Here is a 576716-nt window from a genome sequence, read left to right on the forward strand (position 1 = left end):
CTCACTCAAGGTTAAGTATTTTTTTAGATGTGCTTACACTGGAAATGTGTACAGGAGAGTCAAAGATTTACAGATTTTAGGAAAATCATTCAATTTTTTAAGACTGCCCTCATCCACTATGTAGTGGCATGCTTCATCATAGGTCCGCATTCGACACCCAGGAGCAGCGAGTTTGGAAGTTATGCCTACTCACAGAAACATTTGATCATCAGCTCCTTTATCAATAACTTTGCACTCTGTTCAAGTTACTAAATTTCAAGAACTACATAACAGAACAAACGAGAATATGACAATATTGTACACAAATGTCTGCAACAAAAACACGAGAGATATGAAAATGTAATTATTTATTTTCTAGTTTATACACATAATTGCAATTTGTAAACAAAAGTTACGTTTTCAGGCAAAAATATTGTTGTAAATCACTTCATCATGATTGCAAATTGAAGTAGTTATTGGCATTTCAGTGCACCATATCCCTTAAATCTTCACCTGAGAAAGGCACTCAATTCGTTTATAAAATACAAACAAAAAGAGACTAATTTCCGTCATACTCATGATTACAGCTCCCGACGTACAAAGGTTCCGCTGCAATTCCACGCCTGTCGAAAACAAGGAAAAACAGTTACTGATGTACCTTCCGTTATATTTTTTTAATCTACTGCTATATATTCAGTGTAAAAATACAAAAAGAAATATCTACGCGCTGCAGTAACTGGCAGTATTAATTGCCCCTTCCTCAACTCTTGGGATGCACATTATAAAAGATCACATATGTTTCATGTCCCAGCGCAAAACAGACAAAGTTTTGCTACACTTGTGATCTAACATGCGGGTAAATAAGATGAGTAAATTATACTTTGATATGTTCAGTGTCTCTGCTTCCGGACTTGATGGATTTTAAGCATGTCTGAGTGGAAAGGAGAAAGTGTTTCTATCGGGACCACTGGCAACCTACCACTTTGCAAACTAAAGAGACGAGCTCCAGTGACAAGGTAGCCACTCTGCTATGCACAGCATTCTCCATGGGAGATTCTAGGGTGATGGGAAATTCTAGGGTGAGGACCGAAAATCTGTAAACATGAAGTAGAAATTATCAAGGAGAACCTTTGGGCGCTGACCAGAGAGGTAGCCACACTAAGCAAGGCCAAGGGCCCAGGGAGTTGTATCTCAAGACGAAAAATACAGACTGTAACAAAAAGTGTCACTGTTTTAGTGGAAGGACCTTATCACTCCAAAAAGTGCACTGCTTTTTAAGAATACAACCGAGCATCATAAACACTACATGAAGATGCATTAACAGTGCACTTCTGCACCCAGCTACCGCTCCAGTCACTTGTTGGCTGTACTCTTGCCTTTGACCCTGTAAAGCTCTGTGCTGCCTGTTGGACTGGGTTCCCGCTGTACAAATACCACACACAATAGCAAGCCAAGTAGGAGCAAACCCGGAAGCAGGACACCTCTAAAAAGTTAATTAAGCCAGAAAAAGAGTACCCCCAAGTTGGAAGGTGTGTGGAGAATGCCCCGGATTCAAGAAGTATCTGACATGAGAGAAGAGGATATGTAACAATATCCCACAAGGTCCCAGCAGGTTCAGACTACAACCAGCAAGGTGGAGTGCTTAGGATTTGTAACCATGTTACAGGGGCAGCAACAGATTATTTTTTTTCCTTCTTAAGAGAAACAGTCAATCTGGTTTCTACTTCCAGGAAAACAAAAACCAAAAAACAAGGGAGGTAGGACTGGAATCAACAGGGACTCCCACTTACTCATCTGCAATAAAACAATGACGTGATTGTAGGAGGATCCAATAAGGGATGTGACAGAAGGCTAACAACCCTAAGACCACATATCGTATAACCCGTTTTGGAAACATTTATTAAAATACTGTTAAGGATCAAACAGAGCCTTATTGTCCAATGAGCAATGTAAGATTTCCCAGTAAGTCTCCAAAGGGAGAAACAAAGGACAGGAAAGAAGGGAAAACCCCCAGGCAACTGCGTCTACATGGTTCAAAGTAGCACCAGATTGGAAATCATCAACAGCAGCAAACTCATACACATCCTCGTGAAAGGGTTGCCACATCTCTTCCAGCAAAAAGTGGACATAGTTTGGTTTGCAAGCCCATGACCCAGATGTAGATGCCGCTGCCAGCAAATGATCCACATTAGCTATCCAAAGTAAAAAAAAAAAAAAATCTGGTGGAAGTAAATGGTCAAACTGTAAAAAGCTCTGTCAGTAGGGTGGGAAATGCAGCCTGAGAAATGTATTCATTTTTGATATTTGAAAGTAAGCCTGTGGACCAGATTGGAGGAAAACTTAAGAGTCAATCTGATCAACAACTGGAAATGAAGAGACAATTCCATACTTCAGCAACACTTTAATGACATCTAGCACGCAGCGGCACAACATTCAATAGCTGCCAAAAGATGCACCAGGGCAGGGAAAGTAACCTCAACAATGCATGGAGGGAGTCTGACTGCTGACTTTAAGTGTAGTTCAAGAGGGGGGAAAATCACTGAGAGAACTCTAGAAGCCTCAATGCAGACAATATGAAGCATAGAAGCAACCTCTAAAGGGATATGTGGAGAGACATGCTACAATCATGCAGCATTGGACCAGCAGGGGGGTCCCAGCCAGGGAGCCAAGTGAGCACCTCATGCAGGACCTTGCAGTGAGAAGCTGTTTTAGGGACAACCAGAAATGCTAACTATTGACATGGACATGTCTCTTGCATGATGGACATGTACCTCTGCTGCGAGGGCCCTAGCTGCAAGGATGCCCGGGTCCTTAGTGCCGTTTATTGTTGTCATGGGAGAACACAGACCATGTGTGTGCACCAGGATATAGGCCTGTCTCATGCATTGCTGTCTTTTTGGACTAGGAAGTGCTGCCATAGTTCTACCCTCATAGTGGTGAAATAGCACAAGCACAGTGGTTGCAGCATACCATGTGTTGATCAGTAGGAAGGCCTTTTTTTCCCCTGCGTCACTGGAGTGAGGGCTACAGGCTTACTCATGTAAGGTTCCGCTATTGTATGCGTAACTGTGTGTACCTACATGAAGTTAGTATGTAACGCTGCACAGCGTGTGGTTGCTGTGTGCCTGTGAATGGTGTCATACATAGAAGACTGGGTTCCATTTTGGGAGACCCAGGATTAAATGAAGGAGCATGAGAAGGTAGAGGAATCCCCCAGACGGATTTGTGGATTGCTGCATTCATAAGTGCTGGGTGGGGCCACACTGAGGCTTACTGAAGAGCCTGGCTTTCCTGTCTCCAAAAGATGCTCTTTTTTGAGTCACGATGAGCAAACCAGAAAGAGGCCTGTGCACATCTCATGGAGGAGATGGGCTCGAAAAGAGGGGGGCGGTGCCCTGGGGGTAACCTTTTCATGGACATATCACTGTGGCGGACATCCTGGTGTGAACCTCTAGTCACTCCAATGGCCTGTGTTGTGGGGATATCAGATTTGCTCTTGCTGTGACACACGGCGGTCTGGAGGAGGGGCAGGACAGAGGAGTGGGCATTTCAAAAGGGAAGCAGACAAACTTCAAAGACTCAGACCCTAAATCACATTTTGTGCTTGGAAATGGACTAGAAGGGGAGTTAAAGGTCCCCAAAATTGGCAACTGTAAGGCAGTCAGTATGTCGAGGAGAAACTCTGCAAGACTTCTGCCTTTGACCAGGACTGGGGGCTAAGGTCTACTAGTCTCCCAGCTGGGTGAGGGGGACATCACCCAGGGAAATCAAAGACCACCTGCCCCTGGAGCAGGAAGCATCAATGCCGGCCTCCTTGCCAAGACCAGTGTGCCCTGTGAGGAAGAGGCGAGCACTTAGCCGAGCAAGATCCAGTGGGGTATCGTGGCGAGTAGATTCCCCCATAGCAAGGTGTGAGTAGACAGCTGCTGCACTCCGCCTGTGTGCAGATGCTAGAGAGAACTGCCATAAAGACTGCATGACTGCCATGCAAATCAGGCTGTGGCCCCTGTGTGGAGTAAGGCCACTACGCCATATGCCATGGGGGCCACCATGAAAAACAAGGAGCGTTGCTGTTCCACCATTGTCGAGAAGAGAGGTTGCTGTGGTGACCTGTGTGTGCCTGAGCCCGACTGAGGACCTGAACCCGAACATTCCCACCACCTGCGAGAAGGATCAAGGGAAGTTACTATCTCACCCAAGGAAACATCATGGATGCCCAGCTGCTGCTGCTGGAGAGCCGCTTGTGCTACTCAGTCAGCAGCCCTTCACAACAACGTGCGAAACGCTCCCAGGAACTCCAGTAGCACACCCCTGACAGAGAGGGAAGGCTCATCGCACGACCAGAAGGCCCTGGGGGGACTTATTCTGCCACATTCTTTGGAAGAATTGGAGGACTCCTGAGACTGACTACTAGTGGGGAAAATAGTCACTTCTGTTAGTGTGAGGGAAGTGGGACCCTGGGACCTGCATACCGAACACTAGAGCCCTCACCTCAGGACACAATGTGTATTGTTGGTGTGTGCCACATTTCACCTTGTGTTCGTATATAAATAGTTGCTTTTCTGAAAAAATAAGAATTTGACTGGACAATAATTTATTGCTGCTATTCAATGTATTTCAAGTTTTGAGCCCTGGTTCACCCCACTGCATCTACCCCCACCCATAATGCACTTTTATTGCTAAACTCAGGCTAATACTGAGAGTGAGGAGCTGAGGGGGTATTCCGCCCAGCTGCTCAGGATCCACAGTAAGTTGAACCATGGGACATAAGGAGTAAAATACCTCAACCCACATGGTTGGGCCTAGTAGGTCCTGCTTTTCCTGTGGCCCTCTGAAAACGGTTCAGACATAACCTTGATGACACCCGCGGTGAAGATCCATCACCTAAAGGGGAGAATTCTGAACAACAGGAGGATAAAATAGGCAAGAACATGGCATCTTAGAGACATGGGAACTTATAAAGTTTCCAGGTGTCCCCAGGATTAGGAACATCTGAATAGCAGGATGCAGAAAACTGGTCCACCCAATAGCTTAGTTGTGAGGATGGATGAAGGAAGTTAGTTAATGACATTTGATTCTGGACAAAATCCCTTAAAAAGGTGAAAGGACTAATGTGCATGCATCACCACTGCATTCTCCCTCCCCCTGAATACTGGCGCCTGTGGGAATCTGAGGAGAGGCAGGCCGCTAACAGGAAATTTAGCCTCCATGGTAAAAGATATTGCCCAGACCCATCTATATAATTCTGCAAGTCATTATCATTCAGATGTGACTGGTAGTCAACCAACCCTTACTAGCTTTAGGACAAGCCCAGTATTCACAGATGGATAGAAACTGTGTGAGCAGTGACCTGGAAGACTTCTACGATAGCAATGTGGGTCTGTTGCCATTCTAAGGGAGCAGCCACTGTTCTTAGTTACAAGATTGCGGCCCAATGCAGTTTAGTCTAAAGGAGAAGCATGCAATGCACACAAAAGTATTTGAGCCCACTGAACAGGACTAAAAAGGTATGCAGTGCTGCATGACCGTACACTCAGAGTGGCAGGATACCGTGAGATTTGAGGATCTGCTGCAGGGTTTGAGAAACCCCAGTCTATTTAAGCCAAACATAGGGCATAGACTTGTTCTAGGCTTTCTGCCTGGGCAAAGAGAGGAAGCCTCTTTTTTCACCTGCACGTTGACTTGGTTCCGCCCCAGAAGTAATGATAGAGCCTCATATAAGTGCCACTCCTTGAGGTAGTCATTAGGAGCTTTCTTTCCGCACCTTTGGATGGAGGTCTCGATCTCACTCCCAGCTTCTTCATCTTTAGTTGACTATTTTTCTTTTCAAAATTCTTTCAGTGTGCAAAGGAACTATGTCTTCTTTTAAAACTGCAGGGTTTAATCCTTGGAGGGAGTGTCTGTGCCAGAACCCCATGAGGTGTGCTTTGGGTGTTTGGGTTAGGAGCACAGCTCCAAGTGATGAGCCAGAAGGTAATCCAGGAATGCAATGCTGTAGGTTGCTGAACACCGAAAGAAGTCTCTGAAGTCCTGCTCTAGGTCAAGGGCACAAACTCGTTCCAGCTCTTAAGACTATATCCGCAACAGGTCGTTGTTGTGGCCCTAGTTTTTCAATGAGCCAAGTCAAAGCAGAAGAAGGCGGCAAAGCACGATTCGTCCAGTTATGCCACTTTCAACATCTGAAGTTGCAATGATGACATTGTGCTTTGCAGTTTCACTTTCTGTACTCCGCGGACGAGCGATTCCACAACTTTTCCCGATACACCCTGATTTACAAGTTTCATCGGTGACTTCACAACAGGTTGAGGCCATGTTGGGAATATCTGGCACTCTTTCGGCTCCTCCTGCTGTGCTTTTTGGTCCCAGGAATCTAAAGAGTCACCTAGTAGGGTAGGTCTGCCCACGGTGCCATCTGTGCTTCCTTCCTAAACATGCCTCGGTTTCTGCTCAGACACAGAAGCAGATTTCAAATCCAGCACATAAATCCATGCCGATCGATTTGACATCAACGTTTCCGGAGGCAGAACTAGTTGTTATACTCCTATCAGACTCAACCAAATTAATCTCAGTCCCGATGCACCTGCCCCAGTTTAATCAGACTCCGAGAGAACAATGCCTTTCCCTTGGAGCCGCATCCCAGCTTTCCTGCACCTTTTTAGTTCAAACTCTGACGAGAGCCAACTTGCCTCTGTAGATTACATTGGTAATAAAGGGGATTTTTTTTCTTCAACACCATGATGATAATTTATATATACAGGGATTTATATGGGTTAGTCACTTCCCAAACACAGAGTTGTGTTCCCCACTCCTGGACCACTAACAAAAGAGAGTGCTTCCTTTGCCATAGTAATGAGACGTGCAGCAGAGGTATTAATTTTGTAACTACCAACTATGGAAGTCATGACTAATAAGTTTTGCAACTCGGACAAACTTCATCAGTAATCCTGCTCCCATTTAATGAAGGTCTGACTTGCACCCTTATGGGCACCTGGTCCAATCCCTGCCCCCATTGGACAGAGGTTGCCAGACACCACAGGCTAGCACCAGGCATCTCTGATATCTTGACATGGCACCCAGAGCCAGAAAGTTTGGGGGTTCCAATTTTCACCAGTAGGGTGAATCGCAATTCTTTCCCCACGACTCCCCGACAGATAGTTATAACAAATTGAGGCATTCTGAAAGATTACGTTCTCCTTGGCAGGTCTAGCCCTCTGATCAGTCAATGTCAGTTGTTTGCGGAGAAGATGTATACAAGCTTTGTGGGATTTGGTTGGTGTGATCTTGCCGGCAAGTCCTTAAGGAATTTAGGCTAAAACCATCCACAATGGTCAGGACACAGCAAAGTACATCTGCTCTGGACTGGCACCACTGACTGCTTGGGCAAAGCAATTGGCACAAGCGTGGTGCTTTAGCAGCACGCTTGGATGAGATCTACAGTCTTCCCTGGGGACATGCATCGATGGACATGCCATTCTATGGATCTCACCTGTTTGGCAATAAGGCGGATTCAGAGTTAGGATGTTTTAAACTCCGCTGAGCAACAGCAATTTTGCTAGGCCTTTCTGTCCATGTGAGACAGTAAAGTCTACAGTTTTGCCCCTTCCAAGGCTACTCCAGGTGCTGGCATACTGCCAAAGCCAACCACCCCACACCAGGCACCCTGGTCCTTTCGGGGTTAGGGACAAGGGGTCAAGCAGACAACATGCAGGTCACCAGGGCCAACATACTTCCCAGTGCCTTGTTCCTATGGCAACACACTTCAAAGTTTGCCATTAGAGGCACACAGACTCACTGTGGGGAGGCAGAGTAAGATATTTGCTCCAGGGGTGGCAAAATAGAACATGCAACATGTGGGTCCTCCAGGTCATCCAACAAGGCTATGTCCTATAATTCATGTTCAACCCACCACATCCCCCATTCACATCAAATCATCTTTCAGAGGAGTGCCTGTCCATCTTGCTCTAAGAAGTGGAAACTCTTTGACCAAAGGAGACAGAGAGGGTCCTTCGATCAGACTATTGCTTCAGGAGGATCCTGTCGCAGCAGCAGGGTAGCGTCTGGAAAACAAACCTCCACAATCTGCATCTCTGTTCATGGAGATTGACTGCATTCCACCCGCTTCCTGAGGTTTTGGATGTTATCCTCGCTACCTGGAATCCCCTATAAGTTGGTCTGAGTTGGAACAAGTTTGCAGTCTGGTGCTGCACCCTTAATACCAAACCGTAACAAGCCAAACTGTTGGACGTATTGCCATTTGTTTCATACCTAACCCAAAAAGGACTTACACTGGGCAACGTTCAGTGTGACTGGTCTGCCCTTACAGCCTTTGTTCATTTACCAGACCAACCGTCCTTGTTCAAATCACCTGTTGTGCGGAGGGTCCTAAAAGATTTGATCCTTTTTGATGCCACAGTGGGATCTTAATTTTGTTCTCACTTTCCTCATGTGGACAATATTTGAACCTATGCACAGCTACACGCTAGGTCTCCTGACTCTAAAGACTGTTTCGGATTGTGGTGACTCCGGCTCTGTGTGAGTGAACTTCAAGCTCTTTGTGCAGCTGCCTTGCTCCACCTTTTTCCTATACAAAATGGTGCTGAGGATAAAGGTGGCTTTTCGGACGTTGGACAATCCATTGTTCTTCCAATGTTCTTTATCTCGCTTCATCCCTCGAAAGAAGGAGAAAGTCTATCAGCTGAAACCTAAAAAAGCGTTAATCTTTTACATTTATCACACCAAAGACCACTGGGTAGATAAATAGAGCTTTGTGGGGTTATCTGGGGCAAAGGGTAAAGTGGTGCAGAAATTGACTCAGTCAAGGTGTTGAGGGACCATTTCAGCAGGACCAAGAATGCTACCATTATGCTGGCACGCGAAGTGCCTGTTCTTGACATCGGCCAGACTGCAACATGGGCATCAGTACACATGTTCACAAAGGACTACTGCCTTGACAGTGTCCAGACAGATGGACATTTCACCCATTCTGTTCTTCAGGACTTTTTGGTATGTTTCATTTTACCGACCCATTCCTCTGGGAGGTGCTGCTTTTTTAAAGGTAAGGAATCTGCGGTTAGAAGGACCTATTAGAAGAACTAAATACTTACCTATGGTAATTCTGTTTCTGGTGGATACTCTTATATAACAGATTACTCTTACCTCCCTCAAACCTGTTCTTTGGAATGGTCTCTTTTTCATCTAAAAAGTTCCCTAATTAGAGATCTGCACACTGGTATATTGGATTATTGCTGTGCTCTGTATCCAAAGGTGCAGACAAAGTCTAGAAAGAAACAGATGTCAACAGGTAGGGGTGGCACTTCTATGCAGGTCTGTTATCACTTCTGGGACAGAAACAAGGTAAACACGAAGCTCCAAGCACCCCATACCAGTGAGCATGAGCAATACTGTTCAAACCTTCTGGATCCAGTCCGGCGCTTCAAGATATTCTAAAAATGAGGAATCTGCGGTTATATAGAGTATCCAACACAAACAGTGCTCCCAAAAGCAAATTGTTTGTTTGGGCTCCGCTTTTCACCTGCGTTCCTGGCTCTCCAGTCAAGATTATTATATTCCACCCAGGTGTCCAGAACATCTTCCCATGAGCTTTCTGTTTGAGATTGTGCTACAGAAAGAATTTCAAGAAATCCACAAAGAATTTCCTTGCATCCTTGGAATTATTGGACCTCTACCAGTGCGGTCTTCAGAGGCCTCAGATTAGTTACAGCTAGGGAGGGATAGATATTCGTTTGTATTGTGGGAATCTTGTTGGACCCATGTATTGTGAGAAATTGGTTTATTGGTTGGAGGGAGATGGAGCTGTGGAGTGAGCCCTTCAAGCAACAACCACAATCTCGTTCAGGGTGAAACACAAAAAAGTCACTAAATTGAGCAGAGATTAACCCTCTGGTAGCTTGGAACAAAGCTTAACTTAAGAGGCAATGTGTAAGTATTTATGCAGCACTAACACAGCTTAAGCCATAATAAAGTGAAAACAGAGCACAAGAAAAATCCCACAACAATTTTGGAAAAATTATAACATTTAAATCATTTTAAACCAAAACATTCTTATTAGTAATACCTGACATATGCAATTTTAAAGATTTAGGTGAAAATAATGCCTAGAAGCACAAACCGACAATTGAGGTTACCTGTTCACACCAGACCTGGACAAAGTTACAAGTTCAGGCCGATCACGATGGAACGCGGGCCAGATGCAGAGACCAGGTTTGGTTCGCTGAGAATTGTATCGTATGTCCAGGATGTGGGGGGTTTTGCCGCAAAGCTGCGGTTCTGATGAGTGACACGAGGTCTGCATAGAACTGTCAGTTCAAATGGGGAGCTGTGATGTGAGATTATGCGTCGCACTGTTGGTTCTGAAGAGGAGTTACGAGGGCTGCATCGGTTCTGATGGCGACCACAACTGGGGTGGCAGAGCACTTTTATCCTCACTTCGAAGAGTCCAGGACCAGGGAGGCACCACCACTTTGGGGGTTGGGGGGGTGGGGGGGGGGAGGAGCATGTATCACAGAAAGAAGCATTCACGTGCAGGATTCAAAGGAGTTGGAGCTCTTTGAGTCACTTCGGCGGTCTTAGGTTTAAGGTGCAGGTCCAGTCCTTCTTCCTCAGGCAGAAAAGTCCTTCTCCAGTATTGGATCTTTCCTAGATTCACATGCTTGAATCATCCCAGTCATCGTAGAGGGAGCCACACGGTATACATATAAAAGCAGTAGATAAAACTACTATAGGCTACCATGCAATGAAGAATGTCAGTTTTCTCTTGTTATCCAGTTTTCTAATCAATATGTCGGAATCTTCAAAGAAAGGACTCTTCAGGTCGTGTGGATCATGTGGTAAGAAGAGACTACATGCTGAGGATCCACATAAAAGCTGCATCTACTGCCTTTACCCTGAACACAAGGTAAAAGACTGCAAGATCTGTAGAACCTACTCTACAAAAACCCTGAAGGATAGAGAAGGTAGAATATTGATGTGGCTACAGAAACAAAAATCTAAATCTGACGAAGTCTCTGAGGATGAGGAGAGCTCTACCTCACAGGCTTCTAAGCAAACACCCAAAATGAGAGAGACCCCTCTTGAAAATCCTGAAGTGTACAAGAAAAAGACTTCTAAAAGGTTTCGTCAAGAGGATGCAGGCACCTTACAAAAAGGAAAGCTTCCATTTCCTACTGAGGAAAAAGAGCCATAAGAAGGAAAAAATACTCTATTCAATCTGTGAAAATTTCGGTCTCTAAAAAGCTCCGTTAAAGCAGACGACGCTTTATCCCACACCTGGTTGTAAGCATCCACCCACCTTACAACTTACACCTATGTACCAGTCGACGACGTACTCAGACGACACCATCAATAAGGCAATTTTTGCTAAATCCAGCAATAGTATCACCTTTACCACCTTCAACTTTTTGTGCGGGATCGGATGACGATGGGATGTTTGGTCCATATCAAACAAAGTGGGGACAGAGGGGTAAGTTTAATGAGGTCCAATGTACATACCCCATCAAGGCTGTGCACAAGAAATGGTACAGAGTTCCTCTAGGAACTCTGTACCATTTCTTGTGCACAGCCTTGACGGGATGTTTGGACCATCAGATAGTCGTTCCCAACTCATGTAAAATATCAGGAGAAAGAGGACGAATGTGAGGGATACTACCAACAAGAATATCACCCTCCTCATGCAAAGATTAAGTATATGGAACCAGTTAATGAACCTATGTTCCACCTTCCGGTTACTTTGGTACAAGAACTTCAGGATTTGTTACATGACTATTGCACAGGCTTTCCTTCAGCGGCTGTTCCTCCACCTCCACAGACACCACCGCCTGGTGCGTCTCCATCGCTTACCTCTGTACCTTTATCTGCGCCCTCCCCTACGGGATTTACTGTTGTGCTGCAACATCATCAGGATACTTCTCATGAAGGAGAAATTGAGGAGACTCAAAAAGATGGGTAAGGAGGAGATGAATGGGAAGACTACATCATATCGACACCTGCATCTCCTTCTCCGCAAACTGTAGAGTCTCCACTAGAGGAAATTGGCGGCTTTCACACCTTAATATAAAGAGCAGCGTCACGTTTCCAACTACCTTTAACGGTCAAACAGACCGCTTTCTCTACGATTTCCAAGATCTATCTAGGAAATCTGTTAGGTCTATAACCATTGTAGATCAAATATGGGAAGAAGGTATAAAAGTAATGACACCTGCCACAGTTATCCCGGTCTTACCCAGGATCGACAAAAAGTATAAGGCACCGGAGGAAGCTCCAGCTTGTCTAGTAGGACATCCTAAGCCGGACTCCGAAATATCGCAGGCCGCTCAACGGAGATCGAGGAACCCTCTACCGCCCATTACTGCTCCACCTGACAGAGAAGGCAGGCGCTTAGATAACATCGGGAAAAGATTCACAACCACATTAGGTGCAACTGTTCGTGCTGCCAACGCTCTTGCGATTTTAGCCAGGTACAACCGGCAGATGTGGTCGGACATTGCTCATCTCTCAGATCTCCTACCAGAGGATTAAAGGATAGAAGCAAGAAAGATCCTGTTTGAGGGGGAAAGATCTGCATCCGAAATAACTGATGCTTCTATGGATATAGCGTCCTTAGCCTTTCGTCAACTTGCTGGAGCAGTCCTCAGATGCCAGGGTTGGCTGACAGCAACTATGTTCCGCCCTTAGGTGCAAAGCAAAATTTTGGACATGCCATTTGATGGTGACACTGTTTGGCAAACATTGACGACGCTTTGCAAACCATCGACACGGACGAAGCTAAGGCTTTGGGAACGCTCAAATTCAGAAAGACCCCCTTTCGTGAAGCACGTGGCAGAGGAACTTATTCTTTGAGGACGTTACCAAAGATACCAGCCTCAAACTTACACCTCTTAATGGCCTTCCCACCAACAACAGCAACAATAACGTGCACCACCACAGGCTGCCCACTCCTGACAACCTAGGCGAAAGCAACAAGTTCAGCCCAGGGACTCTTTGCCGCCCGCTGCTCTTCCCTGGTCTTCTCACTGAAGAACCCCCCCTCCCCCCCCCCCCATCTCATTACCTACATGAATGGCAGAAAATAACATCAGACAAATGGGTCTTGGATATAATAAAGTATGGCCATACACTACAGTTTACCACAACGCCACATCATCCGCCTCAGAAATCAACACCACCCTATCTTCAATTGCTGAAGGAGGCTTTACTAAAGTTTCAAAAAGGAGCAATAGAATGTGTTCCACACTCTCAGAGGAAAAGGCTTCTACTCTCGCTTTTTCCTGATAAAAAAAAAAAAAAAAAAAAGAAGTTGTTGGGGGAATGGCGTCCCCTTCTAGACCTCAGGAAACTCAACTAATACCTGCTGAAAAAATCCTTTCGCATGGTTACTCTCCAGGTGATATTGCAGCTTCTGAACCAATCGGATTTTTTAAGCAAGCATAGATTTGGAAGATGCTTACTTCCATATTCCTATCCACCTCAAACATCGAATATTTTTTTGTAAACTTTATTGAGAAATTGGCATGTTGAACAGCAAGGACACAGCATTTCACATTAAATAAGAGGCACAAAGTGCGATAGTACATCAAAAACCTCTTCACCACAGTGCAGCATGACTGTTTTCGGGAATGTCACATTATCCAACACTATAAACCTCATCCCGACCCCCCAGTGGCTCACATTGCTCACCCCAAAAAGTATTCCAAGGCCCCCAAATTTGCGACCACTTCTTCTGGCATCCCCTGGAAACATAGATAGGCATCTGTCACCATACACCAATCCATGTCTCTGATCCAGTCCGCAATGCTCGGTGAGGTCGGAGCCTTCCACAATTGTGCGATATTCCGCTTGGCCACTGTGAAGCCCAAAGTGACCCATATCCTCTCCTTGGCCGTAACAAAATCAGTTTGATGTTGCATTGTATCTGCTGCCCCAATACTTCCTCCATCATTAATACCACCCCCTCCCAGAATTTCTGAATTGTCTCGCATTCCAAAAGTGTACGGATGAAGGTGGCTTCTTGCCCGCAATGCCGTGTACAGCCACTATCTTGGGCGTATCCCATATGAACCAATAAGGGTCCAGACAAGTACGTCCTATGAAGGATTTTTAGCTGAACCAGTCAGAGTCTGGAGGAGATGGCAACTTCGCGGGGAGAAGCCACTGCGGCTCGCCACGCCTCATCTTCCAAGCCGGCAATGTCATGGTCCCATTTACCTCTTAGCCGTGTGAGGGGATCGGTCATATTATTGATAAGCTTCTTGTATATGAGAGATATGGCCTTTTCTGGCAAATCACCATCTAGAATCCGGTCCCCCAGAGGGGAGGAATCAAGGAGGAGAGTAGTGCGTGCCTAATTTGGAAATACCAGAACTGTTCAGAGCTGGCCATTTCAAACTCTTGACTTAGTGGGGAGAATGATGCTACATTCCCGGATTGCCAAAGGTCCCCAATTCTGGAAATACCAATGGTGTCCCATTTGTCGAACTCCAAGGAGCGCAACAGCCGACCCAGCTGGTCACAATGCCAGAGCAGCGTAGCTTGAGTAAGCTTGCCCTCCCAACCCAGGCTTTTAGTGGCGTCTTTCCATATTTGCACAGCGTGCTTGGTCGGGCCGGAGAAGACGTTTTTCTGAGACTTTGTATACAGTGCGCCCTCAAACCCACCCCCGTGGAAGACCCATCGATCGATCCGAAATGCTGGGTAGTCATGCCGCCTATAGGTGCAATGGTTGAATGGCAGCGAGCTGCGAGGCCCAGTAATATCTTTCATTTTGGGAGTCCGAGGCCCCCGTAGAACCCCCCCCCCCCGTGTGAGCTTATGTGTGGCGGTGCGGAGTGGTTTACCCTCCCATAGCAAATCCCGCACTGTGCCCTCCAGTTCTTTAAAATATGACGCCGCGACCGGAAGGGGTGTGTTTTATAACACGTACAGGAGGCGGGGGAGGGACATCTTGAATAGGGCACCCTGTCCCAGGAGGGTCAAGGGGAACGATTTCCAGTGCTGGACATCCGATTTAAGGCGCGCTAGTGGTGACCGAAGGTTGGTGTCAAAATCGCGTCAGGTCTTTAGATACCCAGATATTTAAAGCAGTCAACAGCCTCAGTCAGCTGGCAACCCCGGGGAAGTAGAGGTCTTTGCCCACTAAGAACGTAAAGCACAGATTTGGACCAGATGATCCTATAGCCTGCAAACCTACCAAAAATGTGGAATATAACCATCACCACATTAAGAGCCGCCGCCGGGGAGGCGAGATAAAGCAGGATGTCGTCTGCATACAATGATATGCGGTCCTCCCACTCATATGTCCATTTAAGGCCCCGAATGGCGGGGTCCTGCCGGATCCACGCTGCGAGAGGTTCCAAGGCAAAGAGGAGCGGTAACAGGGGGCAACCTTGACTGGTGCCCCTACCAAGAGAGAAGACAGGGGATTTCCGATTGTTTACAACCACTTGTGCCAACGGTTGACAATATAGTAGACGCACCCATTTAATAAATTCCGGACCGAATCCTAGATTGTGAAGCACTGCAAACATGTAGGGCCATTCAATGGAGATTAAGAGACTTGTTTCTTGCCGGCATTAACCCGGACTGATCAGGGTGTATCAAGTTGGGAAGAACTTGTAACACGAGTGGCAAGAACTTTTGCAAGAATCTTGGCCTCGCAGTTGAGGAGCGAGATGGGCCTGTATGAGGAACACAAGTCGGCGGGTTTATCCGCTTTGTGGATAACCATGATGTTGGCCAGTCTGTAATCCTTTAGAAGAATTCCTAGCTCTTTACTTTCTCTATACATGGCAGTAATAAAAGGGGCGGTCATGCCTGCCGTTAGCTTAAATAATTCTACGGGAATTCAGTTAGGGCCCGACGCTTCCCCCCCGCAGATCATGGATGGCCCTCTCCACTTTGGTTACTGTAATATCACGGTCCAGGTCGAGCCTCTCCTCCTCTGTAACTGGCATCTGAATTTCGCGTAGGAGGGAAGAAGCCTCTTCCTCCGAATAGGCCATGCTGGAAGAGTACAGGGAGTGGTAATATCTACCAAATTCGTCTGCAATGTCTTGCGGAGCTGTAGTTCGGGAGTGTGAATCAGTGGTATTTTCAGCCACAACGCGCCGTGTCCAATCTCTGCGATCTAGCCAGGCCAACAATTTGCCTGCTTTATCGCCTACATCATAAATCCGGCTAAGGGTAGTCCGATATTGTGCCTTAGCCGCATCTGTGGCTAGGTCCAAGAGTTCCTTGGAAACATCGAAGATTTCTATGTTTCCCTGTGGCAGTCGTGCATTATCAATTCAAGGTACTTTCCTTCGGCCAGCTCCACAGGTTTTCATCAAGTGCCTAGATCCTGTGGCAGCATTCCTGCGGTTGAAAGGCCTACAGATCTTCCCATACCTAGACCATTGGTTGATGAAAGCCCCTTCTCTTCGTCAAGCTTCAGAGGCCATCTCTTTCTGCCTACAGCTCACAGTCAATCTTCGAAAATCCATTCTAGCTCCTTCTCATCGGTCAACGTTTCTAGGATCAAGTCTGGACACCCTCCAAAACAAGGCATTCTTATCAACAAAGAGACGGGTCGCCATTCTATCTCTGGCTCACGCTTCCTACAAGCGAAAGTTTGCTTCTATCCTCCTCAAATCCTTTCTCGGGATGAGGTCTTCCGCCATTCTCATGATACCTCATGCTCGTCTAAGGATGAGACCATTTCAACAGCAGTTTGACACCCAATGCCTTCAAATAACAGGATCATTCGACGACATAATTCGGATAATTCCGATCATGAAGGATGCACTTCTTTGGTGGCAAGCTCCCAGCAATTTCTCCCTGGGACTGTTATTCCTTTCTCCTCTTCCAGCCAGAGTTTGTTCTGACCACAGATGCATCTTTGGAAGGCTGGAGAGCGCATCTGCAAGACCTACAAAGAAGCAGCAAATGGAGTCTTTCTCTCTCCAAAATGCATATCAATTTTCTAGAATTACAGGCAATCTTTATAGCCCTCCAGTCATTCCTCCAAAGGATAAGAGCATCCTCAGTCCTCATACGCACGGACAATACCACCTGCATGCATTATCTAAACAAGCAGGGAGAAAGAAGATCGCCAAACCTATCCTGGGAAGCTCAAAGAATATGAGAATGGACACTACAACATCAAATAACTTTCAAAGCGGAGCATCTCCAAGGAGTAAGGAACAACTTAGCAGACACCTTGAGCAGGTTAAATCAATCAAATTATGAGTGGGAACTCAACCAACTGATTCTCGATCTTCCAGAAATGGGGAACACCCAACTTGGACCTATTTGCGTGTCAAGGGAACCAGAAATGGTTCTTTGCCAGCAGGGAACCACAGACAGGGTCATGGGGAAATGCGTTTGATAAGATGGTCAGGAATCTTTGCGTACGCTTTTCCCCCTAATCTCCAGGGTGCTGATGAAAATGAAATGGGAACCGTGCCAACTCCTCCTCATTGCTCTGTGTTGGCCATGACAGCACTGGTTCACGGAGCTACTCCTGCTGTCGCAATCCAAACCTCATCACCTTCCATTGTCAGCCACCCTGGTAACGATTAACAAAGGGCAGATCCTGCATCCACACCCAGCTTCTCTTCAATTGCATGTCTGGAACCTGAATTCAATGAGTACAAGGATTTAGTTATCCCTGAAGACTGTAAAGATATATTATCCAGAGCAAGAGCATAGTCTACTACTAAAACAGACTAAAATGGATTTTTTTGTTCTTGGTGCCTTCAGAATGACATTTCCCCCCTTCTCTCTTCCCCAGAACAAATATTGCCTGATCTCTGGCAAGATCAGGTCTGGCGTATGCTTCAGTAAGGGTCCACCTAGTGGCCCTCTCCTGTTATAGGCGGACGTCCGACGCCTCTTCACTCTGCTCTTCTCGCATCAAACAGTTCATGAAGGGTCTTTTCAGAACTTTTCTTCCTATTAGGCGTCCTCCACCAGAATGGCACCTTAATGTGGCCTGTCTCAGTTAATGAAACCACTGTTTGAGCCAATTCACAAAATAGAGCTCAAGTTTCTCACATGGAAAGTGGCTTTGCTTCTCAAACTTCTGCTAGAAGAGTAAGCGAAATTCAAGCATTCACCATTCAAGAACCTTACTTGCGCTTCACAATGGACTATGTAATGTTACAAACAAATCCTAAATTTATAGCAAAAGGTACCATCTCAGTTTCACCTGAATGAGCCCGTAATTCTGCACACTTTTACCCGCATCCTTCACTGACGGAGAAGTCGCTTCACTCTTTAGATGTAAAAAGATGCCTTAAGTTTTACTTACAAAGGACAAAGCAGCTGCGCAGAACGGATCAACTTTTAGTATCTTATGGGTCTGTAAAGCTGGGATCTGCGGTCACAAAAAGAACTGTTCCACGATGGATCGCTGCTACTATTCCAATTGTGTCATGTTAAGTCGGGTAAACCGCTTACAACCATGACCAGGGCGCATTCTACAAGATCAGTGTCCTCTTCTGCTGCTCTTTCCGCTGGTATTCCACTAGACAAGATTTGCCGGACCGCTACCTGGAAGAATGCTCATACCTTCACGCGGCACTATTGCCTGGACATGGCAACTTCTAGCGAAGCAGCGGTGGGACAGGCAGTCCTGCGTCATCTATTTCAATAAGGTAAGCCTCTACTATTAGAGGTGTTTTATATTCTTTGATTGATGTAATGTACTTATATTTATGTCCATAATCTCTTTATATGGTTGATATCTTGCTGCATAATATCTTATTGAGGTTTCTGTATTGGCATGCATATTGTAACACCATCCTCTAAGGATCAACAAATATACATCACAGTATTTCTATACATGCATGTTTATGAAACTGCTAGCTACTCTGATTCAAGCATGTGAATCTATGAAAGATCCAACACTGGAGAAGAAAATGAGTTACCTGTAACTACGATTCTCCAGTATTGGTATCTTTCATAGATTCATATGCAACCCACCCTCCTCCCCTGAGAGGCTTCCCTTATTTCCTCAAGGTATAAAGTTTCATACTCGTGCTTGAAAATCTGAGGAACCTAGCCTCTCTTGAGATTGTTAGAGGGTGTTAAAATCTGGTTTGCGATGTCAACATAATCGGCGCCACCTTGTCCCCTCTCAGGCCCGTACGCTCACTTAAGCAGTAGCCATTTTGAAAGCGCCATGGCCCCTCTGCCCCTCGCCGATCACCAGCGCGTTCCCTTGGCGCTGCGAACACCCCCCCGCTCTCTCGTGCATTGACCATACACCCCTCCCCAGCGCGACCCTACCTCGGAAGCGAAAACCACCCCCCGGGGCCAGCACCTCCCCGTCCTTTAATGAACCCCCTTCCTCTGCCCTGCCCCGCTCCCAAGCCACCACCTGGTCCTGCAGCTGCCATTTATCGGCCCCCTTCCTGTAAGCAGTTGCCCCGATTCAAAGGATCTCCGACTAATCAAAGGCCTCCCACCCCGTGCGATCCGATCAGATACCCCGTTCCGGGAATCGACAGAGTATCCTGCTGTGGAATAGCCATCACTTACTGTAGATATGTGTGGGAACGAGCTTGAAGTGGGGATTCCAAGGATGTCTTTCCGTACATCAAAGTCTCAACAAGAATGTGTCACGTGTAATAAAGCAATAAACCTGTGTATAAGAGGCCAGGCCTCAAAGATGTGGTTAGAGCACCTCCCGAAGACATTGTGTGTGCGTGTCCGAAATGACAGGCTCTCCTCATGAGAAATAAACCCTGTTTCCTGCCTTCCAGTCTCCGGCGCCTGCCTCTTTTTTTGGTTAATCATCGAATGGTATAAGAGGCGATTACCGCCGGGCAATACTTGAAAGGTTATCGACTGAAACTGCCGCTACCATTTAACAAGGGTGCAGTCGCCTGATTGGCTGTTGCTTAAGTTTGGTTATTTTTTTTTTTTTTTACAAAAGAAAGTGGATAGGCTATTGCAGTGACTCTTCACTGCATGGTAGCCTATGGTAGTTTTATCTACTGCTTTTATTTGTATACCGTGGAACTCCCACTACGACGACGGGGATGATTCAAGCATGTGAATCTATGAAAGATACCAATACTGGAGAACCGTAGTTACAGGTGAGTAACTAATTTGTTTCTTGCACGCAGAGCAGCTCAGCAGTCCTTCTTGCAGCAGAGCAGACCTACTGAGTCTTACACAGGTCCAGAAGTGATCTGAAGTGTTGGTTTTGAGGGTCCAATATTTATACCTGGTGCCCACTTTGAAATGGAGGCAGGTTCTAGTGTTTTACCCCTAAAGAGGTGTCTTGAATGTCTTGCCTTCCTGCCCTGGTCCCAGTCTGTCTGGGGGTGCAGGAGTCCTTTGCGAGTGTGCTGGACCAGTGCTTTTGAAGTGCAAGTGTGCTAGGTGACAACTCCACACCCACATTAAGTAAGGATTGCCCATCCAGCCAACCACCAGACCTCCTATTGCAGTGGTTAAACTTGTTAATGCCATGTGCTCATTCCCCTCCCATTAACAGTGAAATTTGAAATTGGGGGGGCCCCTCAAAATGTTTCACAATTATTCCATTAAACTTGCAATGTTTCAATAGGTCTAGACTTAAACATTGCAGTTAAGTTCCGTTATCGTTTAAAGAATGCAATCAAATACATTATGGCCAAAAATACTATTCTGGACAGGCAGGCCTTACGAACATGTAAACGTATACACAATGCAGTGTTAGAAGGGGGGGGGGGGGGAACGGAAGGGCACGGCGTGCCCCTACTTTTAAAAATTATGTTAGTCCCTACTTCTTGATTTTAAAAAAGCGTACCGGGACGGCCCTAATTTAATATGACACCTTTATTATCCAGCCTGTGCGGTCCACCGTGCACATCGACGAAGGCCTCTGCAGCGCGCCCAACCTCCTCCCTTTACCCTCTGTGTCTAGGGGCCGGCAAAGTGATACTGAAAGGGGCCATCAGTTTAGCATAGCTGGAAAACGGCTGCTCTGAGCCCGTGATTCACACCTCAAGCTGCTCTGAGCCTGCGATTCACACCTCATTCAGTGAGGACACTGGCCTGCCTGCCCCCACTGTGACCAATACAATGGTCACATCAGGATACTTTGGTGTCTCCCTCCCTTCCCCACTCACGCAGACTGACGGACGCCACCTGGGAAAGAAGAAAAGGGCTTCACTGAGGACTTTGGGACTGTGAATCTGCTCTCCAGCCAGCCAGAACTGAAACGCTGTCCCAGCCCCACTAGCCTCTCCTGGAAGTTGTTCTCCGTGCCTGCCCAGAGGTCACCAGCCCCTCCTTTACAGCTCTGCTCTTTTCTCTGTGCCGGAGCCTGCAAGAGGAGCCTGGACTGCCTCTGAAGTTGAACTCCACAAAGATCAAGTAAGTTGGGAAAATAAAATACCTGGTGCATTTTTAAACGGGAAATGTCGAATGTCTTATCTGTTGTTTATGTTTTCTGTTATAGCGCCCAACACAAACTTTCTGCTCTGTAATGAGGGCGGGCTGCACTTAAAGCACAGAAGAGATCAGCACACACCCTTTCTATTCATCACGTCTAAAATGGGAAGGCAACATGTGATTTAAGGTTTAAAATGAATTCCCATTAAAATACATTTTCAAAGTTCGATACGTTTCCAATCACAGAATGTCCCCAATACGCTTAAAAGTGGAAGCACAGGCCATTTGTCTCCGAGCCATGGAGTTTGTCATCAGCACTTCTCCTATTTTCCACAGGACCAGTTCTAACATGAATAGCAAAATATCCTAGTTTGCAAATGTTTTCTGAATAATTATGATCCTGGCATATTTGACACATAACACATCTGCTACATAACCTGACAATTTTAACTTACAAATTGTTTGTAGCTCAAACGGATCAAAAGTTACAAAAAATTTGACTTGTGTTGCTGCGAAGTGGACAGGCCTTCGCAAATGTTGCACCCCAAGTGCGCCGGGTATGCGCAGACATGGGTCCTGGACTCACTGTCCCAAAAGCAGCTAAAGTCAGAAAGCCGGTAGCGAGAGCTCAAAAGATATATTATCAGTAGTCCGGTAAGGAGAGATTAGTAGTTTCTCGGATCTACTTTAAAGTGAAGGATCAATAAAGAACTGCGACAGGTTTTCTTTTCCTGAGTCTTATGCCAATGGAACAGTAAAATGCATAAACTATTCAACTGTGTCGGTTGTGCACAATACCCTTTCTCACCATGGCTGGTGATGCTTGAGAGTAGTTTAGCGTAATGCTAGAGCTGAACTAGAGCGTACAAAGCGAGTAAGGGTGCCTTTTTTTTTTTTTTAGGAGGATTTGCAGTCTGGGTGTTGCTACTCCCAAGATAATTTTGAAAAAAAAACTATGGGGTCAAATATTGCATTTTATTTTCAACACCCCATTTTTACACAAATTCTCTCAAAAGCCATTACTGTGCCAAGACAACATACCCAGGAGTTGACCACATTTTTCAAGATGCACAATATGTTCCTCCCATAAGTAAATATTTACCTCCACTTTGCCAAGGCCTGTGTTTTGTCCTGCTTGCTCACATGTTATCTCACTCAGGCTCACTACCCCCATTATTCATTCTCATTCACTTTCCTTTTTACTCAAAATTGCTCACTTGCACTCACTCTTCAACATTCGGTATCACATTCTCACTCACTCAGTCTCACCACTTTTTCCTACTCGGATTACCTCATTCTAACTTACAGTTTCACTTACTCTACGTGACTCCTTATCACTCTCTTTCTGTCACTTTCATCGACATACACTCTTTCACTCATGCTCAGTTACATTCAGGCACTCAATCATTCACACCCACATTTACTTACTCGCACTCATTCTTCTTTGCAGGACACTTGAATACATATGTACTAGACTATGTTTGAGCATCCAGCTGGCTGACATGAATAAGAATTATTTATTTATCTATCTCACTTGTTAAGCGCACTCTCACCTAACAGGTATCCTGGCGCTGACAATCAAGAGTGCACAATTTGTGGATAAGAAGGAGCCCTTGTGGGTTTCCGTGAGTCAGATCAGATTCTCTTGAAGAGTTCCTTTCTCTGAGCCCTGCTTAACACATGTGTACAAGAGGAGCCCTATATTCATGTCCTCAATGTTTGAGACAAAAAATACTCATTGATTTCTGAACGAGAGTAAAAGCGTTAAGGTAACATGTCGTTCCTGCTTATATTTTGCATGCTTTACATAATCCTGCATTCCCTATGAGTATTTGCTTTTCCCAGAATGTTGTTACTTTTTTTCAGGCACTGCCTAATTTGAAATGAGTCACATCCAGGTGCTTATAATGGGGCAGAATTGGGTTGTAGCTGAAGACAGTGCGAGTTTCACTCAGTGGGGCAGAAGGGTGTTCGGTGGGGATAGGATGTGGCATTATGGCCAGAGCTACCAAATTTGGAACTGGGGAACCTGGTTCAGCCTTCATGCCTTGTCCATCAGACCACTCCTGAGGGAGCACCCATGATAGACTTTAGAAGGCCCCACTAGACCTTAGAAGCCCTGGTCTCTTAGCACCAGCAGGTGAACCCTACTGGTGGCCAGTTGAGTATGGCCAGTTGAGTAAACTTGAAGCCCTGTCCACCACAATCCATACCGAAGTTCACCACCAGTCTTGCGGGCAGGTCTACAAAGCAGCACACCCTAGAGCAGCAGTGGCTTTGTCACGGAGGTCACTGGACCATTGAGGCCAGTCCACCTCACGCATTGGTGCCTTCATAGGTCTTGTTCCAGTAGTACTAATGCAACTCACCAGGGATTTGCAATGCAGGATTTGCATGCATACCAGACTAAGGAGCATGTTTTCAAGGGCCTTGCGTCATGGTTACACCTTCCAATGTGGTACATGCACAATGCAAAGCTCGAAGTCATATTTAAAAGCCACGTAAAACCACTTTGCATGTCTTTGAACGGCTTCATAGATATGGAGTACTGCAACCCAGCACAAACTGCTGCATTGCCTTACTGTGTGCACGGGAGGAGTTGCGGTAGGTGTTGCATGGGAGACTGGTTTTGTAACTGGGGACTGGTTTTGCAGCAATGCTGCGAAATCGGCCCCCAGTAACAAAACCAGCAGAACTGTGCAGCATAATGACTCACTCTTAAAAACTCATAAATCACTGCAGAGTTCCTTGTAAACCGCAGTAGTTTTCCTGCAATAATAAAAGTCTCCCACGGTTTTTGACGCATTCATAGATTTCCAAGGACTTGTAATCCTGGGAATGCAGCAAAATCTTGCGCTGCCCCAGAGGAGGCATAACTAGGAGAAATATCTTTATTTCTCCTTGTTTTTTCCTCTTTCAAACTGTGCTTTATTCTTCAGCCCACATAGAAAGATGAAAAAGCCTCTCAAGATTGTTTTTGTACAGGAAGGTGCCCCTTCCTGCACAAAAACAATCCTGCATGCAAAGGAGGCACCCTTGCACCATGGGGCAAGTGTGCCTGCGTTGAAGCTAGGCTGTCGAAATGGCGCCAGTGCAGGGGGAAAAGACCGGAATGCACCATATTGGATAAATACGGCACATTCCCGCCCTTTCCCTGTGACGCAGGGCAGCGCAGCAAAGTAACTTGCTGTGCTGCCCTGCGCCACTATTCCCATAAATATGTCCCTAAGCTCACAAACTTAATTGTCTCTCTGCTTCATACACAAGCACTTTTAGCATGTGCTGCCTGCTTTGGGGCCACTGCAATTATGCAGCAATGGAGGACAACATTATGTTGCAGTGTTGACTAAATTATGCAGCAAAAAAGACTGCAGTGTTATGTAGTACATTTTCTGATACATTATTATTTTGACATTTTTACACATACTAACAGTCTCTGGAAAGCTTTCGCCTCATTAATTCCAGTGTAACATGCAAATGCAGCGGTGAGAAAGGTGACCAGTCAACCTTTGCACACGGCCTTCCACTTCACAGCAACACAATTCACGTTGTTTAGTAACTTTTGATCCGTTTGAGCTACAATTCTTTTTTTGTTAAAACCATCAGATTATGCGGGAGATGTATCATGTGGAAAAATACGGCAGAGCAATTATGTGGAAAACATCTGCAAACTAGGATATTTTACCATTCATGTTTGAACATCTAATGCTGGCCTCGTGCATGCTGCGTGAAGCACATAAAAAAAACATAGGACTACAACTTTGCTTTGCTCGAGTGTCACTGAATGACGTAGTCAACAGTGATCCCAGCACAGAAAACACTGACAGTGAGGTACAAGTGGTAATAAAATGTAACTATTATGCACACACTGCCTCAGATAACTAAAATGCATTATGCCAGAACGTATCAACTTATTATGTTCCATGTCTTGTTTACCAGCTGCTATAAGATGTGTACTGCAGTAAGACATCTAGGGGGTTGACTTGGCCAATTAAGAAGGCCCAACTTTATGAGAAGGTGCAGGAATGGGCAGCAGAGCTCAATAGTTAGAACAGTGGTCTTTAAACCAGGGTTTACTGGTGTCTAACAGTTTTTTTTGTCCCTGAACTTAGTTATGGGACAATGTAAAATTGCGCAGTTCCCATTCTGTAGATACCAGTGCAAAATTATCATTATTTTCTAGCAAATTCATGCTAACTTTTATTTAACATTCCCTTCTTTATTTGAAAGATTTCTCAGATCGTGCAGTTGCAGACACTCACCAGAAACCGGATGAGGGTGTTTGTTCTCAAACCAGAAAGACAGGTCATCAAACCACAGCACTGCAAGGCCATAGAGGGATCAGGTTTACTGCTAGATCGGAGGCAAATCAGTGTCACTGCATAGGCCGCAAAGCACAGTTGTTACAGAATCTCGGAAGTAGGGGCGTTCCTAAATCTCTTCCGCCTGCCACATAAATTGCTGCTTACCCGGAAGCTTCTCAGTATTCGACTTTCTTCAATCCAACGTCAAGTTTTAAAGAGGTAAAGAGCCTCAGCCAGGTTCTGAGACTATTCAATCTATTCCCTCACATTTATTGGGACCTGCTCATTGATACAAACAATGTAGCATTTAATTCCCCCATTATTCCATTGCATAAATGCATGTAAAAATATTTTTCAAGTAAATGCCTTAAGTGTGGGCTGACACATTTTAATTTACACCATAGTTTTCATTGTCGAACGGCTAATATTCAATATAGTGTTTACCGTGGGATTAAAAAATGACATGGACTCTTTCTTAAATTGTCTTGTGGAAAATCCCAATTTGTACCGACAGCCAGCATTTAAAATAAATCATGAGTTATGGTACAGTGCTTATTTTAAAATGTATGTATTTACACAATTATTTATGCAGATGCTTCAGTGGCTGCAGAAGAAAAATGCTCGAGCCACATCTCGCGAAACACGCGAGTCCCCAGGCTCCAGTTCGGAAGGACCAATGGCAAATGCAAATCAGGGTTTTGAAAGGCAAACAAGTGAAAGTGGCAGGATGCCCGAAAAGAGGAGAAGAGTCGATTCTGAAGACGAAGTATTGTTAGATGGCTGTGGCACTAACGACAGTCACATACTCCTCCAAGGAAATGTGGTGGAGAGTGTGGATCAAATTGATCACCCAGCCTGCTGGTCTTCGGAACAACTTGAAATCAAACGTACAGAATATCCATGGCTCTTATTTTCCAAAGGCAAGCTTGGATGTAAAGTGTGCAGGAAGGTAAATCTTAAAACAGAAACAAGTCAAGGTGTGCATCTTTCCATGGAATGGGTAGATTGCTTGGTCATCCCATATGGCCCTTCTAAAGACAAGCAGTTAATTTCTCTGCAGAAAAAATATTTCGTCATAAGAATAGCTCATGTCATCTTAAGGCACTTGCTATTTTAGAACAGAGGGCCCGTGAAAGTATTCCACAGTACAATTTGAAAATGCAAATGAAAGTACAGGTAGACACATGCCGTGTATTCAGAAATGCATACAAAATAGGCAAACATGAGCGCCCTTTTTCTGATATGCCGTTAGATATTGATGTTCAAAAGATGAATGGTGCAGACTTGGGCAGAGTATTGCATTCAGATCACAGCTGCGCGGACATAATAATAAACCATATTGCTGCTACAATGAGGTCAAGGCTGATTGATTGTATCTTGCAGAATGAATCAAAAATAAGCCTCATGATAGATGAATCTACCACAGTTAGTACCAAATTCAAATTTTATTTATTATGTTTTGGCTCTCGAGAGGGCCACATAAGCATATACAAACAAAACAACACAATCTACAACAATACAAAAATATAAGGCATGGTATTCATATCGTAATAGGTACACTGCAAACCCATAGTCCCACATAGCCAGGCCGGCACAATGTTCCAGAAAATTTAATAAATATCTAAAAATCCTTTAAAAAAGTTAAAAACATAGGCACAAAACATTTCATTTGGTGGGCAATAAAGTGCATGAAGAAAATCTTGTAAAGTGACAATGCTAAGGCGAAGACAAATTACTTTAAGCCATCTCTTGCGCAGGCTTCGTAACATAGGACAAATCAAAAGTACATGTATACAGTCCTGATTATTTAATTTACATAGGTTGCACAACGGTGAAGTGCCGTACCATTTAGACAACAACACATTAAGAGGGATTAAGTCATAACGTAATAAAAACCAAAACCTACGAATCCCATGTGGCAGATTCCACTGGGCATACGGTTGGGGCTGTTTCAACCTATAGGAGGAGACCAGCAGCTCCACATTCCTTTTATCTCCAACTGTTTTTTTATCGGATTGAAAACAATACTCCCACGAGGCCTCCCTAAGGACCTGTTTTAACTGCGTGGGAGAGTAGGAGAAAAGCACGCTTTCATCCAATCTAAGGATATTCACAGCCCTTCTAAAATTGTTAACAAGTTTAGAGAACTCCTTAAAATTGCCCAAAAGTTCATTTTTGAGTAGGACTCGCAGGGTTCCTTCTCTCGCTCTGGCTAAGTTGGCGACCCACCTTATTAAGGCGCACAGCCCCTGAACCCAGGCACTCCTGAGTCCGAAGTCCAGCCTACACGCAGCCAGTGAACAAGCATTATTAAAATTCGAGAGGGATCTTAGGAGTTTTCCCTCGATCTTATTGCAAAAGTCCCAATATTTTATCTCAATTATTTCTATACCGTACAAGATGGTAGCGGGGATTTTAGCTCTAAATGCTTCTAAAAGACTAGAAAAATGTCTTTTCCCCGTTGCCAGGTATAGGGACTTTAACCCATTACCTTGGGCAAGAGCTTTGCAGGAGCAATGCTCTATATGAGGATTCTCGCTCATGTTGGATGAGAATATTTTCCCTAAAAACGTATAACAAGTTACGACCTCCAATCTAAGCCCTCCGATGGCCCAGCCGAAATTTGTAGAGCGACATTTCTTCCTACCCGCAATACACATCACTTTACTTTTATTAATATTGATCTTCATATAATGCTCGCCAGCAAAATCCTGAAGAGCCTGAAGCCTGTTGGCCAGACCCGCAGGAGTTAAATCGAGCAATAAAACATCATCGGCATACATCAGACAGGCTATTGGCACCCCTCCTATCAACGGTGCGATCCCCACACTACGGGACACAGCTGCAGGGAGGTCAGTTGTATATAGGGAGAACAACAGGGGCGCCAATAAGCAGCCCTGTTTAAGGCCATTCTGAGATGGTATTTTAGCCGACAACCCCCTTTCACCCCCCATTAAGACCCTACACCAGGTCTCAGTGTGTAAAGCCCGTACTAAGTCCAGTAGGGGAGGAGGGACACCCATCCCCATCAATTTTCTCCACAGCGTGCCCCGATCCACTTTATCGAACGCTGTGGAGAAGTCTATAAAAGCGGCATATACAACACCCCCTCTGACCTGACCACAGTTAGTAAATTGACCACACTAATTATCTGTGTAAGAGCATGTATTGATAAACACAATGAGCCACTGACCTTTTTGTTAGACCTTGTTGAGTTGCCAAGCACAGCAGCAGATATAATCTTAGATACCTTACTTGCATGCTTAGAGAAACACGGTTTTACTGATGAGTATTTAAAAAGTCATTTGGTTCAGCTTGTAACAGATGGTGCTTCCAATATGATAGGTAGGAAATCTGGTGTGGCAACTCTTCTGAAACTGAAATATCCACAGTTGAATGTATGGCACTGTGCTAACCACAAGCTGGAGCTTGCTGTGGGTGAGGTTTGTAAAGAAGTCGCAGGCATTAATCAGCTCAAAGTTTTTTTTGATAAACTATATACCACCTACCATGCCTCTCCGAAAAATCAGAGAGAGCTTGGGAAATGTGCTCTGGAGGTAGAAGTAAGACTTCTGGCAATTGGAAAGGTGCTAGATGTACGTTGGGTGTCCTCAAGTGAAAGATCTGTGAGAGCTGTTTGGAATAACTACAAAGCACTTAGTAAACATTTCATGGAATCTTCCGAAGACTCAACGAGGAGTGACATTGAGCAGAGGAAATATGCTGGTTTAAACAGTTTATTAACCTCCCTGGTGTTTGTTGAAAATATGGGCATTTTATATGATGCTCTCACAGAATTGAGTGACCTATCCAGAAGGCTGCAGCGGCGTGATATGACCATATACGAGGCCGATCGTTCAATACAGATGCAGATTTTAGTGTTTGAATCAATGGCTGATTCACCTGGGCCCTTTGCTACAACTGCATTAGATGCTGCTGAGCGGATGCAGTTTGCTGGTGTAGGACTGCAACAGAACAAAGGCTGTGTTAGCATCAATAGGGCACAGTTCTTTAGGAGCTTAGCAAATAACCTGCGAAAAAGGATGACAATGTCTAATGCATCAAATGTTTCTAGATGCACAACCACAAACAATGATGAAATAGAATACAAAGAGTTAGTACATAGAATGAAACTCCTACAACCAGTTTATTGGCCAGATCCAGTAGACATCTTATACGGTGAGGGAGAATTACAAAACCTTTGTAGCAGGTTGCATGTATTCGATACCAGGCAGTACATTCTTGGTTTGAGAGTACAAACAAAATAAAAATTGCATCCCTGAAAGCCTGAAACCATTAATGCACATTATAAACACCTTTTGTACCTCAACTGCTGAATGTGAACGGGGCTTTAGTGTAATGAATGATGTGCTCACACCACTGCGGAACAGAATATCAATCAATCGTCTGTCTTCTATAATGTTCATAAATATAGTGGGGCCACCCGTCCTAGAATTTAAACCTGAATTTTATGTTCATAAATGGTTAGAAAAAGGGAGGAGAAGTGCAGATGAAAGAAACTGCATGGCTCATGATTCCACTTATAAGCATATTTGGAATATTCTGTGATTGGAAATATGTCCCACATTGTGAATGAATTAAATATAAACAACTTGTATATTAAACCTCAAATAAACATGTTTATTGAGTCTTTGAATTAAATAACGTTATAAGCTGTAACTGGTCAGTGAAATGCCAAACGTTCAAAAATTGGTATGTTTTGCTATTTCTAGCCACACCCCCGACTCCGCCCACTAATCCAATCCTTGGGTTATTCCCGCCACTGAGTCTCCGCCCACAGTTCCCCTACTTTTTTTTCCCCATTTCGACCACTGACACAATGTGATTATTAGAAATGGGGGTGGGGGTTTTGAAGGATATTTGGATTCCCTTTCCTTTTGACACCTTCTCCCAACCAGGATATAAATTACAAAAGTTATTGATGGCCCATTACAAAGCGGCTTACTGCAGCTAATTGGTTTCTGCTGAAAACAAAGCACTGCTATCAGCATGATGTTTCTTTTGGCCAGAGCCTGACGACCCCCTCCACCCAACTGGATAACTTGATGCCCCTGTAGGGGACCCACCCCCCAGTTTGAAGAACCCTGCTCTATTGAGATTCAAATGACTGACCTTCAGGTCCCCCATATGTCAGCCGTAGCTGTTCAACTCACCAAGCCATCCTGCAGTGCACACGCAATCTGAAAAGCTGCCTTAGGCCACAAAGGGCATTTCAGGATACACTTTGAACATGACTTGGCACAATGCCTTTAGCGGAGTAGAGAAGGGCACCTCCTGCAAAGTCCAGTATTAGGCTGCGCAGGACATACACGTTCCCAAAGGCCTGGTGTTAGACATGTACATGGCATCTTGAGTCACATACCTCTATATACTCATTTATCGCCCACCTCGTCCATCTAAGAGCTTTAGAGTAGCCCTGGTAGATGCTATTACTGCATTAGCATTCCAGACCGCTAATTTATAGTCAGAGGACCTGAACCTCCATTTAGAGATGCAGGAGTCTCCCGACACTTAGTTTTCTGGGGGATATGGCTGCCTGCCAATTGACTCAAATGGATCAACCCATATTGCAGGGCATCTCCTTGACCCGATTTTTTTCAAATCTCCAGTCGTTGGAAGTACAAGCACCCCTTCCTAAGACATGGACAGATCACTCTTCTTCCAATGCAACTAGCGTTAGCTGGCCCCATACGCCGGTTACTTCATAAGAACCCCTCAATTAAACACCCCTGGCTTAAATTAGACCAGGTGGCTTTCCTTGCGGCCTTGAGCAGTCAACCTCCTGGAAAATTCTTGAATATGGAAGAGGCTGATGTGCTCTTTCATGGCTGGGTCATCAGAGCCTTGGATACATGCATTTCGCTCAAGCTTACACATTCTAAAAGTACACTGGCCAATGTCTGGTTTAATGAGCATTTGATATTGGCCAGGAAGAACTGCAAGGTCCTGGAGCGAGCCTGGAGGCGATCATATGACCTTCAGGCCAAAACTCAATATAGGAATGCGATTAAGGCATATCACAAACTGGTCCGCAAAACTAGGGCGTCATACTACTCAAATTGGATTACCATGAGTAATAATCCCTGTAAAACTATATTCTCCTTCTGAAGGACCTGGTTACATCCCCCTGTGCTTCAGGCAGCACCATATCCTCTAGCCTACAATGTGAAGAGCTGGCAAATTTATTTTTGGAGAAGGTGGACTGCATTTATCGCAGCTTTCACCCAGGCGATGCCCCCAGTTCCATGGGGAGGAAAGTGCCCAGAGGCCCAGAGTTATTCTCTTGTATCGTTCCCCTGTATCTCTCCTAAAGAGATGGAAGCACTGTTTGTTAAGATAAAATCAGGGTCTCCAGACGACCCTCTGAGACCTGACGTTTTTGGAAAATTTCAACAGTGTCTCCTGCCTAAGTGCCTGGAGTTGATCAATCTTTAACATCAGCGGTGGTTCCAAAGTCCTGGAAGCATGCCAAAGTGGTCCCCCTGATGAAGAAGCCATCACTAGATTTGTCCAAACTGGACAATTTCCGTCCAATCTCGCTTCTTCCGTTCCTATCTAAAATCAAAGAATCTCATGTTAATTCGATCTTAACCCATTATTTGGAAGCTAATTCAATATTGGACACATCCCAGAATGGGTTCTGACCAAGGCATAGTACAGAGTCGGCTTCGCTGACAGTTGTAGAACAGCTGCGGACCGCATCAGATGCCGGCAGAACTACAGCGTTAGTTCTGCTGGATCCGAGTGCAGCCTTTGACAAGGTCTCCCATGAAATCTTGTTCCATCGTTTGGAGATCGGGTTTAACAATAAAACCCTATCTTGGTTTTCGTCTTTTTTGACGGATCGGACTTTCCAAGTAACTGCTCCTCCTTTTTCTTCCTGTACCCATCCACTTAGTTGCGGTGTTCCACAGGGGTCAGCCTTGAGCCCTACGCTAGTAAATATTTAAGTGAGACCATTGGCATTGATGGCCAAAGCTCGGGGCATCTCCCTGGTGTCATATACAGATGACACCCAGCTGGTGATCACCCTACCCAATAATCCCAGCCAGGATGCAGCAAAATTTAAAGCAGATCTAATGGCTGTCTCGGAAGGGATGATGGCGAATTTTCTGCAGTTGAATTCGGCCAAATCTGAGATCTTCTGGTAGGCAAGGATTTCCATCTTTGGGGCGATGAATGGTGGCCTCTTGCTCTCTGAATACCCCCTATACCCAAACCAGGGGTGAAGAACTTGGGCATTATGTTGGACAAAACTTAATTTGGAGATGCATGCTAAATCAGTGGCAGGGAAATGTTTTGGCCTGCAACGATGCCTAAAGCCTAAATTTGGATTTTTCGCTTCTCCAACACGGCAGCTGATTATCCAAGCCTCTATCCTGGCCCAATTGGACTACTGTAATGTGTTACCCTCGGGGTCCAATCATTCTGTGATTAATAGACTATAGCGTGTACAGAACGCTTCGGCACGGGCTATTTTTGCCCTCCCCAAATACTGTCACGTCTCCAACCTCTATCGCCTGCATTGACTACCCCTTGAACAAAGTCCGTTTTAACGCACTATGTATATGCATAAGATTCTCATAGGCATCAGCCCAGGAACCTCAAGTGATCTATGCTCTCATTATGTACCCACAAGAACATGGAGCTCAGCAGACCGGTCTCTTGCTAGAATCCCACGAATACGGAGAGCTAGATCTGGTGGTAGATCTTTTAGGCGGTTGGCACCCGCTCTATGGAACTCTCTCCCTCTTCACATTCGTTGCATCCCCGATCACCTGACCTTTAGAACGCTGGTTAAGACCTGGCTTTCTCCCCAATGTTAATTTTCCTGCCTGCTACCTTACTCAAGGCTTTGCTCTAACGCTGGGACGCCTCGTTGCTGGGGCAGCCATGCTCTATATAAATATTCTTAACTATATCAGGCCACAAATGGCATTTTAGCACTTGGGGTTGCTGGAAAAGGCCCATGCGTGCTATGCTACCTGTTATATGGGCATCAACTCAAAGAAACATACCAGGTGTTCACCAAAAAGAAATACCTGAGATGTATTTTTAAATCACATAAAGGGGTACAAAGTTTCAGAGTTAAATAGGGCCTGGCTAAATGGCCTCTACAATGCATAGGCACCAAAATAGGGGTGAAGGGACTGGAAGCCCAAAGGGATGATTGTAGGTGGTCTTTAGGTTGAGGCTGCATTCAGGTTTAACCGAATGTATGTAGAGCAAACACTATCCTTGTAATCATGGCCTGCTGGTCATCTCATGAGGTTGGAGTTGCAGTTTCTATCGGCCGACAATAAGTGACATTAGCCCATATTCAACTGTGCAACATATGATCAGGCGCACTGGAATTATGTGCAGGGGGAAACAAAAATTATGCAGCAACAAAATTTAAATTATGCAGCATTATGAAGCACCTTTTTGACAGTATTACTTTGTTATTTTGTCATCTGTACACATTAACACTATCTGGGCAAAGGTTTCACCTCATTAGTTCCAGATTAAAACCCAAACAGCGATGAGCAATTAAAAAATGACCAGTCCGTATTTGCGAATGGCTTTCCATTGCACGACAACATGTGTTGCTGCCTTTTAAGTAACTTTCGACCAATTTGAGCAGGAAATAGTTTTTTTGTTAACATCTGAAGATTATGCAGCAGATGCATTATGTAACAAATGTAGTTATCCAAACGTATTCAGAAAATGCAGCAGAACTGCATAATTTCAATGGCTTTGCATACGAATGAGAGATGATAAATAACATGCATACAGTACCTTATGGATTTTCCCCTCTTGTTACCTTAATAGGACAATTCGTCACAATTCTAAATGGCAGGTCTTCGAACTATCACATCATCCAACCCATTTCTCAAACAAATGTTCTACAATTCAGCAACAAGGCTAGTCAAGATGCATGCTTAAATGTCCATCCATTCCAGCATACCCCCTCCACCCCCAACCAGGCCACGTTTACTCTTGCTACCAAGTATCCATCTTCTCAGTATTTAGATTATTAGATTTCATTTTAGTCCTCTTTCCTGTCTTTAGAAATTTAAGCCATACGCCAATTTTCAATTTGAACCTTCTTACTATGCCTTGGTATAGTTTGAGCAGTATCACCGATTCCATTCTTTCCTATCTCTGTCCTAAAAATACTTATCCCCTAACATTTTAGAACAGAGGATCTATATTGACCCAAAACACTGAACAATGAAATAAAGATTAACATGTTTTGTGTTTTGCCTTAAAAAATGCACTCCTCTGCAATTCCAATAACATCACCTTTTGTATTGCAATGTTTTAAAAATTCACTGTTCTTCATATCCATCTATATTCAAACTAAAGTAAATATATTCTCCATTAACTATACGAACAAAATCAGGTCACTGAGTACGAATGTATTTCTAATGAATAGACATGTCCCCTCATCTTATGTGATCGCTCCATTGCCAGACTTATTCTGGAAAGCTTTTTTACAGCAAATACGGGTGGTGCCAGGCCTGTCCCACAATGATTGTTTTCATGCTAGAATTTACATTAATGTGTTTATGTCTGCATAACTGCATTATGAAATTTTTTCTAGTACCTCATAGGACAGTGAATGTCTTAACCAATGAAAATAGTAAACCACTCTTATTCTTCCCTAAATAGGAAGATGAGGAAGAAAAGAGAGGTAGAACCGCATTTTGTTTTAAGAGAAAACATTACAGAGTACAAGTCCTAATTCTTATCACCCTTTTGCACGCTTCTGGATTCGTCCTATTATGAAAGACCCCCAGAGCACTAAAAATAACAGAATAAAGGATGCCCGATAGATTACCACAGACACTGTATGTGGTTTCTAGGCCAGATCACAATAGGAAAGTCTGCGTCTTGTGCCAATCAATGTGTTACAAAGCCATCACTGATAGGTTGATTTGTTTTTACCACTCTTCATTGACCAGAAAAGGGTAACTGTTTTGGTCTCCCAGGCATATCTGTCGGTCGATTACCCTGGATTCTCCAGCTTGGCACCAGAACTGGTATAATGAGAAGAGTAAGTCCCAATACAAGTCCTACAGCTGATCCTCTTTGTTCTAACTATGCTCTTTGTCAAACTTTAAGTTGAAGCAGCATCAGTCCTTATGACTTCGGAGGGGCAGTGCCCACAGCAAGAACTGGAGTAATACAAGGTCATTAGAATATCTCACAAAATATCAGGTACCGTTGCAACCTGCTTCTCTAACTAGCCCGCCATCTTCAACAAAAATGCCCCTTCTAAGTTCCAAGCTGCCTTTACTGGACCATTTTTTGGGCTCAGGCCCTTCTGCCCCACCAATCCTCAGGGGCCTTTGTGGAACCATTCCTTGGGCCAACTGCTTTGATGCAGTAGGCCTGCCTTCCATAGGGACGTTACTTGCTCCCCCAGGAGTTTCCTGGGCCAATGTCGCACTCTACACCATGTGAACTTAGACACCCCTCTATCCCCCGCAGAACCGAGTTGTGGCAATTCCTCATCTTGCCTTGCGTTCCCATTGTCTCCAAGAGGGAAGTATTGAACTCATGTTTGTACATGGTTGACAATGACTCAGAAGAGAGGAGTTTTCGATCTAATACTTGGGGGAAGGCACAGTCCGATGGTGGGGATGGTCATGAAGAGACTATTAAGAATTACTGCTCTGTTGCTTCCCCTTTGATAATTCGCTTCCTTATAGCTCTTAACTGCCATTTGCATGGACACCTTGTCGGCCTTTAGTTATCAACTTTCATATCTGATAAATCAGGGCAAAACATTTATAATATCATGCAGCATCAAGAAAGGGATTTCCTATCCTTTTTAGGTAAAGCATTCGAGACCTCTTGTATATACTTTAGTATATACTTCTCTACTTTATTATATACTTGTATGTACTTAGTGGGCTCTGGGGATCAGCCCTAGGACTTGTCTGCTTCCGCTTAGGCCTCTATTTAACGGTCTTGATAGAAAACAACCAGTAGAGGTCAGTAAAATACCAGAATTGCTTTCTGCGGAGGGACTGTATTTTTTTATTTTTCTGGCAACTGACTATTTAACTTTCTTGATGTAAAATGACCAGCAGAGGTCAGTAAAATACCAGAATCAATTTAGCATTCTCTGATTTCAGTCCATAGAAATGGTCCTCCACGAGCACCCGCAGACAGTAATATTTTTTTCAAATCTTGTATTTTCAGTGATATGACCACAGAAGGCCCTGATTTTATATTAAAAACTGAGTTTTGGACTATACCATTTCCCGCTGAAAGGCAATATTTCTCTCCATGTGTTCCCATACCTGGCGTGTCACGCAGTTTGGTGCTTACTTTCCCTCCATGTTAAACAGTAGAAGTTTCAGCACCCAGGCTAATGTGCTGCATAGCTAAATACATACAAGGTCCCAAAGGCAAGACCGATTGCATTGCAAATGCTTGTTATCCAAGGGGCAGCAAAATCGCAAGTACGAACCACTTGAGCTACTTAAGTCTTAGATTTACTGGAAATGGGTAGTGGGAAGAACAAAGAACCCTGTGTGGTACGAATGGCCAGGAATGAGGTATTTTTTTTCATTTGCTAGCAAGTTGGTGTCTAAGCATATTCCAGATATGATACAATTATAAAGCGCTAAGACAGTATCTGTACCATCATAAGGCATGTATATGGGAGAGAGAGGGAGGGGGGTGGAGACTAAAATTCTGCAAAAACAAGTAAAAAATAAGTTTTTGAAAAGACTGATAGCAATCCCACCCAAAATAAACACCAGGCACCATTATACATCTTGCATTAGGTCTACGACCCATAGCAATGATCCTAGAACAGAAAACAATGTTACTTTGGAATTCCATATGGTCAAAAAAATGAAGCTAAGTTATCCCAGGACATTATCAGGGACTGCATGTCGTTGGACCGTGTGTATGATTTCGTGGCTTTCCAAGATCAGGAAGTGACTGCAAATTATCAGTGCCAATGGCACACATTTGAGGGAGTACCCCTAAGATATAGCAGTTACCACAAAAAATGGCGAAGCAATTGTTTGAGGAACAAAGTGGGCTAGTTCCGAACACTGGGGAGGAGATACGACCGACGGAAGGACTTTATTTGACCCATTTTACCCACCAGGGATGTCAGAGCCATCTCGGTTGGGTTCATAACTCATACCATAGATTTCTTTTAAAAGGATTCCATTTCTCTATTTTTCATCACCTGGTTGCATTTCCTACAGGCACCAAAAATGCCCCTATGATAAGGTGATACCTCAATCTACTTTACACGCAACACTTTTCTGAAAGTTCTATCTTGAAGGCAAAAAAATGTACCCAAGGCCCCTGTTGTGAAGTGAGAGCTTGTTTGCATGCAAAACAGCTTATCAACATTTAATGTAAATAAACGATGTATAGACCTGCTTTGCTACAGCATCTTTTCAAACTTATGCAATTAAAACACGAAAAACACTTAGGACCACTTGATAACTGGGGATAGTATTGATTAGGATGTGATGCATGGGCTTTACTGTCCTGTTTTAAGTTGGTGTCTTTAGATCAATACATCTATTGTTAATGTGTTGATCTCCGTTTAATTTTTTATATTGGATAAGAGTGGATGAGCTTGTATGTCTTGTATATGTATTTTTTCATAATGTTATACTAAATGATTATGTGCTTTTATGGTCACACGGACGTGCCAAATAAAAAGAAATTAAATGAACTTTCACATCAGTTCCTCTAATTGAGCTCCTTCAACTTTGTCAATACAGCTTATAGCCTTTGTGCAAGAAGAGGACTGCAGAGTGGCTAATATTTTCAATTCTGATTTCTATAAAGAACCCCACCATCTGTTCAATTTTGCCCCCTCCGAGCCCCCATTGTTGTTTCGACATTCAGTGTTGAAATTCATTTCAGTCTTTCCTAACCGCAGATAAAAATGTGATTTGGTTGGGAGGAAAGGGTTTCACTCAGGTACCCTGGGGCATGCCATTCTTGAAAACCACCTTCAACTGGGCTACATGGTCCCAATTGAGAATGCTAGCTATACAACAGTTTCTTCCTGCCAGGGAACTGGTGAATGGCACCATGCATGTGACTAAATGTATGCTCCATGCAAGGCTGGCCATAGGGGACATTGTCGTCAAGTGGGTATGCTCTAAAGTAGTCCTTCAGTGTCAATCTTGGATGATGACATTAGGATTTTCAGGCTAGGTTGAGGAGAAACCTCTGGTATTGACCTTTGTAAGGGGGCATTCTCTGCAGACCCTAAGGCAGATCATTTACACTGGAAGATTCATTATCTGTGAAGAGAGATTATCTACCAAATGAGCCCCTTAACTCTCAACAGTCGAAGTTCTGAAGACAGACAGGTTTTGTATCCTCTGTACCTCTAGTCAAATCTTTTGCACCCATGATCTGCAGGTTGTCAGCTGTCACTAATCGCACTTGATTAACTTATTTGTGACTAAGAAGCACGGTATTCTCAAAGGTAAAGGTGCCTCATGGAATGAAAATGATTTTGATCATATGGGTGGCTGACCCTGGAGGTAGAAAGGAGAAAATTAAAGGAAGGACACTCAGTCGGATAAACTAGTAAATCTGGATCTTTACAGATTGAATAAGATGTATCAAATCATACGACTAAGAACTACAGGAAGTAGAATGGGGCTCCTTAGAAATAAAGTGACAGAGGGGATTTTAATGATACCCTGTACAGCCAAAAGGTAAATACATAGGGTTTAACTTGGACAAAGTAAATCATGCTAGTCCTGAATGCCAAAGGGATTACAAAGGTTACTCTGGAAATATACAAAAAGCAGCACCTTCAGCTGGCATTAAGGGTGCATTCTATAGTATACTCCTACAACAGAATGTCTGATACTGCTTTTGAAAAGTTAGGATAATCATGTAAGACATTACAGTGAATTGTGCTATGAGGGGACGTGTTTGCTTAAGCAGCGGGAGATGGGTCTAACATAATCTTACTCAAAATGGTTAATTGGGTCAGGAATGAGTTAATGATAGACCGCCTGTTTAGATATCTGTTAAGGATGATATTGTCATTAAGGGCTAAGGATAGTACAATATGTCAACCTGTGATGTAAATGGGGGGGGCACGTGGTTATAGGTCACTCCTGCCATTTTGGTGAATCAATATCCACAGAGTGATGAAAATAACTCCGATGCGGTATAAGGGCATAACAAAATTTCAATACTGCCTTAGAGGCAGAGTGTTCTGATATCCTCCACCTCCGTACAACGTGTGGGGAAAGAAATTAAATACTGAAGATAACTTGGTGGACTGTTTGCTAAGTGTTCTACTTTTCAATACACCTAAAGGCTCCAGTGTTCTTGGGGGGCAGGAGAGGGGCATAGAAAGAGGGTGGAAACATTTAAGCAAATTAATGCTAGTTTTATGTCCAATTGTCTTTTCCAGTATAGGCAAGCTATAATATGCAATTTTTGAAACTTTATGAAGTGGTCTGCAATGGCAATGAAGGAATATAATACCATATCAATCAGAGAAGCCTCTCATGCCGGAGAACTTATTTTCTGATGAGTATTTTCTGGCTTTCTTGCCATTCTATTCGCTTTGTAGTTACAGATCATTACGGACTCTGAATTTGGAGACGCCCATTGTCAGTGTTTCCACCAATATTAAAGTTTCAAAATGGAATAGTTTTGTGAGTTACTGCACGCAACACCAAAGTCAATGCAGAACTGCTTACACTGAAGGTTTTCCAAACCTGTAAGACGAGATTTATTTGTCCTGCCTATAAACATTGATCAGATCTAATTAAATCTTTAAAACTTAGAAACTGTAGTGCATTTAAAAAAAAAAAATCTTACCTGACCATGCGGCATCGATGTCCAATAAGTCTGTTATAAGCGTCACCTAATTGGGTTACATCTTTACTGCTCCAAAGCCTTTCACCCACTGCACTGGCACGAGGCCTACAATAAATAAAACATATGTATGTATAAGATTTATTTAAACTCATTTCACACGCAGATGTAGATTTATAATTTACAGGAGTGTACCATGAATCATTATGCGCCCAAATCATAATGGTAAATATTTATGTGCAGATTTACACAATGTTATATTTATTCCTACACCTAGATGTAACTCTACACTTTTCTTTCCACCATTTCAGAGTGTAGATGTACATCCAGGTGTAGACCTGAATATCCCCACTCCTGAAAGGAGGGCTTGGAGCCTCCTACAACAGAGTTTACAGGTGTAAAGGTACTACGAATAACTTTACACCTGTTGGTGGAGGTTTCCCCTATTGAGGGAAAGTATGGTGACAATTATTTAAGTTTATTAAACTTACAAAAAAGTATATAAATATTTGAATGCATTATATAAAGCATGTCACAACACATTAACTCAAATTAAATGAATATATTTATCATTTAAAAAAATAAACAAAGATACATTACCAAGCCTCACTAGGATTTTAATTTTATTTTGTATTCAGTAAATTGTCCCAAGTTGGATTTAAGGTAACTAATTCTTACATTTATAATAAAAGAAATGTATTTTTAAATAAAGCATATTACTAACTTTTCAAATAATTATATATTTTTAAAATTTTAATATTTAACTACATTAACATTAGTTCCTGTGGGGTTCTATTTTATTTCTCGGTCACTGTTATTTTCTACGGGAATGTGTTTTAGTCTCTGTGGCTTGCAATGTGGCTTGCAATGTGTGGTGCTCTACATACTCAAGGCTGGAATGAAAGTACATTTGAGCCTGTTTACATTTTTAGGACTGTAGTAACTTTAGAAGTGTCGTTTGTGAATGACAATGGAGTTATTCTTTCATGGGTGCGTGTTTGTATAAGCATGTCTCTCTCTAAATCCCTCTCATTTATCTAAACCTCCTCCACTTTAGTAGTAGATACTACTCTTTTTCCTCACCACTTCCGCTAGTTCTTCCCACATTTACTATAAAACAGTACACTTACATGTGTGGAGATCTGTGCCAATGGAGAGGAGATTTCCACACAGAAAAGATAAGGAGAGAGAGATGGAGAGCTCCACCTGTAGGTCTGTGAATTGCATTTTGTAGAAAGGAAGTAGTACTACTTACCTTACTTCAAAATGCAGTTTGTGAATCGGGACTAAAGTAATTTCTTGGAACTCAAGGAACTAAAGGAAAGTATAAAATCTAAAGAGTACATGGAGAGATTATTGCTTTACAAGCGTTTAGACCTCTGAACTCTTGCATAGTCAAACCAAAACCTCATAAGATACTATTCTTTCAAAATACTGCTTACCATAATCTTGGGGTGAGGTTTGTTGCATCCACAAATTCACCCCAAAGGCAGGCTTCACCACCAATCACTAGCTTCTTCTGCTCTTCAGTGCCTGCATTTAGAAAATGCAGTAATTAAAACGTACTTCTGACAGACACCAATATATAAACATCGAAAGTGACATGTTTAACCACGGTCATCTTCACCGGTAATCAAGCTTTTTTGTTTGAACATTTAGATTCCTGTATTTGGCTCCATAGCTGAAAGAATACATTTGTAGAATTCACAATAGAACTGAACCATTGTTTCTAGTTCACCCTTTACTGCTGGGTGAAAGAACCAGAAATTAAAGCATTTGACTGCTCAGTGACAGTGCAAGTTTCCTTAAAGAGGGTAATGAGGTACTGCATACTCCATTCTCCTTCAACTATTGAAAACTCAAGAGAAACCCAGGCGGTGTCAAGGTGTGGTAGCTAATAGAATTGTGCATCTTAAGCGGGCATTCACACCTTTTGCAAGGTTTATTCCCATAGGGTGCATCCAATTTGTTTCATCTAAAATCTTCGGGATAATATACCAAACCCCATAAGAAAATACATTTACTATATCAATATTTAAAAGACTGTCAAAACAGTGATTTAGCATGAGCACTGTTAGAAATTAGACCGGTGACCTTGCCAAGGATGAAACCACTATGGTCACCGAAAAAACATCAGGTTACTGTATTAAAGCAATATGATGTGTTTGAATATAAGGTGTTCGCACTAGGCACTTTGTACTCTCCCCTGTCTTTTATTGGTATGTAACATTCCTAACTTTTAAATTGAGCTGCATAGCAGATGATGTGTTTGACAAATGATTGTAAGAGCTGCTATGTTAAGGAATATAATGAGCTAGCATCGGGCACCTTATCATGAATCCTTGTTTTTATAGTAATGCAATATTTTTTTGTGGACTGTTATAAGGGTGTTGGGATCAATAAATGCTTGGATGAGGGCAGTTAAATAAGTTACAATATAGTCACGTTTTATATAGAATGCGCTGTGCACTTCATTTTAAAGTTTTTATATTACTATTAAACTGAACTCCATATGAAGTCTATGTTATAAACCTTTGTGTCTTGAACTGTACTTTAAATTGCCATGGTACAATTCTAGAACTGATGGTTTCCTTTTATCTTTTTCCCAAAAAGATGGCACAAGAAAGTCTATTGAAATCAACCCAGTGTCTCGTATGAATTTTATCACAGAGGCATCTTTGTTCTAACCAATGGATTAAATGTTATAAAGCATGTAGAGGGTGAGCAGGCATTCGAAGTCTTATTTATACGCTCTTAAAGAATGAATTGGGTTAGTTTTCCCTTGTATTATTATTTTTGCATAATTTATCTAACCTGAAATGAAATTATTTTGCAATTTATACATACAGCTTTTTTTTTTACATGTACAGTATTATTAATTCTTTTTTAATCTTTCGATATTTTTAATTGTATGTGTTGATCGCAATATTCGTTTTGCCAAGTCGGCAATATATCAAACAAATAAACTTTAACGGAGTACTAAGCAACAGCCAGCGAAGTAACCCTTTAAAAATAAACAATTTCGCATACACAAACATTTTGTTCTTAAAATTCCACATCCAGATTCTGTGAATCAGTGAGTTTCAAAACGCCATATGCACTAAGGACAGTGCAAATTCTGTCAGTATGATGCAATTTCCACCTTCAAAATTTTTTGATTGATGGTAGCTTATGAAAATGCAGCTGTTTGTTAGTTTGATCTTCTGGAAACACATGTAAAAATAATCCTGCCTAAGGCAGGTGAAAAGTGCATTTCCAGGGCAGAAAGGGGAACATGCCCACATTTCATAGGAGTGGGAGAAACCGGTTTCTCCACAGGAAAGAATATTTTACCTCTGAAAGGAAAACGCTAGATTGAAAATGCACATTTCCAGATGATGTACTTTTATGAGTAATTTCTACCCTGTGAGATACACACATATGAACAATTTGGGAAGTGGAAGAACTCCAGAAAATGCTAGACTTGTTAATGTCCAGAGTTTCTCGTTTTTATTGTGAATCCCAATAAAGATCACAAATCAACTCTAAACAAAGGATGAGATCTACTGGAGTAGCTTTCCAATCAATGATAAATATGCCAAAAGTTTGTATTCATTTATTCTATAGAGCACCCATATCCTATCATTACCCATATTAGGGGAGAGGAGTTGGGCTACGGCTGTCGACCTCGAATCTGGGGAACTGGGTTCGAGTCTCAGCAATGACGCTGACCATCCTGTGATTCTGGGCAAATCCCTTCATCTCCCCTTGCCTAACAAAAATGAATGTGTCATGCAATGCAACTGGTGCTATGTAAAGCACTCCGATACCCGATTAGGGTCAAGTTTGCGCTATATAAAACTCTGTAAAAAAAACATAAAAAATAAAAATAATCAAAGCCTCATGGTGCTATCTGATCCTTAAACTCCCCCAGCCATAAGGCAGACTCTTGTCCATCAAACAAGGAAGGCCTTGAGCTCTCTGCAGCACATTAGAGGCTCACTGTGGAGATACAGAAGCAGATAATGCTATGGGCCAAAGGTAACGTGGACCCCTGGAAGCCAACAAAGCCTACTCAGGGGGTCCAAGGCTGCTTAGAAAATGAAATAATAAACGATTAATACAGTGTATATAAATAAAGGAAAAAAAATGTACAATTACATTTAAAACGTTCTGTAAAAATGAAGGGATTCGAAATTGTAGGCTAAAAATGTATTTTAGTATCCGCACATTGAATCGTGGGAGCAGTGCAAGTGCATCAAACAGAATCTGTATGGAAAAAAAGAGTGGCCTCAATTGAATTTAGAAAGGCTCCAACCTTTCCATTAAAGTTTGTATATATTCGTTTGTGAATTAAATAAAATATTTCATAATTTTGTTTGATGAAAGCTTTTATGTTTTGGTATATTGTTTTGAGATTCAAATCATTTAACTTGATTAAACAGCCATTTCCCCGCTTCAAGTAATGGAGTGGGGGTTCCTAGATTTCACTGATGATTGTCAAGATTTCCTCATGGAGGATGTGGGGAAAGGAGGAAGCAAGTAGGCGGTCGGCCAGGACCTTTGACAAAAGCGGCCTCTATCTTCATGGAGCAGTAAATTGAAAGTTTCGATAGGAACGCACATAGGTGACGAAACAGGTTGTTACGTATGATAAGCATTATAGAGGGGAAGGAGTGGTTCACATTGGAATGGGAACAAATAGTTTTTAGCACATGAATGGGATTCTTGTATGGCCCTGAAGAAAGAAAATTTGCCCAGTGATGTGTTGGGGAAATGAAACATGTTTCTGGTACGGAGTACCCCCCACCTATTTTAACCTGGTCAACGTACCCTAGACAATAAAAGTAAATCTTTAGGACCATTTAGACAATTTTAATCTTAGGACCCCCCAGCACATTCAAAGGGCACCCTTATATTACAGGGTGGAGCCAGTCTAGATACTCTAGGTACCTGGATGAGGACTCCATGATGAAGCATGCCACTGGGAATCCCAGTGAGTGAGAGTCTTTAAGACCCTAGGGAGTTCCCTTTGGATAGGAAAAGAGGGATGAATATAGCACCTTGGGGTTTCCTCAATAGTTAGGCTCTGGGAAGGCAAGCAAACCCCGATATGTCTTCTTACTCCACCCTTTGGAATTATTGTGAACAAGTAGCCAAGCCTTTAGAAAAGAGTTCTAGAGTTATGGAACTTGAGCATCTGCTATCCTCTCAAAATTCATGCCTTCCTATTTTGGAGAAGGCACAGGATACAGTTCAAGATGTTGAAGTGCTATGCTACACTCTGTAAATAGGTAATCTCAAGTGGAAGAATCCATGGGTTAAACTTCACCATATGCTGCTGGATTTAAGCAATGAAGACCTCACTAGAGGCAACGGGTACATCCCTAAAAAAGTAAATGGTGATAAGTTCTGCATTTGAGGCTTTTATACGTCAGAGCTTGAGCAGAAGGTTTCTGATGTTGAAGACACTTGAGCAAAAACTCGCTCCCAGCTGACAAAACGGATCAAAGAGATTGGATTTGTTAAAGCTCAACAGGATTTAGAAAATCTCTCCCTACATTGGAACCTATGGTTTGTGAGGTTCATAAAAGACAAAGAGAATGATACTACTGTGATCACAATGGTGAACTGAATTAAAACACATTTCTTCCATGTGCACAGAGTGCCATTTACAACTGCCAAGCAGAACACACTAATTGGACTGCACTGGTGAATTTTGAAGATTTTAGGGTTTAAAAAACAGATTCTAAAAAAAGGATTTAAGAAGCATTTATGATGCAGCGATCCTATTTTAAATACTTGGGCAGGAAGGTTTCATGTTTTCAATGTTAAGAATGAAGATCAGTCTTTTCTAGGTGTAAATCAGAAATCAAAGAAGTCAGAGCCTTGGAAAAGTACACTTCCAAATATATAGAAGGTTAAGTTCTGTTTGATAAGTACTGTGGGTGGTGGGGGTAGCATGACATTGTTGTAAATTGATTCAGCGTTATGCTAGATACAATTACAGATCCCTGAAGGTGTGCAAGACCTTTTTTCTTACTACTTACACAGGGTTACATTTAGGACAAACAGATTTTTGGTGCTGTAGAGAAAATTGCATTCTAATGTGCTGCTATAAAAAAATGCTAAGGGAAAAGCTGTGTTTACAGCATAGTTATTCATCAATGTGGCAGGCAGAGCACTCTCTCGCTCTCGGAGGGCTCTCCCGGGTCAAAGTGGAAGGTACTCAGTGGTCAAGTAGAGATTGGACTAAGAGGGCCATACAATATCCGATCTCTTGGTCTATGTTGGTAATAAAAGAAGAAGATCTCGTGATTGTATTACATCAAAATTTGTATAGCACAATCATACCATTTGGAGGCCGAACACACGTCATGGGCGGTTGGGAAGGTAGCTTACTTAGTGAGAAAATCCTTAGCAGTCGGCATTGATTTCCTGGGTAGTCTTTTGGGTGCATGGTTGAAAGTATGTTAGTTGTAATTAGGTCTATAAAGGTCATGCTGGGAGAAGTGTGTGAGGTATGGAGGTGTTATAAGCATTGCATTCTCCCTTAGTAATAGTATCTATATGGTGGTCAGCCTCTAGTCACTTCCCTGCCAAATTCTGATTTCATTGGAATTCATCTTTTTTATTGGGGGGTGGAAGGGGAGGGGTATATCGAGGGAGATAAACTGCTCATCGATTTGCAGTCTTCACATTCTAGAACTCAAAATAAGTAAAAAATAGAGTATATTTTTTTAAAACAAAGCTCTCCAAGATTGACTTAGTGGATCCGTGTAGATCACAATATACAGTAACACATCAAAATGTTTGTTCTGACATACAACTGTCTGAAGACTAGATAAAGAAAAAAATCTAAGTTATTGAGGGATGTGGGGTAGAAAATGTATTGGATTGCTTTAATTAATGCAGCTGTTCAGCCCAGATGGCATTTTGATCAGAGCATCTGACGGTTGAGCGTGTTACAGCTAGAACCAAAAAGTTTATTCCACATATTTGTGTAAATAACAGGGTCAGCAGATGTTACAAAACCATGGGAAGTTTTTAAAGCAACGCTTTGTGGGAGATTACCTTCTTCCAGATTGACTTCATGACTTAAAACCGGTCTCCTAACGTAGCTGTGAAGTGCTAGTAAGTCTATATTAGTTCTTAAAAGTCTGATTTACGCAGAAATTGGGAGAATGTTAATGCTGAGCGATTATTCCATCCACATGGTGGTGATCAATTGTCAGACCATTAGCCATCAGGTCTATGAAGACAATGAGGATGCAGACAAACCTTTAGAAAGGGACTGCTAGACAGAGGAAAAATAATTATCAGATCTAGTCTATTAAATATCCAAATACAGGAACAGTTGCTAAAGATTTGGATCCCATTAAAAGAATAGTTTTAGCTCATTATGATAAGATTTTATCACAGCAGATTGTAAAATAATGGGCAACATTTTAACCAAGAGAACATCCATACACATAGATGAGCTGGTTCACAGAGAACAAAACAGCTTGATATGGTCACAACATTTTGTATGAAACATCCAGTATCTGGCAGAAGCAATGGACTTGTTTTCCATTTTGCAAGAATAGCGACTTTAATGGTATTGATTGCAGAAAAGGTATTTGACCTGGAAGGGTTTGGTTTACTTTAACAATAAATAATTTTCTGTCTAACCCACCAGATAACTCAACTTTTTGTATCAAATTTCCTCCACTAGGATGCTGATCAATTCTCAAGAATTTTGTGCGGCGAAGGTCACTAAAGGGACACATCTGGGTTGTTCTCTTTCAAAAAACTGCTGGCACATAGATAATCTGCACCACATGTCCATTTACTCATGTACCAAGGTAGGGCTTGTTAAATGAAATGCAGATGACATAGCTTTGTTTTTGCAGAGACAAAACTCCACTAATTAAGACAGTACAGCATATCCAGGCATTCAAGTTCTATTCTTTAATCACCCAATTCAACTTCTACCCCATGTCTTGGGAGCCTACATGCTAGCAGGGGGTATGGTCAACTGAAAATCTGGTTAGGTTAAACAATCCTAATTTTGAAGCGGTTTCTTAAGCAAAATTACAGATTACGAATAGCACCAATTAAAATGCTCATTTGCCTTTCTGTATTATCATATTTACAGCATATTCAAAGGTTTTTGCAAATATTTTTTATTCTTTTAATAATGTACGTTTAAAGATACCACACTCATTTTTGACCATTTTGGAGAATAGACTTGTTCTTCTAAACATACAACTAAACGGATGCATCACTACCACAACCCTCAAATTTACTCAATTATGTCTAATACCGTGGGTGCTTTATTTCCATAATTCCTTATTCCAACTCCGGCTTAACCTGGAAAAATTATGTGAATTATTTTTTATTTTTCTTATTTCAGTAATGGCAGCAAGATAGCTTCATGGCCATAGTTCAGTTTATTGGGTAGTACTCTCCAGAAAGAAGGCTTGGGAAAAAGGAAAAGACAACCTTTTTTAAACATGCTAGAGGCCAGATTAAATATCATTGGAAATAAACCCTATCAAATTAATTTCAGATGGGTCTCAAACCGGTGAGGACTAGAATATAAACTTCTACAGGATCTGGTCAGAATTTGATGATTTTGTGGATCACACTCTTGATGAAGTATGTGGCCTTAACAGGCACGGTTTGGTTGCTGATAATTGCAGTGAATTGATAATTAAGGCAGATCTGTGCTGATTGGTTGTAGTTGATCTTAATTTTTGCTCTCTGGTAACAGCATTTAATTACATACAGGTTAATACATTTTATTTGTAATTTAAACATGGAGGATGACGTATAATTGTTGGCATATGGAATTTTGCAATAAAAAAAATTAAAATCCTAAATCAAACATATACAATTTCAAATTCACTCTAAATCAAACCATATTTGCCTGAGCATTTCATGTTTCAAATTATGGATTTCTCATGTGTTGCCAGTTTGCAAAGATCTTTTAAACAATCTTCAACTGCAATAAATCTTTTACATTTCTCCCACTTCAAAACCCCCATTCTTCGCTACCAGTAGAGCAAGAAAGATACATTCTAGGTGATTCCAAAACATTTTCTGTTAGTGTCAGAGTAAAGCAAAATGCATATAAGCATGTACAAGGATATACTCACCCTTATAGTTCAGAAACAAACACAAAAAAACCTGCCGAGCAGGTTGTGTATTTTCTCTTATGTTAATATTAAACCCATAGTAATCTACTCGATGTGATCTTCTGTTCCTAATGGAACTTTCAGAAGGTTGTAGAAATGACAAGATGGTTATAACCCTAGATTGAAATTGTAAATAAGGGCTGCAAAAACAAGCAGAAATCAGCAGTATTAACAATATCCCTTTTGGTAGTGGTAGCTGATTTTCTAACCATGCTCTCAATCTGCATTTTTAAATAGAAACTCTTCAGCTCAGGGACCCACATATGGGTTTGACTTTACGGTCACTGGTAAGCCATAATTATATTTTATTAAACCTAAAGGTTTTTTGCTATATAGCTGTAACAGTGAAACTAAAACCTTTACAGCAGCCTCAGATTGCACAATAGGCCACAAAAAGTTGAATCTAATCTCCAACAACCCAAAATATTAGTCAGTCATAACATTTCTTCTGCACAATAGTTGAAATACTAGAAAAGAACAAGTTACTTACCTTCAGTAATGCTCTTTCTGGTGGATACTCGATCAACAGATTCCCCACCTTGTGAATACCCTTCGGTGCCAGATTGGATTCAGAGATTTTTTTCAGAGCACTGCTCCCGCATGCCAGAATGGCTTTGTGCAGCTCCATGGCTCTGTTCTTTGTGTGCTGACATCAGTTGCTTTCTTGACTGTATGTGCCCCCGGATACGGAGCACAATGACTGATCAGATGTGATTGTGTGCAGATCTCTAGATTGGGACCTTTATCTATGGAAAAATACACCATTCTGCGAAATAGGGAGGTGAGAGGGTAGTGAGGAATCCACCAAAAAGAGTGTTACCAATGTTAAGTACCTTTGTATGGTTATAGATACTTAAAACCACCGATTCTTAACCTTGTGAATAGATACTAAAGTAGTACCTCCCAAGGTGGTGGGCCTGTGGGATGGCTTGGACCAAAAAGTCGTGCAGGACTGAATGGGCGAAATGTCCATACCGACGGAGCTGGCTGTCAAGGTAATAGTGCTTCGAGAACATATGCACTTATTACAATATACCAGCCTGACATATCATGGATAGGAACTTCGCAGGCTAACAGTGGTGGCAGCCTTGGCTCTGGTGGACTGAGCCCTTAAACCTTCAAAACGCTGCTTTTTAGCCAATATGTGGCAGATATTAATACACAGGACTATCCATCATGAAATGGTCTCCACCATCTTGCCTTTCTTTGCCCCAGAGAAAGCCTCAAAGAGCTGCTCATCCACCAAATGGTCCTTGGTACGATCAAGGGAAAAAGCTTGATGGTCTTTTCAGTTTGAAAATGGAGTGTCGCCTCCTCTTTTGAAGGATGAGGTGGAGCAAAGTATGTCTGACATGAAAAGCAGTCACAGCCTTAGTTGGGAACGCTTCTCTGGTCCGTAGCACCAATTTGTATGGAAAAAAGAAGGTGCTGTAACATGGTTGGGCTGAAAGAGACAGAAGCTCCCTCATGCCAAGAGCTGAAGTTATTGCAATGAGAAAGATGCAATCAGGATTTACAGAGCACAGCTAATCACCCAATTGGGCCTTTTGGAATTCTGGAAGTGAGGAGATAGACCGGAGCTGCATGGGAAGGCTGTTTGAAGTCTGTTGTGATAAAGGAGACAGAGCGTTCTCCACTCTGCTTGGGTAGATGCGGGGAGTGTGGGCAAGTGATAGGGAGGCACAGCTTAATCTTCTTGATGGAAGTTCGAGCTGTGGTTGATGTGCGCGAGTCCTTGGTTGTAGAAAGCCTTTTGGACCGTTGTGTGCATGGGTCAGCAGCTCGAATTAGCATCTCTTCTGTACGACGAGCCAGTGGATTTGCCTTAGGTGGGGTGTGATGTGTCGGGGGTAGAGGAGGAGTCTGGCTGCGGTGTTATGTATGGTTTGGAGTCTCTGTAAGAAATGTGTGGGGAGCCCTACGTAGAGAGCATTGCTGTAGTCCAGGTGGCTGGGGATGAGTACCCGTTTTTCTGTGCATTTCTTGAGCAGGGGTAGCCACTTGAAGATCTTTTGTGGCATGCACAGAAAGGAAGCAACCGGATTAGATAGCGTTGATCTGCAATTTCATGGTGAGCTGGTGGTCAATGAAGATTCCTAGGTTTGTGTGGTCAAAGGGTGTTGGTGCAGTTCCTAGATCCGATGACCGCCAGCAGTCATTCCATGGATTGCTGCTGTTGAAGAACATCAGTACTTCAGTCTTGCAGGTGTTCAGCTTCAGGCAGCTGTACTCCATCCAGTCTGAGACGCTGGTCATGCATCTGTGGAAGGTGGTCCTGGTGGTAGGATCATCAGTGTTTGAGAGGATGAATTGGGTGTTGTCTGCGTAGGATATTATGTTGAGACTGACATTTGATAATGTTGGCTAGTGGGATCATGTAGGCGTTGAAGAGTTTGGGGCTGAGGGATGGGCCCTGGGGGACACCGCAGACCATCTGTGTTCTTCTGATGAGGAAGGAGGTGATCTGGATCCTCTTGGATGCTGATGTGGTGGAGTCTTTTCAGTGTGTGGTGGGATACAGTGTTGAAGGCTGCCGAAAGGTCAAGGAGGAACAGGACTGCTGTTTCTCCTCGGTCGCGGAGGGTTTAGATGTAGTCTGACTTATCAGGGTGGTCTCGGTGTTGTGATTACTGTGGGAAAAGAACAATTGATGGACAGAATGTTGAACAATGTCAAACATTCCCCCCAGTACAGAGATCTGCGCCTAAATTCATCGTTTTTTGCTCCCCATGCAATTCCAGTTTGTACCCAGCCATTTGCAAATCAGTCTTGACCCTGCTCCCAGTGGGAACAGTCCAGACCGAACAGGCCAGGCCAGGTCCTCTCAGGACTGGAAACAAGCATCTTAGGACTGGTTTTGGGGCTTCACCGCTAATCAGCCAAGCTAGCTTGACTCCAGTGGCATGGAGAACACAGACCCTTGTCTCAGGAAAAGCCAGTTCCAGAGGAACAGAACCTCCTGGTACAGGGCTAATGACCTTGTTGCAATACCACTTGGCAGGGTTGTCTGCAAGGACCCAGACCAGCCTCCCTTTGATGGTTGGAAGAAAGGCTTTAAATGCCAAGTGAATGGCTTGCAACTCAAAGAAACTGATATGAAGCTGAGTCTCCAGTGAAGACCAGAGTCCTCTGTTCGCCAACTCGCCCAGATAACCTCTCAAACAGTGATGAGTGTCACCACAGTCTGCTTTGGGTGGAGGTCGAGAAGCCACCACTGCAGGTCTTTTGCAGTCTCCTACGAAAAATCGGTGGTATCTTACAGGTTCCCTTATTGCTGGCCCCACAGAGACTTCAGATCCCACTGACAGGCATAATGTAGGAGGCAAAGAGGTTAAGAAATCTCAGAACCACTCTCACTGACATCCATTTCAGAGGTTGAAACATTGGGATCATAGCCTGAATTTCCAGGACTCGTTGACCAACGGTGAAGGCTCGAAACAGCACTTTATCCAGAATAGGTAAATTGAACCGGAGCCTCTGGAAAGGAGTCAGGTGTGACCTTGGCACGTTGATTGAGAATCCTCAAAGAGGTTAGAAGGTTTGCAGTCATCTGGAGGTGGCCTATAACGGACTCTGTCCGCCTTCAACAGCTAGTCATCAAAGTAGTAAAGGACAGGTATACCCAATCTCTGAAGATGCACTGCAACCACTGTCATCACGTCAGTCAACACCGAAGGGGCACTTGCGAGTTCAAAGTGGAGCAGAGAAACCTGAAAATAATCTTGGCCCACTTTGAACTGCAGGAAACTAAACGAATGTGCCCTGCAGGAAGAGAATATGAAAATAAGCATCCTGCACATCTAGCGCTATCATTCAGTCTCCTACATCCAGGGCAGATAGAACCTGGGCCAGCATGGGCATCTTGAATTTATTCTTTATCAGGAAGAAGTTGAGGACGAAGATCTAAAAGAGGACGAAGGCTTTTGACCTTCTTCAGCACCAGGAAATATGGATTAAAATCCAGAACACGCTCCATGGCTACTTTGTCAAAAAGAGCATGGACGTTTTGCTGCAGAATGGACAAATGGTTCCCCAAAAGCGGCTCTTATGTAGATGGAATATGAAGTGGATCTAACCGGAATAGCAGGGCGTAACCATGACTATTTGCAGAACTCACTTTTGGGATGTAATGCTCTGCCACCTTTATCAAAGAGTGGCACCTGCAGTTGAGAGAAAACTAAAGCAGGTTGGGCAGGGGACTGGGCAGCATGTTGCCCTTGCTAGCCTGGGTGTTCGGTGGATCTCGGACCTCAAAAGCATGGGGTTGGGAGGGAGAGGGTTCTGCTACTAGGGTGGTAGACCTTTTTGTGGTTTGTTAGCCTAACTTCATCTGAAGCCTTAAATGATGGTATTGTTGGGGATACTGCTGGAGGAGCTCAAATGCCCAGGCAGCATGCTCTAGCTCTCCTTGCCAAGTCTGTTGCTCTCCAAAGAGACCTGTTCAATCCAAGGCAAGTGCCTGATTTGAATGGCTTTTTGGTAAATGTAAATGTAAATGTAGGATGAGGTTCTGCAACTTGGAGACATAGCGGAGTTGTTCATACTAAACAGAGGAAGAAGCTGATGTGTTTAACTGTTTTAATCTAAAAATCCGCTCTAGGACGTCCCAGTATTCAAATGTAAATTTAATATAGTCACGCAAAGCATGATTTATAGTCCCGCACAGCATGATTTCCGGTCCATTCTCGTCCTCTTAGTCTGATATCCAAGTGAAAAAGGTTACTCAAATCCCCAGGCAGCCCAAACATAATATCCTTTGCACCGATACCCAACTGATCCTCTCCCTCACCAACGACCCCGCCACCGCCAGAGCCAGCTTCCAGGAAGGAATGAAAGACGTCACGGAATGGATGAAGCTCAGCCGTCTGAAGCTGAACTCAGACAAAACGGAAGTCCTCATCCTCGGACCATCCTCCTCCACCTGGGACGACTCCTGGTGGCCCCCTGCTCTGGGCACCGCCCCCAAGCCAACGGACCACACACGCAACCTGGGTTTCATCCTGGACTCCTCCCTCACGATGACCAAGCAAGTCAACGCCGTTACATCTTCCTGCTTCAACACCCTCCGCATGCTCCGAAAGATCTTCCGGTGGATCCCCACTGGAACCAGGAAGACAGTCACCCAGGCCATCGTTACCAGCCGACTGGACTACAGGAACGGCCTCTACGCTGGGACCACCGCCAAACTACAGAAAAGACTCCAGCGCATTCAGAACGCAGCTGCACGACTCATCCTGGACATTCCCCGACACAGCCACATCTCTGCACACCTGAGAGACCTACACTGGCTCCCCGTCAGCAAGAGGATCACCTTCAGACTCCTCACCCACGCACACAAGGCTCTCCACGACACGGGCCCCGAATACCTCAATTCCCGCCTCACGTTCTACACACCTACCCGCCAGCTCCGCTCCACCAGCCTCGCCACCGTCCCACGGATTCACAGAGCCACCACCGGAGGAAGATCTTTCTCCTACCTGGCGGCCAAGACGTGGAACTCCCTCCCCACCCCCCTTCGACTGACCCAGGACCATCTCTCCTTCAGGAAGCACCTCAAGACCTGGCTTTGAGCAGTAGAGGCACCCCCCTCCCAGCGCCTTGAGACCCTCGCGGGTGAATAGCGAGCTCTACAAATGTCCCGATTGATCGATACTGCCTAGCACCTGTGTTCATTCTAGTATTTGGGTTATTGTCAAAATGGAATTGTGAATAGGAGTAACAAGTGTTCAAATGTTTGTGTATTGCTCCAGTTACAGACATCAGGTTCAAGGATGATGGAAGGATAGGTTTGAAAGGAAATCTACCTAGAATCAAAATAAAGCCATCATTCTTTTACAAAAATATCTCCCAAAAAAGTTGGTGGTTCAGAAAGTGGCAGAATTCTCTCTATACCACTTTAGAGCAGAAAGCGGGTATAGGGCATTTGCTAAAGCTCTAAATCTATAGGAGACAACATACACTATTACATTACCTGGTGCTGCTGGACATACATTTTCCTCTATCCCGTTGCATGTGCCAGTTATTACCAGACTTCTTGGAAGAATTATCTGCCAGACAACCATAAAACAAACTTGTGAAACAGTTGGAATGATTAAGTCAGACAATTGCTGTGTGTCCACATACTTAGAGCTCTTGGCAAACTCACCTGCTGACCCTTGTCAAACCTGCTCAGTGGCATCCTGACTGGACAGAAGGGAATAGAGAGCAAAATAATGTCAGCCCCATCACAGCAGCGCATGGTTTGGAGCTTCCTTGCCACAATGCACCAACCATACACTTGGTATAGCACATACAGGCAAAAGAGGAAGGCCAGAGGCACTTTCAGCCTGCTCGGAAAGCAGGCTTACAAGGGTTTAAAAACAGAGGCAAATGGCCCTTACATTACAGATAGAGCACAAGAACGTTTTGCGAAGCGCCCATGTCCGGATGGAGAATAAACAAAAAAGTTAACAAAACTGGAGTGTTTCCGTGGTACCAGAGATGTGCAATATGTTAAATACGTAAAATGAGTAAGAACAGTTTCACTGAATTCAAATTATTTAAAAAAACAACAAAAGAAAGTCTCCTACCTCTGTTGTATGGACTTACCTTCATTTAGTGAGACTACGATGAGCGACAGAAATGAGATCGTAATGAACACTGGTATGCATTTAAACAAATATGAATATTAAATATTAAATGTCTTAGAAACACAGGTGACTATTAAATCAACATTCATATTGTTCATAATTGTGTTAACTACACAGCTCAAAGAATTGAGAAGAAATGCCAACTACAACAAAAATATAATCTTTTAAAATGTACATATGTCCTATATTGGATGAATGAACTAAATTTAGTACAGCAGAGTGTGCTATATAAAACTCAACACTGCAGCAAATAAATACTGCAGCTGAAGAAAATTCTCACTGCAGATCTTAAAAAAACAACTATCAATTCCGTTGTGTTCAAACACACCATTGAAGTTTGTTGGTTCAACTGCGTAGATCTGGTGCCAGTCCTGACCATATGCGATGAAGTTTAGGTACCATGGAGCAGTAAGGATGGCATGATATCCAGCAGATGTTACTGCTGCCAATTCTTCTTGATACTTGGCTTGTATCCAGACTTCAATTATGGTATCCAAATTCAGCTGAGAAATTTAAATATACACCTACATTATGTACAGCTGCCACAAAATTCACAAAAAAGATACAGCTGCTAATGGTCTATGCGGACGGAAGTTTAACAGTAGCACGCATACGCAAATTCTTCCATAATCAACTTGCCCAACATTTTTAAAAACAAAGTCCAATTAAATAGAATGAGTTGGGTGTACAAAATAGTTATATTGAAGATAAGGCAAATTGAGAAAGTAGGGAAGTAAGAGCTTGGAGAGAGGTAAGCAGAAAGAGGTGTTTAAGACTAATGACAGAACCCAGAGTCTGACCACCAAAGTCAAAAATATATAGCAAAATTATAGTCCGTAAATCAGGCTATTACTGATAATGGCTTATAGAGAAAATTTCCATGTATGGCATAATGTTCTTTTTTGTGTATTATAGTAAGGAAGATGTTTATATCCTAATACTCCTGTCTAACCTGGATATGTGAAAGGATCTAAACATTTAGGAATGGTGCCGTATTTTATAGATTGTTATGCCTTAGTAGTTTATTGTAGGCACTGATAATTTTAAATTGATAGACAAAATAAGCATAAACTGGATAACTACAGATAAGTCAGTTTAACAAATGCTAGTTCGAGTGGCCAAATATACACTTTTATATCCCCAAGATCTCAAAAGGCACAGAGTTCACTATCCAACAAAGGATTATATTACAAAACTTTCCTCTTTTTAGATTTTAAATGAGGGAGAGATTTCTAGAGCTCCTGAGCAACACAACTCAGTACAAGAAATAGCCATGTTTCATGGTGAAAGATCTATCTGGTGATCAAAGAAAAGTCTTTCCCCAAGTCAATCCATAAACCGGTTATTGGAATCAGTTTATATGTTACAGAGCCAGATTACACTATTGTAATGATGAATACCCACTGGTGGGTACAACACTGGCTTATGAATCAATGAAAGAATGTGGCTCTTGTGGTTGTTTTGGTAGGTTCTGAAGTTTCCCATTGCAAGTGTTGCTTTTCTTTTGCAATGTAAATTTGCAAGCAATTAGCAATTAGCTATTTATAGGCAAGTAAAGGTATCTTGGAGTCTTTGTCCCGTAGTTTGTCCTTTTTGTTCAGCATTAGCAATAGGTACTTGAGATTTGAGCCAAATATGAAAATTGGGAATACTAACTGTTCTCAGTCTGTATTTTGAAATTCAGTGCCTGTACACATTCTATATCAATTTCTCTTGTAGAGAGACTAACACTTCCATGACGATACAAAATACATTTTATCCATGGTTCCTATGCAATTGTGCACAGTGCAGAAGTTGTAGTACCCAGAATGTATGCTTTTTTTAAACTCTGGCATATTTCCTTGTTTTACATAGTTTGCAAAGGTTATGCTAGTGCACAGAAACTGAACTCTACTAGAACAGTATTCTGTGGTGAAGCGGACAGTAGTAGAAATTTCAAAAATGTTATAATCCTGAGGAGTTGCTGATCTGTATAAATAGGGAAGCGGGCGCAAGACAGTGGAGGTACATCAATGTTTTTATAGTTCCAGCATGCGTCGCCATTGCTATGACTTCTGCAAAACATGTCTGCAATTGAAAGGTATGCTACACATCAGTCTGAGCCTCGAGCTTTAAGTGGTGGCCCCTTCTTCATAACAGCAATTTAACAATGTTGTGGTTAGCTACTTAGGGTTATTGCTATATTCCTTTACAGATGATCATACAAGAGCAAAAGGCAACCCAAGATCCAGGTGAAACAAAAACCTTAAGAACATTGCTGTCTCTCAACAATTTATGTGGGATCAGCCACGAAAGAGACATAATATTGTATAGCTTAATCCGAGCCACAAATTTGTCCTTTGCAAAACTTGTTCTGAATAATGGTGATTGCCATCCATACTTCACATGCACAAGAAGGAATCTGTTCAGGAGGGCATTTACCATCTGGCTGAAAAAAGGCTTCATATGTTTGTGCTAGGAGGTGAAGCAGCGTGCTCCCACCGCCCTTCTGTTTAAAAAGGCTCCCTTGAGCCACTGAGCTGACGAGATCTTGGAGATGCATCTGTGCGCCAGGGAGAGGTACAGAGACAGGAGGATTGTGGCAACTTTCTCAGCAACCCCAGATGAATTTCATTTCTCTATACTGATTAAGGATAATATACGGAAACACGTGTCTAGAGATTCACAGCACTAACCTGCACCAACTTTGGTGAAACACTTCAACAAAAATTCAAGTAAGCGTTTAAACTGAACTGTTGATTTACCATGAAGTATCATGCTGTGCTGGGAGGTGAAGCAGTGTGCTCCCATCCCCAATACGTTTACACAAGTTGAAAGATGATGGCAACAAGGAATGTGAAGCATGTATGCCACACAGACTGGAATGAACAGGACCTGAACATGGGGCATAGATAACCTCAACCAAGTGGCAAACTACCAGTGCACAATAAAGAAAATATACTAGGCTAGATAACGTGTTTGGTGTGTTACGTTCGGATTTAAGTGGTATAACAGCCATTCTGCTTTTAGTGAGGAGTTTACTATCCATAAGATATGTGATATATTAAGCAGCAAACAGGAGCGTTCCTAAATGTCCTATGTAAATTATGGTAATATGACATCCGTGGAAAGTGAATCCAACTGTCAATTGATAGCAATGCACTACAAAATGCCAGGCGCTAGCCTCCAGCTCACTGCATTGATACCAAGGGGGTTGGAAAATAGTACGAGGCAACTGTTTGTAACACTCTAGTACACTAGTACGGTGACAGCTTTTTAATCAAGAAAGGGAGAGCACCAGAGAGGGATCTATGGGCAACTCATAACACTTTACATATCGCCATCATGGATACAGGGGGCCAATATGGATCAGCCACTACTGGAGTAATGTGGCCATGGGGAAGGTGGGGATAGTCTATTCCAAAGGGGCAGCATCTTGCAACATTGCAGTTTTAGATATTACATGTGGAGTTTCTAAAACAGACACAGACATATAACAAAGATAACACTAATGACAAAATTGACTGCATTTGATAAGGAAAAAATAGGTCGAGAAACAATCTTTTTAGTCACTGCAGTAGAATGGTCTATCTTAACCAAATGTTTGCATAGAAATGCAAGAGAATGGCAACACTAACAGGATTTCTACATGTTTGTTGCATTTGAAAATACACCATTTGAAAATACACTGGCTTCAGTTGCCAAATATCCTGGAGCTTGACGTTGTTGCTCACATCTATCAATATCTTCCCTTTGGATTAAGCTTCAAGTAGCTCTGATCTACCCGTTGCAGGAGGCCGAAACTGCATTGTGAAAAGACTTGAGACTCTAGTTGACTTTGGGTTCAGGCGAAGTTTAATTAGGGAATGATCTGTATAACTATCAAAATAAGCCACAAGATCCAATTAGGCAAATGTGGGCAAAGAACACATTAAAAATAGTGATGAAAGTACAGGGCCAGTAGGACCCTACACATAAAAATAAAGAGAATGGGCTGAAACCCCGGTTGTACTTGGGAGTTTGAGAGAAATGAGAAAATCACTAATAGTCTCCAGAGAGAATATTTAAAATGGGATGGCAATTAGTAAGATCATGTGTGTCTGATATAGGTTTTTCCAGAAGCTGTGTCAATCTAGCATACTTGCAATGAGAAATTAATGCAAGGCATCATGTTATTACCAGCACTTGGATCAGGTTGCAATCCTTTTTAAAATTAATGTAAAAAGGTTTAAAGAGCCACAAATTTAGCAGCATTGGCTGCACACAACTAATACTAATACCTATTGGAAAGGCAGTGGAGTATTCTACTCAGGGAATGGAGGGTCAGTCAATAGCTTAAATTGGTAGCTCTTATTTATAAGAGTTTTAGCCTAATTCTAGAGCTAGGACTATAAGCTACATCTCTAGATTTCAAGGTCAGCAAATTAGCCACTGTATCACATCTTCCATGGTCTCCAGAGGCTCTCGGTAGAAGAAAGATGCACATGAGGATGACTTTGTCCAACAAAAAAAGAAAATCAAATGTCCTGGGAGACAAGGATCCTGATTGGCTGAAGATCACACACCTAGTTCCATGAGCCACACATGCAAATGCATCCGGCATAATTTGAGCACACCTTGGACACAGACAATAAGTCTGAAATCACCGCCACAAAATTATATAAGTCTGGGCATGGAAATGAAGCCTTGACAAATACTCTTTCAAGAAAGTGGAACAGGCCACTGCCCTGCAGAACTCTTAATTCAACATCAACCCAATGACAATCTCAGATGGGTATGGATCAGAAAATATTTTTTAGGTTGCTTGTTGACCGATCGACTCGGTTTTTGTTTAGACAGTGATAGCATTTGGTAGAGGGTGTTCAAAGTCTCCCAAGGAGAAAGCGACCAGGTACTCTCCAGATTGAAGCATTGCACAGTTAACCGGATAAAGATTCAGGTGGAGAGGAGCATCCTGTACGAATATCAGTCATCCTATGCCACAGATCTCAGTACTGTCCTGTAACCACTCCAGCTGTGGAAATAGATATCCTAGAGGACAATAACCGAATGCATCCCAGAGCCCCCATCCTGAAAGTTTCATTGGTAAGGTGGATGGCCAGAATAGTACACAAACCCACAACTTCCTCTTATCCTCTCTGAAGAACCTGGACTAAAACTCTAAAATGACCCCATCATAGGAGCCCTCTATGGCCTCTAGATCCAACAGTTTCTACAGCTTTACTAGAAGTTCTTAAATGAGGCAGGATAGGAGTGGAAAGATTGTGATGCAGAGCAAGATGAACCAGGTAGTCTGAAGCCATGACCCATCACTAGCAGGGTCCATCTATCCTGGATAAAGGCCATTAAGGAAGAAAGGTGGGGGGTACATCTTCCTTCAATTAAAGATGAATGTTCCATAATCCATTAACTGCAGGAGACTGCTCAACTTGCACTCAGAGTTCACTGTGACCTCGTATTGTTTTGGGAGTACCAGAACGTTGCCTCTGTTTCAACCGATGCTACTTCCCTGAAGCTGTTGGTGGGTCTTCCCCAGCAGTTTTGGCAGTTACGAAGAACTAAAACCCTTGAAGGTAATGCATCTTGTTGTAAAAGAATGACACCATTCAATGCAAGGGCACAGACACAACCTAACTAAAATTCACACCAAAATATTTGTTATGGATGCAGACATACAGAAGAGACAGACGTTCTGCTTTTACTATGAAAACAGCACGTACTACTAGTGCTAGCTACCTTTGGAAAACTGACTCGCATGGTCAGTCAGGAAACTAAACTCAGCCTTGCGAAAAGAAACAAAAAAAAAATGCCAAAGTAGCTTCACACTGCTGTAGTCTGTCACATATACAAGAATCTTTGAAACAACGTACAAAATAAAAAGATTGGTACACAAATTGGAAAGCCTTTTCTTCTGGACTTTTGAATTTGCTTATAGGTGCTATTTGGAGCACCTTATTGTGTGTTTTTGGGACTAGAATGTGGCAAGGTTTGGGTGATGGGAGCTCATCCGTCTCTGAAACCAGCTCCCTGGTCAGCAGCCCAATGGAGATATATCAAGAGTGGTGAAGCAGCCAGACCAGCACTGTGGACTAGCACTAAAGACAGCTCTATAACCGGACTGTCAATTGTGTAGTCTTGACGTAGGAGAAGGTGGAAATTGGGGAGCTATACAGTAAGCCAATAATAGTCAGGAACCGACACACATTGTGCACAAAGACATTCTGCCGTTGAAATAGAAGAAATATCTAAGGGGCAGATAGTGCTTGATGCATGCCCCAAGCTTAAATTGATATTTTTTAACACTTTATTGTGCGAGGTATGAACCAGTAAATGCTCCGTCACCCGAATGTCACTTAAACACGACTGGGTGGGCATCATAATACAACTATGTTCAAGCATTACCTTTTCAAAATGTGGTTTAAAATGTTAAATATTGGCAGCGTCACAGTTCGAGCAAACCGATTACTAATGAAAAACCCCAGACCTAGAGCAGTTCAGAACCTCAATTTCTTCGCACACCTGGTTAAAAAGAACAGCAAACAAACCAGGAACATTAGTTCTTGGAGACCAGGACTATTAAATGCAAATGTATTCACAAAATTTGATAGAAACACACCAGTGAAGTTGGATGGCTCAACTCCGTAGATCTGCTGCCAGTCCTGACCATATTTGATGCGGTTTAGGTACCATGGGGCAGAAAGAAGCGCGTGAAACCCAGCACCCGTTACTGCTGCCATTTCTTCTTGATAATTCTTTTCCTTCCAAACTTCAATTATGGTGTCTAACTTCAGCTAAGAAATTGAAACATACATCTAGATTACACACAGAATCAACACAAAGCATGCAAACGTATTGTATGAAATCATAAAGGGGCCTCTCATCAGCGATATATTAGTAATGCACAGCCATATATTTTTAATTAGTTTTACAGCAATAGTATCCATCGATAGGGTAGTTGCTGCAACTAAATGAGAAAATAGTGATTAGACAAGGATGAGCCAGGCAGGGTTAAACTACTAAAAAGAGTAGCAGCTAAAAATGTATGTTAATTAGGAAAAGCAGAAACGTTCGAGACTATAAATGGGACTGGTAAGTGAGAAGGCCAATTAGGACCCAGTTAAAAATATTTATGTCAGACACAAAGAAATGTTACGTTAGATTAATTGGAAGATTGTAATTTCAAACTTCCACAGATCTGTACATACAAACTATACTCAAGACATCAAACCGACCTCCATTGAGGGGACATTATGTGGTCCCCATTTATTTGCAGGTGCCTTTTTCTTTCACACAAGTAGTGCGAGTTGGCCCGTTTACAGAGACTTGCTTTTAAGTCTCCAGACGAAAGTGAATGTGGACACCAAATATCGAGTGGATGTTCTACAAGTATAACTAATGCAAATGTATAAATCACTATGGATGCATATAAATGGCAAAAGACGAAGCATAGGAGGGCTGCAGAAAGGTTCATTAACATTTATGGGATTATTGATAAAAAAAAGATAGCTAATTAATACACGAAAATATAGAGGATCGTTTCACTTTATCAATATTAGTCCTACTGTGTGATCATCTGATAAAAAAAATTACGTGCTGTAAAGTAATAAAATGCTTTGGGTCAGTGTTCACGTACATAACAGAACGTAAAAAAAAAAAACCTACATTAATGAAGGTTTGTGCAGCTTACAGAGTTCTTAACATACATCGGTGTACCCAATAATTCAGTAACACAAAACTACTCAAAAACAATGGTAAGCACAAAAAGAACTGTAACTTCTATAGTACATTATCACTCAAACTAGGATTTTAAAACCTTCTCTTTGACTGGGAAGTGAAGCATGAGAAAAGGTGGTAATTGCCGCGAAGGCCTGCGGTGACAAGGGGTTCCTATTTGTTTCGAAAGGATTTATCCAAATATTTTTTTTCTAGTGAAATGCGATCATGTATGAGGTGTACAGTTAGTGACTATAAATCACCAGGAAATTGAATGGTTTAGATGGACAGGTGAACTGTGAAGAATCTCATTTAATTAGCCTTGGTAAATGGACTGGATTGGCTTGAAATGTTTAGAGACCTGTTGCATGTATTCCGTTACACAATGCATATGATTTTAGAGGAAAGAACTACTTGGATGATGAATGGAAGGCATCAGATATAAAACCAGTCACTTACTGGCTAGAGCTGGACGAGTGATGTGGATTAGAACATATGAAAAATATGAAGATTAAATAACAAAGTCAAATATTACAGTTGTGGAAGGCGGAAAGGTTGAGACAGATATAAATGTGGGGAAGGTGTGTGTGTGTGTGTGTAGAATATCTAAATTATGACAAAAGGGTGGCCCATGTACACGGAGCAGAGAAGTATGATAAAGATAATCCCAGATAAAATAGGGGGTTGAACTCCCAGGATTTTCCTGAATTTATAAAGTATTGTTTATTTTGAGGGAAGGAGGAAAGGATGTGTTTTCGCACGGGTGAGTCTTCTAGAAGTAGATTTGTTTGCGTATATGGGTATGTATGTTAGACAACCTTAGATGTGTGTGTATATGAACTGAGGAAACTAAATGATGCAAATATTTTTGGTGCGTAAGCGCAGGATTGTGATGGGTGTAAATCTATAGATATTGGTTACAATGTTTCAGCGCTCCGTCCATCATCTCCTTGTGTTTTTTGTTTGGCCTACTTCCGCTGCACATTCTTTGTTTCCTACCCTCCTCATATGTGTTTGCCAGCCCCAAAAACCCCTGCTCATTTACAACATTGCACTTCACATCTTACAGACGATTGATAAGTGAATGTTATCTTTACAAATGCTCCAAGTCAAACATGAGAGGGCAGTACTGTTGTGTCCGGTTTGCTGCGTGCCCAGGATGCTGCTGTGAGTTCGCGTCTCTGAGTTGCTGTGGCTGTCCGCGTGCGCACACCTGGGTTTAATGTTAACAGCAGCACGGGCTCAGATTGGTTTGCGGCCCTATTATGTGACATACTTCTCAGTTTATCAAATTCTTTGTTTTCACACCGGGCTGCGCTTGACGCAGTATCTAACCTGGGGTGTTAACCTGTGCGATTTTGGTGCTGTGAGCGCATTTGTTTTTCATTCATGAAGGAGGAGAAATGGGATTTAGGAAGTGGGAGGTACGTTTAGCGCAAACGGCACACTCTTCCTAAATGACGTGCGAGGCGTCCTCTCCTGCGGCCACAGTCATCATAACTCTGCACTGTTCAATGGATTCCGACTCATTCCGCACTCTCCCTTGACAGCTTGCCAAAGTCTCTTCATCTGAACATCTCCGCATCAACACGCGCTCTCCGTTCTCCGGCGCACACTTTCATTCAAGGCTTCATTTGTGCCAGAAACCTATTTATTTGGGTTTGTAATCCTCTGGTTTGATTAACTTTAACATGGATCGAAGGGCCTGCTGCAATAGTTATGAGAGAACATAATACATTGCCCTTCCAACAGCCTCATAAATGAAAGTACTTGATAAGTACCGTGGTTGGTGATGTGTAAACATTTGTGTTCAGTAAAGATCGGTTGTAACGGTCGGGGTTGCCCGGTCTTTGGATGCTGGTGGACTTCGCGGGCTTGCTGCGTCTCTATTCATACATCCACTACACTCCAGACCAAAACACGTAGGTAAATGACATTCACGTTCACAGCGCCGATATCGAACTCACAAATGCGAGACTTATTGCATTGCAAATGCTTGTTGTCCAGCTGCAAACAGCCATAGCGGTCTGTTGTGAGCGCTAACGAGATCAATACAGGGCCACAGTATATTGCTGTTGGTTAGTTAGACTACCATTCTATGGCGTTAACGTGGATACAGTTATTTGTAATTCAAATTGTGACGTTTGTGGAACAATGGTGCCACCCTTTGTTTAAGGGGTGTACTACAGTCATACCCTGAAATCAATACAATGCAAAGTCAATGCTTATTTGGACAGGCAATGAATAGTGCCCCGGATACAATTGGGTTATCAGTTTATTTAAGAAGCCCTGAGTCGAGGACCATCTACCACTCATTTTGCATCACTGTCAACTGTATAAAGAGTTGTATACAGTCTGCTCACATGCGCTTTCGTATGGCAAATTAGTCTCAACTGATCACAGTTGGTCAGAAGGTGTGTAGTGACACGCATAGTATGCATTGGTTTAAGCAATGGAATGTTCTGTTCCTCAGTCCTCGTGCGCAAACGTTCCACTGGTTGGCATTAGGAGCCTTTTACTCGGAGGGCGACAGCGTGGCTTCTTATGCCGATACAAGAGAAAACTCCTATGAACACATCTGCTGTCCGATTCCACTACATAATTATTGTTAAGGCGGCCGGTTTTCTGTTTTCACTGATTTTTACAGATAAATACAGTCAGAAAATAATGAATTTTCCTGTCTATTTATTTTTAGATATGGAAAAATATAGAAAAGGTGTTCCTTCTGGCCGATTCCCAATACCGTCAATCCTGTGTGCCAAGCCAACAGCTATGAAGACTGACATGTAGGGTAGTTAAAAATTAGAAAAAAAGACTTCCTAATGAAGCTTAATTAACTGCAGCAGTAAAGCTGTTGAACAAAGCAAATGATTTCAGGTGAGTCTACTGTGCATGGATGAAGTCGTTGAATATTCAATCATGAGTAAATATTTGTCGATTACATACAAGTAGAAATGAACCCACTTCAACTTCATTTTTCACACTAATTGCAAAACAAAATGTGGACTAATACAAATAAAATGAGCAAAAAAGAAATCTAAATAAATCTAAATTGAAATGTCAAAAAAAAAATACCATAAAACCAGGAGCTCTAATTATTATATACTACACAGAGGTAGATGGAATTGCTTTACTGGGTTCTTTTTTGGTTATCCGGAGCTGCTCTGATAACCCTACAGAAAGTGCAAAGGCAATCACTGCCCTCAACACAGGAAGGATTACAAAGCACCATTGCACCGAGGATCGTTGTAGTAATATTGCTTTGAGTACAAAATGTAGAAATGCAATTACTTTCACAGGTTCTGCAGATCAAATGTTTGTCAAGCATTCATTATTTGCAGCATTATCTACAGTTCTAATGAGTATTTCTCGGAACAGTCTTAACATATTCACTTTTCTATTGACAGACCGATTTTTGCATATGTACATCCATCACAATACGGACGAGAATAGAAGTCAAAGATTACAGGTGTAATTCAATTTATATCATGACCGTAAACCAGCAGGCATCACATTTTCTCATTTGTGCAAACGAGTGGAAATGAGGCCTAGTATAATATTTGCTATCAAACTTTACATATTAAATATGAATAAATAATTGAACAAACCATTGAAACTCAGAGGTTCTACTTTGTAGTATCGCTGCCAGTCCTGCCCATAGCTAATGATATCTAGGTACCAAGGTGCTGCCAGGATAGTTGTATAACCAGCTGCCGTTACATTGTGCAGTTCTTCATTACAGTGTGACCCCTTCCATACTTCAACTATTGTGTCTTGCTTAATCTGGAAAGATTACAACAAATAACTTCGAATGAATGCATGCATTTTAAGACTTAAAATTATTTCAACAGCATTTTAAGTTTAGAATTTAAAAAAAGCAACCATTGATTTTTATCATGTCCTATTACAGGTCACCACTAAGGGGAGGGTTACCTAGAGAATAATTAAAAAGTACCTAAAGTGCCAAAAATGGAGCGAGCTTTAAACAATGCACACTGAAGGGGCCTAAGAATATTAAAGTGTTTACCTAACATTGTGAACAGACCTAGTCCTACACTGGTCAGTCTCATAGAAGGTTCTGCTTTTATCTTTACAGCTGCACTTGGGTAGGATCCAATGAAAACAAGAGCAGATCAGTGAGCAGTCCTCCGTCTCTTCCTTCCTCCCAACTCCTTCTGTAATTCTATATAGCTAAACGTATATCCTTTAAGTCTTCAAAGGCACACTGCTCAGAACACACCAACACTGATTCAGGGACTGCTTTGGGAGAAGGGCGGGGGCTGTGCAACACCAGGTCAGGACATGCAGGACAAAGGACACAAGAACCTAGGAAAGCAGTGAGTGGGGGAAGAGGACACATTTGTTCCCAGAGAACTGAATCAAGGAACGCTAGACTGCCTCGGAGCCAGGTTGAGAAACAGAAATCGATTCAGGAGTGTCAAAGATGCTACCCTATAAAGATTCTTACGAACAGGAGCGGAGGGCTAAGAGGTCAAGGCATGCAGCACGGACATTCTCCTGTAAAAGCAAAGTGGTACAGAAATGCAACACATCATTATTGCCCGAGTTCGTGGGGGAGACATTTACACAAGTAGTAAACTCTCAAGGGGGGTCCTGACCAAGCTGCACTCTCAAAATAAAGCAAGGACAACAAGCGAGGCCATGTTACGTGGTAGCAAGATGCAGCTGACCCAAAATCCAAAGGGATCCTAATGCATTAACTATCAAAGATGGGCTCAGGAAGGCAGCCATACACGTGCATATTCTTTCTTAATGTACTGTTCTAGTGCAAAGACTTATCTCCCATACAGGACAGACCGACAGACCGACAGACGGACTAGTGGAAATCTGACGACCAGAGAAAACTTGAGGCACTCACATTTCTTTCTCACGCAATGGTCTTAGAAGACAGAATGACACCAAAGCCAGCAGGAAGCTCTTAACGTTTGCAAGATGAAGACTGGACGAGCAGCAGGCACTGCATGCACACATGCTTGAAATGCTATTCCAAAGCTAGTGAGTGGATGCACTGGCAGAAGAGCAGACAGTGAATGATGAATACAGGGGTGACTGCGGGGTAACCATGTCTCATACTGCTGTATTAGAAGGGGGTTGGTGAGGGAATTTAGCAAACTAATGGAAAACAAATGAAATACTGTGTTATCCGCATGTATTTTTAACAGTTTTAAATAGCGCGAACTTGACCCGAATCGGGTATCAGAGCGCTTTGCAAAGCACCTGTTGCATTACATGAGGGCACATTCATTTTGTTAGGCACGGGGAGATGAAGTGATTTGCCCAGAATCACAGGATGTGGAGCGTCAACTGTAGTGCCTACTGTCATGTGCGCTTCACTCCTCTGGAACTGAATTAGGATATTTTTCTATATTGCATTTGGGGGAGGGGGGGGGGGGAGAAGAGTGGTTTTCTGAATACACAGATCAGTACAAAATTACACCAATTAAACACCATCGATGTAGAATCGAAGCGCTAACATGGAAGTTGAGGGAAAATAGGCTTACACCAGCATAAACCCCAATTGTCATTATTGCTAGAGTCATCTTTAACACACGGCCCTGAACGCAACCAAGAGGATGAGGGGAATTAGTAAAACCCTTACTCCTACATGAAGCACGCTTACTTAAAAAGCACCAGGACCGGCTCCATAGCAGGTAATTCACAGAGTAGCTCCTGTCCGATGCTGCTTCAAGTAAGTAAAGCGTGAGACCCCTAAATGGCAAATCAACTTCATTTACACACGGATCAAAATAGGCAAGGGGCAGATAATGTAAAGTTAAGAGGGACCACTCTCCAACTGTGCTGGTTCTTCGCACGAAAGACAAATAATATTTCTAGGGCGACAAGCCGCCCACTTGCTTCATGGGATCTACGCTAAGAGGCAGTTTTAATGTGGTTATGAATCATAAGATGAAAGGTCAAAAACTGAAAGGGCTCATCCGGACCAGTCTGGCTTTATGCCCGGCAGAAGTACGTCCCACAACCTGCGACGTCTGCATGGTGTGTTGGCCCGGACGGGTCGGGTGAGCGAGCCGGCGGTGCTTCTGTCGTTGGACGCGCAAATGGCGTTCGACATGGTCGAGTGGCCCTTCCTGTTCGCGGTCCTTCGCCATCTGGGATTCGGGCCCAAATTCTGCGCCTGGATTCGTCTCCTGTACACTAAGCCGTTGGCTCATGTTGCGGCCAACGGGCATATGTCCGGCGATTTCCCCCTGTCGCGTGGCACGCGCCAAGGTTGCCCCCTGTCGCCCTTATTGTTTGCCCTTGTGTTGGAGCCGCTGGCGGCGTGGATACGCTGGGAACCCTCGATAAGGGGACTCCGATGGTCAGATGGCTGGGAGGACAGGGTTTCTCTCTATGCAGATGACGTCCTATTGTACCTGGCCTCCCCACGGCGCTCCATCCTCACGCTACTCAATATATGCAGGGTCTTCGGCAAGGCGTCGGGGTACACGATAAATTGGTCTAAATCCGTCATGTACGTGCTGTGTGGCCCTCCGCCGCAACTACCGGCGGATTGCCCCCTCAGGGTGGCGGAGGGATCGTTCAAGTATTTGGGTGTCCACATCACTGCGGACCCAGTGGTATTCTATCAGAAGAATCTTCAGCCCCCGTTGGACCGTCTTCGTCGGGACGTCCGTCACTGGGGGGCGCTGCCACTGACCCTACTGGGGAGGGCGGCGCTCTTTAAGATGATGTCCCTGCCTCGCTTCATATACGTGCTCGAAAACACACCATATCCAGTGCCCCCGGCGTACTTCCGCTCAATCGCGGCGCAGGTGTCTAGTCTTCTGTGGCACAACCGACCGGCGCGTATTGCACAGTCCAAACTTACCCGCGGCTGGTACGACGGGGGGATAGCACTGCCCGACATCCAACTTTACTACTGGGCGACGCAACTCAAGGTCATCAATTATTGGCTCCATGCCCCGCACTCGGATCCGGCATTTAAAGCGGATAGAGCCATATTGGGCACGAGAGGTATGTTGTCGCCCCTGTACGATGGGAGGCTCGGCCCAGAACTCATTGGCCCCTTGCGACAAACAGTGGCCGTGTGGCACGCGGCCCAGGCCCGGCTGGGATGGAGAGGAGTTTTGACCCAGCTCACCCCCTTGTGGGATGCGAAACGGCTCGGGAGACTTAGGCATAGCAGGGGCTTCGACAAATGGGATGACATCGGGATCTCCACAGTGGGTGACATGTGGCACAAGGGTGCAGTGATCACCTTCGCGCGCCTACAACAACAATACGAGCTGGCGCCCACGGAATGGTTCCGGTACATGCAAATTAAACATGCGCTGCTCGCCGCTTTGGGGCCTGGAGCCTCAGTTCCGGAAGCGTCACCACTGGAGGATAGGCTGCTCACAGATTATATGCCCCAGCGGGCAACATCATTCACGTACCGTAAGCTAATAAATAATCTCCCGGACCCTATGGGCACCCTGCGGGAGAGGTGGTCCACTGATGTCGGGGACTTTGATGACCCGGACTGGAGGGAGGCGCTGGCGTCCCCCCGGGAGGCAGGGATACCTTCCAGGCTTCGGTTGGTACAGCTCCGGATTCTGCATAGGTCCTACTACACCAGGTACACACTCCACAAAATAGGAAGAGCACCCCATCCATTCTGCCTGCGCGGCTGCGGGGAGGAAGGCACCTTCTACCACACCATCTGGGAGTGTCCAAAAATCCAAGAATACTGGAGGCGAGTGATGCGTACGCTGTCCCAGGCGGGGGGTGTGTCGCTTGCACCGGAACCCAGGCGCTGCCTGCTAAATGTATGGGAGCCCAACGACCTGGGCAGGCAGGCTCAGTGTTGGGCCACAGTAGGCATCGTGCTAGCTAAGCGGAACATAGCGCAGAAGTGGGGGGGTGGGAGAGGTGCCGCTGCTGTCTGTATGGGGGCGCGACATGGATAGGGCTATGATAGCCGAACGCTCAGTGTACATAGGGAGGGGTTGTCCCCAAAAATGGTCTAAAATATGGGGGGCATGGAACACATATCGGGGAGATATATGCGAGCCACCACCAACGCTTGAAGATGAGACCCTTGATGCGGACTGAGGTGCAGGCCTCTATGGTAAACATTTGGGGTGTGACTGTTAGGGATGGGCGCCTGTGTGGGGGGATTGCCGGGAGGTGGGGGGCTGAACTGCTTCGGACTTTGTTATATGTTGAACAACGATTGACTAATCGACAATTGCTGTACTGTACTGTGTTAAAAGAAAATAATAAAAATTGTTTTAAAAAAAAAAAAAAAAAAAAAAAAAAAAAAACTGAAAGGGCTGCACCAGAGCACAATGGAATGAGCCCTTAAGAGAACAGTGTAAGATCTGGGGCAGACCGACTACTGGAGAGACAAGCATTGGCATAGCCAATAGGTCTCGCCTTTGGGACCTTATACGTTTTTAGCCATGCAACAGTTGATATTGTTGCACCAAGGATATTGTGCTGGATAACTAAACACTTATAAGGTCCCAAAGGCGAGAACTATTGGCTAAAACAATGCTTGATTGCTCTTTTTATGTGTGCTGCTGAATACAGCACACATAGAACAAGAAAATGACTTCCATTGATTGTTTTTGTGTAGGAAGGAACACCTTCCTACACAAAAACAATCACCCCTACAATGCACCATGGCACGAGGGTGCCTGCCATGGCGTGGCAGCCATTTGTGTGCTAGCACAGGGGGAATGGTCAGGAATGTGTCATATCTGAGAGATACAGCGCATTCCTGCCTTTTCTTTTGCCATGGGGCAGCGCAGCAGGAAGCCTTGCGATGCTGCCCTACCGCAAAATATTGTACATGAGGGCCCAAGCGTTCAAGGTAACCACTTACAGTCCATCAGTGACGTATAGGACATCTGTTACACATGGGTATTGATGGCAAATTGTAATGTACATGCCGTTCATTGTGCAGTTTCGTAGGCCTGGTTTGGGCCTAGCCCTCCACCACGACTCGGGTGTGCCCCTCTTTTAGCAACAATCTCTTGGATGCGCCATAGTGAGAAAGTGAATCATAAATCTTCACTAACTGAATGCGTTGAACTAGCATGTGACATATAAAGAAGTGGGGGATCTATGTACACGGAATGCCTATGTTTCACCAATACTTTCAGTGTATTCTGTAGTGAGTACTTTTTTCCTCTTCAGAAGGCTATAGAAATCTCAATCTATTTAGTAGATACTAACCATAATGGGTTGGTGACGTAGGACGAAATAAACCCGGTGCACTTTTGCAAAAGAGGCTTGGCTCTTAGAGACACGTCCCGCCTGTCATGTATCCTGTTAGTCGTAGGTGTTGCTGGGTGAGGCGAGAGAGTCGACTTGTGTAAACTGCTGGACGAGTACCCGGCTGCCTCCAGTGTCAGACGGCACAGGCCTCCGCTCCAGCGCGCCACCATTTCACTGCAGGCAGACACAGTTAGAATACGGCAGTTTAATATACATTTGCATTCCATTGAGGAGCTGTGGGTGTTGAATTTCGTGAGTGTGGTCCCACACATTTATTTATTTCAGCTTTTACTAAAGCGCACACATAGTCGAGTGAACTGCGTAGGGGCGCTTTACACAGTGTGCATATTTTGTCCATGGGCAGCAGACATACAAAAAATAGAGCTATAATGACTAAATCGCATTAATAGGGTGTAGTAGGGTGTTGCTCAAAATCTTCAGCAGAACCATGACATGGAGTATCAATGCGCCATCTTAACCCTGATTTGTTGAGTTCAATTGAGCTATAAATGACTTTGAAGGTGCAGTACATATTTTGAGATGTATGGATAGATGTAGGTTGAGCGGGTGATGGAGGTGCAGGTGGGACAGTCTAAAAAGTAAGAAGGATGTAAAGGGCACCAGTGAGGCAGGCATTGGCTCAAAACAAGCGCGCGCGCTTCACGCTAAAATAAAAAAAAAATAAAAAAACAAGTGGCGGCAAAAGTGAAAGTTTCCCTTGCGGAAGCGAGCAGCACCAGGAGCGATAATTGCTAACACATGGCGCCAAACCTCGCTACCGCAAGGGAATCGCCAAACGTGCGTGCGTTGCCATTGAAAGCAATGCAACGTGTGCACGTTTTTGGGGACAAAAGCGGATCGATTCCAAGAGATCCCCCCTATGCAGCGCATGTGCGCTGCGTAGGCAAGACATAAAAAAATAACTAAACACTCCCACTCCATTAATTACATCTTGTCACGCTACATACGAAGCCAGATCTTGGGGACGTTCAGATAAGCATTTTTATCACCTCAGACCATGCACCACTCACACGGATGCCGATGCTAAATTACGTTCTGCTGAAGCAGAGAATCAAAGGGCTTGTTGAATATCTATTAAGGCACATAGATTAGTTAAGGGATAAATTCAGGCATAAACAAAGGAATGACATCTCTTTATATAAATATAATATTTAATTTTGGATGTCACACAAAACAAAAAGAAAAAAAAAAAAATCAGGGCACAGCACATGAGACGTTTTCTGGATAGCGAAAATGTTGCCAAATCATGCTTAGCATCATGTTGCAATACCCTAACATCCAGTTGAAGAGTAGAGTGCAATCACAACAGTAAATTATTGAAGTCTTCCTGCCATAGTCTTCACATTTTGTCTATTTCAGGTGACAGCATCTGGTATGGTACATTGGCTTCTCAATGAGGGAGCAATAATTCAGAGGTCTTAAGCCCTTGCCACTGTTTGAGCAGTTTGAGACCATCAGAATCTACGGAGGACCGCCTTAGCCTGGAGAAGCCCCATCTCAACTAGGGATTTTGCAGTGCTTAATTTGAGCCAGAGATTTCCGGTGCTAAGCACCGGCACTTAATTGGTTTCCGGAGCTCGGCACCGGCACCTAATTGTCAAAACCATACTTACAACAGTCCACCACATGGTGGCGCTGCTCATCTAATTTAGAGATGAGCAGAACGGTTTAGGAATACAATAGACATTAAAATTGCTAATACCTGCCTTCCCAGTCATTCCTTTAGCTTTGGGGACCTGGAATAATCTGAACTGTTGCATTTACATGCAAGAGATGGTTAGTAGTTGTTTTGGCAGCGATGACAAGGGCGATGGGTGGTGTAAGCTGCAGGCCTCCTGGTCAGAGCCCTGGTACTTATTTTACAAATTAAGCACTGATCTTGCCCCAGATGAACCAAACTCATCTAGGATTCCCAGCAGCCCCCAACTTATGCTGTCCCAAAACCTGTGAGAGGGCACATGTAACACTCATTCAATGTTTGGATTCCCCAACAGTCTACATGATATGGAAAAATCAGCAGTCATCAGATGGCACCAGAAGCAATTCAGGGACTCTGCCTTTCCCATCTTCCAAAACTGTTCAGAAGTATATTTGACACTGTGGAGATTTTTTACATGAATTAGATTTAGTCTGGCCAAGATGTCCAACGCAAACACATTTTCACCTCAATTAGATGTCCCAGGCCTTTCCACCAGGATCAAAATGTAATGAAGAGATTGTGGCATTATCACCAAGGATCGGCTAATCTGAGAAATCCCCCTCCTACACAATTGATAAACCACTATCCTAGCCTCCATCGGGCTGAACTCAGAAAGAACTGCCAGCTTCACTCAGTGTACCTTTAGGGCATGCTGCAATTGCAGATATTTTGAAACTGAGATCTATGAAGATCAAACTCCCCGCTAACCTATCAAAGGACTTTTGATCATCTATCTTCCATACAGCACTATGCAGCACAAACCAGCATGTGATCCCTATGAGATCCAACAATCTTAAACCAACAAAGTTAGAGGAGTGCGATAATCATGTTCCCTTCCATAAAGCTATTTCAGACATCCGACTGCTGATACATCTTATCCAGTGCAGGAGCTTGCATCAGCACTCCAACATTAGTCTAGCATAAAGGGAACAAAACATGGTTTTCATAGGCTTCGAATGACGCAACCACCCTCCCTCCTATTTGTAAAGACTGAAGTCAAATGAAACGCATTATAATTACTGAAAGTACACACTTCTCCAAATTCAACAGTGTTTCTAAAGTATAGTTCAAGGGAATATGAAAGGTATATGGAAGCACAGAGATCTAACAGATTACAGCCGTCAATTACATTTATTTTAAAAAGGGTGGGGTCAACTCTTCAAACAAAGAGAACACTTAAGAGAAAACCCAAATTAAGCGAATCAAAGACAGTTTCAAAGTGCAAAAGAATCAGCACCCTAGGACCAGAAAATCCGCACCCTGGGACCAGGAAATCCAAGTGCAAGAACCACAGTCACTTGCACACTTAATGCAATGTATCATGAATCCTGGCCTGCAGCCATTCGGATTCAGGTGGGCCTGAGAAATAACCAGGATAGTCTAACTGCAAGCAATTTAGAAAGAATGTTAGCCCCTTGACTGATAAGAGAGATAGGGTAGTAGCACATGACCAAATCAAGACGTTCTCCTGATCAATACAAGAAAGGAGGTTAGCATTATGCATATCACTTTATTTGCCCACTTCTGAGCAGCAACCTTTAAAAGTTCAATGGAACACACAAACTCCACAATATCCAGCTAGAATGTCCATATCCGTAAAAAAGTCTGTGACCTCTATCTTCCTCTTTTATTTGCTGTTTGAGCAGATAAGTATATAGAAGTTATTGGTTAAGATTTATTAGGAGGAGTATATTTTGAGGATGTACAGAATTAATGTTTGAAAGATAAGTGGTGGATACCGAATTTATGGGTGTATGTTTGATTACAGACAGTTTGATTTATGCAAGGTTATTTATGTATTAGAGAAGCTTGAGAGCAATATTTAAAATTAATAGGATTATTCAAGGTAGTTAGAGTATTTCATAAATATTTTCAATAGTATATGTGGACTAGGTAATATTTGGTGAGCGCAGCACTGTTTTGAAATATCGTTATGCCGATCGGGGTGCACAAGCTTTTCAGTGTACGCTTGAGCCGTTAATTTAAAACGCGTAGCATACCTGTTGCTTGGGTTTGAGGAAACCGGGTGCGAGGCAAGTAGCGCGTGCCGAAGGATCTTGTGATTTCAACGAGTTCGCAGAGGCAATGAGTCTTCTGAAAGCCGTATGGAAAATGTGAGTTGTGTGAAGAATTCCCACAGCTCGCGCAACGATTGGATAGCAGTTGGTGTTTTCTAAAAAAGGATATAGAGCTCGTTTTGAGCAAGCAGGCTCGTTTACAAAAGGAGATTGCTCTGCGGGTATGTTGCCAAAGCAACGGTATACTCATTGGGAGAATCGTATGAGGAGAAGCAGTGAGAGCAAAGGAAGGATCGTTTTTTTTGACGGAATAAGTCAAAGTAAAATTAAAATACTTGTGAAAAGAAGAAAATCTTGAAAACTGGCTAGTATGGACGTTAGAGGGGAGCAGGAGAATATAATAAGGGGAATTATTTCTAAAGAGTTTAAAGAGGTGATACAGGATACAGTTAAATAGGCTATGGGCAAAAGAAAGATTACGGAGGAGGAAAAATACTTTTCAGTTTCAGATGAGGAGATTAGTGAGAGGGGACCAGGAGGGAAATGTCTTTCAGAGAAGAAGCATTTGGAGGATAAAGCAACGCAGAGTGGAGTCCAAAGCGGCTTCGCATGGAGAAGGTATCCGGCGCAGTACAAAGAGAGGTCAGTCTAGCACTGGGAATGAAGGAAACTCTTCAGAGGATGAGAGCAATAATTATAACAGAGCTATAGAGGAGTACATCCTACATTTACAATAGAAGGATGGTTTGGAGGAAGAAAATGAAGTTAGTGGTAGAGTTAAAAACACTGAAAAAGTTGTTGATCCTTTTGGAGAGGTGCTATTTAATCCAAAGGAGATTAGACATCCAAGAGGTAAAGATTGGTGGCCTTTAGACCATTTTTCGGATTACATTAGGTATAGAATAAGGAAACCATTAGAAAAGGAAGAAAGAAATAATGCGGCCAGAATGCTCAAGTGAAAAAGTTTCAATGACTCCAAATTTGGATCCAGAGTCAATAACTTATCTATTCAAGATGGGCAAGGATCCTAGAAAAGGGTTAGAAAGATCCCTAAAACAATGTCAGGATATATTACTTGACATTTTGGGGTATTTGACAAAAAAACTGACGCAGTGGAGGAGGCTTATGTTAAGAACATGGATTTGGATTGAAGTTGATTGCGTGGTTGGTGTCAGAGCCATTTGTTTTTTGGGCAAAGCAAATGCTGGACTGTTAGCAGAAAGGTGAAAGACTGTGCTTATGTGCATAAATTCAAAGCGGAGTGATTTAGCAAACAGGGAGTCAAGTGATGAAGCCCATGGTTTGTTGTTTGGAGAAGGGATGGTGAAGTCGTTAAATTATGTAAGTACCTTCACGAGCTTTGATAAGCACAGAGTTCAATGCAAAGATTGTTTGCAAACAATAGTTGTTATGGACGGGCTGCTAGGAGAGAGCAAACTATCAGCCGTGCAAACTATCGAACCCAGTAACAAACAAGTGGATCTCATTTTTTTCCGCAAAAAGAAAGGCCACGGAGTCGAGCAGATAGAGGAAGGGGCCAGTTTATGGGTCAAGGACAAAACCAGGGTGAGTATGAGGATATTTTTTTCCTCTATCCCAAAAGGCATAGGAGGAAAAGTGGAAGACAATCACAAGATGTTTGGGTTCTGAGAACTATAGAGGGTTATTTGATAGATTGAGACAGAACGAGTCCAATTAAACAAACCACACAAGTGTTGGAAAAAAATACAATTCTAAAGGTGGACGAAGAAGAGAAAGGGTTTGTAGGTACTTTGATCATAGTGGGAAAAAAAGGACAAAGGGTGAAGAACGATAATAAATCTGAGGAATTTAAATCAGTACTTGACGCATCAGCATTTCAAGATGGAGGGGATTCATCTCTTAAGACATTTACTCCAAGAGAAGGATTGGTTGGTGAAATTGGATTTAAAAGATGCATATTTCACAATCCTGATGGCAAAAAAGTGTCTAAAACATTTCTGCTATTTCGTTAGAGAGGCCAATTCTTTCAGTTTCAGATTTTACCATTCGGGCTTTCATAAGCCCCATGGTGATTTACAAAGGTGATGAGATCTGTAGTTGGATTCCTAAGAAAGAGGTGTGAGAATGATCGTTTATATAGACATATTAATGAGTCAAACAATTGTGGAGTTGGAGGAGTAATTGGCAATGGTGAGAGTTGTTGGAGAGTTTAGGATGAATTTGGAAAAGTCAATTATGAGGCCTGTTGAGAAATTGGAATTTGTGGGATTTGTTGTAGACAGTTTCAAGTCCGTTATATCTGCCGGAAAAGAAGGTGAAGAAGATAAAGCAGGAGGTTCAATCAGTATTGAGGAAAGAGACAGTGAAATTAAGAGTTTGCACAAGTGAGTGGTTTGCTATCCTCATCAATTCAGGCAATATTCCCAGGGCCGCTACATTACAGGGCATTACAACGTTTAACGATTGCAGGTTTAGCAAAGAGCTTATGGTATGGAGACGAGATATTAGTTTAAAAAAAAGGCAAAGGGAGGAATTGATTTGGTGGAAGAAGAACTTCCGAGGCATGGAATGGCAGAGCAATTTTTGGGATTGCTCCAGATTGTGTTGGAAATCGATGCAAACAATTCTGGTTGGAAAGTGTTTTGTTTTAGAGAAGAGACAGGGGACCTTTGGACTCCATCGGAGAAAAAGAGACAAATTGTTTGGAAATGAAAGCTTGTTTGCCTTCAAAAGTTTCAAGACAGTTTTGCAAGGGAAATCTGCGATATTGAGGATAGACAATATAAGTGGTGTGCATACATAAACAGCCTTGGAGGAACGAGATTCAAGGAATTAGCGAAGGAAATTCTGGAGTTTTGTTTAGAACAAAAGATTGGATTGAAAGCAGAGTATTTACCGGGAGAGCAGAATGTATAAGCGGATTGGAGTTCACAATGCTTGACGGATTACAGCGATTGGAAGTTAAAGGAGGAGGTGTTTCAGAAAATATAAGAGGAGATGAGTGTTGGAAGTGCATCTGTTTGCGTCAAGGTTAACCAACCAGTTTGAAAGGTATGCGAGTTGGAGACCGGATCCAGGGGCAATAGCAGTGAACGCATTCGTGCAGAATTAGAAAAGGTTGCAGGGATATGCTTTTCCCCCTTTCTCTAGGATTCAGAGGGTTCTGATGCAGGTGAAGAGGCAGCAATGTCAAATTATTTTGATTACTCCCTTTTGGAAAACTCAACCATGGTTTCCATCGGTGATAGAGTTGGCAGTGGAGGAACCTTTCTTAGTGGTGAGTTTTAAGGGTCTATTAAAAAACGAGGAAGGGAGAGAACATCCGTTGGTGGAGTAGAGTTTTCTCAACCTTCTAGTATGGAAGATATCAGGTGTTCATCTGCTTCCAGGGAACTTTCGGGCACAGCTGCAGAATAACTCAATGAATAATGGGCACCAGGAACAAGGAAGAGATACAGGGGAGCATGGATGGTGTGGTTTAGTTGGTGCATGGAAAGGGGTTTGGATTCCTTGGAAGCTGAGGAAGTTCAGGTAGCAATTTAGCTGAATTGATAAGAAAGGGAACGTCTTATAGAACAGTGAATTGTTATTGATCAGTGATATCTGCTGGTCATTCTCTCAAGCATGGTGTGTCAATTGGTAAAAGGCCATTAGTATGAAGGGTGATTAAGGGTATTCGATTGAAGAGACCGATTGAAGAGACCACCAAATGGGAAATATAACACCTTATGGAATGTGGAGTTGGTTTTAAATTTGTTTGAGGAATGGCCAAGTAATAAGTATTTAGGTGTGAGAAAATTGTCCTGGAAGTTGGCTTCCTTGTTGTGTCTTATATCTTTTAGGAGAGTTTCAGATGTGAAAGCAATGGAATTCTCATAGGTTTTATCAACCTAATGGAGTAGTTTTTGAGATATGTAAGAAAACTAAAACCATATCTAGTTCTATCTTCTATCCTATGTTTGATGATCACCCAAAGTTGTGTGTAGTGCGTGGTCTATAAGAGTATGAGAATAGATTGCAGGAGAAAAGAGCAGCAGGAGCTGAGCAAGTATGGATCTCATACGTGAAACATTATAATGCAGTTTGTAATGCAACTATTGCAAGATGGGTTAAAAGAGCAAGGAAAGAAGCGGGTGTGGATATTTCCAAGTTCACGGCTCATTCAGCGAAAGGAGCGATGGCGAGTAGTGTGTATGCTAGGCATAAGATTGGATGATATTATGAAAGCAGCAGACTGGTCTTCAGCGGAAAGTTTCAGAAGGTTTTATTTTAAGTCAATAGATCATGTTTCAAAATGTGTTTTGCAGAAGCTTTCAACATGCATAATGCTAGCCTCCCGTCTTGACATACAATTGCGATTCTAAAAGGTTCTCGGTATAAAGAATCGAGATTTTATTAAAGACAAGGAGGCTAGCATTATCCCTCCCACACAGTAGTTTGTTGGGAGGTGTGGAGTTTTGTTGGATTATAAATAAGATTATGTTGAAATTATGTAAAGTTGGTAGTTTACAAATAAGAGTTTGAAGTGTATGGAACGTTCTTACATGTTGATTTTTGAATCGTTTTATAGAGAACTAAAAGAGGTTAAATGGAGATAGAGAAAGTACATTAGAAGAAGAGCAAACTAAAAGAGGAGGAAGATGGAGGTCACAGACTACTTATGAATCTGAACATTCTATATGGATATTGTGATGTTTTTGTGTTCCATTGAGCTTTAATAAAATCTCGATTCTTTATACAGTAAACCTTTTAGAATCGCAATTTCAGTACGACCAAGGCAGTGGCAGCCTGGAGATCCTCTGACATGAGTAAAACGGAACAAATTAGTGGGCAGGTTAAAGAAATTATCTTGCAGAAAAACGGACTGATAAGGCCTAAAAGTAAGTAAATGACCTCTCGTCCATGTGCCAGAAACAACATACATCACACAGCCCCCGTTTCGTTATTGCTCTGTAGAGCCCAACCCATGACTACTGTGCTCCCTCTCCATTGCAGCATTGAAATCACTTTACAATGATCACCCCATGCAATATCAGTCCACAAGCAGATAGAATGTATAACCCATGCTTTACATGCATCACATTTTAAGTAACAGAGCATCCTCCTACATTTAGGAGATCAAAATGTATTATACTAGCTTGTCCGTTCTAGTCAGAATTGCTAATACAGTAAACAATTTCTGCAGCAGGATAAATATCTGCCTGGACACCAGAGTAAACCTAGAATTATGTACCTGGGTATATCCAAATGCCCACCAAAGATTGCAATTGGTATCACGGGAGGTTTTCTATAGTAAACGGACACCAAGGGAGAGCCTGTTAGCAATCTGCAACCCATTTTGTCCTGTTACTTAAGCCATTTAAATTCCAGGACAAAATAGTGTACTCTCAAACAACATTCAAGCGAGTAGAGGTAACCAGGGATGAGTATCAGAGTCAGAGAAATGCTCTGTTCTGCCAGAAGAAATGTAAATTTAAAATCCTAACCAATTAACAAGAATACACCACAACCAACTCCCAGCACTCTCTTCTCCCCAGAAAGGAATATGCTACTTACCAGTATGCATCTGTTCATGGCATGTAGAGCTGCAGATCCACACACTAGGATAGTAGATCGCCATCTGGTGTTGGGCTCGGATGCTTGCAGGTTGTTGTCTTTGGAAGAAGTCTTCGTGGTCACGAGATATGTGACTCATCCCTTGGACGACAGTGCGCATGGGCATCAACTCCATCGTTACATTGTTTTTCGCCATGATGGGAAATGGAGTTTGTAGAAGAGAGAGATGTCCATGTGTGATGTCTAAGTAAGACAATGCTGGAACAGATACAGGTCCCGGGGAGGTGGGTGGGCGTGTGTGGATCTGCAGCTCTACATGCCAAGAACAGATGCATACTGGTAAGTAGCATATTCCGTTCGAGGCATATGAGCTGCAGATCACACGCTAGGATAGACTATATAGCAGTATCTCCCCTAGCGGTGGTCACCTGTATCGGTTGCAGCAGTTTGAAATAAAGTTTTAAGGACAGCTTGGCCCACAGAAGCTTGTTGCTTTGCTTGCACGCCAACACAATAGTGTTTAGTGAAGGTGTGTGTTGTAGACCATGTGGGTGCCTTACAAATGTCTAAGTGAATGTTTCCTAAGAATGCCATGGAAGTCCCTATGTTGCGTGTGGAATGCGCTCTAGGGGGAACTGTTAGTGTGCGTTTAGCTTTGTGGTAGCATATTTGGATATATTTAACTACCCACCTAGCTATCCCAGATTTGGAAATGGCATTGCCCTTATGTGGTGGAGAGAAAGCTACAAACAATTGTTTTGTGGAATGATTTGATTTTGTCAATGTAGTAAAGAAGGGCTTTTTTAACATCCAAGGTATGAAGAGCTATTTCAGCTACCGAGTCTGGGTTTGGGAAGAACACTGGTAACTCTACTGATTGGTTAAGATGAAAAGGAGATGTGACTTTTGGAAGGAATTTCGGATTTGTTCTAAGAACCACTTTGTTACGGTGCAATTGTAAGAATGGTTCTAGTATGGTTAAAGCCTGGATTTCACTTACCCTTCTGAGGGATGTGATAGCGATAAGGAAAGCTACTTTCCATGTGAGGGACTGTAGTTCGCATTTATGGAGAGGTTCAAATGGGGGTCCCATGAGCCTAGTAAGAACAATGTTTAGATTCCACACTGGAGAGGGTGGTAATCTGGGAGGAATAATTCTTTTAAATCCTTCCATGAAGGCTTTGATCGCAGGGACTCTAAAGAGTGACAAGTGCTGTCGATTTTGTAAGTAGGCTGCTAATGCTGCTAGGTGGAGACGTATGGATGAGTATGCTAAATTACATCTTTGCAAGTGTAGTAAGTAGCAAATGATGTTCTGGATGGATGCATCCAGTGGGCGTATATCATGGTTAGTGCAGTAAATGGCAAATCTTTTCCATTTTGCAGCATAGCAAGCTCTAGTGGTAGGTCTTCTGGCTTCTTTTCTAATGTTCATGCAGACTGGTGGCAGGTTAAGGTAACCGAACTCTAGGACTTCAGGAGCCAGATCACAAGATTCAGTTGACCTGGATCTGGGTGTCTGATCGCTCCATGGTTCTGCGTTATTAAGGACGGGGAGAGATGCAGTTTTTGGTGTGGAACTAGAGAGTTCCAGTAGTGTTGTGAACCACGGCTGGCGTGCCCATGTGGGAGCTACTAGGATCAGTTTGAGAGACTGTTGCCCGAGCTTGCGTACCACTAATGGAATGAGTGGGAGAGGCGGAAAAGCGTACACAAATCTGCCCGACCAGTTCATCCATATCGCATTGCCCTTTGACTGCGGGTGGGGAAACCTGGCGGCGAAGGTCGGGCATTTTGAGTTTGTGTGTGGCGAACAGATCATATCTGGTTGGCCCCATTGTTTGAAAAAGGGCAGTAGGACTTGGGGATGTAGTTCCCATTTGTGGATCTGTTGTGTTTGTCGACTTAACAGATCGGCAATCTGATTGTGAACCCCCGGAAGGTGTTCTGCAAGTAGGTATATGTTCTGAGAAATGGCCCATCTCCAAAAGTTCTGTGCGAGCTGGGACCATTGCATAGAATGTGTGCCTCCTTGTTTTTGTATGTAATACATGGCTGTCATGTTGTCCGTCCGGATGAGGACAGTCTTGTTCTGGACATGTAGTTGGAATGATTTTAGTGCTAGGAATACTGCTAGCAGTTCCAGGTAATTGGTATGGCGCACTTTCTGTTGAGTGGTCCATTTGTCCTGAGTGGTATGTCCGAGGAGATGAGCTCCCCATCCTGTGAGTGATGCGTCTGTTGTCGGCACTATCTGTGGAAGAGGATCTAGGAACGGCCGCCCTTTGGACAAGTTTGTTATGTTCCACCATTTTAGAGAGCGATGTGTGCGGCTGTCCACCAACACCAGATCTGTGAGTGGCCCGTGAGCCTGGTTCCACTGACGTGCTAGACATTCTTGCAAGGGACGCATTTGAAGTCTTGCATAAGGCACAATGAAGATGCATGACGCCATCATGCCTAGGAGTTGCATGAACACTCTTGCTGGAAGAGTGTTGGATTTGAAATTTTGTGATAAGAGCTTGTATATTGGCTATCCTGGCTGGGCTGGGATATGCTAGGGCTGTGGAGGTGTTTATGGTGGCTCCTAGATACTGGTGTATATAAGAGGGTTGGAGATGAGACTTGGGATAGTTGATTGTGAACCCCAAGTTGTGTTCGATTTGGATGGTTTGGTGAGTGTGTAGAACACATTTGGTGAATGACTTGGCTTTTATTAGCCAGTCGTCTAGATACGGGAAGACATGAATTTGTTGTCTTCTGAGATGTGCGGCTACTACTGCCAGACATTTTGTGAATACTCTGGGCGCTGTGGTTACCCCGAATGGAAGGACCGTGAACTGGTTGTGTTGTCTGTCCACCACAAACCTTAGATACTTCCTGTGAGCAGGATGTATGGGAATGTGGAAGTAGGCGTCCTTGAGATCTAGTGTGGCAAGGAAATCGCCTTGTTGCAGCAGTGGGAGCACTTGTTGAAGAGTGATCATATGGAAATGATCTGAGTGTATATATAGATTTAGGGGTCTGAGGTAGAGTATTGGTCTTAGAGTCCCGTCCTTTTTGGGGATTAGGAAGTAGAGTGAATATACCCCTGTCCCTTGATGTTCTAGGGGAACTGGTTCTATTGCGTGTTTTTGGAGCAATGAGAGAACCTCTTGTTTGAGGAGCGCAAGATGGTCTGGTGACATTGGACGCTGTTTGGGTGGTATATGTGGAGAGGGGTGGGGGGGGGGGAAATAGTTGTGCGTTCCAGGTAGTAACCATACTGGATAATTTGTCTTACCCACTTGTCTGTTGTGATTGAGTTCCAGACAGGTAGAAACTGTGTTAGTCTGCCCCCGCCTGGAGTGGAATGGTCTGGGGGGGAGCGGAGGAAAGTCACTGTTTTGTGGCAGGGGAGGTGCGAGTGTCATTACCTCATCCTTTGTTGTGGTTTCCTCTGTATCCACCTCTAAAATATCCTCTACTGGGGATGATTGCGTAGTGGCTTTGAATGTAGAGGAGGTGTCTGCGCCCATATTTTTGGAGGCTCCTCTGTAGAAGGAGCACCGAAAGGAGCCACGTGGTTGTGGAGACTGTAATGCTCCCATGGACTTCGCAGTCTGTCTTTTTTCATTTTTTCAAGTGCAGTGTCTACTGCTGGTCCAAATAGCTGTTCCTTGTTGAATGGCTGACTAAGTATGGTAGTTTGTACCTCTGGCTTAAAGCCTGAAATGCGTAGCCAGGCATGTCGTCTAAGGAGCACACTGATGTTAATTGCTCTAGAGGCGGTGTATGCGGCGTCAAGCGCACATTTAATTGACACATTTGAAATAAGCTTTCCCTCCTGGATAAGGTCATTTGCCTGGGTTTTATACTGTTCAGGCAGATGTTGTAAGATTCTCTAACTGGTCGTAGTGTGCCCGGTCAGATCGTGCTAGTAGGGCTTGGGTGTTGGCAATACGCCAATGATTAGCGGCTTGTGCTGCTACTCTTTTGCCAGAGGCTTCTAGCAGTTTGGATTCTTTGTCGGGGGTGGTGTATCTCCTGTGGTTTGGGAGTTGGCGCGTTTCCTAGCATTGGAAACGACCAAAGAATCCAAGGGCAGGTGTCCTTTGATGTAATTAGGATCTTCAGGGGCAGGCCTATATTTCTATTCTAGGGTTAAGAACCCTGGCATGGACGGGGTCTTTAAATACCTTGGGGGCGTGCTTAATGGCTCCTTTGATCATAGGGAGGATTTGTACTGACTTTTGAGATTGTTCAAAAGTATCTAAGAGGAAGTCTTCCTCTGGTGCGTCGGAGTTCATTGGGACGCTGTGGTAAAGTGCCGCTCTATTTAGTAATTGGCCAAATTCTAAATGATCATCTGGAGGAGATGGTTTGGAGGGATATGGCTGCGGTTCTGGCATGTCTGTTGGGAGAGGGAATGCCCAATCATCAAGTGGTGAGGTATCTGGATCCGTGAACGGATCATTAGGATCACCCCCACCCCCTAGGTCATCATCATCTGGAGTTGGTGTATGTGATGGAGAAGGTATAGGTAAGGGTGGTGTAGGCAGAGGAGGTGGTTAGAAGGCAGTTTAGGAGAGGAAGGGGGCATAGGCGATGTTGCAGAGTCCTACCTGTGTACAGGAACTGGGGCAGGTGGTGTGTCCAGTTTACGTTTTTTACATGGCACAGCCGCGACATGTCCAGTCTTTGGGTTAATATAAATCTTTTTCTTCCTTGGATCTATGGGATCTGAGTGAAAAAGTTCTTTTTCCTCGGGAACAGTTTTGGTGCAGATTTTTTCGGTTCTGAGCGAGGTTTTGGCTGATCCGTGTAGGTTTTGGCTTTAGGAGGAGTATCAGAGTCCTTAGCCGTTTGTTTCAGTGCCGATGATGGTTTCGGAGACGAAGCTAGATCTTTAGGCTTGGGAACCTTCGGTGCCGGTTTATCTATTAGCCTTGGCATTTTCGGGGCCGAAGGCGTCGAAGTCGATTTCGGTGCAGAGTGGTCTTTTGGCTTCGGTGCCGGTGGGACAATGACATGCGGGTTGCTCGGTTCCGAGCTACCGGAAGGCTTGTGTTTCTTCGGAGCCGAGCCCGGAGGCGGGGCTTCTGAAGGATGTTTTCGGTCTCGACTGGGGCCAACAGGCAAAGTCTTGACCAATGCCTTTGGTTTTGGAGGGTGTTGGGCCAGGGGCAGTAGTACTCACCCGTTGCCCAGGAGTGATGGGGTCGTCTGAGTCGTCTGCTTCGGAGATGATTTGGAGATCCTCGGAATCTTCTTCTGGGACATCGGGGCCTTCATCAAAGATGTCCAGAGCTGGTCTCTGTGCCATGATGTGTCTTCGAGCCCTTCGATCTCGAATGGTCTTTTTGGATCGAAAGGATGCGCAGGCTGGACAGCTGGACTCGTCGTGTTCAGGTGATAGGCACAGGTTGCAGATTTTGTGATGGTCACTGTGTGGAAATTTTGCTCCACACTGGGTGCATTTTTTGAAAGGTGTCCTTTCCATGAGCCGTAGGCCTTATGGCGTGGAAAGGCCCAGCGGCCCGCGTCGACGTCCGGAATCGAGCCGATGAAATCGATGTCGAAGATGAAGGTGCTTCGATGGTTTTTGTGGAAATTTTACACTTCGAGAAGCTTGGATTTGGTATTTCCAACCGGAGCGGAAAAGTTGCATCCGAACCCAATGGCGGAAAAAACAATGTAACAATGGAGTGGATGCCCATGTGCACTGTTGTCCAAGGGAGGAGTCACCTATCTCGTGACCACGAAGACTTCTTCCAAAGACAACAACAACCTGCAAGCATCTGAGCCCAACACCAGATGGCGATCTACTATCCTAGTGTGTGATCTGCAGCTCATATGCCTCGAACCATGTGTTGCTACTTCATAACTATATGCAAAATGGAAAACCTAGCGAATGCCACCATGCCTTTGTAGAAACAATTGCTAAAGCCATCCAGAAGTGTTAGAGAAAGAAATCTTGTAATCATCATGTCACCCTTAAAAGGAGTGCCATCCACATACGTCATGAAGGGACACTTTCCACACTTTAAAACCATCATCACACTACGATTGCAAAGTCAAAAAGAAACCAACTCACAGGACAGCACCAGTCAGTGAGACTTCAGGGCGTCTCTACAACTGAAGAGAAGAATCTTGGAAAGACCCTTCTAACCCTGAAATCAGCAGTCTGAACAGTGCACCTCATTGCTGCCTGACCAGATGCGATAAGCTGACACTCCTTCCTGCTTCAATGCCTTTTCCTCTTGGGCTTGGCTAATCAAGGGCTGGTTTTTGGCCCATACAAATAATGGAATGAAGGCTTCAGTGGCAAGGGCTATCTGCACCACCAGCTAGTACTAGGCATTCTCATGTATTTCCAAGAAGAATGACTGAAAAATACTTTAAGCTTTGTAGGGAACAGGGCATGGATATAATATTCATGGCACTAGTTTTTGCTTAAACCTCTTAACAGTTTTGTTTGCTGTTGAACCCGGGTGGTCCATGTTGCACAGATCTGTAAGAATTTTGTGGAGATCTTTAGAAATAAATAGTTTGGGGCTCATTGACTGCAGTATGTTCTAATTTTGCACCCCATCCTCCACCACAATTTTCAATAGGTGGCGGGGAGTAGAGGCCACGAGGACGTCAACTTGAGTGGGGACTAAGTGATCATGTTCCCCCGACCCCTCCCTCCCCTGCACTGGCTGCCACTTAAACGTAAATGTTGCCTGGATCCAACCCACAGACCATCCGGACCACGAGGAGTGGAGAGGCAGTCATACTAGGAGTGTGTCCGATGAAAAGCATGTGGTAGCCCTAACTTGCATGCTACCCATAGCTAAACCCCTGCGTGGCCACAAGGGATAGGATCCGCTGAAGAAAAAAAATTAATCAGTGGGACCCATTTGCGGAGTGCACGAATAGCTCATTCATTACTGTCCATCTTGGAATGTGTGTCAACTGGCCTCTAAGCAAAAAGTCCCAGTCCACTCCTCACAAGCTGCAGCCCAGAAACATTGACTGATTGCCTTTCTGGAACTGGTGCAGGCTCCTATCCTTGGAATGGGCACCCAACAGTTAAGGCTACCATGCCATACCTCCAGATGCTGGGCTGGCTGTCATTTTAACGTCCTGATGGAGAGCACCTGCAACCAGGTTCATGCCAACTAAGACTGTTAGGAGGCCACAGTCTATTAGGAGGCAGACTTGCAGGAAGCTGTTCGCTGGCTGTGTTGCAGGGTAATAGTTGGATTCTAAGGCACTGGGTTAGAGCCCTAGAGACCCACATCCTCTATCGTCATCAGAGTTTTACAGGAAATGTTACTGTATGATATGGAGGACACAGAGTAGGCAATATGCTGTGATGCATATCAAATGGGGGATTACAGAGCATTTATGGCAGCAGCAAGATTAAAACAAAGTGAAAGGAAATATGAGCGGTTATTGAAGAATAATCCTTTTGAGCAACTTCTTTAGACTAAAATACCACAAAATAAGGAGAACAATTCTAATGAGCGGGGCAATTAGTGCCTTACCGACTAAAACGGAGATTTTATGAAGGGAATGTTAAAGCAGGAAGCTGGTAGGTTGTCAAATTAAAGCCCAATCTCACAAACCTAGAGAAACCAGTCAGAAGTAGCACTCAAGGTGGACACTGATAATCATGTGCTACAATTATTAATTACCATATGGTGAGCCAAACACAGCAATACTTAGATGAACCACTGGTTACTAAATTCACTCAGCAACAGAGGAAAGCTCCAAATATGAAGAAACATTACAATCATTAAAAAAAACAAAATTCTAGGTCAATAAATCTCTTGGCCCCAATAGGTTCGCTGCCTCAATTTCCAGTGTATCTGCTTCAGTCCTATTTAAAGGATCAATCTATTCATCTGTTAGAAGTCAAGAGGCACCATTAGAACTGATCTGCTAGAGGTGGTGGTATAGATTACTCCTAAACATAGCAAAGACTCAATACTACGAGTTTCACACAGGCCAACAGACTTTATAAATGCAGATGCAATTTTTTCATTTTTCATGAAAACTCGAGCCAACCAGCTTGAGGAGATTATGACCCACTTGATGCACCCTTATTATTGCAGGTTATCACATTGCAAATGGGAAATGCTAAAGCATTTCCATCCATGGGCCATATAGGAAATGGTTTGCATTTCCTAAATTACGATTTCCTAATAGGAAATTGCAGTTTAGGAAATCCAAACCCAAGGGTGCTCCTGGCCTTAAGGCCCCCCTGGAGGCACCCCGAAATTCGTAGTGAACATGTAAGAGCACATATGCCCTAAAAGCATCGTTTAATTTTGCACATGGTTACCATCGTCTGAGTCAATGGTAACAGCATTTCCTAATTGCCCAACTCACATTTAGGAAATGCTTTGTACATGTGCTTTAGGAATCGTAACTAGGCAATCCCTAATTGAGTTTCCTAAATCGAGATCGCAATATACTATTTTTACCCGGGAGAAATCGCGAATTGCGATCGGTTTTTTGGCCTTTGTACATATGATAAGGCTGTTTTGCATTTAATACTTTCGTGCACCTGGCCCTTGGTTCCCAGTAAAAAGACAATTGCGTACTTTTAACTTGTGAAGGACTCCCATCCTTAACCAATAGCCCAATTTCTTGGACACCAAATAATTATTCTTACTATATTCTGACAATATGCTCTTATGTAAAAAACACAATCCAAATAAAAACTTGTCTGTAAAAGTCCACATATCCCAGACAACATTTTGACTTCTGTATACATTGGAAGAAATCAGGATATTCCCTTCACCCATGCACAGTCACACCTGAATTGTCAGAGAGAAAGAAATATCAGAACAACTATATACTGCTAGCTTTTTCAGAAACTGGTCCCAAAGCCTTTTTCATCAAGTTAAAAAAAAAAAAAAAAGACTATGCTGAAGAACTCGAAAGTGAGGTGAGAATTACTGAGCACACCTTGCTGTCAGGGAGGCTTTGCTATCCATGTTCTTTATTTATACAACATACTACAGTCTCAATACATTATGTACTGGCTAATGCTATGTGACCCGACCTCCATATGGAAAAATGGAAACACGGAATTGGTCGGGGACAGAGATGGGAGAAGGGGTGGATGGGAATTCCGGTCTGAAAAGTCACTCATCAGAAAACATACACTGGCGATGGAGACAGATAGCTAAGAACCCGAGATGGATTGCTTTTTATGCACAGACTTTGATATTAGTCTCATTACTCACATGGTATTCACCCCAGATATGCAAATAAAAATAATTTGCGTGAAAGCTTACATATCTGGAGGTGCATAATTCTATCTTGTACGTCAAAATGATTGTGGTATCCAGGGTGCCAATTTTTTCCTGCATTCCTTCTCCCAGCTATGGTTTTCAGGCTGCTGTTTGAATTCACAACAGATTGTACGCGAGTACCCAACTAGGCAAATGGTCACAGAAAAGGTGGGGCAGTGCTGGCATAGCATTGTGCAGTATTACAGAATATATAATGACAAAGACACAATGGAACTTATATTTGACCCCTTGAACTACCAGATAACACAGGTGGTACAATCTGTTGTGAATTCAAACAGCAGCCTGAAAACCATAGCTGGGAGAAGGAATGCAGGAACAAATTGGCACCCTGGATACCACAATCATTTTGACGTACACGGTAGAATTATGCACCTCCAGACGTGATGTATTTGGCTTAGGATCCCTCAGCAACAACTGGAAGTACTGTCCTAAGCCTGGGGCAATGCGGATATCTCCAGTTATACTTTGAGGGGGCAGCATTGCAAAATGCTTTGTTCCGCGAGTAGCAACACTGCTAGCATGCCGTCAAATCTGGAGGCACTGGATACAAACTAGGGAGTTACTATGTCAAAGGGTTTAAAGACATTATACATTTATAGGATTCAGAAAATAACCGGTTTGAAAGGTTTCATTTTGAGCGGATTCTTCGAGATATATGGCCTGAATGTGGGCATTCCTTGGCTTTGAGAGCATTCACGAAGAGGGAGATTGCATAAATGTGGTAATGTCAAATTGTTGTAGTGGAAAATTGCAAATATTGCAATAATACGCAATATGGAAATAGACACCATTCATTGCGGCAATAACTGGGACTGGCATTTTGAGGTGGAGCTGTCCCCAGCCATACAAGATTAGGACTTTATATCGGAATTGGTACTTATCTAGGGCAAACCTTCCCAGGCAGCCACGGTGCCCTGTACGTAGCAAAAGACAAGGGATGAGCCAAGGGAAGTGGACGATTTAGAAAAGCGTATAATAGTGAGAGAGGGAGTGGCATAGAGCCTATGGCTGACCGGCTAAGAGTTCCTTATCGATTATCAACTGAGAAGGGGAGTCTTGAGTTCCTTTCTGACCGGCGTGATTTAAGTTGCCTGTATGGTGGAATTTTGTTCAAAAGAGGTTTGATTTATTTTTCCTACCTTTCATCCTTTTTTCACGCCTTACAGTCCTGTGACTTGTGTTATGGCCAAAATTGGTGAATAGGTTTTTGGACAGGTATTTTGATGTGCTGGGTAAGGCTGCTTTTAAGATGATGCAAACGATTTTGAAGAATAAGCAAGCCTGCAGAGGCAGTCGGACCAGGACCTTCAGAGTGAAAATGGTGTAGTCTCATTTCTTCTGTTCTTTGAAGGATGGGCACTGCAGGCAGAACACCCTTCTGGGGATGCAGCTTAGAATAAGACAGGCAGGCAACACCATCTCAACACACTTTGGAAAAATAAAGCCGTTTCTGCCTCCTCAAGACTTGCAACTAGTAGTCCAATCCCTAGTTATCTCCTGATTGGAATATGGAATTGTGACCCTGGCCGGGTTACACAAAGCTAGACTGGCCCCCTTAAGGGCTACTCTGAACTCTGCTTCCAGACTCACAGGTTCAAGAAAATATGATCACATCACACCAGACATAGTACAGCTCAATTGGCTATCGCTGGAAGCTAGGATTCAGTTCAAGGTTGCCTGCTTGACGCACAAGGCTCTCCAATATACCACCCCCGTTTAGATGGCAAAGAAACTCGAACTTTCTGGTTTGAATTGGGCCCCAAGAAGCTCTAACGCCCTCTTGCTAAAACCTCACAAATTGAAAAAGAAAAGAATCTACAACCGCTCCTTCTCTGGTCTTGCTCTGAGAATTTGGAACACTCTTCCCCTCGAAATCAGATCGAACCCTTTGTCCTCCTCGTTCACAGAACAAGTCAAAGGGTCATTACTAGTACACCTTATCTGCTTCCATTGGCCTATGCTACATGAGACAATGTTTAGCCTCAATTTGTTTTTGTTTTCTGGTGGGGAACAGTCCTAAACCTGACTGGCTGATGGATTTTTATTAGGGAGGGGGGGGGGGGGTTGAAGGAGAAGGATGGTCATGCCTTATAACCTGCCTTTGTGGGCCCATACTGCTAAATGACTAATACTGATGGTTTACTTTTTTTGAAGCCTCCTTTTTCTGCTGATACAACGTTTTGGGCTCTTACTGCCAGAGATGGGCCTATGAGAGAATAGTTATGTGGGTACTCGCTACTATATGGATCTCAGAGATGGTGCTGTAAGGACCTTTCAACAGTTCTAACATTAAACAAAACGAAAATATTAAAAGGTGCAATGTTGGAGTAGCTCGGATTAGATTAATTTGGGAAGAAAAACTACGAAATCAGATTCAAATACAAGTTTGCCCATCTGGTAACAAGACTTGCAAACCACCTCTTTACCCCACGTTCAACGTGGCCACTCAAGTTTCATTTTACTGCTTTTAAACCAAGGACTCAGTCTGTACTTTCAGATCAATGTTTTAAAAGCAAACAGAACTTCTGCAAAAAGTGCAACATTATATAATTTCACCATAATTCCATCTTACTACACAAATTCTTAGTGAAGTCCTTTCTACTACCCATTTATCTGCTCAAACAGAAGAGCTCATTAGCAATGTTGCCACTACTTAAAACCAACCACTACTCTGAATTCAGGATTCAATAAATACCTTTTCAGAGCTCCGCAAATACCATTATCACACAGCACAATTCATTCTAACAAAAATGGAAAGGGGCAGAGTCATGGAGTAAGGAGTTATCACAATTGGCATACCCATACTCTTCCTGCATGCAACTACATGCAGATAAATTCTCAGACATAAAATGCACAGAGTTCAACAAAACATTTGTACCCTTGATCGTTTGATAGTGGCACTGTGGCATCACTCACACCCTCTATTTCTTTACACTCCCACCAAACATTACCAAGCTTTAATGGAAACACATCGAACTGAGCAGTAAGAAAGCTTAATCTAAGGTTCTAAACTTCTCTCTACCCATCTGCCCAACCACTGCTCCCGGTCATGACCTGGTTGATTAGAGTAGCCCTTGACATTCAGTTTAATACCATGAAGATGACCGGATACAGAAAATTATTTCCGGCACATGCATCCTAAGCAAAGCATTTGTCACAGTAAAGACAAGTAAACCTGCTGTGTGGGTATGAGAAGAGAGAAGCCTTAGTGCCCGCCGTCCAGCAATGTCCAGAGCAACTGACAAAGAACTGTGAAAGGCCTGGCAAACATGTCACAGCGCGAAAGGAGCACCGGAATGCTGAGGCAGGAGAACACCAGCACAGTATTGCACACTGTATTTTAAAGATACATTATCCATATCCTGTAAATTGTTTACTTCTGTTTGTAAACTACTCCTGGTTGGTAAGGACGCATTTAATTGATGTATAAATGTGAAGTCACTCACCCTAACAGGCTTATTAGGCTACATGACGAATGCAAATAGAACAAGGAATGTAAAATCCAAACGGTCTGGATTGCATTTCGAGTCCTGATTCAAATTGTTTTTTTAAAGGTCTGTTGCAGTGAAAACAAGCATTTGCAATGCAATAGGTCTCACATTTGCGAGAGTTTAAGCTATTTGCATTGTAAATGACAATTCCTTTAATAGATCGGATTTGAAAATTATCACAAATAAAAGGCAATGTCATTTACAATGTCAATAGCTCAAACTCTTGTAAATGCGAGTCCTATTTTTAATTTAGAAGCGGCCGTCATTGCACCTGGCTGTTCGGAATGTGAAAACACGCATGGCTCGCTGAACGTTGCAGGAAAGCAGATCATGCCTGCAGTAGGAGAAACGCATTAAAGAAAATAGTGCCTTAAACATTAAATAAGACATATCGAGTAACAGAAGTAAAAGGGACAGTCCTCGTGGGAGGTTACAAAGGAAGATAAGGTGGTACTAAGGAGGGACTGCCAAGCCTATTAACAAAACAGAAGCCAGCATTTAGAAAGAATGACACAAGCCAATGAAAAAAATGGGCAGAGTGTGGGCAGGGTTTCAAGTCCATACTCGAATATAGCATGCCTCGCAGAGCAGCACATGCGCTGCCCAGGCTCGACCTAAAATGGGCTACTTTCTGTAAATAATGCACTTCTGGTAAATAATTTAATGTGTAGTGGTTCAGTTTACTTTTGAGATGCAAAATAGTCTCTTGGGCACCGCAATATAAACACTTCATAGGAGGTTGAATGATACACCGACCAGCCAATAATGTGCCGGTAAGCAGAGTCATAGCCCACTCTATATTTTAAAGAATTAGAAACAACAGCCTTGTAAACAGCTGCACGGTCAAGCCACACCTTAATACGTCAGAAACATTTATGGAACAGTGTTTTTTTGTATTCATTGCTGTCCCAGCGATATTGGTTCCAGGTCACCTCCACTTATTTAAGGGCTAGCAAACTTGCAAAGAATGGTCGATTTATGGAGCATATGGTTGTTGACAGTGTAAATGCAGATCTGCACACAATGAAAATAAGGGGCAGTTGGTGGAAGACTTAAAACGTGGAAACATAGGAGGAGGTAAGATTATTTGAAATGCAATCAAAAAAGGTAGAGTGCCAATCAGCTAATAAGAAAATGATGGCGCTGGCTGTCTGCTTGCTAGAACGCGAAGAGCTTCAAATTGAATTCTAGCGAAGATGGTTTACTCAAGACAAAAACAGGATACGTGGTTGATTCAGTGTCATCTCATTAGGAAACATGCTTCTGTAGTTTGTGTGACAAATGGCTGACCAGTTAGAATTTAAAAAAAGCTGCAGTGGATATGCACAGAACAGACATAAAAGGGCAATATTTGCACAAATAAGATTAAACACAAAGCATTAATGCGTAATGCATAACAAAGATAGAAAGAGAAGGAACTTGGGGGCAAATAAAGGAGGTAAAAAGAATGTGTATTATAGCCCAAGGTTGGTTCGGTTGACCTGCAGGTTTAAGTGACTTGAAAGTGGATGAGAGGAGAGGGATTTGTGCCCTTCAATTGAAGAAATATATAGCTTTGCTCTCTTTGACATTCACTATGGTAATCATTTAACAATCTCACATGCCCATCTCATTTCAGCGTTTATTACAACATTTGGTGACAAACAAAAATATTAAAGCTATTTAGAAGTCATATTGAATAACACAAAGGCTACACATTAATGCCCTAGAGACTCCACTAAACTACCTGCATCAGACAAGCATTTGCAATGCAATAGGTCTCACATTTACGAGAGTTTGAGCTATTGCAATTGTAAACGACAATAGCTTAAACTCTTGTGAATGTGAGACCCATTTCCCTTCAAAGAAGCAGCCGCCATTGTCTGGGGCACTTGAAAGCGAAAGCGCGCGGATTGTAAGGAAAGCACGTCGTGCCTGCAGTAGGAGAACCTCATTAAAGAAAAGAGTGCCTACAGACTAAATAAGACATACCATGTGGCAACAGAAGTAAAAGGGCTAGTCGCCATGGGAAGTTACGCTAGAAGACAAGGTGGTACTAAGAAGACTACCAAGCCTAATGACAAATCAGAAGCCAGCATTTACGAAGGACAATAACACAAGCCAATGAAAAATACGAGCGGAGCGTGGACGGGGCTTCAAAGCCAAAGTCGAGCCTCGCTACAGTGCATGCGCTGCAAGGCTCGACTTAAAAAAACAAGGTCTCAAATGGGAGCACATAGATACGGTTAGAAATGGGGGTCTCTAGTTGGCAATGGCTGGCCACTGTCTAAGTAGGGACCCTTCTTCATAAGTCAGAGTAAGAGGGCTACACCCTTTGATAACCTCTGCTCAACCCTGTGGTAACGTAGCACGAGCAGCTAGGCTTATCTCAGAGGCAGCGTGTGAAGCATTTGTGACCATACACAGTAACACAGTGAGGAACACTACAAAAGGGACACCACACAAGTAGTTATAACAAAATAAGTATCTTCATATATAGACTTCATTCATTTCATAAGGCTTTATTCGAACATAAAACAAGTTCATAAAAGCACCACAATAATAAACAACAATATAAAAAACATTCAGAGGCGGAAAATTCATTATCTTGAAATTGTTAAAATAGCATACTTTTCCTAGCATTAATAGATTTAAGAAGGAATGTAGCCGTGTAAAAATACACATCGGGATGATGTAAATTAAAAAGTAAACACATACAGTCGCGTAGTGATCTGACCCCAAATTTTACAAACAAGGGTTTCAGATAGGCTGTCCGGAAATGTTGTTACAGCTGGCAAAGCAGAAGAAAGTGCACGGTGCTTTGGGGAGTAGAGTTATCACATGGACATGGACCAACTGGACGTAGGTTCAAAGAGGGGAAGGCAACAAGGTTGTGGACTATTCCCATTCTAAGTCTGGTCAACACAAACCGATGTGCCTTCCAGGTTACTTGGGATAAATATGGTTGAAAACCCACAAATTCATTTAAATCGTGGTAAGAAACATAAGATGAAAGATTAGAGCTATTTTGGTGTCTCTTAATGGAAACCTGATGTAACAGACACTGTTTAAGGTCAGATTTGGACAATACATCTGCCCCATGATGATCCACAATGATATTTATGTTAAAGATCTCCCGAAAGTTGTCAAAAACATACTTTAACCAAGGGATCCTTGTATAATAGTCCAAAGTAAGACAGTCAGAAATGATAGCTCTACACAAAGAGGTCTCTTCTTTGGTCCAAATGAAGCGCCATAGGGTCAATGGTCTAAGGAGGATCAAATCAGAAAGGTGGTAAATGCCCAATTCGTTATGCACTATGGCATTAGAGACCGAGCTTGGCAGGCACAAGAGTTTTTTCAGAAATTCATTCTCTTCGACCTGAAGGGATCCTGCCGGGGCATAGCCCATATACCGGCTCCGTACAAGGCAACAGAAACACACCGTGATTGAAACATTTTCAGCATGTCGTTTACCCGCCTATCCCCCAATTTAGTAGCCATTGTAAAAATACCGTAAGCGCTCCTGGCCATTTTAGACCGTACATTCTTATGTTCATATGCCCAGGTATTTTTGTTTGAAAAGGTAACCCCCAAATATGAAAAGTTAACAGCCTGAACCTTTTGACCCTCTATAAAAAAGGAGGGCTGTTTTTTACCGTGCCTGCGACCATATTCCATAACAAAGGTTTTGGATTTGTTTAAAACTAACTTTCTGCTTTGGATAAATTGCATAAAACCATCCAGCAGCTGTTGAAGACCATATGGTGTACGTGAAATTAAAACCGCGTCATCCGCGCAAAGTAGCACAGGGACATATTCATTTTTAATTTTGGGGGCATCCACAGCCAGAGATTTAAGAAAGGAATCAATCTCAATGATAAAAAGTGAAAAAAGCAATGGGGCTAGCACACATCCCTGGCGTATTCCCCACCCTATTTTAAACATGGGTGTACATTCACCTTGCGGTCCATAACGGACACATGCTCTCAGTTTGGTATAGAGGCGTGCTAAAAAGAAGACGATACCCTCCGGGGCCCCCATTTCTAACAACTTTGCCCAGAGAATACCGTGATCCACCAAATCAAAAGCACTACTTAGATCCGCGAAGCAGAGGTAAATAGTGCCAGTCTTAGCCAGAGTATATTTACCGACGAGCAGTTCTAAATTTAAACACTGCTCAATCGTACCACGGCCCTTCCTAAAACCAAACTGGCTCTCAGCTAAAATATAGTTTTCCTCCGCCCATTCCTCCAATCTCACTAGGAGCACACGGCTCATAACTTTTACAGAAGAATCCAGCAGGGAAATCGGTCGATAGTTCTTGGCTTCCCCACGATTGCCTTTCTTAAAAATTGGGATTAAGATGGATTCTTCCCAAGTCGGGGGCATCTCATTACTGACGGCTACATTAAAAATATTGGTAAGCAGAGGCCCCCATATTTCTGGGACCAGTTTGTACACGTCAATTGGTACCCCATCTGGGCCCTGTGCTTTACCCCCTTTACTGTCCCGTATACTATCTAAAACCTCCAATACGGTAAGATGTAATGGGATATGCGGCCATCTATCCCCTGAAACACCAGATGCACTATCTGACTGAAAATGTTTTGAAAAATGCGAGACCCACTCTACCTGCATAACGTTGGAATTTAATTCCGGAATTTTGTCATCTTTGAGAAATGGGGAATTGACAGTTTTCCAGAACAGGGAACAATTGTTCAATTCAGCTGCCTTAGACAAATTGTCCCATGCCTCCTGCCGGAGTTCCAATTTCCTACGTTTAAGGGTTTCTTTGTATCTGGCTCTTAAATCTACGACCAGACCCTTATCTCTAGGTATTACTGATAGAGCGGATTTCAGCTCCCTCAAAGCCGAAGTGCAGGTTGAGTCGAACCAGCCCCGCGGTCGACCTTCCCTTAATTTACATGTACTTGTAAGCTTAGAGCTGATGGCCCATTGATACTGATAAAATGCTCAATAGAGCCGATAGTACCTCTATTATCTTCTAGGATCGTGATGATATCTGCTAGGCAACTAGATATAATAAAATCAGACGTAATATCAGCCTTATCCCCCTTCCATCTGAGTCTTGTGCCATTAGGACGCTCGGCCACAATACTATTAACAGTGCGGCCCGTACTACGAGCACCATCATTTTCCCATAACATAGCCTTTACTACCAGGCAGTTATGGTCACCGAGTTGAATGTCTATTACTTTAGGAGCCGTGGTCCAGGCTTCAAGACCCGCGGAAATACAGATAAAATCAATTACTGAATTCGATCCCCGACCTATAAAGGTAGGGCAGATCTCCCCCTTTGCATTTCTCTCATTGGCCAGGATATACATATTATATGAGGCAAGGAGGTTATTCAGGGCATCTCCATAATAATTGTGTTGGAAGTGAAGAATCCCATCCCTATGACCATCCACCAGCCCGCAGACGTTAACCTCTGAAAAGGGACAGGTGGTAATATTGAAATCCCCTGCCAAGAACAGATCAAAGAGTACATTTGAGTCCTTGAAAAAATCACCCAGTGCCTGTGAAAGATCTTTAACCGCCTGATCTCTAGAATCATTAAAAAGATTATTATAAAAATTGATTAAAAGAATGTTCCTACCTCCTCTAATATTCAGCTGTAAAATCTGAGAGTGGGCCCCAACTTGAACGTATTTTATAACCGACAGAGGGGCTTTAACTGAGATCAAAACAAGTAGGCCCCACTTTGCTCTTCCCCGATACCGAACCAGTAGCGGGTAGCTGATATGAATTGAAACCACTATAGCCTTTAAAATCCGTGCACCAGGTTTCCTGTAGACAGATTATATCAAAAAGATCTAAAAATTCTGACCACCCCAGACTATCTGATTTCGATCTAATTCCAGCGATATTCCAACTGGCAATATAACAGCCACAAAAACCATGGATTCCTGACCCCAGATTAAGACAGTTACTTCCCTGTTGAAAGGTGGCCATGTTGGAGGTCTCCTCGTCTAACACAGATGAATCTACTGGATCTCCCTCCTTACCCAAAGGCATACAAACTACGATTGACCCGGGAATTTCCTCCTCCAACCCTGACAAACATACGTTTTGGGCCAAACCCAACAGAGCTTGGTTCCCCGGGGTTTCCATACCCACCACTATTCGAGATTCTGAATAGACTACAAGGTCACCCGTCTTGTCCGTTGATAAAGGTTCTTCGATTAACCCTGAGACGACACCCACCTCAAGTCAATCATTTTGGTCCAACCCGCTCAGGCATTGAAAACGGTTAACAGTTTCAATCTGGGAGCTGTTTACCAAGCTAAACGCCCCTTCTCTCCTCGATCTCCCTCCCCCATGGTGCACTGAAAAGTGCTCTAAATGCTGACTATAGAAAAAGCCAAGAGGGCGGAGTGAAATCCCCTGATCAAAGCTGGGGCGGGACGTAGCTCGAATCAAAGCTGTTGTTGCAAGGTGGGGGGTACTGAAATTAATGATAACACAATCCCCAGGAATATTTTTAGTGGACTTTCCGATCCACTTGGTTCTGGTAGTAGCCAGAATCTGATCTGCCATAGCCACACTCACGGTTAAGCCATGCCACGGTTTTATTTTTGAGGGAATCATGTGATTCCACGGAGCGATAAGGCCCGTCCTCTCTGATAGGTGGCACATTAGTCAGAACTGCCACATAAGGTGCGCAATCAGGCGGCAGATTTGGTTGGGAGAGGCCGTGATTATTGAACTTCCCCCTACCAGGAGTCCTAGTCGCATTCCCCAGGGCATAGGTAACAGCGTTAAGGGGGGTACCATTAGGGCAAGAAAGCGTGGCTGGAATAACACTAGATACGTCCCCAGAAATAGGTTGTGTTAAATTACCAACAAAGCCCTGCCGTTCAGTGGCAGGAATGGTCCTACTCATTGGCTGTGAGGGGGGGAGGGGGGTAATCATGCCCGCACCTATCTGACTGGTACTGGATAGATCTTTAGAGGGATGCACACTTTTATCAGTAAAACCCCCAGTCCCAATTACCGGTCCAGGGAAGACATGGCTTGGCAGTTCGGGCTGGACTGTTCCCATGAGGCACAGGGTCAAGACTGATTTGCATATGGCCATGTCTAAACTGGGGTGGCGTAGTGGGCAAAAGAACGATGGATTTAACCCAGATCTCTTGACTGGGGGAGAATGTCTGCATTGTCAGCATTCCGTCCATCATTTGTTTGTTGTAACGTCTCAATTACCACAGCGGGCGGTTGAGGGCTATTGATGGAATTGAATCCAGATTGCACCAATTCGCCCAATCTGTTCACTTCCCTAGATACAGCCTCGAGTTTATCTAACAATGGTGAGATAATTTTATCTAATTTGCTATCAATCATGCCAACTAGCAACTCAAGCTGATCTGGGGCCAGTGTCATGTGGGTAAAATTAGCATCATTATTTGAACAGATATGCTCAAAAGAGCCCGCGTTAGAAGCAGAGACAATGTTCTTTTTACTTTTACGGCCCCCTTTCTTAGGCAGAGCAGGTCTATTTAAATGTGACCCTGATCTTAACACTCTGTGCATTTTAGGGACCACAGGGGTCAAAACAACCGAATCATTAGGGGACCTACTAATATCAGATACCCTGGGGGGGTCGTTATCAAACAATGGAACCTGTGTTGGCTCAATTACACATGTACCCTCCCTCACTGGGCAATCTGTAAGAGCCAAAACTTGGCTATCATCAGTGGAGTGGATCTCAACAGGGACTTGTAGGCTTATTGACTCTAGGCCACTATTGCTAGTCAGACCTAGGGATAGTCTACGTTCCTTATTTATTTTATCTACAACTTTGACTAAATAATTATCAAGTGTAGAGACTATAGGGCGAGAAGTCCCATTTGGCTTGGACATGTTGCCTTAGGATTAAAAATAAAATGGCAAACACAAAGAATAACCAATTAAAATAGCACTTACTATGAAATGAAACCAACAATAAACATTAAACATATAAGAATAATTCGATACCACGGGTAAGACCCTAAAATGGGACCACAAAGTGCAGAGGCTCAACTACACGCCACGGAAACGCAGTGTGTAGTATGCAAGTTGCACGGACCAAATAAATGCTGTACGGCAAAATACAGTCCACAACGTGCAACAGGATGCCAAATGTCCCAACGTTTGCGAATATCACAGTACCTTATTGCGGTGTCCGTAACACGAATAAAGGGGGTGACCCTGCCCTGCCTCCTCCTGCCCCGGACGGCCACCGACGGCCCGCCCTCTGCCCGGGCTCAGCCCGGCGTCGCCCGCGCACGTCCCGCGACGCGGAGGGAGCCGCTGATGAAGTAGCGCCTCCGGGCGCGCTTTCCGCCGGAAGTGGGCGGTACAACGAGGATGCCGGTAGCTGTAGTCTCCCCCTACAGCGGCCTCTGATGTCGGTAGGCGGCGGGGGAGATACAGCGCGATGGAGCCAAGGATGCCTGCCTGCTCGTGTGCCCAGGTAGGTGCTGCTAAGAGGTTGCCGGTTGTCTGAAAGTTCTTAGTACAAGACCAATAACGGTAAAAAGCCACAATACTGTAAAATAGTATTACTCTTGAAATGCTGCAAAATAGTTCAAAGTGTGCAAAGAGGAGTTCAGATCAAAGCAGTGGTCTCTGCGACCCTTTTACTTACAAAGTACCTAGATTCTGTAGTAAAACAACCAAAATGTCGCAAACGAGCTGGAGCGATGATTTCCTCATGAGAGACCGGCGATGCGTTGAATCCTTGCCGCAAGGGAGGATGATGCGCTGATCTGCAGATGCTTGCGGGACAAAGCGACAAACTTCTTCACGCTAAGCCGGCCATACGTTGAATCCTTGCCGCAAGGGAGGATGATGCGCCGAACCCGTTGCGTGTTCGACCTTGTTGCGATGAGAAGAAATGGCGCTCCGCGAGGGAGCGACGATCCAGGTGTGATGCGATGAAAATTGCGGACGCACGGCGCCCACACTGCGATGTCGTGATGCGATGATCTCGATGTGATGATCCTTGGTTAGCGAGCACTCGACAGCCCGCAAACGTGCGATGATCTTTGGGTGTTAGCGAGCACTTTGTGGCCGCAAGCGTGCGATGCGATGATCCTTGGTTTGCGAGCGCTCGGCGGCAGCAGCGCGATGATTTTTCGTACGCTCTTTCACTGCGGCGGCTCGTAAACGGGTGTTAGCAACAATTTCAGCACTCTCCTCTGTAGTAGAACTAGAGGCCCTGGAGCTCACAGGAGCCTCACCTGCAGATAGAAATCCTCGCTGGGAGGAATCAGGAGTCTGATGTGCCTGAGACTCCAGCAGGAGGCTAGCTCTCTTGTAGCCCTTGGGTGATTGCTTTAGCAAGTTGAAATAAAAAGTTCTCTCAAAGTCCTTTTTCCTCTTCTTCCAAGTCCAGCGAAAACTACTGCAGGCAAATCCCAGAAACAGCACACAAGCACAAGGACAGACTTCTCCTGCAGATTCCTTCAGTTACACAGACAGAGGTTCTTCTTGATCTTCCAGGAGCAATACAAGTTGTAGGGGTTTCAGCACAGATATTTATACCCCAAAAGTCTTTGTTCTCAAAAGCTACAAGTCACTGAACCCAGCCAGAACCAGTTCTGCCCAGTCCTGGAGCACTTTGTTTACCAGGCTACATCCTTCCTTTCAGAAAGAGGGCGGTCTGCCATCAGACGCACAGTAGGAGGTGGAGCCAGCATTCACCTTGCCAGGCACAGCCCTATTAAGGTCAAGGAGCTACCCTTCCCCATACTCAAATGCAGATCTCTATTCAACCCAGGTCTGACTCTGCCTGCCCTGTCCCTCCAAAACCAGACAGCCAATACACATAACAGCAGAGCACACTGGAAGGCTTAGGCAAGAAAATACCTAAGTGTGGTATTTTCAAACACAGAATATAAAAATAAACTTCACTAAAAGATGTATTTTAATATTCTGAGCTCAGGCATACTTAATTCGTTTTTCTACCATGTTCCTTGGGTCAGTTAGGACTATAGAGTGTAATAGTCAAACTGCCCATTCTGGCCTATGGAGAACAGGTAGCCTTACAGTAGTGAAACACGAAATTGGGTGTAATTCACTACCAGGACATGCTACACACACCAAGGAATGTCCTACCTTACACATACAATGCACCCTACCATAGGGGTGACTTACATGATGCCAAGCGAAGGCTCAGGGGCTGGGAAGTGGGTGCACTTCACAGCCAAGATGGCAGTTCTGGACTGCACAGTCTCTGCAGTGGCAGGTCTGAGACATACTTTACAAGCTGCTCCTGTGGGTGGCGCAAACCAGCGCTGCAGGCCCACCAGCAGCATTTGGATTACCAGCCCTGGGCACACACAGGCCACGCTACTAGGGACTAACAGGCAAACCAAATAAACCAATCATGGATATACCAATTCACGGTCATATTTACCAAGGAAGAGCATATGCACTTTAGCACTGATCAGCAGTGGTAAAGTGCCCAGAGTCATAAAGCCAACAAAAACAGGTTAGAAAAAATACAGGAGGAAGGCAAAAAGTTTAGGGATGTCCCTGCAAAAAGGGCCAGTTCCAACAGATACGGATAGTTTATCCATAAACACAAGATTAAAAGTCCATCCCTAAATTATGGCTACAGTGCATTCTAAAAAAACTCTTAAAATCTCCTGTGCAGACTAGAATAACCCAAGATAATGGTGCAAGGAATAATTCCAAAATGGTTGAAAAAAGGCCAGCCATGAATCCATTATGCCATCATCTGCTTACCTCAAATCAACAATCACACAAATTATTATGTAAGCTTCTCCACAACCATGTAGATGACTGGGTCCAAGTAACAGTCTGGCTTTATAGAAGCATTTAACCATCAGAACGATTTTGACTTAGGGATGGTAAACCACTTATTTGTGTAATGCAACTCTGTGAGTCTAAGATAAGAATGAGAATGAGAAGCTAAGACAAAACCAATCAAGAATAAACTATAAGGACTGCACAGCCCTTCAACTCCTGCGGACCACAGATGGAATCAGAGTCTCTGGCTGGGATACGATCTAGAAGAACTCACTGTTCCGAATGGATAGCGTCTGGAATTCTTTAGGATTTACTTCACTTAAACTCCCCACCTCCTAACCATGATGAACCAAGCGGAAGAAGGAGGAGCACTATCCAAATACATGGATGTAGCCACAATCTCGGTCATAATAAAACCGGGACGCCCACGTATCAATGGATATTGTATCATCCGATCTCCCTCACCAACCTAGGCACTTGGAAATTTACTAGTTATAACCTTAATGGCACACACAAAGACAAAAAGAGCTTCATGTTCAGACAAAAAGAGCTGGATGTTAGGCCGGCACATTAGAGTGTATCAGAGTTATGCAGAAGACACTAGTGAATGCACATGAATTCCCTGGCCGAAGCGTACCGATACTAGTGGAATTCAAAAAGGCTTTCAACTCCATTAAGTGGCATTTTCTCGAGCAGTTACTGTGCAACATGTATTTAGACCCTCAATTCTTGTATAAAACACTATAAGGCCATCCACTGGCCCAAAGCCGAAATCATAATCATCATCATCATCATCTGGTCTGTTCTACACTCCAACGATGCAGCCCAGTGCAGCCTGAAATGGATGCGAAGCACTGGTGCTAGGTTTCCAATAGGAAAAGGACATCAAACACCTTGGGTACTTGTATACAGACGATATCCACAATGGAGCAGGAAGTCACTTATGGAAATCCTTTGTCTACAAGGATGCTTCTTAATTGAACATGAACTGTTGGAGAAACACGCAGCTACCAGCTGGCAAACAAATTATGTGACCAAGCCTTTATTATGGGGTGTCCCAACTAATCATTGGCAATGACTCGCTCTGAGACGACCCTGCCTTTCGTCTTCAATGTTATTTAAGTGAGTCAACGCTTGCATGAGACTTCTTTGTGTCACCAACCCCAAAGATACCCCTCCCCACCTACTTTTGCTAGATTGGTGCTCGCGTGGTGGTGCAAAACCCTCCCCTGGACCGATGTGCAGACTTGCACAGGAGAAACCATTATGGCAGATGACTTCGCTACTACACTCAGCGAGGTTGATGGCGATTTAAGGCTTATGTCTGTATAGAAAATTAAAAACTAAGATGTGTTGGAAGAGGATCACAAAGTCTTTCAAGATACTACAGGAAGAATAGATAACTGCAATTATGAAACACACTGGAAGTAGATCAAGCAGATGCAAAGGCCCTTCCTGAATTTAGTTAACTAAATACCAAAACAGTGATTGAGAGGAGACCGGTACGGGAGGAATTTTAATTACTGTAATATACTACTATTCATAGAGCGCACTGTTACCTGGGAGGTGTCTTGGCACCAAGGGAATTGAGCACATGGCAAGGAGTGAAGTCCTTACTTAAAGAACAGCCAGGTTTTCAATGCTTTCCGAAAGGGTAACAGCTTAGCACAAGATCCGAGGTGGAACAGCAGGGATGGCTTTGCTGCCATCACAGAGAACCCGGACCCTGGCACGATAATCCAGGAATGGCAAAGCAGATTTAATGGCCAGTAATGCTGGAAGCTGTTTTTGAAGATAGTTCGGGCCAACCTGAAGGCCGGTGTGAAAAGTAATGCACATGGCTTTAAAGAAAACTCATTTGGTGATGGATAGCCAGTGCAATTTACTAAGTGCAGCAGTCAGAGGCGCCCGTTTAGGTGACTACAATGACAGGTGAGCAGCGGAATTTAGGATGATCTGAAGTCAGTTAAGATCACGAGAGGAAGATCCAAAAGGGGGCATTGCAGTAATAAAGCCTGTTCAAGATTGGAGTCTGAATAACAATCTGCTTAGTGTGAGCAGGAAGCAAGGGAAGAATATTATGAGGCTACTTCAGCAGCAGGAAGCATGTGGCCGAAGGTTTGCTTGACACTAGCGCAGAGGGAGAGTTTCTGGCCAAGACAGAATCACAAGCTGCACACTGACGAAGCAGGGGTGAGAGCATGATCCAAGTCAAGAGGCAAGAAACTAGTAAGAAGAGTCATTGGGAAACAGTATATTGGAGTGTATATATCCAATACCACAGATCTTTTCCTAGTGCTGCAATCGCAATGGGAGGGTGATCTGGGATCACTAGAGAAAGGACTGGAGGGATGCCCAGATAGATCCCCAAGAGATCAGCTCTACCAGAATGCGCTTAATCCAAATGATTTATAAAAAAAAAAAAAATCTATTACAGCCCTGAGCTCCATTGGAAGAAAGGCTGCGCTACCATGCCTGAAGGCACTAGGTACCATGCTGAAACTGGAAAAGTCTTCCACATGATGTTGAAGTCTCTCTCGGGCATAATATTGTCCAGACAATGATCAGAAGTTAAAAAGACCCACTGACATTTTGCTCAAGAGTTATGGAAGACCTGGGAGGCTCTCTGGCTTAATGGTTTTGCTAAAAATGGGGGCTCTTCTTGGCAACAGGGACATTGCTAAATATTGGCAGTCAAAAGTGGCATAACTCAGGGAGAAATGTCTCAGAGGCATGGACTGATGTTCTCTGATGGAGGAACTAATTTATCATGCCTGGGGTTCTTCCTGCAATCTCAAGAGAACCTGCGAGCCATAGTGGGTCAGTTTACAACTTACTACATTTTAATTTCCTTACACGCAAAGCAAACAATATGATCCAAGGTTCACACAATAAAAACTATGTGTTTTTCCTACTGTTAAAGTCATACACTCTGCTGCATGTTAAAAACCAATAAAATAATTCAAATTTTAAACATGGAAGTGCCATTTTATTCTAACTCTGATACTCATTAAACATACAAGTCTCAAAATCTTTAACATCTGATTTTCTTAAAATGGTAAAACGCAAGATACACATACCTTTTTGGCACTTTTAGGAAGATGTAAAAATAGGAGCACTTTGATAAATGCCTAACTGTAATGCGGAAGTTAATTCTCTAGGAGTGAAAAGTCAGTACGAACAAAATAAACCTCCCCCCTTTAGTGTTGACGGATAAGCTTTTAAAGAGTTAAAGTGCTATAAATATTTCAAATTGACCGGTTACATAGTATCTCGACATTCGCTATAAAACAAATTAAAGCTATTTCTTAGCCGGGAAGATGTGGCCTAGGTACATGACAAAGACAAATATTGTGGCTCACTTTTCAGTGCACTTCCACAGTTTTATTAGAACACATTTCAAGTACGATAGTACACAGAAGTGAAATAATTTGTTTATTGATAATGCTACTGTCATAATAAAGAATTCTGAGAACAGTTGTTTACGGACAACAAGCAAAATAAAATCTGTAAGCCGATATGTACATTTCTTAACACCTTTACAGGGTTCTTTAAAACTAGTTCAGATAAATGTGTGCCAAACATCAAGAGAGTACTGAAAGACAAACAGAAAAACTCCTCTTGCCACTGAATTTTACTTCTGTGTCTTAATACTAGTTTTAAGAGCACAAGCAGCTCATTTTGAAATCAAGAGCTTCCTCTGGAAAGCATAACCAGTGCTCGGAACAACATTTTCAAGAATAACGCACATGTCAATGCCACATCAAAGTCTAAAGTGGTAGATTTTCCTTTATGCTCTGTGCTTCACCAAAGAAACAGTTAACGAAAATCATTTATATGCAAACTGCAATTTAGACAGTACAAAAAGAACTGTTGAAACGGTTTCCTGTACATGTCAACAGCAGTGGCTGGTATTAACGGGCGGAGGGGGCGTTGCCCTTCCAGCGTCGGGGAGGAGACAAACAGGAGAAAAGAAACACCATGGAGCAGCTTGAAGTGCTCACTGCTTGGTGCTCCACTGCTCCCCGGAGAAACAATTTGATATGTTTTTTTTAAGAGGTCGTACGAGAGTCCTCCTACGCATGTGCTGAGCTGGGCGAGGAATTCAGGCACAAGCGAGGAATGGGACATCAGCCTGATGGGAGTGGCTGCACAAAGAGGCAGTGAATAGGGTTCAAATGGGGCGCTTCTGACTTTGCCCGGCGCGGTCAGCAGAGCGTCATTCACATTAACCCCTTCGGTGCTCATGACGGAACGGTTCCGTCATGAGCGTCGGTTGAGCTGTGCTCATGACGGAACCGTTCCGTCATGACCACGCCCGCGCAAGAAACCGTCAGCACAGCGGCGGAATTCGCGCAGCATGGAAGGGGTTAAGGAGAAGGTGTGGCGCTGGCCGACAGCAACACAGTGCAGTGGGTGGCAACGATTGCAGCATTCCTTTCGCCTCCACACTGTAAGGCTTTTTAATTGGAAAATGTAAGCTGGGGGCTTGGGTTATGATTGAGTTCGGCTGTTCCTATTTTCGGGATTGTGCAAGTGTTGGCTCTTTATGGCCCACGACGGACACCATCAAGCTGCTCCCGAGCTAAAGTGACAATACAGGCACCAGTTGGAAAAAGAAAGGCGGCTGCAGCCACGGTGAAAAATGAGCGCACAGCAGGTTTGTGTTTTCCAGTTACCAAGAGCTGAATTGAGGGTGGGGGCTGCACTCTTGAGGCTTGAGCCGGGAGTTGGAGGGCGATTGCTGCAGTGCGTGTGCGAAAACAGCTCGTTTTAAACCTAAAACGGTAGTTGATTTTTAATTGTTACAATACTTCTGTGCTTTTAACTTGATTTCATCTTGGGTCTATTTTTAAAACTGTGATACTTACGGTGCTTATAAACAAACAGACTCTTTTAACCTGGTTTTAATTTCAGAAAGCGGCGAGGTTTACCTGCTAGGAGCCTTTTTTTCGGCACGCCCGCCATCTTGGGTTTAGCGTGGGGAGCAGTCTAGCGTCTGACTCCCACACGCTATAATTAGGGCTATGGCGCGAGCACGCCGGCGGTGCGCCCAAGGCGCACCAAAGGCAAGCCTGTCTGCGCCCGTCCGCGCCGGGCCCGTGCCGAGTGCCACAGCCCCTGTGTCATTTGACACAGGTACTACTGCTCGGATCGTCTACTCGAAATTGGCACTCATGAGCCTAGGGGGAGAGGGAGGAAACCCAATTGTGAGGTGTGGGCATTTAATACAGAGAAGCCTCCCCAATCAAGGGCATGTGTCTCTTGCAATTCCAGACTACCAGACCTGTTATTTTTGGCACCTTACAAGGATAACGAATTTGGCCTTGGGCACCGAAAGTCCCAAGCCCTGGCCTGTAAGTGTGCACTGGTAAATGCTAGATCCCTGATTAAACAGTACTGAATGCGCACATTTCATCGAGGATAACAATATCCAGTTGACATTCATAACTGAGTCCTGGTACGATGATGCCTCGGGCCCGGATCTGTTAAAAGCAACTCCGCCAGGCTTTGTGTGCTACGTACAAAACAGGGGTGGGGGAAAAAAAAGGGGGAAGTCTGGCTATAATTTACCCCAGCTTTTTTAAGGCAATCTTTCACCCTATAGCCAATGAGGGGTGTGAAGCACTGGCCTTTAATTTTAATAGATCGAGTCACCACACTCTCAAAGATCTTATTATATAGACCTTCGAACAATAAGCAGACTTTTGTTTCAGCGATTGGTCATCTGCTGGAAGACAGTATCTGTCAGAGGTCTTATACAGTTTTGGGAGACTTTAATTATCATTTGGAGGTGCCCCTAAACCCGGATACAGCCACTCTTTTAGATATTATGAATAGCGTGGAACTTACACAACAGGTTATGGATCCTACTCATTTGGCAGGACACACACTTGATGGCATTTTTTCTAATCACCCCGGCTTGCAGGTCATAGAAGTTAGGCCTCTGATTTGCACTGATCACTCGGCCATCCTGTTTGACCTTGCTAGTCAGGGACACGTTTTAGGGGAGACTAAGAGCAAGAAACATATCGAGTTCCGTCCTTGGAATAGAATGAATACAGGGGATCTCCAAGATCTCCTCTCGGCCTCCCTTACTCCTGCAAATTTAGAAGCAGAGGAAGGGGCAATCTCCTATACGAGATGGGTTGATATTGCTTGTAACAAACTTGCTCCATCTAGGAGCATTAGACCAAAGAGACTCACTCCATCGGCTCCCTGGTTCTCAGAAGAACTGAAACAATGTAAACATACCTGTAAACGGCTGGAGCGTTTATGGAGGAAAGAGTACAAGGAATCTGATAGGATGGCGTATAGGAAAGGCTTAGCAAATTACAAACAATTGGTGTTTGTTACTAAACAAAAAATGTTTGTTAATAAAATTGAGCTTGCTAAAGACTCAGTCAAAACCCTTTTTAAAACTGTTTTGGACCGTCTTCCCCGCGTCCTGTCCGATTGCAACCAAGCATAGAACTCTGTGAAAGGATCGCATCCTTTTTCTTGAATAAAGTTGAAGTGATCTGTTCGGCCTTGAATGGTTCCTCGACAGAGGGGAGTGACGAGGATGGTCAGAGGGGGAACCATGCCCCTAATGTAGTCCGAGAAATTTGAGGTTCTTCCTATTGACCAAGTACGCTTTCTCCTGGATACAGAAAGATCTGGATCACCTTATGACCCCTGTCCGGTGTCCATCGCAAAGGCAGTAGCTGAACCTCTAAGTAAAGCTCTGACTTCAGTATTTAACTCTATGATCGAGACCGGATGTTTTCCTAGGCTCTGTAAAAAGGCATCAATCTTACCCCTGCTAAAAAAAAAAAACACCTAGACCCATTGGAACCCTCTAATTTTCGCCCTATATCTAGGCTCCCATTACCAGCCAAAATGGTGGAAACGGCCTTAAATACACAATTGGTGGCCTTTCTTCACAGATCTCAGACGTTAGATGAAACGCAGTATGGTTTCCGAAGTGGCCACAGCACAGAATCGGCACTTCTGAAAACCACGGAGGAGATCAGAAGAGCGGTAGATTCGGGAGGAAGGGCAGCCTTGATATTATTAGATCTATCCGCTGCTTTTGACATGGTCCACCATCAACGTTTGTTGGATCGGCTCTGGGCATGCGGAATTCAGGGCAAGGCCTGGAATCTCTTAAAATCCTTTCTTGCTGACAGATCCCAGGTGGTTTCCATGGGTGACTTCTGTTCAAGACCGTATATCCTACCTTGCGGAGTCCCTCAGGGTTCGTCCCTGAGCCAGACCCTGTTTAATATTGGTGTGTCCTCTTTGGCCCCCATTATTAAGACCTTGGGTTTTGACTTCACATCATATGCAGATGATACCCAAATTGTGGTATCTTTGCAGCCAGGTCAGGAGGGCTGCTTGGTCAACAGATTTCACGACTGTATGATGGCAGTGAGTCACTGGATGGCGGAAAACTGCCTAAAGCTGAACTCCGATAAAACAGAGGTCATTGTGTTTGGAAATGCCCCAACCTTTTGGAATGCTAAATGGTGGCCTGCTAGCATGGGGAATTTCCCAGTCCCTGCTCAAAAAGTAAAAAATCCGGGAGTAGTTGTAGACGACAAGTTGAATCTGGGGGCCCAAATTAATTCAGTCTCTTCCTCTACGTCGTTTGTTCTGCAGACTGTGAAAAACATTCTGCCTTTCCTGCCAGCAGGAAGCCAGAAAACAGTGGTCTCTGCCTTAGTGATGTCTAGACTGGACTATTGTAACAGTCTCTATTTAAACATCCAGGAACGTTTTCTGAACAAGCTACAAAGGCTACAAAACGCAGTGGCCAGACTATTGACCAGGATCCCTAAATTTGCACCTATCTCTTTAGAAATTCAGAAACTACACTGGCTTCCAGTCAGGAAAAGGATACTCTTCAAAACATTAAGCACTGTTTTTAAGGCTCTTCATGCGACTGGACCTGACTATCTGCAAAAGCATCTAAAGTGGTACATACCCTCTAGAAATCTGCGGTCACTGGGGGCGAAATTGGTCACCATCCCCAAGATAAAAAAAACTCATGTGGAGGCAGAAGATTTGTCGTGGGGGCAGCTAAGGCCTGGAACGCTCTTCCGGCTCAGCTCCGAAATCTGCCAGATCTGCTGTCCTTTAGAAGGGCATTAAAAACATGGTTATTTATCCACTAAACCTGCTCAATCCTCAGTCCGCTCCTTGGTAACTTAGCTATATAAGACTTGTAACAGCGCCAGGACACCCCAGGGTAACGTTGCGCTTAATAAATTAACCTAACATAGCAATTAAATACAACATACGTGCTGAGTCTTCCTGCCTGCCATATTTATAGGGACACAGCCTGTCTCTGAAGGAGAACTGAAGAAGACACCTTGGGAATTACCTTTAAAACCAATGTGTTTAATGTTTTCACCAATTCTTTTGTAAAAAACTTGAGATCGCAGTAGCACTGGCTAATGAATTAGGATTGGTCATTAATTCAGCCTACTTCGTTCACAGAGAGTGCACTTTCCACTTGTGGAAAATAGCTCACTCAGCTGCTAGTGTAACATCAATCTCTCATTTCATGAATATTCACTCACTGAACGCGCACAAACGTTTGAGCAAACATGCTTTTGCAAACTTACGCTGTGACCCACTTGCTAAAATATACGCATTCATTCACACATAGTCACAGATGCTTACATTTGTGCAACTGTACCGTGCACACACTTCCATAGACACACTGGGATGCACACAAGAATCTGTTCATATGTACATGCACTTTGTGCACATAGGCTTGCACACAAAGGGGTTTCCTCTACACATATATAAACACAAAGCCCCCCACTTTTTCGCAAACACTTGCGGACCCAATCTCAACAACTCGCACATAGTCAAACATGTATAGTGCTGAATATTGCACCGATATAAGCCATTTTACAAAATGTTCAGGGGAACCTTCCCCAAACCTCTTAGAATAATCGGGCTCGCTCACTTTGATTGCTTGCATTCCAAAAATTGTTATTGCGCCTCACCAGTTTTAAATTCCACCAGCCGCCACTGCATGTCAAAACATGCATTTTAGAAGTACAGGGATTGACAAATAATATGTCTTATATGTTAATAACCTGTTAATCTTTTTCATAACATTCAATAGCCTTGTGAGTGTTTAATTCATGTACTTACATATCTAATGACTGGTTTATGATTTAGAAAGGATGATTATTTGAAATACACATTTATAAAAAGACATGATAATTAACAGCCTTCTCTTGGGGGGAAATGTCAATTTTGCTCTTGGTAGTATGGATAAGCGTAGAATGAAGTTTAACAGCTTCAATAAAGCAATTGGTTCAATAATCTAGGTCACAAAAAAGCATTTGCTTTGAAGTTAATGGCCCAGTTTTCAAAGGAAACAAAGTGATCTGCAAATTTCGAAACCATATATTATATGGGTTTATTCATGTTGTGAAGAAATGGGGTTAAATTGACAAATTACAGCATGAGATAAGGATTCGAAATTCGTAAATGTGCATCAGAATTTGATGAGGCCCCTAAAAACATACATAACTGTCATTTTATACAGACCCTATTAGTTCTTAAAATCTTTTAAGTGGTCTGCGAAGAGCTATTAATTGGGGAACGTATTAAATTACTGGTTAACTCCTGACGATTGCGATATTAACCTTCATCCAACTGTGGAATGAATCCTTTTGGTTCTTTTTTTATCTTTTTTAAATACAAATGATGGCACAAATAGCTACAGCTGAATCAACTAGAACTTCTAAATAAAGGTAAAAACCAAAAAGCAGCAGGGCCTTTTTAATTTTATGCATGGACGTATTTCCAGGGAATTCAAAGCAAAGTATCTTTTAGGGAAGATGCATTGTTAGAGCCCTTTTATAAAATTAAATCCAAACTAGATGCAACAGTGGAGTACTTAAAACAAATGTGAGTTTTGGCAACAAAGCGCCCCCACCATTTGTCTTCGACTGTGTACAAAAACAGTTTTATACGGTTTTGATAAGTTTGTTCAGTTATTACCCTTCATTATCTATGCCACTAAATTAATTCCTTTCCCGAATACCCTTTGTTCAACTAAATTTTACATTTTATATGTTATGTCATATTTTGTGGAAATAAGGGTATTGTTCATAAGACAGAACACCCCTGTTCATTAAAGAAAACAATACCAGTTTCCCAAAATAAAGTTGAGATTTTATTTAAAAAACCTTAGAGATAGAACTTAGTACAAAAGGTGCAGGGCGGTAAAAAGAATGAAGCAGCAAGGGTGCAAGTTAAACCCGAAAAGAAAGTTATATGCAATTAAAGTTAGTGGAAATACAGCCAAGAAAAGTGCAGATGAAGACAGACTGGACTGGCAAAGTATAGTATATTAATACGCCGATAAAACACAAAAATAGCAATTAGTAAAATTATAAAAGTCAATGATCCTACCTTGACTCCATTGTCAAAAACTTCCTGCCAGATCATGTACCCTTTCTTTACAGAGGAAACAATATCCAAGATTCTAAGAGAAAGAAAAAAACTTTGATAGAACTAAAATATATAAACTATTTTAGTAAATATGACCCTTAAAAAAAAACAAATGTCATCATGTGATCATGTGTTCCTCTGTGATCTTATTTCATGAAAAAGAAAGCCCTTCTCATTGGTATCAGTATATAATGCAATACACGAAACACCTTAATAAAAGCCAAAGGTTGAAATCATTGAATGATTTGCTCTGAAATATTATAAAAAGTGTTACATGTAACTGAGAAACAGGGCGGATAATGTCGGATGAGGACTTCTGGAACCCATACAATTGCTACCCACTGCAACTAAGCGATACCAAAGGAGATGATGGACGGAGCGTTTGAGCAAATCAAACACTCACCCTCAGTCAACTGATCTGGGTTTAATCCATCATCATTCTTTAGCTCTCTCCACCACCCCATTTCAGACATGGCCATATGCAAATCAGTCTGACCCTGTGCCTCATGGGAACAGTCCAGCACGAACTGCCAAGCCAGGTCTTCGCTGGACCGGAAACCAGCATCCTGGGACCGGTTTCGGGTTCATAACTCATCAGCCAGGCTATCTTGAATCCAGTGGCAAAGTGAGCAAGGGACCCACGTCTGGGCATACCCTGCAAACTTAGCACGAACAAAGCGATACCAAAGGAGATGGACTGTAACTAGACTTAACCTCTTGTTCTACAACGAGCCACTGTTGTGGTTTTCTCTTCGGGCTTTCTCTGAGTAGCTTACTAATGGTGGTACTGGAGCTATTTCAATCATGAATGTGTGTATTATTACTAAAGAACAATATCACGGTAATTATGTTGCAGGAAGGACTACATCATGTGACAGCAATGACTAAATTACAAAGCAACAAAAGGCAAATAAAGCAGCATATTGTGGCACAATTTATGTGAGTATTGCTCACGATTGACATTTTTGCACGTCCTAGAAAGGATAATTATTTCACTTCTTTTGTAACAGTTTAACATAAATACAGCAACCAGGAACTGAAACGTGACTTTCTTCTGCTAAAAATCAGAAAATTATGAAGAAACGGGTGAAATATGTGGCAAGTGCACCAAGTCCATAATTCTGCTGAAAACAATGCTGCAGAATCGCATAAATCCAGTTGCTCTATGTGTGTACATATCATTTGGAAAACCAAGGTTAAAGCAAAGTTATGATTAGCTGTGGTTATAACACTTTCACGTAGGTGAAATTTTTTTTTTTTTTAAACTCAGAATATCACTTAAAACACACAGTTAAAGTATAGAGTTAGGGATACAAAACAACCTTAAAAACAAAATATTTGCAATTTACCATCTGTGGGAAGGTAAACTAACCACAACTCGTGCCCAAGAGATGTACTGCTTATGACCATACATTGCTAGTGACTCACATATGACATCAATGACAACCAATTCATTCAAATTGAATCATTGATGACATCAATGATTACATCATTCAGGATAATGCTTTAGATATTAGATTTGATTTCACTAATCATGTGGATGATGATTAATGACGACATCATATTTAATACAACCTTTTTAGTAATCAGCTGTTTTAGACTTATTTGTATTTGCTTGTTCTGAATTATACTACGGACCTAAACCTCCAGGACCTTTAATTTGAACGGTTTAGTTTTACTTTCCTCAACAAGATATCGCTCGCCTAAAAACACATCTACCAACTGTTGCTCCAGCTGGGCCATTTTGGAGGTTAAAGTAAAAATTGTCCAAAAAGTCCAAAATCTCCAACAATATAAGCCAGGGATCTACAGACTTTCATAGACTGCAGTCTGTGTAACCCATTAATTTCAGCCCTGGAGTCTCACAAGTACTTTTAGGATGACTGATTGCTTGCACTGAATATTTCCTCGAGCCACTTCCTCTGCACTCAGTCTGCAACTCTTACAAATTCAATGCCTGACCTGCACTCTTGTTTTGTAGGAGTCTACCTGTAGCTCATCTAAATATGTGACTTACAAAGAAGTATGATTACCAAAGTGTTCAGCATTGACATTTATGACTTACTCTCCTGAAAAAACGAAAAATAAAAGTACTGTTATCAACTACGCCAGATGTCCTACATGGAAAAAACACAACGGTATGGAAGTTTGATTACACAATGTTCAACAGAAATCAGATGGCTTCTGGGATAAAAATAGGTTCAAATTCCTTGTCTACTCAAAAAACAAAAACCCTCTTCACCCTCCTTCAGAAACTCCAAACTGCGGCTGGTTACTACCTAGGAACCTCATATGTCATACTACTGAAGACAGACAAGTTTCTTACCTTCGGTAACACTCTTTCTGGCGGATAGTGTATCGAACAGACACCTCATCTTGAATGCTCCCCCGGCACCTGACTGGATCTGGAAACATTTCATAGCAGTGCTTGCTGCTAGGTGGCATTGTGCATATAAAGTTCACCCCTCAGATTTGACATTAATTTCATCTCTTACCCTTTGCGTGGCCTCAGACACAATGCACAAACTATTGTTGGTACACATTTGCTGGGTGCTAACTTTGCACATTATCAGATATTAAAAAGAGGCCAAATACAGGACAGCGAGGTGGGAAAGCAATGAAGAGTGTGCGATGACAGTATCCAGCAGAAAGAGCATTGCTGAAGGCAAGTAATTTGTTCTTCTGAAGGATACTCCTAACTGCAGATTCTGCACCCTAGAGTAGATGACAGAGCAGTACCTTCTCAGGTAGCGGGTCTGTGGCGTGGGTTCAGACCAAAATGTCTTGTGGGACCGAGCAGGTAAAATGCCCCTCCCGCTGTACTTGGCTGTCAAGACAGTAGTGTTTTTGAACGTATGCACTGATGCTCACTTCATAGCCTGGCAGCTGTCAGGGACAGGCCCTACTCATTGTTACATAGTAGTAACAGACTTAGCCCTGTTGGAATGTTCTCTCAGAGACTACCAGGGGCCAGCACGTGCCAGATCTAAATTGCAGAGGAGTATCCACCTCAACAAGGTCCTCTTCTGCAACACCTTTTTCTTCACTCCAGAGAACCCCAAAAAGAGATAATCGTCCACTATATGGTCCTTAGTACAATCAATGCAAATTCTTAAAGCCCTTCTGGAGTCTAGCCGATGGAGCCTATTCTAATCTTTCGAGGGTTGAGGTTGAGCAAAACATGTTGGCAGCGTGATTGATTGCCCAACGTCGAAGGCAGTTACAGCTTTTAATAGGAAGGCTTCCTCAGTCGTCGGCACCAATTTTGCTTACGAATAGGTGGTATAGAGTGATTGCAATGAAAGTACCAGGCGTTCACAGATGTGACAAGTAGATGTAATTGCAATGAGAAAGACTATCTTTAAGGTTAACAGGTCCAAGGGCAGCTGTGAATTGACTAGGAGGTGTATACATAAGAAATGTTCAAGACCAAGCTCAGGTCCCACTGTAACATCACAAAGGGTTTGGGAGGGAAAATGGGTGTCAATGAACCTCATCACAACTGGGCACTTAAACAAGGATGGTTGGTCTGACAAATGTACAAAGGCCAAAAGGGCTAATAAATAACCTTTGATAGCATACACTGCAAGTTCTTGCTGGGCTAAAGACAAAACCAACAAGTGGGCATCCAACAGCTTTGCCTGTAAGGGGTCTGACTTGCGTGGACCACACCAGGCCACCAATTTGGCCAGGCGCCCAGCATAAATGGATTTTGTGAAAGAGCCCCAGGTGGCAGAGATCAAAATCTTCCGGCAGCACATCAAATGCCAACCGTGCAACTCAATCTCTACATATGTAGGTGTAGATTGCGTAGATTCAGGTCAAGGGTCCTTCCCCATTGCAGAGACAGAAGGTCTTCACAAAGTGACAGCCTGATCATGGACAGACGTTCATGATCGGAGGTTCCGGGTACCACATGCTCGTGGCCCAGTCTGTAGACATCAGGATGACTTGGGCCTGGTCATGTTTTTTTCCCCGGTATCACAGTTGGAGAGGCAAGGCCAGGAAGGCGCATAGGAATCCCTTGTTCCATTCGAGCCAGAAACTTTAACGCACAAAACGTTCAACACTGCACATTCTTGACAATGATGGGAAGATCTAATTGGGTTCTCCCTAATGTTAGAAGACACCCTTCCCCACCTCAAAATGCAAACCACTTGTGATCTGCCAGATGCTCCCTGCTCCGTACGTCCAATGAGTATTCAGGAACCCTGCTAGGGTGTTTGTGATCAAGAAAATGCCCTGGTGCTCCACCCACCCCCAAGAAATGCCAGGCCTCCTGATACAGGGCTCAAGACCCCATTCCACCTTCTTGTTGCAGTACCACATGGTAGTGGTGGTGTCAGTGAGAACAAGGACTAGCCTCCCCTTTATGGATGGCAGGAAGCTTTAAATCAGAAGACAGGCTCACCCCTCCAGGCTGGAGGAAACATGAAAAGTAATAATTTCAAAAGTTCTTAATGATAGGTGGAGTATCGGGATACTGAAAGATATGCCTAAGTGTACGTATGTGACATATTGAAAAACAGTTTTTGAAAAGAGCAGCACGTAGGGCAACAGTTGTAGCAGCTCACGCAAAATGGAGTGTACTCTTTTGTGAGTAATCCGGTACAAAACCTTATATTTATTGTTACAGCATCACAGATGCAGCTTGTCTGAGAATTGGTCAGCTCTTCCTGTGGAAGGTTTATGAGCCCAAATTCTAGGACTACAGGATTCATACATACCCTAGTGATCCTAACTCTAGAAAACTGAAATCAAGATATGAACATTTGGTGTTTTTCCTTGCTGCAAAGAGATAGATTTTTATTGTAGTGCCCCACCTAGCAAACCACATCATTCACCACAGTCGGTTTTCGAGTTAAGAGAAATCCAATGTCCTCCATCTTAGTCTGCGTGTCGACCCCCAAATGTAAGCATACAGGATGTGCACAAACTCGTCACAGGGCCCCTATCCCAACTAGCAGGTTCCTAAAGCAGTACGTATTCACCAGCATCCTGAGATCAGAAAAACATATGGATCGGAGGCCTGAGCCTCATACTTCCGATACTCATGTACCTCTTCTGCATCCTAGAAATGATATATATACCATGGTAAGCCTCAAAGGAGACTTGTTCTTGGTCATGTGTCTGAAACTGTATGCTCTTCATTCTCCTTCAGAATCATCCTCAGTGAGGGAGTGTATTCCTCTAATATTCTCTAGATGGCAGGTGGGGCCTCTGATGTGTTGGTCTTCATGGTAGCCTTTTTCTCTGCCCAGAAGCAGTTTGGCGTCCTTCTCTTTAAAGCTTTAATTCTCCAGTCTATCCTTCCTGAGGTCATCTGGCTCATCTTGTACTAATTTTGCTGCTGGCAATATCAGAGCGGTCATTGAAGCCAATACCTGGCAAACCATCATCAAACCTGGACATAGAGCAACAGTATCCCTCCCTTGCAGGAGTTTAGGATCCTGCAAGCTGAGGACACTTATATTTGTTTTCCTTGGGCCTGTCAGATTGATTTGCTCATTCTAAATACATCACCGCGATAAGTCAGTATGGGAGATTCTCTATAGTGATGTTATTTTGACTACAGTTAGCACAGGCCTTCTAGGGATCTCACCCTTCTTTTTAACTTTTCCCATGTTGAAAGAAGATAAAAACAGAATGAAAATGCTCCACCTGGCAGAGAAGACGGTGAAATTGCGACTTTCAGGCAAATAAATAAATAGGATTCTCACAACAAAATCTATAGAGCAGGATCTATAGAGCAGAGCACTGAAGGACTCATATGCCGTAGCATGTGCACTAAGAGGAAAATATGCATTTAAGAAAGGTTATCACTGTAAGGAAGGGAGGCACGGATAAACATATGCAATAACTTTAGAAGACAGACCTTTGGTGGGGCCCCGATTTAAAGAGAATGTTTTGCATATTTAATGTTTTACTGGGGGATTCCCAGATTCATGTGGGGGAATATTAAAAGTATATTTGAATTCATAAATTCATAAGTGAGCCCCGGTTTAGGGGAGTTAGCCAATTTTTCCTTTTGCCCATTTTTAAAAATAACAGTAGAATCTATATGAATCAGAAGTACACATCTACCAAAAAGAGGAACAAATCCATGCTGCGACATGCCACTGATGCTGCTTGGACACATAGATCCATGTTCCACCCAAACCGACTAGCATGCTAAAATACAAGTGACAACCCAATAAGTGATTGTAGTCTGAGAAACTAATTTTCTTGTGTTGCAGCAAACATAAGTAGGAACATCTGTTATTCAACCTAAAACGACATAGCCTCTTCCAACTGGAACTGGCAGGTTCTCCTATCATCAACATTGTGGAAGCTTCAAGCATCTAAAGATGCAATCTCGAAAGAGGAAGGGAGGAAAGAAGTCTTTGCAGTTTATATTAACTTAATGGACCTTAAGAAGAAATTAGGCATGAAGGAGACTTTCTCCGCTGAGTGGAGATGTAGGAATTGTCAGGGTTTCATGAAGAGGGTAGCAGAAATTAGGTTTGTAGTTATTGGTCGACACATACCACGTGAGGCTAAATTGATTTCCTTGGTCTAACAAAGGATCGTAAAGCTACATGTACCATGTCAACTACAACAATATGCCCTTTAGAACTCTGTTTACTGTTTTGATAATTAGGGCCTGCAAAGAGGTAGCTTTGGTAGATGCATTGTTTGGCGATAAGGTGTAACAGGAGCTTCTACAAACCTTAATCAGTGCCAAAGGTTGGCCCAACAAGAAAAGAGGAGGTCTCTAAATTATTAGTCCTAAGAGCCAACAGAAGTGGGGATGGTATGAGATTGCATAAGACAAATGAGGAATGTCAAGACCAAGTTAAGATCCCACTGTGGCAACACATACAGTTTGGGAGGGAACATGCATTAAAGCTTTAATAAACCACATCACAACAGGTGATTTAAAGAATGGTTAGTCTAGTAAATGCAAAAGGTCAAACGAGCTGACAAATAGCCTTGACCAGGGCAAGGCCTTGCTAGGCTAAAGACAAAGCAAACAAAACATCCAACAGTTTGGCTTGTAAAGGGTCTGTCTTGCGGACTCCACATCAGGCCACAAATCTGTCCCAACACCCGGCACCCGGCATAAATGGACTTTGTGGAAGGGCGTCTGACAGCAAGGATGACATCCACAACTTCAGGAGGCAGATCAAATACAGTCAGCTAGGGCTGCTCAATCTCCATAAATGAAGGTGTGCGTAGGTGTCGGTGAAGAACCCTGGCCCAGCTTTTGGGAAAGAAGATCCTCCCAAAGTGGTGGGACAGATACTCATGCCCAGAAGATCCAGAGCCACTAAATTGATCTCAGCCCACCGTTCTTGATCTTTTTCAAAGCACTGGGCAGGAGAGCCACGGGTGGAAAGGTGTACTAAAGTCCAGTGTTCCAGCGGTGAGACCTACCAATCAGAAACCGCGAGATACCAACTAACCCAGAGCAGTGTGGCTACCACCAGAGCTAGATGAGACAGAACCTCTGCCTCCTAGCTCAATGAACGGACGGAGGTAAAAATCATGTGGACGGCACGTGGGGATTAGTATAATCAGTGACTTGATGCAGACAGTATTCAAATCCTTTACCGCTGATCCATGTGACCCCTTTCAGACTCAAACACCATTCAAGGTTTCCACTAGGAACACTCCCAAAAGGCTTTTACCTCACATGAATATTCTTAGTATTATCCATCGAAAGCAGTACCCCTTAGTCTTGCCAGTCCTGCCTCCCATCAGACATAAGCAGGTAGCATTCCTTGCTTCTTTTAACCTCCATGGATTCCCTTTGCTTCCAGATACCACAGCTCTGAGCTCTCTTTCCCAACGTTTCTCTATGAAATATTTCAAGAGGTCCTACCTCCATCACTTTCTAACCCCAAACCTGTCATTTGTCCTTGCTTGGGTCTAGGGTGTGGAGAGCCACATTCACGGTCTGTCCTTAAGCTGCATTAAGACGGCTAGGCCAGACACATACCAGGGCACCAAAACTGACTTCCAGTTCAATAGCAAATTCTGTGCCTTCAATCTATGTAGGTTATGTGTTGATATGGAATAATTTAGCATGTGAAATACTACTTTTGTAATGAAATACACCTAAGGCCACTTCAGAGCAGCTAGATGAAATATTTCAAATGTTATCAAGCCTGTTTTTTGCCAATGCTTTTAATTTTACTGCAAAGAAAATTGAATTGTACTTACTTTTGAATGTAAAAAGATTCAAGTTTACTGTAGTCGGTACCAAAAGAATGCTCGGTCATGAACTTCATTATATCAGGATTTGATTTCCTTTAAAATAAAAATGAAATAGTTATTTCCTCTTTTTGTAAACCGCTTTCACACGCAAAAGAGGCACAATGTTACTTGGTTTTAATGAAAATTAAAACGTACCAACAACTGAAGTCTACTTCGTCTCCACCTAAGTGTATGTACTCATCAGGAAAAACATAGCTGATTTCTTTGAAAAACTTGATCATAAAGTCGTACGTTGTATTTAGAATGGGGTTTATAGGCCCATAGGTACCACTGGGAAGGTTGTCCTTGTAGCATGGTGTAAGAAGATCTTTCTGACCTGAAATATTTGGAGATATACAATGAAACAACTACATTAAAGAAGCTGGATATTCAATTGTGTACGAGTAAACACAATCTGAACAGTTGCTTTATATTCCACAAGGGCCTAAACTGGTATTACGCATTACTGTTAAAGTGTGGGAATAATAACAAGCGTTAATCATCATCAAGTGTGCCTAAATATTCAGCCAGCTACTGTGGCTAAATAAACTTTAAAAATTCTACATTTTTTGCTGATTTAACATTAACTTTCCACGTGAATTCATTATCTAGAAAACCGCATTTGGAAAGCAGGACACTGAAATTGTACTTGAGAAACAGTGGCACTTGACTCAACTGGTAGCAGATCACATAATCATGCACAATTCTACCCCCGTCTTCCCCAACCTCAAACAAGTAAACGTAGTCCCAACTAACTTGACAGAATACACAAAAAGAAAGGAAAGGGTCCATCATGGACATCTGTATTCAACAGCTTAGATGCTAAGGCTTTTCTCCTCTCAGTGCAGAGCCCAGTTTTTGATGTTTAGGGCACTTAACGCTCAAGTCTTCATACCCTCCCCCCCCCCCCCCCCACACCCACAGGACACACTTGTGCCCTTTTATTTCTAGCTGTGGGGATTCCAAAGCTACCCAGGGTGTGTGGGTTCCCTCAGAGAGAGTTAAAAACAGACAGCCAAAATAAAGCAAATGTTTGGTTTAGAAAAAAGTGCTGTGCAAGAAAGCATCCCACCTCCCCCCCCCCCCCCATGAAAATCAACAAAACAAAATTTAAAGTGCCAAGATCACAATCATTCCAGGAATAACAACAGTTGTAAAAATTTAAAATACACATCTTTATCACGGTCTTTCCATTTGAAACTCATGGGTGATCCTGGAAAGCTATACATTTCTGAAAAGTAGACAACATTACGTTCTACATTATAGAAGAGGAAATCCTTTAAAAGAACCACAGAATGTTCCATTCACAAAAGATACCCATTCAGGCTGAATTTCTCCTGGAACTATAAACAGTGCCACATCAGCTCTATCCAGGACGCCAGCTAGATCCTTCAACTGCCATAACTAAGGGCCATCAAAATGGAACTCAAACAGCGACCTGGTCGAGGATGTGTCCACAAGGATCAGACAGAGAACTGTGCTGAAAGAATTTGGTGGGAAAAGAGGGAGTAGTAAGACCTGAAGCCATAATATAACGGTGGTATCTATGAGTGGGGAGGGGGTTGCGCAGGAGAGTACACAAGAGGAAAGGGGGCTGCTAGGCTCCTGATGGGTCACATTGAGAGAGACAAAATGCTGTAATCTGGTTATCTGATGTATATAAACAAGTTACTTACCTTCGGTAACATGATATCAGTCTTAGAATTACCCCCAGGCGTCAGACTGGATCCATATATTTTTCTCAGCAATACCCCCTGCGCGTCGGTAAGTGGCGTCAGTAGACTCCACGTTAGTCATTGGCATCGTGATCACTGAAATGACGTTACGGTATCTACTTAGATGCCGCACCTGCGCGCGGACGTCAGTTCTTTATACAACATTCCACGCCAGAGGCGCAGAGCCATGCAAGACACTGACCACTGGTGCATAAAACTAGGGCCGTGAAAGGGAGTCCCTAACTCTAGAAGTCAGTTCGCAGAACGGGGAGGATGGGTGGGGCGGTAAAGAATCTATAACTAATATAGGTCTCTTACAGATATCTCGTTACCAAAGGTAAGTAACTTGTTCATCTGAAAGACTATTAGTTATAGATTCCTTACCTTAGAATAGATAACCAAGCAATACCAAACCCGGAGGTGGGTCTGCGAACTAAGTTCGCACCAGAAAATCCTGGACAACTGAACGGCCAAAGAAGCCGTCTCTCTGGGCTTGACTATCCAAGGAGTAATGTTTAGTGAACGTGTGCAGTGATGCCCAAGTGGCTGCCAGGCAGATATCACCGAGGGGGACTCCACGTCCCAAAGGAGTAGTGGCTGCCGTCGCCCTGGTGGTATGGGCGCACAATCCTACCGGTGGCTTCTTTTTCGCCAAGGAGTAACTGATCTTAATGCAAAGTATGACCCATCGAGAGATTGCCCGTTTTTGCACAGCCCGACATTTCTTGGCACCCACATAGCCAACAAAGAGTTGATCGTCCACCCGGAATGGTTTTGTGCGGTCCAAATAAAATGATTACGCATGTTTTGTATCCAGACGGTGGAGTCTCTCCTCCTCCTTGGAAGGATGCGGGAAGAAGGTGGGCAAAGTGATGGTCTGTCCTATGTGGAAAGAGGTAACCACTTTGGGAAGAAAAGAAGGTCTAGTTCGAAGGACAACCTTGTCCGGGTGGCCAGCAAGGAAAGGAGGTTTAGAAGATAGAGCCTGAAGCTCACTCACCCTGCGAGCAGAAGTGATGGCAACCAGAAAAGCAGTCTTTAAGGTCAAGAGTCTGAGAGGACAATTATGCAGGGTCTCGAATGGAGCACACATAAGGTAAGTCAATCCTGATTCAAGTCCCACTGGGGCATGACGAAAGGAATGGAAGGAAAAAGGTGGGTAATGCCATCAAGAAATCTATTTACAATAGGTGACTTGAAAAGAGAAGGCTGATCAGGAAGGCGTAGAAAGGCCAAAACAGCCTAAAGATAGCCTTTCAGGGTGCCCAGTGCAGAGCCCTGCTGGGCCAAAGAAAGCATGAAGAGGAGAACCTCAGAAAGAGGGGCAGAAAGGGGATCCACAGCCTTTGCTGTGCACCATGCCACAAATTTGTTCCATCTACAGGTGTATACCGTTTTAGTGGAGGGACGCCTGGCAGCCAAGATGACATTACAGACTTCAGGAGGAAGGTCAAAAGCTGTCAACTGTCGCTGCTCAATCTCCATGCAAGGAGGTGGAGGCTGGACAGGTTCGGGTGGAGGACCGTCCCCTGTTGCTGTGACAGAAGAGGCAGTCTGATCGGAGGATCGATGGCCATGTTCAAGAGCTCGGGATACGAGACTCGTCGTGCCCAATCCAGAGCAACAAGAATGACTCGGGCCCGGTCGTGCTTTATCTTCTTCAGCACTCTGGGCAGAAGTAGTTTAGGCGGAAAGGCGTATAGAAGACCGCAATTCCACTTGCGATGAAAAGCATCGCAGAGCGAGTGCCGCCTTGGAAATTCCAACGTGCAGAAATGCTGACATATCGCGTTCTCTTCAGTGGCGAACATATCTAACCGAGGCTCTCCCCGCTGCTGAAAGAGACCTTGCACCACCTCTGAGTGAAGATGCCATTCGTGATCCATCATGCACCGGCGGCTAAGCTCGTCCGCCCTGGCATTCAGGGAACCTGCCAGGTGTTGGACCACCAGGGACATGCCCTGATGTTCCAGCCATGTCCAGAAGTGAAGAGCCTGACATAGGGTCCACGACCCTACCCCGCCCTGTTTGTTGCAGTACTGCTTGGCAGGGAGGTTGTCCGTAAACACCTGCACTACTCTTCCTTTGACAGAAGGAAGGAATGCTTTCAGTGCAAGACAAATCGACCCGAGCTCCAGAGGGTTGATATGGAGCCCAGACCCCACTGGAGACCAGAGGCCTCTGATCCCCGCCTCTCCCATATAGCCACCCCATCCCAGAAGTGACGCATATGTCACCACTGTGAAGTCTGGTTGGGGAAGGAAGAGGGACCTGCCGTTGACCCAATCCTGGTTTTGTCTTTAGGTTTAGCAGGTCACCAGAGTTTGCATTCATCCATTCTGCAACTATACGTAAACACGGTTTCAGGTTTGCTGTGGTCTCATTTGGATCTTTATTCAACCTAATAAACGGGTTATCGTTCGCACAAGTGTAAAAAGAAATCCCAAAGGACTATCAAACAAGCCTTAGGGGCCATATAGGAGTTGAAGAGTGCAGGATATACGAACGAGCCCTGAGGGACCGCAAACAAAATAGGCTTAACAGGTCAATAATTACCCAGAGTCACCACTTGTGTTCGGACTTGTAAATAAGATGTGAACTAAGTAAAGACTGTCCCAGAGATCCCTGCTGCCTCTACCCCTGAAACAGAATGGAGTGGGAGATGTATCAAAGGCGGCAGATAGATCTAACAATATCATGGGAGCCACTCCATTTTAAGCAAGCGGGTTTCTGATTTCTTCTGTTGCCCTATCAAGGACGGTTTCAGTTGAGAGACCTTTATGAAAACCAGTCTGAGCTTTGTGTAGTATCCTGGGTGCTTTCAGATGATTGGACAGCTGCTTCTGCAATACAATCTGTCATCTTGGAAAAGAGTGGCAGAAGGGAGATATGTCGAAAGTTGGGAAAACGTTAGGGTCAAAGGAAGGTTTCTTGAGCAAAAGTGAAACTGTAGCTTTCCATTTCTTATGTAATAAGCCGGACGAGAGAGGAAGTTGAATGTTTTTATTAAATAGGTTAAAATTGTAGATCTGACTTTAAGTTGGCGAACTTAACATACACAGGTTGGTGAAGAGGAAACAATTTCACCAAAATTGTATAGTGCATCCGGCTCCGAGACTAAATGCAAATGATACATCTTTAGGGTAGTGGTGGAGGTTGGTGTGACCCAGCTGATACTGGTAGCTCTCCTGTTGACTTTGGGATATGGATAAGTAGATATTGAATGTTCTTATGAAAGAAAGATTGTCACATAAGGTCTGGGACAGCTCGGGGAAATTAGCAACTGCCTCTGGGCAGGATATTTTTGTACAATCAAAAAACATTCCGAGAAGGAATTTAAGCCGAAGATCTGCTTCTGATAAAAAAAAAAAGTGACTATTGCCTTAAAATAAGTGTGTAGAAGTGTTAAATAAATTAGTTTACTTGATGGCTGGTATCTAAATTCTTTCTGAAGTCTTGCATTCCATTTAACGTTCCTTAAGTTATTCATTGAGCCAGGGTAAGGTAAGTTTGTTACAACTAGGTCTAAATAGTCTGAAGAGAATTGTTTGATTAAGTGAAGTGGAGAGCCACTTCTTTAAAAAGCATTGGAACTTAGTGTGGTAATTTTCTGTGAGGTTAAGGTTGGCTGAAATTAATTATTTTTCCTACAATTCCGGCACCAGCTGTTTCCAAGGCCTCATAAGAGCATCAAGATTAGAGTTGGAAGTTTGAGCTATAAATAACCATAAATAAACTAATGAAAGGGGAGGCAAAGGAAGCCATCTTGGGAGGAACCTCAACCTAGCATGATACCCCAGTCTAGAAAGGTACCATGGGGGCAACATGGTTGGTGGGGCTCTAAGGGTCTTAAGTACTTGTTAAATGGGGGCTGGAAGATGCATGGCATACACTTCACCTAGATGTTAAAGACTTTACATTTTATTCACATGTACACAAAACCTACGCATTGACTGCCTTCATGTTTCAAATTATGATTTATGTTGAAAATTAGGATTCACAAATTGAAGTCAGCAGAAATGTTGAATATACGATTATGCACATGTTGATGTGTCCCTCTAGTCCCACAAATCTCACCTGGGTACTTATGGTGAATCCCTCAGAATTATTTAGAGACCTGATGGATGGGGGGGGGATTGGCTCAGAGGATATCCGAATATTTTGAGATGTATAAAGAAGGTGACAACACTTGCAACTATATGGAAATTATTTAAGACCGCTCTGAGAGATGAGGCCTTGACAGTTAACTCACAAAGCAACGATTAGAAACCTGTACCAGTGGAGGGAAGGCCTGGACCAACCCATTAAGAAATCCCAAGTTAAAAAAGCAATTTGGAGATGGTTATAGGCAAGGCACCGGGTCTTGATGGCTTCACATATTGTTTATAAAACCTACATATTGTGCTCGCCTGAGCCACTAACTACACTTCTTAATTCTATCGAACGAAATTCAGGTGTTACCCTTCAATGCAGGGAGCAGATTTACCCTTGAAACACAAGCCTGGGAATGATCTAGAATCATGTGCAGTGTATAGGCCAGTAACAGTTTGCAACACTAACTTCATATTTTTTACAAAAGTCCTATCAAATAGGCTACTGGGGATATGCAGGATACGGCGGATGCGATTCAGGTGGTGTTCATGTGGAACAGGCAGGGGAGCAACAATGTCCGTAGGGTTATCCATTTAGTTGAGAAAGCCAGATAAAAACATACCTGCATTCTTGATAGGTTGGGATGCAGAGGAGGCCTCCCATAGGGTGAGCTGGAAGTCTCTTGACGTATTACTACACAAAATGGGGTTTGGCCCTTATCCCCTCTCCTTTTCAATTTAACAGTTTAGGCTCACACATAGAAAACAGGAGGGAGGTTCACAGGAACATTTGGAGGCGTGCTTTACAAAGTTTGCCTGTTTGTGGACAATGTTTTACTAACTCTCTCAGATCCCAACGAATCTTTACAAACCGTGGTTGATATATTGAAGGAATCCAAGTAGGCCTCTGGATCTAAAATTAATTCAGAGAAATCAAAGCTCTTAAAATCGAACACTGCCGGAAATGGTCGACCAGCTTATGTCGATCTGCGTTTTTGAATAGTCTGGGTCGGAATATCCTAAAATATGTAAACATTTTCTAGAGTCAATTGGCCAGATTTGAGGAAACAGATTAAGAAGGATCTGAACACCTGGACTTTACTCTATATATTCTTTAATCACAGGAGCCATATCATCAACAAGAATATTGTGCTTCTACTTACTTCTGTACGTGTTCTAGTCCCTACCTGTATCTATCCCTGAGGAAGAGCTCCAATGAGACTTAACCTTTATCTGGGTAGGGAAAAGAGCTACAATAAGTGCAAAACGTATTAGAAACCTACAGGAGAAATGAAGACTGGGGTGCCCTAATATTGTAATCTACTACAGGGTAGCCCATTTGATAGTGATTGTAGAATGGGTGGCTGTTAAAACACAAAAGAGATGGTTGTTAAGGGACAGGTCAGCTGTGGGTTGATCTCACCGACTTTGTGGTTAGAGAGGTCCCAGAGGCCTTGGAACACTTATGTACCTCTCCTGGTTAGAACTGTTCTTGATACATGAAACACACTCATTTGGAAAGGGAGAGAACTAAGTTTCAATCTCCAAATTCCTCAATCAACGCTAACTCAGAGTTCACCCTGCTCTTTAAGGAGAGATGTTGAAGCACTGGGGGAGGCATGGTGTGGAGTCATATCGGACATGTTTTAACAAGTCATAATAAATCAATGTGAAAACATTATTTTGCATCTCAGAAACATATGGACAACAATATTTTCAGATAGGACACTGGGTAATGCATCCACCAGTAAGACACCTGCCTAGCCATCAGTGAGCTTACACCGATGGAAATGTTTGAGAGGACTCACCTTGGTACCAGAGGGATGGTTTCAGGCTTACATAGAAGCTACCAGACACCTCAAATAGGAACCCTAGAAAATTTCTAGTTAGGTAATCAAAAGACCTCAACATGGATTTCTGAGGAGACTTAGAGGGAAACTTGGTTAAACATAGGTAAAAACTATAAAAGTGCACCTCTCAAAGAATTTGCTCATAAGGTTTTAGATCAAGGATACCTGAATACTGAGCAACTATACCAGATCTACCTAGCTGTGTCGGATGCTTGTTAGCGGTGCTCAGGGGGGAAAAAAACCATGATCCACATTTGTTGGGGTGCTCCAGAATAACTGTTTTGGAAGGAGGTTCTAAGCCACATAAAGAGGGCTCCGGGTTAAGGGATTCCATCAGGGGTTGACCTTATAAGGACTATTTGATGATGGTGTAGTAAAACCCAGCAGACATGGAACAACTATTAGGGCACACGATGCAGCAGCGAGGTCTTTGCTATATAGGATAAAGTATACCCTGCCATACATTATAAGGGTATTGCAAGTCAGAGGAGTTTCATGACTATAACGAGGACGAAGGCAGAGTTTCTTTGTAAGGTTATAGAATTCAGAGTTGATTTGCAATATCCTTATGTATGAAAGCGATACGCTAATCTTTAGAATACACTGTCACACTATTTCGGTTTCCACCAACCACTTAAATCCCTGGCGCTCAGTTCTTTCATATAAAAGAAAGCATGTCTGCAAAAATAAAGAATAAAAATAGAGTCACTACTGTGAAATTAAACCGATAAAATGCTGTTAGATATTAGTTGCAAAAAGTTATTAGAAGCAGTTTAATACAAGTTATTTTTCGAAAGCAGCACAGTATAAACATGCTGAAAGATTCTAACTTTTCTATAATTATCCAAAGAGTGCAAAAAATAAAATACATTTCCACGAGTATCTCCTTTTGTCTTGTCAATGTACAAGTAAAAAAACGGAGCAGAACAAAGAAAAAAGGTTATTTTTCCTTTCTTTAAACAGCTGCGTAAATTATGCTCCGTGACCTGGCCAGCCTTTCCGCTTGGCTGCTGGCTCTGGCAGTAGGCACTGACATCAGAACTTTACTGTTATACATTATTACAGTTGAGTTTTGACATTTCTTTATAACTGGCAATTGAGTGTGTCACAAATCACAGATTATCAAGAAATTAGAGTGGTTTTATACAGGGATTACAAAATACCAAGTATTATAGCAGTATATTGCAGGAAAAAAGAGGCCACCCTGCATTGCCCAGTAGTTTGGGAAGCTTTGGTAACTGATGGTCTTCAAAGCATGCCCAAGACAAACAGAAGGAGAAGAAATGTTCAATATGTTTGCACTTTCTGAATGAAATAGATGTCCAAGCTGGAGTTTAGATGTTTTGAGCTGCCTAGGTTGACAACATTGTAATTGTTGGACACATCACAAAGGCAGATTACATTTCAATTCTGATAAGAGCAGGGATCCATCCAAACCTCAGCATCTATTTGTTTGTGTACATGAAGGAGCTGGATTTCTTTGATTCCACTAATCAGTGTGATATAAATTCTGATATACAACTCCTGAATAGAGGAGGCCAAGAGAAGTATTACTGAACCTGCCATATCCTTATGAACAAATGGACCTGGTGGTGAACAGATGCCATTAATTGACAGTGTAAATATTGCTTCACAAGAAGAAAATGCCTTCCACAATGTGTCCATTATGCCTTAGAGAATTTGGATCTCATGAACTTGGACATATAAGATTTTGCTTGGTAGGCAAAAAGTGGAAAGGAAGAGCGGTCACTTGTACCAGCGACTGAAGTGAAGAAGCCCAAATAAATCTGCAGTTTAAGTAGGGAAACAGGTTTCCCCTTCCATCCCTGAAAAGCGGCTTTTGTTATCTACTAGGAGAAATGAGTTCAGGTCAGACAGGAATAAAATAATCATAATGTCCAGTCTTTTGGTGGAGTAAAACCAAAGGTCTGTCTTTCTTGAAAAAGTTAGAGCAATGATTTATGAAGTGCTGGGTGCAGATGGAAATTAAAGGAGGTTGAAGGCATGACTTCCTGAATTTTTGAATTCCCTTTTGTCCTGGCTGACCGAAGACCACTTTAAAACAGGAGTAAATCATCCCTCCTATTGTGGTTGATTGATTCTTGATGGCTGGAACATAAATGTGCAGAGGTCATCGATGGAAGTTATGAAGAGTTTTGGTGGAAACTGAGGTAGTGGCACTATTTAAGTCGTAAGAGCCTGAAGGAAAATTTGCATTTTGTGTACAATCATTTGGATGTCAGTGCAAGATCACGTTTTGAAAGGGTTAAAATCTATTCTACTTTGCATCTGTATATGCATATTTGTAAGCAATTAAGTTGCATTCTACTAATGTGACTGTTTCCATATTTGATTATGTAGCACTAACATCGGTTTTGGTTTTAACTGCATTGTCCCCCGTTTCAACCAGGTCTCCTCATACAAATAAAATCATTAGTTGCCTTATATATGGTGTCATCCAAATGTATGCTATTTAAAGTTGGTGAAGAGCATATATGCATGTGTGTAGGACTTATCTCTTTAGTGCAAACCGAGCCAAAAGGAAGCAAAGCTCTGCACATGGTCAAAGATAAGCATGAAGTTAAGTGAAAGAAGTGGTAGCTGGATAATGGATGGCTAATGCTTTGTGATGTAGTGTCCTTTGAAGAGGGGAGTCTGCGACTCTTTCCCTAAATTGGAGCAACGTTGCTGCAGTCCTGATTGATACTGGGAGGTTGTCTCAGGATCCAGGATGCATCGATGGAAAACGCAAGCGTCCCTTTTTTTACACTAGTCTATAGTAAGACTATGTCCCGCCTCGAGGTGTGCCCAAAATACCTTCTTAACTTCCAGAGTTTAGGACAGAAATTCTGCTGCTGTTTCGAAAGGAAGCAACATAGTATATGTTCAATGTTGTCCTAATTCTGTACGTTTTAAAAGGACCTGACAGCGTACGAATTCAATTACCTCAGACACAGAACTGATTTTTCTGAATGGTTTATCCCCAAATAGGCAAATGAGGACAGCAGTCCAAGAACAATCACGATCCAGACAGCAGCTAACAGAGCACTGCCTACGTCAGCCAAACTGGCCTGACAATCCTCAAAGAGAAAAGCAAGCAGAAACAGAGGTAAAATTGAATTCCCTGGGCACACTGTAGCATCCCCATTCAGCCACGACCATTAAAATAGACTAAACACGAATTGAGATACCATCATCTCACCAAATGGGATTCCTTACAGAACCAATAGTATTAGGACAGTCAATAAGCAGAAATGCTTGCTCTTCTAAATAGTTCATTTTTTCCTTAAAATGATTCTGGAAGTTGGAATGTTACAAAATGGAATGAGAAGTGTTTGAATTCCTGGAAGGAGCGTTGCTTCTGCTCGGTCCCTGCTGGATGTACTTGTAAGCCCCTCAAATATTTACCTCGACTGCAGAGTCCGCATCCCTTTAATGGCAAACAGTTATTGCCATGGTTTCGAGAATCCACAAGAAGATGCTACAACCACGTATTGTACACTTTGGCCCTTCGTTACCAGTCTACCTCCTGCTTCATAGGTGTCTGCTGTGGAATAGTGAGTTGTGGCATGGCGGGAAAGTCCAACTGCAGGTCACTCTTAGAGCCTGGATTCCTAGCTTGGAGGGAGTCCCTCCCTGGTTCAGTGTCCGCTGGGGCCTTGGAACACATCACCGAACAGCAAAGCCTTTACAATGCATAGGTGTTCCGGCTTGGATTGCTGGTGATCATGTTGGATGCATCACGGAGGTGCTCCTACCGCACACGGGCATCTATGTGCCATCGTCCTGAGCGTTGTTGGGGCAAGTAATCACATCAATGGGGCAGCACCTGAACAGAGTTGTTGAAGTGTCACTCTTCAAGCACACAATTGTTGATGCGCACACCTGTAAGAACATACAGCCAATACCGAGACGTCAAGTGCACAGATTTCATGGTCATTGATGTGCACATCTTGAAATCAATCCAATTTTATACTCATTGGAGAGGTGCACATTGTGCGACTGCTAATGTATTTAATAATTTTTTTCATCAATTCTGAATTGTGAGTGATCTCTAGATCCATTTGTCTTCACACTACTGTGTCATGCAGCAAAATGTCGTTCCTCGCACATCCTTCCTGCCCAATCCCAGTATGTCTGATACGGATTGGGAACCATGAAAGGAAGGATGTCGTTTTAATATTTTCTTATTGAAGTTTCGCAAAAACATACAAAGGGGCATACGGTGATTTCAACATTAATATTTACATTAATGGGATGATGCTGTTCGCCTGGTATCCATTAATGGAAAATCGTATTATAGAGTCAATGGCAACCACGAGTTAACAGCAAGTCTCCTCTGTCCATCCACCACTCTACTCCCACTATTTAATGATTTTTGGAGACTGCAAGTCAGCATGTGTAAGAAAGAGCTCAGGAAAAATATCTTGTAGGGTACGTCAACAAGGCCGGCCTCCACGCTTTGCGTCTACATTATCCCACAGTAAACTAACGGGCTCATACATCCTTTTCAGCTTGCAATGCCAAGTACGTGCTGAATGAACACCAGATATGTTTCTGATGGCATCAGAAATGTATCTTCTTATTGTTCCTGGCAATATGTCACGTTATTTAGCCAACAATCTACCTGCGGCCTGGCATGTCATCCCCGCTGCATTGTCAAACATCTCTTGGCCAGAAGCAGCATCACAGCAGTGAGCTTAGGAATGCTAGCTAGCATTTCATTTAAATAACCCGGTATGGCTGTCAAAGGTGTTTCATGGTACTGTACCACAGACCACTTTATCTTTGCATTCAAACACAGAGGTTCAACATTTTGTGACACTATTGCATTGCCGCAAGTGCACCAAATCAGTTCCATTTGTGTCACATAGTGCATCAGCCAGAAGACCCACTTTATAAAATCTAGTGGGCGAGTGATATACTCCGTGTAGAAATTTTGTGTGCATTAGTCTCAGTCCATAGTTTGGCGACAGCATGCCCGTATGAATGCAGCAAGCCTGCTATTGCCGATCAGCCAAGTCAACATCCAAGTCAGACCGCTATTCAGTCTGCGCTCCAACCTTGGACACGGGAGCTCAATCTTACACCATAGAGTATTATCTTGTAATAAACTTCCTAGAAGAGGTCCAATTCATCGTACAACTTTAGCGCTTGCAAACTCTCTGGCTCCTGTGGAAAGGTGATGTGTAACTTATTACATGGGCTGTGCAATTGATGATAAAGGAATATGTCAAGCAGTGTACAGTCTGTGGTAGTCCGGATATCTTACAGAGTAATGAAAGTACCAGTAGAGTACAAACCGCAATCACTTCAAGCTGCATGCCTTAACTGTTGCCAGACTCGCTCATTCGCAGGGAGGGGCAGCATGGGGTTCTTGCCAGACTCAGACCAGCAAAGTAGAGACAGTCTATGTCAGCTTCGTAGCCCAGCATTCAACAGTGCCCCTCTTCCCCACTAGGGCATGCTGAGGGAGCGCAAACAACAGAAGGCAAGAATCAACTTTATCTGCCTCCACTGCGAAGTGTGGTTGGTATGGCGTGGGATGAATCCAGTGGTGAACATACTAGGCCATCATGCAGTAATACTACAGCTCCAGGTCAGGCATGCACATTCCGCCCTATTCAAACGGCAGGGTCACTGCTCCCCAAGAAGGCAGCAGCTGCCTGCTGGCCCGCGTCCAGCTAATCAGGAGGGATCTGATGCGATCAAAGAATGCCCTAGTCATTGGGATAGAGATATTCTCAAAAGGGTAAAAGAACATGGGCAGTACCACCATCTTTGCGATGGCTATTCTCCTAGCAAGCTGTATGGGGAGTCGGGATCAGACCGGGACCCACTCCTCCAGCCACGTGACGGTTCTGCTGTAGTTTCCAGGCCATATTTTTGTGATGCCACTGCTAATCCAGATCTCCAGATATTGGGCTGTCTAATCAGCCCAACTCAGTGGGAATTCTGTAATGGAACAGGTTGTTATGAAAGGAAGGGTTGAGGGGTAATTTAATGCCATAGATGGAGATGGATTCATGAATAAGAAAAAGTATGCCTTACTAAGAAAGTGTTTAAGATTGGAAGGAAGGAAGGTGCTCAAACATTTACCATGGGAGACTGATGAGGCAAGCGGATGTAGTGGACATATGTTTCTGCCATGAAGATGCAAAATGTACGAGTCAAGCTTCTTACGAACCTCATTTTAGAGAGCATTAGAAATAACACCAACTTCCTGCCAAAGCTACTGAAAGTTCTGTTGCATCGAAAATGTGTTCCACCCAGCAGGATCGGAGTTTGTGGATCAGTTTGTGATATTAGTCACAAGGATACAAGTCCCAATTCCTTTGTGTAATTGTTTTCGGTTTGGAGATGTTTTATTCCTAACAGATCTGTAATCTGTAAAGAGCATGCTCACCTAGAAGGGTATCTGGACGCTGAATAACAGATGTTGATTGTTACCAAACTAAATTCCTGCCTGTAGGTCTCTAGTGGTTTTTCTGCCTGATGTTTTGCAAAATCCTAGAGGACACTGAACCAGGCAGAGACTCCCTCAAAGCTAGGGATCTATGTTCTCACAAGCTGTGGTGCAGATGGCTTCTCCTACCTTGCCCAACTCACCATGCAGCAGCAGACGCCCCGAAGCAGGAGGCCAAAGTATATAAAATAGACTGAAACGCAGTTGCAACACCTTCCTATAGGTCCAGGAAACCCTGCCAGTAACTCTCCACCACTAAAAAGACGCAGACTCCACAGTCAGACAAGCTTTAATTTAGGAGCTTGCGGATACAGTCAATGGGACCGGGCATAAGTAACAATCACTTCATGAGTGCAAACAATCATGTTCCACCTGCTAACAAGTTCCAAATTCCCATAAAGTGAACTATTTAAAAGACCCAACCCTTGGTGAGGATCAATCTCCCATCAGTTGGTTCTAAAAGTTATCCCACGTTGTCTTCTCCCAAGAGAGTTGTGTGTGAATGACAGGCCTGGTCTAAACTGGGCAGAGATATCACTGGTCAATTGAAAGGTATGGTCTAGTATAGAATTGTGGTAATTTATTAGTATTCCTGTTGGCCGGAGTTTTTTATTGCCCATGGTGGCACTAGTGGTAGAATAATAAGATTCATAGAGTTTGCTTGTCCCTGAAGGTGTGTCAGATAAAATCATTATGGACAAAGGCCCACAGTTTGTATCAAGAAAGTTAAGAGTTTTTTTAAAGCTTCAGTATTAAGCAAATCACCACTTTACTACATTACCTTAGAAGCAACGGGCTGTGGAGCGTTGCAACACAGTCAGACAACATTCACTTGTACGTGGCAAGTGGGTTAGATTGGATTTGTGAAATGTGTATTGTGTGTTATTCACAGAGCTACAAATCCAGACACTAAAGTTTCTCCCTTCGTGCCATTGAGAAGTAGGGTCCCTGGTTCTTTTTTTTCCAAATTTAGTTTTCAGTTCTAGAAAATACAACCAACACACAGAGGCATGTGTCCTAGGCTCGGTAGTCTACCCTCGACGAGCATTTGAGTTACAATCCCCTCAATGAGGGTGCAATCTGTAACAATAATACTTTTAAGCATTGAACAGCAGCCCAGGTAAATGTAAATATACATAGCAATAAGGTAGGTACCGTACCAATATTGAACCACGTTAACCAAAATTATCAGTCACGTTACCGAAGCAAGATATAAACTGAAGGGTTCCAACTCTGTGTACAGCATGGATACCGCGTCTCTGATGTGGTTTTTGAATGAGGTGGGAGAGAGGGAAACTCAGGCTGTCCCACAGGAAAGGTAGACCAGGCGGATAATGCTTTGTGTCAAAACGTCAAGTGACGTAGTGACTCATCAGCATAAAATTGGTCACAGGTAAGAAATGTATGGCCAATAAATAATTGTTCCACTTTAAGGATGTCTGCGTCTCTCAGCTGGTGCCTCACTCCTGCATGTAACGTAGGAGGAAATGAGGGGTTATTAAGGAGAGGTACATCCAGTCAGTATAATTGTCAATGGCCAGCCCTAGCCGCCATTTGACAGATAAGACCAGGTGGAGCACCGGACTGTCTGTAAGGTCTGGATTGGTCTCGGACCCTGGAGACGATGCAGGTATGGAATTCGCCAGATAGTACTTGATGTTTTTATATTGCAATTGAGCTGCTTGGTAATATCTTTCCACACCTGGCACTATAAACCCTCTCTGATCATAAGTTAGTGCAAGTGTCTCCCACCATAGTCTCGGGTTGCGGCCCGCCTGACCAGCCTGTTCAAAACTGTTTTTAGTTTAAAAATAAATAAATAAAGTTTGATTTAGTGGTATCCGACTGAGCCATCGCACCAACGCAAAGGTAAGTCTACTGCCCATCTGTGGGCCATTGCGGTCAATGAAAACGTTTTGGACTTTGACCAGTTAGTGTACGCAAGTAGTTTCCCCATACCACGCTAATTCAGCTACGAGCGGTGCAAGTTTTGTGTCTGGGTCTTTTACAAAGAGCAATAGGCTGTCAGTGTATAACAGTAATATGCGCTTAAATCAGAAATGCGAGTCCCCCTTGAAAATGTGTAGTTCGCAACCAAGTGGCCATTGGCTCCATGGCTAGAGCCAATAGGAGTGAGAGACAGGCACCCCCGTCTCGTACCCCTACCAATGGGAAATGGCCTCAAAGACATCCATTAAGTCAGATCCTTGCAAGGGGGTTTGTATGTAGTAGGTTTATTATGTTCAGTATTTTGAGGGGTGAAAACACCCCACCGACGTAGCACGGTGAACAGAAAAGTCCACTCAAGCGAGTCGAGTACCTTCTCGGCATCAAGGAGCAGGGATGGCATTTACCTCTGGGCGTACCTTCTGCATGACAAAAAGTGCACAAGTTATTGAGCAAGGCCTTGCCCGGGGTGAAACCCAATTGTTCTGAGAGTACCATGCTGGACATCAAAGGAGCCAATCTGTTTGCAACAACGTGAGCTAGTATCTTATTATCTCGAGTCAGTAGGAATAGTGGTCTGCAGGGCTAGCAAAGCTGTCTCCTTGCCTGGCTTCAGTATCATCGTAATGACCGCCCCTCTAGTGTTGGGGTAGATCTCCAATGTCTCGCCTCCTGGTAAAGTGTAGCAAGGTGTGGCGCTAGTATAAATTTGAACTTTTTGTAAAACTCAGCTGCGAGTCTGTCCGCGCTCAGAGTTGTCTCACTCGTCAAATTGTCAATGGCGAACACAAACTCTTGTGCTTTTAACCCCTTCCATGCGGGGCGGATTCCCCCGCGGTGCTGACTGCTGCTTGCGCGGGCGGGCTCATGACGGAACGGTTCCGTCATGAGCACAGCTCAACCGACGCTCATGACGGAACCGTTCCGTCATGAGCGTCGAAGGGGTTAAAGGCTCATGGAGGAGCTCTCTACTGCCCCCCTCAATCCAGGCAAGCATCATGCTGTCCAAGTATTATTGCATGTCAGAATCTGTCACCGATGTCTGGCTAGTGTACAGAGATGTATAGTACGCCTGGAACTCACAGATTATAGCAGTCCTACCTGTCAATATTTGAAGCTTAAAAGGAGGGCATAGTTTCCTGCATTTGAGCTCCCTTTAACACCACAAGAGGTTTTTGCTCAGGCAATCTACTCCGCCATATGTACAGGCCTCTGCGTCTTAGGCCATATTTATCATTTCCCTGATCTCTTGGTCAATTCTAACAGTGCTTGCAGTCTATGGGTTAATTTGTATGTCATTTCTAGGTGCCGTAGTCTGGCCTCCCCATGTCTCAGCGGCGTCAGGAGAGACTTTAAGACTCCCACGAGAAAGAGAATATTATATATATATATATTCACTGAAAAAACCATAGGTTTCACACATGTTATAGTTAGCTGGACATTTTACTGATAAAAAACCAATGAAATTCCCCCGTTATAGTTACTGTAGGCAACTATAACTCACGCGACCGTAATCCTCTGCTGATGACATATGTGTCTTTATGAAAAAAAAATATTTGTAATATATGTATAGCTAAAATTTAATGGAAGAAGACATGGGCAAATAAGTGTCTAAATACAGTATTGGCATCAGCAGAGGATTGCGGTCGCGTGAGTTATAGTTGCCTACAGTAACTATAACGGGGGAATTTCATTGGTTTATCAGTAAAATGTCCAGCTAACTATAACATGTGTGAAACCTATGGTTTTTTCAGTGAATTTATATATATATATATATATATATATATATATATTTATTATATATATATATATATATATATATATATATATATATATTCACTGAAAAAACCATAGGTTTCAGGGGTGTTATAGTTAGCTGGACTTTTCACTTGTACAAAACCATTGAAATTCCCCCGTTATAGTTAGTTCAGCTAACTATAACTCGCGCGCCCGCAATGCACTGCTGATGACGTCACATATTACATCACTCATGACATGGTCAGTGACATCACTCATGACATCACTGATGACATCACTGATGACATCCTCCAGTGAATGTGTGTTTTTCTGAAAATTAAATATGTTTTATATATGTACATCTCAAGGTCGATGGAAGAATAAATGGGTATATAAGTGTCTAAATGGATGATTTGTTTTTGAAAAAATTGATTGTGTAACTGACTGATTAAGTGTATCATAGTGAATACATGGCTTAGTGAGTAATGTTTAAATATGTAAATATCTGTATCAGTCTCTCACTTTGTGTATAAGTGGCTGCATGGGTTGGTGAGTAGCTACATGGGTGTCTATATAGGTTATTAGTTGGTTTTTTGAGTATCAGTCTGAGTGTCTGCATGGTTCGGTGGGGGGTATTACGTAGTGCATTGGTGCATGAATGAGTGACTCACTGTATGGGTTGAACACAGCATGTGTGCAGGACTGTATGGGTGGATGAGTGTGTGTATGGGTGTGTTAGTGAGTGAATGACTGTCTCAATAGTGTCTTTATGAGTAACTACATATGTTTTAAACTAGTATATGTGACTATTGGTGTATATATGTGAGTATATGTGAGAGTGAGAGATTGAAAGAGTTCCTGTATGAATAAGTATGTGTTTCTATAAGTGATTGTTTAAAAGACTAAGTATGTGTAAGTTTCCGTAGAAGTAAGTATGGCGGTGTGTGTATAACTGTATATGCAAGTAAATGTATGTTTGATTCTTTATTAGCATGAGTGACTATGTGTGTGAGTAACTCTATGGATGAGTGGCATTGTGTAACAGGATGTATAGTTGTATGAGTACATATGATGAGTGAGTACATGTATGAGTGACTGTATAGGACTGTTGGTGAATGAGTGGATGTGTATGTGGATCTTAGAATTACTGAAGAGGTTGTTGTAACTGGTATTGGTATGTCCATTGTTTTGAAAATTTTAGTCTCTATTTTTGAATGTATGTATCGAAGGTTATATTAGGGTGAGAGGAGGTCTGCCACTCTATCACAAGGATGATGTCATCAGTGATGTCATGAGTGATGTCATTTGAGATGTCATCAGTGATGTCATGAGTGATGTCACTGACCATGTCATGAGTGATGTAATATGTGACGTCATCAGCAGTGCATTGCGGGCGCGCGAGTTATAGTTAGCTGAACTAACTATAACGGGGGAATTTCAATGGTTTTGTACAAGTGAAAAGTCCAGCTAACTATAACACCCCTGAAACCTATGGTTTTTTCAGTGAATTTCTGAGGTTTTTTAAATGCTAATTCCTAACTATAACGTGCCTGAAACCTATGGTTTTTTCTGTGAATTTCAAAGGTTTTTTAAATGCTAATTTCTAACTATGCCTACAGAGATAGGACATGTGAAGAAAGAAGAAAAAATGCACAGAAAGAAACAAAAGAAGTGCAGAAAGAAGCAACAGAAGTCCTCAAATACGAAGATAAGTGCAGGAAGAAGGATAACGTGCAGAAAGAACAAAAAGAAGAGCAGAAAGAAGCCTTGTTGCAAAATCATCCTGTACCCTCAACTTTTTCAGACGGATACTGGTGGTAACTGAGTCTGACTAACCAGTCTTAGAGCCAGTGCTATGTTAAAAGACACTTAGAATACAGTGAAAACACCTACATACACTAGGGAACATTATGCGTTGGGGTCCCCCTGTGATTAGCATGACCTCCTCTGTAAGCCCCTAGTATATAATAGGGCATGGGGATTAAAACTACCTCTTAAAACAGGCCACAGGGCGTTTTTGCACACGTTAACTCAGGCCCTGTCCCCTCCCTTCACCACTGTGTAAACACGCCCTGTGTCCATTTTTAGTTGGGAGATTAAGTTCATTTGAATCCTGAGGGTCCCTAGGGTCCAACTAGCCCACTAGGTACCTCCAGTAAGTGCCACAGAGCTGCGTTGCAGAGAGGTGTAAAAAGTGGCACGGCCTGGACCACCTCTCTGCAATGCAGCTCAGTGGCGCTTACTGGAAGCACTTGGTGGGCTAGTTAGCCCCCAGGGGCCCTCAGTATTGAAGGGAAATTATATCCCCAATTTAAAACGTGCCATAGTGCGTATTTGCACACGTCACCTCAGGCCCCGTCCCCTCCCTTCACCACTGTGTAAACGCGCCCTGTGGCTGTTCTAAGTTGAGAGATTAAGTCCCCTTGAATCCTAAGGGTCCCTAGGGTCAAACTAGACCACTAGGTACCTCCAGTAAGCGCCACAGAGCTGCGTTGCAGAGAGGTGTAAAAAGGGGCTTGGCCTCAGAACACCTGGCTGCAGCGCAGCTCCCTGGCGCATACTGGAGATGCCTGTTGGGGGCGCGTTTGCAGAGTGCTGCACGGAGGGGGCATGGCCTCCGGCACGATGCCAGTCTTTTATTTATTTTAGTTTTTTTAAGAAGGGGGGCTGTTTGGTTCCCCTTCTTATTCTAATTTATTGGCCCTGATGACCCCATCCCCCAGGGCCAGTCTCCTAATTATATTTTTTTGACCCCAATCCCCAGGGCCGGCCACTGTTTTTTATTATTTTAAAAAAATATATATTCATAGACACACCTAGGACATGCTGGACAAACCGTACGTACCTATCACCATGACGATTTGCGTGATATTCATTAAAAGGCGACTATGCATGCATTGAATCCACGTGGAATGTATTTACACCACTAGTGAAGCTCTGACATGTCTGATGCCCTACCGTGCCTAATCCCGGTAGACACCCTTGTCGTTTATTTATACAAACATGGGTAGCTATTGACGGGCACATTTAATACACATGCACACCAAGCCATTCAAAGGGGATTCGACAAAAATTCGACCAAAACTATGCAAGAAACCCCCCTCACGGTTAATAAAACACACATCCACTGCCGGATGTGTAATACTTTTTATTTTACTCTCTGGAAAGGGGACGAACATCACTTGAGAGTCACAGCGTGCTCCTGACAGAGCCCAATGCTGTGTTACACCCACCATTGCCTGCCGAGTGCCACACACCTCTGTGTTGTATTCCACTAGCTAGTGCATATGCTATGACACTCTCTAGCCCATGTGCACTGTAACACCACCCCGTGAATATGTCATGCCACACTTGTCTTCGCACGGGTTATATTGCCCCATCTAACGTGCCTTTCTCGATGCCTATGTTATAACGCACAGTGCTATGCCATACATATTACAATCTGGGATCCATATCTTTGTCACAGTGCATATGCAACGTTACACTCCCCAGCACATATTTTATATTACAACTTTAGAGACTAGTTAGGTTACACAACACTGCCCTGTGCATATTACACTCCAAGGCGCATATCGCATAGCACGCGCTAGTGCCTGTGCTAGCTCGCGCTCTCCAATGAATCTGTCATTGCGCACAATGTATTGCATATTATATTTCACGCCCGGTTCATCTTATATCACACTTTTTGGTGCATAGTTTATACCATACACTATATCTAGTTTTCATTTTCAATCGTGGTCTCAGGACTATGTTCTATATAACACTGTGTTCACCTACCCTTTTCACGGGCATTACATTTTGCGATAGGGGGTGGAGGGTCAGGGGGTGTTTCTGCCAAGTGAGCCCGGAGTCACAGTCACAAACGTCCTCTTCTTCCTGAATAAAAGTGAGATTATGCTGCATACTTGTTCATATTTTAAGTAGTTTGCACAGACACACATTTTAAAAACAATAAAGTTCCTAATACCCACCTTCTCTGAACAGTTAGCTTGCTGCCCCATCCACCACCTCCCTATCCTCTATTGTCTGAATCCATGGACTAGCCTCCTCCCTCCTGCCATGCATGGTCTGATGTGCTGCCACTGCCCTCCATTTAGCATGATGTACCAGTCCTCTCCTCCTGCCCTCCATTGCCCAATTCTATGGCCCATCATTTACCTCCTGCTTAGCCTCTGTGCTTAGCTTGCTGCCCCTATTCTCCTTCGCCCCTGCCCTCCGATGTCTTTGTGCATGCCCCTGCTTCATCCTTTTTGCCCACCATGTTCCATGGATCTGCCACTCCTATCTACTCTGAGTGTTCTGTTGAGCTGCCACTCCCCTCCCACCTGCCTAGCATTGTCAGATGACTGTAACCTGTCCCTGCCACCTCCACCCTGCCTGTCCACATGCCATGCCCCTATCCTCTTCCTCCTGTCCTACATGGTCCATTGTACTGCCACACCCTTCTGCCCTCCCTGGTCTGTTGTGCTGCAACTGCTCCTCCTGCCTGCCCCGTGTGGTCTGTTGTGAGGTCCCTTCCCCTGAACTTTCTTGTCTGTGCACAGGTCCTGACCCTCCCTTCTATCCTCCATCGTCCTTTGTGCATGCCCCTCCACCCTCCTTCTTGCCCATCATAGCCATTGTGCTGCCACTAGCCCTCCCACTTGCCATGCATCGTCTTCTGTGCTGCCATGGCCCCTCTCACCTTCCCTGTGTGGTCAGTTAGCTGCCCCTGACCCCCTCCCACCTTCCCTCCATGGTCTGTGTGTATGCCATCACAGTCTCACTGTTACTCTTCATGGTGTGTCTTGCTTCTAGTGCCCATCCTGCCTGACCTCCATGGCTATCTTGCTGCTCCTGCCCTGCCCCCTTGCCCCCAGCCCTACTCCCTCCCTCCTGGCTTGTCTGTTCCATTGTAATGCCCCTGATCCGTCCCTCCTGCCCTTTATGGTCTGTTATGCTGCAGCTTTCTCTCCTGTCTGTCCATTATGGTCAGCTAGCTACCATTGCCTCTTGCCCCTCTGTTCTCTGTTGTCCATGTGCATGGTCCTGTCCCCTCCCTCTTGCTTTCTATGGATTGTTGTGCTGCACTCCCGTCCTGCATGCCCTGTGTGGTGTATTGTGCTGCTGCAAACCCTGATGCCTGCCCTGCAGGGTCAGTTTGGTGCACCTCTCCATGTCCCTCCTGTCCTCTGTTATCCAAGTCCATGTCCCTATCCCATTTCCTTCCATGATCCAATGTACCATACTTGCGAACATTTTGAACTTGGTAAGAGGGAGATTTTGAAAAAAAACTGGGGTATTGATTTTCCCCTTTGAGTTACATTGAAAAAGAGGATATTGTAGACAGGAGACAGATCAAATAAAGCCCATTTGAGCTTAAAAACATTGGACGTTTCCTGGCTGAATCGGGTCTGTTGGCATGTATGGTTGTACTACCATTGCCTCTTCCTTCTGCCCACAATGGTCTATTACATTGCCACAGCCTTGAAGGAGGGTAGATTTTGTATCACAGGGGGCCCCTGGCCCGTTCTGTCCACACCTGAAGTATGAGACCCTTGTCCTTGCCCTGCCAGCTGCATTTGTAGGCCGTATTAAATTGACCAGCGGGTCCTGTGTTGCTATATAATTATCCTGAGACATCCTTACCACTCAGCCAGCATAAAACCCCTGTGTAGGCCCTTCTGTTCAATATGTAGGCCTCTTTGTTGAATTGACCATAGCTCTGCAATTTTAGTGTATAGCAGTCTGAAGGCAGGTCTGCGAGGCCTTCTGATCCAAACTAGTAGCCCCCACCCTACCCGAGTGCTCCGTGCTCGGTATCAAAGTTCAACATCCCCCTGAAGCTGTCGACATACAGTAGGCTGCATCCTGGACTGGTACTTGCTTCCTGGGCAGGTTTCCCGCTTTTAAGGAAGTGGCAACCGCAGAGCGTCAAGTTAGGAGAACTGAGGAGATTTTATACATGAATATATTGAATTCCCGTACAATACCCATTATTTTCTGCTTGCTCTATGGAACTTACGATAAGCGATTGGCCTGAGAGACTGACCTTTTCACCCAGTCCATTGTCAGCATTAAGTGGGTAAATGACGAAATGTCTGGTAAAATCTGCAGACGAAGCTTTTGGGTAGCATACGTAGGTAGATGTAGCGTGCAAAGGAGCCCACAAAATGATATAAAAAGGGAGCACCCACAGATATCGACGGACTACCTCGCCGTCTGTATGTAGGTTAACAGGCAGTGCAGGTTTTCCCCAAGAGCTGGGAGCTCTTGTCTTCCTTTGCTTAAAATGTCTTGCTCTGCTTGAAGTATCTTATTCTATTTTACCTATATGAAATGTCATGTTATGTTTAACCATTGTTCTCTTTACTTTTGCATTTAAAAGAATTTGTATTGTAATTGCAGGAATGCTTGCTCTAAGAGTAAACGTGAGTGTTCCTAGGTAACATTTTCCTTGGTGTAACTTGTTTCTCATGATGCATTTATAGATGTGTTTTCTCTCTCTCTCTGTCAGTACATTAATTGAGATACAGAGAATATTATGACAGCTGTATGATTATCTGGATTCTGTATTTTGTACTTTATGTCTCTATTCTGCGGTTTCTTTGAAGTTGCATCTTCTCATTAAACTGCCATTGTATTCTGCCTCCAATTCCATGTCTCATATGTCTGTTTTCTTCATTTTTGGAGCAAGCGTTCCTAGGCACCCCGGCTCAAATTAAGGTGCCCCTTTTGTCCCTGACTCACTCTCCTGCTCAGTTCTGTGGTGGCTCCCGGGGATCTGGGGACCGCCCCTAGCTTCCTTGACCCGTAATAGATCTTCCCTCCAACAGCCTCTCTTGCAAGTCCTGTATTGTTGGTTTGTTGCCCCTGCCCCCCTTTCCACTGCCCTCCATAGTCTGTTGTGCTTCCACGGCCCTTCCTGCCTGCTCAGTGTGGTTAAATTGTTGCCTTTGCACCCTCCTACCTGCCTTCAATTTTCAGAGTCCGTGCCCCTGGCCTCTGCCTCTCAACAGTATCCTAATGAACAACTAAATTGCTAACATTCTATATTTATTACAAAAGTGTGGAACGCCTGACATCATCTTGATGTAATCAAAACTGTAATACCTAGAGCATTTCCTTTAGAAATTACATATATGAGAGGGTCTTATTGGCATCAAAATTATGGTTAGTGCTCTAAAAGACTAAAATAAGGACATATTTTCTGAGTTTTCAAATAGCGACAAAGCACTTTTAAATTATTTGTTATCTTTATGTTTTTTTATCCAGTTGACCACTTGATTAAATGTTGCACTTAGGGGAGAGGATGTGGTGTTACTTCCAGAACTGCAGACTTTGCAACTGGGGAACCAGGTTGCAGTTTCTGCTTCAGCTCGACATTCTGTGATTCTGGTCAAATCACTTAGTCTCCCCATGTCTACAACCAAAATGAATTTGTTCTTGTGTGATGTAACCAATGCTCATGTAAAGCACTCCAATACCTGACAAGTCTGCACTATATAACACTGCAAAAACACAAAATAATAAGTGTTTTGCACACTTCTGTCATTGGGCTATATTTGGGCTACATCTGGGTGATTTTGGGCTACATTTGGGCTCTTTTGTCTCCGGTGGCCATCTTGGGAGATTTATTTGTTATGAAGTTTCCTAATTTCCTCATGTACTGCAGTCTCCTCAGTAGGAAAGGCTTTCAGTTTTTTACTTTGATTCCATCATGAAGGTATTCAGATATGTCACACATTTGCCATAAATTCTGAATGTTAGCACTCTAGTTGCTCATTAGATCACTGTAGTAAAACTACTGCACCATGGAAGTCTGCTCCTGGTATTAAAAGTGCATGTTTCAGTCTGCATGTCAGAATTTTTTAATGAAATAGAAGAGGATTTGAGAAGTCACTCAAAATGTGCCCTCATTTTCTTTCTTCAGCATTAATCATAATTTCTATGGCAAAATGAACCTCCTCATTGTGTTCCTTTTTAAATTAAATGTTTTAAGTGTTACCAGTTTATTCCAATCAAGATGGCTTCAGGTGTGCCATACTTTTGTCATAAAGAAGACAGTAAGCGCTCTAGTTGTTTTTAAGAACATTCTGGGACATTCTGTCATTGGGCTATACTTGGGCTACATCTGGGTGATATTTGGGCTACATTTGGGCTCTTTTGTCTCTGGTGGCCATCTTGGGAGACTTATTTGTTATGAAGTTTCCTAATTTCCTCATTTACTGCAGTCTCCTCAGTAGGAAATACTTTCAGTTTTTTACTTTGATTCCATCAAGAAGGCATTCAGATGTGTCACACATTTGCCATAAATTCAGAATGTTAGCACTCTTTTTGCTCATTAGATCACTGTAGTAAAGCTACTGCTCACCAGGGAAAACTGCTGCTGGTATTGAAAGTGCATGTTTCAGTCTGCATGTCAGAATTTTTTAATGAAATAGAAGAGGAATTGAGAAGTCACTCAAAATGTGCCCTAATTTTTCTTTCTGCAGCACTAATCATACTTTTTATGGAAAAATGAACCCCCTCATTTTGTTCCTTTTTAAATTAAATGTTTTAAGAGTTACCACTTTAATCCAAGCAAGATGGCTTCAGGTGTGCCATACGTTTATCATAAGTAGGACTGTTAGCGCTCTAGTAGTTCTTTGGAACACTCTGGGAAGCTGCAGTAGAACACAAAGGAATCAACTGACAGTCTCTGCCCTTGTTGGATGTACATGTTTTACTGAGAATGTCAGACTTCATTCTCACATGACTGAGAAAGATAATGTGAATTTACAGAAAATAAGCTCTCAATTTAGCCTATAGATCACCTTCCAAACCTCTGTGGTAAAAGCATGAGAAAATATTTTTCTCTCAATCATGATATCCCAGCAGAAGGCTTTTTCACATGGTGAAATCACCTTAGAACATACCACAATTCCTAAAATGAGTATGGTACCATCAACAAATGATTTATAATGTAACTAAAGTCTTAAAACCTTCTATTAACTGCAATGCTTTTTAATGAGGTGCTATCATGTATATTGGTCCCAAGATGGCTGCCAACACTTCTTGGATGAAGTGCTGACAGCCAATCAGATCTCAGGAGGAGATGTGTGGTTAGGCTCCGCCCACATATATATATGCTTTTAAATGCTATTTTCTCAGGAAATACTGAACAGATTTACACCAGACCTGCACAAGGCACTTCCTTGACCTTATGGCTACCTCTCTGCCAATTTTCAAGTAATTCTGTTCAGCCGTTCGGGCTGTAGCTGTGTCTAAAGGTCCTATGGAAAAATGCATGGGGAAAACGCGTTTTGGGACCCCCCTTTTTTCTCGGCCCCTGCTTGACGAATCCCCCCCGAGACTTTCAGGGTAGGAGCGGAGCGTAGCGCCCCACCTATTTTGAAAATTTCGCGAGGATTCGTCGACCGGCGCCAAAGTTATTCCAAATAGAATGTTGCGGATTTCCTATGGAAACAGGGTCCTAACTATAACTACCTACTGGCGACCGCCAGTAGGTAATATATATATATATATATATATATATATATATATATATATATATATATATATATATATATATATATATATATATATATATATATATATATATATATAATGTTCGAACTCCCACAACCTCCGAGCGTGCTGTGAAGGAGAGACGGACCACAGGAATCTTCAGGCAAGAGTATTTATTCGACCATTACGACCATTTCTCTCAGCAAACCATGACGCGTTTCGGGCTCGGAAGCCCTTGTTCACATGCGGAGACAAGTTGCACTGAATGTTTAAGCGCTGCAAAGTGTGCACCCACTTCCTGATCACATGTTACTAGACCAGCGCTTACAAAACATTCAGTGCAACTTGTCTCCGCATGTGAACAAGGGCTTCCGAGCCCGAAACGCGTCATGGTTTGCTGAGAGAAATGGTCGTAATGGTCGAATAAATACTCTTGCCTGAAGATTCCTGTGGTCCGTCTCTCCTTCGCCGCACGCTCGGAGGTTGTGGGAGTTCGAACATTTCATTATTGCTACGGAAGTTGGTTTGCTTCTGTTGACGGACCCTCTCCCCGGAAGTTGGCTGCCGCTTTTCAAACTGAATATATATCTCAATCACGATCTCTGATTAAGCAATCAAGGGGACACAACGGGGATACCAGGGAGGATCTTTAATGTGGCAGAGGCATGACGCGTTTCGGTAGATTACCTTTATCAAATGCCTATAACATCGCAGTTTCTACCTTCCAACCGCCTTTTAAAACTGTCCAATCACTCCCGCAATGAATTGCAGTCCAGCTGAGCCAAGTTAGCATGTCCTGCCTACCTGTAGCCCACGTCGGTATAATATATTATATATATACATACACATACATATATACATATACACACACACATATACATACATACACACACCAAGACTGTCTCACAAAGGTCCTCTAGGCAGACGTCTCAGAGTATCCCATTGGGAAAACACCAGGGATGGTATATGTTAGCTTGTCTGCAGGAAGCTTAAGCAGGCGTCCAATTAGGGAGTGATTGGACAGTGTGTGGGGTTGGTATATTATTTTTATGATCCATGGGAGCACTTCTGCAGAGGAGAGCCAGAAATCAATGAGGAAACAGGAGTCGTGGGCTGCAGTGTGTGCTCTTCCCTTTCCATATCTCCCGCCACACATTCCTCAGTGCATCATCTGCCATAAGAGCCAGGCAGGTGGTCAATACGAATTGAGTTGCACTGTCGATCTCGGGCATAGGGTTAAGTTGAAGTCACCCCCCATAATATTTTAAGTCCTATATGCTGCAAACATAGGGAAAGGCCACCCTCAAAGAACTCAGGACTGTACATATTAGAGGCATAGGAGTTAATCAGGGTGACATGAGAGCCATTCAGTGTGCACTCTACATACAGATATCGCTCCTTAGTGTCCGTGTGTTGAAATATTGGGTTGAACCTTAAGGATTTGTTTTTAATGACTATAGCCATGCCTTTGGCGCAAGTGCTGTAGGAGGCGAAGTAGTCAACCTATCCCATGAGCGTGCAAACTCTTCAGTACCCATTCACCCTCAAGGGCGTCTCATGTAGGAACCCAATCTCAAGGTTCTGCCTATCCATGTGCACTAGGATTTGAAGTCTTTTTGGGGTTTCTCAGACCACATATATTCCATGTGATCACTCTGACCCTGCCTATTAGTTTCCAAGGGTGAGCCTGGCAAAGATCTGCACAATGCCATCTAGTCATTGTGCAAATGAAAGTTGCGGTACAAATACCCCCACAGAAAATAAATAAGATGTAACTTACATCCTCCTCTCACCCACAGTGATAACCCAAACTGTCAGTGCATACCCATTTCATAAAGATCCCATGAACATGACAATAAGTACATTGTTCGGGGGAGGGATTAGTGCCAACCACCCACCACGCCATATCAAACAGGACCTGTCTTGCAAACATGTGAACTATGAAACCAAGGGCATCGGAGCCGATGCGGTCTACGTTATTGTAACCCAGGAATAGGCTGCACGAGGCGTTAGAATAGGAATGCACCGCTTCCCTTAGTAACAGTCACATTATACAGTAAGCCATGAGCAACAAGTTGTTCAAGCAGCCTTCATGTTGAATCACTGTCAGTGTTGCGGGCCAGTGCGTTAGCCCCCGGTAGTAGTGCGATGTGAGCTTGGTGCGGTGGCGCTGGTCGTGTGCCCAGAGTCAGGCTTGTCAGCTTTCTTGACAAATGTTTGTACTTACCTGTGATTGGTAATAGATTCACACTTTCACCCACATGGATGTGGAGAAGGGCCGGGAAAAGCATATTTGATGTTTTTCCTTTCGGCAAATGCCCTATATGCTTCCTGTACAGCCAGGGTAAAGACAGGTTAGACAGAGGTGGTCGAACTTTGGTGTGTCAAGAGGCCATGCTACCTGGCCAGATGGAGTGCAGTATCACGACTGCGGTAGGTCAGTAGCCTTGCAATAATATGCCTGGGAAAGGCTCCAACTGGAGGATTGGAGTCCAGGAATCTGAGATCTCTCCACCCCCAAGAGTGCAGAAAAGCTCTTGAAACCGAAGATTTCTGCCTTTAAGAACTCAGAGTTCAGGCTTACCCATATTGGTGGTCTCTGGGAGCCACATTAGATGGATGTTATTCGTGAATGCAACTCTAAGTCCTTGTTCTTGGTCATCACCCTCAATAGTTCCTGTTCAAGTCGCCATAATGTAGCCTTAGTAGTAGGGGCCTCATCCTCGAAGATCGAGATCCAGGTTTCTGCATGGCTGCTGCAGAACCCCAGATTGTCTAGTCTATCTTTCATCAGGTCCATTTAGGCATTTAAATGATCAATGTTTGTGCCAGTCTCATGGAGACTGGATTTCAGCTCCAAGAAGATCAACTTTATGTCCAGAATTGGTTGCGGGTGTTCCACCACCAGCAGATCAGGCGCAGGAGGAGGTGTCCTTGATCGCATGCCATAGGTCACTGCTGCTCGAACAGGAGCTTGCTCTGTTTTAGATCAGTTTTCCCACTGCTGCTGATGGACATGCAAGGTCAACAGGCAGGCAGGGATGTGCACATAGGGTCTGATGGTCAGGTGGAATGGGGAGGTTAAAGGTTAGGTAATAATGGAACAATAGGTTGCCTGTTCCAGATGGACAACAACTGCATTATATGATCTCACAACTAGTCAGCCTGTTCCAAATCTCAAGTGCCCTGGAGAGTCAACTTCGAGGAGAGATGTAAGGTGGGGAGAGATGTAAGGTGGGAAGACCTATTCTGGATCTCACTTCAGGAGGTCCTTCAAAAAATGTGTTCCGCCCAGCAGGATTGTGTTCTACACTTCAGCACATGTGTATCAAGGATACAAGTCACAACTGCTTTGTGTGTTTGTTGGTGGTGTGTTCCTGCCTGAATGGGTCTTTTAGTGGCTTTGGATGTTTGGTTAAAATGCATGTTGCACCTTTCACGCAGTGCCCAATTCTCTATAGTTTTAAGCTCCATATTAATCAGTCTCCTGTCTTTAAGCAGCTGTAAGCTCTTCAAAGTTAGTGCCATTTACATGCAATTAGGAATTGTGAGATGTTCACCACGATCAAAATAAGGCTAAGAGTGCTGTTCTAAACATTTGATTTGCATATAGCTGTGTCTGAACTGGGATGGCAAAGTGAGCTAAAGAACTATAATTGATTCAACCCAGATCTGTGACTGGAGGTGAGTGTTTGAAAAGTTTCAGCATTCTGTCCATTATCTCCTTGCATTTGCTTTGTTCGCCCTAAGTTGGCAGGGTATGCCCAGATGTGGGTCCCTTGCTCACTTTGCCACTGGATTCAAGCTAGCCTGGCTGAAGAGGGCTGTTAGCCCGAAACCGGTCCCAGGGTGCTTGTTTCCGGTCCAGGTAAGACCTGGCTTGGCAGTTCGGTCTGGACTGTTCCGATGAGGTACAGACTCAAGACTGATTTGCATATGGCGATGTCTGAACTGGGGTGACGGAGAGAGCTAAAGAACGATGGATTCAAACCAGATCTGTGACTGGGGGTGATTGTTTGAAACGTTTCAGCGCTCCGTCCATCATCTCCTTGTGTTTACTGTTCCAAACAGGACAGAAAGATTCACCTCGGCCAACAGGATCCACATGTCTATGAATTTCCAGCCTTGAAAAATATTCATGCCACCAAAGTGACAAATCTCTTCAACCCTCATAACGTGTTAGTGATCTTCACCCAGCTGGTCTCCTCTAGATCACCCTTGTCTACATCTTCATCAAAATTAGAATTTCACTCAGAGTGAAGTAGGCTAAACGGACTTACAGATCCTAGGGCTTATATCACGCAACTTAAATTCTTTTGATATTAAAGCAGAAGCTATCCTTTTAAAATCTATTCTTCCAATAGGATCCTCTTTGAAGACAAAATACAGATAACTGGCTGAGTGACAATGTCGGAGCAACCCAGTATTGCATATATTTGTGAAACAGGAGTATTCTCCTCTTCCAGAAAGTATATAGGACATTTTAATCATGTCCGCCGTGTTAAGAGTGGAAAAAATTAGACAAACTGAAAATACACGTGATCAGGTAACTGAACCTGAATAGTATCAAACATTTTGGAACCACTAAATCTACCTTTAAAAGTTAAATGAATGTACATTCAGCCCCATGTATAACGGGGAACTCTGGATCATTGGGATTACCCCCACACGAGTAGATCTAGTGAAAATGAAATATCAAACAGTCTTATTGTTCCTAAGTATTTAGGGGAGCAAATTTATACAAATACGTGTTACGGCCGCCATACAAAGGTGATGCTGCTACCCTTGCACCACAGGTGCAGTCATTTGTCTAGAGCTGCTGTGACTTCAGCAAACTGAACAGGGAGGTTCTCAAAAAGTTAGTGTTTTGGCATGCAATACTAGGCACCAAACGGTTTGAACCCCACAGGTTCAGAGTGCAGACCTGTCAATTGCTCCATAATCACAAACACAAGGACAGTATTATTGGGTCAGTTTTAGAAAAATGAAAAACTATAGCTTCAGGCTTAGATATAGGAACAGCTCTATCTTGCATGTCTTTTTGCAAGTTCACATGAAACTGCATTCTTAGGTAAGGCTGGTCTTGCTCACTCAGTGTCAGCATCGACCGTTAGGCAAAAACCTGCTGGAACAGAGGGCTGTTGCACTGGCTGACTAGGTGAAGTTGAGCCAATTGATGATTTGTTGGTATGCATGTATTAAAGCATGGAGTTTACAGCACAAATGCAATGAAGCACTAAACACAAAAGAATGTTCACAATAGGTCATACAGAAAAAGGTTGAGCGAAAAAATAATTGCGGATGTAGGGGTTATATTGGAGAAGGTAAGGGATGCAGGGGTGAGGCAGAGAGGATCAAGTCAGTGTGGTGAGGGGCAGAGATGTGGCTGGCAAAGGGTGGAGATGTAGTATGGACACATGGGGTTGTTACTCTTTTAATAAGTATCAAAAAAAGAATAAAGTAATTTGATCATATGGACCTTATCATAGTGCTTGTTATTTCTTTTAACCATGTTGGTCCTAAGGTGTGCATGGTCTAGAACCACCTCCTCTTCAGTGGGCATGTTAGATGTTGCGCTTTTCCTTGTGGTGATAACTGATGTAGCTGGAAAGGGAGACAAAGTCTCCCAAATATTCATAGTGGTGTAAATACTTAAGATAAAAGGAATATAAACCAGAGTCATTGTCCACAAGGGGGAGTGAACTGAAAGCAAAGGCCCTCTAGATAAAAGCAAGGGTATGGAACATGAGGAACAAATTTAGAGTTGAGTGGAACTTTGGGTGAGACAGAAAGGTTCTGCCCTGGGTCAATCTTCTGCCCCAAACGAGAACCCAAATGTTCAATGATTGCTATTCTCTGTACAGATTAAACTTTAACTTCTGGTACCAACAATCCAAGTACCAATGGCAAATTGCTTCACTCTTTCCATTTGCCCTTCTCCCCGTTGCATCTAGACTTGTATCTGGTGAAGACTTTCATATTGAAACCGCTCTCACTGAATAGTGAGATCTTCATGTACTGGTGATGCTTGGAACTGTTTCGGCTGCTAATGCCGCTGTACTGACAAAGCTAGTATGGGTGCATCCCGATCCTGGAGGGGATCACACAACCTCAGATGGAAAAAGTGGCATTGAGCCTATCCACCTTTTTGGGATAGGAACTTTGATCTACCTTAAAGTATGGCAGTCATTTCCAAAGCAGAGGCATCTCTTCAAAGGCCGCAATAACTTATGTTTGAACTGTCTGTTACCTACCCTGGTACTCCCTGACAGCCGGAAATTCAAGCGGTGTGTGGGCAGATTGGGTGGCAGGCAGTCTAAACACGCTCACTCACAGCCACCCACACACACACCCAACCACACACACACACGCTCACTCACAGCCCCCCACACACACACACACACACACACACACGCTCACTCACAGCCCCACACACACACGCTCACTCACAGCCCCACACACACACGCTCACTCACAGCCCCACACACACACACACGCTCACTCACTCACAGCCCCACACACACCCACCCCCCTCCATTCACAGCATGGAGTCACAAATACACATACTTTCCTACAAACAAATTCGCATGCACCAAACATAAAAAAATAACACTTACTGGACCTCAGCAATGATCTTGAGGGAAGCCTCAGATTCCTGGAAGGTTATAACTGCTGCCTCCTCTCAATGAGAAAAGGCGACAGTCTCTTATAAGTCAGAGTGGGATGGGGTCAGTGAGAGTTTGACCCCATTCCACTCTGTGAAGAGTGTTATGATAGACACTCTACCCTGGGCACTTCGGGGCTTAAAACTGAAGCGCCCAGGTCTTGTGATGCTCTCCCTCACCATGATGAAAGGACCATTAAGCTCTTTGCTGCACTGAGGAGCTCACCCATCTGGCAGTGAAATCCTCAGCCCTGCAAAGTTCCGCCACGCATCAGCGCATTAAGCACATGTAAAGCACCTTGCTGCCTACCCTGAACATGGAGTGTCTGTCAGGCTGACCTTTGCTCAGCATGACAGACATTCTTCAATGGTGGTGAAAGGGGCTTCTCTTGCCTTGCCAGGGTATCGCCCTTCAAATTTGTGAAGACTCCTATTGTTTCAGAATCCGATCTTATGACAACGCAAAAACTGAGGGACTGGGTGGACAGAGGCAGAATAGTAAAAATTGTATTGTTATGTGTTAGTCAATTGTTTGGGGGGAGGGGACTTACTTCTGTGATGGTAATCGAGGGGGGCGCCTATCTGCCTAGGACTCCATTTTTTTGTGATTCTATTCCCAAGGGTAAAGTCTGGAAAAAATTAAAAATGCTAAAATGTTTTTATAATAAGAGAGAGGGATGTCTCATGGTCCGCAATCTGACAGAATTCCTGACTAGATAGGGCATGCACTCTCTGGATAAACGCCTTGTGAGGCTCAGACTTACCATTTTAAAGTGAAAGTATTTTTGGGAGAAAGAGGGCCACAGAAAGACATTGACTGCTATTTGCTGTACAAAACCCACAAGAGGAGTACACTAGTAATCATAATTATTAGGAAATAATTGGAGACATAAAAGAATGGCAGGAGAGAGCCGAACTAGTATTTTTCAGAGAAGAAATGTTTTAGTCCGCTATGTTGCAAAATGGATTGAACGAGAGACTTGCTATCAGTATTCCATCACAGAGAAATCTTAACTCCTTGGAGAACTGTCCTGCATGCTCAGTTTCTTTACAAATAGGAGTAGTTCTGGCAATTCAATACGCTCGCTATTAAACATGTGAAGTTGTTTTAAAGCGCTTTAGTTAGTGGAACAATTATTTGTAACCCTTATACAATTTTTTTTGCACATGTTCATTGCAAGAGACTACTAAAGTCGTAGGACTCACCTTTCCCCCATGAATCAGTATGCCCTGGAGTATCAAACTCTGGCACAACTCGAATTCCCCGAAAGCGAGCAAATTCAACTACCAGGCGGACATCAACAGGAGTGTAAATATGTGTGTATGGCTGATACGATCCCTGCAAAGTGAATACAAAGAAAAAAATACTGACTATACAAAAGAGTAATAGGATAGACTGACATGCAAAATTCAAAATAAGCAACCAAGAGATGCTAAGCAGGGCACCGCATTTTTATAATAACCTATTCTAAAAACAAATATTAACTCATGTTATACACGAGTTTCAGAGATAGCACTTCAGTATAAAATGCACATCTTATTCACAACGCCAAAGATTTTATATACGTATTCACACGACTAAATGAAACGAAAGCTGAAGTATTTTATGCCTGAAATGCAAACTCCTTCCTCGAATCAAAAAGAGTCTAAGCAGACTTCCTTCCAAAAGCATCTTGCAAACATCCTGTGAGTCAGTGAAACGCCCCATGCGCAGAGCCCTTCTCGCAGCAGTTTATTCCTGAAAGGTTGCAACGACACGAAGAAAAAGAGAAAATGTTTTATGTGTCTGACGGAATTGTGTATTCTACTGTGGTCTGACAAAAAAGCAGCACCGGCTGATGTTTTGAGTTCAAGTATATAATTGCCTAGTAAACTCCCACATGCGTTGTCACTGTATTATCTTTCTGTATCCTATTACAAACGATTCCTGTCCATGATTCATATTTAGCAGAAAAACGTTCTCAGTCGTGTTAACGTTATGATAAAACAGTATTACGAGCCATAATCTCTCGGAATTAGCTGCACTTTACAAAACAATGCCATCTAGTTATTCTTTTCCTTACACTTTTTTATATACATTTACATAATTTCTTAGGTGTGTGTATACATACACACATAACCATTACACCCCACAACCCATACTCACCCTAACCCCCAAAATCAACATTGCCACCCAAAAACCCTTACCCACCCTAAAATTAACCTTCCCATACAAATACCCATACCCACCCTAAACCCTAGAAATAACTTTGCCAACCAAAAACCCATACCCACTCTAAATCTGAAAAATACCCTTGCCACTCAAAAACAGATACCCCACCCTAAAAACCCATACACACCCTTATATACAAACACATAATACTTACCCAATACTAGCATTTGAAACGCATATGCCTTTACCATTCACGCCTGTGTTGTAAAGGCATATGTGTGCTAAAAGTTTGCGTTGTAATGGTAATGCGTTGTATGGCATATGCCTTGTAATAACCGCGTTGCAATGGCATGCAATGTAAAGATCACATTGTAATGGTTGTTCCCTCCCCCCCCCACAGACTATATGCTGGCAATTCAGTATCAGATAGCGACCTTCAAGGGGTTCAAGAGAAAACTCAGAAATGGGGCTTAAGTACTTCCTGCTTTTCCCAGCCAAGCTTAAAATAATGACTAGCGCAACACCTTCTTCATTGTGCCACAGGCAGCCTGAAATCAGGCTGAGCAACATGCAGCTGTATCACAAGCCAACAAACCCTGCAGATGAAATGCCAGATGGCCAAACTAAAGCAAAAAAATAATGAGCAGAATGCTAGAGACACCCCTAACCCAGGCTGCGGCACCATCGCAGGAACAAACCCAGGACAATGGACATCAATGGTGGCCGGCTCATTCAGGGAGCAGTCCCAGATGATCACTTCCAGGACATCCAATCTACCTCTCCAGTGAAGAGGACCGCTCTCCAGCACCAGAGTCTGCAGAGGACAGCGCCGCTCACCAACCTTACTCCACTGACCGCTGGCGGCCTACGGTAAGGGAGATTCTCCCCTACTGAATGGAGTAAGTGCCCTATCCAAAATGGATGATCACTCTAATGCGCAAACGGCTAAGATCTGCTCATCACCTACATAAGTTCAATGTTCGAACCTGTAAGAAATAAGAATCTCATTTGGGGTGGGCGACTACCCACATCAAGGAAAAATCATAACCCTTGTTGTGATGAACCCAGTCACTAAATTCATCTGAGCTTAACTCCCTGGTGGCTACGGCAGAGCATACAGGCTGACCTCATGGCAGTGCGTCAAATATTTATGCAGTAGCGAAATATAAAGTCAAAATGAAACACAATAACAGTCCCAAACCGAATTATAAGAGTAGAGTAAAAGCATGGACCCGCAACACTACAATACACGAGCACACCACAGGGTTAACATTAGGAACCATAAAACGGCATTTTGCAGCTCGACTTCCCGGTGCTGTGTGAATTACTAGGCAGGACGCCCGTGCCGTTCTGTTCTCATCACGCTTGTAGCCGCGTTTCAGGGTGGAGTCCTTGGCAGGAAGAAGGTTTCTTTCTTGTTAGCCTTATCGACTGTGCCCGGATGAGCGACAGCGTACAACTAACAAATGCTTCTTGTTTTCTCTCAATGCTCCGTGATGAACTGTTAGACATGCGGTACCGGGGCGGGCTCATAATGCCCTTTCAGCTGGAATAAACGTCTCCTCTCAAAGAATCTCCACTCTAAAAGGGTTTATTGAATGGCGCTTTCAGTGTCACATTTCAAGGACCCTCGGGTAGGGGGTAATTTAATGGTGTGCTGGACGTTGCGGTTGATACCTCAAACCCATCTCTCCCACAGACTCCAAAAGTACCAGAGGACTATCCTAATGGCTCAAACACTGGTCCTTAAGGGACATATGGACACTGCACACTCCAAGAGTTAGAAAATAATCTTTCTATTCGCTCCCACATGACCTTTATGTGAGGCTGGACAGGATGGTCTGTTCAGAGGGAATTTACCCCCGCAATTATTTTGTCTTAACTACTTGGGCGGATCCATCTCTGATCATAATCCGCTTTCAACGGGTTTGACCTGGGGCAAAATTCATCCTCCCAATTCAGATGAGCACCTGCAATGTTCCATGCTTGAAAACCTGGAGTTACGCAACTCCCTGGCTGAAAATATACAAACCTACTCCCCTCCAACAATTACGTGAGAAGCTTTTTAATTGAGACTAGGGACAATTGTGTTCACACCACTGCAGGTGCAAAGAACGTTTGAGAGAGAATGGCTAGCTGTTGAGGGCTCCCTACTCCAAATTGGAAAAAGACATGGCCAGAGTAGCTGTCTGAAAAGCTACACTGTTTAAACGACACAAGGAAGGGGACCAAGAAAGTAGGCTCCCGACATGGCTCGACAACATAGACAACTCCCGCACAGATATCTGCTCTACAAATAGCTTCAGACAACACAGTACATCCTCAGAGTGAAGCTCTCACAGCTTTTCAGGACTACTATTGAAAGCTATACTCAGAGAAGATCGAGACGCTGATGTGAAAATAAAGGGGTTACCGGCTGAGCTGTAGCTACCCGCAGGTCCTGCCAGAGCAGAGGGAGGATATAAACACCCCATCCAAGAAATTAAGGAAGCCATACCCTAATTAGCAGCTAGTAAAATGCCAGGATCGGACTGATTTCCCCTAGATGTCCACAAAACCTACACGGAGGTGTTGGCACACAAACATCCCTGCAAAATCTGTGGGAGACTTGAAAAATTGAAATACGAAGGGCACTTCATGGCAGAGTGGGACAGGACAACTAATAGCGTACCCTCACACAATCTTACTTGCAGCCAAATTCAACATCCTACACAGAGCGTATTTAACTCCTGGGAAAATAAATATTCCCAGGTTAGGACTACCATATTACTTACCTTCAGCAATGTGCTTTCTGGTGGATTCTCCATCTAACCTCAGATTTCTGACCTTAGACACTACACTGGATCCTGAAAACTTCACAAAGCAGTGCTCGCAAGCGACACTATGTGGCACCATGCGTCTCCACTCTCAGGGGCGGCTTCATGGATAGTACATAGCAGATCTTTATGGAGAGGACTATTCGTCAACAGGTTCCAATTCCACACAGCTTACCCTTTCTTTGATACAGAAAAACCTACAAAGAGCTGATTGTCTTGACGGACTCTGGTATGATCAATGTAAAAAATTAAAAGCCCCTTTGAGGTCAAACTGAGGTAGCCATTCCTCCTCTGTCGAGGAATGAGAGAGGACTGGGTATGATAGAGTGACTGACTGCCCCAAATCCTCACCACCAATTTGTTTGGAGAAAATAAAATTGTGTAGGGTGGGGGCACCAGCTGAGCTTGTAGGTCGCTCACGTGATGAGCGGACATAAATCGCAATGAGGTAAAATCTTCAGGGTCAAGAGATGCAGAGATCAGTTCAGTTATGCACAGACTTGAAAGGCATACATAGGAAAGTCCAGCCCAAGATAAGGTTTCAATGTGGCATCACAAACAGCTTGGAAGGCAACGTGCGTCGAACATTTAATGAACTGCATCACAACAGGTTATCTGAACAAGGAAGGTTGGTCCAGCAAAAGTAGAAAGGCTGCAAGGGCTAACAAATAACCCTTCATACTGTCCCCTCCAATACCTTGCTGGGCTAAGGACAAAACTAAAAAAAATATCTGAAAGGTTCATCTGTAAGGAGACAGTGTCTCAGGCACTGCACTGGCTAACGAATTTGTCCCTGCGCCTGGAGGGGTGCCGGCTAGGGAGAATCTCATTCATCACTTCAGACAGCAAGTCGAAGGCAGGTCTATTGCCGCTGCTCAATCACCTTGCACGTAGGTGTAAACTGCACACATTTGGGTTGAGGATCCCCACTGTAGCAGAGACAGGAGGGCCTCACAAATTGGGAGACTGATCTGAATAAAAGCAATCATACCCAGGAGTTCTAGGTACCACACCCTCACAGCCCAATGCCAGGCAAGTAGGATGATTTGGGCCAGTGCATTCCTCATCTTCGTCAGAACACTGGGCAGAATAGCTAGTAATGGGAAGGTGCACCGTTGTCCCTTGCTCCATTCCTGATAGAATTAGTCTCCTAACAAGTGTTCTTGAAGAAACACCATTGCACAGGATTGCTGAATTTGTGGTCTCAAAAGTGGCAAAACAATCTGGCCACTGTTCTCACCACTGGTGGAAGAAGTCATGTACCACTCATAAGCTGTTAGACATCTGCTCAGTAAGTCTGCTCTGGAATTCAGGGATCCACCAGGCGATTGGTGACCAAAAAGGCACCCTGGTGTTCCAACTACCTCCAGAGACTAAGCCTCTTGAGCACAAGGCTGTGGTGTGGTGAGTGAGAACCTGCTCCATCCCACCTGGATACGTAGCAGAAAGGCCTTCGGGGACAGATGATACCCCACAGCTCCAGCAGACGGATGTGGAGCTGGTACCAGAGTCCTCTGATCTCCACCTCCCCTAGGTGACCATCCTCCCAATCCACTAGTCAGCTTTGGGAAGGGAGAGTGGCCTGCTGATGAACAAATTGCAGTCGATCAGCCACCACTGCAGATCTCTAGCCACGAGACCTGGATGGTGTAGGAAAGGTGGCCTGGATTCTAGGCACACTGGGATTTCAACTGCCACTGCAGGTCTCACATGTGCTACCTGGCATCGTTGACAAAGAATACATGAGGCTAAGAGGCCAAGAAAAGTCAGGAGTTCCTCCCCAACTGCGATACATGATTGAGCCTGAAACTTTTGCATCATTGTCCAAAAGTCCTTGACTCATTGTGTCCAGTATCGCCTCAAACAATGGCTGCCTCTGCAAAGGAATCAGGTGGTACTTCAGCTTGTTTAAAGTGAAACCAAACTATGTCAAAAGTTCCTTGGTTATCTGGAGGTGGACCACAACTGATGTTGGCGAGCTCGCCTTCAACAGCCAGCCATAACGGTTCAGGAACTCTAGACTTTCAAAGATGGATAGCAACCACTGCTGTCACCAACACTTGAAGGGCTCTTGTGAGGCAGAAGGGGATCATGGCATCCGGAAAATGCCATTGGTGCACCTTGAACCAGACGGAACACCTGTGGAACTAGAGGACAGTTATAAGAAAATACATGTGCTGCACCTCGAAAAATACCTTCCAATTGCACGAGTACAGAGCAGATAGGATCTGGGCTAATGTGAGCATTTTGAATTCGTCCTTCTGCAGAAAGATGTTCAGTGGTTGGAAGTTCAGGACAGATCGGAGAACTACGTTCTTTGGGACGAGAAAGAAATGGCAATTACAACCCTTGCCCTTCTCAGAGTTGGTACCATCTTTATAGCACCTTTGAAGAGTAATAGGTGGACCTACTTCAGCTGGCAAGAAAAAGTAGGGACAGCCTTTTTAAACAATTTGCAGGACCCATCAGTTGGACATAATGGACTACTATCCGGGGAGGAAGTGCTAGATCCTGGCTTATACTGAGCGGACATGTGCCACTAAAGCCAAAGTAAAGAGATATGTTGGCTGTGGTGGAGGGGGAAGCAAAGTTAGAGGACTGATGCCTATGCTAACCTGCATGATGCATCTAGTTCTGCATTCCCAACCCCAAAATGACTCACGTTTTGTTGCTGGCTGGGAAGGTTGAATATGCCCATATGCCATTCCCTTGGAGTAGCCTCTAAATTTTTTGAAGTGATGTGGAAAATGTTTGGAAGGTGCCAACAGCCCCAAGGAACGCACTGTAGCTCTACTGTCTTTGAAGCATTCTCTCCAAAGCGGCAAGAACCATCAAAGGGCATATTTATTAGTAAAGCCTTAACATCACTAGAAAAGCCAGTAGACCTCAGCCAGGTACATCTGCGGAAGACAACGCTGGTATGGACTACCCTCCCTATGCATTGCAAGGAATACGATGAGACTCAAATAACATATGTGTCCGGTCTGTCATGCATTGTTGGAGTCAAAGATACCCGAAGGTACTGCAAAACTGCTGGCAAGATTTCACTGGCCATGTCCCAAGGTGCATCTGTGTAGCAGCCCAATAGTAAGACCGCATTTACAGATCACAATACCAAGCTAGCAGAGGAAAACAGGTTTACCAAATGCATCAATCCTTTTGGATTCTCTATCCGGAGGACTGCTCGCAAACGAGTTAGGGTTTACCTTAGTGGTTGAGGCCTGTACAATAATACTCTCTGGAGCAGGGTTCTTCAGGAGTTAATCCAGATAACCAGGCTCCTTACTAGGACACAAAGCTACCTCACAACTGACAAGCAGCCAAGAACATGGTTTTTAACCAAGTAACCATCAAGGTATCCATAAGGGCATTGTTAGACCCGACTGCCATAGGGCAGTCTTCCCCCTCAACATTTTGCCAGCCTCCTCCACTTTTCTGACCTCATGTTTTCTGATACTAGGACTCAGTGCACTATACCATTGCTAAGCAGTGCTTAAGTGCTTGTGCTTTCTCACCTGAACATGTTAACATTGGTTCATCCCCAACTGACACATTTAATGTAATTATAAGTCCCTAGTAAAGTGGTAGCACCTTTACCCAGCGCCTGTAAATTAATGCTACTAGTGGGCCTGCAGTAGCAATTGTGCCACCCACTCAAGTAGCCCTTTAATCATCGTCAGCCTGCCACTGCAAAGCCTGTGTGTGCAGTTTAGACTGCCACGTCAAAATAAACCTTTTTCCAAGCATCAACCTTTCCTTTTTATACATAGTCAACCCTAAGGTAGGCTCTGGACAACCCAGAGGGCAGGCTGTGATGTATTTAAACGTCAGGACATGTAGTTTTAAGTTTAACATGACCTGGTAGTGAAAAACTCACCAAATCATTTTTCACTACTGCAAGGTCCATCTTTCCTATAGGATAACATTGGGATTACCTGATTACATTGTATATGTGTAATTTCCAAGTGGGAAGAGATCAGAGCTCCAAGTCTGGTGTCTCTGGAATCCTAATTTGAAATCCTAACTTAGGGTGAAGTCGGATTTTAAATTACAATTCTGAAAATAGCACTTTTAGAAATTTGGCATTTTCTTACTTTAGCCATTTGATACCTGCTGCCTGCCTCTGATCACGTCTAGGGTGGGTGACAGTTGGGCATTGAGCATTTCCCTGTAGCCAGCCATTACAATGGGAGTTTAGGTGTGACGTGATGAGCCATCCTGGCAAGATGGGAGGGAGGAGCTGGACCCAGCCTCACAGCCGCATAGGCTGTGACCTCTCACCACAAAGAGATGCATGCCCCCTATAGTAAGCCTGGAGCCAGGGCAGGAAGGGGGGACAACTATGGACTTCAAAGGCATATCTTTGACGTCTCCCCGCTTCAAAGGCACAACTGGGTAGAAGTACTAGACTTCTGACACCACTAAGAGTACGGCTCTGGATCTATGGAAACTATGCCAGGAAGGACTGCTGAAAGGACTGCCATTCTGCTGGATTGAAACTCTGAAGGAGCTGCTACCTTGCAGTGATGACCTGCTGCCCTCTTGTCTGGAGAGGAAGAACTGGACCTGGATCGCATTTTGAAGCCAAGATCCCAGAGGGACTCAAAGGGCTAATCTGCTGGCCTCCTGATCAGAGCCTCAGGGACATAACAGGCTCCCAACAGCTCCTGGGCCAGTCTTCAAGAAGTTCCTGACCCCCCCCCCCCTCCCCCCGACCACACCAAGAGCCACCTCTCAGGTTCCTGGGCCCTTGGTGTGGTACTCAGGCTCTTAAAGTCAAGCTTTTGAGCTGTTCACAAACAGGAATGGCCCCTTTGTGCAAGAACCATGCCGCTCACACAGAGAATCAGCACGAGCCACCGCAAGTTTGTCTCTTTGCACAGCATGCATCGATCCACCGGAATGGATCGTCACCACAAAGCCCCAGCCCATCAGTCCACGAGGCCTGGCCTGCTCTTCATGCTTTGTCGATCATTGTCAGTGACACTCTTTGCTCCTGACAAACGTCTACATCGCAAATGGGACTCTTGGCACAAAACCCGTTCTCTAGCACACTGTGGAACAGTCGGCACAAATGCTGTTCTGTACAGCTTTGCCCTGCTACTAGCGGGAAAGTGTGGAGCCAATGAGGAGGCGCATGACATCATACAACGGCGCATGGGAACAATGCTAAGTAAAATCTTTGGATTAAGTCTGGCCCCTTAGGGATATTCTAAGGCGAGTATTCAGCAGACTGGAAGAAAAACGCTGGTCAGGAGGGAGAGAACAATTAAATGGAAAGCTAAGGCACCCCTCACGTTTCCTGTTTGTTGCCTTTCATGGGGGTTGAAGCAGAGACCGAGAGGACGCTAGAGGTCAGAGACAGCAACTGTCATCCAACGATATTGATGAAATGCTTCTCAATGTGAAGGAGGAACCCAGAGATGATACAAGCCCACCATAAACATCTGGAGCACCACTGATGGTCTCTAGACATAGCTAGCTCCTGTGTTTGCATGATATTTGTGATATAAGTTTGAACTATCACCTGAGAGCACAACAACTATGCAACAGAAGCACTTATGTTTTTGAAATTCAACCTGTCGCACTCAGCAAGCCACATTTTAGATGAATGACTCAGATGACTAGACCACTAAGATCTATAACTTGCCATATCACAAATCTATATTTCGCTTCATACTAACTTACCTGCCGGGATTACTGTTTATGTATATATCTTATTTTGCCTTTTGATGGTCTTGAACTGGTACAAACTAATATTGTTCTGTAATGCACACCCTGTGACATGTGACTTAAGAATTTACAGAAGTTACCAAACATTTATCCTGTTCCAACTGGTGTAGTTCTATAGTCCTGAAGAAAAAGGTTTCAATACTTTTTGTAATGACTTTGACACTTTGTACAATACATCAAAATGCCATTAAAGATTCAACAAAGTGGGCATCTTATCTAAAACAGGGTTTACTTCTGTAAAAGACAATAAAGACTTAGAGGTTAGCCTCGAAAGTCTGGCTCAAGGGCTTTAACTTATGATTACCTCCCTCTATTATCGAAGTAAAAAGATAATTTTGCAATGCAAGTCATGGAGCATTTGCGGATGGATGCAAAATACCAGAGGCTCCAATCAAAGTGCATTCTAATCTTCTTTCTCCACCTCTTCCAATCTTTTTGGCAAACTCTAGTAGCACTGCATACCTCTGCCATTTTGCACCCAGCTTCCTCGATTGTGCTGCTGTGAGAAAGTGGGTTTCTGTTGCAGTAACCCCCCCCCCCCCCTTTTTGCCTAATAGCTGATGCACTTTTCCTTGCTGTGCCCTGGGCTCCTGCCAATCAGGTGCCTAGGGCCTGTGTTCCTTCCCTAAAATACAAACTCCCAATTGGCAAACCCTGGCCACATGTCAGCCCCTAGTAAATGGTACCCTAGGTACCCAGGGCCTTGTGACCAGGGAAGGCCTCTAAGGGCTGCAGCACTCATTGTGCCATCCTTAGAGGCCCTGTGCCCTTACACACACACATTGCCTTTGCAGGCTGAGTGTCTGGGTGCAGGACAAAACAAAGAGTCGACATGGCACACATCTGTGTGCCATGCCCAACACCTACACTGCCAAGGCATATCTCAGCCACCCCTCTGGCTGGGTGCCTTATTCCTATGGTGTGGGCACAGGAGCATGAGCCCTGTGCCCCTACAGTACCCAGGTCCATCCTGGGCACTGTAAGTACAGTGCTGCCATGTACGAGTACATGGTGCTGAGAGCTCGTCAAACACGAGCTCCACAGCACCATAATGGCAACACTGAAGACTGGGAAGTTTGGTATCAAACTTCTCAGCACATTAAACCCACACTGATGCCAGTGTGGGATTTAATGTACTAAGCACCCCAGAGGGCATCTTAGAGATGCCCCCTTACAGCTAACCTACAATCCACGTCTGCTCTGAGGCTGCCCAGGCTGCCACACAGCAGACACGTTGCTGGACCCCTGGGTGGGAGAGCCCCTGCTCTCCCGGGCCTGCAACAATGCCCGTCCTGGGGGAGGGGATAAATCTCCTCCCCCAGGATGAGCCAAGGGAAGCTTCAAAGGCATGCCGCCTCGTGGAGATTCCCCAGGCCTCTGCAACCCCCCACTCTGGAGGGAAGCTGGCCGGAAACCCCATACAAGGACAGGGAATGTGCCAGCCTGCCCACCCCACCCCTCAGGTGGGGGAGGCGAGGTGAAGCACATCTCCGGGCTATCGCCATCTTGAAGATGGGGGGCCCTACCCTATCAGGATTAGGCTACTGCCCCCCTCCCACAGGAGAGAGGCAGGATAGGGGGTGTACCCACCCCAGGACAAGGACCCATTGGTCCCTGGCCTTCTCCTACCTGTAACGCCCCTAAATCTAGTATTTAGGGGCACCCTGAACCTTCCTCCCTCGGATTCCAGATAGAAAACTACAAGAAGAGCAAGAAGAACAAGGACCTGCCCTGCAGCTGCTAAAAAGAGAAGACACCAACTGCTTTGGCCCCAGCCCTACCGGCCTGTCGACTCTCGAACCTGCACCAGCGCGGCATCTCTCGTGGCCAGCAACCTCACCAACCCCCGGAGGACCTGGCTACCCTTTGGCTCTAAGCCCCTGGGACTCCCATGAGTAGAGGCTCTACTCAAGAAACCTATTTTTAACCCCTGGCAGCAGCCCGGAACCGCGGACCCAACACACTCTGCACCAGCCAAGCCTGGCCAGTGCGGGAGTGGACAAAGACCCTAAGGACGACTCCACGGCGACTGTGACCCCGAGTCCGGCACCCAAGGACCCCCCCTCGACATCCCGGAAGAAGCCTGCAGCCTCAGAACCGAGTGCCACCCCAACCGCGATCAACCAGAGGGTAAGATTCCCGACGTCAAAAGGCACCCCTGCACCCGGCGCCCTGCGGCCCCCTGTGCCCAATCCCGGGGTACCCACCTAACCTACAACTACCCAACTTACCCCTCGAAGTGGTGGTGGCACCTGAAACATCCTTGTCCCCGAGCCTGCAGCCTTTTTCCAAACCGGAACATTCCCATTGAGCGCCCGAAGGCTCAAAAGCACCCTGCACCCAGCCGCCCGAGTGGCCCTGGCAGTGCACTCTCTACACTAACTTACTTCCCCACTTGCCCTGAGTAAGTGACCAGGAGCCCAGCTCCCACAGCTGCGTGGCTTGCCAGACAGCAGCCACCAACCAAGGCCCCCCCCCTATCCCTCATAGGATAACATTGGGCCTAACTCTCTGCACCCGGCCGTCCTGAAACCGCTGAGGGTGAACCAACTGTACCTACCTGACACTGGGGGACCCCTGAGTCTATGCCCGGAATTTCAACTCTGCCAGTCGAGTACTTACCCTTAAACCGCTAACTTCATTTTCCTCATAGGGTAACATTGACTGGCTTTTTCTTCAAAAATCTTCTAAGTGTGAACTTTTCAAAACTGCAAATATTCACCAAAAATCAGCCAAGTGACAAAAACGAATTTACTCACCTGCTCCTAGGTGAGCTCCCAGTGCTGGATCTTGGTGCCCAGCCCTGACTCTGAAAAGTGTCCACAACTATACTTACTTCTAACTCATTTTTCTCCCATAGGAAACCATTGTCTGCTTTTCTGTGAAATTTCATCTAAGTGTCTATTTTTGCAAATTTGAAATATTCTTTTAAAATCGTACCATTTCTGCAAACAAAATTACTTACCTGTTTTTGATAAGGACCCCAGTCCTGGGTCTAAGTACCCAGTCCTGGATTACTAAAGTAACGATAAAGTACTCTACCTGCAATTTGAATTTCTTGCCATAGAGATCCATTGAATGTTTTCTTTGAAATATTTTCTAAGTGCTAACTTTTGAAATAGCTAAATATTTAAAAATCATTACAGTTATTAAGTCGACTTTCATCACTTGATTCTGAATACTGACCCAGAGCTGGATCTAGGAGCCAGACCTGGAATTCCAAAAGTAATCTGAAGTACAATTTATTACAAATAACCTGAATTTACCATTGAGCTCAATGCATTGTTATGTTTAGGAAATAGGATTGTTTATTGCAACCAACTGTAACGGTTTACAAAAATGTATTGCTTAAGACAAAAGTATTTATATTCAACCTCTCATTCTGAGAAAGTATATTTTTATCCCCTTTGTGGTTCTAAAAATAAAACAAGCATATATTTTATATATATATAAACCATTGGCCTAGAGTTCAGTTATTGAGTGTGTGAAACCATTTGCTGACTGAGTGTGTACAACAAATGCTTTACACTGTCCTCTGGTACTGCCTTACTGCTCGACCAAGCTACCACTTTTGAGTGTAAAGTCATGCCTAACCTTGACCTCTATCAGCCTCTGGGGGACTGTGGACTCTGTACACCCTGTACCTATTAGGGAACAGTATATACAGAGCCACTTTCTCACAGCTGCCATGAGCTTTCCTTTAGGGAGCACAGGGGATCCCACCAATTGTAACCATCTGGTTCATGGAGCACTAAGTGTTTACAAGATGGAATTTCAGATATATTGAACCGACTCCCTGTGTAAGGATTATGGATTAAGGTTTAGGGATGAAGATCATGTGGCAAGTCTTCAAAGGGCTCGCACCTGCATCCTGTGATACACATTTCAGGTGAAGGCATCTCTGGGAGAGGTACAGGATCCAGAAGGGTTGCAGGGTGTACAACATGTGCAATCTAAGGGAGCAACTACAGAGTGTGCTGCAATATTTTAAAGGGTTAGGAGTAGTGAATTACCATGGCTTGTGAGGGGCATATGCCTTGGAACCCTTTGGCTCTCCACGTACAGGTTAACTCAAACAACAACTGTATTTTAGCCTTGCTGCCACTTCCTTGCCCCTAGGGGTCACAAAGTCCAACATGTGCAGTCTGGTTAAATAATCATATGGTGTGCCAGTTAATTTTGTACCCATACACATTTGCATGATTCCCAGAGCTTGGAACAGGTCTTGCACTGCACCTTCCTGTGTCATATCTCTTCTGTACTCCTTTGGCTCCCATGGTCACTGCTTCACCACCATTATCCAAGCATTTGAATTTTCCATTTTATTGCAGTAGCCCAAAAAAAAATAAACTACACAAATCTGTTGCTGAGGGCAAAGCTTCGGACTATCTTTCCATTAAGACATTATGGCAGGTTCTGGTTGCTGCCAACAGAGGGGATTGCTTCCAGAATAAAATGGGCCCTCCAGGAGGTCACAACAGCCAGCAGACACTAGAATGTGGTCCAAATACAAAGTTGTTAAATACAATTTTCTATACCCAAATGATGCAATTAAATGCTTTTTCAATATCTAATTTTAAAAAAGGCCATGAAATATTTTTCTATCAAGCAACTAAATTGATTACTATCATGAACACAGTTTTCTCAATTTTGTATGAATCTTCTCTGATCTGGGTTGGTCGGACTGAAGTAGTATAGGTACCAAATTTCAGTAAGATTTTATGGCACACTTTGGCGCCTCAGCTTGAGAAGGCCGGTGTACAGCCTTTGGGGAGGGAGAGCAGAGATGAGGGGGGCCAGGAATCCGGTAATATTGGATTAAACCATAAATTGCAGAAAAGGATCTATATTGTTGCTAGCACGAAGACCAATTATTTTCAAAGGTTTTATAAAATGGCCTTCCATGGTCAATTCTCAAATTAGAGCTGTATTACTTGGGAAGGACCTGGCACCTAAAAATTCAAGAATAATGTAGGACTCAATAGTTGCATGGCTCCGGAACAAGTGTAGTAACTTTATTTTACTGAGGCAATCCTTAGAGGCTTGGTCATCAATGGCATGTTCTTAGCTAAAAGACCTATTTAAGTTTTAAAGACATTCACTTATTTTCATTTTTTTTTATAGCATATAGGTTTATTGGGATCCTTAAATTTATGTAGATTCACTTCAGCATCACTTGCAAAGTATAATCCACAAAACTATTTTTTTTCTTTTATTACTAAATATGTGTTACGTGTTGCTCCATATGATCAGTCAGCAATGTGTCCAGCTTACCCAGTCTATTTATATTGCCATACTATTGGGAGAAATTACACACCTTCGAAGAAACAGCAGTAACGAGGAGGTTATCCAAGATGTTACAGAATCAACCTAAAATAAATCATGGAAACTAATAGAAGTGATGTACTGGGTCCCAAGTCCACCGGATTGGGGGGGGGGGGAAGAGCTTCCTTGCTTTATGAACTCCATACAGTAGACTTCATAACTATGCAAGACCCTTTTAAAACATTGGCATGTTTTGGGATTGGATAATTCACTCTCAGGCTTTCTGCCAAAACACCCAGCGATGATACATACAAGGGGAAGGCCCATCAGAGATTTGGCTTGCCATAGTTTACTGCCAAATGATATACGGAATGAATCTAGGATATGGCTTACTAACTTACCATCTATTTTTTTTTCAATGAGGTCATTGATCTGTATGTCCATGACAAGTCAAATCCTTTCAGTAGAACACCAAGAAAACAAATGTTATTCAGGATTTCATTATTTGCAATACCAATTCTGTTTACTTTTTGATTTGTTCATGTGGTCTTAACTATGTGGGCAGCGCCATACATCCTTTGAAAGAACACCTCAGTTATTCAACATATGGATGCCACATATTCTCTACACAAACACTTATGCCACGACTGCAAGGATGATCGACAATTCTGGTCTCATACCATTGAGGTCATCAAACCCCATCCTAGAGGGGAGGATAGCACTCTGTAATTAAGTCAACGGGAAGCAACACTGATTACTAGACTGAGGTCTGTAGACATTGGTCTTAACCAAGATAGAAAACTGCATTTCTTTTTGACTAACAATCTGACTTTATGTAATGGACGAATTTGATTCTCATCTTTTACACCTTTGATATTTTGACAATTACAATATTTATTGACCACACCATTACTTGCACCTAGAAGATCGCTAGCTCTGAGCGTGCTGCGCTTCCTTTGATATCCGAACGCCGCTTTCACGCGCTTATCGCGTTTTTAAATCTACCTGTTCTGATATTTCATTTCACCTGAGTTGTTTGCCCTGTTTTTACTAAAGCCCCTCACCTGCACAATAAATTGGAGAAACACCGCATTTGGCGGGCCCTTGTCCTGGCAGTTTTACTTTTGGCGGCCATCTTGGGTGAGTAGGACGCCTGACAGCGCCACTTTTGCTTGGTCTAGACGTCACAAGGACGCTAGACCTCTACTTAAGGGGGCCACGCTTCGCGCAGCGGACACGCGCAGCGGATCGCCGAACTTCCGCCGGAGTTACGCCAGAGTTCAGCCCGTCCGTGCCAGACCGGGCCCAGGGGCCATGACTCCTATCGCGAGCTCCTGTGGTAGATTCAATTATTCTGGTGAGGTCTTGGAATCCTTACGTCCCACCCCTCATACAAACTGCACTGTATGCTACCTCCCGATTCTTAAGTTTGAATGTGCTGGTTGTGGTTTTCGTACTGGTAGAATGTCCAACTGTAAAGCTATACGTCGTTCTCACACTCGGGGTAGACGGCGGAGATTGCACACACATTTTAATAGTTCTACACTCCAATTTTGGAGTATTAACTGTCGATCCCTCCCGAAACACAAACACCACATCCACGACTTTGTCGAAGAGCAGCCCGACGCGTTGTTTCTCAACGAAACTTGGCTTCAGGACTGTTCTGGTCCTGATGTCGCCATTGCTGTCCCTATCAATTATGTAACGGTGAGACTGAATAGAAATTCCGGAAAGGGGGGAGGGATTGCCATCATTTTTAAGGCTAACTATACATGTAAGCTTGAAGCCCTTCCCATGTCTGGAAGTGAGACCGCATTTTTTAAATTAGTCATCAATCCCCAATTTACCTTATCGGGCCTTTTGATCTACCGCCCTCCGGGTAATGCTTTTTCTTGGATTTCCTCATTAGCTGACATCATAGCTCCCCTACTTCTTAGGGCTGCCAATTTTACCATCCTTGGTGACATTAACTTGCATCTTGACGACTCACAGTGTGCTGATAGTAAACGCTTTTTGTCTGATCTGGAGGCTCTCAATCTTTCTCTGCTTAATACTGGCCCCACTCACTCTGCTGGACACCAACTGGACCCCATTCTTTCCAATCTCTCCTTTGACTGCTCTCCGAGTGCTCGCCCTTTGGAGTGGTCTGATCATTTTGCGGTCCATTTTTCCTTATTTCATATCAAGAACCAGGAAAATAGTGTCCTTGACAAGGGTGCACCAACTTATCGTTGGGGTAAACTAGATATTAATAAGTTAAACCAACACCTCTCGAATACCCGTCCTGAGGAATGCGAGGCTTCTGCTGCGGAGATGAACACTGCTGTTTCCCATTGGCTTACAAACGCTGTTACTACCCTTCTCCCGCTCACCTCAAAACATTCCAGGTCACATCGCCTCCCGGCACCCTGGTTCTCCAACGATTTGAAGTCCTTGCGTACCAAATGCAAGGCTTTAGAACGTAAATGGAGGCACTCTTACTCAATCTCACAGAAGACTGTTTATAAAGAGGCTTTAAAAGAATACCACCTAAAATGTAAAATCGCGAGAGCTGCTTACACTGTGGACACAGTAACACAAGCTCAGAACTGTCCTCGTACTCTTTTTTCTGTCGTTAAAAAATTGACAGGAGCGGATACCATTCCGACACCTCTAGTTTTAGACGAGGCCCAGTGTAACTCTATTGCGAAATTTTTTATCGCTAAGGTGGAACGCATATACGACTCTATGAGCTCTCCCTTGAATGCAGAAGAACTTTGTTCGGGACAGGCTGTAGGGACCGAACTGCCTCTTCCTGTGGTGAAGATGACACATTGGCAATTGTTTGATGACATCTCGTTCTCCACCTGTTTAAGTAGTACAAGATCCGGTTCACCTCGTGATCCTGTACCCGTCAAAATTCTTAAACTGCTGGATCTTGAACCTCGGCGGGTTCTTATGAGACTTCTAAACGCCTCATTACTTGAATCCCAGGTGCTACAGGATTGGAAGCACGCGATGGTTGTTCCCCTCCTAAAAAAAGCTGGAGCCGATGTGTCTAATATTGCCAATTTCAGACCGATATCCTTGCTGCCTGTACTTTCCAAAGTGCTGGAAAGGCATGTCAACACTCAATTATACCATCTAGTGGAATCTTCGGGATTCTTACATCCATCCCAGTCTGGCTTCCGTGCTCACTATTCCACTGAGACCGCCCTTCTCGGGGTGACGGAACGTTTAAGACACGGTATCGACCGCGGGGAAACATCTGCACTCATCCTTTTGGATTTGAGCGCGGCATTCGATACCGTGTCCCATTCCATTCTTCTGAACTCTCTTCGTTCCCTGGGATTGGACGGTCCGGCTTTGGCTTGGATTGCCTCCTTTTTAAGTGAGCGCACCTTCCAAGTCTTTTCCACGAAAGCCACTTCCTCCACCTGTCCATCGGCATATGGCGTTCCTCAGGGGTCCATACTCGGCCCTTTGTTGTTCAACATCTACGTGAGACCCCTGGCCTCTATTGCAGAGGAAGCTGGGCTGACTATTTTTTCATATGCCGATGACACCCAAATTGTTTTGCAAATGTGTTGTAAGAAAGAACATCTTCTCACTGACAAGGGCGCACTTAATATACGATGACACACGCTGGTTTCTTCATCAGTTTTCTTTTTTATTCAAGATTTTTTTTGTATACTCCAAATGATAAGTATCAAAGCTTTATCAATTCATATTGACAATCATATTCATCATTCATTTCCAATGAGGTGAAAATAAATTTTCATGACATCCTTAGATGTCTAAATTGTTTTCTCCCTTTCCAGCAGCGAGAGCAATGATATATCGGTTCTGAAAATTGGGTTGTCACGTATAGCTGAGTGGATGCAAAGGCATCTCCTCAAGCTAAACGGTAACAAAACTGAAATCCTTATCTTTGGGAAGCATAAAGATCTATGGGGCCCGCAACACTGGCCTTGCGAGATGGGACCCCTTCCTCAGCCATCTTCTGTGGTGCGCAATCTCGGTTTTCTTATTGACGACAAACTCTTCATGAGACAGCAGGTCACAAAGGTGGTCGCCATTTGCTTTACTATTCTGAGATGGCTCCAGAAAATTCTTTGGATGCTGCCTCTTGCCACCAGGAGAACCGTTGTCCAGGCGTTAGTTACTTCTCGCCTGGACTACGGAAATGTCCTCTATCTTGGCGCCGATGCGGCCACTGTAAATAAACTTCAGGTTGTTCAGAATTCAGCAGCCCGTCTTCTCTGTAATATTCCTAGGAGACTATCGGCCACTCAGGCTTTGCGCAATTTACATTGGCTCAGGATCCCCAGTCGCATCAAATTCAAAGCTATACGCTATCTTTTTAAAATCAAGCAGGGCTCGGCCCCTAAATACTTGCAAAATCTGGTCCAACCTTACAAGCCAAATCGCACACTTAGATCTTCTGCTAATTGAGATTTTGTTATTCCTCGATTTAAGCTTGTAAAAATGGGAGGACGGGACTTTTCCCATCTAGCTCCCAAATATTGGAATGCGTTACCCACCACCTTGAAAACGGAAACCAATTTTTTTACTTTTAGAAAAAAATTGAAAACTTCACTTTTCCAATGATCTGCATGCTGCCTAGATGATTTACGGTGCTGTTTTTGAGAGGTCTGTTTTCTTCTTGAGTCTATCCCTTGCGCCGGGAAACCCATTGCGGGTAGCTGTTGCGCGTTATAAGTTTAAATAAATAAATTAAATAATTTACTCAGACTATAGGTTGCGTGTTTGAAGCAAAGTCTACCACACATTATCGATTTCTAGACTAATGTATTTTTAAATGCAATTGACATTAATTTGAATCTCATTTTATTTTCTATATTTGTTAGTATAACGGTTTTGCCATTTAATACAGTATAGCTCTCAGATGAAACCTCTCCCTCTATGCCTGGTACTTGGTCAATCTTGTCACATATTATAGCACAATTACTAGGATCTGTTGTCCCCCTTCTAGGCTTATTTTACCCTTTCCTTTAACTTATCTGGTCCATTTATATGCACATTTCTAAGCTCCTACATGTCTATTGGGCACTGGTGACATACTGTTTTTTGCTTCATTTGTGTTATTGGGCTTAAACACTTATGGTGACACTATTCGATACTTTGACAGGTCTCTTTACTGTTCGTTCCCAACATGGCTCCCGTTTAAGTGGGCCAAGAGCCCTCAGTTCTCTAGGATGACTAATGTGGTCATATTAGTATTCCGTTATATACAGTCAAACTCTGACGCCTCCGGCTCGAATTTACAGAGTTCCCGCAGGTTTTTAACAGGTCAGTCTTACAGGATTTCTTGCACCGTACTTCCCCCATATGTAACTTATACTTACGACATGGATGCACTGGTACTGTTGAGAAATTTTACATTCTTTATGATCTTTTGACTTGTTCGGTTAAACTGAGCCCTCGCTCGTTACAGAAGGAGATGAAAACCCTTCCAGACCCATTTTCATGAGCTAAGGAATTGCACGCAACAGCATAGTGTTGTCATTTTTACACCTTATATTACTAGTCAGTCAAAGATTTGAGATTCACTCTTACCGCCTTTTTTTTTTTTTTACATTGATTTTTCATAGGACCTCTCCATTTTGATGAAGGACCTACATTTGGTCCGCTACTTGGACTACTGGGTTGCCATAGTTGCACCCCACATACTTCTACTCTACTACACTTGCCTATTGACCCATGCTTTGGGACTATACTTTATTGCATGTGTCCCCGATTACGGTATAAACAACTATCACCTATACCTTGGATCTTATTAGGCTAATATTACTTAAGGGTCTTTTTGGCTTTTGACTTGACAGTTATTTGTACATTTTAGTCATACTTTCCTGTCTACCACATAATACGCAGGGTAGGTTTCTCCCATAGTCTTTGGAGGTCCTCTTTTTCTATTTGTACTTCTGTCTTTGGGCACAGTTTTACATTTATGGGGCATACTATTACGACAATCAGGTTTCTCTACCTGTGAGATGCATCTACTTTTGGGCATCTTGCTCACACTTGGCGCCAACATACTATTCTTTCCTATTAACATAGAAATGTGGATTTTTAAATTCGGGACACTTCTTTCTAATAAAAACACGGTAAGTGGCCTAAAAGGTTCTTGCACTTTTTGTTTCATTAACTGAATGGACATGCTGTATGATATTCGTATGTACATTTCCCAGTGACTGGTTTCATCACATTCTGTTGCAGCCTTCAAAAAGTATCTTAAAATGGAACACATGTTGGCTGTATGGACTTTATTAAATGAAGTATATATGTAAACCACACATTTGTGTCAAGCCTATCTTATAACTGTTTGCTGTCCGAGTGCTCAGGTGTTCCTTATATTGTACATATACGGGCAATTGATAAAATGCCTACATGTTCAGTCACTTTTGTTGTGATAACTAGATATCCCAACAATAGATCATTTAGCTTCACCACCTCCCAGTCATCATTCTTATACCAGCAACACACTGCTTGAGCTCTTTATTGATGGATTTATTTATGCTTCTAGTTTATTTGCACTGCCTTTGTTTTTGCATTCAAACAAATGTACTATAGAAGCCAGTTGTAAAAAATTGACACAGGTGTTTCAACAGTGACCATGTCAGACAAAAGACAGTTATTAAATCAGGTAATCTTTATTTAAAAAAAAATTAGGATTGAAATGATATTGCATAAAATCTATTTTATTTACATAAAGACACTATTCTGGCTGCAAGCTAATAAAAAGTGAAACTGAATGCGGATATTGAAGATGCCTAGTTCAAAACAGATCACAAAATAAAGCTGGATGCTGCTTTTCACATGGTTATATTTTGGTAAATATAAACAAGGCTTTTACAAACTAGCTCACAAGACTCCGCTATTGATCCTAGCTTCAAATATTGCAAAGGAACAGATGCAGTAAAGATCTGCCAAGCTCTCTTTGAATGCTCATGGAAGAGGTGACTCCTCGCAGTAGCAACAGAGCCATCTGCACTTAAGAATACATATGAAAGGTGCCAAGTGTTTCCCTAAGAGGAGGCCAGATATGAGGTAACAACCACAAAGCACAAAAAACTTCATTCGCAATCTTCTCAATTCTAACTGAAGATGATTATTAAGAATTAGATAAGCAAGGCAACCAACTCTGTCCGACACCAGGAAAGAAGAAAGACATCCATTGAAAGAACCAAAGGAAGATCTTGTTGTAACGAGCAAAACTCCATGCTAGAAATATTTGCAAGTGGGTAATGAACATGGTGAAAAATATGGGAATTGATGCATTGAGACACTCTTACCTCACTAATTCATCCTTTATATATGATTTAGAGGCCAATTGACATAACAGGATAAGATCAGCATTCTTATTGGATGGAACACCAGGCAAAAAACTCTGGGCGGGTCACCATGAAAAGAGCATTTCATAAGGCTTCACCACAACTCTCTTCTAATACACAGACTAGAATAAGCATGTGAGTAAGAAGCCCAAATTTGACATTTTTCATCTGCAGCAAAACTTCACCACTGCCCTTCCAGCCCAACACTCCTTCGCTGGTTGCAGAGCACCCCTCCAAAATGACAGCAACCATAGAAACGTTGGAGGAATCTAGGCCATGAAGCTGGATACCTGTCTGTGCATTGACTGCTCCCTCTTCCTCTGAAGGCTCACTGCCTTTGATAGACCCTTCCAGAGTATATTAAAAAAATGCGGCATAAGGAGGGAATCTAGTTTTCATACGACCCACTCATAACATTAAGTCTAAGAAACTGAGACTACCCGGTTGAAATATGTTGGCTGTCTAGTTGGTATTTAGTGGCAGCTGGATTAGATTAAACAAGCATTTTAGAACCATGTTTTGTTTACCACACTAGCCACTAGATAATACACGTTTCATGTGGATGTTAAACAGAATAGACAAGAGTGGTTACCTACAAGGGACATCACAGTTTACCATTTTTGCTGGTATCAAAACCTTCTGTTGGGCTTGTGCCATCCTGTTGTACAGAACGGATGATAACTATGCAACGTAGCAGGCCATTTGTAATCTGAGCAGCAGTGTGTTGGGTTTTCTGTTACAAATATACCAGGCAAAATGAATGGTACTAAAAGGTTTACAAATCTTACAATTGTACCCGAATAGTCTCAGCTGGGCCCCAACCACATGGGTGGTGTCAAGTTGTGGCATTTCCAACGTCAATACTTCTTGTAGTCCTCTGCTGTCTCATGCACAAGTGCCGCACTTCTTATGTAAGAGAAAGGTGCTGAACCCGATCAAAAACACCAAAGAACCAAGGAAGAGGGAGCCGAATGCAAGTATAACTCCTTCAACTCCATCACCTCAAACACTGCTAAGTCCCATTGTCAACACCACGTTCTTGCAACTCTCCAATCAACCCCCCACACAAATGTTAATTTCTAAGCACACTGAACGTCTCCTGAAAACTTTCATGTAAGCTGCATTTCAGTAGGACATGTTATACCAACTAAATGAATACAGACACTCATGTCAATAAAATGAAAAAAAGAGGTCAATAGAAAAATAAAACTTAGAAGGAAACAGAGGAACACAAGAGCCCTAAATATTACTTATTGATATGTTTAAAGAACTGGCTTGCCATTTTTTCTTTAGTGCTATTTTTTCCTTAAAAGTAAAAAAGCTGCAATATTGCAGTGCAGAACAAATTCCTACGTATTGTTCCGCTTGTGTGGCACAGTCCAGAAACAAAACCAGATCAATGATCAGAAATGGCAGTATTGTTCAACAGGCCAGGAAGGTAGGCAGGGAAAACCGGTTTAAAAGATGGATATTTGCTACTAACAAATGCAAGGAAAACCAGGTTTTCCCGGACTTCTTATGTAAACTGGAATCAATTTTTGAAGCATAAAGGTTCCTTACAATTTAAAAAGATGGAAAGTGCACATCCTTGGGATTAGAAATACTCAATTTACTCACCATATCGCTTAACTCAGGAAAGGTAATGCTTTGATACGGGAAGGATTGGTCGTCTACGATGTGCCAGTGCAACACATTAAACTTGTTGAAAGCCATTGCATCCTGAAAGAAAGGAAATTTGAAGCATGAGGCATTCGATCAAGAAAGGGTTCACCACAGGATTACACAACATTCAGTTCTATTCCAAATTTTGTACAATGGAGAATACGACTCCTTCAACTGCATATCAATAATGTATGTGCAGTTCCATCTGATCTACAGGTGGATATGATATACACGTTTTCACTTATGGTCGTAAGGCAAACATTCTACTACTCCTAGACATTATCCTCTTTCAAGATGAAAGACAAAGTTAGCCATTAATTCTGCAGTGAGATTAGGCGAAGCACACGATAACAAGAATATCATAAAAGTCAACAAAGATTAATAAAGAAAATGTATGCTTGAAGCTGGTCTCTACACACCTATGTTTGGAGAGAATTTGAGATAGCACTACTCTGATATTAAAAGCAGGATGGTCACTGTCGCCAGGTGGCTTTCAGCAGTGTATCAAATCACCTACCTAAACTAGAAATCAGCACCAAAATTGGATAGTAATGCCTTTCTCCTTCTACGAACTTCTCTGTTACATTTTGATACTTGTAAAACAGGCATTAATTGCCAACCTAGACAACAGGGTACCAACATATGAGAATTCAGAAACTGAGATTAGATGAAAATAACCAACACTAGATACAAATAGGAATCAGTGTCTCATACCAGTCAGATATACGAGGTGGACATTTACAAAATGTAAAAGGTCATACGAAAAGACGAAGCGGAGGCACCTTATTATGCTGACCCAGAAGGAAGAAACAGTGGATACTTTCTGACAGTGTACAGTGTATGACAATTCCAATGCATGTAAACCAAGACTTCGTATAGTTTGCATGACAGCTCTCCCAACAAGTCTCCTCATGTAATCAGTGACTTAAGTCTGTCTTGTATTCCTCATGACTGAGCTCCGCTGTGCTCACTTAAGCATGTACAATACCACTCCACATATGAAGGCCCAGTCCCTGGGGCGTGGCCAGCTCTATGGCGCTGCAGCTGGGGAACGCGGTAGAGGACTTCAACATGGCGGCCGGACCCGGGCCTCCACGCGGCTAACCCTCGACCTGCTGGGAGATGCCTGCCTCTTCCCATCTTCTAGGCCCAGACGACCACTACACAGGAAGGGGTGAGTCCTGGCCTGCATCGATGGAGCTGGGCGCTCGCAGGGCTGGGGTGAGAGTCCGGGAGTTGAACGGACATAGGCCCCCGCCTCCTGCACAGCTGCTGTGGGCCCTGGCAGCAACCCCCTGTATTGCCAGGTCAGGGGGCCAGGTTGACGCAACCCTATCAGCGTCTGCCCCTCTATCATGAAGAATATGGGCCTGGCGTGCCTGGGATTCTGGGGTGGGGGCCCGGAGATCAATCGGGCCTAGGCTCCTCCCACCTGCTGCCAGCCCTAGCGGTACCCCCCTGTGTAGGCGTATGGGAGGGGAGAGGCGCCGCTACTTGTCAGCAACAGCCCATCTCGCAGGAGGTGGGTGCGTCGGTTAGGTGGCGCTGAGGTGGGAGGTCCGGGGGTCGGCTGGGCCTAGGCCCCCCCTCCCCCTTGACTCCTGTTGCTGTAGACACTGCACAGCTGGATGGGGGGGGAGGGGGGAGGGGGGACCGGGAGAGACACTGCCAGTGCTGGAGCAGGTTATGCAAAATTGAAAAACCGCTCCAGCGCGGAATGCAAAATCCTTCCCTACCGTCACGGACCGAAGATCTCACATACACACACTATCCATACATTCGCTGGTGGGGCCCATAACACCAATACCGGTGCGCTCTTGCCGGTGCAGTGAGTGGGGGACTGGTGGTCATGAGGCGCCTCAACTTTGACTGTGTGGTGGGAGTCTCCTCCTCAATCGGAGGGCAGTTCAGTTCCAGCCCTCTCTCATAATCAGTCAACGATCATCAGAGCACTCATCTCGTGGTCCACAGTGGCCCTATGGTGCAAAGCAGCGGGCCTAACCTTGGGGCCTGGGGTCACTGGCAGAGTTGCGTTTCCTGCACCACCGACTAGGGTCTACTCTACATTTACTCTAGCAAGACCCCACTGAGCACTTTTTTTTCCCTGCTGCGTGGATAGAAGATTGTACTCCAGGATCTCCTGTAAGCCCCCATCTCAGCAGTTAGTCATGGGCCGCCCATGCTCTTCAGCGCCGCAGACTGTGGCATCTCAGGATCCAGGTGATGGCCCATCACAGAGTTCTACGGAAGCACAACACACTGCCCTCTCGGCCAAACTCTATTCGGTCGTCACAGATGAGGAAAGAATAAAAAATAAATCGGCACAGCACTGGATCAAACGTGCACCTCCCTCGAGTCTAAAATTGATAAGGTAGCTCCCGATTTCACGCTTCTGAAGGGCGATCACCAGAAGCTGGCGGACAGAGTCTGAGATGCTGAATTTACTCTGACCTGCAACGCAAATCACGCAATCACACCGCCATGCTACAGGACCTACTATCTTGGGTATATCCCCTAGAAGACAAACTGAATGATGCAGAGGGCAGCTCACACCGTAACAATGTACGGTTGTCATTCCTGAAGGCGGAGAGGGCCAGGATCCGGTCAGGTACACGGGGAACTGGCTGAGAGACTTGCTTCCGACGGGGATCCTGTCCCCCCCCTCCTTCCAGTTTGTTGTAACGGGTGCACAGGATTCCGGCCTGCAGACCCACTCCTGGTGCCAACCCACGACCATTCCTATTCCGGTTATAGAAATTCAGGGACAGAGACACCGTACTGAGATAAATCAGGAAGTTGCCAGGGTCCGTCATCCAAAACGAGTCAGTCATGTTTTTCCTGATGACAGCCCAGGTGCAGAAACTCTTTTGGGGCTGTTAAATGTCAGCTCCATGACCTTGATCTGCGTTACACCCTGCTGTTCCCTGACCGGCTGCGAGTGGTTAAGGATGGAATCACTTATTTCTTCGACTCACCCTCTGATGCTTGGGACTGGCTGGAGGGAGCAGGCTTAGCCACATCGTCCAGACCTGACGGCCCCCTGATGCCTAGACGTGGCCACCATAGAGGGAGGGAGGAGGGGGGGACACACGCAATCATACCTCACCAATCAACGCTCTGAACTCACCCGGCATGGCGGACTCTCATCCGGCATGGTCAGCAGTCTCCGACTAGCCTCACCGCCCGGTCGTCACTGCCCAGACCTCAGACATTATAATCTGGCTGCTAGGAAAAATGACTTGCAACTCTGGTCAGTCCAACTTGTGCTCTATTATGTCATAGGCCGTTCCACTACATTATAAACTTTCTCCATGCGTACAATTGGGTACTACAGGGGCAGAGTATGGACTTCCTCTGATTGGAGCAGCCCCGGACATTGTGCTTACCTGCAGGCTCGGGGCAGGGGACAGAGAACCCACAATGCATCACACACGCAAAATATATTTGGTCTAGCTTTTTCTCTTGCTAATAGCCTGGGGGTAGGTACCATGACATAGCTCCATCCCTATACACCACCCCTTGCTCTTTCGCTCTATAATGCTTTAACTGGCATGGTTCGGCGTACCTGTATGGGCCAACTCCCGTTGAGTTCGCTCCAATAAAAGTTCCATGTTACAGTGGTAAATTTTTGGGTTCACCCAAAGAGATTCCTTTTGTTCCTGGTGGTGTGTCACCCGACCGCAGGCTCTCCCCCCTCCCCCCGCCCCTTAAGCATGCACTGCTAACCGAGCTTTATCACTGCTGTCACCTCTCATGGCGCGCATTAAGGTCATCACCTGAAACTAGAGGAGGATCCATTCCCCTTCACGTAGATACTCCATCTACTCCTATCTTCAGCTTAGATCCACTGGCATTGCCCTGCTCCAGGAAACGCACTTGACCAGTATTGAGGTGGACTGGCTGCGCCACAGCTGGCGCGGACAGGTGTACAGTACTTTTCCCCTCTGGCAAGAGGCACTCATATGCATAAAGGCGGGGGTCCCTAGGGACGTGGAGGAGTCTGAGGTCGACACAGGGGGCAGGCATGTGTTCAGAGGTAAACTTAACAGTCAGTCCCTTTTAATTGGCTCGGTCTACGCACCCACTGTTGAACAGGGTGCCCTCCTGTGTGCCCTCCCCAGAGTATTGGCCCATTGGAGTGATATCCCAAGGCTCATATCAGGTGATTTTAACTCTTTGCTAGATGTCTTGCTGGACAACTCTTTCCCTCCCCTCAAACGCACTACCACCACGTCATCTAATGCGCAAGCTTTAAATACATGGCTTAGCCACTGGTCTATATTAGATGTATGGCGCTCACGTTCCCCAAGACATCGCATATACTCCTCCTACTCACCTGTACATAACCTCCATGAACTACTAGACCGCATATTGGCCTCTTCTCCATTACTTCCCCTAATACATGGCACCAAGTACCTAGGCCGTACACACTCCGATCATAATCCCCAGTACATGGAACTCAACTGGGATCGCAGACCCCTTCCTGTCCCAACTTGGCGACTTCAGGCAGCGGCACCTGAGGACCATGCCTTCCGCAGTTCCCTGGGTGCTGCGATCCTGGATTATTTTGCCCATAATGCTTCTTCAACAGTGTCCCAGTCACTGGAATGGGAGACCTTTAAGGTCATAATTAGAGGACACTGTTTAGGCCTAACATGGAATATCCATAAGCAATTAGATACCTCCCTTGGGACAATTGAACGGAAACTCTTTTGTTACAAAACTCTCGGTCACACGCCCTGAGACCAAGGCCCAATTAGACTCACTACGGAGAGATCATGCTGAACTGTTGGAGAGATTACATTGCCACAATTACTTATCCTATTCGGCACACACTCATGCCACATCAGACCGAGCGGGTAAACTACTTGCATATCTAGTACGGCAGGATCACCCTCACCGCTCGATACCCGCACTACAGAATGACCTAGGAGGCATTCACTACATGCAACTTGACATTCATGAAGCAATGATCAACCACTATTCAACTCTTTAGAAATCCACTGTGCACGGTGGCCCCTTGCAGATTGACACCTTCTTGGACTCATTGGATTTGCGCACATTATCCTTAGACCAATATCGGTTGTTAAAATCTCCCATAACAGTTGACGAAGTGCGTGAGGCATTAATGACTGGTGGTGGGGAAGATGCCAAGACCAGACGGTCTCCCGTCCGAGCTCTATAAAATGTACATCAATACACTTGTTCTGCATTTAAATGCTCTAGGTCTCCGCAATAGAAACCTCTTCACTCCCACCCTCCTTTTCCACGGCCAGTGTGGTCTCCTTACTAAAACTGGGCAAGGACCCCATTGCCCTGTGCTCTTACAGACCCCTAGCGATCTTAAATACCGATTACAAAATATTGGCGAAGGTCTTGCTAATCGGCTTGCAACTCATGTTCCTGCCCTGGTCCACTCGGACCAGAATGGATTTACCCCTTCTTGCAGCGCCTCCCTTAATTTACGCCATTTTAGAGTCGCAGAGTACGCGCCTCTTCGTTGGCCTCGCTTGGGGTGCCTGATCCTGGATCTCGAAAGGGCCTTAGACTACCTCAAATGGGATTACTTGTTTGCAGATATATCTAAATTTGGATTTGGGGGCGCCTTCATTGGTATGGTCCAGCTACTTTACAAACTTAGAACTATCCGTGTTAAAACGGGCCCTTACATATCCAATCCTATTATTGTAGGCTGTGGCACACAACAGGGTTGCCCCTGGTCTCTTCTCCGTGGCGGTGGAGCCTCTGGCTAAATGTGTCTGCACTCGGGTTGATACGGGTATACCCTTGGGGGATGAGTCGCACATAATTTCGCTGTGCGCGGATGATATTCTGTTGTACGTGAGAGATCTTCATGCTATCCCCTCCTCACTGGCTTCCACTCAGTCATAGTTTGCTAATGTGTTGGGATTGCGCGCCAATGCATTGAAATCCTCTCATCCCATACTCTGAGCTGGACTCGGAGGGCCTCCATCCTAGTCGCTTCCTGCTTCACTATCTCCCTTTGTTACGACAAGCGGCCCGCTGTGGTAGTCTATCCACAAAGCCTCTGACATATGATACGATCCAATACCTACACGTGCTGGGGGACGGCGGCCACCTGACTAGGTGGTTCACTGTCTCTTTAGCAACATGCTGTGATTGCGCAAGACCCCTTAAGGCTCCATTGGGAAGGGGACTTGGAGCGCTCTCTCTGACTCCGAATGGGCTCCCCACCCTACTGAGCCCTGCCCGAATACCTCGCAACCAGCGCTTCCGTCAGAACCAATACTTTTTTTTTTCTTTTTTTTTTACACCGAGCATTCCTTACCCCAGTAAAAATCAACTAGTATTTCCATCGTACGGATTCTACCTATCCCAGATGTCACGTAACTGGGGCGGATCTTCTACACATGCTGTGGCACTGCCCCCCTCTCACAAGGTACTGGACCGAGATAGCCGACACCCTGGCCTGTTGTACAGAATGCAACATCCCATTCCAATGGGCGGTCTATCTCCTGCATGTACTTAGCAGAGGTAAAAAGCATAGGGTCACCTCTCGCTTTTTAGATCTAGGCATCGTAACCGCTAAGATGGAAATCCCCAGTAGCTCCCCACATTACAGCGTGGCAAAGCTCAGTCCTGAACTGGGCAAAGGCAGAGCACATCGCTCTACATAAAGAAGACTTGTTGGGCCTTCGCAAATTCATATTGGCCGCCAGCTGGGATGCTATTCTCGCCTATCTATAGAGTATGGACGTACTTCCGGCAGATGCTCCTGAAGTGGGGGGGGGGGGGGGGGAACGGGCTGATGAGGTGTCCAGATTGGGTTCATCCCTTTAATCCTACATAGATGTGTACCTTGGTGTTTTTTCCGTTGCCCGGTCAGTGGGCTTATACTTGTGCATGCATCACTTACTTGCTTTATATTTGTATGTGGGCGGTACACAGTCGAGGGGTATTGGACTGGGGGATTGGAGGCAGCACGCCACTAGTAGTTACTCCCCTCCCTTCATTTAATTTTTTTTGTCCTACGTTTTTGGGCCAGACTCCCCCTGTTCGGCATCTGTTTTTCGGTATCCTTGAAGTACATCCCTATCCATGGGCTCCACTCTGGCACCTCCACAACAGTTGGTGTAAACATTGGACTCACATATATGGTTACGCTGTTTACTCTACATGCTACACAGCATGGCAAATTTAGAACACCTTCTCCTAGGGGGGCCTCTCAGGTGGCTCCATCAGACATGCAGAGACTTGAACCTCCTTTCCTCGATATATTATAATTCACAACTTTGTATTATGGCACAATCCTTGCCACTGCTTTCACCGGTCACTGTATGTTCAATGGAGCATTGCTACAAGTTGTTTCCAATGTTGAACCTATGTTACACACCCTGCAAATACCATCCTCTCCAGTCTACTTGTTTCTGCTTATCCAAAACAAGTTTTATACTGGATAATACCTGGAGCACTTAATGCGGTTGCGTGGTCACGGATATGAGGTCATGTACACTGTATGTTTGACAAAATGTTTTTATAAACAGATTTAATTTAAAAAAAAATGAAATCCCAGTCCCTGAGCTCTAATAGCAAAATAAAGATTTACCTCTTTGCTGATACCAGAGATAAGACCAGGATCTTATGAACTTGTTATTCTCCTTTCTTCTTTGTTAGAGAGCCAAATAAAAACACGCTGGGGGAGTTTCACAATTTATGCTCTGTCATTTCCACTAATTTATCAGTGTCTTTTGGACAGACTATGTGAGCCACTTGACAGTGCACGGGCGATATCGGCTTTGCTAAAATAAGGTCTGAGGCAGGATTGAGATGTTTTTGATTTATGCAGCATTAATGGGGTCAGAAAAATCCCACTGTTGTAATTACCCTGTGTTTAAGACTCGCTTTTTAGGTCTCGCGGTGCACTGCGTAGCAGTGCTCGCTCAGCGCGAGGCATTTTGTAGGTGAAAAACGGGGAATCTGAGCTGAGCTAGGAATCGCACACGAACGTGCGTTTCCTTTTGAGCTCCCCCATTGGCCTTTGCGTGCGTCTTAGTGTAAAAGAGTGCACGTAATTGGCCAGAGGGAAGCGCATTGCTCCTCCCACGGCCTATTGGGGTCTATTACGCGCTTGGTGCGCGTAATAGACACCAATAGGCCATGGCTTGCAGTGGCGCACGCGCACCACTCGTGGGTTTCTTCTATGTTTGGATCCATTTCACGGGGAAGCAACGAAATATTCAAATGGAGAGTTTTGTCCTGCTTGCTCCCATACTTCTCTGCAGCTCTTCAGATCACTAGTTTGACGATCGCCTGAACTTACGCTGCTGTGTCCATACTGGATGCAAGGGTTGGCTCTTAGTTCCTCTTACGAGTTATTTATTTACATTGTCAGTTAATGGTTTTTATATAATCAGTGAATGGCACTCGCAGCATTAAGATAGTGGCTTCTAGGAAGCGGACATTTATTTTCTTAGGGGCAACTGGTGGTAAACGGGGTGAGGGATAGGTAAGATAAAGCTTGTTCATCTTCTTGTAGGGATTACGCTGATCCATATTTCGTTGTGGCTTTGTTAAATCCTCATGATGCAGCATGGGTTTTTTGATAATCAGGATTCGACACACACCTTTATTAGGTTGACTTATTTTACGGTGTTTTTTTGGATCTCTGGTGTGCGTCTTTGCCGGGATTACGTTGACTCACAGACCATTGTGGTTTTGTGAAGTCTTGAAGTATCTATTAGTAACACGCAGCAGCAAAACATTATGATTTTTCCGCTCGGTCATATCACACCATAAAGCATGGTGGTTTGTACAGCGTTATACCCGGTCACGAGCAATAGAGTTGTTATCGGTTACATTTAGACAGTATTGAACCGCAGTACATTTTAGGACACAGCAGATCTATGTTGCACAATAAAGTTTGTTGACATTGTTGCACCTGATTGGGCGTAACCCATGGGTTGATAAAGGTAACGTCATGAACGTGTCATCTTGACATCGGGACAACGTGTACGCAGTGAGACGCATTGAGAACGGGGGAGCTTACAGATTGAAACTGCCGGTAGCGCATCGGCATAACTGGTATGTTTTTGGTTATAATGTAATTCTTTGCATGGTTTCTTTTTTGGTTTAAAGACTTGGCAGAGTGCATTTGAAACACTCGCACAAAGAACGCCATAGAGGTAAGGAATTCCGCCTACATACTGGTCTGGGCACTTGCCAACACTATGGCGGGTTATAACTGCGAGTTTCTTATACGACCGGGAAACCCTTTGTGGGTAGCTGTGCGCCTTACAAGTGTTATAAAATAATAAATAAATACGACAGGGGCAAGCGTAAGAAATTTTGAAGACCTGGCTTCAACGAAAGTTATTTTACTTCAATAGCGTGGAGGTACGTGGTATGATTGAACGTTGGGATTCTTGCTCACCAGAGCACGTACGGGTAGTATTGGTTGCACGCCCTGTTATTATTTTACCACGACTTAACACGGTGTATTATCTCATCACAACTTATTACAGCGCATTTTACATTTGCATGTTCCCACTAAGTCGTTGTGGATATGATGAGACATTGTTGCACATTTGTTTTTACATTAGCAAGTCGTTCATGTAATCCTTTTTACATTTATATTTTTCACTTACTGCACGAACAGCATGGTAATAGTTGGCGCACTGGTCATTACTCTTTAACACATCGGTGTGGGGTCAGTTTAATATGCCTGCGAACAGTGGTAAATGACTTTTGTAACGTGGAGCGTGTACTCCAATTTGAGATATTTGTTTTTTTGTGTTCTGGCAGGAGGCCGCTGACGATTTGTTTTGCATTATAAAATCATCCCCCTGAAGAAGGGTGTTACCCGAAATGCTTTGGGTCGTTAAAAATGCACAACTGACAAAACATGTATTCACTGTTCGATTAGATTTGTCAATCATGTATTGTATTACATTGGTTTGTTATCATTAAGAATGCATTGAAAATATAACGGAAGAATTAAATTACTTGTATGATTAGAGTTATAAAAATTGGTTTTGCACATATGTTTATAAGTTCTCCACACTCATTCTAGTAACTTGTTATTGAAGGACATCGGCAGATCCCCACACGAAGCAAGCACGCATTCATTTTTTAACCTCAGAATAACACAGATACACACATTCACTAGGTGTGCAGGTTGAAACCATTAATTAGAGTTAAAAAAAATGGACCATCTTTTAATCTGATGGGCGCCGATCTGACTCTGCTGCGCCTGCGATCTCTTCAGTGTTCTCTGGATTTTGGCAACTAAATACATACAGAATGTAACAAATGCCGCTACTGCAGCAAACAAAGTCAATGGCAAGAATACAAGAACACCAACGAAACTCAAATGGCAACACAAACTCAAGTAGCGCCCACCTACCAGACACCGGCACAGGCAGTCAAACAGGAAGAGTTTTGAAAGCCTTGGGGAGCGCGATTATTCACCACCACCCGCTTGCAAGTACAACCAATTCACCACCATTCTTATTAAGACCCGGGAGGCGGTGGGAGAACTCAATGCTCTTCATCTTTTGTTAAAACTTCCAATGCACAACATTTAAAAGGCAACACATTGCAGCCACAGGTCAATCATAAAAAGTGCTTCTCGTTTTGGCACTGGGGATCCAGGTTCGAATCCTGGCCATCTCCAAGCATCCTGTGATTCTGGGTACATCATTTAACTTCCCTGCGCTGGTAATATGACCTTGTGTAATGTAATTGGTGCTCATGTAAAGCACTCCGATACTATTCACGTCGAGTCCGTGCATATAAAACTGCCCGAAAGAAATCGTGCTGAGAATCTGACAACATTTTATCGTGAACACGTTCCCCTACTGATAAGGCACAGGACTATGTGGAGTCCGCTGCCGCCCCTGCAGTTCAAGACACCTCTTATTTGCAGGCCCCAGCACACAGAATAAGTGCTTAAAAACGTCCATGTGCAAAGGATCAAGGAATTTGAATGTGGCTGCCATTAACAAATTTTCCCCCATCCCCATGGACCTGCCACCCACAATGTCAGAGCTGGTAAAGCAGAAACTACTCTCAATAGGTGAGCAGAGCTTCATCAAATGAGTGCAAGGATTAGGGAATGAGGGGGTTTACCTAAGGGCAATGGCCTGTGGGGGGCACACAGTGAGAAATGCTAGATTTGCCAGTTGAGTTGAAGATCCTAACAGGAAGATGAGCGTTTCAGCGCAGCCGTTGTACATAAGGGAGCAGGAAGAGAACACAAGTAGCCTGCGAACGTGAGGGCAAAGCTAGTTCTATTGGTAGGCGGGAGGTGCTGTATTTTCAGAGCCTTCAACCCTATGTTTTCTTGCAGAAGTGGGCCCTGGTTTGAATTCACTGCTTTTCTAGTATGACTGAATGCCTCCTCCGAAGCTAGTTTTCAAGCGACAGGAGGCATTTCCAGGCCACTTTCTACTGCTGGGACACCCGTCCTCTCCCCCTCTCTGGATGCTCCTGCTGCAGGCCCTGTTCTGTGACCTTCTGTATTGCAGAGCCCATGTACCTAGTAGTCAAAGATGCTGCAGCGCAATTTTGGAGTGAAACCAACTTTTAATAATGCGAGACCTATTGCATGCATATGCTTCTTATAATTTACCATTGTTGGGTGCAGTAACAGACCACCTGGGTGAGTAAGCCTCGCTACTAATTGAATTAGATTACTACGGTATGCAGAGGGTATATTTCAAAAATCAGCAAAAACACTTGCAATTTATGGTATAGGCTTCAAATAAATCATCAGTGGTCTTTAGATTTCATCTTGTCCCCACCCTTGGTTTTCAGAATACATTGCAGACTAAGCAGTAGGACAAAATTCCACTACAGGAGGAGACTGGGGGGGAAGTGCGAACAGGTGTTAATAGGGGTCAGAAAAGACCCCTTGTCTTACAAAGGCCTCCCTATGCAAACAACAAAGTCATACATTTGAAAGTAAAGATTAATAATGTGGAATTTGTTGAAATAGAGGATGGCAAAGCAAAGGTTACTTGCAAGTAAATGCAGCTCAATCTAGGGTCGCTTCTCCTCCCATGATGCATTAACTAAGTTAATTACTTGCAGCCAGTGTGGATCCAGAACACTTATTTCTTTTTTTTATTTAAACAGTTGATACATTCTTATAGTGCCTATTAAAAAAATGATATATTGCATTCAGAGCTCTTCATAGAGAAGGGATGGCTTTGGACCAGAAAGCCAATTGGCACTGAGCATTTGACACACAAAAACGAGGTCCATGCATCTACTGATTTATCTATACATTGTTAACAAAGTCACCGCACATCTCCTTTCTCCATTCATAATCAAACCATCTATGCTCTATTCATCACCTGTCCCTTCCATTCACTATTGAGCATCTAGGAATCTTCAGAAGAGGATGGTTTCTTTAAAGTCGATTTCAATCGAGCCTTACAACGACCACTCGACCTAAATTTGGAAGAATCACGATCCCTCTGTGAGGGGAAAAGCGCAATAAAGAATCTGTGCTAAAAGCAATTTTAAACTACAAGAGAATCGTCATCAGGCAGGATTTAAGAGTCCACATTAAGTCACTTTACTGTTGCTTGTATGCTATTAAGACAGCAGACTCTGTACTTCCCTCATTTGCAATCCAACAAGGGGCACTGCATGCATTGGTGAGGTCGAGAGACTAGTAATAAATTGTTCTTGTCCAATGTTTGAAAGTAGGAAACTGCATAGGTTTGCTAAAATAAGGCCTGAAGGCAAAAATGTTAAGGTCAAGGTCTGCTCTCAGATGAAGTGCAGTGGGATATTGGTCTCCGTGGAGAAAATTCTGAGATGCAACAATTTGTTAACACCAGATGTCTTGTCACAAGTGCTTAATCTTGAGTCAATGCTGGTGTTAAGAATTTTTCAAACCGGGATAAACGTGCACGCCCGACTGAATAGAAAGACAACCAATGGGACTGATAAGCAGGTGAAGATTCTTGGGACTACATTTATTCACACAGGCAGAACTTCCAGCTAAAATATAGCGCTTTGAATCTTGTTGCTCTATTAAACACATTCCACAGCTTTCACTGCCATACGTATTTCAGTTAAAGCCATACATTTTTACATGCTTAACTGAGGAATTGTTTGAAGAGTTAGGCATTAAAATGTCACTTACCAGATTCAGAAATATAGTTCGCAGTGGTAAATAGTGCCTTGATGTGTCAATTAATATTCCTCTGTGTGCAAATCTTGGGTAATCCTTAATCTCAGTCTGGTTGATTTGTAACTATTTTAAAAAGAAAAGAAGAAAAGAAAAGAAAAATGAAATGCCTGGTTAAATTCTGAAAAAGAAAAACACGACTAACAAAATCAATATCTAGCCCTAAATTAAAGATGCTGAATGTGACATACTGTGTCAACTATAACATAAAATTGATGACATACATGAAATCTTGGTTGTATGCCACCAATTTCCCGTACCATAATTTTCGGAAGCCATTATTTCAGATAATTAAGGAACACAAACATTTCGGCCTAATATTTTCATGTACTGGATTTTTATTACAGTAAAAAAACATTATCTTGTGTGTGATATATATTTAATTGTACTGTCTATTTTGTTTGTTTTGCATTTTTTTAAATTTAATATTTCATTAAAATAACTTTAGTGTAAACAACTCCTAAAACTCCCTTTAATATCAAATATAAACGCATCTGTAAACTTAAAAAAAAATAAAACTATCGTATGTAGGCCAAAATTACTCCGGAATCAAGGGCAGCCCTTCAGTGAGGTATTGTGGGCCCGCTCCTCTAATCCATGTACCAGAGCATTATAGTAGGCATAATCTTGTCAAAGTCAGTGAGGCATGCGTCAATGTGCAGGCTCCACGTTCTGAGGACAGTGAAATCATAAGCATGGCAACGAGCCTGGAGTATAAACCCCTCTGGGGATGCTTTCCCTAATGACAGGGGAAGGGCTGTCACGGAGAGTCAACCCTGGGTGCTTTAGGTTTAAGCCCTGAATTGCCCAGGGCAGACTGTCAATCAGGGAGGTCTCTTAGCACCCTTTCCAAATTTGTTACAGAGGGGCAGATCAGCAAGTATCACTGACCCCACCGTGTGACAAGTTAGGGAAGGTAAACATTAATGCAAAAATGCGAGGTCAGAGGAGAAGCGGGGCCACTCACAGGATAGAGGCCCAAGGGAGTCTCAATGTCCAGGACTAAAAAATAAATGTACATTTTAAGGACAACTCACCCACTCCTAGCGCCATGCGTCATCATAGGGCTTCTCATCACATCAGAAGCTGGGGGTGTGGGTGTGGGCTAGGATTCCTCACAAATGTGGGGAGGAGCACTTAGGTGAGTAATAAATTGAGAGAGTGGGACACAGAGGGCCCGATTTCGATGTCAGGTGGTTGGACTGCCATCCGCTGTTGCGGCGGTCAGACCACCCGACAAGCAGTCGGGAGTCCAACATGACCGCCGTGGTGGCATTTGAAAAGTGCTCTTTTCCACTGTGGCCTGTGCTGCAGCCCAGGAAAACGGCTGTAGCACAAGCCGCAGTGGAAAAGAGCCCTTCATGCACATCCATGCATTGTGTGTCACGCACCATGTGGTGTATGGCACACAGTGCTTGGATGTGCGTGGCGGCCCTACATGTCACCCTAGGGCCACTTTGCAGTGGCCCACAAGGGATGGGGGTCCTATTTGGGGTCCCAAAAGGCTATTGGAAAGGGACATCGTAATCCAGATGGCGGTGCCTGCCATGGCACCGCCTGTTGTCGGGACTACGATTCAGACCACCGCCCTGTCAGGATCGGAGATCCTGGCAGAGATGGTGGTCTGTCCTCTGACAGCCTGTGGCCCGACCGCCATCACTGTAATGCGGCGGTGGGACCGAAGGGCTGTCTGGCATTGGGACCATCACTGACATTCCTTTGGTGGCAGTCCCATCACCATCCAAATCAGGCCCAGAGTTCTCTGTAGTGAAAGAGTAAGGTTACAAGTATGTCCCCCAAAGGATAGGGATAAAACTAAGAGGGGAAAATTCAACCCAATTATTGGAAGAGGATAGACATGCTTCCTCCTATCTTGTACCCTTAAATAAGGTATGAGGGGTTTTGAAGAACCATTTTTGCCTCTCCACCAACATATGTAGTGGTGAAAAGAAAATGAAGTATAATCAGCAGTACATGAAATGGGATGTATCCACCATTACTACCCCCCACACTGGCTCGGTCAAGTGCCTCAAGTCAAACCATCAGGTTGGAGCAAAGAACATGGCTTTGCAGTCCACGGTCATTAACTCCGCTCTGCTTGATTGAGAAGATGTCTTGCGACCTGCCTGGAGAAACCCATGATAAAGCATGCCACCTAAGGGTGAGTGAGGGTTTTAGTCCTTAAAAGATTTGTTTTTGTGCACTGGACATGGAGACTCCATCAGGTCCCAATTGTTCTAAGATCGATCATTTTTGTGTTATTTCTGGTGAATAGGGGGATTATGCTCATTCGCCCTTAACACTCCTGTATTTCCCTTTTAATATATTGCTGAGTTAGGAAAAGTGCCACTCTCCTTGGTTAACCGTTGATGAGGTTAGCCAATCAGAGGGGGTGATGGCATCTTCTGGTTCTTGCTTTCCTGCCAAAGTCCAAGATCCTTCCAAGGCAGTCGTACCTCTCCCTCCCACCACCCTCTGGTCATGCCTTCTCCCACCACAGCCTTCCAGGTAAGTGTGCGTCAATGAATTGTCAGGTGCTTGTTTCATTGTGCATGTCTGTTGAATGGATGGGTGTGAGCATATGCATGTGTATGCATGTGCGTGCTTGTGAATGGGTGGGTGTAAGTATGAGTGCAAATTTGTGTTTGTAAGTGGGTTGGTGCAAGTAGGTCTACCTGTGTGTGCTTGTGGATGGGTGGACGCAAGAATGTGCTTGTTTGCCCACCTGGCAATTATTTAAATTTACCAGCTGCTACTGGCCTGAACCCTAAAGAACACCTATTAACCCGTTACAGGAACACAACTTTGAACCTTACAAAACTTGCTGCACCCAGTCCAAAGATACCCCTGAACTCTATCACCTCTTACCCCATTACACAAATTCAACTCTAAACTATTATTCTGTTTTCTGGGGTTAAAACCCCTCCCAAACTATTGTTTTAAACAATTTTTTTATTTGCATGTGCATCTGTAATATTTATACTGTAGATCCAAATTAACGACTATACAGAAAGTTCAGCCCACAACAAATGTGTGAGATTGTGGTTCGTATTGATGGCATACTACAGGATAAATCATGCTCTCTCTTAGGCAAGACTTCATGCATATGTTACCAGAGTAGGTGCACGGGCGTTATGAAAGTGCCAACCGGCTTGCAATATACATTATATCAAAGTAAATGAACATTAAATGAAGCCTAATAAAAGAGGATGGCCCATATATGTGATTTTACCTACTATACAAACATCAATTGTGGAAGTTCAGTACACTACAGGTAGGGATTTAGATGCCAATTTGAAATAGTAGCACCATTTGAAAACATCTGTGTGCTACTACACAGTATCATCTTGCTTGAGGGTTTTATGGAACCAGTGTGGAACATTTGACTACTTTTCCTCAGAAGTAGTCTGTACATTAAAAGTAGCTCAATTAGTGGAGTCGAAACCTGCTTACTTTGATGTGCACATTGGCATCTATGTTTTCTTTGCATGCTTTTAACCTTTACATTAAACCAATGAAAAACAAGATACAGGATGGACCAAGTGCCATCTAATCATGATTTACACAGATTGATAACTGCCTCTGAAAGATGGAGGTTGGATAGCACCATGGTTTGCTGGTAGCATCTTAAGGTACCTTTCATAAGACCACTAAATGGTTCTGTGACACAATTGACTGGCATTTCCCTATCAGTAGTGCCACAAAAGATAAAGTCTTGGGGTTTGCACTCAATGACTTATCTGAATAGAAACATGGACGAAATGGGGAAAACAAGCTTCAGGTTAAACTATAATAGTGTAAAATCCTCGCTGTCAGGAGCGGATGCATGCCCATTTGCCAGACCTGTGATGTCCATAATATGCTCTTTAGTGCAAGGACCAAAGGCATAAATTGCTTCTTAAATCTTTTAAATATCAATAATAGGGGGCAGCCTGTAACACGAATTGTAAAATTTGCCTGTGTGCTTGTTTGTTACCCGCCCTACTTTGATTCATAATCTAGTCAGCCGAATAGAACAGGACCAGCTAGGACAAGAGATTCCCCCCTTAAGAAAAAGCAGAACATGATACGGTATATTGGAAATGCATGAATACAATCGTTTTGAGACACATCCAACACTATCAAAATAAGACCTTATTGGCTTCCAATTCCTACAAAGCTGCTTTTGAAATGGGTAAGTAATTAAGTGGACCTAGCTGTCTAGAATATCTAATACGGTCCCCTTCGAAGACTGCCAGAAATTATCTTATTTTATTAGAACCAAAATTGTTATCAGAAATTCCACTATAAACCATTTATTCCCCATTTCCACAAAGCAAGTCATCCATGGTCTTCATTCAATAAAGCCAGGTTCCCTCCCTCTACTCAACGTGGGGCTTATTTACAAGCCCCTTGCGCGGCTGGTACGTCCCATTTTCCAATATTAAAATGGACACACTGGCGGTGCAGGGGGCTTGTAAATAAGCCCCTTTGTGTTTAGGACACATCATGGAATGGAAAAGGTTCACCTGGCTACTCTGGTCAAGATTGGGCCAATGAGAGCCCATCGGCAGCCTTGAGCACCGCTGACCATCAAAGTTTTCTGTCGCAACTTAACAGCTACTTTATTAGCCTTCAATAGGTAGTATTTTTTTCTTACAGATTGGTAAGGAGGCAACAACACTGCCTGTGACCTATCAAACTTTAGACTTCTACAGCGTAGCGTCCTACAAGTAACGTTGAGCCCAATACTATTTAGTGCACAAGTGGTACATTTTGTAGCTCTTACAATAGCCAAATGAGATATTACAGTATCACAAGAGGGCTGTAAGAAATTACCCCTTTTTTGTTGAAGTCGCTCAATTCTTGCATGTCTATTTGCTGGCTTTAGAACTCTGTGCATTTTACCATCATTAATCAGAAGTAAAGCACCTTTACTTCCCCTCTAAATGCATGCTTTACACCGTATCTCCTTAGCTTGCCTTTTAACCTCCGCTACAAGACCATAATAGATTGTACCTTAGGTGCACCTATAGAAGGAAAAGTCAAATGTCATATGGACTGCAGTGTGTATTTAGACCAACCACATGTGACAAAAATATATTTCTGCCAGAAGCACCATTGTGTTCTAGCAGTTTCAATGTGCTGCAGTGATATGGGGCAGAAAAAATGCAACATAGGAAATGTTAATTTTTGTATATTCATAAGTCATCCCTAAAGCGTGCCTTGTAAGACGGCAGGGTGCTAATAAAATAAAAACATGGCAGACTACATATTGGGGTTAGTGTGCACTCACTGTGAAACAATACCCAAAGACTAGTTCACTATGTAGACCAGGCTAGACTTTTCCCTAATAGGCCTTTTTAACATGCATTTTTTATTTGCCACCTCCACCTAGGAAAGGGCTAGAAAAATGCTTCAAAGTTATTCACTGCTTACTTTTTAAAATCAGACTTAACAGTACAGTCAGATATTTGATAACTTAACTGAAAATAAACTTTGTAAAAATGCACCATAGGCTGGCTTAAAAACCGTTCTGCCACCCATTACCCCAGAGCTGGAATACACATACCTGGCCAGGAGAGTTAAGAACTTTGGCTCAGAGGATAATGGCGTTTCTCGTAGCAGAGGAAAAACCAAATGGGAGTGGCTGGCAGAAGAAAGGGTAACTTTAGTAATACCGGTTTTGACTGGAGATGCCATAGAGGGCTTTTCCTATTCATCCCCCCAGGACGCTCCTAAACCAGTTCTGTACTGGTCAGGTAGGGGCGTGGTCAAGTAGCTGAAGACAGACCTGCATGGTGGTAGGTGGGTCCCTCTATCTTGATGCAGGGACTCCTTGATAATTTACCAGTAAGACAAAGAGGAAGTGTTGCAAAAGGAGGTGGACGGCTATGTGAACAAGCATTGGAAATGCAATAGGTCTCGAATTTGCATAATTAAGAGCTATTGTCGTTGTAAATGACTATGGGCCTTATGTATGAAAGTGTCACTTTGCGATTCTCAAATAGCGATTTTTTGCAAATCGCTATTTGAGAATCGCAAAACACTATGTATGTAGGATTTGCAATAAATTTTGCGAATCCTACATATTCCTTAATTGCGAATTGCAAATTGCGATTCGCAATTAAGGAATACCTCCCCATTCATTCCTATGGGCCTAGAGGCCCATAGGAATGAATGGGAAGACATTCTCAATTTGGGATTCTTAATTAGAGAATCGCAAATTGAGAATGCTATTTCAAGGGTGCCAGGGTGTCAAAAGGACACCCTGTTGCACCCCTGAAATGAGTTGGTGGTAATTTGCGATTCCTTAAATCAAAATTGCACTTTTTCTGTGCTTCTTACATTGCATTTAAGGAATCACAATTTGCGATTCCTTAAATGTAATCGCAAAATAGGGAATTGCAAAATGTGCGATTCCTTATTTTGCGAGGGGTGTTTTGTGTCATACATTGGACACTGCTGATTTGCGATTGCAAACGCTGAAATTCGGCGAATTTCGGCGTTTGCGATCGCAAAATTGCCTTCATACATATGTCCCTAAATCTTTAATCCATGTGTTATGGAGTGTATGTGGTGTGTAGTGTTAGTGTAGATAATACAAAATATAAATGTAGACAAGGTGCTTAGACTCAATTGAGCATACAGTGCAGCGAAGTGACAGAACCAATGGTGCTAATCTGTTGTGCAGCATGTACTGGGCAGAAGATGATAATTTTGCATAATTGTGTAATTTCTATGTCTCTAAGATGTTTCGACACATGGGAGAACAAAGCGGGATAGGCTTTTTTTAAGAAAGCAAATTAAAAAATTGCGCTTCAACTGCTGTATTTTTGCAGGGGACGCTGTTCGCCTGTCGACTTTCCATACCCACCAACCTTCCAAATTAAACCTCTCCTCCTCACAACGACAGACTTCTGTGAGAATTGATGGACATGTTATTCATTGTATCCAAATACTAATGGGTCTTCCTGCTTATGTTGTCAACAATGTTGTGTATCTTAAAAACTGTCTTCACAATACGATAAAAAAGAAAGAAGACATTCCAGTTTGTCGCCTGAGCTGTAAGGGCATTGGAATACAGGAAACTGAAGAGTCGAGCTGGTGCACCTGAGCCCCTCAACAGCCAACCAGAGCACTGGTATCCAGGGGACCAGATGAAGACATAGCCAGATGAACATTAAACCCCCAAATTAACTGAGCAGAGAATACAAAGACTCTGAAATCACACAGACAGCTCCCGGAACACGAGGCTCCAAGCTGCCGTGTATCTGGCTTCTGTTGGAGCCGATCTCATGGGACTGGGGGCGGAGGCAGCAGAACGAAGTGCCCACATTGCGGATGAGACGCTTTTTTTTTTGCATCTTTTATTTAGCGCTAACTCGACCCAAGGTTTGGAGTGCTGTACATGAGCACCGTATTTACATTACATATTCAGGCACGGGGAGATGAAGTGATTTGCCCAGAATCACAGGATGTGGACGCGACCCCGAGGCTCGAACCCTGGTTTCCAGCACTAAAGTCGGCAGTCTAGCAGACGGACCACACCAGGGGAAATACAGTTTAAATAGAGAACACAAACAAAACAAAAAAAAATGAAACAATGGCAACAATAGCGAGAGCGTGTCCTGCAAACAGGATGAAAAGTATAATACAGAAGGGGGGATAAAGCTCTCCCGTCATAAAGGAGAGCAGTCTGATCAGTATAGAGAGTGAATATGTCACAGATTTCAGTGTTTTGCAGTTATGAGAAAGAATTCTTCACTATAGCTCGTGTGGGTCTCTGTCTGGACTACGGCGCATGATGTGGGTTTTTGGATGGATGCAGTTTCACTGAAACTGATCTCTGCTTAGATTAACCTTTATTTCCTGAGAAATGCCCGGCCACCAGCCACGCATCTCAGCAGCAGAAAGTTAACATGAAAAGCCCAGGGCTGCCTGATCGTGACTCACGGCCGGTCATGGAGAGAGCTGACAGGCGCCCTGCTGGCCTTCTGTGGGGCACAGTAACCCATTCGCCCTCCGGCTATGTAACCTGAGCTCCACAGCTTTTCAGCTGAATCGAGGATTGCAAGAGACCGTCACCAGGAGCGAGGCGCTGGCTGCAGCTCCATTCATGCGAGGAGACAGAATCCAGTAACGCGTTTACTATTACGTTAAACGTGGCTGCCATAGTGTGTGATGTATTATGTTAAACGTGGCTGCCATAGTGTGTGATGTATTATGTTAAACGTGGCAGCTACAGTGTGTGATGTAGCACACGACGCGACCTGAAGCATTAAGCATGACTACAAACGTCCTTGTGCCTGAAGGGGGAGAAACTCAATCCCGAAAATAGTGCTTACAAGAGTAGATAACAGCAAGCAGCGGAATTACACTGTAGTTGGTCGGTGCTGCTTCCTGCTAAATGGAAGGAAAACGGAAGTGAGGTATGGGACCACCAACCAACAGAAAGCAAGAGAACAACAACCATGCCATGGTTAAACCAATCACAAGCAGAATGACAAATCACACAGAGTTTCACACACAATACACATTACATTAAGTCTCGCTGAGACAGCGCATGCAGCGCATGCGCTGCCAATCCGAGACCTAAAAATTGTTAGGATTGGGTGGTAGAATTTCTCAAATCTGTCCAGTGCACAGGATAAATCTGGCACCTCCACCACCACCTAGTCAGATCATTACTAGACCAGGGAAAACTCCATCTGCAAGTAGGCCCTACTAAACGAAAAATCCAGATTTCTGACTCCCGGCTCCTGCTGGAAGAGAACTCACTGGAGACTCAAGGACCCCTGAATACTGCTGGCACCCAGGGACTAGAACTGCTCTCTAAGGGTCAAGTGGTTGGCCTGCCTCCTGTTTACCTGCTTCATGGATACAAAAAGCAGAAGAACTCCTCACATCAAAGAGGGCCCAACTTACTAAAGAAGACTAGACTCTGCAGACAATTTGACTAAAGATAGACCTGGTGCCCGCCCAGAAGCATGGCCTCAGGAGCTAGGGGCTGCAGGACTAAACAGGAGAAGCTTTACCAGTTGGAGATGGAGTTTGAAATTAAAACCTATGATAGGGACAAACTGCTTGATAGATCAGACCTGTTCCATTGCGGTCGACCTGAAATTGCGCCTTGGTCCCGATGCGCCGCAAACTGTTACGTTCTGATAGTGCTAGACTTTTTCTATTTGTTTTTTGCCTTAAAACCTTAAACATTAATTTCTCCAGTACCCCATAACCTCTTTAGAGGATCGTGATGTTATTTGCTCATTACACTTTTCTCGATGCTTCTAAATTAATTTGGGAATTTTACTGTATTGTGTTCTTTACTTTGGAATTGTTGGCACTGCTTCAACGTAGCATGCACTTCTCTGGGAATCGCCTGCTGCTTGCTCTATAGTGTCAGACCCTGTTCAGGAGGCCACGGGGCAGGCACAGCTTACTGGGCCCCAAAAGTGAGGGTTGGGGGGCTTTTACCACTGCCTAATATGGCTTTGCAAACTGGGCCAAGTACAACCTTTTCCGCACTGGACTCTCAGTAATAGCAAGGGCGAGCAGTCACATGTTTTAGGGATGTTATTGCGGGGGTACTCGGGCTCAGCATTCAAAACCATTTCCCCAGTTGTGCAACATTAATTTCTAGCACAGTGTTTCACACTGTATAAATGACAAGTACTTTATTGCACAGAAAACATAGGAAAGAATACTCAATTTGAGAGTGTTTTTATGCTTCCATGGGGCTTTTCCGGATAGTTCAGCTATCCCTCCACAGGTCCTTTGTGGCCTCCACCTTTTTCTGTGGTTTTCCACCTCTCCCAGGATCGGAGTTTGAGGTACTATCTATGGGTGAGGCTCCTGCTCCCCCATTTGGTCTTAGCACTCAAGTCTTTCAGGCCGATACCCTCATAGGTTCCCAGCTAGTCTGTAGGAGCAGTACCTGGCTTCACTTGGCCCTCCCACAGCAGCTGCAACTCACTGGTAGCAAGAAACTTCCAGGGGGCACACAGCAGTATTCAAAGGATCGGTGAAGCAGCCAGGTGCACAACCGCTGGCCGCACAGCACGTTGCTCAGATGGTCATGGAAGGAGAAGAGGCTTCAGTCCGTGGCCCTCTTCTGGGTAGCTGATGGTAGATCTCTGCTAATAGCATGGCTCACTTGTGCTAGTACTGGGCACTTCTTAAGCACAAAATACCCACAGGCGACTGTTCTTCGGCACCCTTCACAATGTGCCTCAAGGTGGTGACATGGATTCTTCGTAAGTCACACCATAGGCATCTCAGACCACTTTGTCTTCAGGACTGGTTCTGACCCAACACCACAACTTGGGAGTGCGGCAGCACAGTCCACTTGTGGGTCACACAGGCCACCAGCATGCACTTATTCCGGGTATGGTCAAGCCTACCACTCGGGAACACCGCTCCTGGTGCAGTGGGAGCTGCAACCAGGATAAATGACAAAGATCACACTGCCTGGTCCTGCATTTTTGCATCCAACAGAGAAATATTCCTTCTCCCCACCTAATGCCCAAGGTAGGCTACAGTGGAATACACCTCTTGATTGCCTTAAGAGATGGTTTTGCCCTCTGCTTCCGGTCTAACGTCTGTTCAAGATGCCTCAGATAGGCCCCCACATGAATTGCTGAACATGGTAAAGTCATCTAGTTAGGCTATACAGAAGTCTTCCAATCCTGCAAGAACATTGCTCACCAGGCATTGAAAAGCGGCAGGAGCATTCTTCAATCAGAAGAGCATTTATTTCCTTAAACTGGAAAAATCCCTCCGATGTTGAAAATGCGGTCTTCTCCTTGGGACTTGGGCTAAAATGATCTGCCAGTAACTGCTGGTCAGATCGAAGGTGCTAAAGCACTTTGCAGCATCCAGAAGATCATTGTACCTAGGTGCCTAGAAGGCATTTTATCATGTCAACCAGCACTATTTTCAGCTGGTATTATAAAAATTAGACTCTACCATTACTTCTCGAAATATCAACTAGTTAATTCCCTAGCTCATGTACATCAAAAACAATAGAAGCAAGTCACCTAAATTGACCCTAGCAAGAGAAGATCACCACTAGTCTTTCATACACAGACACCGCACATAGTCCTCTCGCAGCGCATTATACACACCAAATGTCCCATTCACAGGTTTAAGTAAAGCGATGTTGATTAAAAAGAATTTTAAATACATTGCCTTTAAGACATACAGGGAGAGTAATGCTTCTAAAAAACATGCACGCCTTGTACAAAAAAAAAAAAAAAAAAAAAAAAAAAAACACAGAAATGAGAGGCCAGCCTTTCAACAATGTGTGCTTATGGGACCAGCAATCATTCCACATCATTTCATAAAATACTTTATGCACGATGCGAATAAGTGTTGCATTTTCTATTGAACGTTATACTTACAGCGCCAAATTCATCCTCTGTTGTTAACTGACTAAACGTCTCCAAACCTAAAATGAGAACAATCCGTATATTAGCAAGCAGCCTGTAGAACGAAGCACAAGCAAACGAGAGTTAGAGTGGTACAGGACAGAAACAGGCTAACGAGTGGCGAAGATGCACAAGTGCAAAGATGCCACGGTATCTTAACTACTAGAAACAAGGATAGGAGATAGATAACCAAGAAATGCAGCAGAAAAGCAGGGGTGGGGAAATGTGCACGAGTGGTGCAAGCAGGGCTATGCAGGCTAGGTTCATTACAGTACTCCATTATAAAATGGATGAGAAAAAAAAAACAGAGGTCGTTGTGAGGAACGGAAAAAGGTCTATTTAACGTACCCTTGGAAACGTTTGTGCACAGAGATTCCAACCCTCCGCCTAGGTTTACCATTCACTAATTATACGGCAGCATGCAAGAGTTATCCACGTGCTAAGAAAACATCTGTTTAAATTAGGCCTTGGTATAAAGTTAACGCCCAACCACAGGACCTGCGGGTACATAAAAAAATAAATCTCTATCCCAAAATTCAAACCAATATAAAAGCACTTGTGTGATTCCGGTTGATATTCAGACCCTTCATCTGGTAGGTGTATATATATGCTCACTAATACACCAACGGTTAAAGTGACATTATATTACGGTGCTGAAATGAGACATGAGCTACCGAAATACCAAAAAAGCACTGAAATACCCAGTTATAGTTTAGTGCACCTTCTATACCTTGGGCCCTCGTAATGCATCGCTTATGAACTTACATACTACATCTCTCACGACATGTCAAATGATATGCTTATTGGCAATGCAAAAAGAGGACAAGGCCTGGCAGTTCGGGCTGGACTGTTCCCATGAGGCACAGGGTCAAGACTGATTTGTATATGGCCAGGTCTAAACTGGGGTGGCATGGTGAGCAAAAGAATGATGGATTTAACCCATCTCTCTTGACTGGGGGTGAATGTTTTGATTTGTTCTAAATTCCGTCCATCAATTGCGTGTCTTTTGCTTTATTGCCAATGTTGAGCATGAAGAGACACTAATACTCCTAAAAGGTGCAAAATTATATTCGTATTTATGTAGCGCTTACTACCCCTGGTGAGGTAGTGACACGTTTTGCTGCGAGTAGCACGCTACTCCGGAACCCAAAGTGGATTAGTATAGAAAAAAGTGGTTTTTAATTTGAGTAGTGGACAGGCTAGTTTGTTGGTTGGATTGAATAGGATAAGGGGAGCATAGAGGAGGGGAAAGTGTTACTTGAGAGATCATGGTAGTAAAATGAGGGTTGGAATGAGTCAAAGGAGGGCCAGTGGAGGTAAAAGTCTAGAAAGGATTATCAGGGAGATCATAATAGTATAATGCGGTTTGGGATGAGTAGAGCATATATTGAAAGAGGTATAGGATGAGAAATAGAGTTGTGAATTAGAAAGAGTTAAAGGGGCTTTTTCCTCCCGTGGGAGTAAAGTAATACATATAAAGATACACAGTAACTACATAGAAAGGTATACATGTATATGGAATATAATAAAAAGATATTTATAAAGTCCCATACAGACAAGTATGGATAGTTCGAGAGTCAGACTTTCAAAGTGTTACTGTATATAAAGCTAATTTATGTATTTGTTTTTTTGGAAAGGTTGTTTTTTGATTTACATTTCTTTAAATGTTATATTTTTCTCAAGTATTTCAAAAGTGAAGTACTTATAGATCCAATTGTTATGATCATATTTACACATGGTGATCGTTAAAATAAGAGGTCTCAGAGTTTATATGATAATGAAGCTTCATCTTGCTAACGTGTCCACTTGGAGATTCATTGAGAATTCAAGTCCATGGTAATTCTAAGGTTTCTTCCTTCCATAGATACTTTAGGAGGTGGACCCAGATAGTCAGGCGCAGCCTGGGTCATAAATTTTCCAGTCGCCACGTAAGTTTTTCACTTTTGGAAACATTCAATTTGAGATGGCTCCATGTCATCCACCGATCAACAGATCTGAAGCAATTGAAGTTGAGTTTATAACGTCTTTGGGGCTTTCCAGTTTAAGTAGTATTTATGTCATCTGCATGGTTATAGCATGTGAACTGAAAGTCATTGACCGTTGCCAGTAATGACTTCATGTAGATACTGAAGAGCATGGATGAGATGATATAGCCTTGAGGGACCCCTGCTTTTGTGAAGTACAGTTTGGATCGGAAAGGGTGTGTGCGAGGGGGGGGGGGGGGGGGGGGAAGGACATGAGGGGGTGGAGTATGGATATGTTCCGTTTTGAAGGTAGGACGTGACCCATTCAAGAGCAGTCATCTCTATGCCGGCTTCATAGGGCCTTTGGATTAAAGTTTCGTGGTCAACTGGTTTTGAAGGCAGGTTAAAGAGAAGTAGTGCAGCGACCCTGTTCTCCTGTAATTTTACGGTCATCCCAGATGGCGATGAGGGCAGATTTTGCACCTCATCCTGGAAGGAATCCTGTTGAGAAGTTGGTAAGTATGGACTTCTCTTCTAATGCTATGAGGGAATATACTGATCGTACTGGTATGTTTTTTTGGTTTGTTGTTGGTATATTGTATTGTATGTAATTGAAAATGTCAATTAAAAAAAAAAAAATAGTATGGACTTCTCTTCAATTAACTGACATCGGGGTGAATGCTGCTCTAACAGTTTGCTTAGCAAAGGTACATTTGTAATCGGTCTGTAGTTGTTTAGGTCATGCGGATTCAGGTTGTTTTCTTTAATAATGGGTGTATGCAAGCCTGTAAGTCTTCTGGAAAGATTTTTGTAATTCAAGAATTATAGATGATTCTTCTTACTGGTGTGGCAGCAGAAGTAGTTAAAAGAATGCTCTTTGAACTGAAGTAATACATGTGTGTATGTGCGTTTGATAATACAAACTTGATCCAAGTAACCAGCTGTATAGAGGCACATTTATTTCCACTGGCATGTTAGTTATACTGTCTACACAAAACTATTTCCAGTTAGCAAATAAATAAAGCATTGGAAAAGTCAATAGGTCTGGTATTTGCTGGAGAGCTGGAGGCTAAATGTTTTTGTTTTAGAAAGGGTTGCTATAAAAGCTTAATATAAAACCATTAAACATGGCTGTTGAAAGTGTAAACACATGCACAAGCATCAAAAGCCACCAAGAACCGTTTTATGTACTCATGGTTTACAAAAACAGAGAGCTGTCCACCTACGGGTGTGACCGCTTAAGTCCCCATCATTGAATGTTTTTAATGGACATCAGAAAACTGCTGTCCACTCGTGCACATAAGCATGCACAGGCAGCAGTCATTCAACAGTTTTATAGCCCATTCAAAGATGCAGGACGCATGCAGAGTCTGTGCGGAATACAGAGCAGTGTCTGGGGAGATGCTAGCCCCTCCCAAATTTAGGGAGGGGAGGGGGTGAAGGAACGACAAACTGACCCACAAACTCCAGACACTAAAGGGAAATATTTTCAGTGCGGGTGATAGCACAATGCTTGAGGAGAATACCATCACTCATACAGAAGGGAGACAATGGCTGAAGCGAACGGACCCTTTGTTCCATGAATTAGTGGGATGGAGTGGGTATGGGTGGGGGGGGATTTGAATGACATGACATCGGACCAACAGATGAAAAGGGTGGACTGAAAAAGCCAATTATGTCGGTACATATAGATACTGATAGTTTTAGTAAAATCAGAAGGACTTGGTTAACACCAGAATTATAAAATAGTAATATGATCCAACTTTAGAAAGAGCTAAACATGTTTTTCAAAGGCGTATGCAATTTTTGCTAACAATCTTTGCATACTATCTTCGCCACCTCAAAGTTACAAAGGTGTAGCAAGGTGTAAAACAGTTTAATAGTTAATAAATGTAACTCGAAACAAAGTTATCCTTACCCCTCAGTGCACCCCAAACTTTGTTAGCATTCAGCATAGCAATGTTTTCATCGACTATTAATTGATCTAAGGGGCAAAAATAAAAGACATTAGTTCTGCAATTGCACATGCATTTGTTTGTTAACTGCATGATAAAAAAAAAAAATCATAGCAATAACATTAACAGAATCTCAGTAGTAAACAGATTATGCTCCACCTGAAGCCAATTTTCAGACAGTTGTCCTCCTGAAGAATTAGGCAACAATGTTTAGCGTTACAAGTTTCACACTCACCAGAACTATTTAGCATTGAAATGTTCTAGAAGTACACAATCACATGTAGAGATTAACAAAATATTAGGGAAGCCCTCCAATACTAGCCCTTCCCATTTGCATATGGCTTGCAGATATCGGTGGATCTCAGCGACAGACGCAAAAACACACAGAGTAACTTTTAGGATATTGTTGGACCTGGCCCTTTCTGCAGCATCACCCCAGCTATTTGCCTTTCTTTGCTGAACCAGTTTTTTCTGTCTTTTAGGGCTCTGTGCACTTTTGCCTGCTAATCAGTGCTAAAGTGCTTGTGCGAGGTCCTTAAAATATAGTAACATTTCCCTACACTTGATTGGTACATTTAATTTACACACACATCCTTTGTAAATGGTACTTCATATACATCGGGCCTCTAAATTAAATGCTACTAATAGTCTGCAACACACATTGTGCTACCTACTAGAATAACTTTTTTAATGATCAATTGTATTGGTTTTTGAACAAAAATACACCAGTGATAATCATAGTATAATGCATTGCAGTGATAAGTCACCACATTTTGTCTTCGGATGTTATGCATTTGGCAGACCATAACCCCATGAGGCCCTATACAATATATACAGTCCGTGAGGTGAGACATACTCTATCTGACCCAGCAATTTGCCCCAGACCCTGCGGTGTTTAGCCAAACAGCCCCGGGCTTCATACAGGGGTTTCTCTTGTGCCACACACCAATCCACCCCCCTGCTCCACTTCGTGATGCTAGGTGAGCTGGGATTCTTCCAGTTAGCAAATGTCTCTTTTGGCCACAATCATGGCCGTATTGAGGAATAGTTTGTCATTCCAGGACCCATCCAGCCCATCTGTGATTCCCAGGAGCCTGTTTAGTGGATTATGTGAGACCTCCCAACCTAAGACCACTGTGAGGTCTCTTTTTACAGATTTCCAATATTGCACTAGGAGGGGGCAGGCTCATACCATGTGAAAGAAGTCTGCCCGTTCTTGGTCACAGCAAGTGCAGGATGCAGTCGGGTTCAAATCGGCACTGTGAAGGCTCTTGGGGGTTAAGCAGACTGCATGCAAGTAGTACAGTTGGACCAGGCGGAGCCTGGCCGATGTGGGGACTGTTTTGGGTGCCATCTGTGCGCCCCTTCAACCTTCCTCCTCAAAGAGTCCCACCCAGCTCTCTCATTGACTCCTGAGCTGATCTAGTGTAGTTGGAGTGTTGTTGGTTAGGGAACGGTGAATGCGCAAAATTCCCCTCATTCCCCAAGTTTCCCCATCATGGTTTGTGCCTCTGGAGGACTGTATTCCAGCAGTGTTATACCGAAAGGCACATGCATATGGAGAGCTGTAGGGATCTGTAGAATTGTGATGGGTGTAGGGAGTGTCAGGTCTGTAGGTCGTGGAAGGTGGGTATGTAGTCACCGGCCCACACATTCCCAAGTTGATACCCCAAAGAGGTCCATGCCCTGCGTCACCACAGGTAGAGTTCTGGGTATGGGTTCCCCATACATCATCGCTCGGATCTTAGGTAGACCTAGTTCGTTCAGTTAGAGTCTGTACGCCGGGTCGGACCAGCACCATTAAACCAGTCATGTAGTGAGTAGGCGGGTTGCAGGGTAGTATAAATATGAATTGGTCATGCCCAGGTCTCCGTCAAAGGGTGGAATTCGACATTAGGCTAAAGCTCTACAAGGTCTCCGTCCACCCCAAAGGAATTTAGTGGCTAAGATATCTAGCTTCCTGAACCAAGTCCGTGGAAAGTAAAATGGGGTATTTTGGATTACATAAAGGGATCTAGGGAGGATCATTTGAAAAAGGGCAATTCTCCCTAAGCGGTAGCATCTGCCATTCTCTAGTTCTCTTCACTAGTGGGGTTATGTTAAGTGACCAGGCGAGGTCAGGGAGCAATGTGATCCAGATTCCCAGGTATTTAAACTATTGCCGCCTGATGGGTATTGTGGATTGCCAGTCGAAGTAGTTTCTTGTTAAGTGTAGAGGGACCAGAACCAATTTACTTGGATTTAGTCGCAGGCCAGAGACATGTCCGAAGGAGTAATGCCCGGAGACACTGGGGACCAGATTGGGCCGGTTCCACAAGGAAGAGCAAGATGTCATCTGCATACAAAGCGATTTGGTTTCTTCTGAGCCTGGCCACTTCCATCCCTGAATTCGGTCATCAGACCGAATGAGGCACGCCAGGGGCACCATCACTAAGACGAAATGGATGGGTTCAGAGGGGGCATCCTTGCCTCGTTCCTCTTCTAATGGGAAACGCCTCCGACAGTGCCCCATTGAGGAGCACCCATGCTTGGGGTCGGGAGTACAAGACCATAACCAGGTTGCGAAAATATAGACCTAGACCCATCTCGACTAGTACGTCATCCAAGTATTGCTAATCCACAGAGTCGAAGTCAATTAGAAGTAGAGCTAAATAGGGGGTTAGCGATTGGAGGTTTGCTAGAGCAAAATGGAGGCGTCGGAGGCAGTGTCTAGTCTCCCGTGATGGCATAAACCCACATTGATCGGGGTGGATCAATTTGGTAAGGTAGGGCCTCAGCTGATGGACTAGAACTGAGGCCAAAATTTTAACCTCTGTGTTTGTAAGAGATTGGGCGGTAGTCGTCACAATTTGATGAAGGTGGCTGTGTTTTAGGAATGACGACAATGGTGGCAGCATCCATTTCCGGGGGAAATGCGCCCTTTTCGAAGGATTCAGCAAATGTATCAGAGAGGTGTGGGACGAGTTTCTCCCCATATGTAGAGTAGTACTCTTGTGGGAGACCACCAGGGCCGGGGGTTTAGACCGCTGTGGAGTGCGTTATGGCCTCGTTGATCTCCTCATGGGTGATGGGGAGGTCTATATCAGCAGATTCTGCCGCGCTGAGTCGGGGTAGATGGAGGCGCTCCAAACCGAGCAGCACTGGAAGGAAGACTTCAGGGCGTTGCGCTGAGTACAGTTTGCATTAGTAGGAGGCAAAGGTCTGGGCTATTGCTGGAGGGGGGGGGGGTGGGGGGGAAAAGGAGGAAGAGAAAGCAATGAACAATGTCTTCTAGGTCCTTAATCTCTGGGATTATGCGGTTGGCCATAGGATATGTGGCCAATCTGTGCAGGATCTTCCCATTTTTGTCTCCCCAGCAGTACACCCTAGCTATGGAGGATAACCATAGTAGTTTGAGGCTTCCATAGAAACTTGCCAGATTTCATCCCTTCGGCGTGCGAGCTGCATTGTCTGGACCTCATCTCGGACTCCAGGCGGCCGTTTGTCGAGGAGTGTCGCCTGGCCCTCTAAGCGGGTAATCTGGCTGGTCTAAGCCACACATTTGAGTTGGCCCTTGGCGAAGCCACGGATGGTGGCCTTGCCTGCTTACCACAGTGTACCCGGGGAGGAGACAGAGCCGCGCTATTGGTGAGAAAATACTATTGAAGCTCTGCCTCAACCGCTTTTTTTAAACTCTTCATCTTGCTCAGGAACACGGGTGAATGATCTGAAATGCCCCTGGGAAGGATAGTGACGTCTTTGATTTGTTGGCAGTCGATAGAGGGCATAAAAATGGTGTCTATTCATGCGTGACAGTGGTGTACAGCTGATGTGTGAGTAAATTGCTCACTCTGGGGATGCCAAATTCTCCAAGTGTAACAGATGCCCAGGGTATCTGCCCTGTTCGTAGCTCTGCAGCAGAAGGTGCGCTTGCGGAATCAAGGTCTGGGTTCATAACGGTGTTAAAATCGCTACCAACTATTGTCATCCCCCGGTGTAGGGACGTAATGAGGTCAGCTGTACGTATCAAGGTCGTTGTGAGCATTGATGGAGGAGAGTATAAGGAGACTAAGGAGTGTTCCCTCCCATCATTCCACTCAGCCATACAACCTCCCTGAGGGTCGTTAGTAGCCTGTGTAAGCATGAAGGGGAGATTACGCCACAGGAGGATTGCCACCCCTCGTGATCTCCGGGAAAAACCCGGAGTGTAAAACTCTAGCATATCCATATCTCACTAGAAATGGGCAGTGGCTGCCCAGGAGGTGGGTCTCTTGAGTAGGAGTAAGTCGGATGCCTGACGCTGGGCATAGCGCAAGACTGCAGTTAGTTTAACCCAGTCATGGAGCCCATTGACATTCCATGATGGCATGCGGAGGGAGACCCCAATATTATGCATGCAGATCATGTTGGGTGTGAGTGGGTTTGGAGGCCTACAGGACCAGGGCTGGCTGAGGAATTGATTGGGGTATGTCCTAGCTGCAAGGCAACAACTGTGACTATTTTGCAGGCAGTGTGCGTGAGACTTCACATATTGCAAAGTAAGAAGGCTGGTGTGACAAACGTGGTGCAACAACAACTCAGGACAACGGTCCCCAACCCCCCTTCTTAGCCCCTCCCCCCACACTATACTTCGAGAACAGAAGCATCTGTCGTCCCAACTAAGTAAGGTTGACTGACCAAACTAAAACGTTCGGGTTAGATTGCATGGAGGACCCCTCCTTACATAAGGATTTGTTGTCTCGGCAGAAAGGTTTGTAGATTTTGGCAGGAAACACCCCTTTAGCATATTTGGTAGGATATGTTGAACAGCATGGCGCTGGTTAGGCCAATCATTCTAGGAGCGCTGGACTGTGAGAGGTCTGATTCAGCAGAGTCGATGTGGAGGCTCACAGGTGAGGTGCTTCTGGGCTCAATGTGGCTCGTGGAACTGGATCGATGTGGGGAGTGGGAGCTGTTCAAGATTGTTTGGTCTCTAGGGTGTGGTTCGGAATCAGCAGGTGAGCCCGACCTGGCTCGGCGGGCTCAACGTCTCCTTCGAGACAGTGTGCGCCTTCTGTGTGGTTTGGGCACTCCCTTTCGGGTGTCTCCAACTCGAGCCTCTGGGGATGGGTCAGAGGCGTTCATCCTGAGAGGCCGCTCCTCAGTCAGGTGTCTCGGTGATTTGAAAAAGTAAGTTTTGTTCTGGAACACCACTTGAAGGTGGGCTGGGAAGAGCAACCTGTATTGGAGATTCAAGTTTCATAGCTTTTGTTTCACGTCGGTGAAGGAGAGTCTCTGGGCCTGGACCTCCCGCGTGTAGTCTGAGAAGATCAGTATGGGGTGACCACAGAAAGTTAGTCTTTTGATTGCGGGTCTCGTTCAGGATGGAGTCTGTCTTTAAAATTGAGAATCCTGGTAATTATAGGTCTGTGTGGTGCTCCAGGCGGAGGTCTGGGAGCCAGAGAGCGGTGGGCACGCTCCACCGCAAACCAGGTGGATAGGGAGTCCTTAGGTATCCAAGATCTGATCCAGTGTTCAATGAAGTCTCCGATCTGCCCTTGCTCAGTTCCCTCCACGAACCCCATGTGGCGGAGTCTGTTACGAGTCGATCTGTTTTCAGCATCCTATGCCCTTTTATGTAGCTCCTTAGTGTGGGTCTGTAAGCGAACTACTTGTTCTTTTAGTTGAGCAACATCATCCTCAACAGTAGAAATGCAGGACTCAGTTTCTGTGATGCGGGCCATCACATTTTGGAGGTCTTGTCAGAGGAGAGCTATGTCTACTCGGACTTCACCGATCTTGTTTTTGACTGAGGTCTGTGAGGCGCTGATTGCTTGCAGGATGGTGTTGTGCTCGGCACCAGACGTGGTAGGTTTCTTGGTGGGTCCAGCCATTGTCCCAGGGTCGTTGGTTGTGTATTGGTCTATTTTGGTATGTGTTGGGGAGGCCTAGGCCCACAGCCTTTCCCCATGGCCACAATCGGTGTGGATAGTCTCAGTCTTGGGCACCCTGGGATGTAGCGTGAGCCTGGCGAAGCCAGGGGTCCAGCACAGTTGCGGCCCAGGCCTTTAGCATGGTAGAGAGCCCGGTTCAATCTGTGCCCCTCATCTGCCTGTCCAGGGAACCCAGTAGGTCACCACCCCAGAGTCGCCAGTCGTCGTTCGCAGGGGTATGGGGGGGTGGGGGGGGGGAAGGGGGTACGGGGTACGAGGAGTGGTATCAGACTATCCCAGTCCGTTAGCAACCGTGTAGGGCTCATTTCGGGAGCAATGGACTGCCTTTGGTGTTACAGCACTTCCTTGGCCCCTCTGGGGTGGTCCCAACATGGTCTATGCAAAGGGTGGGGGGGGGGGGGGGGGGGAGATTTCTACACCCAGTCTTCCTTTACGGTCCAGGTACTGTGGAAGGGGGTTAAGGGTTTCACGGCTGCCACAGCTCTTCGGCCCTCAGCCACTCAGTCAGGGGTCAGGGTCAGAGGCTCGGCTCCCCAAGGCTGACCCCGCCACACTATCTCCGCCGGGGCCCCCTGCTCACCGTGTGCCCCAGGATCTGGCTGCAGGTGTTCAAGTTCTTTCTCCACCAAGATTCAGGCTGTATCCTGCACCTTGGGGTGGTCTGCATGGGGCAAAGATGCCACAGCCAGGGGTGGACGGGGGCCGTGCATGGCCGGATTCCGGTGGCTCAGGCAGTTAGGTGTTCCATGCCTCCAGGTACGAAGCGCTCTCCAGGGAGCTCAGGGCCCATCCATGTGGCCAGGGCATGGCTCCAGGGGCCCCGATTCCCCCCCAGACCCCTGTTTTTCAACTCGGCCGCAGGCGGGCCGCTCGCATAGAGGACGGTGCTTACGCGATGCTGTAGGAGGGGGGCCAGGGCTGTGCAGGCCGATGCAGCTCACCGGGCCTCTGCCGCGTCACCAGGAACCAAGTCTAGGGCTCAGATGTTGTGCCGAAGGGAGCCCGGGTGCGGGCCGAAAGCAGGTCACTCGGGCCCTACCTGCGTAGCCAGAGCACAGCCCCAGGGGTCCAGTTCCGCTCCTGCCACCTCGGCCGCAGGCAGGTCTCCCGCTCCTGGACTCCGCCGCAACAGAGTTTCTCTCAGGATGGGTCCGGCTCGATGTCTGGCCGCAGCTTCCGGATCGGAAAGGCAGTGGAGTGATCGCAGGGTCCACCAGCAGGCCAAGAGTCGCCACTGCAGGCCCCAGCGCACAGGTCTTATGGGGTCAGGGGGTATGGGTCACCATCAATTAGGTGCGTGGCTCTTGTCGGCCCTCAGCTGTCTGCGGCCTACAATCGTCAACCGCACCGTCATCTTGCCTGGGTGCTCGGACCTTGCCTTCTCCGCAACGGGCCGTCCACAGCTGCCTGGTGGCTTAGTCGCTTGCTCGGGCAGTCTGTGCTACATCAGTGGGGTAGCGGCCTGCGTTGGGCGGTATTTGAGCGAGCCGAAGGCAAAGGATGCTTGGGCGGATGACAGAGGGGTCCGCAGCACTCTTCGAGTGAGGCCCCATCTTGACGCGCCAAGCCACGCCCCTGGAATAGCCTTTTAAAATCGGTCTCATGCCTGCCACTGCAACCTGTAGTGCAGTTTTAAACTGCCAACTCGACCAGGCAAAATAAACCTTTTGCCAGGCCTAAATCTTCCTTTTTAGGTCTCACCTATGCAGCCTATGCGCTGCTTAGGAAAAAGACCTTTAGTAATCGGCACAGCTTTTCGTCCAAAAGCGTGCACATGTTGCATTGCTTCCAATGGCAATGCATGCACGTCTGGTGATTCCCTTGCGGGAGAGCTTTTTTGCCATGTGCTATGTGCTATCAATTCTCTCCTGGTGCCGCTCGCTCCCGCAAGGGAATCGCTTTCACTTTTCCCACGGCGGATTTAAGCTGATTGTTTATAAACGTTTGCTTTCACTTTTGCCGCATAAATGTTGAAAGCGTGTTTCCCCTTCTTCAGAATCCTGCTTTTCTTTCCATTTAGCCGCGTGCTTGTTTGTAATGCTACGGCTTTAAGCGCAGGTTTGTAATGGGAAAGCAGATTAAATCCCTCAATCGAGATGGCTTAGTTTTTAATGTCAGCAGGACCTTGAACCTTTCCGAGCAACTGTGCTCCTATTCCTCTAACATAAGGAGATTCCATTTTCAGAGTCATTGCTTTACTTGACTGCTCTCTGCCTGAACACTTTTCCAAGCACCCAGCACTCTGTCTGCATATGAAGTGTTCATATGACCATCTGGTTTTGTAAGCTTTCTACCAAGATCCCCCGGTAGTGGAAGCTGAGGTGTATATGAAGATATTTCACCAACACAGATTAAGCACTGTGCCCGGAGCTTGCGCACGTTCTAATTCCCCCCCCCCCCCCCCAAAAAAAACCATCGAGTTTTGTCGTTCACTCCCCTGCCTCCTGCACTCTCGCTAACTTTAGTGCACATCTGTGACACTTCTCAATAAAACACAGGCGGATACTGGTAAATTGTGCCCCAAACCAAGCTCCTTTGCATCCAGCAACAGGCCATGCAAAATGGAACACTTACTTGCACCATGGCACACAGTGTTTTAGAAGTGCATGGAGCTCGCACACAATATGTATTGCCCTCCGTTTCTTTGTAAAATACGTTGCCATAGCAGCGCATGGAGCTAGCGCACATTTTAAAAAACACAGCACGTCTTTGTTCACTCCCCTGCCTCCTGCAGTGTCGCGGACGCGAGTGCACATGTTGAACATCTCTTAGCAAAACACAGGCCCATATTGGCAAAATGTGCCCCAAAACCCGCTCCGTTGTAGCCAGCAACAGGCCCCGCAAAATGGAACATTTACTTGAGCCCTGTTACACAGTGTTTTGAAGCCGGTGGTTTGCGGTGCTTAGCACTGGCATTTAATAACAGAGGTTGCTTTTATTTACACCGAGGATGGCATGATGTTGAAAACCCTGCAGCGTCCGCCTCAGAAGTCCTTCCATTCCAGGCAGATTTACTTCACTCGGGCAGCCTGGGCAGATCGATTGGGAATATTCACCTGCCCATTAAGTGGGGGCAAATGGAACACTTACTTGCTCAATGGCACAGAATGTTTTTAAGCTCCTAAAGTGCTCGCACAACATACAATACCAGCGCTTAATTGGAGCCGGTGGTTCACGGTGCTTAGCAGTGGAAATTAATAATGAACACTGGTGTTGCTACGGCTTTAATGCAGGTTCGCAATGGGAAAGCAGATTAAATCCCTCAATCGAGATGGCTTAGTTTTCAATGTCGGCAGGACCTATTCCTCTAACATAAGGAGATTCCATTTTCAGAGTCATTGCTTTACTTGACTGCTCTGCCTGAACACTTTTCCAAGCACCCAGCACGCGGTCTGCATATGAAGTGTTCATATGACATCTGGTTTTGTAAGCTTTCTACCAAGATCCCCCGGTAGTGGAAGCTGAGGTGTATATCAAGATGTTTCACCAACACCAATTACACCTCTACTCCTTTACTACCCCTCTACCACTCCATCACTCCTCTACCCCTCAAATATCGCTCTACCCCTCTTCTACCCTATACCCATCTACTACCCATCTACTATCCCTCTTCTACCCCTCTACTACCCCTATAGCCCTCTACCCTTCTACCACAACCAGATAATTAGATAATTACATAACACATAAAAACATAAATAATAAATACAACATACACCCCACATAATACCACTCACTGTAACAAAATTACAAAAAAAATAAAAAAAAAAAAAAAAAATCATCACTTAAGGTCCCAAAAGCAAGACCTATTTGCTATGCCAATGCTTGTTAATATTACGAAGTCAACAATAAGGTGGGCCCTAAAGGCTCAGAGGGCAGGGTGCATGGCATTTCAAATGTAGGACAAGGGTGTCTAAGTTTTACATTGCCCGACAGTGAAAAACTCCTAAAGTCGTTTTTCACTGTGGTAAACCAATCTTTTCCATAGACTAATACCGGGTTACCTTATTTCAATAAATAAGCTCCAACTTCAGGTTGGGAACAGCTAGAGAAATGAAGACTAATTCAAATAAATTGTAATTTAAAATACTCTTTCAAGGTAAAGTACATTTTTTTATTACAATTTTGAAAATACCACTTTAAGAAAGTTGGCATTTTCCTGTTCAAAGTTTCTGAAGCCTTTCTAGGAGTTTCCAGCTGCCTGGGCCGGTTAATGGCTTCCCCAAAAGAAAGTGTATTGGACCCAGACAGTGAACAATGGGACCTGGGTGTAGCTGAGAGAGGGTCTTCTTGGCAGCATGGTTGGGGGAGGAGCTATACCCTGCCCTAATTACATTTCAAAGGACCTTTCCCACAGCACACACAAAGGGACCAGACACCAAGCCTGCACTGCCATTTATCACCCTAGACAATGCAGAACCAAACTCGGGAGATGGGCAAGAACTGACCTAAACCAGTTTTGGGGGTAGGTCGGGGAATTTTCCCCACACAAATGCGGACACCAGGTTTAAAGGTGGGGCCTTCACAACATCAGACTACCCCTTAACTTGTGGAAGATTCAGAAGAACAGTTCTGCTGCTGGAAGGACTGCCCAATTGCCTAAAGAAGGAAGACTAACTTGATACCAGGCTCACCAGAGTGACTTCAAAGGTCAACCATCTGTGGGTGCTACATGGACACAAGCTTTCAGAGGCCTCCCTTAAACTGCCAGGCAGCAACTGGCCTGCCTGAGCCCTGCTGCGGACCTCTGCTCGAGTGAGTCCTGATCCCAGAGAGGTGCCCTCAGGTCCTGGACCCTTGGCTGGCATCAGTGAAGAACTCCTCATTAAATACAAGGTGAAAAACCCGAAGTTTGGGCTCTTTGTGTCCATGAACGGGACCGTTCGTGCCAACATTCTCCTATCTTTGATGCTCCACCTGTTCTTTGCGCCAAAGGCCTCCTACAATGCAAACAGAACTCTTTGCGATAAACTTGAGAAGGTAACTTCAGTGGGGCAAACCTAGTTCCTGTATACGGCCGGTGCACTAGCGCAGTCAGCCTGAACTAGTGACTTACACACATTTCCTCTTAAAACTCCAGGAAGTCCGCCAACATCATACCTCCAAGTTCATTGTTCCTTAACAGTTTAAACAAAAAAAGACTCACAAATGTAAGTGATGCTCTTCACATTACCGAACGTCCTCTCTCCCTACTGACTCTACCGACCCTTGCCTACCATATCCCCCCTCTTTTCTGTGTGGACACCAAGGCAAAAGAGGCACTCGCCTTTTTGGAGTATAGTCTTCTTGGAAGTAAGGGAAAAGATATATTTACTGATGACAGTGTAATGTTTCAAATCCTTACTGAATGATAAGATACATCAGTTGGTGGAGCCTCTGGCTACATTTTACTAAAAAAAATAAAAAAAAATAAATAAAACCCACAATCTGTACTATTTTAGAAAAAACACAAATGCCTCTCGACTGTAATAAAGAAAAACATTGGAGTGAGTAGTCAGTCATATCTGCTGAAATAAGTCTTGAGGTAACCAAAAGGCCAAAGTCACATAAGATTCCTTTGGTGGTTTTCCACGTTAAATCTCATTAAGACTTCAGATTTTCATTCAGAATAGAAGTAAATTGACTTAATTCATGGTTTATTTCAGTTAATACAAACATATTTACAATAGCCTTTACTGCAAGTTTTGCAATAGCAGCTTCTTTGCTTAGTGCATATAACACATTTTATTACAGATTTAAAATTGGTTAAACCAATTGTTAAATCCGTTAAATATGAATACCCTTAAAACAAAAATATGAAATGCAATGAAGTAGTTCATCCTTAATTTGTTTGGTGTCGATTATTTATGCAAAAAACACACCAAAAAAAAAGTAAAAAAAAAAAAAAGCTCAAATGCTCGCATTAAGCTGAAATACCACGAGAGTGGCAATTAGGGCTGAGCACCAGCAGGCAGATACCAGTTTACACTTTAACCTAACGGTTTCAATTGAAACTGTGCTGGGAAGAGGAAATAACCTTCACATGTCGATTCACGTCTAATGCACATATGGAAGGCTTACTAACACAGAACACTGCTGTATTATATGTATTTACTAGGATCGTGTTGGCCTTATAGATTGAATTTAGTAGGGTAAAACCCCTATATTTTGCATTAAAGTTAAATGAAGCTTTTCCACCCTTGACAGGTTCAGCATGGTTTTCTTTTTAAATCAGTAGTCTTCACACCAAGGTAACTGAAATACTAATGAGCCAAGACATGCAATTATGGACTCACTGTAACTTTATTTCATTGAGCAAACAATAATTGTTCTTGTGAACCCTGCCAAAACAACCTGCATTTTGGTAAAATTGACAGACCAGGCGTTAAGGTCTGAGCATGTTGAGCACTCACTGAAAGGCAATTATGGTGGGCTTGTGGAAATATGGATTTTTCTGGTCAGTTATGTCCCCTATCTTGGACCCCAACGGTTTCATGTATAAATCACAAGTACATGTATGTTCCCTCCAGTTCCAGTTATGAAGACGCAAACACATGTGCGTCCACCGCCAACATGTCCTCTTTCAGATCCGCCATGAATGGGCTGGATATTCCATTCCTAAGTATGAAAGGCCACCGCCTTTATATGGTTCACTTATGCTATTTTACAGTCCAGGCAAGTAGGCCCTGATTCTGCCATCAAGCCTTTTTCTGCCTTCTGCCTCTGAAAGCTCCAGTCTGAGCTCGCATCTGTACCCATGAACTTTGTCCTACTCCCTGCGCAGCTAACGGTGTCTGACCTCAGCCTGTTGCCTGCCAAAAACTGTATTTCACCTTCGAAATTATCTGCTCCGCTCCCTATCCAATGCATTCCTGTCTAGTAGTTTAAGTAAACATTCTTCCAGCTACCGAGCAAAAGGCCCGGTTTCTCTGTCTTTTTGCAAGTAATTCATAGCCCTGTCACTATGGAAGATTTCTGCCCCCGCATATTGTGTAGACACTTAGACGCTTGTACACGCACTAACAGTCAGTATAGTCAGTATAGAATAAGATTCTACTCTAAGAGACCTCTCTTTTGGATAACATAGTTCTCTAAACATAGGATGTTAGATATGATTTGGGATTAGGTTGACTTGACTCTCCAGACTTCTGTCGCCACATGTAGAGCTAAATGTCAAGTCCCCTTCACCCCCTAGTTGCACGTCAATCACACGTCATGCTGCTGCGCGCGCATCACTACCAAGTATTTCTGCTGACATTGCGAAATTCTTTCATGGAACCACCCATTTATGACATCAGACCCAATGACGTTCTTTAAGCTACGCCCAGTTACACCTACTTTAGTGACGCATGTATGTTCTTATCTTTGTTATCAACTGTTACGCCTCCTGCATTTGTTTCACTGTAATGCCTATTGTATAAAAATGATTACCTGTCAATAAAGTAGCGCCCTTCACTTCCTGAACCTTCGTGGTGATGGAATATGGAGACCATTGATTCGAATCAATTTTGGAATAAAGCCCGTTCCAAACCTCTAATACCACGGATTCTGCCTCTTATTTTACTGAGTTATTATTATGGTTTTTCCGCATCAAATTAAGTCCCGGTAATTAAATTTACCACATAAATGGCGCCCGAATAGGGACACTTTCTCATCTCACGCGCCGGAGGTGCGTTGCAGGCCCGGTCTCCTGTCACAGCTTGACGGACAACAACGCGTACCCACAGGATTTCCTGTATCTCCCTCCTGCCGAGCGGGGGTAACTGAGGCTGCGATCAACACCCAGACGAGGCGGTGAGAAGTGCGAAGTATCCCGACCAGAGCCTAGCTGAGAGAGCAAGATCCGAGGTATACAGAGGCCCACCAGTTCCGAAGTTCCGAAGTATCGAGTCGAGTCCAGTCCGGTCCGAGTCCAGTTCAGTTCAGTTCCGAGGCCTTCCGTTCCGAGCTACCCGGTGAGTACCATTATCGGGGAGGCGTTCTGACGTGCACATAGGTTGTGCCGGTCAAGACGGGTTTGGGTACACAAATCCGGTCTGCACTGTTTCAGCAGTGTATCTGTACTGTTTAGCAGTATATCAAGTATGTCTAGTATATGAAGTCAGAATTATCTAGTTAGTATCGAGTATTATGCTTAGTGAACGGCCATCATTGTTGTTCATTAAATGTTAAATGTTTTAAATACGTTCTGCATATTGTGGTGTGAATGACTGTTCATTATTGTGTTTTCGTTGTATTAAACGTGTTCAAAATTTAGGTATCAGATCAGATCAGTTCTCAAAATGCCGCTCTTTTTGAAATTAAGACAGATCAAAACTAGAAAAGGGTTACTCGAAGAAGCTGTTCCCATTCCTCCTAGGGACACTCCAGGGTACTTTATGTATCATAAACATGGCCTAGACGCCATATTATTTCTTGATTTATGGGTAGACTACACTAAGGAATTACCAGAAAGTCAGAGGTGGCCCGCAGCTGGGACCTGGGATGCAGATTGCATCGTGAAAGTAGAGGAAGAATTATGGAAAAAGAAAGCTAGACAATCACAGAAAGACGCCATTGAATTATGGCGTAAAGAATCGTATAGACGCACGGAAAAAGCACGTAGACAGGAAGAGAAGAGTAAGGAGAATTCAAATAAAGTTCGAGAAAATATATTAATTGAAGAAGGTATTCGAGTAAAATCAGAACAAGTAGACAGACAACGAAATACCCTTATGAATGGTATGTATCCTCTCCTGGCCGAAGGATTACCTAAGGCTACTCCGGAGATACCAAGAGACTTGCCACCCCCATTGTTTCCGATAAAGGTACATCCCAAAGGACATCCCAGAACCGCAGAAGATGTTTTTCTTTCCTCTTATTTAGACGACGCAGCTCCCGAGTATACTAATGCTGCGCCACATAGACCGCCTGCAGAGGGGGTTCAACGCCAAGACCCTCTTCCGTCTGTACCTTCGCAACAGCAAACTCCGACACAAGTTCAGGCAAGCACATCTGCTTCGACATCTGTATCCACACCTATAGTTGCTATATCACGTTCGACGAATCCTTTCACATCCAGCACCCCAGGTGGGGCTACCGGAGGTACATCAAACATTTTTTCCACGCCACCCAGAGTAAATAAACTTTCCTTTCAAGAATTAGCTCACCAACGTACGCCCAAACTAGTAACTCCCAACACGCTCAAGGAACTTCTAATAGATTGTAGATATGACCCGGTGCCCGGAAAAGGGGACGAAATGATGCTAGCATCATTACGTATCCGACGAGCTGCTATATATTTAGGGAAGCTACCAGGAATGACTACGCACTTAGAAAATATATATCACTTTGTCCAGTCAGGACGAGATTCCGAAAGTATTGACAGAGCCATGGAGTACCAAAAAGTGGAAATACAGGGGGAACTGTTACGTTTCCTCATAAATTGTGTGATCAGAAATCAAGACCGACCAGGGGTAAATCCGAAAGAAATGCAAATTCTTACCACATGGAGTCAGAATATATCAGAGGGGAGACATGATAAACGATCATGTATAGTAGCCATGTGCCGAAAGATCCGTAAAGAAATAGAACGAATACACGAAGACAGATTAGCAGTAGACGAACCTGTACAAACCGAGGAGGAGGAATTAGAACTGCCCACAGGACAGTTAGAAACCATGGCCTATGTAGGTAGAGGAAGATTTTGCAATAATACTAGATGCTTCACTGATCCAATACGTCCGGTACGTCCAGATAATAGCAGAAATTTCCAAACTCCTATAATAAATATAAGGTCTCCCGAACATTCGTTCCAAGCCGCTGACAACCTACTCCGAGAACGAAGGGGTTATCATATACTCGATTCTATGGACGAACAAGAATTAGCCAGGTCAGCCGTTCATTGGGTTGACAGTCCCGGAAAATATAGTGATGATACACTAGCACACACGTTTTTGAACCTCGCCCCAGATGAACAGCATTTAGCTGGTACCTATATGATTCAACAACTCCTTATATTATATAAAGGCCAACACTCCGATCCTGGTCCATTACCTGATATATTGACTAAATTACTCACGAATAAATGGAGAGGTTCAGGTACTGAGTTAATTAGAGAAATACTAGAATCCAGAAAGCAGTACATTCTTTTTGTATGTCCCGAACATGTTTCACTGCCCATCAAGGAAAGAACGACGTACTATATGGATAGACAGAATCCCTTACGCGAAGTGCACCCGATAAAAGGTGATGACAATCAGTTTAAACGTGTGTTTGTATACACACCCATATCTAAAATAGAACTATTGGAAATGAAGAAGGTGGTACCCAGTCATGACAAAGACCCAGCGGGTTTCCACCGTGAAATTAAAGACATGTTGCTCATGGGAGAGTATACCTATCCAGACATTATGACGATATTGAAGGTATTAATGCCTGCGGGCATTTATGAAAAACTCAAGGAAAAGGATTGGGAGGTGGGAGACCAAAAGATAGATTGGACAGCATTAGAAAACGAAGAAAAAGCTCGAGGTCCAGGTGCAGGGCTTGGGGAGAAGACCAAAACACTACCAGGTTTACTAGTACAGGTACTGCCACGTTTATTAACTACGAAAAAGGAAGACTGGGGTGCAATCTCAGCCTGTAAACAAAAATCAGATGAAGACACTAGTGATTTCTATTCCCGATTTCAGAAATGTTTTGGTATAAATAGTGGAATAAAAGCAAGTAGCGAATCGTATCCACACCTGTTTGTGACAAAGTTAGTTGAAAATTCTTTGCCCCAAGTTAAGAATAGAGTATTGAAATTCGAGAGTACCTGGCAAGGTAACACTCCGTCACAAATGTTACAAATGCTACAGTACCATCACAATAGAATTAGAGAGGAACAAGAACATGAACAAAGACGCATGAAAGACACGAAAATGAAAATGCTAGTTTCCCAGACAGTTCCAGCTGACGGTCATAAAAAGGGTATGACACAGTCCAGTGTTTCAACAGGTCCTGTAAAAGGGACGTGCAACTATTGTAAACAGCCAGGTCATTATGTACACGATTGTCCAGTTTTAAAACATAATATCGCCATAGGTAATACAAAAGAAAGACCACGGCCACCTAGACAGGATCAGAATCAACAAGGAGCTCCGCAGCATGCACAGTCCATGCCAGCTCCGCAACAGTCCATGCCAGCTCCACCACAGCAGCCTATTGCTGCCACACAAACAACGACACGACAGATGTACCAGACCGCACAGTATGACTATCCTGATTATCAACGATACTCATGAAACAGCCTAGAGAGGGAGCTTGGCTTACCCCTTATCGAGGTCCCTGTAGATCAAGAAGGACCTTATGTACACAGTGAACTATTAGGTCAAGACAGAAAATTTTTACTTGATACAGGGGCAAGCCGAACAACCATAAAACGTAGTGAAGTTCCAGGGGCACCCCTCTCAGGCTCACAGAATATTTCCCTTGGGTTTTCAGGAAAACCTATCGTTAATGAAGTATCACAGCCTCTTCCCCTTACGATTGGTCCTTTGACACGAACTACAGATTTATTGCTTACTAAATCATGCCCAGAAAACTTGTTAGGTATAAAAACTTTGAAAGCTCTAGGAGCTATAATATGTTGTTCTCCGGAAGGAGTAAGATTGTTTTTACGTGATTTCAAAGGGCACTATGTGTCCCGAGACATGCATTCCCGACTGCAGACTTTACCCACACATTTATGGGCACAAGGCCCTACAGATGTTGGTTGCATGAACATTACACCATATCGAGTTACACTAAGGGCAGGAGTGGTACTACCACGAATGCGACAATACAAGTTACCACCAGATGCTGTAGTGGCTTTACTGCAAATCATTGACGAGCTTATTGGCCAAGGAGTGGTTGTGGAGACCGACTCCAATGTATGTAATTCACCGATAATTCCGATTCTTAAACGAACTGATCCAAAGGCTCCGCCAGTATATCGATTGGTTATTGATCTGCGCGAATTAAATAAATGTATTGTACCACAATACCCCGTAGTTCCAGACATTTCTTCATTACTGACAGCTATTGATTCCGAAGCAACATTCTTTACTGTAATTGATCTCAAGAATGCCTTTTTCAGCGTCCCAATAGATCCGGAAAGCCAATACTTGTTCGGATTTAGTTTAAATGGACGAAGCTTTAAATTCACACGCGCACCTCAAGGATTCACAGAAAGCCCCAGCATCTATAGCCAAGCACTGAAACGAGAACTTGACAGTATACACATGCCAGTCAACACTGCCCTGCTTCAATATGTCGACGATCTGCTGATCACCGCTAGAAGCGAACCTGAATGTGAGAAAGCCTCACTGACGGTATTACAATTTTTGGCCGAAAGGGGGCACAAGGTGTCCCCTTCTAAGCTGCAATTCTGTGTCCAGCGAGTTGTTTACCTTGGTCACTCGCTGTCCAAGGAGGGAAGGCAGCTTACACCAGATCGCATCCAGTTAATTGCTAACATGCCAATACCCAAGACACAAAAGGAGGTGCGGGCTTTTATAGGTCTCACTTCATATTGTAGGCAGTGGATCCCTCAGTATGCATTTCTAGCAAAACCACTCATTCAGTTGACAACACAGGAGGCAGCCACATCGACTGTCCTCCCTTGGACACAGGAACATACACAAGCTTTTGAAAGCCTAAAGAAAGCTTTATGCCAAGCACCCGTTTTAGCAACACCATGTTACTATAAACATTTTACACTCTTTGTTACAGAACGCGAAGGTACTGCTTTGTCAGTACTCACACAGGAACAAGCAGGATCACACAAACCGTGTGCTTATTTTTCTAGTACATTAGATCCCGTAGCTCAGGCTCTGCCTGCGTGCCTGAAATCAGTGGCAGCAACAGCTTTAGCAATTAGACAAAGCGATGCCATAGTGTTAGGACACCAATTGACAGTACAAGTACCACATGCAGTAGAGGTTCTCTTGAACCGCACACAGACACAACACTTGACTATAGCACGACTCACTGGTTACGAATTAACATTGTTTCAGCCACATATAGAAATCAGACGTTGTAGTACATTGAATCCTGCCACACTGTTACCAGTAAACGGAACAGACCCACTTGCACATGATTGTATTGAAGTTATCACTATCACGACGAAACCTAGACAAGACTTGACAGACGTCCCATTGTCAGATCCAGACCTGACGTTGTATGTAGATGGTTCATGTATGAGAACAAGCACAGGAGAGTTAGTGGCCGCGTATGCAGTCACAACAGACACTGAAGTCATTGAAACAAATCGTATTAATACCTTGTCCGCTCAAGCAGCAGAGCTCATCGCTCTGACACAAGCTTGTATTCAAGCTACGAATAAGAAAGTCAACATATATACTGATTCACGTTATGCATTCGGAGTTGTACATGACTTCGGCGTGCTGTGGCGAGAGAGAGGTTATTTAACTTCTCACGGTGCCCACATTCAGCACGGACCCCTTATTCATGCCTTACTAGATGCAATACATCTACCTACTGCAATATCAATTATGAAATGTAAAGCTCATACGAAAGTTACTGATATCATTTCCCAAGGCAATGATTTAGCTGACAGAACAGCTAAACAAACTGCTCAAACCCACACGTCTGACATGACAAAGACAATAGTTCCGACACCAACACATTGCATGACGGTTAAGGATCCCGCTCTTGACGTAATTGACATACAGACACATGCTACACCAGAAGAAATAAAGAAATGGACTGAATTAGGAGGGATCCAAACGGATCAAGGATGGATGACGAAGGAAAAATCTGTGTGGTTCCTTCCTGATTCAATGGTCCAAGTTATCATTAACACTGTACATAGTCCAGCGCACCTAGGAGAAAAAGCTATGCTAGACAGCATTCAACACATTTGGTTCAACAAACATTTACGAGCAGCAGCTAAACAAAAAGTCCGTACCTGTATGATCTGTTGTCAGTTTAACCCAGGTAAAAAGCATTCCCGTAGAACAGGGTGGATTTCAGCCTCCTGATCACCCTTTTGAAGTCCTCCAGATGGATTATATCCAGATGGAACGATGTCGAGGATTCAAATAGGTTCTCGTAGTTGTTTGTGCTCTTTCCCGTTGGACAGAGGCATACCCGGTTTCAGATTACACTGCCCCGACTACTGCCAAACAGTTGGTTCGAGAATTCTTCCCACGATACGGTTTACCACGTGCTGTCTACTCAGATAACGGCCAGCCGTTCTCCTCCGAACTAATGAAACACGTTTCACTTTTGTTAGGCTATCAGTGGAGATTCCACTGTGTCCGACACCCCGAGGCAGCAGGTCTCGTGGAAAGACATAACCAGACCCTGAAAATTAGATTGTCCAAAATATGCAGAGAGAAAGGTGTCGATTGGGTAGTAGCCTTACCCGTTGCACTTTTTTACATGAGAATGGTAGCACACTCTCGAACAGGGCTATCCCCTTATGAAGTGATCTTTGGTAGACCACCAAATATGTGGGGGACGCCTATACCACGAAAAATAACTGATGTTGACTGTAACATGCTGACAGATTACTTGGCTTCCTTGATGTCTGCACTACAATCTTGTCGTTCACAGGTAGCTGCAGCCTTTCCCGACAACACCGAGGTGAAACCCCATGACGTAATTCCAGGGGATTTAGTTCTAGTGAGGAACTTTGATCGGAAGTCTCAGCTGGATCCTAGGTGGAAGTCGCCTCAAATCGTACTGTTAACCACGAGGACAGCCGTGAAGATCGAAGGTCGAAAAGGCTGGATACATTCAAGTCATATCAAGAAATTTCATGGACTACCATCCGATATAGAGACTAAACCCTGTATTTCCTCAAAGACAGACTCTAAACTCCTTTGGTTGAACTGAGTAGCCATGAACAATACAAACTAAAACTTAGGTCTAACAAGTCAGGCAATTTGATTGTTTAAGTCCTCTCCAAGGTGAATCGGTCGAATTTGTCTGACATGTATCCCTTAGACCTGTATAGAGAAAGAAACAAAAGGATAAAGCTGAAACGACATGCGTACTGTAAATCACTGCGTAGTCATTGCACAGTGACGTTATTAATTCTGTTTTTCTTAAGTCTTTTAGTAATTACTGCAAGTATATTGTTGCACATATATTATCCTATTTCTAGACAGGTTTATAATGTTACTGCTGAACACTCTTTTAGTGAATTACCTCCGCATGAGTTGTCATATAGATTTGCGCTGCGCAATAACACTTTTATTAGTATGTTACATCATTCCCATCAGGTTAGCAATGCTACAAATTGTTGGATATGTGGCCGACTCCCTCCCTATCAGAACTATCAAGGAATTCTACCTCTCTTCCCATACCCGTTCACACACAATGGCTCCTGTGGAGCATGGTTTAGTTTAATTAATTCCCAAGATTCGAACTCCGCAGTTTATCAAGACAACTGGGTATGGGGAAACTTGCACTTAGTTTTACTTAAAATCTGCTACCCTGACAAGAAGGGACTTCCCAAAAGAACAGGAACTGATCTAGAAAATGAAGTATATGGATTAGGTAATTTCACGCTTAATCTCATGATCCTGAATGTCGAATCTGAAGCTGCCTCAATTTTGCCCGCTATGTCAGTATTTCCAGTTAAAGGTGAATTATGTATAAAAAAGAATGGCTCTATACACATGGGCCACAGTAAATGCACCACTGTAATAGAATTCAGTGATCAAGGCAAGTCTACATTTAGAGCTTCTCGCCATTCCTACTTTGTATGTGGTCAGACTGCATATATACGTTTGCCTCTAGATTGGGATGGTACCTGCTATATTGGATTCCTTTTGCCACCTGTTTTCCTAGCTCCTCCTGATTATCATAGAAATACTCATTTAGTACACAATAGAGAACGGAGAGATCTCCCAATAGTCGATTACACTGAGACAGCATGGGAAAAATACACAGATTTCAATAAAGGTCTCTTTCCCTATATAGGTACAGTTACCAATAGTAAGCTGATACGTAGATTAACCAGAACCCTTGAAGCAGTAGTGAACGAAACTATTTCCGCCTTAGGCAATTTAACAGAAGAGCAGTCTGCTATGCGGATTGTTGTGCTTCAAAATCGTCTTGTCCTTGACGTCATCCTGGCCGATAGGGGCGGAGCTTGTAGGGTCATCGGATCAAGCTGTTGCATTTTCATACCAGAAAATTCGCCATCTGTATATAAAGCCATAACTCGCCTTCATAAGATTGTAAGCCAGATACACCAGAATCCAGGCACCTGGACTTGGTCCAGTTGGTTTTGGAGTGTATTATCTACCTTTGGATGGAGGGTCCTATCCTTCCTAGGTATTGGCTTTCTCATACTATTCAGTTGCTGTCTATGCCTACAATGTGGACCAGCGATCTGTGGTCTGTGTGCCACATCGTGTATTCCACCACCAAGATTTCATTCATCACGGAAGAAGAAAGAAGAACAAATGATGCTATATGAACAGATCGATGGATTAATGAAGATTGATATCTCTTGACGGGCAAGTAGGGGACAAGGAGGGAATGTGGAAATATGGATTTTTCTGGTCAGTTATGTCCCCTATCTTGGACCCCAACGGTTTCATGTATAAATCACAAGTACATGTATGTTCCCTCCAGTTCCAGTTATGAAGACGCAAACACATGTGCGTCCACCGCCAACATGTCCTCTTTCAGATCCGCCATGAATGGGCTGGATATTCCATTCCTAAGTATGAAAGGCCACCGCCTTTATATGGTTCACTTATGCTATTTTACAGTCCAGGCAAGTAGGCCCTGATTCTGCCATCAAGCCTTTTTCTGCCTTCTGCCTCTGAAAGCTCCAGTCTGAGCTCGCATCTGTACCCATGAACTTTGTCCTACTCCCTGCGCAGCTAACGGTGTCTGACCTCAGCCTGTTGCCTGCCAAAAACTGTATTTCACCTTCGAAATTATCTGCTCCGCTCCCTATCCAATGCATTCCTGTCTAGTAGTTTAAGTAAACATTCTTCCAGCTACCGAGCAAAAGGCCCGGTTTCTCTGTCTTTTTGCAAGTAATTCATAGCCCTGTCACTATGGAAGATTTCTGCCCCCGCATATTGTGTAGACACTTAGACGCTTGTACACGCACTAACAGTCAGTATAGTCAGTATAGAATAAGATTCTACTCTAAGAGACCTCTCTTTTGGATAACATAGTTCTCTAAACATAGGATGTTAGAAATGATTTGGGATTAGGTTGACTTGACTCTCCAGACTTCTGTCGCCACATGTAGAGCTAAATGTCAAGTCCCCTTCACCCCCTAGTTGCACGTCAATCACACGTCATGCTGCTGCGCGCGCATCACTACCAAGTATTTCTGCTGACATTGCGAAATTCTTTCATGGAACCACCCATTTATGACATCAGACCCAATGACGTTCTTTAAGCTACGCCCAGTTACACCTACTTTAGTGACGCATGTATGTTCTTATCTTTGTTATCAACTGTTACGCCTCCTGCATTTGTTTCACTGTAATGCCTATTGTATAAAAATGATTACCGGTCAATAAAGTAGCGCCCTTCACTTCCTGAACCTTCGTGGTGATGGAATATGGAGACCATTGATTCGAATCAATTTTGGAATAAAGCCCGTTCCGAACCTCTAATACCACGGATTCTGCCTCTTATTTTACTGAGTTATTATTATGGTTTTTCCGCATCAAATTAAGTCCCGGTAATTAAATTATTTACCACAGGCTTTAGGATTAACTTTGCTTATTCATTACTTTCATACCGCATACACCCGCCTACATCCAAGGCCGGAGGGGGGCTACTGAAAAAAAAAAGAGCAATATTAAAAACACAATAGAGCATGCAGGACATCGCCCCTGCAGTTGCTTAGAGTTATATACAGATATGGAATTTGTAAGTAAGCCATAAAAAAATAAAAATACAATAAAAAAAAAATCCTGCCTTGACCACCCACGACACAGATCACTTGCCAGAACTCATGCTGCGGGCCTGAAAGTTCCAGCAATGACCTGTATTTTAAAGTGCGCTACAGACTAAGAACTCCTGTGAGTTGGGGACATTCATCTGCAGAATGTAGTGCAAAACACAGATATTTGGGGTACACGACCACCATAAATTCAGTTGACAACATAGTTAGACGGGTCAAATCTATCTCTTTTGCCTGCAAATCCTAGGGTGCTCTTTCCATCCCAGCATATCCCACATCCTGTATAACCAGGTTATTATTATTAATTAAATGTATATATGGCGCGCAGCTACCAGGAGGTTTCCCGGCGCCTGTAAACGTGAGGGACAAAAGGTAAAGGCTGGACGCTAAGATAGAATTACAAGGTTCTACTGATTAAAAAGCCAGGTTTTGAGGCCTTTACGAAATTTGAGGTAGTGTTGTTCGACACGTAAGTGTGTGGGAAGAAGAATGTGATGTATGTAAGCTTACATTAACAAATGCCAATAAAAAGAATTTAAAAAAAAAAAATGTGGGGGGGGGGGGGGTGGATAGAGAGTTCCAGAGGGAAGGAGCCAGATAAGCAAATGATCGTCCTCCCATTCTGGCTCGTTTTATCCTGGGAATTTGTATTGGTTAGAAGATTGTAATAGACGTGGGGGGTGGTAGTGGTGCACCAAAGCACAGATAGTGAGGGGCTAAACCGGAATTTATTTTATGCATGTAGAAGAGTGCTTTGAATTTAGCGCGATTGTCGATTCTCAGCCAGTGAAGTTCACGAAGTGAGGCTGAGATAGAAGTTGTTTTGGGTAGTTTGCAAAGCAGTCTAGCTGCGGAGTTCGACCACTTGCAACTTGTGAAGCACTTCCTTGCTTGCCCCCAGATAAAGTACATTGCCATAGTCTAGTCTGGAAGCTACTAGGACCTGGATGACAGTTTTTTGCGTAGACAAAGAAAGCATCCAGAGGATTTTTCTAAGCCACTGGAGAATGGCAAAGCAAGTGGAGGCAACCTTCACCACTTGTTGCTTCATCGACAACTGGTCATCGATAAGGATGCCAAGGTTGCGAGCCGATTGAGATGGGAGGGGGAAATAACCCATTTGAGGTGGCCAGTGATGGGGGCCCCAGAGTTTCATTGTTGCCGAAGATAAGGAGTTTGTTTCCCCCCCCCCCCACCCCATTTTCTTTTAATTTGTTATCATGCATCCAGTCAGCAATCTTTTTTAGTCTTGGCTGAAGCACTGATAACTTTGCGGTCTCTTTGGAGCAGAGCGAGAAGATGAGCTGTGTATCATCTACGTAGGAGTATATGGTTAGCCCTACTTGCTCAGCTATCGTTGCTAGGGGGCTAACGTAGATGTTGAAGAGCAATGGACTAAGTATGGAGCCTTGAGGGACTCCATACTGGGATACATGAGTCTTGGAATTAGCAATAGGGGAGAAGACCTGAAAGGTCCTATTAGATAAAAAGCTGGACAGCCATTTTAGTGCCATGCCAGCAACACCGCTGGATGAGAGAAGTGAGACAGTGTCAAACGCAGCACTTAATCCAATAGAATATGTGCCACTGTCTCTCCTTTGTCGACCCGTTGACGAATGTTTTCGGTGACTCCCAGAAGTGTTGATTCTGTTGAAAAACCGGCTCTGAAGCTGGATTGGGACGGATGCAAGATGTTTAGTGCCTCAACAAAATTTGTAAGCTGGGTATCGATGTGTTTCTCCAAAACTTTTGAGAAAATTGGAAGAAGGGAGATGGGACGGAAATTGGAAGGGACTTCAGGATCAGTGTTGGCCTTTTTTTAAACAGGGCTACGACCATGGCATGTTTCCAGGCTGCGGGAACCGTTGCTTCGCATAGTGACATATTGAGTATTTCCATGATCATATTGAGTACAGGGAGGTCAAATTTTTGAAGTACCGGGGGGGGGCTAAATTATCACATTGTTTAGAGTCCAAACATGGAGGCTTGGGCCGACAGGTGGCACCCGAAAGTTCCTTTACTACTTTAAACAGCACTTTGGGACAGTTTTGTGCAAGTAGAATAGTTTGGTTGGCGTGCTCCGCCCGAGCAGTGTTACAGATTGAGTGGTAGTTGTTTAAGGCTAGTTTATACATTGATTTTTTTGCTGGTTCGTATTTTTGCGCCAGGGTCTTTGAAGATTTATACATTTAGTTTTTTTCTATTTTGAGCTTTTCTGAGAACCAAGGACCTGGGGGGTGGTGGTAATTACATTTCTTGTTGGATAAAGGCAGGCATGCGTCAATCGACGAGGTTAGCCATTTATGGAGGACCTCAGCGTCATCTAGATTAGTGATTGAAGTAACCGGCATTGTGTTATCAAGGAGGAGGTTGAGTCTATTCATATTTCGATCTTTCCAATTTCTGCTGTTTCTGGAACGTGAGGGCAATGAGGAAGTCTTGAAGCTCTGTTCATGTTTATCTGGAATTCTACCAGGAAGTGGTCAGACCAAGGGATAGCAGTCTTGCACGAGACAGTGGAGAGGTGGGGGGGGGGAGAAATAAGATCGAGTAGGTTTCCCGCTTTATGGGTGGGGCCAGAGTTGTGAAGAGTGATATTCATAGCAGCCAAATCGGCAATGAGATTGGTGCTGGTAGGATAGGAAGTCTTGTTGAGAAGTAAATTCAAATCACCCAGAATCAGGAAGTTAGTGGCTTGCAATAATAAGGGGGCAAGAAGATCGAGGAATGCATCAGTCCTGAGGGGTGCTAGATTAAGGTCCCAGAAAGGGTGAAGTTCGGGGACAGCAGAAGTTTGAAGAGACCGGATTTGCAATCGCCGAAGCATAAGTCATCCCATTTACATGTGTAGGAAGTTTGGAAAATTATCGCTATGCCCCCCCTCCACCCCTAGGGACACGGTTCTTTCCCCAGGTACATGTAGCCAGGGGGGGGGGGGGGGTGGGGGGGGGTGCATTAGCAATATCAGGTCCGGAGCGGTCGTTTAGCCAAGTCTCCGTCAGGAAGATGGCATCTGGCTGAGAGTCAGAAAGCAGGTCATGGATGTCTCTTGTGTTTTGGAAGTGATCGACAGTTGAGGCTGACATTAGAACTCTGTAGATGCAGCACTGTTTTTCATATTCAGAGCAGGTGAGATATTCGGTTTACTGAGAGATGGGTTAGGGGAGGGTGGTAAGGAAAATCCACAACCGGAGCAGTGAGATGGACTCATGTTGCACGCCAGAGGTGAGCAGGGCGTGCTGGGTGTGGGCCGGAGGCTGTGGAGGACTTTGCTAGGATATTTGCAAGGGCTGTAATAAAATTGGGTAGAGATACTGGCCGGAGGCCCCATCCGCCCGCGGACGGAGCGATGTGCATTGGTTTTTAGGCTGTATGCGTGATCAGCTGTGAGCAGCTGACTGGAGGATAGGACAGCAAGTAGTAATTACTTCCTGTGGCACGTTACAACGGTCCCTCCACACAATCCGAAAAATCGGTGGTGGACCGGGGACCTAGTGCGTGAAATGAGGCAAGTAAAGCAGATGGCTGCGACAGTATTTAAAAGCAAAGTACAGTTTTAAAAAAGGAATAAAATGGGTTCTCCAAGTAGGTGTGTCCTCCCTACCCCAATGACTCAAAATATTTTGCTTAGATGCTCCTAATACAGGAGACTTGAGGACCTCTGTGTGACCTTAGAAGACAGGACAGTCAATCTGCCAGCCCCAGTGTAATATAGGTTGGAAATCTGAGCATTTGAACATAGTATGTTTCACTGATCTGGTCTAGAACTGCTTTCACATACCTTTAAAGTTAGGGGCAATGTCAAAGTAGGTGAAGAAGTGACCCAGAGTTACCAGACTTGCTCCAGCAGAGGTCGCTACTATTGTGAACTCTACTAGGAGTGTAGTTGCAATATGCTGCGATCTTCATGTTTCCCTCATTGACATGCTAGAGAAACTTAATTGGGGTCTTGCTAATACGGCTGTCCTCGGAGTGTGTGTGAGCGTTCGCCCGATTTCAGTCTCACTAAAGTTGGCCATCTGTTTGCATCCTTAGGATTCAGAGTTAATGGCCTTATGCAGATAAGGGAGGAGTAGTCAGCAATACGCCTTGAGAAATGGCCAACTCTCAAAGGGTGGTCATGATTCAACATACCAGACCTCACAACCCTGTGCGTCACCTAGTATCGCACATGGAAATATTGCAACCGCTCAGATTCAGGGAGGCCATAGCCCCACCTAACTTGCTGAAGTGATTTAATGCCCTGGAGGTTGTACAAACATGCTTGTAGTTGGGTACCTGCCATTCCAGAAACTGGTCACAATCCATACCAGGGGAAAAGTCAGGGTGCCCGATGATAGGAGAGAGGTATGATCGATAAGTAGAGTCTACTTCTGATCATGACTGTCCCAAGAAGCTAGCAAAGCACGGGCAACTTGAGAGGAGTAAAGACCCTATGAACAGAAGTGTCTCAGCAGTTACAGGATCTTTCAGATATTGTCACCTGCAATAAATTGATCTATAAATAATCAGACTTTTTCCGTGAATGCCCTCCACCATTCCAAAATATATCTAGGTTGTGCTGTGTGATCGTAATTTGTTACGTGAGGGACTCCAAGGTCTCAATCACAGGCAGGGGCATAAGCTGTGCTCTTGGGTAGATGAGCTCCCTTACCTCCCTGCATACAATTGTTTATTGTGCTTTGAATATCCTTTAATGCTCCACTCAGTGGTCACAATAGAAGGGACTAGGTCAGATAGTGAAATCTGGGGAGAGCAGTCATCTTGACTGCAGCAATGTCGTCAAGCCACAATAAGCCCCCATTATGCCATTTTTGTAAATCAGTCTGTATGGACCTAAAAAACCTAGGTAGTTTACATGGGCTAAATCTTACACAGATGGGTAGATCTAAACCCAAAGTATATGATCTATTTCTTAGCCCAAGCCAAAGTTGTGACTTCTGGAGATTAATTTTAAATCCAGCAGATCTGCCAAATTTGAACAGTTCCTCCAAAAGAGGCGGGAGTGAGCAAATTAGGTCAGTTAGCATTAAGACATCATCAGCATAGGGAAGAATGTATGTTCCTCCTTCCTAGATGAACCACTTTTATATCTGGTTTTGCTCCGATCATATTTGCTCACATCTCCATATACACAGCAAACAGGAAGGGGGTAAGGGGCAACTTTGACTGGCTCCCCTATCAATTTGTAATGTGTCAGAAGCCCTCTCATTAACCAGACTGACTATCGGATTTGCACAAATGCTGGGAATCCAAGCCCTTTATTTAGGCCCAAGCCTGCACTCTGAGTATCCTCCACAGGAATGCCCAATGCACCCCGTTGAACGCTTTCTGCATCAACCACCAAGAATCGCACCAGGGTGTGGGATCTGCTCATTTTATAAGGACGTGTAAGGAGCACGTAATATTAGCTGTGCTCCTATCTAGAATGAACCCTGTTTGGTCAGGGTCATTGAGTCCCTGCAGGCCTGGAGCTAGGCAATTTGCCAAGATTCAAGAGAAGATTTTGGCATCAATGTCCTGTAGCAAAATGGTTTGGTACATGCCTGGTTACGGAATAACAATGGAGGCCTCCCGCATAGAGTCAGTGATGGCATAGGTTGTGACAAAGGAGCTGTAAAGGCAAGTATAAATAGGGGCCAGTATTAAGCATAACATTTTGTAAAAGACGCCTGCGAGTCTGTCCGGACCGCAAACTTTGCCCAGCTGTAGGCTAGCTATGGCGGAGATTACTTCTGGTACATCAATTAGACTGTCCAATGCATCTGCTTAATACTGCGCTATACACGTATATGTGGAGTCTCGAATATAGTCCCTCGTGGCTTCTTCCTCCACCTGCTCTGCTGTAGATCGAGTTCTTTAAAATTTGCTGAACTCCTTGCAGATATCAAATTCTTCAATAAGGAGAGTCCCTGCTTTGGACTTAATAGACTGAATCCTTTCTTGCTGAATCTTGCCTCTTAGTTAAGCAGCAAGGAGTTTGCCAGCTTTGTTACCGCCACTATTTTATGCTGGCTTCACCCAAATCAAGGAATATTCATCCCCATCAATGTCTAATAGCTTTAACGCATTACCCCCTCATGGGTCCTACCCGTCCCAGTCCTTAAGTGAGGCAGTCCTGCCTCCACCCAGCCAATCAAAAAGCCAGAATTCAAAAGTTTACATAAGCCCCTCCCACCATGCCAGTTTCTTTTCTGCTCCGACGGCGGTCAGAACGCTGGTGCTCCCGGTTCCTGTCTCCAGGTTTCTTTTGATGGTTTTGCGGTACCGTGAGGGTTTGTTTTGCATTTTATATTGATTATTTCATTGTAATGTGATTTCTCACGGCGCGGCCGCTTCCGGTCCTCCGGTCGGCCGCGCTCCTGTTCTGGGGTCTGGTCATGAGCTGGGCTGGGACGGGGAGCTCTCCTGGTGTCTTGGCCCCAGGTTGTTTTGGCGCTGGTGCTTTGGTGCAACGTCCGGCCCCCCGCGGCCATGTTCTTCATTATGTGGCTGTGGGTGGAGACTGCAGGGCTGCCCTTATGTTTTTTCTCCGGTCTCACGTTGCAAGACTTTGTGTTTGGGGGTAGTATTTACTGGAGCTTGCTGGGCACTTCCTTTTTTACGTGGTGTGTTCCGATTTGGTTTACTCCGGTTTGCTCACTATGAGTAAGGGGCTTCTTCACCTGTGCCTGCGAAGAACAGCGCCCGCACCTCGAACTGGCGCGAGTTGGCAGCCGTCTGGAAGGTGGTGCAGTTCTTTCAGGTTCATCTCCACAGGACGAATCTGTTGGTTCGTACCGACAATCAGGTGGCTTGTTACTTGAACCATCGAGGGGGACCAGGTGTGAATCTCTGAACCTGTTGGCCTCCATGATTTGTGCATAGGAGGAATCTCATCTGTTGGCCTTGAGGGTGGTGTACATTCTGGGTCAGTGGAATTTTCATGCGGACGCTCTGAGCCGCAATCGTCCATCCTCTGTTCTGTACCATCTCTTTCTTCCTCTGTTCAAGTCCTTTTGTCTTTGGTTCGGGACTCCCTGGATCGATCCCTTTGCCTCTCCTCTACAACGCTCTTCTCCCCCGGTTTGTTCGGAGGGGATGTGTCCTCAGGCTTGGGCAGTGGATGCTCTTTCGATACCCTGGCCTTCTGTATGCCTTCCCTCCCATTCTCCTCCTCCAGAGGGTGCTGCAGACGATTAGGGGAGGGGGGGGGGGGGGGGGGGGGGGAGGAGGAGAACAGAGTTTCAGTCCTACTGATAGCTCCTTTCTGGCCTCGCCACCTATGGTTTCCTCTCTTGTTGCGGCGGGTCGGTTTGTCCGGCTTCCTTTGGCTCAAGCTCCTCTTCAGTTTCCACTCCTGTCTCTGCCTTGTCTTTGTCATTTGCAGCCGACGGCTTGGCTCTTGAGAGGTTGACCTTGGAATCTTTGGGCTGGTCCTCTGTGGTGGCTCGTGACATCCAGTTGTCACGTCGTCCTTCGACCCTTAAGTGATATGGTCGTCATTGGGGCTCCTTTGTCAATTGGTGTTCTTCCCATTGGGTGGATCCTGTGCTGGGGGGTCCTGCTTCTATTTTGAATTTTCTCAGGGATGGTTTTTTAAAGGGCCTTTCTCCTTCCAGTTTGTCTGCTCAGTGGGCAGTGGTTCGTGTATGTCGGGGTCCTGGGGCCTCTTTGGAGGTTGTTGCTCCTTTGCTGGGTCGGCTTCTTCGGAGCTTTCGGCTTCGTCGCCCGGTCTCTCCTGTGCTCGTGCCTTCTTGGGATTTGCCTCCTGTTTTGCGGGGTCTGCAGTTGCCCCCTTTTGAGCCACTGATGGAGGCGGATTTGTTGTGGTTGTCCGCTAAGGTGGCTTTTTAGCTGGCAATCACCTCCGCTCGCCGGTTGGATGAGTTGGGTGCCTTGCTCATTTGGTTTCCTTATTTGCAGTTCCTGCAGGATCGGGTTGTTCTGCAGCTTGCTCCAGCTTTTCTGCCTAAGGTTTCTTCCAGTTTTCATTTGCAGCAGGAAGTGATCCTTCCTGATTTGCCTGCTGATGGAGGGGGGGGGGGGGGGGGGGGAGAAAGGCCCCTGTTCCCCCCTTCCTTGGATGTTCGCAGGGCTCTCCAGATGTACCTCCAACATTCGCTGGAGTTTGATTTCTCCTGCCCTGTTTGTCTCCTGTGGGGGTGGGGCTAAGGGGACTTCTATGATCAGTCAGTGGGTGCCTTTGGCAGTCTGCCAATCTTATAAGTCTTTGGATCTACCTCCTCCGTCTCAGATGCAGGGTCGTTAGACGGGTTGTGACTGCTTCCAGGGCTGAGGAGGCAGGGTTTCTATCCAGGAGACTTGTAGGTCGGCCACCTGGCAGTCGCATCACACGTTTGTGCGACATTATCGGCTTGATGCTTTACATGCCTCTGCTGACAGTTTTTCTGTTGGCGTCTTGAACACTGCTGTTCATTGATCATTTATTGATTAAAGTTTTTTACATTTGCATGGATCCCTGGTGTCCTGCGTTTTTTCTTGGTTCTCTGCTTGGGAGTTCCTCACGTAGTAAGGACTGGGATGGAGAGGACCCAGGAAGGGGTAATGTCTTGTTACTTAACGGTAATCTTCATTACCCCTATTAGGGTCCTCCCCGTTCCCAGTCCTCTTCCATCCCTCCCGCTGTGTTTGTGTCAGAGTCTTGTTGATAACAGACATGGCGGTAGGAGGGAGGAGCTTATGTAAACTTATGATTTCTTGCTGGGTGGAGGTAGGACTGCCTCACATAGTAGGGACTGGGACAGGGAGGACCCTAATCGGGGTAATGAAGATTACCGGTAAGTAACAAGACAATACTCTTAGAAACCCCTATTCAGTGTATGTGAAGTAGGTATGCTCAATCAGAAGAAGCACAGATGGACAATTATTACACCTGCACCCAAACCAAGCAGCTCAGAAGTACTGCAACGGCACCCCCACCCGGCCACAGAAAAGAACACTACAAAGACCCACATGACAATTCGGACGAGAGAAACAGTAACAAGAAAGTATTGAACGTTCAAGCTCACTAAAGAAAAGGCACAGGATTTACAAAGAAAAAGTGCCACTGCAAAAAACGTTTTAGTCCAATTAGACTTAGGCAAGTTCAATACATGCTTAATCAACACACAGGATACGTAATGAATTACATTTTAGGCATATATGAATAATTATACCAATAAACACTGTGCAGCACAAATAAAGTTGTTTTGGATGCCTAATAAGTGGTTTATAACTAGTCAAATGAAGGTTACTCATTTCATGGACAACATACAAATTAAAGGATGCAAACCTTTCCCAGCACTTTTGCATTGAGAACTTCATTTACAGAGCAGTTTTACCAGGTCTGGAACCGGTTACACGTAGATTGCACACTGCAGCAGACATGTGAGGCTAAGTGTACTTATTGGCCGCAGATTAACTCCGAGGGTACACACTGGTGCTCAAAAGGACACATACTACAGCAGCAAATACATTTTTTACTGCAGGCATTTTTCCAGTGTAGTCCCGAGAATGCTGGGCATGCAAATTTCTGCAATGGGAATGCTAATCCAAAACGAGGCCAGCAGATTTAGTAGGCAAGATGGGCAATGCGATCATTTTGCTGTAACCTCAGAACAGCTGGAAGATCACAAACCTGATTGTTTTTGTGACCAACTTAATCTCAAATTTTAAAAGTGGAGTTATCAGACTAACACTGAATTGGGTAATGAGGTGTTGAACGATGGGGGCAAAGAGAAAGGTCTAAACAGTGAATTATATGCATGAGCGTGTGTATAACCTGGCCCGCTTCATCACCCTGTACAACCTTCACAGTATAAAATTCAGCAGCAGCATCACTTGAATTTTGTCACATTTGGTGGAAAGTGGCTACAGAAGCACCATTTCCTAGGGACACGTCTAGTAAGGAACTTCCACAACGCCCCTTCCCTCTCTGCATGTTCCAGGGGCATCTTTAACCCTATGGCATGGGAGGCGATATGGCAGCAAGCCAGCTCTTTCCAGGACTGACCTCCAGGGGCTGATCAGATAGTGTACTCTCCCCCAGCAAGGGCCGTATACAACGAAAATTAGAAGCAGCAATCCCCATGGCTTAATCGTAGATGTATCCTTAAGTGGAGGTGGTGCAGGAGCAAAAAGGCAGAAAGAAGGACCTTTTGGTCAGGGTCTGCAGTGCTAGGGAAATGTGCCAGGTACAGTTTCGATCTCCTTCTGCTGTTCAACTCCCTGATGAACAAGCTCTTCATTTTCAATGGTGAAAGGCTTAGAGATTCTGTGGTTTCCCATGCTACTTCAGGATAGCTTAACACGGTAACATTTTATTTGTTAGGCCTAGATTGGTTCACATATTGCTAATCAGAGCCACGGGGAACAGACAAGAACGCAGAGGAATTCTTCATGTGCTGAGAAGTGTCACGAAGAGGATAATGAGGAATCCAGCTCTGATTAAGAGATGATCAGAGATTGCTGATCACAATATGAAAACAAACAATTGCTACGCTAGTAAGAATGATAACCGAAAAAGTTGGAGGACTGTCTGGTACAAAAGAAGGGCTTTGAAGACTTGAAGGCGAAGTTTCAGATGGATGGGGTACAGGGCGCAGAGCAACGCAATGCTGGAAGACCCTGCAGGATTAACAAAAACTGGCAGCTCGCGTGGGAAGTCTCCGGGCAGCTGAGGGGAAACTGCAGATCACTTGGGCCCGAAAGCTGGAGTGCTTGGGGAGTTGAAACATGTAAATTCTATGCGTGTGAGATAGCATATGAGGGGCTGCCATATCAGCTGAAACTTCTTATCGGTGTTCAACCAGAAGATGCCATTTCCTAGCAAACCACTGCGCCACTGAAGGGGGGGGGGGTGGGGGGGGGGGGGGGAGGAGTCTTGTCTCCTAGCAAATGCGATGAGCTGCCATGCGGCCAGTAGCAGATGACTCGCTAACACCCAGTCGGCATGGGTCATAGCGTCAATGGGGACGGGCGGATGCCTAAGACCGTAGTGAAGGGTATGCCTGGGAGCAGGAAGCCCAAAATACCCTAATGTGGCCCAAGACCTCCTTCCAAAAGGTTGTAATCCCCAAATGTGGCAAAGAGTACCACCCTCCTGTCCGCAGCTCCCACAGATGTTAGGGACCGTGCGGTAGATAGTTGCTAGACGGCCGGGAGTATGATACCATAGGTACATCAATTTATATGCAGTTTTCTGCACCGCAATACTGCGATAAGTTTTAGGGATATCTTGCCATAGTGTTTGCCATGGTTTAGTACTTATTTCTCCCCCCCCATGGGCATCGTCTTGCCACTCAGCCTGGTAGTTATGTGTAAGGGCTCAGGTTTAGTGTTGGAGCACCTGATAAGTCTTGGGAGATCAGCCCTTTAGAGCCATCAAAGGTATGCACTAGCTTCTCGAAAAGGGTGAGGGGGTGCGTTGCTGCCGCGTATATCCCACCATGCATTTCCCAATGCCGCAGTTGGAGATATTGGTGGTGCGCCGTGGCAGGGAGAGCAAACTCCCCCGCCAGTTCTCAAAGGTCTTGATGGTATCTCCTTCGAACAAGTCACTGAGTGTTCGGCAGCCCTCCGCCCAGAGGCAGAAAGTGTCGGTGGCTTGGGGGAAAATGTCGGGTTACATGCTATGGGTGTGTTGGGAGATGGAAAGGAAGGAGTCCCCTCTTCAATACAATTCTGTCCCAGATTCTAATACCATCTTAGTCAGGGCTGCAACATAGGCACTGGGCAGGCGGGCTCTTTGGGCAGCCAGGCCAGGTCTCAGGGGCCGGCATGCTACTGCCCGGTCCATATGGAACCAGTGCTTCTCACTTTCGCGCAGCACCCACTCAGAGGTGTACCACAGGTGAGCCAACCAGTAGTACTCTACAGGTTTGGACATGCCAGACCACCCCTGTCGCTGGGGTGGATCAGTAGGGAATGAGCTTTGCGGGGAGGTTTCCCATTCCATATGAAAGTGCATAAATCTTTCTGAAGACGTTGAATGTCCTCCTGCGGGATTGACATGGGCAGTGTCTGAAAGTATGTTCATTTTGATAGCGTTAACACGCCCCAACTAAGATATAGAGGGGTTTCCACTGCTGCAGGTCCGGCAGAATCGTGTGACAGAGCTGAGACCAATTAGCGCGAGACCATGTGGAAAGATTGGCGGCAATATGAAGACCCAAAAACGTAATCGTGTTAGATGACCATGGGAAGGGAGGGACGTCCTGTAATGCCATGGCCTCCGCGGTCCGAAGGGTAAGGTTGAGAACAAATGACTTGGTCATACTGACCTTGAAACCAGGAGATAGCTGTAAAGGACTGTAGGTTTTCTATCACATTGGGGAGTGAGGCCGCGGGCTGAGCAAGGGTGAGAAGGTGGTAGTCAGCGACTAGATTGCTCCTGTCCCCCAAAGGAGATGCCCCCCCCCCCCCGATTCCTTCCGAGGCCCGAACACGGAGAGTCCATGGTTCTAGTGCCAGGGCAAAGGGCAGGAGTGAAAGCAGGCCCCCATGCCGCATGCCACGACCCAGAGGGGTGATGATAGTGATTCTCACATTCACCAAAACGTGAGCGGTTGGTGCGACATAAGACACCATGATTTTGGAGGCAAAAGTCTGTCCAATCTTGTGGAGCACTGCGCGGAGATATGTCCAGTCCACCTTGTCAAATGCCTTCTCCGCGTCTAGCGAGAGAAGACAGGAAGGTATGTTAAGTCTGCAGACTTTTTCTATTAAGAAGGCAATGCACCGTACGTTATCAGCCCCTTGTCGCTGGCAGCTAAACTCCACTTGGTCCAGGTTGATGAGGCTTGGTAAATACGGATCGGGCCGCGCTGCAAGGATTTTAGTAAAAGGTTTTGCAACAGTCTTAAGGAGGGCAATAGAGCGATATGAGGAACATTGTGCAGGGTCCTTTCCAGCCTTGGGAATAAACGAGATCTCTTCTATTGCCATTGTGGGGGTGAGTCCAGTGTCTTGTGAAAAGGAGTTGAAGAGGGTCAGGAGGTGTTCCTGTAGCTGCGGGAGGAACATGCGATAAAAGAGCACCGGAAGCCAGTCGGGTCCGGGAGCCTTGCCTTGGGGTCCGCGTCGAGCAATTTGTCTGCAGTGATGCGAGTGTACAGGAGGGCTGCGTGTTGTGAGGCTAGGGGTTCCCAGTCACATTCAGTAAGGTATGTGTGAAGCCACGTAGGTGAGGGGTCTTCATGGGAATACAGTAGCTGGTAATAGGCTCATAAGGCCCCCAGCTTGTCTCTCTCCGCTGTTACCCAACCTGCATTGCCCACCTGCACTTTAGCAATAGGAGACTTAGCACGCTGGTGGCATAGTTTACGCGCCAGCAGCTGCTCCATTTTAGCGTTCCTTCCCCCCCCCCCCCCCCCCGTAGTAGCTTTGGCGTAGGGCCAGATGGGCGCGCTCAGCTCCACCCATGCGTTGGACACGGAGTTGGCCGGGTAATAGGGCCAGCTGTCTCTTGGTTTAGCGGGCAGGGGGTTGCCTTATCCAGGTGCTCCAGCTGCTTTATCTCTGCCATGAGTTTAGTTTCTACCAACTGTGCTTCTCGTACTCGCGCTGTAGCTATGGTCGTGATTGTGCTCCTGATAGTAGCTTTAAAGCCATACCAAAGTGTATGTAGGGAGATTTCAGGCAGAGCGTTGAGTCGAAAGAATTCTACTATGCCCTTGCGCATCTCCGCTACGTCCACGGGGTCATGATATGGGTGTGGGGGCAGGCACCAGCATGGAGCATGGTCCTGACGGGTACTAGCGGCCCAGAAGAGGGCTGGGTGGGCCTGGTCAGATATAGATAAATCCGAGAGCTCTACTGTGTGTAGGCAGCGCAGAACAGAAGATGAGACAAAGGCGTAGTCATTGCGGTAATAGGAGGTGAGGACATGTGAGTGGAAGGAGTAACCCCTCAAACCAGGGTGCCTATATCGCCACGCATCTATCAGTGCATAGCCTTCGATATCCCGTTTAAGATTTGCAGACATTGCGCCTGTGTTTTGAAATGTCGCGGCACTCCTATCAAGTGAGGGGTCCCAGACCAGGTAAAATCCACACAGGCAATGACGTCTCCTTCCACCTACCCCAAGCTGTTCCTGTAAGAGACGTCTAATAAAGTTGTCTTGGGAGGTGTTGGGAGAGAATATGTCAAGCAGTGTGAGTGACTTTTGTCCCCGAAGCAAATGAGGAGCTAAAAAAGAGAAGAAAAAAATGGTCCTCCGTGTCTTTGATCTCAGTGGTATAAAAGATGGCTTTGCATAAGATGCCTAATCCTAGAGTTTTGGAGGTGACGTAGCCCAGTGCCGCCTGGGGTACGTGGGATGTGTCATGCGGTGAAGGTGAAGATCAGCCTTAATCAGATGGGTCTCTTGAAGCATCAAGACATCTGGGTCTTGCTGAATCACATTGATCCGAACTAGCTTACGTTTGTTCGGGGATTTCAGGCCTCAAATGTTTAGAGAAAGCAATTTAAAGTCGATCAGGGCCAAGGGGGGGGGGGGGGGGGGGATGGGGTCAATGGGATTGCCAGTAAAGGGGCTGGACTGCGTTGGGGGAAAAACTGAGGCACTCATTAGTCGGAGAAAAAAAAGGCCATCCTTGTAACCCGCACCCCATGCCCCCCCCATCGGTTGCAGGCCTTGCATCAATACCACACCCGTTTGGAACCACACATCCGCCCCCCCACCCCGAACCGTGAGCCATCAGGAATTTCCTGCGGCCCCATCCCCCCCCACCTGATTCAATTGCAAAGGTCTCCACCGTATGTCTGTGCTACCTAATGTCCGACCTGCAGGACAAAACAAAGGAACAGGGGACAACAAGAGACCAACTGGGTCCAACTATGACTTCTATATGGGGAGACTGGCACCTTGGCGCTCCAATCCCCCTAGCGGAGTCACCCTCTGGAAGAGTAAGTCCATGGGGGGGCGGCCATCAGCAGTTCAGAGGGAACAGCAAGATTCCATTCTCAGAGCTCCCCGGTTTCCCCGGGCCCACCTCCAGTGTAGACTGAGCAGCGTGAGAAGGTGCAGCTAAAAGACTAGTTTGGGTCGGTTTTTGGACCACCATGTGTTCATATGGAGCCAGCAGTGGAATGACCAGGAGAGGCCTCTCCGCCAAGCACATTGAGGTGGTTAATTATGTCCAGTTTGCCGTTGAGAGGACTGGCCAGCGTGCTGTGTGTTGGTGCGACGTTGGGGGACCGAGCCCACTTGGGTTGAGATCATGTCACAGCGAGCCAGGTCGGGACAGACAATCAGTGGTCAAAGATTCTTCTGGAAGCCCCAGCAGTTCTCTGGACTCAGCCAACAAATGTAGCGAGCGGCGTTTGCCCTCCCAATGGCACAGGAGAGCGAAGGCGTGGCCCCACTGGTAGCGTATTCCCTGGGCGCATAGCTTGTCTGTAACAGGCTTGAAGTCACAGCATTTCCGGAGAGTGACTGGGGATAGGTCTTGGTAGAGTTGGATCGTGTGGACTTAAGTCTTGCTCCTAGCAAATGATCGCCTCTTTTGGCAAACAAGTGCACCCTGGTTAAGATGTCAGGTCTGCTGTCTGCTCTCAGAGACCCGATAGACCCGGTCCAGGGTAGGAGGGGAAGAGTCATCTCCCCGGACAGCCTGTAGGAGCTCTGTCGTAAAAGCCATAATGTCCATGCCCTCCACCCCCGATGAGACACCCCGGATGTGGATGTTATTACGGAGACTCAGATTTCCTAAATCCTCCTGCTTGGTCTACAGCTCAATATGCGGATCTTCTAATGCGCTGCCACAGCATCTCCTGGTCCTCAGCTTGTGCTTCGACCGTCGGCTCCAGGTCATCCACCCTGTCGCCGAATTCTGACACCTCTTTTCGAATGTCCCAGAGGACCGCTTTGAAGTCCTTTTTGAGTGAAGAGATCTCACCTTGCATCTGTTGGAGAAAGCGGTCCATATATCCTTGAGTGATTGGGGCTGAAGGCTCTCCCCCTGCCCAGGTTCACTTCGAGGCGCCAACCCTCCACTCTGCTCACCGGTCGACAGGTCTACACCAGCTGGTTCTCCCCGGATCCCGCTAGGGCTGCAGGAAAGGGAGGGGAGCCCAGCCAGACCCAACAGGATGTGCGCCACTGCACATCACCCCACCAATGAGCAAGCCAATGTTGGTGGGCAGCCCCCCCCCTTACCCCCCCCCCCCCCGAGAGCATTCAGGATAGGTGCCAGGCAGACACCACCGGTGTCTGACACCACCATCTGCACCCCAGCTGTCCAGTCTCAGCCGGGAGCCATACGCCTGGGGCAGTGTCCCAGTCACTGTCCGTTTCACTGGCGCAGGAGAGAAGCGCTACGGGGGCCGTCGCGCATCCGGTTGAGGGGTTCATTGTGTTCTACTCGCCCCTCCAAGCACCCACTGACAATCCATGGTCCCGCAGGTGTATGGAGTGTGCCAGTCTTCAGTAAGCACCACCCGCTTACCAGTAGGAGGGTAATCCGTCTCCACTCTACAGTAGGACACTTCTCTGACCAACGCTGTGCAGGCCTCTATGTGCCTGTGTGCAGAGTCACTCCTTTCAGGCCCCAGATGTCCGTGCAGGCCAGTGGGCTGTGTGGTGCTATCTGCTCCTCTGGCCGTCGATGAGGGGGCGGAGGGTGTCCCGGGCTATACCCTGTAGGGGCGGTGGCATCAGGGCCAGGGCCGACCGTCACCACCAGCCTCAGCAGCACTTACTTCGGCAGATCAGGCCGGTGGGTGTGCAGGCACTGGTCAGCCAGGCTCAAATATGCTTCAGGAGCCTGTAGGAACACCCCAGGTCCGACAGTGCGGTGAGAAGCAGCATTGCGGGCCCTGGGTTGTCGGAGCGCGAGGGAGATGCGTCCTAATCCATTGCCTCCTTGGCACACCCCCCCGGGTGCTTTCTTAACCTACCTAACCCGGGTTACGTGCACACTAGGAGGGATAGAGATTAACCTATTTTGCACATACAATAATACCCGGCATCCAGGGAGTGTCGGGGGAAAGTGGGCAGGAGGGGGAGGACAGTGGAGGTTTCTTCAGCAAAAAGACAGCCTCTCCATTGAGATATGCAATGGAAGATTCTAGCTTAATTCAATACACACACACAGGATTAACCATACGTTTTACACACACAACTGGCTTTACAGGCACTATAAAGCACCCATCTTACGAGCATAGTGATTAGAAATCAAGTTCACTGATATTTGTAACGGGTGAAAGATGAAAGCCCTTAACCGATATCCATGGCCATCATGGGCCCGAACAAAAAACCCAACTGAATAATTACATTTCCCATAGGTGCATAGGGTTATATTTGGGCCTGTATCACTTCAGAGGCTAGGACCATCAGCCACCAAGTCTAACATTAGAAGGTTGCAAGTGAATTAGGTGCTGCATGGTACAGCAAATATTCCTTCCCGAGTCTGAATATACACAGACCCTGTGCCTAAGGAGGCCTTTGGTGTGGTGCAGATTGTCTTACACTTGATGCTGAACTCGATCAGAAACCAGTGGATTGTGTCGAAAGCTTCTTTCAGATGGTTACACTTCTGTAGGTTCATCAGGAATCTGCAACTTTTGCAGTCTGTCAATAGACCTCTTAGGAGTCGGGACCCTACGTTAAATACAATGCAGATGTCATAACATGTAATCCCCATGGCATCATACACCTGATTGTCAATTAGGAAGAGAAGGGTTAAAAACGTTGGCACCTGTAAGCGGACAGTCTTGCCTAAGGATAATAAGGGCACAAAAATGATAATTGCACCAAACAAGTGCCTAGCACCCACAGTTTTTTTTTTATTTGAGTAATGACATTGGGAGAGGTTCCAAGTTTGTGGAACAGTCAAAAGGGAGTGCTTTGATTAACTGTCACCAAAGGACTAGAATGAGGCATTTGGGCTTTATTCAGTTGGGATGCTTTCCTTCACCCAATATTATAAGTAGTGTAGCTATTGGTCAATTTATTTCCAGGTTGTTCGTATAAGTCTCTAATAAGATGTTAATTTGCACCTTGTTGGTACACATTTTGAAGTGTCTTTCTAATACTGGTTGCAAGAGCAGAACAGATATCATAGGGAAGGGGCAAGAGGAAGGACACCTGTGGTACCCATCATAGCAAACTAATTAGATCAATTCTAGGGGAGCTCGGACACCTCAGTGTTTTAACTTTCCCAGCGTTGTATAGCGGTCAGTAGAGTCCGGGGCCGATTAGAGGTACAGTATCATTAGGCTGGTTTTTTGGTCTTGGATAAAGGTGAAGAGTTGATCTCCTCTCCCATTTATCAGCATGATTTCATTCCCTGACCTCAGCCAAAAGCCGGACGATTTATGGTGTGGCACGTGTTCCTGCAGCAGGCCCCTTTCAAAATTCTACTGGGTAAAAGTGGTCAGGAAAAGGTCAATGTTTGGCCAGTACCCGTAGATTTGCAGTTCGGATGAGGATGGTTTATTTTCAGGAACTGGAACACTTGTGTGGGAGGTGAGGAGATGCTCATCTATCTGGCGATATTGATTGTGCTGAAAAGACAGCTTCATGGATGATATAAGGCAGGGTTTCACCAGGACATTGGATACATCATTGTCAGAGCTAGCTTTTTTTTTTTTACCTCCGCCTGCCTTCACATGTGCTTGAAGGGTACACAAAGATTCACCTGCCCATTGGGAATGGGGGGGGGGGGGGGGGGGGGGGAACTGTGCTAAGAAATTGGCAAAATAGGACTCTTGCAAAAGCTTTATTCAATTACATTCATGGCATTTATAGAGCGCGCAGCTACCTATAAAGGAGGCGTCCTGGTGCTACATAGAGCGCGCAGCTACCTATAAAGGAGGTGTCCTGGTGCTACAGGAAAGCTCACATAAGTGTAGGAGGAACTAAAGATTATACAACTGTACAACAGGTATCAAACAAAGGTTTTGAGATAGAGTCTAAAGACAGATTCCAAGGGGCTGCAGCACAGACTGAGCAGCAATATGTTCCACAATTTGGTGGCCAGATACGTGAAGGAGCACCCGCCTCTTCTGGCTTTGCATATGGGGGGGGGGGGGGGGGGCATAACTTGAGGTTGTTGGACCTCAGAGCTCTGGACTGGTGGTAAGGCTTAAGTCTACTCCTAAGGTACAGAGGGTCCTGTATGACTAAAGGATCTAAAGCCGAAATTAAATGCCTTAAACTGGATTCTCTTAAATACAGGACGCCAGTGAAGATGCTGCAGGTAAGGAGGCACTGGTGTAAGAGGGGGGCCGATCTCAAGATGAGGTGAGCAGCACAGTTCTGGATAATTTAGAGCCTTCAGATTAGAAAAGCCGATAGACCAAAATATAAGCTATTAGCATAATCCAGTTTTGCCATATCCAGAGCGTGCACAGAGGCTTTACAGGAGCCCACCGGAATGATGTGGAGCATTCCCAGAGCTCAGAGGGTGGCAAATCAAGAAGTGGAAAGGAACCTAATTTGGGGTTCAACAGTAAGAATTGTGACAAATTTTCCCCGAAGTTTATGGCCATCAGAGCTGAGGGAGGGGCAGTAAGAGTACAGGTGGCCACCAGAGACTCAGCTGGGGGAAAAGACTTTCTGGCAAAAAACCCAAAAAAACCTCAGTTTTCTCTAAGCTAAGTTCAGCTTGACAGCTTCCCTACATCCATTCCACCACAACTTGAAGTAACTCCAAGTTGCGGGCGTGTTTTCATGCAAGGCCAAAAAAAGCTGGGTGTCATCCACGTAGGAGACCACCCACACCCCCCAGGACTCCACTAGTCTAGCCAAAGGTTCTAGATAGATATTAAAAAGGAGGGGCTAATCGCTGAACCCTGGGGAATGCCACAAACCAGAGGTTTGGAAGAAGAGGTGGAAGGAAGACTGCTTGGGGGCGATCACACAGGAAGGATTTAAGCCAGTGCACAGCCGGGCATCTGACACCAATTCTCTTGATTTTGTCAAGTAAGATGGTATGAGAGACATTATCAAAAGGTCAAAGACAACTCCAAAACCATGACCATCACAGGACAGCTCTGATTGAGTTTTTCCTTAAAGAATTCAGAAACCTCAAGTAGGGCGGATTCGGTACCATAGCCCGTGCAAAAAACACTGACTCCAAGAACTAGGACCATCTTTCAACAACTGGCAACAGGATCTCATTGCATGGATAATAGCAGATGAGCTCCAAATGCAAACAGTACACACAGATGACAGAGGATCGGTCTGAATGGAGGAACTGTACAAAACACCGACAGATTATTTGGGCTCAGTTTCTGATGAGGTGAAATGAGTTAATTTAAATTCTTGTAAATTACCCAATCGAGATAGAATGTATAGCAATATCAAAGTGAGTGCCTGATTCTAGCAATGCGTTGGTGCTCACTGAAATATATATAAGCTATCAAAAGTGTCACTAGAGGTGTGGTTGTAGGTGCAGATAATGCAAATCACCCAGGAAAGATGCCTTGATCTTAGATAATAGGCACCAACCACAAGAAAAAGGATACAATTTATGGAAAGATGCAAGATTTACCACCTGATCCTTTATTGTATTGCTGTTGGGATTTTTTTGTTCTTGTACTGCATAAAGTTGTATACCATATTCATTGGATATACAATAAAATGTTTCAGACACAAGTATCTAGGGACACGCAATTCACAAGACCCACAACAAGGATAGGAACTTACTCTTGTGTCCCTTTTCAGAATTACCCGTTCGAAGTCCAAAAGGATTTTCTTTTGGAAAGAAAGTGTGTGAATGCTAGGGTTTCTTCCATTGAGCTGATGGAGCACCCCATGTAGCCTTGTACAAATTTATCCAATCTGTCAATGGCTACGCACCTGTTATAACTATAATATTGAAGTCCCAACCTCTTGTGGTCATTGTTCAGCTATTTGCATAGTAGGAGGATGCAGCATTCTGCATGGAATGTACTAGGTGGTCGGATTTGCGTTCATGCTATTTGGCGGTCCGAAACCAACATCCCTTTCTTCTGTGACAAACTAGATTGCTGGAGTAATGGTCTCCATTGGGGGCAGGGGGGGGGGGGGGGGGGAACCATAAGCTATCACTGGAGAAACCCCTGTAGATGGGAACCTAGCTACCCCACATGTTTCAACATCATGATTTCAACCAATGGAACAACACTGGTAAATCCAAACAAAGGGATGTCTAGACTTGCTACCACGTGAATCCTTTGAAGCCCTGAGTGAGAAAGTCCTACTGCAAAAATCTAATTTGGAATAGAATCTCCAACTACTGCATTCTTAAGAGGGCCACAGACCTTGTGTAACCTCCTTCCTCGAATTCAGGTGTCCTGCACCTAATCTGGCCATTGGTAGACTAGTAAGCAAAGGTGTATCACAGGTCTATTCTACTCTGCTCATTAATGCAGCAGACAGATATGCTGCACTTAAATCCAGATTGAAGAACAACTTAAGCCCATAAGACAGTGGTGACTGGATCAAAGCTGAATAGCCTCTTGTTAGCGACCAATTGAAACTATACTAAGCATGACCCAATTTAAGTATTTTCACAGAGCCTACTGTAAGCCAGACTTTTTGACAGATAGGCAAGTGACGTACCAAATTGCCTGGGATTTCAGACTGGTTAGGGATCTCCTGCATGTTACATAGCGATGTGCTTTGATTAAAAAACACTGGCTGCAAGCCCCACAGGACAGATCAGCTGTTGTAGAATTTACATTCCCTTAAACTTGCACTTCTAGGTCTTTTGGAGGAGGGTCAATCCTTTTCTGAATGGTTTGAGACACCTGCTGGACAAAAGGGGTATTTCTAAATACTGGTGACTGGCTACTGCTTAATCACCCACGAGAGGTTGAGAAGGACAGATTGGGGATTTTCAACCGAATATTCTACTCCTAAAAGGCTGACGATGCCCATCTAAGCATAGCAAGATGGAGGAGGCGGATGGTTAGAACACTTTCTAGTCTCATGGCACAAGCGGCCTAATGCTGAAGTTGGTCCCGTGATGTCTCAATATAAGAGCTCCTGATGTCTATCACAAAATGTATGTAAAAGCATTGTAACTATACATAAAGCAAATATAATTTTAAAGATTCAGATGACAAGTTTTTTTTTTTTAATAAAGAAAAATAGCTAGCAAGTGCTGTACGGTCGATTACCTGTGCTCTGTACATTTTATTACAAAGACATAACATACCCTGGATAACACAGAAAAGTATTATTGGGCCGGTATGCCAATAGGATACCGTGCCAAAGTAAAGACAAGTCTCCAAGAGAAAACATGCACTGTATATGTAACGAAGTGTGAGTTCTGGTTGCAGACACACTTATTTCTATACTATGCCTAATGTTATAGAACAAGCAATAAGTTGATATTATTTGTAACCCGTCAAATAAACAGTAACAGACAATACTCACATATCACCCACCCACAATCGCCAGCAACTAAAATGAAATAAACATAATGTTGGCCATTATATAAAGTATCTAATTGAGAATGTGACTTTGAGGGTATGTTGTGCCACTACTTAGCTGAGGATACAGTACAGATTAGTTTTGTGAAACATCTAATCCAGCTGTGAAAAAGTATGCTGGCTCAATAAACCAAGGTTAATAACACTTATGTGGATAACCGCAATTATTTCCTGCAAAAGCAAAATGATACTACAGCATCTTCTAATTTACTATTAAAGCGATGTGATCCCTCTAGAAAGGCTAACAAGCAAACAAAAGCTTAATAACCGGTGACTGTCCAACAGGGCAATAGTTATTAAAGAATGGGAAGAGCTTTTAAATTACTTTTCAATGAGTAGCATTAAATATTTCCAGAGACATTAAATTCTTGACATCATGCACTTGGTGTGTCGAAGGATAGTTCGATACTCACAAGATTCATCGGATTTGACACTTGGGTACAGATCACATTCTGGGTCGCTGTCAGTAATTGTGACTTGAAGCTGAAGTACCTGTCCTTCTGAAGAGTTATCGACTGGAACCTCATTCCATTTAGAATTGACAAAAATGTATTCATAATACCTGCACAAGAAATTAACGTCATCTATCAGAAAAAAAAAATTGTAACAATTTCCAACCTTCACTGTTTCCCAAGAGGTCTACTAGCAGACATCTATCCAACACATTATACAATACTCAAGCACCGACTATATGAAGGCAACCTGTACAGTGAAAACCGATGGACACTATTTAAACAGTAAATTCTCCGCAACCTATGGCATTAAGTTGATTAAATCTGCGTAATATAGTAGTAGGTCTTCTAAAAGATTAGAAGTGGATTCAGGTTTGGGCCCTCACGAACAAACGCGGTGAGCGGGGAACTACACAGAGGATTCTGCGTTCAGTTTACCAGGCAGGGGGCTGCCATTCTTTCATATCACAAGGTTGTTCAACTCAAGTAAGTTTCTATTTTGAACTCTTTAGATCAGCTTCCAAACAAGGGCGTAATGTGCTGCTGATGAGGATATTCAGATCACTGAGGAAGAAAGATCACTCAAGTAGAGAGTATACATACTCATTCAGAAGGTTAATGCATTCTGTCATTCGCAGAAGACACTTGACCAAATGAGACTTAACAGATATATTCCTTAAATCTTGCTACAAACAGCTGAATGGTTATGGATGTAACAAGTCAGTTCATACTCCCATTAAGTTCTGCTTTTGTTGGCTTTGCAAAGGATTTATATACCCAAATCAGAAACGGGTGTAAATTACAACATGCTTTAGTTAAAACCTGGTTGTACTTTATTTCAGTTATGCTAATTTACTAAACGTTCCGATTTAAGCACACGTAAATCATACATGTTTTGAGTAAATGCAATGAATACACAAAAAGCTGACAAAGCCATTTCTCGAACAATGTGAATGGGTACTCTACCCTAAGTAGAATGTGTGGGACTGTGGTAAATTTGAGCAAGTTCTTCAATAACGTTTGGGTCAAATTTGCCCCCAATTGGAATGATACAGTATGGGATTAAAGAAAGGATAACAAAACAGAGCAAAACCTTTAACGTTATTAACAAAACCAATAGCAAATGGTCCAAGAGGGTGAGTGGAATGCACTCGCCCAACTGTAGTCTTACACCACTGATGTTTAACTCAGTCTCCTTGGCCCCTAAATACAGAACCTCTGAATCTCTAAAGATGCAGGGTTTCACATCGGTAGAGGGGACACTCTCAAAAACTGTCGAAAACACATGCTTAGTGTGCGTACCAGGGGTGGGGTGAGAGGAACTAGGGGGGGGGGGCGGCTAGTCCTGTGCCTATCCTTTGTTCTGGCAACGGCTTGTGCTCACAGAGACAGCTGTAGGTTACTCTACATGACTGTGCCCTATTGTGAGACAGTCTCCAGACCCAACAGGCAATGGCAGAGGTGTGGAGGCAAGGAACTGAATCAAGCAGACAGGTGAAAGAGGGAGACTGGTGTGAGTGAAAGTGAGTGCGTCTCTGCCACTGCACGTCTATGCAACTACCAGAGTTTCATTTGCATGTCTGCCTCGCATGCATATACACTGGTATCTGGGCACACATTGGCAAACTCTACTATGTAATTTGGAACTCCCTCCATGCAAAGTACTGTCATACCATGCTATGGTACTCCCATTATAAGTTGGATGGCATTTTAACCTATTTTGATTAGTTCGCAAAACTGTAAAAAGAACCCCATTAAACTCCCAAAGGGCGCATAGTTAGCTTATTACAACTGCTTTACTCTACTTAACATGGTGTTTCTACATAGTATAACCAGTTTGAAAGCTAGCAAGCTACCACTCAAGTCACCAATGAAAAGGACACCGTGAAAAAGAATAATTGTCAATTCCTATTGCTTGGTTCTCTTTAAAGCAAAACCTTGAGATTGTTTCAACTTCAGAGATTGTCTTGCTTAGACCCTTGACTAAGACAAAGGGATTAACTATTAGAAAAGGGAACAAGGAAACCCAGAGAGGAGTTTGGTGCAAGGCTGGGTCTGGCTGAGTAGCACACAATACTGCAGCATAATGGTCTTATTTACAGATGGTGCTCACAGTAGGTCCTCTACCTGGATGCATAACTAGAAGTTACTTGCAACTTTTCCTTCTCAAACTGGCAAATAGAGACTTTCAACATGTGGCTTGCCACAACTACATTTCAGTCTTAGTCTCAGACGTAGCGATGATATTGTCAGGCAGTACCTCAATCAATGTAAGTGATTACACGCTACCAAGAGTCAAACCAGTTAGAGCTCCACGGCATCAATGAAAGAACATCAGCAAAGTGTAACTTTAATTCAGCATGATTTACTAATCAAATATAGTTCGTTTTATAAACAGTTATTTGGACCTCAAACATTTTTTATTTTTGTAATTACACAACTTGGTCCCAAACTATCCCATCAGCTTTTTATTTTCATTAGTTACTGCAACAGTACATGGAAAGATATGGTCTCAAATTCCCATCACTGCCCCCAAGCCGAGTTGTAATCATATGTTGGCAGACCTGCACAAAATATTTGAAAAAATTAATTATCGGAATTTTAGTGTTTAAGATATTGAAGTTTTAATGCGAGACAAAATTACTTGGCAAAAGTCATTTGAAAAATAAATGGCCTTTTATTCCGTATTGCAAAGAACTACATATACAGAAATTTATACAACAAAATAAATAGATCACTATTAAACCACAGAAAAGGAGGACAGTATATCGCCTCAAAGTTTTTTATATTCTTGAGTACATGAACATGAAAAGTAATAACGATCACATTATATATAGAAAAATGTTCCAGTAGCATATTACAATAAGGTGCATTTCCAATTCATGCCCAATAGGTGTATACAAAAATACAAATACAGAAATGCACTGTGCCATTATTGTGGACGCTATGGCTCTTGTAGGTATACAGCTCTCAAAAGCTGTAAGCTAATAGGCTGGCAAGTATGCATCCCTGCAATGGTTAACAAATACTTTTTAGAGAGGAAAATGTCGAAGCCCAAAAAACATGCATTATAATATCACTATTAAATAACAAAGGAAACTATGGCACCATTCTCAACCTCTACTTCCCATCTAAAATTATTGATGGTTAAAAATAGAAAACCATGTTCACAACAACCACATTTTAGAAAACCATGTTCACAACAACCACATTTAGACACATTATGGATAACTGCTGGTCGGGCTCCAGAGTCTTATACTACACAGAATCAGCTTCAGTCAATGCATCTCAGGGCCAGTAGGATTTCGATACTGGACTATGGGAACAAGCCCGACGTCAGGGAACCCCAGCATTGCAACCACAAGGTCAAAACAGTGCAGCTAGACTTATATTTGGCATCGAATTGAAACAAATGTAAAACTGATCCTTGTTAAGCCTCGAATGACTGCCATCTTCAAATTCAAATCCAGTTCAAGCTCAAGGGTGCTACATACGGTGCTCCAAGTGATCGGAACAGCCCAAAAATGTGTGTAAGCATGGACCTGAGATGTATACCAACGCAGAAACCTAGGACTATCCCTCTACTTGTTCGCCAGTTTAACTAGCTACTAGTACATGGATTATGGTGTATCATTCAAAAGCACGCCGGCTACTTCCCTGATGCAGAGGACAGAGGGTTGAGGTTCAGGTGCTGTGTGCACGGAAGGAGTGGTCACAACTCACAGCACTGAAGCTCCCACTGTGCACCCTAAAATAAACTGCTGAGGCCTCAATAGCCTGTGTGAGGGGAGACTGTGTTCTGGTGGGCTCAATCTAGACAGAGGCCCAGCGGCTGCAAATAAAAGTGTGTCTGGGAAAGAAAAGCCAGCTTAAGGAGACACTTAAGTTGGGAGGCATGCAACATGCAGGGTGAAACTAGGAGACATGAATGGAGGACTGTTATATCAGGTGTTAGTGCCCATAAAGTGGAGTCCTCCTGTGGAAAGGGAGCCCCCCTCTTTCTCTCGTAAGAAAGTAAACCATGCCTGAGGCAGAGAGCCACACTGCTGCTGTGAGTGAACCTGATCCCAATGTGGACCATATTACACTGGGGGTGCCTCCTCTTCTCTAGTAGCATTAAGTCAAGACAGATCCCCCATAAACACAATATTGAATGATACATTTTAAGAGCTCCCGGACCCTCATCACAAACCTCTTGCGAATAAGCGACTACAGCAACTGAGGGACTGGCGCTCAAACCACAGGCACAAAGCTGTTCCTGCAGGCCACTGATCATACCAGCCAGAAACTTCATAAGGTAAGATGTGATATTCGTGGGAAAATAATTTTGGGATGCTGTAGGCAGAATTAAAAAGTCAGGCAGAAAAGGAAACTCATAACTTAAGAACACAGTGAAAAACACTCCAGACAACTGTTGGAGACTCAGAAGCTCCCCACAGAGCGGGTGAAGACAGAAGGTAGCGCAGACAGCAGCAACATTCACGTAATGGGGGTTTCTGAGGGAGATCAATGGCACCCACACGGAACACTTTCTTGATGTCTGGATCCATTTCAGGGTACCAGAGGCAGAGTGGTCTGCCTGTTTTGAGACTGAGCAAGTTCCCAATGTGCTGGCTCAGAAGTCACCTCCGGGTGTCCAGCCCAATGTCAAGGGCTCAGTGGCATATGAATCCACAAGCATCCCCATTTTACTGGGCTACACTAAACAAGTGCAGAAGCAAAGAAAACCCATCGACAGGGTAAAATGGAAACCACATGCCACATGGTACTCCAACCCTTGAAATGCAAAGTCTTCAAGGAAAAGGCATTCTTTGAAACCCCAGAGGAAGCTGAACTCAAAGTCCAAACCGCTGGTCCTAAATGTCAAAAGAACATGCAATGAAGACCTACTTTAGGTCCAACCGAGAGGGGGCATGGGGCAAAGATGCCGACTTAAAAGAGTGCATAAATTGGCAAGGCTCTGGCCCAACTGCCAAGACCCTGCACTCAATTCGGGACCTGCTACAGACAGTTCAAAGCCAGACCCAGACTCCGCCAGATCGAGGGCATCTCCGGCCTAGCTCTGGTTCTACAGCCCTGGTGTCGGATGTCCACAATCACTCAAGCACCTCAATGCTTATCTACATCTGGACTGTGGTATTGCTCTAAAAAGGGGTAAAGACCATAGGAAGATACGTGGTCTGCAAGTACAACCCAGCTACAAGAGAAGACAACCTGCCTAGCCACACAACAACCCGTTAAGATACACCTTGCCATAATGCTCAGACTAACCTAGCTTATTACTGGACACTTAAAGCTTGCAAAACAATTCAGTTAATCAAGGCCCAAGAGGTTAAATCACACCTTTATCACTGCGAATAAGTTGCGGGGTTAGTTTTGGGATTAGTTTTACTAGGGTTCTAGTGTGCTCTAGGATGCCATTGGAGAGTCAAATGGTGTCTTTGGCAAACCTAACAACGGATATTATTTCTAAATACAGGGTGAGTGGAGAGGATGGGGTTAAGAATTGTTCAGTGTTCTTATTTACCTTACATTTTTCTTTAGTTATTTGGTTTGCATATTTTCTTTAGTTATTATTGGCACATACATGGTCTTGCTACCCATTGGGTGCATCTCTCAAAATGTCTGAAAGCACAAACAACGGTGAACCACAAACAGTATGGTTCCTACCTGGAATGCGAATGGCTTATTTGATAAGAATAAGTCCTCTTCTTACAGTAAACGTACTTGATGAGGACCAAAGGCCAGATATATCATTCTCATTCAAAAATCAGGGATGTGTGATTTGCACAGAGACTGCTTAGAAAGGCAAGCCAATTTGTGATGAAACTTTACCTTTAGGGTAGAAACCGCAAAGGTGCAGAAAACCTCGGCCCCAGCATTTTATTTCCGAAACCGGTAACTATTTTCTTTTTTAAAGCAGGTGCTGCTTTACAAAACAGGTTTCCAGTTTGATAACAGATCAGGGTGTTGTCAGACTACTGACACGATTCTCAGAGGGGAAGGTGTCTCAAGGGACGCCTTCCACTTTGTGAATCAGTTACCACCCCAACTTGGGACAGTAAATGCTTGTTGGTCATAGTCCTATAGACTCAGAGGAAAACGTTAGCAGTCTTCTTAAAACTGTTCCTCCATGTGTAATGTGGTGCTACAAAATTAGCACAAACTGAGGGCAGACTCAATGGCTTCTAAATGTACCTCTAGCAACAACCTACATCTGCAGATATAATAAAGGGACAGGTATGAATTCCCAGTTGTATTAGAGAAGTCAGTGCAGGAGTGGGTGTCGCTCAACTGCTTTCCAAGGCTGAAAGAACAGTACCTAGATAAAAGTATGATCAACTGACTGGGGTCATCAGAGTTATTAATCTTTTTAAACAAACTGGCACAGTAACGTGTTGAATTAGACTAGTCGCAATACATAGGCCAACAGGCACTCCTAATACGTGGCTGGCAAGGACCAGTATAAATACTGGTCTTCACTGATATCTACTGAAGTACAGAATTTTATACCATTTATTATGGAACTTTTAAGATGGTGTTTCCAATGTGTACTTGCTACACGAGGACTCCGCATCACTCAATAGTTCCTCTGTGACAAAAACACACCAGCTGGAGCTCCATCCGGTGCAGTACTCCGTTATACATGCCCAGACCAGTTAGCCAGACAGGCACGTCCAGACTTTGCAGATATCCTCCTCGGGACCACTTAGTTTGATGAACTACTTCAGGGTACAATGGTTGAATGTGCGATATTTTGCCCCTTCACACCAATCTTGCTAAATACCCCATTCATCAACTACTATACACCACAAGAATATATACAGGGCTACCAAGTGGTTTTGCACCATATGAAATTTATCTGGCACAAAGCCGTATCACACAAGACTAACAAAACTAACTAAAGTGCTACTGGATAAAAACTAATCATGGATTTACACAGATGTGAGCATTTGACAGACCTAGAGGTGTGGAAGGGGGATGGGTACATGCATATTGAGCCTAGCACCTAGTGTGACTGTAAACTATGATGCAGTTAACAGATTTCAAAATGTTACATGTAAAGTGGGGAACCTACAGCCCAGAAAGAAGCAGTATCAATCAGCCTCTGCGTAGATTGAAGATGTGCAACTGTGCATAGAGAATAAAGCCAAGAGGTTAGATAGGCTCATAACATGGGCACTCACGCATTGAAATTTAACAGCAGAACATGGCTGCTGTAATTTAATAACCTGGCTTGTGCCACTTAAGAATGAGGGGAGGAGAACATGGAGCAGTGGGTCTGGGAACCAGGAAGGCAGGTAAATGTATGTGCGGGGCGGAGTCATTATGAGGAGATACGGGGATGAAAAACATTTAGTATTTTTTCTTTTAACACAATATGCCTCCTCACATCTTTAGCCGCATGCACGCAGCAAGGAAGGTGGAAATATGCAACATGAGGTTGTGTGGTTAAGTACCAAAAAGGAGTGTTTGCCACAACAGAGTTTTAAGCAACAAAGACCTGTAACATTCACCAGCTTCTCCATATATTTTTGGTGGCTTGGGTTATAAACACTTCCATGTTTATACCTACCCAAAAAGAGGGATATGTTGTGCTGTTTCTGCTTCTCTGGGTCTCTTTAGTTTGTGTTGCTCACACTCTAATCTGGATCATGTCCCGTTACCCATGTTTACCAGGTGTGTGCCTCGCTCTCTGCTCTCAATCGGTTGTGACTAAATCCTACTCACTCACTCATGTGCCTTGGACCCATTTCTCATCTGCCAGGAGTCTTGGTAAGCTCTCATCGGTATTGTCTACTAGTCTCTTTATCAAGCTTATGTTCCACACTACCCTATCGTCTGGCTAATGTCCACCTCTACTCTTTTACTCAGCTTGCGTCTCATTCCACACTGATCTAGGCATTTCCTTCCTGCCATATCAGTGGCATGCCTCAACACAGTTCTCATTCATCTGGTGTTCTCGGCCCACAGTTACCTGCCTAATGCCGAATTCGCCTCCTGACCTACTGTATATCTCGCATGCTTCTCACATCCACCATCTCCCAGGGTCCCCTCTCACAATCTTGTACCTCAATCCCATCACTCACAAGTGAAGTTGTAGGACTGCCCAAATTTGCTAGCAAAAGCTCCTTTTGGGCCAGCTTCCAATTCAACATATAAGAGCATGTCAGTGAAGCCCTACAATGCTTCCAGTGAACATGGTTTAGAAATAAAAGTGCTAAATGCTTATCAGCAGTGCAACATCCTTTAGGCCATAAGTCCCCTAGTGTGGGGGAACGCGAAATGAAGTGAAAATGACAAAAGGGAGGTGAAGTGAACCTTTCAAGCTGAACTGCTGGTAATTATTCTAAGTGTATACCACTTCATCATTTTATCCTTGTGCATCATAAAGGAAGAAGACAAAACACATGCACAACATTCTTGCTTCGCCCCAAAATTGAAAGTCTGTAGAGTGTAAATATCCACTTCACTGATAAGAAGCAACAAGGCAGAAACAGGTCTGCAGTTGCCTGTGCTTTCTTTAAATGCAGTTTGAGGTTGACTGCTCCATTTAGGGTAGTCCAACGATGTTTTAGCCCATGGATAGTGTATTGCTGTAATGTACAGATGTACAAAAAAAACTTTGGAACAGAATGCACTCAAAATAAATTTCATCCATGAAATGTTAGGGACTCTAGTATCATACCACGAGATCTCTCAATGTTCCATGTACCCCATTCATTAAAAGAAAAAAATCTTTAGGAAAAAAAAAAACAGTAATTTTACAGGCAAATAAATATGCGGATGAATGCAAATTACAACACACATGCAAATACTATTTCATATCCATCCACCATGACTGTACCTAATCTACCCAGATCAAACTGTTTTAGCATGACAGGATTTATAATTATTGGAGATTATACACACACACACACACACACACTTACACTATGAAATCTCATTTTTAGCTTTATGTGGACAATGTTAAATGTAACTGCAACAGTACATATTCAACTAGTTCTCTACAGGAGGGCGAGCTTGCCTGTCAGGTACGAAGGGGTAACAACTGTGTAAGCACAATGCTACTCATTTCGACACAGCTACTTGGCCTTGTTCTTCAACATGCCGTTTAGTAAGTAAACTAGTAGCAATTTTGAGTCCTGTGCTAGGTCTGCTAAATATTTCCCCAATAATAGGAAACTGCCCAAAGACACCTCATATTAATTTATTTTTACTATGGGAGACAAACCGCATGTAGAATCTTATTTGTTCTTTGTTTTGTAGGAGGGACACTTCATTTACATTTACAATTCAGCCCTCTTTTTCCCCCCCATCGCTCCTTCTACTTCATGGTGAGCGTGGGTATCAGGACAAAAGCTGTAATGATGGAAGAAGGAATTGCGAAAGTGCTTAAGTGCAGGTAGAGCCCAAAAGGTGAGCTCTGTAGGAAATTCCCTTATCCTCTTTGGCTGTTCCGTTTTCTCCACGTGTCAATTTTCAGGACTAATCTGTGACGCCTGCAAGCATTTAACTTAGATGGGGCCGAATTAGCAAATTCACAATTGCATCTTGACTGCACAGAGCCCCCTCGTAAGGGCAGTAACACCAGCTTGCCAATTTAAATATATTTTCAGTAGAGAAACGAGGATGTAGACAAGGTTTGAGCACAACACAGTCTGGCTTTATATTATTGGGGTGTAGTCTACTCTACCAAACAAATCCGAACATCATTAAAATAAACAAAAAAAGTGTCCTTAACCCCTTCCATGCGGCGCAAATTCCGCCGCGGTGCTGACCGTTTCTTGCGCGGGCGGGCTCATGACGGAACGGTTCCGTCATGAGCACAGCTCAACCGACGCTCATGACGGAACCGTTCCGTCATGAGCATGGAAGGGGTTAAAAACCAACCAGCTTTGTGAAAAAGGCCCGGTAAACTAACAATTACAGGGCGCACGGGATTTTTTTTTTTTTTTTTTTCACATGTTGTTAATTTACTTCAATCTTCATAAACAAAATGGTGCTCAGTCATTAAAGCATGGGCTCAAAAAATCTGTAAAACATCTTAAGAGCTTTAATCCAAGCAAGTATGTTTTAGGTTCATGAAGTCCCTCTGAAAATAAAGCTTTAAAAAAAATAAAAAACACAGTTACTCTACCATATCATTGTTCTTCAAACTCAAATAAAAACCCTCTACTTCGTTTTGTTTCAATCTCAAGCTTTAAAATTGTGTGGCAACTGTTACGTTTCATATAGGTACGCTAATATAGGTTCAGGTAACCTCGTACCCTTTCACCTACATCATCTCCCCTACATTTCACATGAACGAGGCTTTTAGGGACAGAACGCCTTATAGGGACTAAACCTTTCACCTAGTTCCAGGCAGGAGGAGGATTTTTTCCCAATCAATAGCGCTAGGAAGTCATCCTTAGCACAAATGAATAATTTAGGAGGATACTACCTAGGGGGGTATACCTCACCTTCCTCCTATCTACGCACAAGGTTTATCCCATAAGTCATCCTCATACTAAACAATGGCTAACACATGCACAAGAGACTCTGTATAAATACAGCACCTCTTGCTTTCAGTAGTTGAAGGGAACCAAGGCCGACACACTGACCAGAGACGCTGAGGCGCTTGCATGCAGTCGCTCCAGCTGACAGTGGTCTAACTATCCCTTGTGGGGTGTCCAACTCGAGACCAGGAGGAGGTCCCACACACTCACCATTCAGGTAATGGGGTTCAACTAAATCCTAGCAGGATTCTTGGCTCCTAGGCTTATTAGCTCTTTCGCACCTACTCACATGCTAGGTACACTTAGGTACATCTAGACAGGCATCGTAGGAGTATGCGCATTATTTTATAAATGCATTTTAGATTCATGTATATGTTCATGACGATTGCAAAATGGTAGAACTGTACTATTCCTTTTTATTCACTGTACTGCTGATCATAAATCTCTGCTATTGTGTAACAGTTGTAGCAGCACATATATTTTACACAAGAAGAACAACGGTGCAATAAAATCTTATTGTAAACATGCTCGACTGATTCTTCTGTGCAACTCTGAGACCAAATGAGCAAGCACGAGTGACTGGGTGAAAAGTAGTTAATTGTTTCCAAGAGTCTGAGGAATCCGGATTATTGTGTTCTGAGGTTGCCAAAAACTAATCTCTGATAAAAGGAGATTCTAGTGGTACTGTGAGCTAGCTAATGCAAACAAGGCTAACATGCGCAGTGGGGGTGCACAGAATCAGTCTACCACCAGACTCACAGTGTATGTTATTCAAAAGCGCAGGTCCTGCAGGGGTACTATAGGAACTACACAACACTTTTCAACTAACTTTGATTCACAGGTTAAGTATGTTTTATTGAAAATTGAGACACTTATGTAATGAGATCTACAAAGAATTTCTGTAGGAGCCATGAGGTACTAGGACTGTGAGAGTTCTGAAAACTCCGACTCCTTTTCTGATGCTACAAATAACCCTAAATTTCAGTGTCTGCTTCTTTGGATTCTAGACCACATACTGCAGTGGAAGAAAGGCCAGTGTAAATTGGATTTCTCATGGCCATATTACCATACACCTCCCAGTTGTGATAATCAGAATCCACAACCAAAAGCTTTTAAGAGATGACGCAACACAGGCATGAGCCTTGCCACGTAGATTCTTCTTCGGTTATTATGCCAATCCATTTAATACATTTCAAAGCCCAGTAAGATTCTATTTATTAAAGATAGTGTTTGTGCGAGTTTTTAGTTTTACCACAGAACTGGTTAAATAGACCCCGTTTATCAAGTGTATTAAACTCACGTTCGAAAGGTTGGGTTGTGTTTGTCTTCAAATAGCCAGTCATTTATAGGAAGAAGCTGAGCTGCTTAGTTATATAGTTTTATGCCTGCAACTCTGAGGCCTCCATCATATGGGATTCGACAGAGTTCCCAAATGACACCCCAGGGGATTTTCCAGCTTATAAGTAGTTAGTTAAGATGGAATGTAAGGTGTAAAAAAGCAGGGTGAATGATAAACAGGTAATTTTTTGACCTAGCCCAGTTATGTTTAGATTGCAGCATATTTTTGGTTCTAATGATATGTGAAAGCCCAGCTGTTTGAAACGGTTATGCACTATATGCATTTGGGGCACATGTGCGAGTTTTAGTGGGTCCTATTACAAATTAGAATATATGTGGATTTCTTCCAATTTACTTTGAGACCCGATAACTCTTGATATATCTGGATGATATTCATTATTTCAGAATGCTGAATGGACGCTTGGATAAACAGCATTGGGGTAGGGTTAGGCAAATACGTTGTCACCCTAATGGACATAAGAGTGCAATTCCTCTGAAGTATACGTCGGACACCATGTATGGAAATCACTTTCACATGTACATTTGTCTGTTATACAACTGGTATTGGTTAGAACTTATAGTATTTAAACCGTATGCATGACAATGTTTATCAAACCTGCTGTAGTTACTAGATCCCTACCACACGTGTTCATTGTTACCTTTATGTTGGAAAGATGTAAATAAAGGTATAAAATAAAAAATAAAAAACTTATATTCATTATTTCAGTATAGTGTGTTCAGTTTGTTGAATATATATATAGTAGCATTCTGTCCACATACAGGGAACTCTGATCTTCAAACCCTGCCCCCACATCTGAAGCCCCATGTTTGGTCATTTCGCCTAATACATGCAGGTAGTGGTTCAAGGATTAATGCAAAGATGGGGGGGGGGGGGGGGGGCTTAGCGTACACCCGTCTGGTACCTCACTCAATAGGAAAGGGGTAGAGAAAGTTCCATTGATCAGGACCCAAGTCCAAGTTGCAGGTATATAGTATTCGGATAGGAGCAAGAGAGAGGGTTACATTTCTTTTTTTAGAGGACCTGGAAGAGGAAATGACGATCAGTGGACTTCAGGAAGGCCTTCGACTCTATCATGACAAGTGCAGAGGAGCCACGGAGGTCTCTTGCAATCACAAGTGCAACATACAGGTGCCTGAAACAATAGACAACGCTGCATCCAGGGATGAAACCATTTTGGGTCCAGTGAAGAACTGATCAAATTGTTTTTAAATCAACCAATTTACATGGTGTTTTTCAAGAATTTTGGTTTTCATGTTGAATAAAAAGATATGTAATTATGGGGCACATTCTCTTGGAGACTTAAAAGGCTTTAGTATAACTGTGATAGTAGTGCTTTTGAAGTAGAATAGTAAGGAGACAATACGCAGGATCTCTTCGTACGTTGCCTGCAAGTGTGGAGTCAAAAGAGAGGAACTTCATTTAAAGAATTCCTTCCAGATACCGTTGGGGAAGATACTTTGTTAGAAGGCAGATGGTTTAAGACCTTTTGGATGTCTTCAGCAGAGATTGAGAGCCCAAAGCCTGCCAGTCCTTGGCACTCAGTTTATTAATTCTGTGGTCTTTTACTATCGGATTCCAATCTCTATTCTGGTTTGATCGAGGTTAGTATAAAGTGGTTTACCTAATGTTGTGTGTTTTCAAAGGAGATTGTTGTCTGGCCTATTCCTGGGTCATGAATGTTTGATATTCTTCTAATTCTCAGGTTATGACTGGCACACCAATAAAGGGGTCTGCCGGCTTTATCAACCGCCTCAAATTGTGTTTGAATGCCGCCCAGGAGAAATTAGAAGTCTCTAGCAGGAGCAGCTTTAGAGATAGTCTGCAGTTTCTAGCTGAAACTGCAGATTACCAGGATCCCAGTTGGACTAGTCAGAAAAAGCATAGCACCAGGCAAAAATTGGGGGTAACCATAAAAGCATATCCTACTTTCCTACAATGGTGCTTCCGCTCTTAGGGGAAATCGATCAGAGTGAGGACTAAAACATCAAAAGGGAAACCGGAGTGTTGGACTTGGAACTTTTTGCAGGGTCATCCCTGAACTTTTTGCCTTCCTCCTGTATTTTTTCTGACCTGTGTTGGTGGTTTTATGACTTTGGGCACTTTACCACTGCTGATCAGTGCTAAAGTATATATGCTCTCTTTTGTAAATTGTTGTATGGATTAGTGATTCCATGATTGGTTATTTTATTTACTTGTCAGATTCTAGTACAGTGCACCATGTGTGCCCAGGGCCTGTGAATCAAATGCTGCTGGTGGGCTTGCAGCACTGATTGTGCCACCCACAGAAGCAGCTTGTAAAGAGTGGCTCAGGACTGCCATTGCAGAGCCTGTGTGCAGTCTGGGACTGCCATATCGACTTGGCAAGTGCACACACTTGCCAGTCCCCAAACCTTCCATTTTCTGCAGGTTAGTCACCCCTAAGGTAGGCCCAAAGTACCCCTGTTGGCAGGGTGCATTGCATGTGAAAGGTAGGACATGCCCTGATGTGTGTGGCATGTCCGGACAGTGAAATACTGCCAATTTCGTTTCACTATTGCAAGACTGTCTGTTCCCGTAGGCCAGAATGGGGAGTTAGTTTATAACATCTAATAAACATAACTAACCTCAGAATGTTAAGATGCATTTTTTAGTGAGGGTGATTTTTAAATACCATTTTTAGAAAGTAGTTATTTTCTTGCCTAACCATCAAGTGTGCATCTGCTAGGTTTGTGTATTGCATGTCTGGCTTTTGGATTACAGGGTCTGGAGGAGGGCTGTGGCTCCAGGAATCTGATGGGTCAGGGCTGGGCTGAATAGTCTTGGTCTGCATTTAGAGTGGGGTGGGGGGAGGGAAGTAGCATCTTCACCTGAATAGTGCCTGCCTTAATCAATGACAGCTCCACCCCCCCACACCCCCTGTGCTGTGTCTGAAGCCAGGGCTCCACCTGACAAAGGCGGTTGTTGTGCACTTGCAAAGTGCCCCACAGAACCAGTTTCGGCTGGCTACAGACCCTCTCTGCCTTCAGAGAACAAAGGATTTTGGTGTATGACAAGAGGGGCCCAGACCCCAGACTTCTAGATAACGTCTGGGAAATCAAGAGGAACCTTTGCCAAGGAGAAGAAACGGAGATGCTGAAGGAGAATTACTGCCCCTGTGCTGTTTGGGGTTGGCCTGCAGTGGTTACTTGTTTCCAAGGAAAGGAGAAAAGGACTTTGATGTTTGCTTTGTCATCTTGATGAAGATCTCCAAGGGCTTGAAATTGAGCTTGCCTCCTGTCTGAAGTCCAAGGGACACAAAGACTTCACCACCAGCTCCCCTGAATTTTCTTGCTGGGAATTCTAACCTACAGAGGTGCCTGCTGCTGTTCAGGACCTCTAGAGACAGTTTGTTGCTGGAAGCGCGACGCAACGATGAGGAAGCGTGTCACATCCGCACCGAGACCAGACGCATCGCCAAGCCATGGGAAGAAGCATGCCGCATCTACACAGAGTCCTGACGCATCACCGAAAACATTGCTGCAGCGCCTGCCAAAGTTCACGCATCGGACTGGATGGTCGCATCGCATCAAGCTGTCATTTTGTCGCATTGCACCGTATCGTCGCATCGCTGCGCCATCTTGTCACATAGTAACCGGAACGCAGTAAGTAACTGACGCATCCCCTCCTCTCCGGTAAGGAACGAACGCATCGCCTCCCCTGCGCTGCAGTAAGGAACAGGTGCGCCACCTCCCTTGAAGCACGTTTTTAGCATTGTCGGACAATTGGCTGAATCTTATATCTGTATACTTACCACTCCAGCTCCAAACCTCTGACCTGGAGGCAATAGGAGCACTCTTGCTATGGCTTCCTGAGGGAACATTAGTTTTATCCGGAGACTTGAACCCACCCTTATCAGCTGTGATGTACAGATCACACCGGAAATATGGGATGGCGGGTGCGGGAACACAATTGGTGAGATTTCTCAAAGCCATGGAGCTGGTGAAGGTCTGGTGATTGCACCATGCCACTGCCAGACAGTACCTACTCTGAAGATCATCACAGTTTCCTGCATAGATCACTGCATCACACATGGCCACACAAGCAGACAGTTTACAAACGCTTACTACCTCGCAAGAGAAATATCTAATTGTTCTCCTCTGTGGGTGGATTTCTTGGACAGGGTTTCACAGGCCTACCATGCCTGGCGGCTGAACCCTTGGATGCTGAAAGGCAATCCAGTGACTACACAACTTCTGGAGGCCACAGAGCACTACTTAACTTACAAAACTGTTATAAGGAGTCAGGCTATCTCCTTGACAGTCACCAAGCGCAGTGAGCAGATCGAAGACACTGCTCACCTTGAGGCGGACATTCTCTAGCTAAAACAGAAATGCATCGCCAAACACGATGGACAGAGTGAACACGACCTTCGACTTAAACAAGAATTCCGAGACCTAATGCAGAATGAGATTCGAAATCTGTACCTGGCCTTTCAGGAACACCTCCACAAAGTCTCAGACAAAGCAGTTAAGATACTGGCTTGGTTGGGTAGATGAGAAAGTGGTCTTAATTGGGTGGTCTCCCTCCATGGAGAGGTTTTCTTCTGAGGGGCAGATAGAAACTTGTCTCAGAAACCACCGCAATCGTTGACAGGTTTGCAGAGTTCTACAAAGCCTTACACTGGTCAGCGACACAGGGTGGAGAACACACAGGACTTACTGAGAGATGTCAGGCACCACAGCTTTCTCCGGACAACAGATCCTCGGTAGAGGAGCCCTTGATTGAGCTGGAAATCGGCATGGCAATTGCAGTGTTGCAATCTGGCAAAACAGTTGGATCCAATAGTTTTCCGGTAGAGTTTTATAAGCGCTTCGCCAGTAAGCCAATGTATCATCTTTGCACTCCGTTCAAAGGAGCACGAGGAAAGGGGAAATCCCCCTATGACTGCTACATGGCAACAATCGTGCCTGTGTCCCAGTAAGGCTTGAAGCCGGATGATTGTGGCTCTTGCCACCCATGGTCACTCCTCGGAGACAAAAATATTGGCAAAACTACTGCCCCTATGCCCAGCAGAGTTATTACAACGCTGGTGCACCCAGACCAGATGGGCTTCATTCCCGACAGGAGCACCTGCCTTAATCTTCGAAGGCTCTATGGCTGTATGATCTACATGGAGGAAGACTAGGAGACTCTTGTGGTCCTCTCACTAAACGCTACCAAAGAGTTTGACACGCTGGAATGGTCTTACGTGCAGGAGGTGCGGACACGAATGGGCTTCGGCCTTAATACAAGGCATGGGGATACCTGCTATTCAGCAAACCCCTGGCCTGGGTAATGGTGAATGGGACATTCTCAAAGCCTTTCTGCTCGAAGAGAGGGACAAGGCAGGGATGACTGCTGTGCCCATGAGCATTTTCCTGGTGCTTGAACCCTTTGCCTGCTGGGTATGGAGTGACCACCTCATACAGGGGCTCAAATGGGGGGTACCCATGGGAGGAGTAAATCTTTATATACACAGATGTTCTATCTTATCTCTACGAGCCGGAGTTGACCATTGACTGCCTACTACACTTCCTGGACCAGTTAAAGTATTTTTCTGGCTTCCGCATCAACTGGGAGAAGTTGGTTCTCTATCCACTCTTTGGGAGGCAGTCTCACATAGTCCTATGGAAACCAATCCTCATTGTTACCAAGGGATTCAAATATTTGGGCGCCTACTCAACTAGGGACAGGGTGGACATTTTCTACCTCTATGCTGTTCTACACAAATCCAGCAACAGTGTCCACACTGTTGCAGCCTGCCTCTGTCCCTCCTTGGTCGAGCTGCACTGTTTAAGATGATCACTGGCCCCAAATTCACATATGTCCTCCAAAAGACCCCCCTACTAGGTGGCTTAGGTGTTCTTCTGATGGCTGGAGACGAAGTGTTGGTACTGCTATAGAACAGGAAACCATGCTATAATCGCCCTGGGGAAACTGACCTGGTAAGTGTCGGACGGTGGAATAGCTCTCAGATGTAGAGGCTTACTACTGTGCACCTCAACTGACAACAATTAATGATTGGGTGTTTGCCCCTCTGGACAAGCCCTCCCTGAGAGTAGACAGACACAGGTTGGGCAACCAAGCCGCGTTTTATAAGCACAGTAGCCACACATCACCACCATAGGACACTCTGGTGGTGGCCGAATCCTGGGACAGTGCACTGCTCCGACTTAATGGAAGACGGATCCTAACAAAAGAAACTCATTTACAAGTTAGGGATCTCCTCCAGGAGGTTGGGAGACTGCTGGGCTTTTGTAAATGGAATCTGATAGGGATTCGCAAACTAGGTGACATTTTTTGGGGGGGGTGAGCTAAAAACCCTGGTGGACCTCCAAGGGGCATTTAAACTGGCAAGCACCAAGGCATTTAAGTTCCTGCAGCTCCAACATGCTCTGGCGACCCATGTCCCCAGACAAGCCCCCCTTGAGGATGCACCCTCCTGGAGAGCAGACTTCTGCTCAGGAGATCCCACAGAAAGCCACATCCTCATTGTAATAAGCATAGATGTAGCCAAAGTATGATGATTAAAGTAGGTTTATTAGATCTTTAGTACAGGATCACAGAAGAATCAGGTCTTAAGTATAGTAATATAGAAAGACCCACCAGGAGCAGCTCCCTTGCTGCTCAGCCCAATCTCACAACTGACATCCATCCCTAGGCAACCTCCACATTCCATCACTCCATCACACACACACCAACATTCCACTATCAATCCACACTGGCTGAGCAGCAACACAGGTAAGCGGGGAAGATACATAGCACCTAAACCCAGATACCACACTATACAGGACTACCATAAGCAATACCGCTGACCCGCTTGTTGACCTCAGGGCCTGATGGGAAGAGGATATGGGCACCCTCTAGGACAAGGAGTGGGCCGATGCAGTCATGGTACCACAAGAGATAGTGTAAAGTCAGGGTCGGAGACAGGAAATCATTTCCAGTGTTTATTTTCAGTAACACGGCATCAGCAGAGTAACGCCTCCGCTCTCACCTCGACATGCAATCTAACTCCCCCACACTCTAGAATCTCCCCTCTCGTGGACAGTGTCACGAGGAAAATAAATAGAGCACGAGATAAGTAATACATCATGACATAACACATCTTCCCCTTACACAATAAACAAAAACAAATGACAACAAAACAAAAAATACTAAGATGCAACATCACAAATATAATCTGACATCCATTTTGGTTTAGATAGAGTACGGTTGTTACTACAACCTTGTCCATCAGTAAAGACTTGATCTCTCCCATGAACCCCCTCAGATGACAATTCTACATTGCTTTGCAGTTCACCAGGAGACGATTCTTCATCACAACTTCCCCCCGAAATAACAATATCATTATTGAGAGAATCAGAACCAACATCAACACAGTTAGGAATATCAGAATCAATCGCATTCCCATCCCCCTTTGTAGTAATATCCCACTCTGAATAGGAATCATGTGATCGGTTAATAACCAAAGAAGGAGTTTGGTTAGAAAAATTTGGAGGAGGACGAAAAACAGCAATTCTTTTAAGGTTCCAAACTTTACCATCTGACAATTGGACAGCATTTCTTAAAACCTTCTTAACTTGCAAAGGTGCGAAATATTGACTTCACACAAACATCTTTAGTATTGTGTTTTTTGTTATACACTTCATGATGCTTGTTGCATTTATTAACTATTCTGGATCTAACAACATCAAATGGTAAGGCAGTAGAAGTGCTTTCTAATAACCATTCAGGATTACATTTAGTTCTAGCACCTCGACCTCTCATGACATCAAAAGGTGTTACTTCTAAAGATTCATGGGATGTTCTATACATCCACAAGGTTTTGAAAATTTGCACCTCCCAGTCACAACTGTTCTGAACGGCCATTTGAATAGAGTTTTTAAGAACTCTATTGAATCTTTCAACCATGCCGTTACCAGAAGGGTTGTAAAGCGAGGTCGTCCTATGTTTAATGCCAGCTCTCTTAAAATATTCTTGAGTTAAATTGGACATAAATTGAACTCCATTGTCAGAGATAACCTGAACAGGTAACCCCTCTTCAATGAAAGTTCTATCAAGAAATTTCAAAACTTCTTGAGAATCAACCTTGTCAACAACCTTAATTACTGGCCATCTAGAAAAAATGTCAATGAGTGCTATAATGTACTTTTTCTCAATGCCAACTGGACCCATGATGTCAACTGCAATAGTATGCCATGGCTTTTCTGGAATAAAGGATTCACCCAATTTCGGCCTCAAAGTGACTAAAGATTTGTCCGAATTACAGCAAGGTACACATTCACGAACCACACGCTCAATCACAACATCAATACCTGGCCACCAAAACCATTGCTTGACCCTCTCTTTGGTTTTGATAATGCCACTGTGTTCCTCATGACAAAGCTTAACAATTTTCATTCTCATTGAAAACGGAGGAATAACTTTATCACCTCTAAAAATGTATCCCTTGCTGACGGAAAGTTCATGCCTTATTTCCCAAAAGGGTTTAAATGCATTAGGAAGTTTGCTTTTACAAGGCCAACCACTATTCATAAAAATGACTAACTTTTGCAAAGTGGCATCAAGTCTATAACTATTAGACCATTCAATTTCATCAAAGTTGCACAACCCTTGATTGTGAATTAAAGCAACTTGTTCATCATCCAAATCATAAGAATCACACTCATGCATTTCAATGGGTAATGTAGACAAGAAATCCGCAATGACATTCTTTTTCCCAGGAACATAAACAATCTGATAAGTATAGTCTTGTAACCTCAACGACAATCTTGCGATTCTAGCTGAGGCATTCAAAATTTGCTCCGTTGTTAAGAGTTTAACCAAAGGTTTGTGGTCAGTACGTATTAAACAAGACCTTCCCCAAATGAAAGATCGGAAATGATCCATTGCCCAAACACATGCAAGGGTCTCTTTCTCAATAACGGAAAACTTCTCTTCAGAAGGTGACAATGCACGAGAAGCATAACCAACAATGTTTTCATTCCCTTCCGGTCCTATTTGAGACAATACACCACCTAACCCCTTATTACTAGCGTCTACTGTGACAATATTGTCTAAATCAGGATCAAACCCCTTTAAAGCTGGGGCTTCTACAATGGCACGTTTGATGTTATCGAATTCAGCCTGGCATTCAGTGCTCCATAAAAACCTTACTCTATTCTTAAGGAGTGGTCTAATGAAAAACATTCTTGCAGAAAAGTTACTTACAAATCTGGAATAAAATTCAGCTAAACCCAGAAACGATCGAACTTCTTCTTTGTTCGTGGGATTAGGTGCATCGCGAATAGCCTCTATTAAAGAACGTTTGGGAGAAATACCATCTTTACTGATGGTGTGACCCAAGTAAGTGATTGATTTCACAGCGAACTTACACTTGGCATGCTCAACAGTCAAACCTTTGGACTCCAAAATAGTAAAAACTTCACCAAGGATTCTAGCGTGTTCATCCCGATTGGCTCCAAACACAAGAATGTCATCTTGAAAGCATCTTACATTTTTAATTTTACCAAATAGATGATACATCAATCTTTGGAAAATTGCGGCAGAGGAAGCTAAACCAAAAGGAAGCCTTTTATACTGAAAACACCCGAACGGGGTAATAAAGGCTGGTAACGCTTTGCTCTCATTTGCAAGGGAAATCTGATGATAAGCGGCAGAAAGGTCTATCGTGGAAAACCATTCTGCATTTTTCACCAAGGACAACATTTCCGAGATCTTGGGAAGAGGAAACTTATCCACAACAATATTACTATTTAGATGTCTGAGGTCAACGCACAATCTTAATTTTCCGTTGCTACGTCTTGCGACAACAATCTGAGACATCCATTCAGCGGATTCAATACGCTCAATAATGTCCGCTTTTACTAATTTCTCTAGTTCTTTCTCCACATCATCTCTGAGGAGAACGGGAATCTGTCTCACTTTGTGGATCTTCGGACAGGCATCAGATTTCAATAGGATGCGATGTTCAAAATCTTTCAGGTTTCCTATACGCCCACTAAAAACTTTTGGAAATTTCTCTAGCAAACTTTTATAAAGCTAATCGTCTTCATTAAGTACCATGACAGGGTCTGGACTGTTGGGGTGGAGGATTATATCAAGTTTCCCCTGATCCTTCCAACCTAAAACAGAAGGTCCCTTCTTAGCAACATATAATTTACTGGTAGTCTGTCTATTCTTGAAAACAAAAAGCAAAGACCTATACCCCACCATGTCAATTTTTTCACCAGAAAATCCTACTGGTTGAATGTCAGGTTCTAGGAGTTTACTGCCTAAACGTGCCACAAAAAGATTTCCACGTTTCTTCATCAACTATCGTGTATGGCGAACCTGAATCAGCGTACATCTTTACAGAAACACCGCCTATGATCATGGAACATAATGGCTTCTTAAGAATTCTATCACTGCTGTCGTAAATGTTCCAAATAAATAACTCCTTAGGATCCAGGTTTTGAGAATTACCAGAATCATTAATAGTAAGTTCCTTAATATTATCCTCACATTCACTTGAATCATAGTCAACATCATCAAGACACTTAACCTTCACTTTCTTTTTTCTGTTACAAACTTTAGTAAAATGGCCCACAATTCGAGCATCGTTGCTTTAAGGCGGGACATGTTTTACACGAAGCTAAATGTGAAGGACTATCACAACGATAACACCTAAAATTGGTGCTACGGTTGTACTCTTTTTTTACTGTATTGTCATTTTTATGTTTAACAGAATTATTAGATTTGGAAGCAAGCAAATGTTTTAATTTTGCTAACTACCTCTGCAGAATTCTCTGCAGTAGCAGCATCGCGTTTAAGTAACTTTGCACTGCGACTAGACATTTCTGCCTTTCTTACTGTGCTCAAAATATCTTTTAACTCAGCATCACCGTTAATCCATAGTCTGTCTTGAACAGCCGGATCTTTGTTGTGCATTACCACCTGATCTCTGATGAATTGATCAACCAAATGGTCAAACTTGCAGTCATCGGCAAATTTCCTCAGAGCTGAAACATACTCATCAATAGTTTCATTGGCTTCTTGTTTCCTGTGAAAGAACTTAAACCTTAAAATTCCAATGCAGACTTTAGGTGCAAAATATGTATCAAAGTCATTTACAATTGCATCAAACACATTAGCGTCCCCACCACCTAAGGCTTTAGTCATCTCCTCATGCTTTTAACCCTCCTGGCCCAACAGAATGTAACAAAAGTTTCTTTTTCCTTTCTGGTGTCATTTTCCCATCTTCATCGATAGTGTCAATAAAGTTAAGAAAATGCGCCTTCCATTGTGACCACTTCATGCATGGATCAGAACCGGCAGGCCAGAACGCTTGAGGAGGCTGAATAGAATAACTTTGACTAGTCATGCTGAAGATTAAGACGAATGTAACACCCAAAAATAATCACTCTTGAATAATAAAAACGATCAAAATGAAAGAGAGAAGAAAAAAAATTAGTTTAAAAGAGCCAGGAACGTAAAGGTGTATTTAAATGAGCAAGGAACGTAAAGGTGTGCACATCACCGAGTTGCTTGAAGAACTGACATGAAGTGCTGTTAATTCCATGCAAAAAAAAAACGCTATAAGAATGTTAAGTCTAAGAGCGTAGTTAAAAAAAAACTGGTGTGCACATCAACGTGAGCGTCAAATATGCACAACTGAAGCGGTAGTAAAATTCCAACCAGTGAAGCAAATGCGCTTATCTTAAGGTGAGCGCATCACCGTGAAAGGGTGTAAAGGTGGTGATTATACAGTAAATACGGTAGTGTTTTTAAGAAAAACGAAAATTGTGGCACGCTGGGTTCACGCAACGTGAACTTAAACGTCACAACGAAGACGTGACTGAAGGAGAAGGCGAACTCTGCTGACGCTCCGGAGAGCGAGACGCGACAGTCAAGAGCGCTCGTGAAGGAACGGTAGACTTTCAAACAGAAACATGTCAAAGGAGAGAAATCGTAAGTAAAAGTTCCCTTCTTTCAAGAGAAAATACGACCTGTGGTAGCTTCAATCTTCAGTAGAAGTAGATTTTTCTCATCACTATGGCTGAAAACCACACGCAGAAACGGGAACAAAAGTGAACGCTTGTAGTTCAGCAATTCAGTCGGAAACTTGACACGTGGGTTCTTCCTGAACAACTCGTCGCCAATTGTAAAGTCAGGGTCGGAGACAGGAAATCATTTCCAGTGTTTATTTTCAGTAACACGGCAACAGCAGAGTAACGCCTCCGCTCTCACCTCGACATGCAATCTAACTCCCCCACACTCTAGAATCTCCCCTCTCGTGGACAGTGTCACGAGGAAAATAAATAGAGCACGAGATAAATAATACTTCACGACATAACAGATAGTCATACATTCCCTAATCTCACCAGATCGCTTCAGGCCAGAAGAGAGTGTATACCCGACGATTGCTGCCTGTGAGGCTGTCATCGGAGGGGGAATCCCGTTCCATTGTTATCTGAGTGCCCATGCAGAATTGAAGACATTTTTGGCAGGTTGGAGCACTGCATGACAAGGGTGGCTGGCATACAGGGCCACCGCCCAGCAAAACGGGTGTAATTTCATTTTCGGGGGGCGGGAAGAGAAATCAGGAGCCCCACAACAATACGAAAAGAACTTGTGTAGGGTGGGTCTCATGGTTGCTACAAGAAATGTGGTTCAACTATGGGGGTTCTACAGACCTGCCAGAAGTAGAGCACTGGAAAACTGATACACAACAAACGGATGCATGAGTCATGGATGCCAAAAACAGCGAGACTTGATATAGCAGCCATGGATATCTCAGCAACCGCTTTCTTCAGCAGAGCTGGCCCATACCTCACAATGCGGCTGGGTGGGCACACAAACAGCATACACAGGACGATAATCTATTTATATGTGGGCTAAATGGGAGAGGAGGAGACTGCTAGGGGGAAATGAGCTGTGTGTTTTTGGGGGATTTGTGTTGGAAATCTTTAATAAAAATTATTTAAAACAAAATGTTGGTGGGTAGTTGAGACGGAGGGACTAAAAATAAAATATAGGTTCTACCACCAGAGAGTACAAGCTAGATCTACACCTCTTCGATGTAGATCTGGTTTGTACTCTGTGGGAATCAATTTTTCTTTTTTAAATCTAAACGTACTGAAAAAGTTTTCAAAACATACATGGAATTCACAAAAACAAGGGCTGTCTAGCATTACGGCAACGAGGACCTGTCTAGTATCAAGTTATTCTGGCCCCACCGGTTAAAATTAGATGCCAGGCGGACCCTGAAAACAATGAGCTCAGGCAAATGTCAAAAGGTTAACTTAAATGAACTTGTGGTGAACGAAGATGTAAGGTCCAAAGATTGAACTCTTCCCGATTACTATCAGGAGTCTTGTGACTGCTGAAGTAAGCAGGTCTCGTGATCTTCTCCGGTCCGGACACTTCCTCCCTCGTGCCTCTGAAAGTACAGCCTCTCTGTGAAGCCACCCAGTCGGTTACAACACTTGTAGTTCAAACTTTCTAGAAGTCACAAAGAGCACCAACCAGGAGCACTAAAGAAAAAAACGGCCGCTATTAGCAATTTCCAAAAGTACTTATATTTGTAACAATACACACACACACTTACTTTAAATATTAAAACTTCGGTTCTAATTTTCTCCACAGTGCTTATTTTGAACAGTTTGAGGGCAATTAGCTTATTTTTCCATCAACTGAGTTTGTGCCACATGAAAGAAAGGAGGCGAAAGACTAAGAAAAACAGTAAACAATTAGAAAGAAAGCACATGCATAAATGGAAACTCGTGGAAGCAACGTTGATTTTTAAAAAATATTTCTACTTCCAATCCTGGGGATCTGGAACTGGTTAGCCAGAGATGTACCCCAAATGTAGACGGAAACAAATTTACGTTAAAACTTTTCCACCTGTGTTTTTGCCTGTCATCGAGACAACATGTTTACTTTAACAAAAATGTAAAGTCACGTTATTTTGGGGCAGATCATCCTTCACGTGATATGTTGGGTTAGTGTTGCAATGACAGCGTCCGGCTTTCATGGGTGGAGAGAGAATGGCAGTGTCAAAATATATTTCTTCCGCTTTCACCAGAAGCCTATACACGGGCGATCTATACAGTTGAGGAAGAGGGTCAAGGTGAAAAGTCAAACAAATAAGATGGGTGCCCGGGACATGCCTGCCACCCATCTCTCTCCTGCTTGCTAAGACTCAGTTCAAGAAAGAGTGAGAGAGACCGTGTGTGTGCACCTTCCCTATGCGATATTCGTTACCTAAGCATAGCTCTGCAGACACGGCATACTGCTAGTCACTCACTACCTACCTGCGAAAGGCATCCTGAAGAATGACACACAACGGTCCGGCTGAAGACTGTGGTCCGTGCACAATTTTAAAGGCGGCGGGGGAGAGGTGGTACACCACCGGGGAAATGTGCACGGACTGAGGTTTTGGCCACAGAGTGCCGAAGCTAGACGGCTCAAGGGGCAACGGCGGCGCCTCCTCCTGTTGACTTTCTTCCACTAGCTCCGGAGGCGCTGCGAGGCCGGCCCGAAGGCAGAGAGCGCAGAGCATCAAGAGGAGCAACCGAGACCCAGGCATGCTGACAGCGAACACTCGCGCTCCCATCACAATGCAGAACTAGCGACTGCAAGCGTCACGTGACAAACCAGGAACCGCTGGGCGCCCGGTGCTTCGCACATGCGCATTTATTTATACAGCCCAGTCTAGGTCGTTGTCAGGTGAGCTTTCGAGGAGGTGGCTGGACAGAATGTGTTGCCAGAGCCTTAAGTGGGATGAAATAAGCGTGTGGGAGGTCTCTCAAAGCAGCGTCACCTAAAGCGTTACTAGGATTCAATTCCAAGAGGCGTGTCGTTGAGTAATAGACACGGAAGTAATTGGTGAAATCCAAGTTTATTCCAGTAGTTGAAACACCGCATATGAGCTGGGCACCTCCAACGCTTCTCCTCAGCGGGTCATGTCAGTAATCACCTTTGCTAAGGAAAAACGTTTGGACGAACCGCACTGCAAATTGAACAAATACATTTGCATGCGTAACTGCGCGAGCTAAATTAGTAACATACAGTGGCGTAACGAAACTTGAGGGGGCCCCCCTGCAGAGCACAATGAGGGGGCCCCCCCAGCGGCCCGGCCCACCACTTTGCCCCACCAACAAAAATAAGCAGTCACCTAAAGCCGTATTTTCAGCACTTATCTGTGCATACTTTGAACAGTAAATAGAAATAGGATGCGCTTTAATTGTGTTCTAGGGCTGCCCGAATGAGCCACGACTGATAATTAAAGGGAACCAAGACAGAAAAGTCACATTACAAATAAATACATACATTTTTATTTATAACCCTATTTAGTGTCAAGACGAGGTCTTTCAGGGTCTTTAAACAACACATGGCTGGCATTTTTCTTTTGGCAACCCTACTTTATATTCCTTTTCATGAAATGCATTCTCACACTACAGCAGTAAATGTAAATTTCAAATGTAAGGAATAGGCAGAGTGGGTGCCCTCTTTTTTTGGTCACAGCATGCCTAGGCTTTCAGGTGTCAACCTGCCGCAGGCCCATGGTTTGTGTTGCTTGCCTTCTCTAGTTATGCCTTACTGGCCTACACTCTCCTACTCCCACCTACCTGCACTCGTTGAAGCTACCTTGGTTGTACAGATACTGTATCTTTCATGTTCGTCCACGGCATTACCCTGCATATGTCTCAGAAATTAACATGTCTATCTCTCTTTATCTCTCTCGCCCCCCCCCTCTCTCTCTCTCTCTCTCTCTCTCTCTCTCTCTCCCACCTCCCTCTCTCTACCCCCTCTCTCTCTCTGCTCCTCCTTTCGTGGTAGCACCTTGCCTGTGTTACCCCATCTTACTCTGGATTGCTTGCTGGCCTGAATGTCTGCATGTAGAGGCCCCCCGTTCTCACCACATTAAATGCCGTCCTTACCAATGGATTGCGGAGTCTTACAGTCTCCCAAAGGGACTTCCTGGACTTTACTGCCTCAGGTTATAAAGGTACATATTGTCTCAGCGACTCTTGTTGTCATCCGGCGTGCCCTTAAGTGTTCATAGATTGGCGACTCACTGAGACAGAAAGTAAGCCTGGCACCAAAATAAAAGTGGCCCTCATTAGCAAATCAGACAGCTAAAAGAGCAGCCCATTTACAAATAGGGATATAATTTCTATCTTATCAAGACATGCTATATATGTGATTTCAAGGTATGGTAGACTGCATGAATTTATGCTTGCTGCAGTGCAAAGTTAGTGGTAATATAATGGATATCAACAGTGAAACCCATCATACTAGAGTCAACAGGCCGACAAACAGCCTACAAATCAGCCCACTCTCTGAGGTGTCACATCTACTCTTTTGGGGACAGTACTAGCAGTGGGAGAGGCAAGGAAAAAGAAAGCTCTTAGCTGAAGGCTGCCACTTGTTTAGCAAGGAATGTGCGACTGTGTTTATTTAAGGATACTTCAGGCAAGGTTTGTTGTATTATCCAAAAATCACCTGTAAAACCCAGAGCACCAGACCATACAGGCTGAAATAAGTCACCTGACACACTGACCTGCAAAGCTACCCCACAGGACTGTACTGCACAGGTGGCAGGCCGGCAATGAAAAAGGAGGCTGCCACCCATATGCTCTATATATGTTTTATAACTTAGGTATGAGAGATGTCGACTCTGCATCTAAGCTTGCTCTGGCAAGGTTTATATAGCAGAGAAATAAGCAAGAAAACACAATGCACAAGACCCTATATGCCCACAAACGGCCAAAACAAATCATCCTACACTGTGACCTGTCACACATAGCCTTTGGGGACGGACATTATCGGCAGTGGATGATGCAAGAAAATAAGATAGCTGCCTTCTACCACTTCATACACGTTATAGGTGTTTTCACTTTTCAGTAATCACGCCATGCATTTGAGCTTGCTTCAGGCTTTGCTGTAAGATCGGGGAAATCATCATTAAAACTCAGAACAAAAGACCCATTCGGCCTACATACTGCCAAAATGAACCAGCCCACACACTGACCTCCACAGCTACCCTTCAGGACTATAATGCACGGGCGGTGGGTGCGGCAATGAAAAGGGAAGCTGCAGTCCACTGGCTCAATATAAGGGGCCAATCAACACACTGCATAGATGCAGCTATGTTTTTCACCACACAAGGCGCTGATAGGCCAGGTGGTATGCTTGAAGGAGAAACCAGACACGGCTCGTTTAAATCCAAGGGTCAGGGTCAGCGATCTCGGCCAGTAACTATAAAGTCAGTGCATTGGCCGGTCAGATGTAAGTAAAGGCCAAAGTATCTTTGAGACAGTATGTGTCCTGTAGTGTGCGTGGGGTCGTCAATGATCTGGGTCAACCCGAGATTGCTCATGCTGTCGAGGATGTGGGCGGTGTTGTTGTCTTTGGGGTTATTGTTGTGGAAGTTGAGGTCGCCAAGGAAGATGTAATCCTTGGAGTCCAGGGCTAGGGGTGCAAGGAAGTCTGTGATGCTGTTGCAGACGTTAGATTGCGGGTCCAGAGGTCGGTATGCCAGGGTGCGTCTGATGGTTTTCCTGCTGTCCGCGTGGAGCTTGAAGTTGAGATGTTCCATGGGGGTGGTGGCATTATCGGTGGTGGTGGTGGTGGTAATTAACACTGAAACATTGGAGGAACCCTGGTGGACAACTGCCCTTCTCCATTAAAAAGATTGTTCTCCTCCCTTCCTTCCCACTCAGGAGCATAACACAGGGTGGATAACCCGTGTGGTGCAGGAAACTCCAACCCTTCAAGGGTCGTCCCATTCAACCAAAACCCATGATTATCTAGGAGCTATAGGAGATTTAGGGGCCCCTCTCACATTCTGGGGGGCCTATAGTTTTGTGTTAAACTACTGTTACTGCTAGAATACCTATGGATTTGACTTTTTATTTCCTCAGCAGCAGCATTATGAAGCGGGCCTCTGGGCAAAGCCGCCTCTCTCCTACAAAGAGCACAGCTTGCAACACGATGAGCCACAAACAACCTCTCTAACTTTTCCACATTAAACAGACAAGCAGCTTAAAAAAAAAACATGGATTAATGTGTCAGCCTAACATAATCCAGCGGCAAAAGCAGAAATGTCCTGCCTTTCTAATTTTGAGCACTTCGGGTATCACGCTTTCTGTTTAAAGACATGATTGATTTTGCACGGGAATGGCATGAGGTTTTATTAGCGCTGACTGAAAAGAAAAATAAAGAAAAAACTAAGAAATCAATGTATACAACGTAATTCCACAGGTATGCATTAGCAGGTTTGATCGTTTTTAAACATATTCCTGGAACAGGATAAAAAGCTTCTTTTTTTTTTTTAGACCAAAAGGACACAGAGCTGCCCTCACTAAAATTATGAATACCCGAAGTGTACTTAGACATTTATCTGTCGCAGGTGCTTTCCTATTAGTGTAGTTTTCAGAAGAGCTATCTACCAATCAGAGCTCTCCGTTTCGTTTTATGGTAGCAGGTTCCGTGGAGATTATCATACCTTTGAGTGGAGCAAGTAATTGAAAGATTGTGTAGTAGATTATCTACTAGGGGCAAAGAGGCCCTTCCCCAGATAGTTACAGTGAATTGGCTTGACGTGCTGTATTATCTCAAGAGGCAAGAGTAATGGTGGAAGGAGGTGGGAGAGCTTGGGGGATGATATGATAAGTAGTATTGGGTGAGGGAGATAATTTAGCTTCAGAGCTGAGCTACAACTACACAGGGAGGTAATTACAAATTGAATCAAATGTGATTTTTAAATTTTTGTTATTAAGGGTGTAATAGCTGCTAAAATGTGTGCGTAGTCTTCCGGAATTAGAAAATATCGGGCAACAGGGTTCAAGGAACGCATGGTGATGAAAATAAAGTCTACACTGCAGGAGTCTACTTTTATGGCCAATTTCATCTAGTGTCCAAATAGCAAACATGAAAGAAGCTGGAACAGTCCCAGGCCTCATCCCCGGTTTTGTTTTAATATGGTTCTGGGCGCAAATGTGAGTTTCGACCCACGCTGGTATTACTAGAAGTGCGGTAATGCCACACACTTTGGGATTTCCACACACACATTTCACCAGATGAAACCTGACAGAATGGGTCCATAAATGATATCTGAAATGTCAGAATCTCGGTCCACATCCTCTGTTTCCTCAATCGTCAGTCGAAGACTTGTAATATGTTACATTTACATTACAGAATTACTGAACACCTGCAGTGTTGGAAATTTTTGCAGGATTACAGTAGCCCTGTTCCTGCATCACACGTGATAGTGTCTTTAGTGGCTAGTGAAAGAATGGGTTGATACTGTCCACACTACAGTCAGGATACCAAGAAACATCTTGATGTCGCAAATTTTTTGCACCATCTGCTCTGTTTACACTGATAGAAGCAAGAGTGAAAGAATACATGCTAACGCCTACTACACATTGCAGAACAAACCAAACTTTTTTTTTTTAAAGATCTTTTTTACAGGCCGGAATTTTTTTTAGAGATATTTGATTGCACAGACAATGGAGTAAATATATTTCTAAAGGGCGTAAAGGTGATATAACATCAAACCCTGGCGAATTTTTTCTAGAAATGTACCGTTTCGTGGCAGCACAGCAGCAACGGTTGTACATAACAGTAGCAGGACACGGACATTGCAGCCAGCGGTAGATGTCGAAAGCGACACATCAGCCACAGCCACAGTCTTACCTGCAGGCCCGGCTCCAGGATTTTTTTTTGGGTGGGCCAAGGATGCATTTGGGTGGGCCCACTGCGGGACCAATTTGTCGCTTCTTGTGGTAGCCTACATGCCATAGATTACATCATATCTACTTGCAAACAGTCACCATGATACAATGGATCGATTCTGTGTGTACACCGAGCATGTGGAGAGTAATTTGAAAGTAAGAGCAACGTCTGAACCTAAGTGCAAACCCTCAAATTCCAACAGGCCAGGCTTCAAAACAAGTACTTCCAGGCCTGATTATCTACTTTTCTACCATCACTCTCCTGTGCACCTTATCTCACAGCTGACCTTGGGCCCCAGCCCCATATCAGCCACCATCCAGCTCCACTTGCCTTATTCCCATATAAAACCTTAGTAAAATCACCTTCAAACTTGAAAAACATTGACTATAGTAGTAAATATAATTAGCACTCACTTTAACATGTTCCACAGTTGCACTAATGACCTGACTGCTAATTAAATAAAACCAGAAAGGCCATGACAGGGCCGGCTTTAGCGCTAGTGCGAAAGTCTTCTATGGCGCCCCACCAATGACCTCTTTCTCTGCAGATACCATTACTACCACCCTCCAACAGTGCCATTCATCTTTCCGAAGCCTCTCATATATGCATTTCATTTGTTGTATAGCGCTACTCATATCAGTGTAGGGTGTCACAGTACTTTACACCACGCACACATTATACAGAGACAATAAATCATATGTAAATCAGTCTATAGGGAATGCCACACAAGCCAATGAGGATTACAAGGTGTAGGAATCACATGTCATCCATACTGGTGGGCAGTATATTTAAAGAGGGTTTGGGCTGGGGAGGCACAAACTCAGGATTTAAAGCATACCCTAGTGGTTGGGGGTTGGCTTTACTAATAAAAATGTATATCGGCCCAAACTCTTTTAACACAAGAATCTCTGTGACAAAGGCAGTATCCCACCGAGCTATCCACATAAAATACAGCCTATCTGCATTCCAAAATTACCAACAGGCAAAGGATTGCTCTCCAGCAGGATCATTAATCACCAGTTATCTGGACATTTTTATTGTTGTCTTGCATCCATGGCCATGATGATGATAAAAACTATTTAAATGAAGCATACACGAAGCATGTGCAGATTTAAAAAATAAAAGCAAATAGTAAGACATTCTCTTACCTACTCCATTGGTTAAACTTTGTGTCACAGCCTGATCTGATATGCAGCTGCAAGGGTCAGGAAACGTGAATAGGAATAAACAAACTTATTTTCTCTAGCGCTGAACAGAAAAGGAAATATCCACACAGCAGGACGGTAGACAAAAGTGCCAAATAAAGAACTTGTCCCCTTCGCTATGCCCCTTACATGCAGGACACAGCCCACCTTTCTAAAAGGAGTTGGGTGATTGGGGATGGGTGTGAGAAAGAGCCCAGGCCAAATCACTCAACCCCCAGAACAGGAAAGAAAACAATGTTAGGAGTAACGGTTTAAATTAAATATGACATTTTGTATTAGCCTTTGCGATGTCACTTCGAAGGCCGAGGCTCACGTTTGGGTCCCCTCTCTAGAACCGGGCCTGCGTACCTGTGAAGCGTAGCAATTCCAGGGGCCCCCAAGTCCGCTTTTGCTTTATTTCCACTTGAAGTCTTCACAGATTTTTTATTATCCCGCGCGCCGCGCGCGCAAAAAGTGAAAGTCCCTCGGTGGCCGGGCGTGCGCGTGCGCACAACCATACCAACCAATTAGAGGCCGCGCCGCCGCGGTACCAAACACTGTACCATTTTAAATAATGGAGAAGCCGTGTGGCTGACTGTGGCGTGCGCCGCGCGCACCATTTAATTTATGATTTATTTATGGTGCGCGCACAGACTTGAGGCTTGCTTCGATGGCCCCGCTGAGACTGAGTTTGGGGGCCCCTGGAGCGCGGGGGCCCCCCCGCACTGCGGGGGCTGCGGGGGCCTGTGTTACGCCCCTGGTAACATACAACGTAATTATACAACACAATACACAACACATCTTCCCCTTCTAAAGAACAAAAAATATTAAGCTTCTGTGCTAGACCCACTCGTCCCCAGGAGATCTACTGAAACTGATTCCCATGGATCCTTGATGAAACCCCTCCACACATTGGTGGTGCTCCAGCGGGAAAGGACATATTTACATATCCTCCCTGGTCACATACCCATCATCACGCTAATTCATTCATGCACACATTCATTGGTGGGGCCCATAACACCAACACTCACTCTAACACTTCGAGTCTGCACACAGGAGGAATGAAACGCTGGACATGTGGGGGTACCTTATTACCTATAGGAGAAAAATTCTTTACATTATATACACAATATCCTTAGTACTGCTAGACTCCTAATTTTAACATTAAGGCACGCCACCACTTGGTCGATGGACCAATTAGTTGGACTGGTTGATGGTGATTTAGAACCGGCTAAAAGACATTTAAAGTTTCAGAACATTTTGATCAATACGTTAATAAGGAATCACAAACTCATTTTCTGTTCATAAATGTTTAGTTTATCTAATTAATTCACCTTCATTGGCATAGTCAGCATTTAATCAATTCAGAATTTTCAATAAACATTTGGCACAAATTAGCCTGACAATTATATTTACCTAAATTCTGATACGGGTGACCAATTTCCCGGAACCTGTCAACCCTGCATCGATCAAGTCCCTTCTGGTGTAATCGTCCCATCAAATGCAGGATAAAAACCCAAACTGGTTCAGGAAAAGTTCCTTGGCTCGGTACGACACAGTCCCACAGGTATCCAAAGGACCAAGCAATCGTGCAAGGAAATCGACCAACGGAAATTTAGAACGCACTTCTGAACGCACTGGCTAACACCCTTCCACACCTCTTCTAGGTTCCCCTTTTTATAGCAAATTCTAAGATAACCTGCAACATTTTCTAAATTCGAAAGGCTCTGATTGGCTAAGCTACTAAAATTTGCAATATGGGACGTGGTTCTCAGAGTCTCTTGGTTCTCATGGGATTTAATATGTCATCCTTTAGTTTGTGCAGTTCTCATGCGAAAGGGTCCGAAGTATCAATATGCAGATCTCTGAGGACACGTTGCCATTGTCTTTTCTGTCATTCACACTAGTTGAGTCTTGGCAATCCTCCACGTTCCTATCCTTGATGAGGAACACTGTGCCCCAAACGGGAGGACGCCTGGAGATCTTCAGAGCCATCCGAGTCTGCGCAGTAGACATCGCGCTCACACGACGGTGGCCACTTTCGAACTCCATTTTGAATATTGCGGCCTAGTAGGCCAGAATGCCAACTTAAGCAAAACAAACATAAAGTAATTAATATACAGAAATGAAGATTCAAATGTTAAACCCACACTAATCCCAATATATATTAGTATTTTCCTAGCTTAGAGCAACATTTAAAGCAATAATACTCACCATTCTGCAATACCAGGAACACAAACCATTATAAAAGCAACATAAACCATGCAATTTCTATCACACCGCATTCCACAGTTAATATGCGTACTAAAGTTAGTTATTAGACTTGATTTGCCATGCAATTTAGCATTTAGTCCCGCGTGTAATTTGTGTTTATTAAGGTGCAAGGTTGATTAGTTATTAACACTCAAACCAATTAATACATATTAATATTTAGAATAGTTACGTAATTAGTCTTTTATCAAGCAAAATGGGGAAGGTATACAACATTTTGCTTTACCTGCTCCACAAATCCCCCCTTTGGTGATTTTTAATATCACCACAAATCCCACTAAATTTCAAAATACATTTTTATGGAAATGATTTCTCAGTTCTCTTACAGTATGTTACGTAACATCATGGTTTCCCCCATCTCACCCTGTCTTGTTTTCTTATATATATTTTCTTTCCATTCTTCCAGTTCTATATCTCCCATTTCTCTTTCCTTTGTTTCTTTCTCTCTTTTCTTGGCAACTTCTCTTTTTATTTTTTTTTGTAACTTTCTTCTGTTTATACATACACACCGTAGTCTCAAAATTAATACTAGTATTACCACAAAAGTCACTGGAATTAGAATCTTACCTACAAAGTTTGATTAAGAAGCTTTTAATAGTAGAGAATCCTTTCCCAATCTTTTTCCAAACACTTTCAACCTCCAGTGGAACAATTTCTTCATGCAAGTCTGTTATATTCTTAATATATTTTTTCAAATCTTGACTCTCGTCAGGAATGTACGTACAACAATATTGCACTTTCAACCCTCCGCAGACTCCTCCCTCTTTTGCCAAAATAATATCAAGGGCAAGTCGATTTTACATAACCATGGCTCGCATGGCAACCATTTCGGTATTTACCAGTAAGAACCCTCCAGCAGTGCTTGTCGATAAGCGATCCACTATTGTAGACAATTTTCGAATCTTATGTGCATTCAGAGATATTCCAACGGCTGGTGTTAGTGCTCCAAAAATATCCCCTACAATTTCTGACCAACTTTCCCTCCTTCTGCGTGTTAGTTGCCTACCTATCTTGTGCACACCGTATTTTCCCTTTCCCACATGAAATATCTTTGGGAAGACCAGACCTAGTTAACATGTGCCATACCAATGGTCCGGCAACCAATAATAAGCTTTGTTCCCACAGATAAAATATAATCCAGGGAATACCGGATCGTTTCCTCCTTTAAATCCCCACCCTCCCATGATTCTACATGTATCATGGCATTCACTTGCACCTATAAAAAAATTGTCATAAACAGTTTAATTCCTTCTTATACACAGTTTCCCTCTCTGAGGCCAATCTAAAACCATTATAGGACCCGTTTCTCCCTTCAAATGTTTTTCCTTCTAGACATCCCAAACTGTTGTCTCTCTCTTTCCCTCAGGTAGCTTTCGTTGCATCTTAATTCTCCTCTTTTCCACCATGTCCAAGAAGGTCTTTTCTTCCTTCTTCCGACTACAAGTATGATTATTCTTAAACACTGCTTCTAAAATCAATTCTCTAGTTTCTAAGAAATATTCACCTAAAACTTTACCAGGTTTTATCTTATTTAGTTCAGGAACTACAGGCACTTGTGAGAAAATATTATCTACATCAGAGTAATAATAGTCTAATTTCCCTGTTTTATAAAACAAGCTTGCTAATACACTACATGTTATTCCATATGTCACAGGAAGGTGGTGATATGTAACACCTTCTGACACCGATGCAGGTAATTGCATGCTGTAGGACCTGGCCCTTTTGGCAGGTTCACCCCTAAACTTTTTGCATTTATCCTGGCCTTTTTTCCTATGTAGTGTTAGTAGTTTTAGGCCTCTAGGCATTTTAGCACTGTATTCCAGTGTAAAGTGCGTGCGCTCTGTGTTACATTTAGTGAGACTGGCCTGCCCTCCCATAGCAATGCATGGGGGATATGTGTGTCCATGGTAGTTCCTGATGTGAGAGGAGTGCAGGGGCGAGTTTGGTATGTGCGAACTCGTGCAAATAAATGCTGCACAATGGTGTGCGCAGATTTATTGTGACTGGTGGAGAAGTGCCACTTCTAGAAGATGGCATTTCTGATGTGAATTGCCTGTCTGGCTTGTGATTGACAGGAGCTGAGAGGGCTGGGAAATTCCAGGAGCCAGGGTGAGTTTGCCCGGTGGTGAATGGAGAGATCTGCATGTAGATGGGAGGGAGGGGTTGCACCAGGGACCTGAATGGGGCTGGGCCTTCCCTTCACAATGCTGGCTCCACCTCCTGTGGTGCATCTGATGTTCCTGGCCTGTCCTGTGAATAGAGAGGGGAGCTGAGCAAAACAAAGTGCTCCTGAATCAGTTGTATCTGGTTCTCCCCTTGCCCTACAGTTGCAGAACAAAGGAAAATGCTGTATAAAAGAAGGGGCTGTGACCCCATGAAAATGTTCTTGTTTTTGGACTTAAAACTACTAGGGGCGTGCTGCTGCTGGGGCCCAGGGGAAGGCTTACCTCCCTGGGCCCTGCCCTGCCCCTGGATGCCTGGAGGACTTTCCTTTGCTGGGAGCTGTTTTGCTCCATCTTTGATGCCCAGGACTGCTGGGACCTATTGGTCTTTATTTTTGCTTTTGCCAAGGCTTGCTATAGTCTTCCAGCGCCTGAGGAGCGCTTTATTCTGCTTTTTAAAACTTGCCCAACTGAGGGAGAGCATGGGCTTCACAGCGCTGAGCTGCCGTCCTTGTTCCCAGAGGGAATTCCCAGCGTAGGGATTCCCCCGTCCTGCCTGTAGCGGGAGCCCACCCCGCTTGATGCCACGATTATTTTAATTTCATGCGGGTGCCCACCCCGCTTATAATTCAATTTCTGCGGGTGCCCACCCCGCTCTCATGCTATTTTTGGCGGGTGCCCACCCTGCTTATTTGATTATTTTTTATGCACGGGTGCCCAACCCGCGACTTTGCTTTCATTTGTATGCGCGGGTGCCCAACCGCGACTTTGCCCTTGATGGTCGCGGGTGCCCACCCCGCTGTATAGTTTCAATTTAGAGGGAGCCTACCCCTCATTGCCGCCAAAGAACGGAGATCGTCGCGGCCCGCCTGGTTGTGGGTGGGTCCGGCGGACGGAAGCGGAAGTGAGGCCCACGAGAACGGAGTCCGGTGGCAGGAAGATGCCTTGCGTCCCAGCGGGGCTCCCTTGAGCGGCTGGGAGCCTCGGGAGCCCCGGGGGAAGGGCGAGACGTACGGCGCTGACAAGAGCCCCGGTCCCAGAAGAGGGGCCGGGTGAAGAGGAGACCTGAGAAGTCCCAGGTCCCAGGAGGGGGCCCGGGTGAAGCGGAGTCTGCTGCCTTCACCCCCAGAGCCGGTGAGTGAGGGCTGAGAGGGGAACCTGGCCGCATTTCGCTTCCGCTCTAGGAGGGAGCATATCTTGTTTTAAGTGCCTGTGAAGGCACCGTGTGTAGGTTTCTTGGGCGGCCCGTCTGGCAGCAGGCCGCCCCAACGGGGGTATAGTTATTTTCAGATCCTACGTGGCTCCCATGTTTGGCTCCATAATCTTCAGAGCCCCGTGTGGCTCCAACGAAGGGGGCATATTTGTGTTAAGGGCCAGAGGTGCCCGTGTTCGCTCCCACGAGGGCCCAATAGTTAAGGGGTCCCTGAGGGCCACAGTGCTTGGGTGCATTATCTATTTTCAGAGCCCCGTGTGGCTCCAACATTTGGCGCACTTGTTCTGAGGGCACAGTGAGATCCCAGGCCGCCTTTTCTAACTTTCACAGCTGCCCAGCAAGTAGTGGGCAGCTGCACCGTTTAGGTCTTTTCCTTTTAGGGGACATGGGTAAGCCAGGAGTGAGACGCACTCCTTCGCCCCCATCTTGTCTGCACAGCTGCGCAGCACTTAGTGCCAGCTGCAACGTTTAGGTTTGCGCCGAGGTGCACCTTTGACCTTCGCTGCCTAGGCAGCAGCCCTGACTTTGGGACATAGGGCATTTCAGCCCCTTTTCTGAGATGGCCAGTTGGCCAGGGGGATTGTTAGGTTTATAGGGCACCAGGCCCTACTGTGGTTTTTGGGTGCTAGAAAATGTAATGTATGTAGAATGATTTACGCACCTGTGTTGATACCTCTAAATGTGTTTTCTGATTATGAGGTTGGTGCGCATATTATGGTTTGTGCTAGTGAGATTTATTCCCTAATATAGTTATACTTAGGAGGGCAGGGTCTAATGCGTTTAGACTCGTGAGAGGATGGCCTCATGTGTTTATGATGGTGAGGTTGACGCAGAATGTAATGTGCGCCTGGTGTGATGCTGTGCATAATGTAGTTTATGTTACAGGCCGATGCTAAGTACAGTGATTACCAGTAGTCACTGGTGGTGTTCTATGTTTCTGATAAATTCTACATTTACTAAGTTCAAATGCTTTACACATTGCCTCCAGGATAAGCCTGACTGCTCATGCCAAGCTACCAAGGGGGTGAGCAGGGGTTATCTTGAGCGTGTAACTTCCTTGCCCTGACTAGAGTGGTGGTTTCTGCCTGGCTTTGGCGCACGCCTTAGCCAGCCAGAAATCCCATTTCTAACACATGCAAACATAACAATCTCTAACATCCATGTTTTTTACATATTCGTACAATACCTTTGAAAAGATGTTGTTAGAAAAATCAGTTATAGACCTATCCTTATGTAAGTCAGTTCTGTCTATCAATCTAGTTGTATGAGTATCATGAATCTTTTCTACATTAGTCTTATTCTCAGTATGACCCTCTATCATTCCGAACATTACTTTAAATGAAATTATTAAAGCTAATACACACCATAGAAGCATCAGTAATCCTGTACAACAACAACACACTTTGCACCATCTTCGAAGGAACACACATGTAGTTTTTCTGCCTTCTTTGTTTGCCATTTCGGAAATGATCAGTGTCTTTTGACTTAGCCTCTTTTATTCACAACTAACATTATCTAAACCCAAGGCTCTAAGGGCCTACTTGGTTCTTTTCCGTTATATGTCATGTCGGTAATTCAATCTCTCTGCAACTTCCTCTTGTCGCTTCAGTCTGGCATTTGATCGTCTTTTACTTCGTTTTCACAATCTTGGTTCAGAATTTCCTGAACAACCATCTCTTCTCTGATATCAGACAAGATAACTCTCAGGATATCCGAATCTTCTTCCTCTTCAACCACTTCCAGTACAGTCACACCTAGACTTTCTTGGCTATCTACTTCCTCTTGTATTTCTGGAAGTGCCACATACGTCCATTCCGGTGACTTATACTTCTGGTTGGGTTTCTTAATTAGTTTTTCTTTCTTCAAGTGTGTCTGATCAGTGTCTTCTGATTTCTCTTGACTAGACACTTCATTCACTTGTTCTGCTTTTGATGATTTCACTCTAGTCAATCGATACCTCAATCTTTTTATTTTGTTTGGCCAAATCTCTTCCTTTGCTGGTCTCTTCAACTTGTTTCCCCTTTCACCTCTCTCGGTTTTCCAAACTCTCTTCCTCAAGACCCGTCCTTCTTGCACTTCTCCTTCGCTTGAATCCAATTCTTTACTCTGGCACATTTCACAGCCGTCGTCGTGGTCAAAATCACTTGAGGTGGTTTTCCCCAACGTGGGACCAGACAATTTCTTCTTCTAAGCACTTTGATTCTCACGCAGTCTCCTGGTCTCAAATCATGAGCTGGCTTCTTTTCGAGGGTGGTTGCATCCGATCCAACCTGATGAAACACAGAATGAATGGAATCAGCCAACCCCTTGCAATAATCCAACACGAAGTCATCAGATATAGGCAGTAGTTTGTTGACAGGAATGAAAACATGTCTCATTGCTCTACCCATAACAATTTCGTGGAGACTCAGTCCAGTATTTCTATCAGGAATAGACCTAATAGTCATGAGCACCAGAGGCAAGACATCAGGCCATTTTAAACCTGTGGCTAAACACATTTTTCCCAATCTGTTTTTAATGGTGCCATTCATCTGTTCTACTACTCCAGAAGCCTCTGGACGGTAGGCACAATGCAGTTTCTGTTGTACATTCACTGCTTCACAAATCAATTTTATGATTTCATTCTCAAAATGCTTTCCTCTATCTGACTCGATCGTAACTGGGAAACCAAATCTAGGAATAAATTCTCTCAATAGGAGTTTTGCTACTGTAACCCCATCGCTTCTTCTGGTTGGGTACACCTCTACCCAGCGTGAAAACAGGCAGACAACTACTAAAACATATCTGAGCCTGTTACATGGAGGCATTTCAATGAAATCAATCTGCATTCTGGTGAAAGGACCTCCCTCCCGTCCTATTGTTCCCAAACTCACCACTGTTTTTCTTCCTGGATTGTATTGCTGACATATTAGACATCTTTGACAAAGGCTCTCAGCTACCAGCCGAAATTTTGCATTATACCAGGTCTGTTTGAAAAGTCGGATCATAGCATCCCTTCCTACATGTGCCTGTCCATGGTACATCCGTGCCATGGTAGAGACCATGCTATCAGGTATAATAAACCCAAAACTTGTCTGCCTCTCGGGGTGCACATCCTGATTTTATTCACTGTTTCTTTTCCTCATCTCCTGCCTCTTCCTGTACCTGCCTCACCTCTTCCCACGTATTCACAGTGTTAGTAAAAAGTAAGGGACATGAGTTCATTTCCTTTTCTTGTTTCCGATTAACCGAATTTAGGGTCCGCGCACTGTACTGCGCCATATCGTTTGCGAATTCATTTCCCACCGACACGTAGTCAGCACTCCTTGAATGGGCTGCTGTCACGGGCTTCGTTGATCTTCTCCTCGGGATAACGCCGATGCTATGTTAGGGTCCACCTCCCATCCGCCCCCAGTCCGGAATACGTATAATACCCTCGGACTCAGAGGACAGGTGGGCGAGGGAAGGGAAGGATAGGGACTGCAGGGAGAGAGACCTGGAAAGAGATAAGGAGAGGTTTTAGACACTGCGCCTGCGTCCCCACGCTCCCATCCCTTGTCGGACTCTTCCCCGTACCTCTAGCTCCTTCCTCCCCTGTGTGGTCTCTCTGAACAAATTCGGGTCGTAGCCTCGACCCAGTTATCCTCACTGGGCGAAAGCTCAATTGATCCGGAGTAGGGTAGGGCTTTCCGTTCGTCTCAGGGAAATGCGTGCTGAGAGCCCCACGAATGCCTGAAGAGAAGGCAAGTCAAGTGGCCGGCGCTTCTACTCTACGCCCGGAATCCTGGGGCGGAGGAGCGGCGCGGCGGTGCTGGTGCCCACCTCCGCACTGTCCCGTTGCTTCATGGGTACGTGAGGAGTGGAAGGCAAGATCGGGAGGAACCAGGGTCTGGAGCGGTACGCGCTACCACTCAACGCCCGGAAATCCTGGGGCGGAGGAGCGCTGTGGCGGTGCTGGTGCCCACCTCCGCACTGTCCCGTTGCTTCACGGGTACGTGAGGAGAGGAAGGCAAGCTCGGGAGGAACTAGGGGCTGGAGCGGTACGCGCTACCACTCAACGCCCGGCAATCCTGGGGCGGAGGAGCGCTGAATCCACTGTTGCACCCTTCGTAGGCGTTCGAGGAGCGTTAGCGGAATAGAAGGTAAGGTCGTGGTCAGGGTGAACTCGGGACGAGGTTCTGCAAGACTGCTCCTCTCTCACTCACCTCGACCGGGACCGGCTGGGACTCAGCAGCGCGCGGGTTGCTGTGACGGCTGACGTTCACCAACGGGATCCGGCGTCTCTCATCTCGGCGGACCGGAGTGGAGGGACTCGGCAGGACGGTTCTTGGCGGGGCCGTTGATCTGCAGGTGCGGGTCAGGAATCATTGGCAACGCCCCCAAGTAAGACGGGACCTTTATCCATTTCCCGGGCTCTTGCGCTGGCACGTGACTTTGTGCTGCAGCGCCTTCTGGGAAATGGAGTTCTGTTCTCCGCCGTTTCGCGGCAAGCCTCGGAATCATGACAGCACATCCCGCTTTACCCCGACTCCCGGAGCAGCGGGGCCCCCAGGCTTAGCGGGGGCGCAGCGATGGAAGGCCGCCACCAGGCGGGCAGCATGCACCGCAGTGGCGGGTTCCCAGGAATTCTCCTCAGGCCCATATCCCTTCCAAGCTAGAAGGTACCATAGCCTGCCCCGAACCAGCTTGGAATCCAGGATGCGTTGAACGACAAACTCCTGGTCGTGGTGCACCCATACCGGGGCCGGGGCCTTCCGAACAGGACACCTCGAGGGCTTGAGCAGCGATACGTGAAACACCGGGTGTATGCGCATCTGTGGGGGCAGACGCAGCTGTACTGCCACGGGGTTCACGTGCCGGACAACAGGGTAAGGCCCTATGAACTTGGGAGTGAAGGCGCTCGGTTTCCGGAACCGAATGTTCCGTGTGGACAGCCACACTCTCTCCCCCTTGTGGTACACCGGCGTGGGACGGCGGTGCTTGTCGGCCTGGGCTTTATACCTTTCTTTCGCTCTCTGTAGGTTTGTCTGGGCCCGCCTCAAGGCCGAGTGAATGCTGCGGATTCTTTCCTGCACATCGGGAAGAGGCACTTTCTCTCGAGGGAGGAAAAAGGGAACAAAGCGAGGATGGAACCCTGAGGATAGAAAGAAGGGTGTGGTGAGTGGAAGAGTGTTGGGAGTTGTTATATGCTACCTCAGCCACCCACAGCAAGTCGACTCAGGTGTTTGCCGCTTGGTCCGTGTAGCAACGAAGATACTGCTTGAGGGTCTGGTTAAGCCTCTCGGTCTGGCCGTCGGTCTGTGGGTGGAAACTCGTGGAGAGGGATGATTGGATGCTGAGTTGTTCACACCAGACCTTCCAGAATCTCGCGGTGAATTGCGTCCCTCTGTTGGACACGATGTCTCGCGGAAGGCCGTGTAGGCGCACTACGTGTAGCAACAGGAGTTTCGCCAACACCCCTGCTGAGGGGACCTGTTTACAGGCGATAAAGTGTCCCATCTTTGTGAGGTAGTCTATGACGACCACGATTGCCTTACATCCCTGGTCCTTCGGTAATCCCACCACGAAGTCAATCGAGATTCTTTCCCAAGGATTCCGAGGGGTAGGAAGAGGCATAAGAAGACCTTGTTTTCTTTGATGGTCGGGCTTCATTTGGGCACAAACCGCACACCGTTTTACCCATAGCAAAACATCTGGACGCACCGACGGCCACCAGAACTGCCTTAGGACCTTTTCCAGGGTTTTGGTTCCCCCCATGTGCCCGGCACTGGGCAAGCTATGACACCAGGAGAAAACGAGTTTCTGGAGTTGCAGTGTGGGGACTAGAATTCTGGAACCATACAAGGGAAGACCATGTTGTATGCGCCATTCTTAATGGCTTCTTAGCCATGAAGTCCATGCGAACGTTCGTATCCCTTTCTTTACTCTTTGTAGGAAGGATTCGGTTTTGAGGCAGCCGATGACTTGCTCTGGCGATAAGATGGACTGGTCTGGTGTCTCCGCCGGGAGGTCCGAAATGCTCTGTCGGGATAACGCATCGGCTTTCTTGTTCTGTGTCCTGGGCCGATACGTGACTACGAAGTTATACTCCGCGAAAAAGAGCATCCATCGCTTCTGACGAGGAGATAGGTGCCGAGCTGACCGCAGGAATTGGAGGTTCCGATGGTCCGTGTATACTGTCACCTGGTGTCGTGCTCCCATCAGCCAATGCCGCCTTTCCAGAAACGCTTCGCAGATGGCCAGCAGCTCTTTTTCGGAGATGGTGTAGTTGAGGTCTGCCGGGTTTAATTTTTTGGACATAAACGCTACCGGATGTAGTAGACCGGTGTCTGGGTGGCGCTGAGACAGTATAGCGCCCACCGCCTCGTCGGAAGCATCCGCTTCTACAATGTATGGTAGATCCGGTTTGGCATGTCGTAGGATGGGAGCGGACGTAAAGGCCCTCTTGAGTTGGTCAAAGGCCCCTTGGGCTTCGGAGGACCATAGGAAGGGAATCCCTTTCCGTGTTAACCTGGTAAGCGGGGTCACAGTCTGTGAGAAGTGACTGATGAACCGACGGTAAAAGTTCGAAAAGCCAAGGAAGCTCTGCACTTCTTTCACAGATGTGGGTTGCGGCCACAGGGCTACCGCTTGTACCTTCCGGTCCGTCATGATTTGTCCTTCCGGGGTTAACAGGACGCCCAGGAATTCCACGGTGGTAACGTGGAATTCGCATTTCGTAAGCTTGCAAAACAAGTGGTTTTCTTCAAGGGCCTTCAATACTGTCTGGACGTGGCCGATATGTTCTTCAGGATCGGACGAAAAGATTAAAATATCGTCGATATACACAACTACGTACTTGTCCAGGAATTCCCTCAGTACCTCGTTGAGGAAATATTGAAAGGCCGCCGGGGCGTTGCAGAGCCCGAACGGCATCACCAGGTATTCGTACAGGCCGAATCGGGTTTTAAACGCCGTCTTCCACTCATCGCCCGCACGTACCCTTACCAGATGGTACGCTCCCCGGAGGTCCAATTTGGTGTATATTTTTGCCTCTCGGACTTGCTCCAACAACACGGGAATGAGCGGTAAGGGATACTGGTTCTTGACCGTCATTGCATTGAGGGCTCGGTAGTCGATGCAGCAGCTTAATTCGCCGTTGGCCTTTGGTATAAAGAAGAGTGGGGACGCTGCAGGGGAACTAGAGGGGCGGATAAACCCTAGCTATAAGTAGGTGTCCAGGTATTCTCGTAGATGACGGGTTTCAGGCTCCGTGAGGGCATAAATCCGACTGCACGGAACGGTGGCTCCAGGGATTAGGTCGATACGACAATCATAGTCGCGATGCGGCGGTAGATCTTCCGCTTTCTGCTTATCAAAGACTTCATGATAGGGCGCATACCAGTCGGGGAGGGTCACCTCCTTCTCTGCGGCCGTCGCCACATGCTGGGAGGTATTGGTGTCCTGTTCTGGAGCGGTTTATTGGTGACCGCAGTGGGTCCGGCAAAAGGGAGAGCAAAACCGGATTGTGTTGGTAGCCCAATGGATGACGGGCTCATGTTTTCGTAGCCATGGCAACCCAAGGATGAGGTTGCAGCGAGGAGCGTGGATGATGTTCAAAGTGAGCCATTCTCTGTGGTCCTCCCCTATGGCAACCCTCAGGGATGGTGTTGCGTGTCTGATGGGACCGGAGTCCAGCTCCTTACCATCGACGGCGAACACGAGTTCGGGTGTTTCTTTGAGGAGGAGGGGGATCCCCAACCTGTCCACTTCCCTGCGATCCAGAAAGCAGCCCGTGGCTCCGGAGTCGATCATGGCCCTGACATCACGGGGCCCATTGTCGAGCATGACTCGCACGGTGATAAAGAAGTGGTCTGGTTCTTTGGAGGTGTCGGCTTCCAGAGAAGGGATGGAGTGATAGCCTGAGGGTGTCCCTTCTGGTACCTTCAAGCACTTGAGTTTCCCGCCTGCCCTTCACTAGCGCTGGCAGCTGTTTGGTTGGCCCGAAAGCGGCTGGTTTTCGGGCGCACCGGGCATTCTCGTAAGAAATGGCCTTACTTGCCACAATATAAACAGAGACCCTGTTTCCGACGGTGATCTCGCTCGGTGAGGGTTAGGGAGGCCCTTACCGTCCCTATCTCCATAGGGTCCGTGCGGCTGGACGTTGGTACCGTGGTGCGTGGATGTTCGGAGAAAAGAGGAGCCTTGTCTTTTCTTTTGTGTTCCCCTTTTCTTTCCCGGAGTCGATATTCTAGGCGAGAAGCTAGTTCTATCATGGCGGCACAGGTACCTAGTTGGGGGTCTATTTGGGCTATGACATCTTTTAAGTCTTCGGTTAGTCCTTGGTAAAAGATTGCGGCTTGCTTGGACTCGGGCCAGTCGGTTTCAGCCACCAACCTACGAAAGCTGTTGACATACCCCAGGAAGTCGCTGTTGGTTTGGCGAAGGTCAAGGAGGTCGCGATCGGCGGAGAAGGTGTCCGCCCGTCGATCAAAGGTCTTTTCAAATTCATGACGGAATGAGTCCCAATCGTACAAGAGGGCGTCGTCTCTTCTCACGATGGGGACCGCCCATTGTGCGGCTTCTCCAGTTAAGTAGGAGATTAGGAAAGCCACCCTGGCTTGGTTAGTGAGAAACAGTTTTGGTTTGCAGTGGAAATGCAACTGCACCTGGGTCAAGAAGACTTGCACTTTTTGAATGTCCCCGTGAAATCTTTCTGGGGGGGCCAAGGGTATGTGTGTCGGCATCTCCACTACTACCTGGGGTGTCTGTGGAAGGGGGATGGTCCCTGCATCAAAGGGATTGCGTTGGATGCGATCCAGGCGGGCATGTAGGGCGGCCGATTCTGCTCTAGACGCCGCTACTTCTAGTTGTACTTGAGCCAACGCGGCCAGTACGTCGTCTAACGAGGCCATGCCTCGGCAATGGCGTGATCAGGAGGAGAGAATTCGTAGGCCAATGATTCTGTCACGGGCTTCGTTGATCTTCTCCTCGGGATAACGCCGATGCTATGTTAGGGTCCACCTCCCATCCGCCCCCAGTCCGGAATACGTATAATACCCTCGGACTCAGAGGACAGGTGGGCGAGGGAAGGGAAGGATAGGGACTGCAGGGAGAGAGACCTGGAAAGAGATAAGGAGAGGTTTTAGACACTGCGCCTGCGTCCCCATGCTCCCATCCCTTGTCGGACTCTTCCCCGTACCTGTAGCTCCTTCCTCCCCTGTGTGGTCTCTCTGAACAAATTCGGGTCGTAGCCTCGACCCAGTTATCCTCACTGGGCGAAAGCTCAATTGATCCGGAGTAGTGTAGGGCTTTCGTCTCAGGGAAATGCGTGCTGAGAGCCCCACGAATGCCTGAAGAGAAGGCAAGTCAAGTGGCCGGCGCTTCTACTCTACGCCCGGAATCCTGGGGCGGAGGAGCGGCGCGGCGGTGCTGGTGCCCACCTCCGCACTGTCCCGTTGCTTCACGGGTACGTGAGGAGTGGAAGGCAAGATCGGGAGGAACCAGGGTCTGGAGCGGTACGCGCTACCACTCAACGCCCGGAAATCCTGGGGCGGAGGAGCGCTGTGGCTGTGCTGGTGCCCACCTCCGCACTGTCCCGTTGCTTCACGGGTACGTGAGGAGAGGAAGGCAAGCTCGGGAGGAACTAGGGGCTGGAGCGGTACGCGCTACCACTCAACGCCCGGCAATCCTGGGGCGGAGGAGAGCTGAATCCACTGTTGCACCCTTCGTAGGCGTTCGAGGAGCGTTAGCGGAATAGAAGGTAAGGTCGTGGTCAGGGTGAACTCGGGACGAGGTTCTGCAAGACTGCTCCTCTCTCACTCACCTCGACCGGGACCGGCTGGGACTCAGCAGCGCGCGGGTTGCTGTGACGGCTGACGTTCACCAACGGGATCCGGCGTCTCTCATCTCGGCGGACCGGAGTGGAGGGACTCGGCAGGACGGTTCTTGGCGGGGCCGTTGATCTGCAGGTGCGGGTCAGGAATCATTGGCAACGCCCCCAAGTAAGACGGGACCTTTATCCATTTCCCGGGCTCTTGCGCTGGCACGTGACTTTGTGCTGCAGCGCCTTCTGGGAAATGGAGTTCTGTTCTCCGCCGTTTCGCGGCTAGCCTCGGAATCATGACAGCTGCGCATTTTACCACCGCCAACTACTCAGGCAGCTGTATCGCCTCAAGCAACTTTCCAACCACTTCAGCATTTCTTATAGGAGTTCCACTTGATGTCAAGAACCCTCTTTGGCACCAAATCTGCCAAAAATCATGCACACCTCCGAATCCATACTGACTCAGTAATCACAGTGACTCTCAGATTCTTTCCCAATTTGCACGTTCTCGTTAATGCAAACAGTTCAGCAACCTGAGCTGATCTCACTCCTTTCAGACATGCCGCTTCCAATACAGCCGCTACAGTACACACCACGTATGCTGCACTCACAATTCCTTCGTCTGTTCTCAAACATGACCCATCCACAAACATCACTTAGTCACTTTCTCTCACAGGCACACGCGGCTTGGTGCAGAAGTCGAGCACTTCCAAGCAATCATGATCCAGATCATCTTTCACTTCCACATTTACAGCATCAGGCAACAACGTTGAGGGGTTTACATTGAGACATCTCACAAGGCTCACATTCGTTGCACCCAAAATGACTTTCTCATGTTTAGTTAGACGACTATGCATCATGAACTGGGTGCGGCTCCTTGCTAAAAGGATCGCCACATCATGAGGTACAAACACTCTCACAGGATATCCCATCACAATTCCTTCACTCTGTTCCAAGCTCTTACACGTAGCATCTACTGCTTTCAAACAACCAGGCAACGCCACAGCTAAGGGATCTAATACAGCTGAAAAATATGCAATGGGTCGTCTCAATTTTCCATGTTTCTGTACCAACACAGAAAGTGCACATCCATCTCTCTCACTGCAATAGAGCTCAAACTCTTTCTCATAGTCAGGCATTCCAAGGGCTGGTGCTTCACACAGGCTGTCTCTCAATTGTTTAAAAGCCTTCAATTCTTCTTAGTTCAATTGAAGGGGGTCCTTCACATCACTCTTTGTCAAGCGTACCAAAGGTTTTGCAATCAGCGAAAAGTTGCTGATCCACTGACGACAGTATCCAACCATTCCAAAAAACATTCTCACCTCCCTTTGAGTCATCTGTGCCCTCATTCCCTTTATTATTCTGATTCTGTCTGCGGTTACTTTCCTCAGACCTTTCTCAATTTTATGGCCTAAATATTGTACTTCTTTTTTGCAGAATTGTAATTTCGAGGAGGATACCTTAAGTCCTCCATCCGCCAAATGATTCAGTAATGCAACTGTATCTACCACACAGGCTTCTCGTGTTCTCAATGCCACCAGTAGGTCATCGATGTACTGCACTAGTACTAAGCTTCGCGCATTTTTAAATCTTCCAGGGATTTCTTTAGAATCTGATTAAATATCGATGGACTTTCTGTATACCCCTGTGGGATTCGGCACCATACCAAGGTACGTTCGCCAAATCGAAACGCAAAAATCTGTTGGCTGTCAGGATGCAATGGGATGGAAAAGAAAGCGTGATACAGGTCAATGACCGTGTACCATTCTGCATCATGGGGAATCTGATATAGGATCACTGAAGGGTTTGGTACAATGGGACAACATGGTACAACAATTGTATTCACTTTTCTCAGGTCTTGCACTATCCTGAAAGTTCCGTTAGGCTTTTTCAAACCCATGATTGGGGAATTACATTGACTACTCATTATCTCTCTCAAGATTCCCTGCTCAATTATTTTGTCTATTATAGGCGTGACTCCTGCAATTATCTCTGGTGTCAATTTATATTGGGGAATATTCGGGTAACTTATTCCTTCCTTTACAGTTATCTTTACTGGGCCTACCCTTTTCATCAATCCCATATCTTCTTCTGTGAAATCCCACACTTCAGGTCTCACTGTTTTCTTTAATTTCTGAGGCAATTCTTCTGGATCAAATACAACAAATGCCTCAGTAACTTCGGGTTCCATATTGGCCATGGTCATTTTATACAGTACATCCTCATCAGGAGTTTCAAAAGCTATGCCATCCGGAGTACAGAAAATCGTGCAGTTCATCTTACACAACAAATCCCTCCCCAACAAATTTACAGGGCTAGTATCGCACACGACAAAGTGGTGCATGTCAGAAAATTTCCCTATTTTAACTTTAACAAGTTAAGTAAGATACGTTTTTATCTGTCTGTTTGGGACTCCAACTACTTGGATTGTGTCATCCGAGAGAGGAAGATTTTTGACGTCAGCTGATCTAACAGTTGAACGAATAGCACCAGTATCTACTAGGAAAGTAATATTTTCATCATTTACCTTTCCATCCACAAAAGGGCCTGTCTGGTCTACCTCTAGAGTTGCGCCAAGTACGCACTCTTCCTCCTCTCCTCGGCACCGTCAATAGCTCTCTTCTGACTCACTCTCATCACGTTGCAGCCAATACTGCGAAACAGCACTAGCGCGCGGTAGCTTCGTTGCCTGTTCTTCTGTGTAGAATCCTGTCTCATTACTGTATCTCTGAGGGTTTACGCTCTGTGGAAAAGGTGGCTTTGGCACCTGACACTGTTGGGTAACAACCTGCTGCTGTCGCTGCGGTTGACAACTCACCTCATTCTGCACCTGTGGATTCAATGATGCATTATCGCCATTAGCACTTGGGGGCAATTTACACTCGGATTTCCAATGCCTAATTTTCCGCAATTATGACATGGCCACTTCTTTTTGGCTTCGTCTAAACTAATTTGTCCCTTTCCCTCTCCAATATTAGGTTTTTGTCTCACCTGACCCATACCATTTGCTTGTTCAATCAGTTGGGCTTCCTGCCTCTCTGCTACCTTAACCTGAGCCTACATGGCCTTTTCCTTTAGCTTGCGTTGTTTTGCTTCAATTTCGTCGCTGAAATATTTCGCATGTCTCAGTATTTCATCTATCTTCTTATTTTGCCAATCTACTGTATGCTGTTTAATAATTTCGCTTACTTCAGGTCTCAACCCATACACAAATCGATATACAAACTGACTTAAATCTTTCTCACTCAATTTCTCATCACCACCATATTGCTTAAAGGCCAACAGCAATCTCTCATAATAGGCATGAACAGATTCCTTTACTTCCTGTTGAGTTCTATCAATTTTTACCCAATCAGTTTCCTTTGGAGGCACTTTATTCTTCAAAAAGGTAATTACCTGTTCATACTTTTTCATCACTTCTGGATCAGGGGCACCTGTTTTAGGGTCCCTAGGATATTCTTGGGTAGGCTGTGATTTTACATTCACCCCATAGATCTACCGGCACAATTATATCGAACAGACCATTCAAATCTATCCATAGTACCTTTGATAATTTAACAAACCTTTCTACTTGTCGGTACCACTCAACCGGCTTCTCCCGGAGTCTGGGAAAATCATTTGTAAATGATAAAATGTCTTGTCTAGTCCAGGGAACATGCACATAACCCCCTCCTGGGATCTCCCTCATGGGACATTCTGTTACCACCGTATCCTTTTCTCTTACGGGGAATGCTGAGAAGGTCTTATCTGTTGCCTCATCTCTTTTACGAAACCACCTGCTTTTCCATCTATCTACATCACCCCATTTCCTTAGTAACTCAATCAGTTCTTTAATTTGGGTTAACCTTCCTGCAGTATTTAAATTTTCGATATCCTTTTCAGAGAAATCTACTCTATACGGTTTCTGTAATGTTCTTATCTTCTCAAAGTCAATACCCATTTCGCTTGCTGTCTCTTCTAGTTTTTCATGCAAACTTCTCGCTCTCCAAGTTATACTTTTACAAAGAAACATTAAGGTGCCGATTACGATCCTGGAAAAACCGGGTACGAACCGTCGGTCGGAGCGTTTTCTCCGTCCGACTCGTACCCGGTCGTAAAACTTTACAAACATGGAATTACGATTCGCACGGAAACACCATTTCCGTACGATTCGTAGAAAACACCGACCGACGAAAATATACATACGAATGTGATCCGGGAATGCTGCGACGTGACGTCGGGATGCTTTCAGGCAGCGTTTCACGACCCAGGAAGTACGATTCGAACCGACAGCAGTCCGGACGGCAATATTTTCACGGCACCCAAAAAGTGCCGGAAAAGCGAAGTACGGCACGAAACGACCAGAGTAGGTGGCCCGGTACACGCCGTACCCCCCCCCAGCCCCCGTATGTACGCGCCGACCCCCCCCAGCCCCCGTATGTACGCGCCGACCCCCCCAGCCCCCGTATGTACGCCCCGACCCCCCCCAGCCCCCGTATGTACGCGCCGACCCCCCCAGCCCCCGTACGTTCGTGTCGTACCCCCATGTATGTACACCCGTGTACATGTCGAACCCCCCCGTGTATGTACACCCGTGTACGTGTCGAACCCCCCGTGTATGTACACCCGTGTACGTGTTGAACCCCCCCATGTATGTACACCCGTGTACGTTCGAGTCGTACCCCCGTGTATGTACACCCGTGTACGTGTCGAACCCCCCGTGTATGTACACTCGTGTACGTTCGAGTCGTACCCCCACCCGTGTATGTACACCCGTGTACGTGTCGAACCCCCCGTGTATGTACACCCGTGTACGTTCGAGTCGTACCCCCACCCATGTATGTACACCCGTGTACGTGTCGAACCCCCCCGTGTATGTACACCCATGTACGTTCGAGTCGTACCCCCACCCGTGTATGTACGTGCGTACCCCCAGCGCGGGTGTACATACACGGGGGGGTTCGACACGTACACGGGTGTACATACACGGGGGGTACGACACGAACGTACACGGGTGTACATACACGGGGGGTACAACACGAACGTATGGGGGCTGGGGGGGGGGTCGGCGCGTATGCGGGCACATGTCTCCATGGTTGCTATGGGAGTTCGGTGCGGATGGTGTTTTTACCATACGGTTGTAACATGGGACGCACGGGATGGACCTTAATTCCGCGGTCGGACTTCACTTTTCACATTTGTACGGTAAATCGTCCGTGGCCGTGTCGGACACATTTTCCGACCCGAGGACGTGTGGGGAATAATTCCCAATGCGATTCGTATGGACTTTTTCCCATGCGAATCGTAATTGGCAGTTTGTACGGCACTTGTACGATTCGTACGGTAAAAAGACCGGATACGAGTCGTACGGGGAATTTTTTTACCGGATCGTAATCGGCACCTAACTCTTCGTCCTGATATGCTTTTAATTTCTCAGTTGGAATAGTCCCTACTATTAATTCTTCCAGCGTTATTTTTAATTTTGCCACATCTAAAGGTTGAGGTTCTATATCTTTTCGCTGTAAACTCCTTAACCGATCGCTTAATTCATCAGAAGTGGGACCTACAGGAATTGTTTCATTTCTTATTCGCTCTTACTTCTTTCTGGGGTCTCTGGTGCCGATTCAGTGGTCATCAGCGTTTTTGATTCATTGTCAGATTTTTAGGAGTACTTAACCCTGAAGTTCCTACTAATTTTCCCCACGGATTTTCTCCTGAATCTCTTTTTCCTGTCTCAATTGGTTTATTACTATGGTAAGGAACTGTTAAACAATGCTCGCTATCTTTCTGTTTATCAAAGACAGGCATTACCGGTCCTATAGTTACTGGTACAGTTACAGCTTCCATATTTTTGGTCAATTCCCTAATTTTCTCAGTTAATTCCAGAGTAGTTCTAGCCAATTCAGCTGAATTTTCATTTACCATCCTAACAGGTTGTGCTATTTCAGATTCTCTAAATGGATTGTTTTTCCCTACATCAGGTGGTGTTTTCTCAAAAGTTTTATTTCGCGGTGGTTCTTTTACTGGTGCACTCGGCGTCAGCAACGTGGAGTTTGGTTGATACGGGGGAGGATTTTTATAAAATATGTCCTCAAGCACATCATCCTCCGACTCATTCACACAATATTTGTAACCTTCTGACCCTGTATTATTTCTCTTCTCTGTACACTTCCTGCCACTAGTCTCTTCAGTGTTTCTCAACGGGAACATCCCATCAGTCTTGTTTGCACTTCGCCATCTCCTCATCCTGTCATCATGACTTTCCTGTCCACACGGTCTACCAAACATGTAATTATATCTTCCGCCACTCCGCTGCCGTTCTCTTTCATACATATCGTCTTCCCATTCCGTTAAGGCTTCGAATTGAGTAGGTCTAGGTCACGGTTCTAATCTCATCATCCGTTCTCTTAAGTTCCGTAATACAGCTAAACTGAATGAACCACTTTCTGGAAATGCTAAAACTCCATCTTCTTTGGTATACTTTGCCCAATTATCTAGCCAAATACATGGATGGTACCCATATTTCGCTACCATAAAAGATGCGGGCGATTTTGGTGGGGGAAGTAGCTGTCCCTCCCTAGTCACAATCGGCTTATCCTTTTTGAATAGGTTCTTGATTTTCCCAAACCATGACTTTTTCTCTTTCTCTGGTGGATCATAATAGATAATTTTCTTATTTTTTAATCCTGAATCGCTAGATTTCCTGAATCTCTTCTCTACGACTATTCTGTTCTTTGCCCAATCGTAGCGCGACTCACACTAACGCACCAATCAGGAGCGTCTACGTCACACTGTAATTCTCCAATCCCAGTGCGACTCACACTAACGCACCAATCAGGAGCGTCTACGTCACACTGTAATTCTCCAATCTCAGTGCGACTCACACTAACGCACCAATCAGGAGCGTCTACGTCACACTGGCAATTCTCCGCTCCTACTGCGGCATACGCCAGCGCACCAATCCGTGAAACTTCGTCTCACAATGGCTGGCCAATCCCAGCGCGGACTTCCTGACGTCAGCTTTTCTCCCTACTCCTGCTGACCCCTCCTTTACAAAATTTATCGGCAAACTTTTCTTACGTTTTCTTTAATCAAAACTGTTAGTAACGACATAAAAACACCACCATTGCCTGTTTCGCTAAGCCAAAAGATAGTTTCGTCCACTTACACAAGAATTCTGTATTTCTCGAGAGCAGCGCTTACCTCTGCCCTTCCACAGAATTATTCCGTTTCGCCGATAAAGTAGCACTTCCCTCTACCTTACCCTTCTAACAAGCAAAAAGGCTAACTGATTCTCTGGGGATAAAACACATGTGGAGACTACACTGCTTTTGAGAATTAAGGCCAGAGTTTTAAGAGAAAACCTATTGCTATTGCACTCACGCACAATCACACAGAAATGTCCCTAACTATAACACACGACGATGTTACCAACTCAAAACCAGACAATGCGTTGTGCGACTTCACTTGCCAGACATTTCCCCATGTACCTACAGGGCAACCAGACAATACATAGTGCGGCTTCACTTGCCACACGTTTTCCCCGTGTACCTACAGGGCATCCAACTTCCTACGTCCCGAAGTCTTCAAAACAACATAAAACGCAACACGATTCAACATAAAATGTTAGTACATAAATCAATAATCAATCATCAATAATCAGTAACCAATCATCAATAATCACCAAACCAATGCAATAAAACCATAATTCTGCTACCAGAAAACTGCTCCAGCGGGAAAGGGCAAATATACATATCCTCCCTGCGTCACAGACCCATCATCACGCTAATTCATTCATGCACACATTCATTGGTGGGGCCCATAACACCAACACTCACTCTAACACTTCGAGTCTGCACACAGGAGGAATGAAACGTTGGACATGTGGGGGTACCTTATTACCTATAGGAGAAAAATTATTTACATTATATACACAATATCCTTAGTACTGCTAGACTCCTAGCTTTAACATCAAGGCACTCCACCATTTGGTCGATGGACCAATTAGTTGGACTGGTTGATGGTGATTTAGAACCGGCTAAAACACATTTAAAGTTTCAGAACATTTTAATCAATACCTTATTAAAGAATCACTAACTCATTTTCTGTTAATAAATGTTTAGTTTATCTAATTAATTCACCTTCATTGGCATAGTCAGCATTTAATCAATTCAGAATTTTCAATAAACATTTGGCACAAATTAGTCTGACAATTATATTTACCTAAATTCTGATACGGGTGACCAATTTCCTGGAACCTGTCAACCCTGCATCAATCAAATCCCTTCTGGTGTAATCGTCCCATAAAATGCAGGATAAAAACCCAAACTGGTTCCGGAAAAGTTCCTTCGCTCGGCACAACACATTCCCACAGGTATCCACAGGACCAAGCAATCGTGCAAGCATATCGACCAACGGAAATTCAGAACGCACTTCTGAACACACTGACTAACACCCTTCCACACCTCTTCTGGGTTCCCCTTTTTATAGTAAATTCTAAGATAACCTGCAACATTTTCTAAATTCGAAAGGCTCTGATTGGCTAAGCTACTAAAATTTGCAATATGGGACGTGGTTCTCAGAGTCTCTTGGCTCTCATCGGATTTAATATGTCATCCTTTAGTTTGTGCAGTTCTCATGCGAAAGGGTCCGAAGTATCAATATGCAGACCTCTGGGGACACGTTGCCTTTGTCTTTTCTGTCATTCATACTAGTTGAGTCTTGGCAATCCTCCACGTTCCTATTCTTGACGAGGAACACTGTGCCCCAAACGGGAGGATGCCTGGAGATCTCGAGAGCCATCCGAGTCTGCGCAGTAGACATCGCGCTCACACGACGGTGGCCACTTTTGAACTCCATTTTGAATATTGCGGCCTAGTAGACCCGAATGCCAACTTAAGCAAAACAAACATAAAAAGTAATTAATATACAGAAATGAAGATTCAAATGTTAAACCCACACTAATCCCAATATATATTAGTATTTTCCTAGCTTATAGCAACATTTAAAGCAATAATACTCACCATTCCGCAATACCAGGAACGCAAACCATTACAAAAGCAACATAAACCATGCAATTTCTATCACACCGCATTCTACAGTTAATATGCGTACTACAGTTAGTTATTAGACTTGATTTGCAATGCAATTTAGCATTTAGTCCAGCGTGTAATTTGTGTTTATTAAGGTGCAAGGTTGATTAGTATTAACACTCAAACCAATTAATACATATTAATATTTAGAATAGTTACGTAATTAGTCTTTTATCAGGCAAAATGGGGAAGGTATACAAAATTTTGCTTTACCTGCTCCACCAGTGGCCTCAAGGTTCTCAAGGACGTATCCAACATAGCACAATGAACATACTCTCTTACCACCCTCTCAATGTTTATACTCATACCTGGCCACCAATGCAATTATTTCACCACCTGTTTGGTTCTCCTAATCTGAAAATGCCCTTCATTCCTAATCTAACCACTCTGCCACACAATGACTCCTTCCAGTACTATATCCTTTTCTATGGACAAATCTGACCACACCTCATACAAAAGGTTTAATTTTTACACCCTACTGATCCTTCAGTGGCCAGCCCTTCTCCCCCAATCCCTTAACACTTTGCAGTGCTACATCTCCTCTTTACGTATAATCACAGACTTCCTTCCTATTGGCTGGAAAACCCACATCTTGTACTAAAGTTTTGTGCCACTCATCTTCTTCACACTCCTGCATCTGTTTGGGCATGCAGGACAAAATATCTACAATCACATTATCCTTAACTGTAACATAAACATTGTTATAGCAAAAATCGTGCAATCTAGTGGAAAACTGGGCAATTCAGCAGATTTAATGATTGACCCTTTCGTTATTAAAACCTTAACTAAAGGCATATCTTCACAAGGCATTATACAGTATTTCCAATTTGTAAAAAAAGGGGTACCCCTAATACCGTCTATATAATATATGTGAAAAAAAACCATATAGGAAAACAAGAAATAATGGACTGCAAAACATGAACAATTATGTAAACACCCAAGAATAGATTAATCAAAAACTAATGTTATTGATTTTTTGTAGAAAAAGGTTTGTTCATTTAAAAAGATTTTTTCTTTGTTATATTCTCTAATATGAAGAGACACCCAACAATAATATATGTCACACATATAAATTTGCGATCAAGTGATGATCTGCACCTTATCAATATTCATTTGCAATTGTACTGATCTTTCTGATAATGCTAATTACATTCAATTGATAACTGTTTAATCAAGATAAATAGTAATGTACAAATAGTCAATTGCAAACAATACTATACATTATGTCCCCCAGACAAATGCAGTGAAATGCTCCAAAGCCCACATGCACACTTCTATTTCTCGCTTGATAACCAAGTACTTTACACTGGAAGGGGGTAAGGTACTCAAAGCATATGCAATCCCATACTCCACACCACGTTCATCTGTTCGAGAAAGGACAGTGTCCAACCCTCTTATTGCTTGCATCTGTCATTACGAAACTCTGTGTCTTTGGATCAAATCCTTTCAGCCTGCTTAATAACCGATAAATACTCTTGCCAGTCCGTCGTCCACTCATTCTCGACCCTAGTCTTCAACAGCAGCTAAAGTGATAGGTCTTACTCGCAAGGTGAGGAACAGTTAGGGACATATCTTCAATAAAATTCAGCAAAACCACAGAATGACCTCACATCATCCTTACTGCAAGGAGTTGGCACCTTCTGAATTGCATCCACTCAACAATATGTCAGCCTAACTCCTTCTTGACGCAGTATATAGCCCATATATCGCTCTCCTCTGCAAACGTGTAGTTCGAAAATTCCACCGTCAATCCTTTCTGTTCTAATACACTCCAAAAAACACAATGCAACCTTGAATCATGCTTCTGTTTTGTCTGCACCAAAAATCAAGATATCACCCTGAAAACACATGATCCCTTTTTCTTTCCCAAGTAGCTGAAATATAAGTTTTGAAATATAGCAACAGTGAATGCCATATAAATGCCAAGCCAAAAGGCATCTGAACTGAAAACATTACTCTTGAAAGATAAACTCTGTGTACTTCTTCCTACCAGGGTCAAGAAGAATCTGGTGGTAAGCCGACAACAAATCAATGGCGGAAGACCATTAGGCACCTTTCACTAAGGCTAACATCTGATTAATGTGTGGTAATGGGAACTTGTCTACAATAATATTGTTAACATGTCAAAGGTCTACACACAGCCTAATCTTGCAGAAGCTCCTTTGAGCTATGGCCAAGGGGATGATTCACCCAGACGCTCAACAGGCTCAATTATACCAACCAACTCCAAGTTTTCTAGTTCCCTTGACACCTCTAATCGAACCAGAATATTTTTTATCTTGTGTATTTTCAGACAGCACCCACCTTCAACAAAGTTTTGTGATCAAACTCCTGCAACATCCCAATATTCTTTCAAAAACTTTTGGAAACTGATGACATACCCAGCAGTGATGCCTTCATCTGCCACCAGAACTTGTTCTTGACTGTTGGGATCCAGCGCTACATGCACATTTTTCTGATCAACCCAACCTAGTGCTGGCAGACCTATTTTAGCCACATACAACTTTCCAATAGGATTCTTAAATCTAAAAACTAAAGCCCTATAGCATAAAATTTCTGTTTTTTCACCACTGTACCCTCCAGGATGAATGACCGTCTCCTGTAACTTATCCCCAATTCTGCCTACAAATTTCTCCTTCCTCACTCTATTAATAATAGTGAAGGGTGGACCAAAATTTTCAAATACTTTGTTAGCCACTGTCCCCATTGTTATCATGCATGACAGCTTATTCTACACAGCTCAAATCCTCTCAGTGTTCAAAAACAAGTTTCCAACAGAACTCACCTCACATACATTGGATGCCACCTGCTCATGCTTTGCCTGACCATTCCCTCTGTCCTCCTCACTCACAAACATAACACCACCCTCCTTTGTCCTGCATACTTTGTCAAAATGCTCTATAACTCGCTGAACATCAGATGGTTCTTACTATGACACCAGTAGCATAACAATAGGATGCTTCCTTTATCTTATTCTTCACTTTTATAAATCATTCCCCTCCCCTCGACTTGCGTTCCACCTAATCTTTTACTCTCCCATCAATAGGTGGACTCCCCTGAATAGTCTTTTAACACATTTGCTTGCCTGTTAGACATTTCTGCTTTGAGCACAATGGGTAAAATGTCCTCCCAAATCTGAATTCCCATGAAAGTTTGGCAACACTTGCTTTGATCAATGAAAATAAACTTCCAGTGTCCACACTTCACCAGACAATAGACTGCACTAGTTTGCTGTTCCACTGAACTACAACAACAAAAATGTAGAAGTCATTATGTTTCCTTCCACCCAACTCCACCGCCAGAAGTATCACTTTTACTCTTTCAATGGAAAGCTCTGAAGCCCTACTTCTTATTCTGTAAATATCCAGGTCCACGGCCACATGAACCATCAATACAATGCACAGTCTTACATAGTTTGAGTATGCTTACCATAGACCATGAAGGTTCATCAGTGAAAGGTCTATTGCCTCACAGACTCAACATAAGGACTCCCAAAATCTCTAGTTCTTCCATTTTAAACAACATGTCAGTACAAAGCACAAGCTAATTGCAGGTGCACTTCTACACACAAATGCAACTCTTAAAAGAAAATGAAGATTAGCCTAAAGATGGGCACCACATAGGGTCACACAATGTGAACTGATGCTCCTCAGATGGGGAAATGAAGTAATTCCACCTCTGTGTCTTCTTCCCAATACCATGTGAGCATTCCTCACCCTGCAACACGCCGCAGTGGTAATCCCAGCTGTTTTCACAAGTGTGTGTAATAAACCAGGCATCATTGCCTCTAAATTCAGCTAAAACACAGCTGTACTGACAAACAAGTAAGTGCCCACAACTACTAGTTCTGTCTACCCACTAGCATATCCCCACGCACTCCTCCCAAACATCAGCACAAGTACTGGCGAGGTGCTTGGCAGTCCCTCATTTCAGGTGGCACATGGACTAAACTCTTTACTCTTCAGATCCTTGAAGTTGTGACCTCATTTGTTGTGATGAATCTCAAGTATCATAAATGGGATGGTCTAGCTCTAAGTAGTTTATTCCACAAAATGATTAGAAAATATTAAGGTGCGTAGCTCCAGCCCCACTCAGCCCACATTCCCAGCAACTATTCCACTCAGATTCCTGCTATCTCACCCCAAACTCTGTCCCTGCCGGTGTTCCATATTCTAGTGCACTCAAGCCACCACAACGCAGGGGCTAGGAGAGAATTTACTTTTGTAGTTGTGAATGAGGCCAAGGAGTTGGAGCTGATTAGGTCCATTTGTTGCACCGGTAACCTGCCAGCTACTGGTTGGCAAAGTGCATATTGCCTAGTGGCTGTATAGGTCAACATGTTGACGTCACACCACAGAAAGGAAGTAAACCATTTGATGGAGTGTGGGGTGCCTTGTGTCCCTGTGCAGAGCCTTTCTAGTAAGGTAGAGAGTACTTTTGGTATCCTTTTTTTGACGGACTCCAATTGTGCAAATGTCAGAGGCAGTGGCTGCATTCAAAGTGGTAGTGTTATTGTATAGCAATACTTTTCTCCACAATTTTTGTGAAAAGAAGTAGATTGGTGATGGGTCTGAAATTGGATAACATTAATTGATTAAAAATAGTTTTCTTTTAAGTAGCGGGGCAACAATTCCTCTGTTTAACTGGGTTCAGAACATTTCCTCCTTGATGAACCGGTTTAAAATGAGTAGACCTAAATCTCCTCTCGCTAGCCAAAGAGATAGAGAATATGTCTATTATTTCAATAATGATGTATTTATTTAGAGTCTCATCTTTTTATCAAGTTTTAGTATATTCCACAATTAAAAAACAGTGCTTAATATGATCAAAAGAAACTCCTTCTTCCAACCTCTGTTCACTCAAAAAAAGTCTGAAAACATGGGACATCCAGCTTCTCACTTGGCTTTATTGAAATGTTGCTCTCTCTGTTACCCCTAAGAATGAATGAATGAACTATATATAAAGCTCCTAGCTGCCTGGCAGACGTCCCGGCGCTAATGACCTGTAAGAGATATCCTAACCAGGGCTACGTAGACTGACAGAACAACCAGGTCTTCAATTGTTTCTTAAAGATAATTTTGTTCGATGTTTTTTTGATTTTTAAATGGAAGGCATTCCAGAACAGAGAGGCTAAAAAAGAAAAGGATTGGCCACCTAAACAAGCCTGGCAAATTCTTAGGACTGGCAATTGAAACCTATTTGCAGATCGAAGAGTTCTAATAGGGTATAACACTTGGACTCTGTTCCCTCAAATAACAAGCATTTGCAATGCAATAGGTCTCGCATTAATTAAGTTTGAGCTATTGGCATTGCTAAATATTGCAACACCAATTGCAACAAAAGTCTAAATAAATAGTAGGCCAAAAAAATGTGTATTTATTTTTGTAGCAATGGTGGCATGCTGCGCTTTAGATGAATATGTTTAAAAGTAAAGTGCGCCATACTGCGATTGCTACAATAGTTAATTGTGGATGCGTTAACAATCGATGTGTGCACTGATGGCTGGTGGTGTGTGTGCCTGGTGGAAGTGTGCACTGCCGGCTGGTGGTGTGTGTGCCTGGTGGAAGCGTGCACTGACGGCTGGTGGTGTGTGTGCCTGGTGGAAGCGTGCACTGACGGCTGGTGGTGTGTGTGCCTGGTGGAAGCGTGCACTGACGGCTGGTGGTGTGTGTGTGTGCCTGGTGAAAGCGTGCACTGACGGCTGGTGGTGTGTGTGTGCCTGGTGGAAGCGTGCACTGACGGCTGGTGGTGTGTGTGCCTGGTGGAAGCGTGCACTGATGGCTGGTGGTGTGTGCCTGGTGAAAGCGTGCACTGACGGCTGGTGGTGTGTGTGTGTGCCTGGTGAAAGCGTGCACTGACGGCTGGTGGTGTGTGTGTGTCTGGTGAAAGCGTGCACAGACGGCTGGTGGTGTGCGTGTGTGCCTGGTGAAAGCGTGCACTGACGTCCGGTGGTGTGTGCCTGGTGGAAGCATGCACTGATGTCTGGTGGTGTTTGTGCCTGTAGAAACTGTGCACTGATGGCTGGTGATGTGGGTGCCTGGTGAAAGTGTGCACTGACGTATGGTGGTGTGTGCCTGGTGAAAGCGTACACTGACATTTGGTGGAGTGTGCCTGGTGAAAGCGTGCACTGACGGCTGGTGGTTTTTGTGCCCGGTGAAAGCATGCACTGACTGATGGTGTCTGTGCCTGGTGAAAGTGTGCACTGACGGTGTGGTTGTATGTGGTTGTGTGTGGTTGTGTGTGTGTGGTTGTGTGTGTTTGTGCTTGTGGTTGGGTGTGTTGTGGTTGTGTGTGTGCTTGTGTGTGTGCTTGTGGTTGTGTGTGTGGTTGTGTGTGTGTGGTTGTGTGTGTTTGTGGTTGTGGTTGTGTGTGTTCTGGTTGTGTGTGTGCTTGTGTGTGTGCTTGTGGTTGTGTGTGTGGTTGGGTGTGTGGTTGGGTGTGTGGTTGGGTGTGTGGTTGGGTGTGTGGTTGGGTAGCGGGGACTATCAGTTGTGCGATATCTGTCATTGCACCTATAAAAGGAGTGTGGAGTTACTACCTCGGGCAGTGTAAAGCCATGGGAACTGTCACGAGACCCTCTGTATCATTCCAGTGGGCTGTGGCAGGCCTGGAGTCGGACTTGTGTTCTGTGTTTGCCGCAGGGCATGTCGGACAAAGCTGGCAGTCACCACAGCCACTGCCCTCGTCCGGCCTTGCTGTCTTTGATGTGCCTGTATAGGTTGCTTTCATCTTTCCTGCTCTCTGCTTTCAGTTGTTTTTCTCTGCTTCCTCTACTTGCAGCCACCCATTTGTCCGAGTCTCTTGATCTTTAGTTTCCCCTCTCCCTGTGATCTTTGATAAATGGTATCTTCCTCTGCCGCGCCAAAGTCTCTATCTCTTAAACCAGTGGGGAAAGGGCTGCTTTAGTCGCAGAAAGCAAATCCGACAGCGAGTAACTGGGATGAAACCTTACTTGAAAATCTTCCAGGGGCTGGAAAATTAGAAATTACAAAACCGACACCAAACCGAACATATAGGTCAGAAGATTGATTTTCACAAGGTCTGCCATTCTGCCACATCTGATACAACACTGCGGATTGTCTCTCATGTTCATGCTACGGTTGTTTCACGCATGTTTTCAATGGTCTCGATTAGATAATTCTGCTCCTTTGGACCAGTGAAAAGTGACATTGTGACTGACCATCCAACAGGACAGCTTGTACACAATATTCATCCAGTCACCATTGCACTAGTCTTCTGTAAACATCTGCAACAAAGGCAAATGAGTGAGGTACTTTTATTTTGTTAATGAGCATTGACAAAGCCAATAGGCCTGACTTGCATTTGGAGCCCATGATTGCTACGGTGAAAATACAAAGAATGCAACAATTACTTTTCGTGTCAACGTATGTATGAGATAAACAGTTTAATGTCTGAAGATTCAATTTCCCTTTAAGATGCAGAATAGTCCCTTCTGCACTGCAGTCCAAGCACCCCATAGGAGGCGAAATGATCCACTGAACAGTCCTGACCGTACTTATGTGGGGCAGAGACAAAGACCCCTCTATGTATATGGGAGAGAATTGTTAACCACTGGTCTTATAGACTGATGCACTGTGAAGCCAGACCTAAAAACGAGTTTAAGCTATTGGCATTGTAAACGACAATGCCTTTTATTTGTTTTAAAAACAAAAAACGAAATAAAAGGCATTGTTATTTGCAATGTCAATAGTTTAAACTCTCGTAAATGCGAGACCTATTGCATTGCAAATGCTTGTTTTCAATGTAATCAAATGAGCACTAGCCACCACGTATCACAGTAAGTTAGAAAAATTGTCCGGTGAGGTAAACGCTCAGTGCTGACATCTGCGGAAAGCTGAATGTCATTAGTTATAATCCTAGCTACGTCCGCCCATCCCTTACTCCCAAAAAAGTAGTGTAAATTATGTACGGGTAAATATAATCAACAACACCTGTTATTTACAGAGCTAAGAAACAGCCGAGGTGGTATATGGCGTGCTATAAAAGAGCAAGCTATTGTTATTTCTATATCGAGCGCTGAGGAGGAGTTTAAATATCAATTACAAATATAGTTCTAATTTATGTGGAACTGCATTCATACTACATTTACTTCAGAAATCCATGTGTCTGCTATTCCTGGCAGCTAAGCCCAGCATGGCCCTCGATGACAGTTGTGCCATCCATTGCACCTTCCATAAAACATATTTATTCCCGAGTAGTTTGGTTTTATCACAAGAGACTTTACAGTGGCATTATTTGTCTAAATGCATAAGGCATTTCACTGCTCCCGGGTCATGGGTCGTGTGAATGTAGCGGACGGCCTAGTAAATAACTACGAAACACTCCCACGTGAAAATAGTCTACAAAGACATCCAAAAAACTGAAAACATAAAGGACACCAGGGTGGACGTGAGAGGCCCTTGAGTCCCATCCCTCACTGTAACTCATCCAAGCAGTGAGAGGGATCATATCTCTTTAAAAACACAAGCAATGTAAACTTGTAAATAAAAAAAGCGAAGAAAGTTCTGCAGCAGTGCTTCAGTTCTCCCCCATGCCCACTTCACCGCCCTCCTGCACTTACCAGCTTAGGCATTTAGTAGGCCAGGAGGGGTCAGCCGGTACGGGGGTCCCACGTTCTGCACCTCTCTTGCAGCTCTGCGCCGTAGTATGCTCATGCACTTCCCCAACGTGGGGTCTGGCTGCAACCACCCACCCACCCATCTGCGACATCCTTTCGCCACGCGTTCCCGGACGCGTGACTGGCTTCAGTGACCGAATGAGTGTGCGGAGGGCGCTGGACTAGATTAGCTGCTCTCGGCGCCACGGCTGACTCCCCAGCTCAGACACGAGAGCGAATCTTAAGCACGGCCCGAGGCAAAGAGCAGCAGAGGGGGGAACCTCATGGCAAATAATTAAATTAACGGAGCGCGGTGTGCCTGAAGCGGGTGCCGCGCTCCGAAATACAGTAAATAAGCCACATATGTGTCTCGCTACCCTTCAACAACAAGCAAAACAGAAAGCAGCTCCGGGCTGGGGAGGAGACCTGGGAGGCGAGGGCTGCCCGCGCATGCGCAGTACCTGTTACTTTCGCGTGCAGCCGGTGTGGGAGCTGAAGTCCCGGGTCCCAGGAGGGGGCCCGGGTGAAGAGCGGCAGATAGCAGTGCGGGGCTCCCATGCATAAGGAGAGAGCCCCGCGTCGTGCTGGCAGTAGTGGAGCTGGAGTGCTCCGGAAGCCGCCGTTCAGAAGGATTCCCCCCGCAGACCGGGTGAGTGGGATTCTCCATATGTAGAAAGTGAAACTAAATGCTGGCTTGCGAGGGAAGAGGGACAGGAGATGTGCACGCCGCGTGGCTGTAGGCGCGTACACCAACTCAAATCCGCCAAAAGCCTGCGCGTGCACATCTCCTGTCCCCCTTCCGAGGCAAGTCAGCAACAATAGATCTCGCCGAAAGCAGCGCTCCGCGCTGCATTCGCAGGCGAGACCTAAAAAGGTTCATTATTGTGAACCGCTCTAAAAGTAAAAAGGAAGCATTTAACATGTATTCACTGATGAACTGGGAGCCAAAGTAGATTTCTTAAATGCTCTGAGACAGATTGTAGCCCAGTAATTCCTAATGGGAGCATAGGAGCTGCATTTGGCACCATCTGTAACTGACACAGAAGATATTCTGGAAGCCCCAAGTAAAGTATATTGGCATGGCACAGCATAGAGGTGATGACAGAATGAACCACCGTCTTCCTCACAAATTCGGGAATTAGTTTTAAACATTTTAAAAAACCTTTTAGAAGGGCAAAGCAACCACTAGTCAATGCTTTCACTTAGGGAGCAAAAGAAAGTTCATTATCAAATTTGACCCCCAAATTCCGGACCTCCTTTGCCGGAATAGGATGCAGATCAAACTCTGATGGCCACCAAGCCGTGGACCAAACAGAAGGTGAGCAACAAAATAGTACTACTTCAGATTTGGCCGAATTAAGTTTCAGGCAGCTGCTTTTTATTCACTTCGCCACATTAATCATGCAAGGTTAGAACAAAGTTTGAAAGTCACTTTTTATGTCCAAAAAGGAGCACATAAGTTGCATGTCATCAGCATGTGACACCACTTTTAGACCAAACGGACGAATAAGCTCATATAAAGGAGCCATGTAAACATTGATCAGTGCAGGACTCAATGCTGAACCCTGTGGAACTCCTTGTTTCAAAGCCTTGGGTATGGATGCAAAAGGTGACAAATGAACAGATTGAAACCGGTCCAAAAGAAAAGTCTTCAGCCATGCCCCGACCGATCCACATATGTGCCAATTTGCCAGATGTTGTATCAGTGTCTGATGAAATACAGTGTCAATGCAGCTGAGACGTCTAATAATATCACCGCAGCTGATCTGCCCTGATTTGAATTCAGGTTTATAAATTCTGTTACTTCTAACAGAGCAGACTCCGTGCTATGAAAAAGGTCTAAATCCTGACTGGTAACTATGTAAATGGTTGCTGGATTCCAAATAATGGGATGTCTGTTGTTTCACCAGTTTCTCCAACATTTTAGAGAAGGCTGGTAGGAGGGAAATGGGGCGGAAGTTAGCCAAGACCTCAGGGTCAGCTGAGGGCTTCATTAAAATCAGAATCAATTGTGCATGTTTCCAGCTCCGAGGTATTATGGTTTGTTGAAGTGACTGATTTAGTAGCTCATTTAAGGCCAGATTCAAAATTATACACCTCAATAAAATTTCTCGGGACAGGAATCTAAAGGAGATCCAGAACGATAGTCTAAAATGGCCTTAGCCAACATTTCTAGGTATATTTTTTCAAAGGAAGATAGAGCAGGTCCAGAAGCTCCACTACTCTGTGAGGGGCAATCCAGGTCAGTGACATAAGTCTTAACTAAAGGGAAATCAGCAAAGATATTTTCAATCTTCTCATGAAAGTAAAGAGAAATACTTTCACTTAGCTCGTTTGAGGGAGTAATACCCCTAGGACAAGCTTTGGGAGCCATGAAAGATTGAACAATTTTACAAATGGCTTCAGAGCTATTAGATGCTGAGGCGACCTGGTCTGAAAAATAATCTGCTTGGGCCCTCTGAGTAGCTGCATGATAGACCCTTAGAACTGTCTTATAAATCTCCATATACTTAGCATCATAATATTTCCACCACCAATGTTCTAAGTGTGAACATTAGTTTTTTTCCCCGCGGCCAGGGCACTGTTAAACCAAGGAGCCGGAGAAGGTGTTCTAGCTGATGCTTTACATGAAACCAGTGCAATAGACTCGATTGCTGCAAGCAGCCAATTACTAATCGCGCTCACATTTTGATCGAAATTGCCCTTAAGTGATTGGAGGTCTTTGGCAAGATCTTTCGCTTTAGTAACCTCATTTACCTTATGCCACGGGAGTGAATTATAGACCTGTGGCTTGTCTACAAGGTCCCTAGGCTGAAAAGGGACCACGAAAGGGACAAAGAAATGGTCAGACCAAGTAAGTGGGGCTGGTAGCGCTGTCTGTAGATGACGGAGGTTGGTAAATACTAAGTCAAGAGTATGGAAAGCCACATGTGTAAGTCCTTTGACTTTTTGTACCAGATTCATAGATGCCAGAGCGTCAATAGCATTAGATATGCTCGAGCTTGTGCCAGTTCAGTGTGAATATTAAAATCCCCCAGAATGGTGAAATTGGCAAATTGTACATTGGTAGTCGTCACTTCTTTTAAAAAGGTCTCTACAAAGTTGGCCATATATCTCGGTGGCCATTTAACAAAGGCTCTAGAAACGGAGAAGTTAGCCACCTGTTTAAGTGAAAAAATAAAGCCTTTTGCTGGGGTCATGTTTTATTTGCTCAAAAGACTTAATATTATATTGTTTTGCTAGGTGCATTTGTAGAGAGCGCTATTCACCTATTAGGGTGTCCAGGCGCTTTGCATGTGGGTAGCTGGCTGTCTTCTTGATGGGGTTATTAAAAAAAGCTAGGTTTTCTTTTTTTTGTGCTAAATTTGAGAGGTGTTGGAAAAATTCTGATGTGACGTTGGAGGTTGGTCCATGCTTTGGGGGTGATGTATGAGAAGTGAGCACTGACATTTCTGGCCTATTGTTCCAGAGGAAGAATTCCTTTATGTATACCACCATTTCACGCTGCTTGACTAAAGTGCTGTTGTCAAGTGAGGCATTACTACCACTGCGTATGCTTGAGGTTTCCCACCTTTCATGCCATAGAATGTAGACATAATACATGAAGGATAGGAATGCTACCATAATTTATTGTAGTGGTGACACCAATTTGAATGCCAGTGAATGCTTCCACGAAAAATCCTGAGTGTATTGTGATCATATATACATTGGGGTGCTGCCATCTTCTACACTTGGGAATGCTGTCATGACTTTATGATAGGTAATTCTACTACCATGTATGTCTTGCTGTGCTGCCGTCGTTCATTCTAGAGAAGCTTAACATACTATTGCTAGAAGTGATAATATTATTTGTGTCAGTCAATATATGCATCATTAATGGAAGGGCATAGATCACTTTCACTGGAGTGTGGTATTCTACTCTGGTCATTTTGCCATCCAGAATACTTCAGCAGATCTTGCCCCAATAGAATAGAAACCCTAATCTGGACTATCTGTTTATCTGGATTACCTTGGATTTAAAATTAGAAAATGTTTTATTTATTTTATTACTTTATAGTAGCAGCATTCCCGGCCAAGGTCATTATCATATTACACTCGGACAGACTGTAGTGTTGTGATAGCAAATGGAGATAGAGCAGTGTTATTCGTTTTGTTTGTGCCCACAAAGGTATTATCAAAAAAGAAACCAGATAGATTGTTTTAAACTAAATTGGGGACAAGAGTCGGTTTATCAGGTGGAAGGGTTTTAAAGGCAAGCAATACGAGCGGGAGATGTTCAGATGTGTCCTTGAATGGCCACAATAGAAGCCCAGATGTATTTCAGAGGAAATTAAATGCGTCAAAAAGTAAAATAAATACAGGCTGCAATAGTAAAGTAAAATTGACTCTCAAGAATTCTTGCATTATGAGGATTAAAATGCGGCTAATTTCAATTTCATCTAGGTACAATGTATGGAGGCTTATAAAATGAGACAGTTACTGCCAAGAGGAATGAGGGAAATAATAAGATATTAATTTCAACATATTTTTAGGAAGATAAATGAACAACTCACAAAAAAAAATTAACACTGTTGTATAACGTCTCACCAGATATATGCCCATACGTCATTTAGGGCCAGATGTAGGTGGCCAAATACCGAGCGGTAACGCAGAAATTCGCAGAATTTCTGCTTTACCGACCGGTATTTGGCTGAGTGCAATGTAGGTGAGTTGAAACCTACTTGCAAAATAAGGAATCGCAAAATAGCGATTCCTTATTTTGCTCTTGCATTTAAGGAATCGGAAATACCGATTCCTTAAATGCAATGTACGTAGCACTAAAAATAGTGCACTTCAGCCTTAAGGAATCGCTAATTACCACCAACTCCAAGTTGGTGGTAAGTAGCGATTTCCTTTGAAAAAGCACTTTTTTTCTTTTTTAAATGTGCCATGTGGCACACATCCATGCCCTTAGGGCATGCATGTGCGCCACATGTGCACACATGCACATTTCAGGGGTGCAACAGGGTGTCCTTTGGACATCCTGGCACCCTTGAAATACCTCCCGCTATTAGCGATTCGGTAATACCGAATCGCTAATAGTGAATATCTTCCCATTCATTCCTATGGGCCTCCTAGCCCATAGGAATGAATGGGTAGGTATTCCTTAATAACGAATCTCAATTACCGATTCGTTATTAAGGAATGTTAAGGAATCGCTAATATTTTAGCGATTCCTTCCTACATTCCATTTAGCTAGTCCTTAATAGCGATTCGGTAAAAATCGCTATAAAGGACTCGCTAAATTGAAGTTACCTACATCTGGCCCTTAGGGACTAAATGTATTTGGATGAGCCTGTTCGCCAAGGAATGGAAAATATGTTGACCAGGAACTGCTGTACTGTGCTTGACCTAGAAATGGAACTCACTACTAGATAGCAGTAAAAAGAGCTTATATCTGAATTGATTAAGTCACATCTGGAAATACTTCTGAAGCAAATAACCTTAGGCAATCTACCAAAAGAATTTCTCCAATATTTCACAAATCAATGACAGGTCTGTTTGGATCCCCTCATACTGGCGCGTCTCTTATTTTGCACTTAAAGTAATAGTTTACGATTGTTACAAATTCTCCATCCCAGATATAGGATAGCATTCAATGTGAAAATGCTGTAGTTATAATACATGTTATGAAAGCATTCATTGACCCTAAAAAAAATATTTATTTGAAATGTTATGAGAGTTTAGCTCTGTCCCACAGTATTTCCGAATGGTGAAACTGCAAAGGCCCTACGGCAGAAAGAAAGGCAAATGTGCAACTCTAGTCACTGGTAATCAAAGATTATAAAGTAAGACTGTTCCTTTCTTCCAACATTAACTTTGGACATGGACCTTTTTGCCAGTTCTTCCAACATTAGCTTTGGTCATGGACCTTTTTACCAGTTCTCAGTATAGGCATTTACCACTGCACATTTTTAATCACTGTTACAATAGGCTACTACCTCATGGCAAAGCAGATATGGCCAAATGCTAATGGTTAAGAAAAAAGCCATATCATGCTTGGGTTAAATCTGAAACGTATTTATTGCAAAACATTAGTGGTCTGTGAGTCACAGAGTAAAACAAGTGGATGCACCTACACCCCTCAATGGAGACACCCTCCTTGAGAGCAAGGCGCAAACATATACTCTATCATAAAAAGCTTCTAGTATAGATAACCTAACTAAATTATGATGAGGAACAAAGGCCGGTGCATAGATGAGCTCATGAGAGAGCTTGTAGATGGCCTTCAAAGTAACAACAACTGAAGTTTCAGCTGAGCAAGCTAATTTGCAGCGTTTTGTTTCGGATGCTAAGGCGGATCTTGCCTCAACTTGAATACCGGCACATGCTTGAGCAGAGTTATCATGAGCAGAAAATATGGCGGTAATATGTTTCTATAGTCAAGCAGCAAGCAGCATTTTTAATTTTCACACTAGGGCTAACCTAATGTAACTTTAATTGTATGATTCAAGAACTGTGCTGCTATTTGCCCAAAAAAATAAATAAGGGACAATTATTCAGCTGTGGAATCACTCAAAGTCCTACCACCACTCTTTCTAGACTACTTTACTCAACATACCTTTAATTATAGTTTAAGCACTTTGTCATTTTATTACCCATAAAAGTGCTCCACTCTCATGAAGTACTCTTCATTTCTTTTATGGATTGTCATGGATTTTTTACGCCTTGTATCGAAGTCCCTTTGTTTAGGAGGTAAACAACTTTTCTTCATGTGTGGCCCTTTGTGTCTCCTTGCACTTGTGTATGGATTGTGCTTATCTTTCTCTGCTTTGTCTATCATGGTCTAACATTTTTAGTGCACAATCACCATTTTTTCTTTGCAAGTGATTGCCGTTGATGGGCCTAAGAGTTCTCTGGATGTGTGCTCTCTTACTGAAAGCATGAAAGCTAGTGTGAACCAATGGCTTGGCATGGGTTATATAGGCAAGCCCCAACCAACTAGCTCCCAAGGGTGAATTTGGTGGTTTTTTGAGACAAAGTACCTCTCACAACAGAACTTTCACAACTACTTAGAGCTCCTCCTAGAATCACAAGGACATGTTTGAGAGCAGCAGAGTTCGGGGAGCAAGGAGTGTTCCTGAGAGCAGGCATATGGCTAGGGCTGAACTTATATCCAGGGGTATGGAAACAACAACAGAGCAAAGGAGGCCACTGCTCCCCTGAATTTGGCAATTTGGAATTTGGAAATTTACTTAACCCACCTCTGCGCTTATTATTACAAAGCTTATCAATGCATTATTGGAATTTGGGATATTTCCCTGTAGCCCAAGGATTCAAAGATTCGTTTGTTACTGAATTAGCCAAAGCCGATAATGAATGCTTGGACAACCAGAGACCTCCCGACTTCTCTCTCTGACACAGGAGTAAACTTCAAACTCTCTGCATACCTTAAACAAATCAATTTTTACAAAATCAAAACCTTTTATTTTTTTGTTTGATCTGTTTATTAAGTTTTCATGATACAGTTACATTGCAATTGCAGGCACAATAAAAATAAAAGGGTGTTAATATCTGACTGATCGTCAGGTCAGGAGACATGTGGAAACGTACTTTAGAGCTAGTCTCTTACATGGTTCCCCGTGGATCAGAACATTCTGGTGTATATGGCACAGCACAGGGCCGAGAGGTGCCCTCCTAAGTAAATAATCAGCATTCAGTCACGTTGTCCACTACATTTCATGGCAATGACATCAAACATATTAAAACTACTTAACTGTGAGCAACCAGTTAGTTCGAAGACAACAGAGATGAACATCATGGGTAGGGGACGAGGTAATGGGTTTGGGGACAAGGGTAAAACAGAGAGGATTCGCTGTCTCTCAATGCAGGTCCAAATTTGCCTTGGGTACGTTACCATCTTCTCAATAAAAGTCCTGTATCTTGTGGCGCACATCTCATTGTATATACAGTGGAACATCCTTGACAGTATTATCATAGCCTATGTGGGTATATGTGTTCAGGTATGATCCAAGTTACAGTGGTGACACCAACATCCTCCTCAGGACTTAATGCAGTCTGGAGGGCAGTCAGGATCGAGTCCCATTTGGATGAGATGGGGTATTTGCGTATTTCTAGAGTGTTTTCCCTGCAAAGATAAACCCCATTCCGCCCTAGCACAGGTGAGGATGGAGTGTGACCAGGCCGTTATTGATGACGGTTCACTGGACTTGCAGTGCTTCATACTGAGGGGCTTTGCTACTATGAAGCCAAGGTCCAGGAAGCGTGTAGTGACCCTGTGTTTCTTATGTATCAGGAGGATGCACAATATACAGACCTCCATGTGCACTCAAACTGCCGGTCCGTGCAGGTTGAATCAAAATATTTATAATGAAAGAAAAGAAAAGCTGCTCAGGGAATCAGATAGTGACAAAGTTTGTATCTTGACCATACTTGATCTCTCAGTTCCATTCTTTAGTGTGGAAAAGACATCCTGTGCTGTTACCTCCTTACTGTTGTTTTGCAGGTCTCACAAAATAAAACGAGTCTGTCTCATTCCAGTCCTTATCGATACCTGGAGTTCCATAAGGGTCAGCATTGTCTCCGGTCAGTGATCAGGAGTATCCTTAATTATAGGTGGTTGGGTTCAGATGTCAAGCAGGGGGAAATAGCGTTCCATAGTCTGGGACCCAGGGATCTGCCTCTGTTTTTGACCTCTTGAAAACCAATTGATGAATCAGATGGGCAGACGATGATTGGAGATTTTAGGCTGGAGTGTAGTGTGGAAGTAAATTTCTGCAGGTATTCTGGGCCTTTGCGCCTTTAGGCCTTTGAGATTTGAGTTGCAAAACAAGGAGAGGGGCTCAATCACGTACAAAGAGATAGAGCACCAGTAACTGTTAGGTTAAAAAGAGTTTTCTCTTTGTACAGGTACAGAGATTTATGTTGCAACAAAGACCCTAATATCATTCACCCACTCGCAAGCATTCAGACAAGGTAATACCATCTAATGTGTAGTGTTGGAAAAGTATCAGTAGAGGAACTCAATAGTTCATAAAAAACATTGATTGAAATTTATTAATAAGGTAAAAAGCATATATCATGATCACAGTAATTCACAAATTAGGGACGAAACAGACACATCTGCTAAAATTTGAACCTCAACCGTGACAATGAGGTGGAAAAATACACATATAATTCATAAAGCAAAACTTTCAATATAAATAAACAATTAAAAGAAACCCCACAAAAAGACATACATATAGATGTATAATAGGAGGAACAATGACAAACATCCAGGTTATATCTTGGATGTGTGGATTTGTTATACCAGTAAACAGACACAGTCTGGTGACAATGCACCCTAGTTCCTCGAAGTTCTGTTCTGGGACAAATTCCACCAAATAATCTATGCGTCGACGCGTTTCGGTGGTGAGTTGTGATAAGGACCACCTTCTTCAGGACTGACAATTTGAAATTCCTCCACAGAATACCTTTAACAAATGTCCCTAAACATAAAACATAATACCACCATTAAGAAAATCATACTCCACAGCATTGAATTTCATATATATATATATATTCTAGTTACACTTTAAAAGCATGATTTCATTTTTGTTTATATCACTAGATAGTAGACAATTCCCTATCATTAGACTAGCTATATACTAGTTATAAAGGAGTGACCTCGAGGTTTCCAACATTACACAGAAGGGACTACATTTATGCACAAAGGCGGGGGGAGGGGAAGACAATTCTCATTCATAAACCATACCCAAGTTCATTTTGGCAGAGTATATAATGACAAACATTGTTGTTAAAACTTATAGCTAATATATAAATATATAGATCAATATTTTATGATGTTGGGGCCCTACTCCGTACGTATTATTCAGTGGAGTCTCTATCTGGTGCCACAATTTTAATCATATAGAGTAATGGTAAAAAATACCTACATCACTGTCCCAAAGATATTGATGACAGGCGGGTTGGCGGTTAGGGTAATACCTATCTTTGGCATGTATCTTTTGTCTGAAATAAATGCAAATATTCAAAATATCATCGAGTGTTTTAGAATTTCACAGAAAGTAGAACCCATGCATACTACTTCTACTTAGTATTAGCCATACTATCTGTGACCTAAGGGTATTTTTGTGTCGTATAATCTCACCTTGATCCAATAAGGTGGGGCCTCACCGCATCTAGGTTATGTTCATTATTACGTTTTTTTAAAAAAAAAGGCAGATCCCGAATCTATTTGGTTGATCTTCAGGGACGAAACGATCTCTAGGGATAAACCGAAAATAAAGTCCACTGTAATCCCTTAGTGTTGTATATATTAATGTAACCGTAACTTCAGATTAAGATCTTCAATTGCGACACTTACCCTATCTGGTGATATACAATTGGATAATTTGTTGAGTTCCCAATGCATATATTTATGTGAGCCGTTCAATCGGGGCCAGGGAAATGTTTGTTTTGTTCACCCGAAGTTTAGGGTGTTGCTGAGAGTAAAAATGAAAAAGAAGATAACATTAATTTTTTTTTTTTTTTTTTTAAAAAACCTTTATTAGCATTTCAACCAATAACAAGTATGGGCCTACAACCCCCCGGGGCCGGCCGCTAAGCAGTCAAAGCAACAGCGATCCAATGTTGACACAGGCAGAACTTCGGGGAGCAGAATCTCCATGCTAATATATTCTCGGCCAGTAAATGGCGCAAGTAGGACACCAGGATTAAGAAGGCTTTCATTTTGTAATAGGGAAAGACGAAAGGATCAGGTGCCAAACAATTTCCCAGCAGCGAACAATGGCAGGCAGAGTAACAAACGTAAACAATAAACGGCAATCTATCGAGTCAATGGAGCAAAAACAGGAAGTGCAGGATGTAGAGAAGTATCATGACCAGTTGCGCCTGCAGTCCCATGCCCTAGAGCCCAGAAAACACCCCGGAAATTGTGGCACACATAAAAAGGCAGTGATTCACAACAAAGGAGTTGTACCACGCTGATCCCAGAAAAGAAAAACAAAGAAGAATCAGAGAAGAAAAAGGAGGCCATGGAAAAAAGGGTAAAGACTAAAGAATCCCCTTCCCCAACCCCCCACCCTGCACCTCTGCAGATGAGTACGCCCCCCCCCCCAGCAGTGTGCCTGTCGCCCTGGAACCAGACCCGAAATATAGAAGAACAGAGAAAAGGGAGTAAGAAAAGAACCCCACCAGACGGGGGGGTAGAGAGAATATTAATAAACTGGAGGAGGGCCTTCAAAACATGCCCCCGGCTTCTCCCTCCCGCACGGTAAGTTTCCCCCAAGGCAAACAGTAAGCAGCACAAAATCGACCATGTCAGAGAAAGATGGGGAGCATTATGCACCAATTATACTAATAGCTATGCCATGAGAGCACGCAACCCCTGAGCCCGCCCGTCTACTAGATGACCACCCCTGAAGGATCAGCCTTATCCTTGACCACTCTTTGCAAATCTGCCCATGCATACCCCTCGACCCAGCGCCATGTCCAATGTTACAAGGTAAAGGAGTGTCCAAAAACGACCGGGAAGCGACGCACACAGGTGGGGTGGAAGTCTTTGAGTACCAACACAGTCCGCATCATGGAGGGACGTCTTTCCCAGGGTTGCCCCAGGATCTGCACTGCACACAAGGTCCAGGAAGGCGGAATCAGCCAAGGTAGACAACTGTCGCTTGGATTTTCCCTGGGTCGCCGGAGGCCGTGCACGGGACGAGGCCACCACCTCCCACTCAGGTCCAATACCTCCGGAACAGATCAGACCCACAGCCAGCCGATCACACGGAAGCATACTGTCCGGAGTTTCCAGCTGTTCACTAATCTCAGGGGTGGCCGCGACATTGTCCTCCTGTGTGCAGTGTGGGAAGTCCCTGTGTACCTGAGGACAGGCAGGCCGCAACTGTCCCGACGCTGATGCCACACCATCGAGCTTACTCCCCAAGACCCCGATGCCATGAACCAAGGTGGAATGAAGGGCACCGAGAGCCTCGAGGAGGTCGCCGTACCCCAGCACATCTCTCTGCGATCGCTCCGCCACACTCCCAAAAGTCACACACTCCCAATCCTGCTGTGACCCGGTGGACAGGATGGTAGACTTCATCATAACAAGATGGCCGCCGGGTAGGCCCGACCCGTATTGGGACCGGGACCCAGGGACAAGCGCCTCAAGGTCCACGTCGCTGGAAACAGGGTTCCGGGGGCAGGCAAAAATTATCCGTTGTGTGGTCACGGGCAACAGTCGTCCCCACCACGGACCAGCGCCCGCGAAAATCCGGGAGCAGCCCGCAAGAATCAGGGCGAGTTACGGGCGGCGTCCGGGCAGCTCACCGTCAAAGGCAGGGGCAATCACCGGAGAATCTCAGAATTGCCACCCCGGGCATGCACTCGGTCCGCTACGCTTAGCGGTAGGAACGACCACGGCGAAATGTAGGCCGAGGTGTGCACCGCTCCGGTGGTCCGACTCCACCCAGTCACCACAGGCCGCTGTTGTTGAACTGCCACCCGGCCAAGGCGTCCACTCGAGGTCCTGGCTCCAGGGCTGCACGGGCCGCAAATTTCAAAGGCACATTTCTCCGGCGGTACCGCCGCCAGAAACTTCGGAGTCACACGGTCGGTTGCCACTCTCATTCACAAATACGAGCGCGTAGCGCAGGCTGAGAATCTCATGCAGGATATCCGTGCGGGATGCGGAGGTTCACGGAGCCGGGAGTCTACGCTGCCGTCTCGGTCGCCATCTTGGCTCCTCCAGAAGATAACATTAATAGTGCGAAGCTGGATCTTATTTAAACAGAAGATTTCTTATTGAGTCCCTGTGGAGATTAATTGGTGTCAGCGTTCTCTCCCTCCGAACCAGGGAACTAACACTACATTTATTAAGCGCTTTAAGTTGCTGGTTGCCACCTGAACTGTTCGTCAATTTTCGGCTACCGTGCTATTTTCCTAGCTGCCGGAGGACACCGCTTTTCTATCTGCGTTTTTAAAAAAAAATACTGAACCTGTACGAGAAATCTGCGCGTAAGGGGAGGGCTTCTAATTCTTACGCCACTAAGCCTTTTACCCGTTAATAGCTGGAATTGAGACCCGCGTCTGCGCGTGAAGGGAGGGCTTCTAAATCTTTCGCCACTGAACCTTTTTCCCACTTATAGTTGGGATTGAAACCCGATTCTGGCCACCATTGATCTGACAGGTTGCGCTGCTGTGTCACCCATAGACTAAAAGGAATCAACACAGACCCCCGAGCGTTCGCGCCAGAATTTAAGTATATTATATTTTCTTACCAGCGTCAGTGACAGTACGCGTTCAAGCAAACGTCGCACGATTCCGGATCGCCTATCTCTGGACTTATTCCTACGTCCTACCTTTATGTTACCACTCTCCGCCCACGTGACTTCGCAAATCTACATGGAAAGTGACAAAGGACACTTGAAACCAGCTCCATGTTGGAGTGGGAGACTCTTCGAGTATCACTTTGTTCGTGGAAATAGATCTCAGTTACCACGTCCTATATTATTGACAGTACCTAAGTTGTCTCCGAGTAAATATACAGTAGGTATAAGGGACAAATAAAAACGCTATTCTCTCCGTGGTCCATCTATCTTAAATATATGACCCGTTCTTGTAGGCGACATTACATTATATATGACCCGTTTTTGTAGGTGACATAACATTATATATGAGCAGATTTGCAGACACACAGCGATGTATATCTATAAAAAAACCAGAATATGCAGACTCACATGTGTTTATATCTGTGATGGCGAAGTATGCACTTTTGCCACTGGTTCTCTTGTAAACAAAGGGGCTACATATTTAGTGAGAGCACTATGTGTACCATAAAAGGGAATTTTTTTGAAATTATTAAATAAACCTCAGCTCATTTCATGTGAGTCCCGAAACAAAAAGGACGTTATAACCCTGACAAATCAAATTTTGGAGTTGAGATAAAAACTAGCTTAATAAACTAATTCAAGAGGAGAATGAGAAGGGTGAGATCCTTGATCCTCTAAGGGACTCCAGTAATAGCAGGTAAATTGACCATGTGGTGATTGGAGCCCAATTTTTTTAGGGAGGGATTCGCACAGAGGTGGGAATTCTAAGAACTAAGTTTCATCCAATCTTCCCTCGTGTTGAGCCCTTTGCAGATAGTGTTGAGGGCAGAGATGTACCACTGTTCCCTATTCTTTCTTTTCTTTTCCAGGTTGCCTCCTCTGAGGCTTCCAGAGATTTTCTCAATTACAAACCACTTGAATTCAGTATGATTATGCTTCAAGGTGTGATAATGTTCGACAAGAGGAGCATTTTGTTTGTTGGTCTTTAATGCTGAACGATGTTCAAGCAGTCGCAGTCTGAGCTCTCTTCCAGTTTCACCAACATATGCCAGGCCGCAGGGACACAATAAGAGGTAAACCACGTTGCAACTTCTGCAGTTGCTCATGTCTTTAGACCGTATTGTGAAACCGTTATAGGTGACTGTTTTTGTGGTCTGGCAATGTTCGCAGATGCTACATGTTCCACAAGGGTAGCTACCGATGACTTTCTGCATCGTTAATGAGGACTGTACTTGAGGTTTGATTGTCCTGTATGTAGTGACCAAATTTTTGCGGATGTTATCATTGCGCTTGAATGCGAAGAGGGGTTTAGGGAGCGCAATTTCCATGCCTTCATTAAGGATGTGCCAATTAGAGTTGACAACATTTTTGAGTTTGTTGCTGATGTTAGACAATTGTGTCACAAACACCAGGCGTTTGTCCAAACCATCAGATTTCTGTTTTGAGTGGCTCTGTTCAAACATGCTTTCACAGTTGTAAAATCTAGCTCGCTTAAACGATTGTCTAATCAACTTCTTTGGATATCCGCGGTCACTTAGTTTACTTTTCAGAAATTCAGAGTTTTTGTAAAAATCATTAATTGATGTACAGTTTCTCCGAAGGCGGAGAAATTGGCCGAATGGTATGTTGTCTCTCTGGGCCTTAGGATGATAACTCTTATAATGCAACAGTGTGTTTTTGTCCGTCGGTTTAGTAAACAATTCTACATTAAGAGTACCGTTGCTGTTTTTTATTGTAATGTCCAAAAAGTTGACAGAAGTATTGTCATATTGGGCTGTGAATTTCAAGTTGGCGTCGCCCAAATTAAGCCATTCAAGAAATTCTAGGAGGGTAACCTCATCACCCTCCCAGATAAAGAAGATGTCATCTATGAAGCGGTGCCATATCAAGATGTTTTCATAGAATGGCGCCGCCTCATTATAGACATGTCTGTCCTCAAAGCTACCTACGTAAAGGCAGGCCAGGCTCGGCGCGCAGGTGGCCCCCATGCTGGTACCTTTGCGTTGGAGGTAAAGGTCTTCCTTAAAAAGAAACATGTTATTTTTAAGGACCAAAGTGATGCAGTCCAAAATAAAGTCCTTGTCAGCCCCTCTAGTGGCTTCTGGTGTCAGCAATTGACTAATAACCCTGATGGTGTCATCCTGGGGGATATTAGTATATAGGGCTTCGATGTCGAGGGTCACCAGCCATTGTTTATCTGCATGAAAGCTGGTTCCCTCAATCATCGAGATGATGTGCGCTGAGTCCCTAACATAGGATTTTTGTTTAGATACCAGGGGTTTTAGGAATGAATCGGCATATTGGCTAAAGGGTTCTAAAAGAGAACCAATGCCACTCACAATAGGTCTCATCGGGGGGTTAGTTTGGCTTTTGTGAATCTTTCGGAGTCCATAGATTGCAGGCGTTAAAGTGTTATCATTTGTGAGGAACTTAAGTTCAGCATCGCATAACAAATTGTTTGATTCTGCAGCCTGCAACATGTCTCTGACACGTTTGTTCAAATCCACCAACTTGGAGTGGGGGACCTTGGTGTAATGTTCCTGAACACCTAAGAGGGTTAACATTTTTTGGTCATAGTCTCTTGTGTTGAAGACCACCACTCCGCCACCCTTATCGGCTGGTTTAATGGTTAGATTTGAATCCTCTTTAAGTCCTTTAAGAGCCATCCTCAAGGATTTGGCCATGTTGTTGTTGTCGGGGTGGCTATTTCTGAGTATGCCTTTAATTTTTGCATCTATAGTATGTTCAAATATTTCCACGCTCTTATCCACAGAGTTAATCGGTGGTGTAAATGTGGATTTACCTTTAAGACCAGAAATATTCTCTGGTGTCACATATTCCCTATTTTCAAAGAACCTGGTGAGCCTAATTTTCCTAAAGAAAGCTCTAAGATCTTTTTCTAGAGTGAATTTGTTGACATTGGACGTAGGTGCAAAGGTGAAACCCCTACTTAACACTTCTATTTCCTCACTGGTTAAGGCCCTATCCGACAGATTGATTATAGGAATTTTATTATTAGCTTCATTATTTACCGCCAATAACGTTGGTTGCGGGTTTTTAGATATTCCTGGGGTGGATTTCGTTGGTATCGACCCCTCCCCTGTCCCGAGTTGTTTCTTGACCCCCTCCTTGGGCGGTGCTCTAAAAAATCACTGTAATTGCTAGTAGAGGCATGATTATTAGTTTGTATGGCATTGGAGGGAGACTCATCTTCGCTGCTTGATCCAGTAGTATCCGAAAAGGTGACCACCTTTCTGCCACCTCTAGAGTATATCGGTCTCGTATCATATGGTCTAGATCCTCTTTGTTCCCTGGTTTGTGAGTAATAATCCTTAGTGGTGTAAGGGTAGACTAAATCAAGACTAAACTTATTAACGTCTTTTTTCAATTTAATGGTCTTTTTATTGATTAGATAGTCCTTATATCCATTCACCTCTTAGTCAAGTTCATCTAGTCTTTTTTTAGCATCCTCCAATGCCGTACTCTCAAACAGAAGTTTATCTAGTTCCTCAATCTCTTTTTTCTCAATAATAATCATTTCCTGGGCTGTTTCAATAATAAGAATGATCCAGTCCCGACTGCATCTATTCGCAATATGTGTCCAAACCTCAAGAAACTTTTTGTTCTCTACAAACAGACCAGGTTCATTTCTCACCTGTAGTCCAATCGGGATAACCCCTGATTTTAAATATTCGAATAAAAATTCGGCATGTAGTTCGGTTCTTATTAGTTTCTTTTTGAGATTCAGGGTTTTACCCCATTTATCATTGTTTCCTGTTACCACAGTGAGTTTGTTCCCTGTTTTTAATGCACTTCCAATAATCTTATTGTATTGGTCTTCTGAGAATCCAAATGTTTTAAATGGATCCATATTGTGCTATATTATCTAAGTACTATGCTGTTAATAAACAGTCCGTAGGGATGGGAGCTCTCCAACCAGTCGGTTGTACAAAATGCCTTGCAAAACAAGGAGAGGGGCTCAATCACGTACAAAGAGATAGAGCACCAGTAACTGTTAGGTTAAAAAGAGTTTTCTCTTTGTACAGGTACAGAGATTTATGTTGCAACAAAGAACCTAATATCATTCACCCACTCGCAAGCATTCAGACAAGGTAATACCATCTAATGTGTAGTGTTGGAAAAGTATCAGTAGAGGAACTCAATAGTTCATAAAAAACATTGATTGAAATTTATTAATAAGGTAAAAAGCATATATCATGATCACAGTAATTCACAAATTAGGGACGAAACAGACACATCTGCTAAAATTTGAACCTCAACCGTGACAATGAGGTGGAAAAATACACATATAATTCATAAAGCAAAACTTTCAATATAAATAAACAATTAAAAGAAACCCCACAAAAAGACATACATATAGATGTATAATAGGAGGAACAATGACAAACATCCAGGTTATATCTTGAATGTGTGGATTTGTTATACCAGTAAACAGACACAGTCTGGTGACAATGCACCCTAGTTCCTCGAAGTTCTGTTCTGGGACAAATTCCACCAAATAATCTATGCGTCGACGCGTTTCGGTGGTGAGTTGTGATAAGGACCACCTTCTTCAGGACTGACAATTTGAAATTCCTCCACAGAATACCTTTAACAAATGTCCCTAAACATAAAACATAATACCACCATTAAGAAAATCATACTCCACAGCATTGAATTTCATATATATATATATATATTCTAGTTACACTTTAAAAGCATTATTTCATTTTTGTTTATATCACTAGATAGTAGACAATTCCCTATCATTAGACTAGCTATATACTAGTTATAAAGGAGTGACCTCGAGGTTTCCAACATTACACAGAAGGGACTACATTTATGCACAAAGGCGGGGGGAGGGGAAGACAATTCTCATTCATAAACCATACCCAAGTTCATTTTGGCAGAGTATATAATGACAAACATTGTTGTTAAAACTTATAGCTAATATATAAATATATAGATCAATATTTTATGATGTTGGGGCCCTACTCCGTACGTATTATTCAGTGGAGTCTCTATCTGGTGCCACAATTTTAATCATATAGAGTAATGGTAAAAAATACCTACATCACTGTCCCAAAGATATTGATGACAGGCGGGTTGGCGGTTAGGGTAATACCTATCTTTGGCATGTATCTTTTGTCTGAAATAAATGCAAATATTCAAAATATCATCGAGTGTTTTAGAATTTCACAGAAAGTAGAACCCATGCATACTACTTCTACTAAGTATTAGCCATACTATCTGTGACCTAAGGGTATTTTTGTGTCGTATAATCTCACCTTGATCCAATAAGGTGGGGCCTCACCGCATCTAGGTTATGTTCATTATTACGTTTTTTTAAAAAAAAAGGCAGATCCCGAATCTATTTGGTTGATCTTCAGGGACGAAACGATCTCTAGGGATGAACCGAAAATAAAGTCCACTGTAATCCCTTAGTGTTGTATATATTAATGTAACCGTAACTTCAGATTAAGATCTTCAATTGCGACACTTACCCTATCTGGTGATATACAATTGGATAATTTGTTGAGTTCCCAATGCATATATTTATGTGAGCCGTTCAATCGGGGCCAGGGAAATGTTTGTTTTGTTCACCCGAAGTTTAGGGTGTTGCTGAGAGTAAAAATGAAAAAGAAGATAACATTAATAGTGCGAAGCTGGATCTTATTTAAACAGAAGATTTCTTATTGAGTCCCTGTGGAGATTAATTGGTGTCAGCGTTCTCTCCCTCCGAACCAGGGAACTAACACTACATTTATTAAGCGCTTTAAGTTGCTGGTTGCCACCTGAACTGTTCGTCAATTTTCGGCTACCGTGCTATTTTCCTAGCTGCCGGAGGACACCGCTTTTCTATCTGCGTTTTTTAAAAAAAATACTGAACCCGTACGAGAAATCTGCGCGTAAGGGGAGGGCTTCTAATTCTTACGCCACTAAGCCTTTTACCCGTTAATAGCTGGAATTGAGACCCGCGTCTGCGCGTGAAGGGAGGGCATAACAAATCCACACATCCAAGATATAACCTGGATGTTTGTCATTGTTCCTCCTATTATACATCTATATGTATGTCTTTTTGTGGGGTTTCTTTTAATTGTTTATTTATATTGAAAGTTTTGCTTTATGAATTATATGTGTATTTTTCCACCTCATTGTCACGGTTGAGGTTCAAATTTTAGCAGATGTGTCTGTTTCGTCCCTAATTTGTGAATTACTGTGATCATGATATATGCTTTTTACCTTATTAATAAATTTCAATCAATGTTTTTTATGAACTATTGAGTTCCTCTACTGATACTTTTCCAACACTACACATTAGATGGTATTACCTTGTCTGAATGCTTGCGAGTGGGTGAATGATATTAGGTTCTTTGTTGCAACATAAATCTCTGTACCTGTACAAAGAGAAAACTCTTTTTAACCTAACTTTGAGATTTGAGGACATTGCAAAGGACCTTGAATGTAATCCTGGCTTCTGTCTGAAGCCAACGGAAAGCTTTGAGGTTGGGCTTCATGTGCTCACAGTCTGGCAACCTGTTCTTTAGCCTTTGCAAACTGGCAGCAAGTTTCTTGGGGAGACCCATAGACGTGATGTTGCAATGTCAAAAAGAGAGTCATTTTGAAATGTCTGTTCATCTTTACCAGAACTGCTCCTGGAAACAGCCCAACTTCCTTCCACATCACTTCACGCAATAAAGGAGCCACCAGCTTCTCAACCTTACTGCTTCTGGTCATACTCCCTCCTATCTACAAGGTCCATTGGGGCTCTGTTTTGACTTCTAAAATATGGAACTTCCTTACTTTCAGTCTTCAAAATCACGTTAATCAACTGAACTTTCAGACACTGCTGAAGGCTTGTCTATTTGCCAGTTCCATAGCTGCCTATTTTTCTGTCTGTATTCGTATGCTATCAGTCCCTCAGCACTAGCATACCTTCCAAGGTTACAATTGCACTTCATAAATTGTAATTCCTTTATTAATTTACCCATCTGTAACTCTGTGCATGTTATTTATTTTATATTACGCCTGCTCTGTGGCACAATAAGGGGTCAATGGATGCTTCTGTCTTGTGTGGCGGGTCTTTCCTGGTAATACATATATGATACTCACAAGAACACACTAATACACTATTAAAGGATGTGTATACTAGGCATAGAGCCTAGAAAAGAGACTCCCCTTTCTGGTTTTTAAAAAACCAGAAAGGCGAGTGGTTAGACACACTGACAAGATGCTGAAGGGGACATGCGGGAAAATTGTATTCCAACTGCAGATTCTGCAGTGAAGTAAGGTATGCGGAGAAACTAACATGCCTTGCCATGCTGTATATTAATTAGGTCATACAACTAAGTAAATATTTCTCAAGATAATTTTGGATTGTAGATATTGATTTTAGACGAATAGGGATTGTGATAAGTTATGTTTGCGGATTTCCTGGGATTCGCTATGACTTCAGTTATGAATGCTGAGATTTGGTAATAATCACCATAATTCTGATGCATATGTTTTATAGATGATTTGTTCATAATAAAATAACCAATCATTGTAAAATATCAATCAGTGTGTGTGTCTACTGTTTAAGGGCACCAGAGTGGGACTCACTGTGTAAAGAAATCCCTGCAGATGAGAAATTCTCTGACAAGGTTGTCTGATTATTAGAGAGAAAAGTGAAGGACACCGGCAAGTTCTTCTTTAGTATGAAAACGGGTACGATATGTACATTTCTGCTAGGAGATAAGGTGATCTATCCAGATATGCCCCTCAAATGGGAGGTTCTTCAGCCATAATCCACAGGGGAAAGGTGTTATAGTACTTGGATACTCACTCAGTCAGTCAGTCAAGAAAACTTTATTCGTTTTTTTACAACCATAAAAGTATACAATAAACAGCATATCATTCAAATAAAATAAGCAAGTCAGAATCATAGAATATGTAATACATCTTCTTAAGCCTATAATTCACATATTCTTTAAAATAGGAAATAAATATCATCTTAAAATGTGTTAAAACCAACTATTCCATTTTTGAGGCACATAGTCCTTCAAGTATGTCTCACACAATACTTCTATCCTTTAATAATTCATTCTCCTGATAGCTTAAAAGATCTAAATTTCATCAGTACTCTTTACATTTGAGGAACACTTTAACTTTATTTATATATTTCCCAATGGCACAGGCTATATCTAAATTCATAATTCCCACTAAGAGGTTTACAGCTTGCATCCTATTTTTAATATCATATTTTTTAAAAATTGGACCTAAAATCTCTCTTCGTATATCTAAAATCTTCAAGCAATCTAATAATATATGTAAAATATCACAGGTAGTACCTAAAGTGCAGGTGCATTTTCCATTGCTGTTTATCATTAAGTTTTTTTACCCCTTTATTCGCGTAATAAGGGTTTATCCCAATTCTCAATCTTAGCACTTCACGCCGTAACAGGCAGCTAGGTAGTCTGTCAATATAGGGGTAATGTAAATCATTTTTCCATGCCGAGGCCATATGGGAAACTGAGCTTTTCCGTGAGAGGTACTCCTGGTCGTGTGTTCGAGACACTTCTATTCCCAGTGTCCTAAGTTCTTTCTTATCTATCTTTAGATAGAGGGACTGAGGGCACAACTTTATCTTTAACACACCATATGCTTCATTTATTGAGGCTCTAGTCTCTTTTGCCCAGGTCAGGTCACTGTTGGCAATTTCATTTTTACACCACTGTGAGATTTTTTGGTCCTCACCTGATCCTAACCGCTGCCAGAAACGTACTAAAGTCATGCAGGCTGTTATAGCCCATAAGGTAATTCCCAATTCTAATCTTGCTGCTCAGTCATTTTAAATAATTTGTGGATGACTTTGTGACAGTTCCCCATACAATTCCAGTTGTTAAGCAATAGCTGCCATTATGCTATAAATACTCTTGCTACGGGCCCAAAGCTTGCTTGAGGTCTGCACTGTCCTTGCATGCCAGTCTTATACATTGTCTGTAAGCTTTCTCTCTTACATCTTATTAGATACCTGAATTGTCATTCTTGTCACCTCTGGGATAAATCTCTCAAGTTCACCACTACACAACATTTGGATAAATGCCCGTTTCAGCCCTGTTTTTGCCTGTTCATGCTGAACATCACTGCCACAGAATGGTGCCCTGCAACTCATGTGCCCTTTCTCCAACACAAAGAGTGATTGTTTATTAGGACTAGGCTCATCTTACAATGGTGGTCATGCTTGCTACCCCGCAACATTGTGGAGACAGGGTGCTAATTGACCAAATGAACTCCTGGCAAAATGATAGGAGGTTAGGGTGAATATTTAAAAATGTGCAAAAAGTCTGTAGCTGACCATTTGCTTCGGTCTGTCTAAAGATGGGCCAGCCTCATTCTTGTTAAGCCTCAGAGGACTTAATGTACCCGCCAATCCTGGAACAATTAGGGAGTGTCAGAAAGTGCTAACCTTGTACTCTGGATCTAACCAGAGTGATGCACTCTTCCACACCTCCTCACATCCACCCCACATAATAATAATATGTAGGCTAATTGTGAAATCCGTTAAAGGAAGGGCCGGACTGGCCATAGCAGGAACCGGGTGGTTCCCCGGCAGGCCGCCAGGGTGAGGGCTGGTTTTGGGCCCCTGGGGGCCGTTTTTGATACCAGGGGTCGGCAATATCGGTCACCTGTAACAAAATTGGCCGAAACCGGCCCTTACAAACTGCTCAGCTGCACCCCCCTCACACCAGTGGGGGCCGGCCGAGCAGTTTGCCAAGGCCGGTTTCGGTTCCCAGTCCGGGCCTGGTTAAAGGGATTGACATAAAAGAGAAAACAGAAACACTGAATATCACCACTCTGACCCATCACTGGGCACTGATGTCTAGAGGTGAAGGTGGATATCTAAAGAGAAATAGGAGAGCTTTTATAGTCTTTCAATAAAGTGAATCATCCAGCCCTCACTATAGATACGGTATACCTTGAGCTCATCTGTATATAACCAGAAAACTGATTTTTCTGAAACCAAAGCATTACGACACTCAGGGCCTGATTCAGGTCTTGGCGTACGGGTGACTCAGTCACAACGGAGACGGATATCCCGGCCCCCTGAATTATAAATCCGATTATATCCTATGGGATTTATATTATGTTGGATGGGATATCCGTCACCGTTGTGACAGAGTCACCCGTCCGCCAAGATCTAAATCAGGCCCTGAGTACTTTGTTAAGTCTGGACTGCACATTAACTAAAAAAAAAGATTGCAGCTAATAATATAAATATTTAGGATATCTACTCTGAAAGTCACATAAAACCACGAGAAAAATAGGTATTAAGAATTTTCTTTCACGGATAGTAAAATGAATCACAGGTCTTTTTTAGGCCTCACAGTTTAATACTGGAGATTTATTCAGAATTTCTAATCTATAGCTGTCCTTTTAAGTGAAACTTTAAAAAAGGAAGTGCCAATAAACATTGAAAATACCCTGGAAGATCAGCTTTAATGGACTCTGAACAGCTGCCCCTATAAGTGATCCCTGAAAAAAGGAAGTGCCAATAAAACGTTAACATCAGCTTTAATGGACTTTGAACAGATAAAACGTTGTATTCGTTCCAATTCTCTATTGTAATCGCCAAACATTTCTAGGACTTGTATTTTACACACAGATGCATCAAGGCGGTGATTAGGGGCAGTCGTGTCCCAGGAAGATTTAAAAGGCAGAAGAAATACCAGTTCGGTACATTAACATGAAATTATTTCAAAGAGAGAATAATTATTCCACCATAAAAAAGGAATGCCTGGTCATAAAGTTGTCTATAGAAAGTCTAAGCTATTACCTAGAAGGGAGTGAGTTTGCAATATTCTCAAATCACACTCCCCTACCATGGCTGGCCCTAAAAAGGTACCAACATGATGACCTAAGATGATTCCTGTCCCTCCAACCCTTCTAATTCCGGATCAGGCACAGAAAAGACAAAGCCCCCAAAATGCACATTTTCTTTTACGATTCCATCTCTGGTTCTACAGAAGAACCTCTAAAGAGGAGACGTGAAGGAAGGATAGAATGCTTACTGAACAGGAAAGGGCGTCCCAAAATGGCAGTCGCATGGACTGGGGGTGACATGGGGGAGGGTGAAAGTATAAATATCAAGAGTAAAGACTAATGTTGCTTCTTCAGAAGGAGAAACCGAAAACAGATCAGAACGCGTAGAGGTTCGCCACGACACAGAAAGCGGAAGACTTATCACCTCAAAAAAGGGAGTCATCAAATCAGACTCCTATAATCTACATCAGGTGTAAGAACGATGCTGCTTGAGCAACAGAGAGGAGCCTCTTGAGATGTCCAGCTGCAGTCTGGAGATCCGCAGATCCCACCAGACCCAAGGAAGAGCAATCGGAAAGCTGTTTTTTTTTTCCCCCATAACATTTTGTGTTAACACAGCTGGTTGACCACAACCCGGAGGCCGGCAGCATGTAATATGTATTAACTTTACCATCAGGACACAGCTTGTATGCCTACAACCCAGCGGCCGGCAGCGAAGTGTAGGACTTGTATTTCAACATCCGCAATGTCTGCTAGTAATCCTATTACAGCTTATGACGTAGATTTGTACTTAATGAATCTTAACATAACAACCCCCCCTCCGCCCCCCCACCCCATCTGCCTTTCCCAAATTAACTGTAGTGTCACCCTGTACGTCGTGCAGTTTATGTGGTTATCGTGGTCAAGCAGGCCCTCCACTCCCCTCCATGGCGCTAATCTCCAGATTCTCTCCCTCTGCGTCCCCACACGTGAAACCCCAACTCCAGAGGCCCGGATCTACTAGGCATTAATTCCCAATAGTGAGGCAGCTGGTCTTTACGATAAACCACAGTATTCACCCATGCAGCTATTGTAGGGGGCTGCTGCTTCTTCCAGTGGATTGCCACCTGCCTCTTAGCCAATAGCAGCAGCATGGCCGTGAGCTTCCGAGAACTCTTTGGGACCTCAGAAACAAAGCCCAGAAGCGCCGTCAGTGGAGTGGCTTGTACCTGATTATTCGTAATTTGTCTAATATATCCAATTACTTCCACCCAAAACCTCTCTATCGGTCCACAATCCCATGCCAAGTGTGAGAATGTGGCGTCCGGAGCCCCACATCTCCAACATCTCGTGTCTGGATGAATGCCCATGCGATGCAGCTGAGAGGGCGTTCAATATAATTGGTATAATCTGTGAATTAGCCGCAATCTGTAGTTGGGTGATAAGTGTTCCAATTGTGAGCAACAGTATTGCCAATGTTTGTCCGTGATAACAAGGTTAGAATCCCTCTCCCACTCTGCCCTGGCCGCGCACTCGATTACTGGCTACTCTTTTTGTGTTATACTGTAGATGCGCGTAATCAATTTACGAGGAGAAGGATTAGCCAACACATTTTCTAGCGCGGGTAGTGCAGGAGGCACCTGCTGGAAGGACACGTATCTAGCACGGCATGCGGCCCTAATCTGATAGTACAGAAGCGTGTCTGATGCCGTGGGTGTTTGCGAATTACACATCTGATGTAATGTCAAGAATGTATCCGGAAATAGATCGCTACCCTTCTCCAATGCATGCGCCTTGGCTCTCAGTGTGATTGCTTTGTCCGTTAATGGAGTTAATAGCGGGTTACCTCCTAGCGGCATAGATGGGGCGTAAAATTCCTCAACACGGGCCCTCTTTGCAATCCCTCTCCATGCCCGCCTCATGGTTTCTACCGTGTCAATTTCTAAATGTGGTCTCCTATAAGGCTTATAGATTGCCGTTTTCAGTAGAGTGGGAGCCACTCTATCAATTACGACTGCCACATAGGTTTGAAAGGGCGTTGGGTTTTGCCAGAAGTGCAAATATTGTGCCTGAGCGCTATAGGCATAAAGTTCAAAATCAGGAGCCCCCAATCCACCCTGGGTGAAGGGTAGTGTCAACAGCTTCCAGGAAGCTCTGGGCTGCTTGCCCGCCAATACCAGGTCAAGAATGTGGGATCTTAGTTTCCTGAAAAAATGTGTATTGAGCGGCATCGGAATGTTTATGAACAGGTATAGGAGCTTGGGCAAGATTACCATTTTAATGATGGCTATTCGACCCATCAATGACAGCGGTAGCTGTTTCCATTTCTTTATTTTGCATTCTATCCAATCCACTACTGTTCTCTAATTTGCCAGCCATATTTCGTGCAATGATCTGCTCGCCCATATTCCTAAATATTTAACTTGCCCACTGTATAGGAAATTCCGTGTCAACCCGAGTAGTGTTGTCAGTGAGAGGAAAGATCACGGATTTAGACCAGTTTACCTGTATGCCTGTAAGCCCACCATAACAAACGATCTTTCGCATTACTTCTACAAAGTTGTCCTTAGGGTTTGTTAGATATATTATCATGTCATCGGCATACATTGAGATCAACAGTCCTCTAGACGTGAACCCAATGCACCTTTGTGTATGGTGTTGGCGAAGCCGGGCCGCCAACGGCTTCGTGGCGATGGCGAACAACAGTGGCGACAGTGGGCAACCCTGTCGTGTTCCCTTTGTTATGGCAAAAGGTTCCAATATCTGCCCGTTTATCCTGACCCGTGCCATAGGATTCGTGTAAAGCAACTGAATTTGATTAAGAAATAAAGGGCTAAACCCCATCCGGGACAGCAGGACAAAGAGGAACCTCCACTCCAACGAGTCAAATGCCTTTGTGGCATCTAAAACTTCAGCAATTGCTTGTACATGGGGGGCCAAGTAGTGCAGAATTCCAGACAGCGTTCGTAAGTTATGGGCAGTTGGGCGGCCTGGTATAAAACCAGAGTGGTCCAGCAATGCTATCTGCGGCACCATTGGTTGCAGCCTATTGGCAATGAGTTTGGCATAGATCTTAGCATCTAGATTTATTAGAGAGAGTGGGCGGTATGAATCAGGCTCAGCAGGGTCTTTTTCAGGTTTCAGCAGAGCGACTATAGTGGCCTCTCTCAATGTGGGAGGAAGGATGCCTGTCTCCATTGCCTCCAGGTATACCTGCAGTAGACGCGGTGCCAGTAGATCTGAGTATTCCTTATAAAAGGCCGCAGTAAGCCCGTCCGTCCCTGGAGTCTTCCCCGCCGGCTTACTGTTTATTACTTGCCTAATGTCTTCCACTGTGATGGGAAGCTCCATGTATTGCCTAGCTCTATCGCTAAACCATGCCAATGCCATGGTGTCCAGGAATTCCACTATGTCAGACTGTGAAGGGTTGGATTTGGAGGCATACAGTGTTTCATAATAACGGGACATTGTGTTTAAGATTTCTGGCGGTGTTCTAACCAGCTCCCGTTCTCTGTGAGCATTTCAGTTATATAATCCGCCCCCCTAGATGGTCTAAGTAATCCCGCTAATGTCATCCCGGCTCTTTCCCCTTCTCCATAGTGCCGTGCATTCCGACAGTTTAGACCGAATCTGCTCTGTAACAGCAGGTGATGGGGAGTGAACCTGCACACACTCCAGTGCTCCAATCTCACACTCCAGTCTCTGCAATGTGGTACGTATATCTCTAAGGACACCTGTTTTAAGTGCCATACAGTCTCCTCGTATCACAGCTTTAAATGCTTCCCATAGCGTACCAGGTGACTCCACCGTTCCCTCATTAAGGTGAAGTAATCTTCTATTTTCCCCCTGTAACTCCTCCCGAAAGACCTGGTCCTGCATTGCCCCTAAAGGAAATCTCCAGCTGAACGGAGTTATGTATGGATCTGGCACTTTAAATGTCAGCTGTGCAGGTGCATGATCCAAGAGTGTACGCGGGCGGTGCCCAGCCGCGGTGACCCAAGTGTGCATGTCTTTAGATAATAACCAGAAGTCTAGCCGCGACCAGGCGTTGCGGTGGTGCGTCACACAGGTGCCCTCTCTAAGTGTTGGGTGTAGCACTCTCCAAGAATCCACTAATTGCAGATCAGACATGATATCTTGCAACATCGTGGTTGCTCTCGGGTGGTGCTCACGTGATGCACCCTGCCTGTCAGCTACGTCCAAAAGGACCGCATTGATATCACCACCCCAGATGACTGTAGTGTTATTCAAGGATTGCACCATTTGCCAGATGTGTTGAAAAAAGTCAGAGTCATCCGTGTTCGGGCCATAAGTGTTGATTATTACAGTGGGCGTATTGTCCAGTGTGCCTTGTAATAAAATATACCGTCCTTCCCTATCTATCATTGTGCGGTGTGTGCGCCACTTCAGTCCCTTGCGCAGCAATATAGCCACTCCCCGTGAGTAGTTGGAGTACCCCCGTCCACCACCTCCCCCCATCTTTAGTTCCTAAGCATGCCTGCCGTGCCTCCCGTCAAGTGTGTTTCTTGCAGTAGACATATGTCCCCTCCATGTCTAGAGAGGTATGAATGGACCAATCTCGAATTCCGATGATCATTCAAGCCTCTAACATTCCAAGTGAGACATTTTAGGTGCAACATAATAAAAACAGATACTAGGTATGCTTACACCCTGGAGGAGACGCAGGGCCACCCAGACCAACAGTTAACAAAACCTCAGGCAGATTGCTATCTTTGTCTGCAGCCTTTCTATGTCTAAATGTGGATATATCCACTCGCATCAACAACCATCGACTACCGGGTGTACATTTATAGTTTGGCAGATACCCAAAAAAGAACTGTCCCCCCATCCCCATCCCCTCCCACACCAACCTCCCAAAGAGGTTGTGTACCCCCCAACTTCTCACAATTGTAAACAATAGCTCCAGAAAAGGAGCCCTGAGGGAATCATCCCATGGGGTATGTGGGTCCGCCGGCATAACACCCCTGCACTCATGGCAGGGTGGCCGAGTGTATCTCTTACTACCCCAAGTCGTAGAGCCATTATGTATTTGTAACAGTGTCAACATGTGAGCTGGGGGGGCTTGATATTACATGAACATTGACGTAGCAGTCTATCAAGATCTTACAGTCAAAGGACCCCTCAGCCATCATCAACCCTGCCGCTTAATAACTCTTAAATATGGTCTTATCTGCACAGCTGGCTCAGCATGCCGGAGCTCTCAGTCATTATCGCTCAGATTGTTTGCCGCATGAAGATCTTCCGACGGCGTTCTCTGTCTCTGCTCCTTAGCCATCTGCTTTGCGTACGTCAAAGCAGCCTTCGCATCCGTAAAGAAGGTGGGCTTGCCAGGACCTTGAATCCGCAGTTTGGCGGGATAGATCAACGAGTACTTGGTACCGATCTGTTGGAAAATCTTCTTTGCTGGCATAAACTCTCTGCGGACCGCTTGGACTTGTAGCGTGAAGTCTGGGTACATGGTCTCTATGTATTTCTCCATGTTTTGTATGTCTGTGGTTTCCGATATTCCTGTAATTCTTACGTTGTTTCTCCTCGATCTGGCTTCCAAATCCTCATTCTTCAACTTAATTGCATGTAGCACCCCATCCATTTCACGCAATTTTTTGTCCATTTCTGTTTGCCCCTCTTCCGTCTCCGTGACTCTAGTTTCCAATACACTCATGCGGCCTTCCTGTTTCTCCACCCTTTGCGTTATCCTGTCCATTCTTTCTGCAAGGGAGTCCATTTTGGAGTCGAGACTCTGAAGACTTGATTTCAGATCTTTGAACATGGATCGGATATCCTCTTCCGGTGGCACTGATGCGGCACCATCATCCGCCTGGCTGTGCTGGCTAAACTTGCCGTCCGCCACTTTGTTAGATTTTTTTTCGAAAGTGATCCTGGGTTGCCGTGTATCAGGTTTCCCCATCTTAGCTGGCCTTTGGCTCCGCGTGGCGGTGTTTGCTATGCATGGCTCCCTATCCGTGCCCAGGCATCTACAATTCTTGTCTGGCGTACTGAATGCACTTCAGGGGCCATCCCCCCTCTGCCCGTGTGCTCTAAGAATCGCTCCAAAGTGTGGCCCGGCCTCTTCAGCCCTCAGTGTCAGCGCTATCCTGTAGTGCAGAACTGCGGCTTGTGCTGGATCGAAATCATACCACCCTCAGTGCGGCACCAGCAATGTTCATCCCCTCAGCGGCCCTCCGTACACCTATCTACGTGGGGCTATCAGCCCGCCTTTCACCTCCAATGATCTCAGGGCCGCAGCACTGGGTCAACAGTCTATCCACTTGCCCCTGTACCAGTCATGTGCCGCACTTTCCTCTGCCACCCTTCGTAATCTCAGCATCCACGCGTTGTCTCACGATGTCTCCGCTCGGACTCCCGCCAGACAGCCACTCTCAAATTCCAGGCGAGTGCTAGCCGCTTCTTGGCAAAGCGATCTCCCCTAAGCCAGCGAGCTCCTGGGCGTCCAAGCGACAGGCCTCAAAGCCCGTATGGTAGCAGTGAGGCGAGGCCTCCCCCAAAATGGCGTCCCCGCCCGAGAGCTGTGCCCTATCGTCCGGCTTCAGCGCAGGCAGTTGCAGAGTGCACCCTCGCTCTCTTACCGGGATGGGTATGCCGCCAAACAAGTTCACAGGCAGTGTAGTCAGAGCACCCTGTTTCGCCTCACTACCCCACCGCAACCTCCGAAGCCCCCAGATCACTCCAGGAATCGTCACGTATCTTCCTTTATGAGCGCACGCTCAGGTTTCTCCCCGCCAGCCTTTCAGGGGCCTCCAATGTCAGCAGGCATCAGTTCATACAAGCGCGGGGACCTCCAGCTGCGATCTCCGTCACCACTCGGTCAGCGTCCTCTCTCTTTTCGTCGCGCCTCCCGGCCGCCGTTCGGGGCCTCCCGGGGTAGTAATCACCCGAGGCCCCGGCTTTATGGAGCTCGGGCGCGAGCAGGCCTCACAGTCGTCCTCACCGCCACCTACTCCGGCTGTCCAATTTTCCGCTCCCCGGTGCAGCCGCAGCGCATACAGGGCAGTAAGAAAGTAGCGGGCTCACGATTGAGGCAGGAGTGCCGGATTATTTACGGATTAATTGAACTCGGCCGGCGGAGCCGCTCTAGCGCGCGGCCATTTCGCAGCTCAGCGAAGCCACACCCCGTCGGAAAGCTGATTTGATGACTGGTTGTGCCCAGCCTCCAAGCTGCGAGTGCGCTTTCCTGTCAGTGTCCAGGAAAGGACCATGACTGTTCCAGGTGTGTGGGTGTATACTTATAGAAGGGAATGACTAAGAAGAAAGTGGGAGGTATTTATTTTGGAATGGCCACCCTAATATGAAAAGTGTCCAAACACCTCCAAACTTTCGACAGTGAGAAACACTTATCATAGGACACGTAGGTCTGTGCTATCTTTTGCATGAGCAGAATTGCTGTATTTTGCCAGTTTGGTAAATGGTAATTTAAATTATAATTGATAATGGTAAATTTGCATCACAAATAGTAGGCTATTATCTGTGCAGTGCGTGTGAAACAATGTACCCATTGGTATTTTAACTAGCCCAGTTGGAGTCAGAGATGACGAAAATGTGTTGGCTTCAGAGGATGAATTGAAAAAAGCAACTATGGAAAGTTTAGAGCTGTTTGGACTCTTTTCATATAAAGAGTGCTCGAGGGTGGCCATTACACAATTGAAACATTTCCTTTGGAGCAGTGTCTGGTCGCCATTTCATCCCTCTGGAAGAACTGGGACTTCATTTTAAAAACAAAAAAACACAATGTTGCTTTGACCTATGAGAGTGCACACCTACAGTGTCCCAGCTACCGATTTGTCTCTGTTCTTGTGTTTATTGTTTTTATGGTGTTTCCTGGTCTGGGACTCTTGAATGTCAACAAGACCTAAGACTATGGAAGGGACTACAACCTGTGAAAACAGGACCTAAAAGAAAGTGCAAAGTGACTGCTGCAGTAAAGGAAAAAGAAGTACAAGAGAGAAGCTGAGAGAATGAATAGAAAGAGACGAGTCCTGAATACGGGATACAACCTTCAACAAAGATTATAGAAAATAAGTAACAGATAAAAAGCAATGGGACACTCACTAGATTAAAATATTTAGTTGGTGTAGGAAGCTGGCTTTGTATATACTATACCAAAGTAAGGTATAGTGTGCACAGAGGCTTAAGCGGATAATGCTAAAAGCTCTCTTTGTGGTAGTGTGGTCGAGCAGTTAGGCTTATCAGAGAGCTGCGTTAAGCATTTATTGTACACACTCAGGCTAGAAATTATAGCACTCACTCAAAGACTGAATCCAGGCCAATTGTTTTGTATAAAATGTTATTGTTCGGTTATTTTATTTCTGGAACCAAGAAATACACAGTTGCTAGTAAAAAACAGTTTTCAAAGTAGTAATACTCGTAAAAATGCAGTAGGAATCATTTTGCAAGAGAGTGGAAATGCTTTAGAGTCTTGGAAATACTTTTGTATTGTCAATCAGAAACACTAACACTGGGATTAGATAGACAGTTGTATGCAATAGATAGAATGAAATGCAATCCTAAGGAAGGAAAACAGTGTTATGCATTAGCAGGTAAGTGCATGACTTACTTTTCCAGCCGTTGGGGTTTAGACCAACACTAGGCAAGGTTCTGTTTAAGGAAGGTACTGCACCACCAGCGGCACTGGAGGGGCCAGGTGCAGAGGTCACTTAGCCCAATATTAGTCAAGGGAGACAGGAGGTATCTGTAGAGGTGCTGGATTTAGTATCTAACCTGCGGCGGTCGATACCGGCAATGATATTGACTCTTGCGGTCAGCAGAGAGCAATGGAGAATAATTGGATTCAGTAGATCGCCAACATCACTACCATTGCAGTCGTCAGCGAGTCACTGTAGATCGAAGGGAGGCAGGGCCAACCAAGAAGTCGCAGTCGTAGGAATGGTGGTGCACAGGGGATGGAGGAGTTACGCTGCCGTTAGACTGTCATTGAGAGGCCACGCTCGTGCAGACGGGGCAGAAGGAGGCCACTGGGCCACTTGCTTGAGGGTACAGGCTCTCAAGAGTGGTGCAGTGAACAGCTTGGGTCGTTAGGCAGAGAAGATCCCTCTAGGTCGTGGAGGCCGTCCAGCTGCGAGGCTTCCTTCTGGCAGGGCAGAGTCGTGTCAACACCAGTGTCGATTCTCTACCACTGCGGTATTAGGGTTCTTTTACAGTAGTGAGTCGCGCCAACACAATTGCTGGTCCTCAACTACTGCGGTTCTTGTACTGGCGGATGCCGGGGACTAGAGCCTCTAGCCCAAAGGGAGGTTCTTTGTGATTTCGTAAAGGCTGAAAGATCTCTAGGGTTTCTTCGAGGCCTTGCAGGGTTTCGGGAAGAACAGCAAGTCCAGTTGTCGATCAGATTACAGGTGGCAGGGTTCTTGCCGAGTTCTGCTGTAGCGATTCAGTTCCTGCTTGGGCAACGGTCTTCTTCCGTCTTCTTCTTTGGTCCATCAAATCTGAGGATCAAGGTTCAGGCTTGCCCCTAAATACTGACTTTAGGGGCGCTACAGGCACTGGCAGATGGTAGCCAATAGGCTACTTGCCTTTAGGATGACTACACCCTTATAATGTCCCCTCTCTTTGGGGAGGTAGCTCCCCCATAACCTGATTGGGCAGGTGGGGGACATACAGGGATTGAGAGGGTGACAGAGTGTGTTAAAGGGATTTAGACTATGAGAGGGGTAACGGATGGTAACATGTTAGGGCAGGGTGCAGGATCTGAGAGGGTGACAGGGAGAGTGACATTTGCTGTGAGTGTGATAGGGACTGTGCAATGCGAGAGTCATAAGTTTGACAGGAACTTGGAATGTGATAGAGAACAGAAGCATGACGTGTTAGCAGACTGAGGGATGGAGTGGGTGACCGGAGCATGGAGGATAAAAAAATTTGGAAGTGTGACAGGCATGACAAGGATGGAGTGGGTGACAGGGACTGTAGCAGGAAATGTAGCAGGGACGGAAAGAGTGACAAAGATTGATAGTGTTACAGGGATGATGTAGTTAACACGAATGGGGATTGGGACAGGGACTGAGATGTGGTGATGAGGATGTTGGTGGGACAGGGATTGAGAGGGTGGGTGGAATGATAGGGAATGGGACTGTGAGAGAGGAAGGGGGAGACAATGGCTGAAAAGAGGGAGAGAGATGGAGAGGGTGACAGGGAGGAGGAGGATGACAGAGACTGGAGGCCTGACAGTAGTGTGGAGTGTGGCAGGACTGTGACAGGTGAAAGGGTTTGGCAGTGGGACAGGAATTGGAATGGTGACAGGACTTGGATGTTGAGGGTGACAGGGCCTGGGAAGGTTACAGGATCTGGGAGGGGGATGTACAGGGCCAAACTGGCCATAGCGGGCACCGGGCGTTTCCCCGGTGGCCGCTAGGGTGGAGGCCGGTTTTAGTCCCCTGGAGGGCCGTTTTTGTTACCGGGGGCCGGCAATATCAGCCCCCGGTAACAATATCGGCCAAAACTGGCCCTTGCAAACAGCTTGGCTGCACCCCCCCTCTCCTCCAAGGGGGCCCGCCGAGCAGTTTACCAGGGCCGGTTTCGGTGCCCAGTCCAGCCCTGGTGATATACTTGGAGAATGGGAAGGTTGATAGTCAATGGGAGTGCAACAGTAATTGTAAGGGTGAGAGGGGTGAGATGATGATAAAGATGGCGAGGGTGAAAGAGATTAGTAATGTGACAGAGATGGGGTGTTGGAACTGGCACTTTCTGGTTGGCTGAAGGGATGCCCCCAATCAGGCAGAACCCACCGCTCCCATCAAGGGTGGGTGATTACACTCACTGTATAACCAGTGCTCACCCTTGGGTAGCTTGGCACTGAGCAGTCATGCTCAGTCTCAGAGGCAATGTGTAAAGCAAAGGCACAGCAGTCACTCACGATAAATACACTGAGCAATACAAAAAAGACTTCACACAGGATGTATGTAAATAATGTGTATATTCACCACACTTATTCAATCATTATAACGTCAACATCATATACTTTTTGGCATAACACTAATTTGGAAATATAACTACCAGTACTAGGCCCACATGATCATTATGCTATCAATAATATGCACACTGTGGACAATTCCTAATCTAACCCACCCTCCTGCCTCCCCAATAGAAAGAGCACCCCTATGTGGTGCAACACGTTGTCCACCCCAGGACCACCCAAGCAGTCCTGATAATATAGTCCTACACAGTTCTAAGGTACACCCCGGGTCACAACGATGAATAGAACATTTTATAGCAGCACGGTGGACCAGAGCCACGCTGATGACCCAATGTCAAATGTGGTGTGCTTTTTGAATGAAATTAACATCTAAAGCGGCACCGCCAGCCAGTGGTGTGAATCACAGCCATTCCGCAGACAATCACTCCCGCTCGCACACACTCACTCTGCACCCCTGCATGGCGTGACAGGTATCAGCCAGTCCATATGGAACGCTCTTGCACACATACACACTCAGCATCCTAATACGGTGCCACTGGTACCCAGCAGGTCAATGGATAACACCCTGCAGCCTACGTGGCCTTAGCCTCTCTCCACCCTCTAGGTCTACCTGATTGTCCAAAACCCCCTAATGCAGCACCTCCTCCTGGATACTAGGCTGCACGTGGCCGAAGTCACACTTAGTCTGGATCCTCGGGAAGCAAGTGGGGATATGACGCAAGTTTTAATTAAGAGGTACAAGTAAACAAGGGGAGTTCATCAGCCACTGTGGAAGTTTACCCACAGGTCTCAAAACACAAATTGCCCCAGTAAAGGAAGGACCTCATAACCTGGCTTTTTGGGTGACCCCATACTCAACACAGCTACCCCGTCCCCCTCAGTGCCTTGAGACCCTCACGGGTGAGTAGTTGCGCTTTACCAACCCTGATTAATTGATTGATTGAAAGGAGTCCCACAATCTCTTGACCCGTGTCATAACTGTCTCGAAAGTGTTCCTTCAAGCCAGGCAATCTTTCTCACTACTGCCTGGTGCCAAGATGTATTTGGGAGGGGCCAGGTGTGGAGAGGGCCATTGGTCCCCTACAATGAGGGTAAAAAGGGATTAACCGATGAATAGGGAGTAACACAAAAGAGCCTCTCGCTAGCAGGAGGCATCCTATTCGGATCCCATTGGTCAGGGTCGTGCCCGGGCAATCCAGGCATATTGTCTGGTGCAAGTTGGTATGGGTCACTCCAGATGCTTGCGCTGTTCAGACACAAGTTCAGCAGAGCCACATGCGGTACAATGAGGCACTACTGCGGGTACAGCCCCTCCTCCGAGTGTTGCACCCAGAGAATTGGACACCTCACACAATGAGCACACAGTCAGAGTGTCACACAAGAGAGATGTGGCACGATCGACAAAACGGGTCACGCGGAGTCCTGCAACTGGTGAATCTGCTCACCACAAACTAGGCGCATATGTGTGTCATGGTTCCTGCAGTACAAAAAACACACACCTTAGATGTGGGCAATATTTCTGGAGCTCTGCATTAGACAATCTGGTCTCCAGACACAACTCTTAGTTCCACGCTCACACTGCGCTACCATTTGGGATTCAGTAGCTAATGTGGACACTTGAGAGGGCCCCTTTCTCCAGATGTCACAGGTAGATGATGTAGGTCCCTAGCGAGAGATCTTTGATATCTCTGAGATCTCTGGGAGAACAGGAGGCCCATGGATGGACCCTTCGAGAGCACACTTCAGCAGGTCTCTGGCCCAGGCCAGCCACTATTCAGGAAGGGCACGTGGTCCCCTTCACATGCTGTAATCCTTCATGTGCGCAAGAGAGTCTCCTGGCAATATGCAGATCTCTCCCTTTGCTGAAGGATGGAAAAAGTAATTATACTCTCGTGTGACTTTGACGTTAGGGGTGGTTTAAGGAGATTTCCTTTGAACCAAAGATGTCTCCCCTAAATTGTAGGCCTGTCTGTCATGGAGGCATGGAATGCAGATCTTAATCTTTGGTGGGGCCATGATCTGGCCCCCTAGAGGCTAAGTGTCAAAATCTCTCTCTCCAATCTATCCCATCTGGCCCTCAAATGGCAGAGGTCTACCGTTCTCGTGGGATGCCCATGGTTTATGGCTGTCGCTTGGGGAATGCACAGATGTGCCCCCCAACCCCTGGTGTCCACCGGAGCCAGGCACAACAGGACATGAGACTCTTAGAGTATAGAAATGTCCATATTCTATAAGTGGCATTTCTAAGCGAGTTATGCCAAAGCCCCATTTACCAATGGAAAGGGTTTCGCATGACGAATCCAGTGATAGGAAACACCATGAGGCTGTTCCGCTGCAATTCACGCCTGCAGCCCGAAGTAATGTCAACCACTTCCCCATGTTAACCTATCGAAAGAGCACGCCTCATAGGTAGTCAAAACAAACACAGGTATCCCTCACTACCTGGGCACAAGGGCGCTAGTGCGCATACTGACCTGCTATGACAGGTTGGACACATAGTCCCCAGCACCCGGGGTGCAAGTGTGCCCACCTGCATCTGCAATGGCAACAATGGACACAGGTTTAACTAATATGTGCGTCCATGCTCATGCACAAGCCAGCAATGGCAGGCGGGACACGCAGTCAGTGGGCACCATAAGTGCGGGTGAGCACATACACCGGTCTGCAATGGCAGGCTATTCATGAGTTTAATCACAATAGATGCCAGTGCGCACTCACTGGTCTTTGATGGCAGATTGGCCCATGTTTCAGAACATCGAAACCACTTCTCAACATGCGTAGGAAGAACATGCGCACTTTCACACTGTATTTACTGTGGGAAAGTGTCCAGTGCCCGGAGGCCACACAAGAGAATCAGCAATAACCCAGGCAGAAAAAGAAAATGTTTTAGGGAAATGCTACCTGATGGGTATCATGTCCAACATGGGGAGTTTGACAAGGATGTGACTGTGATAGACTTAGAGAGTGAGACAGGCATTGACATTGTGACAAGCACTGGTAGTGTCACATGTACTTTTGAACGTGTCAAGGACAGTGAGTGTGCCAAGTACATGGAAGGTGACAGGGATGTAGAGTCAGACAAGGATAGGGAGTGTATCAATGATGGAGAGTGTGGCGGACTGCTAAAGTGACAGAGGTTATGAGGGGCTACAGTACTGTCACTCACCGGTGCCCCATACCAGTTTCCAGCATTTGTTGAATGTCAGTAATCTCTGAGAAGAAATAACCTGAGTGATTACTCCAGTGACAGGTAGTCTCTTCAGAGACAGATTGGACCCCACCAATGCTAAACATGCAGAACCATGCCTCTACGCATCTGCCCCACACCTTTCCCCTCACCTCATTTACTACCCACTTTTGACTTATTCCTGTGACCCCAACATAGCCATTTCTAACTTTCTCCCAATTGCACCAATACCCATCTGCTTCCAGCTTTGTCCCTACCCTCCTGCAGCTACACATATGCCATACCACCACCACACATCTGATGACCACATCACTGACAGCTCCCTAGACACTACCTAAGCGTAATACACCTGTGCACACACCTAATTCACTAACCAACTATTCTTTACTCCTCTGTCTTATATATACCTTAAAACATATATATTTAAATATATGTAATGCAAACTACATTAAAAAGTACATTTTTTTTCAATACTTACTCACAATCTACCATTCCATGCCTCAGTTACAATGCACATGTACCAGCACCAACTCCTACCCCATCCACCAGATACTGAAACCAGGCCATGGGGCCTAAAGCATCTTTTGGCCGCCTATTACATCTGCCATTGCTCCTTTCATCAGAACTTCCTGAGTTTTCCCTTCCAAAAATACAGGAGCAGGATTACTGATGGTAATGGCTTTCTTTCATTTCCTACAGCGGCTGTAAATAGAACGATACTCTTAGGCAGACATTTGTTGTTCAGAAAATGGTTCACCTTTCAAAAACATTTAACAAAATTTCATATTTTACAATTTCTAATCTGAATAGAGCACATATTGGTAAACTTCTAAACTATGTCGGTCAATGGATCAACAAGAGCTTCCTCTGTTGAATGGCATCAGCCGGAGATCCTGGTTATGTCACTGTCCAGAGACCTAGAAACCTGGGACACCCCTGGTGAAATTGTAAAAAGACATATTCAGCACAAAACCCAACTTTGCAACATATATCAATGCTGTGGTCAAGACCATCAATATAAATGTGTCTCCTCTTTATGAAATTGTTTAAACTTCTTCAACACAACTATCAGCTAGAGTCCTTGTGGTAGGCCCACCTGATACATGGACTACCTCAAGAAATACTAACAGGGTTCATAAATAGATTGATAGGTTGTAGAGAGTTGAGAACCAGTGCAGGTTATCAGAATATGCTTCCAACGTTGCATTTGTACCAATGTGAAACTTGCTTTGAATTCACCATTATTAATGTTGGGGTGAAAAGGTTCCCTGCATGATGATGGATGTGCACCTCTGCCCTTAGTGCCCTAACTGTAATGATGTTTGTATCCCTGATGCTAATTTTTTAATTAATGGGTGAAAATGGGCCTTGCGTGTGCAACATAACATATTTCTGTCTCACAGATTGCATCTTTTTGGACAAGGAGGGGCACCCACAGGGCTGCCCTCATAGTGGTGAAAGGCTGCTGCCTTTACCAGGAGTTAAGCAGCAGGAGTGTGGGGGTAGCAGCATACTGTGCAGTGATCAGTTTGAGTGACCAGACCTTTTTACCTGTGTCACTACACTGGAGTGAGGCCTACAGGTTGTGTAAAACTTAATTCACACTTGACCTACATCGGTTTGGTGTGCAGTGCTGCATAGCGAATGTGTGTTATACATGTGCTGGGTGTATGCGTACAATACATAGAAGATTCTGGGTTCCATTTTGGGAGAATCGGGGCTAATTGGAGAAACACGAGAAGGTAGAGGAATTCCACCCCTTACGGATTTATGGATTTCTGCATTCCTGTGAGCTGAGTGGGACAATCTGGAGTAAGGGAGAGCCTTGGCTCTTCAGTACAATTCAAATGGTGCTTTTTGATTCAGAGAAGGTCTCTGGTAAGGTGCCTGGGCATATCTCAGAAAGGAGAGGGAGCTGGTAAGAGAATCATAAAGAGTGTGGCCGAGTCCCTGCGGTAACCTTTTAATACACATATCACTGTGGCTGACATCCAGTTGTGACCCTCTAGCCACTCCCATGGTGTTTATTGTGGGGCTATCAGATTTGGAGTTGCTCCTGCTATGACAGACTACTTTCTGGATGAAGGACAGGGCAAAGGAGAGGGCACTACAAACAGACAGAGACCCCCAACATAAACATCAAAGACTTAGGCTCTAAATCACATTTGGTGTCTGGAAATAGACTATAATAAGGGGAGCTTGAGGCCCCAACATTGTCAGCTGTCAAGCAGCAATTAGGGCTGTGCGAGGAGGAGAAGTTCTGCAAGACTGTGACCAGAACTGGAGGCTAGGTCTTCCAGTATCCCAGCTGGGTGAGGGGATCTCACCCAGGAACTTCAAGCCCACCTGCTCCTGGAGCCTGGAGCACCAGTGCGTGCCTGCTTGCTAACACCAGTGTGCTCTGTGAGGGACAGGAGAGCACTGGAGGGAGTGAGGTCTAGTGTGCCATCCTGTCGTTTGAAACCCTATAGGGATGTGTGAGGAGACATGGATCGAGTCGTTGCCCGTCTGCAGGGGAATGTTGGCGACCCCTGTATGTTGGAGGAGAGCCGCTGTAAAGTGGACGTGACTGTAGCTGCACCCATCAGGTCATCTCCCATGTGCAGGTTAATTTGGCAACCTCGTATGTCAGGTGGGGCCACTGTGAAAGTTTGAGTGACCAGACCTTTTTACCTGTGTCACTACACTGGAGTGAGGCCTACAGGTTATGTAAAACTTAATTCACACTTGACCTACATCGGTTTGGTGTGCAGTGCTACATAGCGAATGTGTGTTATACATGTGCTGGGTGTATGCGTACAATACATAGAATATTCTGGGTTCCATTTTGGGAGAATCAGGGCTAATTGGAGAAACACGAGAAGGTAGAGGAATTCCACCCCCTTACGGATTTATGGATTTCTGCATTCCTGTGAGCTGAGTGGGACAATCTGGAGTAAGGGAGAGCCTTGGCTCTTCAGTACAATTCAAATGGTGCTTTTTGATTCAGAGAAGGTCTCTGGTAAGGGGCCTGGGCATATCTCAGAAAGGAGAGGGAGCTGGTAAGAGAATCATAAAGAGTGTGGCCGAGTCCCTGCGGTAACCTTTTAATACACATATCACTGTGGCTGACATCCAGTTGTGACCCTCTAGCCACTCCCATGGTGTTTGTTGTGGGGCTATCAGATTTGGAGTTGCTCCTGCTATGACAGACTACTTTCTGGATGAAGGACAGGGCAAAGGAGAGGGCACTACAAACAGACAGAGACCCCCAACATAAACATCAAAGACTTAGGCTCTAAATCACATTTGGTGTCTGGAAATAGACTATAATAAGGGGAGCTTGAGGCCCCAACATTGTCAGCTGTCAAGCAGCAATTAGGGCTGTGCGAGGAGGAGAAGTTCTGCAAGACTGTGACCAGAACTGGAGGCCTAGGTCTTCCAGTATCCCAGCTGGGTGAGGGGGTCTCACCCAGGAACTTCAAGACCACCTGCTCCTGGAGCCTGGAGCACCAGTGCGTGCCTGCTTGCTAACACCAGTGTGCTCTGTGAGGGACAGGAGAGCACTGGAGGGAGTGAGGTCTAGTGTGCCATCCTGTCGTTTAAAACCCTATAGGGATGTGTGAGGAGACATGGATCGAGTCGTTGCCCGTCTGCAGGGGAATGTTGGCGACCCCTGTATGTTGGAGGAGAGCCGCTGTAAAGTGGACGTGACTGTAGCTGCACCCATCAGGTCATCTCCCATGTGCAGGTTAATTTGGCAACCTCGTATGTCAGGTGGGGCCACTGTGAAAGTTTGAGTGACCAGACCTTTTTACCTGTGTCACTACACTGGAGTGAGGCCTACAGGTTGTGTAAAACTTAATTCACACTTGACCTACATCGGTTTGGTGTGCAGTGCTGCATAGCGAATGTGTGTTATACATGTGCTGGGTGTATGCGTACAATACATAGAATATTCTGGGTTCCATTTTGGGAGAATCAGGGCTAATTGGAGAAACACGAGAAGGTAGAGGAATTCCACCCCCTTACGGATTTATGGATTTCTGCATTCCTGTGAGCTGAGTGGGACAATCTGGAGTAAGGGAGAGCCTTGGCTCTTCAGTACAATTCAAATGGTGCTTTTTGATTCAGAGAAGGTCTCTGGTAAGGGGCCTGGGCATATATTTCAGAAAGGAGAGGGAGCTGGTAAGAGAATCATAAAGAGTGTGGCCGAGTCCCTGCGGTAACCTTTTAATACACATATCAATGTGGCTGACATCCAGTTGTGACCCTCTAGCCACTCCCATGGTGTTTGTTGTGGGGCTATCAGATTTGGAGTTGCTCCTGCTATGACAGACTACTTTCTGGATGAAGGACAGGGCAAAGGAGAGGGCACTACAAACAGACAGAGACCCCCAACATAAACATCAAAGACTTAGGTTCTAAATCACATTTGGTGTCTGGAAATAGACTATAATAAGGGGAGCTTGAGGCCCCAACATTGTCAGCTGTCAAGCAGCAATTAGGGCTGTGCGAGGAGGAGAAGTTCTGCAAGACTGTGACCAGAACTGGAGGCTAGGTCTTCCAGTATCCCAGCTGGGTGAGGGGATCTCACCCAGGAACTTCAAGACCACTTGCTCCTGGAGCCTGGAGCACCAGTGCGTGCCTGCTTGCTAACACCAGTGTGCTCTGTGAGGGACAGGAGAGCACTGGAGGGAGTGAGGTCTAGTGTGCCATCCTGTCGTTTGAAACCCTATAGGGATGTGTGAGGAGACATGGATCGAGTCGTTGCCCGTCTGCAGGGGAATGTTGGCGACCCCTGTATGTTGGAGGAGAGCCGCTGTAAAGTGGACGTGACTGTAGCTGCACCCATCAGGTCATCTCCCATGTGCAGGTTAATTTGGCAACCTCGTATGTCAGGTGGGGCCACTGTGAAAGTTTGAGTGACCAGACCTTTTTACCTGTGTCACTACACTGGAGTGAGGCCTACAGGTTGTGTAAAACTTAATTCACACTTGACCTACATCGGTTTGGTGTGCAGTGCTGCATAGCGAATGTGTGTTATACATGTGCTGGGTGTATGCGTACAATACATAGAATATTCTGGGTTCCATTTTGGGAGAATCAGGGCTAATTGGAGAAACACGAGAAGGTAGAGGAATTCCACCCCCTTACGGATTTATGGATTTCTGCATTCCTGTGAGCTGAGTGGGACAATCTGGAGTAAGGGAGAGCCTTGGCTCTTCAGTACAATTCAAATGGTGCTTTTTGATTCAGAGAAGGTCTCTGGTAAGGGGCCTGGGCATATATTTCAGAAAGGAGAGGGAGCTGGTAAGAGAATCATAAAGAGTGTGGCCGAGTCCCTGCGGTAACCTTTTAATACACATATCAATGTGGCTGACATCCAGTTGTGACCCTCTAGCCACTCCCATGGTGTTTGTTGTGGGGCTATCAGCTTTGGAGTTGCTCCTGCTATGACAGACTACTTTCTGGATGAAGGACAGGGCAAAGGAGAGGGCACTACAAACAGACAGAGACCCCCAACATAAACATCAAAGACTTAGGTTCTAAATCACATTTGGTGCCTGGAAATAGACTATAATAAGGGGAGCTTGAGGCCCCAACATTGTCAGCTGTCAAGCAGCAATTAGGGCTGTGCGAGGAGGAGAAGTTCTGCAAGACTGTGACCAGAACTGGAGGCTAGGTCTTCCAGTATCCCAGCTGGGTGAGGGGATCTCACCCAGGAACTTCAAGACCACTTGCTCCTGGAGCCTGGAGCACCAGTGCGTGCCTGCTTGCTAACACCAGTGTGCTCTGTGAGGGACAGGAGAGCACTGGAGGGAGTGAGGTCTAGTGTGCCATCCTGTCGTTTGAAACCCTATAGGGATGTGTGAGGAGACATGGATCGAGTCGTTGCCCGTCTGCAGGGGAATGTTGGCGACCCCTATATGTTGGAGGAGAGCCGCTGTAAAGTGGACGTGACTGTAGCTGCACCCATCAGGTCATCTCCCATGTGCAGGTTAATTTGGCAACCTCGTATGTCAGGTGGGGCCACTGTGAAAGCTGCTGATGTGCAGATCATGCGGTAGCCCATGTGCTGAGTTAAGTCGGTGACCCCGTATGGCAGGTGGCGCTGCTGTGAAGAATGCTGCCATGCCGATCGGGGCTTAGCCTGTGTGCGGAGCTAAGTCTGCGACCCAGTATGCCAGGTGGGCCGCTGTGAAGACTGCTGCTGTGCCGATTTGGCCGTAGCCCATGTACAGAGTGGAGTCGATGACCCTGTATGCCAGAGGGGCTCCCGGGACAAAGTAAGGAGCATGGTTTAGTCAAGAGCTTTGTCGTGAGGAAGAGGCAGATGTTGTATCCGGAGTGGGCCCAAGTCCCGACTGAGGACCAGCACCAGCAGCATCACAACCCCGTCCCAACACCTGTGGGGAGGATCCCAAGAGACTTACCATGTATCGGGGCATCGAGGACCCACTGGCTGCTGCCTCCTCGAGGGCATGTGTGTGGAACTCTAGAACACCTGACCGCTGCTTCTCCCAGGCCATGTGGGAAGGAACCTACTGGAGACAGCCACCGCAGCTTCAGTGCCTACAGCTAGGGTGTTTTTGAAGAGTCCAGTTGCTCCTAACCTGCTGGTGCGGGTAAGACTGATTTACTGGTCAGACGGCCCCAGGGGAACTTGCTTTAGCGATTGAACACTTTTGACTTTAACATAAGTTGGAGTGGGACTCTTGAGACTTGGACTACTAGTGGGGCTTAACCTGAATATTGCCTTTAGAGAAAGGGGAATAACCAGTACCACTAAATAGAGAGGAGTGGGACTCAGGGACCCACCTACAAAACACTAGAGCCTGACTTCAGGGGACTGTGTGTATTGTTTGTGAATGTCATATTTTACTCTGCGTTTGTGTACAAATACACTTTTTTGTATAAAAGCAAGTTTTTGACTGGACAGTCAATGCTGCTGCTGAACATATTTTGGGTTGTGAGCCTGTGCTTACCCCACTATGTCTATCTCCCCCTCCCACGCGAGGCCTTGGACTGTTTGACCTGTTCTACCACTGAGAGTACTCAAAAATGCCCTGAAAGGCCTCCATCTCACCAAGCATTGGCCCTTCGAAACCAAATATGGCCTCCACATGCTGACCTCACCAGATGACATGAGGTCCCAGCTTCTACAAGTTCAGGTGGTCTATAGGGATGGCCAGTGCCAGAGCAGGCAGACACACACACACACACACGCACGCACGCGCACACACACACACTCTCTCTTCCTTCCCTTTTCCCTCCCAGCATAAAAGAGACACTTGTCTCCTCAGCTCCTGAGCTTCTGCTAAACTATTGCTCTTGCATGGCTGGCCTCAAACTCTCCCAAATGGTAATGATGGCACAGTGAGTGACAGTATGGAGATTACTCAAATCATGCTACTTTGCCTCATGTGATCGGTTGTGGTGAAGACCATGTACTGTCGCTCACACAGTGTGGGAATGCGGGCTCTTGCCATTGGCTGGCTGGTGAAAGACAAGAGCCATCACTATTGCCATTGGTCACCACTGGGTTTTTAGCTAGAAACAGTAGTGATGCCCCCAACAGGTAACATATAGGCACTGCATGTGCCCCTATGTCTTAAATGGCGCTTGCAGTAGATCGTGGTCAACAATCTAGCGTTAGCCAGATCAAATATCATGAACCAATGACTTCTCTATTGGCAAAAAGAAGCAAAACAGGTATTTTGGCTGCAGGGCCCAAGTCTCTGGAATGCCCTTAACCATAAGCTGAAAGCAGATCCTAACCATTTTCCTTTAGAGGACTCCTGGAAATTGACCTGTTCAGACTGATCTTTAGCAGACTGTGAGTTTCGTCATGGATATAGACTGGGAAATTTGAGAAACGTTATACTGTTACACTATTTAACTAATATGCTCTGTAGTGTTGTAGGATAACATATAGCAATCCATAAACCTCAATTAAATAAATGTGCCTGGCTAAGAATTTTGTTATGTATGAAATAATATCAGACTTATAACGGCAATTGACATGTAATCCTTCACTATGCGTCCCATGCCAGTGCTATCTTATGAAGTGACCACAAGCATCCTTTGATCCAATAACTGTTCATTGTACTTTTCTAAACATCCTTTATTGAAAACCAGAAACCACAGAATGTTACAGTGATTAATACCAGGTATAAATAACTGGCGACTGAAACTAGCAGACGTTAAAGGCATACTTACTATTAATATTTTATAGTCATTTAGTGACATCACAGGATTTCCAAGGTATTTAAGAAATCAGCAACATATACACCCCTGATGCTGGTGGGATAGCTGAACGCACAGAAACTCCATGGCTAAGATCTGTGTATAACCTTATAGTCACATTTCCAGATTTTGGCAGGTCTACTGAACCTGTCATTGTTCTAAAATTGATAAAATGGTGGTAGGCCAGTTCTGCTGGCAGGTGAGATGGAAGGCCAAAAGGGAACCCTTGTGGCAAATACTGCTGTGCTCCTTGGCACCATAGGAGTCAGATATTACTGCAAGATGATTGAACTACTGAACATCATGGTACATGCAGTCCACAATTTGTGCTCCCCTCAGTGTTGACTGTAGATGTTACTCGACACTGAAAGGAGCAAATTGTGGACTGCATGCACCATGATGCAAAGGAGCAAACCTTTCTGGTATGTGAGGTAGTGTCTGGCCACACTCTTTACCCTGCCCAAACTGATTTTCATGACCTCCTCTATGATTTATCTCATGTTACTAATGTTCCTTTTTGTGAAAATTGCATTCTGGTCAATTGATTACACTTCATCCGGCCGAAGCTGGAGATTCTGCCCTGGGTGTGGAGATTCCGGCCCCGGTTCTGAAGATTCCAGCCTGACTGGGGACGTAAAGATATGATTTGTAAATGACCTCTGTGAATATCAAAAGCCATAAATTTAAACTTTTGTCTCAGATTGCCTTTGTGAATCGGGCCCCTCCTCTTTGGGCGTAACTTCTAGGAGATAGTATGGTGGAACTGCTGAGGCTTACTCTTGGTGCGTGGTGTGGGGGTAAATGCTTAGCTCACTTAGCATGTCCTCTCAGAAACATTATAATGCTCAAACAGTGTTATTAGTTTAGTAAAATAAATGAATAGTAACTTCATGAATTCTTAGGGCACATTTACTGCTCAGTGAAGTATAACATTTACTCTGTAACAAATTCTGTATATTGTAGGTGCTACGAGCGCTAGCTTATCGTGCCTATCAAGTATGAAGGTACACAGATCCTCTTGCTGGGCTTGCATTGCTCGTACAAGCTTGCAAAGGCACTAGCACGTGATGGCACACTGGCCCTCATGCTGCAGTTGAGTCTCTTGCAGAAGCTCTTGGGCACCAACAAATATGGAAGGGTATGCCCCCTGAAGCTGGGGTTAACATCTTTCATCTTGGCCTGAGCAGGGGTTGTAGGCCTTCTGGTAGTCTCTGTTGCTCTGAACTACACATGTCCACATACTAGTCACTGAATTGCGTCTCTGATCCAAGAAAAGACAGGAATTCTAAAAAGCTAGGCAGTTTGTTGGTGTATCTGGTGTTCCACGACAGGGTTGCTTATCTGCTTATCAGTTCAACCACACTCCCCAGTGTCCACTGACGTATTCCAGAATATCACACTAGTCTGTGATGAATGGCACTGATGGAACAGGGGAATGCTGAGAGAAACACACAAATCAGCTATGGAGGATCTTCTATCTGGGTCTGCTTTCCTGGTGCTTCAATTGGATGATCATCCGTGATGCAAAAGCGTGCTGCATGGAGATGCAAGTGTTCCCATCTGGTGAGAACACACCAAACGTAAGACATCCGCCAAGTACTGTGTATAATCTAATCAGGCAAAGTTCTAACCTCTAGACTTCACTAGACTTCAAACATGTCATTTTTGTACTCACTCCCTTGAGCCTTGACTACGTCTCTTGGAGTAGACCATGATTTCTGATGGGTGATATGTATGGAGTTACAACTGTGTTCTCATGTTGTAATTCACTTCCTTCCCTTGTCCCACATTCCCACTTGGCTTACCAAAGATGTAGTGAAACTTCTGAATTCATAGTCAAATATGCTACTGACAACTTCTGCAGGATGGTGTCTGTTGCGGCACAGGACCCAGCCAGCAAGGTGCCTCTTCTCTGACACAAATGAGTTTGAAGTAGGGCTATCTCTTTGCAGTGTCTGTCTGCATATCCAAAGCACATCATTTACATACAGTAGAACTGTTCTCTGAACAGAACAACAACTAAGGATTATCTTTACTCGATGGCAAAGTTTGAATGTATACAAATGTATAACTATGCAAAATTTGATAAATCAATCAATCAATCAATCACTCACAAAATTTGTAAAGCACACTACATACCCGTGAGGGTTTCAAGGCAATGGGAGGGGGAGAGGGGGGGGAGGAGCTGTTACTGGTCGAAGAGCCAGGTCTTGAGATGTCGCCTGAAAGACAGCAGGTCTTCGGTTCATCGTAAGTCGAGGGGGAGGGTGTTCCAGGTCTTGGCGGCGTGATGGGAGAAGGACCTGCCTCCGGAAGTGGTTCTCCGGATGCGAGGGACCGTGGCCAGGACGTGGTCGGCGGAGCGGAGGTTCCTGTTGGGTACGTAGAAGGAGAGTCGGCTGTTGAGATAGGCTGGGCCGGTTTTGTGGAGTGCCTTGTGTGCGTGGATCAGGAGTTTGAAGGAGATTCTTTTGTCGACGGGGAGCCAGTTGCGGGACCTCAGGTAGGGGGTGATGTGGTCGCGGCGCGGGACGTCGAGGATCAGGCGTGCGGAGGCATTCTGGATTCTCTGTAGTCTGCTGATGAGCTTGGACGGGGCTCCGGCGTAGTGGGCATTTCCGTTGTCGAGTCTGCTGCTGACTAGGGCCTGGGTGACTGTTTTCCTCGTGTTTGTTGGAATCCATCTGTAGATCTTGCGGAGCATGCGAAGGGTGTTGAAACAGGTGGAGGAGACTGCGTTGACTTGTTTGGTCATGGAGAGTTTCGAGTCGAGGATAACTCCCAGGTTGCGTGCGTGGTCGGTGGGGGCCGGGGGGGGACCCCAGTGAAGTGGGCCACCAAGAGTCGTCCCATGCGGAGGGGTTGGGTCTGAGGATGAGGATTTCCATCTTGTCTGTGTTCAGTTTGAGGCGGCTGTCCTCCATCCAGTCAGCGACGGCCTTCATTCCCTGGTGAAGGTTGGATTTGGCGGTGAGGGGGTCCTTTGTGAGGGAGAGGATCAGCTGAGTGTCATCGGCGTATGAGATTATGTTGAGGTTGTGCTGTCGGGCGATGCTTGCTAGTGGTGCCATGTAGACGTTGAACAGTGTTGGGCTGAGGGAGGATCCTTGAGGGACGCCACAGATGATCTTGGAGGCCTCTGATCGGAACGGGGGGAGGCGGACTCTTGGCTTTCTGCCGGAGAGGAAGGAGGTGGTCCAGTCCAGGGCCTTGTTACGGATCCCTGTGTCGTGAAGGCGTGTGCGTAGTGTGAGGTGACAGACGGTGTCGAAGGCGGCGGAGAAGTCCAGGAGGATGAGGGCAGCCGTCTCGCCTTTGTCCAGCAGGGTCCTGATGTCGTCTGTGGCGGCGATGAGGGCTGTCTCGGTGCTGTGGTTGCTGCGGAATCCTGAATCGGACGGGTCTAGGATGTTGTTGTCTTCGAGGTGTCGGGTGAACTGGGTGTTTACTATCTTCTCGATGACTTTAGCTGGGAATGGAAGCAAGGAGATGGGCCTGAAGTTCTTGAGGTCGCTTAGGTCCGCCTTGGGTTTCTTCAGTAGGGCGTTGATCTCTGCATGCTTCCAGATCTCAGGGAAGGTGGCGGTCTCGAAGGACAGGTTGATGATTCTGTGCAGGTGGGGAGCGGTGGACTTGCTGGCTTTGTTGAAGATGTGGTGCGGGAGAGGGTCGGATGGGGATCCGGAGTGGATTGTTCCCATGGTCTTGATTGTGTCCTCGATGCTTACGTTGGCCCAGGAAGTCAGGGTGTCGTGGGAGGTGGGGTGCGGTGAGATGGGTGCGGTGTGGTCGGCAGGGGTCGTCCGGGGTTTGAAGCTGTCATGGATGTCGGTGATTTTCCGGTGAAAGAAGGTGGCGAGGGAGTCGCACAGGGCTTACGATGGTGGGATGTCGTTGGCGTTGGAGCTGGGGTTGGAGAGTTCCTTCACGATGGTGATGAGCTCCTTGCTGTTGTGTGCGTTGTTGTCAAGGCAGTCTGTGAAGGAGATTCTTTTGGCGGTCCTGATGAGGTGGTGGTGGTTGCGGATGGCGTCTCTGTGGGCAGTGCGGCTGTCTGGCGTCTTGTCGTTGTGCCATATGTTTTCTAGTTTCCGGCATGTGCGTTTGGAGTTGAGGATATGAGAAGTTGGCCTGATATATGATGTCACTAATTCTAGTGTACTCCTTGTATCAGTCCAAACAACCCTTATGGTGATTGGTTGTAAAGTCAACCTTATAGACCAGCTATCCTAGTGGTAGCATGGACAAGAGCAGTCTTAGGCTAAACTCTGAATGGCATGTGAAGCCAGCTGTTATACCATATGTAACCCCTTAAATACCAAATGAAAGGACACCACAACAGATATATATATATAAAATAAAGTGTATTTATTCTAGTCAAACCCTCAGCACTCTTTATGAGATTCGAGGTAAGTACAACACAGTCTTATTCAAGCATACATTAAGTCACACAGGTAAGTAATACAGTTAGGCCCTAGGGGCCACGCAAACCATATACTAAGTAAGTGGTATAAGGACCACTGTCACGGAAATAGGATAGGCCTAGGCCTAGGGAATCGCTGGGGCTACACTACCCTACCAACAGTTAGGAAGTGGGAGGCCCACGGGATTCAGGTGCAGAGTGGAAACACTCACGCGTAATGCGTATAATCGATAGATTAGATAGTACAGTGTAGAATTAATAAGATTTAGGACACTTCTGGAGTAGCTAGGAAGTCGAGACTTGAGAACTAGACACTAGGATAGTCAATACCCTGATGAGCACCGGAGTACCCAAGTTACCTAGCCCACGGGCTGTGGGTGCATAGGTGTGAACTTGCGTCGGGTTTCATCGTCGACTCCTATGGATGCCTGAAGGAAAGATGCTGACAGGCAGTTAGTGAAGAGTGTCCGGTGGATCCCAAGACCGGGATCAAGAAGGAAGGATACCTGCAAGCAGAAGGGACAGAGTCTGGGTCACTAGCCAGTGACCACGTGGAACCAGGAAGGAACCAGGCGATGTTGGGAGATTGCAGTTGAAGAGGTGAAGCTTGTCGCAGCAGCCACGGGTACCAGGAGACGTCGAGGACGACCAGGACCAGGAGGCGAGCTGTCCCACGAAGGCTCGTGCTGTCGGCAGCGTCGAAGTCAAACTAGGACTCACCAAGCCTTGGCAAGCGGAACCCACGAAGAAGGGAGGACTTGCTTCTGGTGCAGACCAGGAAGGTCTGGGGTGCTTCTCTTTTACAGAGCAGCAGGAGCCAGTCTGGAGGAGCCAAACCAGCAGTGGAAAATTGAAGGTGTGTCGTCGCAAAGGTTACTAGCCAACGGGCAAGCAACCGGACAGACGCGGCAAGCAGGAAAATGCAGAAGGGCCCCACGCAGGACTCGTGGAGTGTGGGGGGCTGATCTTCGGTGCAGATGGTGCTTGGGGTTGGGGCTTCTCAGTCCCCGGTGCACAACCTGGAGGGTGCCTCAGAAGCTGCGCTGGAAGATACTCGCCACTTTTCCCAGGTAGCCGGTCCCACGTCTCTCGTCGCCTCCACGGATCTCAGCTCGGCTGTGGATGTGGATCAGGGTCGGAGAAGTCTGGAAGTCAAGGCTCTGGTCAGGCTCTGCAGTCGGTCCCTCGTAGAACTTCAGCAAAGCAAAGGGTACGTCTCTTGATGGTGCCTGTTCGCACAGGGTGACCACTCCTTGGCCACAAGGGAGATTCTTCAGTCTTCTTCTTTCGTCGAATGTCGAAGGTCCAGAGTTTCTGTTCAAGTTGCAGGTTCAGGATAATCTAATCTCCTGGGGCCCAGCTACCACACTTATACTAATCTGGGGGGCTGGGTTGCCTGCTAGGTCACGCCTTATGGGTGGGACCTGGGAGGGGGGTGGTTACACCCCCTTCCCTTTGTCCAGTTTCGCGCCAGGACTGGGGCTGGAGTGCCCCAGCACCGGTTTGAACTGGACTATGCATGGGACACCTTGTGTGCCCCAGGCAGTGTCTAGTTTCTTTCATCCCTCCCTGCCCCAATACACTAAGGCCTGTCTGGGGTGGTGCTCGCACCTCCCAAGGCAGGAAACCTATTGTCCAAGCCTCCCGTGCCGGGATCACTCCCAGCAGCAGGAGGTCAGACTTGTGTCGTGGCAGCAGCATCCATTTTGTGATGCTGGGGCTCTGGTTAACTTTAACCGGGTAAGTAGGTTTCAACATGTCTTCTCCCTCTAGAAGGGAGGGATAATATCCTCATCACCAGAAATGGGATGGGGCTATTATTCCAAAGTGTTAGACACCTTACACAACATGTTTCGATAAAGCCAAACCATAGTTACCATAACCGTTTAAGATTATAAGGTACTTTAAGAGTATATGGTAGGCTATATCATAGAACAGCTATAAGGACATGGTTCCGAAAGCTGCAGACAGGCTCAGCTCATGCTAGAGCACTATCTCACATGTTACCAAGCACTCTGCCTCCAGGATTGTTAAGGCCTGCCATAGGAGTGGCTGATAGGTACACATGTGTCTATATATAAGGTAGGTATAGGAATACTACACCTAAGCAAGGGGTGATTACACGACCTTGCCCCAGCTGAGTGATCAGCCAGTTGTGTCATAATGGAAGGCCAGGCCAGTGGTGGCATAATACATGCTGCAGCCCCTGGTAGGCCTAGGGTACACCTATGCCCTGGGTACCTAAGGTACACTGTACAGGGGCCAATAAGGTGATCCTATCCAATTGGGATATGCACCTAAAGTACATAGTATTAATTTAGAGAGAGAACAGCAGGGCTGTGGGTCTGATTAGCAGGCCCACAGCCACATCTAAGTCGAAAACCAGTAAAGCAAAAGCAAAAAGTGGGGGTGAACATAGAAAGCAGACCCTACTCTCCTACACAACCCCCCCCCCCCCAAACTTAGGGACATTAAACTAACCTTGACCAGTTGAGTCTTCATGTTCTAAGTGGAAATATCTGGAGAGTCCATCTGCATTGGCATGGTCAGTCCCAGGTCTATGTTCCACTGTGAAGTCCATCCCCTGTAGGGAAATGGACCACCTAAGAAGTTTGGGATTTTCACCCTTCATCTGATTTAGCCACAAGAGGGGCGTATGGTCTGTCTGAATCTTGAAGTGAGTGCCAAACAAGTATGGCCTCAGCTTCTTCAGGGCCCAAACCACAGCAAAGGCCTCCCTCTCAATGGCTGACCAACGTTTCTCTCTAGGGGTCAGCCTTCTACTTATAAAAGCAATGGGCTGGTCTTGACCATCTATATTAAGTTGTGAAAGAACAGCTCCCACACCCAACTCAGAAGCATCTGTCTGGACAATAAACTCTTTGGAGTAGTCTGGACTTTTCAGAATAGGTGCACTGCACATGGCCTGCTTCAGGTCATCAAATGCTTTTTGACAGCTTACTGTCCACTGAACTTTCTTTGGCATTTTCTTGGAGGTCATGTCATTAAGTGGTGTCACAATGGACCCATAGTTCTTAACAAACTTTCTGTAGTACCCAGTCAGGCCCAAGAAAGCTCTGACCTGAGTCTGGGTAGTTGGAGGAGTCCAGTCCTTTATGGTCTGGATCTTGCTCTCCAGTGGTTGAACCTGACCCCCACCAACTAGGTGGCCCAGGTACACAACCTTGCTCTGCCCTATCTGGCACTTAGTGGCCTTGATAGTGAGGCCTGCCTTTTGCAGGGACTCTAAAACATTCCTCAGGTGGACCAGGTGATCCTCCCAGGTGGAGCTAAAGACAGGAATATCATCAAGATAAGCTGCACAGTAGTCATCCAAGCCTGTAAGGACTTGATTCACTAACCTTTGGAAAGTGGCAGGTGCATTCTTCAAACCAAAGGGCATTACCACAAATTGATAATGTCCTCCTGGGGTCGAGAAAGCAGTTTTGGCCTTTGCATTCTCAGCTAGTCTCATTTGCCAGTAGCCTGCTGTCAGGTCAAATGTGCTCAAAAACTTAGCAGCTGCCAGTCTGTCAATGAGCTCATCTGCCCTAGGTATTGGGTGGGCATCTGTCCTAGTGACAGCATTGAGACCTCTGTAGTCCACGCAAAACCTCATCTCTCTCTTACCATCTTGGGTGTGAGGTTTTGGCACAAGAACTACAGGACTAGCCCAAGGGCTCTCTGAAGGTTCAATGACTCCCAGCTCCAACATCGTTTGTACCTCAACTTTTATGCAGTCCCTGACATGGTCAGGTTGCCTGTAGATTTTACTCTTCACAGGCAGACTGTCACCAGTGTCCACCTCATGGGTGCACCAGTTTGTCTGACTTGGGGTCAGAGAGAACATATGTCTGTAGGATTGCAGAATGTGTCTGCAGTCCTGTTGCTGATGGACAGTGAGGCTGTCAGAAAACACCACACCATCAACTGAGCCATCATCAGGGTTCTGAGGCAACAGGTCTGGGAGAGGGTCACTCTCTTCCTCCTGCCCCTCATCTGTAGCCATGAGTAACCCCATGTCTGCCCTGTCAACATATGTCTTCAATCTGTTGACATGAAGCACCCTGTGGGGGCATCTGGGAGTCCCAAGGTCCACCAAGTAGGTGACTTCTCCCTTCTTCTCAACAATAGTGTGGGGTCCAGACCATTTGTCTTGGAGTGCTGCTGGGGCCACTGGCTCCAACACCCACACTTTCTGCCCTGGCTGGTACACAGTCAGCACAGCCTTTTGGTCATGCCAAGTTTTTTGGAGTTCTTGGCTTGCCTCAAGGTTTTTAGAATCCTTCTTCATATACTCTGCCATCCTGGAGCGGAGACCAAGTACATAATCCACTATATCAAGTTTGGGTTGTCTGAGAGGTCTCTCCCATCCTTCCCTTACTAAACATAGGGGTCCTCTTACAGGATGCCCAAACAAAAGCTCAAAAGGGCTGTAGCCAACCCCCTTTTGTGGGACCTCTCTGTAAGCAAACAGAAGGCAGGGTAAAAGGATGTCCCATCTTCGCCTAAGCTTGTCTGGTAAACCTTTTATCATCCCTTTTAGGGTCTTGTTGAATCTCTCCACAAGCCCATTGCACTGTGGGTGATAGGGTGTGGTGAACTTGTAGTTCACACCACACTCCTTCCACATTGCAGTCAATGAAATCCTGACATGAAGTTGGCACCTCTGTCAGAAATTACCTCCTTTGGAAAACCCACTCTGGAGAATACTCCAAGTAGGGCCCTTGCCACAACAGGAGCTGTTGTGGTCCTTAGGGGAATAGCTTCTGGATACCTGGTGGCATGGTCCACTATCACCAGTATGAATCTGTGCCCAGATGCTGTTTGTGGGTCCATTGGTCCTACAATATCTATGCCCACTCTCTCAAAAGGAACCCCCACCACAGGTAGTGGTATGAGGGGGGCCTTTGTGGTGCCACCTGATTTGCCACTGGCTTGACAGGTGACACAGGAGCGACAAAACTCCTTGGTATCTTCTGACATATGAGGCCAGTGAAAGTGAGGGACAAGCCTGTCCCAAGTCTTGTTCTGGCCTAAGTGTCCTGCAAGGGGAATATCATGGGCCAAGGTAAGAAGGAAGCCTCTGAACTTCAGTGGTATGACCAACCTCCTGGATGCACCAGGCTTGGGGTTTCTAGCCTCTGAATACAGCAGCCCTTCATCCCAATACACTCTATGGGTACCTTGAGCATTCCCTGCAGCCTCAGCAGCAGCCTGCTGTCTGAGGGGTTCAAGAGAGGGGAAGTCTAATTGTGCCTGCCTCAGATCTGCCCTTGAAGGTCCCCCTGTCCCAAGAAACTCAACCTGATCAGGTTCAAGTTCTTCTAGGACAGTTCCTTCAGGGCTCTCAGAATCATCCTCCTGTGAGAACTGATCCATTACCTGAGGCAGGGGGGAAGGCACAGCCTTTACCCTTCTGCTCTTTCTCTTGCGTTGTGACTGGTCCATGGTTCCAGGATCCAGCACTTGTTCAGTGTTGCACTTTTTGGCCTGTGACCTGGTCACAGCAAGGACATGTGCATCTATCCCCAGCATTTCTGCATGGGTCCTATACTCCACTTCAAACCAAACTGAAGTTTCAAGATCATTGCCCAGTAAACACTCCACTGGAAGGTCTGAACTAACAACAACTTTCTTGAGGCCAGTTACCCCTCCCCAGGAGAAGTTAACAATTGCCACACTATGGGAAGTAGTGGCATTGCTAGCGTTGGTCACTAGGTAATTCTCACCTAGCATGATCTGTCCAGGGTCCACAAAGGCAGGGGTCACCATTGTGACACTAGCCCCAGTGTCCCTGTAGGCCTGAGCCATTCTCTTGTTGATAAAAGGAGTCTGTCTGTACTTGCCCAGGTTACTGGGGCCTATAGTAGAGGACAAAGCTATGTCCCCATCACAGATCAGAACAGCCTGAGTAGGTTTCCTGACTAGGCCAGAATCCTCCTCAGTTCCCAGGGTTAACCCTACTACACCCTTTTGCTGGGAACCACCACTTACAGCTGAACTAGGGGGTACAGTTGCCTTAGGGGCAATGGTGGCTGGGGGCTTATCCTTTTTGGTGCACCCACTAAACCAATTTGAGTTTGACTTACAATAGTTGCACCATGGTTTCTTTTGGCCATCTTTCTTCTTATCCTTTTTGGGACCACCCTCCCCCTGAGCCTTTTGGGGGCCTGGTGAAGACTTCTGGTCTTTTTGTTTCTGATCATTACCCTTCTGGTCTGCCTTTTTCTGATCACCGCCCTGGTTCTGGTTTTTCTGCTTAACTCTAGTCCTGACCCATCTATCTGCCTTCTTTCCCAATTCTTGGGGAGAAGTCAGATCAGAATCAATCAGGTGTTGATGCAGTAGCTGGTTTTGACAGTTGTTAAGGATTTGTTCTCTCATGATCAAATTATACAATCCTGTATAGTCCTTAACCTTACTTCCCAATAGCTAGCCTTCCAAAGCCTTAGTGGCACAATCTACAAAGTCAGTCCAGTCCTGAGTCTGTGTCTTCTGGGTATCCCTGAACAACAACCTGTATTGTTCAGTGGTTAGGCCAAGCCCATCAATTAGAGCACTCTTCAGGACAGCGTAATTGTCAGCATCCTCATCACTAACTGTGAGGAGCTTGTCTCTACCTTTCTCAGAGAAGGAGAGCCACAAGATAGCTGCCCACTGACTTTGGGGTACCTGCTGTACTTTGCAAGCTCTCTCCAAAGCAGTTATCCATTTGTGGATGTCATCCCCACACTTGTAGGGAGGGACAATCTTGCTCAGGTTTCTATTATCATAGTGCCTGTCTCTATCCTTAGGGATATTGCTGCCACCAGTGGGTTCTAACCCACTTAACTTCTGCTCTCTAGCCAGAGCAAGCTTCTCCTTGGCAAGGGCAAGTTCTTCCCTCTCAATCCTTAGATTAGCTTCCCTCATTCTGGCTTCATGCTCTTTTCTCTGGGGGGAAGTCATTCCCCTGTGAGAAGAGGCATTAAGTCCACTTGGGGGTCTGAATGGGGGGGCCCCATGCAGACTCCCATGTAAGCTTAAGTTAGCCTGGCTAAGTCTTCCTACTTTGACCTGGCTGTCTACCTCCTCATCTGAAGTCCCATCTGACTCATCTGTAGCGGGTAGACCCTCACCTGTACCTAGGGTACCAGCCTGGGAGGCCCTAAGAGCATCATACTCCTCTAGGATCTCTACTAGCTGAATGAGGGTAGGGTTTGCACCCTGTTTTAACTTTCTGGAGGTACACAATTGTCTCATCTCCTGAAAAGTTAGGGTATCATATCTAGAGGGGATCTTTCTAAGACCTACCCCTCCTGAGAGAGAATCTACTTGATCTCCTCCCAGAGACATGATCTAGTGAGGGTGTGGTGTGTGTACCTACCTACACTAGTTGTATCTACTAAACCTCTCTAGTAGTTGTAGTCAGGGTGTGCTAGGCCCTTCAACCTACAACAACTAAGTCCAGTAGGACTTAAGTATTTATAATCTATGTTATATGTACCTAAACAATATCTGTGTGATCTTTCAATTTAGTACCTCAGTATTACAACAACAAGCTCAGATCCCAACCGCTGCTCACCAATTTGAGAAGTTAGCCTGATATATGATGTCACTAATTCTAGTGTACACCTTGTATCAGTCCAAACACCCTTATGGTGATTGGTTGTAAAGTCAACCTTATAGACCAGCTATCCTAGTGGTAGCATGGACAAGAGCAGTCTTAGGCTAAACTCTGAATGGCATGTGAAGCCAGCTGTTATACCATATGTAACCCCTTGAATACCAAATGAAAGGACACCACAACAGATATATATATAAAATAAAGTGTATTTATTCTAGTCAAACCCTCAGCACTCTTTATGAGATTCAAGGTAAGTACAACACAGTCTTATTCAAGCATACATTAAGTCACACAGGTAAGTAATACAGTTAGGCCCTAGGGGCCACGCAAACCAAATACTAAGTAAGTGGTATAAGGACCACTGTCACTGAAATAGGATAGGCCTAGGCCTAGGGAATCGCTGGGGCTACACTACCCTACCAACAGTTAGGAAGTGGGAGGCCCACGGGATTCAGGTGCAGAGTGGAAACACTCACGCGTAATGCGTATAATCGATAGAAATAGTACAGTTTAGAATTAATAAGATTTAGGACACTTCTGGAGTAGCTAGGAAGTCGAGACTTGAGAACTAGACACTAGGATAGTGTTAGACCTGGCACCTTGGCGTGAGTCTCCCTTCCTCTTTTTGTCGCTGTGCCTCATGTGTTTTTATGGTGTTGGCCGCTCAGCGCGCTGTGCCACTGCCAACCAGTGTCGCGGTGCAAGTGCTCCCTATGTAAATTGTATATGTTGGTTGGATTCCATGATTGGATTGTTTGATTTACTGTCAGACCCCAGTAAAGTGCGCCAGGAGCGCCAGGGCATGTAAAGGCAAACACCTCTGGTGGGCTTGCAGCACTGGTTGTGGCACCCGCAGAAGCGGCCGGTAAAATATGTCTAAGGTCTGCCATCGCAGAACCTGCGTGCAGTCTGGTACTGACATGCTGACTGGCAGGTGCCCACACTTGCCGGTCCCTGAAACCTTCCCTTAGCTGCATGTTAGTCACCCCTCTGGTAGGCCCACGGGCAGGGTGCGTTGTGAGCCTAAGGTAGGACAAGCCTAGATGCATGGCATGTCCTAGTAGTGAATGACCGCCATTTTGTTGTTCACTACTGTAAGGCTACCCTGTTCTCATAGGCCAGTATGGGCGGCTTGGATTGTTACACCCTATGATCCTAACCGACCCAGGGAACATGGTAGAAGATCGAGTTTAGTATGCCTGAACTCGGAATAATAAGGTACATCTTTTCGCAAGGTTTATTTTAATATTCCGGGTTTGCAAATGCCGCTTTTAGAAAGCTGGCCTTTGCTTGCCTAAACATTTCAGCCCGCCTCTGCATGATGTGTATCTGATGTCTGGCTGGTGTGAGTGACAGGGCTGGGGGAACCCAGATGGGCAGGGCTAGGTAGCCTGGTGGTGAATAGGACGATCGACAGGTAGATGGGTGGGAGGAGTGCTCCTAGGCTCTGAATAGGACAGTGCTCTGCCACCTCAACGCCGGCTATGCCCCCTGTGGAGCGTCTGAGGACTCTGCCCTGCACTCTGAAAGGAGAAGCCTGCATCGCGTAAACAAAGTGCTCAGAGACCGGACTGAACTAGGCAAAGGACCCCCTGGCCTGGGAGAACAAAAGATTTTCTGTATAAATGGAGGAGCCCTGCTCCTAAGAAACTAAATCCGCTTTTGACCAAGAAGAATCTCTGCCTGAGGAGGAGGCACCGGGAAAGCTGTAGGAGGAAGACTGTCCCTGTCCTGGGGGATTGGCCTACAGTGGTGACCTTGCTGCCAAGGGGGAGAAGAGAAACTGTTGCTGAAGCCTTTGCTTTATTTTTACTTTTCAAGACTTGTGCTTTTCCAAAACGATCTCCAAGGGCTTGGAACTGAGCTTGCCCCCTGAACTGAGCCCCAGGACCATTGGGCTCTACCTGATCTTCACTCGCCTGCCGCTGGACTGTGGTGTCCTTTCCCTCGCCGGAGCTGTGACCTTCGTGCCCCAGTCCCTCCCTGAGCCGTGACCAGGACTGCTTAGCCGCCCCCGCCTTGGGAAGAGCCTCGCTCGATCGGAGCTGCTCCCCCTACGCTGTGCTGGGCTGCCCCTGTCACCTCGCTCGCTGGAGGCTCGCTGCGCACCTTCACCCTCCCGCCGGAATCGGCGTTGTGAGCATCTCCAAGCCTCGGACAGCCCGGACGTAATCTGCGTGCCCGGCTGCCCCGCTTTGTTCAACCGCCACCTGCAACACCCCGCTCTTGTCGTGAGCCTGAAGGTCAGACCCCCATCGTGAAGTGTGGGAGCCTCGGACGCCGCCTCGCCCTTCTGTCGAAGAGCCGCTGAAATCCCGCACCCGCCTTTGCGTCAAGAAACAAGGTACTCGCATCGGATCCAGGGTCCGCAACGTTCTGATTTCCCTGTCATCTGCCGTGTGCTTCCCGGACGCCGCCTCAGCACGAAGTGCGCTGAGGCCCACAGTTACACAGTTGTGCCCGCCTAAAGAACTTTCCGTAACAAAGAGAACTTTACCGTATTCCTAAGAATTGTGGCCCCATCAGTTCAACGTTACTGGGCCTTGTATTTGAATCTGCTGAATCTACATAAAAGCTTATTTTTATATACTTCCTGATTGGTGTCCGTTTGTGGTGCATGCAATTGCATTTGCTTAACCGTGCACGCCTGAGACTTAGCCTAGACTGCTCGCGCCACGCACCTAGAGGGTGAGCAGGGGTTATTCTGGGGAGTCATCCTTCGCCCTGACAAGAAGTAAAGGGTCCCTGCTTGTTGTGGGTTCACACCTGCGTCAACCAGAGCCCCCTCATTTCTAACATTGGTGGCAGCGGTGAGGATTTACGGATTTGCATTTGTGGTTTGCGTATAGTGAATCACTGATCACCACGCAGTGAGAGCAGACCAGTAACACAGCCACAAGACTAGCAATTGTTTTTGTTTTGCCAAGAATCTCCGTTGTTAAAGCCATGCCTGGTTCACTTCCCGCCGGAAGGGCAGCTTCTATAATCTCTGGATTTGAAGACATAGATTGGGAAGAAGACGCACTTCAGAATCATACCAATGAAGAATTGAAAGGTTTTTGCTCCAAGTTCAGGATTGCCCAAACTGGATTAAAAAACAAGGCCCAACTCGTGAAGGCGCTGAGGGCCTGGTATGAGTCAAAGGCACCAGAGAATCAGGTGGAAGGTTCCACCAGAAAGTGTCCATGAGTTTGGCAGAGGCCTGTCGCCAGAAGAGTTGGCAGATAGGGCCGCAACCCGGGCACACGAGGTGGAGATGGCAAAACTTCATGGGCAGATGGATATGGAATAACAAAGATTAGCCATGGAAGAAAAGAAACTACAATTAGAGCATGACATGAAGCTGAGGGAGCTGGAGCTGAAAGCAAAAAGTTTGGAGCTTAATCCCTCTGGTGGCAGCACACCGCCAGTAATGGCGGAACCAAGAGTTTATATTCCCAAGGATGTAGTGAAGGAGTTCTTCAAGAATGACGACATCGGGCAGTGGTTCAGAGCCTACGAGGTAGCCATGTCTTCCCACCGGGTCCCTGAGAGAGATTGGGGAGCGGGGTTGTGGGGACGGTTCCTGAGTGAAGGGCGGGACACACTGTTAGATTTACCTGCTGATGTTCATAATTCTTATGCCCATATGAAGGAAGCATTGATGGCTAGGTATGGGTTGACCCCTGAGTTATATAGACAGAGGTTCAGGGGTTGCACTAAGATTCCCAATAGTACGTATGTGGAGTATGTGACTTTCTTTTGCAGAGCGCTGGATGGTTGGGTAAAGGGTAGTAAGGTAAATGATTATCAAGGGCTTCTTGATTTAATGGCATGGGAGCACTTGTCCAGTAATTGTTTTCCTGAGCTACGCCAGCACCTGATAGATAGTAGGCTGACTAACCCTAGGAAGCTTGCTGAGGAGGCGGACCGCTGGGTCAGTACCAGGGTACACAAGGGTCCCGTGGGAGATTCCGCCAAAGATGGGCAGGGTCCCCAGCAGAAGAGTGGGGGGGACAGGGGTAAACAGAAGCAGTTCCCAAAAGGGCCCCAAAGTAGTCCCCAAGGGAACCAAGGGAAGGGTTCTCAGCCTCCCCCACCCCAGAAACCGACCGGGGCCCCGACAGGTCCTCCTGTTCAGAAGGGGCCCGTAAGATGTTACAGGTGTAACAATTTGGGGCATTTTGCCTCTGATGTAAAGTGTCCATTGTTTGGTAAACCAGCACCCACTGGTGCTCCACCCCGGCAGGTGACTAGTGTAGCCTTGGGGGAGGAGTGGGATGTCCAAGGTGGGTGGGGTCCCGCAGAGATGTCCCTGGTCTCGCTAGGAGACCGTGAAGTGGTCCCTCCAACCCAGCTGCCTGAGAACACTAAGAAGTACAGGCAGTGGGTGACCATAAATGGCCATAGAGTGGAAGCTCTTAGAGATCCAGGAGCCAGTGTAACAGCTGTCAGGTGTCACCTGGTGTCTCAAGAGCAGGTGGTCCCCAATGCATTCTACCCCATTGTTGCCGCTGACAACACAGAGAGACACTGCAAGGTGGCTCAGGTTCCCTTTGAGTGGGGGGGGTCTCTGGTACTCTTCAGGTAGCTGTGAGGCCCGCCATGCCTGTAGACTGTTTGTTAGGGAACGATTTGGAGAGCTCACCTTGGGCTAAGGTGGAGCGGAGTGCTCACCTGGAGATGTTGGGTATGCCGGATTGGGCGTGTGTCACCACACGGTCCATGGCAGCCAGTAGAGGTACTCAAGAGGTCCTGGAGCCTGAGAGGGAGGCCCAGGAACCGGCCTCAGGGAGAAGGAGCAAGGGGCGCGGGAAGCCTGCCCCTGAAGTTCCCACGGTCCAGGAGGAAGCAGACCTTGAGGGGGATGCCCTGGAGCCTACAGGGGAACAGATAGCTGAACTGAGAGACCTGCCGGAGCTGACCCATTGGCAGCAGGAAGGGGGTCCCACCAGGGAGGACTTTTGTAAGGCACAGAAGGAGTGCCCTTCTCTCGTGGGTATGCGGCAGCAGGCTGCAGACCAGGCCGCAGGTGATCAGTCAGGATCACATTTCGTTTACTGGGAGAATGACCTCCTATATACAGAGCCTAAGGTTGCTGAGCCTGGGTCAGCCCGTGCGCTGGTGGTACCCCAGGACTTCAGAGCCTTCCTACTGGGGCTGGCTCACGATGTGCCATTGGCAGGGCATTTGGGGCAGGACAAGACCTTTGAAAGGCTTGTCACCCACTTTTATTGGCCTCAAATGCGCAGGAGTTCGGATACACACTGCAGGACATGCCAGACTTGCCAGGCAAGTGGAAAGAGTGGAAGGAAGCAGAAGGCTCCACTCCAGCCATTCCCTGTGGTCGGTACCCCATTCCAGCGAGTGGGGATTGACATTGTAGGGCCACTGGACCCCAGGACAGCGATGGGCAATAGGTTCATCCTGGTCCTGGTGGACCATGCCACCCGGTACCCGGAAGCCATTCCTCTGAGGACAGTGACGGCCCCCGTGGTGGGACGTGCACTGATGGGAATTTTCTCCCGAGTGGGATTCCCTCTAGAGGTGGTGTCTGACCGAGGTACCAATTTCATGTCCAAGTACATGAAATCTCTTTGGCAAGAGTGTGGTGTAACCTACAAGTTCACCACACCTTACCACCCCCAAGGAAACGGGTTGGTTGAGAGATTCAACCGAACCCTCAAAGGCATGATAATGGGCCTAGAAGGACCCATGAGGCGTAAGTGGGACGTCCTCTTACCATGCCTTCTCTACGCTTACCGTGAGGTGCCACAGAAGTCTCTGGGGTTCAGTCCCTTTGAGCTTCTGTATGGTCACCCAGTCCGAGGACCTCTAAGTCTGGTCAAGGAAGGCTGGGAGCAATCTCCCAGGAAACCTCCCCAGAATGTATATAGTTACATGCTGGCCTTCAGGAATCAGACTAGGCGATTCAGACAACTTGCTGAGGCAAATCTGGAAGCCAGCCAGGAGGAGATGAAGCGGTGGTACGACCAGAATGCCACTCTGGTAGAGCTTCAGCCTGGGCAGAAGGTATGGGTCTTGGCCCCCGTGGAGCCGTGTGCGCTCCAGGATAAGTGGACCGGTCCCTTTGAGGTGGTGGAGCGCAAGAGTCCTGTTACCTACGTGGTGGACCTGAAGTCTCCTAGGAACCCCTTAAGGGTCCTACATGTCAACCGCCTCAAGCCCCACTTGGAGAGGTCCCACGTGGGCATGCTCTTGGCAACAGATGCGGGGATGGATGAGGAGACCGAACCTCTTCCTGACCTCCTGTCAGCCAAGGAGCAAGATGGGTCAGTGGATGGTGTCATCCTCTCTTCCGCCCTGACCCCTGAGCAACAGAATGATTGTCGCCAGTTGCTGGGACAATTTTCTGATCTGTTTTCCCTGGTCCCTGGTGTCACTGATTGGTGCGTCCATGATGTGGACACTGGGGATAGTCCACCTGTGCGGCACAAGGCCTACAGGGTGACTGACAGGGTGAGGACATGCATCAAGGAGGAGGTCTCCAAGATGTTTGCCCTCGGGGTAATTGAGTCTTCCAGCAGTCCTTGGGCCAGCCCCGTGGTCTTGGTCCCAAAGGCTGCAGCGCCGGGAGCCACACCCGAACTCCGGTTCTGTGTGGACTACAGAGGACTCAATTCAGTCACTAGGACTGACGCACACCCCATCCCCAGAGCTGATGAGCTCATCGATCGGCTAGGGGCTGCCAACTACCTCAGCACGTTTGATTTAACGTCTGGGTATTGGCAGATCGCCTTGACCGAGGGGGCCAAAGAGAGGTCAGCATTTTCCACCCCAGATGGGCACTACCAGTTCCGGGTTATGCCCTTTGGGATGAAGAATGCCCCTGCCACCTTCCAGAGATTGGTCAACCAGGTGTTGGCTGGGCTGGATTCGTTCAGTGCAGCCTACCTGGATGACATCGCAGTGTTCAGCTCCACTTGGGAGGAACACTTGCGTCACCTCTGGGAAGTGTTGATGGCGCTGCGCAAGGCAGGCCTCACGATCAAGGCAAGTAAGTGCCAGATCGGGCAGGGTTCCGTGGTGTACTTGGGACACCAAGTTGGGAGTGGCCAGGTGGCACCCCTTCAGCCCAAGATAGAAACCATCCTGAATTGGGAGGCGCTCAAAACCCAGACAGAGGTGAGAGCCTTCTTAGGTCTCACCGGGTACTACAGGAGGTTTGTCAAGGGGTATGGCAACATGGTTGCCCCCTTGACAGCGCTGACTTCGAAGAAGCAGCCCAGGAAAGTGATTTGGACTGACACCTGTCAGAAAGCTTTTGAGGCCTTGAAAACTGCTATGTGCACGGCGCCCGTGCTCTTGGCTCCCAACTTCTCCAAAGAGTTTATCGTTCAGACAGACGCTTCAGAGCATGGTGTGGGGGCTGTTCTTTCACAGATTAATGAGGAGGGCCTAGATCAACCCGTAGCCTTTCTTAGCAGGAGGTTACTTCCACGGGAACAGAGGTGGAGTGCTATTGAGCGTGAGGCATTTGCTGTGGTCTGGGCGCTGAAGAAGCTAAGACCCTACTTGTTTGGGTCTCACTTCCGGGTTCAGACGGACCACAGGCCCCTCAGATGGTTGATGCATATGAGGGGTGAGAATCCAAAACTGTTGAGGTGGTCCATTTCCCTACAGGGTATGGATTTCACGGTGGAACATCGCCCTGGTACAGATCACGCCAATGCTGACGGTCTGTCCAGATTTTTCCGCCTTAGTGATGAGGAACTCCCTGGGGTAGGGTAGTTCTCCCCACTTTTCAGCTGGAGGGGACACGTGTTAGACCTGGCACCTTGGCGTGAGTCTCCCTTCCTCTTTTTGTCACTGTGCCTCATGTGTTTTTATGGTGTTGGCCGCTCAGCGCGCTGTGCCACTGCCAACCAGTGTCGCGGTGCAAGTGCTCCCTGTGTAAATTGTATATGTTGGTTGGATTCCATGATTGGATTGTTTGATTTACTGTCAGACCCCAGTAAAGTGCGCCAGGAGCGCCAGGGCATGTAAAGGCAAACACCGCTGGTGGGCTTGCGGCACTGGTTGTGCCACCCGCAGAAGCGGCCGGTAAAATATGTCTAAGGTCTGCCATCGCAGAACCTGCGTGCAGTCTGGTACTGACATGCTGACTGGCAGGTGCCCACACTTGCCGGTCCCTGAAACCTTCCCTTAGCTGCATGTTAGTCACCCCTCTGGTAGGCCCACGGGCAGGGTGCGTTGTGAGCCTAAGGTAGGACAAGCCTAGATGCGTGGCATGTCCTGGTAGTGAATGACCGCCATTTTGTTGTTCACTACTGTAAGGCTACCCTGTTCTCATAGGCCAGTATGGGCGGCTTGGATTGTTACACCCTATGATCCTAACCGACCCAGGGAACATGGTAGAAGATCGAGTTTAGTATGCCTGAACTCGGAATAATAAGGTACATCTTTTCGCAAGGTTTATTTTAATATTCCGGGTTTGCAAATGCCGCTTTTAGAAAGCTGGCCTTTGCTTGCCTAAACATTTCAGCCCGCCTCTGCATGATGTGTATCTGATGTCTGGCTGGTGTGAGTGACAGGGCTGGGGGAACCCAGATGGGCAGGGCTAGGTAGCCTGGTGGTGAATAGGACGATCGACAGGTAGATGGGTGGGAGGAGTGCTCCTAGGCTCTGAATAGGACAGTGCTCTGCCACCTCAATGCCGGCTCCGCCTCCTGTGGAGCGTCTGAGGACTCTGCCCTGCACTCTGAAAGGAGAAGCCTGCATCGCGTAAACAAAGTGCTCAGAGACCGGTCTGAACTAGGCAAAGGACCCCCTGGCCTGGGAGAACAAAAGATTTGCTGTATAAATGGAGGAGCCCTGCTCCTAAGAAACTAGATCCGCTTTTGACCAAGAAGAATCTCTGCCTGAGGAGGAGGCACCGGGAAAGCTGTAGGAGGAAGACTGTCCCTGTCCTGGGGGATTGGCCTACAGTGGTGACCTTGCTGCCAAGGGGGAGAAGAGAAACTGTTGCTGAAGCCTTTGCTTTATTTTTACTTTCAAGACTTGTGCTTTTCCAAAACGATCTCCAAGGGCTTGGAACTGAGCTTGCCCCCTGAACTGAGCCCCAGGACCATTGGGCTCTACCTGATCTTCACTCGCCTGCCGCTGGACTGTGGTGTCCTTTCCCTCGCCGGAGCTGTGACCTTCGTGCCCCAGTCCCTCCCTGAGCCGTGACCAGGACTGCTTAGCCGCCCCCGCCTTGGGAAGAGCCTCGCTCGATCGGAGCCGCTCCCCCTACGCTGTGCTGGGCTGCCCCTGTCACCTCGCTCGCTGGAGGCTCGCTGCGCACCTTCACCCTCCCGCCGGAATCGGCGTTGTGAGCATCTCCAAGCCTCGGACAGCCCGGACGTAATCTGCGTGCCCGGCTGCCCCGCTTTGTTCAACCGCCACCTGCAACACCCCGCTCTTGTCGTGAGCCTGAAGGTCAGACCCCCATCGTGAAGTGTGGGAGCCTCGGACGTCGCCTCGCCCTTCTGTCGAAGAGCCGCTGAAATCCCGCACCCGCCTTTGCGTCAAGAAACAAGGTACTGTACTTACGAACTCGACCGCAAGCTCGCATCGGATCCAGGGTCCGCAACGTTCTGATTTCCCTGTCATCTGCCGTGTGATTCCCGGACGCCGCCTCAGCACGAAGTGCGCTGAGGCCCACAGTTACCTTGTGCCCGCCTAAAGAACTTTCCGTAACAAAGAGAACTTTACCGTATTCCTAAGAATTGTGGCCCCATCAGTTCAACGTTACTGGGCCTTGTATTTGAATCTGCTGAATCTACATAAAAGCTTATTTTTATATACTTCCTGATTGGTGTCCGTTTGTGGTGCATGCAAGGGGTTTACTGTATGTGTAATTGCATTTGCTTAACCGTGTACGCCTGAGACTTAGCCTAGACTGCTCGCGCCACGCACCTAGAGGGTGAGCAGGGGTTATTCTGGGGAGTCATCCTTCGCCCTGACAAGAAGTAAAGGGTCCCTGCTTGTTGTGGGTTCACACCTGCGTCAACCAGAGCCTCCTCATTTCTAACAGATAGTCAACACCCTGATAAGCACCGGAGTACCCAAGTTACCTAGCCCACGTGCTGCGGGTGCACAGGTGTGAACTTGCGCCGGGTTTCGTCGTCGACTCCTATGAATGCCTGAAGGAAAGATGCTGACAGGCAGTCAGTGAAGAGTGTCCGGTGGATCCCAAGGCCGGGATCAAGAAGGAAGGATACCTGCAAGCAGAAGGGACAGAGTCTGGGTCACTAGCCAGTGACCACGTGGAACCAGGAAGGAACCAGGCGATGTCGGGAGATTGCAGGTGAAGAGGTGAAGCTTGTCGCAGCAGCCACGGGTACCAGGAGACGTCGAGGACGACCAGGACCAGGAGGCGAGCTGCCCCACGAAGGCTCGTGCTGTCGGCGGCGTCGAAGTCGAACTAGGACTCACCAAGCCTTGGCAAGCGGAACCCACGAAGAAGGGAGGACTTGCTTCTGGTGCAGACCAGGAAGGTCTGGGGTGCTTCTCTTTTACAGAGGAGCAGGAGCCAGTCTGGAGGAGCCAAACCAGCAGTGGAAAATTGAAGGTGTGTTGTCGCAAAGGTTACTAGCCAACGGGCAAGCAACCGGACAGACGCGGCAAGCAGGAAAATGCAGAAGGGCCCCACGCAGGACTCGTGGAGTGTGGGGGGCTGATCTTCGGTACAGATGGTGCTTGGGGTTGGGGCTTCTCAATCCCCGGTGCACAACCTCGAGGGTGCCTCAGAAGCTGCGCTGGAAGATACTCGCCACTTTTCCCAGGTAGCCGGTCCCACGTCTCTCGTCGCCTCCACGGATCTCAGCTCGGCTGTGGATGTGGATCAGGGTCGGAGAAGTCTGGAAGTCAAGGCTCTGGTCAGGCTCTGCAGTCGGTCCCTCGTAGAACTTCAGCAAAGCAAAGGGTAAGTCTCTTGATGGTGCCTGTTCGCACAGGGTGACCACTCCTTGGCCACAAGGGAGATTCTTCAGTCTTCTTCTTTCGTCGAATGTCGAAGGTCCAGAGTTTCTGTTCAAATTGCAGGTTCAGGATAATCTAATCTCCTGGGGCCCAGCTACCACACTTATACTAATCTGGGGGGCTGGGTTGCCTGCTAGGTCACGCCTTATGGGTGGGACCTGGGAGGGGGGGTGGTTACACCCCCTTCCCTTTGTCCACTTTCGCGCCAGGACTGGGGCTGGAGTGCCCCAGCACCGGTTTGAACTGGACTATGCATGGGACACCTTGTGTGCCCCAGGCAGTGTCTAGTTTCTTTCATCCCTCCCTGCCCCAATACACTAAGGCCTGTCTGGGGTGGTGCTCGCACCTCCCAAGGCAGGAAACCTATTGTCCAAGCCTCCCGTGCCGGGATCACTCCCAGCAGCAGGAGGTCAGACTTGTGTCGTGGCAGCAGCATCCATTTTGTGATGCTGGGGCTCTGGTTAACCTTAACCGGGTAAGTAGGTTTCAACATGTCTTCTCCCTCTAGAAGGGAGGGATAATATCCTCATCACCAGAAATGGTATGGGGGTATTATCCCAAAGTGTTAGACACCTTACACGACATGTTTTGATAAAGCCAAACCATAGTTACCATAACCGTTTAAGACTATAAGGCACTTTAAGAGTATATGGTAGGCTATATCATAGAACAGCTATAAGGACATGGTTCCGAAAGCTGCAGACAGGCTCAGCTCATGCTAGAGCACTATCTCACATGTTACCAAGCACTCTGCCTCCAGGATTGTTAAGGCCTGCCATAGGAGTGGCTGATAGGTACACATGTGTCTATATATAAGGTAGGTATAGGAATACTACACCTAAGCAAGGGGTGATTACACAACCTTGCCCCAGCTGAGTGATCAGCCAGTTGTGTCATAATGGAAGGCCAGGCCAGGGGTGGCATAATACATGCTGCAGCCCCTGGTAGGCCTAGGGTACACCTATGCCCTGGGTACCTAAGGTACACTGTACAGGGGCCAATAAGGTGATCCTATCCAATTGGGTTATGCACCTAAAGTACATAGTATTAATTTAGAGAGAGAACAGCAGGGCTGTGGGTCTGATTAGCGGGCCCACAGCCACATCTAAGTCGAAAACCAGTAAAGCAAAAGCAAAAAGTGGGGGTGAACATAGAAAGCAGACCCTACTCTCCTACAGAGGAGTTCCGGGGTGAACCAGCTGACTCTTCTGCTGGTGTCTGTGTTGGTGGGGTTTTTCAGTGGAGCGACGGTGTTGGCGCAGTCGTTCATCCAGCGTTCGAGGGCGAGAGCCCCTTCATCTGGGTTGGTTGGGGTCATCGGGGGTTGAGTGCGAGGTTTGTATGTAGTTGTTCTTCGGTGATTTTGCCCCAGCGGCGGCGGGGCGTCTGTAGGATGCGGTGGTGTGTTGGCTGTTTACGGGAGGAGAAGTGGATGCAGTGGTGGTCTGTCCAGGTGAGTTCGGAGGCGTGGCTGAAGGTGACGTGGGGGCTTGAGGAGAAGATGACATCTAGCGTGTAGCCGGCGTTGTGGGTCGGCGTCGTGACGAGCTGTTTCAGTCCGAGGTTGGCGAGGTTGTCAGTCAGGGTGGAGGAGTTGCTGTCGTTGTTCTTTAGGGGAAAGTTCAGGTCTCCAAGGAGGATGTAGTTGGTGGAGGTCAGCACGTGCGTGCTGATGAGGTCGGCGATGGAGTCGCAGAATTGAGGTCGGGGTCCTGGGGGTCTGTAGACGAGGGTGCCTCTTAAGGTGGTCTTTGGGTTCGTGTGGATCTGGAAATCCATGTGTTCGGCGGTGCTGAGGGTGTCGTTGGTGTTAGTTGAGATCTTGATGGTGTTTTTGTGGACGATGGCGATTCCTCCTCCGGCCCTGTTGATGCGGTCTCTGCAGGTGATTTTGTACCCGTCTGGGATGGCTATGGCGATGTCTGGCGTGGAGGTTTCGTTCATCCAGGTCTCGGTGAGGAAGGCGGCGTCCGGTGATGTGGTGTCGAGTAGGTCCCAGAGTTCGACGGCGTGTTTGCGTGCAGAGCGGGTGTTAATCAGGATGCATCTAAGCTGGTTGGCTTCCGTTGTGGTGGGTGTCTTGGCGCTTTCGTGGCAGGAGAAGCTGCAGTTTCGGCAGGTGAAGGGGCCATGGGTGCGCCTCGGGGCGGCCTTGCAGCAGGTGTGATTTCTTCCTGGGTTGAGAGCGACGAGGGTCTTGGCGTCGTAGCGGAGGTAGTCATCCTGGAAGGTGAGGGGGCCAGGGGTTCTGGCGCTGGGCGCGGTCTGGGCGCGGACAAGCGCAGACGGGCTTGCCTTAGGCACGCCTTCGGCGCGCCAGCAGCCGCCATATATGGGGAGGTGGGGAGGGAGGAGCAGCTGGGAGGCGGGAGGCGAGGGACGGGTGTGGCGAATGGGCGTGGAGGGGGCGGGCCGCAGGGGAGGCAGCGGCGGGTACGGAGGACGGGAGACCGGCGCGGGGTACGGAGGAGCGAAAAGTCTACAAAGCACAGGGGCACAGAGCAGGCGGTGATCAGGATACAGAAATCAAAACACAGGGGCAAAAAGCGGAGCGGCGATCAGGATACAGAAATCAAAACACAGGGGCACAAAGCAGAGCGGCGATCAGGATACAGAAATCAAAACACAGGGGCGCAAAGCAGAGCGGCGATCAGGGTACAGAATGCAACACAGGGGCACAAAGCAGAGCAGCGAGCGGGGGGCAGGGGGCACAGAGCAGGCGGCGATCAGGATACAGAAAGCAAAAACAGGGGCATAAAGCAGAGCGGCGATTGGGATACAGAATGCAAATACAGGGGCACAAGCAGAGCGGCGAGCGGGGGGCAGGGGGCACAGACCGATCGGGAACAAAACAACGGCGGCAAAGTAAACAGTGAGAAATAAACAGTGAAAACGAAGCAGTGAAACAAACGAACCTAAGGGCCACCACTGGCCACCAGGGATGAGGCGCAGGTGGAAGCCTGCTGGTGGAGGAGGGCCTCGATTTCACCGGCGGTGGCAGCAGCAGCGGTCAGTGAGCAGCGGCAGCGGGGGTGCAGGCGGAGCTGCAGCAGGGGGGGGAGCGACCTACCAGGAGGTCAAGGGTCGCTCTCCTCACCGCGCAGCGGCCGCCATATATCGGGAGGTGGGGAGGGAGGAGCAGCTGGGAGGCGAGGGACGGGTGTGGCGGGTGGGGCCGCATGTGAGGCAGAGGCGGGTATGGAGGACGGGAGACCGGCACGGGGTAAGGAGGAGCAAAAAGTGTACAACGCAGAGGGGCACAGAGCAGGCGGCGATCAGGATACAGAAATCAAAACACAGGGACACAAAGCAGAGCGGCGATCAGGGTACAGAATGCAACACAGGGGCACAAAGCAGAGCGGCGAGCGTGGGGCAAGGGGCACAGAGCAGGCGGCGATCAGGATACAGAAAGCAAAAACAGGGGCACAAACCAGAGCGGCGACTGGGATACAGAATGCAAATACAGGGGCACAAGCAGAGCGGCGAGCGGGGGGCAGGGGGCACAGACCGAGCGGGAACAAAACAACGGCGGCAAAGTAAACAGTGAGAAATAAACAGTGAAAACGAAGCAGTGAAACAAACGAACCTAAGGGCCACCACTGGTCACCAGGGATGAGGCGCAGGTGGAAGCCTGTGGGTGGAGGAGGGCCTCGATTTCACCGGCGTTAGCAGCAGCAGCGGTCAGTGAGCAGCGGCAGCGGGGGGGGAGCGACCTACCAGGAGGTCAAGGGTCGCTCTCCTCACCGCGCAGCGTCCGCCATATATGGGGAGGTGGGGAGGTAGGAGCAGCTGGCAGGCGGGAGGCGAGGGACGGGTGTGGCGAATGGGCGCAGAGGGGGCGGGCCGCAGGGGAGGCAGCGGCGGGTACGGAGGACGGGAGACCGGCGTGGGGTACGGAGGAGCGAAAAGTGTACAAAGCAGAGGGGCACACGCAGAGGGGCACAGAGCAGGCGGCGATCGGGATACAGAAATCAAAACACAGGGGCAAAAAGCAGAGCGGCGATCAGGATACAGAAATCAAAACACAGGGGCACAAAGCAGAGCGGCGATCAGGATACAGAAATCAAAACACAGGGGCGCAAAGCAGAGCGGCGATCAGGGTACAGAATGCAACACGGGCACAAAGCAGAGCGGCGAGCGGGGGGCAGGGGGCACAGAGCAGGCGGCGATCAGGATACAGAAAGCAAAAACAGGGGCACAAAGCAGAGCGGAGAATGGGATACAGAATTCAAATACAGGGGCACAAGCAGAGCGGCGAGCGGGGGGCAGGGGGCACAGACCGTGCGGGAACAAAACAACGGCGGCAAAGTAAACAGTGAGAAATAAACTGTGAAAACGAAGCAGTGAAACAAACGAACCTAAGGGCCACCACTGGCCACCAGGGATGAGGCGCAGGTGGAAGCCTGCGGGTGGAGGAGGGCCTCGATTTCACCGGCGGTGGCAGCAGCAGCGGTCAGTGAGCAGCGGCAGTAGGGGTGCAGGCGGAGCTGCAGCGGGGGGGAGTGACCTACCAGGAGGTCAAGGGTCGCTCTCCTCACCGCGCAGCAGCCGCCATATATGGGGAGGTGGGGAGGGAGGAACAGCTGGGAGGCGAGGGACGGGTGTGGCGAATGGGCGCAGAGGGGGTGGGGCCGCAGGGGAGGCAGAGGCGGGTATGGAGGACGGGAGACCGGCGCGGGGTACGGAGGAGCAAAAAGTGTACAACGCAGTGGGGCACAGAGCAGGCGGCGATCTGGATACAGAAATCAAAACACAGGGGCACAAAGCAGAGCGGCGATAAGGGTACAGAATGCAACACAGGGGCACAAAGCAGAGCGGCGAGCGTGGGGCAGGGGGCACAAAGCAGGCGGCGATCAGGATACAGAAAGCAAAAACAGGGGCACAAAGCAGAGCGGCGATTGGGATACAGAATGCAAATACAGGGGCACAAGCAGAGCGGCGAGCGGGGGGCAGGGGGCACAGACCGAGCAGGAACAAAACAACGGCGGCAAAGTAAACAGTGAGAAATAAACAGTGAAAACGAAGCAGTGAAACAAACGAACCTAAGGCCCACCACTGGTCACCAGGGATGAGGCGCAGGTGGAAGCCTGTGGGTGGAGGAGGGCCTCGATTTCACCAGCGGTGGCAGCAGCAGCGGTCAGTGAGCAGCGGCAGCGGGGGTGCAGGCGGAGCTGCAGCGGGGGGGGAGCGACCTACCAAGAGGTCAAGGGTCGCTCTCCTCACCGCGCAGCGTCCGCCATATATGGGGAGGTGGGGAGGGAGGAGCAGCTGGAAGGCGGGAGGCGAGGGACGGGTGTGGCGAATGGGCGCGGAGGGGGCGGGGCAGCAGCGGAGGCAGCGGCGGGTACAGAGGGTGAGAGACCGGTGCGGGGTACGGAGGAGCGAAAAGTGTACAAAGCAGAGGGGCACAGAGCAGGCGGCGATCAGGATCCAGAAATCAAAACACAGGGGCAAAAAGTGGAGCGGCGATCAGGATACAGAAATCAAAACACAGGGGCACAAAGCAGAGCGGCGATCAGGATACAGAAATCAAAACACAGGGGCACAAAGCAGAGTGGCAATCAGGGTACAGACTGCAACACAGGGGCACAAAGCAGAGCGGCGAGCGGGGGGCAGGGGGCACAGAGCAGGCGGCGATCAGGATACAGAAAGCAAAAACAGGGGCACAAAGCAGAGCTGCGATTGGGATACAGAATGCAAATACAGGGGCACAAGCAGAGCGGCGAGCGGGGGGCAGGGGGCACAGACCGAGCGGGAACAAAACAACGGCGGCAAAGTAAACAGTGAGAAATAAACAGTGAAAAGCAAGCAGTGAAACAAACGAACCTAAGGGCCACCACTGGCCACCAGGGATGAGGCTCAGGTGGAAGCCTGCGGGTGGAGGAGGGCCTCGATTTCACCGGCGGTGGCAGCAGCAGCGGTCAGTGGGCAGCGGGGGTGCAGGCGGAGCTGCAGCGGGGGGGGGGGGAGCGAATTACCAGGAGGTCAAGGGTCCAAAAAAGGAAGTGTTCTGCGTGGTGCCTTCTTGCCAGGTTGTGACATATTCTTTCGGAGCTTGCCTCTGCTTGTGCTGTTGCTGTGCATAGGTTCTCTATATTTGTTATCTTTGGGTTTTTCCATTTGCTGATCTGTGGTCACTTCAGACTGCTGTGCTTTATAAGTGTCTGGGTTCTCAGAACTACCCATATGGGAACTTCTCTTTTTATCTCAAGTTTGGGTTCCCCTTGTAGGTAGTATATCTTCTTTTCTTCTTTACTTTGCAGCAACACAGTCTTCTCGGTTCTGGCATATATTTCCTACTTGAGACAAAGTGATAGAATTAATGGTTGACCTCAGCCACTGGTGATCGCTGCGAGGTACATTACTGTCCACTATGCCACTCCAGACAGAAACCAGCCACATGCAAATCAGTCCTGTGCCCTGCTCCAATAGAAACTGTTAAGCCCGAGCAACCAGGCCCGGTAGCCACTCGACACAGGCAACCCGAGACTGGTGTTGGCCTACTTTGGCTTTGTTAGAGAGATATACCTCAGTGAGCTTGGGAGACACGTCGCAGTTAGAGTGTCTACTGCAGCAAGAAAAGTGATAGAAGGACTACGTGAATTATTCTTAGCCACTAGTGGTCACTTGCGATGTATTCCTGTCCATCATTTTTCCCACTATGCTATTCCAGTGAGAAAAAAGTCATATGCAAGTCAATCTTGGTTATGCACCTGTTACGGACTCACCCTCCCACATGGTCATTTCCAGGCCGACACAGTCCTATTTCTGGTGAGGCATGGTTCTGGGGCATGTTGCTATTGTCTCTTACTGCTTTGCACTTTTGTTTTTTTGTTTTCTGTCATTGCATTTGGTCTCTGGTTCGGGGGGGCTGAAGCCTGCGGCGTTACACAGTGGTAGCTTGGTCTTGGTGCCATGTCAGGTTGCAGGATGTCAGTGCTCCTCTGCAGCCTTGCTTCCTGGGGAATATAGCATGTCAGCCAGAATTTGCCACAGAGCATTGTTTACCTGGACAGAATTTCCAGTTAACTTGTTCATCCCAATCCAAAATGATGCCTCTAGCGTTTTCCTAAAGGGGGTTCTCAATCTAAAATTAAGTAGTAGTACTTTAGTTAATTTCTTGTCTTTTTTGGTATATAAGGTTGGAAGGAAGTTTAAGTTCTGAGCCGCAAGGCAGTCAGAGTATATTTACCAATTTCACACCAATTCTCGCTCCTGTCTGATCCTTTATTTCAGTGAAGTTTCAGTCAAGTTTATGTTTGTTGCCAATCCTTATTGAGACAGTTTTCCTTAGTTTTCTTCTGGAACCTTCTGCCTTCAATTTCTTCCTGTGAGGGTTATTTGTATGCCTTGTGGCTTTTTCTTCCTATCCAGTGTCACTCTCTACCACAGACACAACTATTTTGCAAAGGAAAAATTTGGCTATCGGGGGACATTGGCCTTACCTTTGAACTACCAAGACCAAAATACTATAAAAATCTCAGCGTGCAGCCCTTGACTGAAACCTCACAAATCACTTGATCTCACGTTCCACCTCACCTGCAGCTGCTCTTTTGGTTTTTTTGTTACCAAGAAACATCAAGAACTGAGATTCTACACTGATTGTTGAGGATTAAATCAGGTGACCGTTAAAGACTGGTACTCGTTGCCTTTGATTCTGAAGATCCTGGAGGCTGTAAGGTGAGCTATGATTTTCACTAAGTTAGAGTCGCATGGAGCATACCATCTACTTCGCATAAAAGAAGACAATCAATGTAAGACATTCTTTTGAACTCAACTTTGGCATTTTGAGTACAGACCTATGTCATTTGGACTCTGTAATGACCCCACTGTCCTTCAATGGTTCATCAGCCACATCTTCTCAGATATTCTAGGCCTGTAAGTTGTCTTCTATTTAGATTTCGTCAAATACCGTAGAGGATCATTGAACACATGTCATCACTGTACTTAGCAGAATTTGAAAGGCTAAATTTTAATGCAAGCCAATAAAGTGTGGATCTTGACTATTGTCACAGGTCGACTGGTCTCTCTATGGAATTTTAAATTGCCCATCACCTAAGGCTGTCAAGGAAACTTTAGAAGGGAGCCAATCACCTAAAAGTGTGTTTTCTTCATGTGGCCACTGCTCCTGGGCATGTAGCAAAGGGATTGCTTACTCTCAGGCTTTGAATTGAGAACCAGATTACCTATTTCCATCAGATACTCTTGTCTGCCCCAGATTCTTTTAGCAGTGCAGGACACATGGGGATGTGTTTCTGTGTCTAAGGTGTGCATATCTTGCTATGTCCTTGGGCACAGTTTTTGGCTAAATGATTCTTCTGTCAGACCATTAGCTTGGCCTGGTTTAGAGAGTCTTTTTGAGTATGACAACCGGTCCACTGGGTCCACAGAGGCCCTCTTCTACCCCCTCATGGAAATCGCATGCCATACTTGGAAAATCCCTGCTGTGTTGATGGAGATTTTTTCACCTACATTGCTTCCATTGATGCGGTGGAGGCAGTTTTGACAAAAATTAAAAGGCAAACGCCATCCCTTGGTGGCTGAACAGCATTATTTTTCACTTTGCAGAAACAAACCTCCAAAAACAGGAGGGAGTTGATTCTGCAAAAGAAAAAAAACAGTGACTCCGACACATAGGGAGTTTCTCCCTATGTGTATGGGCCCCTGATGACTTTCCCAGCTGGGGAAACTGTTGCCTAGGAAGAACTGTGTCAGGAGGACCATGTGATGGATGTCCCGCTGTCAGTGACTGAAAATGTGATAATTGGTAGAGCCAGTAGAGCAGGCATAGGCTCCGCCAACAGTCAATGTTGGTCCACCGCCTTGAAATGGGGCGGGGGAACTTCTGGCTTGGTGGGGCGGCTGCCCTGTTGATTTGTTGCAGGGCTCACATTCCACCAAAACTTAAACAACAACTTTTTTTAGGTAAGGTGAAGACTGAGGACACTTCCTCCTCTATTAAGGATGTGATTTGCAACCTGACATATTGCTTCACAATGGTTTCTGCAGAATGGAGACAAGAGACAGGATGGGAAAGGGGAGGTAGCAGCTCTGAATATCACTAAACCCTATGACATGACAACTTAAGGGACTGCATACGTAAAGAGGAAACCCACCTCTCAAATACCCAAGCACTCCTCATGCACACCATATAAAATCATAGAATCAAGTGACTCGGTCATAGCACACTACACAGATTTACACAGGAGAGCTTATTGGCAGTCTCCCCACATGTATGCAAGTAAAATGGCCAATGTCTCATGATTTAATATTATCTACCTTCATCCATTAGTAGTGTCATGTCCTGGTCATGCCTACATAGTTACCCATGATACAGGGACTGCCACTTTAGATGTAACTCTATCAACAACATCCAAAAGCCTCTTCCATACTTAAGTCCAATGCACAGGAAAAATACTGGGTCAATCAGAATGAGAGAATGAGCACCAGGGTGACGCCAAGGACTTTGAACCCTTAACCTACCTCACCAAATCATGCCAGAGACTACTCCTGTCCACGGAAATCTTTGTTATCAGATGGGATAAATGTCAGAGAAAATCCGTCAGCAAACACTCTGAGATCACGGTCAGCTCGATAAAACTTGGCCTCGACTTCCTATGCATCATTATTGAATAGTTTACATTTGTACCTCCTTTTTCTGTTTCGCTCATGCCCTGTAGACTGTCCCCATCACACAGGTCACTTCACTATCGCCCATATATGGTAGTTTGGGCGCACTACCTTTTCTTTTGCATTGGTTTGTTTAGCTTTCCGTATGCGCTCAGCTGAGAGCTGCAAATCATGTCCTTATCTTGTTTTCCACTGACTTTGGTTTCACGAGTGCTTTTTTAGCCAGAGTCTATTCTATGTTGTTTTTCATTCTATTACATTTTATTTGCATTAGCTCAAATGTACAATCCTTAATTAATCTATCTACTTAATGGAAGTGTAGCTTAAGAAGACCACCAACAGAAGGATCAACCTGTTTACATTGTGCTTTTGACAGCGTGATTAATTGGATATGATTAAATGCTATAACTCTGTTTTATGAAAATGGAAGCAGCTTTACGTTGCGTACTTTCAAATTTTAATGCTTTCTTTTAGGTTTCAATCGTTGGTGAAATAAAACCAATATCAAGGCCTCCTCGTGCTCTCCAAACTTTGCATGCAATGTGAGATTACTTAACAATATATCCTGCAAGTAGACAGTAAAACACCACTTCAACACAACCGCAGCACCATGGCAGCACCTTGGCAGCACCACCACAGTATCAGCGTAGCACCACTTCAGCACCAGTCAGCGTCCCTCAGTACCACTTCAGGAGCACCAGCACAGCACCACCTCAGCATCACTCAGCCCCAGGGCAGCACCACCTTAGCACCGGCACAGCACCACCTCAGCACCAGCACAGCACCAACGCAGCACCTCTTCTGAACAAGTGCAGCACCACCTCACTACCAGTGCAGCACTGCCTCAGCATTAGTGCATCACCACCACCTCAGCATCAGAAGAGCACCAGCTTATCACTCAGCACCACCATAGCGCAGTGTCTCCTTAGCATCACTCAACACCACCACAACACCACCTCAGCATCAGCACAGCACCACCTCCACATTAGTGTACCACCACCAGCCCAGCCCCACCTCAGCACCACTTCAGCATCAGCGAAGCACCACCTCAGCATCATCATAGCATCATCTCAGCACAGCACCAACCAAGCATCACTCAGCACCACCTGAGCACTAGTACAGCACCTACACCGCAGCATGAATCATTAACACACCAGCATCACTCAGCACCACCACTGCATCACTCAGCACCACCTCAGCATCAGCACAGCACCACCACCTCAGAATCAAAGCAGCCTCACCTCAGCACAGCATCAACTCAGCATCACTCTGCACCACCTAAGCACCAGCTCAGCACCACCTGAGCACCAGTGCAGCACCATCACCTCAGCATGACTCCTCACCACAGCTTCACTCAGCACTCCCTCATCACCACCTCATTATCACTCAGCATCACCTGAGCATCACCTCCACACCAGCATTCCACCACCTCAGAACCACCTCAGAATTACTCAGCACCACCTGAGCATCATTCAGCATCACCTGGGCATCACCTCTGTACCAGCACACTACCACCTCAGCATCACTCAGCACCACCTCAGTCTGCACTCGGAATCTGTCACCTGTTGATTCTACTGTAGTGTCCGTCCTTTCTCGTGTTGCAATTCAGGTACTATTTCCCAACCTCCACCCTCCCGTTGTTTATGCACCCCCCTTTAACAAACCAAAAAAACTATAACAAACAAGCATTACATCAGGCTGGAAGAAGTTGCCAGCATTGCAAGGACACGCTAGAAGACATTTTTTATGTCAATTCTTTTTTCAATAGGGTCGTCAGTTGTACATAATGTCTTCTTGGTTATATATAAGGTTACAAAAATGCTTAGCACATTTTTATTTTATAACTTTTCAACATGTTGCACAGCAGCCACACTGCTCTACAACATATCTTAAAGACACTGGCAAAGCCAATAGCTCTGAGTAAACTCATATATGGTACCAAAGTCGAAACCTTTTGGCTATGCCAATGCTTGTTTCATGCTGGCAGTACCACAAAGTGATGGATACCTGACCGGGGCCTACTGGAGTTCTGCGTTGCTTATCAGGCGACATGAACTAGCCAGTCAAATGTTCCGAGAAGTTTCCTTCAATAGGAAGCTGCTGTCCTCGCGTGTTCCCTGGAGTCACTCCGTCCTGAAACCATGTGATGTTTATCTAAAGGTGCAGCGACGGGTGATTCCTTACACGCCTCTGCCCTGGGAGCTGCCTTGTTCCGCGTTCCCGACACCGCCGCACCTCTTTACCCTTTGTCCTGCCCTCTAAGTTACTGCCTCACTTTGACAAAGCGTACAGTGCAAAACTGCACTGTAATATATTAACTGTTTCCCAACCAAGCAGGAATATCTAAGTGTTGTTAAATCGCCCTGAATTTGTAAAGTGGCAGGCACATTATCTGTTGCGTAGTCTTCCTAACCAATAGAAGCAGCGTGAATACAAACCAGGGCCCTGGTATTAAGCTGCTTATATTTTTCGTTTATCAAACTTTTCAGAATCGAAATATGAAATTGATATTTAGGGCGTTTTATCTTTTCAAAGTGCCCCACAGACTTAAGACGTGTAACCTATCAAAGAAATTAGATGGATGAACCCAGTGGTCGAAGTGGGCGGGAACGGAGGGGCACGGCGTGCCCCTACTTATTTAATTTAACAAAGTCCGTTCCCCTACTTCTTCATTTCAAAAATGCGTCCCGGGACGGCAGGAATGCTCTGAGCTTAAAAAAAACAAGCATTGGCATAGCCAATAGGTCTCGCCTTTGGGACCTTATAAGTGTTTGGCAAAGCCAATAGCTCTCACTAATGTGTTTAAGCGATGATGTAGAGCAGAATGGCTGCTGTACAGTAACAGTATGTTATAAATTTATAACAAGTGTTTTAACATTTTTTGTTACCTTAGATATAATTAAGATATTATGTATAACTGAGCGACTGTATGAATAAAAATAAAAAGAATGAACATAAAAAATGCCATAACGCTTTCCTGGGTGTTAGTGTGTTACACAGCGATGCTTTCCAGGCTAGGCTCGTGCTGTAGCTATTGGGATCAAGTTAGCTCTCCCACATCTACAACAATCCTGTGATTGTGTTGTGCTTTTGAAGTGGGGTAGGTAAGTAAACCTTGCACATACGATCGTCTTGGATACTTACATATTTATTTGTATGTTCTTGTAAAATCGGTATGTGAAGAAAATATTTGTGGAAGAACTTCCGAACATGTTAATTGTTTAACCAAAATGGGTATATACATAAAGAAATGAATAAACGCATTGCCAAGCTTTGACGATTTTTTTTTTTTTTTTAATGACATGGTGGTTGGGGGAGGTGAGAGGTCCGCAAACAACGATGGGAGGGTGGGAGAAATTGAAAATGGCGGGAGGGTGGGGGTTGATTGAAACGACTATGGAAGGGTGGGGGTGATTAAAAATAACAATGGGAGGGTGGGTGTCAGAACAACCTGCCCTGCACTGAAGGGAGTGAGGAGCTGTTCATCACTGAAACGACAAGTGTTGAAAAAAGGTGCCTGCAGATGGTCCTCTACAGAAATGGGAGCGTGGGGCTGTCTGTGCATCACAGCCGAAAGTAGTTTCAGAGGAAGCTGTGTGCAGAGAGTAGACACCTTGTATGTCAAAGGAAAAAATGTTCAAAAGGTGGGCTGCTTTGGATATCTGAGGAAGAAGAATGCAGAACGAGGCCTACACTGCATTCCGGGAAGGCTAGTGAAGAACCTGTGTAAGCACTTATCGGAAAAGCGGCGCCGTGCATCATAGCAGCAAGTAGCTTCAGAGAAAGGCGCATGCAGAGGGTGGCTACCTTGAGGTGGAGAGAAACAAGCGCGCATATGGTGGCTAGCTTTGGATGGCAGAGGAAGGAGCATGCAAAAAGTGGCTAGCAACCGGTGTGAGACAAAGGCACGAGCCGGAGGTCCCCTTCAGTGAAAGATAGAGTGTATGGCTGCGCATCAGAGTAGTAAGTACTATCAGAGCAGAAGGTGGCCGGAAGGTGTCACAGGAATGCACGTGCAGAATCTAGCTTTCAGTGGGTTTCCGACGAAGCCAGGCAACCATAAAGGGAGGGCAAAACTGTGCATTATAGCAGCGAGTAGATTCAAAGGAAGACGCGTGCAGAAGGTAGCCTGCTTTGGGAGTCAGAGGAAGGTGTGTGCAGGAGGTCTCCTGCAGTGAACAGAGCGCGTGGGCAGAAGCGGGTGCTAGGAAAACGTGCACATGATGTCTGGTAGTCAGGGTATCAAGGGGCTATGTGCCGCTGCATTAAGTAGAGTCAGAGGAAAGTATAGGCAGAAGGTGGCCAGCATTACGCGTCAGAGGAAGGCAGGCGGTAAAGGTGTTCGGAAGTGAAGTATCTCAGCGCTGTGAATCGGCAGTGAGTAGTGTCAGAGCAACGCCTGTGCCAGACGTGGCTACACTGAGTGGCAAAGGACGAAGCATGCAAGAGGAGGCCAGCGTCGAGTGTCTGAGGAAAAGACACATGCAGGAGGCCGCCAGTAGTGGGTGCCAGAGGAAATATACTGCAGAAGGAAGAAGCACGGTGCTGTGGGTTACACCACCAAGTAGCGTCAGAGGAATGTACGTGCAAATCGTGGCCGCTCTCACCTAAAGATACATCATGTCAGCCTCGGTGTCAGCAGGGACGGACCCCTTGCAGGCTGGCTGCGTATACTGCATGCAAGGAGAGGAATCAGCGCGAGAGTTCAGAACATCAGTACCAGCAGAGACACACTACAACCAAGATGAGGGTTTCACGCGGGAGCTGTGCCACACGGAGCAGCTGTCTCCACAGGACTGAATATTGGATGGACCCAAGTGGAGTAAGACAGGGGAGAGTCCCCTGTGCTTAGGGCCCTGCACACTGAAGAGAAAGACAAGCATTTCAACGTAATTATCGGGTCGTAGAGAAAAGGAAACAGGACAGCCGCGCTGCCGTAAAAGTAACGTGAAAGCGAAAGTAATAGCGATCGCGATCAAAGCGAAAGTGATCGCGATCGCTAGGAAGGGACGTGCTGTGTGGCAAGCACGCGAGACATATGGTGGCTGCGCGCGTTCACGCGCACATGCACGCAGGCTTTAGGCCAGCGGCTGCAGCACTTTGAAAATCCCCTAACAAAAATTCGAGCAACAGCGCATGCGCTGTTTTAGGCTCGACCTAAAAAACTACAGGATCATCCAGGCGGGTGTGCTGCATAGCGAGGAAGGCCTCTGCAGCTGCCAGGACCCCCTCCCCCTTCCCCACTGTATCTGTGGGCAGGGACCTGCCCAGCAACACTGTAGGAGCCGTGGTGCAATCAATTGGCACAAAAACCAGGCTACCTCTGATGGGCCCGGCTGTGCGGTGATTTACACCTCATTGAGTGAGGAGGCCACCCACCTGCCCTCACTGTGACCAATACAATGGACACATTAGGACGCATTGGCAGCCCCGCCCTTGACCTCATCTGCCCTTTATTTTCCAGCTCACCCAGACTGACGATGCCACACGGAAAAGACTTCATGTGGAATTCGTGGCAGACTGTGCTCAAACCTTGGCGCTTTTTAAAACAAGCATTTGCAGTGCAATAGGTCTCGCATATACGTGGGTCTGTGCTATTGACATAGCAAATAACAATGCCTTTTATTTTTGTTTTCGTTTTTAAAACATAAATAAAAGGCAATCATTTACAATGCCGATAGCTTAAACTTGCGTAAACGCGAGACCTATTGCATTGCAAATGCTTGTTCTTTATTATTACGTAACAGAACACTTTTAGATACTTACGTTTTAGATGTGTGCTGTAAAAGCATCTCATATGTTTGATTTAATGGACTATAAAACTATTCCGCGGAGCCTATTACATTTTGCCACAAATGCAAGTCACTGCATAGATGCAGCTGCACGTCTTACGGTTAATGAGCGAGGCACTATAAGACTGCTCTCGCCCTCTGTGGTCTGAACAGGTCTTGGGTGGTCTTTTACATATTAGCAACAGCCGCACGGGCTGCCTCTGTGAGCCTTTAGGAAGTGTCGATAGCCATGTTTGTTCCCTTTTGTCTCCTCATCACCGTGCAGTGAATTCACTCGTGAGTGCACGGCTCTAATGGATGCCGTGCAGTGAATTCACCCATGAGTGCACCGCTCTGATGGATTCCGTGCAGTGAATTTACCTGTGTGTGCACGGCTCTGGTCTATTCCATGCAGTGAATTCACTTGTGAGTGCACTGCTCTGGTGGTTTCTGTGCAGTGAATTCACCTGTGAGTGCACACTCTGGTGGATTCTATACAGTAAATTCACCCATGAGAGCATGGCTCTGGTTTATTCCATGCAGTGAATTCACCTGTGAGTGCACGGCTCTGGTGGATTCCCCGTAGTGAATTCACCTGTGAGTGCACCGCTCTGATGGATTCCATGCAGTAAATTCACCCGTGAGTGCACGGCTCTGATCGATGTCGTGCAGTGAATTCACCTGTGAGTGCACGACTCTGGTGGATTCCCCGCAGTGAATGCACCCGTGAGTGCACCGCTCCGATGGATTCCGTGCAGTGAATTCACCTGTGAGTGCACTGCTCTGGTATATTTTGTGCACTGAATTCACCTGCGAGTGCACGCTCTGGTGGATTCTGTGCAGTAAATTCACCCATGAGTGCACGGCTCTGATCGATACTGTGCAGTGAATTCACCCGTGAGTGTACTGCTCCGGTCTATTCCATGCACTGAATTCCCTGTGAGTGAACGGCTCCAGTGGATTCCGTGCAGTGAATTCACCCGTGAGTGCACCGCTCTGATGGATTCCGTGCAGTTAATTCACCCGTGAGTGCACGGCTCTGATGGATTCCGTGCAGTGAATTTACTTGTGAGTGCACAGCTCTGGTCTATTCCATGCAGTGAATTCACTCATGAGTGCATGGCTCTGGTGGATTCTGTGCAGTGAATTCACCTGTGAGTGCACGCTCCGGTGGATTCTGTGCAGTAAACTCACCTGTGAGTGCGCGCCTCTGGTCTATTCCATGCATTGAATTCACCTGTGAGTGCATGACTCTGGTGGTTCCCCCGTAGTGAATTCACCTGTGAGTACACCACTCTGATGGATGCAACTGTAAGAGTATTGAACAGCAGCCTATGAAAACAAATACAGATTCGGACTGTTGAGATCTAGTTACATTGATATGCCCATCATGGAGTGTATGCTGAACCCCTAGCTGGAGGAAAGGTTAGTTTATCACAGCTCTCACGTTCTGCTTATCTACCAGCAAGCAGATTTATGACGAAGGTAATAAACAGCAAGTAACTTAGCCTGTTAGCTGTGAGTGGAGGAAGGAACAGACATCTGGCACAAACCTATGGGGGCACTTTGGTGCAGGAAACCAGGGTTCGAGCCTCGAGGTCACGTCCACATCCTGTGATTCTGGGCAAATCATTTAATCTCCCCGTGCCTGAATATGTAATGTAAATACGGTGCTCGTGTACAGCGCTCCAATACCTTCGGGTCGAGTTCGCGCTATATAAAAGATGCAAAAAAAAAAAAATCTATAAAATTAGATTTTTCAGGGTTTGAGTAAGGTTAATGAACAAAACACCTTCACTGCAATACTTGGTGATATAATATAGGAATGTCCCGCAAAGTGGTATTCCTCTAGATCTCATGCTGACTTAGATTAGGCTGGGGGGGTCGTCACACTGATGATTTTCAGCATCACATTGATTTTACGATTATTTACTACTGACACAACACCTGTAAAAAAAAAATAATAATAAAGCGCAATAAAGCGATTTTGAAAATTGGAGCAGTGTGCGCCACGCCTTTTGTTATAAGTGCATTTGAAAGAATATATATATATATATATATATATATATATATATATATATATATATATATATACACACCATACAACAGTCTGTTGGTACGGCCAGGTCCTTTTAACTCCAACCAGAAGAACCACAGTGTGGAGGCTTCAATAAATCAGCGTGATTATTTTACAAATTGGCAACAAACATCCCAACGCGTTTCGGAGCCTTCGCTCCTTGGTCACGGGTTAGGTTTTACTTTCTTTCATTTCTCTTTTAAAGAGACCACCACAAGTGCTGTTGTGCAAGTCAAAAACATAGAAAACAGATTGTTGTCAGTTTCTGCAATTTTCTTTTTTAATAAAGTTGCATTTGAGATAATGCGAGTGGTTTTAACAATAATGATTTGTTTGAATTAATGTGGGAGAATCCATAAAACAGGTAACTCCATGTGATAGCGTTCCACCAATAATGAATGTGGAACGCTATCACATGCAGTTAACTGTTTTATTATTATTTATTTATGCGTTTTTATATAGCCCGGACTTTACCCGAAGGTGTTAGAGCGCTCCACAATAGGAACAGTAACGTTACCTGAGGAAAAAATTACAAGTATGCATAGTACAAGAACAAACGTTACGTTACATGAGAAACAAGCATTTACAATGCAAAGGTCTCGGCATTGGTAAAGTTAGAGCTATTGGCATTGCTCATGACATTATTTTTGTTTATGTCTTTGTTTTTAAAATATTTAAAGAAACGGCATTGTTATTGACAATGTCAATAGCTTAATCACTCTCAAATGCGAGACCTATTGCATTTGCACCCACACACAGATTAAGCTATCGACATTGTAAATAACAATGCCGTTTCTTTAAATGTTTTAAAAACTAAAACATAAACAAAAATAATGTGATGAGCAATGCCAATAGCTGTCTTTTACCTGCTATTGTGCACCTCCCTCTTTGCCGCCCCTCTTGCACACACCCCCACTCATCATCACCCCACCTTTTCCAGTCTCAAAGCCCCCAGTGCTCCCGCTCTACAGCACCTCTGCATTTCCCTTGTCTCTGCATCCCCTTTACAAGTTCACATGGCAGCAGCCTTTTACATTTCCTCCTGTGAACTGGTTAATGTAAACGCTAATGCAAAAGGCCAAGGAGAGGAATTTCTTTTGCCACTTGGCTCCACCTTTGACTAATCTTCCACATTTGTTGGATGGAAAATGGACATCTAAATACGTTGTCCTGAAATACAAGTTTTAACATTCTTAAAAATAAAATTCACCAAGGTATATTTAATGTAGTATCTGGATTCTCCATTCAGGAGTACAGTGTGAGGGAGCTTAACAGTTATAAAACCACAAAATTAAGATGGTGCCTCCTTTGTACAGCTATTTTGAGCTGTAGCTCCTCCAGAGGCCTCTTAACGGGGGAATGAAGCTCCTTAGCTTCCTCAGTTACAGCCACTTCAAAGGAAATCCCCACCCCGGTACCTCACTTGCAGCAGCCTCCTTTTGGGCATTTGTCTAGGGTTCAGTCCTTACGACCTGGAAGAAGCAGCATACCTAAAGAGCAATTCAGATGCACAAATGACGCAAGAAGTGGTGGGTCAAATTTTACCTTATTTCCTGATCTATGAGTGGCTTTTGTTTGTATACGCAGCTGTGGTGCTGGCTGGTCAGTGAACAGACTAGGTGGAAAAGAAGGGAACTCCAGCGCAGGGTGTGTATGTTCTACAGCCAATACACACTTCTAAAGCATTATATGTTTTCGGTGTCTGACAAAATAATATTTTTTTCTCTCTAGTGCCATCTATCTATACTCTACACAGCTGTGCAGAAACTCTCTGCACAAGAGTAACGGTTTTGGGAATTTTTAGTAGAAAACAGCTTTCATTTAAACAGATATGTGGCTGCGGGTTAGTAGGCCTCAACCCACGGAGAGATCAAAAACATCAGAAGCAAAGAGTGGGAAAAGGGAGACGCACAGCAAAGATGCTTATTTCAGACAGAGTTCTACACACATCTGTATCGATTTGGTCTACTGAAGTTCTGTAATCGTAAGAATGGGCTCTCAAGGCAGCCTTATTGAAGAAATGATGCCACAAGACTTTTATCCTTACGCCTACCTCATCGGCACCTCGAGGAACTGCCCTTCCTGAAACCATTTTATGGTACTACACAAACATTTCCACCCAGGGGGCACAGCCTTTTCAAAACTGCTCCACTTTCAAGGATTTAAGTGAGGCCTGGAAGTGGGTGAAGGGCAGGCCTTGCTGTCAGTCAGCTAAGCTAAGGTATACTTAGCGCTACTCACCACACAAGTTGGGGGAGTGAAATCAGTGTGAAGAGGTTAAAAGGATGGGTGGGAGGAACAGTATGTTTCTGACTTCCTTTCAGCGCCTGCCTCAGCAGCAAGAATCCTGGCTAGTCTGCTGCTGCCATCTTCTCTACGAACCTGGGAATCCGCGCAAACTGGAGTGTTTGTGCCTGCAGCGGCCCGTCTGGTGTCGCGGCTCGCGGCGGAGTCACGTACGTAGGCTCCGCTCCCTGGCGTGGGCATGTCAGATATGGCAACAGACGGCAGACGTGGAGTGACGGCTTCCGGCGTCGTTCTTCCAGTGTTTAGTACACATTTCGCAAGTGTGGGAGAAGAATAGGGCGGCTCCATCTCAGCTGCTTGTAATTTCTTTGAACATAGATGTTGGAAACGGGTCTGCTTACTGCTTTGCGCGCGCGCGTCGAGCTCACTGCACTACCCCACAGAGCGGGTGACAGTGTGGACACAGCAGCCTAGAACCTGACACGTGTTTCTGTGGCTGTCAGACGGATTATTCAATAAATTACACATGCCAGTCATAGCGCCGCTGCGCCCACGTTACCCACGCGGACTCCACAACCGGCTCTCACGGGATTGGTTTTTATTTGGGAAATGTAAAACATTCTGCAACTGCTGCTGAGACAGGCGCTGCTAAACCAGCAAGCAACGGACGAAGGGGGAGCGGACGAGCACACGACCGCCTTTCTCCGAGGCAGAGCAGAAATGCCTCGGAGAAAGGCAGCATCCTTTTCGGATTCGGGGGCGTGTTTTGCTGTTGTCTCCTCCCTGAGACTTTTCGCAAAAAACACGCCCCCGATCCGAAAAGGACGGGGCATGATTGGAGTGACGGGACCTCTTCTCCAATGGCTGGCCAGCATTTACGAGGCCAGCCAATGGAGAACAGGGGAGAAGAGGGGCGGGTTCAAGCCCCTCTTCTCCCAAGTCATTAAATCTCGGAGCGAGACTGCGCAAGCGCAGCCTTCGCAGCCGAGACCTAAAAAAAACACTCGAATTATCTTCAAGCAGTGTTAACCGGAAACGAACTGTAGCAGTTACTCGTATCGAGAAGTGCGTGAGTAGTGAGGAGTTGGAGTCGGAGGACCCCCCTCCCTGGTACCGGTACTACACAGGTGAGCGGCAACACTAACTTTGTGGTTTCGGGCTGGTTATTCCAAGGTGCGGGGTGTTAAACGGGAGTATAATTCACCCAAAGAGAGTTGGTCATTAACAGCGTGAGTGCTGGCATTTACTGCAGGATCCCCGAATGATTATAAAGGGAGCGATAGTATGGCAACATCAAGAGAAGTTAAACGAAGGGAGGCAGTTAACAAGCTGTTTACACTATCTGCTTCATTAAGCAGTGAGAAGCCTGCCGACCAGAGAGGTCTCAATGAAGACCAGATCAAAAGGAAACTTCGGGACAGTGTATGGAAGGCATTGAAAAACGAGACAAGCCCGGCGGAGCGTGGCGCGCGCGCTTGGCGGGGGGAGCGCATTCCAGGCGGGGGAGCGGACCCTTTGAAGTGCTCCCAAAAGCGGAGTGCATGGCGGCACGATGCGTGTGATTGTGCGCGTGCTAGCCATGCAATCCGCTTTTGGGAGCACTTTGAAAAGCCCCTTTACAATAGTCTCGCTTTGCGGTCGCTTACGCGATAGCAAGGTCGAGACCTAAAAAATTTGCAAAATGTTTAATGTCTTATCTGCTGTTTTCCGTATTATATTTTATAAAATGTGTACTGCTTCTCTGTCTATGTTCAGGGATGTGGTCTTTTTGAAAATACTGTTTACCCTTTTCTAAGGATATAACATAAGAGCAGCCCGAGGTGTCGATTTCTGTGACACCGAGCACCAGAGCCCCTTGTGAACCCCATCCAGGGTCTGACTGAGAAAACAAATCAGTCCAGGCACCAAGGCCGGGCTGGTGTACTGGGCATCGGAAGGGAGGCTGGTTTTATTACTGGAGGCTGCAAAACCGACCCCCAGTAACAAAACCTGCAGGGCTGTCCAGCACAATGACTCACTTCTCACTCTCAAAAACGCAAAAATTACTGCAGGATTCCTTGTAAGCCCAGCAGATTTCCGGCAACAATAAAAGAGTCAAGATTTATATCTCTGGTGGTTGATCTTCCTGTTGGAGAGAGATTGGAGTATTGTCTATTGCCAGTTTTGACCCATCCATTGTAGCGCAGAGGGTTAAAATTCCTGCTGCAAAGAACCTGTACCATACAAATCACAGAACTGTATTTAATGGGCAAAGCTCAGTCGGTTACTGCTTTTGTCACAAAGAGCTGCATGCAAACTGCATGGTGAGGGTTTGGAAGTTATGTTTTTTCCCCAGTCATTCATTATCCTAATACTGCTAAAGCCAACTACTGTGTTACATTTTGAACCCTCGGGTTGTGTTCCAGATCTTAAAAAAATGCCAACCAGAATTGATGGCATGTGACTCCTAACACCTTCTAGCCCCTTTTGTCTTGTAAACATTTTCTAAACATTGATTTACACACGTATGATTAATTGTCTCTGTATGTGTGCATGATGTAAAGTGCTCCAAGTCCCTCACTGGTATGAGAGGCACTATAAAACAATTTAAATACATGTGAGAAAGGGGCAGTGGAGAGATGAGGGGTGCTGTTGGAGGGTGATAGTGAGGGATTCCTTGAAGGGCCCCAACAAGATTGTCGCATCCTGGTGCACCGTAAGGTCATCATTTACTGTTCTCTAAAAGCTAATACAATGGAATACATAATACAATGTGTTGTAGAATGCACCATTTATGTAATTTTTTCCAAAATTTTCTAGGAGAGAGAACACCCTCTCCCTGTGTCCCTTTTGCAGTCATCAGGCTTGCTTGCTGCGTTCGCATGCATCACACTGTGCAGGGGATGGACAGAAATTTGCCAGGGCTGCTTTGGGTTCCCAGTTTGGCCCTGTCTGGCACCAAATTAAGTGCCCCATTTAGCAAATGAGATATCTAAACAAGCATTGGCAAAGCCAATAGGTCTTGCCTTTGGGACCTCTTAGGTTTGTGATTTTGGTTTAGCAATGCATTACCCCCAGGTCCCTCCGTCCTCGACACCGTCATGGACAAGTGAGATCTTCTATCTCACTGACAGAAAAAAGAACGAAGGAATGCTGGACCTACCCTCCCCCTCCCACTGGGAGTACTTAAGGAGTACCGTCCCAGCATTCCTCCTGTTCTTTTTTCTGTCATCCTGACAGTGTGAGGACGCGGCAGGAGCGTGGGCGCTCCTGCCTTCTTTCTGGATGTAGCGTTGTGGCTGCTGGGTCTTACCTGGTGCCGGCGGTCCTTCGCTGTTTGCCTCTCCCTCCCTGCTGGGCTTGGGGGGAGTGGCGCGGGCCTCTTCATTTTCCGGACCTCGCGGCGGTGTAATACCGCGTTGGTTCTCTCCTGGCCCGATGGCTGCCTCTCCCGGCCTGCTGGGCTTGCTGGGGGGCGCGGCCGCGCTGCTCCTCTGATTGGTTGGCGCTGATTCCCCGGCCGGATGTGGTCATGCCTGACTTCCGGTTTTTGAGCGTGGGGACGGAAGTCAGGCGCCTCGTGATTGCCGGCTTTGGGGAAACTCGTTTAAAAACGAGCGTTTGGGGTGAGTACCGCATAGCGGTTATTTTCTCTGGTACAATTGCTGTTGTTGGTGTGTTTTTGTGATGGGAAAGCATTCCAGGAAACGACATCACCGGGAGAGGTCGTCCTCTTCCTCTAGTGCTTCCAGGTCTCCCTCTCCTGCCAGGTCCAGGCGCCGTGAGACTGGTGCTGATGCACATATTAAGCGCCTGATCAGGGAGACTTTGTCTGAGATGGGTGATGCTGGATCCCGTCGCAGGTGTCCTGCTCCTGTTTCTTCAGACTCTAGTGGCGATGAGTCTGCGGGTTTGGGAGAGGAGGAGTTAAAAGGCAAATATGTGGACAAGGAGACTATGTCCGCAATTGTGCAGCATGTTAAAGAGAACATGGGGTTCCCTGACGGAGACGCGCCTAGTACCTCTAGGGGCCCTTTGTTGCGACAATTTCAGAGTGCTGCCACTGTCGATGTACCTGTCCATCCCTTCATCCGAGATGTTTTGAAGCGCGAGTGGGCTGATCCAGATCGCATCCTGATTCCGCGATTCATGACTAAACTCTATCCTCTGCAGGATATGGCTACTGAACTGCCTGATTCAATTCCTATTGACTCGTTTGTGGCTAGTTTGGTGGGGCGTACTTCCCTTGCTGAGGATGCTGTACTGAAGGATCCGGTTGACAAGAAGGCGGATGTGGCGCTCCGTAAAGTGTATTCTGGTTCCCACCTGGCCTTACGAGCAGGCATCTACGGGACTTATGTGTCGCAGTCACTGTTGTCTGACCTGAAGTCCCTTTATCAGTCTATGGATAATGCCACGAACTGTTCTGGTTTGCTGGAGCAGATTGAGCGTCAGGTGGAACTGCTATCTGATGTCTCCTTTGACGTTGTGCGTGCTTCGGCTCTTTCCGGGGGAGCTTGTGTGGCTGCACGGCGCAGTCTTGTCCTTAAGGACTGGAAGACTGACTCTGCGCAGAAAGCATGCGCTTTAAGGTTGCCCTTTCAGGGTACTATGTTGTTTGGGGGGGAGTTGGAGGCGAAGTTACACAAATTGTTTAAGGAAAAGAAGCATTCCTCTTCCTTTAAGATCTCTACTACTGCTCCTGTCCCTTCAAAACCCAAATCTTTCTTTCGCCCTGCTTCTCGTAGACAGTTTGTGAGAGGCCAGGGTAGGTTTGCTTCTGGCCGTGGTCGGGACCGTAAGGCTAAATCCCCTCCTCCTGCCAAGCCACGTTCCTGACTCTTTGGCGGTGGTTCCCGGGTTGTTGGTTGGAGGGCGGCTGCGCTTCTTCCTGGCTGCCTGGGTTCAGTCTTGTTCCGACGTCTGGGTGTTGGACATCATTCGCCAGGGTTATGTTCTGGAGTTTACGACTCCGCCTCCGGACTCGGGTGTTCGGCCGACTCCTTGGCCTTCGAGTCATGTAAAGCGGTCTCATCTCTCTCTCGGGCTTCTGGACCTTCTTCGAAAAGGTGCCATTCAGGAGGTTGCCCCGTTGGAGACGGGGTTGGGTTTCTATTCCCTGGTCTTTCTGGTTCCAAAGAACACGGGGGGTTTCCGCTTAATTTTGGATCTGCGGGTTATGAACAAATGGGTGGCCAGAATTCCTTTCCGCATGGAGACTTTACAAAGGATAATTCCGTTGGTACTGCCGGGGCACTTCATGTGTACCCTCGACCTTCAAGATGCGTACTACCATGTCCCGATCCATCCTCGGTCCCGCAGGTTTCTGAGGTTTTGTGTTCAGGGACGTCATTTCCAGTTCATGGTCTTGCCGTTCGGTCTCCGGTCGGCGCCACGGGTGTTTACGAAGGTGGTGGCGCCTTTGGTCGCATGGCTTCATCTCCAAGGGGTGATGGTATACCCCTATTTAGACGACTGGTTGATCCATGCTCCATCTCGGGTCCTGTTGCTGGAGGCCAGGGAGGTGGTGTGCTCGGCGTTGCGGGCCCATGGTTTCCTGATCAACTTACCCAAGTGTCAACTGACTCCGTCTCAGGACATGGTTTTTATTGGGGCCCGATTCCGTTCGGATCTGAACCGTGTGTTCCTCCCCGAACCTCGGGTGACGACGTTGGTGTCCCTTGCTCATCGTTTCTGGTTGGGGGGAGCCTTTCCGGTGCGCCTTTGGTTGCGTCTTATGGGTCTGATGGCAGCGACTGTTTTTACAGTAGCATGGGCGCGGTTTCATCTGCGCCCCCTTTGGGTGTACCTTCTGTCTCTTTGGGATCCCCGGTCCCTCGCTTTGGAGATTCTCATTCCTGTGTCTCCAGTGGTCCTCCCGGTTCTTCTTTGGTGGTCTGTGAGGGATCATCTGTCTTTAGGTCTGCCCCTGCAGTCTTCTCCTTCTCTGGTCTTGACTTCGGATGCCAGCGCCTTGGGTTGGGGGGCGACCTTGGGGTCTCGCTCCCTTCAAGGTCGTTGGTCCCTCCTGGAGAGCCGCCGGTCGTCCAACTGGAGGGAGCTCACGGCGGTGTCCCGGGCTGTGATGGGTTTCCGAGCTCTGTTGCTCGATCGGAACGTGTTGGTGCGGTCCGACAATATGGTGACGGTGGCCTATCTGAATCATCAAGGGGGGATTCGTTCGGCGTCTTTGAATGCGGTAGTGGTGCCCCTGTTTTGTTGGGCGGAGGGCCATCTGCTGTCTCTGACGGCGGTTCATCTTCGGGGAGTGGACAACTTTGTGGCGGATGCCCTGAGTCGGTGCTTTCCGGATTCTCTGGAGTTGTCTCTCACCCCGGTTGCGTTTCGGCTTGTGTGCGGGAGGTTTGGGCGTCCCTTTCTGGACCTCTTTGCCTCCCGGCACAATGCTCAGCTCCCTCGGTTTTGCTCCCGGTTTCTGCAGGAGGGTTGCTGGGGGGTGGACGCTCTGTCTCTCCCGTGGCCGTCGCGTCTCCTCTATGCCTTCCCCCCCCTGGCGCTGGTTCCCAGGTTTCTGGCCCGGTTGTGTCAGGAGGATCGGGAGGTGGTGGCGGTGCTACCGTTTTGGCCTCGGAGGTCTTGGTTTCCGACGGTGCGGCTTTTGGCGGTGCAGGGTCCTTGGTTTCTTCCCCTGTCTCCGTCTCCTCTGCGGTCTTCCCCGTGCCTGTCTCTTCTCCGGTTGCGGTTGTCGGTGTGGAAGTTGAAAGGCAGGGTTGGCGAAGGCGCGGGTTTCCGGAACATTTAGCGATGGCTCTTCAGCGTTCCCGAAGGCCTTCTACCCTTAAGGCTTATGATCGGCATTGGGGTAATTTTAATCGCTGGTGTTCTGCGTTGGGTGTCTCCCCTTTGTTCTGTTCCGTGCCGGTTGTCCTTCAATTTTTGTGGGAAGGTTTCGAGAAGGGTTTGGCTGTTTCTACGCTGCGTGCCCAGTGGGCCGCTGTTCGGGCTTTTCGTTCCCCGTGGGGGAATCTTTCGGATGTTGAAGATTTGGTTTCTCGTCTTCTTCGCAGTTTTACTGTTTCCCGGCCTGTGCCTCGCCCTTCTTTTCCCCTGTGGGACTTGCCTTTGGTCCTGCGGGTTTTGGTCGGTCCTCCTTTTGAGCCCTTGGATACGGTGGATTTAAAATTTCTCACCCTCAAGGTGGTTTTCCTGGTTGCTGTCACCTCTGCTCGACGTCTTGGGGAGTTGGGGGCCTTGATGGCGCGTGCTCCCTTTCTGTCTTTCACGGAGGGTGGGGTCGTCCTCCGCCTGGATTCTTCCTTTGTGCCGAAGGTTTCTTCGCAATTTCACAGGTGCCAGGAGTTGGTGTTGCCCTCCCTGGGCTCTGTCTTGGATTCTCCCGGTGGTCCCCGGTGGTCTTTGTTGGATGTGTGCAGGGCTCTGCGCATTTATCTTGACCGAACTGCGGGATTTCGCAAGTCGGACTCCCTTTTTGTCTCCTTTGGTGCGGCTTCTCTGGGGTGTAAGGCTTCTTCTGTGTCCATCGGCCGTTGGCTGAAGCAATCCATTTCTTTGGCCTACTCTCTGTCTGGTTCTCCTCCTCCTTTGGGGGTTCAGGGTCGTTCTACAAGAGGGGTGGCTGCTTCTTGGGCGGAGGTTCGGGGTGTTCCTCTCTCTGAGATTTGCAGGGCTGCCACGTGGGCCTCTTCTAATACCTTCATCAGGCATTATCGTCTCCTCAATCTTTTGGGGGATGATGGAGGTTTTGCATTGGGGGTGTTGAGCTCTGTTCGCTCCTAAATGTTTTTTTCTGCTTTATTTCCAATAAATCTCTGGGTTTGTTTGCTATCCTGGTGGTTTGTTGTGTTTTCTGGTATGAATGCCGGTGTTTGCTTTGGTATTTCTCACTTGTCCATGACGGTGTCGAGGACGGAGGGACCTGGGGGTAATGTCCTATTACTTACCGGTAATCTTCATTACTCCGGGTCCCGTAGTCCTCGACACCGTCATGACTTCCCTCCCTCCCTCCCTGTCTGCCGGCCTTCATTGGTGCTTGGTATTTCAGGAGGAATGCTGGGACGGTACTCCTTAAGTACTCCCAGTGGGAGGGGGAGGGTAGGTCCAGCATTCCTTCGTTCTTTTTTCTGTCAGTGAGATAGAAGATCTCACTTGTCCATGACGGTGTCGAGGACTACGGGACCCGGAGTAATGAAGATTACCGGTAAGTAATAGGACATTACAGCCTAACTAATGTACGATTGTGTCGCCACAAAACATAAAGTTGGATGTATCCTTCACTTCCCGAATGAAAATATAATTTTGCCTTTTACCCTCAAGAGCTCTTTCAAGTTTTTTGTGGGTAGGAGAGTTAGCAAGCCAGACAGTTCAAAAGGTATAGTTAGCAGGACACTTGAATACATAATGTCGATGTTTGAGCAGCTTGCTGGATACATGAATGTGGAGGAGCCCTGTGGGTTTCTGTGAGTCAGATCAGATTTTCCTCAAGAATACCTTAATCTTCTGAGCCCTGCTTATGCCCTTCCTTGCTGTCCACGAGTACACCAAAGGCACACCTGTGTACACTAAGAGCACAGTTTTCATGTCCTCAACGTTTGAGGCAAAAAACACTCATTGATTTCTAAAAAAGGAGTGTCAAAACTAAAGTAGCCATGTCGTTCCTGCTTATATTTCGCACGCTTTACATAATCTTCCTGTGCCTATGAGTGTTTGCTTTTTCAAGGATGTTGTTACTTTTTTCAGGCAGTGCGTAATTTGAATTGAGTCACAGCCAGGTGTTTATAATGGGGCAGAATTGGGTTGTAGCTGAAGGCAGTGCAAGTGTCTCTCAGTGGGACAGAAGGGTGCTCAAGGAGGATAGGATGTGGGACTACAGCCAGAGCTACAAAATCTGGAACTGGGGAATCGGACTTCATGACCAGACCACTCTCCTGAGGGAGCACATTCCCCTACTAGACCTTAAAAGGCCATACTAGACCATAGAAGCCCTGGTCTCTTAGCACCTTCAGGTGGACCCTACCGGTGGCCAGTGTGGGTTAACCTTGAAGGCCTATCCACCACAATCCATACTGAAGTTAACCTACAGTCTTGCGGGTAGGCCTACGAAGCAGCACACCCTAGAACAGCAGTGACTTTGTCACTGAGGTCACAGGACCCTTGAGGCCAGTCCGCCTCACACATAGGTGCCTCCATTGGCCTTGTTCCAGTGGTATTAATGCAACTCACCAGGGATTGGCAATGCAGGATTTGCATGCACACCAGACTAAGGGGCATGTATACAAGGGCCTTGCGTCATGCTTGCACCATGGAACGTGGTAAATGCACATCACAAATCTGCAAATCATATTTATGAAGCCACGCAAAGCCACTTTGCATGGCTTTGAATGGTTTCATAAATATGGAGTAAATCAACACAGCGCAAATTGCTGCTTTGGCTTACTCTGCACAAGGGAGGCGTTGCAGTGGGTGTTCCCACTCAACTCTCACGTTTTTTATGCATTCCCAGATTTACAAGGACTTGTAAACCTGGGACTGATTCAAAATCCGACGCCTCCCCAAGGGAGGCACAACAAGGAGAAAAATCTTTATTTCTCCCTGTTTTCCTCTTTCTATATGTGCAGCACTCATACAAAGAGGAACAAGCCTCTCAGGTTTGCTTTTGTGCACAAAAACAATGCTGCATGCAATGGAGGCACCCTTGCACCATGGTGCAAGGGTGCCTGCGTTGGCGCTAGGCTGACGAAACGGCACCAGCACACTTGGAAAGGGCAGGAATGCACCGTATTGGATAAAGACAGTGCATTTCTGCCCTTTCCCTGTGACCCAGGGCAGCACAGCAAAGTAACTTGATGCGTTGCACCACCATTCCCGTAAATATGTCCCTAAGTTCTCAAACTTCACGGTGTCTCTTTGCTTCAAGCAGCAAGCACTTTTAACATGTGCTGCCTGCTTTTGGGCCGCTGCAATTACGCAGCAATGGAGGTCAAAATTATGTTGCAGTGTTGACTAAATTATGCAGCAAAGAAAGACTGCAGCTTAATGTGGTACATTTTCTGATACTTTGTTATTTTGAAATTTTTACACATACTAACAGTCTCTGTAAAGCTTTCGCCTCATTAATAGCAGCCCTGAGAACGTGACCAGTCAACCTTTGTAAAGGGCCCTCCACTTCACAGCAACACAAGTCACGTTGTTTTGATCCATTTGAGATGCAAACAAATTTTTAGGTAAAACCATCAGCTTATGAAGCAGATGGTGCTTTATGTGGCAAACACGGCAGAGTTATAATTATGTGGAAAACATTTGCAAACTAGGATATTTTGCCATTCATGTTTGAACTTCTCTCATGCAGTCTCTGGTGGGTGGTATTCCTAGACACCTACAGTGCTCATGGAGAGACAAAGGAGGAAGGTGCCTAATAGTGATTGCAGAGGATAGTAGCCTGTAGGGGAGAAAATAACTGATTGAAATAATCTGAGGACCACTACCTATTTTTGACTCTACCAATGTTTGAGTCTCATAATTTCAGAATTGATGCATTTGCAATCCTGATAGCTATCTAACTTGAGTGGTAATTACACAAACTACTCATAAAATAGTTGTATCTCATTCATCTGATACTGCTAAAAGCATCTGCAAAACCAACAGGTCTGGGTTGTTTTAGAGGGGTAGGTCTAGATACAATAACAGGAAACTAAGAGGCATCTAATGCTGGCTTCATGACATGTTGTGTGAAGCATGTAAAAACACATGAATACAATTTTGCATTGACCGTGGGGCACAGAATGATGTCATCAACAGTGCTCCCCAACACGTGGGGCTTCCTGTCATCGAATCTAAAGCCAAATGTTATGTTCAGAAATGGTTAGAAAAAGGGAGGAGAAGTGCTAATGAAAGAAACTGCATGACTCGGAAACAAATGGCTTATGATTCCATCTATATGCGTATTTGGGACATTCTGTGATTGAATACGTATCCCACATTGTAAATGTATTTTAATGTCAATAACTCATCTATTAAACCTCAAATAAACGTGTATCTATTGGTTGCATTAAATAACATCATAAGTTGCTGTAACTCGTCAGTGAAATGCCAAACATACTAAAAATTGGGATGTTTTGCTCTTTTTTTTGCCACACCTCTGACTCCGCCCACTGACCCAATCCTCGGAATATTCCCGCCCCCTGATGCCACGCCCACAGTTCCCCTACTTTTTTTTCCCCACTTCGTCCACTGGATGAACCGCTTCGTGGTGGGGCTTTTCCACTCGCTGGCCTGTGTGGCCGTGACAGACTCAATGGAACGTGCGTGGCTTGGCCTGGCTCGGATCACAGGTGTCTGGTGTAGGTGGCGCCGGGAGTTCGCACACTTTCCCAGTCTGATGGTTGTGAGCGGTTCTCCACGGAGAGCTCACCTTTCTTGGTATATGTGGTCATTGGGGTGTCACGTTTATTCTGCCCTACGTGGACTTGCTCAGTTGTTATGCCTGACGTTTTTACTCGCTCAGGGCCAATTCTGAGCCTTCTCAGCAAAGTGTCAATACATGCACGTCTCGGTGCTGCCTCACTGTTATCTCATTTGTTTTCATTACATTTCAATTCTCTTTGTAAATGATATGTTTTCATGTCCAAGTTGTTTTGTATTCACATGGTATGGCGCTGTCAACTTTCAAACCAGTCGGTTTGGTCCTCCTTCAAGTATTCCTCTCAGTCTGCCGTCAGGGGCATCCTCTGAGGAGGGGGGTGCTCCTGACAGCGGGTGGGGCTGTGGCTGACTCCAAGCAGGAGTGCTCAAGTCGTGGGCACAGTAGCTCGTGGGATCTCTGCACCTGGCTGTCATTAGTCTTGTGAGGCAACCAGGGACAGTGTGGGGGGGGGGGGGGGGGGCTGACATTGAGACTTCCTCTTCTTGAAGAGAGGTGACCTGTCCCACCATCAACTTGCCATCCACGGGTGGTGGTGCCTAGAAAGAACTAATCAGCAGCCCTTTGCTGACAGGGTCTCCTTGGAGTTTGTGGGGCTGTCTCCCTCCTTCCTGCTTCAGTGTCTGGGTCGCCATCATCCAGCCGAAGGACTGCGGTGGTGCACTTCCATTGCCCGGGGAGTCCGTCCTCACCCCCCTCTTGACCCATGCTAAACCAGGGGAATCCGAATAGATCCCTCTTTGCTTTTGTAATTTATACTGTGAGCAATATTTTTAAGGGTGACCATCAGAAGACATCAATTCCAGCATTTACAAAATCTCTTTGCTTTATGTTTACATTATTTACCCCTTCTATTTTCTGATATTGCTATGATCATGAGGTTACTGCTTCCTTCGAGCCAAGCCTAAAGCTCTCGACATTTTCCTATATGTGCATCCACCCAATACTTTATGCAGGGCCGAATTTAGGGCTGTGCGACCGGTGCGACCGCACTAAGCGCGAACCTGGAGGGAGGCTACTGACCTGTGGGGTGGGAAGGTTGGGGGGGGCGCTGTGTTTAGCAATAACTTATTATTTAAAAGCACATGCTGCAGAGTTCCATGTGTGCCCAGCTTTCAGGCAGCAATACAAATGTCAAGATAACTCTAGTGATTAATGTTCCTGCTAGAGAGAGCGAGCAGAGTTTTGTCTAGTGGCGCTTTGACTCGCCATAAAGAAGCACCGAGGGTTAATGTGCCTGCTGCAAAGAACAGATCTGTATTTTTTGTGGATAGCTGAGTGGATTAGTAAAGCCAGCCTTCACGAGCGCTTTAAGACAAATGAAGTGAATGTAGGAGAGGAGCTATGGAGAGATGCAGGGTGGTGTTGAAGGAATCCGAGAACAAAGTCATGGGGGGAGGGGTGGGGGGACACCAAAAAAGATTTGTCGCACCAGACGTCACCAGCTCTGAAGCCAGTCCTGACTTCTGCTTTCAATCCTTGTGCCGATCAGCTGCCAATGCTGAGGATGTGGTCTACTAGTACCCTACCAGTGAATAGACTGTGTCACTGATTCTAGAGCCTATCTAAGTAGCTAAGATAGTAATAGATTACACGCAAATAATCTTGTGTTTTTCTAGTTAGGCATCCTCAGATTGCATGCTCTCTCAAAAAGCCTCCTCCCTGTACTGCCTCCTGCCCACAGAACTATGCCCTGAAGGCCCACATGTGGCACTCTTTCCCTGTAGACAATGTTAAATATTTATTAAAGGGTTAGATGCATGTCAACATAGTCTGTGTTTATGTATTAGATGGCTCATTATATGTGTGTTGACTTTTCATTAGTGTATTGGGTCAGAAACTCAAGCTTTGAAATAAATCGCTTTATCTTTGCATATTTCGGTGCACGCTTTTTCTTTTTTTTTTTTTTTTTTTTTTTTTTTTTTTTAAAACCTTTATTCGTGCATCTTAAAAGAACAAATACGGGCCTACAACCGTCAGGCCGGCCACGATACAGTAAAGCACTGATACCCACATTACAGCCCCCGTGCATCAACGGTCAGGATTAACAACAGGTTATGAGTCACATACTGGAGATATCTTTGAAACCCGGGGAAGGAGAGGTGAAGGTTAATTTAAGTTTTTGATGATTTTATCAGAGAAAAAAGTCAATGAAGGATAAGAGCAAAGGAGATTCGAGTCCGCAAGATAGCTTCACCACACGGGCGAGCAGCAACATCAGTAAGAACAACAATGGAAGTAAAATCTCAAACAGTGAGGCGGTGCAGAGATATATCAGGATAGTCACATGAGCAAGTACGCGCCCCTCCAGAGCCGCCCCCACTCGATCCACCCCACACCCGGACCCCGAATCGAAGAAAGTAGAGCACAGAGACATAAAAGAAGAAAGGCCCATAGAACTAATTGAGAACAGAGTATTACCCCCCCACCCTACACCAATGCGGAGGCTACGGCCTACCCCCCCCCCAGCATAGTGCCTGTCGCCCAATGAACCCGAAATATAGAGAAGAGTGAAAGGAGGAACAGAGTAAAGAAGAGAAGAAAACAGAAAAGAAGGTGGGGAGGAGCCCACCGGACACCAGAGCGCCCCGAACCATCAGCCAGTTATGGCCCCCACACACTGAGAGCCCTCTACTCCAAAAAACGGCATGCAAAGATACCATGGCACCACAGTTTAAGCGAAGGGATACAAGTCGCGACGAGTGCGCGCAAAACATACATACAGTTCCAGTCCCAGGCCAGCCCGTCCATAAACCATAGCGATAGAAGTCAGTCTAGCCCTGGCCCGATCGCGGGCTTGGGATTAAACCAGCTCCTGCGTGAAGGCCCCGTGTCCCGAGCAGACAAAGACAAGATGGCCGCTTGTGAGAGGATGGTGAAGTAGGATCACGAAATGGCCACTGACCATCGATTGAGGTCCCTCGTTGCACCACATAAAATCCAAACCTGGCAAGTAAGGTACAGGAGTTCCACAAAAAGGCAGCAGTGGGCCACCGCGGACGGTCCCTCGAAGCCGTCAGGTATCGCTCAGCAGGATAGCCTCGCGAACGCGGTGAGGCAGGGAACAATGAAGCAGGCAGCCATGACCAGGGGGACAAAGTATCCGCAGTTGAGGTGGAGAGCGGTGGACCCTGGGCGCCGGGAGCGCTAGATGAAGGCACCAGTGTAGCACAATCATACACCGCCGTTGCGTCCCCGCAAGAGGACAAGAGCACCGGGAGACCCACGCCCCGTGGATGACAAACAGTGCGCTCACGACCCGCAGCCGACAGTATGGGGTCAAACCGCTCACTCAGCGCCTGCAGGCCAGCGCACATCTGTAGTTGAAAGTCCCGCAGGACAGCCAGAACGGCGCCGCATGTCAGCGGAAGCTGGGCCCCAACATCGGCAGCAATCCGGGACGGCACTGTGGAGGTGGTGTCCGGAAGAGGGAGGGCGAAGTGGGCAGCGGGCGAGACCGGAGTATCACCCCCCAGCCGCGAGCAGGCACTCAGCGCCATGTTTTGCCGCTATACGTTGCAATGGCCAGGGGGGGGGGGTCGTGGCAAGGGGTCAATTCCCCTCAGGTCTACGCCGCAACAGGAAAGGCCGACAGTCGCTTCTCTTCTCGCCGGTCCCCCTCGCCGCTGGCTAGGCAATAGGCAAAGGGGGCAGCAGCCTCCCACAGCCCGGTCCTCAGAGCGGGGCAGGAGACCCACCGCACCGGGGCCCACCCCACAGCTCCAGCCCGTCAGGCACAGGGTGCAGAAGGTGTCCGGCCGTCTCTCCCCGGGCTCATCCGGCAACGATCCATGGTGCGAGGCGAGATCGGGACCGCGGGGCTCAGGTTAGCGCTAGCTGGTCCGGTAACTGCGGAGCTTCCAGGAGGCCGGCAAAGGCCATAAGGGCGCAGGGTTTCAGTGCCGAGGACAAAAGCACCCAGAACTCGGGCATCCGGGCGGGTTGAGACTCCGGGAAAGCAGCAGCGCGGTCAGCGCGTCTTCGCACACGGTGCACCTCGAGAATCGGCGAGGATGGGCATCAGGATAGTAGTCCGAGGCCACGGACCGACGGAGCCGGGCGCTCAAGCGTCTGCTCCGGTCGCCATCTTGGCTCCTCCCCCCGGTGCACGCTTTTTCAATGTTTATGAGTATGCGATTGCGCCACATCTTCTCTTGCTTTAGCTAAAGTGAAATTTGCCATTTCCATGCTGAATGTTAGCAGGGTGCAGTTTAGCTTTGCACAGTAACCTTGTAACAAGCTTTGGCTTCTGTGGCTAACAGGGTGCAGGCACACATTTTTGGCAGTGCTTTCAATAAAGCATTCTTTTCAGCCTGGTGTTGCAAATATGGTTTCTGATTGAGCGAGTCCCCACCTTCTCGGATACATTAAGGAAGGAAAGGTGTAAAGAGTTACCCTTAATTGGCAGGGTCTGAGAAAACCCCGATCCTGGGACGAGGTCTATCAGTCAGAAAAGTCAGTAAACTCTCACTCTTGTAAAGTAGCCGTCCCTCCTGTAAGTAAAGCTCAGAGCTAGGGGGAGAAACCCGTCTGGTTTCATTTTCGATTCGAAGGTCACAGATTGCCCCTGTGTGACCCCACCCAAAACTGGTCATGATTAGGAAGAAATGGGCCAAGAGCATCAACATGCTGTGTGAAGAGAGAATCGCAAAAAGAACCAGCTGCTGCTAACTTTGCTGCCCCACGCCCACTGTGCTTGTGCAACCTCTTTTCCACCTGCCCCCATGGCTAGGCCGGCGTGGACCAGGGACCACAAAAGGCTGCCTGGGCCACGGTTGAGTGAGAACCTCCAAATGCACCTGACTGTTGCACCCTCTGCTGTCCCATGCTCCCTTTGTCACCCAGGGTCCTACCCCCTTCCCATCCTCCTTGGGGTACAGCCATGCAATGGCATCAAAAGGTAATGGGCCTGCAGAGGTGCTGCGCATACAGAGACCTGGTCATGGTTGGCCCCATCGGCTCATGTCCGGCTGGAGTTAGCTGGGCAGGGTCAGTCCTCCTAGTTCATTCATAGAAAGAGCCCAGTTAATAACCTGAGCTCGCCCTGAACACATCCGAATAAATTAACCTCAGATATCAAAGAACCAACCCAATAAACAATTGATATTGTAAAAGAAAGATAAAGAGGCAAGGAGGCATTTGGAAGCTTTAAAGCTTAAAAGCTTTAAAGCTTGTATAGTCTCTAGCACGCTAGGGTTACTTGTTATATGTTTGTGTACTGGTGCATAGTATTAAATCAAGACATAGAACTCGGTTCGGTTGGACTCCCATAGAGGTCAATGGGAGCCAGTTGTACGACGCGTACATGGGCTCCCATTGACTGAATGGGTACGTCTCGAACAAGTGCGCCCCCTACAGTGGGTACGCGTTGGTGCCATCCGTGCCATACATGCCTGTGTGGGGGAGACCCATGGGTCTCCCCCTGTGTGTGAGTCGTATGGCTGCGGGTGTCGGGGGGTCCAATGCGGACCCCCGAAGTCCGACTTTGGGAGCTTTTGCGAGTCGGATGCTTCGACTCGGTCAAGCTGTCCGATTCGAGCATCGTACTAGCTTGGTCGAGAATCGTCTCCATTGCGCGCGTCGGTTTGCATGCGACCGAGTCGGACGGATCGGGTCGCAGCCGGGAACGAGTCGGTCGAAGAATTTGCGCATCTTCGCATCGTACTTCGTCGTCCGGACCTGTGTACGGATCGGTCGGAAAAGAAGCATCGTCATCGGATCCGTTAAGGCCGAAATTTGATTCGGTGCCCTTTCGACAGAGATCGGAATTTCTCGTCGTCTGCCTTGTCCCTCTTCTCCTCTTTATATGTGTGCATTTCTCTGGCTAGACAGTGACAGGTGACCCAGCTGAAGTAGAGAAACGGAACAGAGCAGATACAAGAGACAGGGACATAAAGAGTAGACTAGAGCGAGGAAAGTGAAGTGGAGGGAGAAAAGGGTAGAGATGATGTAGAAAGATAGATGAGGTAGGGAGAAAAGTAAAGTGAATAAAGGACAATGAGGCAGCCAGAAGGAATTATAAGAAGAGGTAGGAAGAGGATGATCTAGGTAGGGAAAGCAAGGCAAACAAAAAGATGGGGGTTTAGAGTGTGATAGAGGTAGCTATATATAGGGAGAAGGAAATGTAGAGCGAGGCAGAGGGTTACAGTACTCCAAGGGGTGAGGTAGAGACAGTGGTAATGTAGAAAAAGGGGAATTAGAGCGAGGTAAAGGATGTGTGAGGTAGACATAGACAGAGAGAAAAACAAAGAAATGAAACGTAGAGAGCAGAATGAGAAGCGGTCAGTTAAAGAGAGTAGTGGCAAGAGAGAAATATACAGAGAGGGGTGAAGAGTAGAAGGAGAAATGAAATGCAGAGCGAAAAGAGGAAGTTTAGAGACGTGAAATCGAGAAAGCGGCGGGAGTCTCATACAGAGGTAGAGAGTTGTGAGATAGAATAAGAGGAAGGGATGGTGAGATATAGAGATCCACAAAAAAAAATTTGAGAGGGATAGTTGAGGTAGGGAGGTGGGATTAATGTAGACAGAGGTCCAGAGAGAGATATGTTTGTGTGTGAAAGAGACTCAGAGAGAGGGAGAGGCAAAGGAACAGATGAGAGTGTAAAGGAGTTAGAGAAATAGAGGTAGCCATAAAGCAGTATGTTTAGAGAGGTGAAGGAAATGGAACAGAGATAGAATGAGAGAAAGAGGAAGCGTAGAGGTGAGTGAATGAGTGAATTAATAGTAAGGTAAATTGAGAGGTAAGGTAGCGAGTTAGAGAGTGATGGGGTGTAGAGAGTTGATGCAGTGAAGGAGATGTGAGGTAGAGAGACTAATTAGATAGAGAGATCTGGAAAAGTGGTGAACTAGAGATGGCTGATATAAATGTAAAGGAGCACAGGCATGGAGAGAGAAAAAGGTGATGTGAAGTTGGAAATCATGTTGTGTGAGAAGTGAAGTAGATAGAGGAGAGGTACAGGAAGGTCAGATGGAGAAAGAGCAGGGAGGTAAAGAGACAGTGATGAGGTAGAGAGAAAGAAAGAGTTGAGGTAGAGAGAGGTGATCGAAACTGATATAGTAATAGACAGAGAGGAGAAATGTCATGAGAGAGAGGTAGAGATGAAGTTGAATGAGATATTTTGGGCGTATCGAGAGAGACGTGAAGTAGACAAAGGCGAGGTATAGAGAGGATGAAGGGACATAGGGAAGTGGCGACAGAGAGAGAGGTTAAGAGACAGGATTACTGGAGATGGGAATGGTGACATAAGGGGGCAGAAAGAACATGGAAAGGCTGAAAAAAGCCAGCAATTGCCTCAGATTGTGATGGTTAAGGTTGGGCAGGCCAGGCATGCACATAAAGGGCAGATGTATTTTTTGTGCAAAGCTAGGCAGGAACCAAAGTTGCTGTGCTGGTTTGCATAAGAGGGAGAAAGCATTATTAAAACTGCCTGCTCCTACTCACTACCCCTATGCTAGTGCACAAACTTTGCACCATCATGTAGAATTGTGTGTTTGCTGTCTAACATAAGTTTGTGCTGAAAGCATACCTTCCCAGTACAAATTCCTATGCCTAGACACATTCTTAAAGCATTCCACACATTGTATATGTGCTGTACAGTGCAGCACATGTGCAATGTGTGGATTTTTTGTTGGCCCCTTATTCAAGGAGGTGTTATTTTTTTACGCAAAACCCAGTCTTCTATTTTTAATACATCAGGCTTTACATAAAAAGTATGCATGCTTGTGCTTATCCAATCAAGTAATACTCCTGTTGTATTCTTGCATACAACTTTCATTATAGTTGTTCCAAATGCTTCTCATTGCTGTGCATGTTATGAAATGTATTCTGATTCCACTTAGAACCTAGTTGTTATGTCAGCTTGAGGGTTCAGTTGTACTGGACCTTTGTGATGACCATACCTCTACATGTTGCTGTGCTGCGTAGTAAAATACCTGGAACATATTTCCTGGTGAATTCAATTTTTATTAGAACATTGGAATGTTGGAAGCTCCATTGAAAACAGTATAAGCCCGGAGCTCCAACATTCCAATGTTTCTTTGTTCACAGCTCTGGCTGTGAACAAAGGCTTCAGGGAGCCTGAGGGGATTTCAATCCCCTCGCGCTCCTTGAAGGCTTAGTTTTATTTGTTAGAACATTCTGCCCTCTGGTGGCAGAATGTTATAATAGCCTTATAGCCCTTCGTAGCAGGGCTATACCGGCTTTTAAAGTCCCTCTGCTTGGTTAAAGTCCCTCGCCTTCGGCTCGGGCCTTTAACGATGCAGCGGGCCTTTAATAGCCGGTATAGCCCGCTACGGCGGGCTATAAGGCTATATTAGAACATTGGAATGTTGGAAGCTCCATTAAAAACAATGGAGTGCTCCGGGCTTATAATGGCTGGTATAAGCCTGGAGCTCCAACATTCCAATGATTGTCTTTGTTCACAGCTGTGGCTGTGAACAAAGGCTTCAGGGAGCCTGAGGGGATTTGAAACCCCTCGCGCTCCCTGAAAGCTTTGTTTTATTTGTTAGAACATTCTGCCCTTTAGTGGCAGAATGTTCTAATAGCGTTATAGCCCTTTGTAGCAGGGCTATACCGGCTATTAAAGTCCTGCTGCTTTGTTAAAGTCCCTCGCCTTCGGCTCGGGCCTTTAAAGCGGCAGCGGGCCTTTAATAACCGGTATAACCCGCTACGGTGGGCTATAAGGCTATAATAAGTGGCGACGAGCTGAAGAACATTCCTGTCAACAACTAAGGGCAGCGCAGGCGGTTCCTGAACCTACAAATCGGATTTTTGAAGCACGCAGTACCTCTTGTGGCAAAGCGCGAGCGCTTTTATTTAAATATAAATACCTTGTGCGTGGAAGACTGCATGATACTGGAATGCACAGCGCTGGTGGAGGTTTCCAGCCCTGACTTTGTTCCGGAGCTGAAACGTGACACACACAATGTGGTGACATGACGCACGCAATGTGGCTGTCATTTTGAAAGCCTGGAGTTCATAGTAACGCTCCATAACAATGCTCAACGCGCATTTTACACTCTGCAATTTAAAAAAAAGTAAAATGAAGAAAAGCATTAAGTACTATTTCTGGGCAAAACTCAAAGGGGCATATTCTCAAGAACGTGTGATAACCATCGCAGAAGTTACTTAACGCAACCCTCAACATCGCAGACCATCGCGGGCAATTTACGCCGTGTTAACCAGGCATTCACAACATGGTGGTACCATGCGATAGTCACCAGACAACGTGTCAAATGGCTGTGTAAAATCAACGCCACGCCGCAAAAATGCGAAACACGAATGTAGGACGGTGGAATCTAACTACATGGTTGCCCCCACTTTTTTCTTGGTGTTTTGCTGGTTTTCAACTTAGTTTGGCTGGGGTCCCACTATTCAGGACCCCAGCCTATCTGCTTTCCCCTTAAATTGATTCAATGTACTGTAGGTACACTCCAGATTGGATTCTGGGGGACCCTTATAAGTCCCTAGTATATGGTACACTATGTACCCAGGGCATAGGTACGCCAGAGGCCTACCAGGGGCTGCAGCATGTATTATGCCACCCCTGGGAAGCCCTCCAAAATGACACAACAGGACTGCTACAGCAACCTGTGTAAGGTGGTGCATGCACCCCTTACTGAGATATAGGTTCACTATATCTCTCCATATCACTGCACATATAAACCTATCAGTCACCCCTATGGCAAACCTTACCAATCTTGAAGGCAGGGTGCTGGATTTTATGTGAGAGAGTGCCCATGTATGAGCAGAGCCCCTCTGCAGCCTTCGGAACCTTTGTTCCGGGGTTGTTTGTGATGCAGCCAAACCATATACTCTTAAGTGCATTATAACCAAACGGTAAATGCTAACTTTGGGATGACTGCATGGAAACATGTTGTGTTTGGTGTCGAACACCTTGGAATCACACCGCCACACCAGTACAGCTGGGCGTCGGGAGGGGCTGGGGTGCATCTGCCTGGTTGCGCATGGGCATGCATGCACCACTGGGCGGCAGGGGTGCAGCTGCCTGGGTGCCCTGGGGCGGGTATGCACCGCTGGCTGGTGGGAGGGGCTGGAGTGCAGCTGCCTGGGTGCGGAGGGGCGGTCAGGCGATGATGTCTTGTGCAATTGTATGTACTTTGCCATTCAGGTATCTGGACTCTGTTTCAGATGGCGGGTCTGTCTCAAATGTGGGACCTGGTGAACTGCACTACATACCGGCACGTGGTTGGAGACACACCAGTGGCAGCAGGTGGGCAATGTGGCCTGGGTGCGCAGTGTCGGCACTCTCTCTCCCTCTCTTCTTTTCTCTAGCTCTCTCTCCTCCTATTTGTTCGTATATCCCTCTCTGTCCGTCTATCTCTCTCTCCCCCTCTCTGTCCGTCTTTCTCTAGCTCCCCCTCTCTGTCCGTCTTTCTCTCGCACCCTCTCCTTCGCTCTCTCTCTCTCCTTCGCTCTCTCTCTGTCCTTTGATGTGCATCACCAGATGTGATTGTGCGACATCATGCGGGTTATTTGGTATATGATTCCGTGTGGTTGATGTGACTTATCTTTGTCCGGGGGTGGGTGGGGGGTGCCCGGAGTGGGGACCTCGGGGGGAGTTGGTGTCCTGAGGGTGATGGCAGTGGGTGTTGTTGCCCTCTTGGGGTCCGGGATGCATGTTCTGTGGTTCCATGGCATCTGTTGTTCTTGAGGTGTGGCTCTGGGCTGGGCTCTCTTTTGTGGTGCAGGTTGTAGTCCGACTTTGCACCAGGTCGGAGCAGGTGTTAGTTTCCTGGTGCTATCACGGCTTATCGCATGTTTTGTGATCTTATCGCAGATCAGGCTACTCTGCATCTCATTAGCGATAATTGCCGGGGTCATCATTGGCGATGTTTTTTGCGGCTGCTATCGCTGGAAAACTGGTTATATGGGCTGTTTGCACCAGCTTGTGAATGGGGTGGTAAGTGTATTGCACATTTGGCTGCGTTAAGATGCCGATAACTCGGCGATAGCTCCTTGAGAATATGGCCCAAAATTTGTCGTGGATAGTTCACAAGTAAGTTTAATGAATTGGGTGTTTTATTCACAGTACAAAGTAATTTAACTGTATAAAACTAAACAACAAGATACTGTTCTTGTGATTTTGCACAAGATGCAATTTGATCCACCTGCAAAATTCTTACAAAGTAAAAGAGAATCACCAGTTTCTTGGTCAAGGTGGAAAGAAAAATGTCTAACTTATATGAAAGCAATTGATGGAGAACGAATGGGTGCAGAGAGAAAAAAAAGTATTTTTTCACATTGTTTGGGTTCTGAACGACAAGTTGTTTTTAGAGCTTTACCCCAAATTACAGCTGCTGAGGGTGATGTTGACGCTAATGCTTATAAAGAAGCTCTGCTTAGAATGGAACAAAACTTAAACCTACCACAAACATCGCACTCACATTTTAAACCAGGGCACAAGAAGAAAATGAATCTTTTGATGACTTTTTAGCAGCTTTAAGATCTCTGAGCATGCAGTGTAATTTTGGAAACGTGTGATGAGATGATAAGAGATCAAATAATTGTTCATGTTAAAAGCAAGAAAACCCAGGAACAATTGTGGGTGATGGGAGATCCTAAATTGTCGGAAGCTATTTCTACAGCCAAGGCTTTTGAACAGTCTGAAAAGTGGATGCACACCGTAAGGAATGTAAACAATAAGACAGAGAAAATTGAAGAAGTATGTGCAGTTAAACGTTTAGAGGATCAGCGCAGTGAAGCTGCCATTTCAGGATCAAATTTTTCTCGCACGAATAACTATGGGGGTTTTTTAAAATTTCACAAGGGTGATAGAACTGTAGTTTGGTATAGATGTAGTAGTAGAACACATATGGCATCTTTTGGGGGATGTACAGCAGTAAATAGGGAGTGTAGAAAATGTGGAGGAATGGGGCATTTTTCTAATGTATGCAGAATCAAAGGAGAAATGCATCACAAACAGATGGCAAGGTATCTTACACATCAAAAAAATCTGATAGTATGTATAAGTATGAATGTGGTTCAAGTGTAGAGATCAACAAAGGTTTTGTGGTATCTCTTGTGGAAAAAGTGTCTATCTTAAAAGACAAAGATGACATATCTATCAAAAAAGCACGCGTGTGTTTTGTGGAAATTGCAGGGGTAGAGTTAGAGTTTATGGCAGATTCAGGCTCGCCATGGACTATCATTTCAAAGCTATTTTTTATGGAAAAACGTAGTAAAGTCCTTAATCTTGAAGAAATGTTACCGCCTGACATTGTAGCGGAGAGCTATGATGGTTCTAGAATTGCTATGGAAGGATATTTCAACATATCCCTACGCTTTAAAAGAAAGTTTGCACAAATTAAATTGTACATTGATGTTAAAGGTGTGAATGTGTTAGGTTGGAAAGACCAATGGAAATTAGGTATCATCCTTAATCCATGTTCAAACGAACCGGTCCTGTTAGATGAAGATGTTTATCTAAACAATCATTTGCAATGCAATAGGTCTCGCATTTGTAAGAGTTTGAGCTATTGGCATTGTAAAATTATAATTCCTTTTTATTTTATGTTTTGGTTTTATTACAAATAAAATGCATAGTTATTTTCAATGGCAGTAGCGTAAACTTGTATCAAATTAGTGTGCGGCGTGCAGCAGTGTGAGGCGTGCAGCAGTGCGTGGCGTGCAGCAGTGTGCGGCGTGCAGCAGTGTCTGGCGTGCAGCAGTGTGTGGCATGCAGCAGTGAGTGGCATGCAGTATTGTTTTCTGTAGCAGTGTGAGGCATGCAGCCCTGTGTGGCGTGCAGCGGCGTGCAGCAGTGTGCGGTGCGTAGCAGTGTGTGGCGTGCAGCTGTGTCGTGTTGCATGTAGCAGTGAGTAATGCAGCAGTGTGCGGCGTGCAGCAGTGTGTGGCGTGCATTACTGTGTGCCTTGCAGCAGTGTGTCCTGTGAGGAATTTTTTTGTGTAACATTGTGCGGCGTGCAGCCGGGGGTGGTGTGCAGCAGTGTGCGGCGTGCAGCATTGTGTGGCGTCCCACAGTGTTCCGTGTAGCAGTGTGTGGCGTGCAGCTGTGTCGTGTTGCATGTAGCAGTGAGTAATGCAGCAGTGTGCGGCGTGCAGCAGTGTGCACTGACGGAGCGTGTGTGGTAACTGATAGATTAGATTATCAAGCACAGTTTTGGACTGAGGTGCACTGACGGAGCGTGTGTGGTAACAGTGGTATATTAGCAAGAACCGATCTGGAAGGAGGTGCACTGACGGATCGTGTGTGGTAACAAAGATAGATTATCAAGAAGTGATCTTGAATGAGGTGCACTGACGGAACGTGTGTGGTAACAGTGTTATATTCGCAAGAACAGATCTGGAAGGATGTGCACTGACGGAGCGTGTGTGGTAACAGTGATCTATTAGCAAGAACAGATCTGGAATGAGGTTCACTGACGGCGCGTGTGTGGTAACATTGATAGATTACCAAGAACATATTTGGAAGGAGGTGCACTGATGGAGCGTGTGTGGTAACAACGATAGATTACCCAGAACCGATCTGGAAGGAGGTGCAGTGACGCAGCGTGTGAGGTAACAGTGATAGATTAGCATGAACCGGTCTGTAAGGAGTTGCACTGACGGAGCGTGTGATCTAGCATTGATAGCTTACCAAGAGCAGATCTGGAAGGAGGTGCACTTTCGGAGCGTGTGTGGTAACAATGATAGATTACCCAGAACAGATCTGGAAGGAGGTGCACTGACGCTGCGTGTGAGGTAACAATGATAAATTACCCAGCACAGATCTGGAAGGAGGTGCACTGACGCAGCGTGTGAGGTAACAGTGATAGATTAGCAAGAGCAGATGTGGATGGAGGTGCACTGACGGAGCGTGTGATGTAACAGTGATAGATTAGCAAGAGCAGATGTGGATGGAGGTGCACTGACGGAGCGTGTGAGGTAACAGTGATAGATGATCCTAAAATGATCATGAAGGAGGTGCACTGACATAGCGTGTGAGGTAACAGTGTTCGATTCGCAACAACAGATCTGGCCTGAGGTGCCCTGACGGAGCGTGTGTGGTAACAGTGATCGATTACCAAGAACAGATCTGTAATGCGGTGCACTGACGCAGCGTGCGAGGTAACAGTGATAGATTTGCCACAACAGATCTGGACTGAGGTGCACTGACGGAGCGTGTGTGGTAACAATGATCGAATAGCAAGAACAGATCTGGAAGGAGTTGCACTGACGGAGCGTTAGTGGAGCAAACCCAGAGCAAAAATCCCAATTAAAGACTGCTCTCAGTTATAATAAAAATACAACTGTGCTTTAAATTGACCGAGTGCGTTCGGGTGATTTGCATCTCAGCAAACATAAGGTCGCTCTTGGCTACATGTAAACGGGGGCTGCAAGGGTCCTACTTTGTTATCTATAGCGGTCTGAGTGCATAAAGGCTTGTTGTATTTGCTCTAACATCAATGTAGACTCACATCCAATAAGGGTACCCCACATAGTGCCTCGAACAGCACAGCAACTCTAGAAGCTGCTGAACTAATCGTGTAGAAATCTACGGCCGTTGTTCAATTTCTTACCTTGCATCCTGTGTAATGGTATGAAATGGATAATGAGTGAAAGAGTGCATAACAATTATTTAAAAAATAGTTTTAATGCGCCCCAAATGGCTTTCCTGTCGTTTTTCCTACAACCAACTTTTCTTTAGTAATGAACTTGTAAACGGCAAACATTGAGCACTCTCTGGAGTGCTCCACGAAAAATCTCGTAACTGTTATAAAACATTTTCTCAGAGCAGGCATGTACATTTGTAAAGACTTCTATCTGGCCACTGTATCCTGTGTTGTCAGCAGAACATGAAACTGCAATTGGAAGGATGTTTGCTTGTTTTTTTTCCCCTCAGGGCGCCCCTGTTGTCTGTAATTGCGACACTTGCGAATGGGCCATTAACCAACCCTAAAGGCTGGTCTGGTTTCGATATCAGTGGCGCCTGATGTCTGTTGTGTGATCGTGTTTTTCCCTGCAGGAAGAGAGGGGTTGTAGCATCTGAGAGATGAGGGGGGGGGGAGGGGAGAATGCCATGCGAGGGCCGCTGTAAGCGTGGCTAAGGCTTTACAAACATAAACAAAAGTTGAGAAAGTGCATGCCAAGCAATCACAGAGTGCTTCGAATTCGCGTAAAGAGACATTCCTGCAAGATGTCAATAATGTGTGTGTGGCACGTAGTCTTTATTGGAAACCTGTTGGGCACTAATCCATTGTGTGAAATATGCCAAAAGGTTAAGGTACACGTGATGTTTTCTCACTTGGGACATACAGACTGCCCCCGTTTCTGATGCAATGTATTTTTTTTTTCCAAAACAAAACCAAACAAACATTTCAGCCTCTTTCCTCACTGTGCTGAGAAGTAATCTGGAGTTCGCTGCACGTCCGAAAGGAGACGCTTGGTTTTGTGGGGGGGGGTAGGCGTGTGAGTCAGTCATTCTAATGAGCGAAAAATCTGAAAGCAAGCGTGCTTTGAAGCTGACGAAGAGGGAGTGGGAGGGGGGAGTGGAGGCGGGCCCGCAGGCTGTCAAATAGTTATATTCTTTTTTGTTTAAACGGAAGCAAAAAAGAAAACGCATTTGATTAGCAATAACAGATTTGGAAGGAAGTGCCCTGACGGAGCGTGTGTGTTAACAGTGCTACATTATCAAGAACCGATCTCGAAGGAGGTGCAGGGAGGGAGCGTGTGTGGAGCAAACCAAAAGGAAACTCAACAACTAAAGACTGCTCTCAGTTATAATAAAAAAAGACAACTCTGCTTTAAATTGTCCGAGTGCGTTCGGGTGATTAGCAAGAACAGATCTGGAAGGAGTTGCACGGGGTATGTTTGGCAGGGCTTGGCGAAGGGTTTCCATCACGGCGATAGATTACCCACAACAGATTTGGAAGGAGGTGCCCTGACGGAGCGTGTGATGTAACAGTGATAGATTAGCAAGAGCAGATGTGGAAGGAGGTGCACTGATGGAGCGTGTGTGGTAACAGTGATCTATTAGCAAGATCAGATGTTGAAGGAGGTGCACTGACGGAGCTTGTGTGGTAACAGTGACAAATTTGCAAGGACAGATCTGGGCGGATGTGCACTGACGGTGCGTGTGAGGTAACAGTGATAGATGAGCCCAAAATAATCTTGAAAGAGGTGCACTGACGGAGCGTGTGAGGTAGCAGTGATAGATTCCCCAGAACAGATCTGGAAGGAGGTGCACTGACGCAGCGTGTGAGGTAACAGTGTTCGATTCGCAACAACAGATCTGGCCTGAGGTGCCCTGACGGAGTGTGTGTGCTAACAGTGATCGATTACCAAGAACAGATCTGTAATGCGGTGCACTGACGCAGCGTGCGAGGTAACAGTGATAGATTTGCCACAACAGATCTGGACTGAGGTGCACTGACGGAGCGTGTATGGTAACAATGATCGAATAGCAAGAACAGATCTGGAAGGAGTTGCACTGACGGAGCGTTAGTGGAGCAAACCCAGAGCAAAAATCCCAATTAAAGACTGCTCTCAGTTATAATAAAAATACAACTCTGCTTTAAATTGACCGAGTGCGTTCGGGTGATTTGCATCTCAGCAAACATAAGGTCGCTCTTGGCTACATGTAAACGGGGGCTGCAAGGGTCCTACTTTGTTATCTATAGCGGTCTGAGTGCATAAAGGCTTGTTGTATTTGCTCTAACATCAATGTAGACTCACATCCAATAAGGGTACCCCACATAGTGCCTCGAACAGCACAGCAACTCTAGAAGCAGCTGAACTAATCGTGTATAAATCTACGGCCGTTGTTCAATTTCTTACCTTGCATCCTGTGTAATGGTATGAAATGGATAATGAGTGAAAGAGTGCATAACAATTATTAAAAAAATAGTTTTAATGCGCCCCAAATGGCTTTCCTGTCGTTTTTCCTACAACCAACTTTTCTTTAGTAATGAACTTGTAAACGGCAAACATTGAGCACTCTCTGGAGTGCTCCACGAAAAATCTCGTAACTGTTATAAAACATTTTCTCAGAGCAGTCATGTATTTTTTTAAAGACTTCTATCTGGCCACTGTATCCTGTGTTGTCAGCAGAACAGGAAACTGCAATTGGAAGGATGTTTGCGTTTATTTTTTTCTCTCCCGGCGCCCCTGTTGTCTGTAATTCCGACACTTGCGAATGGGCCATTAACCAAGCCTAAAGGCTCGGTCTGGTTTCGATATCTGTGGCGCCTGATGTCTGTTGTGTGATCGTGTTTTTCCCTGCAGGAAGGGAGGGGTTGGAGCATCTGAGAGATGAGGGGGGGGGGGGAGGGGAGAATGCCATGCGAGGGCCGCTGTAAGCGTGGCTAAGGCTTTACAAACCTAAACAAAAATTGAGAAAGTGCATGCCAAGCAATCACAGAGTGCTTCTAATTGGCGTAAAGAGACATCCCTGCAAGATGTTCAAAGTGTGTGTGTGGCACGTAGTCTTTATTGGAAACCTGTTGGGCACTAATCCATTGTGTGAAATATGCCAAAAGGTTAAGGTACACGTGATGTTTTCTCACTTGGGACATACTGGCTGCCCCCGTTTCAGATGCAATGTTTTTTTTTTTTTTCAAAAACAAAACCAAACAAACATTTCTGCCTATTTCCTCACTGTGCTGAGAAGTAATCTGGAGTTCGCTGCAAGTCCGAAAGGAGACGTTTGTTTTGGGGGGGGGGGGGGGGGAAAGGTTAGTGAGTCAGCCGTTCTAATGAGCGAAAAATCTGAAAGCAAGCGTGCTCTGAAGCTGACGAGTGGGAGGGGGGAGTGGAGGCGGGCACGCAGGCTGCCAAATGGTTATATTTTTTTTTTTGTTTAAACGGAAGCAAAAACTAAAATGCATTTGATTAGCAATAACAGATCTGGAAGGAGGTGCCCTGACGGAGCGTGTGTGTTACCAGTGCTAGATTAGCAAGAACCGATCTCGAAGGAGGTGCAGGGACAGAGCGTGTGTGGAGCAAACCAAAAGGAAAATTAACAGCTAAAGACTGCTCTCAGTTATAATAAAAAAATACAACTCTGCTTTAAATTGACCGAGTGCGTTCGGGTGATTAGCAAGAAAAGATCTGGAAGGAGGTGCACGGGGTATGTTTGGCAGGGCTTGGCGAAGGGTTTCCATCATGGCGAAAGTGAAAGCAAACAAGTGGTTTCAGGACTCCAAATGGTGCGCGCGCCCGGACGGCTCACATGCACTGTAGTTGGAGGCCTGCAAAGCCACTGTTTGCACTTCCAAAACTCGCTTACTATAAGTCTCGCCAGAGCAGCGCTAAAGCGCTGGCTCAGGCGAGACCTAAAAATATAGCAGTCACAGGGTGTGAAGACAAAGAATATTTTTCATCAAGAGTAATATAAAGAAGTTTTCACGGAGGTACTAGGTAAAGTTAAAGATTATTCACACAGGATCAAACTTAAAATTAACATCATACCTGTTAAACAGAAACTTAGAGGTGTAACTATTAATGTTAGGGAAGAGCTTCAAAATATGCTGAATGAGTTGGTAACTAAAGGCATTATTGAACCCATTGACTCTGCTGAGTGGGTTTCACCCATTGTTTTGGTTCGCAAACCGGACCACAAATTGTGAGTGTGTGTGGATCTCAGAGCATTTAATGCAGGGATCGTTGTGGATTGTCACCCTCTTCCAAACATAAATAAAGTGGTGTCGATGTTAGAAGGGTCAAAAGTGTTCTCCCCCCTGGATTTGAGGTCTGCTTATCACCAGATTCCTTTGGCTGAGGAGTCTAAGATGTTAACTGCATTTATTACCCCTCAGGGTTTGTATCAGTACACAAGGATGCCGTTTTGGTTAGCTTCGGCTGCCTCGGTTTCCCAAATGGTCATGTTCAATATTTTCAGAGATGTGGACACATTTTTAAAATGTTTTCAAGACGACATTTTGATATTTTCATCTAATAAGGAGGAGCACGATGGAGGTATGTGTATGGTTAAAGAATAACGGATTGACTCTTAAGGCACATAAATGCAAAATGTTCAAAGACACAGTTGAGTATTTAGGGCACACTCCAACAGGTAATGGTGTTGTTCCAAATGTTGATGGAATTGAAAATGCACCTTCTCCCACAAACAAGGAGCAATTGTTGGCATTTGCAGGTATGTGTGAGTATTACAGTGAGTTTGTTACCAATTTTGCAACACAAATAGAACCTTTAAGAAAGTTTTTGAGACATAAAACACCTTTTGAGTGGAAGGAGGAGCAGCAGAAAGCTTTTGTGTCCATCAAAGAGGATATTATCAAAGCCCCCACATTGAAACCATTCTGCATGAACAAAGAGTGTGTTATTACAGTGGATGCAAGTTTGTATGGTATTTGAGGGGTTTTATCGCAGAGGTGTGGAAAAGAAGAGTGAAATGTTTGTTTTGCCTCCCGTACTTTAAATGCAACAGAGCGCAGATATGCGGTTATTGAAAAAGACTTGTTAGCCTGTGTGTGGGCGATTGAACATTATCAAAATGATGTCTGGGGAAGTAAGTTCACGTTAAGAACGGACCACAAGCCTCTTGTTAACATTTTCTCCCCAAGTGGAGGATGGAATTCCACTGCACGTATTGCGAGACTCACTTCCAAATTACAAGTGTATTGTTTTAAGACTGAGTTTGTGCCTGGCAAGAACAATGTCATGGCCGATTTCATGTTGCGTCATCCCTGTCAACAAAATGATTGTGAGGGTTTGGATGAGTCCGAGATTGTTACCACCATTCAAGATGTGGTTTCCGGTGATTTTGAAGACATTTCTAAAGACAGGTGGAAATTATGTGAGAAAGAAGATTCGTTATGGCAGATGGTAAAATAGTATATCTTGAAGGGATGGCCCAGGAGGAAAGTTATTATTGAAGAAGTCATGCCTATGTTTAAAGTTGCAGATTAGCTGGAGTTGGATGGAGAACTCATGTACAAAGGTGGTAAGTGTGTGCCACCTACGGGAGTGCAGGATTTAATTTTGAAATTGTCTGAAAAGTCTCATCCTGACATGTCTGCTATGAAACGCCTAGTAAGAAATTACTTTTGGTGGCCAGGTATGGATCACATGGTTGATCGTACTGTTAGAGAGTGTGATGTATGCATATCTAGTGAGAGGATGTTGAAACGAAATGTGCCCCCTTTGTAAGAATTCCGAGTGGCCTGATGAACCATAGTAAAAATTGGCATTTGACATTTCTGGTCCGTTCTTGTGTTTGCCTTATCATTCTCGGTATGCATTGGTACTTGTGGATTATCATTCAAAGTGACCGGAAGTAAAGTTTGTTCCACACTCAACGACCAATATGGTTCTGGAGTTTTTTAAAGAAGTATTTTTCAGGGAAGGTTGTCTGTCAATTCTTGTTACAGGTAATGGTGTACAGCTTACTTCTACTGAAATGGAGGAGTTTCTTAAATGTCATGACATCAAACATATAACTACGTCATTATAAGAACCGCATGAAAATGGTCAGGTTGAGCACTTCAACCGAGTGTTGAAGGGTCACATATCTGATATTATCAAGTTGGGAGGTTATTGGAAGAATTTGCTATGGGAAAGGTTGTGGTTATGTCGAATCACCCCACATACTTTAACTGAAGTTAGTCCCTTTCGCCTTTTAAAGGGAAGAATTCCAGCATCCAAAATATGTCCTTGGTGGGTCAAGGAGAAGTGTAAAGAAAATATTGGGTCTGAGAAGATGGTGAATGGCACTGGGAAAAGAGTGAAAGCTAAACAGTGTAAAACAAAGTTGTGGTATGACAATAAGTGGAAAACTAAAACTCATGATTTTAAGGTAGGAGATTGTGTTAAAATCAGAAAACCTGGTCTTACTAGTAAATGTTCCGATAGATTTAGTAAGGTCATTAAGATTACTTAAGGTATTTGATAACAGTGTTATCACTCAAGATGGCAAGTTGTGGAATGTTAAACGAGTTGCCAGATGTCCTAATGGTTCCTGTATATCTAATGCTGATGATGGGTCTACAGAATTTTCCCTTGTGAGGTTAGAGGATTCAGTTCACAGACTGGACCGGGATATGGCCAACAGTTCACGCTCTGAATCACACAATGGTTCTGAAGCAACCAATTGTTCTGAAGATACTGTCGCTTCTAGAGTCAAAGATTCATGTCGCATTAGACATTTTCCAATAAGATTTTCAGATTTTGTTAGATAGGCTTTGCTTTTGTTTTTCTTTTTTCTTTTAATCTTTTGTTGGTTTTCTCTTGTTTTCTCCTTTCTGCCTTTTGTTTTTATATAAGGAAGATGTGTTGTATTCTTGCATGCAACTTTCATTATAGTCGTTCCAAATGCTTCTCATTGCTGTGCATGTTATGAAATGTATTCTGATTCCATTTAGAACCTAGTTGTTATGTCAGCTTGAGAGTTCAGTTGTACTGGACCATTGTGATGACCATACCTCCACATGTTGCTGAGCTGCATAATAAAATACCTGGAACTTATTTCTTGGAGAATTCAATTTTTAATAACTTCATTGACGCAAAGTGCGCAAAACAGCACAAAGCGCTATCTGCGCTAAGAAAAGGGCCCCTTCCCCGTACAAGATAACTTTTTTGCTGCAATGTAAATACCCTTTCAAGGGTTTGCACTGCTTTGCATCACTTTCCAGGACTTTTCCCTGGCACAAAACCTTTGTAAATGTGCTTGGATGTGAAAATAAACGTCAAAGGCACACTACATTACCATGACTATTTTCTGTGAGATCACATAGTGGCAACGTGTGTCACAGTCACTGTATAAAACTCGTTAAAATGTTGTGTTTTGAGTGTGATTCCCAAAAAGCCCGTCGTATGCCATTAATGTCAGAGCTCTAACCTGCTGATGGGAATAACACCGGGAATATTATCGAGAAAGTGCAATCAGGTTTGGATCTCAGAACTGCATAATGACGACACACTCCTGACGTTTCTTTGTTTCTCTGCACATTGAGAATGCTATAAGAAACATTCTAGCTTGTCCCTGTTCTCTCTGCCATCTCAGAAACACAAAATCATTCATATCTTTGGAGTTCTTGAAACTAATGAAGCATCCAGTCATGGGGCGGCCTGCAATGGTGCCAACCGAAAGTGCAGCAGAAGTTACAGTATTCAATTGTTTTGGACGTCTTTGGCTCTCCAAAGACAAAAGGAATCCTGTTCATGCCAAGGCAACAAGCACACCGTGTGATTTCCTGTCACGCAATATGGGCTCACTTCACACGGTCTCTTGGTGAAAAGCCAGTATCACACGCACACGAGCCATGCCTGGGTAATCGGTGTTGCCAGTCTGGGCAATTTCCCAAATGGGTGACATTTTTTCTCTTTTAGTTTTGGGAAAAAGCACCACTGGGGGGGGTCTCTGATTGGGCTGGATTGGTCCATATCGTGAGACACACACACGGCCAGAAACTGCCTGTCCCACAAGCGTATACACCACTACCTCAGTACCAGCTGAAATGTAATTAGAGGCGCCCTTTGACACTTCTTAGGAAGATGTTTCCTTCACTGATATGATATGCCATGCTGCGAAGGACCCCCGTGACGGTGACAGTCAAATGGCAGCATAGAAGGCGGGCGTAAGCTAAGAGGGAGTTTGGCAGTTGCGTTCCCCTTCCTCCTGTTACCGTATTTTACGAAAAAATCTAGAATCTGCAATTTTCAAAGTCTGCAATGAGCTCGAGGACGGTGACAGGTCCAGGATTCCTCCAGCTGCTCAGCAATAATCAGTTTTCCATATTGTTTGCACCCGGCTCAGCAGAATGTCTACATAGGGTGCCTTACACATGCCTTCACAGGGCCACCTCTAAGGCAGAGCGACCGGTGCTACAGCACTGGGCGTTGACTTTGGGGGAGGACGCCGTTTCTTCAAATATATGATGGAATAAAAGCACCTGGTACAGTGTTTCTTGCCTCCAGGTATTTTCCGGCAAATATAAAAATGTCAAGATAACTGGTGATTAATGGCGCTGATGGAGAGAGATCGAGTTTTGTATAATGGAAGTTTATTTTTGACTCATCATAAGGTAGCACAGAGGGTTACTGCTGCAAAGCACATGCACCAGGCAGATAACAACGCGTGTGTAACGACATAGACCAGTGGGTTACTTTTCTTGTCAGTGAGATCCTTTAAATACTTACAGATTCTAAGTTAAAATACTAATATAGAACATTCAGCTATTACCTGTCATCAAAGAGTTGCATGCAGAATTGCATGTGAGAGGGCACGTTATGGAGACGTGGGTAGAGCCAATAGAGTAAGTGGGTGGAGTCAGTATAGGAAGTGGGTGGAGCCGGGGTTAGTGGGTGTTTGCTCGCGTAAAAATTTGAGCACCTGCACTTAGGGGCTTATTTACAAGTCCACTGCTTTGCCAGTGCGTCACTTTTATTGACACACGGGCAGCTCAATCGGCTTCCCCATATTTCCAATGCCTTGTAAAGCCACCCTGCATGATTTCATGGCCTTGTATATGTTTCCCTTTCATGTATAACTCTACATGAAAGGGACGTTCCATGGGTGTTGCTGTGGGTGTTCCCACGCAACATCCATGGAACTTAATGCATTTCCAGATTTACAAGATTTTGTAAACCTGGGAATGCGTCAGAATCCTACGTCTCCCCATGGGAGGTCTAAGGAGGCGCAACAAGGTGAAATACTTTCATTTCTCCTTGTTTTTTTCTCTTTTTATGCATGCTGCCATAAAAAGAGGTAAATACCATTAATTATTGTATTTGTGCAGGTAGATGTGCCTCCCTGCAGAAAAACAATCATCCCCTCAGCGCATGCACCCTTACAAATGATGCAAGGGTGTCTGCGCTGGCTCATGGCTTCTGTTTGTGCGCCTGTGTGGGGGAGAAGGACAGATATGGCGCATTCCTGCCCTTTTATTTTGATTCACCGCAGTGCAGCAGGAAGGCTTGCTGCGCTGCCGTACGTTAAAACACAGCAAATGAGGCCCTTAATATTTTACAAACTAAGCACTGTGATGCAGTGATTATTGTAAGAATGTCAGACAGTTTCCTGTGGTGATTGGATAGATTGGGCCTGTAGTGTGTGTATGTGGATGAAAATCAACGTGATTGAAACTAAAATGAGGCATTTAAGAATTGAAATATCTCTTTCCAATACGTCTTTGTCCAAAGGGAAATAATAGAGATTGTGCATACTTTTAACTACTTAGTTATAAGGTTTTCTTACAGACTAACCTGGAAAGATCATAGAGCGCACAATTCACAAAACCACTTGTTCCCTAACCTCAACCTAGTAGTGCACGTTTTATGATTTATAACTAAGTCCTGTATCATGTGTGAATTTCACAAGCATGAGTCTGCACTCATGAATTGATTTAATCATATGTAATATTACACAAGTATGATGTAATCTGTGGGAACAAATCTACTGCTACTGGTAAGTAGAAAGCGCTCCAGGGCAGGAGCATTGACAAATTTGTAAGTTTGTAGGTATTCACAAACAGAGTCAGATTGGAACACAAAATTGGCCTGAGCACCAAAATGAAAGTTGCCCCCAATAGCAAATCAGATAGCTAAACAAGCATTGGCAATGCCAATTGGTCTGGCTTTAAAGGAATGTTGCATGGTAACGGAAGCATTACAAGTAAATAGCATGTGTGGAAGCAAAGAACTGTAGACTAATATTGGTGTAGGTTAAAAGGTTAGGTGACAGTTCCCCTGCCAAGCACTGTCAAGCCAGACCTAAAATTCCATATAGGTTAACTACCGCTTTTCTCCCATCTGTGCTGCTGCCAGCAAAAAGCATCATTAATTTTCTAGCTTTCTAAGACATTTTAATATCATTCCAATGTCATGTGTGAGCCTCAGAAAGATCAAGCTTAGGCAACTGGATAAATAAACAAAATGATCACAGCTACGTGGAGGGTAAGTACTTTTTTGTGGAAGCACAAAACTACTACCCAAACAAAACATGTACTTTTGTCTTCCAACATGTGGGCAGAGCCAAAGCTCCTCTCTACTAATGATGATATAATTGTCTGGTGACAGCTGTACTGTCAATCCAGACCATAAAAAGTGGCCCACGGATACAAATTCAGCCCATTTTGAACTTGTAACGAAAGATTGTATTTGTATTTTGCAAAGTAAGGGGGACTGCATGCATTTGTGCTTGTTGCAGGCAATGTTTGAGGTGATATCAGAGAAATCAACATTACAAACTGACCCACATGCCATAAAATAGGCCCACAAACAGCCAAAACAGACATTGGCAAAGCCAATAGGCCTTGCCTATGTGAAAGCACTTGGCTTCGCCAATGTCTTTTAGCTATGCTGTACAGCAGCGTGGCTGTGAAGCATGGCTAACAGAAAGTTAGGAAAAAAGTGGTATGATATAGTTAGCGGTGGTTGTGTCATAGTACGTTTTTTGTTACGGTGTTTGGGGATCAGCAACATGAGCAACACAGACAATGAGAGGGAGCGTGGGAACAGACAACACAAGTAATGGGAGGGTTGGAGGTGGTAGGGAAGAAGCAACACTGGCAATGGGAGGGTGGGGGTAGGAGGTAGGAAGAAACACAGACATGGGTGGGTGTACATGGCCCCCCTCGCACAAGTGGCCCGCCAACACGACCTCAACATCATCTCCTACGCCGACGACACCCAGCTCATCCTCTCCCTTACCAAGAACCCCCACACCGCCAAAACCAAACTCCACGAGGAAATGAAGGCCGTCGCTGATTGGATGAGGAGCCGCCGTCTGAAGCTGAACTCGGACAAGACAGAGGTCCTCATCCTCGGACCCACCCCCTCTGCCTGGGACGACTCCTGGTGGCCGACCACGCTGGGAACAGCACCAACACCCACCAACCACGCACGCAACCTAGGATTCATCGTCGACTCCTCCCTCTCCATGTCGAAGCAGGTCAACGCCGTCTCCTCCTCCTGCTATAACACCCTCCGCATGCTCCACAGGATCTACAAGAGGATCCCTGCCGAAACAAGAAGAACGGTGACACAGGCTCTCGTCAGCAGCAGGCTGGACGACGGAAACGCTCTGTATGCTGGAATCCCGGCCAAACACCTACGACGACTACAACACATCCAAAACGCCTCCGCCCGACTGATCCTCAACGTCCCCCGCCGCAGCCACATCACCTCTCACCTGAGAGACCTACACTGGCTCCCCGTCGACAAGAGGCTCACCTTCAAGCTCCTCACCCACACACACAAGGCACTCCACAACACTGGACCAGCCTACCTCAATAGCAGACTCAGCTTCTACACCCCCACCCGCCAGCTCCGCTCCGCCAGCCTCGCCCTCGCCACTGTCCCCCGCATCCAACGAACGACCTCCGGTGGCAGAGCCTTCTCCTTCCTCGCCACCAAGACCTGGAACACCCTCCCTACCCACCTACGGCAGACCCAAGACCTGCTCCCCTTCAGAAGACTCCTCAAGACCCGGCTCTTCGAGCAGTAGCGGCACCCCCTCCCCTCAGCGCCTTGAGACCCTCACGGGTATGTAGTGCGCTTTACAAGTATATTGATTGATTGATTGATTGATTGTGGGAGGGAGAGAAGCAACATGGGCAAGGGTTGGTGGGTAAGAAGTAACACGGACAAGGGTCGGGGTTAGAGGGGAAAAGCAACATGGACAACAGATGGGGGTAGGAGGGGAAGAAACAATGGGTGGGCGGAGAAGAAGTAACACAGGAAGAATAAAATAGTACATGAATCACAGCAAGCAGGGGATGGACAGGGGAAGGACACTGATCAAAGTAAACCAATCAGTACTTGGTCCATGCTCCAAATGAAAGAACAGGAAATTACATCAGCAAGCGCTGGTCAATTAGGAGACAGCAATAAAGAGTGACAATGAAGCTAATTAATGGCAAGTAATGGGCAGCCTCCAAGCCCCTTATACTATATGATACGTCTTGTAGCTACATGTGCTGTCATCCGACGAGATCTAAAAACAGTCCATACACTGACCTCTCACACTGATTTACCTTAGGCACTGCAAGTTTGCCCTACAGGCCAGTCTGACCCTGTTCACAAACATTTACAAGGCACCCTGTATATGATTGAAGTTTTACTTTTGTTAAAGAGTAGGAGTAAACATGAATCAAGTGTGGAAATGGGGAGGAAACATCACCAACATTGGTGTGGTGCAGGGTAGTGGTTTATCCAGGTTAAAAATTATTTTCCTTTTGAAGGAATTAAGAAAATGTCTCCATGTCCGAAAGTACATTTGATAATTATTTCCACATGTGAAATTATACACCCTGCACATTTACACATGTAGAAAGACTTATGTATTTCAGTACTGCTGCAGCTTCAAAGGATCCAATTCCAAAATCCAAGTCGTAACCATTTGTAAAGCTTTCCGAACATAAGTGCAAACAGTGGCGACCGCCGCAAACAAAAAGTGGTGGAGCAGGTGGAGGGGGCTCATGGGGGAGCACGGTAAAGGGAGCGTGGGGGGGGGAGGTTTCATAAGAATTTTAAAAGAAGGAAGACTTACCATAAGCTGACGGCCACCTCGTGCCTCAGCTTTTCTGTGCTTCCTGGTCCCAGCAGACACTGGGACAGCATCACAGACTCACTGAGCAATCCGCGCGCTGCTTTCATGCTATGACACCAGCACAGGGATTGGCCTGAGTGGGTTAGTTTGACGCTCTGCTCAGGCACAGGGAGTCTGTGCTGTTACTCCAACCCGGCAGTTTAAAACAGCTGGGTTGGAGGAACCTAAATGTGCATGTGGGTTTGGCTGGCCTAAGATGGCCGGCCAAACACACATGCTCACTTAGAAGTGCACCAACCAGTCCTGCTCCCCACTCCCATGGCCCCAGCCCGCCCATCCCTGAACACGCTGGCTGAGCCAGCAGCTGAAAAATAAAACAATGATAAAATATTGTTTTATTTTTCAGCTGCTGGCTCAGCCAGTGGGGCGACACTCCTCTGCCATTGCGGCGGAGTCATCCCCGAGTGTAAACCTACAGGTGTAGATGTATGTTTTTAAAGCATCGGGCCATCCAGAAGAACAATCTGGAAATGTTTCAAAAAGATCCTTTTCTTTTCTGCACAGTCACATCACCTTTTGTGGCCTTTGAAGAACACAAGATTCTTGATGCCACATCATGGTCTGAACTTTGGTCTTTGTACCTTGAGGGAACAGATTTTCAAGCAGTTAATACATCTACCACAGGGAAAAATGGCAGTCTCCTTACACTGTGAACTCTGATAACTATGTTTTTGGAAAGAGCTCTTAGTCAAGGCAGAGTTCTTCAGAACAAGCCTGAGGTAAAACCCTGAATTTCTGGTTTTCTCTAAAGCAGTGAAGGATGTATAATCTGTGTCTCGTAGTTGCAATTAAACATGATGCTGAACACCTGAATATTGTTTGAATATCATTAGTTTCAATTATTTTATGATAATTCTTCATAAGTATGGTAAGCACAGCTGTAGCAAAGGAAATATTTTAGAGTTGGCTGAGCCCTGGAGACTGGTTTTCCCTCCAGCCGCAGTCTGGTTTTTGAATATATTGTCTCCGACAGATGGTTTGAAACAGACCCTAGGCATGGACTGGGAGGATACTTGACAGCCTGGGAGTCCTTTTTGAGACTGGTTTAAATGAAAAGAAAAAGGACCTAATCTGACTGACCTATTTATTTTGCAAATTTATATAGCTCAAACTCGACCCGAAGGTATTGGAGCACTTTACATGAGCACCCGTTACGTTACACAAGGACACAGTTTTTTTGGTAGGCGCGGTGAGATTAAGTGATTTGCCCAGAATCCCAGGATGTGGAGTTGACCCCGAGGCTCAAACCTTGGTTTACCAGCTCCAAGGTCGGCAGTCTAGCCGTGAGACCACATCCTCGCCATATGAAGCATCTCATATGAAGCATTTGTGCATACCCTTGTAGGGGCAGCACAAACCTGGTCAGATGTGCTTTCCTTGCATAGGTACTGCCTTAACCTTGCAAAAGCATGCCATTATCTACCCCATTTTGAAGGCGATCGATGGAGACATATCGTTATGGACAGACCTATCTGAAATTTAACATACCCCAGTAAAATTCTGGAAAGAAGTGATAAATGTAGTCCTGGGAAACGGGCAACGAGGCAGAGCCTCCGATGCCAAGGGGGGTGGCGCTCTCCTTATTGTCCATATCTGCTGTTGAGTCTTTGTGCCAGAGGGAGGTTACAGAGCTTTCCTTAGCAGGCTTAAGATGTGGCATACTGCATTAGTTCGTGAAGGGGGATACACTGAACGAGTAGGGGCAGGTGTGGCTGGCAGCACACCCCGCGTGGCTGGTGCTCTGCTAAAGTTGCAATCAGCAGAGCAGGAGCCCGCCTGAGGTCCAGCGGTGGAGGTAGATATTGGATCCTGCAACCCTCAGTGGGGAAGGGGGATGAGCCGCAAGAATTGTCCCCTCTCCAGTGTCAAGGCTTACACACTAGGCCCCATGCAACAGCCTGATGCAGGCTCAGCCCCAGGGGATCCACGTGGATAGCTGCCCCCAATACAGTCCTCGGCAGCCTCCAGCAAGGCTGGGGGCCGACACTTCCAGGCTCTCCCCGGCTCCACAAGATTCACCAACTGTAAAGGGAGGGTTCGCCAAGGCTCAGTCAACACCTCATCTGTCCGCTGCGTAGACAGTACAGCAATTAGGGCAGGACCGCGGGGCTGCCAGTAGGGGGGCACCAGAACTGGACCGTGGCTAGGATCAGCTACTTTTCTCACACAAGGGGCCTAGCAAGGAGGAGCTCAGTTGTCAGGGGACCGTTGGGGGCCGAAGCAGTTCCTTCTCCCACAGATGATAGCCAAAATGGCTTGCGGAAGGCCCTAATCATCCCAAATCTTGAAGTAGCGTTGGAGCTCTGATAGGTTCAATGGTCCAAACCTTCGGCCGCTAGTCTAGTTCAGGTGCGGACTTAGAAGTCTCCCCCACCATGTGGTTCCCAGCACTGGCTCGATCGCGTTGCACAATCACTGGGATAAATGGCCAGTCCCCCCCCACACCGCCATGCTCCAGGCCGCAAAAAACTCATCAGCCAAGGCCCAGTCCCCTCTCCTTTAGGCCTCCTTGATGGGATGCAGAAGGCGAAGTTAGCCGATCGAAGGGAGCCATGCTAGTGCCAGCACAAGGGAGGTGGCCGATCGGGCAGTGAAGGAGTCAGTACGTGCCACCAACTAGTGGCAGGGCATGATGACGTACGCAATCACCCAGGGCCTCTACATGGAAGCCAGAGCAGGTCCTGCGACCGAGTGCTGTGCTCAAAATGGTGGGCAGGTGGGGCTCCTGCAAAAAGAACAATTGATGGACAGAATGTTGAACAATGTTAAACCTTCACCCCAGTACAGAGATCTGGGCCTAAATCCATAGTTGTTTTGCTCCCCATGCTATTCCACTTTAAACCCAGCCTAATGCAAATCAGTCTCGACCCTGCTCCCCATGGGAACAGTCCAGACCGAACTACCAGGCCAGGTCCTCCCTGGACCGGAAAGAAGCATCCTGGGACTGGTTTCGGGGTTTAACCTCTCATCAGCCAGGCTAGCTTGCTTTAGTGGCATGGAGAGCACGGGACCCTGGATGCTTGTTTCCGGTCCAGGTAAAACCTGCTTGGCAGTTCGGGCTGGACTGTTCCCATGAGGAACAAGGTCAAGACTGATTTGCCTATGGTTGGGTCCAAACTGGGGTGGCGTAGTGAGCAAAAGAATGATGGATTAAACCCAGATCTTTGTGACGGGGTGAATGTTTGCAATGTTCAGCATTCCATCGATCATTTGTTTCTTTTGCTTTTGTTGTCCTAAGTGGGAAGGGTATGCCCAGACGAGGGTCCTGTGCTCAGTGCGCCACTGGATTCATGCTAGCCTGGCTGATGAGTGATGATGCCCTGAAACCATTAGGACCTGGCTTGACAGTTCGGGCAGGACTGTTCCCATGAGGAACAGGGTCAAGACTGATTTGCATATGGCTGGGTCCAAACTAGGGTGGCATGGCGAGCAAATGAACGATGGATTAAACCCAGATCTTTGTGACTGGGGATGAATATGTGCATTGCCCAGCATTCCATCCATCATTTGTTTTTTACCAACTAGCGGCAGGGTATGATGGCGTCCTCAATCACCCAGGGCCTCGAAGGAAAGACAGAGCAGGTTCCTCGCCCAATCCTGGGGCTCAAAAAGGAGGGCAGGCGGGGCTCCTGCAAAATGAACAATTGATGAACAGAATGTTGAACAATGTCAAACATTCACCCCAGTACAGATGTCTGGGCCTAAATCCCTATTTTATTTGCTCCCCATGCCATTCCAGTTAAAGCCTAAGCCATATGCAAATCAGCCTTGACCCTGCTCCCCATGGGAACAGTCCAGCTCGAACTGTCAGGCCAGGTCCTCTCTGAACCGGAAACAAGCATCCTGGGACCGGTTTCGGGGTTTCATCCCTCATCAGCCAGGTTAGCTTGACTCTAGTGGCATGAAGAGAGCAGGATCCACGTCTGGGCATACTTGTCGCACTCCGGGTGATGAATGCAATAAGAATAATTGATGGACAGAATGTTGAACAATGTCAATCCTTCACCCCAGTACAGAGATCTTGACCTAAATACATTCTGTTTTTGCTCCTCTCCGTGAAGGGACCTAGTGCCTCTCATGAGGTGCCTCCAGCCTGGATGTTGGACCCACAACCACTCCCAGAAGGATCCCGGGTGGTCTTCTACGCGAGGCAGGTAGGGGAGGGTGCTTTTAGAGGTGTAAAAAGCCCACCGGGATCCAGCACCGAGACAGAGCGCATCTCAATCCATTCCCGTCTTGGCCATGCCTCCAATTTTTTCTTTTTCAGACTGACCCTAGTTTCAATTATATATGAGTTGATGCCAAAGCACTCCTACTTCAGTAATTACAAATACAAAAGTCCACAATGTAAGGTTCAATAACAAAAAATGGACGCATTTATTCCATATGAAGTATCCAATTGGTCTAATAGTCTATTACCATTTACAAAATCAGGCAGCTGACACGTGTTTCGCCCATGGCAACTTTTTCAAGGCTGAAAATTAAAAAAGCTAGGTATGGTAATTCTGTCCAAAATGTGTCTGTGTAGTAGCATAAAGAAACAATAGTATCTTGCATGTGAAATGTGAACCGTATGTAAATGCAGTATGCAATAATAAGTGCTGCCAGAAAGTATTCAAAGGGAGGAGACCTTGGTACGCTCCCACCTGTGCGGCTTGCCGGCAAGGTTTTTGTTCGAACACAGAAACTATTGTTTCTCTATGCTACTACATGGACACATTTTGGACAGAATTTATATACCTAATTGTTTTAACTTTCAGCCTTGAAAAAGTAGCCATTGATGAACCTTGCATTGTAGACTTTAATATTTGTGATTACTAAAGTAGGAGTGCTTTGGTATCGCCTCATATTACATTGATGCATGGAAACCCTAGGGATTACTGATTACCTACACCCTGTGAGTGGCAGGGTTTCTGATGCTAAGACTGCACCACCACACATTTTTAGGTCTCGCCTACGCAGCACACATGCGCTGCTTAGGAGACCTTTAGCCATTGTTCAGCTCTTTCTCGAAGCACATACTCGTGCTTGTGGCGGCATACACTTTGCGGGAGCGCGCAGGGGCGCGCCACTAGCACGAGTATGTGCTTCGAAAAAGAGCAGACTGCGCGCACACGCGCACACGCACGCACCACTCTCGGGCCAGCAAACACATGCGCGTGCCTCTCTCCTCGCCCACTCACTCGCTCCGCCCTCTCCGTCTCCTTTTTGCCTCTCCATTAACGCACCAGCCCCATCCCCCAATCCCTGTCTCTCTCCACAGGCATTCAAGTAATCCTTGCCTTCTGTGTTGCTTATTTCCTTCCCCCTTCATTCACACTCCCCGTTCTAACTTCCAGTCCTCATTATAGATAATCGCCCCTTTGTTCCCATAATTCAAGCTTGTTAGGTCTCGCCTACGCAGCGCACATGCGCTGCATAGGAAAGAGACCTTTAGCCGTCGATTCCCTTTTTGAGGCAAAAACGTGCATGCCTTGCATTGCTTTGAATGGCAACGCGTGCACGTTTGGCGATTACCTTGCGGGAGCGAGCGCCGCCATCTGGTAGCAATTATCGCGCTCGCTCCCGAAGGTAAACGCTGCCTGCTCTCGGCCCCACTCCCCCCCACCCCCTACTTGTTTAACTTTGAGCGCGAGGCGCGCACGGGGCCAATGCTTGTTTCTCATCTAAAGGCTTCCTTTTAAGATCCCCACTCTATCCCTATCCACATTTCCTCTCTCCCTCCTACCCTTCATTCCCTTTCCTCTGTTCCCTCACTCCTTCCATTATTCCTTCCTACTTTACCCCCTTCGTCCCTACCCTTTCCCCGTATCTCCCCGCTTCCATCTCTCGATCTTCCCTTTTCTGCTTCTCTCTCTTCCGTCTTAGTTTCATCTCCACTTTCTGCTTTCTATTTTCCCCTTAGGCTTACCCATTCTTCGTTCCTCACCCAACATACCTCTTTATCCTTTCTTCCTTTTCTTCACTCTTAGTCTGACTACATTCTCCTCTCCGCCCTCTCATGCCCTGCTCTCCCTATCGCACGCCTTTCTAATAAGTGGGGGCGGGGCCCTCGCCACATTGATTGCACTGTCAACTTGAGAGGTATTTAAGTCTCTGTCCATTGCCAGCTGCTGAGAACTCTTCGTGGGCAACCACGGGTGCTGGTGACAGGGTCTGTGGATGCTGGTGACTGAGGCATGTGGGGCTGGTGAATGGGGCCTGTGGGTGCAAGTAACGAACCTGTGGGTGCTGTTGAAGAACCTGCGGGTGCTGTTGACTGGAGCCGGTGGGTGCAGGTGACTGGGATCTGTGGTGTTGGTGACTGTGGGCCAGTGGGTGGTGGTGACTGGGGTCTGTGGGTGCTAGTGACTGGGGCCTGTGAGTTCCGGTGACTGCGCCCAGTGGGTGGTGGTGACTCGGATCTGTGGGTGCTGGTGACTTGGGTCTGTGGGTGCTGATGACTGGGGCCTGTGGTTGCTGGTGACGGGTATATGTGGGTGCTGGTGACTGCAGCCTGTGGGTGCTTGTGACTGGGGTCTGTGGGTGCTGGTGACGGGGATCTGTGGGTGCTGGTGACTGAGGTCTGTAAGCACTGGTGACTAAGGGCTGGTGACCGGGTCTGTGGGTGCTGGTCACTGCGCCCTGTGGGTGCCAGTGACTGGGGCCTGTGGGTGCTGGTGAAAAGTGCAGATTGGCTTGTAGCTCTATCTGTGTGGTACTGGGTCGCACATCATACTGCTGGGTGAATAGCACCCTGCCTGGTGGTCCTGGGTCGCACAGCGTCTTGCTGGTTGCTGTTGGGTACTCCACACCGTGCCAAGATGGCATCATCTCCTGCAATGTTGCTGGCATTGCCACTGGCTGCCCTGCTGCTGTCCGGCGCCCTTGGAGTGGGCAACACTGCCACCCTGGCAGACCTCCTGCACAGCCAGGTGCCCGAGAGTAAAGAGGTAAGCGGTACAGCGCGCGGGGTGATGGGGCCAGAGGGCAGCTCCTGCCTCAGATGTGATAGTACCAATATCGGCAACAGTACTCAGTTATCATGCAGCAAAATACATCAATAAACCACACGACACCTTGTTAGTGGAGAAAATTGCTGCAGGTTTATTTGCATAACAAATATGCCAACATGGTGGGTTATCTTACGGGCGATCCCAGGGCAGGCCGACCCTTATGCCACCTGCCCGCCTGATGAGCCAAATTACATCGTGGCCGTCGCCAATCGGTGTTTACCACTTATTGGGAGGGGCCACCCCTCCCATCAGTGGACCACCAGCCCACTCCCTTACTCACGCCCCCCAAATGGTGGGCGGAGCGTTCCAGGCAGCCCCCGGTTCCTCAGATCCACAACCGCCCGTGGGACTAACGGGGCGCCGTAGTTCTTCCAGGAGACAACGCTAAGACATCCCTGGGTATCCTTGGCTTAGCACCCTTGTTGTGCTGCTGCATATAGTACCCTTCTGTACCTTGCAGTCTCTGGATCGCCCTGTAACTCCTCCTGCAACACAAAACAATAGGTTAGATATTCCCCCCCCCAATCCTCATATTGTTCGTCCACAGGGTACGCGGTGGGGTGGGAAAGGCGAGACGGGCAGCGGTCAAGAGACTGCCCAGTGGGTGGGGGAAAGTATATGTACCCCTGTCCCCCTCCCACTACCGGAAGTGGCCGGCCGGAAGTCCCCCTGGTCCCACGCCTTATCATGCAGCAAAATACATCAATAAACCACACGACACCTTGTTAGTGGAGAAAATTGCTGCAGGTTTATTTGCATAACAAATATGCCAACATGGTGGGTTATCTTACGGGCGATGGCAGGGCAGGCCAACCCTTATGCCGCCTGCCCGCCTGATGAGCCAAATTACACCGTGGCCATCGCCAATCAGTGCTTACCACTTATTGGGAGGGGCCACCCCTGCCCATCAGTGGACCACCAGTCCACTCCCTTACTCACGCCCCCCAAAAGGTGGGCGGAGCGTTCCAGGCAGCCTCTGGTTGCTCAGACCCACAACCGCCCATAGTACTAACGGTGCACCGTAGTTCTTCCAGGGGACAACGCTAAGACATCCCTGGGTATCCTTGGCTTAGCACCCTTGTGCTGCTGCATAAAGTACCCTTCTGTACCTTGCAGACTCTGGATCGCCCTGTAACTCCTCCACAGCTCTGGGGGTGGCCACCGTCACAACCAGGGCCCCCCCACCAAGGTAGGCATCTTACCTATATCCTGCTGATTCCTTGGACACTCTCAGGACCAGCCAGAACAAGTCCAAGCCCATACTGGACCGGAGGACAGCTGGTGCCTCCATCCTTTCTCAACTCCCTGTGGGTTTCAGACTGATAAAACCACAACCCCTCTCTTCAGGGATGGATGCATAACTTACACCAGTGGGAATTTAATTCTAGCAGCAGGCCCCTCCTACCCTGGAAAGTCAAATCCCTGCCTCCCAACCTTCGACCCCAGTGATAAGAGGGGGGACACACCCACCCCTGCCAGGGCCGCTATTTATACAGAAGCTGTTCCAGTGCCTGCACAATTACACCACCCCTCGCCAGGGTGGCTTACGGCCGGCTATCCCTTAAAATGCCTTAGGATTCCCATCGCCCCTCCTGTTAGCATGTCCTGCTGAGCCTGTAACTCTGAGGGGGACCCAGTATCCGTGGTACCTACCTCGACCAGTGCTTCATGTATATGCGCCCAGGAAGACCTAAAACAATTAGCTTGGTGTTGGTTCAATGTTAACATTGCCTGGATGACGAGCAATACCTCTGACAAGAAGTGCCAATGCGGTGGAAGTAAGAGTAATCAAGCCCGCCTTCATTCCTCTCACCCAGCTATTTGTGTATAGCACTTGTCGGAGTATGTCCATCACATTACGCCAGTCACCACCCCAGGTGACGCCTTGCCCTCCAAAACTTCTGTTAGACACCAGGGAGCAGACAGGACAGTGTGGACCAAAGGGGAACCAAATGTATAGATACCTGCTCTTTCTCGAGTACTGGGAATGCCAAGTGTCCTCCAATACTTTGTAGCCTATTTGTGCTTAACCCAAAAATTGGCCCATAGCATACTCATTGGATGACATCTTCCACAACCCGCATTGCTGCCAGCCAAGGCTAAAGGGCGGGAGAAATTACACGTTATCGTTACTCAAATCAATGGTACCTGTGTCATCGAACTCAGAAGGACGGGATACTAAGTGGACCTACCAGGATCTGAACCTGTAACCAGAGGTCGGACCCAAGCCCCTTTAAGTTTTGCCGCTCCACATGCCTGAGAAGATGTATCCCAGGGCAGACTTCAGGCATCTAACCCATACTCGGCCATGCCTGAGCTAAAAACACATCTAAAAGGCTTGACAACAGGCTAACCACCAACATTGCAGTCTGAATGTTCGCTGACAACTGTCAAGGAAAATTCGCATAACTGAAGCAACTGGTACCATGTCATCAATGTATCAATTTAACCTTCTATGACTGGAAAATGTGCTCTTGTGGTTGTCCGTATTAGTGCTCCCTCCCGTCCATATCAGCCCTAACCAGGCAACCCGCACCCTCTTGGCACTGGCACACTCCCGCCCCAGCTGACAGAAAGTGCCTATTCGTGTGTAGCCCCTAACCTTACGTTTATCACTGACGGTATACCAGGGTATGTTGAAACTCAGCTAACTCTACTGCTGAGTGCACGTTGCACCATCACAGGCATGTCTTTGCCTATTCCATGTCTGGCTGCAAAGTTTGATGACATTGCCAGCCCCAATCCTGGGCGAAATAGAAGCTTTACAGCTGCTGGTGCTATTGATTGTACACATAGCCTGTTAAAACTGAATGTAATTCCCTTACTACTGTTGTGCACAAACCCACAACCATTGGCTCTCCATGGTTCAATACCTTCCTGCTAATAATGGTTTCCTTGAAGAATGCTGACAAATCTTATGTTCTGCAATGGCGGGACTGCAAGATCTACTGAGTTTCTTAAAGGTACACCTAGTTCACACCCACAAAATTACCACTTTACCGCCGTGTTGCATGAGCAAGGGCAACCTGTCAAAGTATCCAAACGCAACCAAGAATTCTAACCTTACCCTGAACAGTAACCATAACTGGGCCTGAAGCGAGACAAACAATGCTAGGGCAACTCAGCAGCCTCCCTCCGACTTTCATGCTGGTTATATGCTCAAAAGATTGGCAGCTGATAGCTCCGTTCCCCGTGTGACCCCTGCTTGCCATCCTTGCAAGGGGGGGTGGGCCTTCAGGACTACTTAGCATGCACCATTCTACCAGTGCCTAAAAGACCTTTGTCATGCTGCCGTCACCTAATGATTCTGGCCTTGCACTAGAGGCTCTCACTTCGGCCTTGGGTCAAAACAATTCGCCAGGAACATTGCTTAGCAGAGTGTGCTGCAAGGTTCTGCCTCCTCAGCCATCGCATCCAGTTATGTAATCAACACTCATCATTCCACCTACAGCAAGCAGGACTAGGACACCAAGAGTCACACCAGGAATCACAGCCACAACGCCGGGAACGGACGTGCTCACCCCAACCTACTGATGCTCAGACCGCTTGCTTAATGCTCACAGTATGGCAGAGACAAGAGAGGCTGTTAATTTAAAGCCCTTTGCGATGATCGTTAGACAGACCCGACAGGGAGAATCATGTGAAAGGAGGTAGGGACCACCACACCCCGCCTGTGAATCAGCCCAGGTGTATTTTGTCATGACCCCTACTAAGCCCTTAGAGATCACCATCAACAACCTGCAGTGGCCAGGTGGCAGGCACCCAGCGGGACCTTCAAATCCCATTCCCTCTCCAACTCCTTGCCGCCTGGCGGCACTCCCTGCTGCACGTGTCTTTGCTGAAAATGTGTGGTTACCTCACATCGGGGGTCGGTGGAACGTATAACATGTCCCGAATGTACAATATATGTGATGGTGTGCAGGCGTATAGGAATCCGAACCTAATAGCAACTGTGCATAGGACTTTAGTATTCAAAACTGTGACCTATAGATTATGCACGGTGCTTTGCAGCACAGCTTGGCCCATCTGATCAACTTTACAAACCCTGGAAGCAAGCCTTTGCTGGTTACCCTCAGATCCTTGCCGTGCACGCCTTAACACAGGGAGCTCCCTTACTAACGGAGCATTTGTCCACAAAGAACTGACATCTGCATCCCCCTTCCGGATGACGATATATGTGCTTAATGCTAGCCGGCTTTGCTGCTAAGTGTCCCAGGTCATGCAATGCTATAGCCAACCAGATTATCTACTTTCTCTGACCGCAAGTGAAAGGATAATGTATTCACCAAACCCAATGTAAACTACAATTGCAAGCGGCACTTGTCAGGAGACATTCAACATCTGTCCTTGAAGCGCAGCAAATGTGGCAATCGAAATTACAGAGCTGACAAGCCTCTATTTCTCTTGACTCCAAATATGACAAATGAGGCAATCCAGCCCCCCCCCACTCCCCCTCCAAGGCTAAAAGGATGGCTTGGGCAGGAGCATGGCTGACTGTAACCGACAAACCAAATCCTACCACAGGTAAGCACACAGTTACTGTGAAAATGGGTACCCTTACATTCAACAGGAGCCAACAAAAGACCGTCATGATAGCCCTAGTGGTATCGGTTCAACTGCCTCACTCATAAAATTACCGGACAGTCAAAGTAAAGCCCCCTCCTGTATACTCATGTAAAGCTTTTAGGTTGGCACTGGGCAACATGCCCACAATCAGTTAATGTCATTTTGGGTCGAACAAATGACTGTCCTGCCGTTACATAATGGAGTCTTGGAGCAGACCTGGAACCCGGTGCTCCTGGGGTTGCACGCTGTGTTTCAATCAGACAGACATACTGCACGGTTCAAGTATGTATAGAGTGTATCACTGTGGCTTTATGTGGCCGGGGAGAAATATGTATGGGTCCCTCCCCCTGGAGTATTGAATACCCAATAGTGAATCCAATATAATATAAGTCTCTGTTGTTCCATCACTGTCTTGTAAATACCTGAAACTACCCTTACGCGGAGTTACTCTCATGCGCACATGCTGCCCAGGTATAGAGCGTTGAATATAATCGCCAGGTGTGTCGCAGGTTGACCCATTCAGGTGCTTAGGCACGGGTGGATTGTGGGAACTCTCCCCTGAGGGCAGACCACTAGCATCTAAGTACTTACTGAATGCAAATACCTGCTCCAGCCCCAAATTAAGGCCGAGCTGGCCGCCACTCTAGCCAGCTCCCGCTAGGAGCCCCCCCCAGTTGGCTTGGAGCCTCTGAAACTTAGACCTCCCTTACACCACTGCATTATCCATCCGCAAGGTCGCTGGACATACAACCCGCTAGGCCCGGTGTAAAGTAACTGCCCCTGGTACAACAGCATAAACGCGCAAAACACACCAAGCTACCCCCGACTGTGCCCTATCCCAGTACAGCGTATAGCTGTGACAAGTCCCATGGCTGGGGTCAACAGCGCAGTGAAGGCCTAACATCACGGCAAGTGTGGGGGGGGCCCAAGCCCTGTCGCTGTACCAGCCGCGCAGCAGTCCCCTCGTGCCCCACAGACAGCCGCCGCACCTAACTCAGGCCCCGTCGATCGACCATACCCCAAACACGTGGCTTCAGGAATATCCTGTGGTATCTAGACGCGCAGTCTTAGTGGGAGTGCAATCGAGACTAAGCCTGCGGGATGCTCTGATCGAAAATGCCTACAGCACCTGGTATTCCCAGGCGGTCTCCCATCCAAGAACTAACAGGCCCGACCCTGCTTAGCTTCCGAGGTCGGACAAGATCGGGCGCATTCAGGGTGATATGCGTAGGCATCAGAGCATGCCTGTTCAGGCCTCTTGTGCTAACGCCGCCTGAAAAATTACTCAGGAGCCCCCGCGGGCGCCACCCCGCACTCCGAGGCCTGGCCGACACGGGGACTCGAACCGTGGCCACGAGAAAATTGCTGCAGGTTTATTGAAGGCCATAGTGGGGGAGGAGCTACCCTGCCCATTCCGATGAGAATCAGAAACGCATAGGATGCGGCATGGATCCCGGGTGGAATCGCCGTCATGCCTGTTCACGGAGGGGGGAGGGCGGGCGGCGCGAACGTACGGTGACGTCGCCGGTTCCCCTCCCCCCCCCTAGACCTGGACCGAGCCATGCCTGGAGTAAATGCATAAATATATAGCGCAAACTCAACCCGGAGGTATTGGAGCGCTTGACATAGCCCCGTATTTACATGCCAATTCCGAGTGTCCAATAGGTACGTCGGTCCGCCTGAAACTCGTGGCCCCGCTAATATTCCTTGCCCCGGCCAGAGGGGGAGGGCGACGGGCGGGTCGCCACCAGCCCAGGCCCAAGGCTCGCCTCAATGTCAGAAGCCCGCTCGAAACAGTACTCAGGAGCCCCAGCAGACGCCACCCCGCACTCCGTGGCCTGGCCGACACCGGGACTCGAACCGTGAGCCCCGTGTGTCTAACACAATCACCCTGGCTGCGGACGGGACGCGGCTCGACCCTGCTTAGCTACCAAGGTCGGCGAGATCGGGCGCAAAACAAACACATCTTTAACTTCCTCACGTGTTTTTGTCCCACTTGCCTGTTCTGATGCTAGCCTCAACTCGTGCACTGGCTTTTTTGCATATTTACATAACGCGAAATTGACCCGCAGGATTGGAGCGCTATACATGAGCACCGTATTTACATTACACAGAATTGGAGCGCTATACCTGAGCACTGTATTTACATTACACAATCTGGCACGGGGGATTAAGTGATTTGCCCAGAGTCACAGGATGTGGACGCGACCTCGAGGCTCGAACCCTAGTTTCCCCACACCGAAGTCGGCAGATTAAGCCGACGGACCACATCCAAGGCGTGCAGCCTGGCCCATCTCCGTAGCGCCGGGGGCTGTGAGCCAGGTGCTCGCCGTAAGTTAATATTTAGCCGCGCTGCCTGCTCAGGTGTCCGGTGCCCGCGGCCGCCTGAGCCCCGCACATAAAAAACGGGCGGACTCGACCTAGAGGCCCTGGAGCTCCAGCGTGAGCACCGATGCCCCTTGAAGGAGAAATTTCCCGAGATTATGAATCTCACGGACAACAGACATTTCGGAGCTGTTGGTGGGACTACAAACCTTGCATTGCAGGGGACTGTCGCACCAAGGACACTCGACACTGCCTCCGAGCTACAGCGTCCGGCAGAAATCCTCCCCTCACCCGTTGCCCTACAGATATACTAAGGCCCCACCGCGGCAACAAACCAGCTCGCGACCCTGCGAAATGCGCACATATCCGGCCGACCGCGCCCCAAGCCCGTGCCACCCTAATCAGTCCGAAAGGCCAAAAGCCCACCAGGGGTCACGCACGAGGCTCGCGCCTCCCTCGCCCGTGGCAGTCCCTACCACAGGGCCCCGTACCTAGTGCTGCCCAAGGACAGGGCCGGGGCGGAGGAAGGGTAGCAAGCAGGACTCACCGTTCTCTGGGGGCAACGACGAAATGACGACGAGCGACCCTCTGGCGTGCGAGGAGGGATGCGGCGTGCGAGGCGAGACGGGCCGCGGTCAAGAGACTGCCCAGTGGGCGGGGGAAAGTATATGTACCCCTGTCCCCCTCCCACTACCGTAAGTGGCCAGCCCGAAGTCCCCCTGATCCCACGCCCAGGGAGCCTAGTCGGCAGACTCCAGTGCCTTCCTGTGGCACGAGGGCGGCAGCCCTGTTGAGGGTCCCCTACGTGGCCCCCCGGGCAGCCTTGGCAGGAATCCGAGCCGTAGCTTCAGTGCCAGGAGATGGGAAGCGAGGTTCGAATCTCGGCATCGGCTCAACAACCCGTGACCCGGGGCAAACCACGCCATCATTATCACTATGTGCCTAAAAAGAAGGAAAATGGGTGATAAAGTCTGACACTGTCATAAAGCGCTCTAATGTCCTTGGGTCAGGTGTGCGCTATAAAAAAGGTTAACTTATCTGGTCATAACATAGCTCCAGTGACACGGCAGCAGTCATGGCAGGGACTCAAAGCGCATGGCAAGGTTAGAGATCATAGCTCCGGTGTCCAGAATACAGGCCTCGGGTGTGACGTCAGAGTCGGGGCGAGGGTCCACGCGGTAATATCAATGCCAGACGTGGGGGCACATGGGGTATCTTCAAGGGCAGTGTGGGGAGTCCAGTGCGTAACATCAGTGCCGGTGGGGGGACGGTCAACGTACAGGGGCCGGTTTGATGCAAGGGGTGAGGGCACAAGTGTATGGCGGCCACGTTCTACAAACCACGACAATGAAATCCACTTTAAGTAGAGTTTATTTAGTTCATATCCAGGAACAGGTGAGTGCGGCCTGGTTAACCTTGCAAAATTCTTCCTTCAGCAGTGCTTAATTTGCAAAATAATACGTTCCGGGGCCCTCACCAGGAAGCCACTGCAGCTGGCACCATTCATCGCCCCTGTCATTGCTGTCAAAACAACCTCTAACCATCTCTCTCGCCTTCAAGTGCAACAGTTCGGATCAGTCCATATCCCCAAAGCTTAAGGAATGGCTGGGGAGGTAGGTATTAGTAATTCTTAATGTAAATTGTATTCATCACCAACCGTTGTTCTGCTCTTCTCTAGATTATTTGAGTAGCGCCACCATGTATCAGACTGTTATAAGTGCGGTGTTGATAATTAAGTGCCGGTGCCGAGCACCGGAAATCAATTAAATGAGGTGCTCAGCACGGGAAACCACCGGCTCAAATTAAGCACCTCTCTTCTTCCAGTCTTCACGTCTGCTGACACTATGGCTTCCCGTTTCTTCTTACGCCTCTTTCTAGTGCCAGTTTCCCTCAGTTCCGAGTTCTTGAGAACAATAAATCTGTTCGTGCCTTACTACGTGTATTACATTCTACACCTCATTCCACAACCTGTAAATTCTACCATTACAACACCACGGTGTAGCAGGCGAGGCGCCGAGGGTATTCAGATCACCTCAGCTCCAGGGGAGGAACCGGGAATTCTCTGAATTGGACGGTGGGCGCTTGTTCTGGCGGATTAATACATTCAACCGTCCATACAAAAGGGACACGGAAGATATGGAAAGAGGCTGTATCCACTTCCGGTGTAACAGACCCTGTTCACATCCAGATAAAGCCTACTCAAGTAAATCGCGCAATAAGACAAACCACACAAATTTGACTTAGCAAAAAAGGTCACTTTATTAGGACAGGTAACCAAGAACAAACTTATTGAGACAATATACACATTATCAAAATGCTTTCAAACATTTTTGCCACAACAAGTCCAAAAATACCCAAACCAAAATGTACCATAAAATACCCCATGTACTGCCCAATGGCATCATTTCCTTTTTCACCATTTTGGTTTACCTGTCCAGCTTTTCTTCCACCCTCCCCCCGCCCCAGAGGGAAGGATAAGCCCGCTACAGACTATCCAAACCCTCAAAAAAACGCCGCACAGGAAAACCCAAAGAGTTTTCCTGGCCCCACCAAAAAGAAAATTGCTTAAAACAAACATATTCTACTTTAAACGTTGGTCACACCAAAGATTCTCATTCCAAAAACCCGCCAGTAAGTCCCTTAATTCCATCATATAATAAGCTTGTCCTATCTGGGATAAATGTACCCCATCCTCCTGAAAAAGATGATGCTCGACACTGGTAATGTTATCATGAGACAAAACCTGAATACCCATTGCATTGCAAAAAAATTTCACCGCACGGGTTAGTTTTTTGCGAGCTTTTTCCATGGCCGAATGATTGCGAGCCCCCCTCCACTGTTGTCTGTAAATAAATTCGGACCACACCAGAGACGTACCCACCCAGTTATTCTTGATGACTGCTAGATCCAATTTCATTTGCTTCAAGAGCAATAGCCCAGATAAAGATACAAGATCATTCTCACCTAAATGTATTATTAACAAGTCTGGAAAACCTCTTTCAGCTGATAATTCAGATAGCGTAGAAAACAAATTGCTCCACCTCATCCCACCTTTACCCTTCCATAAAACTTCGTGGCCCTTGCTAGGAAGTCCGAGTGACCTGCCGTAGATCTGCCGTTCTGCAAAGACAGCAGACCACTTGACGAAGGAGTGACCTATGATCCAAGTAAGCATTTTTGAGGGGAAAGAATTGATGGCAGAAAAAGCAAAATTAGCCTGCATCATAGCAAACGTATATGTTATCACAGTCTGACATAACGAGAATGTGAGAGGGATGGGCGGAAAACAAAGCGAGGAGGCTTTAAAGAGGGTTTAATGGTGGCGTCATTTATTTCACCCAGTCAAGTAAGGTAAACTTTGGGACAGTACAGGTGATGGTAGGCAGTAACACTGTTTCAGACTCCGGGTAGGTGTCAGGAATATCCGGTGGAAACTTGGTTTGTGATCTTCTTTGAACGTGATGGTACAGCCCCCGGCCACAGGATCCAAAAAACAAAGAGAAAAAAACACGGTCACTGCACTTGTCCTGTAATGCTCTATATCGAGTCACCTCCTTTTATAGGTGCCACCACCGATTTTAGTGCTCTCTTATCGGAAAAAGGGTGAGTTATTGGTGATACCCAGGGCGTTGTGAGGGTCAGAAGGATGGTCGGGTTCTAGTGACGCTAAGCCCCCCCCTAAGAGAGCCCTCTCGCTTTCGCTGGGAGCTAGGTAGGCGTAGGCTGGTAGCGAACGTGAAAGGATACCAGATAACTGTGAGGGGTGATAGGGTTGTGATGGGAGAAAAAAGAAAACAACTGTGGCTTTTCCCTCCCCGTTCCCTCCCCTTCTCTGCTACTGCACAGAAACCCACCCCCTCCCTCTCTCTATGTTCCGATCCCTGCCCGGATCCACGTACCGTGGGGGCCGCAACTCTCCTGAGTTACGGCGGCGTTACAGCGTCGTCCGGGGGTGTCCACCAGTCCTCGGTCCACTGCTCCCCTTCGCTGGCTTCGTTCTCCGTCCCGTGGGGATGCGACTTGTCTGCGTCCCGTCCTCGTTCCTCCGGTCTCTCGTCTGCTTCTCGTCCTCGTTCCTCCAGTCTCTCTTCTGCTTCTTGTCCTCGCTTCTCCGGTCTCTCGTCTGCTTCTCGTCCTCGTTCCTCCTGGGTGCTTCGCTCTGTTCGTTCGTCCTCCCGTCTCCTGAACACGCACACCTCGGCATCTTCCGGGTTTGCCTCTTCTACAGGAGACTCCGCCCCTGCTCTCGTTGCTGTGTCCTCCCATAGGCTCTGGTCCTGACAGGGTGGTTCGTCATCCTGCAGAGGGGAAGGACCGAAGTGGATTAACTCCTTCCGTGCCTTGCCGTGGTGGGCCCCGTCCTCAGTCTCACATCTCCTTTCCCTTACATTCTTGTCCTCAAGAATACATCCTAGGGGATATCGGGAGAGGTAATCGGCGTTAGCTTGCTCTTTACCCTTCCGGTGCTTGGTTTGAAACCGGTAGGGCTGTAATGCTAAGAACCACCTTAGGATTCGGTCATTGTGTCCCTTATTTCGGGCCATCCATTCAAGGGGGGCATGGTCGGTAAATAGTGTGAACTCCCTCCCTTCCAGGTAGTACCTCAAGGAGTCAATGGCCCACTTGATGGCGAGGGCTTCTTTCTCTATGACCGCGTAGTTTTTCTCGCGGGGATACAATTTCCTGCTTATGTATAAGACAGGACGCTCCTGTCCTTGCTGGTCTGTTTGAGACAGTACGGCGCCTAGACCAGTGTCGGATGCGTCTGTTTGCCAGATAAAGGGCCGTGCGTAGTCAGGACTGAGTAAAACAGGGTGACAGGTTAAGGCCCGTTTCAGGGAGTGAAAAGCGTGGAGAAGGTTAGGGTTGGGATATTTTAAGTTTTTCTCCGTCTGAGTATTCTTGCGGAGTAGATCCGTGAGAGGAGAGGCTTGTTGGGAGAAATTGGGGATGAATCTTCGGCATCAAGAGCACATAATCATGGAGTGCAAAAGAACGGGGTTTTGTTTTTTTATCGTATTGAACTTTTTGGGAGGCCTGTGCCTGCTCCATGTGGGTTTGTACTATGCTTCTGATCTGTCCTAGATGGGTCTTTAGGTTCATCACATATTCAGGTAGAGGTTTTTCCCCTGCGGTATCTTCTTCCCACGCTTCTCTTAGCATGTCCAACAGAGTACGGGGCTGTCGACCATATAAGCGTTCAAAAGGGGAGAACCCCGTACTTTTTTGGACCTGACATCTAATAGCGAAGAGAGCCAAAGGGAGCATGTCCTCCCATTTGCGGGTCTCTAAATTTAGCAATTTCTTCAGGGTAGTCTTAAGGGTGGCATTATAGCGTTCCACCAACCCATCCGTTTGGGGGTGGTACGCTGAGGTTCGTATGTGCTTTATGTTCAAGGAGGCACATACCTCTCTCATGAGGCGAGACACAAAGGGAGTGCTTTGATCCGTGATTAGCTCTTTAGGGAACCCTACTCTCGAAAATATGTTGATCATAGCCTTGGCGATAGTAGCTGTGTTCGGGTGACGTAAGGCCACCGCTTCCGGAAACCGGGTGGCATAGTCAACCATTACTAGAACAAAGCGACAGCCACTGCGGGAGGGTAACAGGGGACCTATAATGTCCATGCCTACACGGGAGAAGGGTTCCTGTATAATGGGTAAGGGGTGTAACGGGGCTCTAGCAGGTAAGACCCTACTGTTTTTTTGGCATACGGCACACTCCCTGCAGTATTTCCGCACTTGGGAGTAGACCCCTGGCCAATAAAACCTTTTCAGTATGGTATCCTCGGTTTTCTCCTCCCCGAAGTGTCCCCCTAATAGGTGACTGTGGGCTAGAAACAGGGCTTTCTCTCTGTAGGCTTGTGGTACTAACAGTTGTATCGGGGCGTCCCTCCCTCCCTTACGATATAGGAGACCTTTTTTCTCGAAGAATTGGGGACCTACATGAGAAGGGTCCTCTTCGTCTGTGGCTTTGTTCCAGGCCTCTCTTAAGGCAGGGTCCTCTCTTTGAGCCTCTCGAAACCCGGGCTCCATCGCCCATACGAAAGCGTCTTTTCGCTGGGTCAAATTGACTTGGGTCGCATAATGTCTCTTTTCTCTTTTTTTCTGTTTCCCAGTTTTCCAGGCTTTTCCCGGTATTGTCTCGGATACGGAAACCTGGGAGAAGGGTGCGGTTTTTCTCCATTCCTCCCCTTCGGCCCATGTCTCCTGGACCAGATCTGGCATGTGGGGGTAATCGTTGCCTATAACAAATGGTTCAGGTAGGCGAGGGATGAGGCCTACTGTTAGGGGTACTGCGGTCATGGAGGGGTGGTGTTGGACCTCAATTTCCGTAGTGGGATATAGTCGACTGTCCCCATGCACACATTGGATGGTTATCTGTCCTGTGGGGATTGGTCCCCTCCCCGGAACAGCTTGGGGTTGGATGACACTTTGGAGGCAGCCCGTGTCAACGAGGGCCTGCCTTTCTTCTCCGTTCACGGTCACCATACGGTGGTAGGGAAGAGGAGCCCCCCCAGGGCTGCAGTAGTAGTTTCTTACTAGCCCCACCTCCATGGGCTCTTCCTTTTGGGGACAAAACCGGGCTATGTGACCTATATTGCCACAAGTGTAACATTTCGGGCCAAGGGGGGGGAGCTCGGGGAAGCATTACAATGGGTCCTGGTGGCTGGATGGTCGGATCGGCTCTTCGTACGGGTGGGGTCGGTCGGGCCGCTCTTGTAACCCCAGTAGGGTGTCTCCAGTGTGGGTCCTCGCGACCTCTTTGGGACTCCTGAGCCCTATAGAAGGCGCTAGCTATTTCGACAGCCCTGTCCAAGTTTAGTCCAGTGTGTTGTCTCACCCATTTCTGTATTGCCGGGTGTAAGGAAGACAGATACTGCTCTATATATATCTTTTCTAGGATCTCCTCTTTGGTTGCTACCTGGGACTTTAACCATCTATCGGCCATGTCCCGCACCCTATAGGCCAGTGCACGGGGTGTCTCTTGAGGGCCCTCTTTTATTTGTCGCAACCGTATACTATAGGTTTCATCGTCTATTCCCAGTCTCTCCAGTATACTTCTTTTCACGTCCTCAAAGGGGGTAAGGCCTAATGGATTCATGGTCTGATATGCTGCTTGAAGGTCGCCCGATAACAAGGGACCGAGATATTGCCCCCATTTCTCCTGACCCCACCCAGCTGCTCGAGCCATACGCTCGAAATTCGCGAAGAAGAAATCTGGGTCTTCTCCCTCGACATATTTCTGCAGGACGACGGAAGGGAACCCTGCTGTACCCCGCTGTTGTCCTAAGGTGTCGGCCAACTTTACGATCACGGCCTCCTGGGTCTGACTTTGGTCGGTGATCGATTTCTGCAAGGTCGCTCGGTCCTCTTCGGCTACAGCCAGGAACCGTTCCATACAACGTTCTAGCTTCTCTTGGCTTTCGCCCATCTTCCTCATGGTTGCCTCCATTTCCCCCGATCCCACTTCTGACACCAGATGTGAGAGGGATGGGCGGAAAACAAAGCGAGGAGGCTTTAAAGAGGGTTTAATGATGGCGTCATTTATTTCACCCAGTCAAGTAAGGTAAACTTTGGGACAGTACAGGTGATGGTAGGCAGTAACACTGTTGCAGACTCCGTGTAGGTGTCAGGAATATCCGGTGGAAACTTGGTTTGTGATCTTCTTTGAACGTGATGGTACAGCCCCCGGCCACAGGATCCAAAAAACAAAGAGAAGAAAACACGGTCACTGCACTTGTCCTGTAATGCTCTATATCGAGTCACCTCCTTTTATAGGTGCCACCACCGATTTTAGTGCTCTCTTATCGGAAAAAGGGTGAGTTCTTGGTGATACCCAGGGCGTTGTGAGGGTCAGAAGGATGGTCGGGTTCTAGTGACGCTAAGCCCCCCCCCAAGAGAGCCCTCTCGCTTTCGCTGGGAGCTAGGTAGGCGTAGGCTGGTAGCGAACGTGAAAGGATACCAGATAACTGTGAGGGGTGATAGGGTTGTGATGGGAGAAAAAAGAAAACAACTGTGGCTTTTCCCTCCCCGTTCCCTCCCCTTCTCTGCTACTGCACAGAAACCCACCCCCTCCCTCTCTCTATGTTCCGATCCCTGCCCGGATCCACGTACCGTGGGGGCCGCAACTCTCCTGAGTTACGGCGGCGTTACAGCGTCGTCCGGGGGTGTCCACCAGTCCACGGTCCACTGCTCCCCTTCTCTGGCTTCGTTCTCCGTCCCGTGGGGATGCGACTCGTCTGCGTCCCGTCCTCGTTCCTCCGGTCTCTCGTCTGCTTCTCGTCCTCGTTCCTCCGGTCTCTCGTCTGCTTCTTGTCCTCGCTCCTCCGGTCTCTCGTCTGCTTCTCGTCCTCGTTCCTCCTGGGTGCTTCGCTCTGTTCGTTCGTCCTCCCGTCTCCTGAACACGCACACCTCGGCGTCTTCCGGGTTTGCCTCTTCTACAGGAGACTCCGCCCCTGCTCTCGTTGCTGTGTCCTCCCATAGGCTCTGGTCCTGACAGGGTGGTTCGTCATCCTGCAGAGGGGAAGGACCGAAGTGGATTAACTCCTTCCGTGCCTTGCCGTGGTGGGCCCCGTCTCACATCTCCCTTCCCTTACATTCTTGTCCTCAAGAATACAACCTAGGGGATATCGGGAGAGGTAATCGGCGTTAGCTTGCTCTTTACCCTTCCGGTGCTTGGTGTGAAACCGGTAGGGCTGTAATGCTAAGAACCACCTTAGGATTCGGTCATTGTGTCCCTTATTTCGGGCCATCCATTCAAGGGGGGCATGGTCGGTAAATAGTGTGAACTCCCTCCCTTCCAGGTAGTACCTCAAGGAGTCAATGGCCCACTTGATGGCGAGGGCTTCTTTCTCTATGACCGCGTAGTTTTTCTCGCGGGGATACAATTTCCTGCTAATGTATAAGACAGGACGCTCCTGTCCTTGCTGGTCTGTTTGAGACAGTACGGCGCCTAGACCAGTGTCGGATGCGTCTGTTTGCAAGATAAAGGGCCGTGCGTAGTCAGGACTGAGTAAAACAGGGTGACAGGTTAAGGCCCGTTTCAGGGAGTGAAAAGCATGGAGAAGGTTAGGGTTGGGATATTTTAAGTTTTTCTCCGTCTGAGTATTCTTGCGGAGTAGATCCGTGAGAGGAGAGGCTTGTTGGGAGAAATTGGGGATGAATCTTCGGTAGTACCCTAGGATTCCAAGAAATGCTCTAAGTTCTTTCTTAGTCCGGGGAAATGTGATGTTGTTGATGGCCAACACCTTCTCGTTTTGGGGTTTTATGTACCCTTCACCTAACAGATGACCCAAGTATTTCACTGTTCGTGCTGCCAGTTTACTTTTGGTGGGGTTAATCGTGAGCCCGGCTTCTTTTAAGGCCTTGAACACTGTTTCAAGATGAGTGAGATGTTCATCCCAGGTTGAGCTATAGACGACAATGTCGTCTAGATAGGCAGCTGAAAAGGAGGAGCATGGTTTAAGGACCATATTCATGAGCCTTTGAAATGTGGCGGGGGCCCCGTGGAGCCCGAAGGGAAGGACAGTAAACTGATATAATCCACTAGGGGTGGAAAAGGCTGTTTTTTCTCGGTCGGCAGGACTCATGGGTACCTGCCAATACCCCTTACATAAATCTAATGTACTAATATATTTGGCACGCTCTAGGTGTTCTACCAACTCATCGACTCTCGGGAGGGGATAGGAATCAAATTGAGAGATTTTGTTCACCTCCCGAAAGTCGATGCAGAAGCGGATGGACCCGTCCGGCTTGGGTACAAGCACTATCGGCGAATTCCATTCGCTATGAGAGGGTTCGATGATGTCTAACTGTATCATCTGTTGTACTTCTTTTTCTATTGCTTCTCTACGGGCTTCGGGTATTCTGTAGGGCCTTAGTTTTACTTTTTTTCCCGGGCTGCGTGTTTATGGCATGTTGTGTTAATGACGTTCTTCCCGGATAGAGGGAGAACACATCTTGAAGTGGTGTTAGCCATTTTGCTAACTCCTTTTACTGGACCCTTGACAATTCGGTGTCCATGCTCTGGTGGTACAGGGGTTCGGGAATGTGAGTAAGGCCCACACGCACGGGTACAGCCCCCTCCCACTTCTTCAACAGATTAACATGGTATATCTGGGTGTTGGAGGCTTTTCCCGGGTCCAGTTCTAAACGATAGGTAACGGGGGTGACCTGTTCTATCACACGGTAAGGCCCTTGCCAATGTCCTAGAAGCTTGTGTCTGAGGTAGGTCGCATCAAGAGCACATAATCATGGAGTGCAAAAGAACGGGGTTTTGTTTTTTTATCGTACTGAGCTTTTTGGGAGGCCTGTGCCTGCTCCATGTGGGTTTGTACTATGCTTCTGATCTGTCCTAGATGGGTCTTTAGGTTCATCACATATTCAGGTAGAGGTTTTTCCCCTGCGGTATCTTCTTCCCACGCTTCTCTTAGCATGTCCAACAGAGTACGGGGCTGTCGACCATATAAGCGTTCAAAAGGGGAGAACCCGGTACTTTTTTGGACCTGACATCTAATAGCGAAGAGAGCCAAAGGGAGCATGTCCTCCCATTTGCGGGTCTCTAAATTTAGCAATTTCTTCAGGGTAGTCTGAAGGGTGGCATTATAGCGTTCCACCAACCCATCCGTTTGGGGGTGGTACGCTGAGGTTCGTATGTGCTTTATGTTCAAGGAGGCACATACCTCTCTCATGAGGCGAGACACAAAGGGAGTGCCTTGATCCGTGATTAGCTCTTTAGGGAACCCTACTCTCGAAAATATGTTGATCATAGCCTTGGCGATAGTAGCTGTGTTCGGGTGACGTAAGGCCACCGCTTCCGGAAACCGGGTGGCATAGTCAACCATTACTAGAACAAAGCGACAGCCACTGCGGGAGGGTAACAGGGGACCTATAATGTCCATGCCTACACGGGAGAAGGGTTCCTGTATAATGGGTAAGGGGTGTAACGAGGCTCTAGCAGGTAAGACCCTACTGTTTTTTTGGCATACGGCACACTCCCTGCAGTATTTCCGCACTTGGGAGTAGACCCCTGGCCAATAAAACCTTTTCAGTATGGTATCCTCGGTTTTCTCCTCCCCGAAGTGTCCCCCTAATAGGTGACTGTGGGCTAGAAACAGGGCTTTCTCTCTGTAGGCTTGTGGTACTAACAGTTGTATCGGGGCGTCCCTCCCTCCCTTACGATATAGGAGACCTTTTTTCTCAAAGAATTGGGGACCTACATGAGAAGGGTCCTCTTCGTCTGTGGCTTTGTTCCAGGCCTCTCTTAAGGCAGGGTCCTCTCTTTGAGCCTCTCGAAACCCGGGCTCCATCGCCCATACGAAAGCGTCTTTTCACTGGGTCAAATTGACTTGGGTCGCATAATGTCTCTTTTCTCTTTTTTTCTGTTTCCCAGTTTTCCGGGCTTTTCCCGGTATTGTCTCGGATACGGAAACCTGGGAGAAGGGTGCGGTTTTTCTCCATTCCTCCCCTTCGGCCCATGTCTCCTGGACCATATCTGGCATGTGGGGGTAATCGTTGCCTATAACAAATGGTTCAGGTAGGCGAGGGATGAGGCCTACTGTTAGGGGTACTGCGGTCATGGAGGGGTGGTGTTGGACCTCAATTTCCGTAGTGGGATATAGTCGACTGTCCCCATGCACACATTGGATGGTTATCTGTCCTGTGGGGATTGGTCCCCTCCCCGGAACAGCTTGGGGTTGGATGACACTTTGGAGGCAGCCCGTGTCAACGAGGGCCTGCCTTTCTTCTCCGTTCACGGTCACCATACGGTGGTAGGGAAGAGGAGCCCCCCCAGGGCTGCAGTAGTAGTTTCTTACTAGCCCCACCTCCATGGGCTCTTCCTTTTGGGGACAAAACCGGGCTATGTGACCTATATTGCCACAAGTGTAACATTTCGGGCCAAGGGGGGGGGAGCTCGGGGAAGCATTACAATGGGTCCTGGTGGCTGGATGGTCGGATCGGCTCTTCGTACGGGTGGGGTCGGTCGGGCCGCTCTTGTAACCCCAGTAGGGTGTCTCCAGTGTGGGTCCTCGCGACCTCTTTGGGACTCCTGAGCCCTATAGAAGGCGCTAGCTATTTCGACAGCCCTGTCCAAGTTTAGTCCAGTGTGTTGTCTCACCCATTTCTGTATTGCCGGGTGTAAGGAAGACAGATACTGCTCTATATATATCTTTTCTAGGATCTCCTCTTTGGTTGCTACCTGGGACTTTAACCATCTATCGGCCATGTCCCGCACCCTATAGGCCAGTGCACGGGGTGTCTCTTGAGGGCCCTCTTTTATTTGTCGCAACCGTATACTATAGGTTTCATCGTCTATTCCCAGTCTCTCCAGTATACTTCTTTTCACGTCCTCAAAGGGGGTAAGGCCTAATGGATTCATGGTCTGATATGCTGCTTGAAGGTCGCCCGATAACAAGGGACCGAGATATTGCCCCCATTTCTCCTGACCCCACCCAGCTGCTCGAGCCATACGCTCGAAATTCGCGAAGAAGAAATCTGGGTCTTCTCCCTCGACATATTTCTGCAGGACGACGGAAGGGAACCCTGCTGTACCCCGCTGTTGTCCTAAGGTGTCGGCCAACTTTACGATCACGGCCTCCTGGGTCTGACTTTGGTCGGTGATCGATTTCTGCAAGGTCGCTCGGTCCTCTTCGGCTACAGCCAGGAACCGTTCCATACAACGTTCTAGCTTCTCTTGGCTTTCGGCCATCTTCCTCATGGTTGCCTCCATTTCCCCCGATCCCACTTCTGACACCAGATGTGAGAGGGATGGGCGGAAAACAAAACGAGGAGGCTTTAAAGAGGGTTTAATGATGGCGTCATTTATTTCACCCAGTCAAGTAAGGTAAACTTTGGGACAGTACAGGTGATGGTAGGCAGTAACACTGTTTCAGACTCCGGGTAGGTGTCAGGAATATCCGGTGGAAACTTGGTTTGTGATCTTCTTTGAACGTGATGGTACAGCCCCCGGCCACAGGATCCAAAAAACAAAGAGAAGAAAACACGGTCACTGCACTTGTCTTGTAATGCTCTATATCGAGTCACCTCCTTTTATAGGTGCCACCACCGATTTTAGTGCTCTCTTATCGGAAAAAGGGTGAGTTCTTGGTGATACCCAGGGCGTTGTGAGGGTCAGAAGGATGGTCGGGTTCTAGTGAAGCTAAGCCCCCCCCCAAGAGAGCCCTCTCGCTTTCGCTAGGAGCTAGGTAGGCGTAGGCTGGCAGCGAACGTGAAAGGATACCAGATAACTGTGAGGGGTGATAGGGTTGTGATGGGAGAAAAAAGAAAACAACTGTGGCTTTTCCCTCCCCGTTCCCTCCCCTTCTCTGCTACTGCACAGAAACCCACCCCCTCCCTCTCTCTATGTTCCGATCCCTGCCCGGATCCACGTACCGTGGGGGCCGCAACTCTCCTGAGTTACGGCGGCGTTACAGCATCGTCCGGGGGTGTCCACCAGTCCACGGTCCACTGCTCCCCTTCTCTGGCTTCGTTCTCCGTCCCGTGGGGATGCGACTCGTCTGCGTCCCGTCCTCGTTCCTCCGGTCTCTCGTCTGCTTCTCGTCCTCGTTCCTCCGGTCTCTCGTCTGCTTCTTGTCCTCGCTCCTCCGGTCTCTCGTCTGCTTCTCGTCCTCGTTCCTCCTGGGTGCTTCGCTCTGTTCGTTCGTCCTCCCGTCTCCTGAACACGCACACCTCGGCGTCTTCCGGGTTTGCCTCTTCTACAGGAGACTCCGCCCCTGCTCTCGTTGCTGTGTCCTCCCATAGGCTCTGGTCCTGACAGGGTGGTTCGTCATCCTGCAGAGGGGAAGGACCGAAGTGGATTAACTCCTTCCGTGCCTTGCCGTGGTGGGCCCCGTCCTCTGTCTCACATCTCCCTTCCCTTACATTCTTGTCCTCAAGAATACAACCTAGGGGATATCAGGAGAGGTAATCGGCGTTAGCTTGCTCTTTACCCTTCCGGTGCTTGGTGTGAAACCGGTAGGGCTGTAATGCTAAGAACCACCTTAGGATTCGGTCATTGTGTCCCTTATTTCGGGCCATCCATTCAAGGGGGGCATGGTCGGTAAATAGTGTGAACTCCCTCCCTTCCAGGTAGTACCTCAAGGAGTCAATGGCCCACTTGATGGCGAGGGCTTCTTTCTCTATGACCGCGTAGTTTTTCTCGCGGGGATACAATTTCCTGCTAATGTATAAGACAGGACGCTCCTGTCCTTGCTGGTCTGTTTGAGACAGTACGGCGCCTAGACCAGTGTCGGATGCGTCTGTTTGCAAGATAAAGGGCCGTGCGTAGTCAGGACTGAGTAAAACAGGGTGACAGGTTAAGGCCCGTTTCAGGGAGTGAAAAGCATGGAGAAGGTTAGGGTTGGGATATTTTAAGTTTTTCTCCGTCTGAGTATTCTTGCGGAGTAGATCCGTGAGAGGAGAGGCTTGTTGGGAGAAATCGGGGATGAATCTTCGGTAGTACCCTAGGATTCCAAGAAATGCTCTAAGTTCTTTCTTAGTCCGGGGAAATGTGATGTTGTTGATGGCCAACACCTTCTCGTTTTGGGGTTTTATGTACCCTTCACCTAACAGATGACCCAAGTATTTCACTGTTCGTGCTGCCAGTTTACTTTTGGTGGGGTTAATCGTGAGCCCGGCTTCTTTTAAGGCCTTGAACACTGTTTCAAGATGAGTGAGATGTTCATCCCAGGTTGAGCTATAGACGACAATGTCGTCTAGATAGGCAGCTGAAAAGGAGGAGCATGGTTTAAGGACCATATTCATGAGCCTTTGAAATGTGGCGGGGGCCCCGTGGAGCCCGAAGGGAAGGACAGTAAACTGATATAATCCACTAGGGGTGGAAAAGGCTGTTTTTTCTCGGTCGGCAGGACTCATGGGTACCTGCCAATACCCCTTACATAAATCTAATGTACTAATATATTTGGCACGCTCTAGGTGTTCTACCAACTCATCGACTCTCGGGAGGGGATAGGAATCAAATTGAGAGATTTTGTTCACCTCCCGAAAGTCGATGCAGAAGCGGATGGACCCGTCCGGCTTGGGTACAAGCACTATCGGCGAATTCCATTCGCTATGAGAGGGTTCGATGATGTCTAACTGTATCATCTGTTGTACTTCTTTTTCTATTGCTTCTCTACGGGCTTCGGGTATTCTGTAGGGCCTTAGTTTTACTTTTTTTCCCGGGCTGCGTGTTTATGGCATGTTGTGTTAATGACGTTCTTCCCGGATAGAGGGAGAACACATCTTGAAGTGGTGTTAGCCATTTTGCTAACTCCTTTTACTGGACCCTTGACAATTCGGTGTCCATGCTCTGGTGGTACAGGGGTTCGGGAATGTGAGTAAGGCCCACACGCACGGGTACAGCCCCCTCCCACTTCTTCAACAGATTAACATGGTATATCTGGGTGTTGGAGGCTTTTCCCGAGTCCAGTTCCAAACGATAGGTAACGGGGGTGACCTGTTCTATCACACGGTAAGGCCCTTGCCAATGTCCTAGAAGCTTGTGGTCTGAGGTAGGTCGCATCAAGAGCACATAATCATGGAGTGCAAAAGAACGGGGTTTTGTTTTTTTATCGTACTGAGCTTTTTGGGAGGCCTGTGCCTGCTCCATGTGGGTTTGTACTATGCTTCTGATCTGTCCTAGATGGGTCTTTAGGTTCATCACATATTCAGGTAGAGGTTTTTCCCCTGCGGTATCTTCTTCCCACGCTTCTCTTAGCATGTCCAACAGAGTACGGGGCTGTCGACCATATAAGCGTTCAAAAGGGGAGAACCCGGTACTTTTTTGGACCTGACATCTAATAGCGAAGAGAGCCAAAGGGAGCATGTCCTCCCATTTGCGGGTCTCTAAATTTAGCAATTTCTTCAGGGTAGTCTGAAGGGTGGCATTATAGCGTTCCACCAACCCATCCGTTTGGGGGTGGTACGCTGAGGTTCGTATGTGCTTTATGTTCAAGGAGGCACATACCTCTCTCATGAGGCGAGACACAAAGGGAGTGCCTTGATCCGTGATTAGCTCTTTAGGGAACCCTACTCTCGAAAATATGTTGATCATAGCCTTGGCGATAGTAGCTGTGTTCGGGTGACGTAAGGCCACCGCTTCCGGAAACCAGGTGGCATAGTCAACCATTACTAGAACAAAGCGACAGCCACTGCGGGAGGGTAACAGGGGACCTATAATGTCCATGCCTACACGGGAGAAGGGTTCCTGTATAATGGGTAAGGGGTGTAACGAGGCTCTAGCAGGTAAGACCCTACTGTTTTTTTGGCATACGGCACACTCCCTGCAGTATTTCCGCACTTGGGAGTAGACCCCTGGCCAATAAAACCTTTTCAGTATGGTATCCTCGGTTTTCTCCTCCCCGAAGTGTCCCCCTAATAGGTGACTGTGGGCTAGAAACAGGGCTTTCTCTCTGTAGGCTTGTGGTACTAACAGTTGTATCGGGGCGTCCCTCCCTCCCTTACGATATAGGAGACCTTTTTTCTCAAAGAATTGGGGACCTACATGAGAAGGGTCCTCTTCGTCTGTGGCTTTGTTCCAGGCCTCTCTTAAGGCAGGGTCCTCTCTTTGAGCCTCTCGAAACCCGGGCTCCATCGCCCATACGAAAGCGTCTTTTCACTGGGTCAAATTGACTTGGGTCGCATAATGTCTCTTTTCTCTTTTTTTCTGTTTCCCAGTTTTCCGGGCTTTTCCCGGTATTGTCTCGGATACGGAAACCTGGGAGAAGGGTGCGGTTTTTCTCCATTCCTCCCCTTCGGCCCATGTCTCCTGGACCATATCTGGCATGTGGGGGTAATCGTTGCCTATAACAAATGGTTCAGGTAGGCGAGGGATGAGGCCTACTGTTAGGGGTCCTGCGGTCATGGAGGGGTGGTGTTGGACCTCAATTTCCGTAGTGGGATATAGTCGACTGTCCCCATGCACACATTGGATGGTTATCTGTCCTGTGGGGATTGGTCCCCTCCCCGGAACAGCTTGGGGTTGGATGACACTTTGGAGGCAGCCCGTGTCAACGAGGGCCTGCCTTTCTTCTCCGTTCACGGTCACCATACGGTGGTAGGGAAGAGGAGCCCCCCCAGGGCTGCAGTAGTAGTTTCTTACTAGCCCCACCTCCATGGGCTCTTCCTTTTGGGGACAAAACCGGGCTATGTGACCTATATTGCCACAAGTGTAACATTTTGGGCCAAGGGGGGGGGGAGCTCGGGGAAGCATTACAATGGGTCCTGGTGGCTGGATGGTCGGATCGGCTCTTCGTATGGGTGGGGTCGGTCGGGCCGCTCTTGTAACCCCAGTAGGGTGTCTCCAGTGTGGGTCCTCGCGACCTCTTTGGGACTCCTGAGCCCTATAGAAGGCGCTAGCTATTTCGACAGCCCTGTCCAAGTTTAGTCCAGTGTGTTGTCTCACCCATTTCTGTATTGCCGGGTGTAAGGAAGACAGATACTGCTCTATATATATCTTTTCTAGGATCTCCTCTTTGGTTGCTACCTGGGACTTTAACCATCTATGGGCCATGTCCCGCACCCTATAGGCCAGTGCACGGGGTGTCTCTTGAGGGCCCTCTTTTATTTGTCACAACCGTATCCTATAGGTTTCATCATCTATTCCCAGTCTCTCCAGTATACTTCTTTTCACGTCCTCAAAGGGGGTAAGGCCTAATGGATTCACGGTCTGATATGCTGCTTGAAGGTCGCCCGATAACAAGGGACCGAGATATTGCCCCCATTTCTCCTGACCCCACCCAGCTGCTCGAGCCATACGCTCGAAATTCGCGAAGAAGAAATCTGGGTCTTCTCCCTCGACATATTTCTGCAGGACGACGGAAGGGAACCCTGCTGTACCCCTCTGTTGTCCTAAGGTGTCGGCCAACTTTACGATCACGGCCTCCTGGGTCTGACTTTGGTCGGTGATCGATTTCTGCAAGGTCGCTCGGTCCTCTTCGGCTACAGCCAGGAACCGTTCCATACAACGTTCTAGCTTCTCTTGGCTTTCGGCCATCTTCCTCATGGTTGCCTCCATTTCCCCCGATCCCACTTCTGACACCAGATGTGAGAGGGATGGGCGGAAAACAAAGCGAGGAGGCTTTAAAGAGGGTTTAATGATGGCGTCATTTATTTCACCCAGTCAAGTAAGGTAAACTTTGGGACAGTACAGGTGATGGTAGGCAGTAACACTGTTTCAGACTCCGGGTAGGTGTCAGGAATATCCGGTGGAAACTTGGTTTGTGATCTTCTTTGAACGTGATGGTACAGCCCCCGGCCACAGGATCCAAAAAACAAAGAGAAGAAAACACGGTCACTGCACTTGTCCTGTAATGCTCTATATCGAGTCACCTCCTTTTATAGGTGCCACCACCGATTTTAGTGCTCTCTTATCGGAAAAAGGGTGAGTTCTTGGTGATACCCAGGGCGTTGTGAGGGTCAGAAGGATGGTCGGGTTCTAGTGACGCTAAGCCCCCCCCCAAGAGAGCCCTCTCGCTTTCGCTGGGAGCTAGGTAGGCGTAGGCTGGTAGCGAACGTGAAAGGATACCAGATAACTGTGAGGGGTGATAGGGTTGTGATGGGAGAAAAAAGAAAACAACTGTGGCTTTTCCCTCCCCGTTCCCTCCCCTTCTCTGCTACTGCACAGAAACCCACCCCCTCCCTCTCTCTATGTTCCGATCCCTGCCCGGATCCACGTACCGTGGGGGCCGCAACTCTCCTGAGTTACGGCGGCGTTACAGCGTCGTCCGGGGGTGTCCACCAGTCCTCGGTCCACTGCTCCCCTTCGCTGGCTTCGTTCTCCGTCCCGTGGGGATGCAACTCGTCTGCGTCCCGTCCTCGTTCCTCCGGTCTCTCGTCTGCTTCTCGTCCTCGTTCCTCCGGTCTCTCGTCTGCTTCTTGTCCTCGCTCCTCCGGTCTCTCGTCTGCTTCTCGTCCTCGTTCCTCCTGGGTGCTTCGCTCTGTTCGTTCGTCCTCCCGTCTCCTGAACACGCACACCTCGGCGTCTTCCGGGTTTGCCTCTTCTACAGGAGACTCCGCCCCTGCTCTCGTTGCTGTGTCCTCCCATAGGCTCTGGTCCTGACAGGGTGGTTCGTCATTCTGCAGAGGGGAAGGACCGAAGTGGATTAACTCCTTCCGTGCCTTGCCGTGGTGGGCCCCGTCCTCAGTCTCACAGAGAACAACATGCAGACTTCCACCTACCAATCCTCTTAATGTCCTCCCAGCCCCAGCCCAATTTAGCCGTTTCCGTAGCTGCACCGATCCTAAATGAGTGAGTCCCAAAAAGTACGGGATCGTTCCCAATCCTCTTCAAAGATTTACGTAAAACAACCAATAAATGAGCATTAGTAATTTTTGTCCCATCCTGATGCAAAAATATGGGCCCATGTTTGAAATCAGGGGAACCTACAAATGAATCCCATTCCCCAATAGGACAACATCCCTGTACGCCACTACCATTCAACTTATTCCAAATACCCTTGCCCAATTGATCAGTTTTAGACTTCTTCAAAAATAACCTGATTGACACCCCTCGTTGAAAATCAATTTCACTGGACCGAATCCCCATTTGTCCCCGCAACCCCAATAATTCTGAAACTCGAAAGGCACCAAAAAACAACCAAATCATGCACAGTTGAAAGCGCGAAACTTCCCAAAGGTCATAACAACAAAAAGTCAATTGAACTAGTAACTGCTGTAAAAGCCCAAAAGTAATAGGTTCTCGTAAGGGCCCAGACTGTATTCGCTCCCTGCTCAAACCTTTTAGCATCCGACGCAACAAAACATCCCCAACTAAATCTTGACCCCACCATAACTGTCCATAAAAAGAAATCCCAGCCAGTTTGCCAGAAATGGTTGTGTGTGATAAACCCTTATTGATTAAATATAAAACAAACTGTAACATACAGAACTTGGAATCCACTAAAGGGCGTTCAAAACAGTGTGATCTCGTAAAAGTTAAAATTTCAGACCAAGCCTGTTGATAACTGCGTCTAGTAGCAGGGGCTATAGATTTCTCGACCAAATCGATGATCCTCATTCCCCCAGCACCCAGATGTCTTGCGGGATTGGAGTTTTGTAGGTGTCCGCACAAGGCGCCAAGTTGCGGAATATCTGCCAATTAGAACGAGACAAGGCGTCTGCAATTGAGTTATTGACTCCTGGAATGTGCCTTGCTCAAAAAACAATATTGCCTTTTAGACTGTGTAACATGAAAAAACGCAAAAGCCTCAAAACCCGCAGATCTTTGGCCTTCTGATTATTTATGAGCTGAACCACAGCCATGTTATCAATGTGGAACATTACACACCTGTTACGGAATTCCACCCCCCCAAACCATCATAGCCACAATTACTGGAAACAACTCAAGGAAAGCAATACTGCGCCCTTGTGATATCCAATGTCGTGGCCATACCTCTGCACACCAACGACCCTCCCAAAAAAGCCCAAAACCATGTGCCCCAGAGGCATTCGAAAAAATCTGTATCTGCCAAATAGTATTGTCTCCAAGAAAATATAAAGAAACGCCATTGAAATCTGACAGAAAGGTTAGCCACACCAAAAGATCCTCCTTGATGGCTTTTGTAAGACGAATTCTGTGGTGAGGAAGGTAAGCTCCCGACATCGCAAATACCAACCTTCTGCAAAAAGTCCTACCGGCCCTAACAACACGACAAGCAAAATTCAGGTAGCCCAAGAGCCGTTGGACTTGCCGAAGCTCAATCTTATCCTTGCCAAGAACCTCCAACAGAAAAGACCTGATCTCTTCTACCTTTACAGCTGGCAAACTAGCCATCATAGTTACAGTGTCTATCTCTATGCCCAAAAATACGAGTTTAGTGCAGGGACCTTCCGTTTTTTCAGGAGCCAGCGGAACACCAAACTCCTCCATGTCCTGGAAGAATTTGAGATCTTTACGACATTGTTCAAGGTGTGCATCGCCAATGAACATGAAATCATCTAAGTAATGACAAACATGTGTGTGGCCACTCCTCACCGAAAAACACCATTGCAAGAACGTGCTAAATGTTTCGAACAAGGCACAAGACACTGCGCACCCCATAGGAAGGACTTTGTCAACGTAAAAAGCTCCATTAAAAAACATACCTAGCAATTCAAAATCCGATGGATGGATAGGGAGTAAACGGAAGGCAGATTGAATATCACATTTCGCTAGTTCTGCACCAGCCCCCACCTCCCGCACCAATCTCAAAGCATCATCCACAGACGCATAAGAGACATTGGAATCATCCGAAAAACATAACATCGTTAATAGATTGGCCTTCCGGCCATGACAGGTGAAGAATCATTCTGAATTCACCAACCCGTTTTTTAGGGACTACCCCCAACGGAGATATTATCAAATTTTCCAAGGGGCCTTGACTAAAAGGCCCAGCTATACGACCAGCTTGCATTTCGGCCTCCAATTTCTGTTGCACCACATGAGGCAGTTCTTTGGCAGATTTTAAATTGTCAGCCCAACGGTGATAACGAGGCCCTTGGTAGCCAATCCGAAAACCTTCTTTAAAACCCCAAAACAATTTGGACGCAGCTTCATAGTCAGGGTACACTTCCAACCAAGGCATCAAACGCATCAGTTTAATTGGGGTATGAGCCCTTTGACATAAGTTGAGGGAATCCCCCGCCACCCCTTGGAAAACTCCCTGGACACCCTTGAGGCTGTTTAGCGAAGCAGTGGGTGATGGCATGTCTACCGCCACATTGAGAGCACTCGTACTTAAACCTACAGAATTGCCTGATGCATGAGCCCCGATTAAAATTCCAGCAGGCACCTGGCATCGGCAAATGTCCCCTACCCGCAACCCCCACCCCAACTGGAGCGGGGCGAAGCAGAAAGGGCCGATACATAATCGGCAGACCACTTGCAGTATGCATCGACGCAAACGGCTGAGCAGAGGACATCCACTGCAACCAAAGCTCTTGATCCACCTCACCCCACGGTTTATCCTTAAACATACTGATCCTAGCTCTAAATTCTTCATCGTAATTAAGCCATGCATATCCCCCAAATTGTATGTGTGCCTTACGAATGGTGTCCATATATTTAAACAATGAAATAGCCCTGTCTGGATACCTCTCACAATACACGCTAGCATATATCAAAAAGGCCGCAGTCCAATTTTTTATAGACTTTGGGACCCTGGGCCGCATAGAAAACTCCCATTCTTCTTCCTTGGACCCTTCCCTGGCTTGGATGTCCCTATGGAGGAGTTTAAAAACGTCGACAAATTCATGCAGCCAAATCTTGTTCTTGGTGGTACCTGACAGATGTATACCTAATGGCATGGCAAGACCCATATAAGGAAGCTTCTGACGAGTCCTAGTAGTAACCCCCACCTGTCCTGAACCAGTCGGACCAACCTCAATAACCCTACTACCCAAAAAAGACGATTTGCTGGAACTATCCGCATTACCAGAAATAGATGTTCGAAAAGACCTGTCCCTTGTATCACCACCAAAACCAACACCCAACACATTAGACGCATTTGACTCGTCAACCCCCACCGAGCCCGGTGTAAGTTTGCCTACCAAAGGTTGTGACCAAGCAGCCCACCAATGAGGCTTACCTGACGTTAGTTGCGCAGCACGCTTCTGGAATTCCTGAGGATCGTCACGACGCCGATAATCGTGACGCCGCTCTTGATCAGACGTGAAATCCGCACTTGACTTCTGTAAGACACTAGAAGAATTGATTGCCCCCGACCCCTTTGAAGGCACAAAAGGAACATGCTCGGAACAAAAGCCATTACCCCTAAAATCCCTTTCTTGAATCCCATCTTCAATACCATCGTCATAACCCAGACCTCGAACACCATGCACCTCTGAAAATTCCAATACATCTCTGCTTGTACCTGGCATTTCGCCATCACCCGCCCCACCATCGTAAAACTCCCAATTGGTCACAGGCCTCCGATTAGAGAGCCCGGCCGCTAGACCAAGATCCGCACCTGATCCGCTTAATGAAGATGTCACGTTACCAAAAGCCGAAACCTGCTTCTGAAATGCTTTACAAGGAAAAACTTGAGCTGCCTGCTGGACTGTATGCCTTGCCGCCTCCTCGCCGCTCATGCCAGAATGCGATAACTTACCATGACCAGAGACATGATTAGAACCATCCACCTCAGACGAGTCAGGAACAGCATGCTCAACCCAAACCCATTGACCACGGAGAATCAAAATCCACCTGCGGGTGACAAGGAGGGGGGCGAGATGCCGGGAAAATGGAGACAATGTTTGAAGGGTTAATAACAGGATCTTCTTGCAAAGGCCCATCATCTTCTAATGACCTCTGTTCAACCACAGTCATGGCCACTGAATCATCTTCACCCAAAGGGAAACAAGAAGGAGTAACCTGCCCCAAGCCAACTGTTGATGTAGGAGCGAAACCACATTTAGCCCCAGGGGGGCCTCTAGGTAAAGGGGACACCACAGAATCTGATAACACCTTTCCCAAATAAGCTCCCTTCGCTAGGCGCTCCCCAGAAGTCGCAGCAGAAATAAAAAAAGATGACCCTTCTTGCAAAACCTCCACCTCCCCCCCCCACTATCGCTAGGATAGTCCACCAAAGCTGCAGAACGTCCAAATGGCAAAACAGGGGGAGCAATGTCAATATTATACCCAGAAATGTTACGGGGTCTGTTGAAGCAGTACTCTGTGTCCATCAAAAACGACCATTTTGCAGGAGAAGGGGACTCAATAAACAGAATATCAGCACCCTCACCAGACATTCCCCTCCCCTTCCCACCTATACCTCTGAGTGATGATGGAGACAGGCTTCTTGAAACAGCGCCGCAACTAGCGCTGACGCGACGACGAGCTCATCCAACACGTGTCACTGAGACCGCCCCCGACTTCCTCACCGTGACTGATGGGGCAGAGGCGCAGCGCGCTGCCAGGAGCCGGGAATGAGCGCTCCGACGAGCAGACCTGCCGCGTTGTTCCTTATTTGAAAAAGGAGCGAGTTCACCGCTGGTGGCAATCGCCTGCTCACGGCCCTTGACAGGAAGACAAGCCGCCACAGCGTCGCTCACACCCCTCGCCGCCACTCTCTTCGGGCGCCTCACAGCTGATGACATTAAAGCGGGAACACCGGGGGCCAGCAAATCCACACGACCCGCCTCATAAAGAACTCGGAGCGCATTCTGGACAGCTGAGCAGTCAGCCATGACGAATTACACCCAGTGAAAACAGGCTAAATTACTCAAATGAGGCAACGTCACAAACGACAACCGCCTTGTTTACACAGGTACTAGTTTCCTGCCCAACCGCCCTCCTAACACGTAATTTCCCATAAGCCCCGCCCCCTACCTAACTGCCTATCTCGCTGCGTGGTCTGTACCATCGCGCGAATCGTCCCAGGGGGACACCCGGCTTGCGCCAAGGTCCCCCCGGGTCCCAGTGGGCAGGGAGGTATCGTGCATGGCTTGTTTATATTCCTGCTACAAAGCCACCGTGAGCTGTATTTTGTTGAAAGGACTCTCACCTGCGTCATCATTACGTCATGCTTCATCATGGAGCCCTCAATGTAAATACTTCCGGGTTGGCTCGACCTAGAATTAAGGGAGCTGCCATGCGGGTCTAATCAATTGCCAGTTAAGACTGCCTATAGGACTGCCCCATCTCAAATGATTATAATCTTGGGGTCCCATGACATGGTTAAAACAAGCATTGGTATAGCCAATAGGTCTCGCTTTTGGGGCATTATAAGTGGTTAGCCATGCAACAGTTGATGTTGCACCAAGGATATTGTGCTGCAGAATTGAATACTTATAAGGTCCCAAAGGCGAGACCTATTGGCTATGCCAATGCTTGTTTTTTAATGCTCTCACACAACCTTTTAGAAAAAGTGCTTTCATGCTACTTTTTTAAAATGTACCGTTCCATCTCTGATTTGTAGATTTAAATAAAATGTAATTTTGTATGCGAGCGCCTAAGTCTTGAAAGCACACCTGCACCTACAAAATAATGCTCCGGCTGCATCACCATGATTTTTGGAGCCATGCTGCACAGCAGTCCCGATACTGTACAGTGTGGCTAAAAAATATTAGCATAGCAGACAAGATCAGCTGGTTGTGCCAGTCAGTACTTGTTTAGGAGAGGCACTTCACGTCAATCGTTTGGGAGAGGCCTTTCTTTTTAGGTCTCGCTGAGCCCCAGCGCATGCGCTGGCTCAGAGAGACATTCTGTAGTTGGGATTTTAAAGTGCTGCCTGTGGCCTAAAGCTTGAGTGCACGTGAGCGAGCACGCGCGCAGCCGCCAATCACTGCTGCGCGCGCACCACCCGCATGCATGCCACACAGCGTGTCCCTTCCTAGCGATCGCGATCACTTTCGCTTTGATCGCGATCGCTATTACTTTCGCTTTCACGGCCGCGCGGCCGTTACTTTTACAGCCGCGCGGCCAATCCTTGTTTTTCCCTGCTTTCGTTTTTTCTGTGTCCCCTCTTTTAACTTATTCGTAGACGCTCGTTGTTTCCCTGCTCTAACCCTTCTAGTGCCATGTGGGCAGACACATTACTAGCTGATACCAGCCATCACGCCGTGTTTTCAGCGCACCATTAATTCGAGGCTTTGCAGTTTGAACACAGAAGGTGTTGCGGTGAATTTGCTGCGCCATAATGTAAGGTTAAATATTTCCATTAATGGCCGTTAAATGTCTAATGATTGCCAACGCGCAATGAACCCTTCCGGCTACTGGGAACACGAATTGAGCGGATTTCAGACAGGGCGTAGGTCGAGAGTTCTCAGATGTTTGCTTCAGAGCACGACCCGCCAGCAGGAGTGCCAATCTGTTATGGAGATCTGATGTAATTTGCTACTATTTTTTTAGGAAGAATTCAACTGATATTTAAAAGGTTGATTAATGTTTGTGTTCTGCAGATGAAATTCACCCTCACTCTGTGTGCAAGAGAGAAACCCGCACACATTATGACGAGCAGAAGTGGTGATAGACAGTTGTGCACAGTTGTTTTTAGTGGTGTTTGTTAATATTCAAGTATTTGTATAACGCTCGGCTGCAGCGGGGCTTCATAGCGCTGTAGGCTGCCTGGAGGTTGATGTTTCATTTCTGCACGGCTCTTACTTACCGGTACAAAAGGGGGTGGTGATGGACGGAGCATCAGAATCAATCAAACACTCACACCCAGTCAACAGATCTGGGATGATCCATCACCGTTCTTTAGCCCACTCTGCCACCCCAGTTCAGACATGGCCATATGCAAATCAGTCTGACCCTGTGCCTCATGGGAACAGTCCAGCCCGAACTACCAAGCCATGCCTTCCCTGGACCCGAAACAAGCTTCCTAGGACCGGTTTCTGGCATTTCAGCCGTCTTCAGCCAGGCTTGCTTGAATCCAGTGGCAAAGTGAGCAAGGGACTCACGTCTGAGCATACCCTGCCAACTTATGGCGAACAAAGCGGTACAAAAGGGGGTGGTGATGGACGGAGCATCAGAATCAATCAAACACTCACACCCAGTCAACAGATCTGGGATGATCCATCACCGTTCTTTCGCCCACTCTGCCACCCCAGTTCAGACATGGCCATATGCAAATCAGTCTGACCCTGTGCCTCATGGGAACAGTCCAGCCCGAACTACCAAGCCATGCCTTCCCTGGACCCGAAACAAGCTTCCTAGGACCGGTTTCTGGCATTTCAGCCGTCTTCAGCCAGGCTTGCTTGAATCCAGTGGCAAAGTGAGCAAGGGACTCACGTCTGAGCATACCCTGCCAACTTATGGCGAACAAAGCGGTACAAAAGGGGGTGGTGATGGACGGAGCATCAGAATCAATCAAACACTCACACCCAGTCAACAGATCTGGGATGATCCATCACCGTTCTTTAGCCCACTCTGCCACCCCAGTTCAGACATGGCCATATGCAAATCAGTCTGACCCTGTGCCTCATGGGAACAGTCCAGCCCGAACTACCAAGCCATGCCTTCCCTGGACCCGAAACAAGCTTCCTAGGACCGGTTTCTGGCATTTCAGCCGTCTTCAGCCAGGCTTGCTTGAATCCAGTGGCAAAGTGAGCAAGGGACTCACGTCTGAGCATACCCTGCCAACTTATGGCGAACAAAGCGGTACAAAAGGGGGTGGTGATGGACGGAGCATCAGAATCAATCAAACACTCACACCCAGTCAACAGATCTGGGATGATCCATCACCGTTCTTTAGCCCACTCTGCCACCCCAGTTCAGACATGGCCATATGCAAATCAGTCTGACCCTGTGCCTCATGGGAACAGTCCAGCCCGAACTACCAAGCCATGCCTTCCCTGGACCCGAAACAAGCTTCCTAGGACCGGTTTCTGGCATTTCAGCCGTCTTCAGCCAGGCTTGCTTGAATCCAGTGGCAAAGTGAGCAAGGGACTCACGTCTGAGCATACCCTGCCAACTTATGGCGAACAAAGCGGTACAAAAGGGGGTGGTGATGGACGGAGCATCAGAATCAATCAAACACTCACACCCAGTCAACAGATCTGGGATGATCCATCACCGTTCTTTAGCCCACTCTGCCACCCCAGTTCAGACATGGCCATATGCAAATCAGTCTGACCCTGTGCCTCATGGGAACAGTCCAGCCCGAACTACCAAGCCATGCCTTCCCTGGACCCGAAACAAGCTTCCTAGGACCGGTTTCTGGCATTTCAGCCGTCTTCAGCCAGGCTTGCTTGAATCCAGTGGCAAAGTGAGCAAGGGACTCACGTCTGAGCATACCCTGCCAACTTATGGCGAACAAAGCGGTACAAAAGGGGGTGGTGATGGACGGAGCATCAGAATCAATCAAACACTCACACCCAGTCAACAGATCTGGGATGATCCATCACCGTTCTTTAGCCCACTCTGCCACCCCAGTTCAGACATGGCCATATGCAAATCAGTCTGACCCTGTGCCTCATGGGAACAGTCCAGCCCGAACTACCAAGCCATGCCTTCCCTGGACCCGAAACAAGCTTCCTAGGACCGGTTTCTGGCATTTCAGCCGTCTTCAGCCAGGCTTGCTTGAATCCAGTGGCAAAGTGAGCAAGGGACTCACGTCTGAGCATACCCTGCCAACTTATGGCGAACAAAGCGGTACAAAAGGGGGTGGTGATGGACGGAGCATCAGAATCAATCAAACACTCACACCCAGTCAACAGATCTGGGATGATCCATCACCGTTCTTTAGCCCACTCTGCCACCCCAGTTCAGACATGGCCATATGCAAATCAGTCTGACCCTGTGCCTCATGGGAACAGTCCAGCCCGAACTACCAAGCCATGCCTTCCCTGGACCCGAAACAAGCTTCCTAGGACCGGTTTCTGGCATTTCAGCCGTCTTCAGCCAGGCTTGCTTGAATCCAGTGGCAAAGTGAGCAAGGGACTCACGTCTGAGCATACCCTGCCAACTTATGGCGAACAAAGCGGTACAAAAGGGGGTGGTGATGGACGGAGCATCAGAATCAATCAAACACTCACACCCAGTCAACAGATCTGGGATGATCCATCACCGTTCTTTAGCCCACTCTGCCACCCCAGTTCAGACATGGCCATATGCAAATCAGTCTGACCCTGTGCCTCATGGGAACAGTCCAGCCCGAACTACCAAGCCATGCCTTCCCTGGACCCGAAACAAGCTTCCTAGGACCGGTTTCTGGCATTTCAGCCGTCTTCAGCCAGGCTTGCTTGAATCCAGTGGCAAAGTGAGCAAGGGACTCACGTCTGAGCATACCCTGCCAACTTATGGCGAACAAAGCGGTACAAAAGGGGGTGGTGATGGACGGAGCATCAGAATCAATCAAACACTCACACCCAGTCAACAGATCTGGGATGATCCATCACCGTTCTTTAGCCCACTCTGCCACCCCAGTTCAGACATGGCCATATGCAAATCAGTCTGACCCTGTGCCTCATGGGAACAGTCCAGCCCGAACTACCAAGCCATGCCTTCCCTGGACCCGAAACAAGCTTCCTAGGACCGGTTTCTGGCATTTCAGCCGTCTTCAGCCAGGCTTGCTTGAATCCAGTGGCAAAGTGAGCAAGGGACTCACGTCTGAGCATACCCTGCCAACTTATGGCGAACAAAGCGGTACAAAAGGGGGTGGTGATGGACGGAGCATCAGAATCAATCAAACACTCACACCCAGTCAACAGATCTGGGATGATCCATCACCGTTCTTTAGCCCACTCTGCCACCCCAGTTCAGACATGGCCATATGCAAATCAGTCTGACCCTGTGCCTCATGGGAACAGTCCAGCCCGAACTACCAAGCCATGCCTTCCCTGGACCCGAAACAAGCTTCCTAGGACCGGTTTCTGGCATTTCAGCCGTCTTCAGCCAGGCTTGCTTGAATCCAGTGGCAAAGTGAGCAAGGGACTCACGTCTGAGCATACCCTGCCAACTTATGGCGAACAAAGCGGTACAAAAGGGGGTGGTGATGGACGGAGCATCAGAATCAATCAAACACTCACACCCAGTCAACAGATCTGGGATGATCCATCACCGTTCTTTAGCCCACTCTGCCACCCCAGTTCAGACATGGCCATATGCAAATCAGTCTGACCCTGTGCCTCATGGGAACAGTCCAGCCCGAACTACCAAGCCATGCCTTCCCTGGACCCGAAACAAGCTTCCTAGGACCGGTTTCTGGCATTTCAGCCGTCTTCAGCCAGGCTTGCTTGAATCCAGTGGCAAAGTGAGCAAGGGACTCACGTCTGAGCATACCCTGCCAACTTATGGCGAACAAAGCGGTACAAAAGGGGGTGGTGATGGACGGAGCATCAGAATCAATCAAACACTCACACCCAGTCAACAGATCTGGGATGATCCATCACCGTTCTTTAGCCCACTCTGCCACCCCAGTTCAGACATGGCCATGGGTATGCTCAGACGTGAGTCCCTTGCTCACTTTGCCACTGGATTCAAGCAAGCCTGGCTGAAAACGGCTGAAATGCCAGAAACCGGTCCTAGGAAGCTTGTTTCCGGTTCAGGGAAGGCATGGCTTGGCAGTTCGGGCTGGACTGTTCCCATGAGGCACAGGGTCAGACTGATTTGCATATGGCCATGTCTGAACTGGGGTGGCAGAGTGGGCTAAAGAACGGTGATGGATCAAACCCAGATCTGTTGACTGGGTGTGAGTGTTTGATTGGTTCTGATGCTCCGTCCATCACCACCCCCTTTTGTACCGCTTTGTTCGCCATAAGTTGGCAGGGTATGCTCAGACGTGAGTCCCTTGCTCACTTTGCCACTGGATTCAAGCAAGCCTGGCTGAAAACGGCTGAAATGCCAGAAACCGGTCCTAGGAAGCTTGTTTCCGGTTCAGGGAAGGCATGGCTTGGCAGTTCGGGCTGGACTGTTCCCATGAGGCACAGGGTCAGACTGATTTGCATATGGCCATGTCTGAACTGGGGTGGCAGAGTGGGCTAAAGAACGGTGATGGATCAAACCCAGATCTGTTGACTGGGTGTGAGTGTTTGATTGGTTCTGATGCTCCGTCCATCACCACCCCCTTTTGTACCGCTTTGTTCGCCATAAGTTGGCAGGGTATGCTCAGACGTGAGTCCCTTGCTCACTTTGCCACTGGATTCAAGCAAGCCTGGCTGAAAACGGCTGAAATGCCAGAAACCGGTCCTAGGAAGCTTGTTTCCGGTTCAGGGAAGGCATGGCTTGGCAGTTCGGGCTGGACTGTTCCCATGAGGCACAGGGTCAGACTGATTTGCATATGGCCATGTCTGAACTGGGGTGGCAGAGTGGGCTAAAGAACGGTGATGGATCAAACCCAGATCTGTTGACTGGGTGTGAGTGTTTGATTGGTTCTGATGCTCCGTCCATCACCACCCCCTTTTGTACCGCTTTGTTCGCCATAAGTTGGCAGGGTATGCTCAGACGTGAGTCCCTTGCTCACTTTGCCACTGGATTCAAGCAAGCCTGGCTGAAAACGGCTGAAATGCCAGAAACCGGTCCTAGGAAGCTTGTTTCCGGTTCAGGGAAGGCATGGCTTGGCAGTTCGGGCTGGACTGTTCCCATGAGGCACAGGGTCAGACTGATTTGCATATGGCCATGTCTGAACTGGGGTGGCAGAGTGGGCTAAAGAACGGTGATGGATCAAACCCAGATCTGTTGACTGGGTGTGAGTGTTTGATTGGTTCTGATGCTCCGTCCATCACCACCCCCTTTTGTACCGCTTTGTTCGCCATAAGTTGGCAGGGTATGCTCAGACGTGAGTCCCTTGCTCACTTTGCCACTGGATTCAAGCAAGCCTGGCTGAAAACGGCTGAAATGCCAGAAACCGGTCCTAGGAAGCTTGTTTCCGGTTCAGGGAAGGCATGGCTTGGCAGTTCGGGCTGGACTGTTCCCATGAGGCACAGGGTCAGACTGATTTGCATATGGCCATGTCTGAACTGGGGTGGCAGAGTGGGCTAAAGAACGGTGATGGATCAAACCCAGATCTGTTGACTGGGTGTGAGTGTTTGATTGGTTCTGATGCTCCGTCCATCACCACCCCCTTTTGTACCGCTTTGGTCGCCATAAGTTGGCAGGGTATGCTCAGACGTGAGTCCCTTGCTCACTTTGCCACTGGATTCAAGCAAGCCTGGCTGAAAACGGCTGAAATGCCAGAAACCGGTCCTAGGAAGCTTGTTTCCGGTTCAGGGAAGGCATGGCTTGGCAGTTCGGGCTGGACTGTTCCCATGAGGCACAGGGTCAGACTGATTTGCATATGGCCATGTCTGAACTGGGGTGGCAGAGTGGGCTAAAGAACGGTGATGGATCAAACCCAGATCTGTTGACTGGGTGTGAGTGTTTGATTGGTTCTGATGCTCCGTCCATCACCACCCCCTTTTGTACCGCTTTGGTCGCCATAAGTTGGCAGGGTATGCTCAGACGTGAGTCCCTTGCTCACTTTGCCACTGGATTCAAGCAAGCCTGGCTGAAAACGGCTGAAATGCCAGAAACCGGTCCTAGGAAGCTTGTTTCCGGTTCAGGGAAGGCATGGCTTGGCAGTTCGGGCTGGACTGTTCCCATGAGGCACAGGGTCAGACTGATTTGCATATGGCCATGTCTGAACTGGGGTGGCAGAGTGGGCTAAAGAACGGTGATGGATCAAACCCAGATCTGTTGACTGGGTGTGAGTGTTTGATTGGTTCTGATGCTCCGTCCATCACCACCCCCTTTTGTACCGCTTTGTTCGCCATAAGTTGGCAGGGTATGCTCAGACGTGAGTCCCTTGCTCACTTTGCCACTGGATTCAAGCAAGCCTGGCTGAAAACGGCTGAAATGCCAGAAACCGGTCCTAGGAAGCTTGTTTCCGGTTCAGGGAAGGCATGGCTTGGCAGTTCGGGCTGGACTGTTCCCATGAGGCACAGGGTCAGACTGATTTGCATATGGCCATGTCTGAACTGGGGTGGCAGAGTGGGCTAAAGAACGGTGATGGATCAAACCCAGATCTGTTGACTGGGTGTGAGTGTTTGATTGGTTCTGATGCTCCGTCCATCACCACCCCCTTTTGTACCGCTTTGTTCGCCATAAGTTGGCAGGGTATGCTCAGACGTGAGTCCCTTGCTCACTTTGCCACTGGATTCAAGCAAGCCTGGCTGAAAACGGCTGAAATGCCAGAAACCGGTCCTAGGAAGCTTGTTTCCGGTTCAGGGAAGGCATGGCTTGGCAGTTCGGGCTGGACTGTTCCCATGAGGCACAGGGTCAGACTGATTTGCATATGGCCATGTCTGAACTGGGGTGGCAGAGTGGGCTAAAGAACGGTGATGGATCAAACCCAGATCTGTTGACTGGGTGTGAGTGTTTGATTGGTTCTGATGCTCCGTCCATCACCACCCCCTTTTGTACCGCTTTGTTCGCCATAAGTTGGCAGGGTATGCTCAGACGTGAGTCCCTTGCTCACTGTGCCACTGGATTCAAGCAAGCCTGGCTGAAAACGGCTGAAATGCCAGAAACCGGTCCTAGGAAGCTTGTTTCCGGTTCAGGGAAGGCATGGCTTGGCAGTTCGGGCTGGACTGTTCCCATGAGGCACAGGGTCAGACTGATTTGCATATGGCCATGTCTGAACTGGGGTGGCAGAGTGGGCTAAAGAACGGTGATGGATCAAACCCAGATCTGTTGACTGGGTGTGAGTGTTTGATTGGTTCTGATGCTCCGTCCATCACCACCCCCTTTTGTACGGCTCTTACTTACAGCACAGTGTACAGCGGTGCTCATTTCCACAACACCTTCATCAATCATCCAAGACACTACTAACAGAGTACTCACTCACCTCACCACATTACACCCCGACGCCGGACAAACAGAGGTCAAATGTCATCAGCAGTGCACTTGCCATGTTCTGCCATCTTGTGCTTTTTGCAGCGCCCACCAGTAGAGTGCTACGTTCTTGTCTTCAGGGTTATGTGACAATAACCTGTTTGACAAACTCCAGACATGAAAATGAGTGAATCGCTTGTGTAGTATAGCGCGTAGTACAGCGCGGGCCTCGTTGAGTGAGAGGTGTGGATTTAGTGAGGATTTTCTTTTCCCTTGAGGCGCGGTGTGTTGTTTCCCTGTGTTTGTTCACGGAGAAGTGCATTTTAAAACATCATTTTCAAATAAATTAACCCATTATACAGTCATCGGTTTTGCAAACTCTTCCGAAGTGAGGCTCCCATAACCTTTCAGTTCTTCAACGTGTTCCCAGAGGTGTCGTAACTCCGCCCGCCACTTCCTTTCATTTCCTCAGTTTCCACCTTCCAAATACGAATACAAAACATTACACAGATCCCGTAATCTCAGTCAGCTGGGAGTGGGTCTGTTCGTCAGGTTAGACAGATCACCTTGGCGCAGACCCCGAGGTCCAGAATTAATAACACTTGGCACCAAGTTTGCATCAGAAAAGTGACACAAACCGAGTAAAGTGTTTAATTGGGATTTTACTTGTGAGCGCAAACCATCTTTGGTGCTGAATAGCAGCCATAAAGTAACTCAAAGTAGTGCAACTTTGAAACGAGGGGTTATACCAAGGGTGGTGCATGGGCATTCCTTTTCAACCACTTAATAGTTTGAGGCAAAGCTGCATCTACTGAAAAAGTTCAACAGTATTGTGTGTCAAAACTGTAGACCTCCTGGAGGTAGGCGTAACGTGGTAGAAAAGTGTCTTTCCTCCAAACGTTTCCAATTGCGAGTGGGTGCTGTACTGTGCACATCACATACAAATGTATAAACATTTTAAACTGTGTCAATAATACCATTGTTTAATGGAAGGGCACCATTCCAGTATAAAACATATGCTATACGTCACATAAACACCCTTGTACTGTGGTGCCAGGGTGTGAACGTGGAGCTTACAGCCCGAAGTATCCCAGGGCAGAGAGCGAAAGGCAGCATCGACACATCTGAATAGATATGGCGCGGTCCTGCTGTGTTTCTTTCATCAATGCAGCACAGCAACCTCGGCTTTTGTGCTGCGTTGTGACAGTGGCATAACAAAACGTGAAAGTTTGGCACTTTGTGTCACTGCTGTCCTTTTTAAAGTGCTCATACCTTTTAGAGTTTGGCACTTTGTGTCAATGCTGTCCTTCTTAAAGTGCTCATAACTTTCAGTGTTTGGCTGTTTTTGTGTCACATATTTTAATATGTGCATATTATAATTGTGTCAATGCTGCCCTTCTTAAAGTGCTCATACCTTTAAGTGTTCTCAGAGTATCTCAGAGGCCGCTCGCCACATTTCACAGACAAGCGCTACAAAATCACTGCGAACAAATTGAAAAAACTCCGCCAAGTTTAACGCAATAACAAGAAACAATGGCGAAGTCTGCAAATTACTGGAAGTCTTACATCAAAAAAACCTTTGACTGACTTCCTGCTATTTGACAAGAAAATCCAGTCTGTGGCAATCAGCTTTTTTTTTTTGCAGAACTGTTGGTTTGCCCCTTAGCAAAACGAGCATTGGCATAGCCAATAGGTCTCGCTTTTGGGACCTTATAAGTATTTAGTTATGCAGCACAATATCCTTGGTTCAACAACATCAACTGTTGCATGGCTAAACACTTATAAGGTCCCAAAGGCGAGACCTATTGGCTATGCCAATGCTTGTTGTTTATCCTGGCCTTTTCTGTTTTAAACAAATGGAGAGCACAAAAGGCCCTGTAGGCTGGTGGTAGGTGTCGTTGTTCGGAGATATGCAGCTTTTCATCCTGCTGTCAAGGGCAAGGGATTGTTTGTCATTACATTTCACAAACCTAAATGTCACCTTACATAAGTTAGATAGGCTTTTTATTTGTGCAAGCTCTGTTTTAAAATGCGGGACATACTCGCATTTTAAATGAATTGTCACGCGGATGTTCTATGCTATGTTGCGTTGCATTTAAAGCTTCATTTATTGTTTTATTGAACAACGCCTTAATGCCTAGTTGCAATTTAGACAGGATGGCTGGGCAATGCTTTACTTTCGAGACGGAGAACATGTTCTCAGTGCAGTGCAGACAAATACAGTAATACCATAAAACGATGTAGGGACAGCAAAGGCTCACTTTACCTAGAATGGACACAATGCATGGATCACTGACGAAATATCGAGAAGAAGAATATCGAATTGCCAAAATATCGAAGGAAAAATATAGAATGCCAAAATATCGAAGCCCTATCTCCAAACAGGTAAGTACAAAAATATAGAATCCTAAATATCGTTGTAAAAAATATAGTTAGTCACAATATCGAATTTTTTTAAATGTTTTAAAATTAATGTAAAATTAATGAAATAAAACATATAATTAACTGAAACATACTTAAAAATACTTAAATTACTTTAAAATTAATAAATAATGAATGTAAGTAAAAAATAATAATAATACATATATATTAACGTAATATTTATTTAAAAAATGCAATATTTTTTGCGTAGGATAGCGGGCGGGTATAATTTACTATTACCACTCCAGTAAGTGCAATAGTAGGGAAAACGTTGGATAGCAGGAGGGTAAAAATTACTATTCCCCCTCCAGAGAGTGCAACAGTAGGGAAAGCGTTGGATAGCGGGAGGGTAAAAATTACTATTCCCACTCCAGACAGTGTAATAATAGGGAAAGCATTGGATAGCGTAGGGGTAAAAATTACTATTCCCACTTCAGAGAGTGCAACAGTAGGGAAAGCGTCAGATGGCGTAGGGGTAAAAATTACTATTCCCACTCCAAAGAGTGCAACAGTAGGGTAAGCGTTGGATTGCGTAGGGGTAAAAATTACTATTCCCACTCCAGAGAGCGCAACAGTAGGGAAAGCGTTGGATAGCGGGAGGGTAAAAATTACTATTCCCACTCCAGACAGTGTAATAATAGGGAAAGCATTGGATAGCGTAGGGGTAAAAATTACTATTCCCACTTCAGAGAGTGCAACAGTAGGGAAAGCGTCAGATGGCGTAGGGGTAAAAATTACTATTCCCACTCCAAAGAGTGCAACAGTAGGGTAAGCGTTGGATTGCGTAGGGGTAAAAATTACTATTCCCACTCCAGAGAGTGCAACAGTAGGGAAAGCGTTGGATAGCGGGAGGCTAAAAATTACTATTCCCACTCCAAAGAGTGCAACAGTAGGGAAAGCGTTGGATAGCGTAGGGGTAAAAATTACTATTCCCACTCCAAAGAGTGCAACAGTAGGGAAAGCGTTGGATAGTGTAGGGGTAAAAATTACTATTCCCACTCCAGAGAGTGCAACAGTAGGGAAAGCGTTGGATAGCGGGAGGGTAAAATGTACTATTCCCACTCAAGTGAGTGTAACTCTAGGGTAAGCGTTGGATACCGTAGGGGTAAAAATTATTATTCCCACTCCAGTGAGTGCAATAGTAGGGAAAGCGTTGGATAGCGTAGGGGTAAAAATTACTATTCCCACTCCAGTGAGTGCAATAGTAGGGAAAATAATAATTTAATATTTTACTAAAAATAAATAAATTATTAATACCAAAATATTAAAATTAATTACCAATCACACTATATTAAATAATTAATTTATTATAAATACCAATGTTTTTTTATTAATAACCTATTACTAATTAATTAACAGCCAATTAATTTTCAATACCAAAAATTAATAAATAAAATTAATACCAATTAATAATTAATAAAGGATAAATTAATTAGCAATATACAAAAATTCTTTCAATAATTAATTATTTACAATTACATTAATTCCCACAATATTCCCCTATAAACCCACAACCCGCTACAAATAATAAATTAATACAATTAACATAATTATTAATTAAACAATTAATACTAATTAATTACCAATTAATACTAATTATTTACCAATTCATAATTAATCAACAACCAATTAATTTTCAATACCAATTAATAATTACCTAATAACAATTAAATTACTTCCCACCCTATTCCCCTATAAACCCACAACACGCTACAAAGTAAAACGCAAAATTTAATTAAAAATAATTAATAATTCCTAAAAATTATTATTTAATGTACTATAATTAAATTACTTCCCACCCTAATCCCCTATAAACCCACAACCCGCTACGGAATTAAATTACACAAAAATTAAATAACATAAAATTCATTACTTTAAAAATATTCAAACATACATTCCAAAATTTATACATACTTTTAACACATATACTAACACTTAAAACACTATAAAAAAAATCGATATTTTTAACAACTATATTATGACTGTCGATATTACTTACTTCTATATTATTTAAATCAATATTTTATTTCTTACCTGATTTTCGATATTCTTCACCACTATATTTTGGCAAGTCGATATTCTGTCCATTCTATATTAAAAACTCGATATTCTGTCCTATCGATATTTTGAATTCGATATTATGTCTGTTTACCACAATGCATACATCAACCATTTTCTATATATGTGTTTTTTTGCGTTTAAACCTAGACATCCTTCTGTTTTCTCGGCGAAGTTTCTCAAAGTTAAAATATTTCTCTCAAATATATTTGTTTCATTTTCCTACTTCTAAACATGGAGTTCAAAACACGAACAAATGTGACTCAAAGCCTGTGCAGCTATCACAGGCATTTCATTTATTTTTCTGCATATGCTATTTAGAAATTCGAATGTACTTTCTTTAACCGTTTTTCTTATTTTCCTTGCAGAGTTATTTTATGATGTTGGCATTTCTCCTGAGAGTGCGACTCAAATTGGTTTTGGTCAAGAGCATTTCATCCCCAGCTGCACACTTGTGACTCCCTAAAGTTCAGTGACATCAGCCTTGCTCCCAGTAGGTCATTTTGGCTCCCTGCCAGGTCCTTCCGTTGCTGACACTATAAGCAGCCATATAAAATACAAATGAAACATTCCATCGCTAACACCTACACATCTTTAGACTTGAAAACAGGTGGGGCTTCTTTAAACAGGTTAAGTATAGTCGTTCTGCACAGACATTGGTCGGGTGCCTTTACTGCCAGGATGGGGAGTCAATCAAAAGAAGACCTATTTTATTGCAGAACAGGCTCTGGTTAGGATCGGAAAGCAGATGCATAGCTGTAACAAGCATTGGCATAGCCAATAGGTCTCGCCTTTGGGACCTTATAAGTTTTTAGCCATGCAACAGTTAATGTTGTTGCAGTAAGGATATTGTGCTGCATAACTAAATACTTATAAGGTCCCAAAGGCGAAACCTATTGGCTATGCCAATGCTTGTTACAATAGTGCTTACCGACACTTAACCTCACACCTGGATCAGCAAGGAAGTTAATGTTAATATTAGATTGCATTTATATAGCGGTAATCACCAAAGGTCTCTAAGTGCTGCATCATAGACGGCAGACCGAGTTCAGTTACGTCACTAAACTTGACATTGATCCTGATAGGCCTGGTCAAATGCCTCTAAGGACAGCATAGTCTTGAGCCTCCTCCGAAATGGGAGCAGTCTGACTTCCTTGCGCATGTCATCTGGTAGCTTATTCCACATCTGGGGTACAAAGACCGAGAAGGCCCGGCCTCCAAATGTCGCCATGCTGAAACAAGGGCAAGTAAGGAGACTGGCCTGTGATGAACGAAGATGACGGCCCGGTACATAGGGCTTCAGGCAGTCTTTGATATATTTGGGGGCTTCACCAAACAGGGATTTGTGTGCAATGCACAAACCTTTGAAGCTTACCCTTGGTTTAATCGGCAGCCAGTGTAGTTGACGCAGCAAGGGAGTAGCATGCGTTCTACGAGGCAGCTTGAATATCAGCCTTGCTGTATCATTCATCACCACCTGGAGTTTCCTCAGAAGTGTTGCAGGGAGGCCAATATAGACTGCATTGCCATAGTCTAGGCGAGATAGTATTAAAGCAGTCACCACCGCCTGCATGGTGGTGGATGACAAAAGGATGGATAATTTTCGAAGTTGACGCACCAATCCGATGCAACTTCCCACGACAGCGGACACCTGGTTCTTCATGGTCAGTCCGGTGTCCAGTCTGATTCCAAGCTCTTGAGGCCAAAACAGGCTGGACCAAGGGGAGGAATCTGGGAAGAGTACCAGGACTTCAGTCTTATCTGGATTCACCTTTAAACAATTGAATGTCATCCAGTTCATAGTGAAGAATGTTCTGAACATTCCGCTGTGAGCCACGGGAATAATCAATGCGGACTATTAGCAGGGTGTCATCCGCATAATTAAACACCTGGCAATCTACCTTAGCCAGAGCCTCAATCAGGGGTTGGAGGTAGATGTTAAAAAGAACGGGGGACAATGCCGAGCCCTGCGGGACCCCCCAGCGAAGAGTACCCTGCTTAGACATGAGGTCTCCTAATTGAACCTTCTGCTGACGATCCTCCAAAAATGAAGTGAACCACTGAAGAGCCATCCCAGTGACTCCCAGACGCCGCATACCAGCAAGTAACTGCCCATGGTTTACCGATCAAAGGCGGCTGAGAGATCAAGTAGGATTAGAGCTGAGTGGGTCTTTTTGTCTGCTGCGAGTCGTAAATCATCCAGGACTGAAAGCATAACTAACTCAGTGCTGTTATGCGCCCGAAACCCAGCTTGCCCAGAAGTACTATTAATTGTCTAGACCACAGCCACATCCAACCTTCAGTAACCCTAGTTTTCCATCTAATTAACTCGACAACTTATGAGCCCCACTGTAGGCTCGCCGTAATTTTCATTGTCATTTATCAGGTGTATATTCTCTGCTGGCACACACACACACCAGACTATCTGGGGAATGGCGATAATAGCCACAGAATTCTAGTCTCTGAGGCACAAACCCCTTTTTACGTGAACCTCTGTGTGGAGCCTGCTGACTGAGGTTGTATATAAATAATTTCTCACTGCATATTTTTATTTCTGGTTTGGTTCTGATTATCAAAAAGGAGAAAATGTTCCAAGAACACATCTCATGACTAGTTTCGACCCTGTGACGTTGATTTGATGCGAGATGAAATAAGTCTTTTCGCCCATAAATATCCCACAGTGTATCATAGACATTTAAAACATAACAACACAATATATTTCTGAGTAAGCCTCCTCTCAGTCTCATGCCTGTCTGCCTCAGTCTCTCTGATTGTAATTCTGCAATTGCCTCATAGATCCCAACATCTCCTTCTTCAAAAGCGTATGCCTGCAATTTAGCACAATCTAATCCCCAACAACCTATCTATCCCAAGAACCACTCACCTGAAACCAGATAGCCCAAACCAGTGATCACACCTAAGTGGTATTAATATGAATTATCCCAAAGTAATTAGAGTCAAAGCATGCCATTTTTTGTTAAGCGTGCATGACTAATCACAATAATTAACTATAACCATTGGATTAATCACTAACCTTGGGTTCTGGAGTAGCTTGTCAGTCACCATACAGTGCATCAGAGTCTATTCAGGGGTAGTAAGCGCTATATAAATGCACTTACAATTACTACAGATATGAGAGGGGACCGGGCAGATGCTTGAAACTGGGGATAGGTGGGAACACAGGTATGTGTCCTATAAGCATGACACGGAGGTATAGGAGTTTTAACTGAGTAAGGAATGGATGCATGGCATTTGTCCTAAGCTGGAAATGTTTTCAAAAAAGTACAGAACACAACTATTCAGCACTGCGTTGGAAGAAATGAAGCATCGATTTTGATGGAGCTGAGATGATCTGAGACCATGAGCTCAGAGGAGCATGGATAACAGCTTTCTGTTTGATTTCTTGTATTCCCATTTAATCTTGCAAGGTTGATGAAGAAACTGGTTTGTCTTGAAAATAGATGTATTGAGCAAATGATGCATGATAGTAATGAGCTGATTGGGCGGGCCTGCAAGCTGAAAAAGAACTGATCAGGTGACCTTTTCCATTGTGGCGAAAGTTTGGTTGGTGTGGGTCAGCGACCTGCTCTTTTTCAGTTTACCTTAGACCAAATAGATGTGAATACATCCTACACCTATATATTGCCCTACTTGAGCCACAGCGCACTTTGTCTCTTCGCATTTTCTAACTGACCAGTACAGACGCACCCATTCAACTTACGAACGACCATAAACCATGTGTTCCATACATCTATTTTCAATACAGACCAGTTACTCCATCATTAAACAACAGATCCACACTTGGACATTACTCCCAAGGCTTTGAGAAACACATGTCGGCTGTAATCAATGTAACTGACACTGTAACCCAATGCTCGTCCTTTTGAATCAACAACAGATAAATCCAGCATAACAGCCTCATAAGTGTTTCATGTATGCTGGTTACTGAATTATATCTCCATGTTTTTGTTCTGAAGCTCTCCCGGCTCTTGATGTATGCAAAAGCAGAAGTTACTTGAGCACAAGGATGACCACTGAGGGTGGGTAGAGAAGCACGGGCACCCGAGGGCACTCACAGGCCACACCAATGGTCAGCAAAGAGATGATGGGATCCCACAAACAGAGCCGGACTGGCCTTTCTGCCTCTCTCATTCCCCTAGTGAGCTGGAGACTGGGGGCTGATTGAGGGCAGGAAGGACCGCTCTACACCAGTCCTTACCCCATGCACCCATTCTAGTCACAGCCTCCAGCAATGTGGGGCTGCTTTGAACATGTTTGCCAGGACGGATTTTGGTTTCCAGCCAGGCCAATGACATTGCGTGGGTAGAAACTGGGGAAAGGAGGGCACATTTTGGAAGTGAGGATGGAAACATATTTGTTGAAGGTTGTGTCTGCTGTAGGTCACTGTGTCTGTTAGAAAAGAGTGTAATTTTGAGGGGGTAGGTGGCAGAATACCACAATTTGTGGAGGGGATTTTTAGGTGGCAGTAAACTCGCTAGGAGAAGAAAAGTTAGATATAAATTACATATATAAAATGAGTTGATTATGGGCATAGAGCTCCTATAGTGATATTCTTTGCGTAATGGCAGCCCTGGTTCACCTCTAGACACACCGGCCCTGGGACTGACACAGAAAGAGGATGGACACGTTGTGGACAAGTTTCATTAAAAGAGGCAATTTGAACAAAACTACATTACAAAGAGTGCTCTGGCCTCCAAAATGTTTCGAAATAAAGCTGGTGTTAGAACATCTATTTCCGTGTTCTCGTCATGAATGTATCTTTCTAGATCTGTTAGTCGTGGAAGGCAAAACTGAAACGTTTTTTTTATTTTGAGGAGGTTATTTTTTTCCACAGGAAGTGCGAAGCCTTTCTTATAATGTTTCATTTTCTCGTGAAATGCTTCCTCTCCATGCAATGCCGAGACTAAATGCCAAGGTTCCATATTAATCCGTGTTCTGCCGTTCTCAGAGAAATAAAGCACAGGGCGCTCTTCAGTGACATCTGCAAATCCCTTTCCTGTCACGCCAGGTTCTAGTGGGAGGACACACGCGTTCAGGGCTTTGTGTTTGATCAGGGCCGGATTGAGATCACAGTTCGACCAGGGCACCCCCAAAAAAGTGGCCCACATTTCTGGATCACGCCCCTTTCTGAAACAGCATTTGGCTAGTCTCGTTGGGCTCATTTTTAGAGAAATGTTTGATAATTATGGGGCAGATTTATGAGCCCCTTGCGCCACTTTTGCGTCACTTTTAACATGGGAAAAGTGACGCAAAAGTGGCGCAAGGGGTTCATAAATCTGCCCCTATGTATTTTAAAACTCATAGAGCCAGAAACATTGGCGAAACCTAAAAGCACCTCATTTTGGCTGGGCGGGCGAGGGGAAATAAAGTGACCCAAAGGCCACAACTTCTGATGTGACTATATTTGCCACCAGGCCATTTTTTTAACCGGCATTACTGGTATTCTAATGTCCTGGACAGTAGAGAAATGAAAAAAATCACCAAAAGGTGGTCTTTTCTCCTCTGATCAATATGTACTTGAAACAGTAAACATAAGATGAACACAGTTTAAAATGTGGTCTAAAGCTGCTTTAATGATCCTTGACAGATAGTTAAACCTAAACAAAGGCAGAAAAGCCATCATAAGAAGGAATACGGACGTTTTTATTATTGTATAAATAATCCTGTTTCATCATTATCTTCCAGCCTTTGCAGACTCCTAAAACATAAGCAAACAGAAGGTTATTTTTTAAATGTAGTGTTATATAGCGTGAACTCGGCTCAAGGGCAGCGATTTTATGAGCCCCTGTCACATTACACAAGATCAAATTCATTTTTATTGTGGGCCTTGGGCAGATAAGTCATCTGCCCAGAATCACAGGATGTTGAGCTGGGGCTTGGACTGGAACCTATTTCCATAATTCCAAATTCGGCAGCTCTGACCCTAACATTACATCCTCTCAATTTTCCTCCCTGGGAATGGTGCCTCATAGCGAGGCCTATGTAAGCACACACACCCTCTACCAAGGCCTAAAAGACTCTGGAGCTGAGGTGCCAACAACAGGCCCTCAGCGAGGCCGCTTCACTTACTCTTCCCTCTCCCCAGCCACCTGTAGCCACAGGGCGATGGCCCGGCAGGGGAGGGGCGAAGAAAAGCACAGAGCTGCTGCTGCTCCAGGGGAACCGAGGTGATGATGGTCCAACGGACACATAACCTGCCCCAGCCAGGCTCCTCAATTTAACAGCATGGCAGCGGAGTGGGACACTGCTTCTGGGCGTCTGCTCCGGACCCATGGAGGCCAAGATATAGTCTGCAGCGGCCAAATCAATTTTGGGCAAGCGACGTTGCTGCAAGCAACCTCCTCCAAGCCCGCATGCCCATGATGTTGGCCCCACATTACAGTGGACTGGCTGGGAAGAGACTGTAAGGCTCTGTGGGCCAGTTGACAGAGCGCCTAACAAAAACCGGCCCACAGTGACCCTTAGGCATCGGCCCAATGCCCGACAGCCCACCTTTCCAATCCGATGCTGGTTTTGATACATTCTGTTCAGTCGGAACTTTAGAAGAAGAATTAGCAATAGCACTTAATAGCATTTCAGCTGGTTACCTGAAAGAGCTTGGTCTGTTTGAAGCCATTATATGCAAGCATATTTAATATGAGATTCAACCATTTAGTCTGTCCAGAGGTTTAGGTGGCAAGACTGACTCATTAGGGCATGGGATGCTCCTTCGCGTGAGCTCTGAACATTCTTGGCTCCTGCCAAGCTTCACCTTGTGATCTTTGTCAAGACCGAACACTACAACAAAGCAGTGAGTGTGATGGCAGCAGTGTGTGAGACATTTTTCTCTCATTTCTGCCCAATACCAAGAACAGAACTAAATCTCTGATGCTGCTGTGAAAGGTAACGTAGTTCACAACCAGAAGATTGGGTTATCTCTGTGTACGGGTCAAATCACCTTCATGTTAGCAAGAAGCATTTTCCAGTGTCTTCACAGAGACCACAAGATTCACACTTTCTTGCTAGAAAGTCTCACATTTCAGTCCAGCAGCCTTCAGTAGTTTCGTAAAGTAAGAGTGGGGGAGGGGGGTGAACTATAGAGTTCTCAGCTATTTCTTGTGAAAATACATTATATGAGAAGCAGGGTATGAGGGGGGTTTGAGGGGCAGTGCGTGCTGTTAGGAGTACTTAAAACACAGTCTTTCAAACCAACCAACATTTTTTAAGACCTTCAAAACAGAGATGCGAGAGTGAGTGTGTGTGTGTTTTTATCTTTATGTGCTGTTACAGGTGACTTTAGACCCTCTAAAATGGAATAACCACACAGACTCTTCTTGGCAATGCAAAAGACAGTATTTCCTAACTGTCGCAACAGGGAAAAAAACCTTCAGCGCACAAAACAGACTGCACCTCAGTCCTGCTCAGGTTTTCTCTGGCTTTCTCAAATTCCTGCTCACAGGCAGGCCATTTTATACATGATAATAGAAAGGTTTATTAAAGATACAAAATAATGGTCGACAGCAAATTACAGATTTAAGATCTAAAACATTTGAAGACATGTGGCCTCATAACCCCAAATTCGGACTCAATCCATTTAACATTGTTTATTATACTTTCAACAATGCTTGACAAACTAGCATTCTTCTGTTGGGAATTCATGTGCGCTTTATGGTAAATGTAATTTAGGTGAAGTGTGTGCTTTAAGTATTGTGCACCTAAGACCTTCGTGTGCTCAGAACATATTTACTTCCCTTCACCGATTGTCTAATAAGGCGCCTTAGATCACGGTGTGATCTGGGCTAATTCTATTACCTGTTCCCTTTGTTTAATCAGGCCACGGTCTGTTTGAAGGCATAGGCTATGTCCAGGGTACTTGTGGGGGAGTCCTGAATGCTTTTAGGCCTTTTAAAAATGAGTTGGCCTTTAACTGAAAAACCTTTTAAGTTTCCTATTCAATTGTATCCTTAAGTGAACTTTTCACTTTACTCGTGCCAATGGAAGATTTGGGTCTAAACTGGTTTTGAACAATGAACAGCTGTGCGATTCCTGCTTGGGCTTGTTGTCGCACTATATTTACGTGTTTTATATTTTCTCTAGTGTGTTCATCTTTTATATTTCCTACAACATTCCCGCCTCTAGTTGATATTTCAACTACTTCCTTCAGACCCTGGTCTAGACTTGGCAGTAGGTGGTACAGGTTACCCTGGGAATCCACTAGTTGTGTTGGTCTCCTAACTGAAAATATCCCTCTCACCTTGTTGCCTACTCTCCTTCAACATCCTAGAATTAATTGTATCACAAAATATATTAGTAATAGGACCATGGTTATTGGTAACAGAGCCCCCAACAGTTCCGACATCCAGGATGGCAGTGACAGAACCCAACCAACTATCTGGGGTACCTCCTTCATCTACCATTTTCTTTTGTAGATTATGCAGTGTCTGTATTGCCTCTGACAAAGTTCCATTGTCTGCGTTGTTTGCTGGAATAAACATGCAGCAAGCAGTCCCTATTTTCTTGCATACCCCTCCTTGCATGGTCGTCATGAGATCAAGTACATAGTGGTGCCGCAGTACTATCATTCTTATAGCATGCAGTTCTTTCTTTATGGCATTGAAGCCATTGTTGGTAGAGTTGATGACCCTGAGGAGTTCCCACCTTGTGATTTGAAGGCAATAAGCTGTTGCTTCAGCTAGAACAAATGGCAGGATGCTCCTGAAAAACAAGTGAGGATCATTAAACAGGCGGTATTCATAGAGAACGTCATTTCAAGTGTTTGTACCATAATTCTCTGCCGTCCTTTTCCTTCGGCTGTGGTGTAGCAAGGTTGTTGGATGGCTCATGGGTGTTTATGCAAAATGAATATATATATATTTTTTTGTCCTCATTTGTCAATATGCAGAAAACATGTCGAAGAGGGTCCATTTTACTGGCACTGGGGTACCCGGCCTCTCCATAAGGAGGGGATGTTGTAGACATCCCGGGTTTTTAAGAGTAATATCCCCCCTGTCCAGTCAAAAGGACTTACTACACTGAAACAGGTAAATGAGATCGTGGCACTGAGACAAACAGGCCAACCTGTGAAGCATATTACTAATCATAGGACCAGAAATATAGCAAAGGAAAAAAGAAAAAGACTGTATTTCAAAATTAAATTCCAGATAATAGATGTATATCAAGTTAAGGAGTTGAAATTATTTACATAAGTTTCTAACCATATGTCCCATAATTCCCAAAATGTCGTTCTCTTAACCCTCTTATTGGCTCGATCAAGAGTTGCAACCCTTTGATCTGAACGGATCCATTCCACCTCTGTGGGGAAACATGGAAGTATCCATTTAATGCGCAGCTCCCTTCTTGCCAGAAGAATTAGGACAAAAATAATGATTTTTTGAATTTTGGTAAAGTTAGCATTTATTGCCCCACCCGTCAAAACCCCAAAAATAACTATATCAAAGCTCACCTTTAGTTCTTGGCCTACGACTTCTGATATGATCTTACCCACTTTCTCCCAGAAGGACTGGATCGTGGGACACTGCCAGAACATATGTGCTTCGTTTGCATTTTCTTCGCCACATTCGGAGAATTTTTTTACTGTCCGACTTCCCATCTTCGATAACCTCCGAGGTGTCCAGTAAGCTTTATGGACAGTGAAAGATGTTTTTTTCTTAGTGGGCAGATCTCACATAGTGCCATAAATAAGCCATAGATACTTGCCATAATAATTCATGATCCTGGTCCGGCAGTTCCCTCTTCCAGCTCTCCATCAGTGGATTTTGTTCCCCTTCTTCTGCCTGAATTAACAACCAATACCACTCTGTGATTTCTTTCCGCAGCTTGGGGCGTAGTTTTATCCTAGTCTCAGCCTCCAGGTTCCCCTCACCATTTTTGTCTAGTGTACTTGCCCAGCTTACTAATTGATAGTATTTAAATTTGGAGACGGAATTACTGGAAATCTCCGACAGTCTCTGCCACTAAATTAGTTTCACATTTTCCAGGAGTTGCCCCAGTGATTAATCCCACACTCACGCAGCGGTGTTGCTAATGATTCCAAAAGGCAGGGGTACCCGGAGAGTCCCAAATTGGAGCAGAATCACAGTATGGTATTTGCAATGTGAGTCTTACATGATACCAGATTTTGGCTGCATTCTGAAGGATCTTTAATTTGACTTTTTTTTTAAACTTTAGAGTGGCCAAATTTAAAGAGAAACAAATCTGATTGGACTTGGGGATCCTTTACAAGAGCCTTTAAATAAGGAGTTAAGCTGGAACTGTCCTTTAGAAGCTGACAAAAATTATTTAGAGGGAAGGCTCGGTAGTATTGGTATAAATCTGGGGTGGCTATACTTTCTCTTTCTTCCTGCGTAATTTCTTCAGAGCAATTCTGGGACATTTATTTCCCCAGATGAAACTAGTAAACACTCCTTGTATTTTTTTAAACTATACTTTATTAAATTCTAGGGGAATGGTGTTGAAAAGTAAGGTAAACTTTGGGAGTACCGACATTTTTAGAAGATTTGACCTTCCAAGAAAAGACAATGGCAGCGCTCCCCAGGCTTGAAGTTGTTTTTTAACTGATGTAACTAGTTTGTCAAAATGTATCTGAGCTAATCTTTCCAGATTGTGAACAATTTGTACTCCCAGGTATTTTATTTCTGGCCTGATCAAGTTACTACTGTGTTCCATTGCACCAATTCTGTTTTTGGCTGGTTTACGGAATATCCAGATACACTTCCGAATTGGTCCAGAGTTTCCCAAATAGCAGAGAGTGAGTTTGTGAGGTCACCAGTGAAGATCATTAAATCGTCAGCATATAGATCAATTTTCTTTGACCATCCATTGCAGACAAAAGGTTGGATATTTCAGCATTCTCTTAATTTACAAGCCAGAGGCTCAGTGTAAATGTTAAAAAGGAGGGGGGAGAGAGGACTGCCCTGTCTAGTCCCTCTACCAATTTTTATTTATTTAGAGAGATTCCCGTTTACTAACACCTTTGCCAAGGGATTTTTAAACACTGCTTTAATTGCTGTAAAAAAACTTTCTCCAAGGTTAAAGCGTTCTATCATTTTATACAAAAAGGGCCAACAAACCTTGTTGAAAGCTTAAGCAGCATCTAGAGTCACCACTGTAAGGGGATTCCCACACCCCTTCGCAAGATCTATAGTCGCAATTAATTCATGTGCTAACTCATATAGCTGCCTCCCACTTATAAAACCTTTTTGGTCGGCGTGAATTAGAAATCCTATCACCTTATCCAGTCTTTTTGTTAAAACCTGAGTATGGATTTTATAATTACTGTGAAGGAGAGAAATTGGCCTATATGATTCGCAGACCCTTGGATTTTTATTTGGTTTTAAAAGTATAGTTATAGTAGCCGTATCCCAGGATGACGGAAGATTCTGTCCACCAATAAAAGCTGAGTTGAACAACTGCAGTAATATCGGGGCAAGTTCCTCTTTAAGTAAAATTTAGATCTCGTTTGGGAGAGTATCCAAACCAGCGGCTTCTCCCCTGTCCAAGCCCCTAATGATGAGAAGTGTTTCTTCGAGACTAAAAGGACTATTTAGTCTCTCTTTTTCCAAACCTTGCAAAGAAGGGAGTTCAATGTCTTGAAGAAAATCTCCGATTTTTTTATCCTCTACTTTAAAATCTTCTTTTTAAAGGTCTTGAAAAAAGGAGACAAAAGTATACTCAATGTCTTGTTCATCAGAGATTATATCTCCAGAAATTTGACTTCTGAGGTACCTGATTTGATTTCTTGTCTGGTTAGCCTTTGTTTTCCATGCGAGCAGTTTTACCACACCCCTCTCCATATTCATGATGCGACAGTCTGCTAGCTTCCCATTTTTTCCTTAGAATTGCCTCAAGATAATCAGCCAGCTCCAATTTTGCAGATTGCAACTTGTTCTTTAGTTGTAACATATTTAAATTTCCTGATTTTTGTTCAAATTCTACTTGAAAACCTTGAATTATATTTTCTAAATTATTTATCTCAACCTTAACTTTTTTGTTGTATGCAATGGATAGGCACGTTAGGATGCCACTTATATAAGCCTTATATGTGTCCCAGACTATATGAAGTGGGGCCAAAATCCATATTAATCAGAAAGAATTCATTTGTGGCGCTTTTCAGTTTCGCCACTATCTGATGATTTAAAAGTTGAGATCTGTTTAGGGTCCACCTACGAGAAAGCGGCCTTGTTTTTAACATAACCTCTCAGATAACTGCTGAATGATCAGAGAGATGTTCCGGGGAGTGAGTGACTTTAATCATATTTTTTCTAATATTGTTGCCCACAAGGAAAAAATTGATCCTCGATCGATGGCCATATTTTTTATTGTGGAAAGTAAAGGCTCCCCCGCCCGTCCCATCCTTAACTCCCATCAACCTCCATATATCTACAAGGCCTATGTCTACCATCAATTGTTTTAAAATACTTCTCATCTCGTGAGTTACAGCGTTCCTTTTAGATGTTGTATCTTGAATTAGATCTAAAACAACATTAAAGTCGCCACCAAGTATTATAGGACTGTTAATCTATCAAATGAAGCAATAATGTCTGTAACGAGGCCGGATCGTCTGTGTTAGGACCGTAATATCCCACAAAACTCAGCCAAGATCCGTATATTTTGGCTGTAGCAATTGCTCATCTACCGAAAGGGTCAACCCTACATTACCCCAAAGTGGCTTGAATCGTTTTTTAAAAAAGTAGTGCGACTCCCTTTGTCGGGCATGTTTGGGTGTTGCACACACAATGTTCCACCCATTTTTGTCTTTTGAGTATTTCGGCCCATTCGTCTTTCAGTAGATGAGATTCTTGTATTAATATCACCTCACTATTTGAGAGTCTCAAGTACTCTAGAATCTTTTTTCCTCCTTGAGACTACTCTAAGGCCGTTGACATTCCACGATAATTTTTTTTGTCTATCTGAATTAGTCATATACATAGCTCATGGAAGTTGAGGTGTTTCAAATACTTATAACTCTTTGAAAAGTCTGAACTGTGTCGTAGTCTAATTGAATCATATTGGCAAATGAGATTTTTTTCTTTTTTAAACCTTATGCTTCCCCACCCAGTGCTAATAACTGAATCAACTTTTTGTTTGTATTTGATTTTTTGCCAGGATCAGAGGTTTTATGGAGGACTTGTTTTTTTTTACCTTTGTGTTTTCTTTGACCTTGAAATACGCTGATTCTCCAGTGCAAACCAGACTGCACTCTGATGCACGGGTCAAATTACAACTTCCACTCCCGCTGCCTCGGAATCCAATTCTGGCGGCAGCACGCCGGCCCTGACCGAGCCGGACCTCTGCTTCCGCCCACACGCTGTGCCGCGGCTGAGAAGCCGTTTTTGAAAAGAGAGTTGGAGCAGGCAAAACCACGAGTGGGATAAGCCCCCGCAGCGGGGGCCGTGAAAGTGGAAATACACCCCTCAAAAGAGATCAGGGAGCCCTCCTGAGACAGCCACCAGCTTCATTCAGCAGGCATAGGTATGATTTCGATCCATTCTGCCACCCGGGCAACGGAGCTCGCGACCGGCACTAACTGACGGCCGCCATGTTCTCCGCTAAAATGAATATATATATTTTTGAATTCTTTTTTATTTTATTCAATACATTAATGCATGTTACATTATCACAACCACAGATCATTTTTATCATTCACATTTTTTTATACACAGCAGTTATCATTATGCTTATCCCCACTTATCACAGTTACAAATTATTTGAATGTGTGTCCATCAGTTACTCATCCTTCGGGTAACTGGCTCTTCTTAATTTTGCAGTTGAATATATTCCCCTCAGTTACAGTCCTCTATGTTTAACCCGCAATCCCCACACTTTATCCCATTTTTAGAGGCAGCCTCTGCTTTGGTAGATCACCTTCTCTGATAAGCAGCATCAATCAAGGTCTTGTTCCCATTCTCTCACTGTTGGTGGCTGCGGCCTTCCCCATGCTCTGGCTATATTCCGTTTCACAACCAAATCCGCTAGCATTAACCATATTTTAATATATTTTGACCAGCTGTCTTCTTCTCCTGTGATACATAGTATGTGCCAACGGGCTTCCATTGGACATTATTGCTACTATGATGTTCCAGTTGAGATGCAACTCAGGGCAGCCCAATATTGTGTGAAAAAATGTACCCTCTTCCCCACAGCCTCTCACACATGCGTTTGAGTCGCATTTACCCATAGCATAGAGCTCTGATCTAGTTGTATACGATCTACGTATGATTCTCATTTGAATCAGCTTGAACCGTGCCCTTATGGCTACCTCTCTAGAGCTCTGTGTGACTATCAGCCAATCATCTTCCTTAACAGTCCCTACGTCAGATTACCATCGTTCCCTGAGAGCCACTAATGGGTCAGGGGCATTGTTCATAATTTTTTTGTAAATGAGCAAAGTTGCCTATTCCCTTATTGGATCTGCTAATATTCCGTCTTGCAAAGTGAATATATTGATTCCGGGAACAAAACCGGAGATGCAGGGTGAGAATGGAATAAATTCCTTCCCAGTTTGGTGGTAACTGGGCATACAGCTGTTCTCTGCACTGCAAGTAACAATCCATGAGGCTGGAGGTGCCCCCCTGCATGTCGACATGGAAACCCATGGTCCTACTACAAATATTCTAGCCCACGTTAATAGTGCCATTTCCCGTGAAACATAAGGAAACAGAAATCAGTTTCATGACAGTCTGGGGACTTAGAAAGTGCTTTCCACCCAAGTGCAACGTGAAATGTTTTCATCCTAGATAAGTATACATTTCCTTATGGCATCCTGGCTCAGATCAGTACAAATGCATAAAGACATAGCCCTACTGGAAATGTCAATGTTGGGAATGCTCCGGCCCATTTTAGTATCTCGCAATTATCTACTAGAACCCACTCTGGTCGTATGGAACTTTTTACTTGCCCAATAGCGTGGAGGGAAAAACACAATTATCAAAATTACTGTCCACAATTTGCCATAATCAAGGACTCGAGACTTAATCTCTTGGCTCTCTGGCTTTTATTATCAGCATAAAGATTTGAAGATACAGAGTCCTCAATACGAGGCACAACAAGTACATAGGCACTAACACAAATGCTACTCTACGAAGAATCCGCATACGGCTAAAAATAACTAAAAGCACAATTTCTAAAAGCATGAGGTAGAAAACCACCAAGCAAATGTCGATACTAGGGACACTGAACCATACCATCTCTGTCCCTACTCTGCACTAGATGACATCCCTACTTAGCAATCCCTTGAGACCCTCGTCGAGTAAAAAGGTGTCAGAGTGAAACTTCCTGAGAAGTCATCACTTAGAGAGCTTGTTCTAAGTTGCCCCCTCTATCCCTTCGCCTAGCCTTCCTCTGCCCTGGGCTGCTCTGATCTGCCTCCACCCTCGGGGCGCTTTCCCTAATACAGAACCCCAAATCCCAGAACACGCCCTTTGCGCCTCCTCTTCTGCGGGGTCGTCTTTCAGTAAATTTCCACAGAGCGCTGTCCAGTTCCATCGTCCATCGCTTGGCCTTGAGTCCCAGACGCCATCCGCACTAGGAGTTACGATTGGCACATTCCAATGCACTCCCATGTCTGGCTTTTACTACATAAGTCAATTTGTGAACAAAGAGCTTCTCTACTAACGAGCAACTGTCCTTGCACCTGGGGTGAGATCATGCAAGGCAGACATACTTCACATCTTTTAACTTGCAATTTACTACAGCCTAAAACCTCTACTGGAATAAATCCTTTTTGGCCTATTGCCCTTGGCTAACATAAGAAAATACCAGGCCTTTCGCCTCAACGATATATGCGAATTCTGGCCACTACTTCGGTTACACAAGCAGGTTTAAATCACAGTATTGACATTTACGTCTTTCTTTCATGTGTGGTCAAACTAAACAGTCTACAGACACGAATTCTAATCTACACGTTTTAACATCACATTGTTCAAAAGGACTAAGCTCTATGCATTGCTTCAATATATACATAAGATGCTTGTACATAGCTAACACTTCTATTGAAATCGACATAGGTTATACAGTTCTTAATACATTGCACACAAAATACCTGAGTACACATTTGATTATATACGGGTGCCAACTAACAGTAAATATAACGCACCCCTACAATTTTCAAACTTTTAAGCGCTACATCAGTTCCCCCCTTTGATGACATCCGTCATCACACCATTACATTTCTCTTCTTTAGAACTGATTTAAACCACACTAGTCATAACTTTGCCATGTCGAACTCCCTCCATTCTCTTAAGACTCTCGTATTGCTGCTCCTGAAACTTCGCCATTCTTTTCTCATTTGCTCTAAGAGCTCTTTCAACCTTGCCTCCTTGATACCACTTCCATGCTTTCACGCATCCCCACAAACAAATCACGCAAACTACAACAATGATAATTGGCTTCAGCACTGATCCAAGAAATCCTCTTCCCAAATTCGCAAACCACGTTCCCACTCTTCCAAATCCTTGCCCAATCTTCTCCCACACATTCTCCTCCGTCAAATCCATAATCTCCTTGTGAATAGTCGTGATGTTATCTATGTACTTCCCTATCTCCTTCGTGTTGTCTGGAATATATGTGCAGCATTCCTGAACCTTCAATAATTTGCAGACCCCGCCTTCTTTGGCTAATAACACGTCTAAAGCAAGGCGATTCTGCATAACCATATTCCGTATCGACAACATCTCTCCAGCCACCAACAACAAGGACCTCGCCGTATTCATAGACAACTCATCAACTACAGTCGCCAACCTCCTGATCTTCACATCATTCAACACCACACCCATACTAGGTATCATTGCTCCGTATATGTCCCCAATCACTGCACCTGCATTTGTAGCCCTACGTCTTCTAGACTGTCGCTTCGTCTCTAACAACTCCAAGTCCTCTGTGTGATAAATCTTCGGGAATATGATAGCCAAATAGCATATGCCATACCAATTTGCAGGCAGTCTGACATACGCATTCTTTCCACATACATAATACACTGTCGGAATTACTTGTACCACCCCTTGCATAAAGTTCTTAACAGAGGCTTCCAAAGTGAAGGTCTGAGAACAGGTGCTATGTCCCACTGCGACCTTATCCGTATCGGATTGCGGCCGTCCAATACACAAATTCCCTCTCTGTACCTCATCTAACGCTATTGGTCTATAACTTCCCTTAGACTTATGAGCTCTCTCCTCCTCAGTCCAATCTACTGGGCTATCTCCGGTGTCTCGTGTCTGGGTCAATTTCCTATACCTGTCTTCTACTTGATCAATGAATTTCTTCTCCGTCTCAGACAACGCACATGTCAGGTTATTCCTGTGAGCATGCGCCGTATCCAACTTCACAGTCGGTCTAAAATACTTCAGGAGCCTGTCCTCTTTCTTATAATAATCATACTTATTCAGATGTTTAATTGCTGGGACTTCAGGAAGTACTGTGTCAAAATTTGAAAAGAAATACTCGAACTGTCTCCTGTCATAAAATAGACTGAGCAATAAACTACAAGAAATCCCATATGTCAATGGGAGATGATGGTACTTGATACCCTCATCCACTGAAGCAGGCAACTGCATGCACACATAACAATCCTTCACATCCATCGCATCAACATACTCGTAGAGCAACTTTGCATAAGCATTAAGCTTAAAATCACCCCTCGACAAATCCATGTGGAGTCTGCGATCATCCCTCAACTTCGATATTTCCTGTTCTCTGATACTGACACCTCTCTGCCCTGGGGTATTAGGTGTGGGTGCTCCCTGAACCTTCCCCTCTTGCCTGTGAGCCACCATGTATGAACTTATCACTACTGCAAATATGGTGACTATCACAACTCCTATCAATGTGCCTATTATCAATTTAGCCCTACGATGTGGGTTTGCAGGATCTGCCATCTTCGGAATATGCTCAATGTCCAATACAGTCTCTGAAAGGGTAAGTCTCTTTCTCATTAATGTCTCTTTCGTGAACTTAGGCAACCCTCCCTAACTTTTCTTCGTTCTATAACGGAAAAATCCCTAATTTTGTTCTTCTTCCGCTCGGGTCTAGGTTATCTTCTTTTCTGCTTGCAACCTTCTCAAATCAATCTAACATAAGCGCTGGTCCCAACAGTTCCAGGACTCCCTGCAATATTTCGAGCTTAAGAATGATCAGTTCTTGTGGGTCTGGCACAGTCGTGAACGTCGGGAACTCCAAATTGTCCAAGATCATACCTCGAATGACACTCAGGAATGGCGGACTCGGAATATGAATCGTCAATATTCCTTCGATCTCCAATCCCGGAACTTTCAGCAACACTTCCACTCTCTGGAGCGGGACACTGTTGACCAATGTCATCGACCTCAATCTTCCCGTGCTCGGTAACCCGGGCATCAGTCACTGGGTATGCCCACTCTGGTGAGGCGTACTTCCGACTTGGCACTCTTGTTCTCTTTGATCTTCTCACACCTTGAGGATTCTCCTCGTCGCCTGATTCTTCTTCTGGTTCCTCCGAAACTGGTGCAAGATCTGTGTCCGGTACCGACCTTAGGTTTACCCGATGTTGTCTTGCGGGCCAAACCCTTTCTGCTTCGGTGGCACCTCCGGTCTTCCCTTCGATACCCTGTGCACTGATCTCCTCCTCTTCGGCAGAACTCGATTCTGTACTACCCACTGCACCTCTTGCTCCTTCGCCTGTTTCTGGGTCAGTACTTCTTTCACGTCCTCCCCCAACTCGATTCAGTGCACCATCAGCCGCTTCAGCAACCCTTACAGCTTGACTGGCCCTCTCAGATGGTTCTATCGGCTCAGCTGGACTTTCGTTCTCGAGAGGGGCTGTATCTTCTAAGGGTGCTGGGACTCGGCGGGTATGGGAAGCATGCACCCAGTTCGGTAAACCTCCACACTTGACGGCTGTGTTCGTGACAAGGATCACCTGAAAGGGGCCGCGCCACCTAGCATCCAAACAACTCTTCCTCACGTGCTTGCGGACTAGGACCCAATCGCCTGGGTCCAAGTCGTGGCACCGGTCACTCGCAGCTGGAACCGTTGCTGTCTGCACCTGCTGAGACACAGAACGGACCACGTCAGCAAGGCCTTTACAATAGTCCAGGATCATATCATCAGTGATATTTATCAAAGCAGTAGCAGGTATGGCAGGCAAACGCATCGCTCTTCCCATGAGGATTTCATGGGGTGACAACCCAGTCCTTCTATCTGGCACACTTCGAAGGCTCATAAGGACCAAGGGTAATGCGTCAGGCCATTTCAAAGACGTAGACGAACACACTTTCGCCATTCGAGCCTTCAGAGTTCCATTCACCTGCTCCACTATCCCTGAAGCTTCCGGTCTATAGCTACAGTGTAACTTCTGATCTATATTCAAAGCTGCACAAAGCAACTTCATGACTTCGCTGTGGAAATGAGTTCCTCTGTCCGATTCAAAGGACGTCGGGAACCCGTACCTTGGAATGAGTTCCCTCAATAATAGTTTTGCTACTGTGAGTGTGTCACATCTGCGTGTAGGGTATGCCTCCACCCACCTGGAAAAGACACATACTATCACTAATATGTACCTCAACCCATTACACTTCGGCATTTCAACAAAATCGAGCTGCATCCTATTGAAAGGTCCACCTGACCTCCCTATGTGACTCAACGTCACAGCAGTTCTCTTCCCTACATTCATCTGTTGACAGGTGACACACCTCTGACACACGGTTTCAGCCACTGCCCGAAACTTCGGGTTATACCAAGTCTGACGAAACACTCTCATCATTGCATCCCTACCAAGATGTACAGCACCATGTATCAACCTCGCCATGGGATTCAACAAACTTTCCGGCAACACTGCTCGTCCATCATTCGAAACCCATATATCCACATCTCCCTTCTCACATCCGGCTCGTATCCAGCTGTCTCGTTCCTGATCCGAGACCCCTTCCTGAAGCTGTTTCAGTTCCTCCCATGAGTCTGCCATTGCTAACATCTGACCATACGCCACTTCCTCCCCAGTTTCCTCAATGTGGGTCTCCGTGAAATTGCATCCCTGCTCTGCACAAAATCGGGCTACCTCATCAGCATAGTTGTTACCCAATGAAACAAAATCATTTCCCTTTGTGTGTGCAGCACATTTAACAACAGCAATTTCATCAGGACCTTGCAATGCTTTTAGCAATTTGCGTACATGATCACCATTTCTTATGGGAGAACCTGAAGACGTCATGAACCCTCTCTGGGACCATAGCTGTCCGAAGTCATGAACCACACCAAACCCATACTGGCTGTCCGTGTAAATAGTTACACGGACCTTTTCCGCTGCCAAACAGGCACGAGTCAGAGCAATGAGCTCAGCCACCTGCGCGGAGTGTACTCCTTCTAAACAAGCGGCTTCAACCACCCCCGTGATGGTACATACAGCAAACGCTGCTCTCAGTCGACCAACACCGTCTCTTAAACATGAACCGTCCACAAAGAAAATCTCATCTGACACTGGGAGCGGTTCATCAACAATGTCTGGTCTCGGTTTGGTGCATAGTTCAGTCACATCGAGACAATCATGGTCCTCACAATCTTCCTTATCATCTATATTTGGAATAGGAAACAATGTGGCAGGATTTAAAACAGCACACCTCTTCAATATCACATTATCGGCTGCAAGGATAACTTGCTCATAACGAGTCAGCCTATTATTCGTGAGGTGCTGTGTTTTAGTCCTAGTCATCAACAATTCAACAGAATGTGGCACATGTACAGTAAGAGGATGACCCATCACAATGCTCTCACATCTCTCGATGCTGACACCTGTTGCCGCAACGGATCTGAGACATCCGGGCAACGCAGAAGCTACTGGATCTAAAGTAGCTGAGAAATAGGCAACTGGTCTACGGACACCTCCATGATTCTGAGTTAACACTGCTAATGCGCAACCTTCTCTTTCGCAGCAGAACAATGCAAATGCCTTGTTGTAATCCGGCATTCCCAACGCAGGAGCGCTACATAAGGCTTCTCTCAGCCTCAGAAATGATTTCAAACAGTCGTCGTCCCATGGTACCGGATCACTTACATCCTTTCGCGTCAGCCGCTGTAAAGGCTTCGCTTCAAAGGAAAAGTTTGGGATCCACTGGCGGCAATAGCCCACCATTCCCAAAAACATTCTAACTTCCCTCTGCGTCGAGGGAACCGGCATTCTCAAAATCGCATCAATGCGATCTGGAGACACCTTCCTTTTACCCTTCTCAATTCTGTGCCCCAAATACTGCACCTCAGGTAAACAGTATTGCAACTTGCTTGGAGACACCTTGTGACCATTCTCTCCCAGGAAATTCAGCAACGCAATTGTATCAGTCCTGCAAGCGTCTTCTGTTTCTGACGCAACAAGCAGGTCGTCAATGTATTGCACCAAAACGGAGTTTTGTGGCAACACAAGACTCTCTAGGTTTTTCTTCAAGAGTTGATTGAAAATCGATGGGCTCTCCGTATACCCCTGTGGGATACGACACCACGTTAATACACGATTTTCTAGTCTAAATGCAAAAAGAAATCTGCTCTCTTCATGTAGGGGAATCGAAAAGAATGCCTGACACAAGTCAATCACTGTGAACCATCCAGCTTCACATGGGATCTGAAACAGTATCACAGATGGATTCGGTACCACTGGACAACATGGAACAACTATGTCGTTTATTTTTCGCAGGTCCTGTACTATTCTGAACTTTCCACTTGTTTCTGCAGTCCCATAATGGGCGAGTTACATGGACTACCCATGATCTCCACCAGTATTCCCTGTCTAATCATGGACTCGATCACAGGTTTAATCCCTGCAATCGTTTCAGGGGATAATTTGTACTGAGGTGTTCTCGGGAATTCCACGTTTGGCTTAACCTGTATCTTCACTGGTTCCACTCCCCTGACTAAGCCAATCTCCTCTCCGCTTAGGTCCCACACGTCAGACGACACTGACTCCCTCAAATCCTGTGGAAGCTCCTCCACTGTCAAAGCTGGGTACACTTCCACACCCCCCCGCTGATTTGCAACCTTAAAGGTCGCATCCTCATCTCTTGTCTGCACCTCTACTCCTTTCGGGGTACAGTAAATTGTGCAATTGAGCTTGCACAATAAGTCTCTCCCCAACAAACAAACAGGACTAGAATCGCACACCACGAACTGATGTCGATCCCTAAAGTTTCCTATCCTAACTGGAATCGGTTCTGTCAAAGGGCTAACTAGCCTTTTGTTCGCTACTCCAACCACTTGTATGCTTTCTCCAGAAAGGGCTACCCCCGGAACTACCGCTGATCTTATCGTTGACCTGGTAGCCCCCGTATCTACCAAAAAGGTAGTAGGGTGTCCATTGAGTTCCGCTTCCACAAAAGGTCCTCTCTGATCTACTTCTAAAATGGCTCTAAGTAGGCAATCATCATCCTGGCCTAAACTTAACTGGGCCAGCAAATCTGCATCCCTCTCCTCTCCTACTTCGAACATGGGCATCTGCAAATAAGTCCGAGCTCCCTGCTGTATGTTCTGTATTCTGGGTGGCTGGGGAACCTGCACTTGCGAGATGCCGGTCCCCCCTTGCATCATTCTCGGTACAGTCACCGTCTGTACCTGTTCCGCCCCAGGGACCTGACCCATTCCTCCCTCCATCTGCGGCTGATTATAGGGGTTCAAGGGGCACTCGCGTCTCCAGTGTCCCACCTGGTGACACTGGTGACAAGCAGTCGTCTTTTTCAAAATCGCTACATCTATGCCTGTTCTAGGGTCCACGGGCCTCGGCCTTCCCTGACCCTGCACATTCTGATTCCCTGTCTGATAATTTCCCTGTCTCCGCACCACTGGACCCCCATTCGGCGGTCCCTGAGCAGCTTGCATCTGAATGAGCAATAGGTTATCCTTCATCTTCTTGTGCTTTGACTCAATCTCATCCGTGCAGTACCTAGCGTACCGCAAGATTTCATCTACGGGCTTATTCTGCCAACAGATCAAATGCTGCTGTATCATGAGACTGACCTCGGGCTTCAAACCCAGCACGAACTTAGACACAAACTGTCCCATGTCCTTCGTCTCCAGCTCGTCTAGGCCACTGTACTGCTTAAAAGCTTTCAAAAGACTCTCATAAAACTCATGTACTGTCTCCTTTGGCTCCTGCACCGTCCTGTCTATTTTCACCCAATCAATATCTTGGGGTGAAACCTTCGATTTCAACCAGGTAATTACTTTCTCATACAGCTTCATCACTACTGGCGACGGACCATTTGTAATCAGGTTCCTATCAGGCTCATAGTCCGGCCAATCAACAGCAATTTTACATGCGTTCCACAGATCTCCTGGAACCACAATATCGAATAAGGTATTTAGGTCTATCCACAACACCTTCGAAATTTTGACAAAACGCTCAACTTGCTTGTACCACTCTGCAGGCTTCTCCCTGAGCCTGGGAAAATCATTCGTAAATGATGCCAAATCCCCCCTGCTCCATGGTACATGCACATATCCTCCATTCGCCACTTCCCTAAGGGGAAAGGTCTTTGCTAGTAGCAATCCCTCTGCCGGAGTTCCTCCTTCCGCTCCCCTAGAGGTCTTTTTCTTTGACCATTTCTCTTCCCATTTATCAAGCGTCAACCATGGCCGCATGGCTAAAACCAGTTCTCTAGTATGTGACCTCAGTCCAACAACCCTCTTCTCCTCTAGCTCCCGCTCAGTATAATGCATCCTATGACTTCCTTGCAACACCCTAGTCTTGGATAAATCCACATGATATTCCTTCGCCAATCCCCTCAATTTCTCGTGTGCCATTCGTGCTTTCCGCGTCACATCTTTCGCCACGAAAAACAGCTCATCTGGATTGTAAGATACTATCCTCTCAAGAGGTAGACTTCCATATATAATTTCATCTACCTCTGCCTTGAGCCTTACTATGTCTATCATCCCTGCCTTCAAGGCTCCTTTCAACACCTGACAACTTGCTCCACGTCCCTCATCATATTCGCATTCTGGTTCTTTCTCTCTCCTCTCTTCTGGTGTCTCTATGGGAGCAGAATGACTCTTAAAGCCATCTGGAGCTTTCCCCGCTTGGCCCATATTCCAGCTCATTTGCCTCTTTGGCGGTACCCATGACCTTAAATCTGATCTGGACTCCATCAGAGTCCTCGGTCTCTCCGATCTCTGGTCTTCCTCTCCCCTCGATGTGTCTGACACTGCTGCCAATGGTGTACTCCATTGTACAGGGCTTGGAGGTCGGGCCGTTGCCCCTTCAAACCCACTTTCCCCGCTTTCTCTCCTCGTCCTTTCTGCCACTCGTTCTGACCTCTCTCTTTCCTCTGATTCCGGACTGTATATCGACACAATCGGTCCAATGGTGACCGGTACCCTCAATGCATCCGGTAACCTCATCTCTCTTTCAATCCTCCCACTAGCCTCAGACTGACCCTGTGAACTCGCTGTTTCAAACGAAACCAACCCTTCTACACGGGTCTCAGGTTGGATCGTTACCCTTCTAGTTTCTCCCCTCTCACCCCACCTATCATCCTCTCCGTCCGGATTATAAGGAGGTGGTCTCTCGTCTAACAGTCTTTGCAATACCCCATCATCGGAGTCACTCTCCTCTTCCTGTGCTTTCACATGCCTTATCCCCGTCGAGTCTATCAGCAAGGGATACAATTTCTCTTCCTCAATTGTCTGCACTCTCCATCTTTTCTCCGCTGCGTCCCACTTGGCATCCTGAAATGCTCTAATCGACTTCCTCATCCTCTCCTGACTTCTTCCCTTTTCCTTATCATGCGCTGCTCTAATCCACGCATGTAATGCTCGAACTGCGCCGGTCTTGGCAAGAGTCTTAAGGACCCCATCACCGTCTTCAGTTGGTACAGCACTGCTAGTCTAAATGAGCCATACCTCGGGAAAGCTAATTCCCCTTCACCTTGTGTAATCTTGTGCCAATTCTCAATCCAAACTATAGTATGTAACCCCACATTCTTTGCCATGTAATGTGCTGGGGTATCCTCGGGAGGGGCTTCTTCTCCCCCACGAACAACCACATGCTTATCGCCTCTACACAACTCTCGCAAAGCCCTAAGACACTTCATGATGAGCGAATTCGCTCTCGCACTCTATTTACTTCTTGTTCTCAAATCCTCCAATAACAGCGCGACTCACACCAACCGGCCTATCACAGCGCGACACCCTCTGACGTCACCTTCCTCCGTTCGCAGCAGTTCCCTTCTCCAAACACGTTTCACGCTTACTCTCGTTCCATTCATACACTGAAATAACCGATTAAGTTACTTCCCTGGCTGTCCGTCCACAGCCTCTGACTGTTCGTCCACAGTCTCTCGACCTTGTTGACCTCGCTTGGCGCCCGTCTGCCCCCGTCCGGCCAGACAGATCGCCACTGATAGGTTACTAACACTCCGATCCGCACACAACAACCCACGACCAGCGTTAAGTTGCCATACACACACACGTTCACTCCCCCTATCTCGGTCCAGGTGATCGATGGTACCTCACGATCTCCTTTGGGTGGTCAACAAAATCTATCTCAGGTGTCTTCTACACCACAATTCCCGGGCTGCGCGCGCTCACAGCCTGATCTCACAATCACACGACATACACATCAACTCCGCAAGACATCACACAACAAATCAACACCGCAATCTACAACATCTCATTTTCATACTCACTCCTGGCACTGCTGCTTTCGGCCGTGCTGCTACTCGCCGTCGATGCTCATCTGCTGCCGTCTGCTGCTCGCCATCTGATGATTCAGCATCACTTATCGTCTTTTGGGCCTCGAGGATCACTTATCCTTATCTAATCTTCCCTCGCTATCGGAAAGAAACCATCCTCTGCTACCAACTGCTCCGGCCCATTTTAGTATCTCGCAATTATCTACTAGAACCCACTCTGGTCGTATGGAACTTTTTACTTGCCCAATAGCGTGGAGGGAAAAACACAATTATCAAAATTACTGTCCACAATTTGCCATAATCATGGACTCGAGACTTAATCTCTTGGCTCTCTGGCTTTTATTATCAGCATAAAGATTTGAAGATACAGAGTCCTCAATACGAGGCACAACAAGTACATAGGCACTAACACAAATGCTACTCTACGAAGAATCCGCATACGGCTAAAAATAACTAAAAGCACAATTTCTAAAAGCATGAGGTAGAAAACCACCAAGCAAATGTCGATACTAGGGACACTGAACCATACCATCTCTGTCCCTACTCTGCACTAGATGACATCCCTACTTAGCAATCCCTTGAGACCCTCGTCGAGTAAAAAGGTGTCAGAGTGAAACTTCCTGAGAAGTCATCACTTAGAGAGCTTGTTCTAAGTTGCCCCCTCTATCCCTTCGCCTAGCCTTCCTCGGCCCTGGGCTGCTCTGATCTGCCTCCACCCTCGGGGCGCTTTCCCTAATACAGAACCCCAAATCCCAGAACACGCCCTTTGCGCCTCCTCTTCTGCGGGGTCGTCTTTCAGTAAATTTCCACAGAGCGCTGTCCAGTTCCATCGTCCATCGCTTGGCCTTGAGTCCCAGACGCCATCCGCACTAGGAGTTACGATTGGCACATTCCAATGCACTCCCATGTCTGGCTTTTACTACATAAGTCAATTTGTGAACAAAGAGCTTCTCTACTAACGAGCAACTGTCCTTGCACCTGGGGTGAGATCATGCAAGGCAGACATACTTCACATCTTTTAACTTGCAATTTACTACAGCCTAAAACCTCTACTGGAATAAATCCTTTTTGGCCTATTGCCCTTGGCTAACATAAGAAAATACCAGGCCTTTCGCCTCAACGATATATGCGAATTCTGGCCACTACTTCGGTTACACAAGCAGGTTTAAATCACAGTATTGACATTTACGTCTTTCTTTCATGTGTGGTCAAACTAAACAGTCTACAGACACGAATTCTAATCTACACGTTTTAACATCACATTGTTCAAAAGGACTAAGCTCTATGCATTGCTTCAATATATACATAAGATGCTTGTACATAGCTAACACTTCTATTGAAATCGACATAGGTTATACAGTTCTTAATACATTGCACACAAAATACCTGAGTACACATTTGATTATATACGGGTGCCAACTAACAGTAAATATAACGCACCCCTACAATTTTCAAACTTTTAAGCGCTACATCAGGAAGCTATTTGTTATGGGCACAGACTGACCCTGTGACTCTTAGTCCTGGCCTTTGAACACAATCTGGGGGTAAGGGATTTACAAAAAAGTTGTTACATTCGGTTCGTGGGCATGTTACTCCCAGAAATCCAAAATCTAGGACCATCTGGCTCAAATTTACAATGGTGGGACAGCGAGTGATTAATTTGTGCTGGTGGTTTCCAGTGCTCAGCACCAGCACTTATTTAACAGGGCAGAGGCTATTGAATGTTTCTCCCCTGTGCAATGGGCCCTGTAATTATTACAAATAAATGTACCTACCTGTCCTCTCCTCCTTAGTTTGGATGCATGTCTACCTGGTATTTTCCACAGGATGGCCCACGTAGGCCCAGGCATTGACTGCATCACATTAGTGATGTCAGTAGTGCACACCTGCCTTTTAAGGAGCATGTCACTCCTATTAGTTAATTACGGTTGAGGGCGGGGCGGTCTGATGGGTGCTGTGAGCTGGGGTTGAGGCAGGCTGGGCCTGGAAAGTTCAGGTCTGTTACATCACATGATTACACTACACATTGTGAATGCAGCACAGCGCTGTGTGGTCTTCAGGGTGAAGCACAGGGTGGGGCAGGGTGGGTGTGAGACTAGATTGTGTCATGCGCAGTCAGTGTAAACTGCACATGTGTCGTGCAGTAGGATAGGACCAATTTGCCAGTGCCAGCGGTCTGCACCTGCCAGTGCCACCGAATATGCAACAGGTCATAGGTGGGGGGGGGAGACTAGTCGTTAGTCGCTATAATGTATTACTAGTCAGTGCCATTTAACCATTAGCAGTTGCAACCCACAAATCCCACATGTGCGAATCTATCCACGTTATAAGAAAGGCGTGTACGTTCAACATATGCTTCAAGGTTCACTGGAGTCACATTAAGAGATAATCTACATTTCAACTGCAGATTCTCACATAAAGACACTAGTGCCTAACGGCTTGTGCGGATGTTTAAAGCAATAAAGAGCTGTTTTAGCAGAGACCTTCGCAACTGTTTTACTTGTGGGCAAGCGCAGTGGATAGGCAAAGTTGACTCCACATGGTAACCTCATAACCTGCAGTCTTTTACAAACAATGGAGGCGCTTGAAAGAAATATGCCAAAACGATACTGGAGTAGTTTTGATTATATGTGTAATGAAATCCGTTGCTGCAGCTACTCTTGCTTTAAAGGGACCTTATGGTCGCGGATCGGTGGGATTTATCACTTTGAGCATGAGATAATGGAAAAACTGTTGGCAGATGATACAGGTATGCAGATACATGGTAATTGTGTCACGCAAACTGGGAACAAACCAGTCTTGTTGGATCTGTGTTGCCAAATACTCTCGGGAGGTGTGGGATGGTAAATGGATCTGATCCAGAGCTATCGCAAGCAAAGCCTGTGGCATAACTGGTTTTCCTGTAGATAGTTGTCTATACACTAAGTACTCCCCTGACTGGATGCGTACTGTATTTTCCCATAAATGTTTTTCCTGCAAGGGAGCAGCCTCCTGCAGTTCTCTCAGGTGTAACCTCCCTGTTTCAGTATAGTGAGGCGTGTCGTTGTCAGTGGTAGTCATGGATTCAGACTCCGGTGGAGAGGTAGTCTGAGGCACCAGAACAGAGGCAAGTTGTAAACCTGATGGCACAATTAGGGGAGTACACCTAGCTGCATCTTTAGCTGCCTGTTCCGCTAGTGCATTACCCCAGGACACAAAATCATGTGCACACATTTCATGACTGCCACTGCCTGTGGCAACCGGAGTGCCTCTGTTAGAGCAGCCAAGAGGTTTCTGTGCATCATAGGACTACCGTCTGTTTTAAGAAACCCTCTCCTGCTCCATCTCAAGATTCTGGAGTGCACAGTGGTTGTTACGTAAGCTGAATTTAAATATGATAATGACTTCTCTTGCTCCTAGCTTAAGGGCCACTATTAGTGCTGTTAATTCTGCTGTTTTGGCAGAATAGTGTGCAGGTAATGTCAGCTGCTCCACTGCCTGTAGTGTATCGGAGAATCGTGCTCTTGTGCTCTGACTACTGCTGTGCCTTTGTGTCTAATTCCTGTCTCCTGATCAATGGTAGAAGAGCTGCCAACAATGTAGACAGTGCTACCTGATATAGGATCCTCTGTTACTTGACTACATTTGTTAGTACTATATGTTGCACAGTCGTGCGCATCCTCCCCAGAGTCCAGTATCGGGTGGGCAAAGAATGTCACAGAATTTACTGTATAACACTTTGCATCCCACCCTCAAAGATGGTAGTGATAGTATCACCTCATATCCTGACACTCTCTGGGTGGCCAGAGTGGTCTCTGCCTTCTGCATAATGGCAAATAGTGCATTTTCTGCACAGAAAATCAAAGGTGCCCCATAATTATGGTTTTTTTCTGCACTGCTGTGGCTAGAACCTGCTCACAGGGATAGTGTCCCTTCATGACTGAATCCGGCAGTTCACTGAAGTATGCAATGGGTTTGTGTCCTAGAGGATACTTCTGTGTGAGAACAGCTGTCATCACCTGACCGTTACAATGGCCGAACAAATAAAACTCTTTGGTGTAATCAGGATTTCCTAGTACTGGAGCATTTGTTATTTCATTTTTCAGGTTTTGAAAAGTCTCCTTCATTTCTGGTGTCCATATTATTCTGTCCTCTCTGTCTCTTGCCTGTCTAATAACAGCCAACAAGGGTGCTATTAACGTGCTATAATCAAAAACCCACTGTCTCACATAATTACAGAGACACAGAAACATCTGTATTTCTTTGACAGTTACTACTTCTGTCATTTGGTGGCTTTAGACTGCCCTTTCAAGTGTTACACGTTGACCAAATACTGACAACAATTGTCCTAAATATTGGACTTCGTCCTTGCAGTGCTGAATTTTCTCCCTCTCTACTTTGTATCCTCTCTGGGCAAGAGTGGTTAGAAGAGATTTGGGTGCCGATTACGATCCGGTAAAAAATTTCCCCGTACGACTCGTATCCGGTCTTTTTACCGTATGAATCGTACAAGTGCCGTACAAACTGCCAATTACGATTCGCATGGGAAAAAGACCATACGAATCGCATTGGGAATTATTCCCCACACGTCCTCGTGTCGGAAAATTTGTCCGACACGTCCTCGGACGATTTACCGTACAAATGTAAAAAGTGAAGTCCGACTGCGGAATCACGATCCATCCCGTGCGTCCGATGTTACAACCGTATGGAAAAAACACCGTCCGCACCGAACACCCATAGCAAACATGAAGACATGTGCCCGCATACGCGCCCAACACCCCCCCAGCCCCCGTACGTTCGAGTCGTACCCCCGTGTATGTACACCCCCACCCGTGTATGTACACCCGTGTACGTGTCGTACCCCCCGTGTATGTACACCCGTGTACGTTCATGTCGTACCCCCCGTGTATGTACACCCGTGTACGTTCGAGCCGTACCCCCCGTGTATGTACACCCGTGTACGTGTCGTACCCCCCGTGTATGTACACCCGTGTACGTTCGAGTCGTACCCCCCATGTATGTACACCCGTGTACGTGTCGTACCCCGTGTATGTGCACCCGTGTATGTTCGAGTCGTACCCCCCGTGTATGTACACCCGTGTAAGTGTCGTACCCCCCGTGTATGTACACCCGTGTACGTTCGAGTCGTACCCCCGTGTATGTACACCCGTGTACGTTCGTGTCGTACCCCCGTGTATGTACACCCGTGTACGTTCGAGTCGTACCCCCCCGTGTATGTACACCCGTGTACGTTCGTGTCGTACCCACCCGTGTATGTACACCCATGTACGTGTCGTTCCCCCCGTGTATGTACACCCGTGTACGTTCTTGTCGTACCCCCACCGTGAATGTACACCCGTGTACGTTCGTGTCATACCCACCCGTGTATGTACACCCGTGTACATGTCGTACCCCCCTGTGTATGTACACCCGTGTACGTTCGTGTCGTACCCCCCGTGTATGTACACCCGTGTACGTTTGTGTCGTACCCACCCGTGTATGTACACCCGTGTACGTGTCGTATCCCCCGTGTATGTACACCCGTGTACGTTCGTGTCATACCCCCCCGTGTATGTACACCCGTGTACGTTCGAGTCGTACCCCCCCGTGTATGTACACCCGTGTACGTGTCATACCCCCCGTGTATGTACACCCGTGTACATTCGAGTCGTACCCCCACCCGTGTATGTACACCCGTGTACGTGTTGTACCCCCGTGTATGTACACCCGTGTACGTGTCGTACCCCCCGTGTATGTACACCCGTGTACGTGTCGTACCCCTTCGTGTATGTACACCCGTGTACGTTCGAGTCGTACCCCCCGTGTATGTACACCCGTGTACGTGTCGTACCCCCCGTGTATGTACACCCGTGTACGTTCGAGCCGTACCCCCGTGTATGTACACCCGTGTACGTGTCGTACCCCCGTGTATGTACACCCGTGTACGTTCGAGTCGTACCCCCACCCGTGTATGTACACCCGTGTACGTGTCGTACCCCCGTGTATGTACACCCATGTACGTGTCGTACCCCCGTGTATCTACACCCGTGTACATGTCGTACCCCCCGTGTATGTACACCCATGTACGTGTCGTAACCCCGTGTATGTACACCCGTGTACGTGTCGTACCCCCGTGTATGTAAACCCGTGTACGTTCGAGTCGTACCCCCACCCGTGTATGTACACCCGTGTACGTTAGAGTCGTACCTCCACCCGCGTATGCATGGAGCGTACCCCCACCCCAACATTCTAAGTACGGAGCGCACCCCAGGCCCCAACATCACCACCTTCACACAACATCGTGCATGTACGAGTCGTACCAAGCCACACACAAGGACAGCACTGTACAACAAAATGCGCCATGTACACACCGTACACACGCTAAAAACGCACGTACACAACCAGGACAAACCAAAACAACACAAGAATACACCATTCGAATGGCACAAAGCCACAAAACATGTCCAACAACCACTAAAACAACACATTCACTGACCTGCAACTGCCAAAAACCAAAACAGAGGCCCAAAACACAACCACTCCTTATAACACACCCACCCAAAGTTCAAACACAGCCACACCCACCAATGGACCAATAAAAAGGGCCCACACACACAAACCATGAGCCTTTGCAACAGACTCACTGCTGCCAGACCCCACAGACAACCTACAGCACCATACTTGAAGCTTTACCACACCTTACACTTGCACACCTTCACACACACACCTTCACAAACACCCCCTCATCACATTCACACACACACCTGCACAACCACACCCACAATCATCCACCCCCCCCACCATCCACACCCACACCCCTCAACATGCCCACTAACAAGAATCCAAAGTTCACTAGCCGAGAGTTGGAGGTCCTTGTCGATGAAATCCTCAGAGTCGAGCCACAGCTCTTTGGAACATTGGTCAGACAGACCAGCACTTCAGCAAAAACAGCCATGTGGCAGACGATCGTCGATGCTGTGAATGCTGTTGCGGACACCAGAAGGAACAAGCAGGAATGCCAAGCCAGGTGGTACGATCTGCGGAGGAGGGTCCGAGCCAAGATGACCGATGAACACAACCAGGCCAACGTCACTGGAGGAGGGCCGCTCCGCAGACGCGTAGAATACCATCCCTGGGAGGAGAGGGTGATGGCCATACTGCCGGTGGTGGCAGTGGACGGAGTGGATGGACTCCGAGAGCCGGGTGAGTACACAAATAACTCACCTCACATGGGGGGAACGTCATCCACAACCAAACTCACAAACAGGCACGCAACCACCCCAAGCTATCGCATGACTCAACCACACTCCATGAACACGCACATGCCACTGGCGCCACCATGCCCCATGCACCCAGCTGGACAATGTCAAGTCACAGGCCACAGAAAACACCAACACATGACACAGTAAGCCGGATGGCGGGAGGGTGGGCCCAAAAAATCACATAGTGCAACTCAGAAGCAGACAACAATGCCCCCTGCCCATATGGCCTAGGTCACAGCCAGACAAACTGTGTGTCCCAACACAGGAATGACTTGCCAGCAAATGGCGGACGCCTTGCATCAACACATGGGGGTGACGGCACGTTCTTGCACATGACAGCAGCTAATGAACAGCCAACACTGTGAAAGAGTGGCAGCACACACAACCACAGCAGCAGTGCAGACACACAGACACTACACCCAATGGGTGCCTGGAGATCAGAAACAAACTCACATCAACAATCCAAGGGCCATTCAAAGATCTGCTAACAGTGTGTGCACAGGAAGCTGGGCTGAGGTGACAGAGGGTGACACACAGAGGGAGGGAGAGGGGGACAGAGAGGGAGGGAGACACAGGGAGACGGACAGAGGGAGGAGGCTGACACACAGAGGGAGGGAGAGGGGGACAGAGAGGGAGGGAGACACAGGGAGACGGACAGAGGGAGGAGGCTGACACACAGAGGGAGGGAGGGGGGGACAGAGAGGGCGCGAGAAAGGGACACACAGGGAGAGCAAATCAGCCTTGTGGTGTGTGGGAATGTCTGCTCGTCAGCAGGTGGACTGCGTGCATGTAGACAAGGGTGGCCAGTGCCAGAACCCCCCCTCTTCTCCATGGCAAAACACAGGGCCATGTCACAACCTGTGCACGAGCACAACGACAGCTACCTGCATCATATAAGTGTGTGGAACAACTCCATGTGCCCACGTACAGTGCTACACGGAAGGCGCCAATGCATGGCTCGCCACACCTGCCCACTCCACTGCTGACTGCAGTCACACTTGACGCAGCAAGTAAGACTGTGCCACACATAGGTAAAGTCGCAAAAGCTGTGCCCAAGGGGCATACCCATGCACAAGTGCACTGTGAGTGGAATGCAAGACATATCCAAATTCCCAGAGGAAATGTGCCAACTTTGAAACGAATGAAACATGGATGTTGCATGGAACAAAATTAATATTGTCTCTCTCACACACAGGTCAACGTCGTGGATCACCCCCCAACACTGGGGGGGAAGACTCACAGGACCCGGCTCGGCGGGATGACGGAGCCACCGGCAGCGACGACTCTCACCACTCTGTGGACGAACCCGACCCCGACCAACCTGGCCCCTCTGGTGTCCAACGACCTGCAGCACCTGCGTCAGGTACAACTGGGCCAACCGCCACCCCCACTCCTGCCACATCCCAGGAGACACCCAGGATCCCTGCCCCACCACCACAATGCAGCCAGGCTGGCCAGGAGGGACACGGTGTCCCGGGCACCTAGGAGGAGGCAGACGACAACGCCAATGCCACCCCTCAGGGGTCCCGTAGACCCGATGTGCCCACAAGGGCAGGCCAGATGCAAGTGGGCACAGTACCCCATGCTGTATGGGCGACCAGGGTATCAGGTGAGTGCAGAGTCCACCAGCACAGACTGTGTCCCTTTTTTGTGAGTGTGACTTCTGGCATTGTGTCCAGGTGTGGCACACATGCTATGTACTGTAGGGGGGATCCCGGCCAGTGCATGCTGTGGTGCATGTCTGCCGTCCTCACTTGCATTGTGTTTACTGTGACAATCACTGCATGGTGCATGCCACATACTGCCTGTCTTGTCCTCCTGGGAATGTAGCCTCTACAGTCCTCATGTGATTATGTGGTCAGCCCAGTGTGACAGGTGACTGTACCCACAGATGTGTGTTAGTTCTGTGTACCTGTGCTGAGAGTGTCCACATGATGTGTTCGTACCCTGGACATCGGTGTGTGTGTAAGTCCCCTGTCATGTGGGTGGGTGCATATGTGGAGTGTAGAACCCGGGCTGCATGAGGGATGGATATACCCTGCCCATGTGATGTGAGCAGGGAGCAGTGCTGTGTGTCTGACGTGCAGAGCCAGCCCCACACCTGTGAGCCCCCCCCCGTCTAGTGGCACATGTGCAGAGTGAGTTTTGTCGCAGCATTTGGCTATGGCAGGTGAATGTCCTGTGTCTGTGTGTGTCTGTGTACTCTGCTGCGGTAGCGTCAGTGGCCTGTGGCATGTGACTGCTTAGAGGTGCTGCACATTATCCTGGTGTAGCTTGTGATGCACAGTGTGAGCCTGGATCATTGATTGTGTCGTTGCCCTCATTCCACCTGTGTACTTTCAATGGCACGTACTGCTTTTGCCCTTCCCCAGAGGATCATGTCCCTATGACAAAGGTGCAATGCGTTGGATGCATACTATGCCTTGTTGTAAACAGCACATTTGTTCTAATATGTCTCTCTGTGACATGTGCCTGGTGTATTGATGTAGTGTCACTTGTTCATCCTCACAGGTAGGCGCCTCTGCCAAGAAGCAGATATGGCTGACCGCCGTCAGTGCCATGAGGAGTGCGGATGGTCGCAAGCGGCGCCTGGCCCAGGTGAGGAAACGCTGTGTGGTGCAGATGCAGTGCTGGATTGTCCCCAGGGCCTGGCTCCTATGTCAAACTCCATTTCATGGCATTTGCTATTGTGTCATGCTCTCCATGGATTTTCATTGGCATGGTGGGTCAACCAACTGTGTGTTGCATGCCCTACATCTGTACCTTGTTTTGTAGGTGTTGCTGATCTTTCTTTGCAGGCTATGCACTGTAACCTATGTAGATTGGACTCATGTGACATATGTATACAGGTGTGTGATTAATTGCTGTCTCTTCACCTTGCCCACAGCATCGTCGGGGGACACGGAGGGAGACATGAGCACAGACGGAGCGGAGGGACCGAGCACCAGTGCCAGCGTTGACATCGTGCCTGGCACATTGAGTGGTACTGAGGCGGAGGAGAGTGAGGCCGAGGACCTGTCCACTGGCACGACTGAATATGAAGCTGACGGGTCTGAGGATGATCTCTCCGAGTGGGCGGAGGCTGCACCAGCAGCTGACAGTGGCACAACATCGCACCCCGCCCCCTCCATTGCCATCAGCCGTCTCCGACTTGCTCGTGTCCCTTCCCAGCGTGCCCGGTCACCACATGTCTCCTTCCTGCCAGGCACCGCACCCCCTGCCCCTGTCTCCACTGCTGCCGCCAATGCTGAGTCTGTGGACATCCAGCGGCAGTTGCAGGTTGGTCAGGCTGCGATCCTTAATGTCCTCCATGGCCACAGCCAAGTGCTGCACAACATGGAGGCATACTTGGAGGGCATTTTTTCATCGCAGGCTGACCAACGCCAGTTGCTGAGGTCCATAGACTCAACACTGACTGCAGCAGTGGGTCTCCTGCAGCGCTACGTCCCTCCCCCTACCCCTGCCCCATCCACACTTCCCACTCCCATGCCTGTCCCACGTACACCCAGACGTCAGCATGCACACACCACAACAGACACAGGCACCACACCAGCAGGGAAGGTCATACGCACACCTCCTGGCACGCACACACAAGGTGAAGTAGGCACACCCACTGGGTCGGGGGGCAAACGCAAGTCATGCAGCCAGAGTGGGAGTCCGCATTCCACCCAATCCACTCCCTCCAAATCCCCTCCCCTCAGCTCTCCTGGCCACATATTCGGCAAGGACTCCTTCATGGCTGCTCTGTCCCTGAGCCCCACTGTGACACCACCCCGCAAGCGGTCAAGGGAGTCACCGGTCAGGGTGGTTGAGTCCACCCCCCTGTCCACACCCTCCCCCAGTGGCTCTGCGACCCATCCCTCCGCCCCCCCCCCTCCTTGGGGCCTGTGGTTCCTTTGGGTGCAGGAGAGACGCTGGAGGACCTTGCTAAGGTGTGCAGCGAGATCCTGGCCTCCGCCTTTGGCCCTGCCCCACCCCCTGTGGTGGAGTCCTCCATCCCTGCACCCACGACGCCTACCCTTCGCCCTCATGTCCCTGCGGTGCCTGGTCCTTCCCCCCCACATGATGCCTTCCCCGCTGTGGAAGACGAAGGAGTCTGACTGTGCAGGCAAGCTAGGGGACACGCGTCCCACTGTGTCCCCATCCAGCTGTGACTCATGGACTGCCCTATGGCCTTTGTAAATATTGAACTTTATCCACACACAAATTTTTTAGTAATGCTGAATAAAGCCAATTTTTTTTCCTTAGATCACTACTGCTTTTCTGGTATTGCTGTTGGTGGGGCTGCTACATGATTTTGGGTGGTGAACATGTGTTGGGTGTGTGGGAAATGTAGTAGTGTGCTGGTCATAGGGGGGACCCTGGTATCTGTGTGCCATCACAAGGTGTTAGCTAAGTGTCTTTGTTCATGTAAGCAGTTACTGCATGGTGAAATTGTCCCAAGGTGTGTTCCTTCCTCTGTGTACCCTGACATCTTCCCTGCAGGGAGGTTTTCCACTATGTGGTGCTGAGCTGTGTCTACATCAGCTGGGGGTGTGACGGACTCCTTCAACTTTGCACATGCATGCAGAGCGATGTCTCCACCTGCATCATTCGTGGCATCCTTGGTGATCACTGTACTTGTGTATGTAGTCTGTTGACATGACTTCATGTGGACATGTTCCCTTTTAGGCTGTATGCATGTGTATACTCCCAGCCTCGCACACATGTGGTACATGTACTGCAGGATCTTTGTGCACCTGACTGACATTTGTGGGCATTGGATCTGTGGGTACTCCACCCTTTTCTTTGCAGGGGCACTGCTGTGAGTGTTAGGCACCCACCCCTCCTATGTCTGGGCACTGCTGGGAGGACTCTGCACCCACCCCTCCTGTCTCTGGGCACTGCTGGGAGGACTCTGCACCCACCCCTCCTGTGTCTGGGCACTGCTGGGAGGACTCTGCACACACCCCTCCTGTGTCTGGGCACTGCTGGGAGGACTCTGCACCCACCCCTCCTGTGTCTGGGCACTGCTGTGAGGACTATGCAGAACACCCCTCCTGTGTCTGGGCACTGCTGGGAGGACTCTGCACCCACCCCTCCTGTCTCTGGGCACTGCTGGGAGTGATAGGCACCCACCACTCCTATGTCTGGGCACTGCTGGGAGGACTCTGCACCCACCTCTCCTGTCTCTGGGCACTGCTGGGAGGACTCTGCACCCACCCCTCCTGTGTCTGGGCACTGCTGGGAGGACTCTGCATCCACCCCTCCTGTCTCTGGGCACTGCTGGGAGGACTCTGCACACACCCCTCCTGTGTCTGGGCACTGCTGGGAGGACTCTGCACCCACCCCTCCTGTCTCTGGGCACTGCTGGGAGTGATAGGCACCCACCACTCCTATGTCTGGGCACTGCTGGGAGGACTCTGCACCCACCCCTCCTGTCTCTGGGCACTGCTGGGAGGACTCTGCACCCACCCCTCCTGTGTCTGGGCACTGCTGGGAGGACTCTGCACACACCCCTCCTGTCTCTGGGCACTGCTGGGAGGACTCTGCACCCACCCCTCCTGTGTCTGGGCACTGCTGGGAGGACTCTGCACCCACCCCTCCTGTCTCTGGGCACTGCTGGGAGGACTCTGCACACACCCCTCCTGTGTCTGGGCACTGCTGGGAGGACTCTGCACCCACCCCTCCTGTCTCTGGGCACTGCTGGGAGTGATAGGCACCCACCACTCCTATGTCTGGGCACTGCTGGGAGGACTCTGCACCCACCCCTCCTGTCTCTGGGCACTGCTGGGAGGACTCTGCACCCACCCCTCCTGTCTCTGGGCACTGCTGGGAGGACTCTGCACACACCCCTCCTGTGTCTGGGCACTGCTGGGAGGACTCTGCACCCACCCCTCCTGTGTCTGGGCACTGCTGTGAGGACTCTGCAGAACACCCCTCCTGTGTCTGGGCACTGCTGGGAGGACTCTGCACCCACCCCTCCTGTCTCTGGGCACTGCTGGGAGTGATGGGCACCCACCACTCCTATGTCTGGGCACTGCTGGGAGGACTCTGCACCCACCTCTCCTGTCTCTGGGCACTGCTGGGAGGACTCTGCACCCACCCCTCCTGTGTCTGGGCACTGCTGGGAGGACTCTGCATCCACCCCTCCTGTCTCTGGGCACTGCTGGGAGGACTCTGCACACACCCCTCCTGTGTCTGGGCACTGCTGGGAGGACTCTGCACCCACCCCTCCTGTCTCTGGGCACTGCTGGGAGTGATAGGCACCCACCACTCCTATGTCTGGGCACTGCTGGGAGGACTCTGCACCCACCTCTCCTGTCTCTGGGCACTGCTGGGAGGACTCTGCACCCACCCCTCCTGTGTCTGGGCACTGCTGGGAGGACTCTGCATCCACCCCTCCTGTCTCTGGGCACTGCTGGGAGGACTCTGCACACACCCCTCCTGTGTCTGGGCACTGCTGGGAGGACTCTGCACCCACCCCTCCTGTCTCTGGGCACTGCTGGGAGTGATAGGCACCCACCACTCCTATGTCTGGGCACTGCTGGGAGGACTCTGCACCCACCCCTCCTGTCTCTGGGCACTGCTGGGAGGACTCTGCACCCACCCCTCCTGTGTCTGGGCACTGCTGGGAGGACTCTGCACACACCCCTCCTGTCTCTGGGCACTGCTGGGAGGACTCTGCACCCACCCCTCCTGTGTCTGGGCACTGCTGGGAGGACTCTGCACCCACCCCTCCTGTCTCTGGGCACTGCTGGGAGGACTCTGCACACACCCCTCCTGTGTCTGGGCACTGCTGGGAGGACTCTGCACCCACCCCTCCTGTCTCTGGGCACTGCTGGGAGTGATAGGCACCCACCACTCCTATGTCTGGGCACTGCTGGGAGGACTCTGCACCCACCCCTCCTGTCTCTGGGCACTGCTGGGAGGACTCTGCACCCACCCCTCCTGTCTCTGGGCACTGCTGGGAGGACTCTGCACACACCCCTCCTGTGTCTGGGCACTGCTGGGAGGACTCTGCACCCACCCCTCCTGTGTCTGGGCACTGCTGTGAGGACTCTGCAGAACACCCCTCCTGTGTCTGGGCACTGCTGGGAGGACTCTGCACCCACCCCTCCTGTCTCTGGGCACTGCTGGGAGTGATAGGCACCCACCACTCCTATGTCTGGGCACTGCTGGGAGGACTCTGCACCCACCTCTCCTGTCTCTGGGCACTGCTGGGAGGACTCTGCACCCACCCCTCCTGTGTCTGGGCACTGCTGGGAGGACTCTGCATCCACCCCTCCTGTCTCTGGGCACTGCTGGGAGGACTCTGCACACACCCCTCCTGTGTCTGGGCACTGCTGGGAGGACTCTGCACCCACCCCTCCTGTCTCTGGGCACTGCTGGGAGTGATAGGCACCCACCACTCCTATGTCTGGGCACTGCTGGGAGGACTCTGCACCCACCCCTCCTGTCTCTGGGCACTGCTGAGAGGACTCTGCACCCACCCCTCCTGTGTCTGGGCACTGCTGGGAGGACTCTGCACACACCCCTCCTGTCTCTGGGCACTGCTGGGAGGACTCTGCACCCACCCCTCCTGTGTCTGGGCACTGCTGGGAGGACTCTGCACCCACCCCTCCTGTCTCTGGGCACTGCTGGGAGGACTCTGCACACACCCCTCCTGTGTCTGGGCACTGCTGGGAGGACTCTGCACCCACCCCTCCTGTCTCTGGGCACTGCTGGGAGTGATAGGCACCCACCACTCCTATGTCTGGGCACTGCTGGGAGGAATCTGCACCCACCCCTCCTGTCTCTGGGCACTGCTAGGAGGACTCTGCACACACCCCTCCTGTGTCTGGGCACTGCTGGGAGGACTCTGCACCCACCCTCCTGTGTCTGGGCACTGCTGGGAGGACTCTGCACCCACCCCTCCTATTTCACGATATGTACGCTTAGAACATACATGGGTGTGGGTTAGCTTCATGCATACGAGGTGGGGGTACGTGTCGTACATACACTGTTGGGGTGGGGGTACGCTCCATACGTACGCGGGTGAGGGTACAGGTCGTACTTACACAGTTGGGGTGGGGGGTATGCTCCATACGTATGCGGGTGAGGGTACCGGTCGTACTTACACTGTTGGGGTGGGGGGTACGCTCCATACGTACGCGGGTGAGGGTACGGGTCATACTTACACTGTTGGGGTGGGGAGTACGCTCCATACGTACGCGGGTGAGGGTACGGGTCGTACTTACACTGTTGGGGTGGGGGTATGCTCCATACGTACGCGGGTGAGGGTACGGGTCGTACTTACACTGTTGGGGTGGGGGGTACGCTCCATACGTACGCGGGTGAGGGTACGGGTCGTACTTACACTGTTGGGGTGGGGGGTACGCTCCATACGTACGCGGGTGAGGGTACGGGTCATACTTACACTGTTGGGGTGGGGAGTACGCTCCATACGTACGCGGGTGAGGGTACGGGTCGTACTTACACTGTTGGGGTGGGGGTATGCTCCATACGTACGCGGGTGAGGGTACGGGTCGTACTTACACTGTTGGGGTGGGGGGTACGCTCCATAAATACGCGGGTGAGGGTACGGGTCGTACTTACACTGTTGGGGTGGGGGTACGCTCCATACGTACGCGGGTGAGGGTACGGGTCCTACTTACACTGTTGGGGTGGGGGGAAAGCTCCATACGTACGCTGGTGAGGTTACGGGTCCTACTTACACTGTTGGGGTGGGGGGTACGCTCCATACGTACGCGGGTGAGGGTACGGGTCGTACTTACACTGTTGGGGTGGAGGGTACGCTCCATACGTACGCGGGTGAGGGTACGGGTCGTACTTACACTGTTGGGGTGGGGGGTACGCTCCATACGTACGCGGGTGGGGGTACGGTCCGTACATATGCGTCCCCACGCTATGTGATGCTTGTGCGGGCCGTACCCAGGCCTTTGCCACGTGGGTACAGCCATCCCGCCATTGTTGGGATGACGTAGGTGTGGGCGGGGTACAACTCATACCCACGCTCTTAAGGCGTGGGTACGGGACGTACCTGTATTGTTGTGTTGCCGGTTCGCGTCGTCAGGCACTTCGGTTGTGGCGGACGCTGGCTTTGCTGGACACGCCCCCACCCCCTCGTAGTGACCAGGGCCTGGGGGTCAGGTATGTCCAGGGCATGTGTGCTGTGTGACTTTGGTGGGAGTTTTGTAGCCTGCCCCTGGTCCTGCCCCCCCCTTTCCCCCCTCCCTTTGTTGTTCTGACCTTCTGCGGCGTCTGCTTCCGAACCTGTAGAGGAGGTCGACTGCTATGAGGGCCGGGATGACACGTAGGTTCGGGTCCATGTCTGTTCGTCGCGTACAGGTACTCATTGTTCGCGTAGTCCTGATTTCCCGGCAGTTTTTGGCAGCCGGAAAATATTCACCGTGCGGGATGACGTCGGTGCGAATCGTGATTCCTGGTTCGTGAATGGCAGGCTGCGTGCGTCCCGACGTCACGTCGGCGCTTTCCCGGATCACACTTGTATGTTTATTTTCGTCGGTCGGGGTTTTGTACGATTCGTACGGAAATGGAGTTTCCGTGCGAATCGTAATTCCATGTTTGTATATTTTGACGACCGGGTACGCGTCGGACGGAGAATATGCTCCGTCCGACGGTTCGTACCCGGTTTTTACAGGATCGTGATCGGCACCATAGTATTTCTTCTGCACTGTAAAACACAAGCACAGGTGCACCACACATTAGTTACAAAGTGTAAAAGTACAGAAGTATAATCTATATACAATACAAGTATTATTCAAAATTTCTTTTTATTCCAATTTTCTTTTTAAAATGTAGTCATATGCATCAGAGTTTCTCAGTGATACAGCCACATTATACTTCTGTACTTTTACACTTTGTAACTAATGTGTGGTGCACCTGTGCTTGTGTTTTACATTGTTATGATCCCATGAGGATTTGCATTGTGACGGTGGGTGCGTTTCAGTGTGCACACAAACCCCAAGAAGAATAGAGGGGTGAGAATACTAGAGGGATAGCAGCTCAGGTGCTGTAGTTTTTGAGGGTTCCACTGTCAGATTTTGGTTTATGTTTCTTCTGCACTGTTGCTCTGTGGGGCTACAAACCAATATGCAATCGACATATTGCAACAGAGTGCTGTCACATTCAAAATTTGACATGCTATTGAACACACTAGGAGACTTGCAGTACCATTTGGGTAAACAAGTGTATAAATACTGATTCCTGCGATCTAAGAATGCTGTAAGATAGTGGTTTTCTGGGTGGAGAGGGATACTGAAGAAGGCATTCTTTAAATCAATAATGGAAAAATACTTGGCATCCTGGACAATATTCATCAAGATGATGGAAGGGTCAGGGATATTTGGGAATTCTGGTAACACTATGTTATTCAGAGGGGCAGGTCTTGAACCATGCACCAAATATTACCCTTAGCTTTCTTCACTGGGTAAAATAGGGTGATACAAAGAGACACTTAGGGGTAAATCACTCCTTGCCACAGTAAAACCTGTGTAGTAGGGGTGATGCCCTCATGTGCTTCTTTGGACTGGGGATATTGCTTCACTTTTGGTAAGAGGGCACCTTCCTTCAGTGTAATACAGAATTGTGCGGCAGTACAGATAAAGCCATCGTCATGTGGAACCCTTAGTCCACAAGATGTCTGGCACTTGGGACAGATCTGCTTCCTTGATTGGATCAAACTCGCTTGGTGTGGGTGTGCTTACTTCTAACACTTCCCTCAATAGTAGGTCTTCTTGAAAAAATACAGCTGCTTTCTTGGGATCATCATCAAACAGCTTTCATCCACAATCTCAATAACCATCTTTCCTAGCTCAAGGAAGATGACACATGTTGATAAGACATGATTACCGTCACTGGCTATCGGGGCACCATAAGTTGATTTTATTTCTAGAGACTCTATCTCTAATATTAAATCAGTATCTGACAGCCCAGAGTCCTATGCTAGTTGTCAAAAAAAGAATTATTTGAGTAATTCAACCTCTCTTCCCAATAACTCTGGTGTCTTTGCCAAAATGGTATATTTTGCTGTAGGGAATGCCTCCAAATAAGGTCTCTAGTGGAGGAATCTCCTGTAAGTGCCATGATTCCGGAAGGTGGAACTCCAGGGGTGGAACAAATCATGGTACCATCTGATTTGAAATGAATGGTCATATTTAATTTGGCCATCAAATCTCTTCCAACAGTAGAGCTGGGGCAGCTGGAGAGAACAGTAGACAGACATCAATGTGCCCCCTACTACTTCCATTTGCACTGGTTTGGTAAAAAGGAGCCCGTATAACTTTCCCAGAGAATCCCTGTGTGTCCATTGATCTGTTGGAAATCGGAAGGCCTCCCTTTCTAATACAGGATTTAGTTTCTCTTGTATCTATGAGGAATGCATACCTTTTGTCATTGATCGCTACCATCACAGTGGGTTCCTCATACTCGTTACTGACAAAACTGGACACATAGTAATGCTCTGTGGGCACTCTCATTGTGTGTATCCTTCCGTAGAATTCATCTGGAAAGGATTTCCTCCCCTCACAATTATGCCTCCTTTTTGAAGTGGAGTCCCCACGGGGGGTGCTTGGTAGTTTTGCTGAGGCAGTCCCTGCTGTGCTTGGGACATCTTTGGCGGCTGCATATTTTGCGAGGGTGTCTAGGACACGTATATGATTTGTGGGCTTGGTTGTGGCTGTACTGTCGTATTCCCTGTTTGATTATAAATTCCTATTCCTCCATTTTGCTCATCCCATCTTTAAGTTTTGCAGTCTTTAATAAAATGTCCAAACTTCTGACAATAATTACATGCTGCTCCCTTCTTGGAGGACCCATCCTACCTCTTCCTATTCCTCCTCGTCCTCCTCTACTACTTCCCTGTGACCTTATATCATTCTGCTACAGTGGGTCAGTTGTAGGTTGGCCCCGGGACTGATCCACAGACATTGTAGTCATCTGAGTGGCTGCTGCCACTACAGCACCTTCTATTGCTCCTTTCTTTGCCAGATTCTGCTGCACTAACTTGGCCGCTGCTTTCTCTGCCTCTTCATGTCTGTTATTTTCTTTCTCTTGCAAAAATTGATTATGTGCGCTTGTATTTCTGTCCAGGGCTTGGCTTCTAGTGCAGCTATGTTATCTAAGCTGTCTTGCATATCAGAAGGCAATCCTTTCTTAAGTACATTATAAAATGATACAGCATTACTCCTTGTCACCTTCCAACACTGACCTTCTTTCTGGGCCTATTTTTCTTTCATCATCTTGATTTATTGTGTGGGATCCTTATTTGGCTGGATAGACTGAGTCATGAGAGATCAATGTCTGGCCTGTCGGGGTACATTTTCCTTAGCTGATCCCATACTACAGTTCTGACCAAATTAAATGAAGACCCATAACATCTGGTTTCAATGAGGGTACCATTCCTCACTCAAGCCTTTTGAAATATTGTGTTTGTCTCATTCGCTATAAGGTAACTAAGCAGGCTATTTATGTCCTCTACTGCTAAGGGGATACCTGCGGTTTGGTTTTCAAATGCCCTGATCCATTTCCCTGCTTCTTCTGTAAGCAGTGGCACTAGTTGTCTGAGGTTTTCCTTGTCTATATGTGGCCAAGGAACATAATGTTGTGCCCCAGGTCCCTTACGTATCAGGGACATCTTGTTCAAAGGGGTGGTGGCATGCAGGGAATGGTGTTGTCTGGGGTACTTCTGCCATATACGCAGCCATTTTCTCATGTAAGGGTAATCCCAGTCTGGATCACCCTCACCATACAGAATGCAATCTTCAGCGTTGGCCATATCATGGGGGTCAAAGGACCCTTCTAGTGGCCATGGACTCATTTGTGGAGCTAACCGCTCAGTCCAATCTACTAGATTATATACATATGGTAGAACACTGTACCAGCTATTCTCTCCCTCAGCGAGTATCTCACTGGGAGAAATAGGACATGTTACAATGCAAACTTTCACAACGCATGCCTTTACAATGCAGTTTTTACATCGCAACATCCATTACAACGCATGATTTTACAACGCATGACATCACAACGCATTTTTAGAAACTACACTTACAACGCATTCCATTACAACGCATTTCATTACAACACATACCATTACAACGCATACCATTACAACGCATAATACTTTTAGGGCAACAGTAGTGTAAGTGTTGGATACTGTAGGGGTAAAAATTACTATTCCCACTCCAGTGAGTGCAACAGTAGCATAAGTGTTGGATAGTGTAGGGGTAAAAATTACTATTCCCACTCCAGTGAGTGCAACAGTAGGATAAGTGTTGAATAGTGTAGGGGTAAAAATTACTATTTCCCATTTCTTTTTTAACAACAAACTTTATTGTTTTGTACAGTACAAGGGTCAATCAAGAAAGGCGACTTCATACTAATATGAAACACATAAGCACCTTTACTGCAATTTCCTCCCACTACCCTGGTCTGAAAACATCAGACCCCAACCCCCCCCCCTCCCATCCCAACCTATGCCCACACCCACGTCGTTCCATCGCGCAACCTGACGATTGCCACCGTACTGTAGGGTTCAGACACCTCCATGACACTGCAAGCGAGTCGTGCTACGTGGTTCTAAGCAATCTTTCAATGGGAACTATTTCCCATTTCTTACCTTATAATGTGCTGTAATGGCATGAGTTGTAGTGGTATGCGTTATAATGGCATGCGTTGTAGTGGCATGCGTTGTAATGGCATGAGATATAAAGGATGTTGCGTTGTAATGACTGTGTTGTAAAGGTAGTGCGTTGTAATTACTGCGTTGTAATGGTTGTTTCCCCACTGGGCGTAAGATCTACGCTTCTGGAAATTGAATGGACATTCATTTGCTCTTCTGGTCTGTTGTGGAATGTCAATCGTCCCCTAACCTCCTTGAAGCCCCTTTGGGGTCTAGCTGGTCATAGATACCTTGAAATCGCAATCGCTCAAGTTCTGCTGCTCATGGTTTTCTACTTCTAGGAAGCACATTGTGCACTCTTTCCATTGTGTCAGCAGGTTTAGGCAGTCTCTGTGCATCCCTTGTGTAGTCCAAGTCAATAAGGGGGTTCTCTTGGATATCATAGGTGGTGCGACTTGCTTCTGGGGTTTGAAGCAGTTCCTCCATGCTTTCCACACGCTGGTGTATAGATTCTATCCCATCAGTTAGTCTCCAAAAACGTCTCTGAGTTTTTGTGGAAAGTCATCATTATACCTCACTTGGATCTCTCCTACTTTCACTGCATGGTAGCCAGTCTTGTACACTCTCTGGTGAGACTTTTACACCCCCTTCTCTTTTTGCCAAGGGAGTGACTAAATCTTCAGTTCTTCTATGCTCCTGTTCTCTTCCGTGAGATATGTGTCGCTGTGTGATGCCTACAGTCCTAAGTATGTAGTCACTCCACCCTACATCATCCTTTCTCTGTGGGGTGGATACTCGCTCTCTAATTACCCTTCCTGTGGTATCTCTTTTCTGTAGCAAACATGACGTTGCTGATGATAACTGTGATTGGTCATTGATATCCCCTTTACTCTGTTCTTTGCTTTAGTCCTGCTGGGGAGAGGTTAGATCTATATGCAGTATGAACTGCGCTTCTAGTTGGCCTGAAAATTGGGAGTCACCTATCCTTGCTTGCCACCTAGGTGTGCTTGTATGTTTTGGCCTTGTTGGTCGTGTGGTGACCTTGGAGATGGCTTTTGCGGAGAGTGGGGGTTTCGACTCTCAGGGTTCTCAAACCCTACTACGGCTTCTTGTAGCTGCACCAGTTAGTAGATGCTAGATACTGTGGGAGAGGGGCTCATAAGATCATATGTGGGTAGGGGAATAGATGGGGTACTCGAGTCATCTTCTACTGAGGAGTCTTTTGCCTTTTCGCAAAAGATTCTCCACCACACTGGCTTCCCTTTTCTGCAATTTAGCTCCTGCATGTTTTCTTCAGAGGTATGTAACAACATGTTTAATTATATTATCTTTGAAGGTTCCTTCTGGCTTTAGACCACTCCAGGCTATACTTTTGCAATTTCTTATTGTTATTTGGAAAAACCCTCTGCATATGATCTAAGGGAGTCTCCATTATTAGGCGTATTTAATATTTTATTACTTTACCTCTGTTATCTGATAAGAGACTACTTCATTTCTAATAGACTTGCATGAATCTTACAAATAGGAACATTTTGTCTAGTTTTCTAACTTATCACTTTTGCGATATACATGCAACTTTTCAATTTTGTTTCACCAATTATAGAGGGCCCATTACAAATGCAAAAGTTTTGTTTATGCAATGTATATTCAAACAAAATCTGCATAGTATATGCTATTATACAACAAACAACATACTGTGGCCACTTTTCACAGAAGCACATATGTGCTCAGCTTTAGCCAAAACACTATACAAAAACTTCTATTCTAGGACGATAATCACATCTCTATTCTACTTTTCGGTAAATTCAACCAGAAATTCCATGCCCCAGAGGAGATTCCTTTCAGACCATGCATTTTAGAGACCATGGAGTGACTTTCTGTACATTAGGTCCAGGACCGGTAATATGAGTGTTCAGATTTTAACTGGAGGCATAGTTTAGTGACCCCAGCCGTTCAGCTGTCAAATGATACACATATTGGCACCTTCAGTTTCAGATTACCCAAACTGACCACTTCCAACTCATTGTTGGGAATCACAGGTTCCCTAGTCATGTAGGTGACTTGACTTTTTGTGCATCACATGTACACAATCCACAATCTCGCATGTGGTACCCTTAGGTCTGTTTCAACCTTGTATCTTATATTTACAACATATTTACATCTGTGTTTAGAATTGCCTAGAAAGACAGGCTTACTGTACAAACAAAAGATTGTGATCGGCTCTGTCCTCACTTTTAAAGAGTCGACAGTCCCCAGATCCACCCCAACCCCCATGCACAAGCATAACTTCAGTTGAAACACGGTGTCTGCTTACCTCATTTCAAAATGTGCATTGGTCTCTGCAACGGGGGATAGGCAGTCTTCAATTGCTTGCAGTCAGGTGGGGGCCAAAAGGGATCTCCTATCTGGCTCGCCAACTGTTGCGGGGTGACTTTGGACCCTCCAAAATGGAATTACCACCTAGACTCTTCTTGGTAATGGAAAAGACAGGATTTACTGCCGCGACAGGGAGAAAGGCAAGAGCGGCTCCTGTATAGGGGGGGCGCAGGGGCAGCACCCCTTTACTTTATGGCTTCCTAGAAAAAACAAAAGCTTTACTAAACACAATTAAAATGAAGGAACTAAACTTAGGTTACTGTGCTAGGCATTTTTGCAAGGTGTGGCTGAGTGATAGATTAAGTACTAGCAGGGCTTATCCACGCACAGCCCTGGACTTTTCCTGAGAGCGTGGTGACGTTGCTTTAATTTATCCACCTCCTTCCAGTGCGCCCATTTATAATCAGCCTCGCGTTTAGCTGACAAGCCCGGGTTCCACAAGACCGCATGTCACTCAGAAGCGCTTAGCCCACCCTTTAATATCTCGTCACAGGATGAGGTGGGGCCAGCAAGCTTGACTGACCAAACACCACCCTGTGACGAGATGTGAAAAGGTGGGTTAAGCAAGTTTTCAAAAGACGCTGAAGACAAACTTATTTTCTTCAGTCTGTGGTTTCAGTCAGGTCGCGCTAGCTTTGGTGTGTTTACGAGCACATTCCTGCTCAACACAGCATGTACTTGAAGCCTTCACTGCGGGCTGCCCAGGACAGGTCGAGTTTGCGCTATTATTAACTTTCAAAAACGAAATCATGATAGATCACTGTGAACCAAATGTAACCCTTATATGCAAGATGAACAGATCAGCAGCTGCCTCCCCCCAAAAATCTGCACAAGTAAGTTTGGAGAAATTGTTAAAATCTTTTACTTTTCTCGTCTCTCTTTCTTTTTCTTTCTAACTTCAGTCTCCTCTGCAGACAGCACTAATCGGGTCAGTTCAAAACTTTTTACTGACACTACTGCATGGGGTTGTTTTTTTCTTCATTGCAGAGTATGTGTGCTTTATGTAACATTAGGTATCTACATGTAATCTGCAAAGACAATAAAACAAGCAGTAATAAGTTGTAACATTTTATTGATGAAATTGCTAGCTACTCAAAGAATGATGGGCATATTAACAAGGGCCAGCGATAAATATTGCAAAGCGCGCTTAGCGCTTGCATATTTATCGCCGGCTATCTAAGTGCGCTTTGCGATATTTATTGGCGGCAATCTCTGGAATAGCGTGTTATCAACGCGCATCACTGAGGCGATAAAAATTCCAGAGATAGTGTGGATATCGCCGTTTTCTATCGTGGAAAACGGCGACATCCTAGATGATAGGGCCTGTGGTCTTAGCCACAGAATCCACCCCCCATGTTAAGTATGCCTTAGTCAGGAATTTAACAGACGTTAAATTCCTGTGTTAAGGCATACTTAACGCGATTTAAAAAATCGCCACCCTTCCTTGTTAATATCGCGAAGGTGCCTTCGCGATATTTTCCGTGGTTGCTTTCACAGCCACGCCTACTCATTAGCGATGCAAAGTTAGGCGTGCTGGAAACGGACGCTAAGTCAGAAAAACACACGATAGCGTGTCTTTGCAGATAAGGCGATAAAAGTATCGCGGCTTTTCGATAATTTTATAGCGCCGCCTTGTAATATGCCCGATGTTTGGTGTGTTTGTGTGAATGGGTGAGGTATTTAATGTGGGGGTTGACTGTGTAAATAGGTAAACGTGATGGTTATATGAATTGGATGAATGGCAGTGGAAAGCTTGATGCGAATGGGTGAATAGGAGTGGGTAGGTGAATGATGTAAAGTGGGATTGAGTGAAATAATTGTTGAATGGAGTAGGTAGGGGCATGATCTTGAGTGAGTAGTTGAGTGAATAGCTGGGTGTATGACTGGGAATGATAAGGTGGGTATACGAAAGCAACAACAAGATAAATTGAATGAATGCAACCTGTTGCCTCCAATAACATATTTCAATAACTGGAAATACAACAGTGAACCGGTAAGGCAATGTGTATTAGGTGAATGAGTGGGAGGATATAGTTTGATGAGAATGTATGATTGAGTGCGTAAATGAGTATGAGTTAATGAGTAAACAGCAAATGGGTGAGGTTGTGGATGTGAGTATATAGTTCAATGGGGAAATGAGTGTGTATGGATGGATGGATAGATACATGTAAGTTAATGAGACATTTTGCTGAACATACGCTGGAAATATTGGTGACGGTTTGAAGGGAATCTGGTCACTCTCAGGCCTCTTGACTCTTAGCTGGGTCCGATGGCTCATTGGACTAATGCACGCACTAAGCCTTCTGACAAGGCTGATGATCTGTATTTGAGCCCACGGTTTGAACTCCGGCGCTCCACTCAGCCTTTTATCCTCTCAAGGTTGATTAAAAAGGAAAGTATTGAGTTGTGTAAAAAATGAACATCTGTGTTCAACCTCTCTTCCCAGCCAAACTCTCCGAGAAAAGTAAGCATCAGGTTTGCTCGCTATGCTCAATTGCGTTGTGCAATGCTGTGTATGGACTTCCGCCTCACCACTTTTTGCAATCACCAGCCGCCACTGGAGAAAAGCCTTAGCTTCGTCAGTAAGAGTTGGAGGGCGAACTTTAAATTTCCCAACAATCACGCTGGTATATCTTCTGAAAACACATTATATGAGAAGTAGGTTATGAGGGAGGCTTAAAGGGAAATACGTAGAGTTAGAAGTACTTAAAACACAATACTTTTTACACTAACCAACATTTTTTAAGACCTTCAAAAAAGAGATGAGAGAGCTAGTGTGTGTGTGTTTTTATCTTTATGTACTGTTGCGGGTGACTTTGGACCCTCCAAAATAGAATAACCACACAGACTCTTCTTGGCAATGCAAAAGAGAATATTTCCTAACTGTTGCTACAGGGAGAAAAACTTCAGCACACAACACGGACTGCACCTCAGTCCTGCTCACACTTTCTCTGGCTTTCTCGGTCTTTCTCAAATTCCTGTTTACAGGCAGGTCTTTTTATGCATGATAATACAAAGGTTCATTACAGGTAGTAAATAATGGTTGACTTGCAAGTTACAGATTTAAGATGGAAGAGCACTTGAAGACATGTGACCCGATAACCCCAAACGCCGACTCAATCCATTACACATTGTTTATTATACTTTCAACAATGCTTGACAAACGAGCATTCTTCAGTTATGAATATATGTGCGCTTTATGGTAACTGTAATTTAGGTGAAGTGTGTGCTTTCAGTATTGTGCACTGAAGACTTCTGTGTGCTCAGAACTAATTTACTTCCGTCACCCATTGTCTAATCAGGCACCTTAGATCGCCATGTGCTCTGGGCCAATTCAGTTACCTGTTTCCATTGTTGAATCAGGCCACGATCTCTTTGAAGTCACGGGGTGCGTTGCCGGTGGACTTTTATTAGAGTCGTAAATGCTTTTAGGCCTTTTAAACATGAGTTGGACCTTAACTGAAAATCCTTTTAACCTCTTCAGTGCCCATGATAGATATTCTCGTCATGGAGCACGGTTGCGCTGTGCCCATGACGAGACTATCTCGTCATGAACCCCGCCCGCTAATGTAATGCCCGGCACAGGGCGGGGAAAGGGCGTGGCACTGAAGGGGTTAAGTTTCCTATTCCATTGTATCCTTAAGTGAGCTTTTCACCTTACTCGATTCAATGGGGGATTTGGGCCTAAACTGGTTGTTAACGATGATCAGCTGTGAGATTTTTGCTTAGGCTTTTTGTTGTGCCATATTTTCGAGTTTTATATTTTCTGCAGTGTGTTCATCTTTTATATTGCCTACAACAGTATGTAAGACTCCCCAGTGAAATTTGATAACAGTGCCCAACTGAAAGCACTTGAACCCAGCTATTAAATGCAGAGTACATTTCCTAAGGGGGTGGAACACCTCAAACACCCCCCAACTCCTATGAACCTGCGCTCGTGGCAGCCGTGCCTTTTGACGCCAGTTTTAAGCCTCTGGCTTTGAGCTTGACCTCATGCTTGACAAGATGATAAAAACACTTAACTTTATTTACAAGTATTGTTAAAACAATGAAAAGTTTTTTTTTGCTGTGCTGTTTAGTTATGAGTACAACATAAACCTTTCCAGTCTTTCTCAGATTTGATCCAGCGACAAAATGCCAGAGGCATGGGAAGTGACATCTTGCTCCTTCGCGTGATATCACCAGATGGGACAACACATGACCTTTAACCACGTGGCAGTAAGTGACTTGGCGTCATAGTACCTCTGATGACATCATAGTAAATGAAGGTAACTGAAAAAATTGCAACTGATTTGTAAAGTAAAACCCACACATAGAAATACTTAAAAGCTTTAGTCACGCTGTATCACCAATTTAAAAGTAAGAGCAGCAACAATTTCATCCTGCTTCAATCCTTCCTCTAGGCAACTGCCTTCTCAAGGTTCTACATCTTGTGCAAAAGATCTAGAACACTCAGAAGATGCCAGCCTGAAACATTGTGAAATGATGGAAGTCGTAGAGAGTAGACTTGTTTGAAGCTGTTTATTAGTATCCAACTCCACCTAGCACACGGTGCGTCCTCTCAAGTAGATGTACAAATGGCAACTGACTAGCTCCATTTGAACCTCCACTGAGCGAACCCTCCATGCGTGAACCACATTTTAAAAGAACACAAGATACCTTTAACAATTCTTAAGCATTGCGCGCTACCCGCGCGGTGCTTAACATATCTACCACTACACCACCTTCCCCCTTACAGAAATGAAAAAGAAAAAAAATTACAGTACATATCAAAATGCTACAATAACCATTGTAATACAACACTTAATATCTAATAAAACCATCAAATTTCTTTGGCGTTTTAATGACATGACCCCTAGATGAACAGGCACCTATATTACAAGAGTTCAAGTTGACATTAGAATGGACGTCGTCGGAAAAATCAGAGCAGACAGAGGAAGTAGCTGAGGATGGAGACAACTCTACAGGTTTTTCTACAGAATCTAACCAGTGTCCCCAATCAAGATCTTCCTCAACATTTCTCCATCTACTATGCATAATTTCCACCTGTTGTGGAGACACCTTCACAAGCTGTCTCTTGTTCCACCAACCTTTCTTCCCAATGAAGGCATCTCCCTTACTAACTTTGAGTACTTGTTCCGGAATAGAAAACTTTGACTCCCCCTTCTTAACTTTGGTCGGTTTTTTACTTAAAACCCAGTCAGCAACCCGGACATCCTCGCTTCGAAAAATACATTTTTTGTCAAAATTAATTTTCATCTGGCTCTGTTTCGCATTTACTCTTTCAGACACTTCCTTAATATTGATCTTATTTTCACCAGACATTTCCCGTAACCAGGTCGGAAATAAAACAGTGTGAGCATCTCTACCCCTTAACAAAGTAAAAGAAGACACTCCAGTGGTACAGTGGGGTGATGTGTTATAGCTCCAAATTCTTTGAATGATAAACTCCTCCACTTTCAGACCAGAAGCTAGTGCTGTTTATATACCTCACCACTTTATTCCCTCTTTCCACTAACCCATTCGACGATGGGGAATATAAAGCAATCTTAAGATGCTTAATGTCGAGCTCTTTTAAAAATTTACACATCTTATCTGATACAAAGTAGGTACCATTATCCGTAACAATTGCTTTAGGTGATCCTTCTAAAGAGAATATTTCATTTAAAAATGATATAGTTGACTCGGTATCAGGAGCTTTCACGAATTTAAGATACATACATTTTGAGAAGTAGACAACGGCTAATATTACATATTTCCTATCTTGTTCAAGAATGGAATAAAGACCCGAAAAATCGAGACCAATCTTCTCCCATGGAGCACTTGGAAATTCGGTAGGATGTAATGAGGTTCTCAATGTACGCCAATGCTTATCTGATAAAAGGCATTCAGGACAGTTATCAATTGTTCTCTTAACCTGAGAGTCTAATGAAGGCCACCAGTAATGCTGCTTTGTTTTCATAACAGTTTTAGTAATTTCTACATGTCCTTGATGTGCTTTATTAATGATTGAAGGACGTAAATTAGTCGGAGGAACAAATTTGTCCCCTCGACGAACAATATTGTTCTCCACTGAAAGTGCATCTGAAACCTGTGCAAACACACGCAAATCACCACTCAAACACCTGACCTCAGGCCAATAATGTGCGGTATACTCCATCACTTTTTGTAAAATCACGTCATTCTCACAAGCGGATTTCCAATCCACTTCAGACACAATTGCATTGTACTCTTGAACAGCATCCACAATCGCAACACATTCGATATCTTCTGTAAAAGTATCCTCCTCATCATCTTTATGCATCAAAAGCCTCGATAAGCAGTCCGCACGGAAATTGTTTCCACCCTGAATGTGTTTCACGTCAAAATTGAACTCCTGCAGTTTAGTCACTAACCTCTTCAACCTGGCGGACATATTGGAGGAATTCACTTTATTAAAAATATAAACCAAAGGTTTATGATCGGTCATAAGTTCAAATTTGCGTCCCCAAATGTACATTCTAAATTTATGTACCGCCCACACACATGCCAGGGCTTCCCTCTCTATTGTGCTGTACTGTTGCTCGAATGATTTAAGTGACCTTGAGGCGAAAGCCACAGTTTGTTCATGACCTCCAACTCTCTGACAAAGTACTGCACCGAGTCTGGAAGCACTAGCATCCACTGTTATGATAGAGGTACAGTTGTCTCTAAAAGCATATAAAGTTTGCGCGGACACCACCATATTTTTGACATCCCCAAATACTTTATCTAATTCAGTAGTCCAGTTAAAGCTTTGTCCTTTTCTAAGCAACATGCATAATGGTTCTATCGCCTGAGCATAGCAAGGCACAAACCTAGCGTAGTGTTCGGCCAATCCTAGGGACGACCATAATGCATCTTTATCGGCAGGGGGCTTAACGTCCTCAATTGCTCTAATGACGGAAAACTTAGGTTTAATCCAATGCTTTGATACAGAATGTCCTAAATACTCCAATTCTTGGACTGCAAACTAACATTTATCAGCACACACAGTCATTTCCTTAGCCCTCAAAATAGAAAGTACCTTTTTCAATGTATCATTATGTTCTCCCAATGACTTAGCATATATTAAAATATCGTCCAAGTATGCTTGGACGCCTTTGACCCCATGGAACAGCGTGTCCAACAGCTTCTGGAACACGCTGCCGACCGATGCAAGGCCGAATGGAAGACGTAAAAATTTGTATGCCCCGAAGGGGAGTCACAAATGTTGTTAACTCTTGGGAATCTGTTGACAAAGTGACCTGATGGTAAGCCGACCTTAAGTCTATCAACGAGAACCACTTGGCCCCTCCCAGGTTCGCCAACAACTTGTGAATCCTAGGCAGTGGGTGGCAATCCACAATTATATTTTTATTAAGAGCGCGTAAGTCCGCGCAAAGTCTAATTTCGCCAACGTTTTGCGGGTGACAACGATGGGCGCCACCCACTGAGCAGAATCAGTAGCCTTGATAATGTCTTGATCACACAAACTTTGTAATGTGCGTTTCAACTCATCTCTCACACTCAATGGCACAGAACGCACTTTATGTGAAACGGGTTGGGCCCCAGGTGTTAATCTTATACTGTGTTCAAAACCCTTAATGAGGCCCACAGTTTCACTGAACACAGGTTTGAATTCAGAGACTATCTCCTTTAACACATCAATATCTGTCCCTGGTATGGTGCATTCAACATTAAGCACAGGCAATTCTCCTACTTTCATTGGCTCCTCATCCCCAGGTACTAAATATAGACCCATACGTGCTAGGTCCCTCCATCTGATGATATTCTTCCCTTTTTCAGCTATGTAAATCTTTGTTTCTGTCTCTCTACCGAGGCAGTGCACTATACCAGTAAAATACCCAATCATGTTTATGTCTTTTTCTCCGAACGCCTTTGGATTCACCTCTGAATGTAACATCTTTACTCTGTTGTTCCATAAATCATTAAAGGTTGTGTCTCTTAAAATCGTAATAGGTGACCCTGAGTCCGCCATCACATGGAGGGGAATACCATCAATTGTAGCGGAACATAAAGGACCTTTTATCGAATATGTCTTGTTTCCGCAGTCTAATGTTACGATGACATTACTAAGAGAGTTACTACATGTATCTATATCTGTTACAATACAATTTACATTAAAAGGTCTCCTGGCATTCCTGCATACCCCCTGCAAATGCCCAATTTTCTTGCAAAGAACACAGCGTTTGTTAATGGCGAGACAGCTCGGAAAATTCACAATATGACTTATGGATCCACATCTGTAACAAAACAAAGGTTGTTTCTTTTGGTTAAATTTAACATTTCTACTTTTAACATTCACAGTGCATACAGGACTGTCTTGCTCAACATCAGGAGATGATATGAGGTTAACCCCGGCTCTAGAGTCCTCTTGCATGGCTTTGCTAGAAATAGCAGAACGCTCAATACTAATAGCAAGCTCAATCACCTCAGGCAAAGAAGGGTTTTTGCACCCTAAGATCCTTTCATTGATCTTACGGGATGCATAATTAAAGACAAATTGGTCTCTGATATAATTGTCCGCCAATGGTCCAAAGCCGCATGTGGTAGCTAACACTCTGAGCACAGATATATATATTCTTCTACTTTCTCTTCCTCTCTCCGTTTCCTTTTATAAAAATTATGCCGTTCCAACATAATATTAGGTTAATCAGAAAACTTTTTGGGAAGTCGGGCGACTGCTTCTAAATAAATGTTCCACTGGCCGTCGCCCGAATGTGATGCAGGGGGTGGAATAGGTACGATACTATCGAAAATCCTTTGAGCAGCTTGGCCCAGACATCCAAATAACAGAGCAAACTTGCGGGCGGGCGTATAGTTCACGGCATCAATAGCTACTAAATGATTTTCGAAAAGCCTGTACCATTCCGACCAAATAATAGGAGGACTTCCCTGTTTACTTAGAAACGGAGTAGGTTGTGTTATCTGTTGAACATTAGCCATTGAAAATCGAAATATCGGGGTTGACTTTCAAAATTGAAGAACAAAAGTGTGTGTGTCTCTGAAGATTCAATTATAACACACGCTGTAACCGCATTGCATAGTGCAAAAGAGCATGTGCGTCGCTCAATTATTGAAATGACGCACTGTACAAGGTTAATTCGCTTGTTGGTAAGCCTCTGGACAAATGGGTACAATATATAGCGTCCGCGTCTCTGAAGAAAGGGCTAGACATGCTAATTTGATAGATTACAATTTTAAAGTGTGTGCGTCGCTGAAACAAGAACTTTACGTGCTAAAATGTTAATTACGAAGATCGCCGTGAACAAATTACTGTTACAATGTATCCCATATGAATTGAAAGATTAAAGATGGCGCTGCTTCACGTGATGACGTCCGCGCGTATGGGATGAAGGTTGCATAAAGAAATCCCTGCCACAATGTATCTATTAGGAATTGTTCCGATGAAAGATGGCGCTGCATAGCGTGATAACGTCAGCGAGTGCAGAGACAGTCTATGAGCTTGAGGCAGAGGAATAGCCGCGAGACAGGAGCGCGGGCCAGCAGGAGCTCCGTGAAGGCAAACAAAGTTCACGTACCTTTACCGAATCTCACCCTGGAAATGATAGATGCCAAAATCCTTAGCAGATCATTGAGAATCGCCAACAGATCAAAGATCGGAGATTTATGCCAGGATCTCTGAGTAACGGTGAGGACTGGATGAACGGGGTAATCCACAGCATGGGTATGTGGGTGGAGTGAAGAATGCCCTTAGTCACCAAATGAAATGATGGAAGTCGTAGAGACTAGACTTGCTTGAAGCTGTTTATTAGTATCCAACTCCACCTAGAACACGGAGCGTCCTCTCAAGTAGATGTACGAACGGCAACTGACTAGCTCCATTTGAACATCCACCGAGCGAACCCTCCATGCGTGAGCCACATTTTAAAAGAACACAAGATACCTTTAACATTCCTTAAGCATCGCGTGCTACCCGCGCGGTGCTTAACATATCTACCACTACAGATTGTTAACAACTTCAATAATGCAAACAGAGTACAGAATCACCACAACACATGTACATGACATTACAAATATTCATGATGTTACGTTACATCGATGTCAGAGAATTAAAATGACAAGAAAGTTTCACTATAGCAAATAAAAGGTTCTGTTATGTACTAACCATATATTTATAAGGGTGTTGCCATGGTTTCATCAGAGGACAACCATAATCTACCGGGATACAAGAATGATCATAAGAGTACAGGGATACAACCCTCATAGACTAAGTACAGCTTCCAAAGCCAAGTACTGCCTCAATAGCCAGGCACGTATTAGTATGCTGAAGTACAACCTAATATGCTCCAGAGAAGACTCACTTGGGCAGACAAAGCCTCGTATAACCAGTGCTTTAAATGGGCCGGTACTCACCGGTACTGAGTACCGGCACTTTTCTGTTATTAAATAGAGTACCGGTACTCACTGTCACACAGTCATGTGAGCATGCATCGCATTTCTACACTGTGGCGCATGCTCACATATTGGTGATTTCACAAGGAGAGCAGTGACGCCATGGCGCCAAAGCAGAGCAACGTGTGACCCAGGCGCGCAACGCCCATTGGACTCAAAGGCCTTCGCCCCCCACCCCCCTCGTGTGTTGCAGCCCGGGATGAGACAGTTTCCCTGGGTACAAACACAGCCGCACCCGAGTACTTCACAGGTCTTTAAAAGACCTTTTGCTCGTTGACAAGGCTTTGATGTTTTTCACCCCTTGGAGCCCCTGCACCTCCACTCTACCTTTTGCTTGAAGAATCAGACCCCCCACCCCACACGAAATTTGACTCTAGTTGTGCCTCAGGTGTGACCTCCCCCCCCCCCCCGCCAGGAAGCTATGCGCCGGGAAGAAAGGGAAGCTCTTTAAAAATCCCAATTTGCTCTGGCTTTCCCTTTCTTCTGTGCGAAAAAGACGAAGAGGATAGCATAGCAGCTGGCGGGTGAAAAAGGGGACAACTGAGGAGAGCTTTCAGAAATGAAGGGGTATAAGCACAGTCAGTTAAATAAATCGAGGGGTTATCTGAAAGAAGAAAGGGGCAAGCAAAGATATTTGAGAATACACTGCGGGCGTGGGGCAGTGTGGGTTTAAAATAAAGCACCTGATGGATGAGATGGGGATCATCTGATGAGAGTCGGGGGTGGGTAGGTGTCCCAAGAAAGCCAAGGCATTCAAGAATGACACAGGTCGGTGGAAGGGGCCTGTTGTGTGAGGACAGAGCGACAGCTACAGTTGCAGAGACTGGTATTTTAAATGGGGGAGGGGTATCCCAGAAAAGCAAGAGAAGGAATTTGATGAGCTGAACAAGGGAACATTTAAGATGAAAGGTGGCGTGACCACCTGAAAAAAGAGAAAATGTAAAGAGACAAATGGGGCATCGGAGGGGACATGGGGCTAAGTAAGTAAGGGCTAGGGACATCAGAGGGTAGAGGTAGGAGAGTATCTCGTCATCCAAAAGAGTGTTATCTAAAGCGGGGGCGGCAGCTGAATAGAAAAATAATTTTGAGGGGACAGTGGTATGTTTAAGTCGTGTTTTTTTTTTTTTAGCAGCTAATATAAAGTTAAACAATGAAAGGCTCAACAAACAATCATAAGAATTCAGATGGCATACTTGGAGGAAGAATGGATTTATCAAAATACTTAAACACAGTAGAGACCTTACTAGGGCACACTGGAAGGGGAAGAATAATGTGCACGGAGTTAAAAATGCGCATTTACCAGAAAACACTGAATGTAGCTAACAATATAACCATTCAAACACGACTAAGACATGACATCCCATGGCTTGGTGAACGTTTCTCATTCATTTCTATGATGTAAGATCACACTTTGAATTGCTTCCAGAATGCTTGTGTCTGATATCAAGCATTTCTCAGAAACGAGGCCTATTCCAGATTGTCAAGTACGCTTTTTTGCTGTCATACACATGCTCAGCCACACTTTTTGGTATTTCTTTGTTGTTTAAACCCAATAAGTGCTACTCTCCAAACAAAAGCGCTTCAACACCCCATCAGGGGTAACAAGCGCTATATAAATGCAAACTTTTTTCCCTCTTCTATCTCTCTGCTATCCTTCTGAATCCAAATAACTGACTAACCTATCCACCACTCAAATTACTTTCAGATTTTCACTATACTAATTCAACACTAATCCTTCTTGGGTTCCGGAGTAGTGCGCTACTCGCCGAAAAAGCGCTTTGACGCCTCGTCAGGGGTAGTAAGCGCTATATAAATGCAATTACAATACAATACAATACCTTCAGTGTGGGTGGATTTGGCCAACTTCTACAAGCCCTTGATGTGAAGTGTTACAGTGGTTAAGGTGTTTTCATGGGTTTCTGAACACAACAGCTGGCTGTATCTGGTATTCATGAAAAAAGTGAGCCACGTAGTAGGAGTGGGAGCACCAGGGAACCCAAAGCACCCAAGTGAGGAAGCCAAGCCTTGGACTTGAGGTGAAGGAGCAGGCCTAAGGGAAGCTTTGAGCATCAAACACATGTGGGTACAGGGTGCCTCCCATATCAGAAACCGTGGCTACAGCAGGCCTGCTGACCACCATCATCAGTGACACTGTGGTCATATGTACATGGTTATATGTGCCTCCATCCCTTTACTAGCCCCTCAGAATTTTGGACTAGATTTTGCTGGGTGGCACAGTATCTGAAAGTGAATGAAAGGGTGAAATATTATTGCTCTGTAACCCAGATAACTTTCTTCTCCCAGGATCACTAGCATGACAACTGATGGCTTCCTTTCACCCGATGCGAGTCAGAGTTGCATTTTAGGATGTAGTCTTTTTTCCTTTAGTTAATTTTCAGTAAAACAAGTCTCTGCACCTTTTAATGTTTTGTTTAATATACAGGTGCCTCTGACAAAAAGGAAAACGTGATAGTTACCTTTCAATAGTCTGTCAACGAGTACAACTTAATACATGCAAGGGCATCAACAATAAATTGCTGAGGGAAGCAATTTGTCATCATTCAAAAATTCTTGAGCCCTTCAAATGTTTTTCATTAGACCCACCCTTAGTCCCGCCTCCTTGCCACGCCCCAGCTCGATCTGATGAGTACCTGCACTTTTTTTTCCCCATTTAAAGCACTGCGTATAACCTTATACTGTTATCATATGCACAAGTGTAGCTTCATATGCATGAATACAATTTCATATATTCTTGTATTGTGGGAGTTGATATTGGCGCTGATCTTACCTTCTGCCTGCATATCAGCGAGGAGCTAAAGGAAAATTCTTCCTTGCCTCTAAGTTGAAGGGAAAATATTGGTGATGCAAACAGCTACCTCACTCCAAAAACAACTGAATGGAGCAAACGCTCCATCAGGCCAGCAAGTCACGTAAAGCAGCAGTTCACAGCAGAAATAGCCCTGTCATTTTTTTCTAGTCCTACTTTAGGTTATGGACCATGCCGTGTGCATCACATAGTTTATCTTTCCCGTGTTCAATTTTTCACTGTTGTTTTTAAATTTTCCATTGTGGCTTCCTAGGAGCGAAAGGTGGCTGTCACATTTCTTTGAAAAGCTCCAACAGTATGAAATCTGTATCCGGAATTACAATGAATATATTTGTTGTACCACATTGACTATAATACACTGGCATGGGCTACTGGGCCCAAAGACAGACTATAATGAAGTTAAGAAAAATTAGCTTTTTGATGTCTGACACATATATAAATATGCTGTGTTCAACCCAGTATATGTGTGAAGAGAAACAATTATATGCAGTATATTAATAATATGAATTGCGTGAAAACATATTACTCTACTGTTCATGTATACCATCGGGCTTAGTAATCAGAGCCCTGCATTACTTTTGCACCACGTAAAGAGGTACATGTGTGACGCAGGGTTCTCATAAAGATTTATGAAACCACGCAAAGCCACACTGCGTGGAATTGAGTGGCCTCATAAATCATGCGTAAGGCGATGCAGCACAAATCGCTGTGTCGCCTTACTCTGTCCCAGGAAGGTGTTCCATGGGCATTGCAGTAGGGTTTCCCACGCAACAACCATGAATTTGACGCTGCTTCAGATTTACTTAATCACGTAAACCTGGAGCAGCACCAAAACCTTACTCCTCCCCAGAGCAGGCGTATCAAGGAGAAATATTTATATTTCTCCTCGTTTTTCCCTCTTTCCATGTGTGCTGCAGCACACATAGAAAGAGGAAAACGCCTCTCTGCATTGTTTTTTTGCAGGAAGGTACCCAATGGCGTAATGAAACCTGAAGGGGCCCCCCTGCGAAGTACATGCAGGGGCCCCCCCACACTCCGGGTCCAGTCTGAAGATCTCAGGCCAGGGGCCTTCCAGTGCCAGAGAGGGCTTCCCCCCACACCACAGGGGCTGCGGGGGCCTTTGTTACACCACTGACCCACAAAGACTATGTGTCATGGATCCCCTATTGGCTGATTGGACTGCCTTGGTATGACAAACAGTGAATATGAAAGCCAACTAATGAAAAATACAAAAAGCATAAGCAAATAAAGGATAAACCAAAACTGCTAGGGTCCATAGTAAATGAAGCAATAAAGTAAAGGAGCCCTTAACCCCTTCCATGCGGGGCGGATTCCCCCGCTGTGCTGAGCGCTGCTTGCGCGGGCGTGGTCATGACGGAACGGTTCCGTCATGAGCACAGGCCAACCGACGCTCATGACGGAACCGTTCCGTCATGAGCGCCGAAGGGGTTAAGGCTGTGGTCGCCAGGAACGACATTTATGTTGAATCAAAGGCTGGATTTAACCATAACAATAAGGTGCTAAAGGAAAAAATGTTTTGTGGGGACAATGCAAATAACTACATCTTACTCACAGCCCGAACTTAAGCCATTAAATAGGAGCACACTGCAAAAATCTTTGCAACCATTCCAAAGATGGATGGTATTTCAAGAACAGATATTAAAGCAATCAGCTGTGTGTTTAATGCCAATAACACAATACACAGGTAGCCTTCTACTCTCTGATAATGTGACAAATGGCAACTGACATGGAGGGAGAACTGTGTTATGCTGTCATGCTTATAGCCTTCACTCTTGCTAATGATAACCCTGGAAAGATGGAGGCACAGCCCCGGGGCAGATGTAAGCCCTTTTTCCCTTGCCAGAGGAGCAAATATATAGGACTGCTCGTCAGTTGAGTGAAAGGGAACAAATAAAATGCACAAAGAACCATAACCTTAAATGATAACATTAAAGTTACTAACGTGACAGAACTGTAAGCAAACAGTATTATCCTATTCAAAACAAACATGACAGATGGCTTCACGAAATTTAGATATGTATTAAGCAGGGCAAGTCTAGCGCTAGCCAGGCAGGGGCTTGGGGCTAGTAATAATTTAAATTAGTGCCGGTGACGGACGGTCCTTCTCAGTCTCTGGCGTGGCTGGGTCCTGGGATGCATCACCTCAAGTCAGGCGCACTTTTAATTGCGCTCCGCAATGCGCATGGCCATGACAATGGACCAGTCCCACCCTGAAGACCACGCAGACGCGGAGACAACTGCGCACCACGCACCCACCATTTAATTCATGAGGAGCCTCAGAGGCCCGGCCGGGGCTCGCGTGTGCGCAATTGAACTTGCGCACCATTTAATTATTGAAGAATAGCCTCCGAGGCCCGGCTGGGGCCGTGCGTGCGCACCATTTAGTTTATTAAGAGGCCGGGCGTGTGCACCATCATGACGAAGAGGCTTGCCGCTTGCTGGCTTCCCTGCTGAATGAGGGGGCCCCTGGAGCGCGGGGGCTCCTGGGCAACGCGGGGGCTGCAGGGCCCTGTGTTACGCCCCTGAAGGTGCCCCTTCCTGTACAAAAACAATCTTGCATGCAACAACACAGACACCCTTGCGCCCCTGTCTTGGCGCAAGGCAGCAAATTGTGCACTAGCTCAGGGGGAAAGGACAGGAATGCACTGTATTTAAAAATACGGTGCATTCCTGCCCTTTCACATTGGCGTACGGCAGCACAGCCAAAAGACTTGCAACGCTGGCCAACGCCATTTCCCCATAAATTAGGCTCCCTGTGCGCAGTGAGAAAGCAATCGTTTTTCCTGAGTGAAAGCTTAATACTGTATTGTATTCGCTTTATTAGCCCATCGTATTCCCAGCAGCCGTTAGATCGGGTGAAGTGCATTGCACATTTTAGCAAGCATAACCCCTTTTTTAAATCTGGCCTGGGAAACGGGGTATTGTGAGAAGAACAGTCAGTATTTGTGGATGTGAATGCTATCTTCCTTTCAAAGCTGATCAAGTGCTTCCTCAGAAGAAAAGTTCTGCACTCCTGCATTTTTTCAAAACCTTTTTAGTGGGAATTTTCAAAATTCAACTTCATACAAATACAGCATTTAGGCTGAAATGTCCGAGTGAGCCTGTTAGTATTTGTCCATATATATTAAGCACCATAATTCTACATCGTAGTGTCATGTTCTTTTGTAGCAACTTATCAACACAAGGAATAACTTTCTATGATGCCCAAACTATACTGCATTCTACTTTAGTCATAGCTCATTAAGTACAACCCCTCCTCAACTAAGCAACCCAGGAGATCCCATCCCCACGTTGCCAGTAAAAGTGTGAGTCAATACATTTCATACTCACCAGTGTGGTTTTGGGTGTAAGGAACATGCCCAATAAACAGCTCTCTACACTCTGCAGGTTTTCCTGCCCGGTCGTGTGTCACATCAATCAGTACTTCCTTCCAGTAATCCTGTATCTTGGGGCACTCCCACATCATATGATGGAAATGTGCTTTTTCACTTTGGCATCTAGGGCACATAGTGCTTGTATTAGCGTAGGTTTGACTGATATGTGGTGTGAGGTATGCCCTGTGCAGTACAGTGAACTGTATATATTTACATCTGGCATTGTGAGACACTTTATGTGGCTATTCTAGGACCTTCTACCATTCTTTATCAATAAAGGTCCACTCAACTGTTGTTTCCCATGTATCCCTGAGGAGCTGTAGGGATATACCTGTGTATCCTTCATGGATTCATAATCCCATGCAATCAACCTGCGGCTGCGACTTATTGTGCATAGCATTGTTGGGGGCTCTAGGAGATCCAAGTTCCAGTGTTGCTTATTGGCCTGCGGAATCCTACCATCCAGCAGGACCGGCCTCTCAGGAGACCCCAATTTTCCACCAAGGATGAGAAGGATGTAAGGTTACCATCTGTGTACAACTCTCATATTGTGTCAAGCTCAAACATTTCCTATTGCTGCTGTATAGTCACCCAGTTGTTAAGTGACACTTGGGGGCATATTATCAAGGACGGCGTTGAAACTGCCGCTAAAAGCGGCGATAATGGGCTTAATAATATGCCGCAGAGAATTACAATAGAAGCCCATGTTCTGGTGTGAACCTGGGCTTCTATGGGAATTCTCTGCGGCATATTATCAAGCCCATTATCGCCGCTTTAGCGGCAGTTTCCTGCTGCTAATGCGGCGATAATTCTAAGGCCTGTCCTTGATAATATGTGCCCATGTTTGTCGATAACCTGCTTTTAAAAAATAGTTTTTATTGATTTTATAGAGTGCAGTGCACAACACTTAACAGCAGAGTTAATGAATGCAACGTAATACGTGTTTGGCACTGTAAACCAAAGTGCGTACATATTAAATTGTCAGGATGCATTATAAGCGTTTCAGTGACAGAGGGGCACATTTCGCAAATTGCAAAAATTACAGTAGGATAAAGCAAGTGGACTCCCGCTTTGTAGGGAACAAAGAGAGGAAGAAGGGGAAGAGGAGAGGCTAGAGGAGTGAGAAGGGATAAAAAGAACAACAATCCAACAACGTGAGAGGCCTTCAGTCTGTTATATAGATTTTAGCATATTAAAGATGTTCATGTTCATATCACATATATATCGGTAAACAGTGCCACAAGACGATACGAATGTGTATCTTTACCATTAAAGGGCAGGCATGCAGCCCCATAGGGCCGCTACGGAGAGAAAGAAAGCAGCCCAGGGGGGACACTGTTGGGGTTTTTGCAGATGAGCAACCGCTTGTGGGAAGGAGGGAGGTCCCGGGGAGGATTCATGTTGAGTAATACTGTGAATAGTTAGCAGTGAGTATAATGATGATCCGCATAGTGTCACACGTTACTGCGGCTGCAGTGAGTACATTTGATGCTCAGTGCGTTCAGGGTGGGCGTTCATCAGTTTTGGCTTCAACTGCATTTAAATATGTCTCCCATTCCTCACCTCCCGTGCGAGAGTCACCCCTCATGCGTAGCGCTTTGTTTGTCTGTTTCCGCTCTGGTCCATATCAGTTCTTTAAATGGGAAAAAAAAGTACAGGTACTCATCAATTTGAGCTGTGACCTGGGGGCGTGGCAAGAAGGCGGGGCTAGGAGGCGGGACAATGGGCGGGGCTAATGTCACTTTAAAAGGTGCAAGAATTTTTTGGGGTGCGAATAAGAACAAATTGCTTCAATCTGTAATATATTGTTGATACCCTTGCATGTATTAAAAGATACTTTTAACATTCTCTTTCAAATGTTGCATATGAAATTGCCAGTGCACAAATGGCACATGAATCCTCGCTGGGTCTGGCTGGCGATGGCAAATCCCTTCACGATAGTCCTCTTCTTCTGTGTTGATCCTGTGGCTCTGCTTTCCGTCCTGCGCTGGGAAATCGAAACAGGAAAACCAGCCTAAACTGGCCTTTTTAAAGGGCTTCCGAGCCTTCGCACCAAACAACTAACTGGCGGGTGACGTCAGACGTTGCTTGGCTGTGCCACGTCACTGCTGCGCCACGGCACACATTACAGCCCTCATGTGAGCATGTGTCACAGTGCAAAAATGTGACGCATGCTCACTGTACCTGAAACGCCGACCTGATTTAATGAGTACCGGTACTCTCCTTTGTAAGGAAAAAGTGCCGGTACTCTTGGGGGTAAAAAAAAGAAGTGCCGGTACTTAGCACCGGTGAGTACCGGCCCATTTAAAGCACTGGTCCACATACATAAAACACAAAGCCAGCCCTGAATCTCCGGAGGAGCCGGGGATTTCCAGGCCATGGCTAGGTTTTGTTCAAATAAAACCAAAGCCAAGTCAATAAATTGATGTCCCTCCAGGGGCGCAGCCCAAGTAAACAGGATTTAGGGGTTGGAGTGAGAGGGTGTGTTGACAGTTCCCCTACCGTGGATGTGACTTCCGCCCATGCTTGTGCTATTGGGGCACAAACCAATATCATGTGCATAAAGTCCGCATTTTGCAGTTTGCAAAGAGGGCCTTCCGGGAAAAGCACCGGAAACATACGCTGAATGCGGTCCGGGAAAAGATAAGTTTGGTGAATGTAATTAAACTGTGTGATGCGGAACCTAGGATTACTGGATATATTCTTGATCATCTGTAGGGCACAAACCCATGCTGTGTCCGTCAATGGGTGTTGTGACACTGTGTCCCATTTGGCTTGTGCTCTTGCGGCAAGATCGGGTGGGGTAGTGTGGAGGGCGTTGTGCAGAAAAGTGATGGCATGGCGTGTGGTGTCGGACGTCAACAGTGTATGTAAAACATGTGTCGTAGGGGGTTCAGCCTCACCAGTGCCCCACGTCTTGGGGATCACAGGCTGTACTATGCAATATGTTAAGAATTGACTGGCACTTAGTCCATACAACTTGACCAGCTCTTGGAAGGACATAAGCTTCCTTCATTATAAAGATCACCCCCCTGTGTGATTGTAACCTCAGTGCATGAGGACGGGTCGAAGCGCCTTGGCGACCATTGCAAGAGCGGCAAGTCCCAAATACGGATTGAGGGGGAATACGGCAGATGCGGGCCCTTTGGGTGTAAGTACTTACGCCAGAAGTAGCGAGCCACCGCCATTTGTCGGAGTTCAAGCTGGTCTTCATTTATGCCCAGTTATTTCAAGGACTGCATCTCCCACCGAATGGTCCTTCCCACCTAGCATAACTGTGCCACGCTGTTGGGATTGTAGTAGAGGAAAAACACACTATTTAGTGTAATTTACTGCCAATCCTAATATCTCCTTGAAGTCCTGTAAAATCTCATCTCTTATTGCAAGGTTTACTCGTATGTCCCCTACATACAACAACATATTGTCCTCATATAGCAAGACTACATTCGATGTGCCATTCAAAGGTATTCCTAGGATGTTGACCCACAACCTCAACTTTGCTCTCAAGGCTTCTATTGCCACAGCAAATAGTATGGAGGAGAGTGTACATCTCTGCCTTGTTCCCTTCTCTATTGTATATGCCTCGGATTTTTGTTGCCCACTATGCCTGTAGGTGTAGCGTACAATAATTTGATCCAGGAAATCAATTTAGTGTCTATACCAAAGTGCCCAAGTATTTCATACATGCATCTGAGCGAAGCGTATCAAAGGCTTGCTCAATATGTACTACGCAGGCTAGTAGGGCCATTTTGTCTAAGATTTAAGGATGTGCTTCTACAGGGAATAAACCTGTTTTGATCAGTATGAATTAAATTGGGTTTCAACGAGAGGAGCCTCTCTGCCAGCAGTTTCCTTAGTATTTTATAATCTGTATTCAATATAGACAATGGCTTTTTTATGAAGACATTTCCAGTAGATTACTGCCTAGTTTTAGTATTGAGGTTACTACAGTTTCACTAGTCGTGGCAGGTAGGTGCCTGTGTACCTTAGCCGCTTTGTATAATTTAAGCATTTTAGGCTCCCTTTGTGGTTAATATGTAGCATAGAATTCAGTAGGCAAACCATTGGAGCCTGATATTTTGCCGTTCACCAGCAAACAAATTGCTTGCCATATCTCTTGTTCGGAAATCAGGGTCATCAAGTTCTGGGTCTAGTCTGGCGGTACCGGGGAGGACGTGCTGACAACTAGGAGCCCATCCAGTGCTTCAGATGCAGATGGCAGTACCGATGCATATCGATTTGCGTAATAGTCTTGTAAGGCTGCATGTATTTCTTCCTTTGTGTACACTGGGTTTCCCTGACAGGACCGCATGCCTGTTATGGGGGTACTCTATGGAAGCCTGTAGCCTACCCGACTTATCCCCCTCGTGGGTTTCAATACTGTATGGTTCACATGGTCCATGGAAAAAGACACTCCGACAATTCAGCGTGCTTTTCCCTCATCGATAAGAGGGTGTCTTTTATGGTAGTGAGGGAGGCCTCTGCCATCTCCCGTTTATGGAGCAGTGTTTCAGTTCTCTGGATCTCTCTTGCTTCTGTCCTCTAGAATACTATCTAGGATCAAATGCATAATCCCGAGGATGCAGTGCCCTCATTATGCTGGAAATAATCAGATATTTCCTGGTGTAATTCCTCCCAGAAAACTGGGTCGTCCAACCATGCCAGCTGGAGTTTCCAGGTGGGTCTAGGCATGGGTGTTCTGCCCACCATAATCCCGTTTCTAGCGGGCAGTGGTCCATCAGAGTTTTCCAAGAGTAGGTTGGTAGGTATACATCTGACTGGAGTGCCTGAGAGGAGACCCCGCGATCTAATCTGACCTGCATTTCTGCAGTGCAAGAAGTTATGCAATGACTTGTGTTGAAGCCAGTTCCTCAGAGCCTTGCCGAATTTCGGCATACCTGACAGTGAAGGGTGTGAACAATCTAACACCGCATCTATGACGCTGTTAAAATCTCCAGCTAGCACCCAAGGGGTGTCAGCCCTGTCCAACTGCAGCCGTGAGAGCTCGCCCAAGAAGTGCACCTGCTCTACATTGGGAAAAAAAAGGCTAACTAATACTAGTGGATGACCAACTAGATCTCTCCTAAGCAGGACATGGCGTCCTTTGGGGTTTAAGCGTAGATCCTGCAGTGTAAACGGTGGCCAGGCCGTAGCTAAATTGCTAAATCCTTGGCATACACTGATAATGCTGTGTTATAGAGTTGTGTCCTCCTTTTGTGTTTTATCTTTTCTCCTTCAGGTGCTATCAAAAGAGCCTCCTGGAGGAACGCCACGTGTGCACCTCTCCGTTTCAGCTAAGCAAGCATTTTATACAATTTAGTGGCCTCCCTATTCCCCTTACATTCCAAGTGGTAAATAAGTGTTTACCCGGTGGGTCCATTTAGTTTATCACCTAACAGTGAGCAATGACGGGTTGCCATTGCTAGCATGGGCGCTTCAGGAATATTAGGTCAACAGCATTATAAGGATGTATTCAGCTAGGTCCTCCCCCCCAGTTAGGTCCTCCCCCGTCTCCTCCTAAGTCCTAGTCAAGTGCACTAACAGGTACCGACCAATTCCCAACAACCCCGCAACTCAATTTAATAACAGTCAATTGGGGTTATACATCTTAGGTCCTGGCACTTGCTCTGGTGTAGCCAAAGTTAGTATTGGCTATCAAGTAGTTTTAATTGGAGATTCAGTTACCAGCATATTTAGCCAATCTATACATACAACATGTCCATAGTAGAAATAACACAGGACAGCTGCAAGCCTCTCTCTTCAGCACTCAGTTCAATGGTGTTAATTCCTATTATGGGACCAACACCATATGTAACAGTGACCTTGCTAGGGAGAACATTCGCTATGGTCCCTTAGGTTAAAGTTTACCTGGCCCTGGGGTTACTACTTGGGGTGACAGGACTATATTTAGTGAACAAATAACAGGTAGTAGGCCAGATCTGACTAAGCTTGTCCCTTATTGAGGGCAGTCTGCTCGGATAGGCTCTGGGATCCCCACTGGGTATCTGAGGTGGTAGATCGGTGTCATTATAAAGTGGGTAACAAATTAGACTTTTCATAGCGCTGTGACACTCAACAACCAGAGCTGCTCCGACTGGTATAAATCACTGCGGCTCATCTGCCATTTGCGGCATCATTTGCGGCATCATTCGTGATCGATCCCAACCTTAGCTGCTGTGCAACCTTACCTTATCTGCAGTGTCTTCCTCTTTATTCTCAGTGGATCGATCCATGGCCAAATCCCTAGTGCCTGGTGCTGTCTCTATGGCCCCTGCCAACATTCTTTAGCTTGAGCTATGGAGGGTGTTGCTGAAAACCACATTCTCCGCCGGCTCATTTGTCTGTGTTTATGCGATGTATTAGCTGGTTACCCTTTATCAGTCATTTCACTCGGGCGTCTGTCTTCACCTGGTTGATATTGCTCCAGCCAGGGCCACGCATCATCCACAGAAGTGAAGAATCGCATGGATTGCGCAGGTATGACTTTTTATTGGGCAGGGAACAACAGTGTATATTTTCGCCACAGTTCTCTGAGGTGCTTTTCAACTGCCATTAAAGAGGCTCTGCGGTGTACAATCTGGGAAAATCATTACTCTGGAGTTTTCTACTGTCAGCAGGCTCCGAGGCCTGTAAGATGACATTCTGAAGGGGATAGTTCATATGGCCAGGTACGGCCTAGACCCCCTCCTCCCTTATCAATA

General features: G+C 45.9%; 1 protein-coding gene and 1 pseudogene across 3 annotated transcripts; both read right to left on the minus strand.

Moving 5' to 3' along the window:
* Positions 1-332: 332 nt before the first annotated feature.
* On the minus strand, positions 333-285487 carry HEXB (hexosaminidase subunit beta). Of its 3 annotated transcripts, none has more exons than XM_085632321.1 (14): positions 285008-285487; positions 258816-258964; positions 212154-212219; positions 208245-208291; positions 196819-196929; positions 183636-183737; positions 159925-160057; positions 124916-125096; positions 124727-124813; positions 116483-116555; positions 67596-67770; positions 41951-42041; positions 40512-40616; positions 333-602 (listed from the first exon to the last, which is right to left on the minus strand). In XM_085632321.1, the coding sequence occupies exons 1-14, from the start codon at positions 285307-285309 to the stop codon at positions 539-541; spliced, it is 1686 nt and encodes a 561-aa protein (XP_085488447.1). In that variant the 5' UTR covers positions 285310-285487; the 3' UTR covers positions 333-538. The 3 variants fall into 3 exon arrangements, with proteins under 3 accessions (XP_085488447.1, XP_085488446.1, XP_085488448.1); XM_085632320.1 differs by lacking the exon at positions 67596-67770 and adding an exon at positions 56624-56798 and having other exon boundaries at positions 285008-285469; XM_085632322.1 differs by lacking the exon at positions 67596-67770 and adding an exon at positions 62891-63065 and having other exon boundaries at positions 285008-285455.
* Positions 285488-465541: 180054 nt separating this feature from the next.
* Positions 465542-465657, minus strand: LOC146865509 (5S ribosomal RNA; annotated as a pseudogene).
* Between the last annotated feature and the right edge of the window lie 111059 nt (positions 465658-576716).

The sequence above is a fragment of the Triturus cristatus genome, chromosome 2_1 (assembly GCF_964204655.1).
Source record: "Triturus cristatus chromosome 2_1, aTriCri1.1, whole genome shotgun sequence".
NCBI lineage: Eukaryota > Metazoa > Chordata > Amphibia > Caudata > Salamandridae > Triturus > Triturus cristatus.

Coding starts and splice junctions, on each gene's coding strand:
- HEXB (XM_085632321.1), bottom strand. CDS start 285,309: ATGGGAGCGCGAGTGTTCGCTGTCAGCATGCCTGGGTCTCGGTTGCTC. Junction 212,220..258,815: donor TGTCAAATCCGATGAATCTT/GTGAGTATCGAA, acceptor TTTGCCCCTTAG/ATCAATTAATAGTCGATGAA. Junction 160,058..183,635: donor TTCCTGAGTTAAGCGATATG/GTGAGTAAATTG, acceptor TTCACTTTGCAG/GGATCGTATCAGCCATACAC.